Source organism: Bicyclus anynana, chromosome 3 (assembly GCF_947172395.1).
Source record: "Bicyclus anynana chromosome 3, ilBicAnyn1.1, whole genome shotgun sequence".
Lineage (NCBI taxonomy): Eukaryota > Metazoa > Arthropoda > Insecta > Lepidoptera > Nymphalidae > Bicyclus > Bicyclus anynana.
Window position 1 is genome coordinate 18,491,607 of NC_069085.1, and position 479,297 is coordinate 18,970,903.

General features: G+C 37.5%; 19 protein-coding genes across 22 annotated transcripts; 14 read left to right on the forward strand and 5 right to left on the reverse strand.

The window, feature by feature from the left end:
- The first annotated feature begins 1,982 nt into the window (after window positions 1–1,982).
- LOC112049337 (succinate--hydroxymethylglutarate CoA-transferase-like) lies at window positions 1,983–8,647 on the forward strand. The gene is given in 7 exon segments (XM_052891296.1): window positions 1,983–2,438; window positions 2,791–2,968; window positions 3,090–3,898; window positions 4,430–4,437; window positions 6,103–6,223; window positions 6,929–7,065; window positions 7,833–8,647. Coding segments are annotated over 7 exon segments (1,680 nt in total). The 5' UTR covers window positions 1,983–2,095; the 3' UTR covers window positions 7,917–8,647.
- Window positions 8,648–9,119: 472 nt separating this feature from the next.
- Window positions 9,120–24,685, reverse strand: LOC112049352 (AAC-rich mRNA clone AAC11 protein). Of its 2 annotated transcripts, XM_024087209.2 has the most exons (14): window positions 24,327–24,685; window positions 22,798–23,104; window positions 22,115–22,174; window positions 20,577–20,630; window positions 19,628–19,681; window positions 19,057–19,203; window positions 18,428–18,482; window positions 17,566–17,631; window positions 16,762–16,843; window positions 16,390–16,461; window positions 15,052–15,194; window positions 13,755–14,102; window positions 12,820–13,374; window positions 9,120–12,156 (listed from the first exon to the last, which is right to left on the reverse strand). In XM_024087209.2, exons 1-14 carry the CDS (start codon window positions 24,468–24,470, stop codon window positions 12,141–12,143), a joined length of 2,103 nt encoding a protein of 700 aa, XP_023942977.2. In that variant the 5' UTR covers window positions 24,471–24,685; the 3' UTR covers window positions 9,120–12,140. The 2 variants fall into 2 exon arrangements, with proteins under 2 accessions (XP_023942977.2, XP_023942978.2); XM_024087210.2 differs by lacking the exon at window positions 17,566–17,631.
- A 2,548-nt stretch (window positions 24,686–27,233) lies between these two features.
- On the forward strand, window positions 27,234–28,313 carry LOC112049341 (probable H/ACA ribonucleoprotein complex subunit 1). Its single transcript, XM_024087194.2, has one exon. The coding sequence runs from the start codon at window positions 27,348–27,350 to the stop codon at window positions 28,041–28,043; it is 696 nt and encodes a 231-aa protein (XP_023942962.1). The 5' UTR covers window positions 27,234–27,347; the 3' UTR covers window positions 28,044–28,313.
- A 973-nt stretch (window positions 28,314–29,286) lies between these two features.
- LOC112049342 (ER membrane protein complex subunit 5) lies at window positions 29,287–30,391 on the reverse strand. The gene is made up of 3 exons (XM_024087195.2): window positions 30,161–30,391; window positions 29,885–29,937; window positions 29,287–29,590 (listed from the first exon to the last, which is right to left on the reverse strand). Exons 1-3 carry the CDS (start codon window positions 30,234–30,236, stop codon window positions 29,369–29,371), a joined length of 351 nt encoding a protein of 116 aa, XP_023942963.1. The 5' UTR covers window positions 30,237–30,391; the 3' UTR covers window positions 29,287–29,368.
- A 732-nt stretch (window positions 30,392–31,123) lies between these two features.
- On the forward strand, window positions 31,124–42,947 carry LOC112049334 (sodium/potassium-transporting ATPase subunit beta-2). Its single transcript, XM_024087188.2, has 6 exons — window positions 31,124–31,364; window positions 34,630–34,887; window positions 35,311–35,491; window positions 35,905–36,016; window positions 37,027–37,195; window positions 38,778–42,947. Exons 1-6 carry the CDS (start codon window positions 31,232–31,234, stop codon window positions 38,879–38,881), a joined length of 957 nt encoding a protein of 318 aa, XP_023942956.1. The 5' UTR covers window positions 31,124–31,231; the 3' UTR covers window positions 38,882–42,947.
- A 1,318-nt stretch (window positions 42,948–44,265) lies between these two features.
- LOC112049350 (sodium/potassium-transporting ATPase subunit beta-1) lies at window positions 44,266–67,930 on the forward strand. The gene is made up of 7 exons (XM_024087206.2): window positions 44,266–44,691; window positions 55,595–55,723; window positions 57,265–57,369; window positions 64,640–64,740; window positions 65,424–65,522; window positions 66,436–66,595; window positions 67,430–67,930. Exons 1-7 carry the CDS (start codon window positions 44,550–44,552, stop codon window positions 67,567–67,569), a joined length of 876 nt encoding a protein of 291 aa, XP_023942974.2. The 5' UTR covers window positions 44,266–44,549; the 3' UTR covers window positions 67,570–67,930.
- On the forward strand, window positions 67,815–71,633 carry LOC128199905 (uncharacterized). The gene is given in 8 exon segments (XM_052891297.1): window positions 67,815–68,185; window positions 68,187–68,449; window positions 68,452–68,646; window positions 68,649–68,885; window positions 68,888–69,183; window positions 69,185–69,546; window positions 69,548–69,717; window positions 69,720–71,633. Coding segments are annotated over 8 exon segments (2,316 nt in total). The 3' UTR covers window positions 70,142–71,633.
- Window positions 71,634–74,631: 2,998 nt separating this feature from the next.
- LOC112049336 (sodium/potassium-transporting ATPase subunit beta-2-like) lies at window positions 74,632–89,325 on the forward strand. The gene is made up of 7 exons (XM_024087190.2): window positions 74,632–74,771; window positions 82,758–82,886; window positions 83,231–83,353; window positions 86,598–86,776; window positions 87,321–87,425; window positions 87,827–87,995; window positions 88,906–89,325. Exons 1-7 carry the CDS (start codon window positions 74,636–74,638, stop codon window positions 89,013–89,015), a joined length of 951 nt encoding a protein of 316 aa, XP_023942958.2. The 5' UTR covers window positions 74,632–74,635; the 3' UTR covers window positions 89,016–89,325.
- A 2,200-nt stretch (window positions 89,326–91,525) lies between these two features.
- LOC112049339 (sodium/potassium-transporting ATPase subunit beta-2) lies at window positions 91,526–100,105 on the reverse strand. Its single transcript, XM_024087193.2, has 6 exons — window positions 99,993–100,105; window positions 99,233–99,429; window positions 95,701–95,955; window positions 92,843–93,135; window positions 92,229–92,397; window positions 91,526–91,760 (listed from the first exon to the last, which is right to left on the reverse strand). Exons 2-6 carry the CDS (start codon window positions 99,390–99,392, stop codon window positions 91,657–91,659), a joined length of 981 nt encoding a protein of 326 aa, XP_023942961.1. The 5' UTR covers window positions 99,393–99,429; window positions 99,993–100,105; the 3' UTR covers window positions 91,526–91,656.
- Window positions 100,106–103,780: 3,675 nt separating this feature from the next.
- Window positions 103,781–105,677, forward strand: LOC112049317 (GATA zinc finger domain-containing protein 14-like). The gene is made up of 2 exons (XM_024087167.2): window positions 103,781–103,835; window positions 104,251–105,677. Exons 1-2 carry the CDS (start codon window positions 103,806–103,808, stop codon window positions 105,076–105,078), a joined length of 858 nt encoding a protein of 285 aa, XP_023942935.2. The 5' UTR covers window positions 103,781–103,805; the 3' UTR covers window positions 105,079–105,677.
- Window positions 105,678–108,759: 3,082 nt separating this feature from the next.
- LOC112049325 (sodium/potassium-transporting ATPase subunit beta-2) lies at window positions 108,760–127,793 on the forward strand. The gene is made up of 7 exons (XM_024087175.2): window positions 108,760–108,935; window positions 122,278–122,418; window positions 123,006–123,128; window positions 124,000–124,193; window positions 124,602–124,691; window positions 124,953–125,136; window positions 125,907–127,793. Exons 1-7 carry the CDS (start codon window positions 108,803–108,805, stop codon window positions 126,014–126,016), a joined length of 975 nt encoding a protein of 324 aa, XP_023942943.1. The 5' UTR covers window positions 108,760–108,802; the 3' UTR covers window positions 126,017–127,793.
- Window positions 127,794–134,720: 6,927 nt separating this feature from the next.
- Window positions 134,721–145,624, forward strand: LOC112049348 (sodium/potassium-transporting ATPase subunit beta-2-like). The gene is made up of 9 exons (XM_052891291.1): window positions 134,721–134,837; window positions 136,516–136,606; window positions 137,779–137,829; window positions 138,863–138,982; window positions 140,063–140,241; window positions 141,306–141,392; window positions 142,480–142,518; window positions 142,813–143,038; window positions 143,569–145,624. Exons 2-9 carry the CDS (start codon window positions 136,543–136,545, stop codon window positions 143,670–143,672), a joined length of 870 nt encoding a protein of 289 aa, XP_052747251.1. The 5' UTR covers window positions 134,721–134,837; window positions 136,516–136,542; the 3' UTR covers window positions 143,673–145,624.
- Window positions 145,625–147,100: 1,476 nt separating this feature from the next.
- LOC112049329 (uncharacterized) lies at window positions 147,101–163,764 on the forward strand. Its single transcript, XM_024087182.2, has 6 exons — window positions 147,101–147,300; window positions 148,724–149,107; window positions 157,493–157,717; window positions 158,682–158,867; window positions 161,020–161,165; window positions 161,897–163,764. The coding sequence occupies exons 1-5, from the start codon at window positions 147,243–147,245 to the stop codon at window positions 161,160–161,162; spliced, it is 996 nt and encodes a 331-aa protein (XP_023942950.2). The 5' UTR covers window positions 147,101–147,242; the 3' UTR covers window positions 161,163–161,165; window positions 161,897–163,764.
- A 1,126-nt stretch (window positions 163,765–164,890) lies between these two features.
- Window positions 164,891–351,712, reverse strand: LOC112049345 (laminin subunit alpha-1). Its single transcript, XM_052891292.1, has 51 exons — window positions 351,127–351,712; window positions 309,442–309,628; window positions 308,627–308,789; window positions 287,005–287,268; window positions 285,429–285,593; window positions 272,221–272,397; window positions 271,561–271,666; window positions 271,092–271,294; window positions 270,297–270,437; window positions 269,632–269,739; window positions 269,070–269,232; window positions 268,418–268,605; window positions 267,203–267,398; window positions 266,633–266,721; window positions 266,395–266,534; window positions 265,177–265,324; window positions 264,562–264,718; window positions 263,612–263,773; window positions 194,560–194,666; window positions 192,574–192,745; window positions 191,430–191,591; window positions 190,918–191,102; window positions 190,318–190,521; window positions 189,520–189,768; window positions 188,787–188,992; window positions 187,879–188,140; window positions 187,018–187,183; window positions 186,399–186,605; window positions 185,459–185,967; window positions 184,940–185,176; window positions 184,197–184,435; window positions 183,710–183,948; window positions 183,119–183,427; window positions 182,529–182,695; window positions 178,695–178,847; window positions 178,386–178,543; window positions 177,796–178,035; window positions 177,239–177,410; window positions 176,616–176,769; window positions 175,958–176,205; window positions 175,235–175,445; window positions 174,733–174,848; window positions 174,084–174,259; window positions 173,474–173,606; window positions 172,717–172,887; window positions 172,308–172,442; window positions 171,475–171,621; window positions 170,323–170,464; window positions 169,821–169,984; window positions 168,892–169,096; window positions 164,891–168,377 (listed from the first exon to the last, which is right to left on the reverse strand). Exons 1-51 carry the CDS (start codon window positions 351,206–351,208, stop codon window positions 168,235–168,237), a joined length of 9,327 nt encoding a protein of 3,108 aa, XP_052747252.1. The 5' UTR covers window positions 351,209–351,712; the 3' UTR covers window positions 164,891–168,234.
- LOC112049321 (uncharacterized) lies at window positions 293,002–296,097 on the forward strand. Its single transcript, XM_024087171.2, has 2 exons — window positions 293,002–293,368; window positions 295,052–296,097. The coding sequence occupies exons 1-2, from the start codon at window positions 293,163–293,165 to the stop codon at window positions 295,224–295,226; spliced, it is 381 nt and encodes a 126-aa protein (XP_023942939.2). The 5' UTR covers window positions 293,002–293,162; the 3' UTR covers window positions 295,227–296,097.
- Window positions 351,713–352,615: 903 nt separating the features above from the next.
- On the reverse strand, window positions 352,616–445,110 carry LOC112049332 (uncharacterized). Its single transcript, XM_052891193.1, has 7 exons — window positions 444,927–445,110; window positions 379,577–379,800; window positions 364,914–365,058; window positions 359,635–359,757; window positions 359,099–359,236; window positions 358,451–358,565; window positions 352,616–357,269 (listed from the first exon to the last, which is right to left on the reverse strand). The coding sequence occupies exons 1-7, from the start codon at window positions 445,108–445,110 to the stop codon at window positions 357,221–357,223; spliced, it is 978 nt and encodes a 325-aa protein (XP_052747153.1). The 3' UTR covers window positions 352,616–357,220.
- Window positions 409,649–427,516, forward strand: LOC112049360 (maltase 1-like). The gene is made up of 11 exons (XM_024087216.2): window positions 409,649–409,905; window positions 411,057–411,221; window positions 415,704–415,883; window positions 417,392–417,555; window positions 420,084–420,285; window positions 421,032–421,215; window positions 422,545–422,746; window positions 423,039–423,159; window positions 424,595–424,830; window positions 425,439–425,677; window positions 426,432–427,516. Exons 1-11 carry the CDS (start codon window positions 409,839–409,841, stop codon window positions 426,505–426,507), a joined length of 1,836 nt encoding a protein of 611 aa, XP_023942984.2. The 5' UTR covers window positions 409,649–409,838; the 3' UTR covers window positions 426,508–427,516.
- On the forward strand, window positions 433,957–442,419 carry LOC112057827 (maltase 2-like). The gene is made up of 7 exons (XM_024098377.2): window positions 433,957–434,120; window positions 436,727–436,906; window positions 437,645–437,781; window positions 438,397–438,662; window positions 439,280–439,469; window positions 441,025–441,402; window positions 442,051–442,419. The coding sequence occupies exons 1-7, from the start codon at window positions 433,979–433,981 to the stop codon at window positions 442,384–442,386; spliced, it is 1,629 nt and encodes a 542-aa protein (XP_023954145.2). The 5' UTR covers window positions 433,957–433,978; the 3' UTR covers window positions 442,387–442,419.
- An 11,091-nt stretch (window positions 445,111–456,201) lies between the features above and the next one.
- On the forward strand, window positions 456,202–469,667 carry LOC112057825 (uncharacterized). Of its 3 annotated transcripts, XM_024098376.2 has the most exons (3): window positions 456,202–457,319; window positions 463,513–463,703; window positions 467,261–469,667. In XM_024098376.2, exons 1-2 carry the CDS (start codon window positions 456,555–456,557, stop codon window positions 463,696–463,698), a joined length of 951 nt encoding a protein of 316 aa, XP_023954144.2. In that variant the 5' UTR covers window positions 456,202–456,554; the 3' UTR covers window positions 463,699–463,703; window positions 467,261–469,667. The 3 variants fall into 3 exon arrangements, with proteins under 3 accessions (XP_023954144.2, XP_052747029.1, XP_052747028.1); XM_052891069.1 differs by lacking the exon at window positions 467,261–469,667 and having other exon boundaries at window positions 456,202–457,356; window positions 463,513–463,655; XM_052891068.1 differs by lacking the exon at window positions 467,261–469,667 and having other exon boundaries at window positions 456,202–457,360; window positions 463,513–463,653.
- The last annotated feature ends 9,630 nt before the right edge of the window (window positions 469,668–479,297 follow it).

Here is a 479,297-nt window from a genome sequence, read left to right on the forward strand (position 1 = left end):
GGCGGTACGCGCCTGGAGATATTCCAATAAATTCTTGCGATCTCCGAGCACTTCTATAGAAGATACACTCATACCTACTTTACGAGAGTGGGGCCGATATTATTAATGTTTAGTACAAACTAGGCATATTAATAAAGTTCTCCCGAATGGCAGGAGATATTCACGAGATATTTTAATGTGCGTGCACTGGTGCACTATCTACTCGTATTCCTCCCTCACGACATAGGCCAGTGGGATGAGAGGATGATATGCAGATAGTTTAATGCACAAGTGTGTGCGCAAACACAGGTGCAATATGTGTCCATTTCGTCACTCACACATACCGATAGAACGGCAGATCGACCGGAAAGAGATCAGACATAGGGTCTACGGCTTTATGTGCTCCTCGAGACGCGGAAGCATATAAATCCCAATGCTTGTTTTTGATTAGCCAAACCTGGTACTGATCCCGCATCTTAATATCTGTAGCTAAACTAAACGATGAATATCAACTAAACTAAACGATATTATGATAAATGGACAAATGTCAACCAATAGCAACGCAACCGGAAATATCGCTCTCTTTCGTTGCGTTGATAGTCCGCCGCCATTGGTTCGGTTATGTCTTTACTCTTGACGAAATAATTTCTAGAATAAATTCAATACAATTACCTACTTAAATATATACTCGTAACGATTTATTAGTAATCGGTTGCTTATTAAGTACTCTAAATTACATGGCATTAAAATTTTGGCGGCTCATTGGGTACTATGGTACGAGTACCCACGGCCAAAGCGTAGATTCATCAGACCCGAAAAATATCTGGGTAAACTATAACCTACTTCCTACTATCCATGGTCTAAGTATCCTACTAATATTATAAACGCGAAAGTTTGTATGGATGTTAGGATGTATGTTTGGATGTTTGTTACTCTTTTACGCCGTTACTACGCGATATGGCTAAAATTTGGAATGGAAATGGATTTTACTCTGGATTAACACATAGGCTACTTTTTATCCCGAAAAAATCCATAGTTTTGCGAAAACTGATGATTTTAATGTTAATGTTTATTACTCTTTCACGCCTTGACTACTTAACCGAATTAGCTTAATTTTGGTAGTGAGATATATTATAGCATGGATTATCACACATGCTACTTTTTATCCCGGAAAAATCCATGGTTCCCGAGGGATTTGTGAAAAACTAAATTTCACGCGGAAGAAGTCGCGGGCGTCCACTAATTTTATAAATAAGAATCTTCTTATTTTCATACAAAACTAAAGCTTATTCAGTTCAGTTACATAAGTGTTCTGCTAGTAATGACTAATATTTACAAAGATTACAAGATCATAAGAAATCATGATTTTATTTTAATGTGATTTACGTGATCTACTTATTATTTTAAAACTAATACTGTGAAAGTAAATGTGTAAACAGTTGCATAACATATTGATTTTAGAAAGCAAAAATATAATATTAATTTGTAAGAAATACGAATCGTCCCAGAAATGTAGGTAATGAAATCATCTGCTACCATTTAATCTGTGTCTGCTACCTACCAGTAGGTTCTAAAAAGTAAGAACCTTAATCAGGTAATTCTACAAATTAAAAAATAAACTGTCAATATAGTGTCATGTCATTGTCATTGTCACTGTGACTTGTCAAATTTGATGTATGTTTTGACTTTTGTGAGTTTTGTGGTTTTGTAGTGTGAAAATAATCGTGATTTGTCACGAAATACCTATACCATTACCATGTTGTGTAAATTTGTTGTTTGTTGCTAATTTAAAGACTGTTTGATAAACCAGTCAGCCGATTAGCCGACGTCATTATTTACATATTCCGTGTAATGTGATCACATGAAACAAGTTTTACATCGTACCATTCATTAAATGGGCGATCGGCAGCGGTTACGATCTGAAGAGATGGCTACTACAAGCGCAGCGGTGACTGTCCCACCGCAGACACAAGAGGTAAGTAACAAGGAACCTTATCAAACCGCGTATTAAATAATTCATACGCACCGACGCCTACAAACACGTAACATCGCAGCGTTAAGTAAAAGTAAACATAGATTTCTATCGTTCTTCGTCACTTAGCGTTGAAAATTCGTCATGGGGGTCGTAGCTCGAGCAACTTTTCGCGTTTTATCATCAAAAAATATATTTGTAGCACCAAGTTTGATTTTACGCGCCCAAAGTTTGCAGTATTCGTCTAAAACCGATGGTTTGCTCAACGATGTTAACGTGTTGGACCTTACACGCGTAGTCGCTGGTCCTGTTTGCACTATGACCCTGGGAGACTTGGGCGCGAATGTAATGAAAGTCGAGAGTCTAGATGGAGATGAGGCAAGGAAGTGGGGACCACCGTTTATCAAGGATACATCTGATTCTTACTATTTCCTGAGTGTGAACAGAAATAAGAAGAGCATTTGTATTGATTTCAAAAGCTTAGAAGGTAAGGATGGACTTATTAAAAATATTCTTTGTGCAAATGAAATGTTTAATTAATTATTTAAAATTTTTAATATTCAATTCTATTAAGCTCAGACTAAAAGCATTATTAATTTTTGTATTATAGTTTACTAGAACTGTTAACTAAATTAAATGAATAATAGTAAGAAATCTACCTACAAATCACTCTTTGAACAATATGTTTCTTTATATAGGAAAATTTGAAAAATTTTAAGACTACTTCAGTGTCTCAGAGTTTACTAGTTTAATTTTGTTGTTATCATATCACAAAAGGAGACATTAATTTGGACTGTAACTTTCTGTATTGTTTACTACTAAATATGTTAATATTTTAGGAAAGAAAATAATTTATGACTTGGCACGGAAATGTGACGTTGTTGTGGAGAACTTTCTGCCGGGGAAACTGGATAAACTTGATATTGGCTACAATAAGTTGAAGGAGATCAACAAGCAAATAATATACTGTGCTATCACTGGCTTTGGACCCACTGGGCCTTACAGGAAAAAGCCTGGGTAAGGATAATACATTATTTTACGTAGACATAGGTGTATGCCTATGTGCTTAAAATATTTATTTATATTTTATTTTTTAGAAACATTGTAATAAATATTTATTAAAGTTATATGTTTTTAGCTATGATGTGATTGCATCAGCAATGGGCGGCTTATTAAATGCCACAGGTGAGAGAAACGGGAACCCAGTAAAGCCTGGAGTAGCAATTACAGATGTCACCACAGGTCTTCATGCCTTTGGTGCGATCATGACAGCTTTATACTACAGAAACAAAACAGGGAAAGGACAGAAAATAGACTGCAACTTACTCTCTACTCAGATATCCAGTATGATAAATATTGCAAATATATATTTAAACTGTGGCATAGAAGGTCAAAGATGGGGTACTGCCCATGCTAATCTTGTGCCGTACCAAGGATTCAAAGCCAAAGATGGTGACATAGTTATTGGGACAGGCTCAAATGCACAATTTGCTGACTTCTGCAAACTGATAAACAAAGAAGAACTAATCGCTGATAAACGGTTTAAAGATAATGCTGCCAGAGTTACAAACCGTGATGAAATAATCAGAATTATAAGTGAAGTTATAATAACTAAAACTAAAAAGGAATGGGCGGAGATATTCAAAGATGCCTCTTTCCCCAATGGACCTGTAAATAATATGCATGATGTGTTTGACGATGAGCATGTGAAAGAGATTGGTTTGGTTAAAGAGTTACCACACCCTACTGCTGGTACAATTAAGACAGTTGCACCTCCTACTGTGTATTCTGAAGGTGGGAATTCAGCTAGAATTGCACCCCCTTTGTTGGGTCAACATACAAAGGATATTCTGTCCAACTTCTTGGGTTATCATGATGCTAAAATTGAAGGACTTTTTGTGAACAAGGTTATCAAATAACATGAAATTTTAAATATTAATTATATAAGTAAAATATTTTTTAAAATATGAAAATTTTGGTTAATGATTATTTACTACTAATTGATAAATATGGAATTTTTGTAAATCTTAATGGTGTTGTCTGACATTCTTATTTAAATGTTTAATATATCAGATATATATTATGACATAATAAGGACTTTATAATGTGCTGAGATAAATGTAACTTCTTGTATTAAGTAAACAAACAAAGACTAAGTTTATTAAATATTTTTATCAGAATAATCATATTCAAATATACAGTATGTTTATTATTACAGTTTGTTAGCAAACTGATAAGGAGAATTATATTGATGTATATGTTGTACCCTTTAGGTGAACCCTGACTATTCAATTCAAATTACTCAAGTATTTAATCCTAAGTGGCGGTAGAATCATATATTTATGTAGAAATAACTTAAAAATAAATTTACCTCCAACATATTGAGGTCTACATACAAAGTTGAGAGTATTTTTATTCTATAAGCTAACATAACATAACATTAATGCAATATGAGAAGACTTGCACAATGGAGCGGAGTTTACGAAGTTTGCCATCTATGTATTTTAAATGCTCCCAGGATTATGTTGATCTATAAAATAAATGGTGCACGAGCTCACACATTTAAAGTATCAGTAAAATCAAACACTATATTACTACAATATTTAATTAACATTGCAATATTTAACTAGAAATATTGAAATTAATTGCATGACCGTTCATGCAATGGTACACAGGTCATATGCAAAGGCGAAGAGGAAGACCAAAACAGAGATGGGCGGACGAAATAAGACAGGTGGCAGGAGGCAACTGGGCAAAATCTGCAAGGGATAGGGAGTTGTGGAAAAGTTTGGAGGAGGCCTTTGTCCTAGGGGACAAACAGAATGTATATACGAACTCTGAATAAAGGCTTTTTATTATTATTATTATTATTATTGAAATTAATATTTCTCCTTACATATTTAGATATAGTACTTACAGTTAATATATACAATTTGTATATTTATATTATACAAGTACATTTTAACAAAAATTGTAACAGTTATTTATATTATGATTGAATAAATAATACAAGTTCTCATTTTGTTTTTGTTAACACATCATCCCACAACTACCTGTTGTACCTAGTACCAAATAATAAAATATATGACCTTGTTTAATGATGCAAATCTTGAAAGAAAGACCTTGTGATGTTTTTATATTGTACTAGCTGATGCCGCGCGGTTTCACCCGCGTGGTTCCCGTTCCCGTGGGAATACCGGAATAATATATAGCCTATAGCCTACCTCGATAAATAGGCTATCTAACACTGAAAGAATTATTCAAATCGGACCAGTAGTTCCTGAGATTAGCGCGTTCAATCAAACAAACAAACAAACAAACAAACTCTTCAGCTTTTTTATATTAGTAAGTATTAAGCCATTGTGCAATAATATGAAAATAGTACATAACAAAAGATTAATGCAAGCATAGAAAGACTTGACAAAGAACAAAGTCATCATTTTATTCATAAGAAGTAGGATGATGCGGCCTGGCCCGTTTGTAGGCTGTTATAATAGGCTGATGTTGTTATTATTATGATTCAAAGTTCAGCTTTATCCATAGCCACTGAAGAACTAGAAGGAATAAGCGACAAAATAGCTCAAGAGATGTTAACATGATTATTCCATTGCAAGGTATTTTAAAATCTGAGGCCCATATGTATTCTAAGATGTTACATTTATGATATAAAAAGAAACAAAACATTTATTTGCTGTTTATTTTTCTTACAAGTTTATCAGATAAGATAGTATTATCTTTATTAGGATATGATGCACTTGACTGTGATCTGAAGGGTAACAATGCCCAAGTGTGACTGTCATCCAGGGTCATTTACCTTTTAGAAACTCAGGAATGGACAAAAGGGTGAAAGGGGGTGAACTAGCACCCACTGGTCAGCAAATTAAATAATAAATTAAATATAAAGTAAATTGTATAGAGAATGTTAAGAAAAAATTGTTTTATTTAGTTACTGTTTAAATAAAAACTGTACTGTTTGTTTGTTCAGTCTCCCCAACGTCCATCGGCTTTTCGAACTATGTGCCCCGCCCATTGCCACTTCAGCTTCGTTACTCGTTGAGCTATGTCAGTGACATTGGTTCTTCTGCGGATCTCCTCATTTCTGATTCGATCACGGTATGATCGGTATGATGTATTCCACGTGTGTCCGCCAGGAGTCCGTGGAGCGGGTGGCGGTGATCACGCTGCGGCCGACGCGCGCGCCGCCGCGGAAGAAGGTGGTGTGGACAGAGGACACTGTTGACAATGAGCACATGAACAAAAAGAAGTCCAAATGTAAGTCTACATTTGACCTTACCTTACATTACCTTATCAGCCGATGGACGTCCACTGCTGGACATAGGCCTCTTGCATGGACCTCCAAGCACAACGATCTCGAGCCGTCAGCACATTCCATTCCAGTACCTTGGTACATTTGACAAATATATATGTAATAATAAAAAATCCGTAACTGATGGGAATCGAGTCTCTTTGGCTATCGTGGCCAGTTTCCTTCCAATTGGACTCTATGTACTCTATAGGTACAGGCAAATGATCACCTTCGAATACTAGTTGGAATTGTAAAAGACGCTGTCGCCTTATTACACGTTTCCATACCAGTGTCCTATGATGAACAAACTTGGACTTTGAGAAAATCGTTACGTTAAATTATACTTGAACAAATAGCAGGGGCGTAGCTACCGCCGTATCAGCAATACCAATGATACGCGGCCCCCTCTTACGTGCGAAAGCAAAAATAAGTAAAATGTAACCCACAATCTACATTGGTTTGAAGAACCCATGAACTCCCGTATATTCAAAGGTTCATATAGGTTGTTCAAACATCTTTTTGTTTTAAGAAATTTCTACCCTTCATATTGGGCCCCCCATCTTGTTTTGAAACAGGGCCCCTCCAAGGCGAGCTACGCCACTAACGTTGTAAACTCCATCACTTAAGATCAAGTATGATGAGGGATGCTAACTTTCGTGTCGGAAACTCAGGTTGCTGTATATACGAGAAACCGCGTCGATTCGGTGAGTCGGACTCTGAGGAGAGCGAGGACGAGTGCGAGCACTGCTTCGGCCACGTGGAGCACCGGCGGAAGAAGCAGCAAACCAGCACCAGCGCTGCAGTGGAGGTATCCATATTACCCACACCTCCCCTTCTAGGCATGCGTCCGGCTTTTCGGCTCGCTGTTGAGCAAGAGTCTCTTCTCAGAATGGAAGGATTGAGGAAGATAAAATTTTGTATTATCTTGATGAAACAAGCAATAAAACTGATACAAATCATACGTTTATAGGGGATGGGGGACTATGGGTATAACAAAATAGTTGACCCGAAACCTCCTGGAATCGTAATGTGCATACGTTTCTAAGTTTTGACGGCCTCCGTGGCGCAGTGGTTGCGCGGTAGATTTACAAGACGGAGGTCCTGGGTTCGATCCCCGGCAGATTGAGATTTTCTTAATTTGTCCAGGTCTGGCTGGTGGGAGGCTTCGGCCGTGACTAGTTACCACCCTACCAGCAAAGACGTGCCGCCAAGCGTTCCGGTACGATGCCGTGTAGAAACCGAAAGGGGTGTGGATTTTCATTCTCCTCCTAACAAGTTAGCCCGCTTCCATCTTAGATTGCATCATCACTTACCATCAGGTGAGATTGTAGTCAAGGGCTAACATGTAAAGAATAAAAAAAAAAAGTTTTAAACTGTAAACACAATGCGGTCCTCAGATCATGTACACTCAAAACCTCACTGGACCCGGTCTACCACGAGTATTTTAATTTTTAAATTCATTTCAATTTAATTAACTTAATTGTTACATGCATTTTTGCATACAGTTAGTCGTTAGATGAATGATTGGGTATGTAAATTCTGATGAATAAAGAATGGTTCGATTTGCCTTGTCAGGAAGCAGTGGAGCAAACCGCATCAATAACGTTGCAGCCGTCGCAGCCCGCCGCACCGCCGGACAAACCACCGGCCGACAGCTAAACTAAATATTATATTATATACTTAATTATAATTACCTTATTAATTGATAACATACTTAAATATCACCCAAAATCGCTGAACTACAATAAAATAACATAACACACGAGTTGATCTTGAGATTGAAAAATCAGGCCCTCCTAATGTGATAAATGGTTAAAAACCGCGTTCGATGATGATGAATTTGTTAATGTTTGACTGTTTGTAAATAGTGTGGTGGGTTTGAGCTGCATATATCTTTTCCATGAGGCGCGGGCCCAGCTGTGTGACTATAGTAATGAGATCATTATTTTATTATTAACAATTTTCATATTTAGAAATCCAAACAGACTTCCAAAAGTAGACTAATTATATCTAATGAAGCGTTAATAGCTCAGTGGTAAACCGGCCGGATTCATCACCGAGAGGTGGGGGTTCGATCCATGCCCGCTAGCCTATTGTCTTACCCATTCGAAACAATTTAATTGAAGGAGATCAGGAATATTGGTCATTTATTTAAAAAATATGGTAAATATTTCTCAAAAATTGCAGTATCACAATGTTAGGTAGCATTTCATGGGTATTCATGAAATGCTAAATTAATTGAATGAAAGTCAGGTAAATTGGAACCTCTATGTGGACCCAGTCATTAAATACATATTTAACTAATAGATTAATAATTGAAATAATTATTGTTATAAAATGTTATTAAGTGTTAAGTCAAAATATTGAATGAATAAATAAATAAAAATTTACTTTCGTTATTATTTAGTCTCTTTCTTATGTGGTGGTGTTACAATCCCGTGCCTCGGAGAGCACGTTTTATCACTAACATCATCAGACATGATGACTAGTTTCGCACCCAAATTCACAAACAAGAGTCCCTTATTTTCTGAGAAAAACGAGCTTAGATTTGGTATATATATTTGGTATATTTTATAATTAACTAGAAGAACTGTATGGCTCCTTTGTACAATATGGAGGTTTTTAGGTTATCAACATGGTGTCGAGAGGGTAGCAGGCTAATTCACTATCTTTGATGTATGCTACTTGTAAGATGACATACGAAATTGAGATTCTATGTAACAAATGTAACCCGGTGCCTGCTGGTGGATATCATACAGTAGGTAGATGACATTTTTCAATTGATCTGATGTTTATTTTAATAGGTTGATAATAAAGACCAAAATAGTGAATAGGCCAGCTCGCAATTTAAAATAAAACACATTTTTGTGATTAAGATTACTAAATATAATTCAATAATACAAACTAGAAACAACTAACGATTTATTATTATATTTATAGTGCAATGCAATGCCACTGAAATTTTGGTTCAAAAATGTAGGCCCATGTCCAGCAGCAGTGGACGTCCATCGGCTGATAATGATGATACTTAATAAACATTTATAAAAATTTGAATTTCCCGCGGGATTTACCGGGATGAAAAGTAACCTATGTGTTAATCCAGAGTAAAATCTATTTCCATTCCAAATTTCAGCAAAATCGCTTCAGTAGCCGCTGCATAAAGGAGGAACAAACATACACAACTACACACAAACTTTCGCCTTTATACATATATTAATGTGCTGTGTGATGTGATGTAATAATTATAAAAAGCCTCAATAGCTCAACGGTAAGGGGCCGGCTTCTTCACCGAGAGGTGGTGGTGATATTGGTCGTATATGAAAGATATGGCATTTATTCTTAAAAAAAAAAACTTCAAAATCACAATTACAGTAGTAGGTATTAGTAGACGCCCGCAACTTCACCATCAAGCATTAAATTAGGTAGCGTTTTCGATGAAAACTCTCAAGACTTTTCCAACATTTCCCACAATTACAGTCAAATTTCGCCCTATTTACACAAAATCTATAAAAATAACACAGCTTAATCTTCCTCATGAATCACTATCTACCAATTGCTTGAAAAACTTAACAAAAATGGTCCAGTCGTTTAGAAATATTTCAGTGACATATACACGCACATAAGAAATATATAAAGATGTATAGAATTTAGATTATAATATAATACATATAATTAACTACAATACAAATAACTTATCAATAGAATATTATTATTATTTAAATTAATAAAAACTAATAAACAATACGGAATACCAAACATTTACACACAATAATTTAAAGGGGAAACCCAGGTAGGTATACCCCCGTATATAAGTAGGTATATGGAGATGTAATATCATGTATAAATAACGATTTGGTTAAATAATAGGGTAGTTGACTCATATCAAATTTAATATAAACAATATTAACATGGAATAAGGGTCCGAAATATATCGATATCAATTAATAAAAGTTAAGGATTACCTAGAAAACTCATGTCTATGTCAGTGAAGATAGACAGAGAGACTGTTACGTTTTGTATGTAACCGAGCAAGAGAGAGATATTTTATTTCATTCGGTCTAAAGTACACTTAGATTTTTTAACTGCTTAATATAAAAAATAATAAAAAATGGTTATTTTTTTTCTCAAATGGCGCATTTATTACTATTCTGGGCAAGCGATAGAAATCTACGAAAAAAATGATCTTTTTCTCTCCCTTTAAAAGAAATTTAAATGAGTTTTACCTTATAATGGATTTTTTTTCATATAGAAATATTTGATTTTTCAAAAGTGCAAAAGTACTGAAAAATTTATTTCTACAATTGATAACAATTACAATGTAAGAACTAAGGATTGTCATTGACTGTGACGTCACACTAAAAGTGCCAAAATTTTACTTTATAATTATGTTTTGTATGATAAAATTTTCATTTACATTACAATTACAATTATCGGCCATCACTGGTCCTAACATGCATACCGCGACATACTGAATCGTAGATACAGCTTTCTCTTTCATTGTGATGGAAAAAAAGAGACAGCGATATTTTCGATCCGCCGCTATTGGTCATACCTAATTCAATAATACAATGAGTACATAAAAATTATAATATTGAGTAGATTCTAGAAGATAAGTTAAATAAATTAAAGTTAACTTAAGCCACTTATAAAGCTTCAACAATGGTTTTATACTATTAGATATGGCATTAGCGCGTCGAAAATGAAGCGAAAAAAATTGGTTTAGTTCTATTTAGTCGTATAGTAAACAATAAAAGTTATTTAAGCATAATATTGTAGACAATACAGAGTGGTGTGTTCAGGGAGTGTAAAAACTATACAGGGTACTCGTGAGTATTTTCCATAACTTCAAGGTGTTAACTAGTCCACTTTTAGGAACCGAATTGCATAACTTATTCTTTTTTAACTAAAATATAAAATCTTTTTATGTTTTCATACAAAGTAATTCAAATAATTCCGACTATCTATGTATCACACTGTCTAACCTTTATCTATCCTTACATTTTAAGGATAGATAAAGGTTAGATAAAGGTTTTAAGGATAGTTATATAAGGATGTGTATAAGGGACATGATATTTTAAGATTTATTTACAAAATAAAATATTATTTACTCCGAAAATATTAATTTTAGAACACATATTCCTTGAACATTTTTAAATAATTTTCGGTAAAGAATATAACCCCAGAGTTATGGGAAATACTCCCGAGCACCCTGTATAATATACAGAATAATATAATGTAAGCAAACAAAATTGTGCATGTGAGCTGAGTATGAAACACTGTTTAAGATGATTTTGTACGCAAGTAACGTATCTAATAGTATAAAATCAATGTCAAACAATAACAAAAATCAGTCTTAATAACAAGAATTGAAGTATAAATGTAAATAAAAATGAAAAAAAAAAAGAAAATCAGTCTCAAATAGCAAAAACAAACAACGATTGAAGGTATAGTAAACACGAAATATGTAAAATTTAAACATATAACATCTTTAGTTGCACTGATATAACGGAAACCTACTAAAACTAGTTGGCCTAAATCCGACAATAATCAATTTAGCCGGTATACTATTACAATAAAGGTAAACAATCGATAATTTTAATTCTAAAAAATGCAAATAACTACATACCTTACAATATGACATCGCTGCTACGATATCGATTTCGCTTCAAAAGAAAGCCGATTTTGATAAGGCTCTATTAATACGAGTATTATTTTAACATTAAAGCATCAAGGCTTTCAAAAGCAAAACATTTGCCTTCTCGTATAGAAGCAAAATTTTGCCTGTCCAATTTTTTTTTTTTATTGTCCCAACCGGTTATATCAGAGACACTTGATCTATGGCTATTTTCAATAATGCATTCCAAATAATAGCATTTCGCTCGATCATCTTCGCATTTTTCTGAAAAAGAAAATACTGTGATCAAATTGGATAAACACAATTATTGACAATGTGAATTATTTATTTATTAATTGTAATTTATATTATTTACAAGCGGACGCCCGCAACTTAGTATTGATTTTTTTTTTTTAATCTCGAATTTTTTAAGGACTTTTATTTTACAAAAAATATGTCAGCCCTATCGTACCCTAATCAGTATAACTTAAAAGAATTATATATTAAACTACTTAATTTAAAATCTACTTTTTTAAACAAAGAGTTTGATGTAGAAATGGAGTAACTTCTCCCGTTTTCCCAACATTTCCCTTCACTGCTCTGCTCCTATTAATCATAGCGTGATGAAAAGTATACTATAAACCTGCCCAGGAGTATAAAGAATAATTGTACCAAGTTTCGTGAAAATCCGTCGAATAGTTTTTGTTTCTATATCGAACATACAGACATACAGACGAAAATTTTACTGATTGCATTTTTGCTTCGGTATCGATCACTAATCACCCTGTAATAGTTATTTTGGAAATATATTTCATGTACAGAAGTGACCTCTCTACAGATTTATTATAAGTATTTATTATATTTATTATAAGTATTTATTATAGATATCAACAAATAAATAACAGGCCTATACATGTTTTGGATTAAAAGTAATGATTAAATACATACCTATTGAGTGGCTTTTCTTTATAAACCACCGCTTTCCGCGCGCGCCTCGAGCGCGTCTCGCTGATCGCATCGCTGTTGCTGCTGTCGCTGTCGACGTCATTGTGACTGTTCAGGCGACTCCGCCTACTGTTGCGACTTTCGTTTACGTAATTGAAGCTCGAAGTACTTGGCATTTGATTGTCGTTGCTGGTATTGGGTCGCTTAGTTCGGATGGAGCTATTGTCATGGTTGCTGTGTGAACTGGTTGAAGGACCTTGATTATTTTGGTTGTGATTAGGTGTGATGGAATGATTATCTTTATCACAATTAGGTTGGCTTGTTGGGTTGGTTCTATGACTGTCTCTGTTGGCCTGAGTAATGTGAATGGTCGGGACATCTTGTTGATTGTCATGACTGCTGTTGTGATGGCCATGATTGCCATTATTGTTACTGTGATGGCCATGATTGGTATGATTGTTGGAGTTCTTTCGATTCTCTCGGCTGTTGCTTCTGCTGATGGTTCGTGATCGAGCCGTGCCTGAGCAACACGGTTCAGGTTGATCCATTGTTGTATTTCTGAAATATAATGATTCACCATATAGTTCAACTCAACTGCCTCCTTGGTCCAAGGTTGGCTCATGTGGCTTCAGTTTATAGGCTTGGAGCCAATTGAATCAACTTTTATCTTTATACAAGAAGAAGAATTAATTGTTTTATGCAATAATAATTTACATTTTGAAATTAAAAAAAGTTTAACTATTTCTATAGTTTGGAAGTTCTGCTGTGGAGATCCGGTGATAAACTCAGCAATTACTCATTTGAAAACATTTAATGTAACGCACCAATGGCAAAAGATTTCTAAAATCAATCCAATAGTTTCAGAGCCTGTTTGTAACAAACAAACAATCAAATCTCACCATTATATAATATAATGACCAATGACTATAAATACTTACATAACTTGAACACGAGAGTCCGTGGAACCGTTGGGGCTGGGCGCATCGAATCTCATCAACCGCTGCGTGGGGGTCCGATCCCTCAACTGGAGGATCGGCGACTTGGACAGTATCGGGGGGCTCGCAAACAGCATGGGGCTGTCTTGAGACGGTCTGTGTAACTTCTGCTGAGATTCCGTGGAATTGAGCCTTCTTGGAGCTTCGGTGGGATTGGGTCTTTTAGCCTCGGTGGGTTTAGGTCTCCTTGGTTGCGTTTCGGTGAGATTCCGCCTCTTCGGCGACGTGGCGTCCCCGTTGTCATCTAAACGCAGTTTCGCCACCATCACTTTGAGGATGCGGCCCTCTTTGCTGGAAATACATTAAAATATAGTTTCGACTGCCAATGCATACACTATGTAGCTTTGAATATGAGTTTGTGTTGCCTGTTTTCGTGGCGGCACTTGGAACGCCTGAGCTGGGTTTTTTTTCTAGGTTATGCCACATATCGCAGGGTATTATTCTAAAATAATTGTGATGTGTGGCATAATGTAGCAATAAAGATATTTTTTTTCTTTCTTTTTCTTTTTTTTTGACAACCTCCGTGGCGCAGTGGTATGCGCGGTGGATTTATAAAACGGAGGTCCTGGGTTCGATCCCCAGCTGGACAGATTGAGATTTTCTTAATTGGTCCAGGTCTGGCTGGTGGGAGGCTTCGGCCGTGACTAGTTACCACCCAAAGACGTACCGCCAAGCGATTTAGCGTTCCGGTACGATGTCGTGTAGAAACCGAATGGAGGTTGGATTTTCATCCTCGTCCTAACAAGTTAGCCCGCTTCCATCTTAGACTGCATCATCACTTACCATCAGGTGAGATTGTAGTCAAGGGCTTGTAACTTGTAAAATAATAAAATAATCTTTGAATCATGAGGTTCAGAGAACAGTGGAGGGCAATGAAATATTGAGTTTTGCATGGTGCATGGTTATCAGTAGCAGTCCAAGGTTAAAAAAGTCTAAAATTCTGTACTGATGTGTTACACGTGACCCAGCCCAATTGATATAACCCCTACTTTTGTCTCGGAAGGCGCAGGCTCGAATACGGTCCTGAGCATGCACCTTCATATTTCCGGTTATGTGCCTTTTGAGAAATCAAATATCACATATCTCTAACAGACCTGATTTTTTAGATCTTAAGTCTGCCACCCCGCATTGGGCCAGCGTGGTGCACTATTAGCCTAACCTCTCTCATTCTAGAGAGAAGACTCCTACTCAACAGTGAGCTGAATGATGATGAACCCCTAACTATACAGGCGGTAGGTACCTGAGGCGGCGGGCGGGGCGCGGGGCGGGGCGCGGGGAGGCGTGCGGGGAGCGCGGCGAGGGGCGCGGCGAGAGCGCCACCGTGCGCTTGCGGCGCCGCACGGTGGGCGTGAACTCGCACACGGGGCTCTCCGGGATCTGCACCTGTACATACGTAACACACAGATTAATCAATAATAGGCAGATGGAGCGCACGGAACACTACGGTGTCGTACCCGTCACAAATAGCAAATTCAAAAACGAATACATTCTCGAGTCAGTACGACACGAAGCTTCGCATCTTTTTTCAATCAATTATCAATATTATTCAAGAAAAATGGCGTCCTATTGTTATTAAATATTTTAAAAACTGTTCTCAAACACTAAAGAAATTAGATGGAGTATTTTTTTATTGGTTATTATTGATTATTATATGAACTTCCGTAATTGTTATTAGTGTTAAATTTTGAAATACAAATTATGAAAAAAGTTTGGTTGTCAAGGAGACGCGCGACTTTTGTTTTTTTTATGGGTGTCACCGCAAATGGGTTTAGCACGCAGCATGTAAAGACTCACTCTGGTTACTCTGTGACGTAACATCAAACATATCGTTAGAATTAAAATGTGAAAAGTTCTGTTTTACGTTTTTTGTGAAATCAATGTTTGGAGAAATAGGTATTTTGGAATATTCGAGTAAAAGGTTAATTTCATGATAAAAATACTCAAGACCAAATTCTAGATCTTGCAATTATCTACATAACTTTTCTCCTATATTTCTAGTATACAAGAGACGAATATCTTAGCATTCCATGGATTAACCGTGCGGGTGCCGGGTCCATCGCGTGGTAGAGAGAAGAACTCCGAGCAGAGTCCCGGACTTGTGATCGCTGGATGTAGGGTTAAGGACTTCCTTGGCGATCGATCAACACTCCCCTCCTCATTATTTATTATTAGAGCAGCTTTGGATACCCGTTCTAATATAGAACCAGCTGCACTTCTAGAGAGGCCAAGGTTTTTAAGCAAGTTATAGAGAGATTTTGCTGGTGATCCTCTCGCACCTACTTCTACGGCGTACAGACTAACTACATAGCCATTTTTAGTTAGTTCATAATATTTATTCACTTTTATACTGTAGTCCTTCGGAATGTTAGTCTCCCACGGCATAGTAAGCACTACAAGTACTATTTGCTTAGTTTGTTTGGACAAAAGGAAAATGTCTGGTCTAGATCTCGAAATAGCGACATCCGAATAAATGATTCTGAAACTTACTAAACATTCAAATTCCAAGTGCAGTGGCTTAATTTCTACTTTCTTATTATATTTAAGAATTGAATAAATAAACATTATAAACTAATATTACCTGCAGATTGAGTTGACTGGGGCCCGGCATTGGCTCATTGTCAGATACAGTAGTCGGGGTCCCCAAATTGTTCTAATAACAGAAATATATTCATTTAATAATTAAATTCAAAACGATAGATCAAGTAAGAACATCCAAATATTAGTACATACTCGTAATACATAGATATTTTTTTATATACATAATTAAAATGAAACCTAAATAACGGCCATGCGCGCCAAGAAATAACGAGATTTTTTTTATGTATATCGCACTGTCATTTATATAATTATATTTTTATCCCATTACAACGAAAATAAATAGCACAAATTATTAAATATATTCAAAGCGAAGCTTGACTTGATTATAATAATTATAATATCGTGTACCAACCGTATTAGAGTTGTCTACATCTACACTGGACACATCCAAACGCCAGCTAGCGCCTGCGGCCGGCGTCGCTTCCATGTGGGAACTGTAGAACGACACATTCTCTGCATTATCAGCCTATTGTAACGCCCAACTACCGGGCCAGATCTCCTTAGTGTCGCCACACACGTCAGCCACAAACGCCGCCACAAGAAGCAAGAAGGGGCCACAAAAGTAACTGAAGCGCGCGACAGCCACTTGTGGCCGGTGGTCGACACTTGTGGCCGGTGACTGCTACCGTTTTAAACCATATATGCAGTATCATAATCGCGCGAGTGGCGTGTGGCGGCGTTTTGTGCGCGGTTATGAAATTGTGCGTGCGAGGAAGTGAGGTGCATAAGCCGTGGGGTTTTCATTCATCGCTACACACCCCCGGCCCGCGCGGACCACCGGGAGTGTTATGAACGAAGTTGCCAAATTATAACATTCATTATTTATATTATTGTGGAGGGGATGTATTTGTACGAAGTTGTTGCAACAGTGAAGGTAATAAGAGGGTTTTTGTTGACTTGAGCTCAGTTGTTTGTTAAGCAGCGTAGACACCGTCACGCTGCTAGTCGCGTTAGTGATAATGTTCTATTGTAATTATTGATCATAAGTTGTTTAGCATGGCATGTCGGGCAAGGGAGGTGAGTGTCAATGAACTCTAAAGGGACCCCTTAAACCTACACCCAAGGTCACAAGTCCTGAGACCTGCTCGAGATATTTCCTTTACCACAATTTAATGATACATTGTCGCTGCTACTCGTCACGTCATAATATATTCACCTTTGCGGATTCTCTACGTCCATCTCCACCTCCTCTAGGACAGCCTCTAATCCTTGGGTCTCTTGGCTGAAATAAATGTCTGTTTTACTTCATTTAAGTTATATTTTTCTATTTATTGCAAACGCAACAATGTGGCTGTTAAATTGTATAACTATTAATTAAGCAACAGTAAAAAAAAAGCTGGTTAGTAACAATTTTTAATAACCTCATTATTAATACAAGTTGAGAGGAGGGTAGAGTAACAAAAGTTGTTACTAACCAGGTGTTTTTTTACTGTTGACTAATTAATACAATGTCCTACAAATTTTGTGGTACATTATCTCGTACCGACGCTATGAAATGTTCATTTCCTGGTAACTCAGTTAGCTACCAGAATCAAAAATTTTTGTAAATAAAAAAGTTGATTGTCTCATCGAGATGAAGTTACTCACGAAAAATATGCTTGTTAGTAATCAGGTGTACAAAATGTTGTAAGGATCCCTGACTAGTTGGACAGAGGCGTCTGGTGGGTGCGTCGCTGGACGTACGGGTTATGGTCGATTCGCCAACATTTCTCGTGGAGTACTTATTCTGAGTTAGGCACAGAGAATAAATATCTCTTTGTCTCGCCATAGTGACATATCTAGTAGTATAAAATCTTTGGAATACCCAGTGTTCCGGGTGATGTGCAATAACACGCGCGGATCCACAGGCAAGAGTTAACTTATAGCTTGGCAAATTCGTTCGTAACACGTTCGTGGTCCGCGCGGGCCGGGAAAGGGTAGCGATGCCCGCGCGCAACTTCATAACCGCGCCGTCCTTCCCCTCCCGTCGCCCGCATATCATGATCAACGAACTTGCTAAGCTATAGTACAAAACTTACTCCGAGTCCAACTCTTCCTGATCAGATGCAGAGCCGTTAGAGCCTTCACTGCCCGCTGAAACAAACATTTAATTTAAAAACAAATTCATTTATGCATCCTAATGCATAAATTAATAATTTTTACAAATTATTTTTTTTTTTTAAATTCTTTACAAGTTAACCCTTGACTACAATCTCAATTTAAGCATCCTAATGGATAAATTAATTTGTTTTTTAATTCTAAGGAAAAACAAATTCACAAACGCATCTTGTGCGTGAAACTCTCGAGTTAGGACGCGTTTGAAACCCTCGTAACTTTAATAACCACCATTACCTCATAATATAAAACGACGTTTTAAAAGTGCTTGTAAATTAAGGCCACTATGACTTTGACTTTCGAGACTCGACAGACGCCAGCGTTAAAAGGATCTTTGGAAACTTTAATACCTTAGAAAAACTTTGAAAACGTCCCAATGTTGCCGGTTTCTTACGGAATATTTGAGTTTAAACTGACTAAGCTTCTAAAATGACTAGCGATTTCTACCCTTTTTTGAGCACATCGACTATCGAGTATGGCTTTAGTAGATGTGGGGGGGGGGGGGGGGGTTTGGTTCCCCATCAAGAAATTATTAAGTTTTAAAGTAATTCACCATCTGATGCAGAGTCAGGTGCACTGTTGGAGCCGTTGCCGGAGTTATCTTCGTCCTCCTCAGCGTCGGCTCCGGGCTCGGCGCCTCCGGAGGGACTCGCCACGTCAGCGGGGCGCCTCGCGTCGATACGAGTCAACGGGACGTAAACTATGTAAAAACAAATTATTATTTAAAAAAAAAACAACAAACCCGATGCGCGAAAATCTTAAAATTTCAAATTGCATACTGAAGTAATTAATAAAGGAACTCAAATAACAAGCGCTAAATATGCTCGTTAAAATAAATAATTTGGAAACTCTCCGGCCACTCACACACGAATTTTTAACTGACATCAATAAAATGAGAAATTTCTCAATTCGACACGTATGTTTATTTTTTCTTGCACACGCCGATTTTTTCGGATTGGCATAGTATTGATACTGTATCATAATCGGTCCATAATTTTAGAAGCTACAGAAACAGACAGACAAGTCATACTTATAATACTTGCATAGATTGCCAAGATGCAGTAAATATCTATGAACATTTCAACATTTCGAATGAGGTTAAAGTAAATAATAAAATCGTATACCTTGCAACATATGCAGGGGCACCGCCCTCGCTGGAATACTTGCATTCGGTTGATCTGGAAACAACAGAAATTGTTGGTAAAACTATAGTTACCCATCTAAAATAGATAGATATTTTGTTAGCACTACGTTTTTGGAATTAACTTGTAACTAATGGATTGTGACATGATGGGTAGTAGCGACAGAGATTGTACCATTATTTTGCGGTAGAGGAAACACCTTGAGGTTTAAAACATTCAGAATGCCTCAAGAATTTATGATATGATAACAATAATTACAACAAAAAACATCATTGCACAAAATCACTAACGCGACTCGCAGCGTGACGGTGTCTACGCTGACTAACAAACAACTGAGCTCAAGTCACCAAATACACTCTTATTTATACCAAAACTGATAGCTCTGCTCCTCAATAACATAAATAATTACTTAATGTTAACCACACATAAAAAATGTTTTAAAAAATGTCTCGGGTGACCAAGTTATATTTTTTTTCTGATGTTTCAAATATTTCCACCTCAAATCAGTTTTTTTATTGCTGTAGCTGCTGTAATTAAGATTTTAAAGATCTGATTTTTGTTAAACATTACAAATTAAATTACCAAAACTATTTACCAATGATACTATTTTCATAAATAATGTTTTATTCGTTTTGTAAAAGGAGCTTTGACTGCAATAATTATTTTTCTTTCATTAAGATGACCAGATTTCAAAAAAATGTCCTGCACAAAAATATATGAAACTGAAATGTACTATTTTAAAATTTGTACACTTACAAGATTTGTAAATTGGTATAAAAATTTTAAATTTAATAACTCTCCAAAAAATATCTAAACCTATCACAAATGAGAGTAGATGAAATAAATCTATTATCATCACAGATTATATTATGCAACGTGATATTGAAGTGTGTAGTGATTATGAGGTAAAGTAAATAATAAAATCATCTACCTTGCAACATATGCAGGGGCACAGCACTCGCTGGAATGTTTTCATTCGATTGATCTGGAAACAACAGAAATTGCTGGTATAACTATAGTTATCCACCTAAAATGATTATAGGTAAAATGTTTCCTTTTCTTGTTACTGTAAAATGTATTTTTTTTCTTATGTAAACTGATTTAATGTAATCGTCAATTTATTTTAATATTACGGAAATGTGCATGCCGTGTCTACCTTCATTTGATTGTGCAGAGCCTTGTGTTTGTGTTTTTTTTTAGATTGTATTTGTGTAAATGCTGCGACAGTCACTGGTGGACCAAATAAATAAATAAATAAATAGGTAGATATTTTGTTAGCACTCCTTTTTTGAAAATATATGACAGGCGATTTTTCACTTGGAATGCCTTTGATTAACATAAAAACCGGAGAACTGCGAGTTGAAATGGCGTGAAGAGGGTTCGAACAATGTTATCTAAAATTGTAGCTATTAAATATTTGAACTATTTTTTTTCGTTAAATCTACAAACCTATTTAAAAAAACTAAGCATTAATTTGGATAATTAGGCAGGTGTCCTCTAGTATTGTTATATACAATAACAATACTAGAGGACACCTGTGACTTTGTCTGTCATTAGACCTCCTTAATCCGGCCGTGTAACAAAATCTGTTCTTAGCTGACCTTTACTAACTATAAACTTCTTTCATACCTTCCTAACTTTGAATGTCAAGCAGTGTCCTATATTTAGAGATGCGCTTTTCTTTTCTTTCTTAACTTTCGCATTTATATATGTTATCAGTTGTACAGATATGTGTGTGTAAGCTGTCATATGAGACAGAAGACATGTTCCTATATTGTTCCTAAAATAGCCCGAATATTTGTAAAATACATTATACTAAACACATTTTAAGGAAATCTATACGATTCCTAAATTACAATCGGAAATGTAATACATTCAATACATAAGATGTGATGGGTACGCAAAATGGGTTCCGTTAACCAAAAGTCTGTGGAGAAATAAATTATTAATAAAAATAATAAGCCTAACCTAACCAGTTTGACAACCCTAAGTGTATTGTAACTATGTAACTGAAATTATGTTTTAATTTTACCAATATTTACGCTCAAAGATCGAAACGCTCAGTGAGTGGAAAAATAGCTCATATCGCGTTGTGGTCACAGTAAAACATCCACATGGCGAAATTTGTGTTATGGGGGTACGTGAAATGGGTTCGGTTAACCAAAAGTCTGTGGAAAAATAAATTATTAATGAAAATAATAAGCCTAACTTAACCATTTTGAGAACCCTAAGTGTATTTTAGCACAACTGAAATTATGTTTTAATTTTAACAATGCTCATAACGCGTTGTGGTCACAGTAAAACATCTACTTGAAAACGCACATGACGCGTTGTGGCAATCACAGAAACACCCAATATCGATATTCGCGTCGTGGCTGACATGCTATTCAATCTCCATGCGATGTGGCAATAAAGAAAAGCCATGACGCGTTCTGAGCATTCATTGTTTTAACCATAAGATAATATTACCTTGCATAGGATGCACAAGTGGAGGCCTCCTACCACCTGTAGACATCCTGTTTGTGGTACCTGGAAGTAACAGTAAATGATCTTAACAAACAAAAACCAGCCAAGTGTGTGTCTGACCACACTGGTCCAGAGAAACACAAGAAACAGAGAAACAGACAGATGAAATTGTGTGGGTTTCATGTTCTTCTTTCTTTTTTCTTGAAGAAAAGAAGAAAGGGTTCCTTGTTATCCACAGAACCCTAAAATTCCAATTAATTTTCTTGTAAGTAAACTTTAACTTTTACAGTTCATATTTGTAGAGTTAAATAAAGGCAGGGCAAGGCATGGGCAATTGAATTGGGTCTTGCAGTCTACGAGGCTCTGTGTCACAAAAAACTACATTACATAAATTCTTATCATCACAAAACCCCTTATAAGCACATTACAATTTTGGCAACCTTAATTGAGTTTAAAGTTTAATGGCTATATTTATAAACATTGATAGATTTAAGCATTACAATACTTATACAAAATTTTCGTCTGTTTGTCCTTATAACTTTCTTAATATATTCCACTCAATGACACTGAGACAATTAGCCGCTTGTGTTTGCCTCTGTTTTGATGCACTTGTGACATGTCTATGTCTATTTTATAAAATCTTTGGTTGAATCCAGCCCTAAATATAAGAGGATTAGAGCACTTACGGGTACGTGGAGTAGACATGCGCTCATTCCTATGCAGAGCCACCACCGGCTGCAGATGTGTTCCACCCATCATCGGCTTCACTTTCTGGACTTTCCCAGGTGTACTGCGAGGTGATTTGCTCAAGCTGCTCCATCTTGGCAATGTGGACTCAGTCTCCTGTATAGCGAGCGTGAAGTCCTTCACCAATTTCCACATTTTGGCTACTGAGTCCGAGGTCTGCACAAGTAGTGACAAAGCCTCCTCGCTTTGTGTTTGCATTGAAGAGTTGAGTTTTCTGAAGAAATCTGCTTTTGTAATCTGGAGTCTCTGTATTATAGAACATGCCAGTAACTAAATGTGTTTTTCAAATATATACTATATAAATTTACTCATATTTATTCTATTAAGCTGTTGCTGGGCTCAACTGTGGGGTACTGCAAGAACCACTAGCCTAAATATCCTATAAAGAATGCAAAATACAATTCTGCATACAATTGTTAACTCTCTGTGGTTTTTTTACTATTTATTGTATTAAGCCTCATATGAAGGCTCAAAGTCACTCAGCGGGCGATGGAGAGCTTGGTGTTTCTATGTCATCAATTCAGAAATAAGGAGATCCATACAAGAACCAAAGTCCAAAGACATCAAGCGAGTTGCAGGGAACCACTGGATGGTGGTGGAGTTTGAAAGCTATGCAAGAGGCCTATGTCCAGCAGTGGGCATCCATCAGCTGTTAATGATGCATGATTATGATTGTATTAGAATTTCACAGGAACATAAAGATGTTAGATTGAGATTGAATGAATTTTATAGTTAAAAATGGAACTCAAAACAAACAGAGTACTGAACATCTTTGGCATAACATTTACAAAAAGTCAAGACTACTTTCTAATTTCTAGAACCAAATCATATTAAAGAATGATATCTGGCATAAGATATTTATACACACTCATCTCATCTGTTTTATTATAGTGATAAAAACAAATAGCTGTTATAACCCAGTGGATATGACCTCTGCCTCCAATACCAGAGGGTGTGGGTTCGAATCTGGTCCAAGGCATGCGTCAGCATCCAACTTTTCAGTTGTGTGCAACTATAAATTAAATATCACGTGTTTCAAACGGTGAAGGAAAAACATTGTGAGGAAACCTGCACACCAGAGAATTTTCTTAATTCTCTGCGTGTGTGAAGTCTGCCAATCCGCATTGGGCCAGCGTGGTAGACTATTGGCCCTCTCATTTTGAGAGGAGACTCGAGCTTGGCAGTGAGCCTAATATGGGTTGATAATGATTTGTAATTGTAAATGTGAATACTGTCTATCATTTATTTCTTATCATTAATAAATAACAAATCTTATGCCAGATTCTAGACCAATAGATTATACTTACATAATTGGTTTTCCTAAGATATTTTGATCAGAACACCAATGAAATGTCTCCAGAGAAAGATAATAAACATACATACAGCCGATGAGTCGAACATAGAAACTCCTTCTTTTTGAAAGTCGGTTAAAAATATTAGGGCATTTAGAAAGCAAAGACACACTTACAGAAAGTTTGAACCTCAGGTCAGTTACTTCCTTCTTCAGTTGTAGATTCTCATTATCCTTTTGAGCCGCCACCATTTTCCAATGTTGGACTGCCTTTACCAGCTCATTGTTTTTATTAGAAATTGATTCCAGATTTTCAGCCATTTTAACAGGCGTACACAAATTTGTGTGGCAAATTGATATTGACCAGATTCACTGATTTTGTAACTTATGTTATTATATCGCTTAACGACACTTTTAAAAATAATATTGAAAGAGATTAATTAAATAAAATTGTTTATCAGCGCTGAAAAATTAAAAATATTCCTTTTTGAAGAATTTTCAAATTTGATTGACCACAGCACGACGTCAAAACTCAAAACGATCAAAAGCAAAGAGTAAATTATAACATAAGGTAAACAGAGCCAACTTCGTTTTTTTGTGTCGTACTGTTCGCAGTAACGCCATCTATTTAATTACCCTCTGAACTAAAGTTATAAATATAATTAATTTTGTTCAATGAAATGTACATAATATATTTTATTTCTTAATATTAGAATGTAATATTATGTATTATTAGCAATGCCCTGACAGGATGCTAAGTAAATACGCGCGCTTAACTTCGTCAAAGTAGGCTACAAAAACGTCCATATTGGCGGCCTAGTCTAGTCCAGTCGCTCGAGTAGACGTCGCTTCGCCCTAAGCTATAAGTAACGAAACGACTGCGGGGCGCTTGCGCTGCAAACTGGCCGTGCCGAAGCGCGCACACTTTCAAGGCGGCGGTAGGCAGGCTTTAGTTTTAGCGTAAACATACCCCCGCCTGCGGATCTACGACATCAGATTTGCTATTCAATGGGCAATCGCGCCAATGATGACACGGCCCGAAATGCAACAACAAATCTTCCACCATGACCTCAGCTACGCGAGGCACTCAATTCCGTCCAATCATCAGTTTAACAATACGCCAATACCTCGGTAGCAAATTCGAGTCCTTGACCAGTATAAGGTCACTAACATTAGGAGACCGATTTGTCAGTCCACTTCACGCGCTGCTGCAAAAGATACAAATACTCCAGAGACCAACGATGCCAAAAGTTCTGGGTCATCTGATGCAACAATTCAAAGCGAGTCAAACGATAAGTTTTCGTGTCCCTGAAGGGGCACTCAGGCAACGCGCGGGCTGACCAACCAAACGATTGCGTAACTTGACTAACAGCTGACCAAAGAAACGAGAGCCTTCAAAGAGTTGGTCAGATAGGCAATGAATTACTTACGATCAAGGTCGATAGTTGACCTAGGTTGGTTGGCCCTAGCTGACGAGTTATATGAAGAGTAGGTTATGTGTGATATGTGGAGGTCGAAAATGGAGTGTTTCAATGTGTTCATCCGTCTGCAGGCCACATCAATCCGCTACCGGCCTATGCACTTCAATGTCCAAATATGTATAGTCCACTACCGCGGACAAAGTTAGTTCAAAACACAAAACTCCGTCATAATAACCGTAAAATGAAAACTCACTAGGTGACTTAGAGTGGGTGGGAGGCTTGAAAATTGTTCACAGAGACGCGTTCGATTAGTAATGTGTGAGTGAGAGACTTCTATCAATGCCGAAAGAAAATAGATTTTGTTGTCTAGACATAAGACCGGTTTTTCAACGCAATAAACACTTCATTCTCCAACAGTCAAAACATCGCGAGACGCGTTCCCGGACGCGTTCGTTTAAGAATGTGTGAGTGACGTCCCGTTGCCGAAGAAAAATTGTCTTTACCTTATCAAACATAAGACCGATTTTTTAACGCAGTATACACTTAATACTCCAAATATCGTACTGAAGCATGCGTGAGTGAGTCCCTGATTTTAATCCTTATTTTAAAAACATAATGTTTTTTTGTTTTAGTAGGATTATTTATCCGCTAAAGTAACAAGTTAATGTAACCCGACAGTATCATGAGGTAATATTAAAAGAAATAACTAAATAATAAAATTAATTTGAAATTTTAAAATTAATGACTGAAATATTTTTGTTTGCAATTTTTTTTCTTTTTTTTATGGATTACAAAAACCAAAAATAGTTGAATAAACCAATTGAGAAAAACAAAATAAAAAGACAAAAATGATTTTCTGTTACCCGAGATCGAACTCAGGATTCCTAGTTTATCGTACCTTGCGTACATACCACTGGTCCAAACGACTATGAGGAACTCGGTTGAAATTAATGTACGCTTACTATCAGACAATATGATGTAAATTCGCTGGCCACTGAGTATTTAGGAGTACGTATCTATTCTATAGGTCCTAATGGCTCGTACTTCTAAATACTCGCGGAGCTAGTCTTTGGAACGCGTCTCTCGGCGTACTTGTACTCGTAATACTCAGTACGTGTTTTAGCGAGTACGACTCACCTCTAGTTTTTGCTACAACGGTCAGCAATAGATTCCGCGGGGGGCCATCCACGCACCGTCGATCGGCGCACGAGCGACCCGAAGAACGAAAACGATAACCGTTCAATACCGTTCGCCCGCCAGCGCCCCGTACGCTGCCGGGCGGAGAATGGCGTAATCAGTTTCATTTGTTATTTAAGTTGTCCTGACAAATGTGAATCATTTGTTCGACATTTGTTTTCTTTTTATTTGAAGCCTTTTGCTAAAAATATAATAATAATAGTAATACTCAGTACGTGTTTTAGCATACACGACTCAGCTCTAATAATAAATCAGAACATTTTTCTACCTCTAGTACCTAGTAGTTTATTTCCGCAACCAACATATATGCATAAGTACTCCAGTCAATAGTCTTTGTAGTGCAGTTTTAGCCCCTTGGTGTATCTGTCTACGAAAATCATAAACTGCTGTCTGTCACAGACCACAAATGAAGCTGTCTGTAGTTTATTATGTCAAATGTCAAATCAATATGCTCTTTGCTCTTTAGTCTGTGTTCATGTTGTCAAACAGACAAACACGCGTGTCGTATCGTGGTTGAGTTGAGTGGTGATAAATATTACTTTTAGGTTATTTCCATATTAAAGAATATATTTTTAGTAAAATGTCTTTTCGTGGGAGAGGAGGTGGCGGCGGCCGCGGAGGGTTTGGAGGCCGCGGAGGCGGAGGAGGAGGCAGAGGATTCGGCGGAGGCCGAGGCAGAGGCGGCGGCGGTAGAGGCGGAGGTGGCGGCGGCTTCAACAGATACCAGGACGCAGGCCCTCCGGAGTCAGTCATTCCTCTCGGTCATTACGGCTGGACAGTGCAGGACGACCTCGTATGCAAAGTGGATATAGAAGACGTGCCGTACTTCAACGCGCCCATATTTCTTGAAAACAAGGAGCAAATTGGCAAAATTGACGAAATATTTGGTAACTTGCGAGACTACTACGTGTCTGTGAAACTGGGCGAGAATATAAAAGCGAAGAGTTTCAAGGACGGGCAACAATTTTTTATCGACCCCGCGAAATTATTGCCTTTAAAGAGGTTCTTGCCGCAGCCTCCGGGGGCTAAGCGCGGCGGCGGAGGGAGAGGTGGCGGACGCGGGGGCCGAGGTGGCGGAGGAGGCTTCAACAGAGGCGGAAGAGGTGGAGGTGGCTTCGGTCGTGGCGGTGGCGGAGGCGGCTTTGGTAGAGGAGGCGGAGGTGGGTTCGGCCGTGGCGGCGGCGGGCGCGGTGGCGGTGGGTTCGGCAGAGGTGGCGGCGGCGGGTTCGGTCGAGGCGGCGGTGGAAGAGGTGGTGGCTTTAGAGGTGGCCGATGAGAATAACCTCTTTTCGGTTCTACCTGCAGTGACTTTTTTGAGATGAACGATAATTATTCCAGTGTCAGTTGGTTTTAGTTCAGTGGTTTCATTAAGTGATAATATGAACAATCTAAGTACCTACTCATAAATGTTTTATGAATGTTTTTCTACTCTTAAGTAGTTTTGTATGGAAAAACTGACTAAAGTCTGATGTGACAAGAATAATAACAAATGCTGTGGTGACTATCATACTTATGCTAAGTAACAATAAACAAATTATCTGTTATATTTGTAGTGTTTTTTATGTATTGTCCAATAAATGTTATGTTAACTTCAAAAAGGTTCTACTATTTTGTATAAAAATTCAAATTACTAAAATACTTGTATTGTTCATATTCACATAACATAATGTTAAATGTCCACCTCACCTAAGTGTTATGAAAAACTGATTTGCTTAAGCAGTATAGAAGGCTGCAGATATTTTAGCTGATTTTTGTCTTACAGTTTTACATTTATCCAGACCAACCTAACAGATTTTTGTATACTTGTATAGACCAATGCAATCTGTATGAGGTCTCGTAAATAAGCTGCAGATGTATCTACACAGATATCCTACATAAAGTACGCTAAAATGAGAACTCACTAGGTAACTTCGAGTGGGTGGGAGGCATGCAAATTGCGAGGGGTGATGCCCCGTCCCTACACTGCTGATACCTAAAACTCTTGTGCTAAACATCTAACATAATATTTGTAATATAAATGCTCCAGTTTCACCTGCATATTTAGGTTATAATCCTATAGGAATACATGCATAAAATATACTTAGCCTATGTTGTGTGAAAATGTCATCTGATGGACAAAGAATTCTTAAAATCAATTTATGTATTTAAATCATATTGTATTGTAATAAATCAAATATCTTTATATTAGTTTCAGAGTTAACCCATTTTGATACAACATATTTAAAAAGGTCCCCAAAATGCTATATTTTTCTACATATTCACTTTCACTGTGAGATTAGATTTATCTTTTTTTTAACAGAATTGGTATGATTATTTGGGCATATTTATCACCATTGATGTCAACTGCTGGATAAAGGCAAGGAGTTCCAAACACCAGCCAGAGCCATATATAACAGCTCTCTTGTTTGATGATGGCCCACCTAGAGGGGAATCAACCAACTGTGCTTTACTGTTTTGTGTCCCCATTTTTACACCAATGGTACATTACTAATACTGTACTCGAAGTAAATAAGGCCATGTTTATTAAATCTATTGTTATATTCATAAGTTTCACATTAAATAGTTTGTATAAATATACAATAAATACTAATATTTAGAACGTTATTCTAATTTTTCTAAATCTTCTTTACTAGGCGTTGGTACAAAGTCGTAAGCCAACGCTCTACCTCTGTGGTTGAAGACGTAGAATGAGGTTAGATTGCGTTGGGTTTCCCATTTTATGTTATTCAATTCATTTGCAGCTGGAATCTCACGGAGCTTGCCTGCTATGTTCAAAACTCCCCAAATTACTGCAAACAAGCTTACTACAGCTTGAATTATTATCTGTAACAAAATTGTTCCATAATTAATAATGATATGTCAAAATTCTTAGACAAATAAATTCATGAGAATAACTCATGGATAAGGGGAAATGCTCTAAAATATTGGGAGTAACCTGGGTACTGGATTAAACAGTCATAATATATAAATCACGTTACATCATGAAATCTCAAAAATTGACATACAAATTGTTTTGTTGAGGAATGATCTAGTGAGACATTAATTTTATGAGGTCTTTAATCCACTAACACAAGTTATTTATAATGAAATTGGACTTTGGATTTTGATTTCACTTACATCTAAAGGAAGTGCTGTAAACTCTTGTGATGTGATTCGTAAGTAGGATCGATCTGAAATAGAATTGTTAAATTATTAGTTGTTGTTTAGTGTTGGTACCTAATCTTATGTCAGTCGACCCCCTATAAGATGGGCCAAGGACATCACACAGGGTGCAGGGAGCCGCTGGATTCTGGCGGCTCGAGACCGTTTTGTTTGGATGTCCATGCAAGAGCCCTATGTCCAGCAATGGATGTCCATCTGCTGTATCTGATGAATTATTAGATAAATACGTACGCTGTGCAGCAGAAAATGCAGAATGAAACAATGATATGAAGCCTACTATTACAATGATCTTGTGGACAGAAGCCATTATTAAATATTAACCTAAGCTTCACAAAAACAATTCACAGTAATAGTAATGTCGTTTCAACTTTGAACTTTCAATGGAATTGTACGAATTAAAATATTTTCGTTATTTAGAAAATAAATATTAATTTTACTCTCCGGCCACAGACGACAAATTTTTTGATTTTCGGTTATCGTCGGTAGGTATATGGCTCAGACCAATTACAAAAGGGCCTGACTCGCTAGAAGTTACCCCTTTGTCAATTATGAAGATTCAACGATCTAACGCGTTTAAAAAAGCTATTGCTATATAATCGATGTTTCATTACTGTAATCGTTTTCGTTGTGTAAAAATTTCTCTAAAAATGTCTGCTTGTGTACTAAAATGGTATAAAAAACAACTTTTAGTTTACTAAAAGATGAAGTTACTTTGATTTGTAAGTATTTGTAACTTCATTATCATCATCATCATAATCATCATCATCATCATTGCGCTTACTAGTGCGGGGTTGCCATTCCAGCACTTTGGGACCCTAACGTCCATCGGCTCTTCGAACTATGTGCAACACACCAACAAAATTGTCTGTCGTTTTTTGCGGGGGACGACGTAAACTCACACATCGAAAATATTTAATATCACTAAATATATCCTGTGTGTTTACATTACATATAACTATAAATGTTCAGTCATAATACAGACACGTTTAATTTTAACACAAGGAAGACTATAGACGCAGTTTGTATGAACACGTTAGATCATGATCATATATGATTTGCTAGAGGAGTAACCTCTAGCGAGGCAGGTCCTATAGAGAGTAATTAATCTGAGCCAAAGTCAGCCAAAATGCCAAGTTTCAAGACACCGGATTTCCGGTGATTTAATCTGTCAATGTCAAATCATTATTGTTTTGTGATTTTGTCTATGGTCATAAATGTGTGTTTGGCTTGGAGGTGGCGGTTGTATATCCATTTAATTAAAAAATATTTTCGTGAATAAAAAACTAAAATTTGTTAGCTAAGATGCCTGTACGAAGAATGGAGGAGTTTGAAATCGATAGAAAGCCTACAAGAAAACCAGCAAAACAAAAGTTCTATGAGTTTCTTTACAACCAAGAGACTGGTGCTATATTGGGAAGAACTCCAGAAAGTTGGGGTAACTATTATACATTTATCCTATTTCTTGTTTTAGAAATTATTACGCTAACGAACTGCACTACAAGTATTTATTAAAATAATAATATATAACTTCAAGATTTAAAAGAAAGTTTTGTTTTGTATAGAGGGCGTGGCTTTGTTCTAAACTTTTAAACTAACAGATAAGTTTTTAATTTATTAATAATAATTAGGCAATTACTTTATCCAATTAGCATCCTATTTTAAATAGATTAAATTACTTTGAATGTAAATTGAATTGTAATACATTAGTTATGCAAGATCTAGTTTTTAATTTAATTATAGTTAATAAAAATAAATTTAAATAGCGCCCGCCGGCCGGTAATTATGAAACATTTTGGAGCTGTGTTTTTGTTCATAATTAGATTTATGCCAGGATCTACAAACGAGAGGTTCAGTTCTTTTGAATTAGAGCTTTCTATTTTGTAGTCCATTGTTAGATTTGAGTTGGACTACAGAAATATCATCACCAAAAGCCTGTAGCAGTCCACTGCCGGCCTTTCCGAGAGTGCCTTCCAGCCATTTCCCATTACCTTCTTAATGATGTACCACATGCTGGTCCATAGTCTCCACTTCAAAACAGTCTGCCCCAGCGGCCATCTATTGTACGACAGATATGGCCCGTCCTATGCCAATTCAGTTTGCTAATCCTTTGGGCTATGTTGATAATTTTCATTCTCTTATGGTTTTCCTCATGTCGTATTTTGTCCTTCAGAGAGACTGCTAACATAGCTGTCTCCATAGCTCGCTGAGTGACTTTAAATTTGTGGATAAGGCCAACTGTCAGTGTACATGTTTCTGTTCCATATGTCATCAACACCAAGACACACTCATTGAAGACTTTTGTTTCAGGCTTTAGTGTATTGAGAAATTGTTAATATTATAAAGAGGAAAGATTCAATTGTTTGTTTTTTATTTGTATGTTTGTTTGTCATTGAATAAATGAGAAGATGAAGTGAGGGGGGCTGGCAAAAATATACAAGAAGCTACACCACTCCTTATTCACCCTAATTTCTTGACAAACAAGCCAACAGGAGTAACTCTTGACCAATGATTATCTGAGGTGTCTGAAATGTAAATGCATACCCAACCTGGACATTTTATGATAGAATGCACCAAATAAGTGACAATTCCAAATTAGGATTCCACAAGAAAAAGACACTCGCTACACATTTGGACTCATCGCAGATTGGTTATGGTATTTATATGGGATGAAAAAGGAGTGTAGAATAAAAATAATTCTATGATGGATTGATTATGGTCATCATTGTTTATAAATATTGGATGCCTGCTACTTAGTCCACTTGAAATTCAGTTTTTTACAAATCCTGTGGGTACCATGGCTTTTTTGGTATAAATAGTATCTTACATGTTGCTTAATAACCTTTATCTTCTAGTGAATGTCCAATTAAAATTGGTCCCGCCGTTCCAAAGATTAGCCAAATATAAAGAAAGACAGATAAACAAAAATTTCATTATGATTTGGTATCTTGTACCTACCTAACTTTAAGCACATACATGCACGCACGCACCCATACACGTGACTAGAAGACGCCCGCGACTTCGCCCGCGTGAAAATCGGTGTTAACCCCATAACCCATTACACATTACATAAGCGGTAGAGTTTTTTAACACCACAGGGGTAGAATTTTGAAATTCCTTGAATCAAATTAAGTATTTTTCTGGTAGTACACATATAAATTTTTATTGTGTATAACTGAGTAATTGAGGGAATTTCCATGCAAATATTCATCCCCTATTTCACCCCAATGTATTTTTATTTTCACGACAGTAAGTATGTAGAATCTACGCGTCGTATGAATTTCAACATATGCCGCGTTATATTTGAATTCATTTAGTAGTTTCAACGGGATGCGCGAGTGACAACAAGATGGACAGACACAAAAATAAAAACGGCCTCCGTGACGCAGTGGTATGCACGATGCATTTACAAGACGGAGGTCCTGGGTTCGATCCCCGGTTAGGCCGATTGAGTTTTTCTTAATTGGCCCTGGTCTTTCTGGTGGGAGGCTTCGGCCATGGCCAGTTACCACCCTATTGACAAAGACGTACCGCCAAGCGATTTAGACAAATCGTTTGGCGGCATGTCTGTGTCTTTGTCACATATGAAACTCAACTTAGGAAAAATCACAAAACATAAAATCTGAAAGAAAGAAAACCTTGTTTTATTCCTGAAATGGATCAAGAAGATCTGAAGACCCTATGAAAATTATGGACAACTCACTCTACTCTTTTTATGGTTGGTACATTTAGTCATCACCAGGCTCTTAGTCATTATGAGGCAATATCAACAATTAGAGGCAAATTAAAAAAAATAGTAACAGTTTACGTACGACCTTTACAACAGCTCGTTAAGGGGAAGCCTCAAGAGTCCTTTTAATTTAAGCGTGCCAGTTAGATATAAAATAGTCTAGCCGTAATCTGGAAGCCATATAAGCGCTCGGAATGTAACTGCACAAGGACTCGTATTAATCCGCCGGGTCACAGGTGTTGGTATAACAATTACGGTTAAACTGGGCTATTGATTGCGCCAAGCCTTTGTCACTTAATACGGCATTAAGCAAAGATTTTATAATAGAGATATGTTATATGTAGCGCGTCAAAACTGAGGCGAAAAAAAGCGGCTTGCCTTAATTTCATTGACTCGCGTAGTAAACAACGAAAGTTATTTAAATAGGTAATATCTGAATATTGTATACAATGTCGAGTTGTGTGTTCAGGAAGTGTAAAGCTGTATGTATCACTTTTTGCGGTGATTTTATAGGCACGTAACATGTCTATAATATATAATGTCGTTAGCATTATAAATGATAATAATTTTTCGCACGTGTGTAAGATTGTCTCATGAGAATTGTTTACGTCATGCATATTGCATAGGCTAGGCTAGTTACCGATAATTACGTATCGCCAAGCGATTTAGAGTTCTGGTACTATGTCGTGTAGAAGCCAAAAGGGGTGTGGATTTTCATCGTCCTCCTGACAAGTTAGCATGCTGTCATATAAGATTGCATCATGACTTACCATCAGGTGTGATAGTAGTGAAGGTATAAAGAATAAAATAATTACCTAACCCGCATTGGAACACGTGGTGGGCTTACCTACTTGAAATAAACGGATTCGATGTGATTAGATAGGCTTATTCTTGTTTGCCAAGGTCAGTTTCACAGTCGATAGCTATGCAATAGTAATTGAGAGGGTGTTTTGATGTTGTCACTTGTCAACAGGTAAGATCCTGATCTTCTACGCGATATTCTACATCGTGCTGGCGTCACTATTCGCGATATGCCTGGTGACGTTCCTCCAGCACTTCATCAACCCGCGAGTGCCTCGTCTGCAGCTGGACGGCGGGCTGATCGGCACCAGCCCCGGCCTGGGCTTCCGTCCCCTGCCGCCAGATGAACGCAGCACTCTCATCTGGTACAAGGGCACCGGGTACGAGAGCTACAAGTATTGGGAGGATGAGCTCAAGGAATTCCTCAAAGGTAATTGCACTAATCAGCTCGTGTTGCGCCGTTTTACTGATTAGCACTAGTCCTGGATTGGGCTTTCGTTTTCTGCCGCCTTGTGAGCGCAGCTCGCTGATCTGGTACAACGGCATCGGCTACGAGAGCTGTCAGTATGTAAAGAATTAGTCATTTCCACTCCCCATTAAACCAAAATGTAAAAATTAAGCATAATTTAGCACAATGGTGATGTTATAACAGAGACTTAAAAAAATGATTTTTAAAAGGGCATTTAGCGTATACGTTTTACAAAAGAGCAACTGTTGAGTTTATTGCCGAGTCTTTTCAGCTAAACCTGCCTTCCTAACCTTGGCGGTAGAGTTATCTTGTCAAACTTGATGTTTGAAAAGTGCTTGTAGACTGAGCTTCCTTGAAATATAAGATTTTTCATTTTATTTGTAGTGTACAAGCAGAAAGGTCAGACAGCGGGCGCGGGCCAGAACATCTTCAATTGCAACTTCAAGAGCCCGCCGCCGCCGGGCAAGGTCTGCGACGTGGACATCCGCAGCTGGGAGCCCTGCATCGAGGAGAACCACTTCTCCTTCCACAAGTCCTCGCCCTGCATATTCCTTAAGCTGAATAGGTGACTACGCCAAACATCTTTATTCTCGGGATTACCTCTAGGAAGTTGTGCGAAGTTGACTTCTGCTTACGAGTTCTGCATCAATGAAACACTTCTCCTTCCACAAGTCTTAGCTCTGCATATTCCTCAAGCTGAACAGGATCGCCAAACACTTGTCTACACTCAGGATTACTTTTGAAAATCCAGTGTTAGAATGTCAAGCAGTTGCCAATGTCCACGAATCCACGAAAAATTTCAGCCATATTAATTTTTCATCTTTGTTTAATCTTAAATTCTAACGAAATTGTGTTCCTCTCCTTTAAGCTTCATCCCCTTTAAGTTTTATTTTTGCGGCAAAAGATAGAATAAACCTTGAAGGTTCAATCTATTGCATATATATTTAGTTGGTGACACTGATGATGCTCCTGTTCCAGGATCTACGGCTGGCGGCCCGAGTTCTACAACGATGTGAATCACCTGCCTAGTGATATGCCGCACGACTTGCAGGCACACATCAGGAACATGACTGACTATAATCCTGATTATGTAAGTTGGTCCCCTAGTTGGTGGAACAAGAAGTTGATATTTTTTGAAATGCTTCAGAGATTAAGGAATTATAGAAGTTTCCCTGACGCAGTTATGCTAAGTACTGAATACTTAGCACTCCTGCGTCCAGAAGTTCTGCTAAGGAAAATATTTATTCTGTTCAACACTAATTCTGCTAAGCGAATTAACAGTTATGTCCAGCAACAGTTCTGCTAAGTAAACTTATTATTCTCTTCGGCAGCAGTTCTGCTAAGTAAACTTATTCATCTCTTCGACAGTAGTTCTGCTACGCAAGCAATAAAAGGGTAGTTGACTCATATCAAATTTAATATATACAATATTAATTTCGCATAGTACATGAAATAAGAGTCCGAAATATATCGATATTAATTTATAAAAGTTAAGGATTTCATAGCATATTTAATTTAAAAATCATGTATTTTTTAAAAATTTCCAAACGTAAAAGACGCTGTCGTCCATTTTGTGACGTCACAATGTTACTTGATGTACTAAACGTCAAAGTAATTCTAATATTTTTGTCAAACGTTCCATTTGTAAGGGATTTATTATAGCGACGTCATGAAACAGTTGAAATATTTTTCATCATGGCCGACAGGCGTTTTGCTAATTGTCAAAAACATAATATAAAAACTGAAATTTTCATGTAGTCACGTCTCGTAAAAATATGAAATAAAAAATTCAATATAGTAGAATGATAATGAACCATTTAAGACCATTTAAAAAAGTGTCAACTAGACTGTTTATCAGCAATTCTGCTAAATCAAGTAATTGGTCTGTCCACCAGCAGTTCTGCTAAGTAATTGTTCTATTCAGTAGCAGTTTGGTCCATCAGCAGTTCTGCTAAGTAATTGTTCTATTCAGTAGCAGTTCTGTCCATCAGCAGTTCTGCTAAGTAATTGTTCTATTCAGTAGCAGTTCTGTCCATCAGCAGTTCCGCTATGTAATTGTTCAGTCCTGGAGCAGTTCCGCTGATCAAGTGTTCTGTGCAGGTGAACATGGTGTGGGTGTCGTGCCAGGGCGAGACGCCGGCGGACAAGGAGAACATCGGCCTCATCCGGTACCTGCCGCACCCCGGCTTCCCCGGATACTTCTACCCCTACAACAACGCCGAGGGGTACCTCAGCCCGCTGGTGGCGGTGCACCTGGTGCGGCCCAAGAGTGAGTACTTTCATCATCATCATCATCATCATCATCATCATCATCATCATCATCAGCCTCAGACCAATTACCTTCTATTTGACTTGCATCACAGTCGAATTCATCAACAAAATTGTCTGTCATTTTTTGAGGGGGACAAGGTAACACATTGAGAATATTTTAGCACCATAAAATGTGTTTACGTTACACACAAATATAAATTTTAAATCGTAATACACAGACATGTAATTTGAACACAATGACCCATAAATTATATAGATGCAGTTTGTATGATCATGATCGTATAGTTTTGACAGAGGGGTAACCTCACAAGGCAGGTCCTATAGGAGATAATTGGTTGTTATCAGCTGATGGACGTCTACTGCATTGAGACAAACATCCAGCAGCTCACTGCAATCTGATTGAAGTCCTGACTCTGCTCAGTAGAACCTGCCTTCCGAACCGGTGGTAGATTCTTTACAAATAGTCAAATGAGGTGTCAAAGTGCTTGTAAACTGAGCCTACTTGAAATAAATGAATTGTAAATTTGTCCATGGTCCACTCAGTTGCTGGGCGACCAACACATTTTAGCACCCCAGGATTCAAACATTATTCTGCAAACTTTTTATTTAACTATTCCATAAATAAGGAGGATATTCAATATTGTTTATCTAGTTTTTGATCAAAAATTGCACAGTGATTATATTACTTGTTTTATCTTTGAATTCCGCGATAGTTGAAAGAAAACAGTTAACATAAACATAACTATTACTATTTAATTTGCCCAGGTTTTTATTTACTTCTATGTGAGGGTTAAATTTTGAAAGCTCAATTGAAAGCATAGATACTATGCTATATAATGTTATAAATATATTTATCTCCATAAGATAACCCAATTGGGAATGCCAATGGTTGTTATCTATGACCTCGGACATAAAAATAAATTATATTTATCCCAACCAAAACTGATAGAGACGGATGTCCTTTTGATGTTTGCTGTCAATGGCTAATTGTCTCATTAGCCTATGTGACTTACAATCACGAGGTCCTGGGTTCCTGGATACTGGGTTGGGTGATAAATTAGTGAGAATTTATTTCTTTTCAAAATATTTCCAAGCCCCGTTCCCAAAATTCAAGTCATTATTATAATCTGATAGTGGTTGTTAAAGAATTGAACATTATCACCTTAGGCACAGTGAGCTGTGATAGTCCAGTGGATATGACAACTGCTTCCGATTCCGGAAGGTGCGGGATCGCAACCGGTCCGGAGCATGCACCTCCAACTTTTCAGTTGTGTGCATTTTAAGAAAATAAATATCACGTGTCTCAAACGGTGAAGGAAAAACATTGTGAGGAAACCTGCGTACCAGAGAATTTACTTAATTCTCTGTGTATGTAAAGTCTGTCAATCCGCAATGGGCGAGCGTGGTGGATCATTGGCCTAACCCATTTCATTCTGAGAGGAGACTCAAGCTCAGTAGTGATATGGGTTGATAATGATGACCTTAGGCCTTCCAACATGTTAGAAGGGAAGCCTGGCTGTGGTGTGGCTAATAATAAAGAATATTTACTTGTCTTTATGAAAACTAATTTTTCCCCACAGCTGGTATCCTGATCAACATAGAGTGCCGTGCGTGGGCGCAGAACATCAAGTACAGTAGAAAGGACCGCATCGGAGTGGTGCACTTCGAGCTCATGATAGAGTAGACCAGACCAGACCAGACCAGACTAGACCGGAGAAGACCAGGGAAGCCTCACTGCCATATTCACATACCTCATTCTATACTATATTGTCTCTCAGTGCATCCAATATATCAATAGGGGATGAGTTGGTTAAGAAATGTTGACTCGAGTTGGTGGCCGGATGGGTGACCGACTTTGGATGTCTTTTCCTCCGGACTTCGGAGAGCAAGTGGAGTAAGTTTTGGTCATTATCATTTAATACCTGATAATAGTTTTAGTTTTTTTTTATTACTTTAAAGTAATAGTTGATGCAAGCATGCATTCCACTTGATGATTAGTGAAAATCCCATGACCTGAGTTGGAAGAGCTACACACTATGTTTGGTCCTCAGACCAATTACCTTCTATAGGACCTCTGTCAAAACTATATGATCATGATCAAACGTGTTCATACTAACTGCATCTATAGAATATACATGCAGTTTGTATGAATGTTGTCAAAAACGATGTTTCATTGTGTTAAAATTACACATGTGTGTATTATGATTTAAAATTTATATTTCTGTGTGTAGTGTAAGGACACAGGATATATTTATTGGTGTTAAATATTTTCGATGTGTGAGTTTACCTCGTCCCCCTCAAAAAATGACAAACAATTTTGGTGGTGAATTTAAATGCAATACAAGTCCAATAGAAGGTAATTGCTCTGAGGTTTGGTCGCCCTGTGAGACATCATAGTAAAGTTAGTAAATATGTGTGTGCCAGTGTTGTTGACTCCTGACATGGTCATATTGGTCACATTGGTCACATTGGTCATACTGGTCATATTGGTCGAGTGCCGTTAGAGATAATTTTGTAAATGAGTGTACTTTGTATGGAGGAAATGTTTCTTTTGAATGTATAGAATGAATAGTACAGTGCGCGCCACGGAAGTAAGAATTATTTTACAAATATATTTTAATAACTTACGTGTTTTTGTATGGTGATTGTTGACATATCAAGCATATTATGGTCGCTTTTGTGGGTGTTTTTTTTTTATAGTAATAATCTTTGTATCAAGGAAATGGCATACCGTCGCCTATAAATAGAGGAATAATTCATAGATATGTAAGGACATAATATATCCTTACAAAACCTTTTTTTTTCAGTGGGGAAATCTTCATGGATACCTTATATAAGAATGTCTTATTGCCATCAGGCGACGAGTCGGAACACCGTGGGTTTTTGTTCGGTTGAAGTCTGTCCAGCGCCCCTAGACAAGTGGCACGTGGATTCTCTTTCTACGATCGCTAACGCTTCGAAAACTAGAAAAATATATGGGAATGACAAATCTTGATCACGTGACCTGTCGATAGCAAATGTCATTCCCATAAATTTTTCTAGTTTTCGAAGCGTTGGCGATCGTAGAAAGAGAATCGACGTGCTAGTTGGCTAGGGGGGCTGTCCTGTAATGCGTTTCTCGACCAAAGGCGTAGATATTGAATCTCATATCATTAACGCCTAAAGCAGCAATGCTTGGCGGCAATAATAGAAAGTATTACCACCAGATAGTACTTTCGCGACTTAATAAGTAACAGAAAGCCTAATAAAATGTGAAGAATCTTCCATGTAGTCTCAACCTTCGTGGCGCGAATCGTATGAATGAAATAAATAGCTGCCATTCCAAACACCAAAGGCATTTGGGAAGTATGTATGCATTTTATAGAAATACATTATACTTTTATTCAATTTATAATATTATAAAAGATTATGTAGTAAAAAGTCCGGCCGCTCAGATATTGCGTTTCTGACACCTCAATATCACCTTTAATTATTTGTTAATTAATTAATTGTTAGTAGTTTTAGCTCAAAATGAATAAGTTTATTGTAAGTATTCAATTTTTAATGTCATTACTCGTTATTAAGGCTAATAAAAGATATTTAAATATCTGATTGACATTATCTCTCTCATTGACATTGACGAAACGCAATCTCTGAGCGGCCGGACTTTAGTCTACTTTACTTTAGACTAATGGACTGCTTTAGGAATCTCAATAAATCTCAGTGAAATAATGCATGTATTATGTATGCAAGTACTGAAAAAATCGTGATGTAGCTTCCATAGATCAACAATATATTTTATAGTAATATTTGTATTAATTAATTAATCATATCAAAATTACTAAATCAGTTTAAACATAAATTGTCAATTATATTGCGTAGTGTGTGGACCATATTATATTGATGAATATTGTTGACAGTTCGGTATGGACAATATTATTGACAGTTCTGTATTGACAATATTATTGACAGTTCTGTATAGACAATATTTTTGACAGTTCTGTATTGACAATATTAGTGATTGTTCTGAATTGACAATATTATCGATATTTCTGAGTTGACAATATTATTGACAGTTCTGTATTGAGAATATTATTGACAGTTCTGTATTGAGAATATTATTCACAGTTCTGGATAGACAATATTATTGACAGTTCAGTATGGACAATATTATTGATAGTTCTGAATTGACTATATTATTGACAGTTCTGTATTGACAATATTATTATGTAAGATGCGTCTAGAATAACGTTACAGGGACGGGAGGGATAATATGACAAGTAGATTATGTTTTGGAATAAGTAGAAAATAAATGACTTAAATGTATTCCGTCCAAAAAACTTTAAAAATGTTTTCATTTTTATATGTAGCATAACGTTTTATTTATTTGTGTTTTAGTTTTATCTATTATTATTTTTACTGCGATTTGAGGATTTTAAAGGTTATTTTTTTAATATATTTTTTATTTATATATAATAGTAATATTATGTTGTGTTGCCAGTAAAAAAATGTACATTCCGTCTTAATAATATTTAGTATCATATTCTGCTAGGTGCGCTGACTGAAATTGTGAACGAATATGAGCTTTAATACACGGGAGAATTGAGTTCATTTTACTTTAACCATACCATATATTATACAATACCTTGTCGGTCATAAATGAATATAGTATAGTATGGTAGAATCTTTACAAATAGTCAACTGACGTGTCAAAAGTGCTTGTAAATTGAGCCTACTTGAAATAAATGAATTTTGATTTTGATTTTGATTTATATTAGGACAATACATCACTATCTAGCTCGAAGGTAAGCTAGCCTATGTTATGTGTACTAGCGGACGCCCGCGACTCCGTCCACCTTTAGACCTCCCTACTCCGGCGTCCTCGTAAAATCCATTCTTAGCGGACCTTTACTATCTATAAACTACCTCCCTGCCAAATTTCATTTTTGTACGTCAAGCGGTTTTTGAGATTTCGTGATGAATTCTTTACATTTATATTGTAAGATACATAAATCCACACAGATACTAGAAAACTCCTGTGCTCATCACACAAAAAAATTCCAGTTGTGGGAGTCGAACCCACGACTGTGGCTGCAGAAAGCAGGGTCTCTAACCACTGCGCCATGCAGCTGTCATTGACAAGTTAATAGAAAAAATTACAAGATGGAGGTCCTGGGTTCGATCCCCGGCATGGCCGATTGAGGTTGTCTTAATTGGTCCAGGTCTGGCTGGCGGCTAGTTACCACCCCACCGACAAAGACGTACCACCAAGCGATTTAGCGTTCCGGTACGATGTCTAGAAACCGAAAGGGGTGTCATTTTCATCCTACTCCTAACAAGTTAGCCCGCTTTCATCTTAGATAGCATCATCACTTACCATCAGGAGAAATTGTAGTCAAGGGCTAATTTGTAAAGAATAAAAAAGAGGATCAACAGAAGTGATAACTTAAACCTGCTGCCGTATGCGTGATAGAAAAGACAGAGTGACGCGTTACGATACGTAGCAGTTAACCCACCCATCAGAAGTTATTACTTTAAAAATCATATATCTACGAGTATGTATGACAATGCTAGTTTTGTGCATTTATTTGTATGTAAATAAGACTCATTAAAATTAATGCAATTCAAGAATCTCGCTGTATGATTTATATTTGTATGAATATTGTTTATGTAATCCGTCCATTGTGTATTTTACATTAATGATTACTAAGTCTGACGACTGTTTGTGTGTGCCTCGAATACTTACCAATAAAATGTAGATTTTTATAAGCTTTTGTTTTTTTATTTTTTAGCACTCTACGATATTAAAGCCCTTTTGAAGTTCATTCGAATGGTATTTCAATATATTCGAATTACCTACGTATATTATAAATTTTAACAAGCGGACCACTCGTGGTTTTACATGCGTAAATAACGTTTCCATGGAAATACGGGGATAAAATGTTACTGATAATGTAGCTTTCCATTGATGAAAAGTCCTCTTTACTTATTAGTGTAGATTAATTAAATTTTCTTTTTTCTGATTGAGTAATAGATTTCTTAAACACTTGAATTTGTTATACTTTACAATAATTTTGAACTTAAGAATAAACCAACTGTGTATTATTGAAATGGCTAAGTTTAACCCCAAGACTATATTAAACTTGATGGTACTAAAGCCCTACTCGATACCACTCGATCCTATTGACCAACAAACAAATTAAAAATGAGGGTAAAAATCGCTAGTTTCACACATAATTATAATTGTAATCAATTTGTTCTTAAATTAATCAAAATTAATTTTGATTAATAAACTTGGAACAGTTGCCTATATATTATATTTACGTAGGTATTTTAATAACATTTTATAAAAAAAAAAACAATACATAATTTAAAATAAAAAAGTTATAAAATTACATACGTTTTCTACCTTCAGTTCTAATTTGTTGGTAAACTGCACATCGAGTATGACTTTAGTATAAGTACCCTTTTGAGGACAATATCATTACATACCTTATAGTTATTTGAACAAAATTGATCTTAGCTTGAATTATCAGTTACACATAGCAAATGCTAATAGATATAACTTTCAATGCTACAAGTGCATTGCATACCACCTGGCTGACTGTATGCATTATCCATGTCATACCTACCTGTTAATACAATCATGTAGTGTTAAAAAAACATTAAGCAGTACATTTAAATACTTACTGTATATTCAAATAGACCACATAAGCACCGCCGTCTTAAGCTCGGCTGGGGCCCTTGAGCACACAAGAATAAGGGGCCCTTGGGCACACAAGAATTTGGGGTCTTTTGGAAAGAAACAAAACGAATTGCATATACTATTTTTTTCTTACTAAGTATGGCCATTTATTATAGATAAGCAAATATTATAATTATGTCATCTTACAATGCTACTGGTTTTTTGATTACGATAACAGTTTCTTTTGGGATTTTGTTAAGCAAAATATTCTATTAGGTATATACTTAGTTAACATTTTGAAGGATATTGTCAGTCTTTCGGGGCCCCCTCAGAACTGGGGCCCTGGGCACGGGCCCCGTGTGCCCTTATGGTAAAGACGGTATTGCACATAAGTTGGTGTTTCTAAACAATTTCTCAATATATTATTAGACATTAATATGTTATACGAAACCTCGGTTCGCGTATCGTATAGAATTTGATCTTTCACACATGTTTTTAATTTCGCACGTGCGAGACATGCGTGCGCGCAGCCGCCAGTCGCCTATACACCTCGCGCCGTGCCGGTGTACCGCGCACTGACAACAAAATAATAAAACGTTTAAATATCACGACGTGTTCCAATTTTAAAAATAATAAAATCCTATTCGAATAGGACAACGTATTCCATTTTTGAATTTTATTTTTTTTAATGGCCAACAAATCTAATGGCTTGGAGACTTCGGACTGGGCCCGCGCGCCGCCTCCTAATAGACCTTTCTGTGAAAGGGCGCTGAAAGCTATTTACGATCCAGATGACAATACTTTTTTGGGGAGGACGCCGAAGCGATGGGGTGAGTTTTTTTTTCATTTTAATGAGAATAATTTGGACGAAGGTTGAACAGGCAAGCTAAATCGATTAGGTACGATTAAATGTTTTACTGTTAAAAATATGGTGGAAAGACAGAAAACAGTTCATATGAAAACACATCTATAGGTAGGTACTTGCATATTTAAATCTATTGGTACTTCTTGGTAAAATAACAAAAATTGTGCAATATACTATGTAGACAAAATTGTTAAACTCTGTCTTATATTAGGACTAGCGGACGCCCGCGACTTCGTCCGCGTGGAATTCAGTTTTTCACAAATCCCTCGGAAACCATTAATTTTTCCGCGATAAAAGTAGCCTATGTGTTAATCCATGCTATAATATATCTCAATACCAAATTTTAGCTAATTCGGTTCAGTAGTCGAGGTGTAAAAGAGTAACAAACATTCATACCATCAAAATCATCAGTTTTCGCAAATCTCGGGAATCCATGGATTTTTTCGGGATAAAATGTGTTAATCCAGGATATTATCCACCTTTGTTCAAAACAGCCAGTAATTGCGGCGTTAAAGTAACAAACATCCATACAAACTTTCGCGTTAATAATATTATCAGGATGATGATTATTCTGTATCCTGTATCGATAGATAATAATTATAATTGAATTAGATATTCTGGCACATACCTACTGGGTATACAAATACCTAGTATCCAGTAAAGTTAGTTCCATCTAAAATTAATTTGATGGCAGGACTTCCTTATAGGGGGAGGGATATGTAGCTTAGTGCCACCACGCGGCTCCAATGCGGATTAGTGGGCTAAGGGAGAGAATGTTACATTCTATAAGGACCTTGGTGTCACTGTCAGATCTTGGTGATAATGATCGGTCCCGATGGCTTAAACTGCTTTTAGAGGTGGGGTGTTCCCAACTCTTTAAGAGTTTATACTGAAAATTTCTTAGAAAAAAAGAAAAGTATATTTCTAGGCCGACCCAGGAATCGAACACTGAACCTGAGTAGTTATCGTATGAATTAAAATAAAGTAATTCGTACAGTGTATGTGTAAATAGTCACTTCCTTCGATTTTTAGTTAAAGCATTGGATTTTTTTATCTTTAATATTTCTAATTATCTATTATGTACCTTTATAAGTACCTAATCATCATCAACCCATATTCGGCTCACTGCTGAGCTCGAGTCTCCTCTCAGAGTGAGAGGGGTTAGGCCAATAGTTCACCACACTGGCCTAAAGCCGATTGGCAGACTTCACACACGCAGAGATTTTTTTTTTTTAAAAGAATATTTGCCATACTTATCTTTTTATAATATCCTCATTCCCCTCCAATTAGTCGGGAAAGACTGTGCTAGGAGTGGGTACGACAATACACCAACGGGGCGGGATCAAACCACCACCCCTCCGTGAAAGGTCCACCCACTCTTACCGTTGAGCTATTGAGGTTTAAAATTAAGAAAATTCGCTGGTATGCCGGTTTCCTCACGATGTTTTTCCTTCACCGTTTGAGACACGTGATTAATTTCTCACAAAACACATAACTGAAAAGTTGGAGGTGCATGCCCCGGACCGGGTTCGAACCCACACCCTCCAGAATCGGAGGCAAAGGTCAAATCCACTGCGCTATCACGGCTCTCAAGTACCTAATAGGTGTATGTATAGAAACATTCATCATTCAAAATATAATATTATACTTAAATACCTACACATAAAAAGGATATATTAAGTTTTATACTAAGTTATAGATGTAGGTATGCAGGTACTACGAAAATGCAGAAAATGAATAAATTGTTCTTTAGGTGCGTCTAATTTTCCATTACATTGATAACATTTTCCGTATTCATTAACTGATGCGGAAAATTATATCAATAAACCTTTGTAGGAATTGAATTGTAAACATCCAAGGATAATAATCACTGATTAATCTGTGATAATAATATATTTTACTTAAAACTTAAAATGAGGTGGTAGTTTAGTCCTTAGGCCTAGTTCGGACTACTTTAGTAGTTTAGTCGAGTACGAACAATTTTTGGATTTACCGCCCACAAAACGTTCGTTCTGGACTAAAATACTAAAGTAGTCCGAAATGGACCTTACAGCTGCGAACTCATGTAATGTGAATTTTATTCTACCCACTCTTCAGATGTGTTCTATCCAACGATATCTTATACAATAGACATGTTACGTGCCTACAAAATCACCGCAAAAAGTGAGCCGAATTTAGCGACTCCATTGAGCGCACACGTGCACTGTTTTGTGTTTTATTCTATTCTACATAGGTATATTTATGTATAGGATACATACATGTATAGGTTTACAGTGTTTTACATGTGTCTCAAACGGTGAAGGAAAAACATCGTAGGGAAACCTGCATACCATAGAACTTCTTAATTCTCTGCGTGTGAGAAGTCTGCTAATCCGCATTGGCCCAGCGTGGTGGACTATTGGCCTAACCCCTCTGAGAGGAGACTCGAGCTCAGAAGTAAGCCGAATATGGGTTGACAATGACAATACAGTTTTTACAGTTACTGACCACAAAACTTGACATTGTATACAATATTTTGGTATTATTTATTTAGATAACTTTCGTTGTTTACTATGAGACTCTAAATTAAGATAATTAGCCGCTTTTGTTCGCTTCAGTTTTAATACGCTAGTGACATGTCTCTATTATAAAATCTTTGGTTCTACCCGTCATTATACCACTAAATCGCTTGGCGGTAGATACATCTTTGCTGGTTTGGTGATAGGTAACTATGCACTTGACCTGTGATGGGAATCTATCCCAGGACCGCTGAAATCCATTACGTACCATCTGCGCCAGAGCCCAGAGATGTCAATTTATGGTACGCGTTACTCGTGTGCATTAACTTGACACCTGGCTACGAAACAAATACAGTACAAACTTAATTCGAGTCAGGTGTCAAGATAATCGCACGGGCTGTAGGTATCTATTAGATCATAGGTTCTTAACACAGGCCATAGTTTGACTAGTGTTTATATTATTGAATCATTAATGTTTTATATCCTTTTGAAACGTTCGCTGCCAAGGCACTAAGGTGGAAAATCTCAACATGTGTAAAGTACCTAATAATCTATTATACTGAACAAACATCGCTCGATGTTATTTATTGGAAGCCAATATTATATTTCATGCATTACATTTGAATATATGTACCTACTTACATCATAACCATTACAAAACCTTCCCAAATTATACATCTTAACTTTCCTCATAAATCACTCTATCTATTGGTGAAAACCGCATGAAAATCCGCTCAGTGGTATTTGAATTGATTGAAAACAGACATGCAGACTCAGCGAAAGTCTTTGTTTAGTAATATTACCCAATACCAGCGATTTCAGCCGTGTAGTTCCAGTTCCTGTGGGAATTATTAAACTGCTGATAATGTAGCATTCGATTGGTGAAAGAATTTTTGAAATCGGTTTAGGCGTGATAGCGTAAACAAAGGAAAAAAGTCACATTTACATTCATATTAGTAGACTTTCACTCGCTGATCGTTCTCGTGGGCGATGTAATATAGCCTATGTTACTCGGTGAAGATGTAGCTTTGTAATAGTAAAAACAATTTTAAACCGGTCTAGTGGTGCTTCTTGTTTCTTTTATTGATCCACCCTACTCTTAATCTTTAAGCAGTTAAAATAACTGTCATCATTCCTACTGGCTATCATACTTTGACGGCCTCCGTAGCACAGTGGTATGCGCGGTGGATTTACAAGACGGAGGTCCTGAGTTCGAGTCCCCCGGCTAGGCCGATTGAGGTTTTCTTAATTGGTCCAGGTCTGGTGGGTGGGCTTCAGCTGTGCAACCCCACCGGCAAAGACGTACCTACCACCAAGCGATTTAGCGTTCTGGTACGATGTCGTGTAGAAACCGAAATAGGTGTGGACTTAGTTTCTTTCTATTTTCATTCTATTCCTACCAAGTTAGCCCACTTTCATCTTAGATTGTAGCTTGTAAATAAAAACAAAATGCTTAACTATGGTAGGAGTACAAACTTTCAGCCTTCATTAAATGAGATTCTAGCTATCATAGATTCGTTCTATAATCTATAGGTGCGTTATTCGGAATACAATTTCCATACATCAGCCATTCGTTTGGTGAACACACCCATATACCGTATGGAGCGGTGACCTTGACCGCTCCGCCTATTGAGCGCTTTGTGTATCAGATATTGATGAAGATGGATGAATTGAGTCGAGCCTTGGCCACAATCAGCATGCAATCGATACAAATTGTACGCAATTCACTGCAGACATAAGAATTCTATGATTACTACACCGGAAATTGAACAATTATATCTTTTTATATAAAAAACGAGCCGTGTTAGCCCAGTGGATATGACCTCTGCCTCAGATTTCGGAGGGTGTGGGTCCGGGGCATACACCTCCAACTTTTCAGTTGTGTGCATTTTAAGAAATTAAATATCACGTGTCTCAAGCGCTGAAGGAAAACATCGTGAAGAAACCTGCATACCTGAGAATTTTCACAATTCTCTGCGTGTGTGAAGTCTGCCAATCCGCATTGGGCCAGCGTGGACTATTGGCCTTACCCCTCTCATTCTGATAGGAGACTCGAGCTCAGCAGTGAGCCGAATATGGGTTGATAATAATAATGATGATATATAAAACTATACTAGCAGACACCTGCGACGTCGTCCACGGGATCCCTCATAAAATCGACAGACACGTCGGAAAACTTTCTTTTATAATATGTAATAATAATCGGAAATCTACGGGATTGAACCCATGTCTCTTTGGGTATGGCAGACAACCTTTACTGGACCACAGCATAGTCTTACTAAGATGGTTATTTTTTTAACTAACCTTCACAACCACGAATGCCATCAAGTATGAATTTAACGAGTTGCGTTGCTAATAAAGGCCCATAGTATAATAATGTATTAGCACTTCAATTAAAATATGACTTCTTGTTAATAAAATTGATTAGTATTATTTGTTATTTAAAGGTACCGTAGGTAGGTTGATAGGTATTTTCTGTTCTCTGAGATCTGTACACAATTCATCTCTATAAAATTCATTAAAACCGGCTTAGCTGTTTAAGATAACAAACATAATTTCTTTAATTTGATACCCATATTGTAGAAGTTCATTAAAAATAACTACTCCACTATCCTAGTTATACTGTCATGTTGGATTTCGAAGGCGTCTGTCTCAAAGTTTAACATGCATTGTCATTCAAATTGAACAAGTATATAAAATTTCAGCTCAATTGGTTGAAAATATTTGTTTCAAAATGGAGCTACAAGATTTCACCCGAACAAATATACATACATACATACATTGCAAAGCAAATTAAATAAAAGCTTGTGATAATAAATTGCGTTGGCTTAGGTTGTGTGCTGTAGGGTTGATAGCCTAGTAGATATGACCTCTGCCTTCGATTCGGAGAGCGTAGGTTTAAATCTAGTTCGGGGCATGCAGCGCCAATTTTTCAGTTATGTGAAGGAAAAACATCGTGAGGAAACCTGCATACCTGAGAATTTTCTTAATTCTCTTTGTGTTAAGTCTGCCAATTGAGCCAGCGTAGTGGACTAAGGCCTAACCCCTTGAATTCGAGGAGACTCGTGCTCAGCAGTGAGCAGAATATGAGCTGTTAATGATGAAACGATAATAAATTAGTATGGTTTTTCGTTTGTTAGACATTGGATTTGTTTATCCTTAGATAACACTCGGTGTGACCATGTCCAATGTTCATACACCTACTACACAGTAGTTCTTTGTTGGTTCTATGAATCGTTTACTTTTAACTCGGAATCTATTTCTTTTAACTAGTTAGCGGCTTGTGTGTGGACAATAGGTATGATGTCATCAGGGTTAAAACAAAGTCTGGATCTGACTTAGAAACACAATAGATAATTATACAGTTATAGGTAATACTAATCACCTCGTTGATCGAGTGGTTGGACTATGTGGCTTCTTATGACGAGGTACGGGGTTCGAGTCCAGGGATGGGTTATGACATGTTGAGCTGCATGTATTCTTCCTTTTACGAAATTTAAAGTGTCGGCTAACCACCCGGCTATCTATACTAATATTATAAAGCTGAAGAGTTTGTTTGTTTGATTGAAAGCGCTAATCTCAGGATTCACTGGTCCGATTTGAAAAATTCTTTTAGTGTTAGATAGCCCATTTATCGAGGAAGGCTATAGGCCATATTTTATCCCTGTATTCCTACGGGAACGGTAACCATGCGGGTGAAACCGCGCGGCATCTACTAGTTTACTTATACCTAGAAAAATCTTGATAATTCTAACTTTAATAATGAAATTATTACTTTATAGAAACTTTTTTCTACTACAAAATGGAAAATTCCTTCTCCTATACAGATTCGTAATGAGTTCTCAGAGTATTTTTGCATCTACAGTTCGTTACATGTAAGATGGTGCGGGTGAGTTCGTTTCACTCTTGAAAGTTTGCCGCGATTCACGATAACAGTACGTATTATGAACGTCATACAGGCGACTGTCACTGTACCCATGCTATGTGAAAAACACTTTACGAGTATTAGTCCAATGAAAAGTTACATTTGGGGTTGTGTTTTTTAGAGGACGCTATTTTAAATTTTTGCTGTGTAGGGTAAAGCTAAAACCAATCTTGTAAAGCTAAAAACACCATTGTCCCGCGGTCGCCATCTTGAAAATAAGGGTTGAAATGGTATTTACGATATATCTTGTAAACTATCTATCCGATAAAAAAACTTGTTAATATTTATCCTCCTCCTCTAAAAAACGCAAGGTAAGGCCTAAAAAATGTAACATTTCAATGGACTATATGAAATGCACGTAACACGCACAGCTGATGCTTTCCATCGGCGTGATTGTAAGTACAAGATTATAAAGCATTAAAACCAATTCGTAATAAAGCATAAAGAGGTCAATGACTCGTTTTAAATTACGATAAAAAGAAAATAAATTCATAAAGTGACAGTGAGTGTGGTGAGGGCTCGAGATAAAATGTGCTTATTTTTGGAACAAAAACAAAATTGACTGTCGTAAGGACGCTTATCACCAGATTTGTCTCATACACAAAAAAATAAACATGACATGCGTATATTTTTAGGGTTCCGTAGTTAACAGCTGTAGGAAGTCGTATATCAGTGACAGTACGAGCATAACAACATTTTTCGATGAAGGTCCAAATGGCATCCCTGAAAACTTTATTATTGTTAACTCTGTTTTTTACTCTTCATTAGTCTGCGTGCAAAAAATATAAAGGAGCCTGCGACATCAACCTATGACAACCATCATCATTTTCTAAACACATTCGCTTCGGTATGAGGTCAATTGACCTAGTACGACTAGCGTCTTCAAGAGTTACGAGGTTGATGGACTTCGTAACATACCACAAAGTTCTAGTATGAGGTAACCTTTTAATGCACCAGAGGAAAGTACAGAAAAATCAGTGCCGCAGCAAACGTGTTAAGACATGGCTGGAGGAAAAACAGGACCGATTGCAGATTGTCCCCGGTTGTTGTTGTTGGTATCAACGCATCTCTAGTGCTGTCCCCGTTACGGTGGCCAGACATGACATATTAAGAGGAGCCTTTTTTGTGCCTTTAACACAGCCTACAGGTCATCCCCGTACTACAGTGCAATGCTCATTTCTGTCCATCAAGCTGCAAGGTAGCTTTCAAAGGCATGGCTAAAGACAAGATCATGTTTTGTTTACATTTGAAAACGTATTCAGTACTGAATTTCGTAGCTGTATTATATTCCCACCGAGCCGAGATTCTATTCCCACAGTCACAGGGCAGATGTAAGTTTTAAACGTTGTAATAGTAGCGTTGGCATTCCAGACGTCTTTGCGTTTAATTTTAAAATCAATTTAATCACAACGGCTTAGTAAGCACCAGACAACGTTTTAGGGATGTCATCTAACAAAGGGGTGTCATCTTGATTACGCAGAGTTTTTGGACGTAAGCAAGTAATAAATTCTAATTTGTAACCCCCAATCAAATATCTTCAAGGGAAGAGTGGATTGGCCGTATTAGGCAAGTGTATATCAAATTAGACCTTATAATTACTTAACTACATTTGGCATGACTGTTGTTAAGTGCAAGCCTATTTACGATAAAAAATAATCGTTTCTTTTGTCGGGCTTGTCTGCTTGGTTAAAGTGCCAGGGCTCATTTAGGACAAGCTACGTCACTGTCCCCTTGCATCGCATTTTGTCCTTCGGGTTTCTATAGCTTTTATACAAACTTGGACATGAATGCTCGTCAACCCGTCAACCCCTTTGACCTTGCTTTTGTTAGCCCACGTCTGTTGAACACAATGGTGAAGAACCCGTTTATTCAGGTTTAAGTTGAATGTCAATAGTTTGTATTTTCAATGGGAATTAAAAACTCGACAAGGGTGTATGTTAAAAATATTAATACTAACTCTTGCCCGTAGCTTCGTTTGCGTTTAGGTGGGTTTTGTTAATCAGTTTACACGGTGTTGACTGACATTATTTGACTGACATTAGTCAGCCAATCGATGTAAAGATATATGTTTTGTATCTTTTGCGAACGGTACCATACGGTGCTTGTACATATGTATTCTGTGATGGTACCATACATAATATGTATTCTGTGACGGTACATACTTTATTAAATATCACGTGTCTCAAACTGTGAAGAAAAACATCGTGTTTTTTAGATTGTATATAAATTAAGAGTATGCTAATAGTAAAGCAATTTCGTAAAAGTAACGGGGTATCTGCGATCATTACTTTCGGAGCTACAGGGATTTAAAGGGTCAGATTTGCGGCGCTGCCGCGGATCCCTGAAAAACGCCCCATACAAAATGGCACGATCTAATGACGTCGTAGGCAATGTAATGATCGTTAGATTTGTATGGGCGTTCAAACAAAATTACTAATATCTTTGTTATTTGTGCGTTTATGTTTATAGTTCATTTATTAAAAAATGTCACATTTAATGTAAGGAAGCTAAAACTGTAGGAATTTTCATCTAATTACGACAAAAGATTTTTAATAGATTTTGAAATTTTATAATCTCATTTATTTTGCAAATATCCAGACAATCTTTGTTTTTTATGTATAAATTAGTTAACATTGACCTTATTTACCCGAATGTATCATAAAAATCAATATATTCAAACCTAGTCATCATCCCCATTCTCTGCGTGTGTGAAGTCTGCCAATCCGCATTGGGCGAGCGTGGTGGACTATTGGCCTAGCTCGAACCTCCTCTCAGAATGACAGATCATTCTGAGAGGTTCGAGCTCAGCAGTGAGCCGAATATGGATTGATTATGACGATATACCTACTTTATTTAGGACGAAAGATATGGTTTTTACTGCGTAGTAAAGAAGCAGAAATCTTCTAAAGAAAATAAAATATCAAAAATATCTTTTTGGTTATAAATCACGAGACAATTTAGCGGTAAAAGAGTTAAGTGAGTAATAGATAAACGTAATAACGTGTTACGAAAGAGATATACATATACTAACACTGGCAGTTGTACGTCAGCGCCGGCTAAATGTGTAGGGACTGAAATAGCCCATGGACGCATTCTGTGTCCTTTGCGAGTACCGAAGTGGCTAGCTATAGGCATAGCGTCCGCCAGGCTGACCTACAGTCGTGAGGCGGGCGCAATGAATTATGCTGAAGAACTTATAAACGTCATCATCATCATCATTATCAGCCGATGGACGTCCACTGCTGGACATAGGCCTCATGCATGGACCTCCAAGCATAACGGTCTCAAGCCGCCAGCATCCAGCGGTTTCCTGCAATCCGCTTGATGTCCTCGGTCCACCTAATGGGGGATCGATTTTAGTACTTAGACCGTACAGTAGTCGAAATTCTGTGATTCATTTGATAACAATTGTTATTTTGCGGAATATTTTATACTGGCATCTGTTGGAACAACTTCGTTTTAGCAGTTATTTGGGTTTCGTAGGTAACAAGAAAGACTTATAGTTTCGTCACATGTATTTTCGTCCGTCCATCTGCGGTCAGAATATTAGTCAAAAAGCTGCAATTTAGCATAAATACTCGTACGTATATTAAACACGCCGACAAAGTCGCAAAATAAAATCTAGAAAAATATTCTTTTAGGGTATTATATCCCAATAGTATTTTACTACAACGTAAAATAGGGATTGATTGTTTTGTTCCTTTATCCCATAGTATGGGATGTCGTTAGATAGATCTTTTAAAAATACTCTGAGTATGTTATGCGGTAATTTAAGTAATGGTTTAAATTGAGCTAATTTTCAAAATGCTGCGGAGCCCTCCATTGCGCGTGGCTGGATTATATCTTTTTGGGGGCAGCACCCCCTAAAGAGATTTAATTTCTCTTGGCAACGAACAATGAATGTAGATGTAAGTTACAACAAGTATTCTCGGTTACGGGGATCATCATCATATCAGCCAATGGACGTGCACTGCAGTACATAGGCTTTTGTAGGGACTTCCAAACATAACGATCCTGAGCCTTCATCCAGTGAATCCTGCGATTCGCTTGATGTCGTCAATCCACCTGGTCCACCGGGTCGACCAACACTGCGCTTTGTAGTGCGAGGTCGCCATTCCAGCGCTTTGGGACCCCAAAATCCATCGGATCTTCGAACTATGTGCCCCGCCTATTGGCACTTCAGCTTCGCAACTCGCTGAGCTATGTCGGTGACTTTGGTTCTTCTGCGGATCTCCTCATTTCTGATTCGATCACGCAGATATACTCCTAACATAGCTCGTTCCATCGCCCGTCGTGTGACTCTGAGTCTTTTTATGAGTTACAGGGACACGGTACGATTAATGTAAAGGAGAAAAAGTAAGGGTTCCAGAACACTGCCCTGTGGTACTCCAAATGTATTTTCTCGGTGACAATAATTTGTTTAATGAAGTGATGTGTTGTCGCAGGTATAGTGTTCGCGTTCTACGGCGTGTTCTACGCGGTGCTGGCGCTCATGTTCGCTGTCTGTATGGCGGGCCTCTTCTCTGTGCTGGACGACAGGAAGCCCACCTTCATCCTCGACAGCTCTCTGATTGGTAACACTTTTATCTACTTTTTTTTTAATCTTTACAAGTTAGCCCTTGACCACAATCTCACCATGGTAAGTGATGATGCAATCTAAGATGGAAGTGGGCTAACTTGTTAGAAGAAGGATGAAAATCCAAGCCCCCTTCGGTTTCTATACGACATCGTACCAGAACGCCAAATCGCTTGGTGGTGGTCTTTGCCGGTAGGGCTCCCACCAGCCAGACCTGCTCCAATCAAGAAAACCTCAATCGGCCCAGCCAGGTTTTATGTTGTAGGTATGGGACTTCTGTCACCAAACCTAACATGTCCGTCTGTCTGTCAATCAACATAGCTCTCAAACGGATGAAGCAATTTCAATTTAGTTTTTTTGTATCAAAGATGACTTACGGGCGAGTGTTCTTAGACATATTAAATCGGTTGAGCCGTTTAAAAGTTGTGGGGGTTGAAAGTGGGGAAGAACAACTGAATGTCTGGTAATATACTCGAGTGGGATCTTAAATGCGCACTGAAAGAGAATATTGACGACTTGATCGGAAGTGTAGTTAATGATTGTATAACATTCGGGGATTTTCGAAAATATTCAATTTTATTGGTTTATCAGATACTTTACAAAGGGGCGAGGATAATTTTTTTGGAAAATAATTATCATTTTCGTTAGGGTTAACATGCATGGTTAATTAACATAGCTCATAGGAAAATGGTAATTAAAGGCCGGCGTTTTAATTAACTGCAGCCATTTGCTAGTTGCGAATGTAAACCGTGTTTTAATTTCAATATTTAACGCTGCTGTAACCCGTTTAGCTGCGACGTTAACTGGGTCAACAGCCACGGTCAACTGAAGCTGTTTTATTTTGATCGTGAGTTAGGATGATTTGGGCTATTATGAAAACGCTTTGCGGTTACCATGAAAATGGGGAAAATATCTACTAAACTTGCCACTATTTTTACTGTAGGAAAATTATTAAGTATTTAAGACATCTTGTAGTGTATTGGTATAAATAACAACACGGAAGAAGCTAGTCGTACGAAAACCGTATGAATTACATTTAATTATTCATTCGTACGGCTTACGTGTAAAATAGTCACTTCTTACGTGGTGGTTTTGGGGGTAAGCAGGTTTCAAGGGCCCAGATTGTCCAAGTAATAAACGTTTCGTTGTTTACTATGCAACTAAATGAAATATCTAATATTGCAAAATTATTGATGGCACGAATATGAGCTGACAAATTCTCAGCTAAGTATTATAGAATTATCAACGTCTGATAATGACAGGTTCTATGAATTTAAATAGTTACATCATCTCATAAAATAGGATTATTTCCTAGGGTGGGACTGACGCCTAAGTTTTAGTGTCTAAGTGAGTTTCTTGCCGGTATATTCTCAGCAGAACCAGATTTCCGAACTAGTGGTAGAATCTTTACAAATAGTCAACTGACGTATCAAAAGTTCTTGTGAACTGAGCCTACTTGAAATAAATGAACTTTGAATTTGAATTTGAATAAGAGTATTTTACGAACACGTTGTTTAAGTAACACATTTGTGTTTCCAGGCGCCAACCCCGGCGTAGCGTCGAGGCCACGCTATGTCGTGTTCGACGCCCAAAACTCAACAAACTTTGATGCATACATAAATGAATTACAAGAGTTCTTGCAACGTAAGTACAGGCCAATCTTTTATCTTCAGAAAAATCACTCTTTAAAGCAACACTGAGACACAATACATTTGACTCCTAAATGGACGACCGGTCGCCGTTACGTGACATGTAAAAAAATATAAAGTAAACTAAGGGCAATAGGCGAGCACAGTATCATGCTCCGCGCGATAGAGGAATATAAAGAATTTTTAAATGGCTCACAACGGTAGATTAAAACCGCATTCCCTGACTGTCGGCTTCTTCAACGCAGACGGGCTTTTCGATAAAATATTCGCGGGCAGCGAATGGGTAGGTAGCTAATGACCTGTGATGTGCATATGGTTGTCAACTAGGGTTAGATGATACGTAAAAATTGTACAAAATGGGATATCCTGCTCCAATACATGCTCGCAATGGGTTCTCAGGGTAAGTTGAGAATGTTTGCATCTAAACCTATAAGTAAATTGTAAAGAATATTTTAGTTAAAGTCAAATCCAGAATACTTTTGTTATTTCTAAGGAACTGTGGTTGTTTAATTAAAACAATAGTGCTCGTTCGTTTGTGATTTGATTTTATTAAGTTTAACAGATTATTAGGTAAAATGACTTTTAATCGAGATGTAAATAGATAAAAGACGTATATAGATGACGAAGTTTTCGTGTGTAATGTCCGCCGACGCTTCGTATTCGCCTTCGTCTTCCTTCGGTATGCTTCGTGAAATCTCGCGCTCGGGTCGGCTCGTATCGTACGGTTGTCGCGTATTTAGGCTCGAACATCCTCCCCCCCCTCAACAATAGTGAGATGTTGAGGAGACTGATCTTCGGTAGGCAAAGGACATAGATTGTGTGCAGCACGACGAATGACGCCCTTTGCCGTTAACACATCGAATACACGTGCTATATTGTCTGCTCCAGGTTAAAGCTTTATGATACGCCCCATTCGCCATTTCAATGGGGGCATGTTGGCTTCCTTGACGACCACCATATCGTCTTCACGTAAGTTGCCTTGGCTGATTCTCCACTTATTTCGTTGTTGCAGCTCACACAGGAATTCATTGCGCCACCTTTCCCAGAAGTGTTGTTTGAGTTGTTCTATTTGTTGGTAGCGATTCAAGCGGCTTGTTTTTGCGTCTAATAAAGATGGTGATGGCAATGACGTCAGTGGTCTACCAATAAGGAAGTGCCCAGGAGTCAAAGGAAGTAAATCGGTTGGATCAGACGAGAGTGGAGTAAGAGGTCTAGAATTTAATATCGCTTCTATCTGCACAAATAAAGTCGATAATTCTTCGTAGGTAAAATGATTATTACCTAACATGCGATGTAAATGATGTTTTGCGGATTTGATACCTGCTTCCCAAAGCCCACCGAAGTGAGGGGAATAAGCTGGAGAAAAGTTAAATTTGATGCCTTCTTCGGCAGCGAACGAGGTGATTGATTCATTATTTTCTACGGATTCTAAAAATTGGCATAAATCGTTGTTAGCACCAATAAAATTTCTGCCGTTATCACTATGGATGACCTCTGGCTTTCCCTTTCGCGAGATAAATCTTTTAAGGCAAAGAAAAAAATTATCTGTGCTTAAGTCAGACGCAAGCTCTAAATGCACAGCTCTGGTCGATAAACAAATGAAGAGGCACAAATATCCTTTGGTTATTTTGCATCCACGGCCAAGGCGATCGCGTACGGGAAAGGGTCCTGCAAAATCTGTGGCGGAAATCTGGAACGGTAAGTTAGGAGTGACTCGAGCAGCAGGTAAATTTCCCATTATGGGATTCAATGTTTTAGCCTTCATGATTCTACATAATTTGCAATTATTTACTGTGCTTCTAGCCAATCGTCTACCTGTAATGGGCCAATACGTTTGTCGTAAATTATTTAATAATACTAATGGTCCACCATGCAGAAGTTTTCTATGTTCGTAAGCAAATAATAATTTGGTAAATTGATGTTTTGAATCTAATAAAATTGGATGTTTTTTATCGTAAGTTTCAGATGAATTTTGGATACGACCTCCTACACGCAAGAGACCGGTTTCATCTACAAAGGGTCGTAGTGACAGCAAATGTGATCGAGAAGGTAAGCATTTTTTACTATTTAGCAATTTAATTTCAGTTTCAAAGCTTTCCAACTGATGTTGCTTTATTAACTGCTGAAGCGCAGCATGCAGTTCATCGGTAGTGAGATGGCCTTTGTATTTTGATTGAGGATGCCTAATGTTATGGATGAATCTTAATGTGTAAGCTAAACTTCTATGTAGTCTTGAAAAATTTGAAAATCTTTGAAAATTTATTAGTTGATTTGCTTGTATAATTGTAGTATTTGCTATCATAGTTATTGTAGATGTAGATGTAATGTTTTTGGTATGATAAGTAGTATTAGATTTCTTTTCAGGAAGTTCATCAACAAGTTTTATAGTACTCGGCCATTGATTTTTATCATTTAAAAGAAAAGAAGGGCCTTGCCACCATAATGAGGCGGTTTGAATTTGCTTAGGATCTAAACCACGAGATGCTAGATCTGCTGGATTATTTGTCCCTGGTACGTGTCTCCAATGGCCAAAGGATGTAGTTTCTTGTATCATTGCTACACGGTTGGCTACGAAGGGTTTAAGATCACGTGAATGAGATGATATCCAACCGAGAACTACTGAAGAGTCAGTCCAAAAATATGTTTCAGGAGTGTTTGAGAATCGTAGAGCCTTTAAAACAGATGACGCTAAACGAGATGCAAGTAAAGCTCCACAAAGTTCTAATTTTGGTATTGTTTGAGACTTGACTGGAGACACTTTTGTTTTAGCACAAAGAAGATTGACAGTAACATGACCTGATTTATCAATTGATCGTAGATATATACATGAAGCGTAAGCGTTGAGAGAAGCATCACAAAATGCATGAATCTCAATAGTTTCTGGTAGACTACTAAGTGTATATCTTGGAATTTGTAAATTAGATAAACTTTCTAATTTAGAAGAAAAATTTAACCAGGAATTGGAAATATCAGAAGGTATAGAATCGTCCCAATCTAATTTTAAAAGCCATAACTTCTGAAGTATTATTTTTGGTATTATAGTGCAAGGGCTGAGTAATCCAAGAGGGTCAAAGAGTTTAGCCGAATTTGATAATATGGTTCGCTTTGTAGCTAAAGTTGTATATTTAATATTAGTAGGAAATTTCAAAACATCATCGATCGGATTCCATTTGAGACCCAATGCACTAGATTCCGAACTTAGGTTTAAATCTGTAGAAATATGTGAAATTATGTTATTATTAAAAATGGAAGGAATATTGGTACGAAATTTGCGTAGGTTAAGACATGCAGAATTAAGGGTTTTAGATACGCTATTTATTATGGAGAGAAGTTCCTCTTTTGAATTACTACCAGAAAGAAAATCGTCAACGTAAAAATCATGTCTAATGAGTTCTGATATTTTTTTATTTTCACACTCTTTTGAAAGTTGCAGCAAACATCGAGTACTAAGGAAAGGAGCTGATGCCATACCGTAAGTAACTGTATTTAATTTGAATGTTTTGATAGGCAGATTAGGATCATCTCGCCATAAAATCATTTGTAAATGACGTTGCTGAGGTTGTATGAGTATTTGTCGGTACATTTTCTCGACATCAGCTGACACAACGTATTTATGTTGTCTAAATCTTAGTAATATAGAAAATAAATCATCTTGTACAACTGGACCAACATATTGTATATCATTGAGTGAAATGTCATTGGATGTCTTAGCTGATGCATCGAAAACGATTCTGACTCTTGAAGTTTCACTACTTTCTTTAATAATCATATGATGTGGTAAATAATAGCCAGATAGCTCGTTAGTAACTTCTGACATGTGTCCTAGTTGTTCATACTCATGAATGAATTTATTATACTCTGCACGTAATAGAGGATTTCTGCTTAACTTTTTCTCTGCTTGAATTAATCTCGTTTTAGCTATATAATGAGATTCACCTAAGCCATCAGGGGATTCACGAAAAGGAATTTGTACGCAAAATCTACCATCTTTATCCCGGTAAGTAGTCTCATTAAATAATTTTTCACAATAATGATCATCGAAAGAAGGATTATCTTTAGGTATTTCTTCAATTTCCCAAAACTTAGAAAGTTGCTGATTTATTTCTTTGCTGAAATTGCAATAAATTTTATCAGATGTATCATAATATCTCCCCCCTATGGGGCCTGCAACTATCCAACCTAATTGTGTTTCTTGTAGTATAGGCATATGACGACCAATTTTAAATCTAGAAGAACAAAGCAAGTCCCAAAAGACGTCGGCCCCTAGAAGCATATCAATTTCTGAAGTCATATAAAAATTGGGGTCGGCTAACTGAATGTGTGTTGGTATTTTTAGACTACTGACGTCAATGTTTACTTGAGGTAGTCTATCAGTAATTAGAGGAATGATGTAGCATTTAACAGGCATGCGATATGAGTTGTATGCAGAACGTATGACTACTTCGCAATGATTATTGATTTTAATGATGGAATTGTTTAAGCCTAACACCGAACGACGGTGATTTTCAAGTATAGGTAAACCGATTTTTTTACACGCAGATTCGGTTATAAATGAAGATTGGCTCCCACTATCTAATAAAGCCTTCAACATAAATGATTTATTTTTATTTATTACTTCAACCAAAGCCGTAGACAGAAGAGCTTGGTTTGAAGATACAGATGACATACTGACAACACAAGATGGATCCTTATTATTGATAGGTGCTGCAGATGAAGAAGATGTTTTATGTTGAGGTGGCGATTTATTAGATGTGAGAAGTGATGTAGTAGTTCCTTGTAATGAAGTGGATGACGTGGCAGATGCTTGAGGTTGAATATAATGAAGAGATGACTGTTTATGTAAAATTGAATTGTGCTTTCTTCTGCAGAAGCGACATCCACCTAATCTACAATGTAATGGTTTGTGCCCACCACGTAAGCAATTTGTACATAATTGCCATTGTGAAACTTTAGCGATCCTATCATCTACTGACATCGATTTAAACATTGGGCAATTATACAATTTATGATCAAGATTACAGGCTAAGCATGAATTATTAAATGATGATGAGGATGTTGGCGATGATGGTGATGAAGGTGATGAAGCTATAAATGATTTAGATTTTAAAAATGTATTTCGTTTATCTGTTAATTTTGGTTTACTAGTGTTGATAGTTTCTAATATAGTAGCACGTTGGCGTAGAAAATCAAAAAAATCAGTTAATGTTATGTTATCAAGTGTACTCCTAACTTCTTCCCATTTCGTGGACGTATTGGAATCAAGTTTTAAGGTGGCCATGTAAATAATGATGGTGTCCCAATGTTCAGTTGGTTCTCCAAGTGATTTAAGTGCACTCAAATTTTTAGTAATGTTATCAATTAGGACACGCAAGCATTTTTCCGATTCTATAGCTATGGTATTCATAGAAAATAAACCTTTTAAATGTTCATTTATGAGTAGCCGTTTATTATTATATCTATCGCAAAGCATTGTCCAGGCTATAGGGTAATTAATGGCGGACACTGACACAGAGTTAATAACATCACTAGCAGAATCCGTTAAATATGATTTAAGGTAATGAAATTTATTTACTGCTTCGATATCGTCGTTATCATGGATTAATGACAAGTACATGTCTCTGAATTCTATCCATGTACTAGGATTACCATTAAAAGGAGGGATTTTAAGAGGTGGCAACTTTAAATGACGATGCCTTGACCGTTCGGAGCCACTCACAGATTCTGGATTTGTACTTTTATTTTCGAAGAGCTGAACTAATTCTTGAGCTCGCGCAATAAGGCTGAAGAATCGATTTTCTATTTCCTCCCTTTCTCGTATTTGGAGGTCTTCATCCTTATCCAAACTTTCAATTTTAGATTGTAAGTCCTCATACGCAAAAGATAAATCTTGAAACTTACTAAGTCGCAAGCTTAATTCATTGCATTGCGCTTTAGTAAGTTTTGTATCTAGTATAGGTATTAAATACCTTTCAAAAAGTGTAATGCGGGTTTTCATGCGACCTCTTTGAGCTATAAGATCCTTTAGTTCGGCCATTTGAAAGTACTAATAGTTATAAACGAAATGTAAAAAAAATAATTGAAAAAGAAGAAAAAAAATTAATGCCTCAACCAACCTCGAACCTGTACCGATCGTGCGTAATTTTAGCTGTGGCGCGCGGTAATCTGTAGGTATTGATTGTCTGACGCGGCAAGCGGCGGCGAGCGCGGCCTGCGCGGCGCTCGCGCTCGACTGCGGTACCGGTAGGTAGGTATTACGAGAAAGAAACGACTCGATGCCGATTTATCGATTTTTAAGAAACGAACGAGCGAATTTTTGTTACGCATACAACATAGACCGGTTTATTTATTGCAAACAGATGCGATACTAAAAGAAGGAATAAAGATGTAATAAAAAAGGATGGCTACTTCCCTTGGATTCGTGTTCCACAAATTCTCCAACAAGATGACGCTGCCAAATGTATTGTATGTTGCCGGTCTTCGTTAGTAAGATCACGTCGGGGTCACCACTTTGTTTAATTAAAACAATAGTGCTCGTTCGTTTGTGATTTGATTTTATTAAGTTTAACAGATTATTAGGTAAAATGACTTTTAATCGAGATGTAAATAGATAAAAGACGTTTATAGATGACGAAGTTTTCGTGTGTAATGTCCGCCGACGCTTCGTATTCGCCTTCGTCTTCCTTCGGTATGCTTCGTGAAATCTCGCGCTCGGGTCGGCTCGTATCGTACGGTTGTCGCGTATTTAGGCTCGAACAGTGGTAATACTTATTTATTTTACAAAAAAATACGACATTGGATTGGTCCAGCAATCTCAGCATTCCGTGGACTTACTTATAGAACTTTCAACAGTTTTGAAAGTCGGTTATGTCGGAGTATAAGGGGTTTCATATCAGAAGCGGTTGTCTGCTAAACACAATTATTGAATGAAAGTCAGTCAGGTCTAACAATTCCCGCTAAGTATGTTACCAATAAACCCTGAGTCTCAGAGAATGACTTTGAGTGGAGTCACGCACTTGTGAACGATGTATGTGATGTGTACGGTTAAAGGATTCTTTGACTATTAACAAACACTCCCCTTTTCTACTCAAGTCACTCTCTCCGCCTATTCCAAGAATTACACAACAAGAGGTGTGGACGGCTTGAACGCCACGAGCACACTGAAGCCGTCCGTACCGCAAGTCGTTACAACGCGGCGATAACAGTTACAAAGTTAAAACACCTTCTATTGAAAATCCTTACATAACTTGGCTTTTCTATAATTTCAGCCTACACAAAGGAAACATGGTACATGTCAAAGATGAAATGCACGAAGGACGACAATTACGGATTCCCAGACTCTCCGTGCGTGTTTGTAAAGTTAAATAAGGTACGCGCACCTAACCTTATCATTATAGTTTTTTAACTCTCAGAACTCAGAAGTATTAGAAACATCTACTATTTGGAATGCCCACCGGCCAATACAACGTCGGCCCCGGGAACCCAGTTATATAACTCAAATATCTCCGTATAAATTGTATATGTAGATGATTATATGTAGTATTCATAACGATCTCGTTCAATAATTAGCTCAATAGAAGTAGGTAAATTTAAAATAAAAACCATTTTTTGCTCAAAATTTCGTCAACGCACCAAAGCGACGAGGCAACATTTGAAGCTGTATAATTTTTTTTGTATTATTTTTTCCTGTTACCAACAAGCTTAACTAACAAGAAAACGAATTAACAAACCAAAAAATGTCGTAAAACTCAGGCTGTATGGTCAACAATCTGTGCTGACGAATAGGCAATAAGTAGTTCTGTGGCAGAGCTCTAGCAAAATTATACGACGAGCAGGCTCCATGTAGAAGAAAAGGCATTATAGAGCTGACCACCTTATATGAGTTTAACTCGTACACCTCAATATTGTCTCGTCCTCGTAAGCTGAGGTCTGGAACACAAAACATGAAGCGCTAAAGCGATCTTACGAGTGGTATCCTTGGTTTGGACAATACAATAAAGTGATCCCATCACATCCATGATATGGAACACTAAAAATGTATCGCTTTTCCAGATCTACAGTTGGATGCCTGAATTCTTCAGTGCAACGGAACTACCAGCAGATATGCCGGAAGATTTACAAGAATACATCAAGGTCGTATCAGAAAGCGAGGTAAAATTATTTTTTTTGATATTTTAAGGAGGTTTAAGGGCAGAGGAAGTCCTGGGCGTATGCGAGTCGTCTATAAACAGGTCAACACTTCACATATCAATGACAAACACGCCTTACAAAGTTCCTTCTCATATCTATGAATCTGGTCTTCTCCTGAATCTTTGGCGTCATGTGCTTATTACTTGGGACATCAGTAACCACGTTCTTACGACCAAAACACATCAATGCTGCTAGATGATAGGCTAAAATCTTAATAGATGGATTGCAATGTTGAGATCTATGTTAGAGCATGTTAAAAGATAGCTACGTTATTCAGTCTTTTCTTGCCTTGCTGTGCCATATTTAAATTGTAAATTGATATTAGATTAGCATTCTACAATTCTGAGAACAGAAAAAGTTGTAATGGTATTATGTAACGATGTTTTTGTAATTCAACAGTGTGCGCTTCGAATTCGCCTGTACGGCTGTACCTCTCTCTGTTTTTGGTATGGGGTTAGAAAGTGATAGTTAAATGAATTTGACACTCGCATTGTGAAGTAATAAAAACAACGTAACAAAATAGCCCTCTTGTTAGGATTAGAATTGTCCATGAAAGAACTTCGAAAGTCAACTTTTGTACAGCAACGTCTTTCAGGTGAGCAAGTTTCGATTGAAACGTTGTCAAGTTGGCAGTTAGACAAACAACCTAAAGAATATTTACTTATAAAACACCACGTTCCACATGGCTTGTAGCCATGTGGCACGTCGATTCTCTTTCTACAAACGCTAACGCTTCGAAAATTAAAAAATGTAGATAGAGAATCGACGTGCTGCATACTTGTATAGGCAATCCTGGCTGTACCTGGGCCTTGTACTCAATCGTGCACGTCCTATCATAAAATAATGACAATAATTTACTGATTGTTTGTTCCAGCGCCAGAAAATATGGATCTCCTGCTGGGATGAGAACAAAAACACCAACGAGACTCAGATAGAGTACCCCTGGGGGAGAGGCTTGCCGGGCAGGTTCTACCCCTATCTGAATCAAGATGGCTACTTGAGTCCACTCTTGGCTGTTCAAATAACGCCACCCAGTAAGTAATCATTCACTTTTCATCGTCAAACTTATACTCGTTGGCAGTGGCGTGCAAAAGGTTTTTAACTAGGGTAACCTCTACACGTAAAAATTGTAAAATATAGACAACTTCTCCTCCAATACAGGTATGTAATAAATCCTCAGGGTATGCATAGCGTTTATGCATCTATGACGTGCACGCCACAACTTGTTGGATGCAGGTAACTGAATCGTCGTGTCTGATAGTCTTGTGTTGGGTATTTTTCAACATACTTTAAGCACAGATTTATAGGTAGGTACTCGTAGGTATATGACTAAATTTTTATTTATTCTTTATATCAAGTTAGCCCTTGACTACAATCTCACCTGATGGTGAGAGATGATGCAGTCTAAGATGGAAGCGGGCTAACTTGTTTGGAGAAGAATGAAAATCCACACACCTTTCGGTTTCTACACGACATCGTACCGGAACGGTAAATTGCTTGGCGATACGTCTTTGCCGGTAGGGTGGTATCTAGCCACGGCCGCAGCCTCCCACAAACCAGACCTGGACCAATTACGAAAATCTCAATCGGCCCAGCTGGGTATCGAATCCAGGACATCCGATTTGTACATCCACCACGCACACCACTGCGCCACAGAGGCCGTCAAGATTTCATTTTATAACTTTGTTCACATTTTTATGTACATATTCATGCTAAATTACAGCTTTTTAGTAGTAATAGTCTCTGCGCTAAACGACGGACAGACGGACGGACGGACAGACTGTCATGGCGTAACTATAAGAGTTCCTTGAGGACTGCGGAACCTTAAAAATGGAGGAGGATTTTAATTCAATGTGTTTCTTTTTCAGTTAACACCGTGGTCATGATCCGCTGTCGGGCGTGGGCCAAGAATATCATATACAACAAGAGCCTCAAAGAACCTTCTGGATATGTTCGGCTCGTCATGAACATAGTCGACACCACAGCTGTCAACAGTACAGATGTTTAATTTACCATTTAATATATAAATATAATTAGATGGTTTTGAACATAAATATACTAGCTAGATGGTTTTGAATACAATTATACCTATTAGTTTGATGGTTTTGGTTATAAAATTATACCATACCAGCTGTATAGTTTAACATAATATAATATAGTCTATCTGGATCATGTTGAATATAATTAAACTAGCTCGATGGTTTTAAATACAATTATAACTAGTAGCTAGATGGTTTTGTGTACAATCACAATATGTGTTGGATTTTGAATAATATTCTAAGTACTAGCTGGTACGGTCGTGGTAACGACGGGGATAGGGCTGTCAAGAATCTCCGGGGGAGATTCCGCTGCCAACCCCGACGACTAGACCTGGCAACATTTAACGCAGGCACTTTAAGGACCGACGGAAAGATGATCGAGCTGGAAGAAGTAGTGAGCAAGTTGCGCTGGAATGTAATAGGTTTGTCTGAAGTCCGAAGAAAGGGGGAGGACTCGATAACCTTGGAATCCGGCACCTTGTTCTACTACCGGGAGGGCGACCAACTGTCCCAGGGGGGTGTTGGGTTTATCGTTCGTAAGTCCCTCGTGAACAATGTTGTTCGAGGCGAGAGTGTGTTGATTAGGGTACCTCATTCTCCGAATTACCAAACGGTATTCGATGAAGATTATGCAGGTTTACGCGCCGACCTCGACACAGACCGACGAGGAGGTAGAGGTACTGTATGAGGATATATCAAGAGCCATAGGTTCAAAGTTGAGAGTGGGGCAATTTGGTTAAGGGCAACGGAAACAGAGGAGCCAAATGTTGGTTGACTTCATGGAGAAGGAGGGTCTCTTTATGATGAACTCCTTTTTCAAGAGGCCACCATATAGGAAATGGACTTGGATGATGGTTTCACAAAAAAAGAGATAGATTTCATCTTGTCTACCAGACGGCATATATTCAACGATGTCTCTGTGATCAACAGGGTCAAAACCGGTAGTGATCACTGAATGGTAAGAGGCACGTTGAATATCAACATACAGCTGGAACGGTACAAACTGGTGAAATCTACGCTCCGACCTACTCGTGCCCAAATCCAAAACCCCGCTTTCAACTGGAGTTACAGAACCGCTTCGATTGCCTATCAGATTGCCTTGAAGTGGACGATCTAAACAATAGACTTGTGGAAACTGTCCATACGGTCGGGTCTAAGTTTTTCAAAACCCATCGTACAAAAAGAACCAACAAGTTTTCGGACCATACACTGAAGTTCATGGAGGACAGGCAAGAAATCAGATTGCAGTCTTCAACAGTCCCGTCAAAGTGCCGTCGGATTAATAGAACGATCTTAAATTGCAGACATGCGACTTTAACACCGAGCGTATCAAGGATACAATCGAAAATAATCGAGGCTCAAAAGTATTCGCCAGAGATCTTTCTATTGGACGAAGATAGTTGACGCATTTGAAGACCGATCAGGGCAATATCATTTCTTCTAAGCCCGAGATCTTGAGTGAGGTCGAGGAGTTCTACAGACAGTTATACACCTCTTCCCAAAAGCCTGTTGACAATTTGGCCAAAGATCCTAGAGCCAAATTGACTCGACATTATACCGAAGATATCACGGACGTCAGCATGGGTATACAAGATTAGTATGGCTCCCAAACAACTTAAAAACAACAAAGCACCAGGTGATGACGGAATCACAGCAGAACTCCTGAAAGCGGGTGGAAAACCAATACTTAAGGTCCTTCAGCGGTTGTTCAATTCCGTCATTCACGAGGGCACAAAACCTAGTATCTCGCTGCTAAGTCATGTTTACAAATTGTTCTCGAGAGTCATTACGAATCGTCTCGCATAAAGGTTTGACGACTTGCAGCCTCCCGAACAAGCCGGTTTCCGAACAGGCTTTAGTACCATAGACCACATCCATACGCTGCGGCAGGTTATACAAAATACTCACAAGTATAACCACCCACTATGCATAGCGTTTGTGGACTATGTCAGTCCGTATACAGGATCAGACTACGAGACCAATCCAATTGCAGCGAGGAGTGCGGCAGGGAGATGTAATCTCCCCGAAGCTATTTACTGCCGCATTGGAAGACGTCTTTAAGCTTTTGGACTGGAACGAATTTGGCATCAACATTAATGGTGAGTACATCACTCAACTACTATGAGTAAGACGAAGATCATGTCTAATGCTCATGCACCGCTTCATCCAGTTATTGTTGAGGACTCTGCGCTCGAAATCGTAGACGAATATATATACCTAGGACACACAGTCCAGTTAGGTAGGTCCAATTTCGAGAAAGAGGTGAATCGCCGAATCCAGCTCGGCTGGGCAGCGTTTGGGAAACTCCGCGACATCTTTTCGTCCGAAATTCCTCAGTGCCTGAAGACGAAAGTCTTCGAACTGTGCGTGTTGCTAGTGATGACCTACGGATCCGAGACTTGGTCGTTAACTATGGGCCTCATTAGAAGGCTCAAAGTCACTCTGCGGGCGATGGAGCGAGCTATGCTTGGAGTTTCTCTGCGTGATCGAATCAAAAATGAGGAGATCCGCAGACGAACTAAAGTCACTGACATAGCATAGGTTGACATGATGATGATGATGATGATTATTTTAGTGGTAGAGCTTTTTGTGACACTACATGGCTGTAGTGGGGAAGCACTACAGCCATGCAGCATTGCTGTGTTGCAGTTTGTAGGGCATGGTTTCCGGTATAAACAGGCACATAAAGCTTAACACCTACGCACTCTTTATTTATTTATAATAAGTATAAAAAACCATGGCTTCCGAAGGATTTCGCTTAGATCTTCTAAACTATTCATTGGATTTTAATGCAGTTTTCAGCAATGTACTCAAGACAAAGATTTTTATTGTAAAAAGTACATGCATATTAAAGTATAGAAAATATATCAGTGATTTAAAAACGGCGGCTGCCAGACCGTTTTGAATGATAACCTATAGTATAGACTAATCATATATTGTTATATAATGTTAGTAATTATCAGTGGCGTGCATAGGGTGTTTAGCTAGGGTATGCACAATAAGTAAAAATTGGAAATTTCTTTGTCGAACTTTGTACTCTGTGGTCCAACATAGGTTTGTACTGGGTCCTTAGGGTAGGCAGTGCGTTTTTGCATCTATGAAGTGCACGCCACTGGTAATTACCTATAATGGATGCTGGGGAGTATTTCTCATAACTCTAGGATTATATTCTTTACCGAAAATTAATTATAAATGTTCAAGGAACATGTGTTATAAAATTAATATTATCGGAATAAATAATATTTCTTTTGTAAATAGATCTTAAAATGTGTCCCTTATTATGCATCCTTATAATTATGACGTAGTCAAGTTTAACGTATTATATAATGCTATGATGGATAAAGGTCACATGTCACATGGGTAGTCCGAATTATTTAAATTACTTTGTATGAAAACATAGTAAGTTTTTACTATTCAGTTAAAAAAATATTAGTTATGCAGTCTCCTTTAACTGGACTCGTCAACACCTTGAACTTATGGTTATAACTCCCGAGCACCCTGTATAGGTACAGTGCACCCTACATGGCTAAATCTATCATTCCTGTTTAGACCATATTTGGGTTATCTACATATTATTATTATTAACCAATATAATAAATTATACGAGAACGTATTTAAAAAATTCTTAATTTACCTATTGACTTTTTTCTTTTTTTTTTAATATTTTTTCCTAAAATAAGTAGAATTATTTTAAGTTGTGGCTATAATATTTTAAGATATGGCTGTATAAGTTGTAAAAAAATTAATTAAAATTAAGTAAATAAAAATAAATTTAAAGTAAAGATAGTTAACATACTTACATAAATTTTACGTGCGTGATAGTTTAATAGTTAAGTAAATTAATTGTAATGAATGAAATGTAAAAATAAATTGAAGTGTTTGCCTGTAATAAGTACAAATTGTGTCTTGTCTTATTTATTTGATTAATTTATTTAATTGAAAATGTGTAAAAATGGTACGTCACGTAGGTACAAATAATAATTTATTTAACTCACGAGTAAATTACGTAAAATATTAATAAAGTTATGAAAAATTATAATGTGTGTTTAATCAGAGACTAAAGTCCGGCCGCTCAGAGATTGCGTTTATGACACCTGTCAATGTCAATGTCAATGAGATATGTATTTAAATAACCTTAGTAACGAGTAATAACATTAAAAATTTAATAATTATGCCAAGTTACAATAATCAACACGTATCAATTTTGGGCTAAAAGAAATATATTATATAAAATAATATTTAAAATAATTAATATATAAAATAATTATTAATAATTGACAGGAGTCAGAAACGCAAAATCTGAGCGGACAGACTTTAATAACTTTAGTATTACTTACAATCGCCGTGCGGATCCATCGTGTGGCAGAGAAAAATGACATTTGCTATCGACAGGTCACGTGATCAAGATCTGTCATTCCCATACATTTTTCTAGTTTTCGAAGCGTTTGCGATCGTAGATAGAGAATCGACGTGCCATTTGCTGGACTTGTGACCCGTGCGTGTGTAGGGTTAGGAAGCAAAACAATATGTTATCTCTCCGTTGCATTGTTCGTGTTGTACTGCCTGTCCATGGTCCCTGATAGATAACCTGGACGTAGGTTAAAATCAGTCACGATGTCGGTGGTGCCCGGAATGATTCACTCAGGCCAAAACACCCTTTCAGAATGGCATTCGAAGGCGAGGTCTGAGTTTCAGAGGAGACGCCCTAAGAGAATCGTTCCGTCCATCTATTCTGCTTCTACCTTCGGGCCAGACCAGGCGATACGGTGACCCCTGGTGACGTCGCTGAGGTGCCATAGGAGCCAACGGCACACAATCTGAAAAAAAGCCCTCTGCCCAGGTGAATTTGGTTGGATCCTACGCGACCAGCTTTTGATACAAGTTCTTATAAAGAATCGAGGTCGATAAGCAGTTTATAAATAGCTCTTGCTTTTATGGCTCCCACTTTTCCTGCATAAGTTTAAATTAACCACATTTTTAGTTAGTTCATCTGTTAGGTCATAATATTCATTCACTTTTAATGTGTCTTTAGTAAGCTCTACAACTACTAACCTTGTAAATTCTAACTTTTAAGGAAGTGGTTTATTTTAAGCTTACAAGATCTATCTCATAAACGAATAGGGGAAGTTAAATAAAAGCTTGTAAAAAGGTGGTTTGCTTTTAACTCAGTTGAGAATCGAGCCTGGACTTTTTCTAGATTGAAAAACATTGTAGCTACTTAACTAATATTAGGCTAAAGAAAATATGGTAATACAGCAGAAATTAAGTAAGTAATGTTACTAAAGACTGTGTATAGTCAGGACCATATATTACATACATTTCCGAGTACATTGGTACAGTGTGACAGGTTTACTTCCAAAGCCAAGGACATACTTCACACGATTCCGACGAACCGACGGCGACAAATGGCAAATACGAGTAGGTATGTATCGAGAAAAACAGTATGCACAAAACAGCCAGTATGAAAATGGAAAATGATTGATTCAGTCGTCCGTATTATTTTGGGGTATCTAGGTATTCTTGAATAAACCTTACCTTAGAAGCTTTATCCTACGCCTTACCCAATAAGGCTTACCCTAGAAGCCTTAACCAATAAGCTTTACCCTACGCCTTACCCAATAAGGCTTACCCTAGAAGCCTTGCCCTACACCTTACCCAATAAGCTTTACCCTACGCCTTACCCAATAAGCTTTACCATACGTCTTACCCAATAAGCTTTGTCCTAGAAAGGTTGCCACGAAGCTAAAAATGTCTGGGTTCTTTCCACTAGCGACATGATTTCTTGTGATATCACGTAGAAAATACTATATACGTTTTATAGTAGGTATATACTTAGTACTTGGATTGAGGGACCGAAGACCCTTAAAACTAGCTCCCAAAGCCACAACGGTCTAGCGTCTACTTTACTTGTCGTATGTATGGCTTTTTTTTCGTCAATAGCTGCCTCAGAAAGCACAGTAAGCCGTTGATTCCGGTCATGATCACTATCACGTTATGGTGGTCGTAACGCGGGGATAATAAATCTGTTCTGATAAACTTAGTTGCAATGAAGCCTTCGCACAACTAATCACTCGTAGGGCAAGGTAGTTGGTAGAGAAGGTAATTGGTGGCCAGGGCGGGGACGACGCTGGTTCGGGGCAGATTTGGGCGGATTTGCGGCGTCACACGTCAAAGATTATGCTACCAGACGCCAGACGGTGCTGTATACGCACTAGAACATATTATGCCTAACAGATATACGCACTTGAAAATAATAATATGTCTATGATACTGATAGTGATCAAAGTTTTTGCAATCAAGAATAATTGATCTTCACTGTATTGATCTTTGATAATAAATGTAACAAAAACAATTAAGTAAGTCACATGACCTACATATTTAATTCTTACTGTAAATAAGACTTCATGTCAAGGGTGAATAAACATCACCAGGCAACCGCGTTACAGCATCATAGGGTGCATCATCGCTTACTGTCAAACGCTTTTTTTTAATAAAAAATTAAACCACATTGTATATCTGCAGTAACTAACTTTGTAAGAGTCTACCGATTCGAACAGAAACCGATCTTAGAAAAATCGACATGTATTTTTTTTAGTTATTTTCCGATAAGTCAATTTTACACCACGTTGCCTAATGGGCAAAAACAAGATAGCTAAAGTGCATTGCAGAGTTATAGTTATTATGGAAAATGTTGATAAAATTAGAATGACTTATTGTAATGTTATCGTGTTTGTATTATTAGCTTTTTCACTAAAAACAATTTTCAGAACAATCATAAAAACCGTGGTAATATTTCTATGCTTGTCCGTTTGGCGCATACAAGCAGCATCATAACTATGCTACTTATAAAACCGAAGATTATTATAAGTTTCTGTGGAGGATAGTAATTATAAATATATCTGCATTGACCTCTGAGAGTCGCAATACATTAGGCATAACTACAAAACTGCACCAACTTGTTGCATCTGTTTACGTACGTCTTCGTTGTCGAATCTCCGGCTCATGCGGTATAGTTCATTTGACGGCGCGGGCAAGATGGGAGCGGACAAGCCCAACGGGGTGGTCAACTACTGCCGAAGACCTCCTCAGAGGCCCTTCCTCCAGAGGATCCAGTACGCGATCTGGAACCCTGAGGAGAGAACCTTTCTCGGACGAACAGGGAAGAGATGGGGTAAGATTTTCAAAGTTCATTTTAAAAACACGCCTAGAGAGTCCATATTTCACACATACTTTCTAAAAATTCGTCTAAGCCTTAATTAAAATATTATTCTTGCTCACAATTATCTAATACTAATACCGAAATGAATTATTATTCTACTACAAAATTGATTCCTACAAATAAATCAAGTAGAAATAAATGAAATTAATATAATCTACAATTAAAATATATAAATATCTAAAAAACCGAAGCATGCGCGGATGAAGTCACGGGCATCCTCTAGTAATCTAGTTCATCATAAAATTCTTTTTAAATTTTTTTTAATATCTGGTGGTGCAAAAGGTCGAAACGAATGTATTCTCCAAGCTCCTGGAAACTTGGCAAGATCTAACGCACCAACTTTACGCTACTTAGGATCCTTGCCAAGCTTGGCTGCTGGCGTGGTGGCTGGTGGCAAGCAATTTGCCACGTTTTCGCTTGCCTTCACTAGCTAAAGCACTAATAGAATTTAAAAGGGCTCCACTCCTAAGTATTTTCTGACTACTTAAAGGGGAACTGAAATATATTTGTTCACTATATATATCTATAGGTATCTCATTATTTGTACAATTATAAGCTGTGACGTCACACGGGTCTCAGCTGAAAATCAGCGCCGTGTATTCTTGCACGTAGTGCACGGCATATGCTGAGCTGTACACCCTTTCTTTTTAAGGGATACAGACAAACATGCTGTCATAAGGATAGGGTACTGACTGTCTGTAAGTTTTAGATTTGAATAAATTTATTTTCTTTCTTCTTTCTTTCTTTCTTCCATTTTTCCATGTTTTCAAAATTACGAAAATGTATCTCATAAGAAAACTTATTTTATTATTATACATAGGACGGCATTTAATACGGTTTATTAGTGTTTTAATGAAAATATCAGCAAAAATAATGTTCGCAGAAGTTAATTAGCTATAAAATAACATTGTACCAATGTTGTCGTTTTGTAAAAGTGTAAATTATGACTTCGACTTAGTCGTGCCTCGAAAAACAAGTTCGAATTATCACTAAAACCTGATAATGACAGACTGAAAATCTAAATATCTTCATCCGCCAACTTATATTGCAGTGCGTGCTCTCCATACGTGCATTAAATTACTGCATAAGAATAAGAATCATTTATTTGCAAGAAACATTACATTTAATTATACAAAGATGTTCTTATGTATTAGGTAACAATGTTTCACCATTAATAGGTATACAAATGTTTATTGTTTAATTAATTAATTAATTAAAATTTAATGACATTAAGTTTAAAAGAAATATAATTAATACTATTTTTTTGAAGCATCAGCAAAGTACTCTTCTATGGAGTAGTAACATTTTTCTATTAGAAACTTTTTAAGATTTTCTTTAAGTGTAGGTTTGCTTATGCTTCTGTTTGACAGCTGTTATGGCAAGTTGTTATAGATTTTTGGCGCCATATGCAAAAAACTTTTATTAAATTGCGCAGATGAATGCTTTATGTAATTAATATATACCTTACATATCTGCATTAACAAAATAATGCAGATTTCGAAAGCAGATTTTTCAGTTTGTTATGCCACAGGTTTCGGGTATAAGTTCCCAATGGACTGGCAAATGATTTTTTAAAATATTTTTGTGTTTGTATAGTTACTAGATTAATCGATATTTGGATAGAAGCAGGCGTTACTTTGCGGAAGTTCATCATGATTATATAATGATTTATTTATTTTGCTATCATCCGCGAAAATTCGGCGAACCCATGCGACAACGTCACCCAGGTCCGGCAAAATACGTGCAATTGCAAAAAAAAAAAAAATTTTTGCAATTGCACGTTGTAGAGTTCGCGGATGATAGCAAAATAAATAAATCATTATATAATCGATATTTGTATACGTAGGCGGTTAAAAATATAGTGCAAAAAATATGATCTAGGCGCAAATAAACATAGAGTAAGAAAGTTTATGATCTTTCGCAAAGTACTCGCCACGTGAACGATACGTTATTTATGTTTTCAAAGCAAGCTATTTCTGATGACCGAAAGCCGATGGTTGTTAGTTATACCTAAACCATGTTTCAGTTTGTATTTCATTTAAAACTTCAATATAATGAGATGTTAACTTGACAATATAATTTTGTTTGTAAAATCATCTTGTCTTACGATTTAGTCAAAGTTAAAAGTTTGTCATCTGAGGCTCATAGAGACACAAGCGGACGCCTGTGACTATTCGCAAAATACGTTCATAGGAGATCTACAAACTATAAACTACCTCCTTCTAACTTTATAGATAAGTCAATCGTTTTTGGAGAGGTGGCCTTTCGCTTTTATATACTTACTTGGCTGCCTCATTGGTCTCGTGTTTAGCTGGTTCAACTATAAACGATGAGGTTCGAATCCCGGGTCAGGCCAATAATAGGAGAATACAGGGTTTAGTCCCACCACTCTACTTCAATTCGGGTTGGCGGGTAGGTAGTAATGTTTGACCCTTTAATGATCACTATCAAATGTTAATGATAATGAAAGTGATCGTCAGCTTAACGTGCTCTTCGAGGCACGGGTGTAACACAACCAACTTATCAGCTCCAGGCTGAGAATTTACACTCAAAATAGGAAGAAAGAAAAGTTCATTATTTCATAGTCCCACCCTACTAGCAGGTCCTTGTGCTACGTAGGGTATCCACTAGAGTCTAAACCAACGAAACAGTTATGCCATTGGACTATGGCTAAAATAAACCATAATTATAATATTATACATGGAAAGCTTGAAATATACGGATAGGCTTACCTCCAGTGTTCCTGACTTCTATTTAAATTGAAAACCCTTATTAAAAACCATCCATTTCATTATAAAATTTATAGACTGCCGACTGTACAGACAGACTTACAAGAATCCCTTTTTAACATTGCGGTTTTATAACCCAAATACGTCAGAAGTCATAAAATATGTAGATAAATCTAAACGCGTTCATATTTCACTATCATGTTTATATTTCATGATTCTTTTAGTATGTCTGATGCTACGTCATGGTATAAAAAGATCTGGTGCTAAGGTTTATCGAGACTTACCAAGGTTAGTGCTTCAGTTTTTTTCAAGGATGGAATTTCTATATAACCTTTATGCAGACCTTGTTTTTATGCAGAACTCACATTGTCAAGACCTCAGGATGTCGGAGCTATGTCGGACATCGACCCTCTTTCTATAATCGCTAAACGCTTTGAAAATGAAAAAAGAATATGGAATTGACAAAATGCTGCCGATCAGATTTGTCAATGCCATACATTTTTTTAGTTATCAAATATATGGAAATAACAGACCTGGTCTATAGGTAACTTGTTCACGTGACCTGTCGAAAACAAAAATGTCATTCCCATACATTTCATACGTATTCAAAGCGTTAGCGTTTGTAGAATGAGAATCAACGTACTACATGGCTACAGGCCCGTTAGCTAACGCTTGAGTCTGTAATAATCACCGTCAGATGTTGATGATCATAACAGGTACAGACCCGAGACGGCTCAACCTGCTCTCCAAGACACAGGAGTGTTCTACCATCGACTTCCCTAATCCGAGCTGATTATCATTATCATTATCAACCCATATTCGGCTCACTGCTGAGCTCTAGTCTCTAGTAGGCCAATAGTCCACGCAATATCGATGTACTTTTATTTAACTAGTAACTACACCGTTAGAGTGGTAACTAGCCATCATATCTGATGAATTATGAATGGGTTCCATTTTACCTCTATTAAAGTTATTATGTCAGTGGTTAACCGAACTGCAAAGTTGTAAACTTAGGACTATCGTGATTTTAGTCCGATCCACCTTAAGAAATTTAGACATCGTGATAGCCTCATCGCGCAAAATGGAATTTAGCAAAATATACATCGATCATAGAACCTTTGAAGTCGATTGAAAATGCGATAGTCGAGTTTCCATTCATTTATTAGGTTCGCTGGAAAATACCCACGCAAGTAGTTGTTTTTAATTGATTGGTAATACAGTCTCTGCCAGGGCGAGGAGACAGGGTGCGGCGGACGCTCACCCTCGCTACGGACTAGGTATATGTACGAGGTGCTTGGATACTTACGATCAATGCCTCTAGTCAACGTACCAACTTACGAGTATATATTACCTGTACTAGCGAACGCTCGCCACTTCGGCTGCGTGGAGATCCATAAAAAAAGGCTACTAATAATTCTACACAACTAAACTTACTTAACTCAAAACATCAACGATTTATATTAAAAAAGAACTCCAACTTAACTTTACTTATTACATTTAGGGGTATAATTTTGAAAAATGTCGAATCATTTTAGTTTCTTTTGGTAGTATAAGGGAACCTGTTGTACCTTGGTCACTTTTTCAGTTAACGATTTTTTTTAAAAAATCGGTTATAGATATTGCGATGAAACAAATTTTAAAGTATTACAACAGTCTCAAATCATGCCAATATTGATTAAAATTTTCCTAATCTAATTAAAACTTATATAAATAAGCCCACCTACCTGTAGTACTAAAAGCTTGACACCCGATAAAATTTATCGTGTGTTGGTCGCGATCTGCAAGTGTCATGCACTTTGAATGGTGGGTGGGTAGCATAGCCTACAGTGGTCCATTAAAATAGGGGGTGTTCCCCCCTCTTTCAATTAAGGGTTAGATTTGTGTCATGTGTCGTTCTGTGTGTATTGCGCGGCTCGAGTGGTGTCCGAGCAAACACTCACGTTTAGTGTTCACACTCGTATCATTTGGAGTTATTTCAACACATTCAAGTCTTTTTTTTATTTTTTACAAGTTAGCCCTTGACTACAATCTCACCTGATGGTAAGTGATGATGAAGTCTATGATGGAAGCGGGCTAACTTGTTAGGAGGAGGATGAAAATCCACACCCCTTTTCGGTTTGTACACGACATCGCACTGGAAAGCTAAATCGCTTGGAGGTACGTCTTTGTCGGTAGAGTGGTAACTAGTTACGGCCGAAGCCTCTCACCAGCCAGACTTGGACTCTCAATCGACCCAGCCAGGATCGAACCCAGGACCTCCGTCTTGTAAATCCACCGCGCTAACCACTGCGCCGCGGAGGCCGTCGCAGGTTAAGGGGGATTTTTTCCCCCTGTAGGTGGAACACCCCGGTCACTCACCAGGGTAAAGTCGGTTTGTGACCCGGTCGCGCTCCGGTAAGACAATCTATGAAGAAACTTTATTGCACGCAAAGATTTTACATTTTTGTTTGTTTGTCACAAATAGACTCTGAAACTATTAATAATTATTTCGCCAATGGAAAGCTACATATCAACGGCTGCCTATTACGGTTTTACACACTAAAATATAACTTTTTAGACGCACCTATACAGTGATTATTTGATATTTATTACCGCAAAAGACCTACGAATCCTAGTGACAACGTCACCCAAACGTACGTAGTTTTTCGGTGGTTTGCTTGTCGATCGGATTCGCGGATTTTCGCGGAAAGGAGATAAATAAAATCAAATAATCGATGTTAATGATATCATGATGAATTAAGATCATAAGCTTCTACATCAACTAAGTAGGTACATCAATAGTTTGTGATTTTTTCGTTTTTGCGATCATCTAACATGGTTTTTCTATTAATTTGTCACTGACCTATGTATGTGTATAAAATATTAATGTGGCAATGACATAATTTCCTTAAAATACCCATGCTATTTTCACATCATCACCGTTAACAACCCCATTATTATATACCTTATATTCAACTCACTGTTGAGCACAAGCCTCCTCTTAGAATGAGAGGGGTTAGGCTATACAATATAAAAGTCCACCACGATGGCTAATGCGAATTGGCAGACTTCACACACGAAGAGAATTATGAAAATTTTCATGTAGGCAGGTTGTTTTTCCCCACGAAGTTTTTCTTTCACCGTTTGAGACAAATGATATTTAATTTCTTAGTGCACATAACTAAAGAGTTGGAGGTCCCCGAACCGGATTTGAACTTACGCCCTTCGAGTCGAAGGCAGAGGTCATGTCTACAGGGCTATAACGGTTATTTTCATACAAAATTTCACATAGGACAAATTACAAGTTTGTAAAAATAGGCTTATGGTTATTTGAAGTTAATTTCGTGTAACATCAAAGGCGGCAAATATTTTCTCATAAAAATGAAAAAATTAAAAAAAAAATAAAAAATCTTTATTCGTCAACTAAGTCTTACAAACAAGTAGCAAGGGCCCCTGTACAAGGTGGAAAACCCGTATTACTGGGTGCCCCGCTCATTCACCACACAGGACAAACCGTAGATAAAAAAAAACAGAATTAAAATCTATTAAATAAATGTACGTTTTTGTTTGCACTAGACAAATTTCCGTTAGTGCATTATATGTAGGTAGATATGAATTTATGGCAGCGAGTAAACAGTCCGTGACCGGTTTACACAGAATGTGCTATTTCAGTGGGATCGATTCGATGCGAACTGTAGGAACCGCAATACTAGGAATAGGTAGCTTTTCGCAAGGTTTGAGAGTATCTACTTAGCTAGAACAACTTTCCATGTGAAGCGAATGCTATAAGACTCACTCGTTTTGAATGTAAGAAAAACAGTAAGGGAAAAGAAGTAAAAATACCTGTGTGTTTCGACAGTGATAACTTAAAACTTCTGCCGTATGCGTGAAGGGTAGCCAGACAGACTGGCCCCGTAACGCGTTACGTTACGGTTACCCTCCCATCACTTGAATAATAGAATTATTTAACAAAGCAGAGTGTTCGTGGCGAATGTTTCTGGCAGAGAGTCACTCAAACAGGTGATTTTCTTTTCACATATAGGTGTGTCATCCAGATTAGTTTTTGTATGAAAATTGTAAGAAAATAATAATTTTTTTTGTGTCTTTATTATCAGCTAACTCCCAAGACCACCATATTCTATATTCCATAGTTTTCCACCATACCTACCAATCGTAGGATAGTTCTAGTAGAAGTATGAACTGACCTTTGACACCTATAAACTGACAAACTTTCAACTTTCATTAAATGTCTGTCAATCACTCGCTTTGGCAGGCTTTTGTTTAACGGCTGACGTCTATATCGACGATCATATTTTTGTTGTTCGATGTTATTCCACATTTGGTGGAAAGGCGGTCTTAGAAGTAGGTACTGGGTACACAGTAACGGCAGGCAACAGTGACGAGAATAAACTTCGCCACGAGCGCTCAATCGATAGCTTTGATGCCTAGATTGTACCCAGTTTATTGCTGTTACAAAGAAGTAAAAGAGTTGTTAAGTACCTAATGAAACACAGACTCTCTGTCTTCCATAAGATACCTGTAAACGCTAAACGTTTGATTTTTCTAGGCAAATGAAATTTATGCTCTATATATCTTCGGTTTGTAAAGTATGCTAGCTTTTACTTGCACAACTACTTTAATTTTCAATTTACATTTTCAACCAAGTTTACATCAATGGATTGTCTAAATAATTTGGTAGATACCACAGAATACATAATAGTAAGCGAAACTTTAGCTACTTGAGAAAAATCTTTAGAATGTAAGGAACATTTAGGAACTTATATTAAGAGCTGTAAGAAAAATTAAGATTTCGAGATCATTATTATCATTAACATATTGTTACAGAAGCCCACCTACCTGCATTAATTCATAATCCTGTGCAAGGTGGGAGACCACCTCTATTTCGTAACGACGTCTTGTAGAACTCGCAAGTGCGAGTTTCAAATTTACCTATATCTCTTTCTTTAGTATCTTGTTAGACAAAGAGAGATTGAGGTGAATTCGAAACTTACACGTGCGAGTATACAAGATATCATTACCGAATAACTCTCTATAGCCATATGGTAGATCCGATCTGTCGATTGCAAATGTAATTCCCATATTTTTTTTTAGTTTTCGAAGCGTTAGCGTTTGTAGAAAGAGAATCGACATATCACATGGCCCTGGCCCTGTACCTAATGGGCTATTCATATATGCTCATGAAGATGATCAAAACTGCTTGACTTTCCAGGTGTGATCGGACTGATCTACTTGGTGATGTACATCTGCATCATCATCTTCTTCTCCATCTGCATGTGCGGGCTGCTGTCGGCCATGGACGAGCGGATTCCCTACTTCACGTTGGCTGACTCCATTATTGGTGAGTTAGAGTGAGGATATTTACATCTGAACTTTGTAGTCAAAGTCTCCTGAGGATGCTCCGGTTTCGGGGTGAAACGTTCGTAGAGGGTTTTTTGTCCGATCTTGTCGCATGGACGTAATGCAGTTTTGGGTACGGTATCCAGTTCGAGTAAATTTTACATTTATTTTATAAAAGGAATGATTTGTTTGGTTGAATAGACCCCACTGGATCGATTTCAAAATAATTTCAGCATTAGAATCCTAGATCATCCCTATATCCCATAGTACGAGTATTGTCTTAGTTAGCTGAAGTGTAATTTAAAGATAAACAAAATATTGAAAATCTTATTGCTTTGTTTTCAGGGGACAACCCAGGAATGGGCCACAGACCGATAATATTCGAAGAGGGCGCCTTGATATGGTACAAAGCAGATAATGCCACACAAATCAAGAAATATGTGGACAACCTTAATGAGTTCTTAGCACGTGAGTACCTACTATTTGTATCTTTACCTTTTTGGCAAACTTCTACATAGCCAACATGATCTATGTAGAAAACCATCGCCTTTGAAGATCACACAAGTCGAACTCGCTACAGAAACATGTCTGATACACTATCTTATAGATTACAGAGCTTGCGAGCAAAGTCGCGCCGCCAAATGACTGATCATGTCATCTGACGTGGTCAGTCGTGTTCCGTCGCGTTGCTTGTAGAAGCCGTTTCAGGGGAGATGGGTCTGTACAGTTGCGATGCGTTTGATGACAATAAACCCGACCTGCTGATTAATGACACCGGAGGTCTTGACTTGGAGGTTAGCGGGATCCGAAGCACGGTTTTCCGCTGGCCGACCGCAGTTAGTAGGGGGCCCAATTATAGGTAAGCCACCTATGAAAGGCTGCCCCGCCAACTAGCGAAAAATCCTGGAATGGCTTTCATCGTGCCGGTTGGCGACCGGAGAGAGGGTCCGATGACAATTTCCAGGGGGGTTCGGGCGTCCCCGCAGTCTCCAGTCAAGCCTTCCCTCAGTGTAGTTTCTTCGTAGGTTGAGGAGTCTATGAACGCAAAGCCTCGTATAACTATCATCCTTCCCTCCCTATTCACTCCAAAAAAAAAAAAATGAAAAGAAAGCATAAGAAAAGTAACGTTTTTCAGCGGTTGCACCCCCTCTCACTTAAAGTGCACCGGATCCGGATTTCAGTGTCAGTTGCAGCCCCACTGGGTACTTCTGACCACTGTGTGGTTAAGTCGGTATCGAATTATCACCCTTTGGACCCAGGACCTGGTGGTACTAGACGGGTGTGGCGATATAAGTCAGCAGATTGGGATGAGATGCGACATTTCTTCGCGTCTTATCCTTGGCGGCAGGTATGCTTCTCTTCTATTGATCCGTCGAGCTGTGAACAAGCTATATCGCAAGTGATATGTCAAGCAATGGAGTATTTCATTCCATTTATTGACATGTCGCTGGATGGCAAAGTTCCAAAGTGGTATAACGCTGCTTGCGCTGAAGCGGAGTCTCTTAAAAATTCAGCGTTTGCAGCTTGGGCTGAAGCCCGAACACTTAAAGCTCCGGACATCACCACAAAGAAGAGAGCTTTTAACCTAGCTGCCAAGTCCTACAAGAAGGCTCTTAAGAAGGCTCGTTTCAACCGTACAAATCGCATTGGGGCTAAACTAGCTACTTATCCGCGTGGCAGCAAAGCTTTTTGGTCCCTCGCGAAATCTGTCGAAACGAACTTCTGCCGTTCATCGTTACCACCTCTGCTTAAACCTGATGGATCGCTGGCTTTTTCCGCTAACGACAAGGCCAATCTCTTACCACCGACTCTAACACCTTGCGACTCTGTGATGTCAGAGATACATATCCGCCAAAGTGAGGTTTTAAAAGTACTTCGTAGCTTAGATGTGAACAAGGCTAGTGGTCCTGACGGTATACCAGCGATAGTACTGAAAACCTGTGCCCCTGAGCTGTCTCCTGTAATAACACGCCTATACCGCCTCTCTCTCAAGGCTCACGTTCCGAAAGGCTGGAAGATTGCCAACGTACAACCTGTACCAAAAAAGGGAAGCCGTGCTGACCCGGCCAATTACAGGCCAATTGCAATCACGTCCATACTTTGTAAGAGTATGGAGCGTGTCTTGAACAATAAGCTCCTGGCATACCTCGAAGAAAATGATCTTTTGTCAGACCAACAGTATGGTTTTCGTCGCAACCGGTCTACAGGAGATCTTTTAGTGTATGCCACTCACATCTGGGGTGAAGCTGTTGACAAGCACGGTGAAGCGCTTGCCGTTTCACTGGACGTGTCAAAAGCTTTTGACCGGGTCTGGCACGAAAGCCTTTTAAGCAAGCTTCCGTCCTACGGGATTACCTCTAGTCTTTGTCACTGGATATCTGATTTCCTGAGTGACCGATCTTTTCGAGTTGTCGTGGACGGCATCTCATCTGATCAAATGGCTATTAATGCCGGTGTCCCTCAGGGATCAGTTCTCTCTGCTACACTTTTCCTGCTGCATATAAATGATCTGCTTAAACCCGGTATATTTGGGTATGCAGATGATAGCACTGTAACAGAGAGATATATGTCCAGTACCCGTGCTAGTGGGGTTGAGATCCATGAGCAACGAGAGGCTTTGGTGCAACGCATTAATTTAACCTTAAATGAGGTGTCTGAATGGGGAGATGCCAATTTGGTTAAGTTTAATGCGGAAAAAACTCAGGCATGTTTGTTCACTGCCAAAAGGAGTCCCTTCCATCTGACTCCTACTTTCCGGGATATGTCTGTAGGAATATCTGATAGTTTAGAGCTTCTTGGCGTAACCATATCGTCCAAACTCAACTTCGGACAGTTCACTGAATCTAAGGCAAAAACTGCAGGCAAAAAACTTGGCATCCTTAATAAAGTGAAGCGGTACTTCACACCTGAGCAGCTTCTGTCCTTATATCAAGCTCAAGTTCGGTCATGTATGGAGTACTGCTCCCACTTGTGGGATGGTTCCGCCAAATACCAGCTTGCTGCTTTGGATTCAGTGGATAAACGCGCCAGAAGGCTCATTAACAATGAGGCATTATCAAGCTCTAAACTTCAAAGCTTAGAGCATCGCCGAAAGGTTGCCTGTCTATCAGTGTTCTACAAGATATATTTCGGGGAGTGCGCTCAGGAACTATTTGATCTTGTGCCACCTTCGCCGTTCTACCACAGGACTGCTAGGCATCGCAGAGATCTACACCGCTACGTCATCAATATTCCTCGGACCCGTACTAAGCGGTTTAGTTCCACGTTTCTTATACGCACTGCAAAGATGTGGAATGCTCTTCCAGCTTCCGTTTTCCCCACCTCCTACAACATGGGTACCTTCAAGTCAAGAGTGAATAGGCATCTTCTAGGCAAGCGCGTTCCACCATAGGCTGCATCACTGCTTACCATCAGGCGTGATTGCAGCTAAGCGCTTGCTTATACAAAATAAAAAAAAAAAAAAAAAAAAAAACAGAATATAAAGAACTTAAGTTGCGCTCTATACAGCAACAGAGTTAGGTGTTAAATCACTGGTAATTGTTATTTTAGACTGAAAGACTAGACTTTCCAAAAAAAGACGCTGCTTATCAGCAGAAATAAGCATTAAGCAATAAGCATGTCGGTAAATACTTCCCGGGCGTCCTCAAATAGTAATTTCTGTTGCTGATTCCTTGGAAGTACCAAACTGTAACGTTAAGGTTAAAAATTTCAGCATATGAGAACAAAACCCAGCTGATCAACAAGGGAGTCAACCAGCGTGACTGCGGCGACTCCAAGCCTCCCCGGAACGAAGTGTGCTCCTTCGACATCTCTCAGTTCGGAGATTGTTCCAAGGAGAACAACTACGGGTTCTACAATAAAACACCCTGTATTGTTATAAAACTTAACAGGGTATGTATTTTTGCAATTACACGTCGTGTAGATATTTTCGAGTATCTTTATTAGGTCATTTCTTCTTTATTCCACTCAAAAGCACAACATGGCATTTTTTTTCACTCACTTCTTATTCATCTTTTTGACACCTTTATTCACATATTTTCTTTGTTACACACAACATCCTCCTGATCAAATATTGGATAGAAGCAGGCGTTACTTTGCGGAAGTTCATCATGATTATATAATGATTTATTTATTTTGCTATCATCCGCGAAGTCGACGAACGTTTGCTACAACGTGCAATTGCAAAGAACTTTGCAAACACGTTGTAGAGTCAACATCTACTGAGGATGCTCCGGTTTCGGGGTGAAACGTACGTAGAGAGTATTTTGTCGGACCTGGGTGATTTTTGTCTTTTCACGTATATATTTTTAACATTGAGATTAGGCTTCTAAGTTGTTTCATATCCTTAATCTATATTAGACCTATCCTTAATTTATGATTACTGAGTCTGAGTATAACGTCAACTATAATCTGATTTAATGATGAGATATTGCAGATTTTCGACTGGAACCCCATCTACTACGACGATCCCGCAGCTCTGCCCCCTGACATGCCTCCCGACATCGTAAATTACATAAACTCAACAACAAGTATACAAGAAGTGAGTTAATATAACAATAATGTTCATACCTAAGTTGTTACTAGAACATTATGTACATAGTTTACGCACTAGTTTTGACGACTACTAAAATTAGATGGAATAATTTTACGTGTAGCTACAAGAGTTCTTGAATGCGATTCCAAGCTTCCAAGATTCCAAGTAATCAGCTTCTACCTTTAAATACGAAGAAATTGTAATAATTTAAAGTATTGTAAATTATAATAATAATGTATGATTTTTTTTTAAAGAGCATTTGTAGAGTTTACTACCGGCTCTTTACAGCAGCTGTCTTCCGAATTGGAAATCTTTACAAACTGACATTTTAAAAGTGCATGTAAAGTAAGTAAGTATTAAGTATTTGGAAATAAATAAATAATGAATTTTGATTTTAATAATTTCAGCGTCGCAAAGTATGGGTGTCCTGCATGGGTGAGAGGCCTGCTGATGTGGACGCGCTAGGCCCCCTGAAGTACTGGCCGTACCCCGGCCTGCCGGAGATCTACTTCCCCTACGACAACACGCCGGGCTATCTGAGCCCCCTGGTGGCTGTGCAATTGCTTAAGCCTAAATGTAAGTAACCTGCCAAACTATAGAGATAGATATTCTGTTCATTCAGATCTTTCTTTTTTTTCATTTATTTTCGTAAAATTTATAAATAGTAAAGTTAACGACAAATTTTCTTTCATTCATTCATTTGATATTTTAATGAAACTGAATTAATACTCCCTGTCGTCTGTAGGGAAATATAATAATAATTTATAAGCTTGCGTGTCTGATTGATGGAATGATGCGTTGAGTGGTATATCGTCAGTAACCTCTCCAGGTTACGAACTATGCTATATGTTAGAACTATGATAACTGCATACAATGTAGTTATAGAAAAACAATATCAGAGCAACAGACATAAGGCATTAGCCAGCAATAGACATAGGGTATGTAACGCATCACTTTTATTCATCCTGTCCATAAACGATGGCATTTATAAAGAGTCAATCAACCCAGGATGAAGCTAGTCATTATTTGTACCATTACAGGACTAGGCTAGATCTTCCTCCTCATACAAGAGAAGAGGGAGGGCATCAAGTTGTGCCAATGTGGGTTGGCAGATACGTAAGGTAGTACCTATTCGTCGTCGTCGTCATCAACCCATATTCGGCTCACTGCTGAGCTCGAGTCTCCTCTCAGAATGAGAGGGGTTAGGCCAATAGTCCACCACGCTGGCCCAATGCGGATTGGCAGACTTCACACACGCAGAGAATTAAATAATTCTTTGGTATGCAGGTTTCCTCCCGATGTTTTCCTTCACCGATTGAGACATGTGATATTTAATTTCTTAAAATGCACACAACTGAAAAGTTGGAGGTGCATGCCCCGTACCGGATTCGAACCCACTCCCTCCGGAATCGGAGGCAGAGGTCATATCCACTGGGCTATCACGAGTGTCACCTATACCTATTAGCTATCTATTTATCTGTTTCAGTAAACCAAATCATCAACATCCGCTGCCGAGCGTGGGCCAAGAACATTAGATACACGGACAGCCTGAAGGACCGCCTCGCTTCCACTCATCTTGAGATTATGATCGACTGAACATATCCATCATTATTCATTTATTAATGTGCGTAGTATGTAGTGTATAAGAGGATGTAATGCTTAAATGTAGGAAAAATGTTGCGAAATGCTTGACTAATAGACACCAATGAGATAAATAAAACAGTTTTGTAAAATTGCTTAAAATATGAAGAAATATTTGAAACGAAAATATCAATAATAATAAATGCGCACAGTAGTGTAAAGTGCATAAACATTAATAGAATTAATGAGGAATCATAAAAATCGATGTTGAAATTTGTATTTGTTATTTTAGGTTATGTCAGTTATAATAAATGGATGGAGTGCTTATGATTCTTCAAAAAATTAAAAGAATTAAGATGTACATTTATTTGTGCACTCATAAATATACTTACTGAAAAGTAGAAACCACTTCCAGATATTCGTTTTAGTTTCTCGTGGATCTGCCACTGCAGCAATCCCCTTAGCTTGTAGGTAAGAAATTTAGCTTTACTCTATCATTGATTATTATATACAATACATTGTTATGTCTTAGGTACATGATCCTGCTTCCAACAAAGATTGACAACCTTATGAATCAAGTAACGCAAACCTTTAGATATTATCTTCTTTCTTTGGATATATAGCTCCTATATATATCCTTATGGCTGTAGTGAAATTAATGATATGGGATCAATGCTTGACTAACATGATAACATTTATATTACTTAAAAAAATTTTATTTATTAATAAATAATAATACTTAAATTAATACATCACCGGCTTAGCACCGCCTTCATACTGATCAGCAGGTAGAACATATTATGATGTTATTTTTCGCTTTTTAGTTTACTGGGTACGTTTTTAGGTTTTGAAGTCGGTTGTATTTTTTTTATTAAAATTTTTATTATTTTTCCATTTTTAGTGTAAAATTTCATCTCAAACGAATACATCAGACCCCTAATGACAGTCACAACCCATCTTGGTACAAATATCTCAGCAATACAAATTAATCAAGCCCAAGCACAAGGTAGCTACCGTAAACCGTTAAGGGGTTCCCTTAATTGACCTTGGTCTTCATCATCAGACCCCTAATAACAGACACAACTCATCTAGGTCGAAAGTTCTCAGCAATACGAATTAATCAAGGCCAAACACAAGGTAGTTACTGTAAACGATTAAGGAGTTCCCTTATTATTGTCCTTGGTCTTCATCACCAAACCCCTAAATGACAGTCACAACCTATCTATGTGGAAAGTTCTCATTAATACAAATTAATCAAGCCCAAACACAAGGTAACTGCTGTAAATCGCCGAGGAGTTCCCTCGTCTGTTTTATGGCTCCATCATCAGATCGATTTTAAACCTTCATGAAATTGTAGTGCTTAAAAGTACTAAATGGAAAAGTATACGAACACACTAGACACTTATATAATTTTCGAAAGTTCCCCTCAATTTCTCCAGGATTCCATCATCAGATCTTGACATGATGGCAATGGGACCAAATGGGAACTATACAGTTTCAAACAAAAAAAGAATTTTTGAAATCGGTCCAGGCGTCTTTGAGTAATCGGTGTACATACATAAAAAAAAAAAAAAAAAATACCGACCGAATTGAGAACCTCCTCCTTTTTGAAGTCGGTTAATTAATTAAACTATATTTTTATAGATACAATAATGATATTAGAATTTAAGATTTCGAATTGTACAATTTTTTCGTATAAACCTGTTTGGTTGATTGATATTTATTACTTCAGAAACGGGTATACAATGTGAAACTTGATATATATTATAAGTACTGAACTGAATGTGTTCAATATCCTGTATCGTTTATTGTGTATTGTACGTATATTTAACAACAACTGTATTAAATGTTAAAAAATAGTATTGCAATTTAATTTACTTTTTTTCTGATTGTGTAAGTGCCGTAGGCTCCATAAGGGACTTCAGCGGCGTCACCGGGGGGTTTGGGCGAGCGCAGAAGCATCGCCTGATGGGGCCCGAAGGCAGAAGCAGGGTAGATGGACGGAATGACTCTCTAAGGACGGTTCCTCTGAGACTCGGACATCGGCTTAGTGGGCCACTCTTGAAGGTTGTTTTGGCCTATGTGTATCTGTCCGGGCGCCCCCGAAATCGTGAGTTTGAGCCCACGTCTGGATGACGTAAGTTAGTCAGTGGCGTCATTTACCTCGGTACACTACTCGACTCGAGGGCTTCGTCATTTCGGCGCTACTAATGTATTTAGCTAAGGCTTTAGACTACATCGTCACTAAACATCTGGGGCCTAACCACAAACTTTTAAATAGGTAGTGATTTCATAATATTTCGTACCATGAGGGCCATTAAGCTTATTAGCAGCAAGATTGTTTCTTATAGCGATTTTAGTCATCGACCATTTCAGTCACTTCAGTCACATTTACACCCTTAAATAAGATATCTATATCTATATCTATATCTGATATATTAGACAGATATCATAACGTTTTTGTATAAAATTTTGACAAGCCCCTGGTAAAAACGCAGCCAAGTCACTTGAATAAAAGAAAACAGTAAAGAAAAGCAATTTAATTATTAAATAAAATTGACTAAAAGCACATGTGTTGTCAATGTCCACCATAATCTCGTGTACTCCACCATGTGCTGCTACTCCGCCATGTGCTGCTACTCCACCATGCCATGGTCTATTCCACCATGATCTCGATGTGCACGGAGCCGATGCCCTCGTGCCGGTCGTACATGATGTTATGCGCCCACGCACGACACTCGATGTTGATCAGCATGCCCGCTGCACAAACATACCGTATGATAAAAAAAACGATTAAACTTCTGCCGTTAAACTTCTTTAGAAAATAAAAAAACAAAGCGCCATCTATGAGTCTCAGGCATAACTGCATCGCAACAGATTCATGAAGTGTACTAAAAGGGATTGTTTCAAAGTTCTCTGAGAACGCCATCTACTTGTAGTTTTAAATTACACACACTGTTTTACTGTGCATGTAGATGGCAGTACGCATTTTAGAGGCTTTGCCCGATTACACTTTTCGCTTTTCGTGACGCATTTACCAACTTACTCCCCAAGTCAAGCGTGCGTAAAAATGTTTTTCATCAAAAACGAAAATCTCTAAAGATAAATGCCACATTTATCTTTGTCAGAATCATTTTAGGTACTAGAACGTTTTTTATAATAGATTTTTTCTCAAAATCATTATACTAGAATGGAGAACTAAATGGTATCTGTGATATTGGGTCTTACTTTTAGGCCTTTGCAAATGCACGGCGACTAGAGGACTGAGGTACCCCTCCTGATTGGTGTAGGGGAAGTAATAGCCGGGGAAGCCCCGGTAGGGCAGGTACTGTATGGGGCCGATGTTCTCCCTGTCCGCGGGGTTCTCGCCCTGGCACGACACCCACACCATGTTCAGCTATAATGATATAAGATGAAATCAATTAGGTACATAAAGTTCGCGCCAAGTAGGTAACTTTAAGTTAAGTTTAAGGAAGAAAGTAAGGAACCACTTAATGAGTCATGGTAGATATTATGTAATCTGCGGTCTCGATCCTAAAAGTGACTAAAATTGATTTTTATATAATATTCTTACAGAGAATTTCAATTATTTCAATAGGCATTTATGGGGTTAGAAGGCAATAGCTGCAATACATGCTTTGCGTACTATGAGCGAAGTTTCAACGCAATTTATTCATAACCGCGCTATTTAAATGTAGTTTTACGGTGTGGTAAATGGTATGAAAGTTCTGTTTCATACCTACGAGCAACGACCTTACGAGTGGGTATGAAGCAGTATTTGTGAATAAATCAATAAAGTACGTGAAGTTTTACTAGAATAGAAATTTCCAAATCACACTCACATAGTTTTTATCAAAAGCAGTCATATTCCTGATGTGGTCCTTCAGGTCATCGGGCATAGCTGTCGGCAGGCTGTCCGAACTGTTGTAGAACGCTGGCTTCCAGCCAAATATCTTGTTCAGTTTGAGGAACACGCAGGGGGTCGACTTGTGGTACGCAAAGCCGTTCTCCTCGATGCAGGGCCCCCAGGCGTTGACGTCCACGTCGCAGACCTTACCGGCTGGTGGAGGCAGCTTGAAGTCGCAGTTGTGAATGTTCTGGCCAGCGCCGGACTTGTTGGCGTCACGTTTGTAAGCTGGAAGGAGATGTTATGAAATAAGAAAATTAAGATTATGAAATGTTAATGTCAAATTCTCAGTATAGAATTACAATGACGTCCTGGCCCTTAAACTAGGTAAGCCCTTCCCTTAGGTACATATTCATAGGTACGATAACATAAATAATGAATCTATACTAATATTATAAAGCGGAAGAGTTTGTTTGTTTGATTGAACGCGCTAATCTCAAGAACTACTAGTCCGACTCGAAAAATACTTTCAGTGATAGATAGCCCATTTATCGAGAAAGGCTATATAATATTTTCAAAAAAATTAGGGATCCTTACTGAAATTCCAATAATGTAACCCAAGGTGGACAAAAGTTTTGTTTACATGGCGTGCGCTGCAAAAACTGTTGATGTAAGAAAAAAATAATGTACTACGACTTTGCAGAACATATCATTTTCTACAAAAAATGTTGCGACAGCAAATATCTATCTTCTATGTTTTAGCAGATATAGTACCTTTTGTACTTTAATAAATTATTTAAATCTTATAGTAAGGTTTACGTCATTTTTCCACTTTGCTTAATTTTATTACTAATGCATACCCTGATCGACAACCTTATGCACACGACTGTGTCAGTGTCATCATGATCATCCCTATTAAAGAAGCTGTTACGATCATAGGAAAAATGGATCATAGTATTCTTTGTATAGAAAGTCATACAAGTGTGTCCACTGAGCCGTGTCGTACGGATCGCATAGAACGGATTTTACCTACCGTAATCGTTTATTAAAAAATACCAATTGAAGCGATGCGTCTGATACATACGTAGACGCTCACCATTACTAAATCATATTGAAATGAAACTTAAAAGTTAAAACGCCTCTACTGAAAAGTTGTCATTTTGCATTTGCACATTGGCCCTTATACATAGGAGCCATCGAAATACTAATTAAGAGTTACTAATTACTATTATGCTAGGTATAAAGTTACACCTAGCCTACAAAAATTTTAAATAACGAATTCATAGAATTATAATGTACAAGAAGTCTTGATACCGACTCGTAAATCTATGAACGAAGTTGTCTTGGCTACGTTATAGCCTTTTTACAACGGATAAACGTTGGCGCAGTGTAACAGTGTATAGCGCCATCTAGTTTTACATATGCACAATTTTTTTTCCTCCTAAAACTGGGCAGGTATGCACGAGATCTGTTATTAGAAATATATACCCTCTCCCTCATCTGTTATTCAAAATTTCAGTTACAAATTTAATATTTTTTTATTGATTGGCCGGAATAAAACTAGGCAACCTATCACACTGTCACACCAATATTATTAAGGCAAAAGATTGTGTATAAGTATATGTCTGTTTCTCTTTTGCGCTGCGGCTACGGAAGCGCTGAAATTTGGAATGGAGATAGATTTTGCTCTGGATTAACACATAGGCTACTTTTATCCCGGAGAAATCCATGGTTCCCGCGGGATTTATGAAAAACTGAATTGCACCCGGACAAATACACGGGCGTCCGCTAGTATGCAATAAGTCGAAGTGAATATTATCTATAATTTCTATAATTTATTTCATAATTTCATATATCTTTTATTTCATATATTTATATCTATCTTCTATACTTATAATAAAACTGGTCGAATCCTATACATTAATTCGCAATTTGAGATTTTACTTATAGCATTTGTAAAACCAAACGGTATATGTAAAATCTTAAAATACTTATTTAAAAAATAAACTAACGTAGTTTTGGTCCTAATAAAATTCGAACGTTCCCCTCGATTTCTCCAGGATTCCATCATCAGATCCTAACATCCCAAATGGAAAAAAAAACTCTATCAAAGAAAAAAAAAATTCAAATCGGTTCAGGCGTCTCCAAGTAATAGTTGAACATACATAAAAAAAAGATTTCGACGAATTGATAACCTCCTCCTTTTTTTGAAATCGGTTAAAATGCGTTAGCTTTTAGCGTTTTCTGTTCTGCGCATATACCTAACCATGATAGCCTAGTGGATATGATAGCCTTCGATTCGTAGGGCGTAGGTTCGAATCCGATCCGTGGAATGTACCTCTAACTTTTCGCTTATGTGCATTTTAAGAAATTAAATATCACGTGTCTTGAACTGTGAAGGTGTTAATACCGTGAGGAAAGTTAATTAGCTGATAATTTTCTCAGTTCTTTGTGAGAAGTCTGCCAATACGCATTGGGAAGCGTGGCGGACTATAGTCTATAGCCTAAACCTTTTCATTCTGAAAGGAGACTCGTGCTAAACAATGAGCCTGTGGGTTTTTGATGATAATGATAATGATGATGATCTATACTAATATTATAAAGCTGATGAGTTTGTTTGTTTGATTAAACGCGCTAATCTCAAGAACTACTGGTCCGATTCGAAAAATTATTTCAATATTAGGTAGCCCATCGAGGAAGGCTATAGGCTACCCTATAGCCTTCCTCTAGCTATATTTTATCTCCGTATTCCTGCAGGAACGGTAACCACGCGGGTAAAACCGCGGAAGCGTCAACTAGTGATGATATAACCATGAAGATACTTATGCTTTTACTGGTTAGTAAAATACTTACATTTCAAAAACGTCGATAACTCCTCAATCCAAAACCGGTAGCTACTGGGCTCGTTCCCTCGGTACCAGATGACACTGCTGGCCACCTCCGGGGGCGTGGGTCTGAAGCCCAGTCCAGGGTTGGTGCCGATGATGGAGCTCTCCAGCTGCCACTTGGGCTGCCGGGCGTCCAGGAGTTGGAGGAACGTCCACATGCAGATAGCAACGAGGATGGCCAGCGCAGCGTAGAAGGTGAAGTAGAACAGGGAGATTTTGGCTGTGAAGAGATGAAAATAATCATCAATAGCTTATTAACCGACTTCCAAAAAAGAGGAGGTTCTACGTTCGACTGTATGTATGTTTTTTTTTTTTTTTTTTTTTTTTTTTTTTTTTTTTTTTTTTTTTAATGTATGTCCAGTGATAATTCCGTCATTTGTGGACCGATTTTGAAAATTCTTTTTTTATTTTTTTCAATATAATTATTACTAACGGACTTCAAAAAATGGAGGAGATTCTCCATTCGAGTCTACGTTTTCCATGATCAATTAATTTAAATTGGTGTATGCCCGACTAGTTTCAAATCCCTCCGGGGTTCTTAATATAATAATAGCTAAGCTTATGCTTGTTCATCCTGTAACGATCTTTGCATATACTAAATCGGTTTCAAAAATTCTTTTTTAGCACATTTGCTCGTAAGGTATCGCATAATTCACCAATTTCAATATCGTAATGTATCTCATTACTATTAAAAATAGAGAGCCACTTAATTTGTGAGGTGGAAATTTTCTATAGAATAAGAAAAGAGTGAAACATCACACTGGTGGGCGCTTTCATCTACGAGTTTTGCTATTTGATCGCTAATTCCATAATATTTTTAATTTCTAACTGTAATGTAAATAATAAATCTGAAATATTTACGAGCAGAACATTGCCTTTTAATAGGAGATCGATGGAGCAGAAAGACTTGTAAGTTGTAACCATAGACTCATAACAGATAGATAATGTGTAGACATAGTAGGATTCGTAGGCCGTTTTATGTGCCCCGAAATGGGAGCCTTTGACGCATCGCTACGCTACGATAAGTATGTTTGTGTGCGTGTTGGCGACTGTAATAAGCCTTAAGCCTAGTTCGGACTACTTTAGTATTGTAGTCGAGTACAAACAATTTTTGGGCGGTAAATCCAAAAATTGTTCGTACTCGACTAAAATACTAAAGTAGTCAGAACTAGGCATTACACAGTCACAGAAGTGGCTTACGTTTGGAGTGAAAAATTGTTAGGTGTTGCGGTCTATAGATACAGCCTAAGATTGTAACACTAATAATATCGAAATACATAGAACTTTCATAAAGTTCTATTTCGAAGTCTAAAGTGTAAATATTTTATTCTTCTTTCGTTTTCTTTATTTCTTAATCTCTCGTTATCAAAGTGATTGCAATAAAGACTGGACAAGGACCCGTTACGTAATACGATCCAAGGTGAGACAAGACGCGGCGGCGCAGGAAGCGAGGCGGGAACTGAGCCATTGCCTCAATGAGCTCATTGCGACTTCCTGCGCCGCCGCCGTGGGCTCCCGCCGGAATGTAGACTGACCCTAGTGGCGTGCACTAGGTTTATAACTAGGGCAGGCACTATAACAGGGTTCAACAATTAGTTTCGCTCGGGGTCCATCTTAAGAAATTAAATGAGCTTCGCGGTCCACACATTTTATAAAAAAAATATTATATTAATTATGGAAATTAAAAAGGTATTTATCTACTTAGCGATGAGAAAGGTGACATTTTTTGTTGCTGATTATCTGTCTGAAGTTTGGAGTGAAATTGGTGCAAGCTATTGACATTAAATCCTGGAGATGTTCATCAGTAACTCGAAATCGAAAATACTGCGAGGATATATTTTTCGGTCCGGATGATGTCCGCCATTTGGTGTTCCCTGCACTAATACGTACAAATTGTACGAAATGGAAGTCAGGAAGTCAGTCAGGAATGGAAGAATTCCTTCTCTAATACAGGTTACAGGGCGACCGGACTGATTCACTCAGGTCACGGTTACTCCCTCCCGAATGCCCCTCTAAACCGAGGCCCGAGTCTCATAGGAGACGTCCTTAGAGAGTCGTTCCGTCCTCTATCTTTATTTCAGCCTTCGGGTCTCATCAGGCGATGCTTCTGCGCTCGCCCAAACCCCCCGGTGACGCCGTAGTGGTCCCACATGGAGCCATCGGCGCTCCGTCGATATCAACCCATATACGGCTCACTGCTGAGCTCGAGTCGCCTCTCAGAATGAGAGGGGTTAGGCCAATAGTCCACCACGCTGGTCCAATGCGGATTGGCAGACTTCACACACGCAGAGAATTAAAAAAATTCTCTGGTATGCAGATTTCCTCACGATGTTTGTCTTCACCGTTTGATACACGTGAAATTTAATTTCTTAAAATGCACACAACTGAAAAGTTGGAGGTGCATACATCGGACCGGATTCGAACCCACACCCTCCAGAATCAGTGGCAGAGGTCATATTTAATGCAGGTTCGTAATGAGTCCTCAGGGTATGCAGTGCATTTTTGCATCTGCAGTGCGCGCCACTGTGACCCGCGGCACTTCGCGGACTTAATTACATTACAAATTTACAACTGCACGAGAGTCAATTTTGATGAATCCTCGATTTAACTGTCTATTTTGATAGACTTTTCACTTTTCCGCTGAGCTCAGCCAGATCTCATACAGAACCAGACTTTCTCTACACGTGAGGGGATCGTGTTAAGAATTTGATAATGAGCCGTTAAAATAGACTGATCTATATTATATAAATCTATAATATATATCTGAAGAGACGTCAATTCTGTACATAAAATTTATTTCCAAAATATCTATCAGCGTGTTATTAGTGACCGATACTGATGCCAAAAATGCAATCAGTAAAATTGTTGTCTGTCTGTATGTTTTTTATAGGAACAAAAACTACAAACAAAATCGACGGATTTTAACGAAACTTGGTACAATTATTTTTCACACTCCTGGGCAGGTATAGTATACTTTTCATCACGCTACGATCAATAGGAGCAGAGCAGTGAAGGGAAAACGAGAGAAGTTACTCCATTTTTACAGCGATACTACTGTAAGGGCTGGATTAAAGAGATCTAAGGGCAGACGAAGTCGCGGGCGTCCGCTAGGATAGCCCAGGACCCGTGAAACATTCAAACAATATTTATTACTGTCTAGTTAATTTTCCGTGAATAGCTTCATCTCGATGAGACGCTCAACCTTTTTATTTACAAAAATCCTGGCTGTGAAGTTGTATAACTTTAAATTAAGCAACAGTAAAAAATCAGTTTCTCAGTATCGTGATGTTTGGGAGTTCCTACATAAGGCCTATGCCCTGCAGTGGACGTCCTTCGTTTAATAATCTCGTTATTGATACAAGTTGGGAGGAGGGAAGTTTAGCAAAAGTTACGTATCTCATCAAGATATTACTTACGGAAAATTAACTTGATAACTTAATCAATGTTCTACGGATTCTGAGCTAGGACGAACATTATTACAAGATAGCTTTACTTACACCAACTAGAAGCAGTTCTGCCACAGAACTGCTTCGTCTTCGGGTTCCATATGAACCTCCTGAACTTCTGCCCGGCCGTCAGCGGCGGCTCCTTCTCCCTGTAGTACAAGTTGAACCGCTCCAAGCTGGTCAGATCCGACGGCCTCTTCTTCACTGTCATCTTGGCTTAATTTGCTTCTCGCAAATTCCAAAACTTGCTGCAACAGAATCGTTATTTGAACCAACCCATAGACCATTCAAGTTGATTGTAAATACGTATATTAGTGTATTTTTGATTAATTATTATTATTAAACAAACATAGAACCTCGTTCTTTTGTAAAGTCTGACACCGCATGGTTTCACTCGCGTAATTCCCGTTTCCGAAGGTAAATGGGGATAATATATAGCATATATAGTCTTTCTCGATAAATGGGCTATCTAACACTGAAAGAATTATTTAAATCGGACCAGTAGTTCCTGAGATTAGCGCGTTCCAATAAACAAGCAAACGAACTCTTCAGCTTTATAATATAAGTACAAGTGAAAATTCAAAATAATTATCATGTTTATAGTAGCTATTGCCCTTGGCTGCGTCCAAATATCTTTAAAATCATCAAAATCATCAATCAAGTTCTTTAAAACCCCATCTTTTGAGAACAGTGATTTTTATTGTTGACCTGACCAACTGCATTTTGCATCTTGACGTGTCGTTCAGCAAAATGCACACTTTGTCAGGTCATATAGGCAGTTAAGGAGATAAAACATGACAAATAAACTCACTTTCGCTGTAGTGCTAGTAGTGAAGGAGCTAGAGCTGAGGCCCGCCAGTGTCGGCGCGCGAGGGGCGGCGGAGTGCAGTGACTGAGCTAACCGCTCTGTGGTCGGGACGAGGGACGGTGTACTACCACAATGAGACAATCATCATGTTACGTTTGTTAAGAAGATCTTTTTTTTAATGCTTGTGGTTTATAGCAATGATTGATGAACGAAGTAGACAGTCCAACTGATGCTAAGTAGAAATCCATCGTTTGTAAATAGAGCAACACATTGCAAGGCAATAATCACGAATAATGGCCGCCCAGTATTCATCAAAAATCTTTTATTAAGGATTTGGACTATTGGGCGGTATTTTTTTTGTTCTTTCCAGTATATATGTAAATATTTTTTTTCCCCAAATTAGACTGTTAGTTGTAGGGAAAACAGAAGTTGCAAGGGTGTTCAAGATCAGTGTGTAAATAATAATGTCTCTTTAGTGTACTGATATGTAGTTTAAAATATTTATATATTTCTCTTGCTAGTGTGTTGCATAAAGCCGTCCAATTGTCGGTCCTTCTAATTTGTCACCTTGCCATTAATAAAACCCTCTTACCTACTGCACTCAGAGATTGCTTCGAATGTCCTGTGCAGATTGTAATTGTACTAATTACCTTTTACTTAATGTATTATTTGTAGTTGTATGTGACATTTGAAATTCATAATTGTTTCGGTAGTCATAGTCCAGTTTTTACAAACATATGGAAATGCAAATGGACAGCTGAATTTGGGATATAACGTGTGGGCGTTTCGAAAAGCTTAACTTCAAACTCTCGACCAAAATTTCCCAGATGCATTTTTCGCCATCTTAAAAATGAGTTATTCAGTTTTTCTATAATAAATTTTGATTCAATACTTTTTTGTTGCTCTTTCTATGCTCTACGAATAAAGTTCTCAATATTTTTACCTTTCGTTCATCGTTATTGAGAAATCGATAGAAGCTTTTCTAGGCTTCCCCACGTCATATCCAAAATTTAGCTTTTTCGTTTAAATTGAATTTCTAAGCTGTTTTTTCGACCAATACGAAGTTATAATTCAAGCAGTTTTATCATTAATTAATATTGTCAATACTGATTAATGATAAAACTGCTTGAATTATTAAGAATAGAAAGTTCCTCACTTTGCGGCTCTGACCACCAGTTACCTGAAAGTTACTTGCTTTAAGCAATATAATATAAACAATAGCTTTTTAGCTCAATATTTCATAACTCGATCCAGAAATTGTAACCGATACCCAATGATCTGAAGTCACATTGGCTAACCATTGGACTATCACGGCAGTTAATATCCCTATTATGTCTTGTCGTTTGACTGTACGGATAAATTAGATTAAGTGGTGACTCCTAAAATCTGGAACGATCTTGTTACATTTAGTGTAATACAATGTTGCTAGATTTAGCAATAAAGGCGGGATTTTTGATATTTTAAAACAAAAAATAAAATGGTTTTTAGAACAGGCTACATTAGTTTTAGATAAGTTCGACAGATGACAGTAAGTTATACCAACGAACCAATGAGATAGTTTCGCGTTTATAAAATTTCTTTAATCTCGTAATTATTAATAAACCTTTTCCTTACAAGTCAATCATCGGAAAATAAAAACAAAACATTATTTTTTTCGCGCCGAATGACTAATTGATACGGCGTCCGAAGTTGAAGGTACAATTCCCTTATCCTTAAACATCGCGTCGATTTATCTTAAACGGCGGTTTAATCTCGTTCCCCGAAGCGTAACCGGGTCGCACTGGTAATAAATCTTCCGTCCACAGTGATCCGATGATGGTTGATTTTTGAAAAACGTTGAAAAAAAGGCGAAATTAGCGTACACGCCCTTCGGAGTTTTAATCGTGATGAGGGCTAGCGATGGTACGATGGTCGCTTGGTTATCGATAAATGCTATCGATAATTAGTTTTTTTAGGTGGTCAGCAGTCAAGCAATAACACATGATGGTAAGTGACGATGCAGCGTATTGTCTTCAAGGTGTCTTTTTGATATTTCATGATACGGTTGAATTGATATCTACTCTATAATATTAGAAAAAAAGCGAAAGTGTTCATAGTTTTTATGACTGAGCAGATTTTCTGAAGTAGGTACTGTTAAGAGCTGGCTATTTACGTGGGATGGCAATATCGGGAGACCTAAATTGAATTGAACTCTAATCTATCTATGTGTTCAATTCCGTCCATTCCTAAAAAAAACGTTAAAACAGAAGTTTTCCAATTTCCGTCTAAATATACGAGTACAAGAAACCAAAATTTTATTCTTGATTACAAATCAAAATTTATCGTTCAGTAATAACCTTCTACATTCTACAAATACAAAGTGGATCTCAACATTCTACATTTTAAATAATGAAATCGGTTAAATATTGCTCAAATCCACAAGTTATTGCGTGGATAAAGGGAAGGGATATAAACAATATCAAAATAATCGACGACAATCGAAACCATATCTTTCTTTAACTTATTTATTGAAAAAAGTGTAATAGTTTTTTTTCATTTATAACCAAAAAGTGTAACAGTTTTTTTCATTGAAGGTAATCTGACGCGAACTATCGATAAGTTCGCTACGTGTCGACAGTGGCGAAGACGCACGCGGCCAGGCACATTATAGCGGTACCATACGAAGCGCGAGATAACTCGCGCGCAGCCTCTTCCATCACGCGCCACACAAATTACATTGACACCAGGGCTGTGCCACACAGCCTCTATTTTTTAATGTTAGCCATAAATATTTTTTAAAAATAACAAAACAGATGTCCCATTTGCTGGTAAGTGAAACAGAGACTTCGCAGGGTATGCAAGGAACAATGCAAAGTGCCCAGTGTCCATCAACCTGAGGTGTTGATGTTAAGCATAATGCTCAAATCTAAGCAAGCATTACTTAGCTTAGCTTATTGCTTAGCGGCAGAAATAAGAATGGCAGCAGTACTTTCTGGACGAGCGCTTTTACAGAGAGGTAGCAGCTACCTTGCTTATCGTATTTGCGTATACTTCATAATTATTGTTTCTTAAACAATAATTAGAAAAATCAACTTGTATTACAAGAAAACAAAATAAATAATCTATACTTATAAAAAAATGTGTCAGTCAGGTCAATTCTCTACATGAAATATATCTCCAAAAAATATTTATCAGGGGGTGATTAGTGATCGATACTGATGCCAAAAATGCAATCAGTAAAATTTTTGTCTGTCTGTCTGTATGTTCGTTATAGGAACAAAAACTACTCGACGGATTTTAACGAAACTTGGTACAATTATTTTTCACACTCCAGGGCAGGTTTTTTTTCATCACGCTACGATCAATAGGAGCAGAGCAGTGATGGTAAAATGGGAGAAGATACTCCATTTTTACAGTGATACTACTTTAAGGGCTGGATTAAAGAGGTGCAAGGGCGGACGAAGTCGCGGGCGTTCGCTAGTAAATGAATAAATGAAATATTTCATAAAATGAAGTGAAATTGTTTTATAACACAGATATATTTTTTTTCTTTTGTTGACAAAAAAAATCTAGAAGTCCTCTAGGTACCAGTCATTACACCACTCTCCTCATCAATCTAGGGTACCAAATGATCAAGTTTATTATTATTTAATTTCACTAAATATATGCGTCTGTATAATATTTCGTATGAGTATTTAGTAAATGAACATTTTTAATAATGTAATGCTAGCAAAGGCCTTGCGACAGCCCTACGTCGCGTCCTGCTGACCGGTGGGTATAAAAGCGTGTCCTTGGCCAGCTTTTGGCAACTACCCGCGCAGCCTTCACACCTACAATATGGAGGGGTTCCGGAATATCTGCTTTATTGTAAGTTCGATTAATTCAATTAATTACTTAAAGTTTATTCATATAGCACTGGACCAACGACAACGAGGCAGTTTTCTTTGTCATTGAGAAACAGAAAACTACTTCGATGTTTCAGTAGACTGTGTGACTTCGGATCACAAGTCCTGGATTCGAGTCCTGAGTTGGACATATTTAGCATTTATTTCTTCCAAAACAAATCTATTAATCCAGAGTTAATGGTGTTATACTTACCCGCGTGCCTCGCAAAGCATGTTAAACCTGCTACTCTTAGATTAATAGCAAGGATATATTACCAGCAGAACCTGCCTTCCGAACCGGTGGAGTCTTTGCAAATTGTCAAACTTGAAGTTTCAAAAGTGCTTGTAAACTAAATCACTTGCTACCTGAAATAAATGAATTTTGTTTTTTTTTTCAGACACTGTGCCTCACGGCATTTAACGGCGTGACGTCAACGATCAAGGAAAGCCTCAACATACCCGAAAAGATCATCGGCGGAGTCATCGATATCGTGCAGAGCCACAAGAACAAGCCAGTCCCTGGCCAGCAACCCTCCTACCCCCCGAACTACCAGTACCCGCAATACCAGCAATGGAATGGCCAATCCAACTACCAAAGTCAAGGGTACCAGCCTCAACCACAATTCCAAAATCAACAGTTCCAAAATCAGGGCCAATACACGAATTACCCCCAAGGTAACAACAATTTCCCACAAGGAGGCAATAACAATTTTCCCCAGGGAAGCAACAACAATTTCCCTCAAGGAGGTAACAACAATTTTCCACAAAATGGTAACAATTTCCCCCAAAATGGGAATAGTTTCGGCAGCACAAGCAGCAGCAATTTCGCCAGCAACCAAGGATATCCTGCAGGATCTGGACAGTCTTTCAACCAAGGTCAAAGCCAAGGGCAATACCAAGGGTCCTACCCAAACGGGCAATCTTCCAATAACCAGCCAAACACTCAGTCTGGTTACTACACCCAAAGTCAATCCACCAACCAATACCAAGGCACCAACACTGGAACTGGTCAGTACACTGGTCAACCAGGATACGTTGGCCAAAGTAATGGTCAAAGCAGCCAAGGGTTTTACGTGAACGGTGTGCCACCAGCGGGTCAAGGCACGCAAGGGCCAACATGTGTTTGTCAAGCTTGGACCAAACCACCACAAGAAGTCTACGCAGATACCCCTGTCACAGAGAAGACTGAAAAGAAAGAACCAGCAAAAGAGAGAATGATTTATTGAAGATAAATTAGGCTTCCTATTTATTTATTTATTGTTAGTAATAATGTATACAATAAGTATATTTCATCACAACTTAAAGAAAATAGTAAACGCATGAGGCTTACGCGTTTATGTGCCATATTTATTAATTTAGTCATGGTTAAGCTTGAAGTGTGTATTGGTACTAGCGGACAGCCATGACTCCATACGCTTGTATTTCTGTTTTCACATATCCCGCAGGAACCATGTCTTTTTCCTGGATAAAATGTAGCTCCAAGGTCTCATTTATCACTGCACCAAAATTCATCTAAATCGGTCCAACGGTTAATCGTGCAAGGTAACAGACAAATAGATATACTTACTTTCGTATGTATATTATTGGATGGATTATATCTGACTAACTAAAGTGATGATTGGAACCATCATCACATAAATGATACAATGTGATTGAAAAATAAAATCTGTTTGGATGTATTGTAACGTCAAAGTATTGTAACATTAAATTTTCGTTTTCTCGTATTTGCTATTGCATAAGATCAGGCATATAGTTTCAAACTTTTGTTTATATTCGTTTATTTATTATTATTAATAGCTAATTTAATAAATATATTTTGTCGAAATCGATTTTTATTTTATACCTAATTACTTTATCAAACCTTTTTAGACACCGTGGTCTAAAAACCTACAAATGTACATTTTTATCATTTTATTTTCTTTGATTTTTAAAGATGATGGAAAGAGTTTATGACATTAAAGACGTTATTTAATAACTAGCTGACGCCGTGCGGTTTCACCCGCGTGGTTCCCGTTCCCGTAGGAATACGAGCTATATAGCCTATAGCCTTCCTCGATAAATGGCCTATCTAACACTGAAAGAACTTTTCAAATCACACCAGTAGTTCCTGAGATTAGTGCGTTCAACCAAACAAACAAACAAACTCTTCAGCTTTATAATATTAGTATAGATTGAGTTAAATTTATGACCATATGGTGTTCTTCCAAATCTCCAACTTTAGCTTATTTTTTATGTACCTACCTAGACGAAGTGGCGTCGCGTTGCCAAGAACATAATAACTCATCACATGAGACTTTTCACGTGCATGAAAATTTTCACCTCCATGAAAAGACCTTGCATTTTGCATTTGTATGTAGGTCACACATATACAATCAGAGCTGTTACATAATACTAATTGAAGCGGCGCTGTGTGACGGAAGCAGATTAATTGTGTGCTGTGTAGCGGCTGAATGTTAACAACGACATTGTCTCTAATTATAATTTTATCAAATATCTGCGAACTGCCTGACCTCGAGCGGTGACCAACTGATGGACCGAGAGCCAGCGATAGTTACACCTACCACTTTTTAGAATAGCTGAAAGTTCGTAGCAGTTAAGATACTGGCTACCTTAATTGCTTATAGAAGGATATACTGACCGAAGTGACTTCATCCAGATCCTCAACTGTTCAAGTATAAATGTAATCTTTTTGATATTTTCTCCGGAATATCATAAGGAACTATTCTTCCAGTCGCCAGACTTTTAGGACCGTGGCAAGCAAGCATGGCAAGACATATAAAGTTCTTTTTAACGGTATTTTTCGTGGCGATTGGCGACATAATTTCTCGTATTATGTGGAGGAAATATAAAAAAATACGTCTTTTACTGACGTTTGACGGTCTGGACCCTTGAAACCTTTTACCTTTCAGTCCAAACTTTGCTACCGAACTTACCTGTAAGCAGTAAGACCATAGGCTGACAAACTTTCATGGCTTACTAAAATTAGGTGTGTCTGGATATTGCAGGCTTTAGTCAATACCGTATGAACTCTTTTTTTCACATTATGGATACAAATGAAGGTTAGGTAAGCAATATTCAAAATTCATTTAATTTCAATTACTTAGGCTCAATTTACAACCACTTTCGAAATGTCATAATTTAATTTAATCTAATGGTGGTAATGATAGTCGAAACCTTAAAATTAAAGTAAGCATTGGGTCAATTAAAGCACTAAGGTATCGTTATTACATATCATGCAAATTTGCTATCTACTCAATCATGGAAACTAATGGCTAAAATAAAAGTTATTCACATGAATTTCGGCATAATGGCAGAAATATTGTTGCCCCACTTAGACAGATATAGCTAGGATTTTTATAGTTACTTGGTAGAAAAAATACATAGTTATCACGTATTTGTAATTTTTCAATATGATTGATTTAGTAAATACTAGCAGACGCCCGCGACTTCGTCCGCGTAAATTTCGATGTCAACTTTACTACTACCCCTACCCTATCCTACCCCTACCCTACCACTACCCCAACCCTACCCTACCCCAAACCTACCCCTACCTTACCTACACCCTATCCCTTTCCTACCCCTATCCCACCCGTACCCCTATCTCACGCCTATCCTACCCTTACCCTACCACTTCCCTATCCTACCCGTACCTCTACCCTACCACTACCCTACCTCTACCCCTACCCTACCACTACCCTAAACCCGGCCCTAAACCTACCCTACCCCTACGCTTCCCTACCCGTACCCTACCCTACCCTGTAACTTCTCTATCTTACTCCTACCCCTAGCAAAATCGGTCCAGTCCTTCGAGAGTGGTGGTATGACCAAGAGAAATAGAGACTTCTATGCTAATAATATAAAGAGGTAAAGTTTGTGTGGTTGTAGGAGGTAATCTCTGGATCTAGTGGACCGATTTGGAAAATTGTTTTACCAATAGAAAGCTACGTTATTTGCGAGTGTCATAGGCTATGTTTGATCCCCATATTCACACGGGAACGGGAACTACGTAAATGAAAGCGCCGGGCGTCATATAGCGGAATTTCTGCGTCTTTTAGAAATTTTGTATTATCTCCGAAACTATTAAAGTAATTAACATACTGTAAAGGGCAAATCTTATCTCCATAATATCCTTGTGATTATTAAATAATTTATTTTAATAAGGATTAAAGTTTAGTTGTATAAATAATGACGTAAACCTAAGTATATAAAATTAATAATTTTTAAAACACAAAAGGTACTATATCTGCTAATATATAGAAGATAGATATATGGTGTCGTATGGACTTTTTTGTAGAACTTTTAAAGATACATAAAGTCTCCATACATTAATTTCAATTTTACACAATAGTTAAGGCAGCGCATGCGAATAAGTCTGTTTAAGAGGATTTTCAGTCCGACCTGTATGACAAAAACTGTGATAACTCGGCTAATATATATGATACCAATATAAAATATAGCCTATAGCACTCCCCGATAATGTAGCATTCTACTGGTAAAAGAATTTTTAAAATCGGACCAGTAGTTCCGAAGATTACCCCATTTAAAAAATGTGACAAACTTACAAACTTACAAACTTTACCTCTTTATAATATTAGTATAGATTAGTATAGATTTAATTATTAATCTATGCTTCCCGGGATGAGATGGTAAAATATACATCTATAATTTTTCTATTATTTTTTTACAAAACCCGTATTAATGTGAGTGTCTTTAGTTTAATATCGTTGGTAATTTTCGTCCAGTACAACGTGACCTACAGCGCACTCCTTCGGCGGAACGAACAGCGGCAAGGGGTACATTCGACCGGCACGACGTAGGTTGTGCGCGCGCCGCCTTACGTAATCGTTACGTAAGGGGTGGCTCGGGGTGGGCGGCGCGCGGGGCGGGCGGGCCACAGGGCGAAGCGGCCGGCAATCGATCCCGCACCGCAGTCCGGCGGAACGTTCGACCATGGCAGACAAGAATAAGGTTGCTGAGCAGTACTATGCGCCCCCACCGGACCTGGGCAAATGGGAGGGCTTCAAGATCTTCCTGTGGAACTCCGAGACGGGGCAATTCCTCGGCCGCACGGGATCCAGCTGGGGTGAGTTTTCTTTGATTATCACCATCTATCCATACAAAAATCGGGGTTGAAACATGAGGCGTTCATCCATGGTTTTAGTCACAAAAATCCTTGAAGTGTATTTTGAATTTGAGGTAAGTTTTCTTTGATTTTCATCATACATCCATACAAAAGATTGTGACACACCTTCTTAAGGAGCCATACAAGTCTAAAATTATAAATAGTTATTCGTTAGCTTAGATTATGAGGTAAGTTCGTATTATACAAGTAAGTACTTACGGTTTTTGACGGCCTCCGTGGCGTAGTGGTATGAGCGATGGGCTTACAAGATGGAGGTCCTGGGTTCGATCCCCGCTGGACCGATAAAGGTTTTCTTAAATGGTACAGGTCTGGCTGGCGGGAGGCTTCAGCTGTGAATGGTAACCACCCTACCGCGAAAGACGTAGCGTTCCGGTACGTAGTCGCGTGTAACAACCGAAAGGGGTGTGGATTTTCATCCTCCTCTGACTAAGTTAGCCCGCTTCCATCTTAGATTGCATCATCACTTACCATCAGGTGAAATTGTAGTCAAGGGCTAACTTGTGAAGAATAAAAAACGGTATTAACTTTCATTTCCACCATCCATCTTTCATCCATCATTTTCGTCATAAATCGATAGCATAGGTTTTAAGGAAGTCGTTTCCTATCATTTCGACCATCCATCCATAAAAAAAATCTAAACATACATGGGCTTCATCTATCTCTTTCATCATAAAATCTGTATGGTATACACATGGCGTTATTTTTAGATGTAGGTGATTCTTTATTACTATTTATGTAACTTTATTATAGCGATTGTAATGCAAGAATGGTAATCCCCAATTTGGAAGGAATATTTGCTGAAGGGTATTCCTTTTCAGTAAAAAAATTCAGTAGGTAACACTGTGACTTTTTGCCACTGCTATTTTCTCTGGTAAGATATTACATAACGAACTTGAGAGTATTATATTTAACTAAGATAAATGATACAATATATTTAGATCTAATGGGAGGCTTCGGTCGCGCCTGGTTACCTACCTTACGTCACTAAGTGACTTCATATTCTGGTACAAACTTGCTTAGATATTTGTATTTTAGGGTTAAGGCTTAGAATCAATAAATTCGAGATTTTCGCGATTTTTTAAAAATCTTTTACTACCATCATTTATTATCATTAAGTGATACTTTAGTCACTTTCATTGAACATAAATTATTGTAAACATTTTTTAATATACCCACGATGAGGTTTGATATAGATCGGCCTTGCCTAAGATGTCTTTTCGAAATCTGTAAACTCATTTCTTTTTTTCGTTAATAATTCATAACAGCTGTACAAATAATGTATAATACTTAGTTCATATTGAAATAAATAAACGAAGTAAATTTTTTTAGGTCAAAGGTGTTATAACTCTAGATACAGTATAGGTTTTTATTTATCTATGCGACATATTGCGTGCGCAAAGAAAATCAGGTCTTCGGCTAACGTCTTTCATGGCCGTTGGAACCAAAGACACGATAACTTATGAAGTAGGTAAAGCCTGCGCTGAAATATATTTTTATCGCTGCTTTCCGAACCGATGGTAGAGTCACTACTCACTGACAGATTTGAATAGTATACAAGTAAATGATTTTGATTTAACTTGATTTTATAAAAATGTCAATGACTTAAATGGAGTTTAATGATGAATATTCTTTGACTCTGCTTGAACTAATTACGTAACTTATCTTAAAGATTCTTACTTATTTTTGAAGAAAAAAAGTATAGGTCATATTCCTTTTCTTAAAAAAAATTAAGTGGTCAAGTACAGTTTTTTTGCTTGACACAATTGCGTGAAGTCAGTAATATGGTCCAGTTACTGTTACTGTTAAGTACTAACTGCATCTGGTTAATTTTCTTTATTTAATACTAAGATGATAAATAGGTAAATAGGATTTGATCTCGGCTTATACAAATACGAGTAGGTACTAGCGGACGCCCGCGATTTCGTCCGCGTGAAATTTAGTTTTTTACAAATCCGTCAGGAACCATAGCTTTATTTGGGTTTATGAAAAGTAGCCTATGTGTTAGTCCGGAGTAAAATCTATTTCCATTCCAAATTTTAGCCAAATCGATTCAGTAGTTGCGGCGGTAGAGAGTAGGTAATAAACATCAAAAGAAATACCCATACAAACTTTCGCGTTTATAATATTGGTAGGATCATCATCATATCAGCCGATGGACGTCCACTGCAGGACATAGGTCTTTTGTAGGGACTTCCAAACATCACGATACTGAGCCGCCTGCATCCAGCGAATCCCTGCGACTCGCTTGATGTCGTCAGCCTACCTGGTGCGGGGTCGACCAACACTGCGCTTATTAGTGCGGGGTCGCCATTCCAGCACTTTAGGACCCCAACGTCCATCGGTTCTTCGAACTACGTGCCCCGCCCATTGCCACCATTGCCATAGTAGGATACTCGTAGGTTGTTAAGTTTTCATTCAACTGATTTTCATCTACGAGTTAGTCGTCGGGCTAGTAAGTCACAAAAAATATTTCGTAGCATACTACGAGTCTGTAACAGCCAGTCTTCTGATGGCAAGAGGCAGACTGAGAATGTCCGATGTGCAATAACTAAAATAGCCATAAGTCAGTATATAAAAATGTCTAGCATTTCTTCATACTGACCTAGCTGGTGTCATTTCTGCCTTTCATCTTCGCTTTACCTTTCTACATTTCTCTATGAACTGTTGTGGTTTCGAACATTAATTGTGCCACTCATTCATTCCTTTCCCTTATCCCAATTAAGTGGGGTCGGAAAAATATGTAATTTTTTTCCATTCGTCTCTATTACTCGTCAACTCATCATCTTTACACACATGTCCTCTTTCACACATTCCAGCCATCTCTTTTCAGGCCTTCCTCTCCTCTTATGACCTAACACTTGCACATTCAACATTTTTCTTGTAATTTGACTTTTCACCCTACGCAATACATGTGCATACCAAGCTTCTACTCCTCAATTTTTCTGTCACTGGCGCCACTTTCAGACTTCCTCATAAATAAAAGTCATTTCTTATTTTATCCATTTTTGTCACACCATACTCATTTCATTCACATGATTATGATACTATCTGTCCCTTTCAGCGCCCAACATTAACATTCTGATCCATACAGTACGACAGGCATTAATTCGTTAAAAAAATCTGTATCGATACCTGCTAGTTAAATATTACTAACTATCGTTAGGTTGTTGCCATCATCCAATGATACTTGGGTCAATGATCTGTTGATATTCAGTAGCATTGTTTTTGTTTTCTTTTATCACATTTTCACCATTTACTAAACAGCTGTAATAATTTTGACTTCGCGGTAATCCAGTCATAATATACCTTATTTTTCTTTAGTACTTAGTACCTGCTAATATTCTGAATTATGAGACGTTACTGCACTTGAGATTTCTTCCCTCTGGTAATCGGACCAGAGTTTCAATTGAATATCACGGATGGGATACATTAACATCTAAAAATCGTAAAATTTTAAATGATATAGGTACCTATAGATATATCAAAATATTTAAATACTTCTAGATCACCTAGATAGTTAAAATTAGGTATAAAAACCGGCCAAGTGCGTGTTGGGCCACGCGCAGTGAAGGGTTCAGTAGATTAAGCTAGCATTTTAATTCCTTATGCAATGCCATGCGATAGACAGGCGTTGAAAAATTTGAGGAACCCCAATAATTTAATAGAAGAAATTAATATACATACTTATACCTAATTTCATCTTTCTAGTTTTAACACACTCGTGAGTTATGTTACTGACAACTTTATAATTTTAATTAACAACGGAATTAGTATGCAAATATCGATTTCCAACTACGTTTTTAAGTTGGTCGACCTTTAAAAAAAACAATTGCTTCTTAGCTGTATAATGTAATAAAATCCTCAAAACAGTACGTGCATATAACAAAAAGAATTTGTAAACGATATAAATTAATAATATATAAAGATACTTTTGAGTTTTGAGCTATAATGTACTTTAAGTTATATACTCGTATGATTTATAGAATTTGGCACCCACTAAGATATCATTCCTATTTCCACATTTATGTTTTGTTACGATAATATTTTATTGTCGAAATTGTTATCAAATTTCAATTTTCATGCTATAATTACGTGTCATGGCGTTGTGTAGGTATTGTGGGTCATAGCTACATTAAATAAAACTACATTTTAATTGAGCGAGTGAATTAGTAAACAATATCGTACGCTAGTATAATACAATCTGTCCATATTAATTAAGATTAAATTGATACAATTAATCGAAGCTAGGGTTGGCACTACTTAGATATAATTTATTTTTTACAGTAGGTATTTCATTCCTCTTATCTTATATGTATTTTGCATTGAATTAAGCAATGTGTTAAAATAATACACATTATTACACCAAGCTACACAATGTATTATACAATTGGTAATTAATGACAAAAATACTTGAAGGCAAATGAATCGTCTTTCATTATTTTATGTAATTATACGAATTATAAGGTAAGAATTAGGTAAATTTTAAAAGAACAAGATGGCTCTTCTTAGCCGAACCTGCCTTCCGAACTGGTGGTAGAGTCATACAAATAGTCAAACAAGACGTTTCAATACTGCTTGTAAATTAAACCCACTTGAAATAAGCAGACTTAGATTTGATTTCGAAAATAAAAAATAGAAGTATAGAATTTTTGTTACACAGTTAAAGTAATTTCAAATAAATGCAATGAAATTTAATTTTATATTGTACTCTAAAAAATGTTGTTTGTTTTTTACATTATTATAAAAACAGTTCATCCATGTCCACGAACACGACATATCTCGTGATGAGAGCAAGACACTACTTTTGACCAATAGTGGCGAAATCGAAAACATCATGTCTCTTTCCTGATGATGGTCATGGTCAATCATACCGGTACACAACTTGCTTGTAGAAATAAGCATGACTGCACTTCTCAGAACGAGCTTTGTTACAAAAAAGCTTTCCTACTACAGATCCTTTATGTTGAGGGTTATAAAGTCAACATTAGAATGCCGAGCATGCGACCAAAGACATATTTCATGCAAAAAAAACAAATATAGACCAACAGCGGCGGAGCTGTTCCAGATTCAGCTCTTACGCCCGAAGGCAACGAAAGAGGAGGCGATATTTCCGACTGTACTGCTATTGGTCTATCATTTCAGATTCAAATTCAAATACAAAATTCATTTATTTCAATTAGGCTTAGTTTACCAGCACTTTTGAAGCGTCAAGTTATGTCATAATTTAATTACCCGACTGCAAGAAGGGTTATTAATTAATGGTGGTGCTATTGCATTTACTAGACATATAGTTTTAAGTTTAGTCAGACTCTATCTATCACTCGTCTCAAGATAGGTTGTAGTGCATATTAGTAGTGCAGGAAATCAAGAAAAACTTCCTAAAAAGAAAATGATAATGTACAATATTAAAGACATGAAGGTTGTCAACCCTGTGCCAGAGATGTGGGCCACCATTCGCGGCGCCGCGGCGACTGCGCGCGCCTCGTCCTTCGGCAGATCGATCCAAGGACACTGTACCACGTTCCGTGCCGAATGACTATCTAGAACACCATCCTTGGGGTATTTAGCACTCCGTCTTAATTATTACAATTTCTACACAAATACAAATGAATTGCCAAATGTGTTGCTACGCGCAAAATTCAATAACGAGAACGACTCGGCCAATTTGGCAAATTTTTTCCTTGTTTATTTAATTAAGGTTCCTAATTATAAAAAAAATATGTACATAAATGTATCTATTACATGACAAAGTTTGCCTATTTAAACCATTAAACCAATTCCAAAAAGGCCTACAGTGATATATAGCTACTGTATTATCAGTCGTATCGATGATACAGACCCCCGGACTACAGGGGCCCCTTACGCGTGACAGCAAAAAATTAGTAATATGTAATCCACAATCTCACTTAATATGGTGCTTCAGGGGAGAAAAACATAAAGAAAGGAAAACTCTGCAGGTTTTCGTTTTTTCCGTGGTTAAGCGTGCGCCCAAAGGTAAGAAACCGCCTACGATCTATTTAGTTATCTAAATAGCTCGTTTTCCATCGGCTCTATTAGCAGTCATCTTAGTTAGCGTCTAAAAACCTGCCTTTATCTCTGTTAGCTGGTCAGACGTCATGTCATTCCATCGTATTGATGAGCGACTCCTCGATCTTTTACCGTTTGTGATGCCAGTTAATATTTGTTTTAAGTGGTAGCACCGAATAATTGAAAGAACCTGCAAAGTGCTACTAAGTATTTTGTCCTCCTTCGCCACATGATAATATGAAGAAGCCAGAAGGGATACGCTTTTGCGTTTGTATTGGTTTGGTCTGCTAGCTATTAACGGCAAAAGTTCCTTTCTTTGTCTTTGCTGTTGTCCTCCTAATGACTCAGAAAGTTATCGACCAATATATCTTATAAAGCATTTTATCAACCGAAAATTGAAAAGTTACTGAAACAAAATGTGGTTGTTATAGGTTTATATTTTTTTATGACAAGTTAGGTAGCCATAAAAATTCCGTAATACCTAGACCCACCAGTAAAACATTCCTAATCGAAGTAAGACTATGAATTATGCTGACACATGCAATCCGATAATTTAGATTCAAATCATGAATTTTAAATTTACTTCCAATACTACTTAGTTGATTGTCAATAGATATAATCTGTGTTGTCATCAATTCCGTCTGGTTTGAATAATGGAGAACGTTGACGGTAGATGTTGATGTAGTTCTTGATTTATAACATTATGTCTTCTTCATTTATAAGGTACATACAGGGCCGGACCGTCCATACGGCGAACGGAGCGGTCGCTCCAGGCGCCAAATCCTAGGGGGCGCCGAAATGGTAAAGACAAGATCGAAAATAAAATTTATTTCTTTTCGATCGTCTATATTTAAAGCGACGTGCGCGAATTTACTTCTAATAGAGGCGTCTTTCTTTACCTATGGTGCAGGGAGTGCGTTGATTTTAACCCGGGTATATACAGGTAATAGATGGCGCTAGGGTGATGATTGTACCCGGGCGCTGCGTGAGCTAGAGAGTCTTTACTTATAGTGCAGGGGGTGCGTTACACCCGGGTGTCGCGATCTCAGGGGCGCCCAAGCGCCACTCGCCGCGCGGGTTTTATAGGTACTAGGGGGCGCTACGGTGATGATTGCATCCGGGCGCTACGTGAGCTAGAGTCTTTACCTGTAGTGCATGAGGTGCGTTACACCCGGGTGCCGCGATCTCAGGGGCCCCAAGCGCCACTCGCCGCGCGGGTTCTATAGGTACTAGGGGGCGCTAGGGTGATGATTGCACCCGGGCACTACGTGATCGAGAGACGGTATTGTGCCTGATTTTCAATTGGCCTGAGTATGGTCAAAATATTCGCGTTCCATAAGTTCGTAGCCTAAGTAAACCAGGAAACTACAAAGCTATAATTTTTTAGTTAATTTATTTTTCAACTTTATTTAGAGCTCAATACACTTATTTTGTTGGCCTGGAAACATTTCTATACCAGGTATTTTTTTTCTTTAAACTCTTAGAAAATGCATAGACCACTTTCATAAAAATTTTGAACTCGATAAGTGGTTTTTCTAGCTTCGGAAATAGATAAAAGTCTGATGGAGACGAGACTAGATCATATGAATATGGTGGTGAGGTAAGAATTCTAAATTATACTGATGAATTTCTGCTATGCTTTTAACAAACGTTAGAAACTCGCAAATTATCCTGATGAAACAAAACTTTTCTTCTCAATGATCATGGCCATTTTTCTTTAATTTGTACTCTGAAACATCGCAGCAGATTTCACTAATAAGCAGAGTTTATATTTACGCCTTTTTTTTAGTAATCCACCGTAATTACATCCCGCGAATCTCAAAAAACTAAGGCCATTACTTTTGCAACACGCAAAACCGCTTCTGCCTTTTTGGAACATTGGATCCTGGTCGTGTCCACTTCGTCAGTCGATCGCGTATTTGTTCAACTCAAAGAAGCCAAGGCGATTATGTGATGTTTGCCTTCTGTTCAGATGCCAATAGTGTCAGCTATCTTCCTAAAAGTCAATCTATCTATCTATCTATCTATCTTCTATCTTCTATCTATACTATAATAAAAGAGTAGAAATCGAGTGTCTGTACTTTGCCAAAATTTAACTAAAATCAAGTTAGGGCAATGAGAAATGAGCAATTGAATACGAAAACATTTTTTTTAATTATCTTGTCTGTCTGTCTGTCTGTCTGTCTGTCCTTCTGTCTGTATGTTCGCGCTATTCTCTGGTTCTACTGGACGGATTTTGATGCGGATTTCACAAATAGATTAAGCATAGTCCAGGGCAACATATAGGCTTTGTTTCATTAAGATCGGATATATAGCAAAAAACGCGAACTTTATTCTACATCGGCCTTCGGCCGGGGGCTTTTACTATTGCTTCCGACTGTGACTATGGCTGGGCATTTTACCCATGCGCAAAAAACGCGCGGCCTTCGGCCGCGAACTTTATTGTGAACCTGCCTTCGGCCAGGGGTTTGTAATAGGGCTTCCGACTGTGATTATGGCTGGGCTTTTACCTAAGCGCAAAAAACGCGCGGCCTTCGGCCGCGCACTTTATAATATACTACTATATCATAAAAAAATTTTCATTAAATTAAAAGCGAAACATAACATCGTATGTGCTATCTTCTGATCAGTTTGAAGGCGGTACCAAGTTAGTGCTGTGTTAATTAAAGCCGTATCTGAAAGAAGTGTCTGAAAATCCAGTTAAAATCTTTATGATTTAAACGGCTTAAATCGAATCGAAATCGAACGGTCAAATTGAGAAACCTCCTCCTTTTTTTGAAGTCGGTTAAAAATGTATGACATTCCGATATACGTTAGGCTACGAACTTTTCAAACGTTGTTGAAATGTTAGGAGCAAACAGGCAAGGCGCCATAATTGGATCTCGCTCCATTCTAAAATTTACCTCGGTCCGGCGCTGGGTACATATATAGTTCAGAACATAGGGGTAAGGCATTCTGTACTAGTTTATACCTTTTGATTGTCTTGGGGTTGAAATTTTCCTTCCGGGGATGTATCTTAACGTAATGACAAAGATGATTGGAGTCCATCTAAATCACTATTCACCTTAGAAGTTTAAAAGTACAGTTTTTGCTAATTTTTCTCAGTGAGTTGTTCCTAGTTGGTGATGTTATACGCATTCAGCTGTAATGCGAAGCTAAAGCTATGGATATAAAGCATATTTTAGTATATACCTTAGAAATACCCGATTTCCTCTTACGAAGTAGGAGAAAATCGGGTTACGTTGTATTTAAACGGCCCCTTAGCTAAATCCAGTGCATATTATGAGTATCCGGCATGACTAATAACCAGTGCTTCCAGTGCACTATGTCACTTAAGAGTCAAGATCACAAAGTTAAGATGAGTGCTCCGTGCTCTTTGCATTCCGAGGACTAAACTCTGGGATGCCGAGTTCGTCATGCGGCAGAAAAAAAATCTCCGAAAACATCACGAACTTGTGCAACCGTTGCAGGTTTAAGAGGTCCGTTTCAAGAGTCTACCTTCACTGATCTCTGTCTGTCTGTCCAGCTAATTTTGAAGTAATCATATCAGGAACTAGACCAGAGTATACCCATTGTATTATGGAACTGCAGTTCTAGCGAAGCCAAGATTGTAAGCAGGTCATAGACAGAAATTAAAGACAACTTGTAAATAGTTCTGTCATAACCGCGCAATGACGTTAGTGGAAACAAATCGATGCATTCAGCGTTAGCGGCTGCATGATTGATGCAGGTGTTGTGCGGGTCACGGAGGATGCGCGGATTGCTCGGCCCCACGCATGCGTACATGCCTCTGTATGCTCTACCTCTATAATCTATGCGTTCTATATCTTCAGTACGCGGGAATCCCTACTGAATCACCTTTTGACATTTGACTGGCACACTAAGTAGGTACCTAGTACCTGCTCGCGTCACTATTGTAGCTACTATTCTAACTAATCTGACCGCGTCAATTAGGTCTACTTGATTCTCCTATTCCCTGAAGAGGGGTTGCCTTTGTAGTTGGCACTACTAACGCCTTTGTAACGTAACTTTGTAAAGTAGGTTACATTGTAGAAAAGCAATATTAAATGGAGTGGAAAGGGGCGTGGATTTTCATCCTACTCCTAACAAGTTAGCCCGCTTACATAAAAAAGTGACACAGAAGTAGAAGGAATGACATCGAAACTAGTTTATCAAAGACAGTTTGCGCATACCTTGTATACATTTTTGTTGTTCTATTAATTCTGATGACATAAAGAACAAAAAATCACTCCACAATATTCTTACAGGTATGAAACCACAGTAATCCTGATAACAAGTGAGTCTATATAACAGGTAGCCCAGATGCGTTTCATTCCTCTAACTCTACCTATCTCAGGATCTTACTCTATAAAGTCATTTCGCAAGAAATGTCCGCAAACATATATGTCCAACGACATAGTATGCAGTATACAGGGTGTTTTAGTCCTGCTTGGAAGGAAGCACCGTTGTTGTCTTATGGGTACAAATTGCCCCAACATCTACCGGCGGCCTAGTTCGGTGCCTCTAATTAGTATCGGGTTAATTAATACGCGCGTGTCAACGAGCCGCTGTCCTATTATCGTGTACTATTAGAGTGCCGCTGAAAACTGTACGGAGGATTCTATTTATGGATCAGTGGCATAATGGTGTTATCATTTTTAATGTCCTTATCTAATACATGTTATGACCTGGTTTGTCCAGAGGTTAACCCTCCATTGGCCTAAACTCCAAACCAAAATGTTAAGACGTCGTCGTCATCAAGCCATATTCGGCTCACTGCTGAGCTCGACTCTCCTCTCAGAATGAGAGGGGTTAGGCCAATAGTCCACCACGCTGGCCCATTGCGGATTGGCAGACTTCACACACGCAGATAATTAAGATAATTCTCTGGTATGCAGGTTTCCTCACGATGTTTTCCTTCACCGAATGAGACGCGTGATACTTAATTTCTTAAAATGCACACAACTGAAAAGTTGGAGGTGCATGCCCCGGACCGGATTCAAACCCACACCCACCGGAATCGGAAGAGGTCATATCCACTGGGCTATCACGGTTAAGACGTACCATTTACAAATTTGACAGATTATAGTCATGATATCATTCAGATAGCCGGAAACGAATGGATGAAATCTGGCAAAGACAGGGAGTTGTGGAAGAAGATGGAGGAGGCCTTTACCTTTCAGGGGTCCATATTTAATAAGAACTTACTAACTAATATTACTAACATAATTTAAGAAAACTTGCTAACAGACTACTAACAACTTTTGAAATGTAATTTAGATATGTAAATTTAGATATGGAATAAACGGCTTATTTATTTATTATTTATTATTTTAGTCATGATTATAGTCACTTTATTGGTAGAGAACACATAAGTCGGTATACACAGTACACATTAGTAAAATTAAATAAGTAAAATTAGATAAGATTATCACACTCCTACTAATATGTTTGTTTGAATATTATAAACGCAAAAGTTTGTATGGATGTCTGGATGTATGTTTGGATGTTTGATGATTTGGCTGAAACTTGGAATGTAAATACATTTTACTCTGAATTAACACATAGGCTACTTTTTATCCCGAAAAAAATCTATAGATTCCGAGGGATTTGTGGAAAAGTAAAACCCACGCGGGCGAAGTCGCGGGAGTCCGCTAGTTTTAATAATATTTAAGTCAGTACTCGGGCTCTAGAAAAATCTTTCGATAAGCCAGCTTTTCAGGTTTATTACGGATATTTGATGAGGATGAATCTTCCATGTTTACATAACAGTTTTTGAGGAATCAATCAAGGATTAGTTGTGAAGAAATCTGTAGCTATGATATTTAGATTTCATTTAAATTAAACAACGATTATCGCGGGGATCTTTTAGCTTCAAGATCTTTGTAAGCAATGAACTCGCCTTGTAACAACGCCTTGTTTCAGAAATACTGAATGAACTACCCGCAAGCCTACCACGTAATCGGATTACACGTCAACATAATATTTTCCTCGTATTTATGTCTCTAATAGCATTACATACACAGAAGCTTGGAGTACTTGCTTACAGTGTATGGAAAATGATATCTATTGATTTTTACCTCTTGAACTGATGTTGTTTTATCTTTATTACTTGGATCTGTGATAGCCCAGTGGATATGACCTCTGTCTCCGATTCCGGAGGGTGTGGGTTCGAATACGGTCCGAGGCATGCACCTTCAACTTTTCAGTTGTGTGCATTTTAAGAAATTAAATATCACGTGTCTCAATCGGTGAAGGAAAACATCGTGAGGAAACCCGCATACCAGGGAATCATCTTAATTCTCTGCGTGTGTGAAGTCTGCCAATCCGCATTGGGCCAGCGTGGTGGACTATTGGCCTAACCCCTCTCATTCTGAGAGGAGACTCGAGCTCAGCAGTGAACCGAATATGGGTTGATGACGACTTGGATCTGTAGATTATAACAGCTGTTATAATTATAGGTTATACTATAACTTTTTAAATTATCTTCCCAATTTCATTACTTACACATTATAGTCCTGCTATTGTTTTGCAACTTCGTTGATGACACTCTCATTGATATGCGGGAGACGGAAGGCAAGACCTGTGCGGGTGACGTCGTGTGCGCGGGGCATCGTTACCCCCCGCCCGACCCGCGCGGACCATCAGGAGTGTTACCTATAGCCTAGCTATAACCTAAATAGTCCCTGTACTCAGGCTTAGTATATTCATGACCACACTGCTCATTGTACATTGACGTTCATAGTGCGTAGGACTTTTGAAAGTAGCGAAACATTGTGGTGGGACTTAGACTAATAATCTATAGACCCGCAACACCTATCAAGTTTTCACTGCAAACGTAAGCCACTGTGACTATGTGAGCGTAAGAGCTAAGCTGATTACCTTCGCCGACACACACACAAGCGTACTTATCGTGCCTACGCGTCAAGTACCCCGATTTCGGGGCACATTAAACAGCCTACAAATCCGGCGACTACACACGTCTATTCTATATGTAATCTTCCAGACTTTGATGCGTCCAACATATGAAAATTTCGCAAAGTTCCACTTGGTTTTGATTATTAAATCTTTTCCAAACGATATCTGCTCTGTTGTCATCTATAGGGCTGGTAGTATTGTTTTTTTTATTAAGTAAAAAAATCGTGTTTTGCATTGTGGTTTTGAGGGCTGAAGGAGTAAAACTAGTGCAAGAATAGTCACATGAGCTTGAACTTATTTCTATTTCAATGTAAAAACTAGATATTTTTGTCCACAGCCAAAATCCTGTTGTTCTACCTGATCTTCTACCTGATCCTCGTGGGGTTCTTCGCCGCGATGCTGACTATCTTCTACCAGACGCTGGACTCCAAGATGCCCAAGTGGCAGATGGACGCGTCGCTCATCGGGAATAATCCAGGTACATTATCGTTTATTTTTCTATTAAAAAAATAATATTTGCTATACCAACTAAGTATGACCAATATTTCCGTTGCTTTTAAATTACTGGGAAAGTATCAGAAGTGGTTATGACCATAGTCCAGCTGGCAGCCATCGAAACCATAACCTGGGTGTTGAGTACAGCCTCTTTACCGATTCAGACTTCAATAATAAAAAACCTTACACAAACTTCTAAATACATTTGCAGAAAAAAGTCTGGTTTTATTTTACTAAATATTTTGATAATTATGTTGTAAATAAAACTGAAAAGTTTAAAAAAAACATCGTAATACTTTACTTGCTATAATAACTCTTTAAATTCTTTAATAAATTGGTTTAGTGAAGTGAAAATTGTTTAACGGATCATCGATAAAGTTGTATACCATTGGGTGTGTATCAATCGTATTATATTACGCGTTTATTTACATTTAAGACTGTTAAAGTAGCAAAATTAACATTATTCTATAGTCTATTAATTTCCATCACCATAATCAAAAACTAACAAATAACAATCATAAACAATTTTCGGTTACTTTAGAGGCCGTTAATTTTTTTCTTTTTCTCCAGGTCTTGGATTCCGGCCGATGCCGGACACGGATGCCGCTGTAGAAAGTACCCTCATCTACTACAAGGCTAACGACAAGGGCTCCGTGCTCAAATGGGCTACAGTCATCGATGACTTCCTAAAGCGTGAGTTTCATAAACGTTCCTTATCTATACGAATGTCATAAAGAGAAAACATTTGTATTTTTGTATGTAACGAATATACTCGAATCTACTGGATCGATTTAAAAAATAATTTCCTTAATAGAATGCTAAATTAATAGTAAAGGTTCTATTTTATACCAGTATTCCCATGGGAATGGGAACTATAATTCAGATATAATTTAACATACGGATTTTGTCAAGGTATTTTTATGATTCCGACGAAGGGTGGTATATGTTTATCGTATATCTGTGTATCTGTGGTATCGTAGCTCGAAAAATTATTGACTGATTTGTAAGTTTTTTAAAATAATTTCTTAGTTATAATAGGCAAAGTTTCGATAAGCCGTTCTGAAGGATGGATGGATATGACGTCGCTCGATTTCGTGTTGGCGCGGTGGCGCGACTTGTTTTCGTAAAGAGTAGGGAGTTCGAAGCCATCAGGCGGGAACGATTAGCAATGTACGGCGCTCGCCGTATGGTCTAGCTCGTCTTGTCGTGGCGTTCGATCCGTCCACACCTTTTGTTGGACAGTTCTTCATGGGTGATTTTGGGATAGGCAGAGAAAGTGACATGAGTGGAAAAAGGAAGGGTTAGTTAACTTAAATAAAAAAAAAAAGAGAATTTTAATTATTCTTTTTTGACAGGTTATGACATTATGGCAGGAGCTTAACATATAATTGACATCCTTTGTTGCTTTAGAATGAAGAGATAGCGATATTTGAATTCCAGCGCAACAGCAACAGATATATCAATAATAGCTTTTACTCTTCACGAAATATATGTTTGATGCATGCTAGGCTTACAGGGGTATTTTTTAATGTGAAGTCTATACTACTATTATTCACTATTTCAGAGTACCAAAAGAAGGGAAGCGGCAGCGGCGAGGTCCCCGGCGCTGAGAACAGGGTGCCGTGTTCCGCGAACTCTGCGGCGTTAGGGGAGAAGCAGGTCTGCGACGTGCCCATCGACGACTTCCACCCCTGCACCCCCGCCAACCAGTACAACTACGAGGAGGCCGGGCCTTGCGTGTTCCTCAAACTGAACAAGGTATTTACCAAAGACATAGTTTTGAACCCAAAACATTCATATAACATACAAATATCAGCTACCGTTTTTTCTTCTTTAAGCTCTTTAAAACCTGATGGTCAGGGCTATGCTAGTTTCTAGTTAGTAGATTTAAATGGACCAGGAATATATCGGCACTATTAATTTCTGTATCTGGCGCGTCTGGTTCTGCCGTGTCTTCGTTAACCAGGAATCCAGTGGAAAAACTCTAATGCGACATCAGACATTTGGCATCACTCGTGACCTATCCAGTCATAAATTTGCTGCTACTTTAATGATTCTTTATTTTTTTTGTTAAATTCTACTAAAGTCCAGAAGCTAATTTTTAGGTTTAAGTAAAAAGTGGCACAAAACTGGAAAATAATAAATGATAAAAATGTTTACTTACAGATCTTCAATTGGACACCCAACCCTTACAACAACACAGAAGACTTGCCAGCAAACATGCCGGATGACTTGAAGCAGCACATTAAGTTAGTTGTAAGTATGCCTTTCAATAATTAAGTTGTTTCACTTGATTCTTATTTAATTTTCATCACTTAAAACTTAAAATAAGTGAAAGCGTTTTAGTTCCTTTGATTTTATGTACATCATTTCGTTTATCTTACGGCGACCATATCGATTGCTTGAAAAAATCTTATTTATGCAATAATCATTGCTTATTTATGCAATAATCATTGCTTATTTATGCAATAATCATTGCTTATTTATGCAATAATCATTGCTTACTTTGCGTTACAGTCTGGCAAAAAGGAAGCTAACACCGTATGGGTGTCATGCGAGGGCGAGAATCCGGCTGATGTCGAGAACATCGGACCCGTGCAGTACATCCCTCGGCGCGGGTTCCCATCGTACTACTACCCCTTCACCAACAAGGAGGGCTACCTCAGCCCACTTGTCGCTGTACTCTTTGAGAAGCCAAGGAGTAAGTTCAAAATTTGAATCAACACGTTCACAGTCACCATATAAAGTTACCAGCGGACGCCCGTGACTTCGTCCGCGTAAAGTTCGTTGTCAACTTTACTAATACCTCTACCCTACCCTACCCCTACCCTACCCAACCCCTACCTCTACCCAACCCCTACCCTACCCCTACCCTAGCTAGAGAGAAATTGCCATGAGCTACGTTTGCCTTGGGCTTACAGGGCTGTAAAAGTGTTAGGTAGTGTGTTCTAATTAATGCATACAATAAATACATGGGTCGCTAATTATAATCCCTATAAAAAATTTAGTGGTGTCACTTGGTGATGGACAGAGCTACTTCCTTAGAACTTCTATATGATTAAATCAGCAATGCTGAGATCAGCAGAATAATCAAACTACACACACACATAGCTCAAGCGGCAAAGTGCACAATAGTTAAGTCACACAATAGTCAAAGTACGTTTTAGTCCTAAGATTCAGGAATTTTGATCACTAGAAATAGCAGTATTGGTCGATCCACTAGATTGACGATATCTCACGGGTTTTATGCCGTCTTTGGATAAGATTAAGACCATTGTGTTTACAGGAGGTCTATATTCTATATATATCTACTAGTAATTATAACGAGATCAGTCTTGTCAAATAAAATTTAGAACAGTCAAAAAAATTGTATCTTGAATGTACTATGCTTTAAATTGGTTCCGAAATTACGTACAACAATGAAAACCCTTAATAGGACCTTTGTGTTTCATGTCTGTTGTCTCATTACAGCGGGCGTCCTGATCAACATCGAATGCAAAGCGTGGGCGAAGAACATCTTCTACGACCGGTACGAGCGGCGCGGCTCGGTGCACTTCGAGCTGATGGTGGACCGCTCCTAAACGCCATTGGCCCACAGCTTGGCGGCCAACATTCCGACACTTGTGTTGCTTGGCCAAACTATCAGATGCTTAGGTTTTAGGGTGTACGGATGACTTTTGTATGGCGTCACCGTAAACGTTACGGACTTACAGTTCTGAAAATAGCGTAATATGATATAGGTATCGCGGTATATAGTACAATCAGTGAGTTGTAACCTGTTGAATAATTAAAAACAAATGGTTGAATAATAGATTGAATGAGAGTATGATTGAGACTTATATAATAATTATGGGGTGATGTTTTACGACGATGTTTATGCGTCTGTAATTAAAATGTAGTAAATTAACAAGTGAAAGATTCTTCGAGCATGGTAAATAAACTGACCGAGAAATAAGTAAAGGAACGTAATGAATTCTAATGTTGAGGTTCATTTATTATCTCTAACAAAAGATTATCGTTAAACCTAGCAGAGTGTATGATGATAATGAAGGGATTGATTCAATTTCAAGATAAGTGTTCGTTATAAAAGTGACCATGACTTGAACGACCATGTTCATGATCAAATAGAAGTACAGGTCTCGGTCAGTCAGTGTAGTCTGAAATTTTGTGAAGTCTATATGGATGCCTATGTCGAAATGTACATAGGCCTCCACGCTCAGGGCCTCAGGCAGGCGTGATGAAATGATTGTTGTTGTTGTGAATGTCGTCAACTTGAGAGAATGTCACTGTTGTCATAGACGCTGATTTTAGAACGATAGGTACCTCATAGAAAAGTCGTGTTACCGCGCTAGTGTGTCCCGTCATAACTAAATAAGTATTAGAGTAAGCGCATACAATTTTGAATCGTTCGTTTAGTCATTTATTATTAAATATAATAATGTTAATAGTTGAGGACGCATGCTAGCGATTTGGTAATTCGATATTTTCAATTATCTGTTCTATGTTTTAGACTTAGTAATAATCTAGTAAATATGTATCGTGTGCGAGATGTATTAATGTTTTAAAGTGTTAAAACGATCAGGCGGAAAGTTGCAGCTTTTTACTTTTGACGTGGCAAAGTTTTGACTGGAACATTGTAAATGCAGGTAATGAAATTGGTATGATCATTAATATGGCTCGTACATTAGTAAGGATTTGTCAGTGTTACAAAAGCTATCCGTGTCGGCTGCATTGTTTTGCTACTGAAACAACTTGGTGATAACACTGGGCCAAGTTTTAGAACTACACTGCCAACTATTTTAGTCACACTAGCCAAGTCACCTGTGGTTGGCCGCCAAGTTGTCCGAATGTACGCCAATTGGTTGCCAAGTTCACCACACACAAACACCACGCCAGGCGCCGGCTGCCAAGCGCCGAATCTCCCCACGTTTTACTTTCTATTTGATGTCTTGTTTAATGTCTTTGACAAAAATATATCACGAACTTTCAAATGATAATGTAAAATCGATGTATTTAATACATTAATAACAATCAATTATTACCAAATCAGAATTTACCCAGTTTAGACGCAATATATACATTTGTATCGATAAAAAAGTGTTACGGACATCACTAACGATCCTGTCAAATAGAAAGTAATACAACGGTCGGGGTATACTCTAGCAATAGCCACATAGTCGGCGTTTAATTTATATTCGTTTTAGAATAGCCCGAGGGCGCCACTGAGTTGAATCTTTTGTTTACACGCTTAATAAATAAATAAATCTAATTAATTAACTTAAATTATTAAATATTTATTATTGTAATGTTTTTTCTGGACGGAGAGTCAATAAATATGCAATAGTTGGTTCCAATTTAGCTTTTTTTTCCAAGTGTTTTATTTCTCAACCCTTTATCTAATAAATATTTATAAAACTTAGGTAGGTTAGGTACTTAGGCTTCCCGCAACCCGCTTGATGTCCTCAGTGCGAGAGGGAGATGTTACATTAATAATAATAATAATAATAATAATCGTTTATTTCTTAGTAATATACAGTTTTAACAAATAGGGGCTGAAACCTCCTTGTAGGTATATAATAACCCGTGTTAGGAGGCCTCGCTCTTCTATAACAGAGGTATTAAAATTACTAAATTAACAAATAGTTTTTTCTTAACAATTATAATTACTCACAGTTATCACAAATGTGTGTGCGTGAGGGTGTGTGTGTGTGCGCGTGTGAATATGCGAATGAATGTGTGTATGTATGTGTGTGTGTATGTGAGTGTGCGTAAGTGTGCGTGTCGATGTGTGCATGCAAGTGAGTGTAAAGCTGTAGTAAATTTATGTCTACGTCAATTTGAGTTTATGTAATAATAGTGATTCTGTTTCTTCATAACTTTTTGTTTTTAGCCAGTTTGTAAGTGTAATTTTTATTTCGTGAAACTTAGTTGGGTAAATATTAAGCGTTTCGTTAATTTTATTATACAGGTTTGCTGATTTTACCCGATACTGATTCTGAGAAAATGAGGTTTTTACAGCTGATACATTAATAACATTAACATTCCTCCTTTTGTTTTTATTAACAGGCACATATTTTAGGGATTTATGTACTTTTAGAATTGTCTGTAAAATATATAGCTGTCTTACAGTCAGAATTCCACTTGAAGAGTAAAGTGCGCTCGTAGGGAACCTATATGGCTTAAAGTACATGACCTTTAGTAGCAATCTTTGTGCTCTTTCTATTTCAATAAACTTAGTCTTGACTGCCCCACCCCAAATTGGAAGGCAATAGCTTATCACAGATTGAGCCAAAGCAATATAAATTCTATTAAGCAGGACGTTAGAGGCTATGTGTGTGTGTAAAAATCCAGATCAGTTTCCTTAATCTGCCACTAATAACATCTATTTGGTCATGCCAAGATAGCCTCTGGTCTATCGTTGGAAGACATCTTTAAGCTTCTGAATTGGAACGGATTTGGCATCAACATCAGTGGCGAGTACTTCACTCAACTGCGATTTGCCGACGATGTGGTGGTCATGGCAGAGACTCTGGATGACCTTGGTACCATGCTCAATGACCTCAGCAGGGGTTCTCAACAGGTGGGCCTTAAAATGAACATGAGTAAGACAACGATCATGTGCAATGCTCATGTACCGTCCACCCAGTTATTGTTGAGGACTCTGCGCTCGAAATTGTTGACGAGTATATTATATACCTAGGACACACAATCCAGTTCGGTAGGTCTAATTTTTAGAAGGAGGTAAACTGCCGAATTCAACTCGATTGGGCTGCGTTCGGGAAACTCCGCAATATCTTTTCGTCCATAATTCCTCAGTACCTAAAGACAAAAGTCTTCGAGCAGTGCGTGTTGCCAGTGATGACTTACGGATCCAAAACCTGGTCGCTAACTGTGGCCCTCATAAAAAGGCTCAATGTCACTCAGCGCACGGTGGAGCGAGCAATTGCGGTGAAGTGGCAATGGGCAGGCCACATAGTTCGAAGAGCCGATGGGCGTTGGGGTCCCAAGGTGCTGGAATGGCGACCCCGCACCGGAAAGCGCAGTGTTGGTCGATCCCCCACTAGGTGGACAGCTGAAGATCATACAGGTTTACGCGTCGACCTCGACACATTCCGACCATTTCCGACCGATATTGTATGAGGATATCTCAAAAGCCATGTAGTAACATCATCAATGCTTCAATGCAAAGCTAGGTAGAAGCGGTTCAGAGTTGAGAGTGGGGCAATTTGGTTATGGGCAAAGGAACCACAGGGGCCAAATGTTGGCTGACTTCATTGAAAAGGAGGGACTCTTCATGATGAACTCGTTTTTCAAGAAGCCGCCACACAGGAAATGGACCTGGATGAGTCTGAATGAGAGATGGTTTCACGAAAAGAGATAGATTTCATCTTGTCTACCAGACGGCATATATTTAACAATGTCTCTGTGATCAACAGGGTCAAAACCGGCAGCACCGAATCACTACCGGTTTTGACCGGTAATTGTGTTCATATAAAGAGAAAAATCCGAAAACAATGAGTTTCAACAAGTTGAGCTTATTTTTTAAATTTTTTAAATTTATTTTTGTATGAAGGAATTTACTATTGACAGACTAGCAAACTCAGCTTGGTTATCAGAATAAGCAATAGAAGTTAATAGCAAAATCTTACACTTGTTAGGAGGAGGATGAAAATTTACACCCCTTTCGGTTTTTACACGACATCGTACTGGAACGCTAAATCGCTTAGCGGTACGTCTTTGCCAGTAGGGTGGTAACTAGCCACGGCCGAAACCTCCAGCCGGACCTGGACCTGGGTTAAATGTGAAAATGGGAGCCAAATTCTATATCACAGATGTGTGTCGTTATCGATTATCAGCTGTCGAGTCGAGTCGTAGTTTCAGAGCCGTTTCAATGCAAATAAACAAACAAAAATATAATAAAAGCTTTCCTATTCATAATTAACCGACTTCAAAAAAAAGAATAAGTTCTCAATTCGACTGTATGTTTTTTTGTATGTATGTTAACCTCGAACACGCCTGGACCGATTGAAATAATTCTTTTTTTGTTTGAAAGGGTACACTCCTGTAGTGGTCCCATTGTCACCATAACAGGATTTGATGATGGGATCCTAGAGAAATTGAGAAAAACTTTCAGAAATTGTAAGGGCAAATGTAACGTTTTATATTTTTTCCATTGATACACACGTGGGAACTTTTTAACGGCTTACAACAGTTACCTTGTGTTTGGACTTCATTAATTTGTGTCGATAAGAACTCTCCACCTAGATGGGTTGTGACTGTCATTAGGGGTCTGATGATGAAGACGAAGGACAGGTATTGGAACTCCTTTACGGTTAACAATAGCTACCTTGTGATTGGGCTTGATGAATTCGTATTTAAGAGAACTTTTTACCTAGATGGGTTATGACTGACATTAGGAGTCTGACAGTGAAGACAAATGACAGGTACTGGAACTCCTGAACGATTTACAGTAGCTACCTTGTGATTGGGCTTGATCGATTCCTATTGATGAGATCTTCCCTCCTACATGGGTTATGAGGTCTGATGATGAAGTCGAAGGACAGTTAATGGAGTTCCTCATCTGTTTACAGTATAGCGATGGTTGGATGTGTCGCTAATATGTATCTTGTACGTAAGTTTTAATTATGTGCCTATGTGATTAAGCTATAATATATAAAATAGAAATAATATAATATGATATGGGCGAGAGTAGCCCACAACAGTAACTACCCTATCATTCGGTTTGATTTATTTGTATTGATAAGGACTTTCCACCTATATGGGTTTCACAACCCATACAGGTGGAAAGTCCTATATTTCCTATAGTGTCATTGGGGGTGTCAGTGAAGACGAAAGACAGGTAATGTAACTCCTCTGTGGTTCACAGTAGCTAATTTCTGATGGGGCTGCTGGATAGGTTTTGACTGTCATTATGAGACAAGGGACAGTTAATGAAACTCCTTAACGGTTTACAGTACCTTGTACTCTATCGTCGTGTGGCCTACTCATAAATTTGTTTGAAAAAAAACATAAAACATACTGACTAAACTAAAAAAACGAAAAATAACATCAAACAAAGTTCTTTAAGATGATATTATGTTCTAACTGATGATCACTTTGAAGGCGGTACTAAACCGATGTAGTGTTAATTTAAGCCGTCCTTCAAAATACACTATACCTGTGCTAGGCGTGGACTGGGACCGAACTAATGACCTCTCGTACCTCGCCTTCGGGCCCCATCAGGCGATACATCAGCGCTGGCCCGAACCCCCCCTGACACCGCTTAGGTCCCATTAAGGAGCCTACGGCACTTACACAATCGGGAAAAAGACCGCCCTCCTAAATAAGGCCTTATTACTCCTCTATAATTTTAAACATAAGTGACGTGTCATCTGCAAACAAAACTATCTCATGATTATCCTTGTCAACATATGGAAGGTCATTAATATAAATGAGAAAAAGAAATGGATATAGTGAGAAAAAGAAATGGAGAATAAGCAGAGAATTAAGCAGAGAATATACCTATGTCTATACTTAATATTATAAATGTAAAAGTAAGTCTGTCTTTGTTACCTTTTCTCGGCTAAATGGCTGAACCAATCAAGATGAATTTTGGTCTAATGGTCTAATGGTATGATCTTGGAGCAAAACACAAGGTACTTTTTGACCCTAAAATAAAAAAAAGTAGAAGGGGGTTAAAAGTTTGTATGGAAAGTACTTCATTTCTAGAGATATAGTTTTTAAATTTTGTGTATAAATCGTAATACGTAATAAATACGAAATATAATGTGAGTTAAAAAATTTTAAAATTCAACCCCTAAAGTGGGGTTGAAAGTTTACATTAACTTCCACGCGGACGAAGTCGCGGGTGTCAGCTATTCTAGTAATAGTAATAACAGCAGGCAAATTCTTTCTAAGTAATAATTATTTTTATAGGTGGGATGTAACAAAACATCCCAGTTAAGAGGTCCCTGACTCCAGCAATCTGACGACGTAAGCCAACCCGCGGCGCCGCGCCGTCGCCTCGAGCGACCTGCTACCCCATATACACCCCAAACCACCCCTTACACCATACACCCCATGACTGACTTACAGCTCCCTTCGATCGGTGGGGAAAGTGTTTAGCGGTGTTTACTTCGTTGATGCATTTTTAATGGAAGTTTGCTAAAATGTTTAAACAGCTGCTTTCAGCCCATTTTAATCGCCAACTACAGGACCACGAGCCTTAGCCATGTGGCACGTCGATTCACTTTCTACAAACGCTAACGCTTCCAAAAATTAAAAAAATGTATGGGTATGACAGATTCAGATAGTGAATCGTCCGTGCCACATGGCTATAGGCCCAGGGTTCCCTCCTTATAGAGGAGGGGATATGGGGCTAAGACCATAACGCTGCTCTTATATTGGTTGGTGGGCTTAGGATGCTAATGTTACTCTTTACCTATCACTAGCAGATGTCACTGATAATTTGAGGTTCCACCACCAACTTCCTCTTTATACTGAAAATTTCTTAGAAGAAAAACGTGTGCTTCTCGGGACACTAGACAAAAGTGATAACTTTGACTTAATACTTTAATTAATTGAATCTAATTAATTATTGAATCCTATATTGTCGAAAAAGTGTAAAGAAAATTTTGACAACAACAATATAGAAATTTTTAAAATAATCTGTGGTTGTGAAATCAGTCCAAAGAAGCGTTAAACGTGCCAACTTTAGCCGTAACGCGTTACGTTACCAAACGGTTTAGACTCCCCTAAGAAAATTATAAGTATTTAGAGCTGGGGATCCAAAGCTACGTAGGCTAACCAATGAGACAGTTTTAATTAAATATTATAACTATTTATTTATCGAATGTTTCAAATCATTTACATAATTATTTGGATAGAGTGAAAATAAAAATCGAAAATCAAGCTAAGAATTTTCCACTTAATATGGACAATGACAATTAAAGGATTTTTAAGAATTCATTGTGTTTTTATGTAGTTATTTCCTTTTGACTTGCAAAAATCACTACAATACTGCTTTGGTTAGGTTTGAACTTTGAACCTATAACACTTTGAACTTTAGTCTTCCCTCTGAACCTATAATCTGGGGCGAGTCTAATGACGCAATTTCAATTTCGCAATACAACCCTTGGTCCCCAGGGTGTGGGGCGGGCGGTGGAGGATGCTCGGCGCCAGAGCGTCGGGCGCCGGCTATACCACTGTCTGTCGTAGAGACGTGGCTTGTTCCGGATTTAAATGCAACCACTTTGACGTACATCGCTGGTTGAAGATAGCAAAATAAACATATTAGGAAAATACATCCCTCAATATCCAGCCACAAAGTAAGCGTCGTTTTATAGGCAATAGGCCGCCCTAGTCGTGATAATGTTTGACTTTTAACAATCACTATCACAGGTCAACAATAATGTCAAACCTACGGCTTATCCGTAAGCCCCGGTCTTTCCAAAGTAGTTCTTAAGCAGCGAGGGTGTAACACCACCAATATTCGAACTCCGAGCTGAGACGTTTTAGGTTTTATTGAGAATTTCTTCATTCAACAACCCACATATGACTAACTGTTGAGTACAAGTCTCCTCTGAGGATGAGAGGTGTTAGGCTAATATCACTACGCTGGCCTAATGCGGATTGGCAGACTTCGCATACGAAGAGAGTTGAGAAAATCTCAAAAAACTTTACAGTTGTGTGCATTATAAGAAATTAAATACGGTGAAGGAAAAACATCGTGAGGAAATCACAGGTTTCCTCACGGTTTCCTCACGTTTTTCCTTCACCGTTTGTGACACGTGAAATTTAATTTCTTATAATGCACATAACTGTAAAGTTGGAGGTGCATGCCCTAGACCAGATTCGATTCTTCACTCGAATGGAAGGCAGAGGTCATGGGTTTTCATAAAGAAAAGAAAAAGCCGTACTTCATACTTCTATCCAGGACACGAGCCAAGGACCTTTATACACATAAACTATCCACTGGACCAATCAGCTACAATAAACGCAGCTATATAAAAGGAATTCAATGAGTGAAAATTACAGACAGCAAACAGAAAAATTAAAAGTAGTTTTCTTTGACTAAAAAAGGTTTTTGATAATTTCTAATTTAATTGGGAGAATTGGGACAATTTTTATTTTCAATCCCAAAGTTATTCATACCTAAATATATAGTTTCTTTATTTAATTTAAGGTTTCAAAAGAAGCAAATCTGTCAATGTACAGCGTACATCCCTAGTGACCTGTTTCCGCTATACGTCCGCTCTCGGGATTCGTTCCATTCACTCGTCGCCCGGGGCACGGACACCAGTTCCAAACACAAAGCCTTCCAGTTACATCAGTTCACTAGTTCCAAGTGTTGCCAGTTTGTGAGTGAATTGTCTCTGTTGTAAAGTTACCAACTTTTTGAAGGTAGGAGTAACAGCTCTTTTAAAGAGAGGTAGATGCAGTGAGAACGATCAAACTACATAAATTATAAATTATTATTTATAAACTAGAGACGCCCGCTACTTCAGTTTTTCACAAATCCCGCGGGAACTGTGAATTTTTCCGATTCTAGATGTGAAGTACCCATAGTATCAGTGATCTCGTTTCTTCCGTGTTAGCCTAAAAAGGGGTTGAGTTAGAAAATATTGAGCTTTTCTTTGTCTTAAGAATAAAAATTAAAAATTTTCAGCCCGCAGTGGGGAAGAAGTTAATGCCAATCAGTTGAGTCCCGGTCATTAAGATCAAGGGTGATGACTATAATATATTTAGGGTAATATAATAATTTATATATATTAGGACCTCTTGATTATAATGATATAATCAAGAGGTCATTACCCTAAACATATACCCTATCTTCTAAGGAAGGCTCTGTGGCTTGAGTTTTGTCTATTTCTCTTCACGAGATCTTGTTGTTGATGATAGCATGTTTACGGCACTAAAATAAAAAAATAAATGATGATAATTTTAATAACAGTCGGTCAAGTCAGAGGCCCCTATATATTTATTTTATTAAGCTATTGCACAGGTTTTATCGCGGGCTTTGAGCGCGGCGACCGAATCAAGAAATTCCGTAACGAGAATAAACCTAACACCCAAACCGTGCTTCAAGTTAACACATTTCGACGTTATCAATCGACTCAACTGGTAAAACTAAGGGGCAAAACTTATTAAACCAGAGGTCGATTCCAGCTCAATGTAAAGACATGTTTTATTTTTTTGCATTATTTATTTATTCTTTTTTTATCTTTTATTCTTTTCTAAAGAAATAAAAATACTACTCAACTATCAAACTATCATAATAATATACAGCCTGATGACGGACAGCGGAGTTTTAGTAATAGGGTCCCGTTTGAGCCTTTGGGCAAGGAACCCTAAAAATCTAGATGTTATAATACATTCCCAATCTCGCGATGCTAAGTGACTTGTGCCAACGTCCACCATGGGTATCCATCAACGCGGAGTCTATTACGTCCGCCCAATACCACTTTTGGCTCCCCTAATATATTAAAATCTCTTAACTTCCGAGTTGCCGAGATTCGTGTCACTCGTGGCTATATTAGACACTAGATATTCTCTGGTTTCTTACGCATCTTGTCTCTACCTACTCGTAACAATTTTGTAGATATAACTCTGACAAAGACCTCGGTTTTCTTGGTAAGAAATACCTACTCAACGTTGTGGTCATGAAGATCGCGGCATGAAAGCGTAACAAACGTACAAACTAACTTTTGCATTGGGCAAATCGGTAGAGGTCATCGATCTCCTATTAAAAAGGTAGAGGTACACAATTCCGTAATAACCCAGTGGATATGACCTCTGCCTCCGATTCCGGAGGGTGTGGGTTCGAGACCGGTCCGGGGACTTTTCAGTTGTGTGCATTTTAATAAATTAAATATCACGTGTCTCAAAACGGTGAAGAAAACCTGCATACCAGAGAATTTTTCTTAAATCTCTGCGTGTGTGAAGTCTGCCAATCCGCATTGGGCCAGCGTGGTGGACTATTGACCTAACCCCTCTCATTCTGAGAGGAGACTCGAGCTCAGCAGTGAACAGAATATGGGTTTATAACATAATATCTTTAACATATTTTTGTGTTTTCAAGGCAAGCAGCGGCGGTTGTTATTACAAAATGGGGTTGGAAAAACGGACTATAAAGATCATTCTGATTGTGACTGTATCGGTTCTAGTGGTTGGTGAGTATTTGACTCGATATTATATTACTTTTTTGGATAAAACCTATTCCCCCATTCTATAAAGGATTGTCTTTCTTTTTGTCTTTGGTCCGGTAGATACAATTTGGTAAGGTTTGCTACGATTTATTTTTTATTCTTTGACAAGTTAGCTTGCGATAAGACGTGTTAAGTGATGATGCAGTCTAAGATGGGGGTTTTCTTGGGAGAGGCACAAGTTTATCCTGTACGACGGTATCTTTGCAACATCGTACCGGAACGCTAAAACCATAGGCGGCACGTCCTTGCCGTTAGGGTGGTAAAATGACTACCGCCACACAAATATTTAAAAGAAATATGTTTATAAAGCTGCAGGGAACAAAAATAATATATAAAATGGTGGCAATAAAAAAAAAAAAAACCTTGGCTGAGTTTGTTGTGGACTCTTCTCGGACCAAGGCGCATTTGGAACCCTCGTAACTTTAATTTTAAGTTTTCGACTATTATTATCACCATTAGATTAAATTATATTATGACATAATCTTGACATTTCAAAAGTGCTTGTAAACTAAGCCAAATTGAAATCAATGAATTTTGAATTTATACAAACAAACAAAAGTATTTACGTTATAGTGTATGTAACCTATTTCCAGTTAGCACAACGAGTACGTTTTAGTCCTTTAAGCCTATTATTGACTGCTAGCCTGAACTTGTAGGGCTTCATTGGAATCCTACTCTCATCCTACCAATCATGTCAATGTATTTACAAACACAACCTACGCCGAAGACCTCTTGGCGCAGTGGATTTACAAGGCGGTGGCTTAGGGTTCGATCCCCGGCTGGGCCAAATCCAGATTTAGCAGGTGGTAGATTTTGGCCGTGGCTATCATGGAGATTATATTTTAAGGGTTTACAAACTATGAGGCAGTAATGAACATCTTTTTTTGGCTGGTAGGAGGCTTCGACCGTGGCTAGTTATCACCATACTGACAAAGACGTACGCCAAGAGATTTAGCGTTCCGGTTTCTTAGACGTTCTTAAACCAAGCTTGGTCCCACAATTTTAGCCAAGGTTCATTTTTGTTTAACACTTAATCATATTATATACCTACATAGCACCCATGCGAAGCTGGGGCGGGTCGCTAGTTTCAAATCAGTATTTAATATCATTGTTTCAAATGATTTTATTCTCAACAGGAGGAATCATCGGCCTGATACTTGGCCTGTTGCTGCCGTACCGTTATGTGGGTAAGATCAAAATATTATTTTTCATACACTTTCTAACTTTTTCACCGAATACCCTCATCATCGTCATTAACATGTTCACAAAGGACAAAGGGTATAGGGTCTGACCCCATTTTTTTTGAAAAATCGCGTATAGTAACCAAAATGTTTTAAAATAGCAGACATCCAACAGTTTCTCGTTCCTGTGGGAATACGGGAATTAAATATATAGCTATAAATAACGTGGCTGTCTGTCCTGGGCGGCCTGCCAAGCTTCTGGAGCGAGCTCGGTTGGCTGGAGTGAGTCCACCAGCACTAAATGGACCCACGTACAACAGCCAACCCTTAGTGGCCAAGTGTGGAAAAGGAAAGAAGAAGAAGAAGAAATGAATGTCTATTGGTAAAGGGATTTTTAAAATCGATTCAGTTGATCCAGAGATTGCTCTTTATAATTTAAGTATCTATTACTTAGGAAAAGTCACAAAAGCCTTAGTAGGTCAACGTTAAAGGGGACGGAGTCAACACTGAGAAGTGGTGGTTCGATCCCAGTCACTCGTCAGCTGGACTAATGTAGGTAGTGCCCACTTCTATAGCTCGACAAATTCGTTGATGACACTCCCATGATATGCGCGCTACGGGGGGAAGGGCTGCACGGGTATAAAGTTGTGCGCGCGGGGCATCGCTACCCCCCTCCCGGCACGCGCGGACCATCGAGAGTGTTACGAACGAATTTGCCGAGCTATATTTTCGCAGTATTTTCCGAATAGTTGAGGGGAATGGGAATAATTGGTCATATTATAAAAAATAAGTAAATATTCTGTAAAAAAATTATGAAAAGTCACCTGTATGTGTCTATCTACATGGAATTGAAGATGTTATAAAGCCGGTATAAAACCGGTCCGATTTGAAAAATTCTTTCAGTGTTAGATAGCCTATTTATCGAGGAAAGCTATATATTATCTCCGTATTCCTACAGGACCGGGAACCATGTGGGTGAAACCGCGCGGCGTCAGCTAGTGATATAAATGAATTTATGTAATTTGATTTAATTTGCCAGAGCTGGAAGTATGGCCGAGGGCGGACGTTTACAACTACGAGCAGCCGCTGATCCAGTTCCGAGCAGCCGACCCTGGCAGCTGGCAGCCCTGGTTCGACAAGATCAACAACTTCCTCCGAGGTCTGCTGACCTATTCCTTCTGATGAGAGCCTCCTCTTACATAAATGCACCATCATCGCGTACCTTCCGTCCGTTGTAGTGAAGGCTTCTATCTGGATTTCTTTAAATAGCCATTTGCCATCGAGGTTTGCCCGTCCCCAAAAGACCCCCTAACCCCAAAAAACTACTTGGGCTACTTTTAATCCCTAAAATAAAAAGAGAAGGTGTGAAATAAGAGTAGAAAGTTTGTATGAAAAGATAATGGAATAGAATAGAATAGAATGAAATGGATTGGGATGGGATGGGATAGCGATAGCAATAAATATATCTGTAGCGATAGCAATGATAGCTATAGCGAACTTCGTTCCATCCGGGTCACGTGTCTCTCAAGTTTTTTTTAAAACTGTTTACAATAAGATGGAGTATTTTTTTTGGTACTTATTGATTATTATACTAATTAACGTGATTGTTATTTTTCGCTTTTTAGTTTAGTACCCACTAAACTAAAAAGCGAAAAATAACATCATATTATGTTCTACCTGCTGATCAGTATGAAGGCGGTGCTAAGCCGGTGATGTATTAATTCAAGTCATGTTATACATTTAGATTTTGCAGACACTGTTGTTTCATGTGGTCATGTCAGAAATGGCTTAAATTAAGACAACACCGGCTAAGCACCGCCTTCATACTGATGAATTTTGACATGAAATTGTAGTGCTTAAAGGTATTAAATGGAAAAGTTTACGAACACACTAGACACCCATATAATTTTCGAAAGTTTCCCTCAATTTCTCCAGGATTCCATCATCAGATCTTGACATGATGGCAATGGGACCAAATGGGGACTATACCGTTTTAAACAAAAAAAGAATTTTTGAAATCGGTCCAGGGGTCTTTGAGTAATCGGTGTACATACATAAAAAAAAAGTACCGACCGAATTGAGAACCTCCTCCTTTTTGAAGTCGGTTAATTATGAAAAAAGTTTATATATACGGATGTCGAAGAGACACGTGAAGTTTATGGTTTTAAATGGGTTTCACCGGCTTCACCACGTGGCTAGTAAAGACTCATTCTCTATGATCTTTATTTTGTGTATCCAGCATACGAGACCACAGTCCCAGAGGATCCGCCGCGTGCGCCGTGCTCGACCCAGCGCCACGACCAGCGGCTAACCTCGCCCAACTGTGAGGGGTCTCTCAGGGCATGGCACCCCTGCACCGCTGACAAGTTCTACGGGTACAACCTGGGCAAACCGTGCGTGTTCCTAAGGTTGAACCATGTATGTATTGACTACCTGATGTCGAAGGGCAACTTGATAATGTTATGGAGGACGAGAAAAGTAATGGTAGGAACAGTCAAGAGCAATCTATCTTCTATCTATATATATAAAAATGAATTGCTGTTCGTTAGTCTCGCTAAAACTTGAGAACGGCTGAACGGATTTATCTTATCTTGGTCTTCAAATGTTCGTGGAGGTATAGGGAAGGTTTAAGAGGTGAGAAAAATTAGAATAATTGCCGGGAAAACCATAAAAACAACCCTTTTCTATTTCCCATACAAACGTTTAAGAGTCAAGGGGTAGGGTGTGGTAGGGGTAGAGTAGTGTAGAGTAGGGATAAAGAAGAAGTGCATATAAGTCAAAGCGAAGCTTGACCGGGTCCACTAGTTAGTTGTATTTCTCTAGGGCTAATGTTGTCGCAAAGTAAGACGAAGTTTTTTCGATTCAATAAACATCAATCATGGTATACATAGGTGTATATAGTGGGCCGGGTGGGCCGGGCCCACAGTAGAATAGTCCAGTGCCCGCCCTAGGATACTGAGCTACCAATTTGAAATTCTATAATGGACGCCGAAATACTAATAATTTTACACAAAATATAATTTACAATATCAAGTAATAACACTTACAACTTATAATAAAGTAAAACATATAAGCAATAAAGATTTTGAAAAATAGATTAGGACCTTTTCTGATACCTACTATAGACACAGAAAACATGTGTACAAGTACATACAAAAAAAAATAATAAATAAGTCAAGCCGTTTCTGAGGTCTGCGTCCACAAATATGTAGGCCCACCCCAGGCCCACCTCAGGAAATGATCCTAGATACGCCAATGATGGTACCTACTGATATTATACCCTTTGTTAGTCAAACAGTCAATCAACGATGAGAGACTCATAGTAAAAAACAAAAACAAAAAAAATTGCATACCTACCTACCATAACCATACCATTTTTGATAGTAACTTGATCCCCAATCAATAATGTGTTTGACGTTGACAACAATGACCATGGTCCAAGGAATTGACAAACTTACATATTTGTTATATTATTTTCTCAGATCCACTACTGGGTCCCTGAGCCGTACAACATGAGCATGCGCATGTCTCTGCCGGACGACATGCCTGACAACATCAAGCGGGCGATGGTATGACTTTTGAATTTCTCGAATCATGAAATTTCAGGAGTTTTGCAGTGGTTTCAGGGGCGACAAATCGATCTAATTAGGTTTGATTTTTAGGGAACACCAAAAAAAAAACGTATTTTATCCTGTATAAATCCATAAAATATATAGTAACACATTGAGACACACCATTTTCGACCTCCACATATCACACATAACCTACTCTTCATATAGCCCGTCAGCTATTGTCAACCAACCTAGGTCAACTCTCGACATTTTGACCGTAAGTAGTTCATTGCCTAACAATCTAACCAATACTTGAAGGCTCTCGATTCGCGAAGCAGAGCCGTATTTCGAGCACCCGTTTTCCCCGTTGGGGCATCTGATGGGCCTGTGCACCCACTTGTGGGGGAGCCGGAAGTATGCCCACACACTCTTCGTGCTAGCTTTACCGCGATCTCTTTTACCCGCCTAGAGATAGATAGAGATAGACGACAAGATGGCGGCATATGATTAGTTCTTGATTTTGGCCACACGCAAACTTATCGTGAGCGCACTTACTTATTTATTTATTAAGGAAAATCAACCGCTAATACATTAAATTCATGCTTACAATTAATTACATTGATAAATTAGGTTAATGCTGAGCTATTAAAAGATTTTCACAACTTTCACAATTTTAGATATTATGTACACTTCTTAGTTATAGATATCCATTAATTCATAGGTACAACAAACTCTAAGATATCAAGTATATACTATACATAGAGAAAACAATTATAATCTAATTCACAAAAGTAATAAGTAATTTAATTAATAGGTTACGAAGAGCGGTATTCTGTATCATTTTATTGCGACAGTCTTAGTTTCGAATTCATATCTATCTATAGATAGAGACAGAAATTGAGATGAATTCTAAAGTTAGTTATACCTATATAATTGTAGGTTACGATTTCTATTTCTGTGGTTACGACACATTCATATTTAACTAGCAAAAGTTCGTAAATTCACACTATTCTTCGTCATGTCGTCATTCGCTTTTATTGGAGAACTATTTTCCAGCTTTTTTGATTTAGAATCAAACTAAATACCTATATTTTTGTGTCCTCAGCAAATCCTGGCAAACGAACAAAGGAATCAAAATATTATGGTGAGTAAAAACTGCAGGCATCTTATCCCGGAATGCTCCACAATCACCAAGCCTTGATGATGTTTTTGCGGATCTTTGATCTTGACATCGTACTGGAATGCTAAATCGTTAAATTGGCTACGGCCGAAGCGTCTCAGCAGCCAGACCAATTAAGAAAATCACAATCGGCCCAGCCGGGGATCGAACCCGGGACCTCTGACTTGTAAATCCACCGCGCATACCACTGCGCCACGGAGGCCGCCAAATATTTTTGTAAAAGATAAGTTTTGGAGCTTGATGTTGATATTGTTGCAGCGCCTCCCGAGTGCTCTCCACGGAGACTACGTGTGGGTGTCCTGCAATGGCGAGTTCAGCTCCGACATGGAGAACATCGGGCCGATCCAGTACATCCCGGCGCACTCACCCCCTGGTTTCCCCATCAATCGTCTCCACACCGCGGACCGCATCCCCCGCGCCGCGCGCGCCCTGCCCGACCAGATCCCGGCGCCTCTTGTGGCTGTATACTTTGAGAATCCTCATCGTAAGTAACACTGGCTGTCTGTTACCTTTTTTACTACAACTAAACAACTAAACCAATTTGGATGAAATTTGGTATAGAAATAGAACATAACATTTAACATAGGCTACTTTCTATCCCAACAAAATCGATGGTTTTCGCGGGATTAGTAAAAAACTTGATCAGAAATTAAGAGATTCGTAGAAAAACCAGAGTCAACGACATAGATACGATTCGCGAACCTAGCGGAAGACGTAGCAATGGGCGGGGAGCATAGTTTCAAAGTCGCCGGTCGCCAATGCTCGTTGGGGTGTCAAGGTGCTGGCGATTGATTGATAATAATTGGCGAACTGGCTCGGGAAAGCGCAATGTTGGTCGACCCCATAAGAACTCACTCAAGAGGCTGTAGTGTTGAAAGTACACACAGGAGGCCTATGTCCAACAGTAGATGTTTATTGGCTGATAATTATGATGATGATGAGTGTGCGAGGATCCCAATATCCACTTCTTTGTGTCTACTATACAAAATCTTTAACTCTTTTTATTTTGCCCAGGTGGTGTTGTGATCAACGTGGAATGTCGTATCTGGACGCGGGACATCGTGTACGACCGGTCTAGTCGAGTCGGCAGAGCCCGATTTGAGATTTTAGTCGAATAAATAAGACTAAATAAGGGCCTACAGCGGGCAAATAATAATTTTAGTACAGCCTGATCAGAAACATAAAGAACGTCGCGATGTTGCGGAAAATAAAGGAACTATAGTCCGACCAAGATAAATTTGCGCGTAGCCTAAATCGGAACTAATAAGCTAAGGAACTAATCAAAAGTACCGCCATCTTGTCGTTTATCTCTTGGCGGGTAAAATGGGTAAAATAGATCACTAACGCTGGCAACATAATAGAGCCGCCTGTCGCGCGCAGATTTATTTGCGCGCACTCTAGGAACTTTTTTTAACTAGCATTTAATAAAGACCTTTTATGGTCTTTGGCACTTAATACTAAAAAGCGCTCGTGGCGCAACCAATCAAGGTTATTTATATTTTTGGTCAGGATTTAAGTATTTATTTACTTTAGGTAAGTATTTATGATTATAAGCTAAGAATAATCTGTTAATAAAGTATAAAATATGCCAAAAAAGAAATATTCTATGCGTTTTTTTAACAGAAGCCATCTATTTATAATTAAGTAATAATTATACATTTTGACAGAGCCAATTAAATTATGAATATGCGTATATAAGATGTTAGGGTATATAAGATGATAAGGTAATAATAAGCGTTGCTAAAGAATGATTGTAATTTGTAAATGATGTTTATAAAAAAGGCCTTCTATTTCTACACAGCCTGCGGGCCTAATTATGTCTCTCAGTGCGGGTAGGGTTGCCAGGTCACTGAAATTAAAGCCGGACAGTCCAGCCAATTTAGCCTGATATTTGGGTAAAACGGCTGGAAAAGCCTTCATTGTTGAGGATTTGTGTACAGGAGTATACTGTACGAAGATATTTTTAATGTAAAATCAAGCATTCATGATTAATAACGTAAATTTTGTTCCCACACACACGTCGTTTGCTCGTTTGCTAAATGTACCTAGAGCCTAACTAAAGCCGGACTAGCCGGGCACGGTTAATTTCGACCGGACACAGATTAGAAAGGCCTAACTATGTCCAGCTTTATCCGGACACCTGGCAACACTAAGTGTAGGTACGATTCAATTATTGAGTCGCTACATAGTTTTCATCGTATTGTCGTTTTACTATCATTTAACCTCAGAGTAAACGTAAAAAGTAATAACACTATGTTTCAACGAATTAATATTAATATCATAATAAAATTGTTCTGTTCGGCCTGCTGCCCTCGCTTGCGCACCTTTGACTTTATGTAGGCGTAGGTACTGAGACGCACATAGTGTATGCTGCGGGGCAACATACATTAAGTACGTTTCAATACTCACGTCTATCTGAAAGAGTAAACTAAGTAAAAACTATTCGTGCGTCAGAGCTGACACTTTAACGATAACTTTTTATTAACTTTTTTTAACGATAACTGAAAGAAAAGTTATTTCATTGAAATAATCGTGTTAAATGATCGTAAAACCAAAAAAAAATACTGCCACTGTGCTGCCCCTTGATGTAATATATCGTAGTCAAGCTTATTTCGTATTCTTTAAAATAACTATGAATAATATAGTTAAGTATATGACCACAGATTTATTGGTAGTTAAAGCATTGGTTGGTTTGTTTGGTTTATTTAAATCCTCTGACACAAAGTTAAAAAGGGTTGCCAGACTAAATACATAGTAATAACAATACAACATCTATTAGGCTCTGAAACTACTGAACCGATTTGAAAACTTTCACCACTGGTATGCATCCTATACCGGTATTCGTGATGTGTCTATAAAAATGTATCCCCGTAACGGGAATGGGAACTACGCTGGAAAAAGCGTATGTCATCTGCTAGTAACAAATTAACAAAGAACGTTATTTATTATCTAATTATATAAGATGTGTCAACCGTTTCGAGTCTGAAGTGAAGAAGGCTATAATTCTTCATAATTCATATAATTTTTCATAATAAAACTTGCATTTTTGAGATTTCAATAAAAAAGTATTCTAACGTTTAATTATTCTTGAATAATTTCTTTAAACCTTTCCTGCACTTCCTTTATGTACATAATGGTCTAAGAGACTGCGATAGCCAGACTTTCGTAATTTAAGAAAAAATTGTCAGCCCATACGCCTACTTTAAAGTCTAAAGGTAAGTGCGGTCGGCAACCATTGCGTTTGAAACATGGTTGCTACGAGGTAGCAGGGCAATCGACAAATCAGAAGCAAGTATGAAGCATAACATAAATAGGTAGGTATAGGGAAGTCAAAGAATACATCAAACAAGCATATTATGCAGGAAATCCTCAGGAACAGATCCGATTTTGATGATTTTTTTGGAGTGTTGTTTTTATGTTATTTAAAATCAGAAATGTTTTGGTACGGGGACGAAATGATTTATATTTTTAAAAAAATATTTATGCTAGTTGTATAGTAAATAATTAAAAAATACTACCGACTTCAAAAATACAAACATATGCAGAAAACTAATAAGCAAAAGAAAATATTATAATATTTTCTTTTGCTTATTTTATCTATTGATCACTTTGAAGGCGGTGACAATGGTCATATTAATCAGTCATCTACCATTTTCTTAGCTTTAGGGTTTAAATTGTATTTTCTCATACTTATATGAGATTATCTTCGGAATGTACCCTTTCTAATAATCGAAATCGGACCACTCAATAAAAAGTTATATTTGGTTTCACACTAAAATTAATGGGATTGGATAGGAATATCAGGACCTTCCTCTCTAACCGTTACCCCTCTGGCAAAGATCAAAAGTCAATGATCTAACGCGTATTTAAAAACTGTTGCTATATAATCGATGTTTTATTGTTGTAATCGTTTTCGTCGTGTAAAGATCTCCCTAAAAATGGCGGTTTGTGTAGTTGAATGGCATAATAAACGGACAAAAACTTGTAGTTTAGTAAAAGATGGAGTTATTTTTTCAATAAAGCTTTTTTGCATTTAGTAATAATTATTATTTCAATGAATTTGTCCTATTACGGTCAAAGTTGTCAAATAAAGTCCATTGTCCGTTGTTGCCCGTCAGTCGTCCCTAATAAAGTCATGTCATACTTTATTTATTAAGGCGAAGGCAACCTTACCAAAACTTCTGATAGAGTCCCTTGTGAAAATCGAATTCATCACCATAGAACCTATTTAAGAGAAGTATTGCTTTTATTACAGTTGCTCAACCTCCACAGTACTTGTGCACCTTATCAGACCTATATTGAATAAAATGCATACTTATTAAATGCAATAAAACTCTAAAATGCAGAAATAAATGAAAATAAAACGACTAAAGACAGCTACACGTGATTCCTACGAATTTCCCGCCAAACTCTCCATGTACAAACTAAATGGATAAACTCTCGATTTTTTTTTTAAATATTGGAACTTGGAACGTCTGTATAATGCCTTAACATATTATTCTGGCAATACCGCAATGCAGCTGTCATGTCGTCACCGTGAGTTCGAAAATAATTTTGTCTATTGACAATTTTGACATTTCTCGTCAATTCTTTTCTTGCAAAACCATTTTAATTGCAACGTACAAGTGAGATTGTTCGCGAAACTGCAAACAGAAATTACAATTTAATCGCGTTTTCCCTATCGCAAAATGGCACGGTTAAGTTTTTATTTACTTGCGGCAGTGTTATGCAGTTTAACAGTATTGGGTAAGTTTAAGTAGGTACTTCTAGGTATTAAAGATAAAATTGTCTAACGTTAAAACATCGCATCTATCTTCTTTGTTATAATATCACCAATGTGATTTTATCAACTTTGTTGTAGTTCAAGAAATGTCTTTGTGAACGCGCATATAATATTGTAAATCTAATTATCATTAATTGTATGTAGATTACTTAATTTTACCGGACAAAGACGGTATCTACCCACTTTACGGTTGCTACTGTGAAATTTTCATGCTGATATTTCGTTTGTAAGCAGGCCCATCGACTTCCCGTCATTTCTAATCGGAAATTTGATGAAATCGGATTTATTTGGAAATTAATTTATATTATGTAGATATTAAAAATAATTAAGTCACGATTCTCCATAGAATTGTTGCTATGGTACATGGGCTGTACAGTAAATAAGTATTTGTTGGTAACTGGAGACTTGTAACAACCTCAGGAACTGGTTCTGCACTTGAATGAGCATATTATGCCATTTGAAGTTAAAACTTGTAGCAAGAAAGAAGAAGTTAGGTAAAAAGGAACCCTATTTACTATTCAGTAATGGGGCCTTTTGTTGACATACAAAAGGCCCTGTCTGTGTGTCTTGGTTTGGTTTGGACTCTGCTGAGTATTAACGTTCTCTGCTGTCTTTCTATTACAGGCTGTTTATAACTTCCACCTTTACCACCAGAACTGTGATAGTTAGACATTTTATCTGATAATTTATTACTTTTGCCACTATAACAATAAATACTAAATACAGAATAATACAAATATTTAAGGGTTTTAATATTTGTTCCTATTCAGAAAACATAATTTTATTCTTGGCATATTCAGAAGATTCTGAATCTGTACTATTATTATAAAGAGGTTTGTTATGTTGTAGGGCGTTATCTCTGGATCTACTAAACCAATTTTGAAAATTGTGTTACCACTAGAAAGCCACATTATTTGTGACTTTTATAGGCTATATTTATCTCTGTATTATCACAGATACAGGAACTACGTGGGTGAAACCATGGGGCAACGGCTAGTGGTATATAAAAAATAAAAAAGATGTAAAATAATTTATGATACATGCATGTCACATACTTATAGCTAAGCAACTTCTCTCGTGACACTCCCGATGTTGCGCACGGGCCGGGCGGCGTGTAGTGATGAATAAAAAACCCACACTGATGAATGTCACTTCCCCACATGCACGACTTTACAACCGCGCAGTCTTTCCCCCCTGTCGCCCGCATATCATGGGGGTGTTATCAATGAACTTGCTAGACTATAGTAGTAGCATTAACACTGCTCATTGGCACTATTGATGTGATGGTAGATGTTGAGTATGGAAGGGAGTAGGCATCTTTTGACATTGGGGATTGGGGAATTGAAAAACTAATGAAACCAATTAACATAATGTCTTTCTTGCTAGGTCAAGGCAATGTGACAAAGGATGGTGCCCCAGTCACAATCACAGTGCCAGCGTTAACTTCAACAGAGCCAACTGCGAAACCAGATACCCCAAAAACAACTCCAGAGAAGATTACAACTACAACTACTCCTAAAACAACAACAACAGAAACAACCACAACAACAGAGAAGACCACCACAACAACTACAACAACTACAACAACTCCGTCTCCTACCCCTGAGCCCCCTAAACCTACCCCTCCCCCCACCCCTGCACCTACACCAGCCCCTGGTCCAACTCCAGCTCCCAAACAAGGAAAATGGTGGTACAAGGACAGCAATAACGTAACCTGCGTAGTAGTACAGTTTGCAGCGCAACTCAACGTCACCTACGCCAAGGCTCCATGTAAGTACTTTTCAAATTTCAAGTAGCAAGTATACTGCTGTCATCATTATCAACCCATATTCGGCTCACTGCTGAGCTCGAGTCTCCTCTCTATATTGCAATAACAGAGTGGATTCAAATTTTTGCACTGATATTAAGGCAGAATATGTTTCAGAATCTAAACTACACTAAACTGTCTAATCAAATAGGGATTTCCCTCTTTAAACTATTTCTATTATTTTTCCGCCTCTCTGATACAGTATGATAGACTACTTATCACAAGTTGAGTTATTGATTAATAAGCATTTGATGAAATGATTAAATCTTTTAAAAAATTGACTACTAATGGCAAATGACCATGAAAAATTATGAGTTTATTTCTAAGTTTCATTGGAATATTTTCTTGAAATGAACACTTGTCTTCAAGAAATAATAAATTCTTTGAAATAAACACAACAAATTGGCTTTATAGTAACACAATAAGTTTGAAATGTGTACAAAAAATTGAGTTTTTGCAAGAGCGCAACTACAGTTGGCTGAATTAGGCAATGACTGTGCAAATGTCTGTTTCAAGATTATGTAAACAACATAAAAACTTTAATTATTTGTTATGCATGCTTATTTGTATCTACTTTGTTGATCTAGTGTCTTGTCTGTGGATGACAAGTCCAGTTTACTATCTTTGACATACGCTAGTTGACATAATATATGAAATTGAGATTCTATGTAACAAATGTCATCAGGTGCCTACTGGCGGATATCATACAGTAGGTAGATGACATATCTCAATTGATTTGATGTTTATTTTACCAAAATAGTGAATAAGTCAGCAGGAATACTTATGTTAAGTGAACAATTCAATTCAAACTTATTTTATTACATCCCTATTAATTTTATAATTATGGTGTGGCCTGTAACTGTTTATTCACTTTGACCCTTTTGGACATTTTTTATTTACTCCTCTCATCCTTCCTTGTCCATTGTCCATACATACTGAAAACTTGGATGGGTATGGGCTTTTAGGCAACAAAAATCATTTGGCTGTGAAAATTGGAGACAGCACATATGGAAACTCACCAGTTTTGGGTGAACATTGTACCGTTGTCATCTCTGTTTGTGTCAGAGTAGTGAATTTCTGATTGTGCACCAAAAATCTCCGCAGAAGTACTAGCGGTATTTTTACCTAGAGGATACCCGCGACTTCGTCCGCGTGAGTTTCAGTTTTTCACAAATCGAGCGCGAGCCATGAAATTTTCTGGATAGAGTAGTGAATGTGGTCAATGTATTTGATCCTATCTGCATTCATATAATTCTAATTGCATTTAAAATTTCAGTCAAATCCTTTCAGCTGATTTTGCACCAAAGAGTAGTAAACATCCATACTTTTTACTTTTGGGTACGATGTCGTGTAGAAACCGAAAGGGGTATGGATCCTCCTAACAAGTTAGCCCGCTTCCATCTTAGACTGCATCGTCGCTTACCATCAGGTGAGTAGTCAAGGGCTAACTTGTAAAGAATAAAAAAATTACATCCATCCATCCATACAAGCTTTGGCGTTAATATTATTAGTAGGATAATATGGATACCTAGTAGGATTAAAGTAAGGGAAATATTTTCACTTCAAATCGAAATCTTTTCCTGCTTTTTGTTAAAAAAAGATATTTTGTTGCAATAAATGCTGTTTGATACAAAGTTTCCTTATTGACCAGTTGCCACAATTATTTTCCGCCTGTAGCTAATGTTGTATTAGCATATATTTAAATCTTGAATTAAACATTGTAATTTATATTTGTCAGATATTTTTTTGTACCTATCATCATAAATAAAACTTGAATATCATACTTAAAACTTTCAATTTATTTTTGGATAAAAATAGCCTGTTATACTCCAATTAGTAGCTGTGATAACCCAATGGATAATGGTGTGGGTTGAAATTGATTCTGGGCCATGAACCTCCAACTTATCAGTTGTGTGCATTTTAAGAAATAAATATCATGTGTCTCAAATGGTGAAGGACAAATGTCGTAAGAAAACCTACATACCAGAGAATTATCTTAATTCTCTGCGTGTGTGAAGTCTGCCAATCCGCATCGGGCCAGCGTGGTGGACTATCGGCCTAACCCCTCTCATTCTGAGATGAGACTCAGGAATACTACACCATGTATACTTAAATTTATCAAAATCGGTTCAGAGGTTTCATCATGAAAACGTAACAGACAGACTTACATATTAGTATCGATAGTACCAACGGTTAAATCCATGACCTTAGCCGGGCTTGGTGCATCCACGACAGATTTGCATCTTTGAACAGTTAACTGGTCGTGGCGCGTGACGATGTTGTTAAACCTGATCGCGAGCCGACGACCAGTTACAGAGAGTGGACAAATTGTAACACTGCCGGTCTCATACGACATCGCGTGTGGTATATAAATAAAAGAATGAATCGAACCGGTGGTTTACATATAGTTAATTAATCTTTCAAAAGTGCTTGTAAACTGAGCCTACTTGATCCAGTGATTTGCCCAAATATAATGATATGTATAATGTTTATTTCATGACATCTTGGGTTGCTCGTCTCTTGAACCTTTTGAAAGTTGTACCAGGTATTTTCGTCATTAGGTACCTTGCAACTAAAAAATAAAAACTGTTTTATGTTTTCATACAAAGTACATAATTCAAATAATTCCGACTATCCATGTAACACACGCCTTTATTTATCTTTGCATTTTAAAGTTATTCGGCACTGTCGAAGGCTTTTGTCAAGTTGATTGAGTTGGTTCGAGATCTTATTCGTGGCTGTTTGCCTTCTTTGAGAGTGGCATAGAGTATTATTATTTTTCCATTTCTTTATATGCAATTGGGTTGACTATGCCTCGTTGTGGTAAGCTCCCTGGCAATTTTTTTTTTAAAAGAAACCTGATTATTTCTTAGAAGAAGATTTCATTGAAACAAATTTTCTTTTCAGTTAAATTAATGACTAGGGGGTTTTCAAACTGTTTTTTAATTTATCTTTTTGATAATTAGATGTCGTTGAGTACAGCTATGTTGGAATACAAGGATGTACCGACTTACTTTCGGTTTTAACTGTTTTGTAATACATGTATATATGAGTCATGCAGATTTCCCGATGGCAGTTATATTAGCGCGATGTTTATCTCACTTGTACAGGAAATAAGCGCTGTGAGGTAAATATCTGCGTTAAATAACACTATAAGTTAACTATGACATTATAGATGAATAAAAAGAACACTTTATGTTTTTATTAGTACCTGTCATAACATTTTAGGGTCCCGAACGTCAGAGTGCAAAAATAAAACGCATGTAGAAGAAGATCAGGATTGCGAGTAGGCTACCTCAAAAACTCCTGGCCAAACCATCATTAATAGTTAATAATGATAATTTTTAGGCAACCTACTCGCAATGTATTGTTTAACATATTTGATATCTTTTCATCCAATAAAGGATGGGTGAAGGTCGTTTCTAATACGGATCTTAGACTATAGGACCACTCGCGTGTCGTATCACACAATGTCAAAGATCAATGTCAAGATGTCATTGTCAAATATCTTGTTTTGATTAAATGCGTCAAGTTAGTGTCAAATCCATATTGAAACTGTCGCCTGCCAGTTAGCCACAGATAAATCATTGTATTTTATGTCAAAGGGACTTAACTATTGCCCACTTGTAACAAGTAATTTAACTGATCAGGCAAATATAGATTTCTTTGAAAGTTGGCCATATGAGATCTCCATAATTATCTTTATTTATGGCCAATTTTCAGATCTGTATAATTTGGGCCCAAGTTTGTATGGAGACTGGTTTTCTCCTTGAGTTATTGGCAGTTGTATGTTTTTAAAAAGTTTCAATATGTTTGTAACTCTCTACTTTGGCTAACTCCCAACTTGATACTGATCATATATCTTAAAAAGTTCGGCACGAAAGCCTTTTCATGGGAAACATAATATCGTACTTTTCAAAGGTCAAATTTAATTGGCCTTTTACTATGATTAATAAGTATTTATTTATCTATTCATATATAGGTCGTCCATAGGTCATATGGTTCCCAGACTTGGTCGCTAACTATGGGCCTCTTATGAAGGCTTAAAGTCACACAGTGGGTGATGGTATGAGCTATGTTAGGAGTACCTTTGCGTGATCGAATCAGAAATGAGGAGATCCGCAGCAGAACCAAAGTCACCTACATAGCTTAAAAAAAGCTCAAAAAATATATCGTTATCAATAATTATAAAAGTTAAGGATTTCTTATTAAACTTAATTTAAATATAAAGATTTTTTTTTTAAATTTTCGAAACGTTATAAAACGCTGTCGCATTTGTGACGTCACTAACACACTTGATGTCTAAACTAAACGTCAAACTAATTGATAACATATATGTTTGTCAAACGCTCCGTTGGTAAATAATTTGATATAGTGACGTAATGAAACAGATGAAATATATACCGTCATGGCCGACAGGCGTTTTAACTCGTATTATCAAAAACATATTTAAAAAACTCAAATTTTCATGTAATCAAGTTCCAAAAAAATATGAAATAAAAAAATCAATAGAACGATAATGAACTATTTAAGAACATTTAAAAAAAAGTGAGTCAGTTATTGGAACATATGAAATAAATTTACATAATATTATGTAGTAGGTATATTGTAACAAAGACTTGCATTTGTCACCGCCCCTCTCCAATGATACTCGTATTATGTGTAATCGTCACGTTATGTTATGTGTCGACTGTTTTTGTAGTATATTATACGAAAAATGTAAATGGATTTGTTATCAACCCATATTCGGCTCACTGCTGAGCTCGAGTCTCCTCTCAGAATGAGAGGGGTTAGGCCAATAACGCTGACCTGACATGCAGAGAATTAAGAAAATTCTCTGGAACCCTTTTTCCTTTACCGTTATAGACACGTGATATTTAATTTCTTAAAATGCACACAACTGAAAAGTTAGAGGTGCATGCCTCGGACTGGATTCGAACTCACACCCTCCGGAATCGGAGGCAGAGGTCATATCCACTGGGCTATCCCGTATTTCGGAAATGGATAACCAGGTAGAATTCAACAATAATTATTGCATGAATGAAATGGATTTATCTCTTGGGAAATACCCAAATGATGCAATTGTTCATTGTAGGAGTCTTTTATTGAATAAACGAAGAATAGAGTAACAAGAGAAAATCAATATAACAAAATGGCTGACAGCCAAAACCTTGATCAGAGCGCAAACAAGGAAAATAGCACTAATATTATAAACGTGAAAGTTTGTACGTCTGTTACTTCTTTAAGTTTTCGTCTTTAGTTATCACCATTATCTAATAACAATACCTGATTTAAAACTGCTTGTTACTTGTACTTGTAACGCTTCTGAAGGAACCACGGGAAAGAACTTCAAACTTCAAAGTGATCAGAAGTTTCATACGATGTTATTTTTCGCTTTTTTTTAGTTTATTTTTGTGATTTTGAAGTCATAACTGATTTCACTTTATTTTCATTTTAACACAAAATTACTGAACCGATTTTCATGAAAATTAAATTCCAATTTGGAATCTTTCATACAAAATAAGGATTTTCAAAATTGCTTAAGAAATGACGAAGTTATGAGGTAACAAATATTTAAAAAAGTCCAATTAAGAACCTCCTCCTTTTTTTGAAGTCGGTTAAAAAATCACCGATTTATAGCGTTATCCGGTATTTGAACCCAGAACATAATTCTCTAAAGTCACAGCTAACCACTTAACAAGTGCAACTTTTAAGTGGATAACGTGTGTACATATTTTTCAAGGCCATGCAAGTGTCCAACAGTATTTATAACTATAGAGTTTAAAATGAAATAGAAGTGAAACGTGACCGGCGAGTTGTGCACTCATGTGTCAGCTAACACGCCTCGCTCAACGTATGCATTGTTGACAGTGCACCGGTGTCATGTCATGCTATTACTTGGTACTCGATGCTATGTATTTTTATTTGACTGCCGTCTTATGTCTAGGTCAGCAGGATAATTCCCTATCTTTGACGTATGCTAGTAGACATATACGAAATTGAGATTCTGTGTAAAAAATGTCATCCGGTGCTTACTGGTGGATATCACACAGTAGGTAAACGGCATGTTGTCAATTGATTTGATGTTCATTTATAATATAATATTGATGTTGATAGGTTGATAATAAAGACCAAAATAGTGAGCCAACAGATCTTGTAAGCTATATTAGACAATCGTACATATTATGTGAAACACTAGATAGGCAAGCGATTAATATATAATAAGCCTAGGGGTCTCTTGGATATTACTTTATATCACCATCTATATCCGCTATTCAAAACCGTGAAGAAGGTTCAATCGACTCTGTGGTGGGCTGATGCACTCTCTAAGCCCAGTCTCACAGGTCTCTTCTGCCTTCTGGCATCAGTAAACGTGCTTCTTCACATACTCAAATCCCCCAGTTAGTGTCTCGAATCGCTAGAATCCACCGACTCCCTGCAACCCGCTTGATATCATCGATCCAGCTAGTGGGGGGTCGAACAACACTTTCCGGTGCGGGGTCGCCATTCCAGCACCTTGGGACCCCAACTTCCATCGGCTCTTCGAACTATGTGGCCTGCGCCTGCCCATTGCCACTTTAGCTTCGCAACTCGCTGAGCTATGCCAGTGACTTTGATTCGTCTGCGGATCTCCTTATTCCTGATTCGATCACACAGAGAAACTGCAAGCATAGCTCGCTCCATCGCCCGCTGTGTGACTTTGTGCCTTCAAATAGTCAGCAAAAAATAGCCCATAGTCAACAAAATGCTAACCTACTACTAATTCATCTAAATATTTCAACGCTCCATTGCGCAACTAGTTACGCAATGTACCATACACGTAATAACAAAATCACGTTCCCAGCGCCATTGTGGTGTGTTTAGGTAAAATGCAGTCGAACACGTAATTACAAATATGACATATGAATGGCGCATTGCACGGCCAGGCATCCAATGTTTTTCCAACCCACAAGTAGTGCAGTCTTAACTCGAAATATCTCTCCTCTTACGAGAGTGTCCCCATAGATACTTTTTATTTCACTTATCCTGTGTCCTGAACCTTTATTGGGTCCATTAAAATGGGCTGTTGATGTTTGGAAATCCCTACAAAAGACCTATGTCCTGCAGTGGACGTTCATCGGCTGATATGATGACTCATAGTTTAAATTGTCTTGCAATAGGTACCTATTAATTTAATTAGGAAATCGATGAGGATGCTCGATGAAAGACAAAATCATAAACTAGCTCGGTTTACAAGTAAAGTTATAAATATAATGGTAACTTGTCAGTAGGGTTGTCAAGTTTTTAAATAAATAAAATTAAGTACGTTCTGTTCTTAAAATTAAAAACAGTACCTACATTGTTTCAAAATTAACTTGGCTTAAACTTTTCCTATAAAACATTTAGCAATCTTAACAATTAACTTCATTGCTAAACAATCTGCCTACCATCTTTCGGTCGTTATTTAAGTTATCTAAATAAGTAGCAACTAATTGTTACCAAATTCAGAGGTTATATTTATTTCAGCTTGCTTGCATAGCCGACACAAAGAGACCTTTTGAAATAGAAGAAGAAGAAATAATTTGCTATACAAAACAAATTAATATTTTAAAAAAGTATAATTAAAACTATAAAATTATTATGTTATAGATTTTTTTACAGCACGTGGCAACCCTACGCCTCAGAATCATTATCCAATGTTCGCACGTCTAAGTAATTTGATTCAATACATGAGTCACCTGTACTCTTATGAGGAAAGTTGACTTGTTAAATATAAAAACTTGTTGGCTATTCCCACGGCATTTGTCACTTATTTCATTTATTTATAGGTAAATGAACAAACATACTTCTTATTTCACCTAAAATATACACTAGTAGAAGCCTTCTGATTTTAGAGAAAATACTTTCAATAAAAGTTTTCGCACCTATTCGGTGGATTTACCGGAAACTCAGAAACGTTTTGGTAAAATGTACATTACGACCTATTTCGATTAGATTTATGACCTATTTCATTTAGCAACAGGAAAGTCGGAAAGTGAAAACCTTTCTTGAAAAATGACCTGTTACCAACCATATCAGAATAGTATTCACACATACCTAACACGCTACTAATTAGCCATAAACAAATCAATTGTTATACATACACCTTTTCGATTAACGTCAGCGTTTTTCTGCATTGTTTACACTGACACACTAGAAAGTCAGATGTCACAAACCTTTTCATAAACATATTAATTGTTATACAAACACCTTTTCGATTAACGTCAGCGTTTTTCTGCATTGTTTATACTGAGAAACTAGAAAGTCAGATGTCACAAACCTTTTCATAAAACGTCAATTTCTTCAAAACGTCGTTTCTTTGTCAACAGCTCTCATGTACTTCGTGGTGAACGTCTCCCCCAACGCCACGGTGGTGGACGGCAACTGCAGCGACAGCAACCAGTGGCTGACGCTGAGCTGGCCCGTCAACAACCAGACCGCCAACGTGTCGTACAACAACATGGTGCTGTACTTCCACAAGAACGAAACCACTAAGCAGTACTCGCTGAAGAACTTGAACGTCTCGCTGGCTCCGGAGATGTTCCCTAACAGCTGTGAGTTATTTATTCACTATATTAATATTATAAAAATGTAAAGGGGTAGGATAAACTCTGGATCTACTGACCAATTTTGAAAATTGTTTTTTCTACTCTTCGTAATCCAATCAATTATAAAACTTCAAACCATATCCCAAAGCTATTCATTCCCATAGTTTGTTTGGCAATGTTTACCACACGGGTAAACCATGCTACAATGATTTGTTTTATATTTTTAAATAGTTCCATGTCATTGGCTACAAAAATTTAAGCTTCCTCGTTAAGAGGCTAATTTATCAGGTATTGTATGCCACTGCACGTAATTAGCCATTGCAGCACTCGTGCTGTCTATTGTGCAATTTTGCTTTGCCTTATTGCACAAAAAAACTCGTACTACTATGGCCCCCATAACATACCAGTGGTATAAATACGAATAATATATTATGAATTTACATAAGCTATATTTTATTCCCGTATTCCCACAGGAATAGGAAGTATGCGAGTGAACCCGCGTTGTTTAGTTGTACCTATTCCTTGTTATACTAAGTTCAATGCATTCAATATTTTGGCAGTCCATGATTATCAATAACAGATCACTAAATCATAATTTTCATGGGCGTTATCAGAGTCACAAAGGCAAACTTGATTGCAATATTTACCTAAAACTTGTAAATAATTATTCCGATATTTTGGATGTCTGAATAAGATATAAAAGTAAGCTTAGGAAACAACTTCAATATACATCAAGCAAAGATAATAATTGATAAATCAAATGCCTAATAACGATACTGTTAAAGAACCTAATGTTTGAAATTCCCTGTGAAAGGCTTGTGTTTAGCTACAACAATGAAAAGATTAAAAGCTCTGTGTGTACCTAATGTAACAAAGTCCCTGCAAAAGGCCTGTATTTCGCTGTAGGCGTTCATTTTGTTGACAAGATTGAAATCTCTGTGTAAATACTGTAACTTGTGTTATCTTTCAGCGAACACGAACGCTTCCGTCGACTTCTGGCACGGCGAGGAGTGGACGACGCCGCTGTCCACCTCCTACCGCTGCGCCGCGCCCGTGCAGCTCAACCTGACGTCGGACGCGGCCGCCGCCGTGCTCACCATCTCGCAGCTGCAGGAGGAGGCCTTCCGCGCCGCCGCCGACCAGAGCTTCAGCGTCGGTGAGTGTCGGCACCCTGCCCACTCGGTACACTAGCTACCGCTGCGCCGCGACCGTGCAGCTCAATTAGATATGATTTGCAGCATTACAGGATGGCGATAAAACGGTTATTTGTGGACATGGAACTTAACTCTGGTCACACCTTGTATAAAAGTGTCCTACCTCCTTTACAGACTTCATAAAATGGGCATAGGCAGGCTCTCGCAAGTTCGCTCCGATTCAAGCAGAGCTAACACTCGACTTTACGATGATCCCGTACTTTAGAAGCCTTCAAATACAAAATAAATGAAATGCCGTCTTCAAAATACGGTAATCATTATTAGGGAGTCAACAAGTTCAGTATATTTGGTCACGTTTGTAAATTCATTGCCAATACGTAGATAGCGCGCCGCCGGGCCGCGTATCGGTTATCGGGCCTGCTGCGATAACACGACAATAATAATACCGTTGTTGCTGTTACTCATGACATGACGCCTGTGAGCAATGAGCATGATTACTTAGCAAATGGTACTGTTAAGTATCTAATAGTGGTGGCAAATAAATATTAGTCAAGGGTATACGCCTACATGTTTTTATGTCGTTCTAGATAACACGCGGAAAATTATGCTTTTCATAAATAAAAATACCTATAAACTTACTCGTTGATTGTGCGGTTGGGGTTATCTTTGTCGCGTGTCTTGAGAACAGTAGGTTAAGATATATGTGGAGTCGAGAGGAAGAAGAAAAAGATGTCGACCAGTAGCGGCCCAATCGAAAATATCGCTCTTTCTCGTTACTATATACCTAATTAACTAGCGGACGCCCGCGAGTTTGTCCGCAAGGAAATCGATGTAAACTGTCAACCCCTATTTCACCCCTTTCTATTTATATTTTGCACGTTTTATGTAAAATAAATAGTACACTAATCATTTTACAAAAAATCGGACGGATAGTCAGACAAAAACAAATTATTAGTATGTATTTTTTTTATTTATTTATTTAACTCCGTCGCAGTTGGTCGACAATATGCCCTTTTTCTTTTCTCTAGTTTTGTCGTTGACACATGCTAGGTCTACTCGGTTGGGCTGTAAGATTCAGTATTTATTTCTACCAAGAAATTGATCACTGTATCAATCAGCCTATTGATAAAAATAAAGAAAAGCTCGGATTCAAACTTCATCATCCGAAGATACCGCTATAGGCTAACCAGTTATGGATTCCTGGAGATATCATGAAATTCCTCTGTCGCTAAAATAGTGTCATTGTTTACTATCTAAATGACGTCATGCGACTATAACTTAAAGAAACAGCGAATCTAGCGTTAAAAATTTGAATGTAAACTTTTAATAGCATGATTAGTGACTTTGTTACGGACTAAGCTTCTACATAACTATGGAGATAGACTGGCTGATAGCGTTATCTATACTAATATTATAAACAGGAAAGATTTGATTGTTTGTTTGTTTGCATTCCAACTACTGAACCGATTTGGAAAATTCCTCTTCCAATACTAGTATAGATTTTTAATGTATCCCCAGGGTAGGCATTGCGTTTATGCTTCTATAAAGTGCACGCCACTTGATTTCGGAGGGTGTGGGTTCGGTCCGGGCCATGCACCTCCAACTTTTCAGCTTCGTGAATTTTAAGAAATTAAATCACGTGTTTCAAACGGTGAAGGAAAAGCATCGCAAGGAAACCTGCATACCAGAGAATTTTCTCAATTCTCTGCGTGTGTGAAGTCTGCCAATCCGCATTGGGCCAGCGTGGCGGAGTATTGGCCCAACCCCTCTCATTCAGACTTGAGCTCAGCAGTGAGTATGGGTTGATAACTCAGACTAAATACATAATGACTAGTATCGCACCCAAATTCACAAACAAAATTTTCTGCCATTTTCTAAGGAAAACCAGCTTAGATTTCATACATATCTTATACTAAACTAGCAGTTTTTGTTAGTTTTTTACACCATTTAACTACACAAAAAGGTATTTTTACGAAGGTTTTTAACTGACGGACACGATTGTAAACTATGAAACATCGATTCTATAGAGACAGTGTTTATAATCGCATAAGATCGTTGACAGAAAAATAATGTCTTGCGAGGCAGGTCTTTATCTAATTAGTCTGAGGTTGATAATGATGAATGATGATGAGCTGAAAGTTGTGTTGGTTGCAGCTCGCGAGTGCAGCGGCGCGGACGTGCCGGACGCGGTGCCCATCGCGGTGGGCTGTGCGCTGGGCGCGCTGGTGGTGGTGGTGCTGGTCGCCTACCTGGTGGCGCGCCGCCGCTCCGCCGCGCAGGGCTACCTCTCCATGTAAAAGGTGACCACTTCACGTACTATGAACTGTCAAAAATTTAATATTTATTGAAGCAGAGTGATTTTTGTGCAATAGTCAGCACGAGTGCTACAATCTCTAATTAATTGCAGTGGCTTACAATACTTTTTTACGTCCATGGTCATATTATATAATAATTGTAAAAAGAATACTTGGTAAATTATATAATTGTCGTTGGGCTTGTCTTTTATAAAGAAGCCTAATTTTTTTGTAGCCAATGCCATAGAATTATTTAAAAAAATCATTGTAGCACAGTTTACCAGTGTGGAATATGATCATCTAGGTTAGGTAGGACTAAAAAGCTTTGTGATATGGTTTGAGGTTTTATATTGAGCAGTTCACGCTAGACTTGGAGGTATTTTTTTAAATTAATTAATTTCAGTTTGTTCCTCAAAAGGAAACAAATCCCTTATAGGATAGTTTTATCACTCACCGTCTGTGCCGATTTGTTCCCTCTCTTCGTTCGTCTCTGTTCGTTCCGTAGACGAATCCGACTCGCACTTGTCCGCTTGCTTTTTGTTTAGTACGGACGAAAATAGGTCGTAAAGTAGTTTTTACATACCATAGGAATATCTAAGAAACAGACTGATTTTAGATTCGTTTTAAATTCAAAAAGTAAATATAAACAAAAACAGTTATTGTTAATAATATATGTGAACATTCCTGACAAAATAAACATTAAGTTTACTCACATCATACATTGTTTACTTTTACAGAAATGGGCGACAGAAGGTCAACGTACGTAGACAATTAGTGTACAATTATAATTATACATGAAAACATCATTTCATTTCATCGCATTTATACACAGAACATAGAGTCACTCAGTATAACCTGTATTTGTAGTTTGCTCAAGTTTTATGTTTGCAATCGTATTATACGTATTTTTGATAAATTAAGTTATATGTGCTTATATACAGACCGTACATTTGCGTCTATGGTTTATTATTTGTCTATTGTATATTAAAAAAACAGTTTAATTCCTTTCTAATAATATTGCAAAGATCTGGTATGCTTTACAGCTTCCGTTTTCTCTTCCAAATAAAAAAAATGTGGTATTGGTACTATGGTTTGGTAGAAAAAGGTATTTTCAAGTTGATAAATGGTAGTGCATAAGTTGCATCATCACTTACCATCAGGTGTAATCAAGCGCCTAAAAAATGGTTATTGAAAATAATATATATTACGAACATTTTACAAATTGCTTCTGGCAGTTATGAAAAAGAATTATTTTTTAGTTTTTTTTACACTTTGTATGCTTACAAGATGCCAATGTATGGTCGGTAAATAAGCAATAACGAGTATTTATCACATTAAAAATATTGCAATAGTGTACAATTATAATTATTGATTCTCACAGTATCTGATAATATTTATGTATAAGTGAAAAATCTATAACAAAAATTATAATACTATAAACATATAGAAATACTTATTATTTTGCGAAATGGACTGAAATATAAATTAAAAAATTAATCTTCAAGTAAAAAAAAAAACAAGTGATTTTTTTTCTTTTTCTTTGTATCCATTTACTTATTACTTCATACATACTATAGATTTTCAGATTAAAATTTCGCTTCATCCAAAAGCATTCCCTATTTTGTGTGACGTAATGGGTAGATGCGTAAGATTCAAAAATCTTGATATTATGCTTCTAAAATTTAAGACTAAAAATATTGTGTGTATCTATAAAAAAAAGGAGAAAAAAAATAGGGATATGATGTTATTTAAAATGCAGCCATTTTTATAATCTACTTTTAAACAAGTGATCGTAATGAATAATTAATTTATACTGTTTTCCGCGAAAATTTCGTCGACAAATCTAAATCAGATTCGACAAAATACTCTGCGATATAATTATATAATGTATTTTACTATTTTTGAAAAATTAAACCAATTGGTAGTTATTAGGTTGTACTTAATGATAATTGTATGTAGCATGATACAGAAAATCGAAAAAGAAGAATTGGTTGATACATAATCGATTCAAAGAATATTTAGCTGAAAAAAAACAAAAAAAACTAAAATTGTGTTAAAAAGTAGAATGTAAAAATGGCTGTAGAGTTTCTAAAATCCTGGAGGGGGTTATTTAATTTTCGTTTTTTTTAAATACTGATTTTTTACATTAAGGTTTCCTCTGAATTATTGTATAATTTTGATTGACATTTCCAAAGATTTCACATTTGTGTCCTATTATACTTCAGTATAATAAAGGATTAATTAATGTATAATTTTTCTTTTTTAATGTCAGTATAATTTCTGTTTTATTTTAATAATTTTAGGAGCGATTTGATACTTCTGAAATTTACTCGACTAATAAATGTTTCTAGTCGAGTAATTGGACTTCCACATGTACGAGTGCCCATAGATGCAGTTTTGAGAGCTATATTTTTTTAAACTTAACGTAAGTCGACAAAGTTTTGACCCAAAAAGGGTGAATTAGTTCTATTTATGTATGGTACCACAAAATTGTTACAAATAAAAACATGTAAAACATTGGACAAGCAAAATATATATAACAACAATTGTATATGTTAAACATAATTAAATAAATATTAAGAATAAATAAATAGAATTGAGGAAATATTTTTCTTTTATTTTAAAATGGCTTATCGCGTTTACGATCGATGAATGTCACAATATAATATGATATCGTTTTTTTATCTGATAAATTGCCTTTGATACTTTATAATTTTTTAGTTTCTAATAACCCTCCTATTTTTTAAAACTGGCTGCATTTGCCCCCACAGAATGAGCTAAAAGAATAGATAGAATAAAAGCGACAATTTTCTATTGATCCTGCTTGAGACTTCGTAATTTCTAACTCATCTGAAATGTGGTCACAACCAACTGACGTTCGCTTGCAGCGTCTCTTAATTTGCGCTTAAAAGCTTTGCTTCCCCGTTTACTCTTCCTAGATCAGGTTCTCAGCTTGTAAAAATTCGTAAATAATGCTTTATTTCGCAGCTTATTAAACGTATTTTTTGAGTAAAAGTTTAATGTTATCGACTAGCGTCGTATCAAATCGCTCAGTAATTATCATAAAAAAATATTGTAAGACAAACATAGATTAGTGTAACATCAATTATGTTATACACAAAACTTATACAGAGTTTTAAATGTGGCCGAACTTTTTTTTGCAAAGAAAATTATTATTTATTTAATTAAAGTTTTTAAGTTTTAGTTATTGTTTTTTGGAACAAATATCATACTAGGGTCATTCGTTTAGTTTTGACACCAAGTACTTTAAAAATACTAATTACCTACATTCTGTGAAAATAATCCCATTTTACGGTACCGCAGATAAGTAGTTTTGTGTACAATAAAATTGGTTTCATATAGGTACCTATTATTTACTATTAGATACAACTATTATTCGAGTAATTTTTTGTTTAGTTTAAGTAATACCCTTTATTGAAAACGTGCGAATTTTCAACATTATATTTAGAATATCGCGTTTAACTCTGTAGGGAAAAAATGTATCTAAAATGTTTATGGGGAAAAACTTGTAAGTATTCGAAATATTATCGGTGGAATTTCCGCATGATTTTCAAAGAGGTTTTAATCTGGACGATTCATCGTAATTATTATTCGCGATTCATTTTAGTTCTATATAAGTGATTTTTAAAACATTATAATTATTGTAGTTGTTGTACATCTGCATTGGAGTGGTGTTATTAGGTTTTATTAATTTTTTTTTCTGTAAATTTTAATTTTATCTTTAGATACAGATTAAAGTGAATTTATAGAGGTGAACTGACAAGCGAACGGTTTTAAAATTAACCCTCCCCTTCCCCGTCGCGCATTTTGGTAAACAGACAGTACTTGTCTTGATAGGTCAATAAGGAAGGCAATTAAGGGTTAAAAATATTTATGTATTTATGTAGTGTTCAAAATTGTACTTAAAGCTATATGAATCGCTTGAAATTGGTAAGAATTCGTTTATTGTTCATATCAGGGCTATGTGGTCTTGACTCACGCACATTCGATAAATGCTTTATAAAATTTTACATAATTATAAACCCACATAAATCCAATTTTACAGTTTAGTTCCGCCGTTATATGTGTGTATACGATACTCTTTATTCGCTCCCTCTATTTTTGCTCTTTAGTCTGTGTGCTTTAATTGCAAAATTTTCCAGAAAGCATCCTAAGACAGTATGGATTACTGCTAAGGGTCGGGGATTCTGACAGGGGGGCAATAGGGCTGATTGATTTATGGCTCGTTGGAAAAAGATAGTTATTTCTTACCCTTAATTAATTACCCATTTGAAACGTTTTGTTTTTTCAGAAAACCGTGTCAATTTTTTAAGTCTTTTGTTAAATTTTATTGCAAAAATTGATTGCTAATTTAGATGTTACTTGTTTAATTGTAGCCATATATTATAACGAATAAAATATAATGCTTTATTAAAAAAAATACATTAACAAAAACTCCTTCGAGTCATAAACCAATAACGTGGAAGCGGTTTGTGATGTAATGACACTTATGAATAAAAGAAAATAAATGTTTTTTATTGCCAAAGTGGGCTTTTATTTACGAATCTCATACAAATTACAATAAATACGGCAATTATTATTTACACTAAACTTAAGTATTTTATGTTTTAAACTATTGAACACGAATCTTATTTTCTAGAGTGAAACTTTATTGCTATTCATAGCTTCGAATATTTTATGGCAACACCCTGCCTATTAGTTAATTGAATTTGAAATTGACGCCACGATTTTCGCTAAAACTGAAGCCACTGATTGTTGACCCAAATTGCCGCGTAGCGTGGCGTCACGAAGCGTGGATATTTAGTAATTGTGGCGCGTCCATGAGTCTTTAAGCAATTTTTTTTCATAACCCCTCAATATTTCCGACAAGGTTACCACTTGATTTCAATTAAGTTTCTGTTCTACATAAACCTATTCATGAGCTTTCTTTTGGGCTGTATATTTTTATAAAATATTTATCACCCAACCACCACGAGGCCCAAGGACATATCATGGTCGGTAGAAAAGTTGAAACTAATCGCCCGGCTAATTAAACCAAATTTCTACTAAAAAAATTAAATTGAAAGTATCAATCTGATTGTTTTTTAATTTGCTGGGCAATTTCAGCGTACCTTGATTAGCTAAATTATGTATTGATCATGGCGAGGTTGGCAGGATAAATCACCTTAACGGTGTATCGGAAAATCGTTTGTATTTTGCGTTGCTCATCCATCTATATGCAATTTATTTAGAACTTCAGAATATCAGACGTATCATGATAAATAAAAGATGTACGTAAATGTAGCTTACAAAAATGCTTAAGTATATGTATAGTGTTACTGTCAATTATCTATTAAAGCTGTATAGCAAATCATTACCTATGTACAACATTCACAATTTCATTAAACAAAACTAGATTGCCCAACCTACATATTCCAATTACAATAATTAGCATAAGAAATACATTTAATATTTATACTAATGACTAAAACTTTTTAAATGCAAGTTATCAAATCCAAAAATGATGGTAAGTGAAATTTTTTTTTTTATAATTTTGTACTATTAGGTACAGTCAACATTCACTGATTTAAAAAGACATGCATGCGAGTTATATGGAAGTTTAATTAAGTACCTATTTATAAAGCTATTGTTATATCTATTTACTTTGCAATAATTTATAATAATCACACGAATTACTTAATAATATAATATATTTACAGTTTACATTAGAAAACGAATACTGCTTGATGTTAGTACTATCATATATTTACATTATATGAGTATTTAATACGTTTGATCAAAAATTATAACAATTGCGTATGAAATATTCAATTATTTGACAACTTTAATTTACCGAGAAACCAAGGAAATCTCTGTTTATTATTGTATCTGCGGAAACAACTGTCATTTTGGTTAACATAATTTTCAATTGTATGCAATAACAGGACCTTTATTCTAATAAAGGTAGAAATTTCTAATTATTAAGGTATGAGCTTCCAGTCAAAGTGATTTAGATCGGAGGTCAACAAAGTGACGATAGAATATGTTGATTAATATTTCGATGTACATCGCAGACGCATGGCGTCAAGTTGCGTGGCGTCACATTCGTCCTATTTTAAAAATGGCGTCAATTATTTTATATGAAGCAAATAAAAGGAATGGCACAGATAATTAGTATGTAATTGTACTTGAAATATGACTACTTGCTTAGATTTATTATAAAGCTTATGAATAAATTATTTACAATATACCTAATTATTGATATACAAAATGCAGTAAGTATATCAGCCTCTAGACATAGCCTCGTTCGCTTATAGAATAATATATTATGCATCTGTTCGTAATGTTTACTGAAGTCGGTAAATGGATGTGTGACTGACATAGGAACTCAGTCCTACAAGTAAATATGTCAGTTAGTCGTAAAAAAGGTGTAAAGTCCTCGACATACAAAGACTGCCTAAATTCTACTTTGGTTCGACGATAATTTACGAAGAACTCTTCGCATCGCCTTGACTTTGATTCAATATCATTTACAGATTCAAGTCTCGACTTTGATTATACAAATTTACATTTACAAAAGCGTTTACGTAGACTTGACTTTAATTTGTAAAAACTTTGACATAATAGGTACGAGTGCACCACTGTATTTAATGTGAATTATGCCATAAGGCGTCCACACAATGTTTGGCAAGGTCGTTGATGACACTACCATGATATGCGGGCGACGGGGAGGGAATGACTGCGCGGGTGTGTAGTCGTGCGTGCGGGGCAGAGGCTGGACGTGGGGTGCATCAGTTGTGGGTTTATCTGTCATAGCCACCACCTCCCGGCCCCGCGTAGGTATCATCGGGAGTGTTACGAACGAATTTGCCAATTTGTATAGGAAGTCATAAAAAAGTGTCCAGTGATCCGTATCCTACGGATCGCTTCGAATGGAATTTTTCTACCTTAAAATTAAAATTTCGTTTGATGCGATGCGTCCGAACATACGATGCGGATCAGTAGACACCTACCATTAGTATGCATGATTGGAATATTTCTTTCATCTAAAATACACCAGTGTATAAGTCCTGTATCACTGCGCCACGGGGCAGGAGTCCAGCAGCACGTTATGGATGGACCGCGCGTGTTTCCACTCCCGGGCCGTGCCCCCCACTATGACGTCACGGACGCAACCTTTGAAGTTCTCACGCCCTTCCGCCAGCTCGCTTGCTCCTTCTGTGAACATGGTAATCATATATATGGCTCGTAAACTTGTAATTTATGGATGTTTTTGTTATATTTTATTTATTTTCGTAATGATGACGCTTCGTTGGTGCGAAGAGTAGTAGTAGTTAATAGGTTGGTTTCTAAGAAATTCTCAGTAAAAATCCCTATACATTACCTGGGTGGTGATACATTACCGTGCCTCGGAGAGCATGTTAAGACGTTTTATACGTCTGATAATAATGCTCGTTACAAGAATAAGCATTATCACCCTAAGGTGTTAAATCGCTTCAGATTAGCGTATTGAGTCGAGAGAGTGAATGGAATTGTTGGAAAGGGAAGGTCAAGGCGAACGTTCACGGACCAAATCCAGGTCAAATAATGGCCAGGTCAAGTGTAAACCGACGAACTGGTACGAAAGGACTGCTAAGAATGGTACACAGAAGTGTATGACAAGTGGAAGGACGTTGGCTAGCCCTACGGGAAATAGGCATGCTGATAGTATGTATGTATAGAGAAGGCTCACCCGGCAGTCCGCCCACGTACAGCGGCGCGTCCAGAGCGCTGTCGGCGGCGGCGGGCAGCAGCGCGGGCGCGGCGCGCTCGTCGGGCGCGGCGTCCAGCGCCAGCCACACGCTCTGCCGCGACACGCGCGCGCGCACGGCGTGCCAGCGCCCGTCGCACGCGCGCGCGCTCGACTCCACGCGCGCGCTGCCCAGCGACAGCACCACCTGCAATTACTTCAATTAGCACCGGAAACAGCGCAGGTGGTGGTGCACGCCCATAAGCGCACCTCCTGCTACATCTTTATCATCATCATTTTTGACGACCTCAGTGGCGCAGTGGTATGCGCGGTGGATTTACAAGACGGAGGTCCTGGGTTCGATCCCCGGCTGGGCCGATTGAGATTTTCTTAATTGGTCCAGGTCTGGCTGGTGGGAGGCTTCGGCCGTGGCTAGTTACCACCCTACCGACAAAGACGTACCGCCAAGCGATTTAGCGTTCCGGTACGATGTCGTGTAGAAACCAAAAAAGGGTGTGGATTTTCATCCTCCTCCTAATAAGTTAGTCCGCTTCAATCTTAGACTGCATCATCACTTACCATCAGGTGAGATTGTAGTCAAGGGCTAACTTGTAAGATACCCTAAATGCACTAACGCTACCAACGAAATTCATTATCGCAACTCATAACTTTCCCAAAAATTATAATCAATAGCATATCCGATAGTACCATAGGTTTGATGTTATGTCTATCAGATGCTTAAACACCCCATATGTGGCCGTAACTCAGTTGGACGAGACCCCTGAGTGCACTTACGAATTTCCTTACCGCAATTCCGCTACGATGACCGTCTCTCACCCGCGTAATCCAATGGCATACCATTGGACTACTGTGTCTCATACACCAGCAGGACTGGAAAGGGAATCAAACCAAGCAAGCGCCTCGGCACTCACCGTCCCGTCCTTCAGTTCAAGCAAGGCGCCCGCCACAGCAGCCAACAGTCCGGAGCCGCTCGCCGCGCGGAACTGCAGCCTCAGCTCCACGGACTCCCCCTCCTCGCCCTCGATACCCTCCCCCGCGCCGTTCCACCCTCCCGCCCACTCTGCGTATGCGTCACCTGAACATGAAAAAGTTAAGTTTTCTATAAATATCTATTGAAATCCTAAACTGAGGTAGGTAATTGAAGAGGTAGGTAATTGAATTTTGTAATCCATGTGAATGCCATGTCCAAATATTAGTAATGCTTTTAACGGTCAAAACCCTAGGTCTAAGACCTTATATGCGCGACACGACAGTGTCTCGTTAAGACAAAATGTCTCTCTTAAATATCTCTCTCTTTCGTTGCGTTAGGACGAACGAAAACCATTATTAGCAGTTATTGGCCGACTATGCATTTTTCGATATGTCGTGAGTTATTAGATTAAGACTCGCTTATTAGATTAATATTAGACTCGCCTGCGAAGTAAGCGCCTCTCTCGATGTGCGGGAAGCACTGCCCCACCGCCGTGTGCGCGCGCGCGTCCCGCACCAGGTCCTCGGCGCGCCCGTTCACCGTCACCCGCCGCATGCAGCCCACGAAGCCGCCCACGCGGAGGATCTGGAAACAGATTGCGATGACAGTACTACTATCCGTCTCACACACCAGCATGGACGTGGAGGAAACAGTTCTGGGACTGTAGTCATTTCCTGGGAGAGCAGGCGCCTGCCGTTAAAACGGTCAGGGTCGTTGGGGTGGCCAATGTAGGCCGAGGAGACTGGAGAGCAATTGTGGAAAGTCACCTAGGGTGGAATTGACTCGCTGGTGGAAAGCCCAGCTTAGGAGAGTGTGACTAAGCCACTGAGAAGAGTTTGAGAGATAAAGAATGAGATGGGGTGGAAGATAAAAAAGAGATCTTCCAAGAATCAGATAATGAGTCTTATGACATACCTACGAGTATACCTACTCTACTACTAGTATATGGATGTTTCATTAGAAATACAATATGTGAAGCAATATGTTCTTTTTTTTTTATTTTTTTTTTTATTCTTTACAAGTTAGCCCTTGACTACAATCTAGAGAGTCTAATAGCGATTATGATGCACCTTAAATTAAACGACTGATTTATAAGACTGCCAAAATAATTATAGCAATCTTGGCAACATTGTGCGACGTTAAGGGGGAATAAACAGAATGAAATAAGGTACCGTTAGATGAATTATGGATATCTTAATTATGTCAATTTAACTTTACAGAGAGTCTTCTATATTTTCTTCTTTTGACATTCTTTTTGACGTGGGCGTACGAGAAGACCGTCAATTTCCTTAAAATGCTACTTCCAATTATTTACAACGCGAAGTGTAAGTTGCGTTGCGTATCAATTCTCTTTCTACAAACGCTAACGCTTCGAACACTAAAAATTGTAAGGCACTTTGTTATTATGGGCTCTGCTTAGATAGGAATGTTGAGGGGACTTGCAGAAATAAGTTGGAGCTCACGACGTCTTGGATCTAGGATCAAGATCAGAACATGAAAAATCATCAGGCTCTCAACACAGTTGATGTTTAAATTCTTGATTCCGTAAGATAGAAACTTACATATCAACACAATACTAAAAGTTTGATACTTACTGAGTTAGGAACATAAGGCACGAGCGCCTCGGGCGGCGGTCCCCCAAAGTACAGGCGCGCGGCGCGCGAGTGTGGCGGCGCGCGCGCGGTGGCAGCCGCGCCCGCACTCGACAGCACGATGCGGCTCCGAGATATGCGCACCGTCACCTGGGACGTGAACACGACCATGATCATAGCTATCGACTATCTCGTGAACACCGGTTTCTGACAAAAGCTAACACGTGTAATCCACTGCTCGTCTAGATAACCATGGATTGTTTATTACCTACTACTAGACTCGCGACAAGATTACGCCGTTAGAATTTTGTCACCTATCCCTGCGCTACATTGCGGTCTTAGCGTCCAGGTTAGACACTTCGTGTGTGAATACGGGTCGAGCACCTTGGTTCTAGGGCACCTTGGTCAAAGGATGTTGGATCGGATCGTTCACGGGTGTTAGGATCGCCTCAACACGACGTGTTATTGACGGGGAGGATGTGTTTTGTCACAGTCTCAGAAGAGAGAGTGAGAAAAGAACAAGAATGATGAGAAATAACTTACCTAATGAGCATCAAGAAAATGACCCGAGAACACGCTAAAAATGTACCGGGATTCGGCTTATAAAATCGAAGATGCTGGGCCATAGAAGGTAAAAGGTTTCTTTATGGCGTGTCGTACTCGTAGGTACTGAATTACCATCAATTGGACAATGTCAAAACAAAATCCTACTATGTATGAGTAGTGATTACCGTTAAGTTCTGCACTTCAGTTCAAGGTTTAAAAATTGTGAATTGTTCTAACGTTTCTTATCATATACATGAGTTTTTAGGGCTGAAAAGGAAAAAATTGCTTACAGAATGCCACAATCCGTCATCCATTCTCGCCGCGGCTAGTGTGATCTCCCGTCGTCGCCTGCCGCGGACCACTAGCCGCAGGCGACCTTCGCGTATCAGTAGCACTGTGTAGTGCTTCGGCTTCATTTTAGAACCCTAAAAACGAAACGATCAAATATGGAAAATTGACATCATGAAAGAGCTAGATCAAAGATCAGGCGAGCCACAAAGAGTAACTTCAAATGAAATTAGTAGGTAGGTGTGTAGGTACCTAAAATTAGAACAGTTGCAGTGTTGAGTCATTGCAAATATGGAATGTTAACATCATGAAGTCTTCATAAGTTTAAAATACAGCCTTTTGGTGTACCTGGGTGATTAGTAGGAGAATATCAATTCTTTCATTGTTGTATTATAAAGACGTGATACTTACAGGTAGGAGCATCATCAGTCCATCACTAGCAAATGTTCGCAGCTGCAGAGTAAAAGAGAACTCTCCTTTGGCCCCCTTGTCTTTGCTTTCGCGTCCGATCCGTAAAGTAGCGTAACTTCCCGTCACATCTCCGAATTTTACCGCACCCGCCTCTACAGTATACGAGGACATCTGGAAATGACGAAAATGATTACCCATAGACAGACAAAGATCATCCAAATTATAAAGCGCTGTCTATGAAAAAAGTGCGACCAAACCCGTTGTGTTCCTGGAAGATTTCAAAGTTGCTTTTAAGATTATCTTTGTACTATTTTCAAGAAAAGTTTTCAAGGCCAATTTTTGGCTTCAGAATCTTGCCTCGCGATTTCTTTTAATTTGAAGACATGCCGCTGCCGCTATTTATATAAAAAATCCTGAAGAATTCTAATGTTGAACTTCTGCGTTCTCGATTACTTTGACAACAGTAACATTTAGAGGAGCTGTTTTTAGGAACATTGAAGCCTACAGTCCTTTCTTCTAATATCTCTCATCTCTATCTATCTACTCATGGTTTAATTTAATTCCCATGATATTATTTTTCAGAGCTTTTAAATCTCAAAGTAGTTAGTTAAGACGTTTACTAACTATGTGTTAAACATAGTTAGTAAACGTCTCATAAGGACGGATTTTGCCGCAGGGCCGGATTAACGATGTCTAGAGGACAAATTCGCGGGCGTCCGCTAATGTGGTATAAATTGTATTGATCGTGACTGTATACCTTAGCACAACTAGTGTCCGCATCGGGCTGCGCTTGCAGGGCCCTGGGCTCCGTCAGCGCGTCCCGCAGCTCGCCGTCCGCTCGGCCCAGCCTCACTCCACCGCGCCGGACGCTTGTCTCCAGGCCTAGCCAACTAGAATGACAACACGATTTCATATTGATGAGTTGTTTTTGTGGGGAAAGGCGTCTTTGAAGATGTTCTTTGCTCTTTACCTATTTGAAAATTTCGTGATATTGTTATCTCACCGTGCATAACTTTTGGCAATAGTTTTTTGGGGACTTCTTCAGAAGATTTTACTATATATTTAGATTCTCATATTGCATTGCATTAAATAAATTTCACATTCCTTATTATGTAATTCATATCATATTATAAAGGTCATGTTGGTTGGTTAATGTTAAGGTCCAAAGTTGCTGGACCTCGCACCGGAGAACGCAGTGTTTACCAAGTGGCCGATGACCCCAAGCCGCCATCCGCCGATGACATCAAGCAGCAAACACCGTTGCAAGTCCATCGGCTGATAATAATGATGACTAATAATACTACCCACCTAATTATGCGTACAGAAACACGCACGCAATTGAGTATTTTGTACATAGACAAACTTACGTAGAATCAGCAATGACGTCAGCCAAAGTGCCAGTAAAGGCCCCAGCAGGCAGGAGCAGCCCCGACGAGTGCGTGGCGGGAACACCTCCTAAGTACAGTCCACGGTTCCGCGCCGCGAAGGCGCCGCCGGCCAATGCACCCACACCGACGCGCTTCTCATCAACCCAGACCTCCATCTATAAAAGATTGAATCTGTTTTAGTCGATTTTTTCCGAGGTAGGTTTCTTCACATGTTTTAGTTAATTGCGTTTTTCTATACCTAAGTATACCTACTTGTATTATAATAATTAATGAGAGAGATAATGAGAGCTAAAGCTTGTGAGTTAGTGATGTAGTGCTCAGCGCCGGCATTAAGTAAATTTTTAAATGGAACGAAATCCAATTAAACGCGCCTGTGTTGTTTGCTCATAATAATATGCAGACACCTATCCCAAATTATGTGTGTGTAAAATAAGAATGGAACGCGAAGTTCTTGACCATACTCTGGGGTAACCAGTTGAAATGAAAATCAGCCGCAATACTGTCTACGGTTGAAAAGGATTATCATTTAGGCGCTCTCTAGGATTTGGCGCCTGGAGCCTCTGCTCCGTTCGCCCTGGTAGTGCTATTATTGTCTAAAACTCCATTAAAATATAATAAATCTACTAACCTGTTTATGAACCCGAACTAATCGCACGGTGTGCAAAACTCCGTCATCTAGTTTAGTTCCGTTGAGTCTCAGCTTTAGTTCTCCTTTACCTGCGTTGGCCATTAGATCCAGTTCACCTGCAAAGACATGATCAAATATACTATTTACCCATTTTATATGTACTCTAGAATAAAGGTATTCACCATATGTTTAATCACCATTGAATTTAAAGAAGTTTTAACAAGTAATTTCCTAAGTTGCTCTCTTTATGAAGTCTGTGATTTAAATTAAAATCGTTAAGATATGAGTCACTTTCACATGGTAGAAACTGTGAATTTATTTTCCATTCATTCCTTCCTCCGTGATTTGTTATGGCAAATAGCCATAACAAATCGGATAATGGATTTGGTTCATTGCTAATACTTAATAGTTTTTCTAACAGTGTTTTTGCGCCTGTTAACCTGCTTTAGTTTTATAAGAGCAATCTCTAAATATTTTAAAAGTTTAATGAAGTACTCTTTACCATTTAGAAGAGATAAGACAAGATAATGATTATCATCTCCATCTTCATCGTCAACTTCGTTATCATCCACTACGATGGTGGGAGCTCTGTAGAGTACCAGTCCGGTCGGGGATCTGGCACGGAACGATATGCCGATGGACGTCTTGCGACGAATCACTGGAGACGCGAGTTCGATGAAACCGGCACCTTCGAATACAGCTGAACGAAGTGGCTGCAAATTAAATAATAGAACATTAATCTCAAAAGACTTTTTGCTATGATTTGCTTCAATTTGAAGCGATAAATTAATTATCGGATTTGGATGACGTATAGCTACTTTCAGGGTGTGTGTTGTTTAAGCGAAGTGTTCTGCAAGATACGATACTGCAATAACAGTTATACAAAATGTACAGCGTCATCTTTTCTACTCATATGAGGCCATCTAGATAACTCATACTTAGTATGCTTGTTTTTCCAAATTGTAATTTGGGTATAGTTATAGCGAGTATGAAAAGCTTTTAAGCTAGCATGTGATCTAAGGCTACAAGGATAAGATTGTAATAATGTGCGCATTTGACTATATTATATCTGCTTTTCAACAGACTTGACTATAGCTAAGCGTAAGCTTTTCTTTTAATAAAAAAATAAATAATACACAAGCAAATAGGTATTGAGTTGTCGTGATGAGCTAATTTATAGTTTGTGAGTTACACGGTCTTTTAGAAATAGTTGCGATTTTCTTACCCTAGCAGCACATCCCGGTTCAACTCCATATCTGGTGGAAGTGTCCATCAGGTCATAACCCTCCCTGTCCACCATGATGCCGCCGACGCAACCCAGCAACGGCAAGGACTCGTACCCCAGGCCTTCGCCCTCGGGAGGCAGGCCTCCGACCCAGTACGTGGAGCTGGACAGTTCTGGCAGGGAGGCCGCGGACTGCACCGGAGGAGAGGGAGACCCGAGGGTTTCCTCGCCGTTCACGCGCAGACTGCCTGGGGACCAGCCGCATACATATCATATACAGTAACCACTACTTACATAATAAATTGGTAAAGGACGAGAAGAGTATCATGGAAACTTATTGAAGTTTGAAATTACATGAGAGACTATGTCAAACCAAATTTTTGAATCAGCTTTATTTTTCAAGTAAAAATACAATATGGAACACAAATAAGTGTAAAGTCTTCAATGAACCCTATCAAGTAAAAAATCCAAGTTAGATGTTTCATAATTACAAGTAAGAAAAGTTCAGTCTTGTATTCATTTTGGAAAGAAGCTTTCCAAAAAGTGGTAATAGTTGAAAAACTGTATTAATAACACTATATATTGACATCAAACGGCTTATAGGGAGTCGCTAATAATCTAGATAGCTTGACAAGTTGAGAAGGAAAGGGCACAGTACCTCTCTCAAGGCCGTTGAAGACCCTCGTAGCCTGCAGATGAGTCGGTCGGCCGTCGCAGTGGCGCCCGCCCGCCGTGATCTCGAGCCTGGACTCCGAGTACTGCACCAGGAACACCACGCGACAGGAGCGCACCCACACAGATACTGAACGATTCTGTTTTACGAGAACAACAGTTGAGATGAGAATCTCTTTTTGAAATTCATCACTATTGAAGGTATGCAGTTACATAACTTCTAAGGTTAGTGTTTCTTACAGCAAATGACGCTGTTTGCTTGGCAGTGTCCTGTTGAATCTTGTTATCGTGAGATTTTAATATTCTGTTTATTCCTTCAAATGAATTCTTCTATCCACATTCAGAACCACCATGTTAACAATAATAGTAGTGGTAATTTTGTAACAAGAATATTCTTTATGGTCCATACGGTTGCTAGCGTAATTATAAGCTCATAGAAGCTTAACCTTAAATTTACGGCAGCACTCTCTGCTCAGCTCTGAACGTCTCTCAGTGATGGTTTTTTAATAATATCCTGTGGACCTGCTGGTCTTTTACTATTTTTGATCTACTCATATTGTCAACTATCCATTGCTTTAATAACGTTGTTTATTGACGGAGCATACTCACGTTAGCGTTGTCGTGAGCGAGGAAGAGCAGCGCATCGGTGTCGGTGGTGCGGAAGGTGAGCGCGAGGCTGAACCGCCGGCGGTCGGACGGTCGCCGCGAGCGACGCAGCGCCACGTAGCCGGCGCCGCCCATCCACACCATGCCCTCGCTGCCGCGGGAGTCGCTGTACCATCTGATACAAAGGAAACAACTTGGAGAGACCAGAAAGCGACGGGAGCCCGGGAGGTGGAGAACTATACCAACTGACATGAAAAACAAATACTTTTTAATAAATATTAGTTGATGTTGCTCTGACAGTTCAAATGATAAGGAACTAACCATCTACATATCCTTAGTGTTCTACCAATTGGTGCTACATTTTCGCGTAAGTGATTATCGTCAGCCACCTTGAGGTTGTCAAAATAACCTTTTACGTTTCCTAAGTTGGATTATGTTTATTAAATGCCCAGGATATTTTTTTTTGGAAATGCCTATAAGGTTGTGAACAGATGAAATAATGCCTGAAGGTATCATTGAAGGGACTGCTTGCAGATATGAAAGTTTTTGATAACACTTACCTCTGTGTGCAGCCAATGCATTTTGCAGTAGGCGGTTGCTTCGCAAAAGCCCAAAGCCCTATCGCTCCATGGTCGGCATGCAATGAATGGACGCAGGCCGGCAGCGAAGCACCCGTCTCTCCAAGCCACCACAACGCCGGCCGCAGGAGCCCCGACCCTGGAGCCACTGCTGTGCTGTTGGTGGAAGTGATAGCGGGTGTTCCCGCCCGCTCAACGCGAAGCTTGACAGTTCCCCATACCCTGCCGGATTCAACTAAAATGTTAATAAAACTAGCCAGTTGTATTTTTTTTTTTTTTTTTTTTTTTTTTTTTTTTTTTTTTTTTTTTTTTTTTTTTTTTTTTTTTTTTTTATTTTTATTTATTTTGGCAAGTATGCAGGTTGGATAACTTGTCTGGTCATAATTCTCGAGTCACCAAACTTGAGAACATCGATTATTATTCTTTGTTTCTTGACAGATTTTTTGGTATGATAAACATTGCTTAACTTTCATTTTCAATTTCAATCTATTTTTGTTTCGGCGCTCTTTCGAAACTAGCAAATCTTAATAAAGCAAAAGCAACCAAAATAAATGTTATGTGCTAGTGGTCACCTCTCTATGTGCAGACGGTAGGTGGTGTGGTCGGCGTCGTCCAGCGTCGGCTGCAGCAGCTCAGGGTGTTGGATGACACCCTCGCCTCCCCCGACGTTCCACCGCAGCTGCAGTCTTCCTTTGTCGACGGCTAGACGCATGTAGCGGCCCGTGTCCTCCTGTGTAGGACAATACAAATATAATGTAATCTGCAATTGACACATTGTTGAGTAGATGAAGAAATATCTAAATAGTAAAACATCTGAAAACTGTCAAAAACAAATAAATTATTGATGTCGACGGTAAGATCCAAAAAGTAGTGAACAGAACCTGGTCAGGTAGGTATAGCAGTGTGCCATCTCGTACGACAGCCTCGAAGCTCAAGGCCAGGGTAGCTCTGGTAGCGGCCGGGCCGGTCCATGCGGAGTAGGCGCGCGCACAGCCGGCACCAGCGGCTCCGGGGGATGTCACTGACACTGATATCTGTAAAAGGATAAAACCATAAATCAGTAAATATTGTATAACAAAGTCTCCAGGTCAGTAACAATGCTATGAGGTAAGATGTCAGTGCCTACACACTGGCGCTGCCTTGCACGATGAAATTACTACGCCACCTTTTGTAGGGTGAAAGAACTAGGTATTGTATCGATGTGCTGACCATAGAGGTAAGGTACACAAATGCGATCTTCAAGACAATACTGAATGGTTTTCAATAAACACATTAATCAATTTTTAATACGGTATCCACCAACAGACGGAGTGATTCAAGGGGAAGAGAGAAAGAAGAAATAAGTGTGGAAGTTTTAAATGCTGCTCGAATTTAAATGTCTATGTATGTGTTTCAAATAATAGGACGCTTACAGAAGAAGAAACAAGAGATTCTAATACTAAACGACAATGAATGTTAAAGATTGAAAGAAGATGTTAAAGAAGAAAAACTCACGCTGACTAGATGCAGTTGTGGGAAGTGTGTAATTTTATTTAACTTTTTATTTTCTTCATTTTATATATTTCGTGACCTTCAAACATAAGCGTGAATCCTCATATAAGGAGGTTACAGCGAGTAAAAATAACAAAATAACCATTAATGGATAAAAGCCTATGTAAATTTATCTCATTTAACTGTAAGAGTGTGAAACGTTCGGCGCAAGGAATATATGAGCTAAGCAGAGCAGCTGATATAATTGCATTGCAAGAAACCTGGTTGCTGCCGGATGAATTAACTTTCCTCGACACAATAAGTGAGGATTTCAGCGCAACCGGAGTGTCTGCAGTGGACACATCCGCTGGTATCGTCCGTGGAAGGCCGTTCGGAGAAGTCGCGCTGCTATGGAGGCGTAGTATTTTCCAGAATGTGACAGTGATACAGTGCGATAACCCACGTATATGTGCCATTAAAGTGTCATTACAAGATAAATCGTTTTTAGTGCTAAGTGTATATATGCCCACTGACGCAGTGGCCAATCTAATGGATTTCACAGACGTGCTTGGTTCGGTGAGTGCTATTATAGATGCATACAGTGAAAACAGTGTATATATATTAGGGGATTTTAATGCGCACCCGTCTGAGTTGTTTTTTCACGAACTTTCTAAATTCGGCAGTGAGCAGAAATGGACTTGCATAGATACCGAAATACTAGGTTTACAATCTGACACCTATACTTTTATAAGTGAAGTTCATGGCTCCAAGCGGTGGCTCGATCATTGTTTAGTTACTGAGGCCGCGGTTGAGTCAGTGTATAATGCTTTTGTTTCTTATGACGTTTTGTGGTCCGACCACTTTCCTCTGGTGATAGAATGCAATTTAAATGGAATAGTACCTAAAAGAAATATTACGAACAACTCTCTGAATACAACAACATATTGGGGGGAGAGAAACCAACAACAGATATTCACATACCAGAGGGAATGTCATGAGAGACTGAAGCTAATAGACTTTCCACGTGAGCTGCGCGATTGTTGTGATCGTGCTTGCAATGACGTTGTACATAGATCTGTGATTTCGAAATTGTACAGCGACATCGTTAATGCCTTAACGGAATCATCCGTGATTGGTCATGAAAGCGGGAGGCGTGTAGTAAAGAAGACCGTTATAGGCTGGAATAAGTACGTCGCGAGCGCACACGAGGAGGCCAGGCACAAATTCTCGATATGGTTGTGGTACGGTAAACCAATGGTAGGTCGCTTTTACCTTGACATGTGCGAGACTAGAAGAATTTTCAAATCCCGTCTAAAATGGTGTCAAGATCATGAACATCAAATAAAAATGGACATTCTGGCCTCATATCATTCCAAAAATAATTTTCGTGGTTTCTGGAAAAACACCAATAAAATGAATAACAGGCCAGCCCTCCCCGTGAGCGTCAGTGGTGTGTGTGAGCCCGTTAATATTTCGAATCTCTTTGTGGATCATTTTTCTGTACAATCGCCTCTCAGCCTCTCTCAACCAGCAGTGTTTAGTGCTGAGATCAACGAAAAGATGGGGATTGTATTTAAATGTGCAGATGTAGCGCATACTATTAAAAATATGACAAGAGGTAAATCCCCCGGTCATGATGGTCTCAGCATCGAGCATTTACAATATGCTGGCTCACATCTACCCAGAGTGCTGACCATGCTCTATAACATTTGTATTAGTCACAGTTTTATGCCAAGGGAGATGATGCGTACCATAGTAGTGCCTATTGTGAAAAATAAAACTGGTGACTTATCGGATAAAAACAATTACAGGCCTATTTCAATAGCTACTATAGTCGCTAAGGTGTTTGATAGTTTGCTTAACACTCAAGTAAATAAGCTAGTTAAGCCTCATGACAACCAGTTTGGTTTTCGTCCAGGGCTGTCAACAGAAAGTGCAGTATTGAGTCTTAAGCATACTGTCAAATACTACGCTAGGCGTAAAACTCCAGTTTATGCCTGCTTTCTAGATCTTTCTAGGGCATTTGACCTGGTTTCTTACGATATCTTGTGGGGGAAGCTAGAAGCAGTTAAAGCACCACCCGAACTCACCAATATATTTAAATTTTGGTACAGAAACCAGGTCAATTATGTCCGATGGGCGGGAACGTTATCACGTCCCTATGGGTTGGAGTGTGGAGTCAGACAGGGTGGGCTAAGTTCTACGACGCTTTTCAACCTATATATTGACGAGTTGCTGGGTGAGCTCAGCGGTACCAGAATCGGCTGTTACATTGACGGGGTTTGTGTAAATAACATAAGCTACGCCGATGACATGGTGCTGCTGAGTGCATCACTTTGTGGCCTGCGTAAGCTGTTGGCAATATGTGAGGCTTATGTGGAAAGGCACGGGTTAATTTATAATGCCAAGAAAAGCGAAGTGATGGTCTTTGAGGCTGAGGGAAAGTTACCAAGTAACGTTCCATCGCTTGTACTAAATGGGACAATTTTGAAACAAGTTCACCAATTTAAATATCTAGGACATATTTTGACCCCCGACCTCAAGGACGACACGGATATTGAAAGGGAGCGGAGAGCATTGTCAGTTAGAGCTAACATGCTTGCACGCAGGTTTGCACGCTGCTCACAGCAAGTTAAGACAACATTATTTAAGGCCTATTGCACTATTTTTTACACATGCAGCCTGTGGGCAAAATATACACAAAGATCGTACAATGCTCTCCGTATCCAGTACAATAATGCATTCAGGGCTATTATGGGGCTACCTCGTTACTGTAGCGCGTCAGGGATGTTCGCGGAAGCAAGAGTTGATTGCTTTTATGCAACAATGCGCAAAAGATGCGGATCCCTGGTGCGAAGGCTGCGAGGCAGTACCAACAGCATTTTGGCAGTAATCGCCAGCAGACTAGACTGCACCTACGTGAACCACTGTTGTGGCGTTTCTAATGGAATGACATAGCACTGGTTCTCGTAAATACAATAGGTTTTAAGTAACTAACATAGATAATAAGAAATATTGTTATTTACTAATTTTTAGGTTTAGGTATACACAATTAACATACTTATAAGATAATTTTACTAACAAAATGAGTCTTGGTTACTTTAAATAAATGAATTATTATTATTATTATTATTATATACCTAAAAAACGATATTGTCCATTTGACACTCTAATTTAGTCGAACACTAGAGAATAATAAAGCCCATAAAACTCGTACCTAATACTTTATTCTGTATTCTACTTACCGAAGAAGCTGCGTGTTTCGCTCGTTGTATTTGCTCTCTCAGCGCTAGAAAAGCTGGATTCAGTGAAGCTGCAGCGCTTTCGTGTTCCCTCGCCCGCGCCGCCGCAGCCGCCGCCAGCGCTTCGGCCACCTCCCGCCCGCGCAGTGTGTTGCCGCGGATCTGCGAAACTACATCAGTTGTATTGTTATTATTACAGGCAATAAACGCCAACATGGGTTTCATTGGTTCGTAACTTCTCCGGGAATCCGGGAATTCAATCTACGAGTATGTTTCCTAAGATTTGCTGTAGGTACCCACAGTTTGTTTGAATATAATGTTGTTGAAACTTTTAACTCTTTAATATATTTTGATTGCTCCTCAAGAGCTGAGTGTACTTTCATTTCTCTTTTTTAATATAAACTCAAATGGAAAACCATTGTTTGATTCTTAAAGTAATGATTTTCCATTTGAGGTTATCCACTTTCCGAATTCCTTAGATGTTCTACGATGCATTAATCTATGCCCGCTACATACTCCATATTACCTCGTAAGCCTAACCTTAAGATATCTATTAAACGCTCGACTGAATCAAAAGCCATCTACTTACTAACCGTGTTCCTCAGCAGCTCCCAACGCAGTGTCTCCCAACCTCTGCAAAGCAGCAAGGTTCCGTCTCAACTGGTACCGCACTTTCCTCCTGGTCTCGGCCGCTTCGTCGTATAACGCACGAGTGCTCGCGAACACTCGTTCGGCTTGCGTGCTCGCGACTCGTAACGTCGGCACGGCGTTGTTCCCCGCGCCGCTCGCCGCACCGCTCTCCGCGCCGCTCGCGAGCGCTCTTTCACGCCATCCCAACCCTCGGAGACCAACGCTGACTGCGTCGGTGCCGCGCTGTGCCGTTTCCAGCTCACGGCGAAGTTCTGACAACAATGAAGATTCATTGGCTTGTAATGAAAGCAGACTCTAGACTCTAGATTGTCAAAATAGTCAGAAAAAATTAAACTTTGTATGTGTCATTGTCTTTTGTAATTATTTACCACTTTATTTGGAATGTACAATTAAAATTATAATGACATGCCTATCTGAAATGGTAGATACCAGCTCAGTGCTTATAATAAATATTGGGTATAATACAACCAGTAGTCACTCTAACACATTACACAAAGTGATAGCAGCAGTGAAATCAGAACCAGAGGACTCACCGTCAGCCTTTGACAAAACTTTCGTTCCTCGCGTTTTCAATATATCCGAGGTTGACTTTTCTTCATCAGCTGTAGCTAGCAATGGCTGTGGTCCTCTAGCAAGCTTAGAAGCCATATCGGCGGCGATAGTAGCGGCATCAGCGGCTGCAGAAGCATCCCGAACTCTTTCAGCCACTTCAGCCCACGCTCTAGCCGCTTGCACGCCAGCAGAAGCAACGGTGCGTGTTCCAGCAAACAGACTAAAAGTAATTTGGAAATTATTAAAATATCTAATTATGAAAGAGGAACATTTCAGATATTTTTCTTTCTTTGATTTTTGTTGACGTTTGCATCACTACTTTTTATTCAAAGCCAATGTCCGTTGGGCAATTCTTATCTTAAAGAACTTTAAGATGAAAAGTTTGAAAGAACTTTAAGATGTTGTTAATTATAATTAGAGATCTAATAATATACTGATTTAAGGAAGTCAAAAAGGGTATCTACCTACTTTTTGTACTCTTTGGCCTTTTCCCCCAGCATTGCTACATGGGCTACGACTGTATCCAAGTATTTCTCCTTGTATTTAGGTGTAAGATTGTATAATATCCCCTCTTTCTCTTCAGCAGCTGCTGTCAGATTCTGGAGGTCAGTAAGAATTGCTGGGAATCCGACGGCCAAGTTGTGGGTATGCAGAAGTCCTGCTCGTATTTCGTCGGTAAGATTACGAATAGACAGCTTGGTGATGTCCTGTAAGAAAATATTGTAAAATTAAAGAAAAAACTAATGTTTGTTCAAAATACAATTGTGTGCCACACTACTTAAATAATAAAATTCAATTGCAAGTATCAAACAGAGAAAATCCAATATTTGCACTTTATTTAGAAATGCTCTTCAAAATAGTTTTTAATTTGCCGGGCGATTTCAGTCTCGTACCTACTTTTATTAGCTAAATACAAATTCCATGTTAAAGATTTTGTCACGTAAAACAAATGTGAATTTCTACGAAATCATAATTATAATTTGCAAGTGCATAGTTAGATAATCCAAAGACTACACTTTATGTCCATTAAATTCAATCTAGCCATTGACGTTTCTATTTCTAAGATGACGATGATGATGATTATTTCTAAGATGATGATGATGATTATTGGTCATAGTGACCAATTATATCATCTTCCAAAAATATAATATCTGATAATATCTGAATTACTAGTAGCAACAAATCATTATTCGTAAAATATTCATAGGTACCTCTAAAACTAGTCGACATCTCAGTGCTACATCTTTAACAGCAGTCAATTTTGGTACAACTCGTCTTTTTAATTCAACAACTATGTCTCCCGAATTCCACACAGTCTCAGCGAGTTGTGGGACATCTTCTGCCTTCCTCTCCCACTCTTCAAGATTGTTTTGTAGTTGGCGAATCCTTTTCAACTCGTCATCTATACGGTAATTGAATTCTTGAATTGACGTCGATTGCATATTAGCCTGTAACAAACATCTTTAAAAATGTAATTTAAAATCACATGATGATGACGATATCCGATATACGATTGTAAATATACAAAACGATACTACAATTGCATGCCATGATTTGTGAGGTAAGAATGCAAAATAGAAAATTCACGAAATGCATATGAATTATAGAATTCATATAGAATAATGATAATAATAATAATAATCAAAAGTGCTAAATTGAATTTGAATTGCTGTTTTTTATTGCTTGCGCATATAAAAAAATCAACATCAATTCACTACTATTTTACTTACCAAATCGGATACATCTGTGGCTCCAGCAATAGCGCCAATCAAATTCAATTCTTTAATGGACTTCAATAATCTGCGTGCTTCTTTCAAAGCTCTGTGTGCGCTTAAATGTTTTTCTCCTCTAGCGAAATCATCTAATCCTGCAACTTGTTCTCCAATTATACCTCTTTGCTTTAACACCTCTTCCAAACCACTCATACTTTCTAAACTTAGAGAATGAGCCTCTTGTTCTCTTCTAGAAGCATCAGTTTTTACTCTGTTTGCTGTCGTAAATAGATCATGCTCTGTCGATTCTAAATTAGCTATAGAAGTTTCTAAATGTTTTGATTTCTCCAAGTTTCCTTTAACATGTTGAAGTGAGATTTGTAGTACGGATGCATTATGAGCGAATTCACGTAATGCGGGGAAGGGTTGAGGTATTCTGTTCAGTTCTCTTGGATCCACTTGTAAGTGCAGGTCTCTCATGAGGCCTTCGACTGTGTCTAACAGTGTTTGTGTGCAGTTGTCGCAAGCTGGAAATAAATTAATGAATATAGTTGTAGCAATTCACATATTTAAAAAAGTGCCAGGTGTCATTGACTCTACCCAACGCAATTTTTTGTCTGATTTCAATGAGGAATGATGATAGATGTAGCTCCTACAAGGACTATAAGTCAAACTAGGTGATGTCCAATCGTTGACCACGGCTTCCTTGTAATAACGCGGCTTAAACTTGTTCATCATCTCTCTACAACGAGTGGACTCCGAGCGATAAGTCAGGTCTAGGGCCTTACCGTTAGCCGTCTAGGCTCTTAAATCCGTAGAAATTAACTTATCGCAGGATTGTTTCTGTTATACGAAATCCCCATTATGCCCATCAGGAGATATTTTTAGGCGTCGACGATACCTCACGTTTTATATGTCGTCTCTAGCGTCGAGATTGGTGTTGTCAAGGTTCACTCACGTCTACATCCGTCGTCGGTGAGGTAGTGTCGCGGCGCGGCGCACAGCTGGCACTGGTCGCCGGCGGCGTGCGCGCGGCAGCGGCAGCGGGCGTGCGCGTCGCAGCGCGGGGACGCGGCGCCGCGCGCGTCGCAGGCGCACGGCACGCACTCGTCGCCGCGCGCCCGGTAGCCGCTGGCGCACGACTCGCACTTCGGGCCCGTATAGCCTGGCGATGAACATTTTTGTTGAGTTTATAATCTGCAGGCGAAGTTGGTCACTGAAGATGCTTAGAGGCCCACGAAAAATGAGATGGCCGAGGCATGGCGCTTTGCGACTCTCATTTCCGTCCCATCAAGCCAAAAGCCTATTAAGCGCCAACGAACAGATTACGATCTGATGCACCCCACCTCGGGATCTAAACAAATTGGACTTACTAATTATACTAGTATAACCCGCGTTGTTCCCATATCGTAAGAATACAGAGGTAAATAAATTCTATGTTACTTCCTGGTCCCTGAATATATAGCTTTCTATTGGTGAAACAATTTGTCAAATCGGTTCAGTTATTTGTTACATAAAAATACAAATCTTTCTCTTCATAATATTACTATAGATTGAAATGTGGTCAAAGTTCTCACCAGTCTGGCAGTAGCACCTGATCCGGCCGTGCGCCACGGCGCACGAGGTAGCTCGCGGGCGGTCGCGCGCGGGGCACGGGCACGGCTCACAGCCGAGCTCGGGCGAGCCGTGGTAGCCCTCCGCGCACCGCTCGCACTTGGCACCCGCCGTGTTGTGGGTGCAATTCTTTAGAAGACAGAAGTACCATTTTATAGACGAGCATGTTGCACTTAAAACTATCAATTTTTTTTTTTATTCAATGACAGGCGGCTCAGAATCGTGATGTTTGGAAGTCCCTACAAAAGGCCTAAAAAAGGTCCTGCAGTCCATACATGGAAATGTCCATCGGCTGATGATGATGATGAATGACAAGTAAGTCAAGTGATCACAGTCAAGACTGTGATATCACCTGATGATACTCTAAATCGCTTGGCAATACGTGTTTGCTGGTAGGGTTATAACTAGCCAAGGCCGATGCACCAGACCAGCTGGGGCCAATTTAGAAGTTTTAAAACTACCAACTGTGCCATAGCCGTTAAAAAAGAAGAAAGAAAGTCAAAAAGAAGTTTGGAAAAGTTTCCCTTATTTAAAATTAGTACGAGAGACTTACCAGTTTGCCATACTTTTTTTTATTCTTTACAAAAAAAAAAAAATAAAAAAAGTAAAATGATACAATCTAAGATGGACGGCGGATTTACTTGATAGGAATAGGATGAATAATCCACACTCTTGCTCCTTGGGATACTTCTTGGGATAAGCTTTGTCATAAATATTATATTATAAGTCTAATTTTAAATTGTGAATAAAGGCTCATACGTTCAGGGTATAATGCTTATCATTTCCCACGGCGAAAAGACGACCCTGTACACAATGTAACATACCAAACAGTGCCCGGTCCGCGGATGACATTCAGTAGCCCTGTTGTTGCACTCGCACGGTCTCGCAGTTCCTTCCACGTTGATGACAATGGTGCCAGCCACGTGGTGCAGCTGTGGGGGGGAGGGCGGCATCCAGAACCCGGCGGCGGGCCGGTGGCAGGAGGCGGCGTCGTAGCCCCGGGGACACAGGCAGCGCTCCACGCCCGGCGCCGGGGCTCCGCGAGTGAGGCCGGCTATTGCTGTCTCTAGCGACACGTTTAACAACCTGAAAAATTGAAGAGTACCATCAAAATACTATATACGCAAATAATACATTAGAGGAGAAAAAAAGTCAAGGTAAAGTCATATATTTATAAAGTCGGAAGTTTTTCTTCTACAGAATATGGCTTAAGTTATTACGCTTATTACGCTTCAGATCGACGGACGCCAGGCAGCGTATTGTAGGTCATAGTTCTAGAATATTTGCCTCGCATGATTATTCGTATGTTAAGCTTTGTTTATCCTATTTCAGTAAGGAGGAGACTTTCTATATATACAAGTTTATTTTAAATTTCTGCGGTTGGTGAGATTATGCCTCGTCTATGATATCAGCTACCATCTTAGCATCCACCATTGTCAACATCAGTTAAGACAATCGCTATCGCAAAGACCTGCACTGCTACGCAGTCGATATCCCTTAGAACTTTCTTGGATATTAAGCGATTAGATTCCCCATTGCTCATAACCACTGCGATAATATGTGTTGCCTTTCCAGTTTCTACGTCCCCTAGAATATTGGTATTTTCAAGTCAAGTGACAGGTCTTAGGCAAATGTATTCATTTTTCGCTGCATCATCGTTTACCATCAGGCGTGATAGACGTCAACTTACTAGCGTCATGAAAAAATCTTATCGTGTAACAATATTACTCACAACACATGCAAAGGCTCTATAGCGACGGGTGCGCGGGTGCTCAGTCGCACCAGCAGCCGCTGTATGTCGGTGAGGCCCAGCATGAGAGCTGATCTCGACGCCACCACGGGCCCTCTCGTGCGGCCGCGGTCCCCTGCCCTCGGCCGGACTTCCCATAGCGACTCGTGGAGGTAAACTGCGTGGGAACCGTTAATAGCTGGTACGCGCTGCCAAAAACAATACAATATCGTCAACTTAATCGTATTCTAATAATCAAGATCTCCATAGGAAATTTGGATTTGGAGTGTTTATAATGAAGATTGGGTGGGGGACTTGGGATAATAATGTGTGCATCTGGAACGATCGCTTTCAGTTGTTAATGGTAGTGTCTAGGGCCGACAAATCAATCTACACTCAAAGGTACAGGGGTGTAACATCATAATTTTCCCTATCTTTGGGGTGCCACTGAGAATTTTGGGAAGAAAAAAATACTAAATCTTCCAAAGGCCGGCTTCCATAGTCTTTTGATCCAAAACCGCAGAGGCTAGTCACTGGATCCATGATGATCCGGATGATCGTATCAATGACACAAATAATTGTTTAATTACAAAGATATTTGTGGGCATTTTAATCAGTTGCCATGTTTCTAAAAATATATACGAGTACCTAGGTGTTAAGCCTAAACTTCTGATAATTTCACTTACATCCATATCTTTCAGAACACAGAGTAGTGGTCTTGGAATACAAAAGTTACCTCATAGTAGTCCAATATGATGCTATTCCCATAAATGCTGACAAGCGGAAACCTCATCAACACATGCTGCGGCAGCGCCTCCCCGCCCTCCTCCTCGACTTGGAACCGGAGCGCTCCTCCGTACGACAGCACGTGGTCTCCGAGGAACAGCTCGTTCAGCTCGGCGTACACCGGCGCGGGCGGCCAGGGCAGCGGCATGGTGGCCTCTTGCAGGCTGGTGCGGACTGCGAATGGTGAATCTATGTCCATCTAAAGAGGGTAATAAATATAGCGCTCGTTATTTAGCTTTTGGTAGCTGTTCTTACGATTTTCATGAATGACAACAGTTTTTCATTGAAACTGTTACAAAGGTTAGAAATCTCTATACCAGTCGGTAACTATTTGAGACCAATGGCAATAGTCAACTAATTACTCGTAAGTCTGACTTGGACCAATTTATGAAATTACAATTAAACATATCAGGGTCAGCATCTCTTGAGGATTTTCTTTCTTTAAGTGATACGTATACTTATTTAGGATTTTTTTCAGATCTATGGCCTTGTCATTTGAATTTGACGATTTTTTGGATAAAAGCTAAATATATTGCCTATTATTTACACTTTACTAGAGAACGTCAGTGACTTCGTTCTCGTGGAAAACAATGTTAAGCTTTATAAATATTTCTCGTGAATAATCTCATGATGAAAACCACAATAAAATGCTTTGAGTAGTTTAAAAGATCTAGGCTTACAGCCAGAAGCGACTTTTTTTGGGCCAGTATCCAAGGACGTTTAACTATTCAAGACAATGGGTACTCACCGTAGCAGTATTAACAATGTCTCCCCTCAAAAGCTTGAGATGTAGAGGAGTAGCAGCATGCAGCGCTGCTCGTGTCACTTCCGCCTGCGTGCACTTAGCGCTGCGACCGAAGCAGAAGCATGCTGTGCAGCCTACGGGGTTGGTCTCCGACAGGCCGAAGGTGCCATCTATGCAATTATCACATTTCTCGCCTACTACGTTTTCCTATAGGTAAGAGAAAATAACGAATTGTTATGAGTTTAGATCAGAGATTCCCAAACCCATTTGTTTTGTCACGCCAACGCAGACCTCCGGCGTCGGCGAGTCTCCTGTGGACCTCTGGGGGTTCACTTTGGGAATCAATGGTTTTTAGACTTTAGCCAGAGAGATTTTGAATATAACGACATTCAGTGTAGATGCAGTTATCGATGTTAGAGTGTTCATATACCTTGTCCACCATTACCATCAAACCTCTTTAGGTTTGAAGTAGGTATTCAGGACTGGTGTTGCAGAAGCATTGTGTGTCGTAATCGACCAGATGCAAATCCTGAATATGTATATGAAGATTCGACTGTTACGTTAGACTAAACTAATGTGACGGTATGTTCTTTTAATACTCGCCTTGCAAGGGCACTGGCCGGTCTGGTCGCAGTCGCACGCGTCCTGCTGGCAGCCCCTGGTGCCGGGCCCGTGGCAGCCGCACGGCCGGCAGCGCGGCCCGAAGTGCCCCGCGGCGCACCGCGCGCAGTCGCGCCCCGTCCAGCCGCTGCGACACTCGCACTGGCCCGAGATCACGTCGCAACTGTCTGGAATATAAGTCATCATTATCAACATCTTTTGACAAATACACAAAACAAGAAATCAAACTGAACTTCAAACAAAAGATGCAATAACCATGGCAAAAATAAATTGAATTGGGCAGGGCATATAATGCGAAGGAAGGATCACAGGTGGGTATATAAATTAATGATTGGAGCCCAAAATATAATATCAGAAGAGGAAGACTATTATGTAGATGGCGAAATAACCTAGTAGCCTTCATGGCACCAAAAGACGAATACAAAACTATGGAAGAGTTTGAGGGTGTAAAGGAAGCGCTGATAAGGAGCTTCTACTGTATAGTGTTCACTCACCAGTGACGGCCCCCGGGCCGCAGGCGCACGGGCGGCAGCCGGCGGCGCGCCCCCAGTAGCCGCGCGCGCAGTGCTGGCAGCCGGGCCCGCGCGTGCGCGCCGGGCACACGCAGCGCCCCGTCGCCGGCGAGCACACGCGCCCGTCCGCGCACACGGGACACGCTGCACACACACAGACACAGACATGTAGCACAGTGCACACTGTTCTCGCAACACAGCATCCATCCTTAGCTTAGTTTCGTCGGTGAAGACGAGGTCGTCGATATCTGACGTCGCCCTGACGTCTGTCACCGTTGCGCGGTGGATTTACAAGACGGGAGGTCCTGAGTTTAATTCCCAGCTGGGCCGATTGAGGTTTTCTTAATTGGTCCAGGTCTGGCTGGTGAGAAGCTTTGACCGTGGCTAGGCACCCTACCGGCAAAGACGTACCGCCAAGCGATTTAGCGTTCCGGTACAATGTCATGTAGAAACCGAAAGGGGTGTGGATTTTCATCCTCCTTGGTAACAAATTAGCCCGCTTCCATCTTAGATAGCATCATCACTTACCATCAGGTGAGAGTGTAGTCAAGGGCTAACTTGTAAAGAATAAAAAAAAAGATCTCTGACTGATACACACAGACCGAAACACCTACGGCCCTCTAAGCCGAGGTCCGACTCGTTGCATCCATCTCTTCTTCTGTTTCTGCCTTCTGCCTCCATCGGGCGATGTTCTGCGCTCGCCTACATCCCGGTGACGCCGCTGAGGTCCTACAACCCAGTCAGCAGTACTCACGCAAGCAGCCCGCGGGCCCAAACCCGTAGTAGCCGGGCAGGCAGCGGTCGCAGCGCGCGCCGCCCACGCCCGCCGCGCCCGCGCCGCACTCGCAGCGCTAGCTCCACCACCCAGCAGTACTCACGCAAGCAGCCCGCGGGCCCGAAACCCGTAGTAGCCGGGCAGGCAGCGGTCGCAGCGCGCGCCGCCCACGCCCGCCGCGCCCGCGCCGCACTCGCAGCGCTAGCTCCACCACCCAGCAGTACTCACGCAAGCACCCGCGGGCCCGAACCCGTAGTAGCCGGGCAGGCAGCGGTCGCAGCGCGCGCCGCCCACGCCCGCCGCGCCCGCGCCGCACTCGCAGCGCTAGCTCCACCACTCAGCAGTACTCACGCAAGCAGCCCGCGGGCCCGAACCCGTAGTAGCCGGGCAGGCAGCGGTCGCAGCGCGCGCCGCCCACGCCCGCCGCGCACGCGCACAGCCCGCTCACGGGGTCGCACGCCGCCGCGCCCGCGCCGCACTCGCAGCGCCGGCAGCCGCCCTGCTCCAGCCCCCAGTAGCCTTCCTGCGCACAGACACAAACTCTTAATTTAAAACTAAAATATATACAAGCAAAATATCACGCAACATCGAATAGCTTGACGTACCTTCAAAAATGAAAAACAGAGAAGTTATAGTCAGTAAATGCCCGTTGAGAACGGATTTTGTGACAGAGGCGGATTAAAGAGGTCTTAAGTCCGCCAGTAGGTGCTATTTAACTTAGGTATATCCTATCAGGTACCAATGTATTCTGGACAGAATACATATATGACGGTACCAAACCTGAGACTATGATAAACTCACAACGGTATGACACAGTAGTCAGAGTGTACAGTTGCTGGTGTAATTAAAGGCACATGAAAGTAAACTTTGATAAATAATCTGTGTCCACAATACAATTTACAAACATATCAAAAATCATTAAAAAACATAAAAGCAGACGAAATAAAATCGAAAGTAAAATTCTAAAATGCCTGGAGTATTTACAGTTCAATTAAACTAGTAAATTCACTCAAGTATTTGCACTAAGGCAAATACTTGAACAAAGAGAATTAGAAATTGAATATAATTAAGTCGTGACCAACTAACTGTAATGGGTGCCATTAGCGTGCCGTGGCTCAGCCAGCCGGACCAGGTGGTCGTGTGAAGTGGCCCTAATGCCAGTAATTGGCACGGCCCGGAATTACCCGCTGCTTATTCAATTAAATGCCATTCGGATAGAGTGAGCTGTGATTTGTGTGAGCGGCCGCAATTTGTTGCGAAGGAATTGTTGCAAAGCTTTCTGGTTTTAGCTCGGCGATGGCTGACGTGCGTAAATAGATTTATGTCTATGACCGATAAACACAAGTAAATATCCATTTTGTGTCCAATGGGATATGCTTATTTATCTTACTGGAACGTTAAATAAGCTAATTCTACAACGTTGCGATGGACGTAGGTATTACTTCAAATTAATACAAAAATAGCCTTTCAAATCGGCCTATAGTAATTCTAAGCATTAATGTACTGAAATAAACTTAGTCCTTAAGCATTATTTAATTACTATGGGCTACAGTTAAATACGCCCGCACTAGAGCAGTGGCCGGTACAAGGGTCTGTTACCTCACAAGTGTCGCAGGCTCTGCCGGTGACGTGCGGCCGACAGCGGCACTGCCCCGAGCGGATGTCGCACGCGTTGCCCTCCGCGCCCGCACTAGAGCAGTGGCCGGTACAAGGGTCTGTTACCTCACAAGTGTCGCAGGCTCTGCCGGTGACGTGCGGCCGACAGCGGCACTGCCCCGAGCGGATGTCGCACGCGTTGCCCTCCGCGCCCGCACTAGAGCAGTGGCCGGTACAAGGGTCTGTTACCTCACAAGTGTCGCAGGCTCTGCCGGTGACGTGCGGCCGACAGCGGCACTGCCCCGAGCGGATGTCGCACGCGTTGCCCTCCGCGCCCGCACTAGAGCAGTGGCCGGTACAAGGGTCTGTTACCTCACAAGTGTCGCAGGCTCTGCCGGTGACGTGCGGCCGACAGCGGCACTGCCCCGAGCGGATGTCGCACGCGTTGCCCTCCGCGCCCGCACTAGAGCAGTGGCCGGTACAAGGGTCTGTTACCTCACAAGTGTCGCAGGCTTTGCCGGTGACGTGCGGCCGACAGCGGCACTGCCCCGAGCGGATGTCGCACGCGTTGCCCTCCGCGCCCGCACTAGAGCAGTGGCCGGTACAAGGGTCTGTTACCTCACAAGTGTCGCAGGCTCTGCCGGTGACGTGCGGCCTACAGCGGCACTGCCCCGAGCGGATGTCGCACGCGTTGCCCTCCGCGCCCGCACTAGAGCAGTGGCCGGTACAAGGGTCTGTTACCTCACAAGTGTCGCAGGCTCTGCCGGTGACGTGCGGCCGACAGCGGCACTGCCCCGAGCGGATGTCGCACGCGTTGCCCTCCGCGCCCGCACTAGAGCAGTTGCAGCCTAGAACAAGGATACATCAAGATGATCCTAGCCAGATTTGCTGTCATAAAGAAGAGGGAGATTCAAAGCTTAGATCCATCACCGTGCATGCAATGAAATGCATTGGCTTAAACTTAAAGTACTTTGAGCTCGGACGTGACTAACGGTTTAAGGTGCTCGTGGGAGTAGAACACGAAACTTTCAACTGTAGAATGCTACTGAAAATTTCTAGGGAGGTAGGAAAACTTAAAATTTCGGATCATATCAGATCAACCTCGTGAATCTTCCTCAACATGATGTTGGTGTACAAGTTAACAACAGGACTAAAAAAGGCAATTTTTTTGAAGCCCCTGAAAATTTATATTTCATTAAATTAGTGGCACCGTATTTCCCAAGTAGGTATTTCTAATCATCGAGCCACCGTTCGTTGGTCGGAGCAGGCTGCATTAACAACAAGATTAGCGCTTGTAAGCGCTTGCCGGCTATCAGCGCCGATAACAGCTGGTAGCGGCGAGCTGCCGATTTGTGTTACGCTGATACCATTAATTAAAATCTACATTCCACAGTCCGCACCCTGTCACTGCTAACTAGTAAAATGTGTTTTTATTGCACGAAGGCTTACCTGGGTAATACACCCAAGTAAAAGGTGAATGTGAATGAAAAATGTTACTTTTCAGGAGAGCTATTTTTGCACAACTTTCATATTGTGTTCATAAAAATTTGAATTCACAATTGTGTGGAAATTTGGATTCACAATTGTGTGCAAAAGGCACACCTTGCCAAATCGACATGTCACATGTGACATGGCTATAGGCCCAGTTTTGCTAACTAATATAGTTAGCAAAACTGGGCCTAAGCAAACGAGCACTGTTACAAAGATTGATAGCGACTGTATAAGTTCTCTAAGCTACCTCATTAGCTACCCTACAATGTAAACAGAAATGGCCGCTCATTACAAAACACATTACAGATAATAAGATCGTAGCTTGACCGACATAGGCGAGTAACGCCGTGTTTTCATAATTAACTGCATCTCAGTAGTAACAGATTACCAGAATAGTCAACGCAAAGCTATATAAAAGATAACTGATTAAGTTTTACTGATAACTGGCTTCTCGGCTTTGCGTGAAGTTAGAATTAATACAATGTTGAATAAGGATTCAGCTTAAGTCAACTTAGTGAAGGCTCAAAGACACTGAACGGGCGATGGAGCGACTTATGCTTAGAGTGAACGAATAGTTCTCTACGTGAACGAATCAGAAATGAGGAGATCAGCAGAAGAAAAGTCACTGACATGGCTCAGCGAGTCGCGATGCTGAAGTGGTAATGGAGGCACATATAGTTCGAAGAACCAATTGAGTTGCGATCCCGCATCGGAAAACACAGTATTGCGAGAGGAAACTGCTGGATGCTGGTGGCTCGAGACCGTGGTGTTTGGAAGGACTTCCAAACACCTAGACATAGGTCTCTTGCAAGGACATGCAAGAGACCTATGCCTATGTCCAGTATAAAACGTTTATCGGCTGTTAATGATGTGCTTAAGTCCAGTGTTTATTTCCTCAACGTAATAAACATCACAATTATGATCTCAAATTGCTTGTTGAACTTCATCGATATTGAGGAATATATTAATGCGGGCCTTAAGAGTGCACGTGTTAACTGCCTTGTTGGTCCCGAGCTGATATGCGGCTTCAGATCATAATGTCCTGGGTTCGAGTCCTGAATCAGATTATGAAAGAAACAACAAATTCTCATCAGTACCCCAAAGTATAGAAGTCGTGTTTTACCCCTCTGCATTTATTTGAATTGTTGTCACTGAATGTGATGCCATATCGGATTGCTACATATAAATAACATATAACATAATAAATATTCGTATTATATTGCGGAACCCTAGAAATAAGCGCCGAGAAAGCTGTAAACGAAACGTAATACTTTTAACGTTCCCGACTCGTGATTTCACAGTTTATTTTTTCCATTGTTCCGTCGGCCGAGCGTGGTATTGTTATAACGAAACACATAATATTGTATTTCAATCTGTACTTATTCAGCAATTGTGTTTAACAAGTGTAACAATAACTGTCAGTTCGTTCAGTGGTTGGATTGATACACTGAGCATGAAAAGACGGTGAGTTCCGTCTACGTTAAAAAAAAAATCTTTTTAATAAATAGTAATCTGGTAGCCTGGTTGCTGATATTTTATGTATAAGTGGAGCGTGCTTGCTTATTCTGTCTTGTCTTAAAGATGCCCAAGTTAAAAGAATCTGGAAACAAACTTCCAAGGAAAGAAATCTAGACCTACACAGAGGCAAAACGCTTTGACGAGTCCCAGAGATATTAAAGACGTAAGGATGGAAGCCCACCCCGTGTCTTATGGTGAAATGGTGAATTACTCAATGAATTCCTTAGTTGAAGCAATAGTACCCACCGTTTATAGAACCTGACAAATTTATTTTATTATTCTTAAGTCAAGGTCACATGAAAAATACTAGGTCAACCGTCAAGCCGAACTAAAATGTTCAGTTACTAACAGCCAGGAACATTCTTGGCGTTACAAAAACAATCGTTCTCCAAATAAGTCAATTAATATTTAACCATAGACTATAGAATAAGTATCACTATCGTCAGAGAGACATTCTATATCGAAGTATCAAACTTGAACAACGAACCAAACGCGTTAACGACCAGCGCGCGATAATGGAACGTCAGCGGAGCACTAATTAGAGACTATCTCTGCACAGACAGACAGCGTGACGGCTGCCGGCCTACATCCCACTGGACACACAGACAGCCATGATATTAATTTATTGGCGTGTACCTAGTAATATGTCAGATGTGATGAAAAGGTCAAAATAGTGTTCTTCTGACCGAATTTCGTCGGCCAAACTGATTGTAGATATGCTAAATATAACACCGATGATATTTTACTGTAGTGTGTTGCACTTCATTATATTATATATCTGTAAATAATAGTTACATAGTTCAAAGGAATGAAGACAGATCCTGTCGAAAGTCCTGATCGACGTTATTCGCCAGGAAACTAAGATAGCTTTCAAAGCTGTCATTGCTAGCATGGTGACAGTGGGCTAGTTAATTTTTCAAAACACCAATGTTCGTAAGGTCTTTGAGTGGAGGTCTTGGCAAGCGGAGTTTAGGGCGCCCTCCTAGTACTAACTAGGTAGAGTGATGACCTCCGTTCTTCTTCTTCTTCTTGATGTCGCGGCTCTGCAGGTCTCTTGAGGTCCTGTATCACGTTGACCGTTACCGATCTATTGTGATCGCCACTGACTAGATATCCCCTCCAATACTGGTTGCTGCCAGGTACAGCAGCAGTTATGACCTCCGTTACTGACTGGTTTCAATTAGATACAGAAAGCTAATAGTAAAGAGGGTTGGTGCTGCTTAAAATGAGGCCTATGTCCAAAATTATGGCTGATATAGATGATGATGATATTTATGAGTTTTTGTTTACAATAACTATAAAAAAGACAACTCAAACGCTATAAATCATGCCATTATTAAAATACACGGTTTGAATAAATCAAGAATCAAGGCTATTCCATTTTCTAAAACAGTATAGCACAATTCTGTCCATGTTTTTATAACTCGAAAAAGTAATCTTCGAATTCATCTGTCCGTCTCTACTATAGATAGAGAGAGACACAAAACAGATGGACAATTTGTTCAGTCATCAATTAGTATCGAGGAACACTAACCAATCTTCTGCAATCTTCGGCAGGGCCTATTTCAGCTAACTGATGGGAGTTCAATGTTTACAAGGAATCAATTTACGAGCCATCAACCACAATCTCTACGAGTATAAACTGGAGCGGGCACATAACCGCGACCATTTACATGGGATTTGAATAAAGAGGTATTCTGCGTGCACTTACAATGTTAAACCGGCAAGTAATGGGTCGCAAATGATAAGAAACTCCAACGAACGGTCCAATAGCTACAGATTACTGTTTTGTAGTTTCAAGCAAACAACTCTCTTGTTGATCCAGTAGCCTATGCGGCTTCGGAAATGAGGTCCTGGGATCGAATCCTGGGTCAGATTATGAAGTACTGAGCTTTTGTTTCTTGTAAGAAATTTTCAGTTTAAAGGCTTGTTCCGGGGTTAGCGAATCGGACGTGTTAGTGTTAGCCCATGGAATTAGCGCCAGCTTTAGAGTTTTCTATGTTTTGTGTTAGCCCGTGCTTCCAAAGCACATAAATCATCGGACCCGCTCTTATCATCTGATAACGATAATAGTTAATTAGAGAAAGGCCGTCAAAAATGCGGTTGCATTGGAGCGACGTCGCGGGTCTAAGCTACATATCCCCTTAATTCCAATCAAAGTTAAAGTCAAAGTCAAAATTCCTTTATTTCAATTATATATTATCAAAAGGAAAACTTAAACCTTTGAGGGTCTTTTAAGATAGACTAGGTGATAATGATGAAAGCATTGATAACTCAGCGGTTATGCTAAAGGATGACTCTTACTAGAGAAGTTCTATGAGTAGGTACTTAGGTCAAGTATCTCTCGTTGCATTATTGCTGGCGTCTACTCCCCAAAAAAGCTTTTCGCTTAGCTTTAGTTAGCCTTTTAATTAATTAAAAAAATTGAAACACGTCGACGACATTACCTATCTCATGTACAGAAAATCATCAACATTCAATAAAAATATAAAACTCTTTGCAGCTGGACGAGCATGAGCGAATTTTTCAGGTTATTGCGGAAAATAGCCGACAACAAACAGTTCTTTGTATATTTTTAGATTAATTTTGATTCTTCCACAGGCCGTTAAAATTTACAGTTTTGATTTCTTGTTAAAAAGTTAAAACAGGTATTTAACGCGTTTAACCATAATGCCGAGGAAAGATATCAAAAGGCGAAAAGCAAATGTTTTATCTCGTTCAAGTGGTTACGGCCAATAAAATGAACGTAAAGTTCGGCGTATTTATAGTTCACCTTTCAAAATATTGTTATGTCAAAGCGTGCTCCTACACTAGAGATTTGTCTTGCGACAATATGTTTTATTACCTGCTATGTATGGGGAGCAAGTATTTAACTAAGTAATTTAGGTATTAGCTTAAAAACTGCTTTGCCCTGTGATTTTACCCTTTCATTTTATACGTACTGAGTGAAACGTTTAAGGTTTAATTTAAAAAAATGCACTATCAGTCCTATGTATGTGATACTAGCGGACTTCCACGACTTCGTTCGCCCTTAAACCTCCTTCATCCGGCTCTGTCGCAAAATCCGTTCGTAGTGGATACCTACTAACTATAAACTACCTCCCTACCAAATTTCATCTTCGTACATCAAGCTATTTTCGAGATTTTGTAAGACCTTTCGCATTTATATATTAAGATACCAATAATAATTATAAGTGTTCTTACTACTTATAATTGGTGGAAGCAAAACAAAAAAAAAATAACATTTTATTTTTCTACTCTCTTTTGTTTAAAAATTCTACATCTTGTATGAGTTGTGTTGTATGAGTTAAACAAAAATTGAGATATGCTATTTAAATAATATCAATAAGTTTCATAAAAATATATTTAGTTTTATTTATAAGGTCTACACTATAAGACAAAATATCTTTCGACACATACCTAGTCTTCAGTGTAGATTCACCTTATAAAATGTTGGTATAACGGAGTAGCGGAATTTTATCAGTAGAATGTATTCTACTAGAAGTGCGGCCTAGTGGTATTTAAATGTAGGGAAACGGTGGAGTTATTAGTTGCGTAACATTTAAATTAATAAGCACGTTAAAGCTACAGTGAATACATCGACTGCAGTAAAATGTTTGTAATAGAAAATAGAGCCATGAGCAAATTAAATATCACGTGTCTCATTCGGTGAACGAAAACGTCGTGAGGAAACCTGCACACCAGAGAATTATCTTAATTCTCCGCGTGTGTGAAGTCTGCCAATCCGCATTGGGCCAGCGTGGTGAACTATTGGCCTAAGCCCTCTCATTCTGAGAGGAAACTCAAGCTCAGCAGTGAGCCGAATATGGGTTGATAACGCAGAAAATGCTTTTTTTGCTTTTTCCGATTGTTTAGAGTTTTAAACGTCTTTAAATCTTCAAAGGGGAGGTAATAATATTGTTTATTGTTTTAAGCGTCGCTAAATTTTCAAAGGGGAGGTAATAATGTTATTTTGGAAAACTCGTTTTTTTTAATTCATTGAGAATATTACACTCGGTTGATAATCAGCGCAATCTAAGCCCTTATTTGCACGAGAGCTTTTTTAACGGACGTTAAAAAAAGCGTTCAAATACAACAAATTCATTCCTAAAAAAATGTTCACACGACAGCGTTTTTAAAACACGGCGCTTTTAGCAGTGTTGCATTTTAAATTTTTGGGTGGTAGAAATAGAACTTGGTTTAATTTCATACCATATTTAAACGCTTTTTTAACGTCCGATAAAAAAACTCTCATGCGAATGAGGGCTAATATTCCCAATGCAAATTTGTTGGTAAAAAATACATTTTGTATCTTAGTAATCATCCATGGAAAACTATTAAAACACGTTTGGTGGCTATCATTTCCTGAAAGCAACCAAGTTAACGAATAAAGACGGTTTCGTTTTAATATAAATCGTTTGTACATAGCATATAATGACTTAATTAATAGTTAAATTACCGATTAACATTGTAACAGATTAGATATTAATCGGTAATCTATGAAATGGGGCATATCGGGCGAGATACTGATAAATAAGATATTTAACGGAGATTGTGTGCAATAATCTGTGTCGATCGGATCTGCATCTGGTATTAAATTATCCCATATCGTAGATGTAATCGTTACAAGTTATGAATAGAAATCCAATATCTAACTCCAGATTTTCTATGATGTTAAAATGTAGATAGGATTCTTATTGTGATAGTTGACGGAATTTGCAGATGGCGTTCTTAGAAAACCATATTCTCTAAAAAGCTAAGAAATAAGTTAAATAATAACGCAAAGCCGCGAGTCCGTCAAACTGATATTTTTTTTTTAAATCGGTATAGTATGCTCCTTCTAACAGATAGATTACATATATGATCGTAGATTATTTTGTAGATGTATAAAGTAGAAATATTCAACTATGTATTTTTTTGTTCAGTAACACTCCCATGATATGCGGGCGACAGGGGCATATCTTCCAAAAAAACATTATTTACCTATCTATTGCATATAATCGCATGAAAATTAGTTGATTTCGTGTCTGTCGTGAACTGACCGGTCGAAAGACAAACGTAGGGGAGGACTTTGTTTTTTATTACTTATGTAGAGATCTTATATTTTTTAAAGAAAAAAAACGCGATTGTATTTTTTTAAATGTAGGTATTAAAATGTAGATTGTATGGAGATATAAAGATATGATAACTATCGGCAGTTTCTCTTCAGCATCGAAGGCTTTATTGTTTAATTTACATATAACCTGCAGGAGCTTTGCGGTTCGCAATGTAACAGATAAGGCGCGACCTCACGACGCCTATACTTCAATGTCTTGCCACATCACGTGTGTGTACAATTTTGTGATTTATGCACAGAAAGTGAACATGATAATAAAATTTATTCGTTTTATACATTACATAAAATAATAGGGCTGAGACCTTCTTTTAAGTAAATACCAGTGTTTTGACACTGGTATTCTCGGTCTCGCTCTTCCTTTAAAGTATTACTATAACCTAAAAATGCAAAACTAAAGTATACCTACTTTAAAAAGGTACAACCTTGGTCCTTGTACAACTCTAACGAGAAAGAGATAAGGGTAAACTACTTGTTATGGGATGTGGTAGCTTACAATTTTACAATAGTCCAAATTACTTAATTTGTAGTTTTTCGGTATAAGTATAATTTTCTATAAACATTTTAAAAACAGCAAATAAATAAAAAAATAAATATACAAATGAAGTTGACTATTTTTACAATGACGGCCGATTATATGACGGTACCTATCTTAATATATAAATGCGAAAGGTCATTTTTCACTAAATCTCGAAAACTGCTAGACGTACAAAGATAAAATTTGGCATTGAGGTACTCTATAGTACTCTCTAGTAGGTGTCAGCTAATGGATTTTGCGATAGGGTCGGATTAAAGAGGTCTAAGAGTGGACGAACTTGCGGGCGTCCGCTGGTTACCTATAATATCAAGTCCAAAGCATCTAGCTGGTTGCGTAGTGAGACCGCGCTTTAACGGACTAAGTGAGGTATACAGGTAGGTCTGGACTGTAAGTGGGAAATCGTGACTGAGCAAGAACAACGCTAGCTGAGGCGTTGACATAGCACACTTTACATTTGCGTATGGGAACAAACGGGCTAGAAATACGGCAATATCTAGATACAATGATAAAGCTGGTGACATGAAAATCGCCGGCACTTGTTACTAGTCAATAAATAAAAACATATTTAAATATGAACTATATTAAAGAAAGTTACATTTAACGTTTCTACTCGTAAATGTGTACTAATTCAAATATTTTTGTAAATGTTAAAAATATGTTTATTGTCTAATGCGTATTTTAGAATATATTGTTGTCAGCAATATGCAATAATTTATAGATCGTTTACGCGTTCAAAATATTTCATTAAATGTTATCGCCGTTTAGTGTTGGAAATAGTAGTCTGTGACGGATATGGCGTCACTCGATTTCGTGTTGGCTTCAGTGTGCTTGTGGCGTTCGAGCCGTCCACATTTCTTGTCGTGTAATTCTTTATAGGTTATTTGGGATAGGCGGGGAGAGTGACTTGAGTGGAAAAGGGGAGTGTTAGTCGACTGTCAAAGGATCCTTTAACCCTACATACATCGTTCGCAAGTACGTGACTTCACTCAAGGTCATTCTCTGCCATTCTGAGGGTCTTATTTCGGTTACAGTTTGATTTGTTAATTAAGTTGTCCTGACAAGTGTTGTGAATCATAACCTTTGTTTGACATTACTCTTCATATTTTTATAATCACCTTTGGGTAATTTTTGATTTATTATCGACGTATCTTGTAAGGGACACCCAGCTCGGTACAGTTTAGCATGGTCTGGTGGTAGGCTTCTACCGAGGTTAGTTAACCTATGGCTAAAGTTGCCAAGTAATTTACTTCATCTCAGATATTTGGATTCAGGTTTGGTTAATATGCATTTAAATATGTTAATTTTCATAGGTCATTGTCATTTAAACTCAGAAGAAAACTCATCTGAGTTCGGAAAGTTGTAAATTGTAATTTGTGTATGAATAAAAAAAGGTAGATAGTGTTTAAAAAGGTAGATAGATTGATGATTTAGCTGTCAACATTTTACTAAATCACAAAGCTAACACTACTCAATAAATCAATACAAGTTATTGAGCATATTCATCGATCGCTCATAAAATTATAACCTTCAGTGTGTGTACTCGCCTATCACTTTTCGAATAGTTAGCATCTTCTATATTTATTTGTAAAATTGTTTAGCCATATTTATGAAATCAAACTTACTTGTTTGTTGACTTTTGACTTGTTCACAAATTTTTTTTTAAATCAATCAAATAAATCAATTTGATTAATTTTGGTGCAGAATAGATTGGACTTCGGAAAAAGAGATAAAACACGGGTTCTTCGAAGTAAAAAAGTTACGCTAAAAAATAAGCTTGGATAAGCTACAAGTTAGCCCGCTAACATTACTTTATATCTTCAGGTAGGTATAGCATTCAGGTTCATAGTAAAATTGCGATCAACTACAAGGTACGAGTGCACTGAATTTATCTATCAAATAGAAATTCCCCATTATTCAAATAATGTAAAAATCAAATTATGATTTGGCTCAGCGAGATTCGATCATTCGATATTCGATTGCGTTAGTCGCTCGCTAGGTGCCTCGTGCTAGGGGCAGATAATATTTGCTCATGTTCGACACTGTAGTGATCTCAATGGGCGCCATATCGCCGCACCATCTGTTTCAGCACTTTCCACCATTTATTACGCTGTTATGGTGTTATAGAATGCGCGTGTAATAGTAATGATCCCATAAATATTATATGGCGTGGTTTCACTTAGGGATAAAGTGTGTACCTGCCAGAGGCGCGAAGGTTGGAATACTGTCGATAAAGGTTACCCAAAGAAAAGGAAACCCGGCGGGAATCGGCTTGTATAGAATCTTCGCCGCTGGTACTTGCATGTATTATAATTTATAAGGTGTACTTTATAAGGGGCTAGGTTTACTTTCGGCTTTGTTTGCGTAAAAAGATTAGGTACTTAACTTTTACTTGGATTAGTCATAAATTACAAGATAGCAAACAAACAAGCTTTTTTAAAATTTTGTCCGTCTGTCTGGCTTTCTCTTTGTCCGGAGTTATTTTTGGAACGGCTGAACCGATTTTACCAGGACTTTCACTGGAAGATAGAGGAGGTTATGAGGCAGCGTATAGGCTACTTTTTGTCCCGAAAAATTCATGTTTTCTGCGGGGTTTGTGAAATACTTAATTATATGTGGATGAAGTCGCGGGCGTCGCTAGCCTTAAAATATTATGGATGCATGAACCTATATTAAATGATGCTACATATTATGTGCCTGCTATGAAGTCAATGAACCCTTTCATTGTTCTAAAATTATCGTGAAAGTTACTACCGACATAACACCAGCAGTGCGCGCAAACCCTTGCCTCGCATTACCAACTTAATACAAACAATTACAATTAGATCCCGATTTAGAAGTGCCCACTTGTGTTACAAGCGGAGGTAACGGGTTGAAAGATCGACTTTCGTCCGAGAGTTTGGGATACGATCTTAGGCAGCAGTTCTATTTTTTTATATTAGCCATATTATCTTTTAATCTTGCAGATTTGTCATGTTTCTTGGGTTTGCAGAATAGACTAGGCGTAAGACGCAACCTTCAGGCTTCCACGCAAGTGCAACAACGTAGAATCTTTAGAGCGAATGGGTATTATATATCTGTACGTCTATTTATACATATGACTATTGGTATTCAAATTCAAATTATTCAAAAGGCTTAGGACATGCTTCGTGGCCCATCGAAGGCTTGTCCTGGTGTATGCTAGTTTAACTTTACATATTATTACATAAGAGTTAAGTTCCTTACGATTAGAGCTGAGCCTAGATTTATTATCACTATTCTACTGATGTGTTTTATTCTTATTTGTTTTACGTTTACGCAAAACTCATGTGCAATCCTTTGCTATTTTATCGTATATTTCGTTATATACCGCTATTAAAATAATAGCATGTTCGTGATCTATCAAATGGCTGCTTTTGCCAAAATAAAATAAAATAAAATAATCATAAAAAAATCTGAAATGACTACAGGCTAATATTGAATTTAGTTCATGGTAGATTTGAGACATCATATCCCCAGTCGCCAGATATTTTTTTTTTGCAACAATTGCGACTTTGCTACTTACGTATGTGATCGAAACCACAATCTAAATATAGTTGCTTACCTTTATATTTTTTTTAAGAATATTTGCCATATTTTTTTATAACATGACCAATATTCCCATTCCCCTCCAACTAGTCGTGAAAGACTATGCTAGGAGTGGGTACGACAATAGACCAACAGGGCGGGGATCGAATCAACCATCATCGAGGGTTGATTCGATTCCCGCCGCTATTACAGTACCGCTATTACAGTTGAGCTATTAAGGCTTAAACTATGGTAAAAAGGGCTGACAAACCTTCGGCTTTAAAATGTCCATCACAGCTTCTCACATGCATCAGATAAGCTGTCACATTCTATGTCAACAGCCCATGCCGTCAATGGCAATAAATTGTCAGGAAACGGTAGTCTCCCATACAATAGCATCTGGATCATCTCGTAACGGGTCCCCATATCGCTGTTATCACTTATCAAGGTATCCCATCAGTCATCGCGTGTACTCCAAGAGCCCAACAAAAACCGCATTGAAGGCGCGTGCGGAGCTGCGCATTCCACGCCCTGCGCAGGCGCATGCCACTCAGTGTACGTTGTTGCTTACGATGATATACAGGGTGATGCATTTTATACAAGGCTTTTGACTATAGTGTTGGGTTTGAATCAGGATTTGTAGAGCCAGACGCGTAATAAAAGGAAGTTGAGAGTGTACCAATCAAACGCGGTCATTTAATTAAATAATTTAATTACTGGAGTGAACAGTGAGATATTCTCTTTTGATTGAGTTTGCGACGATGGCATCCAAAATATAAAAAATATGTTTTACGTAATTTTCACTCCGAAACCAAAGCACCCTCAGGAGACTACGAATCTACAATATTCAATATTATGCGAATAGACATTAAAAAAAAAAAAAAACTGTGAGTTTCGGGACGCTCAACAGAAGTGGTAACTGCTGCCGTTACCGCATGAGAGAAAGGGAACCCAGTCAGAGTTTGCAGTAACGCGTTACGTTACGAAGCGGTTTACCCTCTCATTACTTCAAATATGGTGTAGATGTGAAAAATATATCATAAAGTATAACTCGTAACACCCTGTGTAACAAGTATTTACGTTACAGTTAAGTCCTGCTTGTACCGCGCCGCTGTACTTTATTATTCTATTTATATTTATTACATGCTTGCTCCTGATTATAAATTAAAACTGATAGAGATGTGCATATATCATACATCGATGTTATTATAAAACTAGCGGAGCCTGAGCGGTGACAGTACAGTACATTTCGAAAAGTAATTCTAATCTACTAATCTTAAAAGCTAAGCCGTGTATAATTATTTTATTTGGTTTAGTAAAACTGGTGATAAATCATGTGTAGTTATTCCAATACATACAAGGTGTCCCGTAATTAATGGATAAAACACAAATGGTAGAAAAATATTTATTGCACTTAAAGCTTCTTCTAAAAAATAAATATAACATTATTTATAAAAATAGTATTATTGTCCATTGGTAATTTAATTCGTAATGTTTAACATAAATCCGATTTTTATTTCAATTACAGAAGTTACAGCATTGAAAAAACTGAGTAAAGATAGAAAAATTAAAAAATCCGAAAAAATATGACTTGGTCCTAGGAATTTTTGGAAAACTATTACAATTAGTTTTAGATAATTAAATGATGTATCTACCATTTGTGTTTTATCTATTAATTACGATACACCCTGTATATCGTACTATGACACTAATACATACTCGTATACATATCAAAATCCCTCCGTTATACATTTCACGCATAACCAAAGCACTGATATGTACTTAACAGTTTTTTAACAATTTATATAACAAAGATTAAGTACCGAGAATAAAAACGTCTACTCTAAAGTCTATTCTACTTAAATAAAATAATTTTAAGGTTAATTTTCACTGTATAATTAACTATACAATGAAAATTATTTGTATTAATATATGGTATCTTTACTAAACTCGATGTTCTCAGTAAATATGATATCAGAGTATTTTATAGTAACGACACAATAATAAAGAGAGAACCGATGTCGGATAAACCGACTCGTGCCGATTTTATCGACTGCTCCTACCTACCGGGCATTTCACTTCACTATAATACGATACTAGTGCACTTCGTAGAAGCAATAAAGCGCTACTTGGTTTGCCATTTTCAAAATAAGTAGGTGTTCTGAATTGTCTTTACTACTATGAATTACCTAATATCCTCTCCTGTAAGGAGGACTGATTATTTATATTAATTTATTTATTGAGAATACACAGATTAACAATGTAATTATGTATGCATTCGACTATTTTGCCGTACAACAATTTATAAAAACGAGAGCTCTCTAGAGAGCAGTTGACGCTCACATCAATATTATTTCGTCTATAATTAAAATTAAAATTTTTAAACATATCTTTAAACTCGCGTTTTTATAAATTGTTGTTCGCCAAAAATGATTGAAAACATACATAATTATATTGTTAATCTGTGTACTCTTAACAAATAAATGAATATCAAGCAGTCCTCTTTACAGGAGAGGGGATATACTAGGAAATTCGTAGTAGTAAAGAAAAAAACCTTCAGTACTTGTAGCAATAAAATGTACTTAGCCCATAAAATAATGTTTCAAATTGTTCCAGTCATTTCAGAGCAAACAATACAAACAAACAATAAAATAATTCCTTTAAGTATTAATATTAGTATAAATTAAACGATCATTCATAAAAATTAAATAAAGAATTACTTATAAATAAGAGAAATTAAAAGGAAACACAAAACAGTCATAACTCAAAAAACAGTTAACTTAAAAAACGTAATCGCCGTGATGACGGGCGTGCATCATTTCCTGTCCCGGGACAAGAAATAAATTGTCGGCAATGAAAATGCAGTAGAAAACTATCATTTCTATTAATGAAAACGAGGCGGGAAAAACTTAATACATAATGCAATGGCTTTCGGATCAATAATGCGATGCAGCCAGCTGGGCACAGGGACGCTATGGTGACCATGATTCTGTATACGTATGTACTTCATATTAAGCCTTGATAGGCAGTGGATATGACCTCTGCCTTTTATTCGCAGGTCGTAGGTTCGAATCCGGTCTAGGGCATGCACCTCCTAACTTTTTAGTTAGGCAAACTATAAGAAATTAAACATCACATGATTCTAAACGGCGAAGAAAAAACATCGTGAGGAAACCTGGCATACATGAATATTCTTAACTCTCTGCGTGTGTGAAGTCTACCAATTGGCATTGTGCTAGTTAACGTAATGGAATATTTATAACTAATATATTGTTACAAATAATACCTGCTTCCCGCCTATTTCATATAGATAAGTGTCGCCGCCTAGCGTATAGTAGCGTCATTTCATTTCATACTTTTATGACTTCCGGTTATTATAGTTACATTTAATTAAGTAACAATGATTATCAATGCGTACAGTGTAGAGGTTATTATTAATTATTGATATAAATATAATTATTTATTTTACATGATATAAATTCATCATTGGTTATTTTACTCTTGACAACTATGACGTCACGTTATGATTTAGTTTGTATTTAATTTCTCAACTTTGTGTTTCGATATTTTAATATTATTTTACGATCGTTATAAATATCTTTTAATTATTAATGTGTTTTAGATAGAATCATAACGTTTGGTTTGTATAATAATACTCCGGAACTATTATTAAAACGTACTTGTATTGTTAACATATTCGTGCTACCAACAGTAGACACTAACTTTGTAAATATTATAAAATAGAGGGTTGTTTAGCAGATTCATTGATATACTACCATCAGCGTGTAATATTAACATTATAGCGGAAGCTATGCTGAAATTGTTATCGAATAAATTTGTGTACAGTGAAAATATTATTTTACTTCTCCCACCTTCTGTAACAATATTTAATAATACGTAAGAAAGATTTTTGTTGCTGGACTCCTTTATGGCACGAAAAATGTGATACACCTATATCAACTGCTTGCTTATCCTTACCAGCTATGAAAATGTCATCAGCATCATCATTAACAGCCGATGGACGTCCACTGCTAGACATAGACCTCGTGCATCGTCTTCCAACACAACGGTCTCGAGCGAGCATTCAGCGGCTCTCAACAACCTATCCTCGGTCCACCCAGTAGGGGGTCGATCAACACTGGGTTTTCGGGTGCGGAGTCGCACCTTGGAACCCCAACGTCCAATAAAAAAATGTGGAACAGCAATTTTTTTTGCACGACGATAAATACTATCGATCGTCAACTAGCACTAAGTATTATTGTGAATCATTGATATTAACACAATACAAATAGTATTAGTAAGTATCTGTCGGTGTTTCTCACTCGGCCTGCCTGACCCACATCCGCGCGTGGGCTGCGTCCGCCACACTTCCTGCTGCAACTGAACTACGCCTAGTTTAAAGGTCAACGCTTATATTGGAACCTGCTTTATTTGTTTTAGAATTTCAAGACTTCTGCTGCTTTGGTTACAACTACCTCGTTGGTCCAGCGAGTAGCCTGTGATTGTAAATGTGATTTTGGATCACGGGGTCCTGAGTTCGATTTTGGGTCAGGTTATGAGTTTTCTATTTTCAGTTGAAATTCTCTGCCCTGGAGTTGGGAACTTGGTGGTGTTACACTCCGTGCCTCGGAGAGTACTATAAGCAGGTCATGATTAATTGTGACTGGACCGTTAAAATGGGCTGATAATAATCAATAGAGCGACTTTGAAAAATGTGCCTGTATTTCACAAAATTCTCAGCTAAGGTTTCCAATTTTCAGTGAAGAAGGTGGAATGCACATTAAGTCGTAAGTAAGTTCGGTCATCATCCGGTTTTGTTAGGTACAAGTCAAATACTATCGCCCTGAGCTCACCAACCCGCTTTGGCGCAGTCTCGTGAATCTAACACCCTAATCCTTTCTAGGCTTGGTCCTTTAGTGGGTTATTAAAATAAGTTGATAATACCTCTTCATTGAATTCTACGCATAAGGTTTTAAATCCTATCAATTGCACTATAATTAAAGCTATTGAGTCTTCAAACTTTGTAGTTAAATTTACTCGTAGCTACATTGTACCTAAACGTGTACCCTAGCTGTTACTAATAACTAGATTACCGCCCGTGGCATCGGCCGTGTACAGTCAGCCGGGCGGGTTGTGATGGACATGTTTATGAAGACGTAATAAGGCCCCGCCCACGTTTGCATGCACCTACCTTTCATGGGCGTTTTAGGGCGAGACGGGAATTTAAATCTAATATCTGTATGCATTTAGGTATGCCTGCTGAACCTGGCAAAGAAGATGAAGTAAATAAAGCTGATTGCCAACGAAATGGAAGGAAAGAACTAGGCAATAGATTAAATTACAAAGCAAAAATGCCAACATAAATGAAAAGACATTATAAATGCGTTTAATTCACACTACTCAGCCAATCATTGCCCTTGCATAAATATTAGCCGTGCTACAGACCTTCAGTTTAACAGCGCAGTTTTAGCAGAGTGCAATGTCCGTCAGTTATAAGTATAATTTTTGACATAAAACCGTCAGTTAGAACTGCGCAATTAAAACTCAAGGTCTGTAGCCAGGGTATCAGAACAATAGTAAAATACAATATAATAAGAATGATCGGCATAAAACTCAAAATCCCTCAAAAGTCCCTACGAAAGCTCCACCGATAAACGTCCGCTGCAGAACATATCGTGCCGCGGACGTCCATCGGCTGATATGATGATGATGATCTTCTTCAAATGCAGTTTGCCAGGAGCCCCGGGATTTAACGCCGCAAGATAAAGGTCTTTGGAAGTTCTTACACAATGTGTATACAGCAATGGACGTCCATCAGCAGATGGTGATAATTTCTCTTAATTATTCTCTGTTGTTAGGTATTCTCCTCAAGGAAATGAAGACAGATGTCAAGCCATTACTCGGAAGCTGTTATACTAAAAGATGGCTTACAAATCTCATACACGACACCATCTACCAGAGGCGCAAGACTCCTGCCTCTAAAAGTTACATGTAAACATTCACCTTTCCGTCAAGCAAAAACTTTGGGTAAAATTACTTTGCTTAGATCTTTGAAGCCATATTGTCTGCGCTCGTGTAACCCTCACCTAAGCCAGACAGGAAGCTATAGTTTAATTCGGCCTAGGCCGGCGCGTGGGCGAACAGGCCTCAATGGAGACCCGCCGCCTCCGCCGGCTCCCAAGTACTTTCTAACATCATTCATAACTCCTATTAATAACAGGCTATCACCCGCGGTTGTAAAGCCTCCACAGTCAGGGTTACGTTACTAGAGACATGTTTATGAAGGCGTAATTATGTTTAGCCTACGTTCCTTCGGCGTTTTGCATGCCCAGAGATATTTGAAGTATATTTCCATAAACTTAATTGTCTTAATTCTCAAAGGAGTAAGGCTTAATGAGGTGTTGTATGGTATTGCTTTGAAATTGCTCTAGGAGTGTATCGGTGTCAATATTTTTAGATGCACCAACCTATCCCCCCACCTCATTCTCAAACGGTGACGGAATAACATCGTGAGGAAACCTGCATACCAGAGTATTTTCTTAATTCTTTGCGTGTGTAAAGTCTGCCAATCCGCATTGGGCCAGCGTGGTGGACTATTTGCCAAACCTATCTCAATCTGAGAGGAGACTTGAGCTCAGCAGTGAGCCAAATATGGGTTGAATAATGATGAACCTATTCCACATCTCATGATCCGCGTCGGGGTATCTCCTGGGTTGGGTATATTAGGGCTAGCAAGAGGAATATTTGGAAAATAATTTCTTATTGCTGACATTTATAGTACTGTAAAGTCAATACTGTGCTCAAAGCTCTCAGAAAACCAGAAGCTAGTTTCTATTCAATATAATAAATTAAATTTTATCTTTGTTTGGCCACTTGCCTACAACCAACGCGTGTAGAACCAATAAATTTCACCATATTATTGAGACACTGGACATGCCTGTACCACGACTAACATAGGATATACAGGGTGCTGGGGAGTATTTCCCATAATTCTAGGGTAATAATCTTTACTGAAAATTAATTTCAAATGTTCAAGGAACATGTGTTCTAAAATTAATATTTTCAGGGTAAATAATATTTCTTTTGTAAATAGATCTTAAAATGTTTCCCTTATCCTTATCCTTACAATTGTGACTCAGCCAAGTTTTACGTATTTTAAAATGCAAGGATAGATAAAGGCGTGTGTTACATAGATAGTAGGAATTATTTGAATTACTTTGTATGAAAACATAAAAAGTATTTATTTTAATAAAAAAATATTAGTTATGCAGTTCGACTCCTATAAGTGGACTCATCAACACCTTGAAGTTATGGGAAATACTTCTGAGCACCCTGTATATTAATTCTTGTAGCAGATGAAAAAGTATTACACAGCCGTTTAAAATGATCATCGTGCCCATTATGTGTGGTGGGCGAATATGGCCAATTGTTTATTCATTCCGTTATTTTTCTCGTTGTTAGAAATTGCCATATAAGGTGGATCTAGTTTATAATAACAAATGGCGGGTTATGTCGTCGATTAAGTAAGATTAACTGCGATTAACACAGCATGCCGCCCTTGTCACGGCATTCCGCCGTCTTACCGATGTGGAGCCAACGATTGTTAATTCTCCATTCTATTACTTATAGATAATTGCCACTTAAAGTTAACACATAAAACAAATCGTAAATCTTCTAGAAACTACTTGGTAGTAAACTTCAAAAATATAAGTAGGTATCTGTTATAGTATTTAAATGAAAATTTATGCTAATATTACTTATTTATGTTTGGCTTTGGTTTCAATCTTTACTAATATTATAAAGCTGAAGAGTTTGTTTGTTTGTTTGGACGCGCTAATCTCAGGAACTACTGGTCCGATTTGAAAAATTCTTTCAGTGTTAGATAGCCCATTTATCGAGGAAGGCTATAGGCTACGGAGATATATATTTTATCTCCGTATTCCTACAGGAACATTAACTGCGCGGGTGAAACTGCGCGGCGCCTACTAGTCCAGTATATTATTTTTGGATAAAAATATGCTCTGTAGATAAGTTATTTTCTTTTCATTATCCCCTAAATATTAGTAGGCACTGAGTACTCGTAAAAATATAATTAGTTATATAGGTAGATACTTGATGGATCTTGAAGGAGTTAAGTATGAATAAGAAATAAGAATAATCACAATTTCGTTAAAGTTTAGGTAAGCTCTGCTCTGTAAGAGCTCTGTCAGCTCTGTAAGAGCAATGCGATGTGTTACATAAGCCACGAAATAATTGCTAACTAAATTATAAACTGAATAATTAATATTGATTCAAAATGCCTCTATTTTGTAGAGTTGTTTGATTTTATCATCAAGTCTCACCGCAATTTGGTCATGAATTTTAACATAAAACAGTAGTAGGTATATGAACAGTTTAATGGATCAACACTCCCCTTGCACTTAAGATGAAGCTCGCGCTGACTTAGTCCATTAAAACTAAGCTTCCGTCAATCATTAAGATGTCAGTTCAAAACGTTCGACTAATATAATAAGTTTTCTTAATAGGATCAACCGCAAGGCCGTTTCATAGCGCATTTAACGACGTAGCTCAGTCCGCAATGGCCCCAGTTAGTCTGAATCTATCTGAACATCAATTAGAATGCTCGCTCCAGCATTAAATCACTGTGACTTTGTACATTGTACATTTCACGATTTCTAAACGAAAGGGCCGCAGACCGATACCATCGGTAACTGAAACAACAAAACCAATGCGCAATGCTCGCCACGAAATTGGACTGATTTAGTTATCACAAATCTGAACAGTACGAGATTGGACGCTCCGCAATCGATGACGGTTTTGGGAAATCAAAAGGAATGAAAATCAGGGTAAATTTATATTATTATTAATAATAATCACATACATACTACCATAACATAGAACCTCCTCCATGTTCTAAGTTTGTCTTATAAAAGGAGGAGGCTATGTTTGTTCATGTACCTAAGTTTTTCAAAAATACTCAAAATATGTAATTTCATGTCACATGACATTATTTTCAATCAGAATTGAAAAGTGAAGTGAAAAAAAAGAAAAGTGTTGAAATTTTCAAAAAATTCTAATAATTTACTCTTTAAACAGCAACTACTGACTAACAGACATGAAATTCAAATTCGTTTGTCTCATTTGTAGGTTTTTTGAACACTCTACATTTTCAGTCGGTAGATTCCTATTCTAACACCGGTTTGAAGAATTTTACCGAAAAGAGAAGTCTTCTCTCTATTGTTTTGTTTACCAATGAATATTTTTTAAGCTATCGATGTCGGAACGATATATCTTAAAGGGAATTAAGTATATATCACCAGATTCAGTTTGATCGAACATGTCAATTCGTAAGTACTACTTCGCAATCATGGCAATGTTATCTTCCAAAACAATCGACAGTCACGGAATAAAACCCAATTATAAACGCGGATGACAGGCGAAGAACACTTATTTAATTTCGTTGATAAAATCTGGTTCAGTACTGATGCTGATGATTGCGAAAATGGTAATTGGACTCATGTCAATTATTAGATACCCAAAGAATTGGCAGCAAATTTATGGGATACAGCAGCGGTTCAATTGAGTACTTTTGTCTTTTCCTGTGAGAATAGGATACAAATCTTACTTTGTGTTCTGGTTTTGATATTGAAAATTTGAAATAGTTTTTAGCAACTGAAGAAAAAAATTCTAAATTAACAGCTTTAGTATGAACGTAACTTTATCTCGTGACTGGTTACGTACGATACGTTACCACGTGAAATGTAATAAAGGGTATGAACTGATTAAGTTATCAAGTTTTTTAAGACAGCCACTTAACATCAGGTGAGAACGATATCACTTGATACAGCAGAAAGTGACTACATCAATCACGTTAACATTGATTGATTGATTAACAATGTATTAAAAGCGTGAACTTCCAAAGTCAAAAACAATTTTGTTTGAAATGGTCATTCTATAGCCATAAGATCAAATTCATTGATAATAAAGACAACAATTATAGAGGTAGCAACAAATCACAGTGACCAGCAATACTTCGCAACCACTAAATTTACCGCCTTATCATCTGATAACATCGAATCACGAAATCCCATGGAGGTGACGGAAAGAGTTTAGTTTTCTATTGTTGGGATTGAGTATGTATGTACTCGTAACTATAATATTTTTATGGTCTTACTGACAATATAGATTGATTTAATAATCTGTTGGTGGGCCCTTACATTGTATTTTATTATAATTTTCAACAACCTTCAGACCGAACGCATAAAATGCTCTCCGATGATCGGCAGTACCATGTTATCTAAAATAACGTAATTTCTTAGGAGGAGATAACACGTCAGAGCTATAATTGGATCTCATAGCCCAACTACTAACCATTAGGTTTGGTTAGTAGTGACTGACCAGGCCTGACCTGACCAGGCCAAAGACAAGACCATCATGAATAAGTTTAAATAGCCACTGAACCAAGGAGGCAAGAGATATGACATTGACAATGATGCAAATCAGAAAAACTAAACCGCACCCAAGAAAATGCGTGCGGGCACGTGCTGTGACGTCACAGCTGCCGCAGCACCACTAACGGCATCTCCGCCGCTCCCAACAGCCGCACCTAGAGACAGGGTTACCTATACACCCTAAAAAGTTTCATATAGTATGTAGTATATTGTTGTTGATGTTGATTCAAGCAGAGACGGAGAAATAAGCAGTGCCTATCACTCAGAACTCCAAACTCCCTACGGCTAATATAATTAGGAATTACTAATTTGTAAGTTAAGAGGTGAAGAAGAATTTTAATCGAGTACCCATCATTATCAAGTAAGAGATAATATATCATAATAATTATCATAATTAGAAATTTTTACTTCGGATTATACATATATGAAAATACGGGTAATATTTACTTGTAAAAAAATACAGCCGCATCTTAAGTCATAAAAATAAAAAGCTTGTAAAACATTGTATTTTTTTATTATTTGATATCTTCTGTCCTATTAAATTTATCGACATGCCTAGATGACAGCCCTACGGTCATCATCTCAAGTTCCGCCGATCAGGTCCGCAGCTTGTCTTTTTTTGTTCTAAGAAATTGAATCAATGACTATAGATAAAGGCCCGACTATTCGCTGAACTATTCAACTTTTTGTGTGGATTAATTAATTGGCTCTTGATATTATTATTGTAGCGTGAATTCTATCTTATATTGAAATCATTTCACGGTTACAAGACGTAGTTTTGAATCTGACGTTTTATCTTGCTGCCTTGTTAGTTACACGTTGTGGATACTGATTGTGAGGCCTACAGATTATGTGGGAGTTGACTGGGCATACAAAACAATAAAGGATCAAAGGTTCTTCTTTTATGAAAGTAGTAGCAGCTGAAGAAAAGTCAGTGGTAATTACACTTTTGTTTATCGGATAGCACTAACAACCAGGGTCCTGTTCTTTCTTTCCTTCCGGTGTTCCCTTGAGTGTACTTTTTTTGGTGGAAGAACTTTTCTCCATAGTAACACATTTAGTTACATTTCCCTAAAGGAGATGAAGTACGCAGACAATTTTATGCCTACGTTTAGGTAACACATGTGTTGGTACCAAAGTTTCTCCTGCACCTTATGTTAAAACATCTACTTAATAGCTTTAGGTATATTGTATGCTGCTATGTGTTCTTAGCAATAACCATTGAAATTAAAATCCAGCAATCCCTTTCCATCAACAATGATCACATCAAACAATTTGTTGTATACGCAATCACTGCTTCATTTTCTAATTCCTTTAATTACAGCAACGATTTGCCACACCATAAATGGAATTGCAAACATTAGTTTGCAGCCACAATTAAACAAACAATACGAATTTAAACTCAACGATTAAGATGATAAGGTTGTAATCAATTTTGGGAAGGGAATTAGTGATGGTTAAACGCACTTTGAAGTTCGCCTTGTATGGAACGTTGAAGCGAGGTTCGAACGAGTCGAATCGATCGGACCCGGATCGATTGAGGACATCGATGATGTAATCCTCTATTTTATCTCATTGATTGTTGTTCCTCAGCTAATTTGACACTCTATGTAATTAGTTTGACGGAGCTGTTGTCGAAATTTGAAATTTGAATATATTGTTGGGCAATTCGAAAGTTGGAAGATAAGAAGAGAAAGTATTAGTAGTATCGTGTACCTATTGGCCAAGTTATTAGTAATATTCATTCCTATTATTCGGCGAAATTAAGTTGTCTACCGACTGTCGAGCAAGAATTGAGATTAATATCTTAGATTAACGGACGATAAGAAAACTACGAATTGTACGCTTTGTGTTTCGGAAATTTAATTAAGATAAAACAATTTCGTATTCGACATTTAGGGCCTATTCATTGCGAAAGTTTGCTGCTTCATTAATGCATAACTTTAGGCGATACTAGTAGATTTCGTAACACAGGTGTCGTGTCATGGAACAATCATGACATAAGTTTTTATTGATTTAAAGGACATGGCCAATTTTCGTTTGAAGGATCAAATTTAATTCACGTCATTGATTTTCAGCGATGTCATTGCTCAAATAAGTGATTGTAGAGTAAGTCGTACCTAAGATTTATACGATTATAGATAGAAGGCTTAAGTGATTTCTAGATAGAGGACGGTAGATACTCGTACTTCCTTGTCTGCAAATACATAATTAAATACAGTTGAAGAGGTTTCGAGAATTCAATCATAGAGATTAGGTTGCATAAAGCAATTTAACAAAATGATTTTAAGAATATGATTTTATACTTAATATGAAGGTAGCAAGAAAAATGGAAGGCGGAATACATGTCACATCAGCTATGTGATGATGGATAGGGACACGACACTTCACACTTTCATGGTAGATTGAAGGTTAGAAGTTTCAAAATAACGCGACGCCTAAAATAAAAAGGTACAGGCGTTTGATAGGCGCATCCATCACGCAGCTTGGCAGGGAATTGATGGCCGTTATAAGTTATAAATTAAAAAATAAAAGAGCCACCATTTAATGCCAGAGACCGTCTGCTCCTAATCAAATTAGTTGAGACAAATTGAACATTTCATTTCTTACAAGATGACAGATGATGCTTCAGGTAATTAGATTTGGAACTAATTATAAGTGTCTTTAAGATAAAGAGTCACGAATGTTTTTACTACTGAATCTATTCTTATATCACGAGTGTATTGATGCAATATGACACACATTTGGATCAGAGATTTAGGCAAGTATTAGTTATGCTTTCACTAGCTGTTGTTATTTGATGAGAAGTGACAAAAGTGAATGGAATAAATACCATCCTTGAGTTTGAAAAATCAAATTATCACAAAGAGTGCACAGTGATCGTAGAAAAAATATTGATCGTAGAATCATCAGACGCAGATTACAGAGAATCATTTTGTTAGCGTTAGACAAAAAAAAAATATTTTACCATTATGATGATTTGTTAGCGTTAGACAAAAAAAAAATATTTTACCATTGTGATCATATTGGTAAAATAATTAATTTGAATAACAATCCAGATGTAAAAACGAGGATTAAACTAGTACTATTAGATTTGATACAAGTATTTTAGATAATAGACTGGCATATAGCAAATATTTGGAGCAATTGACTGGTTTACACTGTATTAATTAGATCATATCGCCCTCACTTGCTAGCTAAGGTTACCGTACTGCACCAATTTTCGAAAGCAGTATTTGCCAAATCGAAACACTGTATTTGGAAAATACTGCTTTCGAAAATTGGTGCATGCTACATTGTGTCCTATAACAATGTGACACTATCAACATACAATTATGCGCAAAACATTATTGACAATTCGTACATCGAAGTAATTCGTTCAATCTATACCCTATTATTAATATTAACCCTTCATTTAAAAGTGCATCTACCGAAATAGATCTAAAATTTATTTAAATCTAGCGGGCTGAGTTTAACTGGATGGCACCGCATAAGTTTGCATAACTACCCTCTTATCTGTAGTAAATTTATCTCATATTAAAGTCTAATGTAAATCAACTTAAGCTTTATACGCAAGCAGGCTTCGAGGATGTAATTCTATCTCGGCTGGGAGAAATAATTACGAGCGCTTATTTACAATATGAAACTGAGTTACTCCGCCATTAGTTAATATCGATGTTGCGTGCGAATAAATATCTCGATTCTCGGCTCGGCTCGGCTCGAGCTAGACGATTTAATTCTCGAGATAAACGCCGCTATATAAACATAATGACACTAATAACATATGGGCTCATAAATGGATATGTACACGGGGTGACATTTTGAGAACCAATCAGAAAGAAAGATGGTTCGTTAAAGAAAAAAAAAATATTAGCACAGAAAAATATAAAATTATTGTATTGGAACAAGCTCATATTTCATTTATCAATCTCAAAAGAAGTAGACTACTGGATTTCATTGAAAACGTAAACTATATATAATCGGTATTATAAACATAATTATTAATTATTAAAATAACACTTTAATTAAAAAAAATGGATTTCAAATTCTAGCTATCTGTATTCGCAAGATCATTGAAATACATTTAATATAACTTTTATTTAAATTAAGGAATGCGTAGAAATTTATTTTGTTTTGCGCCATTATTTTTAACCCCCGACGCAAAAAGAGGTGTGTTATAAATTTGACGTGTCTATCTGTCTGTCAGTCTGTCTGTGGCACCATAACCAATAGACATGTTTGATAAAAAACGGTTGAGCCGTTTAAAAGTTATGGGATGTGAAATTGGGGAAGAATAACCGAATGTCTGAAAATATACTCGAGTGGGGTCTCAAATGACTTCATCGAAAGTGTTATTAATAATTTTGGTGGTTTATCAAAATTTTCAATTTTATGTTATTTGTAACACTAGTTTATTAAAGCTATATTAACACCTTATTGGTGAATAGATTCAAGATCTCTACAGCTTCTGTTTTTACATATCTAACCGTTCTCTTAAACCCACTCTATCTAGGTGCGTGACAGGTTCATTTCCTTATAATTTTCAAGTTACTGCCATTTTATTATCTCGCGCATACAGGTCGTTAAGTGCAGTACGTTTCATCACTTCTAGTGCAGTATTACGTGCTATTATCATGTAGTTAATTGTGGGTTAGATTTGTACTTCGACAGGTACAAAATACATATGTCTATTAAGTTATCATTAATATCGTAGTTATTTTAGTCTAACTGGATGAGTTTTAACTTGATTCTTTTTGAATCGTCTTTATAGTTGTGAGGAGGTGGAGACATTTTCATTTTAAGCTCATAAGCCATGAGCAATATATCAACACATCTTAACAAACAAATGCGAAATGTACTAGCTGACGCCTCCAAGGTCATTCGCGTAATTGCCGTTTCCGTGAGAATACGGGGATAAAATATACATACATATAAACGTGGCTTTGTAGTGGTAAAAGAATTTTCAAAATCGGTTCCGAAGATCCAGAGATTGTCCTCTACAATACAACAAACTGTTACCTCTATACAATATTGAGCATAGATTTATTAGTTACTATAAAATATTTTTATAAAATAAAATATGTATGTGACTTTTTTGTACTTTTTCAGGTAATTATGTAATTTAGGTCCAATTAAATTGTAGAGTTAGATTATTTTACTTCAAGCTAGTCTTAGACTTCGAAAAATAAGGTAATGTAAAGAAAAAAATACAAACAGTAAGACGCATTAGGTGGTCTCATTGCATCGAGAAAAAAGCTAATGCAAGTTTTATGAAGATAGAGATGACTCAATAAAAATTGTACTTTGTCTAATGAAAAAAACTGTGAGATTATCGTCAATCTTGCGTGAAGTGCTGTCGAAACAAATTGAGCTTTTTTTGGTAATACAAAAAAAACATTTAGTTAAATTCAGTGGATTCGTTCTAGGGTTGTATGTAGTAAATATGTACTTAATGGTAAAGCGTTCTAAGTACAGCTTAACATAACGAGATGAAATCGTAAATAGAACTAACAAAGAAAATTACATCATTGACAGCAATAACTTATGTTAAGTTCATTCCGATTCAATCCACAGTGCAAAGATCGGAGAGGCTATTTTCATTTAAATTTAAAAGCAGTTAACACCTGACTAAACGTATGATGTTGCGAAACCGTAAGCGAAGGTTTATCGTGAATGGGAAGATTTAGATGTAATCTCGGCTAATGTTGACGAGAGAGACGTGATGGATTGCATGTTCCTCGCTCAATGCAGATTGGTTATCGATTGCGTAACAAAATGTCTTCATTTTAAGAAATATGAAGTTATAGGGATGATTTTTTAACATTGACGTGTCCCACTAATAAAACATATCACCGCCTGTTTTCACTAATTTATTCTCAAAATAAGCAGCTAAAAAAATCTTCTCACATTGGTTAATATACATAGTACGAGTAAATTACGATATGCATCTTTGTTTGTATAACTTAATGAAGGTAAAACCATGTAAAACGAATTAATTTCAGGCTGTGTTATTTTCCGTAAAATATTTGTTTAGCAATTAGCCCAAAACCTCTATTTCAAGAAATTTAAATCACAAAAAAGCACATCTGAAAAATAGACCGACCATGTATCTGCAACAAACAGCTATTCTATTAAATTTGGAACCAATAATGAAAAGTTAAAGGCGAGAGTTTTTAAAATATACAAAAAGTTTAATAAAGAAGATAGCAATTTGTATAAATTAGTTTTCATGGTGGTCCATGTAAAAAGGCTCAATTTAAAATCACCGTAATTTAGAATAAACGTGAAAATTTTATAACACTATAATCATACGAGTTGATGCAACGAAAGGCACGCTATGCCAAAATTTTAAATTAGTGGCTATCAAGCGCAGGGGAATTTATGTGACGTAAGGTCACGAACCTGAACTTGGTCTTACTTTATATTTTGCTGATAAAAAATAATTTAGATAAGTTAGATTAAGTTTCCAATTGTATTCTTTCTCAATAAAAAATACAGAGTAGGATTAAAGAATTGTAAAAAGGCCTATAATGATTGAAACTGAAAATATTTCTGGTAATACATAATATATTTGTATCCTGAAATGATCCAGACCTATTGTTGTGATAGCGTGTAACTTGAATTCTTAGGTATTCAAGATTTACAATAAAATACTTTTAGAATAAGAATAATATGATATAAATAATGTCGAGAAAGGTGACACCAAATCACCTTCAAGGAAGCAGTGAACGCCTTAGTTTCGTTAACTGTACACTGTTGCACTTTAATCTGTATTGAAGTCTGTTTATTTTTGTGAACTATTCATAAGCTAATGGTACTTGATTCCTTTTAATGGATTTGGGAGGTCAAGTAGATATCGCTTGCTTTATAAATAGCAACCGATTAAACTGGGTTAAAAAGACCAACTGAATATTTACCAGCATAATCGTTTAAATCATCTTCTTTAAATGCAATATTTGGCTGATATTTATGTCGTTGTGAAACTTGTAGGTCTAGATTTGTGTTATTCGCACCGACCTTCTTTTTCAAAAACTGCAGTCTTATCACTGCGTCCATTGCATGATGTGGTACATTCAGCGAACCATAAATAACGTTTTTTGTAAAAAAAAAATCATATTCTTTTCTTCAAAACATCATGTTTGAGCTATATTAGTGGCGGATATGTGCGGTTTGGCTTTATGATTCTCATAATTTCTGATTTCTAAATTAGGGTAGATATTTTCACTGTTGGAGAGTAGGTTATTCTGTTAATGATTCACATACAAAGTGAGACCAACAAAATAATTATTTTTTAAACTATTATAATATTAAAAGAAGGTCTCAGCACTATTATTTAATGTAATGTTTAAAACGCTCAACTCAGGAAAAAATTCAAATTCATTTTCCACGTGGGCATGACTTGTACAGTTATTAGTATATGAGGATAATTTAGCTTAAATTTCCAATTGTATTCATTATCAATAAAATAATAATACGAACTCCATGTTATCAATTTCTTGTTTATTTGAAAATTTAAATTAAAAAACAACTTTTATGAATATCATTTAAATTATTATTAATGACGCTATAATTAACATCGATTATATTTTTTACATTATTAATTACATTCAAATATCCAAATTTAGTATCAAATCATTTGGTTTTTATTAACTCAACGTATTATATTCGTTCGATTAATCGATTACTCTTGAAGAGTTGACTGTTGACACGAGGTTAGCAAAAACATCGCTAAGTAACACAAAAACTTGTACGTCTACTTGGTGTCAATGACCTGTAGTATTATGAATTGCTTAGCAAGAGGTTTTACCTAAACTTTATTAACCGGCATCACGTGGTAGGTCTACTAAATTTTCCAGTTACATGGATTAAATATCTGGTTGGTTAACATTTTAGTTGGTTTTATATAGAGTCTGTACTCTAGATTATACTGTAGTTATGTTGACTCCCAGCGACTCATTCGCTGGATGCAGATGGCGCAGTATCCTGATCTTTGGAAGTCCCTACAAAAGGCCTATGTCCTGCAGTGGACGTCTATCGTCTGACATGATGATAATGTTGACTCCCGGTCTTTTTCATTAGAAAATGAACGTAATAAAGTTTGTGCATCCACTTTTTAATAGGAGATCAATGAGAAAATATAATAAATAAGTTAAATTGATTGTTAAAGTACCTACCTATATTTGTTAACTATCAGTAGTTATAGATTTTTTAAAATATTTTCTAGTGATTGCTAGAATACGGAACCTATTACAACAGACTGACCTGAATGACGTATTAAGTGAGGCAGTAAGTAATATCCATTCAATTAGTAATTCACTGGGAATACCTGAAGTTATGACGGTTATCATAACCCAGTAATAGATAAAACTAGTTTATGATATCGCTGAGCTAATAGCGAGATATGACAGCGCTAATACGCGCCAAGTCAGGACTTAGGAGGAGGAGGTAACTAGAAAAAGTTTTCAAAACAAACATCATTAATATGATTTGCTTCATAATTTCTGACTTCCCCTTAAAAAGGTTAAGGGGAAGTCAGAAATTGTAAATAAAGAATAAATATTTTGGGTTTACTTTTTGGGATGTAGAAACTGTGAATCTTTTACACTGACTCGATTCAGAACTTATGTTCAAGACTTTTAGATGTCTCCATTTACTTAGATTATAATCCTGTCCACAGTGTCCTGATTGTATTTAAAATAACATTCTCAAAAAATAATTTCGTTATTTAACGACGTTTTTCTCTCCTTTCGTAATAGCTCAATTTAATATTAAAGCTAAATTTGGGATCACTAAGATGAAAATCATCACCATTTCACGCCGAACTACAGTGATGTTGTAAAGCATGGCGGACAGTGGTATAAAACATTTCCGGGGTTTACCACAACCTTCAAAAATCAAGTAAGTATACGAAACAATCGAACTATACGTCTTAAGAACGAGTATCACAGGCGAAGTCACTTATGAATTCTGGTAATATTTATAGTTATTCCAATTCCAATGAAAAGTTTTTCCAAAACAGTTACTTACAGTTATTGAAAATATAGGTACTTACCTGGACAAGATACTAATACATTAACGAGTTCAAGAATAATATTATACAAATGCAAATAGTAAATGTAATTAAGAAATAGTTTTGATTTTATTACCAATCTAATGCTATACGAGAACTGTTGCTGAGTAAAATATAAAATAACGTAACACTCGGCGCGCGGTAACGCGGCAAGGCGGCACAAACATTCCGGTTTACTGTTTTGATCCTACGTTAAATGCTAATTTTACACACCTCTCTACATAAATAGCGCTTAGAAACTAGGAAATATATATTTACGATTTCCACTATAAGCAAAAGATAATAATATAAAGTAAATAGATATATATTATACAATTTTTGCATCTAAATTTCTATTTCGTACAGCAAAAGTGTGGAACACCCTTCCAGCGTTTGTGTTCCACCAGCGACATAAGAACACCTTCAAGACAAGAACATGGTCATTAGTGTGCTCCAACTGTAGCTATATTGCCAGAAATGGCCGAATACATAATTGTAAGTGTGTTCTCAGCAAATAAATGAATTGAATTAAACTAAACCTTACTTATCACTGCTTATAAATGGCTTAGCGACGTATAGCTACTACTGGCTGGATGTTTAACTAATTTAGAAAATATGTACTAAACCTAAGACTGTGCCCAATATTTAGACATATTTTTAATCCAAATCTATTAAGGTGTTTTTGAGTAAATACGTAACAAACATACAAACTTTTGATCTGTGTTCGTTACCAGCTATCCGCTTGACAACAAGTTTAGTCGCTGACATATTGATAGAACGCCGTTTTGCTTACATTCGCGTGGAATGAATTAAAATGTAGTTCGTATCGATTCAGAGAAACGATTAAAATAGCAAACGTTTGAGAATTTAATGTCTCCTTTTAGGAATTAGAATTTCTTTATTGTGATTTGCATATATTATTGCAGAATAATAACAATCTTAAAATATTAAGGCGAGTAACAAACAGCGTCGGGAACAGTAGCTTGTAATTTCCTGAGGTGCCACAGAAGTCGCCAACATTGAGGTAAGTTAGAAACAGAAAATTCTTAGATGAAAGATAAACTCGGTACCTAACTCATAGCTCGATCCAAGAATCGATTCTAGGGCCTCGAGATCCGAAACCACATTTGAGTTAGCTCAAAACCTTGCTTACATAAACTGCGTCGTTGATCTGGAGTATCACTCTGGCAGAGCCTTGCGTTAGCTCAAAACTCCATTAAAGTTGTTTGTTGTTTGAAAAGACCAGTAATCATCATTATCATTAGATGATGGTAATCAACTACTGGTTACTGGTCATTGACCTATTTGAGAAGGCTTACTAACAGGGAAAATCTGCCATAAGACACGAGTTCTGGAGCTTCGCTTACAGCACACTACTTCATAAGCTAGCGTTGAACGATCTATTTTGTTTCAGTAATTATCACTATTAGTTAACCAGAGTAATCAGAGATCAGGAGTTGGTAATGTTAACCGGGGACCGGGATCTAAGGCCTAACGTGCACTCTGAGGCCAAGGAATGTAACCAACATCCAAACACGCTGTTACTTATAATTTGTTAAAAAGAAAATAAATCAAATTAAACAGTCCGACCCAGTACTACAAAACTAGGACCTTGTAATTTGAAACAACGAGGTAAACAAAAAAACACAATTTACAATCATAATCACAACACAAACCAACTTCCCATAAATCAAGCGTGTCGAAAAACCTCGTCCATCATATAAGGGCGCTGGTGGTGCATTAAACAAATTAAATCACAATTAACATCAACAAGTCGTGGACAACAAAAAAGTGCATTTTATTTATTGCCAGCAATTAATTCGGTGCGGACAATTTGCTCGGCGTGCCAACTTACATAGCGGTTTGAGCCGTGGGACAAGAAAATGTGTGCGAACAATTTTAAAGATTCATTTTTGACTATTATGTTCCTTAAAAAGGAATCAATAAATTAACTATAGGTAAGTATCATGTTAATTACGATGCTAAAGACTTTAAGTCGTCAAGGTTATAATCTTCAAAATTTGGTACATGTTTCTTACGTAAGTTTAAAAGTGGATAAATTACATGAAATTTATTTTTAATCTCTTGTCCAAACAAAAACAAAAGATGTCCTTGTAGACTTAGAACTGTAACACATAACAAAATTAACATTCTCATCCAAAACTACTTAGCTTAGATTTTTTCATTTTTCCCGGCGTTCTGGCCCGGAGCTGGGAAGCTGCTAATGTTACACAGAGAAATCTTAGACGGCCAATTTCGATAGTTGTCAAACCTAAGCCTGCCTACACGCATTGGAAGGAAGGTCCAAATGTCATTAAAGGAGAGGACATGAATCTTATAGACCTCACAGCCTTTCTAAAACAACAAAGAATAAGTACGAATGTTTTACATTCAAACGATATAAAGCAAACACGCAGTTTCTCATGAATTCATTTCAGTTGCACGCACGACGCGCCCTATAAACATGTCCCACAAATTTTAGCCAATTTATTCATAGTTGGTAACAATATATCTGACATTTGCTGCCAACGTCAACAGTGCCACTGGCGGACAGTAAACAGCGACGAGCATTTGAACTCGATGCCCTGATTCTGAACGTTTGAGTAATTCAGACGGGTGAAAATAACCACGACGTAGGCTGATTACACGAATGAGATAACTGACATCGAACATACTAAGATACAAAAAGCTTATATAATACACTTAGTGTTGTTCGATTCAACAACGATGAATATCAGGTGTTAATTATAAATATCAGGGGGTGATTCCGCTAATTTATACTCGTCGATGACTTAAACAAGTTTTATTACAATTTGAACTTTATTTTATAGAATACCAAAAGAAATGTCACTAACAACGTCGTGTCAGTAACGATGTAATATCGATGTCACCATGCAGAATGCAGGCGCAAGAAGTATGATTAACATGTTCTCAGAGGCTCAGGGATGTAACACTACCAATAACTTACAAACAATAAAAAAAAATTAAATTGTTTTATCCATAGTTTGTTCGTTCTTTCTTCAAAATTAACGAACAGAAACATTTGTATATAGCGACAGCCCGCAAGAGCATATTGATATTATTTATAGGTGTATTAAAAAGGATGTGTTATTTGCATGCACGGTTAACATAATTTTAACACAACAGTTAACATAATTTTAACAGATCAGTAGGTGGATTATGTATTACGAAAAACGTAACTAAAAGCAAATAGAGAGATTCACTTTACAAAAAGTTCCATTAGTATGTATTCCGTAGGTACGATTAGACGTTGGGTAATTTTGACAGTTGAAAATAACCAAAGAGCTGATAACGCAGTAGGCAAAGGGGACATCTACCAGATGCTATCTGTCTCGGAGATGTTCTCGCATGAGATAGGACCGCTCTGGTTGTTTTTCTCAAGGGAATTGCTACGAGCGGTGAGGTGAGGCGTGTTCGGAATAAATACATCTTCATGGCTCAGATCCGTGTCTACGTGTTAGTACGGAAATAGTACTTCGAGTACTTTGTTCTTTGTAATAAATGATGACAGAAGCCCTTATAAAGTGAAATCCAAATCAACTTCAACTTCGTTTTATTTAGGTAGTTTTTGAATTCTTCCGTTTGTCTGTTAGTCACTCTATAGGAAAGTTGCTAAAGATGAATGCATATCGTAGCAACCACTTCCACTCTAATAAGATTGCACGTCTAAGAAGTTACTCTACCAACTGAAGGCAAGCTATACTGAGAAGGTAACCGCAAGAACTTCAGAAATTACTGTTTTCAAGAAAAATATAATTAAAACAATTTTTATCATTAACAAAATTGTTTTTTGCCACCATGTGAAGATGATCATCATTTATCATCATTATCAGATGACGGATATCCAATACTGGACATACGATTCGTGTATGGTCTTCCAAGCATCACGATCTCGAGTCGCCAGAATCTAGCAGCTTCTGTAACACGCTTTACATCTACATTCCTCCTAGTAGGATTTCAACCAATACTGCATTTTTCAGTGCGGTGTTGCTATTCCAGCACCTTGGTACCCTTTCGCCCATTTACCTCACCCATTGCCACTTCAGCTTTGTGTCTCACTGAGCTATGTCAGTGACTTTGGTTCTGCGGACCTAGTTCGCTCCATAGCCCGCTGAGCCTTCATAAGAGCGATCAAAAGATGATGGTAGCTGATCAGATTTCTTATCTATTTGTCTTCAACTTAAACCTATCTACTCGAATCTTTAAATTGTACGAATTCGAACATAGTTTCAATATAACTGATAATAATAATGAGTGTCCTGGATCGTTTCCGCATAGTTTATTTCGTACGAAAGCTGCACTAAATCACCGCTCCGTACGGTGCACCGGTACCGACAGACGCTGTATTGGCCGTATCATTGTATGGAAAGTCCATCCTCTGTCAATCAGCGCTCATTCTTATGCACCGCTCGCGTACGTCTCCGCCTTTGTAATTGAGTGCAGACGCAAGTTTTGTTTCGACTCGTACAATATAAATGCCTCATATTACGTATATGTATGATGCTATACACGGTGTCGGTCGGTGTCCCCTCAGTGTTGGCCATTCTATAATTTCCCTGTGGCAATATGTTTTGCTATTGCTTAACTTCTTTTACTTTAAATGTTATTTGTGAAAAGAATATTAAAGATCCATCGATAGATCTCACCATTTTCTAAAAATGTTAACGTTTATGTACAGATCTTACGTCCTCATTTATATTATTCTAATTTATATGTAAAATATTTTTTTGGAGTTATGACCCCACTAAAAAGTTTATTATAGACATGATGTTTTAGATAGGTATTATAATGTCTGCATAAAATCTTACATGAAACCTGAAACTATTCACTCCTTTTCATGACATCTATTTTGTTAGTAGTATAGTTAGATACAGCTCATGTGGTGTGTGTTTCTTGGAAAATAATGTAGATATACCTATGTGGCGAACGAACTCTTTCGTTCGCCCACTTTAGGTTAGGCCATCTACATCTACATCTACATTCATATTTCAGATTCATTTCATATTTAGAATTCCCTTGACCGCGCATGCGTGGATATATTGTTTTGCCCATACATTACATCTTTACCAGTTCCCCATTCCACACCGCATCATCACTTTGATAGTCCTTTTTTATATCCATATACAATCGTTATAATCAGTAAAGTCAATAAATATGACATCAATAAAATCGTCTTCTTCATAACTAAATGTACTAATATTATAATCTCTATGGCGATACCTACATATTTAGTTTCCTTATTAATTAATTATGTATAGATATGACACAATTTTAGTACCTTCTAAGAGTTTTCTGTTATAGATTTACACAATCGGTTACTTAGCCGAATGTTATTTGACTTTTGTAACCATGGTGTACGGTCCACGCATTACAAAGCCTCTTTCGTGTATTGTAATTATGCCATCATCTCTCCATTCCTGACGAGCAGATAATGCGAGGGCTCCATTGTGGCGAGTGCTCAGATGTATCTACGCGTGATCTGGGCGTGCCATCTTTGTTTCTTTCAACATTCCACTTTCTCTAGGTCACGTTACTGAGTACAATATAGAGTTCTGTCTGCTTTGTGATTTAATATTATTTCTATGGTGATGCCCACCATAATACATGCCTTTTTAAGCCTTTCGAGCCTACACTCGTCGTACCCCATCCCCTATCCTCTCGTACACTCGTTCCTAGTCCTAACCCCTAGTGATGCTACCACTGCTTTGAGATTTATGTTTTGATTTAATCACGTGTGGTAGTAAGCTATAAGACAGTCTACGATGGATTCTTGGTATCTAAAATCTAGGTAGGCTAGTACTTTTATTTAAATTTTCTTTCTACTTTGATTGGACACAAAAACAGCCTATAATACGAGTAAAACGGTGTTTAAAAGTTTGCTTGATTTAATATTATGCTTTGCAAATGCCTAACTTATAGAATTGAGGAATTTAATAAAAAAAAAGCTTCTGCCCAAAAAATTCAGAGAATATACCCGGGTTTGATGATAGAATTGACATTGCAAGAGGAGCTAGTCCTCTTGCAATGTCAATTCTATCATAAAAATAAATGAAATAGCACATCGAAAAAATTTACACCGCAAACTATCACTATACAAAATAATCGATATTCTTTGGACACCAGTAAATAGTTTGCCTCTTCATTTGTAACGCATTGCAGAAATCCAGTAGGTATTTATAACCTTCGTTTTCCCATTATCCGATGCATTCAATTTAAATATTTTTAATTTTCCGGTCGAAACGCTAGGTCCGTGGGGTCCGAGTACTCGCTTTCTTTTTAAAGAATTTGCAAAGCGATTAATCGACGCCTCCCGTGACCAGAAGGTTGGCCTATATTTAGGTCAGAGAGTCCGTATTGCCATGCAACGTGGCAATACTGTTCTGGACACTTTACCAATGATCATCGATTCGGATGAATTCTACGACGCCCAAGTTTCTAGATATAAAATTATATTTACATTTCTTTTATTTTTATAATAAGTTTAGGTTAGGTTAGTTACTAGTAATTTAAATATTATTGTATTTAGTTGTATATGTATAATTGCAAAAGCAAACTAAGTTGAAATATTTTAAAAACTCCTTTTAAACGCTAATAATTTCTTAGCACAACAGGGAGTCAAGCTTTAGCCTATACTTTTGTATAACCATAAAAGTTGTAGAGAATTATCTAACAATTTGTTCGTCATAGTTCTGTTAGATAGAACACAAAACATAACAGTGTTTTAACTAGCTGTAACGAATTCAAATGATCATTTTGTAGCGACGACCTCCCGTCATGAGGTCCTGTCGTACCTCATTTTTTCCCGCTTATCGTCGGATCTGGCGCTTTGTTGTGTGACCACTGATTACCGACGGGGAGATTACCGGCTCCGACCACATCTGACCCTGGGGTGGCCATGGGTTACTACTTTCCAGGACATGATCTAGTTTACGGTAAGTCGGTTTCTTTTAGAACAGCCACTGAAGGTTTTGTACATAGAAGACGTGCTATGAAATGTATTAATTTTTTTTAAACTATCGGTGTGAATCTTGATATTCATCTCTATTTCTTTTTATAGATAGAGTCAAACGAGATAAAATAGAAACTCACGCTGTTGCTGTCACGCTATATGTATGACTAGCGGATGCCCGCGACTTTGTCCGCGTATAATTCTGTTCTTCACAAATTCCACGGGAACCATAAATTTTTCTTAAAAGTGTTAATCCAGAGTAAAATCTATTTCCATACCAAATTTCAGCCAAATTGCTTTACTAGCCGCAGTGCGAAGGAGGAACAAACATACACACTTACACAAACTTTCGCTTTTATAATATTAGTGATGTATGTTGAGATCTAAGTTAGAGCACGCTTGCCTAGAAAATGCCTATTCAATTTTGCTTGTTTAACTTTGCTCTCTATAATATTTAAATATAAAAAAGTTCTAAGAAATTCTCAGTACCAGCCTAGAGTCGGTATTTTGGTGGTGTGAAACCCCAGTTCCTCGCAAAGCATGTTCACGGTGACGGTCATTATTATTGGCATGTTTTGACAATGATCATTACAAAGTAAAAAATTACCCTAATCCGAGGGTTTTGGTGCTTAGTCCCACCACATTGGTGGGACTAAGCACCAAAACCCTTCTATAAAGAAGAAGATGAACGATATTCATTATTGATGATATTTTATACACCTCTTGAAATATGGGCACTGTCCCACAAGAGTATTGCGCGTGGAGGTCCTATTCGACCCCCTGGGTCACGGTTCACCGGTACCAGTGAACGGGCCCCTCAGCCGCGGGGCTCGCTTTGATTGAGATGTTACAGCAAAACAGTGCTGCACTGTGCTACACTGTGTTGTACACTGTGTCACACTGTGCCGTACTGTGCCACTTTGGGCCAGCTTAGAAGTAAAGCTGTTGTATTCATAAACCAAAGGTTGCCTGGAAGAAATCTCTATTCAGCGATAAGGCCGCCTTTTGAATGCTGATCTCTTCATAATAATATGTTACTATCTCTCTTGTTTTAAGATTCCTTTTTTGTAGGTACCTACAAAAAAGGAATCTTTTTTCTTACGTTTGGAACCCAAAAAAAAAGTATTTTTGGTGTATGGAAAGGGCGGCAAAATTTGTCATTGCCCGGAGCGGCGAAATGACTGGATCGGGCCCTGGCTATACGTAATACATTTTTCTTTTCCCCCTGAAAACTTAACTCAACATTGTTGAAACGCATCATCATAATTTCTAAAAAGAGAATTTGTGAGTTTACCGTCCTCAGGAATCAATGTTGCGTTTCGCAATGCAAAAATTTGTTTTTATTATTTGGATTGGGACAATCATTGAGACACTTCCCTTCTTTATTGACACGATTATTAGTTGTCAAGGCAATATTTATGGAGTCATTGTGTTTGCGTATCCTGCCGCCTGCGACCGACAGGCCAGTGATCGATCGTGTGACGTCACTGTACACTTGTGCGAGGACACTATATACGAGTATGCATATCTCTTGAGTTAGGTTTCCGATCGAAAGGATTTGTTTATATCGACTTTTTAACTGACTTCAAAATTAGCGGTGAAGAGGGCAAAAAATATAGCGATGCTCCAAAAAGCATCGCTGTTTTTGGAAACCAAGATTTCAAAAGTTAGTAAGTATGGCGGTTATACTTTGGGAGGTAATTTTCGGTTTTAATTGTTGGTCGTTACTCGTTAAAGGTACTTTGAAAAACGTTTAGTACGTTCTTGCTAGGTACTATAAGGTAAAGTAATGTTTGGCAGAAGCAGAGCTTAATTTCTTTGCCACAAATCGCGTTACGTTAGCAGTTAGCCACAAATCGCGTTACGTTAGCAGTTAGCCACAAATCGCGTTACGTTAGCAGTTAGCCACAAATCGCGTTACGTTAACAGTTAGCCACAAATCGCGTTACGTTAGCAGTTAACCACAAATCGCGTTACGTTAGCAGTTAGCCACAAATCGCGTTACGTTAGCAGTTAGCCACAAATCGCGTTACGTTAGCAGTTAGCACACACAATATTTGTTTAGTGAATACATTTAAATTGCTTGCTGTTTTCACAAAGCACAATTTGGGTTTGTGTCAATCAAAATTTTTTCATTTATCGTCTTCAAATAGGTAGGTATATTTAAATCGGAAACTTTTTTACAAAGCAAATTTTAGAGTATTTTTTGTGGTTTTCAAACGCTTCCAGTATTTACCAAATGTAGATAAACTTTGTCTATTATACAAGTGATTTCGACGAATAGTATAAAAAACACGATAAGAATGAGCATAATCTCTTAATTAAATACTCGTCAGATGTGATTGGCACGCAGAGCATCGGTAGGAAGCTAATATGTATGCCATAAAGCAAAACCAGGTTAGTTGCAATATTAATTATTGTAACTCTAACAGCTAAATGAAATTTGGCACAAAAAAGATTAGATATAGTCTGAAATAACACACATGCTAATTGTTATCCCGTATACAAGTCACTCAGCGGTCGATGGAGCGAGCTTGGTGTCTCTCTGCGTGATCGAATCAGAAATGAGGAGATCCGCAGACAAACCAAAGTCACTGATATAGCTCAGCGAGTCGTGAAGCTGAAGTGGCAATTGGCAGGTCACATAGTTCGATGAGCCAATGGACGTTGGTGTCCCAAGGTGATGGAATGGCGACCCCGCATCGGAAAGCGCAGTGTTGGTAGACCCCCCACTAGGTGGACCGAGGACATCAAGCGGGTTACAGGGAGCCGCTGAATGCTCACGGCTCGAGACCGTTTTGTTTGGAAGTCCATGCAAGAGGCCTACGAGTATGTCCACCGTGGACGTCCATCGGCTGTTAATGATCATGATGATGATGATGGTGATGTTGATTAATACAAGTAAGGGAATTAGGACTCCTGGTTGCTCTAGTGATGGCTTTGGATGAAGTGGTCCTAGGTTTCTTCCAAAAAATTGACAGTAAAAATTAATTAAAATTGTGAAGTTACTGAAGACTCCCGTGCCTTGGAGAATACGTTAGACCGTTTTGATCATTATCTACAGGTACAACATCTAATCTCATTCTGAGAGGAGACTCGAGCTCAGCAGTGAGCCGAATATGGGTTGATAATGATGATGATGATGATCTAAAAATAATCGTTACAAATTCAAACATTTCCACCCTAGCCCCTCTCAGATAAGGAGTCTGCCCTGAAGTGTGCCGTTAAAATAGGCTGATCATGATGATTATAATAAAGAAAATCACGCAGGTAATACCTCGGGACGTAGCTAGTTAAGAGACCCAAGTTCCAACGCATAGTTTTATACCTTTTATCAATGTTGGCAAGCGGTATCACAAAGGCGCGTACAATTCGTTCGCATACCAAACACGGCGTATAGTTTTTGCGTGGCCATGTAAGGCGTTGTCTATGTGGGTACTGTGTTTCGGGCGATGAGGTCAGCGGGGCTTATCTCTGAGCAGCTTAGACTTGCTACATGTCGCGCGACTAAATGTTACTGAATATGTCTTACTATCATTATGGGCTTAATTTTAATGACCCACTACCTCCATCCCTGTATATGGGAATATTACTGGTTGTTACATTAACATAATTAGGGATGTTTAGTATTTCACTACAGGTCCAGGTATCCATGCTTATCTTCTTCTTCTTGTGCTTCTCCATTAGGTTCTGATGGTTGGCGGTCAATTTTTTAAACTTCTCCTTGTCTATGGCTATGCGAAAAAGTTTTCTGACTGTCTTTATGCCAGTCTACTCTCTTATATTTAATTCATGCTTGAAAGAGACCTTAATTAAGGAGTTTAGACCCAAATCGATTTGACTTAGAGTGACAATGTGTCTATAAGGATCACTATGAGATGTTAATAATTATTTATTACCGGGATCGATGGTTGGATATGTTCTCCGACGCATGTTGTAACAAAAGCATCTTGGGAACTTCATGCTACTACTACAAATTCTTGAAAGATAGAATAACTCAATATTTAAAGTCCAATTCATGACCTTAACCCAGAACATGATTCAAATCCGCATATGTTAACTTTTGCACGAACGTCGAACAACGCAGTTTATTGCAGATAAAAGCAAAAACAAAAAAATAATCGATAAGACAAAATAGTAGCAAATAAAAATTCGTCAGTGTCCGCTGAGCTCTAAATCCGTTCCACTAACCCGATGGTTCCGCATAATCAGGCCGATTTATGAATGGGGGTTTTGGCAGCACCGCAACTATCCGCGGGTCGGCGACCTACGTGCAATTGCGATTGGACAATCGGAATCGTCTTCATAATATTGGCAATCAATAAACGCAGCTAGAAAATAAGACGCAGCCCAATATTTAATGAAAACAAACCACAATTTTAACAGAAATAACACATAAAAGATTTCACAACCCTATAATTTCTTTATGAGTTCGTAAGAAAATGTCTAAAAGGAATTCTTCGAATTTTGAATTTTGGAGGTACTAAAGAAAAGTTTTACTTACTTTTCAACCGACGAAAAACGAAGAGAAGATTTAGAAATTACGTGTATATTTTTTATTTTTTTATGAACGTGTAACTTTTTACTGAGTAAGCCGATTTTACTTTTATAAGTCAAATTTGCAAGTAAAATTAAGTTGCGAGAAATTAGAAAAGTCTTTGCAATTAAATTGAATAAATATATTTATTATAGAGCATAATATCTCAGCAAGTCCAATTCGCCTAACACCATATACACACGTGGTTTACTACTACCGGTTAATGTATCCGTAGAACATTTGGCCTTGATCATGAACGATCCCGATAAGTCAATCACAATTGCCCCGCAAGTAAGTAATTTGTAGAGAATCGCAGATCGGCCACTCAAAAGGTCGCGATCGGCATCCTAAACGGCCTCTTGCTGTGTCATAATTTGCTTTTGACTATCGTAAAATATGTTCTTTTGCTAATAGCAACGCCTAACTGTAAAATTATGCAAAAACTATTTTAATTAATTACAACGTCTATACAAACCGTTTTCTTTGAGTAAAATGATTATGTGGATTTTAACGCCATACATAAAATTCCAACATTAGATATGGAAAATGAACATGCATAAGTCTTATACTACGTATGTCTAAATAACGCTATAAAATATATACTTCCTTACCTTATATTAATCAAAGTTCAAACCTATCTTGCGGTATAATTTAGTAAGTACTGATTTATAGTTTAGTACTGGTTTCTGCAATCTGTGTTTCTAAGAAAACATCAGAAATTTTAAAAACATAACAAAATGACGTGAATAAGTGAAAAATATTCAAAAAAAGGCGGCCGAAGTATAAAACAAAATGTAAAACTTAACAGAGCTACAAAAATATCTCGGACTAATGACGCTTCCCAATAGGTAAACTACTTAAAATATAATTAAGAGAACAAAAAAGAATATATCTTGAACGAAACCGTCCAGAATATATCTATCATAGCTCCTACAAAATTAATACTATTGTAAACCATTGAGTTATTGGAAATAGTTATATTACTGGATTAAAATATATTTTAATGTTAACTACTATTCACCACTAATTTCAATTGAAATGAATTATTAAGGCAAAGATATTGTACCAACGTAGGCCACATAGTGCGTCGAAGCAAAGGGCATCTTGGATTTAAAACATTCGCCATTGGTTTAATAAAACATTTAAAAAAGGTTACAGCTACTGCGTTCAAGTGACCAAAATGATAGCTGATCTTCTTTAGTGTTAGAAAGTGGCATTTTAAAAGAAATCAGAATCAAAGTGTACATTAAAGATATAGGAGGCATTAAATGTTTCCAACGCAAATAATGTTAAGTACAAGAAAGTGTTAAGTGTAATATTTTGGCGCGGCACACCCACTTAACTAACACTTATCAAATCTCAACATCAGATTAAAGAGAGGAAGGTTCGGACAGTAAAACATGAGGTTTACGAACATACTTGTGACATTCTATTACTTGTTACAGAGACATTAAAAGCTCTGATTTATGAGAGAGCATTAGGCCGCTCGAATTACATATGGGAATCTCTTAATGAGCTGTTTTGCTCAAGTTTGGAGAAAACCAGTAAAAAACGTGTTAACAGATGAATCATTCATCACTTACAGTGAAATATTAGGAAATGTAAATCAGTGACGAACGTTTATCTTTAGTAATACAATTTATTTGCTAATGGGAAGATTTGGAACGGAATATCAATCGTAGTGAGGTGTAGGCGTCAGAATAGAATACAAATGGTTAATCGCAAATGCGGAGTACTGCGGCTAGCAAAGGCATAACACGAGGTGTCTGTAAAGTAAAATTTGCTTATTTTGTTCATTTGTTGTCTAATTTTTTTTGATGCAAGGTTTGATGGTTTAGAACTTGAGGAACGTAAAGAACATCTGGCCAGAAACGTTGAATGATCGTATTTTTTATCCTCGTATTTCCGAAATTACTAAAGCAATTTAGATATATATAGATTAAGCTTAGTTTATAATAAACAGTAGCTCTTCGTAGAGGATTGAAGCTTCCACTGCGTAAAAATGTCATAGAACCAAAAATTGCTTAGTTATTAAGGTCCTTAAATTTGCTCAAAAATATCTAATAACACGTTCATTAACAATTGGTACGAAATGTTAATCGTTAGTAAAGAAGTTTAGTTTAAAATGATTCGTACCGTGTTTCAGACCGTACCACGTTTTGTGGAACGGCTGGTACCGCCTGCTGTTAGGCGGTGGTCGGGGACGTCTCTGAAGCGTACCACAAGACGGGGCACAGCACAGCAGGTAGAACCGTTTGTCGCGGATCTTTTCTGCAGCTTTTAACCGTTCTCTTGCTAACCGCCCGGCGCATCTCCTCGGCCCGGCCGCTTCCACCACTGTCACCAGTATAAGCACCACGAACCAACGCATACTGAACTCTTTATATCACCATTATACCACCACTGTAAGTCACTGCTTTTCTGAATCACGTTAACAAAGTTTTCTGCATTTCTCATACAAATATTATAGTTTTTCACTGGCTTTTCATCAAATGTTTTAAATTTTCTTCGCGTATCAATTGATGTCTCTATATTTTATAATGTCTCTATTTTTATTCTATTAGGTAGAAGTAAACATTGCAATTCAAAATGATGTACTCGTTGCAATTAATTTTAGCGCTATAGCCTTACTTGGGTACATATATTTCAAAGGTTTCGTGCTAGAAAAATTAGAACAGTAATTAGGGTCAAGGGTCTTCAGATGGTTCATTCATTTGTTCCAAATTTTGTAAGCATAATCTAATAATTAGAACAAACTAGCAATAGTAATGAGTAAACAATGAAACTGTATTTATCGTTCAATGGTTTATGTGGTTTTTGTATTCTTTCATGAAATTTCATAAACGTTCTAACTTGTATTTAAGCACTTATTTTTGTATTATGATTGATGAGTGGTTACGTCCACAGATTGGGCACTCGTATTTTATCACTGTCAATTAGTTTTGATACAGATAATATTGAAATGAGATTGCTTGTAACGGATTTCTGTTTATCGATTACTTGTTCTTTAATCTAGATGAATGAGAGCTTTTTATGGTTTAATTTTATTGTTGATGATTGAACAGTTTCTGTTTTTACATTATTTTCATACATATATCAATAAAGCTTTAACAGATATTTTATCCGATATAATTATTAAAATAAATATTCAAAAGGTTAATCTATTACCACGAATAGAGTTTAGTTTTGCTGATCTAAATGCTTGATTATAATTTTTTAATCTTTACTGTTTAGTACTTTTTATTTAGGACTTTATTTTAGTGTTAAATCATAAACGTTAACCCTTATATCAAATTTATGAAACACTAGAACACACAGAATTCGTAATCACGACGCGTTATCCAGTCGGTTGGTTGGTGAGGTTAGGAGACATGCGTGCGCGCACGCCGGCTATGACGCGGCGACTGAGTGCCTCTGGGCTCTGGCGCGAACTCATTTCTCAGGGCTATGGGTTTTGCTCCACGGTCCATGTCCTGGGTAGGGTTGCCAGACCTTCCACTGTTCCAGGATCCTTGCAAATCTACCTGTTTAGCACTAGAAGTACAAATCAATCTTGCAATAGAAAATGAAGAGCTGCAATACAGATCTTTAGTTTCAAATCTTTTTGAAACTAAAGCTCTGTATTGCAGCTCTTCATTTCTTGGTTCTCAGTTAACTTAACGGAGACTGATGTAGGAAACTTTGCAATTGTAGGTGACATGATCTCTCAAATTATCCAAGTCTATCAGCTTCAGTTTGTAATTATTACCTATTAAATTTAGACATGGTATTTTTTGGTTACCGATTATTTATAGAACGACATCTCAGTTTCATACTTTTGTAAAAGCTAATAAATAAGGAAAATCTTCTTTTACATTAGATAGGTTCGAACCTTTCGGCTCTCAAACAAAAGAAAAGAAAAACACTGTAATATTCTTAAAAGGTACCTAATATTAAAGCAATAGCTGACATTTCTACAAGTACATGTCTTTTAAAAAGCTTTCAATATTCTCCGCCTCCCGAATTTTCGCACGTGGAATTGGCAACTCTATTCCTGGGATGCTAAAAATGCGCTCTTTCAACTTGCTCCGATTGACGATTATGTGTCAAACTTGTTTTATATACGAGTACGAGTTGTATGCGGAACACCGTTATGCAACCTTAATTGGGCCGTTGACTTAAGCAAATATAGCGCTCAAATATTACTTGCAAATACTAAAATGATATTGTATCGCGAAGTTTGCATTAAGGCTCGAGGACTTGAGAATTTAGAAGTGTAAATAACTTTTTGGAAGATCTTGGTGGATCACTTTTAATTTAAAAATTTCAATTATTTTTATTAGGGTGTTTATGTTTAAGTTTTTGATTTTTATATGATGGAGACTGAGAGAATTACTTGTTGTTTGCTGCAGTATTTTTAGGTCATTAGAATTCGTTTTGTACTAAATACAAGTAGGCAGTGTCGGATTAAGGAACCTTGATGCCCTAAAAATCTTCCCAATGTGGGTCCTCTATCTTAAGGATACTACTATAAAAAACTAATTATATAGATAAGGATAGAATATGTATCACTCAAGGTCAATTTATGCGCAGATTTTTAAATTGCTTTAACTTTCACATGTATGGTCTCGTATTTTTTTCTAAGTCGTCTCTGGTGATGCCTAGATGCCATAATAAAATGCTTAAATAGCTTATGAGCTAATCCAGGACTGCAAATAGGTAACAAACTGGGTAGAAAACGTTGTAAAAATGAAACTTTTCAAATACAGGATACCAATCTACAAATCAGTAGAGTTGCCTCAGTAGCTGACATTTACAGTCCACTAATTAGACCGAGATCTACGAGATCGCCTGATAGCGAGTGATAACACGCGGGTGGGCTTCACGCAAACAGATCGTACCAGTTGTAACCGCCATTGAAATAGAGTTGAAAATCGCGTAAACTATTGTTTTTATGTGTTTGTAATTAGGCATTGTAAAAATGTTCGTAATAGTTTACATTTGAAATACTTTTGAGAACAAAAAGGGTTTAATTTTGTTACCTAGATTGTTAACATTTATTTAAACTAAGGGAACATTGATTTCATCCACTTTTAAAATATTTTAGTTTTGAATACTATAAAATAACGTTGAGTTTCTTGAAATCTCTTCTCAACAGAACCTTGCGAACCGGTGGTTAAATCTGGTGAAATTATCATCTCTTGAATATGCTCTGGTTTCGGAGTTATACTTGCGTAGATGTCGTCAGTATTTGCGCAGAATAACAAAATTAATCAATATTATCCCCTGTTCATAATGATATTCCGCAAAGTAACGCCTAATTGTATTATATGTATAATATTCTCTTCGATCTTAAATAGTTTTTTAAAGTAACAAAACAGAGAGCTATTGAATATTTCCCAAAATATCTCTTTGACATCGCCGTCTTATCATGTTTCAATGGTTGAACTGAGGTATGACGTAATTTGATTCACAACATCCGATCTTGTTCCTTGTCTCTTTTATAAGGAGTGTCTGTCTGTCAATAACACTAATATTTTTATCTTAAATATTTTGGACTTTTATTTCATTAATAAGCTATTGTTTGCTATCTAGAATGTTGACAAGTTCAAATCGTTATCGTTAATAAGATAACCAGTTATTTACATAACTCTAGCCTGTGTTGCTCCCGTTTACGTGAGTAGGTATATCTATATAAAACAAATAAAAAAAAGAATAATTAAAACTAAATATACGCAATCTCTAACAAGCAACCCCTGATGACAGAACTCCCGGTGATCGCGGTGATCGTGAGAAATCGATAGTGATCGTTACAGAATCCAATAAACCTGCCAACCCGCAATGCAGCAGCGTGGTGGGTGAGCTCCTATTCGCTCACGTATAAGTATAAAGGGAGACTTGGCCTTCACATTAAAAGCATTTAGATATACATACATATATTATAATATAATTTCATCTGCGTTGCGTAAAGTACGAGTATGGTAAAAGCTTCGTTTCGTTACGACACTCATTAACTGCGATTACCTGCAACCTTCAAGTATCAAACACTATAATTGCAACCTTCGACATGAGGCACATGTGTGAGGCTGTGTGAGGCCAGTGCATAAGCAGCTCGTGTTCGCGCCAACTGGCGTGTGTGATTGAACACATGTTGCGATCTCGACCTATATGGTTTTGTGTTATTCGTGTCGATGTTGTTATATATTTTAGGAACTTATTTTCAACTAGATTCAGCACGATTTCACCAGCGCAGTTCCCATGCACGTGGTAATAAGGGTGATATAATATAGCCTACATATTATATTACTCGCTGATAATATTGTCTTGTTTATATCTTTATTATAGAAGAAAACACTATTATTCTTTAATAAAGCTTTATACAATACTAGCGGACGCTTGCGACTTTTTCCGCGTGGAATTTAGTTATTCACACATCCTGCGGGAACAAAATCTATTTCCGTTCAAAATTTCGGCCAAATCGCTTCAGTAGCCGCAGCGCAAAGGAGAACAAACAAACGCACTAACTTTCGCCTTTGTAATATTAGTGTGATTCATAGTACTTTCTATCTACTTATTAAACTTACTGAATTTATTATTTACGCACTTCTTATACTAAGGTGCATTTGGTATTATTTTAGCTTTCATTTTTGTTAAATAACATTTGAAATATTTTTATTTTTCCTTATAATTAGTAGCAAAAGCTATTAATCTATAATATAAAAGAAAGTCGTGTTAGTTACTGCACTTATAACTCAAGAACAGCTGAACCGATTTAGCTGAAAATTGGCAGGGAGGTAGCTTAGAGCCAGGAGAAGGACATAGGATACTTTTTACTTTTTTTTTATACTTTTTACGGGTAGGGTAGGTGTAGGGTAGGTGTAGGGTAGGGGTAGGGTAGAGGTAGTTGAAAGTTTACATCGAGTTTCACGCGGACGAAGTCGCGGGCGTCCGCTAGTAGTATATATGACATTAGTCTAGCGAGCCGGGATCAAACCCATGACCGCTTGGTGTTGAGTCTGGCTTCTTTACCGTGGAGCTAATAAGGTTTATTCTTATAGTTAGCTATGTGAAAATACCGTGAAAATCAATGAAAATTCATTAGAATGTTTTTATTACGTTTGAATTACTACACTCTCGTGACGACATCAAGCGAAATATTATCAAAATTTAATTTCATACTATTGAACGTTGTCTAGCTAAATATAAGTCCGCGGTGGTGATATGTTAATAGTTCACACCTCGTTAGTACAGTTAGCGGCGGCCGGGGTTCAAATAATGTGCATTATTCATACGACTACCAGTATGTGGAGATTGGGAACTACCGGTGTTCTGGAATTTGCTGAGAGCTCCACTAATGGATCACAAAAGTTTGCTACTTTCTGCTAAATTCTGATACGTCTGCTCTCATGTATAAAACGATTCATTTAATGCATTTGGATGGTGCAAAACGATATTGGATTGGAGAACTTTATTTATACGTAATAGTTAAACTAATCAAATTATTCACTGTTCATAATATTACGCCGCTAAGTAAGACGATAAGTAAGCTACGAGTAAGTAACTGTAGGTGTAAGGTACTGTCTGTAACTTTTAGACATGAATAAATTTATTTTCTTTCTTTCTGCTTTCCTTTGCCTGCGCGATACAACTGAACCCTACCATTTCTTTCAATTTATTTATATATTTTTTTCATTTTTTTCTCTACCGCACGATTTCTAGGAAATACTTATGGTATTTCTCAAATGCACTAGAAACTCCTCTCAAAATGTTATCGGTGTTCTAATGGTGAAAGTATTTTTAAAATCAGGCGAGTAAGTAGTTATTGAGTAAAATCGTAGGTACGAGTAACAAAAAATCTTACCTCTTTAAGACGTCCACAGATTCGCATCGTACGTATCGGATGCATAGCATATCAAACGTATTTTTAAGCGACTTCAAAAAAAGGAGGAGATTCTCAATTCGAGTTTGTGTTCTTTTTTTTTTAATTTTAGTAGATAAAATCCGTTCGATGCGATCCGTACGATGCAGATCAATGGACTATCTGTGGATGGAAGACAAGTCGTTATTGTTTGTTTATAAAGGTATCATACTAAAGCTTAGAGAGTATACAAAATCCAAACAGATAATTCCACTACCAGTCCAATTAAAGCATCAGCTATCAAGATGCGCAAGTCTTTCATAGACTCAGTAGATGCCTAGTATTTGCATACAAGCGTTGGGCATATAAATGATGTGCCCTTTATGCCCGTTTTGGACAATTGGAAGCCCTAAGTGGCGCAGCGGCGGACTCAGTCGGAACGGATTTCCGGCTTGCGGCTAAATGGCAATTGTTCCTTGTAAGATGCAGGCAGATTGCTAGCCGGTTTCATAGTCAGGGAGCCAGTGGCTCTATTGTACGTGAGCTTTGACGGGAATACGATTTTAGGGTTCCGTAGTCCACAAGGATACTAATATTTTTCAATTTAGGGATCCGTTTGTAAAATTCTACAAAATAAATTAAGAGAAGTGTTAATCGAAGAAAGAATTTTAGCTGTATGTTAATAAATATTTCCTTTTCAAATCTAACTAAGCAACACGGCGACTTAGGTCCTGTATACCTATTTTTTTTTATTCTTTACAGGTTAGCCCTTGACTACAATCTCACCTGATGGTAAGTATGATGCAATCTAAAATGAAAGCGGGCTAACTTCATCATAAATAATGCAAAACGTAATTAAACGTGACAGTAAAACGATCAGAGAATCCAAAAACAGTTACCACGAGTATCGTCCGAACAAAACTCGCGCAGGACAATCAAATGCATTTACACAATTATGTCCACGACACCTCTATTATTTATATATTTCCGAAGTCACCTTATATGGTGTACGAGTATTAAATTATAGAAATAATGTGTTTCGTTTTTATTTTTATTTATAGATTAATAATATTATATAGATTATTTATATTGAAAGAAGTTGCTTGAATTTTATATAAAAAATAAGCCTAAATAAGAAAAAAGTAGGTACAGTATCCATCAATTATATGATGTGCGACTTAATTATTGCAGCTAACTCTTTGACTATGACAGTGTACCGTCTCGTTAACACTGCCCCTGAGAGCTGTACTCCTTGTGGAGAGAGATCTAACAACAAAGGAAAGGAAACAGTGCATTTCTCTGACACGAGTGTTTGCAACAGCCTGCCTACACAAATATGAATTGCAACGAGAATATATTTTCAAAAGATATCAGATATATCTTCTAGCTGTTATTTTTTTATATAGGTTATCCTGGTTTAGTGGTTAGTCTTTAAGCTTTTTTTTTGTTTAATTAAAGGAGTTTTTTTTTTGCAATAAATCATCTAGTAAAAGGTTTGAAAATACACCCTTGTGCCTCGGAAAGCATGTTAACTCATAACGCTTAAATAACTCCATAAGCTATTCATAAGAATTTCTTGAATTACAGAAATGCTCAATATTTCACAACTCGACCTAGGACTCGAACATAGAAGCTCGTGATCTAAAGCAACATAAGCTAACCACTAGACCAAAGGGGCGTTAAGCAACGCCTAGGTACCTAATTCTATTATTTAACTACACTTAAAACTAGCTAGCGCAAGATGAAAGAGAATCAACTAACTCGTCGTTTATTCACAATCGTGGCAATTTCTGGAAGTGTAATCGCATTAGGTGGTCGCCAATGACATAAACATAGTCGCAGCAACAAAAAAGGAGCATAATTTATTAAGTGTATGGACAAAAGGATGAGTGCAAGTGCGCAAGGCATTGCAGACGGTGCGACGCCGCGGCAAATATAGACGCGCACGCAATGCGCACGCGATGTTATGTGTCGGACACACTGTTGCAATACGGGATAAGGGTAGGCTACACCAATGCGACAGTCGCTGTATAAAATTTTATTTTGACTGTGGATTTAATAGAAATAATGACTTATCTGTATTGTATCTGCTTACTTTTGTAAAGAACTCAGGACTTAAATTTTAAATAGACACACTTTCTTACCTACAGGTATTTTTTTTTAAATTGAAAGGCTTTCTTTTTCTGAATTGCTTGAAGTTTACTTAAATCCTATCCTACTAATATTATAAACGCGAAAGTTTGTATGGATGTTTGGATGTTTTTTCCCGAAAAAATCCACGGATTCCCTAGGGATTGTAAAAAACTAAATTCCACGCGTCCGCTAGTAATATACAACGTGTCCCAAAATTCAACGATAAGCGGGCGCCAAAAGATTGACCTGCTCATGAGCACTTAAGGAAAAATAATAAAAAAAATATACCTAAATTTTTTTTTTAGTTACAAAATAAATTTTAAAATTCTTTGAAAATTTACACCTTGTATGATATTTTGAACTACCACGGCTACAATTTCTTAAATATGCTTAAGATTTTTTTTGTATCGGATACCTAAGTAGTACTACTATTCACCACAACTCTTAAAAACACCACAATGCCCGCAGTTTTTACACAAAAAAAAATCAAAATATTTTTTTTCCCTCAAATTTATAAAGATTTTTACTTTCAGTCTACTTTGACTCATGGTCTTGCAAAAAAAAGTATGAACACCGCTATGGCAAGTTATTTTCAAAGTTGACGCAACTAATCAAGATTTCAAAATAGTATAATACCCTAAGATAACTAGTCGCAAAAAAAAAATATGCGTACCATTTGTAAACAAGAACTAAATTTCTAAAATGTTTTTGCTCCTAGAAATCACTTTTACTTTATGCACAAAATGATGTGAGTCATACGTTGCAATTTCCTAGAATTTTAATGGAACGAACGATAACATTTAAAAATAAGAGAGAGAGAGAGAGAGAAAGATAGCGATAAGTATACGTTAGAGAGGGATAGACAGATGTTCTTTGTTGAATGACAATGATGCAGGTAAAGAAAATCCTGTTCCCAGCAAGTCAGTACGCTCTGCTCCTTTGTTTACTGCGCAACTTTCCGTATTCAATTGACGTGGCTCTCGTACTAACGACTTTTGGCTTTGCATTTTGGACTGGACTTAAGTGATCTGCAAACTGAACTGACCTGGCATTATTTTGGACTGTGCCTGTGTTTTGTGAATTGGACTTTTGGTGTATTTTGGACTGTTTAGCGTTATCATGCCGCAACCATACACGCCGATGGAATACGCTAACATGCATCTCATTTATGGAGAATGTCGGTGCAATGCTAACGCTGCTAGCAGATTGTATCGAGAAAGGTACCCAAACGCTCAAAGATATCCAGATTATCGGGTATTTATGAATGTGCATCAAGCGTTTTCGGAGGGTCGTTTGCCGTCAGCTAGAAGAAACGCTGGAAGACCTAGATCGGAATGCGATGAAGAAGTTCTCAATGAAATAAACATTGATTCAACTACCTCAGTGCGTGCCATAGAAGCAGCTACGGGAATCCCAAAAAGTTCAGCACATCGAATACTAAAACGTCATCGGCTACACCCATATCATTACAGACGTGTACAAACGTTACTATCACGGGACTATCCACTGCGGATCGCATTTTGCCGAGTGATGCTTCAAAAGCATCGGGAAGATCCTCAGTTCTTGGATAAAGTACTATGGTCGGATGAAACAACCTGCAAGAAAGATGGCTATTTAAATCTTCACAACCTACACAGCTGGAGCAATGAGAATCCGCACCTGATGAGAGAAGACAAATCCCAATATCAATTTAAGGTCAACTTATGGACGGGCATTTTAAATGGAAAAGTGATTGGGCCTTTTGAATTACAAGGAAACTTAGATGGGGACAGTTATTTGAACTTTTTACAAAATGATTTGCAAGAATTACTAGAAGACGTCCCCCTAAGCGACCTTCAAAATATGTGGTATCAAAATGATGGTTGCCCAGCTCACTACGCTCGTCCTGTGAGACAATACCTAGACCACGAGTATCCGGGGCGTTGGATCGGGCGACTTGGTCCTATCCTATGGCCACCCCGATCACCCGACCTAAACCCCCTGGATTTCTTTTATTGGGGTTGTCTCAAAGACAGGATCTACGCAAAACCGATTACGACATTGGACGAGCTTCGGCAAAAAATCACTCAGGCTGCGGCACATATCAATGCTAGAAGATATGCGCGAAAAATAAAACGGTCGTTTTTAAGGCGATGTCGTGCCTGTATTAATGCCGGTGGAAAACAATTCGAACATTTACTTTAATGTTGTGTAATTAAAATAACAAACACATTTTTGGAACATAGTAAAATTTATTACTAACAACAAGAACAATTAAGAAATTTGGTTCTTGTTTACAAATGGTACGCATATTTTTTTTTGTGACTAGTTATCCTAGGGTATTATACTATTTTGAAATCTTGATTAGTTGCGTCAACTTTGAAAATAACTTGCCATAGCGGTGTTCATACTTTTTTTTGCAAGACCATGAGTCAAAGTAGACTGAAAGTAAAAATCTTTAAAAATTTGAGGGAAAAAAAATATTTTGATATTTTTTTGTGTAAAAACTGCGGGCATTGTGGTGTTTTTAAGAGTTGTGGTGAATAGTAGTACTACTTAGGTTCCGATACAAAAAAAATCTTAAGCATATTTAAGAAATTGTAGCTGCGGTAGTTCAAAATATCATACAAGGTGTAAATTTTCAAAGAATTTTAAAATTTATTTTGTAACTAAAAAAAAAATTTAGGTATATTTTTTTTATTATTTTTCCTTAAGTGCTCATGAGCAGGTCAATCTTTTGGCGCCCGCTTATCGTTGAATTTTGGGACACGTTGTATAAAAATCTTTTAATATTTATTTGACTAGATGCATGGATTATAACTCTCATCCCACAAAAGACTGATTAAAGTGAAGAAACTAAAAAAGTCTTTAAAAAATTAGTCTAATCAAATAATAAATACTTATACACATTTTTATTACGCATTTGTGGCGACACTGTAATAAATATTGAACAGTTTTCATTGATTTCCATAATTCTGTTGTTGTTAAAATTATGTTGGGAAAATATGAAACCAGACTAAGTCTTGTTTGTATTCCCGGGACTTATAATTTTTCGATAATTTTTAATTTACATCCTAAAGGTGTACTTTACGAGTCCTCGAAAACCCTAAAATGTATAAAATTTAACATCAAGCACTTATTCACGGATGTTAGCTATAACCAATCTCTGACCGCAGGTTAAAATCACTCGCCAAATCGGCAATTTGTTATACGAAGCGAACAGGCAATTAAAATTAATTAGCAACAAGCATTGCTTCCTATTTACGCGATCCCTCATCAAAGGCTGCCCGCGCCCGCCTCTAACCGAATCTCGATATAGTTCGCTCCGTGAATTATGTTTGTTGTCGGTAACTTATCTAGTTGTAGAGATCATAAAATATAATGGACATATTTTTCATAAATCAATCTAGGTGGGTAACTTTGTCAATTTTGAGAGTTAGGGTGAGGGTTCCGAACGTACATAGTACAAAAACGGAACCCTTATAATACCACTCGCATTCATTTTAATGTCTGTCTGTTTTCTCCGAATGTATCTACCAAACCAGTCCAGCCAATCTTAACCGTGTGCGCAGGAGATAATTATTATAGTGCACAAATGTGTGCGTAAGCACAGTGCACTCTATTTTCCCTCATTACCATAGTCCGATGGGACGGCAAACCGACACGGCCGGTGAAAGATCAGGCGCAGGACCGACGGCTTTACGTGCTTTACGATGCACGGGGTGTACAACACCGCCAACTTCCAAACTCCAGGCGGTTATTAAGTTTTTCTTGTAAGAAAAATCCCAATAACGTATCTTTTTTCGTTGTAGCACAATTAGCCTCATATTATCCGTAGAACATTTTTATAATCGATTCATCATTATCAACCCATATTCGGCTCACTGCCGAGCTCGAATCTCCTTTCAGAATGAGAGGGGTTATGCCATTAGTCCACCACGCTGGCCCAATGAATCGAAGAGGTTATATCACTGGGCTATCACGGCTCTCACAATTGATTACTTACTATCAAGTTAATTTTCCGTGCGTAGCTTCACCTTGATGAGATAATAATAATAATAATAATAATAATAAGCCGTTTATTCCCAAATCACACATACAAAATAATATAATACAAACAATTAAAAAGGATAAAGAACTTAAAACTAACTTAAATTAACAAAAACTTAATTCTAAAATAATAAATGTTTATTGTAGGTTGATAATTTTCTAATTGTTTTATTTGGGTACCCATTTTCGGGTAAAGGCCTCCTCCATCGCTACCCAACGCTCTCTGTCTGCAGCAAGCCTCGTCCATGTACGACCTGCGACCTCTTCGATATCGTCTCTCCAACGAGCGTGCGGTCTGCCGCGCGGCCGGATGTGATCACGCGGCCACCAATGTAACACTCTCTCGCTCCACCGACCGTCTCTAGTGCGCGCCACGTGACCTGCCCATCGCCATTTTAGTTTGCACGCCAGTTCTGCAGCATCAATTAGTTTTGTCCTATTCCTTATGTCAACGTTCCTTTGACGGTCGCTGAGTTTTAGGCCCAACATGCTGCGCTCTGTCGCTCTTTGGAATTTTTGTATTTTGTCAATAATTCGTTTGGTCAGTGTCCATGTTTGACACCCATACAAAAGCGTAGGGAATATTGTATTTTCCATGGCCTTCTTTTTCAATGGTAGAGGGATTTTGGATTTGAAAACATGTTTCAAAGACCAGTATTTTCCCCACGCAATCTTGATTCTCCTCTCAACTTCTTCTATAGTTTGCTCTTCGAAAGATATTCTCTGCCCGAGATATATGTATTCGTCAACAAAGCTGATGGGTTGAGATTCGATTGACGTAGGAATCTCTATGTTGTTTGTCATTATGCAGGTTTTCTTAGCATTCATATCCAATCCACATTTTCTACTTTCCTGGTTCAAGGTGCTAATCATATAATAAAGATCATCATATTTTGTACATATCAATACTATGTCATCCGCAAATTTTAAGTTATTGAGGAGCTCCCCGTTTATATTTACCCCTATATTTTCCCAAGTTAACCTGGAAAATATCAGCTCTAGTAGAGCCGTAAACAAGTTCTTTGAGATTGGGTCCCCCTGTCTGACGCCTCTATTTATCGCAAAAGGAGGTCCCACCTGTTCCAATTTTATTGACGCTCTACTATTTTTGTATACAGCTTGCAAAAGATCAATATATTTAGCCTCGACTCCTTGTTGGTTAAGAGCTTTCCATAGCGCCTTATGCGAGATAGAGTCAAATGCTTTTGCATAATCAATGAACGCTATGTAGAGAGGGATCTTGTACTCTTTGAATCTCTCCATAACTTGGGACAGCGTAAATATATGATCAGTTGTGCTATATTTTGGTCTGAATCCTGCCTGCTCTCTTGGCTGGTGGGAACTTAAAGTTGGTCTTAATCGCCTTAGGATGACATTTGTAAAGAGTTTATAGATGCTTTGAAGCAGGCTTATTGGTCTGTAATTTTCAATCTCTGTTGGATCGCCTTTCTTGTATAGTAGGGTAATGATAGCGTTTTCCCAGTCTTCTGGTATACAACACGAGTTTAATATTTCGTTGAATATTGGTGTAATTATAGGTGTTAATGGTTCAATTATTGCTTTTAAGATATCATTTGTGACTCTATCATGACCTGGGCTTTTTGAGGATTTCAAAGAGGCAATACTGGCTCTAATTTCGCTTTGTAGGAAAGGTGGAACGTTCTCCGTATTTACTGGGATACTGTTTACAGGTTCAGGAGAGCTTACTCTATCTTGTGAGCTGTATAAGTTTTTATAGAAATTTGTTGCAGTCTCTAAAATATTATTTCTATTAGTTACTCTGTTACCTTTCTTGTTCTTTACTGACGGTATCCACTCTTTGCACTTATTTAACCGCTTTGCAGCGCGCTTTATTGAGCTTTTTTGTATTAGTTCCTCTTCGATTATTTTATATTTGTATTTAGTTTTATTTTTGGTTATACTTTTTCTTATTTTTGTGTAGAGTTTTGACAAACGTTTTCGCTCTCTTTTTGACTTATTATTTTTATTTTTCAAGTACTCCCTTTCATGTATTAGTTGATTTACTTCTTTTGTAAAAATAAATTCATTTTCAGATATGTTCTTCGTTTTAGGTATACTTTCAAAACATTCTGAGATCTGTGTAATCAAATCCTTATATTTTTGGTCGGTGCTTTTATTCCCAGCCGTGTAGTGTTTTCTAATCTCTTTAAAATTTCTTACAATAGAGTCTCTTTTTGTCGGCGTTAATATAGGGATATTTTGACCAAACTTCTTTCTGCTTTTTTTGATGTTTGTTAATAAGTTATACGTCACTCTGAGTAGTCTGTGATCTGTAGAATAAGTTGTTCCTATAACCTGTACATTCAAGATTGCTCTTAAGTTCTTTGTCAATATATAGTCTATTTCATTTCGAGTTTTTCCGTCAGGAGATAGCCAGGTCCAGCGTTTTTTAGCCTTCTTTTTAAAGAATGTATTTGTTATGTAGAGCTGGTTTTGTAGACAATATTGAACAAGAATTTCGCCCCTGTCATTCCTTGTGCCGTATCCCCATTTACCTATAGCTTTCCCATCTTCTAGAGTAGGTTTCCCAACTTTGGCGTTAAAATCTCCTAAGACAAGGGTATGTGTAGGTGTTCTTTCGAGGCTTAAGCTAAGGTCGTTATAGAATTTATGCAACTCTTCCTCTGAAGCTTTTTCGGTAGGTGCGTATGCTTGAATGCAGGTTATTTTTACATTTTCTAAAGATAAGTCCAGTCGCACTACTCTATCAGATATAGCAGTAAAGTTCGATATTTGATGTTTTAAAGATTTTCTAATCATAAATCCAACTCCATTAAAACCGGCTCGTTCTCCTTTATACATAAGAATATATTCGCTGAATTCTAGTATTTTCATGCTTTCTTTTTTAATTTCCGATAGACCAATAATATCCCACTTGATGTTTTGAAGAGAATGTTCAAGTTCATTTAATCTTCCTTCCGATACAAGTGATCTTATATTGTAGGTTGCAATGTAGAGTAAATTACTGATGGAGGGTTTTGGTCTAAGACTCCCCCGGCGACCACCCGTACGGGGAGCTGTATAATTATTTTCTTGGTGTTTATTTAATGTAGAGCATGCAAGAGGGGCCTTTTCCGGATCCTATGGTTTACTTTGTAAATAGCCTGTTATAGTGGTGCTCTTGGTTTTCTTTGTTGAAGGTTTTATTACGTTGTGTGTATTGTTGTTGGCAAAATAATCTGGTGATTGTGATAAATTTCTCTTATTTGTTAGTTTTGGTTTTGATTTTGGGGTACTGTTGTCTAGTACAACTATTTTATTATATTTTATAATGGCAAATTTTCCTTCATTTCTCAGTTTCCGTATCTGCTCATTCAATACTCTTCTTTCATTTAAAATTTTTTTCGGATAATCTTCTTGTATGTAGTAGGGTGTGTCTTTTAAACTTTTTTTGGACTTAACTATTTGTATTTTTTTATTTATAGTGGTTAATGATAGAATTACGGGTCTATTCTTTGAGCTTTTTTTGCCCAGTCTATAAAGGCAATCTATGTCGGAAGAATTTAATTTGACTGACATGATCTCATTAATTATAGTCATAATTTCCTTCTCTAGGTCTTCATAGTTGTGTTCGTTCTCTTCGACTTTATTACTTATTTCGTTGTGTTTCGACTCAATTTCTAAAAACTTTTTATTTATATTGCTATTAATAGATTCCGTTATACTTTTTTCCATATTATCTAGTTTTTGTTTCTGTAATTTCATCTCCAACTGTATATTTCTTAACATTTCCGTGATCTCTTCCATTTTCAAGTATTTTGAAACTTAATTCTTGCCCTAATACGGTCAACAGTGTGATGACAAATCGCTGTTTAGGACTAATATGTCGCCCTCTAGTGGTTCAGTAGTGAAATACCATGTAAATTCAATGTCAAGTAAACAGCCAGTATGAAGTGCCAATAAAACCAATATGAGGTTAGCGAGATCGTAATGTTGCTATTCCTCGATAGGTGGCGTTAGATAAGCTATTTATCAATAGATGGCGCTTGTTACAGATTTACTGTCTTATGGCCGTTATGATATTTGAAATTATATTATTTTGTTTTGTTTCACTAAATACTGTCTTATACAATGTAATGTTCACTGCAATTATGTCCAAACATTACGAAAATCACCACTTCAATCTTTAAACACTTCACTGCAGTTGTTTACTATGTTATTCGATCCAATGTCTGTGTTGTTTTGATTCGTAATACTTTGCCGAGTTTTTCTTCTATTCTGCAGACTAAAGTTTTAATTATTACTTCACTTCAAAGTTTTTTACACTGTTTCACTAAATAATCACTTTGTTTCGTTCATATCGCGTGGTAACTATTTTTATACCTTGATGAGATACTCAACTTTTTTATTTACGAAAATTCTTGATTCTGGTAGCTAACTGGGTTACCAGGTAATAGTAACTTCTGAGCGTCGGCACGAGATAATGTGCTTACTACGCAATTTGTAGTAACATTTTTTGATAAACTCCCCTCCTCCCAACTTGTAAAAGCAATGGAATAAAATAACACAAGCTGGAATGTATAAACTGTATTTCAAATAACTTATTACTCATTCTTAAACAAATCGTTACTTTGGTAGATGGATAATACATTAATTAAATTTACTTCACGCCACTTAATCACATGTTCCCCTCTTTTTCATAGAGTATATATCACAATACCCTACCAACCTCAGAATAAAACCATAATCATTAATAAACAGTACAGATTAAAACATTTATCTGGAAGAAGGAGTTTTTATATGTTGTCTTATGTATTTATAATTATTTAAATAATTAAAAATCTAACATTCGGCCATACTGACTACACAAGTTTGTCCTCAAACTTTGTAAACACAAATAAATTCTAACATTACATTATTATAAAAATTCACTGAACTATGTCATATAGTATTTAAAATTTTAATTTATGTTTATTACCACAACTCATTAATTCTCCAATAATTTCTAATTATAACAAAAGTGAGTCCCAATTAATCTATTATTATTACTACTTGCTAAATTCACTGATTTACAAGTAGTAAAATTCAATTTTGTCATTACAGATATTTTCTAATTTTAAACCTTGATTTAACAATATGTTGAAACACCCTACAATACATTTAATTATTCTTTAAGAATTAATATAATTATAGTTTAACAGATTTCTCATTCAATATTTACAAATTGTGAATACAGACCTATACAGATTTTGATAGTGATTCTATTGATAAAAATCCAAACACTTAAATTCAGTTAAACTGGTATGTTAATTCTTGTTTTTACAAATTTGAAATAAATTCAATCTTCAATCACTTCCAGATTCAGTCCAATTACCCAAATTCATGACAAAATTGTCTGTCATTTTGTCATTCCTAAACTAAACTAAAAGTTATGTTAATATAAAGTTATAACTATGAAACCTCGATTCTACAGAGACAGTTCTTATAATCGCATTAGATCATACAAGTAAATCATGTACTTTGACGAAAAAACAACATCTAGCGAGGTAGGTCTTATGTATGTCTGAGCTTCCAGATGACAAGAGGGAGCTTTACTCTAGACAGAGACTTATTAAATATTGTAATTAACTTAGACAGAGTAGTAGATTAATTTAAAGCATTAAGTACATAGACGATATGTAATATTTATAAATGTAATGTCTTTATCTTCTAATATTTGTCTGAGCTTCCAGATGACAAGAGGGAGCTTTACTCTAGACAGAGACTTATTAAATATTGTAATTAACTTAGACAGAGTAGTAGATTAATTTAAAGCATTAAGTACATAGACGATATGTAATATTTACAAATGTAATGTCTTTATCTTCTAATATTCGGCCATCCTTACTAAAAGTTTGTCCCCAAACAACACAAGAATATCATGAAATTATGACATTACTATAATATCAAATATAAATAGAACAATGTTAACAATAAAATTTTATAATTAATTATCACACAGCATCCCATAAGTTATTTAAAAGAATCCAATCAAACTATAATGAAATTCTTGACTTCTTCTATATACTTTTATCATAAAAATGTTAAATAAGAATAAGAGTGATACATATTATAAATAAACATAATGTTCATGTGAAGCTTTTGTCAATCAACTTATCTATTTTCATCATTTCAAAACATTATTTATATTTGTCAAATTCGTCATCATCGATTCATGACATCTGCACCGAACCCCTCACCACCCAGTCCAGAACTAGTAAAGTTACAGGACTTTGTGATCGTGTTAGACTTCCAGATGATGTGTGACATCTGCACCGAACCCCTCACCACCAAGTCCAGAACTAGTAAAATTACAGGACTTTGTGATCGTGTTAGACTTCCAGATGATGTGTGACATCTGCACCGAACCCCTCACCACCAAGTCAAGAACTAGTAAAGTTACAGGACTTTGTGATCGTGTTAGACTTCCAGATGATGTGTGACATCTGCACCGAACCCCTCACCACCAAGTCAAGAACTAGTAAAGTTACAGGATTTCGTGATCGTGTTAGACTTCCAGATGATGTGTTGCATCTGCACCGAACCCCTCACCATCAAGTTCAGAACTAATATAGTTACAGGACTTCATGATCGTGTTAGACTTCCAGATGACATGTGATAGAAGATAATCAAAATATAAAATCAGATATAAATACATATACATACATTTTTAAACGACTTCAAAAAAAAGGAGTTTATCAATTCGTTGGAATCTTTTTATATTTATTTATTTAATTTATATTGCTGTGTAATAATCAATAGAGAAATTATTATACAACAAATATATCCATAATCATTCACAAAACAAATAACGGTATATTAGTCGTCATAACACTACTATACTATAATACTATCTAAAATATTATCAATAACACCGGCCGACAAATGAATACTTTTTGAACGTTGTTTTGATTTCAGTAAAAATTATCAGTAATTTATAGTATTTTGAACACAAAAATACCTGCACAATTACTCTATCACATCAATTTTTTTTTACAAAAAGGAAAACAAATTTTACTTTAAAAGCTTCTAACATACAGCAAAAATAACAATATCTGTATGATTGTCTTGCTTTCACTATATCATAGGTAGTACCAAAAGGTAGAGATTGTCTTTTGCTGTATGTCCAGTGTCCACTGCCTTAATTGTTCAACACGATTAGTACAAACTGCAGAGTCCACGATTTTATTTGTATTTTGAAGTCAAAATAAGCTACATATTTATTATACATATTTTCCACAAATTTTCCAGTTTTTGCTTAGAATCATAAAGTTTCAACAAATGTAACAAAATATATCTGGACTATTGTGACACTTTATAGAAGACGTTATGTTTATCAGACGTTTTCCAACAACAAAAAAAACCATTAACTAAAATATATATATATTTTTTTTTAACAAAGGCACTATAACAGCTTATTTCCACGAAACGCGTTACAAATAGGTGTGTCGTTGTTATAACTGAAGTAATTTCTCATGAGAGGTTGCTTAATTCAAAGAAAGAGTGCCAAAACTCGAAAATTTCACTGAAAAATCAAAACTAGCGAATATATTAATTTTACTAAAAATCTGATGTGATATGATAAAATTAGGTCTGATTTCGTAATCAGCACTACAAAATCAGTAGAAAAAAAATAATTATATCTTGGACAACGAAAATCGTGTCGGCCTGTGTAATACATCTATCCTTATATTAAAATTTTACCAAAACACAAATCGTCATCAGTAAGTCATAATTAATGAATAACATCATGGATGTGAGCAAATATTTAAAATATATGTATATATGATATCAAAACTAATAACTCTCAATATAATACATAATTATAATATCATCATATCATAAATAAAAATACTAAATTTAAATCGTGTGTTATCAATACATAGTGTAACTTCTCTCATCTTTGTGATTTGGGTCAACTGTCGAATAGGGCTGTGTTCAACCCAATGATTATCATGAGAATCTCATATATCCCATATTCATCAATCAATATCCATGCATCTCGGATCTGTAATCAAATATTTTCACACAGTATCACATAGCTCAGTCACTTAATCGTTCAGATAAATATCATACTTGTTTGACAAATAATTTAATTTAACATAACTAGCATACCTAGCATCCAAGAGAAAATCAGTCTATAATTGAATGAACCTTAGACCCGGTACATAAAATGAAATAAAATGTTAAACATGTGTTAATCTATCAATTTACTTTAATTCAGACAAAAGACTCTTTCTCTTAAAGAAATGCTTTTTTTTTAATGATAATAAAGACTTCTTGAAAATATTGCGATTTATGATTGTAATAATTTTAGTATGTAATCCAATCCTAGTAGTTATCACTAGATAAGAAAAGATGATATTTGACTATGTATTGTATAATTATCTTCAGACTACCCCCTTTTTTGTAATAATAGTAGCATAAACCTGTCTTAGACCAGACCACCCCCTTTGTTATATACCTCTAGTTTGCTATCAGAGGTTTTACCTATTCATTAATTTTAGTATATTCTTTTTTTTTAATTCTGTTAAATTTCTTTTTTTTTTTTTTTTTGGCTATATCCATTAATTATTTTACTGATGTAATGATTTAAGTCTCTATATTGATTCATACTTGATGCAGACCACCCATCAGTTGCATGCAGGTACCAACAACTCGGTGGCGTGCACTTTGTAGATGCACAAATGTACTGACCCAATACAAATCTATATTCAAAACCTATACCACTTAATATGTTGGCCAAGGAATTTTCTAATTTTTTTTTTTACCTTTAGTGTACTAGTATACCCTAGTTAAAACCTTATGCACATATCATTGTAACCATCCGAATATATAATTCTAACCACAACCCCATAATAATTACTAATTTTCATAATTATACAAAATGTTGCAATCTAATAAAATGCTAGAAATAAACAAATGAGACATGGATTAAATACACTAGTGTATCTGCAAATAATAAACTGATTGATTGAATCTAAAACAACAGCAATAGTATGGTTAATTTACTTGTATGTAGAATCTATACATCTGCACATGACCATTAATGAAAAGAGAGCCCAACGTCACCCACCCACAAAACTGTCAAAATATGTCTTAGACAAATATTTTACAACCTATTTATGGCAATCTGTGTCTCTTTACTTGAAGTCCATACAGACTGGGCTCTAAGACAATTTGTGATCAATGATATTATTATAATTAATTATTTATTACTCAATTGTCACACAAGTAACTTTTTAATATCACCCTAAAAAAAAATCTCCAATTTAATTAATTATAAGATTTCATTAAGATGAATATCATAATATCTCTTAGTACTCTTGTAGATAAGCCGAATATAATAATATTCATGGATAAGAATCATTTACTGTGTTGCTGCAGATTGTTAATAACTGTTCTATACTAAATAGGCTGAAGGCATGTTGTCAACGCTTGAATAGTTAAATAGGTTTTCAAACATAACTACAAATTTATTTTTCAAGAAAATCTATCAATCCAATTTCTTAAAAGATTTAAAAAAATTTATATTAAGTACATACAGTAATCTACATAATGATATATCTAAGCAAATCCTATCTGAAAATATTGTAATAGCTGTCTCAAAACTTGTTATCAGGTACCTACATCAAGGCCTAAAATAATACTTGAACCATTACATAAAACTTCATATATTTTTAATTTTTATGTTATTCAGTCATAAAAACTCACATATAACAAATGTATAGTTTGAAGTTACAGGCACAAAAAAAAAACAATATTTTAGTTAATTCATTTTAGTCCCATGTCAGCAACGGATGTAATGTAGTTCTATAATTAAGATTTCTCAATATTACATTATGCCAGTGTCCTACATCCTAACAACCCTAGAGTGGTCTGTCTTCATACGTTAATTTCTTGAGCAGTGTGTGTGTGTGTGTGTGTGTGTGTGTGTGTGTGTGTGTGTGTGTGTGTGTGTGTGTGTACTTTTCACTTAAATGATATAGATATAGTTTCCTAGATATAGTCATCTAACAAAAATGTTTTGACAATAAGCCAGACAAACTGACAACCTATCAACCATACTTAGTTTCACCTAGTGATTATTTATTCTTTGTAATTTTATTTCATATTAGTCACAACTGAATAATTTATGAGGCTGTTTAATCAAAATAATAAAACTCACCAGACACCTAGTTTAATATATTTAGACATCATTGGTATTTCTCATCCGTCAAACCAACAGGATTCCATCTCATATAACTCTGCAGCTAACACCACACATGCATCTTTGTATTTTGTTATTAATTTACACGTTCTTCTCTGTTCTCTCGCAGTTTTTCAAATAATATCCTCTTATGAGTGCTGTTGGACTGTTTGACTGTTTTGCTCATAAATATCGTCAACATGGTATAAGTGTGTTACGTTTACGTTTCTTCATTCTTGTTAGATATTGTAAGCATCGACAACCGACATCGCATAAATACTTTTACCGGGACCAGTGCGGCGTGCGTCCCTTAACCGTCAGTGGTATACATACTTAATGGTTGTACACACGTATGATTTTTATCGCATTTCTCGTAATGTAAACCACTGTTTCCCAAATTCACACTTCATTTAAATGCCGTTACATTTTCTTTCTGTAGATCGACTTTAATGTAGGTAATGACATCGTGTTCGTAGGTACTCTCACTTCTGATAAAAGCAATGGAATAAAATAACACAAGCTGGAATGTATAAACTGTATTTCAAATAACTTATTACTCATTCTTAAACAAATCGTTACTTTGGTAGATGGATAATACATTAATTAAATTTACTTCACGCCACTTAATCACATGTTCCCCTCTTTTTCATAGAGTATATATCACAATACCCTACCAACCTCAGAATAAAACCATAATCATTAATAAACAGTACAGATTAAAACATTTATCTGGAAGAAGGAGTTTTTATATGTTGTCTTATGTATTTATAATTATTTAAATAATTAAAAATCTAACACTTGTATCAATAACGAGGTTATAAAAAGTTGTTACTAACTATCTTTTCTTTTTACTGTTGCTTAATTTCATAGTTATTACAACTTAACAGCCACAATGTTCTACAAATTTCGTGGCTAAATATCAAGTTATCAATAACTTCAATAGATCAGAAGTAGTCTATTCAAAGCTACATGTAACTAGTTTCAATAGTAACTCGTGAGATCGCTGCAGGCGCCGCGCGCTGGAGGTCCATCGCTCGTTAGGGCTTAGGGCCTACGCACATTACGCAAATTATTCTTCAGCCTGGTGACTGGTTATTGGATGTCTGATTTTGGCCTTAGGATCCCATGTTGTGACAAGGAGGACAAGAGCGTCTTGATACTAGTAGTATTTATGGATTTAAACATAATAATTAGGTTCAATATAAATTTTTCCTCTTACCAACGATTGTCTGGGACAGACAAACGGATAACGGATTATTACCACCCTAATTTTAAATAGAGATGTCATTCTTTATTTGGTATGGTTTAAAGTGCGTAGACAGAAAAAGTATAGACGGATTTAGCTTTCACTTTCGTTTTCTGTGCTTTCGTCAAAATCGTATACGAATCGATAAAATAATTAGTTATCCATTTTTATCTGTCTGTGTGTGTATTTCTATACTTCGTTTACAAACGAGTAAGCTCTACGTAATGAGAAATAATATAACTTGCAGCCAGGCTATTGACAGAAACCGTAAAGGTAATCGTCAAAGCCATCGTCGATCGCTTTGGTTAAACTCCCACTGAGCACAAAGTTCGCTTTAGCGATAAGACCGCCGTTGAACAAAACGCCGTTGTTCAAATTACGTTACTCAGTTACTCATGTATTTTTTGTCTTTACACATACTCTAATATATTTGGAGTAAGTAATAATTTTAAGTAAAACAAATAATTAAGATTGGATTTTAAAGTTGAGATTTAAGTTATTTTCTGACCTTTTCAATTTCAATAGCTAGTATATATTATTATAATTAATTTTGGTATCCCCGACAGTTTTTCTTTCAGGCGTGAAAATCTTTGTGTAGTTGATACACGATATTTGTTTCATTAGCAACCAAGTTAGAGGGGAACGAGGATATGTCCCAGTAACCAATATTGTTTTAAATTAAAATCAAATTGTTATTGTTTTATATTCTTTACAAGTTAACCCTTGACTGCAATCTGACCTGATGGTGATTGATTATGCAATCTAAGATGGAAGCGGGCTAACTTGTTAAGCGTAGGAAGAAAATCCACACCCATTTCAGTTTCGCCACGACATCGTAACGGAACGCTAAATCGTTTAGCGGTACGTCTGTCAGTAGAGTAAGTATAACTAACCACGGCTGAAGCCTCCCACCATCCAGACCTGGACTAATTAAGAAATTGAATGGATAGAATTGTTTGTACGTTTGTCATACATATCGCTTTTTTACAACTATTTCTTTCGCCTCATAGCGACGAGAGAGTCTTCTCTCTCTCGTGAAGAGCGATTGTCGCAATTGGTCTTAGTAAGTATATCTCTCTCTTCACAAGATAATTATATTACGTCTTTGATGTATGCCAGGCTAAAACTTTGTTATGACTAAGTACTCACTCAAGCAGCCGTCTCGTGTCAACTCGTAGTACCCGTCGAGGCAATCGAGGCACCGCGGAGGAGCCGCGCCCGCCATGCACGCGCAGTCCCCCGTGGAGGCGTCGCACTCGGCCGTCGCCGCCGCCTCGCCGCACGAGCATGGTGGGCACCCGTCCTTTATACCTGCACCAATAAACTTAACCTGTTAGAGAAACTGGATTGATTTTGTGTGTGGCAACTGGCAAGTGTTGTCTAAGTATTTAGTGTTCAGGGTACAGTAGATCGAATAAAACTTCCAACTTAGGCTAATTTAGGTTAGAATGTCTAATGTGATGAGAGACTAAGTAATTAACTATACGCATACTTATAATGAACGCCTGTTTAATTAATCTAGCAAATCACTTCATGATAGACAACGTTGCTAATATTTCTGAAGGCTGAAGATAAGAACAATTAGTTTAGTTTCTATTTAGGCTATTTCAAATTTAATTATTTATACAAATTCTAATAAAATATTCAATAATATTAGGTATTTTTAGCAGACTCAGAAATGGATTACAAAAATAAGAAAACCAATGTCGAACAAAGGCGATTCACAATATTTGTCAGTACAACTAGATTAACAAATCAACTGTAACCAAAATAAGACCCTAGAATGGCAGACCTTGAGTGGAGTCACGAACTTGTGATCGTTGCGTGTAGGGTTAAAGGCGTCTTTGTCAGTTAACTAACATTCCCCTTTTTCACTCAAGTCACTCTCCTCGCCGTACGACGAGCGCCTTATATCGCAAATCGTCCCCGCCAACCGATCGTTACTCCTCTCTAACTCCCTACATGGAAACATGTTGCGCCACCTAACGTCGGGCCGACGATCGAGCGACGTCATATCCATATCAAACTACTATCTATTTAACAACATTTAAAAATACATTTAGAGTACAGCCTATAATACACTGAATGTGTAGACTCACCACCGAATGTCTTAGCGCAAGTGTCGCAGGCGCGGCCGGTCCAGCCGAGCGCGCACGCGCACTGCCCCGAGCGCGCGTCGCACGCCGCCGACAGAGCGCCGCGCGCGCACGCGCACTGCACGCACGAGCCGTTCGCACCTCCCGCCCAGTAGCCTTCCTGTACAAATTAAGTACCCACTTCGTCAATAACATTCAGGTCTTGTACTATTATGTATTCTGTGATTCAGGTAAAACTGGAATAAATTAATGGTTCATGGACTAACGCACCATGTTGGATGTGAATGAAGCGGTCTTGATTATACTCGTGGCATGACAAGATCCCTGAATCGGAAATCCCTTCTAAACACAGAAATATCCAGCACGAAATAGGACAAGGAGAAACTTAAAAAACTGTAAACCACTAAAAGACAAAGAATCGTTCTTGAACTTGCTTGCTTGTTCTTGCACTAATCAAAACGCTTGCCTTTAATGTACGGTGGGCAAAAAAGTGGAAATGTCAGGACTACGCATGAAATCAATAAGACATCGTTTAGTTGTGGAAGATAAGTTTAGGAAACTACTACCAAGCTGCATTACAGTAGAGATGCATAAAATGAGGAAGAAGAAGCAACTTACTTGACACTGATCACACCGCTCCCCCTCAGTATGCGGTGGGCAGACAAGGCAGTTCCCGCTGTCGGCATGGCAGGGCCCGCCACCGCACTCACACGGTCGGCACGATCCTCCCGGCGTGGTGGGCGAACCCCAGTAGCCTGAGTCACAACTGTTAAACAATTCATAGTTATGAATATTATTTAAACGGGTACATACCACGATAAAACGACGAGATTTTTAATGTCGATATTTCGACCCAGTTGCATGGATTGTAGTCACGACGGAACTGAAGTTGCGAGATGAGAAGTGAAATCAGCTGTTAGAGGCAGAAACGATCTACCCTCTTTCTAGTTCTTTTTCTTTTTTCTTCAACAAACTCGCGTTTTTGTCTGTTTAGGCAAACCACACTCACGACGTTGTTTTTGCTATTAGATTTTTCGCGGCGCCCCCTTGGTTTGCACAATTCCACCACGTCGTTTTATCGTGGTATGTACCCGTTTAAATAATATTCATAATGAGCAACCACGAAATAAGTTTAAAATCATTAATTCATAGTTAGAGTTGGGAATCTTTAGCTTGATGTTTAAGATTATTCGTGCACACACTGCCTGCATACGAACTCGTCGCCTTCAGCCGACGCGAGCGCGCAGTTCGGGCTGAAGTTGTTCGACGCCTCCTTATATACTGAAGTGTCGGTACTCACAGTTCGCAGCGGTCCCCGGTGTAGCCGTCCGGACACTGCGTGCAGACGAACTCGTCGCCTTCAGCCGACGCGAGCGCGCAGTTCGGGCTGAAGTTGTTCGACGCCTCCTTATATACTGAAGTGTCGGTACTCACAGTTCGCAGCGGTCCCCGGTGTAGCCGTCCGGACACTGCGTGCAGACGAACTCGTCGCCTTCAGCCGACGCGAGCGCGCAGTTCGGGCTGAAGTTGTTCGACGCCTCCTTGTATACTGAAGTGTCGGTACTCACAGTTCGCAGCGGTCCCCGGTGTAGCCGTCCGGACACTGCGTGCAGACGAACTCGTCGCCTTCAGCCGACGCGAGCGCGCAGTTCGGGCTGAAGTTGTTCGACGCCTCCTTATATACTGAAGTGTCGGTACTCACAGTTCGCAGCGGTCCCCGGTGTAGCCGTCCGGACACTGCGTGCAGACGAACTCGTCGCCTTCAGCCGACGCGAGCGCGCAGTTCGGGCTGAAGTTGTTCGACACCTCCTTATATACTGAAGTGTCGGTACTCACAGTTCGCAGCGGTCCCCGGTGTAGCCGTCCGGACACTGCGTGCAGACGAACTCGTCGCCTTCAGCCGACGCGAGCGCGCAGTTTGGGCTGAAGTTATTCGACGACTCGTACAATGGACACGCGCACGGCTTACAACCACCCTGAGGGAAAAATAGTACATCTAAAATCTTTTGAACAGTGCACATCGCATAATTTTTTTAACAATCATTGACATTGCCATAAATATTTGTAGTTTTACCTGAACTGGATTTCCATAATGTCCCGGCAGACATCTTTCGCAGTGCGGTCCTGTAGTGTTGTGTTGGCACGGCCCACACGGTCCATCGACTGTATGAAAACAATCTCAACATATTTATTGAATAATTATTGAATTGAACTATACATTTATAACATAACCTCACCCTTAGATATAAATGGCTACGTATAAGACGCAAGAACAGTAAGTGCTACTTTGATATGCGGATCATCTCTTATAAGCCGTCCGAGTTATTGGATACCTCTGGTTTTAAGTATCTGATTATGGAGTTAGGTATTCACGTAAATATCTGATTTTACTGACGACCTCATGTTGAGGTGACGCCTCAATTTACCTTGGATAGGTTCTGGATTCAACTCTAAGCTCAGTTAAATTGAAGGATTTCGTAGTTTCCAATTCTGTGTTTGGTGTTTATTTTAGACTACTAAATCACATAATTATATCCACAAACGTAACGTAGTAGGTACCTAAGTGGATATGATGTAAAAATTATTTATTAGTACCTATTCTATATTTCAAAGAATTCTTTCTAATCCTTTATTTTCCTCCTACCTGCCTCGCATCCCGCGTGCATGTTGCACGCACACGGCACGCACTCAAACGCTGGTGCAGAGCCCGGAGCACGCAACAGCCGCACGTGCGTCCAGGAGCACGCCGTGCATTGGGCGCCTACGTATCCCACAGGGCACGTGCATATTTCCCGGATATTGCTCGGAGACCCCTTTAGTTCTATGCTGTCTAGTCGTACCTAAAAAGATGAGTGTAGGTTTTAATTTATACCTACGAAAATTTACTCAACTGTAATCAATACTTGAATTTAGATTAAAGATAAAGTGTCCACGATTGCATACAAGTTTGTTTTTCGTGGCTTTTGTAATAGTTTTATTGAGTTGTACCTACACGTGTGGTCACTTTCAGGTACTTAATTCAAATTTAATAAAAATAATATAACTACATTGACATATCAATTTATCTATACCTTATAATATTTTTTGCAGACCGTCAAGACGAGAAAAGTCGCGTATCTAGGGCACGTGCTACGACACGAGAGATACGAGCTTCTACAGCTCATCTTGATGGGAAAGGTTGCTGGTAGAAGAGGCGTTGGTCGCAGGAAGAAGTCTTGGCTGAGAAACATCAGAGAGTGGACCGGGATCGCGAGCGCCGCACAATTATTTTGCCTCGCGAAAGATAGAGACGAGTTCAAGAATCTGACTGCCAACCTTCGCTAGTCGGAGAGGCACTTTAAGAAGAAGATACCTTATAATAAAACTGTAACTGGTCAAATTCTGTATACATTGAAGATATTTTCAAAATACAAGTTGTGGGCATTCTATAATAATCAATACTGAAGCCAAAAACTAATTGAACCACCATGGCTATTAGATACTTTTTTTTGCAAAATAAAAACAGAAGAGGGTGAAATAGGGGTTGAAAGTTTAAGCCGAGTTTCACGCGGACGCGGAAGGATTAAAATATGCCCCTTGTATAAGAAATTGGCAATTTTAGTTATATCATTATCTTCATTAGCTTCTTTTACTTAGGCAGCAGTATGTGTTGAATTAATTCAGGCTTCTACATCCTCCTCCAAATTGAAAAGATTCACTATCAACGATACACTGTAGTCTCCACCCCACCGTATACGTTTACAGAACAGACATGGCTAACAGCTTCAATCAATTAATCAACTTGGGAGTATTCAATTTGAGGTACTGCAGCCAGGATTTTTGTAGCTCATTTCCAACAATATAGGTTTCCATGACTAACCTCATCCTGATCATAATGGAAATGCGCCCGAATCATGATAGCCTTCAAGTTGCTCAAAACATCCAGGAGTTGCCCTCGGGAGACGAGCTCTGACCCGGAGTACCAGCCGCCTTCCTCCAGCGGCGCGATCAACTCAGTCAGCCCGGGAGACTCGTAGCTGGTGTTACCGTAAGAAAGTCTCGAACCATCTGGAGTTCAAAATACATTAATCATGTAGGTATAGTTAGAGAGCAGTGATAGCCCAGTGTATATGTCCTCTGCCTCTGATTCCGGAGGGTTCGCATTTGGTCCGGAGCATGCACCTCCAACTTTTCAGTTGTGTGCATTTTAAGAAATTAAATATCACGTGTCTCAAACGGTGAAGGAAAACATCATTAGGAAACCTGCATACCAGAGAATTTTCTCGTGTGTGAAGTCTGCCAATCCGCATTGGGCCAGGGTGGTGGACTATTGGCCTAACCCCTCTCATTTTGAGAAGAGACTCGAGCTCCTCAGCAGTGAGCCGAATATGGGTCGATGGTTAAGTGAGGCATAGGCGATAAAGTTTATGTGCCTGTAATATCACCAGGTATCACGTTCGATCTTCAGAATGAAACTCAGTAAAACGACTATCGGAACAGAACAACTTTCTGTATTCTGAGCTTGTACGTACCATTGGCAAGCAGCACGTAGTCTGGCATGACAGTGGCGCTGCCGCCCGAGTCTCCGCGCGCGATGGCCCACGTGACGCGCGCCGCCAGCCGCCCGCCGTACGCCGCCGTGCGCTCGCCGCTGTACGCCGCGCTCGTGAAGTAGAAGTACTCCCAGCCCTCCACCTGGGAACATACGCAACAATCTTATACGGAACATGGTAAGTTAATCATCATCATCATCATCATCATCATATCAGCCGATGGACGTCCACTGCAGGACATAGACCTTTTGTAGGGACTTCCAAACATCACGATACTAATACCTGCCACCTGCATCCAGCAAATCTCTGCGACTCGCTGCGGCTGTCGCGGGGGTCGGCCAACACTGCGCTTACTAGTTGTGGAGTCGCCATTCCAGCACTTTGAGACCCCAACGTCCATCGGCTCTTTGAACTATGTGCCCCGCCCATTGCCACTTCTTCGTAACTCGTTGAGCTATGTCGGTGACTTTGGTTCGGTATGTCGGTGGTTTGGTAAGTGTATGTATGAAATATATCAACTTAAGGTCAGAATGTCTCAAACCTCATAGCTGATGAGGAACGGTTTCCCGTGCTCGTCCTCGGAAGGCTCCACCGTGTCCGCGGCGCCGCTGTCGGTGATGAGCCACGCGTCGCCCAGCGGCATGGATACCTGCCCTCCAACATTATTTAAAGACTCCATTACTTTTATTCACTCAAAATAGAAAACAAATAAATTAGTAAAAGTTTCTACTACGTAAGAAGTACCTAATACTCATCAAAGTTTTTTTAACTTCACAGTAAGTTAGTGGATTATCATTATCATCAAACTGCTTTATAGGAGGTTTTATGGAACTTCCAAGGCACAAAATTATGAGAATGGAACGGAGAATCATTGCTTAGAAGAAAATTTATACAAAATTTCACAAACGTTCCATTAAGTTTTCGAAGAAAAGCTCAAGAGAGTCGAATATCTTAGCATTTCATGAATTCACCGGGTGCCGGGTCCATTGCGTGGTAGAGAGAAAATCTCCGAGCAGTCCTGGACTTGAAACCACAAGACTTCCTTGACAATTGATTAACACTCCCCTCTTCCACTCGTTTCATTAACTGATTTAGGATACTAACATAAGATTACATACAAGGCATTCCAAAAGTCAGTGATATAGGTAAAGAGTTGCGTGGTAGTTAAGTAGGCAGTAGTGTTTAATAAAGGTAAATTGCACTCACATCATCTCCGGCTTCAGGGTTGGCTATGCAATGGGAAGCGACGTGAGAGCAGTAGCACGGCCGACAGCCGTCGTGCAGCTCCGAGCTGAGGCCGAAGTAGCCCGGCGCGCACGTGTCGCACCGCTCGCCTATCACATTCACCTGGAAGTATAACATGATCGATAGAACCAGGGATTTGCATTGCAGGTGAAATTACATCAAGAATAAATAATAAATCTTTGATATACAAGAGATTGGGGAAAAAAATCATCCAATTCCTCCCGTTGTAGAGCAATCAGTGGTCAGGGCTGCAGAGAGTGAGAAACCTTCTCAGAATACGCGCTGTTTCAAGAATCACAACATGTTCAACCCTTGATTAAAGAGTCAAGCGTTCTGAAGGTATTGTTGGAAGCTTTTCTTTATAAGACAACTGACTGAAATGAATATTGGAACAGTTAAACTTGATTCAGCATTCCACACGACGGTAATCACGAGAGCAAGGACAATAGATCTTATAATTACAATTAATGACAAAATTCATATAGTAAGCATCATTGAGGTTCCTTCTTTGTAATAAAGAAGGATTCGTGAATTGGAAAACTAAATGACGTGAAAGCCAATGGAGTAGTAGGAGTTCTAAAGTGCTGAACTAACAACCTCACATAGGAAAGCGCAGTGTTGATTGTCCTCTAATTATTTGCTGGATGCAACTTTAGATTTTAAACAACTTTAGAAGTCCTTTTACGACTCCAGACTCCAGACTTTTACTTTTACTTTTACGGGTTTGAGAACTGATGATAATGAAGAAGATATTACCTTACACTCGCAGACATCATCGCAAGCTCTGGACGAGTCCACGATACCCCTCGTGTCGCATTTACACGCCGCGGTGGTGACCTCCACGAGACAGTTGGGGAACACCGTGTTCTCTCCTTCACATCTGTCGCACAGCGCGCCAGTGAACCCCGCGCTACAGGCGCATTGGACTTGGTGGTGCTTTCTGTCCCATTTACATGAACCTGGAAAAGGGTTAACAGAGATATTACCTAACGGTTTTTTTCGTAGCAATGAGTTTTTATCCATAGCAGGCATCCATAGCATGCATGCATTATACGCATCCTTCCTTATAATAAACATAACTTAGTTCAATCCGTTTCCACCAGTGCCAAGCTATACCAATGAATATGATTGGTGGATATCAAACGCATCCATAGCAACGTAGCGTAGCACTTCTCTGGAGGAAAAGCACCCATAACCTTATAGTTATTCTGCTTTTCGAGCTCACCATCGGAGCCCTCCGGGTCGCAGTCGCAGGGCGCGCACGGGTCGTCGGCCAGCACGTTGTAGTAGCCGATAAGACAGCGGTCGCACAGCGGACCCGCTCGGTTCTCCTGAAGATCAGAATAATATCGACAAATTGATATCAGGTAAAGTTAAAGTTGTATCAAAGAAATGTATGCTATGATAAATGTCATCATCATCATTATCAGCCCATATTCAGCTCACTTCTGTGCTTGAACCTCCTCTCAGAATGAGAGGGGTTAGGCTAATAAACCACCACGCTGGCACAATGCGGATTGGCAGACTTCACACATGCAGAGAATTAAGAAAATTATCTGGTATGCAGGTTTCCTCACGATGTATTTCCTTCACCGTTTGAAACACGTGATATTTAGTCTCTTACTTTGAATAAAAATAATTGGCCTTTGTATACATTTCAGTCACCAAATCGGAGAAGTCAAAGGAGAAGACGAAATAATAAATGCGTCTATACATTCATTTCCTTGTTATTGTGGCAGAGAGACACGGATACATATAAGCAACTTACAGTGCAGTTAACGCACAGTATGGCGCCGGTGTCGTCGTAGGAGCAGGCGCCGCGCTCGCCGCACGAGCACTCGTCAGCGCGCTCGACGCACGCGCGGTAAGCTTGTAAGCGACTTACAGTGCAGTTGACGCACAGTATGGCGCCGGTGTCGTCGTAGGAGCAGGCGCCACGCTCGCCGCACGAGCACTCGTCAGCGCGCTCGACGCACGCGCGGTGCGCGCGCCAGGCGCCGGCGCCGCAGCAGCGCTGACAGTGCGCTCCGCAGGTGCCGTGTATGCACGAACATTTCGCGCCCTAGACATTTCAAACATTTCTGTTGAGTTGTCAACTAAGGTTAACTTTAAATTTTGGGATAATGACGTATGTACGGTAACCACTTAGGAGGACTGTGGTGGCTTAGAGGATAGCGATCAACGGTCTACCTCAACATTAAAAACAAAAAAAAAGTTAGGTACGTCCATTTATGGCACAAAAACAATAAAGATATTTCTCGTAAAATTAGAACTATGAAGTTTGGCAAGTAATAGATATTACTAGTATAATAGAATCTAAAGGTTATACAAATGTATAATAATTATAATTAAATCACAAATAAACAGACACTTTATCTCTTGATATAGACCCCTGATAGATTATTACTTTTAATTTTGAATCTACAGTGTCAATGGAACTTTTGATTGAATTATATTATGCTTGTTTTTACACAAAAATAACTATAGAATTATTGCGGTTAACCACCTAAGCGTGGTCTCAGAGACCGCGCATAGGTGGTTAAAGGTTAAGCAAGGAATGGCGGTCCACAGTTAACCGTGTCATGGGGTATTGTATGAAAGGACTTCATTAGCACAAGCTTATAAAATAAAATAAAAATAAAAAAGCATTTTATTTCTTGCATAAATTTACAGAGTTTTATTATATGTTATAACGTTAGTAATTATTTTGTTTTACACAAGAACCCCAGAATGGGTGAAGGCCTCCTCCAAAGATGTCCAATTGTCTCTGTCCTGTGCTATTTGGTACCAATATGGGCCAGCTGCTTTTTTAATTTCATCTTCCCACCTCGCCAATGGTCTTCCTCTGCCTCTTTTGCCTTGTGGGCCTCTCCACAAAGTGACTTTATAAGTCCATCTTTGATCCTTCAGTCTAGCCACGTGCCCTGCCCACTTCCATTTTAGTTTTAGTGCATAGCTCAAGGCGTCGGTGGCTTTTGTAATAGACCTTATTTTTGTGTGTCTTATTTTATCCAATTTTTTTAAATTATTTTTAACATGCTACGTTCAAGGCCACGTTGGCAGGTTTTTATTTTGTTTTTTGCTTTAGCCGTGTATTTCTAAGTTTGGCATCCGTATGTCAACACTGGCAGGAGGTTAGAATTCAAAATTTTGGTTTTAACGGGTATCGCCAGGTTACTTTTAAAAATCTCTTTGAGACTCCAGTATTTATTCCATGTTTGCTGTACTCTTCTTTCTATTTCTTTTTCATTATTCTTCTTATCAAAACTAATAGCTTTACCCAGATAGATGTAATTTTCTGTGTATTCCAGAAGTTTTCCGTTTACGGCTATTGGTGTTTTAAAGCTATTCGTCATTGCCTTAGTCTTTGTTAGATTGATCTCTAGTCCTACGTTTGAGCTGGCTAGCTGTAAGGAATTGATCATCTTTTGCAGTTGTGAGCTGGTTTCTGATAGTAGAACTATGTCATCTGCAAATCTCAAGTGATTTAGGTAGGAACCTTGTATATAGAGTCCTAGATTTTTCCAGTCCAGTTTGCTAATGATGGTTTCAAGGAGGGCAATAAATATGGTTGGTGATAGTGGATCACCCTGTCTTACGCCCCTTTCTATAGGAAAGCATGGGCCCAAGGTTTCTAGCTTTATTCTTCCTGTGTTATTATTATATATGTTTTTAATTATTTCTATATAAACCTCGCTAACTCCTTGTTCTTTCAAGCTTTCCCATATGCTTGCGTGTGTTACTGTGTCGAAGGCTTTCTGGTAGTCGACAAATGCTAAATACAGTGGTCTATGATGTTCTAGATACTTTTCTATTATTATCTCAAGGGTGTGTATATGGTCTATAGTGGAAAACCCTTTTCTGAAGCCTGCTTGTTCCACAGGTTGTTTAGAGTCTATTATCGGACTAATTCTTTTATTTACAATAGCAGAGAACAGCTTGTAGAGACTTGGTAGTAAACTGATTGGTCTATAGTTGGCTATATCCCCTGGGTCTCCTTTCTTATATATTAAAATTATGTTAGATTCCGACCACTGTCTGGGTGTTTGAAAGTTTAGTAGAATCTGATTAAATAAATCAGTAAGTGGAGTAACCAAAATGTTCTGTGCTGTTTTTAATGCTTCATTTGTTATATTGTCCGAGCCGGGGGATTTTTCTAGTTTTAATCGTTTTATAGAATCTATGACTTCAGCTTCATGTATTGGTCTTACTTTTTCTTTAACATGATGCCTTTTGTCGAAGTTTCGTTTTGTGAATGTCTTTGTTTTATCACTATATAATTTTGTATAAAAATCCGTTGCTAAAGTGATGATGTCAGTTCTACTATTTAGTTCTTTGTCTGATTTTTTCAATCTTTCTATCCAAGACTTATTTGTTCGTAGCTCCTTAAATGCCTTTTTTGTGCTCCCACTGTGATATAGATATCTTTCTATGATGTTTTGTCTGTATTTTGCATAGTCATTCCGTATATATCTAAACACTACTTTATAGAGTGAACTTAATTCGTTTTTTAGAGTACGCGACTTGTTTTTAGTTTTCTGTAAATCTTTTCTTCTTTGTAAAAGTGTCATTGTACGGGTCGATAAAATTTTATGGTGTTTCTGTTCATCTTTCTTTACTCGGGCTGCTTTCAAACTATTGGTAATAGCGTTTGTTATGTTGTCATAGTTTATTTGAACTGAGGATTTTTCTTGAAGAACTCTCCGATCAGATAGCATTGATGACAATTCCAAGTTATAGTTATTTTTTTCTTCTTCATTCTTAAGTTGGCTTGCTTGCATATTTGTAAAATTGACTCTACTCTGTTTTGGTTTAGTTAATTTAACTGTCGCTCTAATTATCCTGTGGTCTGACGGGTAATTTAGATTTAGAGTACCTATGTTTTGAAATATTTTCGGTTGATTGGATAGTATATAGTCGATTTCGTTTTTGGTTTCGCCATTTGGTGATCTCCATGTCCACCGTCTATTTGACTTCTTTTTGTAACATGTATTTATTATTGTTAGCTTATGTTCCAGTGCAAAGTCCACTAGTCTTTGGCCCCTTTCGTTTCTTTTACCATAGCCGTATTGTTTCATAACTAAGTGTTCTTCTTTTTTACGAAACCCAATTTTTGCGTTAAAATCTCCCATTAGTATAACGGTCGAGTGGGTGTTCTCTAATGCTTTATCGACAGTGTTATAGAAATTACAACTTCGAACTCATTTGCTGATTCTGTTGGTGCATATGCTTGAATGATGGTAATCTTTAAGCCTCGAATGTTAATGTTTAGAACGGCGACACGCTCTGTAATGCCAGTGAAGCTCTCTATGTCGTTTTTGTGCGATTTCTCTATAACAAAGCCTACCCCGTATTGTCCTGGTGTATTGCCTATATAGCATAGTATAAAGTTATCGTATTCTTCGATTTTAGTACCAAGCCTTCTTATTTCAGAAATTCCTATAACGTCGTATTTGATTTCCTTTATTGCTTCTTCAAGTTCCAGTAGCCGTTCGTATGACGATAAGGTTCTGACATTGTATGTTGCAATTTGTAGTTGGTGTATTTTTATATTGATTTTTTCCTGTGCTGGAATGGTTATCTTTAGAGGGTTATGGTCGTGATCTTCCACGGTGACCAGCCGGGTTGGAAGATATATGTTTTGTTCTTTCGTTTGTTTGGTTTTATGATCTGTGTTGGAGGAGGCGCTTAATTGTTATTGTTTGTCTTGACTACAAGCTGAATTAGTTGCATTTTTGTTGATTAGGAAATTTAACATGCTCGGTTTCATAATCCCCTCAGTAATGCTATTTGATCTTTGTACCAATGCATCAGATTTACGCAATTTGTTCTTTTTATTTATAGGAGTTATCTCTTCTGCATTAGGAGTTGTTACATTTTGTGGTGAGGACAGTAGTTTTCGCTTAGGATTGTTTTTTGATAGAATTATGAGTTTATCATATTTAATTATGGCTTTGTTTCCTTTCTCTCTCTCTAATTGTACTTGTTCCTGTAATTCTTTCCTTTTTTGTAATACGTATTTTGGATAGTCTTCTTTCACGTTATAGGAGGTATTTTTCAACGCATATCTATTTTTCAAAATATTTATTTTTATGCCTAGAGTTGTAAAGGATACTATTGTTGGGCGCGGTCTTACTCCTTTTTTTCCTATTCTTTTCACTTCCTGTATGTCGCTATAGTTTAGCTTGATAGAAAAATATTGGTCTGCCCAATTAATAATGTTCCTTTCTAAATTTTCGTACGATGTCTCTGTCTCTTCAATCCCAAATATCACCAGATTACGTTTTCTTTCTTGCTTTTCCAAAAAATATATCCTTTTTTCCTGGTTTTCCACTACTTTTCTAAGATTTTCATGTTTTTCTTCCCATACTAGAAATTTTTCTTCGAGCATTTTGTTAATATTCTCCGTGACTTTTTCTGTAACGTTTTTGCCAGTTGCTCTAATTTCCAAGCGTTGTTCGTTGAGTTCATTTTTTATTGAGTTTAGCGCTCTGAGCACTTCTTCCATGATTATTTTCATTTTATTGTGGATAGGCAACGCTTAAAATCACGAATTAGTTGGCCACCAGTTTTGTCTTTAGCCAAGGTACTAACAAGAGCAATAGGTGGTAGTTAGTATCCTTAGTCGTTGACTGTGGTGAGGATCAAGTTGGAATATGTCGAGAATTTTTTTTTTTTTTTTTTATTATTATTTTTTTTTTTATTTAGATAAATTATTTCCAAATTGAATATTCTTATTTAATAGAATATTGTCACAAATTTTACAAATAGAAAAAACTATTCTTCGATGGTGGGTTTCGAACCCGGGTGCGGCGACTGGTATTTCGTTTGCGATATAAGTCCGGTGTTCGCACCACTCAGCTCTCTGTTCTTATTTTGTAGTTCCGAAAATTTGCAATCTTATGTTGATATTACGTTGATATGACAGTATTGGCGGGTTGCTACAATTTCGTTTTGTTTGCACACCGTCCCACTGTTGTAATTTATTTCACTTTTTGTGTTTCACTTTCTTGTTAAATACTTCTTGTTTGTGTACTTTCTGGGTAGTTTCGCTAGTATTTATAGAATAGTTAGTTATATAATCACAGTTCGCGTTGTTTATTGTGCTGTTTCGGATATTTTTGTTGGTGTTTGTGTACTTTTTAATCCCGCGACTGGAGTCACTTAAAACACGTAAGTTCTCACGTTTCTCTCAATAACTTGCGTTGCTAACGTTTTTGCTCGTGAGTTACACTGCACTTAATGTTTTTATCACATTAACGACAAATATTAAGCGTTTTTTAAATTTATAATTCACTTTTTGTACGGAGCCAATGTTCCACAGTTCGCTTGCAGCGCCCTCCTCTGCTCACAAGCTTATACAGATTTTAAATTATTTTTAATCTCGTACAAGTACAAAATTATTATGAAGTTTTTGATTTATTACTAAGAATGTTTTGTACTGAATCCTCGTTAGGCTAGTTTGACTCGCACTTGTCCGCTTACTTATAAAACTATAATGGCAGAACAACGTCTCTTCGTTATTTGTAAAGTAATACTAGTCGGCAGTGGCGGATCCAGGATTCAATTTTCATCAAGGAAAACAATTTAAAACCGCAGAATGTGTGTCGAGCTACGCGCGTGCAGGGTTCCGTAGATTGAATTAGCACATATAGCTTATGTTTTAAAAGACTCGAGTCATCTAGCTCTTTTTTTAAGACTTTGCAAATCAACTTAAATAAAACTAATTACATACATTTTCAAACATATAATAGTACTGCTACTGACCTTAATATCAAATATAATGACATTGTTATTAATAATATAGAATCAACAAAATTTCTAGGTATTAATATTGACAAATTCTGTAACTGGAAAGCTCACATCCATGGGGTATGTTGTAAACTAGAAAAGTTTGTTTATGTTCTGAAACGTGTCAAACAAACAACTACTCACGAAGCCGCACTGATGGCCTACCATGGATATGTGTCTTCACTGCTTAGATATGGTCTGATACTTTGGGGAAACTCGGTAGATTGTGATAGAGCATTTAGAGTACAAAAGAAATGTATCAGGGCACTCTTCGGTGTGGATATGCTCCACAGCTGCAGACCCCTGTTCACATCTTTAAAAGTATTGCCACTACCTAGCTTATATATTTTCGAAATGTGTTTGTTTGTAAAAAAAAACCCAGAACCATTTATAAGCTATAGATCAATAAAAAATTTGAACACCAGGTACAAATACAAGCTATGTATACCTATGCAGAGGCACAAAGTTACCAGCAAAAATGTATACTGCATGGCGGTAACTTTATTTAATCACCTACCTGAATACATAAAAAAATTAGCTGTAAATAAATTTAGGAAGACATTATTTGATTTATTAATGAAAAAGTTGTACTATAGCGTCAATGATTACATGAATGAAAAACTTAAATAGGGACATTGACCATAAAAGTTACATTTATATTGACATTTTTTATTGACATTTATATTAACATTAATTAATTCGAACTTTGTTTTATTTTTATTGTTTGTAAATTTGTAATTTGTAAATTAATTTGTATGATCTGTTAACTTTTGCACGCCAACTATGGCAGGATATGTGTTAAAATATAATATAAGACCTATGTAAATGTACCATATTCTGGCGAAATAAAATTGATTGATTGATTGATTGATTGATTGATTGATTCGTTTTTAGCCCACTTGAAGATTGAAAGACCAATTAGCTCTTTAGCCTAGACTCTAATTCTATTTAAGAGTCTGAGTTTTTAGAGCTTCGAGACCTAATATTAATATAAGACTAGATTTTTGAAACTGCTCGCGTCTTTTTATAAAAGCTATAAGGCTAAAAGCCGAAAGAGCTGTAGACCTCGCGCAGAGCCTATTTTAGAGTATACAGGATTTTTTTATTGTGAAAAAAATTTGTAACCACGTTTAGTATAGATGAGAATGCATGTTTAGCTGCGTGACTTCATTCTAAAAAAACATAATAATGTGGAATAACTAAAATGGCGGACATTACGAGTATCCTTATTTTACTCCTACAATATGGATATCAAATCAAAGGGCTCGCTCGAAAATCAAAGTGAAGACGATCATGACGACAAATTCTTATACATGGCGGGCAAACTTTTTCATGTCAGTAGGCCCTCCAATATTGTGGGTATCAAATGAAATAGCTGAAGGTAACTCGAAAATAAAAATGACGTCACTCTTAATCCAATATAGTGGACTTCTTATACATGGCGGAGTAAGTATATTATGCACTTCTTCATTATGAATATTACATGAAAGGGCTTGTAGCGTCTAACTCGACAAGTATTGTGATTTCTATAGATTGCTATTAAATTTTATATGAAACGGGTTTAGAACAGCCCGATAAATAGCTACGTCACTCTAAATCCAAAATTACAGTCTTAAAATTATTTTTTTTACATAGGATCTGTTTTAACCATTCATACAATGCCTAGATATCAGTTTTGAATGAAATCGGTGCAGGAATAAGAAATTTCAAATTGGCGGTCTTTTTTTTAATTTTTTACTTCAGAATCTGTTTTCGTCGTTCATGCTATGCCCAGATATCAATTTTGAACGAAATCGGTGCAGGAATAAGAAATTTAAAATTGGCGGCCTATTTTTAAAGTTTTACTTCAGAATCTGTTTTCGCCATTCATACAATGCCCCGATATCAATTTTGAAAGAAATCGGCGCAGGAATAAATAATTTAATAATAGCGGCCTTTTTAAAAATATTTACTTTAGAATCTGTTTTCATCGTTCATGCTATGCTCAGATATCAATATTCAACGAAATCGGTACAGGAATAAAAAAAATAAAAATAGCGGGCTTTTTTTAATTATTACCTTAAATCTGTTTTCACTATTCATGCAATGCCTATACTGTTTACCAACAAGCAAATTAAAAATGAGTTATTTCACACCTAATAATAATTATTATTACCTAGTTCTTAAATAAATTTGATTAATAAGCTTGGAACAATTAGATATAGTTAATATATTTTATATAACATTTTATAAACAAACCATACATAATTAAAAATAAATAAGTTATGAAATGACATGCGTTTTCTACTTTCATTTGTAATTTATTTGTTGGTAAACAGTACTCATCAAGAAAGGCTGTAATATAGATATCGATTTTGAATGAAATCGGTGCAGTTGAAAAAAAATTCTCAAAGGCGGCATTTTGAATTTTACTTCAAAATCCGTTTCAATCGGTGAAATCGGTGCAGTGATGAGAAAATAAAAAATAGCGGTTTTGTTTAAATAACAAGTTACCTACATATCAAACACAGACAAATCGACAAACACATCCACATCGTCAACTACTTATATGACTTAGTAGTTACTAAGTCATATTATGTTGAGTTTAAAAGAGCTCGACCTTTTTTGCGATTTGAGTCTTTTTGAAGGCGTAGCCATAAGCTGAGCTCTAAAAAAAGACTCCCAAGTGTTAAAAAGTAAGGCGAAAGAGCTAGAGTCTTTTGGAACACTACTTATAGCTCATAAAATGCATAAAAATGCCGATAGCGATACCCTATAGTATGGAATAGACGAGAAAAAAAATCATCCTCACTTTGCATGTAGGAAAGAAACCCCCATTTTTTTTTATTTTCTTTTTACCGCTTGATTGACGTACCTAATATAAATATACCCATGCATTCATAAACAACGGAATTTGTATGTAATTCTCGTGCCACAAGTACATTTATGTAGCAATCGCTATTTAGCTAATAGTTTATCTCCTAATTTCATTACATATTCTGTAAAATTTTTAATGCATCAATAAACAACCGTTTAGCTGGTAGAAGGCGGGGGAACACTTGACTCTAACAAAACTTAGCCCTTAAAACCTTTAAATTTTACAAACGGATCCCTAAATCGGAAAATAGTGTTTGCAGGCCCACAATATTTTTTAAAGACATTTGCTACACTATGTTATAAACAAGTGAAAAAAAACCATCCTCACTTTACATGTAAGGGGGTTATTTTGAAAAATATGTTTTTCAAGATTTTATTTTATGACTTTGTCGACATTTTTAATGGTAAATTACAGCTTTCTAGCAGTAGCCTTTGCGCTAAACCGCGGAGAGACGGATAGACAGACAGACAGACGGACATGGCTAAACTATAAGATTGACCACGGAATCCTGAAAAAGCCTAAATTAAATTTTGATTAAAGATTCAAAAAGAAGAGCAAATTCTGTAACAAAAAGCTCTAACTTTTAGATCTGTCACTCTAATATTTTAGAAATCAACTTATAGCCGAAAACAGGTAATCTGACTCACGGACGGCAGGATGCCACTCAGTACAAGCTACAGAACGAAGTTTATATTTGTCACGTCAACAAATAATGTATTATAGAAACTTGAGATCTGAAGACAGTTAGAACTTAGATCTTTTTGGGGCCCCCTAGCCCCCCCCCCCCCCCCTGTATCCGCTAGTGCTAGTCGGTAAGCAATATTTATGTATATTGTATCAGTGACGCGCAGGATCTAAGGCGGACAAGTCGTATCACCACGTTTTTAAATTGCATATCATATATAATTGGAATAATTGTGTTTTGTTTGTGCAACGTGAAGTTATACGTGGGCCATGAGTTCGTACGATTTCCAGTATACTCGTAAAACCGTCGCGGTCGGGCCACGGTCTACCATGTACCAGACCGAGACAATCAGGACTCGAGAGGTCAGTCCACCACCAGCAGCACGACAGCGGGGACGTGGCAGAGGCGCAAACCGCGGGACTGTACGCAGGGCCCCTGCCCGCAGACGTTCACGTTCTTGCAGTCCGCGTCCAGTTGCGTACAGAGCGCGATCACGGTCGTCCAGCCCGCGTCCACGTGGGAATACAGCGAGATCGCGCTCTCGCAGCCCGCGGCGAATTGCGTACAGAGCACGATCACGGTCTCCCAGCCCGCGCAGACGTGTGTACAGGGTACGATCACGTTCGTCCAGCCCGGGTATGCGTGTACGCACTGCGACGTTTCTGCACGAGACCGATTCGGACTGGTGATCATCATCGTCATATTGTATTGTTGCAATAAAACACTTTTTATATGAAGTCTGGAGGTTTTATTTTAATAATGATTTGTATTTTATACGCTTTATAACACAGAAGGTGTTTATAACTCGATATTTGGTAAACAAAACACGAAGTAGGCATAAACAGTGCTCATATTTAAAAAAATGTAGGTTTTAATTATAGATAGGAAAAAAGATAATATTATTTATCTCGTTTCCTATCTATAATTAAAACTAAGTATACCTAGTATTCAATTATTTACTGGAAATTAGCCGCTAAATATTAAGTTAGAAAAAAAGCTCAATTCGAATGTTGTCAAGGAATGGGTCAGGGGCCTACACTTGCTTAGGTCGTTAGTATTCCATACTGCATGCCATTCAATACTGCGTGACCACAGATAGCTTTTTAGTATCTACCAATCTACCATGTAGACAAACTGTAGGCATACTATATTTTTATATATTATGCTGTTAGTCGGTATCATTCTTGTTTAGTGTGATTATTAATCCGGTTTATATGCGCGGCCGCGCGGACTGGATTCCGTGAAGTCGAAAAATAAATGCTAATCGGCAATGTACCTACTCAGTGACGCACCGATATTCGGACTGATAAGTCCTATCGCGACGGACTCAATAGACTATTTGTTTGTGCGCTGGTAAAGCTATTGAGCCATGAGCTCGTACGATTTCCAATATTCTCGGAGAACCGTCGCATTTGGCGCACGGTCTACGCTGTTCCAGACGGAGACAATCAGAGCACGAGGAGTCAGTGCCCCACGGCGAGCGATACGACAGACTAACGCGCGCGGCAGAATCGCAGCACGCGGGAATAGACGGAGCTCTCCTGCTCCCCGGTCTGTGACGAGCGTCAGTCGTGGACGTCGGTCTAGTCTGAGCAATGCGCGAAGTACAACACGGGGTTCCAGTGTGCGAAGAGCTACCCGAGCGCGGGCCGCGCGCAGAGCCCCAGCGTCAAGAGGTGCGCCAGTGCGTCAACGAGCGTCCAGCCCGCGTCCTTCCGCGTCCAGCTCCCGTCCACGCGCGTCCGCCGTAGCTCGAGCTGGGACGAGGCGTGGTGTCCGCGGCGGACGTTCGAACCAGCGCGCGGGTGCAAGAGCACGCTCTGCTACGTATATTCAAGTGACTGATTTCAATTATTGGTGACGTCTTAATATTACCTGCCCATTGTTCCCCATGATTTCGTAAACTGACTTTAAAGTTCAAGCGTTGTGTTAGTTTTTGTGTGGTAAGGTACCTATGTACCTTACCTATCTATGTTTACGTTGATGTACCTACTTAATCTTAAACTTTACTCTAATTGAGAGAGTAAACCATAGTGCTCGATTAAGTTGGTAATTGAGATTTCCTAAGCAATAACCCCTTTTATGGAATTGGTATAGGGTGTATAGTTTTTTTTTTTCATAAAATAATATTTTGTTTTTCAGATTCTAACGGCATCTCGTTGAGTTTTCAGGTACTACACTAATGTCATATTGTGACAGTACCTCAAAGAACTACAAGATGGCGGTACTAAATGGTCATTTAAACATAGAACTTATACATATGTAGCTAATCAGTTGACTAATGAACTTCAAGATCTGCATTATCATCATAAATATTAAATTGCCAAACATACTAAAATATCTTATTATGATGTGCAAAAACAACTAAGTACAAGATTTTATTTCCACATCTTTATACACGAAACTTACACAATTTTCTTTAACCCGTGTGGCAGCTGATTAGATAGATACCTACTTAGGTACTGATAATTGCCAGTAAAGGGGAAATTGCTTTAGTTAGTGTTAGTAGATACTGATAAAAATTATATTATCAAAATTCAAATAATTATTATTAAGCAAGTCTAAAAGAGAGAAATGGCTTAGCGAAAATATTTCTTCCGAAAATTAAAATAATTGCTAATTTCAAATTATTGTTAAGTAAGTACTACTAGCTACTCGTAGCTTAAGAAGTAAATGATAAATGTAAGTTAGGATATTTTATAAGGCATTGTATAATTTAAGAAATAAAAGCTCTTTATAAATGTTTTCATAATAAAATGTTGTTTAATTTTTAAATTTATAGATAATATGTCGTTATCAACCTATATTCAGCTCACTGCTGAGCTCGAGTCTCCTCTCAGAATGAGAGGGGTTAGGCCAATAGTCCACTACGCTGGCGCTGGCCCAATGCTGATTGGCAGGTTTCCTCACGATGTTTTTCCTTCACCGTTTGAGACACGTGATATTTAATTTCTTAAAATGCACACAACTGAAAAGTTGGAGGTGCATGCCCCGGAGCGAATTCGAAACCACACCCTCTGGAATCGGAGGCAGAGGTCATATCCACTGGGCTATCGCGGCTTATAGATATGTATATAGACTATTATAGATATCGACTTTTATTTGACTTAATATTCCTTGAAAATCTAATTATTAGATATCTACTTTTATTTTATTTTATAATTAATAATAATCTACTTTTATGTTATTTAATAATACTCTCTCATTTATTTATTACTTCTTTTTTTTTAATTTTTAACAATATAAGTATAAAATACAAATTAAAAATTTATAAAATTTAATAATATTTTTATTTAATTTTATTCTGTGGAAATTTAGACTGTAACTATCACGGTTCATGAGTTACAGCATGGTGACAGACGGACGGACTGCGAAATCATAAAGACCAGACTTATAATGAAAGTCAAAGTTTATTTATTGCAATAAAGCTTACTTAACAAGCAAGAAACGTCATGTTATGTTATGAGATAACTTTAAAATTAAGTAAAGTAAAACTTAAAATCAAAATTAAGTTATGAGAATGCCAAAGTAGATTGCCATTTTACCCTTTGGGAACGAAAATCTAATATCATAACTATAGCTTGGCAAATTCGATGATGACACTCCCATGATATGCGGGCGACGGAGGGAAAGGACTGCGCGGGTATGAAATCGTGCGCGCGGGACATCGCGTGTGTTACGAACGAACTGGCCAAGCTATAACGTAATGTTGACCACATCCGAGCTAAGTAGCTGGTAGGTACCCCCATGCATGTCTCACCTTATGGTCCACAGAGCAGTGGTCCGCATGTCCATGACAGATGCACCTGGCGGCCAGGGTCAGGTCCCGGACAGTGTAGTACTGGTGCCTGGTGGAGGGGTGCGCGGCCCGGAAGGAGACCCTGACTCTCCTCGCTGGCACACCGTCAGCTATGCTTACATGCATCTGAAAGAACCAGAATGTAGGTATTAGAATATTAGAGAGTTTTAGCAATTCTTAGCTAGTTCACTCCATCCTCTATACCTATACCTACAAGCGGACGCTCGCGACTTCGTCCGCGTGAAAGTTGATGTAAACTTTCAGCCCCTATTTTACACCCTTCTGTTCATATTTTTACACTAGCTGACGTCGCGCGGTTTCACCCGCGTGGTTCCAGTTCCCGTAGGTATATGGGGATAATATATAGCCTATAGCTTTCCTCGATAAATGGGCTATCTAACACTGAAAGAATTTTTAAAATCGGACCAGTAGTTCCTGAGATTAGCGCGTTCAATCAATCAAACAAACAAACTCTTCAGCTTAACAAAACACAGTATAACAAAAAGTCGCAGGCGTCCGCTAGTATATAATTAACTAAAAGCTCAGGGATGAAAAAAATACGCAAACGTTTGACACATAATTTATTATTATAAATATGAGTCACTTGCTCCTATAACCCACGATACAATCATTGAAGCTGATAATGATTGGATGGTTTAATCAATAAATTTCTACTGTGACTCATAGTCATGAGTAATAAAAGGAAAAAGGGACATATAATTTCCAAAGTTAGTGAAATAAAGCCTTAATTCTAAGCTCAAACAATATTTCTACAAGAACAAAAGTCTAAAGATTCGAATCCTTTTCTATGAAAGAAGATTTCTGAGACTCTTATTACTTAGTTACTAATTTATATAGGTACTCGTAGTATTGTTTGTGTAAATCAAAGTTAAGAAAAAAGAAGAAATAATTGTAACCATTATGTTAAAATATTGAAGTTACAGATTAATATTTAAAAAAAAAAGACGAATGGACCATCGCGCATCGTAGAGAAGCGCCTGCTATGAATGAATAGTTTCCATTTCAAACGGAACTTTTGTCTCTAACTGATATATTCTCATTAAAATCTTTTATGAATTACACGCGGACTCATGGGAATCAGCTTGTTAATATTATATAGCTAAGCTTTAATACTAATTTCGGTTCCATGTAGGTACGTTGTGTTGTACGTATCACTTCTGCGTAAAATTCCGCGGGGACGGAATTAATTCGGGATAAAGAGCAGCTTATGTTTTTATCCAAGGTAATCAGCGGTGAAGGAGTAATAGACATAAACACAAACTTTTGCGTTTATAGTATTAGTGTGATACCTTCTTTTTTCTATACTTAAAAATATTTTAAAGAGGTAAAGTTTGTGCTATTGTAAGAAGTAATCTCTGACACTGAACTGATTTTGAAAATTCTTTCAGAAGGCTACGATATTTGCGAGTGTCATAGGTTGGTTTGTATCCCCGTATTTTCATAGAAACAGGAATTACGCGGGTGAAATCGCAGGGCGTCAGTGTTATAAAGAAAAAGTTGTTAAGTGAAATCTTACCTCCCCATTTTCCAAAGGCCGTGGACTTGTGAACTGGGTCGAACACGAGGGTTTCTCCGCTCTACTGGTTCTCTTCACTGCCCTCACTTTCCGTCGCCGCCTCTCAGGCCTGAGGTCCCAGAGCTTCCGGCAGTGGTCGCGATCACCAAACGCGCGTACCATGCGCCAGTCATCACCGTTCTCTGTTGACGACACCTCGAGTGACCACGCCAGTGGTCGTGGTGATGGGCCGGACTTGATGGTCACATGGAGGAGCTCCATTTTCTGAAATGTTTATTAATTTTCGAGTGACTTTCGAAAATGCGGCTACTTATTACTGTGCATTTTTTTGTTTTAGGTACACTGGTATGCTACACCTAATTTAATTTTTCATATTTTCTAATAGGCAGAAGGAAATTCTTGAAAATTTCGAGGAAAAAAGTCAAAACACCATTTTTTTCACATTTAATATACCTAGACCAAAACGGAAACACTATTTAGTTTATTTATTTCGTTTCTGATACTTTTCAAAAGTTTCTTGCGAAAATTGACTAGGTATATTGGAATATTGAAAAAATTCATTTGATTGTTTATCTCAGCTCAGTGGCTAAACGAATCTGGATGAAATTTGGCACTAAGATAGATTATACTCTGTTATGGCACATAGGCTACTTTTAATATTAAGATTAATAATAATCATCAGGTAGATATTCGTGTGACTTACTTAGACTTTCAGTATAGATAGGTAATAATAGCAGACGCGTTCCATAATCAATACCATCACTTATTCGTTAATAACACTTTTTGTTTTGAACAAACAAAACAAAAGATATACACTGATAAACATCCTCGATTGATATCATTGATATTGATTTAACACGGCAACCTAATTGCAGTAAATGGACATCATTTGCACTTAATAATAATATTGAAATCCATTATTATATCTATACTAATATTATAAAGCTGAAGAGTTTGTTTGTTTGATTGAACGCGCTTTTCTCAGGAACTACTGGTCCAATTTCAAAAATTCTTTCAGTGTTAGATAGCCCATTTATCGAGGAAGGCTATAGGCTATATATTATCTCCATATTCCTAGTCAAAATATAAAACTAGAACGCGTGTGTTCGATGTAAACTTTCACATCACATGACTAATAATAATTGTTAGAGGATCAATTAGGTATAAATCCTTAAAAATAAGTAGATGCTTTAGACTTTAAAGATATTTATAGAGGAACCACAATGCATATTTTGCTTATATGTATAGCGATAAGCTTTTTCGCTGTAAGCTCTCAGGCGTTTTGACTTTTTTCCGGCAGTTTAAACAAATTATCATCATATCTCAATCGATTTTGACAAATTGTATACTAATTTGTAAACTCACGTGACCTCATACTCCGACGTTGCATTACGTGAGTTTTAGCCGTGTTTTTTATAATAAACTAATATGAATAAGACGATGGTTTAAATTCTAAAATTGTATACTTAAACCTTCCTCATACATCCCTCTATCAATTGGCGAAAACCGTATAAAACTTCGTTTAGTAGTCTTTGAGTTTATCGCAAAAAGACAGACGCAACGGATAACTTAGTTTTTAAATATTTTATAGATATGTAGCTAAATTGCCAGAGATTACCGTTATTATAATGAGATCCATCGATCCAAATCTTGGGTCTGGCAAAGAAAAATAAAATTTACTAGATGCCTTCAACTTTGACCGCGTGAAATTCAATTTTCAAGTAGCTTATTTGTTTACCTAGGGTATTATCTCTATTTCATCTACTCCAAACAGCCAACTCCATTCAGAAGAAATGTGTGAAAGATTGACAAAGATACATCATACATTGACACAAAATTGCGTGTTCATACATAATAGAAAGTAGGATGGGATTGGATAGGGTTTTCCTGCCGCACCTACATACCTATGGAGGAGGACGTAGAAGTAATTTCACCATTTACAAAATGAGGGAAGTCTGGATGTAACAGGCTCAGGTTAAATCGGGTTTTTCCTTTTTTTATTTTAGATATATAATGTCATTTACAATGCATCAATCACGTGCAATAAATGAAATTAATTTCGTGATATATAAACAATCAGGTTTTATTTTGTAATAATCTAAAGTACTTGAGTACCTACCGGATCTTCGGTAATGTCGACGTGATTTGGATTGTATTATCATAGGCAAATTACTGACGTCACAGTACATTTCGAAAATGAGATAACGAGTGATAATGAATTCACTTGTTGGACTTTGGACTGTGTAACTTTGTCAATTTTCATTTTTATCTGTCACAGTCGCCAATATACTTCATTTTAATAATAATTATCGTTCTACGATAGCATTGTCAAAATTCTCAGAAGCCGGAAGTATTAAAAATAATTGTAGGCACGTTTTCAGGACTACATGCATAAAGTCACAAAAACGCACACAGAGCCTAATGTGCGAATGTGCTAAGGCGCCAAGTTTAAAAAAATTATACAGTTTATCTCGCCTTTTTCGTTGGATTATATTTTGATTTTCGAGTGATTGGGAGACGTGTGATATTGAATATGATAATTTAGTAAAATAAGATTTTGAAGGTTACAATAATTCCCATAGAGCTAAAAATTTGTATGAATGTTCAGAACACTACCATAAATGAATTGTGAAAAGTCCCATCAATCCCCCTTGTGCAAAAAAAATTATTGATGACGAAAGTTTGCACAAATGGGGTTTTCAACTAAACGGTGAGTTTTACAGGAAAAATAGTTTAGATAAAAATTGCTTGCTTGCATGCTTTTGCAGCGCTAAGGGCAGGACAACTGATAAAACTGATCGTAGTTTGGTCGTGATGTGCATGACATCAGATGCAGATCACGACCAACATATGATCAGTTTTATCCGATGTTCTACTGTTACCGCTGCAGGCACGTGAACTTGTTGGATAGTGGTTAGCATTAGGTGTAGGTTTAAAAGATCCTTTTAGAATGCACTCGTGTTTAACACACAACATCCCTTAACACTCATCATCCCCCGCCCGACTTGTTCTCCAAACCCACAGAAAACTATTTATGATCAATACAACACACTTTTGCACAAAATCACTAACACGACAAAACAATTTGAAAATAAGAATTTTGCTCAACAAAGAACTGAACACAAGCACCAATCGCCTTCTCATTCATTCATTATCAACCCATATTCGGCTCACTGCTGAGCTAGAGTCTCCTCGAGGGGTTAGGCCAATAGTCCACCACGCTGACCCAATGCCGATTGGTACACTTCACACACGCAGAGAATTAAGAAAATTCTCTGGTATGCAGGTTTCCTCACGATGTTTTTCTTTCAATGTTTGAGACACGTGATATTTAATTTCTTTCTTTAAAGCGCGCAGATTAATTAGTATATCCATATATCCATATTCAAACTAATTTAAATGTAATTCAAAACTCTGGGAACGAAATAAAGCACACACCCTGTCGATCACAATAAACCACTGTTTGTTTTATATTAAACAACTCAAAAGCTGTTCCAGTGGCGTTTATCAATTTAAAACACTCCATCTCGACGCCATTAGGACTGCAAACAAAGCGAGAGGTGGCAGCGAGCAGCAGCGCTGGGAACGCAATTAGTTCGTGTCGTGGAGCGCCTATTAACTGTGCCACACGACTGGCACGCCAGGGACTTAACACTGAAAGTAAATAAAACTTGGACCACTGTTGGATTGTTGGTACTTCTAAAATTATAGTTCAGAAAGGCTAGTTGCCTCGAACTTGATCCAGGATTTGAACCCTTGACCTCATGATACAAAGCAGCACAGCAGCACTGGACAAAAGAGTTACATTGGAGAAAGCAAAAAAGATACTTTATAAATTAACTGGGTACCTATCTAGTAGGCACCGTCTACCATAAGTTTACATTTGTGAACAAATAGAAAGGCGTAACTTTTCCGAGAACCCACTCATTGCTTTGTCAAATAAATGCATGTGTAATTTAAATAAATGTAGCAATCTCCCACAGGATATCGGGCGAAATTACGGCCCCTTCGTAGCGTGTATAATAGGCGAGTTCCTTGGAAGCTTTGTTACGATGGACAGATTTAAATAATGGATTCAGGAGGCAATCAAATTGTCTAACGCGTGCTGGATGGAGATCGCGTGAGCCAATTAAATGGAGGAGGCGTTTGATTTGTACACTTACGACTAAAACTATTTGCAAGGATGTTCACATAACAAATGGATCGATACAGAAGAAAAAACTTTTTTTTTTCTTTGATCAGTAACTTCTGCAATTAGTAAATAAGGCAGAAGAGCAGGAATACTTGTACTTCAAAGTTAACTAGGCTAACTATAAAAGTATATTTGAAACATCTGTTTGTTTGTAATGAAAACAATTGCGATCTTTTTAAATTTCTAATAAACTACACTTAAGCTATTAAATTACTGATTAGTCGAAATAACTTAATTTCTCTATTAAAAGAGGAAAAAAGACTTTACATTATATTTATTTAAGAATATACCTGCACTTCTCAACAGCAGAATTTCGTATTTCTTATTAACGTCATTCCTATCTGAAAGATTCATCGCTTACGCCGCGAGTAATGAACACGTACAAATAAGATTGCCAGCTCTTGCTAAACGATAAATTCCTCTTTAATTACAAATCTTAAAGGCACTTATTAATCCTAACTTGCGGCGCAACCGGCCCCTCTCATTACGCACTAACTAATAAGCTACGTCCCAAAAAACAATACGAAACCTGCTTGTGATACGTGGAAGACACTACTTACATTTAAGATGGGATCTGAGCCTTGTATGGGAGAACTAATGAACACGCATGTGCCCATCTCTACTTATGGTTGTTTTCCCATTGACCGCATTTGGTCACTGATGATTTAGCTTGAAAAGCATAGCGCAGTACACCGTAAGGATTTTTAGCCGCTAGTGAGACACTTTTTTGTTGTTGTTTATTGCCAAGTTTGAAATTCCACTACGTGGAATGGCATCTTAAGAGTTTTTTGATTTGTCAAAATGTACATTCTCTAATAAAACTGAGTAAGCAGAAATATTAATCAGCAATGAACATATAAAGCTGACGATGTTAGTGATAGTACAACCATATGTATCGATGAAGTAACCTTTAAAATCAAAAACAAATAACTTTGGTTTAGTTGCAATACCTTTGTTTCATAGAAGTGTTTCTGCAAAATAAGTCAAAGAAGTAATGCAATGAAAAAACTTGTCTGTTAGCTGTCCATGTTGCAATAACAAATATCAAGATACTATAATACTTAATCTTTTTAATGAGTCATCTGCTTAATGAGGGATCTTGTAAATAATATCCACTATAATCACATGGTATTAGCAAAGCTAAGTACTTAATCAAGAAAGTCTTAACTGAACTATCAAGGAAAACAGTAAACACTATTATTGGTTTGATAAAGGCTTAAAAAAAAATTGGAACCACTTTAATAGCTATGATAAATTTCAATACAACTATTTTAAATATTGAAGGTCTATTGTTTGCTCAGAAAGGCTTCGTATTGATCTCTAGTTTAAACTTGGTTTTCCATATTGCCTCATTTGGATCTATCCGCTGTAGATTAACCATTTAGATTATAAAATATATGTGTCTGATAAATCTAATCTGAAATATTCGTCTTGAAAGTTGTGAGTTCTTGTGAGGACATAGTAAATAAAACTTCGATGACTAAATAGTTTGAAGAGAAAAGATGCGCGTTTTCGTTGATGAATTAGATTAGGACAAAACTGATGCATCATTTGAAGGTAAGTGGAAAGTACATGGTAAGTGGTCTTACAAGGAACACGTCGTAGCAGGCGTAAGATAATCTTATAAAACCTTATACCGGTACATATAAGTAATGCTGCTTGGCGTTAGACGTAAGCATCGCAGCAGTATTTATCTGGATGAGCTTTATCACAAAAAGCTCTAATACTACCGGCATCTGAAAATCCTGTTACAGATTAGCATTTTTGCGTTGAAAGTCGTGAAATTAATCTTGAAATGTAACGTTCCTAAAAACAATAGATAAATTGATCCACTATATCTGAACACCTGCGTTATCTTTATGATAAATATAATCATTACTAATATCGCGACTCAGTTTTACGCTGAAAACGGTTCGGTACGGTAATGAGAGAGTGACTTTGTGTGTTTGAGCTTGGACTCTTCATTATGTCGAAACAAATTCCCGGACCGAGTGCACATATTAGTGTAGACATGGTGCGTGTACCCAATCGCAATTTTGGGTACCAAACTAATAGTCAACATATGAACCACGTTGCCAATGCTCCAAAAAGTGACTTTGCGTACATCAATGCAGCTTATGTAGGGAGCACTAATAGTGTAAATGAAAATAGACTACAACAACCGCCTGTAACGTGTGTGCCATTTCATTTATGTGTTAAGTTGTATGTTTAATGTGTTGTTTGTGTTGGGACAAGGATCTTGTCATGTGATTTATCTTACATCAAAGACATCTGTTATGGAGTTACGTAAATCTGCACGACTGTACACAGTACTTTCCCTTTCATGGTGTTTTCTATAAAAGATAAATCTTTATTAACGATCAAATGTATGATAAGTTTAAGTATCTATCTTCCTTATTTAGGGGTCCGTGTCAAACAAGTCTATATTTTAGCTATATAATAATAGACACACATTTATTTACTCTATTGGATATCTTTCTTACTGTTACTTGTTACTATACTTTTCTAAGGAAAATTAAGGAATCCTTCTAGAATTACTCCTGTGTACGTCTTTAATTATGTCACAGTACATTTTTTCTGAAGGTACTAAACCAATTAAGTTAAAATTGCACACATATCAATTTCTGTGACTCTAACTCAGTGTGTAGTAAAAAAACTTTTTGTACAAAGTTTTTTTGCTATATATACTGTATCATTTATCACACTAAATTAAAGTACAATCCAAAATAATTATAGAAGTTTAAATATCTTAGATTTCATCAGGTTGTCGATGTCTTTGTTTTTACTTTATCCAGTCTAACAATTATTGCTAGTAACTAAGCTAGAACATTATCTTTGTTAAAACGATAAATTATTTTATTATCCTACCGATAAATTTCCTTAACATTAAAGTGATATAATCTCGAGTATCTTGAAAAAATTATTTGTATAACGCTATCGATCAATTTACATCAAACAAAGATTTTATAACTTGTACTGCGTCACTGATACGCTATCACACAATTTTACAGATGGATTCAGAACAGATAAACTTTTATAACAAATACTTAAGTAAAAAAAGACAAGTAAATACTTAAGTAAAAATGGGTATGTGACTTTAATTATAGTATCTAGAGTTTTTATCTCTACCACACTATAGACCCTGTATCCGCATAGTCTATAGAATGATGCGATTTACGTTTCTCTTTTGTTTCTTTACACGTAGACGAAATGATGATCATCATTGGAGATATAAAATTAATTTTACTACATTCTGTGATTTAACGTATCTGTTTGTATCATGTATTCGTGTGTATGCCTGTAGAATCACTGTATTTATAATAATCTAATCTGTAGCTTCGTAAGTAGATTTCACATATTAAATTAAACTTTAACTCAATTATTTTTAAAAGTAATGTTTTTGAAATAAATTTAGAACTATTAGGTTTAGCATCACAATTATTTCAGAACAACACCTTGCGATATGTGGCATGGCCTACAAAAAAGTCCCAGCCCGGGATATTGCTATACCTATACTCCCCATAAACAAAGAGCACACGAAAGCAAAGTGCTGTATTTTATAGCTTGACCAAGGACTCGAACCCAGAATCTCGAGACCCGAAGTTACATGGGCTAAACATTTGACCAACGAGGCAATCGATACATTTTTCCTTAAAGACCAACTTAAATTATTAAAACTTTTCTATTGATTAAGGATACGTCTCGCGCCACTATGTTCTGATCTCACCCTACTTAGATAAAAAGAGTCACAAAGTAGACGAGAAAAGGTAGACCTGTCCATATGCCGAAAACATTTTAGACATATTTATCATGTAATGGTAAAGAATAGACATTAATCGGTGTTTATCATTTCAGTGTGATACGTGAACAATACTGGGCGTGCTCAAAATGGCCATTCATGACCAGGATCTTGGTCATCGCGGTGGGACTCCTGCTGGGCGCTGTCATCGGCCTCTCCATCATCATCGCGATGGATAGAGAAGACCACCAAAACACCAACATCTTCAGAACACAGCCGGCGCCTGATTAAGGCAGAACCTGTATGATATCGTGGTGTGATAACCTTTGATGACAAATGTTTTGTGGACTTATTGCCACGTGTTAGCTGTAATTTTTTTGAATATGTTTTACTTTTAATATATGTTCTATTAAGTGTAATGCTTTCTCTCTGTAGTATCGTAAGATAGACGTAAGGTTAGGATTATGTTGTATTGACTAGAATAATAATTATTATGATCTATAAATTATCGCATTGGCGCACCGTAGTGGGTCTATTACAGAAAATAGTAACAATACTAATTAAGAATAAATGTCATTTATTTATCGTTTCTTATTTTATTTCTTAGTTTTAATTATCTTATATTTTTTTTGCGAATTTGGCTTGGTTGAAAATACCTGTCTTGATTTACTTATCAATGAATTACTAAGAAAATTCAATAACTTCTAAGATCTTAATTTCTCCTTCTTCTTCCTTCGGCGCTGTAACCCTTTGTGGGTTTTGCCTCCACAACCACTTTTCGTGTTTGTTCTTATTATTTATTTTTGTTTTTTCTTTGTAGGGTTCGTGGTCAATTTATTGGAATTCGCAACCATATAATAATTTCTTATTCCATGTTGAGTGGTTAGTTCAATATGGATTTAGAAATTATTTTAATTTACAGTTAATAAAGCAGGTTTGCAACAGGCTTTACTCTCTAAACTAATGAAACCAAAGTAACAAAAGGCACGTTAAATAAGAGTGTCCAATATTAGTTATATAACACTTGAACATTGTACGCTTCATGGAAACAATAAAAATGGTTATTCCAGAAATCGCAAATGATTATCGACTCAGATAACAATGCATTGTACAAACATCGATAACACTAATCCGCCAACTAAATTAGATTGTCGTGTTTGCAGAATCGACAGCCGCCATTCGAGATAGATAAAATATTTCATCATATAGAAACAAGAAGAATTTGTTATTCCAAGATTAATATGTATCTCGATGAGAAATTGCGAGAACTGTCTACGTTTTATCGATCGAATAAAGTCGAGAAGATAAGATCAAAGATGATCCAGTGAACTTAGTGAAACTTGAATCTACTAAAATCAAAAGTACCATTTTTTAGTGATAGTTGACGGAATAAACTTATAATCCAATCTTTGTATATAATTTAATTTCGTCCCATAGTAACCTAAATATTGTATACAATGCGTGTTCAGGTTTTAGTGTAAAAACTATTTATACTTACACACAAAATTACATATCTCTCAATACCTACAACTATTGTAATTATACTTGCAATATTATATCTTAAAAAATATAACACCCGCTTTAATATACTATGTAATATCAACTTATTGATTTACTTTACTCATTTTAGCATAATTCTTTTACTAATGTGTATTTATTACCGACGGCATAGCAGTGTGTAACAGAAATATAATAATGTACTATCAGAACTGTGGGGGTATACGTAGTAAACTACAGACTCTGTACATGAATATTCTATCGAATTCGTATGACATTATAATCCTAACCGAAACCTGGCTGGTACCCGAGATCAATGATAGTGAATTCATTGACCAGCGGTACGTAGTGTTTCGGTGTGATCGCGATCGCGCGGCTACTAAAAAGGCGGACGGAGGAGGCGTTTAAGTAGCGGTGTTGAAGAACCTAAGACCATCCGAAATTACTGTACCGAGTAGTTGCGTCATGCACAGATACTTGGAATGCATTAACGTGGAGATTCCTGGTAATAGAACGTTTGCTCGTATTATTTTTTCAGGCGTATATATTCCACCTAGTTCCTACATAGAAGCATATAAAAACTATTTCGAATCTTTGTCAAATCTAATGAATGAAGTAAATGTGGATAAATTTTACATTATCGGTGACTTCAACCTACCTCGCGCATCTTGGACTCCGAATTCACAGGGTAATGGGCTGTTATGTGACGGTGTCACTCCTGTAACCTTGGAAATGCTGAATTTTTTGTCAACGTTAAACGCCGCTCAATACAATACTATTCGCAATTCTTATAACCAAGGCAGAATCCTAGACCTAGTTTTATCATCTAGCGATTGTACCGTTGAAAAACCTGACGTTCCCCTACTTAATGAATCAATTCACCATCCACCGCTCATAATAAAAACAGCCGAACTAGGCCTTCCTATCATTCAGAATAATGTTCCCCGTTATAATTATAGACAGGCTAATTTTGAAGCCATCAACGAAAGTATCAAAGCGATACCATGGGAGGAACTATTTCTAGACAAGAACTCCGAGAAAATACTTGAAATTTTCTATGAACAAATTTATAGTATTATAAAATCACACGTACCCTTAAAAGTAACTCGTGCCAAATATCCAACTTGGTTCTCACCTTCACTCATTCGTATATTTAAAAATAAAAACAATGCCTGGATAAAATGGAAAAAGTACAACAATATCTCTGACTATGAAACATTTTCAATCTTCAGGAAAAGATTTAGTACCCAGTGTTCGAAATGCTTTGCCACTTATAAAAAGTCGGTGGAGGATAGCGTGCGTTCAAATATCAAGTATTTTTTCACATATGTTGCTAACCGCAAAGGTAAATCTGGAATACCTTCTACAATGAAGTATAAGTCCACACAATCTAGCGATCCGGATAACATATGTAATATGTTCTCGGAGTTCTTTCAATCCGTCTACGAACCATCATCACTATGCTTGGAGAACTGGACCCCTCCTGATGGCGATAGTTGCAACCAGTTGTTAATAGACAGTTTACAGTTTAGCCTAGAACAAGTTTGTAAAGAATTGAAATATCTTGATACCTCCAAAGGAGCGGGTCCTGACCACCTCCCAGCAATATTCTTAAATAATACATATAAATCTATATCACAATTATTTCAGAACAACACCTTGCGATATGTGGCATGGCCTACAAAAAAGTCCCAGCCCGGGATATTGCTATACCTATACTCCCCATAAACAAAGAGCACACGAAAGCAAAGTGCTGTATTTTATAGCTTGACCAAGGACTCGAACCCAGAATCTCGAGACCCGAAGTTACATGGGCTAAACATTTGACCAACGAGGCAATCGATACATTTTTCCTTAAAGACCAACTTAAATTATTAAAACTTTTCTATTGATTAAGGATACGTCTCGCGCCACTATGTTCTGATCTCACCCTACTTAGATAAAAAGAGTCACAAAGTAGACGAGAAAAGGTAGACCTGTCCATATGCCGAAAACATTTTAGACATATTTATCATGTAATGCTAAAGAATAGACATTAATCGGTGTTTATCATTTCAGTGTGATACGTGAACAATACTGGGCGTGCTCAAAATGGCCATTCATGACCAGGATCTTGGTCATCGCGGTGGGACTCCTGCTGGGCGCTGTCATCGGCCTCTCCATCATCATCGCGATGGATAGAGAAGACCACCAAAACACCAACATCTTCAGAACACAGCCGGCGCCTGATTAAGGCAGAACCTGTATGATATCGTGGTGTGATAACCTTTGATGACAAATGTTTTGTGGACTTATTGCCACGTGTTAGCTGTAATTTTTTTGAATATGTTTTACTTTTAATATATGTTCTATTAAGTGTAATGCTTTCTCTCTGTAGTATCGTAAGATAGACGTAAGGTTAGGATTATGTTGTATTGACTAGAATAATAATTATTATGATCTATAAATTATCGCATTGGCGCACCGTAGTGGGTCTATTACAGAAAATAGTAACAATACTAATTAAGAATAAATGTCATTTATTTATCGTTTCTTATTTTATTTCTTAGTTTTAATTATCTTATATTTTTTTTGCGAATTTGGCTTGGTTGAAAATACCTGTCTTGATTTACTTATCAATGAATTACTAAGAAAATTCAATAACTTCTAAGATCTTAATTTCTCCTTCTTCTTCCTTCGGCGCTGTAACCCTTTGTGGGTTTTGCCTCCACAACCACTTTTCGTGTTTGTTCTTATTATTTATTTTTGTTTTTTCTTTGTAGGGTTCGTGGTCAATTTATTGGAATTCGCAACCATATAATAATTTCTTATTCCATGTTGAGTGGTTAGTTCAATATGGATTTAGAAATTATTTTAATTTACAGTTAATAAAGCAGGTTTGCAACAGGCTTTACTCTCTAAACTAATGAAACCAAAGTAACAAAAGGCACGTTAAATAAGAGTGTCCAATATTAGTTATATAACACTTGAACATTGTACGCTTCATGGAAACAATAAAAATGGTTATTCCAGAAATCGCAAATGATTATCGACTCAGATAACAATGCATTGTACAAACATCGATAACACTAATCCGCCAACTAAATTAGATTGTCGTGTTTGCAGAATCGACAGCCGCCATTCGAGATAGATAAATATTTTATCATATAGGAACAAGAAGAATTTGTTATTCCAAGATTAATATGTATCTCGATGAGAAATTGCGAGAACTGTCTACGTTTTATCGATCGAATTAAGTCAAGAAGAGATATTATTTTTTTTTATCTTGGATAGGCTTGCGCTTGACAACAATCATGCCTGATGGTGAGTCTAAGATGAAACGCGCTTGCCTAGAAGATGCCTATTCACTCTTGCCTTGAAGGTGCACAAATTGTAGGTGTCAGGAAACACAGACGCCGTATAGATAAGGTCAAAGATGATCCAATGAACTTAGTGCAACTTTAATCTACTAAAATCAAAAGTACCATTTCTTAGTGATAGTTGATGGAATATACATGTTATTCAATCTTTGTAGACTGTATTTGCTGCTGTAGGCAAAGATTTTATAACGATTAGATATATCACTAGCGCGTACAATTTAATTTCGTCCCATAGTAACCTAAATATTGTATACAATGCGTGTGCAGGTTTTAGTGTAAAAACTATTTATACTTACACACAAAATTGTGCAATGCGCTCAGTGAAATAGCTGAGTTCGGATAACTTTTCCGCGGTGATTTTTTTGGCATTTTTATAGTAATAGTTGACGGAATATATCAATAACCCAATCTTCGTAAGCTCTTTAACGGTACTATAGCAGTGTGATCGCGTAGTTTAGATGATTGTAGAAGCTATCGGAGTCGAGCCAGTGATCTAGAATAATGTAGGCAAACCTAAGAGCGTTTTGTTTGAGACTTGGGTCTTGGCTTAGTGAGAATTAAAACGATATTGTGTATTAGCTTTTTGTCGACCCTGAGATGTCTGAATACTTGCAAGGAGAAAATAATGCTTAGAGTCCTAAATTGTTGCAAAAAAGCACAACGACTTAGCGTTCCAGTACTTTGCCACAAAAACCGGGCAGGAATTTATCCAATCAGGTAAGTACAGGGTGCAATAAACTCTACTCTTTCCAAAGTCACGTGCTACTATCTCAAAATGTATTATCACTTACCACCAGGTGAGATTGCGGTCTAGCGATAAGTTTAAGTTGAATAAAAGAAACATACCTAATTGTTATGCGAATTACGTTATCGTTAAGAAATCTGTATAATTTTATTGATAGTAAAATTGATACTTTTTTTTTTTTTTTTTTTTTTTTTTTTTTTTTTTTCGGGGGGGAAATCTCTTTGTGAGATACCCGACTTATTGGGGACAAGACGGGTTATGTGGGACTTACCACTAAAACCCCCTCGGTGGCCACCCTCAGTGCATATTGGGATGCTCCGGGATCTCTTTTGAACTCGCCGGTGCATCCGTTGCACTACGCCTCTAGTGCTCGTCTAAGAGTATATATATATTTTATGATGTCATACCACGCATAGCAGCTTGTGCCACTCTAAGCTGCTATCTTCCAGTGTCCGCGGATTATGAGCAGCCAAAGCCCCCACTCACAGTAGTAAAATTGATACTAGATGGCGTTAAACGTCACGATTATGCTGAAAGAAATGGATAGAGCATTAATTTGGAAAAATATTGAGGTTTTTAGCAAAAATTATAGCGATCCGTGTTTCATTTGAATAAAACCAGCCAAGTGCGAGTCGAATTGTCTAACTATCATGGTTTATGAAATCTTGGTGACAGACCGTGGGACAGCGGAGTAGGTATAATAGGGTTCCGTTTTACATCATCATTATCAACCCTCTTCTGTCAGTCTCCTGTCAGAATGAAGAAAAATCCTAATAGCAGCCTGCCCAAATACAAACATTAAGTCTGCCTAAATTCAGCTATTGACCATCAATTATTCTTACGATCTTGCAACGGAAACGGCAGCGCAGATGTTTCAAAATATATTTTTTTCGTCAAGTCGAGCCATCATGCACGCAGCGACAACACACGAACAGTTCTTGACGTTAGTGATTGTCAGTATTGATGGTCAGTGGCTAACGTAAAAGAAGATAACTCTGGCTATCAGACGTTCATACTCCATATGTAGCGGCTGGAATTAAGGCCAGTTAGTTAGTTAGATAAATATAGTTTAATTAAAGTGAACGGTGGAGTCAAAGCTGATAAGCGTCATCAATCAGGTTATCTCTCATCTCGCGAGATAAGGACGTCTCTAACCTTCACACCAAAAGATGGTAAAAACATTATGCTTTGTTAGCTTGAAGATAAAATGTATAGGCAGATAAGGTAATCTTTGCGAGATATTTGAAAACTTCTCTGTTGTATTGTGACGCTAAGGTCGGAGGATCCAGGTTCTCCGTTTTAGGTTAAATTATGAGATTTGAATCTTAGTATTATAAATGCGAAAAGTCATCATGAAATCTCGAAAACTGTTTGACGTACAAAAATGAAATTTGGCAGGGAGGTAGTCTATAGTTAGTAGGTATTCACTTAGAGCAGCTTTTGCGATAGGGCCGGATTAAGGAGGTCTAAGGGCGGAGGAATTCGCGGGTGTTCGCTAGTACTATATAATAGTGTAACCATAACAACATCTCAAAGCGAATCCTAACTAATATTATAAATTTGAATGTGGGGTTTGTTTTTTACTTTCACGTTTAAACCACTAAACCGATTTAAAAAATATTTTCACCAAGGGAAAGCTATTAAGGATTTATTTTATCCCCATATTCACACGGAAGTACGCGAATAAAACTGCGGGACGTTGCTAGTAACATTTAATAGCAAAAAACTTCAAAAAAGTTCAAAGTGGACCAGACCCCAAGAAAGTACTTAAGTATGTCTGAACGATTTGTATTTGGAATAGAGATAAATAGGACCATGGAGCAGAACTTATTCGTTTTACCTCGGAATAATCCTTGGTTATTATTGAGAAACCATTCACCTAGAGTCATATTCATATTTGCTGTTAGTAACGAGGAATTACAATAAACAAAAATTATAAAGGGTTCCTTGTGGACTTGGATAACAGAACCCTAAAAACTTTCGTTGTATAAAAAATGGCTCCACTTATAAGATTGTTAGCATCGCTGCTATTGTAGCGAGCAGGTCCTATGGAGGCTGTTAACTAAATAGCTATTAAAGATGTATTTTTGTAGAGATAAGTGCGCAGTGGCGGGACAATGGCTGTCGGTACACAATGCCGGCAAATGGTACGCGGGAGATAGGATCGTCCGCACGGGGCGCCCTCTCAATCATTGGGAAACGCGCACTAGAAAATATTTAAAGCCTTAATATATGTACGAGTATATTAGTTAATATGCTCAATACTGTGAGGTGGTAGGTTCGGTCCCCACTCACTGGAATGTTGTAGAAAGAAAAAAAGAAATAAAACGTATTCTAAATTGTACCACACACCATACTGCTTAAGCACGGACATAAGTTAGTTATTTCTGCTTATCGTCTCTCAAAAGTAAAAAAAATCTTTTGTAGATTTTTATGTACTCTATAACAAGAACGCCAATGCATTGTGATGGACCTGCCAATGCATAACTTTAAGCAATGTGTTAAAAACATTTACTTAGTCGAGGTAAATACGCCATTGATGAGTTCCTTAATGATAAAGGTGCTTGGAGGTTCAGCTTCCACCTTCACACAGGAAGTAAAACTATAAAAAATTATATATGTTATCTATTGTAAATTATAATAGTTACTGTATGATTTTTTTTAAAGAGCAGCTGTTGACTTTTCTTGTCGGCTCTTTTCAGTAGAATCTCTCCCTTCCGAACCGGTGGATCTGGAAGCTTTACAAATTTACTGAACGTTCCAAAAGTGCTTGTAAACTGAGCATACACTATTGTAGCGTCCGATGCCTCAATCAGTAAGTAAGACAACCTGCTACTTCGGCATTGCCAAGCAAGAGTTGTCGTGCTTGTAAGAAACTTTTTCTTGCTTGTTTAGGGTGAAAAACTAAATATTGTATACACGACATCGGTGTGATAGGACGCTTGAACTCCTGATATATATTTTTTTATATTTGCCATAACTATGGCTTGCTCAGGTGGTTGCGACATCGAAGGCTATAATAATGCAGGCATTGGTACTCATATGTGGTACAATTTTAAATTAACGTTGTTTCTTTCTTTCTTGGTCAAGACAATAATTCAGCGGACAGGAATCGAACCACGACCTCTCAGTGATTGTCCGGCTACATTACCGTGGAACTGTTGACACTTTTATTTTTAAATATTTAAATTCTTCGTCCGCGTGGAATTCGGTTTTTTACAAATCCCGTAAAACGGGAACTATGGATTTTTCAGTGATGAAAAATAGCCTATGTCTTAATCAAGAATAAAATCTCTTTCCATTCCAAATTTCAGCCAAATCGCTTCAGTTCACAAAGGAGGAACAAACAGAAACACTTACACACAAACTTTCTCCATGTTAGTGTGATTTTAATGATGTAAAAGATTAAATTATAAGTATTTACGTTGATAATGATTAATACGGTATCCGTCTTTAGTTGATAAGGATAAACTGTATCCGTCTTAAATTCTTTCCAATTACCACGTCCATAGTATACCTAAGTACAGCACCATTTTTTGAGAAAATACATTTTTCTGGGTGGACGCAAAATACATAGTTTCATAACCTAGGACTTCATAATCCATAGCCGCACACTGAACCAACGGGGAATTTATTTTAGTAAAATTAAAAAGGTTTTTTTTGAGGTAAAAACGTTTAGTGTCGTGCCGTACCCCATTCTTCTCCTAACGGGTGGTCGAAGCGGACTAATTTATTGCCCATCCCTACCCGGTTATCGATGTGTTTAAGTGGTGTAGCTACTTTATCACAAAATAGGGATGTGCACGCTTTGAGATTAAATCTTCACGATTTTTACTCGATGAAAATATTGTTCTAGTATCGATATTTTTTTTTGTTTGCATAGTTGTATTATAAAAGTCTTTGAGCCAGAGTAATGTGATAGGACTTGCCTTGTAGATACTATCACCAAGTTTACGTGAAGCAGTATTCACAGCAATGCTGCGAATGAAATAATCGAGTCCTTTGGTGTAAGTTTTTTTTTAATACTATCTCGGCACAATATAAGAATCATGTCACCAGTTTCTAGTTACTTATCATCGAGGCAATCTTTCGAAAAACAACGATACTATGCCGATATCAAATTTTAAGGTCTTTTAGCGAATGCGAAGGGTTACCATACTGCTAAGTCTTGCGACTAAAGACATGATTCTTAATTACTAAATAAATGACAAGAAAATCAGTAGCATTGAGCGTTTAAGAGTATGGTCACTGATGAAATTACTGACACTGAAGGCTCTTACCATTAGGTTGACAGTTGGTAGTAGGTGAATTTATTAAAGCCATAAGAAAAATATATTACACATTTTTCTTCGCGCAATTACAACTCTTTCAAACCTAACCCTAAACTACCTGTTTTTTCAAGCGAACGGACGGGCCCCTAAAACATTTAGCAAACTGCCAACGTAGGCACCAGGGCTGTAACAGTTTTGATAAGATTGCGTAATGGTAATCGATTTATGTTACACCGATTAACTAAATTAGTATACAGCGCCAACGCCGCACTGTAATTGATGTAATATACGCACTGTATAGGTCGCAGTCACTGATGTTTGATACAAACCGTAGATACACGCTTACTTAGATATATTTTGTTGTTTAAGTAATAATTTAGTGTTCTGTTTGTTATTATTGTCGTCTATTTGTCCCGTGCTAGGCTTCAACCGTGGCTTATCATAGTACCAAAATGACTTGCTACTTTGTATCTATTGGAACGGCCAATGGCCGTTGGGATCCCAAGGTGCTGAAATGGCGACCTCACACCGGAAAACGCAGTGTTGGTCGACAAAGACAACCCACAAAATGGACTGAGGACATCAAGCGGGTTGTAGGGATCCGCTGGATGCTGGCGGCCCGAGACCGTGATGTTTGGAAGTTTATACAAGAAGCTTATGTCCAGCAGTGGAAATCCATTGGCTGATAATGATGATGATGATGATGACCCATTGGGAATAAGACTTGGTTTAATTATTATTATTATTAAACATTACAAAAATCGAAATAAAATAATTCGTTTGGAACCCTCTTAATTTAAAATTTAAGTTTTGCAAACTAAGCCTAATAAAAATAAATGAATTTTAACTTTGACTTGGTCTACACATTTTCACAAAATTTATAATGTTTCGTTTGCATTACAGTCGCCCTGCAGTCATTAATGTAAGATAGGTCTCTCTCCGAGCGAAAAGAACCACATCAATGCATACAGTGTGTGCCTTTTAAGTCACATTTTCCAATAACCATTCGCTATTGGTCTGTTTGAAAATTTACTTAATTTTCCATACTAAAAATTCAGGTAACTAATGGAAAGTGTTTTTCACATTTGTGACGCCATAGTCCACGTTCTTTGATGGATTTTTTGCCTAACTGAAGAACCAGTTGGCCAATTGGCTCTTTATCCTAAAATGTACGTTATCTTCGTATTTTTCGGGTAACATATCAATGGCGCGGGCCCTTAAAATGCAATTAATTTCTTTCGAGCGCATATCTAACCCCATTATTCACTGTGCACAAAGCGCGCCGCACACACGCTCCGCCGCTAATTAAAGAGTAAGGATCGTACATGTCATTTAATTAAAATATTTAAAACGACTCGCGAAAGTTTCGACCTTTGCGTTTAAGAATCCGTAATTCGTTTGTATGGAGATTCTTGGTCCGTCTGTGAATCAGAGTTTATGTAATGCTTTCTTTTTATTGGATCAATTGAGGACGCTTTTTTTTACATCTGAAAGATTCATTTAATCTACTGAAAATTCGTTGAGTAGTTTAAGGCTCAATTTACAATGCCGTGGAATGCAATGAAATGGAATTTTCAAACTTAGCACAGCGAAGTTTACCTATGTCAGTTGTATGAAATAAAATTTATTGCTAAAATAAGTCTGTTTACAATAGCGCTGAGGACCCTGAATTAAGTTTGAAAAACCTGTATCTCAGGATCCTCGCTCTTCCTGGTTAGTTTCTTGGTCCATAAATCTGCTATTTTAATAATTTAGAGAATTGATGACAGGCCCCGCGGTTATACTCGCATTGTTCCCAGTTCCTTGGGAATACTGGTAAAAATATTTCCTAAATGATTCGGTGTAAATACCTTTCTAAGGATGGAAGAATTTTTAAAATCGATCGAGTAGTTTTTAAGTTAAAGCGTAATAATCAAATAAACAAATCAAGTCTTACTTGTTCATAATATTCATCATTTACAAACCATATTCGGCTCATTGCTGAGCTCGAGTCTCTTCTCAAAATGAGAGGGGTTAGGCCAATATTCCACCACGCTGGCCCAATGCGGATTGGCAGACTTCACACACGAATAGAATTAAAAAAAATTCTCTGGTATGCAGGTTTACTCACGATATTTTTCCTTCACCGTTTGAGACACGTGATATTTAATATTTACTTTAAAAGCCCACAACTGAAAAGTTGGAAAAGTATGACCGGATTCAACCCACACCCTCCGGAATCGGAGGCAGAGGTTATATCCACTAGGCTTTCATGCTCTTCATCATTCATGTTTATAACATCTATACTAATATTATAAAGCTGAAGAGTTTGTTTGTTTGTTTGATTGAACGCGCTAATCTCAGGAACTACTGGTCCGATTTGAAAAATTCTTTCAGTGTTAGATAGCCCATTTATCGAGGAAGGCTGCAGGCTATTTTATCCGCGTATTCCTACAGGAACGGGAACCACGCGGGTGAAACCGCGCGGCGTCAGCTAGTTAGTTTATATAAATTCAATACGAGCCAACAAGACATCAGCACCTACGTCTTCCGGGAAATTCTCACGCATTCTAGACATTAACATTTAACAGTTTTACAGATTAACCGGAACAAACACACAGTTAATTTTGTATTCGTTTTCTTTCAAATGTCTAACATGCATGTAGTATTATAACTATTAATACGCCGGCGACTCTGTCTGTTAAAATTAACGAGGCGCGTACAAAGTTATTGGAGGTTTAATTAATCGTAAATCACTTTATGGTGCATACAGAAAGGGTAATGTGTTACAGAAAACGTTACATTTAACCGTGAAATCAATAGTAGGCAGACGTAACTTTAGGTGGCCTTGAAGGTCCAGTGGTTGTAGAGCATGAGTTCTACATTCGAATCTTGGTTCGAAAAAGAATTTTTTTTGGGTTTTTTTTTCAGTTAAATCGACGCAGGCGGAAGAATTTATGAACAGAACGTTGCTATTTTCGGAGGAAAATCGATGAATCCTAGCGACTAAGTCACCTCAACAAAAATCTTCTCCGCAGGATTCTACTCTACGTACATTTCACTTAGAAATCGAAGCATCCTCAGTAGATGTTGACTCGGTCATACATTGTTAGTCTATTTCAACAGCCCGGAGCCAGGCCTTCCTCCTTTTACGATTATGAAAGAGGATATGGAGTCCACCACCACTCTGTTCCAATTAGAACCACCACTCTGCTCACACGCGGGTTGACGTTGGGGTGATAATGTTTAGCTTTGAACGATCAATATCAAATGTTAATGATAATAACTTGCACCAACAGTTCAACGTTCTTTACAAGGCACAAGGGTGTATAACTACATACCCACCAACTTCCGAACTCATACTTCTTACTTATTAGCCCGACCCCTGGACTCAACCCCAAACTTAGTAATCCGAAGCCACATAAACTGTTACCAACGAGGCTTGGTGCAATGTTCAATTGCAAAGTAAACATGAACAACCCACTACTTCCCATGGCCCACCCGACTTCGAAGTCATTCGGGCCGAATCAGTGGAAAGGCAGGCCCGGTACTTGCTTTTCGCGTGTTCCTGAGCCTCCGTCTTGACTCCCTACAACTTCTTTACTCTTCGTCCTTGTCCCTGCATTCGCTTTCTCCCCCTTCTGGGGCAGCAACACCATCTAACGTGAGATTCCTCGTTTCATCCCCCGTGGATCCGTCACTGGCACCAATGCGCTCAGAGTCACGTCGCTTCTTGTGCCACCGGTGCGCGAACTCCCGCAACCAATGAAAGCTTGCCTCCGACGAGACAAGATCTGCGTAGTACTAAACATGAGCAATAAGTATAGTATAATTACTCACCCCAGGTAAAGTGGCCACTAAGACAACATGCTGGTCGCCCCCTTCAGTGAGGACGGGGCTCTGCCACCAGGTGGCAGGGTCGCCGTCTGCAGCCCTTGCCGCTGGATGCTGTCTGGAGGAGGAGCTCTCTGGACCTTCGCAAACGTCACACACCACTCCGCGTCTGTAAAGGAGATGGATGACCTATATATCCATTGTTATTATTGCCCTGCTACGGAAATATGGTTTGGAGAAACGATGGACGTTTGGACTAAATGGTGACTCTACGTCAGAAAACGCAGTATAACAAAATAGTAAGTGTTGGTTGGTAAGTGATTATTCTTTAAGGCCGTGATAGCCTAGTGGATATGACCTCTGCCTCCGATTCTGGAGGGTGTGGGTTCAAATCCGGTTCGGGGCATGCACCTCCAACTTTTCAGTTGTGTGCATTTTAAGAAATTAAATATCACGTGTCTCAAACGGTGAAGGAAAACATCGTGAGGAAACCTAGATACTAGAACTGGAACATACCAGAGAATTTTCCTAATTCTCTGCGTGTGTGAAGTCTGGCAATCCGCATTGGGTCAGCGTGGTGGACTATTGGCCTAACCCCTCTCATTCTGAGAGGAGAGTCGAGCTCAGCAGTGAGCCGAATGTGGGTTGATAACGAAGTGTTGGTCTAAGCATAATATGTGGACCAATGTCATCAAACTAGGCCAATGCGGCTCAACTCAAGACCGTTGTGTTTAGAACTCCTTACAGGGTCTATGTCCAGCAGTGAAAGTCCATCTACTGACTATGATGATGATGAGTATCTCTAGCCCTAAGGTACTCACTTCCCCGGCATTTCCCTGCAGAACTCCTCCGAGCCGAGCAGCCCGCAGGTGGCGTTGGCGCTGACCGTGCAGAAGGCGGCCACGTCGAGCGGCGCGGGCAGCAACCCGCTCGCGCCGCCCGCGCCACCGCTTGCCGCTGCCACCTCGCTCAACGTTGTGCTGCTCAAGCGGTCCAGGACAGCGCGACCTGTTGGACAAAACGTAGTTGTTGGTCAAAACATAGTTGTTGGACAAAACATAGTTGTAGGACAAAACGTAGTTGTTAGACAAAACATAGTTGTTGGACAAAACATAGTTGTTGGACAATACATGGTTGTTGGACAAAACATAGTTGTTGGACAAAACATAGTTGTTGGACAAAACATAGTTGTTGGACAAAACATAGTTGTTGGACAAAACATAGTTGTTAGACAGAACATAGTTGCTTATATTCTATGGCCATCGACTGCATTAAGGCAGTTGATGCTTCATATCGTGATGTCAACCTTTTAAAGGCTTCCACTGAAAACCAGCGCTGCAAATAAATTTATGCTGAGTGGGAGTATACCTTTATTTGGTCAGCTTTTTTTTCTTATATGTATAGGTAATATAAAAGCTTATTTTTAAGTTTTTACAGATCTAATGAAAATAATTTTTCTTTCTTTCTATATCCGCTCTCGTACAACGAGCGAGGCGAAGAATGGAATGGATGATGATATTCTATATAGCTAGCGTGGCTCAGAACCTCACCGCCACAGTTTACTTACCACAAACACTCAGAACCAAGATGGCTTTTCAAAACTACATAAATCAGAATGTTGTTTGTTCAGATAAACTAAATCCCTGTAAATATTGTTTCAAATTATTTAGTAAAAACATAAAATCTTTTTGGATCTCAGTCCGAATTTGTCTTCTAAATAAAATAAAGCTCTGTTACAGTTTAATAATAGTACAGATATTCCGAGCCCAAGTATCAAAGTCGTGTGATCACAGTAACATTAACTCGGAGCCATATAGCTGCAAGTCATAATAGTTATGACACGATGTGGAATAAATCGCGTACTTTACGACTCGTGCTACGAGAAATTATAGGTTTACCGCGGCTTAGCAATCGTACAATGAAGATAGAGTTCTTCACTTTAAGTTAGCAATGACACAATGCGTTTACCTTTTTATGTGGAAATACTCGTAAATTAAATAAATAAAGTAAATTAAATATAAAATAAAATAAATCTCAACTAATATTATAAAGCTACAGAGTTTGTTTGTTTGATTGAACGCGCTAATCTCAGTAACTTCTGGTGCATTTATCGAGGAAGGCTATAGGCTATATTTAATCTCCGTATTTCTACGGGAACGTGAACCACGTGGGTGAAACCGCGCGGCGTATACTAGTTAAATATACAATGAAATAAAAGAAATACTCGATTAACATAGATTTATTAGTCTAAGATTCGTACATTATTTTGTTAAGTCAAGTAACCTTACGTGTGTAAGTCTTTGATACATATTTTTAGTAACGGGGAGACGTTTTTTGTATTTATAAATTTTCAATTTTGTAATGGTTGTACGGTATGTAATGGTTTACCTGTCGTTGATGAATACTTAACAAAAATCATTGAACTAACATACACGTAATCCTTCTTATCCATACTGTAATGATCGATTGGTTAAAATGATTTTCCAATCCCAGAGATTATCAAAATGTATCAAAAAGTCCTTCAGCTTTCATAAACTACTCTATACGAGATTACTAAACTTTTTTACTCTAACTTCCACTGTTTTGTGTACAAATACGTTGTGAAACGTATTTCGATAAATTCATACTGTATATTTATTAAACAGTGTATTATATACTGTTTATAGGTAAAGATATAGCGGGACAAGCACGGGTTAATTTCACCCATTTCATCCGACGCCGCCGTAATACCTAACTGTTATGGTAGAACATCGCGGTCCATATGCTGTGCTGAGATCTTAATGCAACACGGATGACATTTAATGATATTATATGCAAACTTGTACTTTCAAGTGCTTTTGGATATCTATTTCACTGTGGAAGAGCGGTTTGGTATATGCCGCATTGCTCATGACTAAGAGCCCCGTAAACATTCAGAAATAGAACAGCAAATTTCGTTAATAATCACGTGAGTTTACTTCTGTTTACTCAACTGAGCGACTAGGAGTGTTGTGTGTTTATTTATAATTTAACACTCCACGGTTTCACCCGCGTAGTTCCCGTTCCTGTGAAAATACAGGGATAAAATATAGCCTATGTTACATAGTATTGATCCAAATAGATCCAGCAATTTTGGAGTGAAATCTCAAATCTTTATCTCTATTCTTTTTAACTCTTTATAAAATCAGTTAAGAATACAGAAAATTACCTTATTCACGCTTCCTTTATTTACGTTTTTCACTTTATTCCTTTATTTGCGGATTAAAAATTTTACGTCCTAATTCCTATATTCGCGGCCAAATATTTCGTTATTCGCGTATCTGACGAAACTGATGTAAAATCTGCAAATTTAAACTTTAACTTGGAAATACCACTATTGCCGAAATTGCGAATGGATGGTTTAAGAATGCCACTGCTTAAAATCACTCTGAATAGAAGCTTTTAAAAAATGTCAAGCAAGAAAAAAAATTGAATTCTTCAAACCATTGTCTTAGACTGAAGATAATCAACAACTCTAGATACATTAAAAAATAATCTTTGTTTCAAATTCGCCTTTATGTGAGGGGTTATTATTTTGAAAGTTGTTCTGGTAATAAATTCAACACTGTGTGTATATCTGAAATGCAATATGTATGTGCTGGAACCACAAATAAAATATAACCATATCTCATAACTAACAAAAATTTACAGAATTTTCCGACAATTTTAACGAACGGCTCATTAAGACAGTATCCGCGTCCAATTTAAGATATTTCTTTGAAACCACCTAATTAATTTATTTGTGTGTGGTTGTGTTATATTACACTACTAGCGGACGCCCGCGACTTCGTCCGCGTGGAATTCAGTTTTTCACAAATCCCGCGGGAACTATACATTTTTCCGGGATACAAAGTAGTCTATGTGTTAATCCAGAGTAAATCTATTTCCTTTCATAATTTCAGCCAAATCGCTTCAGTGGCCACAGCGTAAAAAAGGAACAAACATACTTACACACTTTCAGACTTACACACAAACTTTTGCCTTTATAATATTAGTGTGAAGTGTGATGTGTGATATGCTGTACGATATTAGTAAGATAAAAACTATGTTAATTATACCAACGATAAAATAAACAGATTTAAATCAAATCTTGTACTTTGATGTTATTTAGTTGTTTTTTTTTAATCTATCTATATAAGTAGGTACAGAAAACGTAACAAATAATGAAATTTAGGTATAAATGTTCTTAAAACCTCACAAAATATTTAAAGAAAAAACTTATGAAACCTGGTGCAAATTTTGATAACATACAAAAATGGAAATGCGACTTACAGAAATGTAGACATTTTTTTATCGCTCATTGAAGTGTTTTCCAAACGTTCGCTCAAGATTAGATACAAACGTATCCGCAGGAAATGCCAATCAGCGAGGCGTAACGAAGAACATACACGGACAGAAAAACGAACATTCGTATGTTCTTACTTCTCTAGTTAGGTTTCATTCCGGCCACTGAAGTGATAGCTGAATTTAAGGGGAAAATTATGTTCATCTCTTTTCCCTTATCTCATTTAAGTGAAGTCACAATTTTCTTTTTATTATTGATAAAGAATACAATATGGAACTTAAGCTAACTTATCCTAATAAGTAATGATACAAATCATGCCCACGTGGAATGGTGGCAAGAATACTGGCTGCATTTCCGCGCTGGACAGCCAGGATGATCCTTACAAAAAGTAATCTTCTCCATTCGTCTCTATTATGTACTCGTCAACTCATCAGACACTACGATCATTCTAACTAATATCATAAAATCGAATATCGTCTTTGTCTGTACGTTCATTTACGGATTTAAAAAATTCTTTCACCAGTAGAAAGCTACTTTATCAGTGAGTAACACAGACTAAGTTTTATCCTCGTATCCTCACAACGACGGAAACTACTAGGTCTAAACCGCGCGGGGCAAGTTAGTCGTCTTTATAAGACAACTTCTGGTCGTGCTCACTCGATATCCTGATGTTTTGGTAATAAGCCCCCTTCACACTGAATTAAGCAATGCTGTTTGACAGCAGGAATTACCATGATTGAAATCCCAGGAAGAAGAGCCTCTTCACTTATGAAAGGCTGGTGGAAGGCTTAGACCGTGGCTAGCTACCTCCCTACCGGCAAAGACGTACCGACGAGCGGCGAAAGGGGTGTGGATTTTCATCCTTCTCCTAACAAGTAAGCCCGTTTCCATCTTAGACTGCGTCATCACTTACCATCAGGTGAGATTATAGTCAAGGACTAACAAAAAAGGCATGTATCATTTGTCTACTTTAACGGCCCACTTTACCGGACCAGGTCTCAATCCAGAAGATGGGATATCAAGCCACGTCGTTACTCCAATACGAGTGAGCAAGGCATGTGTATTGCCTTTTATTTAATTATCAAACTACACGTGAACTACACTAAGTAAACAGTAATCTTATTATAGGTTTATTAATATGAACCAAACCAGGAATAAACGGTAATCATAAACAAATACCCGCCATTACCGCGTCGAGCGCTGACGCAGCGGTAATCAGCCAGTAATCAATCAGCGCTCAGTCACAGGAGCCTATCAAAGAGCAACCTGCTCAAAATTAGGGGAGATACCGTTCACGACTTATTTGCAAATTTACTTGACCACTTGGTCAAAATATACTAAATATTCAAATTCATTTATTTCAAGTAAATAATATTAAGCTTCTCTACCAACGGTTCGGATGCTATCCTCCGGCAAAGCCAGCAAAAACTGCAAAGTTTCTCTATTAATTAAGAAACAACTAACAATTTACAATATAAAGGGTTTTTAAAATTATTGTTAGAAGAAATTAGAGTCGAATGATTCCATCAATCTTTGTCATTATGAAGTCATAAACATAGTATATAAATAATAAACTGTAATATTATAAACTGATCGTGAGTTTTTGATCTAACTAAACTTTATATCTTATGGTAATTTGTATAAAAAATTCATACAACATAGAACTACTCATACAGTAGCTCATAATATACTAATTATATAAACCTGTTTTCGAAAATTGTTAATTTTTAAAATAAAAAAACTATCCTGCCCAGCGGGTAGTGCACCAAAGTCTTCTCCTAGTCTTCACCGCGTTCCTCAACAACGGGTAACGACAGATCGCTTCCGCGATGTCAGCCCACGGCAGCCAGTCGTCAGTGTCAGACAACGTCAAAGTCAGGAGCGCCGCCCTGGCGCGCGCGGCGTGAGCTGACGTTATTAAACCGCTTAATTATCCTTATGGAAGAAAACAGAATTCATTTTGCTTTTTTCTGCGATAATCTAATTAGTGGGGACATTCAGATCTGAAATGAAACGTGGGATTCAATACGCACTAAGGTTTCCGTACAATTATCCAAAATAAAAGTCATTCCTTTTTAAATATTTATTTTATTCTGTTTTTTTAGTATTTATTGTTAAAGCAGCAACAGAAATACATCACGAAATACGGTTTAGGATGTTCAGACTACCAATCAATCTTAATATAAGGTTATGAATACGGAACCCTAATAAAACACCTTTTAGAATGCTCAGCCTGCTTACTGCTGAGAGCCCATTTATCAAAGAGACATGACGTGATCGCAGATACTACAGCTCGATCTGTTCCGCGCAAATCGTTTGCGATGAGCTCAGGTACGTGGTACAGCGATTTTAATGATGCCATTATAACTTTTTTATGCTATCGGCGGTAATAAGCGATGCCATTTTCGGTATCGTTAACTCTCGACTCTCGACTTCATAGGTCCAGTGGTAAAGGCGTGTACAGCAGGACGGGATAACAACTATGCTGCTTTACGACAGTTATAACCCCGGATGATAGCTGTTGCCAACATCTCTACTTACTACTTTTACTGGAACTCGAACCAAGGATTTTGATAGGGAATTCATCACATAAGTTTCCTCAAATGACTCTGTCACATGCTATTATATACTTACCTACTTTTTTTTTATTCTTTACATTTTTATTATTTTAGCCCTTGACTAGAATCTCACCTGATGGTAAGTGATGATGCAATCTAAGATGGAAACGGGCTAACTTGTTATGAGGAGGATGAAAATTTCGGTTTCTACACGACATTGTACCGGAACACTAAATCGCTTGGCGGTACGTCTTTGTCGGTAGGGTGGTAACTAACCACAGCTGAAAACCTCCCACCGGCCAGACCTGGACCAACTAAGAAAACCTCAATCGACCCAGCCGGGGATCAAACTCAGGACCTCCGTCTTGTAAATCCACCGCGTACCACTGCGCCACGGAGGCTGTCTCAATATACTATTCATAGGATTAGTAGTATATGACATTGCCATCCCTATGATACACTATGACAGAGGTCAAAGTCCACTCTACTATGCACAATGCAGCTTTGCGTGACACTCGAACCCTTAGCATGAAACTTCCACGATGAAAGCTATCGTGAAAGTTTTATAAATCGCTTTAGTAAATTGTTTTTAGAATTAGGATCGCTTAAAATGTTGTAAGGGTATGTAATGAAATAAGAAGGCAGACCAGATTCGAGCTAATTTAGAAAATATCTACATACTCGTTTAAAATCCAAAATTGTTTGAACAAGGGAGTAATAAACTCTAGGCTTATCGATTATAAAATAAGCAATTCCAACTGCACCAGAGAAGTTCTAGAGATTTCGTTTTTCGATAATAATTCAGGAGTCGCCTTTTAAAGCTGTTTCACACTTTTCCTCATTAGTTCTCTGGCACTAATTGGCAGAGCTTCTGCACTCGCCTAAACCATTCGGTAACGGTGCAGCAAATACTCTGTAAGAAAAATCATTATTCAATATTTGCTTTTGGATATAGGTACCCATTAGTCATAAAAAGACAGACCAAACTCGTTTGGGTGTATGCATTGAAGAACGTTCCTTCAATTTTACACGCCTACGTGCTGTTAGTCTACTATCACGCCTACGTCTGTCTGCTATCACGCCTACGTCTGTCTGCTATCACGCTGACTGACAGCAACTGTATCAACTGTATGCTGTCACGCTCTGTACACCTTACTACTACGTCCAAAGCAAAACAGACTTCGAAGAATAGACAGACTATAACACTATTCGATTACGATTGTGAATAGACGTTTCATACTAAGGGTAGGTACGGCCGGCTGCGGTCACGCGGACCACACACAAACTATAAATATATCGCGGATTCCTTAGAACGTCAACGACCCGCTATACTTCATCCCGAGAGCAACAGTACCATAGCTTTTACCATAGTTACCCACCTGATGGTAAGTGAAGAACCATCACCAAGCAATCGAGTAACAATGGACACGTCCTACAAAGCGAAGACCTGTGTCCCTCTACTGAGGCGTATAGTTGTTACCCTAATCATTGCCAGCCGCAGAAATAACCTTGTGGGTACTACTTCCCCAGACTACCTCTGTCACTACTAGTAAATGGCGTGGCTCATCCTAAGAACTTTAATGTTCAATTTTACCGCCAAGCTTTGTTTTGTTCTGAAGGGTTACTAGTAAAATTACAAGCACATGTTAACACCTATGCTTCAGGTTATGAAGGGTCGTAGGATAGAGTATTATAGGTTATATTCTTAGAGTACAACAAGGATATTGTGATCCGGCCCTGTATCCGACAGCCCAGCGAAAATCTCTCAATATGTTGGTTGAAACTTTTGCCTGTGGTATGTACATCATAATTGCAAAAAAAGTTTTGCCTACTTTGAGGACCTTCAAACTACAGCAAACCAATGAGGTCAGCAAACTTTTATAATATCTTTCTTTCTCACTCCACTCTTTTATAATTATCATTCAGTAAGCGTTTCATCGTCATCATCATATCAGCCGAATGGGCTGATATGATGATGCACAGCAGGACGTAGACTTTTTGTAGGGACTTCCAAACTTCATGATTCTGAATACCTGCGACTCGCTTGATGAGTTGACCTTGGAACCGCAACCTCCATCGACTCTTCCAACTATGTACCCCGCTTATTGTCACTTAGCTTCGCGACTTATTGAGATACTATGTTGGCGATTTTGTTTCTTCCGCGAACTTACTATGTTGGCGATATTCTTCCGCGATCATCATCTTCTGATTCGATCACGCAGAGATATTTCTAGCGTAGCTTGTTCCATCGCCCGCTGTATGTCTCTGTGATTCTTTTGATACCCATAATTAGTAAACATTTAAGAATACATAAATAAATAATTCTGAACCATGTGGGGTCCGCATCTTTTTATAATCTACACTAAAGACTTCCGTCGAATTTGCATCATATAAAAATAAAACAAAAAGTTTACGAAGCACTATTGTGTATACCGTTACGAAAATTGGCGTAACACCATCTCGTGTTATTACTACAAAGTGGCCGTGCGTGTCAGAGAGCTGCTGCACAGATCGAGCGCTGGACCACACGCGGTGATACACTGGTACAGTGGCATCGCATTCACTTGAAGTGTTACAAAAATTACTGTTGTAATACTTGCGTCATTATTACCCAAAACATCAGTTTTAGCAGTTTCTACATTCTGTGATTAACCTTATTACTATTATCTCTCATTTATTTATTTCTCCTTTTTTATTTTCAACAATGTTCATCAAATACAAAGTATAATACAAAACACTATTAAAAATTTATAAAAAATCAAATTCAAACCTCCCATTACGGAACATTTAGTTGGCATCAAGCAGTGGTCATGGCTCCATAGCAAGAAATCTCCTCTTAATACACGCCATCTTAAGAATCACTGCCTTCTGTATCCGACTCTAGATCCAGTAGTAAAGCGAAAGCTTTTTACGGTGTTGGTCAAAGCTTTCTGCTATATGAGCATTGGCTAAAACGACTATCGGAATTATGTATCTTTCTTACCCCTGTGCAAAAAATGTGAGGGTTTTACATCGAACTAGACTTCAATAATAAAATATTATAGTAGCGAATCTTTTTAAAGTGAATAGTAAAACCAATGAGCCTCAATAGCTCAACGGTAAGAGCGACCGAATTCATCACCAAGGGTGGTGGTTCGATCCCCGCCCCGTTGGTCTATTGTCGTACTCACTCCTAATACAGTCTTTCCCGACTAGTTGGAGGGGAATGGGAATATTGGTCGTATTTAAATATGGCAAATATTCTTTAAAAAAAAAATGGCGTAGCAATGCCTCGAATACCTCAAGCTCAGAAGGCCCTCTACCTTTCCGATTTCCTTACCAGGAAATCGCGATCAAACTGAACTTGGAAAATTTTTAAAACGGAAAAAGAGCTGATGAATACTTTTACTAGATAAAACCTAACCAGTTAAGATGGTAGGGGGGCCCATTTTTTATTCGCACCAGGGCCCTTGGTTACCTAGTTACGCCACTGAATAGAACCAGAAGCTGCGTAGCCAGATATGTCTTACTATATGAAGGCTGAAAAATTCTCAGCCTTTATATTATTAAGTTTGGATTGATGAACCAATTAAGAAGTTTGAACCATTTTGATTTTAGAAGGAACCTTAAAATGTCCAAGTATAAAACGTATATTTTTATATTAAGTTAATCCAGCTCTCGCAAGCCCTTCTTCAGTCTATAAACCAAATTCAAATATTGAAATACCCCAGACTGTATACATTACCTAATTTTACTATTGTCTTAGAAATTGTTTATATATATAACAAAAAAAAAAAAAAAATTGTTAATCGAGTTTATGTCTAACGTCTTGGCGTATGGTCCAACGAAATAAAGGATGGTAAGTATTGTTTTTATACTACAGCTTAAATTTTCGTTGAGGTTTAAAGATAGCAACAGCGGATCTCTAAAAAGTAAAAAAGGTGTTGTAGCACTTATAAACAAGCTCGAAACGAAATAGAAACCATACACAGGCACACTAGCGCCCCCGCGGAGGAAGTGGCCGCTAGTGTAAACACAACACTTATTTTAAGTAAGGAAACGCTCGCCTTGTTTGTTCTTACTTTACCGACACTTAGGTAGGGGCACCATGAGTTTGTGTAACCGCATTTTGTATGCCAATATCCTTTTTTTGACCGACATGTAACACGAGGTTCTGTATTGTCTTATTATGTATTTCCACATTTTTTTAAATGAGTGATTCGATGATCCTGCTTATGTTATTTAATTAAATTACTTTTCAGGATTTAGTAAGTATATTGTAACTAAGTATTATAACTATTAAAAGTAAATATATTGTAACTAATTCGACTTATCCTCACGAATTTAAGATTTATATTGCGCTGCGGAAGCTCTTTATGTATATCGACATAAAAAGAAGCCATGGTACTTTTCAAATTATAATCTATTTCTGTGTCAAGCAGTGGCGTGCAGAGGTATTTTGACTATAACAGAATTTACCATTTTATATTTTTCGCATATGCAATGTGCATATAGCCAGTCAACAACTGACATGAATTTTTTATCAAACAATTTAACCCTATTAGGGCGAAAGTGGTTAAATATCGTCCGTCATTGTTTGTCAGTTAGTCCTAAGTCAAGTCATGTCATTGTCTTTAGGCGAAGAATTACCAAAACTTTTGATCAGAGACCAGAGAGCAAACCGAATTATTAAAACACTCTTGGATTAACCATATTTCAGTCGTGTACCTTTATATTGACTAAAATGTATTGTACTTACTGTATTGTGTATGCATTTATGAAATAAAAATCTAAAATGCAGCAAATCAATGAAAAAAAGAGCTACTTGTAATTCCTACGACTTTCCCACCAACATTCAAATAAGGTACCTTTTGAGTTTTGGGGTTCTTGGGCGTACACTTACTATTTTAATTCGTTATCATGATATTATTAGACCCAAAAATGTATAAAATATCCTAAGAAGTGCAATGCCGTGGTAACCCTACCACCGGTGCGGGCTACCTACAGTTGATATTGCTTTAGAAACCACGTATTGTTTAAAAATATCTGCCAACAAGTAATTCTAAATTGCTTCCTCTTTAGCGCTCGCTTCCTCAAAGCTGAAGTGTTTGACTCACTGTTTGACAGGTATCCACTTAGGAAGCGCACTTACAATGCTTTGTATTTTAATCTCCTAAAGCCTCAATAGCTCAACGGTAAGAGCGGTTGGACTCAATCACCGAGGGGTGGTGGTTCGAGCCCCGCCCCGTTGGTGTATTGTCGTACCCACTCCTAGAATAATTTTTCCCGACTAGTTGGAGGGGAATGGGAATATTGGTCATAAAATTATGAAAAATATGGCAAATATTCTTTTTTTAAAAAAAAAAATCTATACTTACCTACTTGTCCTAATACACAAGTGCTCCTCGCAAAACTTTTGTACTTTATACTTACGATGTCAGAATTACAGAATAAGGTATAATTTAAAAAACCCTACTCTTTCCGAGGGATTTTATTATGTTTAGCTGAGCAGTAAAGGCGTGTATTGTAACATGTAGGACCTTTTTAAACCTACACTCTGTAGTCAAAAGTCTTGGGTACTGCACTGGTTTTATCTCTCTGCCAGTGTAGATAGGTACACGATGGACCCGGCACCCGTTAATTCTTTTAAATGCTAAGTTATTTTTTTTAACAGCCTCCGTGGCACAGTGGTGTGCGCGGTGAATTAGCAATACGGAGGTCCTGGGTTCGATCCCCGGCTGGGCTTTTCTTAATTGGTTTAGGTCTGGCTGGTGGGAGACTTCGGACGTGGCTATTTAGCACCCCACCGGCAAAGACGTACCGTCAAGCGATTTAGCGTTCCAGTAAGGAAAATCCCCAATGAAACAAAAACAAGTTATTGAGCCTACCTCTGTTATGTCTATTGGTTTATATAGTATCAGTTAGGATTATCAAAATCGATCTTATAGTCCATAAATGAACAGTTGTCGTATTTTATAACCTTGAGACATATGTGGACGTTCGGAACGGCTTGTCCTGTATAAAAACTGAAAAGTGCGCGTCTCGTGGGAGCGGGCTCTGCGCGTGCGCCGCCAACTCATTAGTACACGCCAAATATGGCCGCTGGCCGTTTTTACGAACCGATAGCCGATGCGATTTTATAACGATCCGACCGACGATTCAATCGGTTCTTTTTTTTAAACTAATGAATCTTCTTCGGTGTACGTTATAACTTATTAGGCTTTTAACAAGCTCATACAAGCGATAATAAATCATATATAGCATTTTTTCATTTAATGATGAGTTAGTACTTTAAAATGTCATTCAAACCTTAACTCTTTAAAGGTAGGTGGTTAAGTTTACTGTGGCGTATAAGCTAATAAAATAGCTCCAATCCACTAATAATTTTTTTTTTCTTTATTTTTTCGCTGAGCGAATATGCCTCTCTGTTTTATCTTCAATTTAAAAACTTGTTTATACTACGCATTCATATCAATTCTTATTCATAGAACGGTAATGGATACTGCAATTGATGCAAAAGTTGTCTTTTGTCGATTGCAGCCCTAACCATTTGTACAATTTCCATCGCCTTATCGGATAGTGGTAATGACAGCATACTATTGTAATAACCTACAGAATTAAAAACTATATTTTCCCTTGATTTTTTTTTTTGAGAAAGAATACAATATGGAACTTAAGCTAACTTATCCTAATAACTATACAAATCATGTCCACGTGGAATGGTGGCAAGAATACTGGCTGCATTTCCGCGCTGGACAGCCAGGATGATCCTTACAAAAAGTCATCTTCTCCATTCGTCTCTATTATGTACTCGTCAAATCATCATACACTACGATCATTCTAACTAATATCATAAAATCGAATATCGTCTTTGATGGTACGTTCATTTACGGATTTTAAAAACTCTTTCATCAGTAGAAAGCTTCATTATCAGTGAGTAACATACTACATTTATCCCCGTATCCTCCTTTGCGCAAAAAATGAGCCAGCCCTTAAAATTCGTCTGTCATCTTCGTTCCGTGATAGATCTCTTACTACTACGATCTACTACGTTCGTAGTGAAACATACATGTATATTATGTGTATACCGCAGTCGACAGGGCACAACGTTTTAAGTTCACTCGAGCATAGTAAAATGTGTTGACGCATCGCTAACCATTAACAATGTCCCTCGTAGCTTCGAGATAACTGGGCTGTGCAGCGCTTGTGATACATATCCTCTGTATACAGAAGTGGCAAATACCAAGGAGCTTCAGACTTTCAGTTTTACCTAGGTATACAATTTTATCGAATCGCAATATCAATCAAAATCATAAGAAAAAACTGAAGGACACTACACACGGACGATTGAACTGATAAGTTCGACTTTACAGCTAAAACTGCAGGTCTGTAGCACGGGACAGTTAACAAAACAGTTCCAAATAAAAGCATGCTTAAAAATACATAACCTGTATAATCTCCTAAATTCTTGCTACATGGAAATTTATGAGACTATTCTATGAGCTGTTACACTAACTCTGCTGTATATGGTGAGGAGTTGAGTTGACTAAAGTCAACTCAGAGGGTTAACATAAAGTTAATCTGAAACTGCTGCATGTATTTTCAATACGTTTCTTTGTAAACTGAAGGGACTTAATCATATTTACGTTACTCCCACTATCAAAGCCTATACTATTCTTTAAATAGCATCATCATTATTAACCCATACTGAGCTCCAGTCTCCTTTCAGAATGAGAGGGGTTAGACCAATAGTCCACCACGCTGGCTTAATGCGGATTAGCAGACTTCACACACGAATTAAGAAAACTCTCAGGTATACAGGTATCCTCACGATGTTTTTTCTTCACGATTTGAGACTCGTAATATTTTAATTTCTTAAAATGCCCACAACTGAAAAGTTAAAGGTACGTGCCCGGGCCGGATTCAAACCCACATCATCTGGAATCGGAGGCAGAGGTCATATCCATTGGGCTATCACGGAATAATAGCATAATATCTGTAGCTAAACAAAAAGTTCCTGCACAAGCTTTACAAGAGAAAAGAAAACATAGGTGTAACTGTCCCAATCGACAAACCCTATCGGCTCAGCGCATCGATGCGTCATGCCATGCCATGCAGCGATGCAACCATGCAGGTTAATTTATAGCAGTTTGACATTCCGCCGCCCTTCGGACATTGTCTCTGCGCTCTCAACATTGAAGGCCGTATTTATTTACGACCGTGTTGCATCAATTGTGATACTTTAACTTACTGACTTACTTTAGTTTGTTTTTTAGATTTGTCTTATTACGGTTGTGGTATTTCAAGCTTTATATTTCATGTTCTGTGTTAGTTATTTTGCAAGGTAATCGTTGGATTTGATGCAAATTTTATGTATGTTTTGGGCATCATTGGTGGTAATAGAGCTCATCAAATTAAAGAATTTGAAGGTGGCCATACCTAAATTAATTAAGATAAACGCTCGTTCTTATTTGTTTTGATATATACTTTTACGCTAATGATACACTAATAAATAAATTGTCAAAACCATATTTTGAAAATATATCTTCAAACATTGAATTGTTTTCTATAAATTCATTAAAAATAATTCTTACGTCATAAGAATAAAACTTTGTCTTTGGCCACAAGGCTTTAACATCCATCGAGTAACGATAAAAATGGAACTTACTTTGATCTGAGATTATTATTACCATTTAAAACACCAGCATACAAGTATCCTATGGGAAACCTCAAGAATCTTGGAGTTCCGTTTTCTAAGTAAGGATCTGTAGCTGGGTTTGTCCCGTTATCCACTTATTGGTCTAGCTGGTTGCCTCGCATTCCTCGTCCTGGTCATATATGGGGGTTGTGGTGTTATGTCTTGATATATTGTATGGAGATAAATACTGTAGAGTTGCAAAGCTTTAGCTTTAAGCGTACATCGGACTTTTAAGTAGGTATGTTCTAGAGTCCTCGCCACAAAAGAAGTCCCGTGGCTAAAACCTGAACTTGACAGCGCCTTACACAAATGATAAGACCGCCATTAGCAAATGTCTATGAGCAACATTAAGACATTAGCGCTGCGTCTGCGGAACTTGTTTCGTGGTGTGGAGTTTAGAGCTAAACATTGAAAATCCAGATAAAAGTTGTCTTTTAAACTGTAATAGAATATGTTATAAAGGTTGTGAATAATTTCAGATATGTAAGATTTAGATTTACACTTTTCTTATAAGATTTAGATTTACACTTTTCTTATAAGGTAAAAATCTCGTCGGTGTGAATCTACACCAATAATATTATGATACAAAACTACACCAAGAATAATATGATTCAAAACTGCGTGGGATAGATTTTTTTTTCTGATATTTCTCATGCTGGTTACAATCGATATTCTCACCGAGTTTCGGCTTGACGTTGGGTTTTGGGACACCCTGTATAGGCTAACCATGGAAGAAACTAAGAAATCAGTTGCACAAGCAAAATAAAAAACAAAAAAACTAGTGAATAATTCAAATTCGACACAGGTACAGCAAAAGGGCCGTAGATAGCGCCGCATAATGGACCAGTCCCAACAATGGAGCCGCATCGATCACGCTGGTTGCTGCAGCCCGTGGCGCCGGCGCCCGCGGCGCGCTCGGTGCTCATTTGTTGCACTGCTTATTACACGCAGTGTTACTGACTTCATCTGTACTTAATCCTAATATATAATACTAATATTATAAACTACTCAATCTCGGGAATTCGTCCTCGTTAAATTTGCGAGAGGAGATTTTCCGTAGTAAAGTAACATATATGTTGCTCCTTTATCGTTTAATGACATTCCTATTCAAATCTGATCAGCCATTACGAAGATTTGTCCGGAGAAACAAACACATAGACAGACGAAAAGTTATTAGAAAATCACAGATATAGTTCTCAATTTTGTTGAGCAAATCGCAAAAACTTCTGAATATTTTTGGCTACAGATAGATTATACCTTGGTTTAACACAAAGGCTACTTTATCCTGGAAAGTTCATGGTTCCCGTGAGATTTGTGAACAACAGAATTTCACGTGGAATAAGCCGCAAATGCCTTATGTACCTATTATTATGTAATTATTACATAAAAAGAGAATAAATACAGAACACTTATTCGCACTGAAAATTACAGAATTCCCTTTCAGCTTTATTTCGATCTTCCTACCTTCAGCGCGGGTATTCAAGTCAAGAATGATTAGTCAATCAGATAAAATACAGCGCTGCTTGTTCTTTTATTAAGAACAATTTGCTACACACTGTGTAGCAAATTATTAAGCTGAAATTTTCAACTAGAATATGCGACACGTGCTGTTTCTTCTAGAACGAATGTGTGCATAATTAAGTAAAGATTTGTCTTTTCATCTCATCCTCACACATCGGCTTCAAGTTTAGGTTCATTGAGAATCTGACAAACTTGAAAAAAGCTGACAAAACTTGTGCAATTGAGATCGCTGAAAAAGTTTGCCAGCCTTTCTTTGAAACTCTTAGAAGTCATTGTAATTATCAACTTACTGTAAAATCCCATTTCCCGAAAGCAATAAAATTAAGATTAGGAACTTAAACAAAGGACAAAATTAGAAATTAAAAGTAGTAATTAATTTTATGGACAAATCCTACTAACAATGGACAATAAGTTTAAAGCATTTGAAAATGAAAAACCTTATCAGAGTATATTACGTCTTATTTGAAACAGCAATATGGTTGAGTTTTGTTTAAAATAATTGAGATTTTACAGTATCCCGGGAATAACAAAAGCCATAAAATTTGCCACAAACAGCTTTTACGAGCTGAGAATTCAGATTTGTGTTTATGAGACTTGTGTTCTTGTGAGCGGTGCGAAGTGCGCAGACTGTGCGGAACCCTCTGGCCACTCGACGCTGTTGGAGTTTACAATATGCTAGACTATTACAATGTTTTATTTAACTCGCTCTCTTTGTACTCGGACACTTTGAATTGGCTGCCAATGATCATTAAATATGGAAGCATAACCTACTATTGTTACCTTTACCATTAAGTAAAATTGTTCGTGAATTAAAAAAGTCTGATCTCCAATTTGTTACGTTTGAATTCTAATTCATTAATTTTTATAAAGACTTGGTTCACAAGCACTTTTCAAATGTATTGATTATTATTTTCAAAGATTATCACAGATTCTGTTGTGAAGAGCCCAAGAAAATCAATGGCTGCTTTTATTAGAACTTCTTATTGCCACTTTCCAACACAATCATTAATTAATATTGCATTGTCGCCAAAGAAGAACCTATGTTAATGAAATAGCAGAGAGTAGTTCTAATTTAGCTTTCAAGATTTCCGCACTCCTCGAAAAGAGATCCTCGCATACTAACATACATTAAAGTTCAAGTTAAATAAAAACTTGTAAAAAAGCTTGTCCAAACGGCTGGTCTGTCTGTCTGTGTCGGTTACCTGGCGATGCCCGCTGCGCAGGCAAGTATGCGCCATTAAAACGGACACTTCATTAAAAATTTATGGCCATTTTGGGTCTTTGTGGCCACCGACTCCATGCGGCCGTGACAAATGTCCACTGACCATTATTTAAGAATTATGAATGTAAATGGGAAATGTTTTAGTCGTAACTTATGTTTTCTAGTGTCCTTTACTTGTCTATTGATATTCGTAGGTCGTAGAATCCTTTGCTTAAGGCAAAGGTTGCAGATCGGATTTGTTATATATTTTATTCGTTTCCGAAGTGTTTGTTACGAGCGGTCCAAGCGGTATGTGCTCCCAGCGGCATGTGCTCACTCAGCACTCTACATACATCGAATCCTACCTACCTGGAGTCATGTATGACGTCTATCAAACGCAGTGGCGTGCACTTCATACATGCATTGAAGCACAGCTTACCCTAACAAATATATTGTTAATGCTCATCCAATGCACATTTTTTCAGTTTGGTTAAATTTTCTTAGTAGTGCATACCCTGATTAACACCCTTATGCACGCCACTGATCACACGCCTATAATGATCAAGGCTTGCTGCATCAAGACTCAATTCAGACCGATCTCCGATCTTTGTTCACATTTTAGTTTTAGTTAGTTATAATTTAATTTTGTAATAATTGTTATATTGCAAAATGTCTTATTAAATAAGTATAAAATCATACGTTTTGGGACAGGTCCCAAAACGTAAATCGTCAGCGTTCGTAGAAAGAGAATCGACATGCCACATGGCTAAGGGACCTTAGTATTAATTTAGCTTATAGTCTTTATTGGACACTTTATCGGAGAAGATATTTTTGCTCAGCAGGGAGATAATTTGTTGCAAGATTATTTTTTCACAACAAAATGTTACCTGTTTATATAAATTTGTGCCAGAGTATATAATAAATATTTGCCTTACTCGTTCAATATAACGCGTATAAAACAGTAAAATATAAATAATACCTAAATAAGTTTTATAATGTAAGTGTAACTATGATAGAATCGAAAAACCCTTTATAAAAAGGGTACATTTAAAATTACCCTAACGAGCTACCGCCAACAAAAAAAGGCAATTTGGTATCAAACGCTCCGGAACACAATAGCCGTTGTTAGATTGATTACTAAGCGTTTTCAGTTCGCGCCATAAACGCTATAGTAGCGCGGCGCCATTGTACCGCGTATGGCGCGGCTGCTCGTTATAGCGCGCCATATATGGCACCGGCGCCTGCCACTCCGCCTAGCATCAAATGCACCAGCGATCAGGAACTTGTGCCGTTCACCGTTGGTTCAAATCCTAAAGGTTGTAGGTTCGAATTTGGCCTGATGGAAAAGGTATTCTATCCGCCATTTTGGACAATACACACACAATCTATACCTATAGAAATGAAGAAAAACGATTGTAGGTCTACCTTGCAGCATATAGTTGAAGATGTATTAAATTTTTTTTTTAAATAAGCGCTTTATGATATGGTGTATAGATACTTATGTTTTGTGTTAATAAAATGGCAGATTCGGTCGCGCGAGGTGAGCATTTAGGCCACTTTTGGCGTTTTTTGCTTGGGCCGTGTACAGACCAACGATTAACATGTCAAGTATAAATTCTTCCTTTGAAAACAGACCATATCATTATCATTAGACCATAAACTAGACCTGGATCCAAAATAAAAACCTAACTTCCTACTCCAAATTTTGCCTGGGAAAAATTCAGCTGAGTTTGGAATCCAGAACCTGCCAGGACCACTAAACTAATTCATAAGCAAATTGAAATCACCAACATAGAGCTAATAATAATTAATTATAAAACCCTACCATTATTGGTTTCTCATCTCATAAACTCAATAATCATCGGTTAAGAATAACTCAAGCTCAAGTGTTTATTCAATTAATGCTTAAAAGCGTTCAAGCATTGCTTCCCTCGTGAAAGATTATGACGTCGCGACCGCTGCTGGCTCGACGGACGTCTGGCAAACTGTCTACACACGCTGACAAGTCGTCTACAAACGACCAAGTATCATATGAGCGGAGAGTTCTCAAAGCAAGCGTAAGTACTTATAGGAATATCAAGTAAACTGTTAACTCTGAACGTATCGTCGGAAATCCATCCACATTATCTGTTGGATATCATCTATTTAAAGATTTATCAGATCATTTCTTTTAAGAATATGCAAATTAAGGAAAAAACTCCCAGTAGATGTTTTTTATAAACAGTTTCGATATGGGGTTATTCATGAGACGGATAACAAATACTAAAAACCTGGCAATGCATTAGCCTCGTTTAGTGTTTTGTTTTCCCGCTGTTAAGTGTTAAATAACAGTATTTTAACCATTTCCAGTTTCAGCACATTATTACAGTATAAAAAATCAAAGATGCGTTTAGTCGTTCTGGTGTAATTGAATAATAAACATTCATCCAAACTTTCGAATATGTAATAATAAAATTCCCAAAAATCTAACTAAGGACAGATGGATGTAAACAACAACAATTTTTAATATGATGTTAATAACTTACATGGTAGTTTACAACAGAGAGAGCTATTGCAAACTAAATTACTACGAACTTTGTTAGCAACATGTTATGTCGACAAAAGAAGTCTGTCCGAGAAGTAAACACAGTTGGGAGCACGAAGTTGGCGCGTCTACAGAGGCGTTACGCCGCCGCTCGTCAAAGCCCGTTGTATCCCGGCGCAGAGCCGCTGACAGACGACCCGCCCCTAATGGCCCCAAACAACTGGCCCCCATTCATTTCTCACACAATCATAAAAATATAAAAGCCCCGTGACTACAGGCGTTCACTCATTTGATCGGTACAGACAAAAAACAAATAAAAAGCACCATTAAAACGGGTTAAGCAACGACTCTCTGTGCGCTTAACATTAGAGTACAGCGATAAATATTTGGTCGGGAAGTTCAGAGATTGTTGAAAGCCATTTTTTTGTAATTTACGATTTAGATCTCGGGTAAGCAGTACCAGTATTACGTAATGGTGTTGATTAAAAATAGTTAGCAGTTGTAAATATTTTTAACCAACTTCCAAAAAGGAAGAGTTTCTTAATATAGTCAGAGATTACTAGAGCGATTTTCATTTTATTTTTACTTACTGTTTTGTAAAAGCTTTGAAACACAGGCTGGAAAGTACAAAGAAACAAATTGAAAAGCTCAAAATAATAAAGATTTTCCTCCAAAAATAATCATTATGTCGAAATTATACAGTAAATAATATAAGTAATTGATGTAGAAATAGGTTTCGCATTACTAATAATTGATTATTTTATAACCTATAAATTCAAGTAACTCAATAGCTCAACGGAAAGAGCGGTCGGACTCATCACGGAGGGGTTCGATCTGCGCCCCGTTGGGCTATTGCCTTTCCCACTCCTAATACAGTCTTTCCTAACTAGTTGGAGGGGAATGGAAAAAGAAAAGATACGGAAATATTCTTTTAAAAAGAAATGAAAAAAAAAATAAGTAACTACGTCGCCTAGTTGCGGCAAAAGAAATCATCCACGTATCTATGTACGTTACAAATCTACGTAATTCCCACACCATCATATAGTCTACAATGTTGAATTGAGAAGAAATAAACGCTCAACACTCTGTCACACTTGTCTATCAAATCAGATAAGACCTCATTTGAACACTGCAAACTTCGACCGGTATCATTACATGGATACGTAATTACCTAAGACATAATTTAGTCACAGCCGCGCCGATACCTATCAGATCACTATCACAGCGCCAGTCTACGCCTGCAACAGGTTTCTTGAAGTGCTGTTGAAATCTTAGAGCTTGATCATTTTGTGATCAAAGAAAACTAATATGTAGAATGGAATTGTTGAATGTTACCTAATGGAGTGTCGCCTCTGTGAGTCTACTTAACAACGTAGCTTTACTACTGGCGCCAGTGATGAAAATGAACTTGTAAGATTGCCAAATTTAATATTTAGCATAATATTTAGAGAGTTTATTGTGTTTTAAGTATATTTCATGCCTCTTCAAAAGAACTCGCTACTGGCAATGTGCCATGTGCAAACAAACACGCAAAAGAACAATATTGTATGTCCTACTATAATTTCGGTTAGTATGCCACACAACATCAGGCTAATTAATTTAATTTACACCTATTGCTGGTGGCGCATCTCGGGGGGATTAGATGTCGTGTTAATTAGCTTCTTTAACTCCTCGGCTAAGTAACCGGACTTTGAGTGGTCTAGAGTTCGGTGCCCATCTGTTTGACACACTCTTAATGCAAAGTCTTAGTTGGAAGAAAAAGCAGAATATTTTTATTAATAAATTTGCCAAATATTTGTACAGTAACCAATATTCCCTTCAAACAGTCAAAAAGGTGTTACGAGTTGCTATAGTATGCGCGTTATCATCTGAGTCGTCCGGTCATAAAAGTCAAAAAAGATAGGAATGTGCAGCGCGCCTACCTGCGCACCCTAATTATCGATAAACGGCTACCTGCGCACGTGCTAATGATGAGTCAATAATGATTTGGACGATTCTGATTGGTCGGTTTCTAATGTAATTGCATTGCGTATTTTTTTTGCTATAAATGTGTTTACTGCAATTAAATAAATACATTCATGTGTTACTCGTTGCGCACTATGGATACTTTATTTTCTAACGTTGATCTGAAGAAATTACATGGCGATATTAGCCCTCAAGCTCGAACACTGATTCACAACGTATTCCTGTTTCTCAATGAATTGAAAAGTGATCCGAATAAAGTGGCTTCTCTAAATTTCAACAAACCACGTGAAATGGCCGCATTTGTTTGTGGTGTGAGCAGAGCGACAGTGGACCGAATCAAGACGGAAGTATCACAATCAGGCAGTACCTGTATACCAAGAACAAATTTTAAGAAACCACAAACCGTCACTAATATTGACGATTTTGATAAAACTGTGTTGAAGCGAACTGTAGCTTCATTTTATGAGAATGGAGAGTATCCATCCGTGGCGAAAATTTTAGAAAAATTCCGTGAACAATTACCCGATTTTAAATGCGGCAACACTTCAATGAGAATACTACTGAAGGAGGTTGGGTTCCAGTATAAGAAAAATAGCGAAGGACGTAAATATTTAATGGAAAGAACTGATATTGTTTGTGCTAGAATGGACTTTTTCAGGAAATTGGATTTACTTAGAAGAACTAACGATCAGCGACCACGTTTCTATCTAGACGAAACATGGATTAATCAAAACCATGCAAGAAAGAGGATGTGGCTTGGAAGCAACGATGAAGGAGGTTTCAAGAATCAGCCTGTGGGAAAAGGCCAAAGATTAATAGTTTGCCATGCGGGTTCTGCAAGGACTGGCTTCGTTCCAGATGCGAAGCTAATATTTAAAGCGGTGAAATCAAAGGATGCTGATTACCACACAGAAATGGATGGCGAAACATATATGGCATGGTTTTCCGAATTCCTGAATCTACTTGAAGAGCCCTCAGTTATAATTGTCGATAACGCAAGCTATCATTCGATACAGTTGGAAAAGATACCCACAAGAAACACGAGGAAAGCTGAAATTCAAGAATGGTTGACAAAGAAAAAGATTCCATATTCCAGCAACGAAATTATTGAAGAATTAATAAGAAAAGTAAAAGCCAGTAACCCGCAGAAGGTCTACGCTTTAGACCATCTGGCAAATGAACGAGGTCATGAAGTAATAAGGCTCCCTCCATATCACTGTCAATATAACCCAATAGAATTAATTTGGGCACAAGTAAAGGGAGAAGTTGCGAAGAATAATAATACCTTCAAGATAGCAGATGTCGAAAATCACCTCCACCGAGCCATAGAAAATGTCACACGAGAAGACTGGGCCAAATGTGTTAGGCATGCCGAAGAACTTCAAAACAAAGATTTACAAAAAGCTCTAATTAGAGATCACGCGCCGCTTATAATAAATTTGGCAGAAGACGAAGATTCTGATGATGAAGACTCAGATGAAGATTAATTTTATTTAGTTAATAATTATATAATATGAAATATGTATTATATTAAATCAAATATTGTTAATTTTTTTAATTTTGTGAACAAGATACGATAATAAACTTTACTTATCGATAATATGTCTTTCATTGTTACACCCTTCACTAGACGGCTCCATAAGACCCATAAGTGCAAGCGAGATAGATATAGAGAAATGATTTATGGCCCTAAGACTCAGTTGTTAACGCGCGTACTATACGACAATAGTCCATTGGAACTAAACTATGACCTCTCGGTGTTGAGTCCGGCTATTTTACCGTGCAGCTATAGAGGCTAATACTTGTCTATAATGTCAATAGATTAATACGCTATGCTACGTGACATCTTGTTAGGTATGCAACAGCCTATTTAACGGCCCACTATAGGGACTCCCTCCTTATAGAGCTTAGACCGCCCTCGCTGCTCCACGGGTTGGCGGCCTTAGTGTAATAATGTTATCATCAATGCTAGTGCCCTGTGATAGCATGTAGTATCTGTGAATAATTATTAATCTATGATATCAAACTGTCCAATCATAAGCATATATTATGATGCACGGGAATAGTTTGTTTCGCGCGTGAGATCAACCCGCTGTCCATCGCGACTACCTGATGTAATTTTAGGTAGATGTTGGTTTCTGATTTGACGGACCGATTTGCAACTACAAAACACTAGCGAAGCTCTCAAGAATTTTACATGTGCAGCGCGCTATCATCTATCAGCGCGAAATCATCTATACTAATATTATAAACTTGAAGAGTTTGTTTGTTTGAACGCGCTAATCTCAGGAACTACTGGTCCGATTTGAAAAATTCTTTCAGTGTTAGATAGCTCATTTATCGATATTTTATCCCCGTATTCTGATGGAAACGGGAACCACGTGGGTGAAACCGTGCGACGTCTGTTAGTTAATAATATTTTTTTTTATAAATGTTAATAGTGTTTTGTATTTTATATTTATATTAATATTGTTAAAAAAAGGACTAATAAATATATGAGAGATAAAAATGTTCATATTCACTTTATTATAGTTTTATCCTCCACCTACTTATTTTTGGATAACTTAAATCGATTAGCTGTAGTAGTTTTCTTGACCCGATGCGTGAGTCAGTCAGGCACAGTTACCCTCCTACACCCATAGTCGTCTGACTAACTGCTGTGATTGACACGCGCGATACTAGAGATCTCGTTCAAAATAACACGAGTAAGTTGAGATGAATTAATACTATTTTATTTTACTGTGTTGAACTTTATGATAAACGTGTAGTTTTGAATTTATCTATACTAATATTATAATTTATACTAAATTATAAAGAGGTGAAGTTTGTGATATTGTAAGGGATGATTTATAGATCTAATGAATCTATTTTAATAAATCTCTTACCACTAAAGCCACGTTATTTGTGAGTGTCATTGGCTATATTTTATCCACATATTTTCCTGGGAACGTTACGCGGGCGGGCATCGGCTGGTGTCATATAAATAGTTACTTAATCATGAGACACATGATTAAAAGTGAAGCTTTGAACTTATATGAAGTGAAACTTTGAACTTTTTAAGTAGAAAAATTTCGATTGGTAGCGTTTTTTTTTATCTTTACAAGTTAAACCATTGACTACAATCTCGTAAGTGATGATGCAGTCGAAGATGGAAGTGGGCTAACTTGTCAAGAGGAGGATAAAAATCCACAACCCTTTTGGTTTCTACACAGCATCGTACCGGAAAGCTAAATCGTTTACATCGGTATCGGTAGGTACGTCTTTGCCGGTAGGATGGTAACTAGCCACGGCTGAAGCTTCTCACCAGCCAGACCTTGAGCAATTAAGAAAACCTCAATTAGCCCAGCGCAGGATTGAACCTAGGACCTCCGTCTTGTAAATCCACCGCATACTACTGCGCCACAGAGGCCTGGAGTGCTAGACTGTAACACTCTCATATGCCGCAAATGCTCGTACAACCTGATCTCTTCCAATCGTCCAAATTATGAAATGAATGCTCCTGGAAATGCACTTCAAAAATATGCTCGATAACAACCCATATTCGGCTGCTTCACTGCTGAGCTCAAGTCTCCTCTCAGAATGAGAGGGGTTAGGCCATTAGTTCACCACGATGGCCCAATGCGGATTGGCAGACTTCACACACGCAGAGAATCAAGAAAATTCTCTGGTATGCAGGTTTCCTCACGATGTTTTTATTCACCGTTTGAGACACGTGATATTGAATTTCTTAGAATGCACACAACTGAAAAGTTGTAAGAGCATGCCCCGGTCCTATCCTCTGGTCTATCACGGTATTACGGTAAAACTCGCTCAAAGAAAGCTAATCTCAGCAAGATATTGACCACCATCGCTGATGTTCGGTGGGATGACATAATATTTCCCTCGTATAGAAGGACCGCTCAAAGGCCGGCATCCAATTAGCGCGGGAGCGGGATAATTGGGCCGGGACCGGTTTGCGGCCTCCGTCCGAACTTTTTACCGCACCGCTCGCCACAACCTTCGACACACTTGATGCGCAGTGATAGCGCGACTGGACCTTGAGTCTCGACTTTCTTGCACACTTCTTCAATAAATCAAACAATTTATTTAAGTATTGACAATTTTCGTCTGAAGCTTCGTCCATGTGAACTTAAATTCCATAAACATCATGTTGTACTGATGACAAATAACTAATAACCTAACCTAACCTAACCTACCTACCTTTGTACATGTTCACATGTGTATAAAATTATCTCGTAAACCTACACCTTATGTGAGATCGTCTTCTCATGAGTTTTGTTATTATAATATACTAGCGGACGCCTGCGACTTTGTCCGCGTGAAACTCAATGTAACTTTCAACTACCCCTACCCTACCCTACCCTACCCCTACTCTACCCCTACCCCTTCTATTTTTTATTTTTTTTCTGTCATAAGAACCTTCTCCTGACAATAACAAACACATAAAAAAAATAGTGATATCACGTCCAGCCGTTCACGCGTGATGGCGTGACCAAGGGATATATGGATTAATTTTTATTTAGATGGATGTAGTTTTAACTTAGCTTTTACAATCCGATTAGAAGTTCTTGATATTATCACGTTCAACCAAACAAATAATTCTCTCTTGCTTAGAAATGTTAGTAGATATAGATTATTTGTTTTAATTCTTGATATATTATGTATAAATTAATCAATTGTTGTAGCATACACGAAACTGAGGTGTGTTATCTACAATAAAAAGTCTGTCCTCCGACATAGGTATATAGCATTGTCTCACGTGAATATAATTTCCCTGAAAATTATCTATTTATGATTGAATATAATCATACCCTACAGACCACAACACAGCAATGCTGTTACCATAACCAAACAGTTTGGAAGTACCTCCCAAAATGTACAGTCACTGCTTCGCCGCGGCGCGTCAACAAAGGCATGCTACTGTGAAGCGTAACTTCGCCACAACCAGACGACATTGTAGCGCTAATGAGGTAGCGGCGCGTAAATTGCTATGCGTGGTATGCTTCCACTTCAGACGGCTCCTTCTTATAAACGAAGACGAGCTTTTCTGGGTTCCGAACCTTCGAAAGGAAAAACAGAGCCATTAACATTTTGTTGTCTGTCTGTCTGTCTACATCTACTTCAAAGCTAAAGTTTGTCAGTACAAGCTCCTGTAATCCTGGTTATACTTAGATGACTCTCAAATCGTCTGATTTTCGAAATACTCTCTTTTAGCTAAAAAGCCTTACTCCTTAAGTAATGTGCTGCTTGAGTATTTCTAAAGTTGTTTTTTTTGGTTGACCGTGAACGTTGCTAAACCCGTCAATATTAAGGTTGGTACTCAATAACATGCAAAGTATTCCTTATGTGGATACTCGAATTAATCCAGAAATTCTTTCTTCGGCTCCCTACCTATAGGGGTTACCTACAACGTCTTCCACATAACATAATATACAATGATGTTAGAAGAAAAAAGAGGTAGGTAGATAGGTTACATAAACCACATTCGATTTACAACTGGCACACAAAAATTGTTTCAGCGACGTTGTCAACGGCGCGATGACAGTGCGGCGACTGAGCTCAGGTTTGCTAATTAGCGTAGCTTTAACGTGCCACTTACGGTCCGCATATAACCTATCTACCTCTTTTTTCTTCTAACATCATTGATAATATAGCTATTAACTGTTACCGGCGCGTGCGCATCTATCATAATACGATCGCGCGAGCACTTTCTAACGAGTCACGTTCTCACGCCGAATTCGGCTGACCGGGCTGTCCCTGACATCTGGTCCGGGCGTCTCTCACAGCATACCAGCCCTGGACATCTGTACCACGATAAGGCACGAGCGACGAGCGTTTAATATTTGGTGTGATAACGTTTAACCGAGTCACAATCTCACGCCAAATTCGGCTAATCGGGGCTGTCGCCTGTCTCTGACATCTAATTCGGGCGTCTCTACTCATAGTATACAAGTCCATTTGTACTGCGGTAAGGCACGAGCGACGAGCGTTTCAATATTTGGTGTAAAAAAGTTTTTTATTCGAGAAACTTCTTCACTCCGAATTCGGCTGACCGAGCTTTCTCTCCAGGAGACTCTGGTTCCTCATAGCACACCAGCCCTAGGGCATCTGAATTCTGAACCGTCGTGAAGTACAAGCAAAGGTCGTTTAAGTATTCAGATTCTAAAATTTATTAATTAAAACTTTTCAATTAAAGAGGTATTAAAAAATATTGACTAGGACCAGTGTCCTACACGGCCATTCTAGTTAATTTCTATTTTAAATTTGAAGCAAATTAAAATACAAGTAACTGTAACTATTTTTATTACATACCTTATTATTGGTAATTGTCCTTCGACTTGAAAAACAAAAGTTCTGTTTCTTCACGTCAACAAGAGACTATAAAATCATTACATTTATAAATCGGTATATAAGTAATGTATGGCCTGTGCCCTTCATTACAGAGATACAACCTTATTCGGCGATCACATGTGACAATCCGCTCATGAACTTTCCAATATTTCGTGTCCCAGTGCCGAATTCGGCCGAGCGGAATAATCGTGCGCACGGGTGTCAAAATATCTGGTTACTTACGGTGTAAGTTTACAAATACGACTATATTGTCTTAAGTTATAAACGCACAGCGTTATTATTAGCTTTAATGTTTATAGCTTTTTTTAAGTAATTATAGCTGGGAAGGATAGATAAAATATGTTTTCTAATAATTTGTTGCGAATAATGTAGCTGTGAGCAAACACGACTTTTGTCGTCGGGCAAAACACGTTATACAAGACTGCCAAAACAGTCATGTTTCCGATCTTTAATTTTCACGCTAGTAGACAATCATCATTATAATTATATTATCATTGGCCATCTTTTACTGGAATGCGCCTGTTTGAGCTTCTAAACACCATGGCCAGTATAATAAAGTAAAATGCACGCTGATTGCTAGCTACCAAACATTTCGAGTGAGATAAAAAAAATAACGCATGTCTACAACTTTTGACTAACGTCTGATCCTATTAATTCAAGACACGCTCTTAGAGAGTTATTCCGTCACCAAAAATTTTTGGCCCTCATATCGACTTGAGCAGAGCTGTACTCGCTCCCACTCGCCGGGGCTGCTTAGGAAGTATACAGCAAATATACAACCAAAACCAAAAATAATAATATTCCCGCCGGTCGCTTATGCCCTGAGGCGCGCCGAAACTGGCTAGTATTTGTTCTGTAAACACTGTCCAAAATGCCCTTCGTGCCGAGTGCTGGACCCCGCCGCGCTAGCTGTATCACCGCGTGTGGTCACTTACCGGCAAGCGCCCCGGCCCGACGCTGATAGGTCACGTTCAATTTCATTTACGTGTAAATAAAGTTTTCCGGTTGGTATCAAATGGACTATTTACTTGTTTACCCTCGAACTTTCATTACGTAAGGTTGACTTTGTTAGTATTACGATTTTGATATGAAATTGATTTTTTTTTCACTTTGACGTCATTATCATCAACGTTTTAATGTCTCACTGCAGGCTTTCCGATGAGAGCGGGATTTTTTGAGCTTTTACCCACCACACTGGACATTGGTCCAGATGGTTGTTTGGATGTTTGTTACTCTTTAACGCCGCTACTACTGAACCAATTTGGCTGAAATTTGGAATGGAAACAGATTTTACTCTGGATTAACTAGGTTACTTTTCATCCCGGAGAATCCATGGTTCTCGAGGGATTTGTGAATAACTAAATCTCATGCGGGCGAAGTCGCGGGCGTTCGCTAGTTACTTATAAAAATGTAATGTTGCATTCACATTGACATAGAATATACATTTCTATTGGAGTGGTATTTTTTACAATATATTTAATATATAAAATTATATTTTCATACTAACATTATTAAGAAGGACAAAATTATACAGAGCTTGTGATTTTATGAATATGTGAAGTTGTAGAAGTAATTTCTACTAAGTCGATTTTGATTTTTTTCCTATAGAAAGCCACATTATTTGTGAGTATCATAGGCTATTTTATCCCCTTATCCCCCACGGGAATGAGAACTACGCGGGGAAACCATGATACGTCTTTTATTTAGTTAAATATAAGCCGACATAGAAGAAGATTTTATGAATACAATTTCCTTCTCGAGAATGCTCATGCAACAAATAAAATTCTAAATAAAGATGTCTTACAGACTATCATAGATTAGTTTCTTAATAGAGTTTCCGGAAGCTTTACCCTTTACACGGCCGATGAATGCGTCTCGCTGGAAACTTTCTAATTTACGACGATGTATCGTCACAAGACAATGTCATAAATTTTTAATGTCAGGAGCACTTAAATATGACGTTTAGCTCAGAGCATTTTGTGCCGTATTTCTATACCATTTAAAAGCTAAACTCTCTTATCTTATTGTGATTATAATTTTGTACACAATAAGTTTCCTCTCTCATAAGCCGGTAACACACCAGTCGAGTTACTGGAATCCGTACAATTCAATGATAAGTTATCTTCACTGGAATCTTACTTCATGTTAAATTACGAAGCATTCTAAAAAGATAGTACGCTAACTTAATTTGTCATATGACTGACTGGTTTCGCGACACTAATCATTATGAAATTTTGCAAAGAAGAAGGTCCAGAAAAAAAAATGCATTTAGCTTTATAAGTGAAAAATAGACACTTGTTGACACTTGACATAACTACGATACGCTAAGAACACATCTCAGGCCGTCGCCATGGGCCCGTCAACCCGAGGCCTCATTATTATCAGCCTAGTATAGTCCAGGCCAAGCCAGGCCTCCTTCTTTAAAGGACAGGAGATATGCAACTTGTACCCACCACGCTGATGGACGTTGACTAACTACCCAATACCTATTCACACAAAATGCACAAGATGTTGTACTTGTGCGTATATAACCTGATAATATGTGTGTCTACGAAGGAACATGTCATTTTCGATTACTTTTCATTACGAATTTCGCATCATTGAAATGATTAGATTAAATACTGTATGTATTAAAGTACAATTACATTATCACCTACTAAGCTTCATTAAAATTTACTCGACAAGTGTAAACAGACCTTTACGATGCACGAAAGGGAATGATATACGCGCATTACTTGAAATATTTTAATGACAAAAACGATGATAACCGATACACTTGGCATGGGAACCGACGCGTTACTGCCTGACGCTGACACTCACTGTCTGTCCTGTGACTCTGACACTGTTACACGTAATGAGGGCCATTAATGGTATTATGACATTGGTACTGAATACTTAATTTGATCGTGATTGGTTAAAGGAATCTGGTAGATTCTAGACCACCTAAGCGATTTCATGTAATTTAGTTACATGTCCGTTTGTCGGTGGACTTTCAAGATGGAGGTCCTGGGTTCGATTCCCGGCAGAGCCGAAAAAGATATTGTTAACTGATTCACTAGATTCGTCTGCTACGGAAGCCCAGAGACTATTAAGAGGCAATGTTAAAGAGTGCAACGTTCTTTTTGAATTTCACCAAATAACTGTATCAGACATTAAAAAATCTTTCAATTTGTTAAAATTAAAAAGAACCGGAGATCTGTGGGGCATGTCAGTGAAAGTAATATCTAATATAATTGATGTAATTGCTCCCCACTTAGCCATTATTTTTAATGAATGTGTGGACTTGCGTATTTTTCCGAACCTAATGAAGCATGGCAAATTGATACCACTTTTTAAATCAGGAGACAAATCAGATCTTAATAATTATAGACCGATTACAATATTGCCAACACTTAGCAAGGTCTTTGAAATAATCATATTAAATCAACTTTTATGTCATTTTAATTTAAATAACTTGTTTCATCCTGAACAGTATGGTTTTACAAAAGGTCGCAATACAACTGATGCAGGGGTTAAACTTTTAAAACATATTTATGAAGCATGGGAAGGTTCTAAGAATGCTATTGGTGTGTTCTGTGATCCGTCCAAGGCGTTCGATTGTGTTGACCATAACACCCTTCTACTCAAGTTAAGCCACTATGGCATCAAAAGTGTTGCACTCGATCTCATTGCCTCTTATCTCAGTGATAGAACGCAGAAGGTATGCATAAATGATATAAAGTCGCACGGTTCCACTACCATAATGGGCGTCCCACAGGGTTCAATTCTGGGTCCTTTTCTATTTTTAGTGTACATAAACGATTTACCATACCATGTCAGCGGCATATGTGAGATTGTACTGTTTGCTGATGATACATCCTTAATTTTTAAGTCCGACAGAAATAAAGATAACTCTGACGACGTAAACCGTGCCATATCGCATGTGTCGCATTGGTTCACTGCAAATAATCTACTTTTGAATGCCAAGAAAACTAAATGTATTGAGTTTTCATTGCCAAATGTTAAAAAATTAGATAAGTCTATAATGATCGATGGTGAAACACTGGAAATGGAGAGTTCCACAGTTTTCCTGGGAGTGACCTTGGATTGTAAACTTCAGTGGGGTGCTCATATAGAAAAACTGTCTGGTAAACTTAGCTCAGCGGCATTTGCCGTGAGAAAAATAAGACAGTTTACTGATGTTGATACAGCTAGGCTTGTTTATTTTGCGTACTTTCACAGCGTAATGTCTTACGGTATTTTATTGTGGGGCAAGGCTGCCGATATACAATCTATATTTGTTCTTCAAAAAAGAGCAATTCGAGCAATATATCAATTAAAATCACGCGAGTCCCTTCGTCAAAAGTTTAAAGAAATAGGTATACTAACAGTAGCCTGTCAATATATATATAACAGTATAGTATATGTAAGACAAAATTTTAATTTGTACAAACGAAAAGGAGATTTAAACCCACGTCTTACTAGACACGGGCATAAGTTAGTTATTTCTGCATATCGTCTCCAAAGAGTAAAAAAATCTTTTGAAGGTTTGGGTGTACTCTTCTATAATAAGATCCCCAAGACTGTGATGGACCTGCCAATGCATAGCTTTAAGCAATGTGTTAAAAAACATCTACTTCGTCGAGGGTACTACAACATTGATGAGTTCCTTAATGATAAAGATGCTTGGAGGTCGTTGGATCAGCTTCCACCTTCACACAGAAAGTAAAACTATAAGAAATGTAAACAGTAATTGTTATTAATTGTAAATTATAATACTGTATGACTTTTTCAAAAGAGCAACTGTTGAGTTTCTTGCCGGTATCTTCTCAGCAGAACCTGCCTTCCGAACCGGTGGTAGAATCTTTACAAATAGTCAACTGACGTGTCAAAAGTGCTTGTAAACTGAGCCTACTTGAAATAAATGATTTTTGATTTTGATTTTATTTTTAATTGGTCTGGCTAGCGGAAGCTTCGGCCGTGGGTAGTTACCGCTCTACTGGCAAAGACGTACCGCCAAGCGATTTAGCGTTCCGGTACGATGTCGTGTAAAACCCGAAAGGTATCCTCCTCCTAACAAGTTAGCCCGCTTCCATCTTAGATTGTATCATCACTTACCATCAAGTGAGACTGTAGTCAAGCTCTTACATGTAAAGAATAAAAAAGAAATATGTCTCTGGGTCTCTTACGAAGGATTCCTGATCTACACTGTTATGAATGCCCTTGTAGATTTTATTTTCCTTAAAACTTATATCATTGGTATCTTCAAGTCAAGATAAAAAGAGATCTTCTAGAAGTGCATTTCACTGTAGGCTGCATTTTCCTTTACCATCAGGTGTGATTGCAACCTAGCGCTAGATAATACAATGTAAAAACAAGCCTCTGATTTCCAAAACAAGCTGTATATTTAAGCATAAACTCAGTATTCATATTTCTTAACGGCACGTTCCACGGCGCCGACCTGCCAGACGACCGACACGATCGTTACTAAACATTACCAACCACTTCCCGCCCGACCGGTCGCGGAGCTATCACTGCACTGAATGTATGCAAATACATTACATTACACTCGTAACGAGGACCGTCTACGTACACCACTATCATTACATGAGATTTATCACTCCAAACACACCCTCGGTGTGAGGTAATGTAGGAACAGTTGATGGAACAACATAATGACAAGTCGATAAGACAGGATAAAAAGATGACAATGTCTTTTTTTTTTTTTATTCTTTACAAGTTAGCCCTTGACTACAATCTCACCTGATGGTAAGTGATGATGCAGTCTAAGATGGAAGCGGGCTAACTTGTTAGGAGGAGGATGAAAATCCACACCCCTTTCGGTTTCTACACGGCATCGTACCGGAACGCTAAATCGCTTGGCGGTACGTCTTTGCCGGTAGGGTGGTAACTAGCCACGGCCGAAGCCTCCCACCAGCCAGACCTGGACAAATTAAGAAAATCTCAATCTGCCCAGCCGGGGATCGAACCCAGGACCTCCGTTTTGTAAATCCACCGCGCATACCACTGCGCCACGGAGGCCGTCAAAAATGTCAACTACTCGTATATCTACTACAAACCATCGCCTAGGTTTAGCAAATCAACATGGAATGTAAGAAAATGAAACCCTTCAACCTCTGGGCATAGCCGCATATTTTAAAGATATATTTGTTGAAGTTGAATTGCGAATTGAAAATAATTGTAAACGAATTCTCAAAACTAAATATTTTCAGTAGGTAGACAGTTTTATTTTTCTGAAAAAAAACTTATTTTTAAATCGTAATTTAACGCCAATTTTTATTATGTTTTTTTTAATTCTGCTCTAAACAATAGAGAAATTATCGTTTTAGTTATCTCTATACGAGTTTCGTCACAAAGAGATCTATCTACTATTACTGTATAAGTCTGATCATCATCATCTTCATCGTTATTATCATCAACATTTGTGAATGTTTTTTTTTTTAATATTTCATTTACTCCATGAACAAGCAATTAAAGATTTTATATAAAAACAATGGAAGTTTAATAAAATTGAACTTGATATTTTAATGTGTTCTAAATTAAAGTCACGGACAAACAGACAAAGTGGTCCTATTAAAGGGACCTTTCATCCATAATGAAGTACAAAACCCTTAAAACATGACCGCAGTACTCGAGGGCTGAATGTTATCTAAATGAGGAACATCAGTGATCTGACGCGCTGGCCGTATAATACACTCGCTAACAAGATTCAGTTCAACTAGGGATGTGCTTACATGACAAGTTTACCAGACTACCAAAACGCATTGCAACGATAAAGAAATCTACTGCATTATTATTAGGTTCTCAATTTTATAATGGACTACCAGAAACGAAAATTAAGTTTAATTTTAAACAGTTTCTACTGATTACAATAGTAGTAAAAAAGTTGATGGTAAATGGGCCATCAGCTTGGTCCGCTGAATCGCCGAAAGGTTGCCGGTGTACTACAAAACGTATTTTGGGAACTAACTAACTAACAAATTGTATTTAGTGCGCTCAGGAACTATTCAGTCTGGTGCCACCTTCGCCATTCTACCACAGGACTGCTAGGCACCGCAGAGATATACACTGCCACGTCGTCGATATAACTCGGACTGCAAAGATGCGGAAAGTGCTCTTCCAGCTTCCGTTTTCCCCACCACCTACAATAAGGGTATCTTCAAGTCAAGTGAATAGTCATCTTCTAAGAAATCGCGTTCCACCATAGACTGCATCATATCTTACCATCAGACGTGTTTGCAGCTAAGCGCTTGCTTATACAAAAAAACAATGTAATTACACTTCAAACTTCAAAAATGAACACAGCAATACTTCCAGACAGCCAAATTCAGCGTGGAAGTCTAACTTCTTAAGACGAGCAAAAATCTCTACTTCTACCAGAAAATCTTGCAATCCAGACAAATGATTCCGCCAATTTAGTGCCTTATCTATGATCATTTAAATGGTTTGTATTACTAGAAATAAGTCAGAGGCACTTTTCCAACTCTCTTAATGAACAACTCAGCATGTGACTGGCAAACTTGCCAGTTTGGTGTCAGAAATATGTATAATGACAACACTTTAACAAACACCAAGTTATATATATCTGCACTTATAAATACTCCATCAATCTCGGCACCCCTTCACTGTAAATACTTAAAAAACCTCAACAAACAAATGGCTGAGTTCATTCTTAGCTTAGTCATTGACTAGCCCACACTTTGGTTTCGCATGATTTACTCCTCCAATACAAACAATAATTTCATTTCGAAATATATTTTCTAACTACTCGGGTAAGTGACCGGTGATTCAGTATGCATCTTCGGAAACGTATAACCATGTGACATATTGGTGACAATGTATTTAGGACCTTAACACTGGGGTTTAAAGTAGGTTATCGATGATTCTGTGTGTGTGATTATCATCTTTGGTTATATGTCATCGTCTGGTCTAAATCCGTAGTCGCCGACAGCGACCCCCTTCCCGGGTGCGTCGTGTACTATTTATTCCACGCCCCTAGCTTTCAGTGATTCAGAGCTTCATTGATCAGATGTTGAAGGTATCGTAACTTTACGTTCACTTTTTCCACTTTGGTGCAGTGGTGTCTTATAAGTAAGTCCAAGGTTTGGGTGGAGTCAATTTGAAGGAATACTTGTTTTAAGGTCTAGATATTAGGACATTTTACTTGTTTTGGGAATTATTTGTTAGTTGTTGATAATCTCTGAAACATAAATCGATTCAAAGAAAAAAATTGCTTTGAAATTTTACTAAACCCTTTCTTAACTATGCACCTAAATAGCAAAAACTGCATCTTAAATCGTGAATAGATATAGAAACATACGAATACAATAGATCAAATGCAAAAATTCCTTTATAAAAATTACGGATTTGTCGTGGATGAAATCATTTGGATATTCCCGAAGACGTATTCCTTTTGGAAAGCTACCACTACCAATTCAGTTCATATACCAATCAGTCAATATCCAGAAGTCCTTAGATATGACCCATTATATTTTATTGTTTGGCTACTCCCTCGAACAATGAATCATTTGTGTTGATACAACGAGACATTTAACAAATTGAGGAAACAGCCATCACGATCAGGCGGAGTGTTTCGAAATCATTACAATATTAAGATAACCATCGGCCACTTGGATCCAATTTGTTTCATGTCTTATCCCCTTGAATAATCGAATGACGGTAGATATAAATTGTGATTGTTCGGAACTCTGGCTTTGTTGAATAATACGCCTCAGGAACTGTTGTTTAATATTCATCTTTTATGTTTCGTCTTTATTATCACTAGAAGCCTCATCATCATTATCATTGTCATCAGTTGATGAGCGTCTACAGTTCGTCATGGGTCATGATTCCCAAACACTAAGGAGTGGTCGTGGACTTTTGGCGATTGGCTGCATTATAGCAACACTCCACGGTCTGCAGATCAGCCTCTGTATCTTCCTTATTTTTAATTATTGGCCTTCAACTTTAGTTGTATCTCTCCTATTAGGAGTGGGGACTTAGATTTTACCAACCGCTTTACCACTGTTCCGATCAGAGGCACGGGGAAAATGTAATACTACCAAAGTAACAAACAAATGACTGAGTTCAATCTTAGCTTAGTCATTGACTAGCCTACATTTTGGTTTCGCTTGATTTACTCCTCCAATACAAACAATAATTATATTCGAAATATACTAAATATTTAATTTAATTATTACATCCAACAAACTGTTTGATGCAAGACCACTTATTCTTTCATCTATCTGTTTAATAGTATCAAAGAAATATATGTTTCATGTAGGTTCACAATAATAATGTTACCAAAGTTATTTTTTAATCCGCTATCTATAGCTATAAAAAAAATCTCGCGTCGAAACAAATAACTAACTAACGAACTTCTCGCAAGTAATTAAAGTTCTTGCTGCGGCGACAATGTCAGCAGCCTGGCCCAGATCTCGATCAATCACTTCGGCCGGCTAGTTCTTGTCGCAGCCTCGTATAACTGTTAGTAATCGACGCTATGACGATTCGTCACGACACGACACCTATTCATACTAATTACGATTACTTTACTTTGCCGAACACATATTACAATTTACCTTTTAACGATTGATTTTAAATAACTGTTAATTTCAGTGAATTGACAACTTTCGAGAAAATCCAACCCGGTGTAAGATTTTTGCGACCAAAATTCATTAAAATTAAAAAAAATACGTAATGATGGGTACTACAAACTGGGATTTGTATAGGACCATAATAAACAGTTCGTGGTTTGGGGTTACAATGCTGACGTGAGTAAAAATTATATTTTTATAAGACATGCCTACCTAGTCATAAATAGCTAACATAACTTCTTTTATATCAGAAATTCTTTCCATAAACATAATTCATTCCATAGCATAATATAAAAGCCGACTACAGATCAACTGAAAGCTGAGGTGATGATCTCGATCACGCTTTCAAACAAATAACCGCTTTAGATTCATTCGTTTAGAAGATACGATGTTACATACAGACACGTCTAAGTTTTAACACCCCTCTTTTTATATTGGGGGTAAAAAACATCAATGAACGGTACAAACGCTCAATATTAACGAGACAATAGCACCTGCGAGCTCGGAGGGTTGGAACGCGTGGCAAATCGGGTGAAACAATACCCTTCCACGAAACGCTCTGACTACCTGTCCCGTCGGAGTGCGCCGAGGTATATCATTTTGACCACTCACCCGATGTTATTGACGTGTGTTAACAATACGATTATATTTTAACTTAATAATAGACAAGGTAATATTCACTTAACTTGTGAAATTAAATTTTCAAATTTAAATTCGATTACATCAAGACTTAGATAGTTTTCAAACACATGTTAAAAGTCAAAAACTTCTTATGGAACACTTACAATACTCTCTCATAGTTTTGACAATCAAAACTTTCTTCTTATTGATAAAATCACAAACTTTTATCGCATAAGTATAACATATAACCATAACGAAACAATAAGCACAAGGTGACAGGCATCTCTCACAGACGTGCTATCTCGCGCGCTAAAAATATCACCAATATAAATAATTCCATTGTATCGTCGCACTTACGTGTTTTTGAAATCTCTTTTATAACATAAATTAAATTAGAACACACTTTTTATTCTCTTATGTAAATAAATAAATAATAATTTGACAACCACTCTGGGGTAGTTGTGTAGTTATATAGTTTTGAAAAGAGAGAGTCAAAGAGATCCTAGATTAGATTCCCAGCTCGGGCAATTTAGGCTTACACATTTTCAGAATTGTCGTGTCTGTCTACTTTCCACCTGCAAAGACATACCCCCAAGCATTTTCGCGTTCTGGTACGACGCCGCGTAACAATCGTCAGGTACAGGGACGATGAAGTTAGTACGTGTTTCAAGTTAGACCGCTGCCATCGACTGCACAACTTGAACATTAAGTAAAAAAACTCTGTGTACAATATCTAAAGTCGATCTCCCGGAATCTCTATCCCGGAATACTAATCTGGCATTTAACTATAGTCGGTAATTGATTCGAGATCCCATTACAGATGAGGAAGTCGCCGGTGTCGTGGCCCCGGCATCAGATTGTATGGAAATCTGATCTCGCTGCTGTAATAGGTATCTCTTGGAAGTTATTCTAGTTTTTTGCTTAGAGTAACTTTTTTTCGAAGATATCTAATATCGTGTAGAAATATATCAGATTGAACCTTTATTTTGTCTTAACTTAATAAACACCTTGACAGATTTGATTTTTTTTCGTTATTTTTGAATAAATAATCATTATCAATCTATTTTAACACTACGCTACGTTTATTCCACTACAGGGTTAGGCCTTCCTTTTATAGGATACTAGCTGACGCCGCGTGGTTTCACCCGCGTGGTTCCCGTTCCCGTAGGAATATATAGCCTATAGTCTTCCTCAATAAATGGGCTATCTAACACTGAAAGAATTTTTCAAATCGGGCCAGTAGTTCCAGAGATTAGCGCGTTCAATCAAACAAACAAACAAACAAACGCTTCAGCTTTATTATATTATTATAGATATGGAGCTTGAAGCCACTACGCTGCCTAAATGCGGGTTTCTAGGCATAGGGTGATGTTTGTCTTCGTTACGATAACTACCGGATGACGTTGATAATTACTGGGTCATTTGTAATGACTGACATCTTCGAGGCACGGGAGAAGGTCTTGGAAAAAGAAGTCCGACTCAGCCCGGCTATTCTCTAACGATGTTTTGTATAATTCGGAAGTGCGAGTTTCGAATTCACCGCTATCTTTCTCATTTTTTTAGTAGGTATTGTGTTAAACAGAGAGAGATAAAGGTGAATTCGAAACCGCGCTTAATTATAAAAATATCATTACAGAATTGCCTAGCAGGACTCGAACCCTGCTGAAACTATTTAAATTAATCACTGAAGCAACGAGCAGATAACGAAAACGCGGGAAAAAACTAAGGTACGTTACTGTTTACTTCAATTTTACACAATATGAAACGCTTGTCTGTGCACCTCCACTACCAAAGCTCGGAATTCCAAAAGTAGACAAGCTATACTCGCCATAAGATACAAGAGTAAATCTTCTAAGCAAACGCATTCCTGGGCCACATCTACACTTACCATCAGGTGAGACCGTGGTATTTCTAAAGGGCACATATCACGTACCCGGACAAGCGGCAATGTCCACATTACAAAGTAAACAGCAAGACGAGTCTGTGTTCCACGAACATAGAACGTGACATAGTCACTCGAGTCGCTTCCTTGTTCGTTTGTTTGTCTGCTGTTACTCCCAACACGGCGTGGAATCTGGTCATTAGAATGTCCCAAATAAGCAGAGTATATAGTTTTTTTTTTCTTTACAAGTTACCTCTTGAATATAATCTCACCTGATGGTAAGTGATGATGCAGTCTAAGATGTGGGCTACATTTTTAGGAGGATGAAAATCGGCCCAGCCATCGACCGAACCCAGGACCTTCGTATTGTAAATCCACCATGCATGAAGGACGCCACGGAGGCTGTCAAAAATAAACGTTACGGAGTAAAACATTACATGGGTTGTTTATAGTATGAGAGCCGAAGGGGTGGTTTTGGGATTTACTGGAGCGTGGCAAATGAGCTGCTCCTTCCTCACACATGAACCTCAAGCTTAAATTTTGAAAATCCTATGATTGTAACGTAACATGAGGTAGTCAATAACAAATACATAAGGTAATTACAAAGTTGCATAAAACCTTATTTTGGGAATCTCGAGCTGCGAATGCGGTTGATGTCTTTAAGTAAAGGAAGAATACATTTTTCATTACAAAAATGTATTCTTCCTTTACTTAATCGTAAAATAACGTAGATACGTATTTTATTGTAATTACACAAAGACATCTAATATACTAAACCTAAAGAACTTACACCGAAATCAGAAAAAAATGACCACTTGCTGGTCACGGATGATTGACACCCATAGTCTGTTAAGGACATAATCCGGTTATGTCCCCTCATTGAAGATGGGTTTCTTATTTTGTTTTTCATTCCGGTAACATCAAAATTGTAATTTTTTTGATCTAATTGGTTAGGAGTACCGTAAATAATTGACTAAGTATAACACAACTTTTGACTAAGTAGGTAGGTTAAAATTACAACTTTTTCAATGTCAAGTCAAGTCTAAGTGACGATGTATTCCTGGATAATAGCGTTCTAAATAAAGAATTTCTATGGTGCTGACTATTTCCTACCCTCCCGGGATGTTCAATTTCATGGCGCAGAGATAACTAGTAAGAAACGCTAGTATTAAAATTAGCCTAATATCAAATAGGCGAAGTTACTACGAGACTCTATCACCGTTTTGGAAGGCAGGATGCTGAAACAAGCCGGCTAGATTATATATTCTTATTTTTTTTAATGCAAAAGTAAAAAATTCTAAATGTACCTGGTTTCTGATGCCGATGCTTCTTCCCTTTGCCAGCGACCGCTGCCACCAGCAGCGCCAACACCAGCGCACGGCACCACATTCTACACCATCACACCACTATGCTCCACTTTATTTTTTTAGATTTTCACCCAAAAAAATTTAAATGTACACAAGTCACTGCATTTTTCAAGTATTGCTCTCAGACTATTAATTAAAATCGTAGGGAAATTTTTGAGGCAAACTGCGAATTTATATTGTAATCAATAATATAAAATATCTTATAAAATGTACTTAAACAAACGAACAAAGTTAATAAAAGTTAATAAAAAGTTTTTAAACGTATTAATTAATACTATTTATTAATTTATTAATTAATAATTAATTATTAAAGTTTTGACCAAAAACCTCAGTGTCGAATAGTTATTATTACTAATAGATAATTGTTATTATTAATTTAATAACATAAAACCACAACAACATCAAATAACTTCACAAATCTTGTCGTTCCAAAAGTTCGCGATTTATAGATCGCGAGGAAAGTTTAACGAAACACTGGCAAAGAAACACACCTCTCTACACAGAGACTGGAATTAAACTGAATATAAAAAGCTCAAGTCTCAAAATGCCAACGTCTGTACCATACTAATAAAGCTTAAGTTAGGCCTATAAATAAAAATACTCGAAAAAAACTATTCAATCCTTATGAAAAGTAAACGAAAAATATTTTTATTTAATTTTCATATCTATGATTTTCAATAATTGTGTTTCTTTTAAAGAAATCTGGGTTATTCGAATAACATTTTCAAGTAAATCAAGTAAACGAAGCTCTGCTGGTTCTACGCGGTGTGACGACCGGCCGAGAGCTTTGGCTACACGTCTACGTACTTTAAAAGTATACCCATAGATGGCGTTATTATATTACAATAGAAATTTTAAGTTTATAAAATTTATTTAAACCTTATTATTTACACATTATTAATTAAATTATAACTTAATAATGTGAATTATTACTCTCATAAATATTGTGAATAGCAAATAGTTTTATTCTCCTACTAAAATTAAATAGCAATAAAGTTTTAACAATGTAAAGCTTGCTGTTTTTCTGAGGCAAACTTTTAATTTGGTGAAATTTACCCAATATATCTGATAGAAGAACCTAAGTAAACTATGTAAAATACATTCGTCATCAACAACCCATATACGGCTCACTATTGAGCATGAGTCTCCTCTCTCAGAATGAGAGGGGTAAGGCTAATATAGACCACCACGCTGGCCCAATGCGGATTAGTAGACTTCACACAAGTAGAGAATTCTCATGTATGCAAGTTTCCTCACGATGTTTTTCCTTCAACGTTCGAGACATTTGTAATATTTAACTTCTTCACATAGCTGAAAAATTGGAGGTGCAGATAAAGTCTGGACTCCGAAGTTATAACTTCGCTATAAAATGTATAGGTATGTTATGAGTAGAGGAGGACAGAGGGATGTTTAAAATAAATCAATAACATACGAACAATAAGCCAAAAATGTTTAATGTCATATCGATAAATTTACATTGCGTTTATCGTTAACACCAAAATCTGGACACCCGCACCCGCGGCGTGGCGCGTTCCACTAAACGAGTAAAAATTCACCTAAAAAAATCTTCGCTAAAATTAATTATTACGTAAGTAATTATTATATAGAATACGTTCGGATAGACTGTTCACTTCGCGGTCGGCGGCGCGGGGCGATCTCGGCCGCATTCTGCTCACTCGCTCTTGTACTATGTTCCCCAATGATATACAAATAGCTAGATATAGATGCCTTTTATAAAAATTAAAAGAGAATGTTATTTATTAAAGAAATAATCAGTTTTACTTGATATGTCCTATTGTGTTGCTTGTCTTACTCATTATCAAAATTTCCAAAATACGAAAATAATAGTTTTATTTTCATACAGATCCATTAAAGAGGTTTTTGATAAAACATCCCAAGACTTTGTATTCATTTTATTTTACGAAGTACACAGATTGTTATTTTAGTAATATTGAAAAAATATGAAAATAATGTTTGTTTTGTAAAAGCATTTTGTTGAGAAAATGAAAACCTCAATCGCACCGTGCCACAAAGCGCTTGGTGAGCGTCGCAGGGCTCGTGTAACATTGTCTTGTTCGCGTAACATTCTGTTGTTCACGTAGCATCGCTGTGCTCGCGTAACATCGTCATGTTTGCGTAACATCGCCGAGCTGGCGACTACCAGACATGCTCGTGCTCTGCGACGCTAGATAGCGACTTGTTTGTCGCGTCGCGCTGCCGTGACAACGGCATATTGTGGATAACGCTGCTGTGCCGTGAAAATAATGAAACTGATGAATTTATGCTGGAATTACTGTTTACCGATATGATTCTTTCAATAATATATTTTCATAACACGTCAACCTTGTGATTTATCATTGGCTGACTGCTCCACGATCAAGCGACTTAATTTACAGCCCGTCACATATTTAGTTTGAGATATGTCTTGCTTATGATAAATTCTAACATATATCATCCATGAATCTGCATTATAAGAAAATATATTTATTTAAACATATTTCGCATCAATGCAATGTCACGGCACAGCAGATATAAATGCCAGCACGATTTGTATCGAAATTATCGCTTAGTAACAGTTCTTATAGTCCTAGAATGTTACCTTACCTTAATACAAAAAGAATGATCCAAATATACATTGAACATCAGCTTCACAATGAGATATGTATATCACTATAAAATTTATCAATAAATTTATTGCGACAACTTAGTCGTAAACAATAATACATTCTTACAATATGGTTTATTACGTAACAGCATATGCATCGCATGGTCCGATTATAGTTCTAATGAGAGAGGTACATTCGTTTTATGATATGAACTGCAATGTTTGCGGTCCAGTGAGTGGCTTGGTGACAACTTTAGTTACAAAAGTTTCAATGTAACTCTATTACCTACAATATTAATTATTAATTTTTTATCAAACATTAACAGCAGTGATAAAGAAATCATAAATAAAATATCGATACGCTATATCATATAGATCATATTAATATATTTTTTTGTTTATTGAGATAGATTTTATTACTTTTTTTTGGTACTGTATAATTAGCTACACACGCTACTCGCTATCCAATGAACGTATACAAATAACATTACAAACTGGATACAATTACATCACTATATGATTATACAATTTCATTGGATAGAACTTGTGTTTAACTATCACTCCCATAAATATACTTAAGTCTACCGAAACGCGTACATTCAAACTTGAGTAAGAAAGATCATGTCCATGTTACAGTTAATAGGCGTAAAATGTTACGTTACGAATGTTACGCGTAACGGCTTGCGTAGTAACCGTAACATGAACGAGCGAAAACCGCAGACGACACCGAGCGGGCGCGACGCGACAGATGCTGCCATCTCTAAACCTCGATTATATCAATACTCTCCTTTCTAAACGGTTCGACCACAAGTCAAAACAAACAGTACGAGTATCTTAATAGATTTAAACTTATAACTTAACACGATAGTTTAAAAGGAACACTCGCGGTAGAACCGATCACTTATTAGTTATTTTTTATAAGTTTAAATGTTTCCAACAGATATGTGAAGTTTCCGTTCTTTAAGATTGTTCTTATAGCTGGAGAGGTAGTGGGAAATTTTATAAAGGTGCTTCACAACAGCTAAAAGTTCATGGCAAACATCTAAAATTTCCCCTGAGATACTAAAACTTGCCTGATTTTTTGTCTATAATTAACTTTAAATAAAACACTCGAGTTACTTTTAAGTAATTTATAAACGCATAGCGTATTGTTTAAATTCTTAAATACATTTTCACCCGTGGGATTAATTAACAAATACTTTTTCCACTTAAGATTCTTGATTCCATATTTGAAAAAAAGTCATTTGTAAATATTCAAGGGTTCAATATGGTAAATTAGCAAGTCAAGAATCAGAACAAAGTATTTGAAGGCAGACGAGACATTACAAATTTTTAGCTTAAGCACCTAGTATAAATTATCCACGACCTCGTGGGCTACACACATACATTATACACTCACCATTATCACTAGCTATATTATTTCAAACATGCATTCAACAGGCATAGTTTGGGTGATCCCAAAGAAACATTATTGTACATTATAGCTCGAGAGACAGTTACTAAGACTGCTTAGTTACTTAGACAATGCTAACTCACGACCTTAATTTTAGTCTTAACATTCTGTATTATTGTTCTATTTGTGTTAAACTATTTGGTTTAGTATTCTGCACAACAGAATTAGCAATATTAAAATGCTTTAAAAAGATATACTTATGACGATAAGCCAATGCCCAAGTAGAATGTATTTTAATAATCTCATATTATACTCAAGCATTGGCGTAAAGTTAAGAACTACTATCAATTTTTAAAATGTTTTATAATTTAAATTAACAACACTTTATTTTTATTTTGATGCTGTAATTTTAAATCTGGTGACGCAATAACATGACATACCTAATACTTGTACTTGTATTCTGTAATACTAGTGACTTTATGTATTATGTATTCTGTAATACTAGTGACTTTATATATACTGTAACTTTTAACTTGAGCCATTACTTAGTAATGACTCAAGAGGTGAAGGAAAAAACATCGTGAATCGAGGAAACCTGCATACTTGTGAGTTTTCTTAATTCTCTACGTGTGAGAAGTCTGGCTACCAGCATTAGGCCAGCGTGGTGGACTAATAGCTTAACCCCTCTCATTCTGAGAGATGACTCGTATTCAGCAGTGAGCCGAATATGGATTCTTGAAATAATGGCTATGAGAATGGTAATCATAATCCCAAATATAACTGGAAATCGAATTTAGTACAATTATTATTGGACTAACCATTGGCAGATTTCTTACAAATCAAAGTAAATTATTGTGTTTTTTTATAAAACATTGCGATGTTTTTTTCTTCTTTTTATAATAGGTACTTTACAAAATGGAAAAGTTATAAAACATTTTAAAACTTGCATCTTTGCATGTTAATTTACTTCGGTAATCTTGATGTAATGGAGCGATGTATGAACTGTACAAAATTTCCTGAATGTGTGGTAGTTAGAAGTATCAGTAGTAAGGTCGGAGCTGTGTTGGAGCGGTAATGGCAGTGAGATGTTAGTCCTAGAGCCGGTGACACTGACGCTGTAGTGATTTCATCGTCCAAATATCAACTTTTTCTTATGTATCAAAAAACTGCTTGTTACATTTCTAGTTTCATTATAGAACACCGTTTACTAGTTCGTATCTCTATAATGAAACGTATGTTGCATGAATTATAAATTTAAAAATACAGATTTTTTTATAAATTTTTCCCTAGTCGCTATGCCGTTCAAATCGCGAAAACGCTTAGCACGCACTTCTGATCTATTATTCACATAAAGTTGCATCAGAAGTGAGATAACTGGGTGGTTACGTTAGTTGCATTTTGTACGACGCAGCGATTATTGGTTGTAACTGTATTATTAAACTTTCATACATAAATATCATTCTTTATATCAATATAACAAAGCAGTCATTTTATAATACAGTTGTACATTGAAAAGTTTTCATTTAAAATCTTACACAGTGTTCGCGATACTAAAGCCTTACAATTTTAAGGAAAACACTACATTACAATAAAGCGTTTAAACCCATGTTCAAAATAAACACTAAACCGCAGGATAATCAAGTGGCTACATTTCGTTGAAACAAACATTTAGATGATGCCACTTGATCCTGCACCGAAATACATAATTATTAACGTTCGGGTCAAAGTTGATATTAAATACATACAGGATGCGTTAAGTAAACAACTATTTACATGAACCTATGCCTTAAGTTGACTAAGGCATAGGTTCCGTAATTATTATAATGAAACATAACTGATAGTGTTGACAAAAAGTCGACAAGGTTTCCTTGTGTTGCTAGGCGTGTGTCGCGAACACGTGGGGACGATGCTGTCACCGCGGGGTCCCGGCGGGGTCTGTCCATGTGGGAGCGGATGGGGGCCGGTACGGCGCCCCCGCCCTGCGGGCCCGACCGGGCCGCCTCAGACGAACCACTCGTCCTTGTGCGGGGCGCCGCTCAGCGCTGCGCCCGCGCCCGCAGGCGGCCCGGGCGCGCCGCCCTGTACCTGCGCAGGCACGAGCTTTAGTACGAGCCTCCATAGCCGACTGGCAAGGGGAACTCAACACTATCAACAACAAATCAACACTTTTTGACGGCCTCCATAGCGCAGTGGTATGCGTGGTGGACTTACAAAACGGAGGTCCTGAGTTCGATGCTCAGGCAGATTCAGATTTTCTTAATTGCTCCAGGTCTGGCTAGTGGGAGGCCATGGCTAGTTACCATCCTACCGACAAAGACGTATCGCCAAGTGGTTTAGCATTCCGGTATGATTTCATGTTGAAACCGAAGGGAGTGTGAATTTTCATCTCCTAACAAGTTAGCCCGCTTCCATGTTAGACTGCTTCATCACTTATAAGATTGTAGTCAAGGGCTAACTTGTAAAGAATATAAAAAAACATCTCCTAACGTCGTTGTTACGAATAATGGAGCTATAAAAGAATATTGGTCACATTTCAAAAAAATATAATAAAATATGGTAAAAATGTAATCAGAATGAAATCATATATTAAAAAAATAAAAATATGCAGACACTTACGTCAGGTAAAAAAGAAAAAACCAAACATTATTTAGTAAAAAAAATAATATGATAAAATAAGATGGCAAATAAAAAGAAAACGCTTACCTATTTCTTATGCGTACAACATCATTACATATTATTATTTACAAAAAAACTAGCACTACTCTTGAGCGTATGAAGCATTTTTGTTCTGATGATGATGATTAACTAAAAAAGAAACAAAATAAATATATCAAAATAAAATAGCCAAAACAATTCTTATTGCAAATAATGAACAGTAAAAACATAAAATTATAAAACAGACCAACCAGTATTTCAACATTTCAAAAAATCTTACCTACATAATTTTTATAGGTATTATAATGAAAAAATATTTAAAATATATAAGTTTTATATTGCATTCGACCTAACGTTCAGCAGCAGTCAGAAAACACAAGGCTATAGACAAGTGCTATACCTCGGATATACATACGTGCCACGGAGATATCGTTAGTCCTGATCATTATCACTAGCATCTAACATAACATCAGGCTCTAACATAAACTGTACATCACACTAAGCCCGCAGACCGGCATTAAAGCAGCATATCAGATACTGAGCTCTTAAAAGTAATCTCTAATTGGTTGGCACAGAGGCGGCACCAGTGACCGCTCGGCATTTGTACGTACCCGCGCGGGCCCGCAGGGTGCGCCCAGTTTCCCGGCAGCCGAGTGGCGGGCGACGCGGTGGGGCCAGCGCCCTTGCCGCCGCCGCCCGCGCCGTTGCTGCTAGCCATCTGTTGTACTGTAACAACAACAGGGGTAGTCAACGCAACAACATTACAACGGTTTTGGTGGTGACCCACCATAAATGTCCGCAAAATAACGCCAGCTTCAATTCAATATAGAGACGTCTCTGTTAGAGACGCTGGTTTACCTTCATTTTACATAATGACCTCTCCCCTTCCAGCTAATTCGGCCCCATCACATTCTCCAGGTCATACAGTGAACTGTTTATGTAAGCTAAATAACGATGTCACCTGTTTCATGTTTCACTGTAAGGGTTAAGATAAATAAAATAAAATAAATATACTTTATTTGCACACCACAAAGACAAAAACAAGTGAAATAAAAAACAAATTAGGAAGAGATCAGCATACAAAAGGCGGCCTTATCGCTAAGTAGCGATTTCTTCCAGGCAACCTTCGGTTTAGGAAAACTTAAGGACAAACTTAAGGGTTGTATCTTTTTACCTTAAATCTCCTAAGGTAAGAAGATTTAGCACTTCTTGTTACTTTTCTACCCAGCACTGCCTTCGCTCTCTCACTCAATACTCACAGTGTAAATGCGTGCGCCTGGTCGGCGCTCTGCTGCGGCAGTAGCAGCACAGCGCTAGCAGCACCAGCAGCGCCAACAGTGCCGCTGCGCCCACCACTATCGCTATCCACGTACTGCCGCCGCCACTGCCTCCGCTCTCTGAAAATGCGACAGGTCACAGATTTGAGACAAGAGCAAAGACACAAAAAGGAAGGTCGTTTTCAAATTCAGGCCTTTTCAGGACAAACAAGAGTTCTGTTAAACTACTCGTATTTGTTGAACTGAGCACAATTATTTCGCGAAAGTAATCTAGACTAACGAGACATTTAAAGAACACGGCTTATAAAATAGCCATTAAAGTTAATATAATGTTTATACGCTCTGCTAACCTCCAAACTACTTTTCTGAGAATGGGTACTTTAAGCAAGATGAACTTTATAATACTGGATACATAAGTTTCAGGACAGTGGTGCTTGCAAGTCAAGTACAAGAGGCTTATGTCTAGCTCTATGATGTGCATCCAACTGATTATAGTGATGATGATGATGTCAACTCACCGGGGCAGAGGGCGGCGGTGTCCTCGTCAGAGCCATCGGCGCAGTGGTCAACGCCGTCGCAGGTCAGGTCAGCACTCACGCAGAACTCGCGCTGCTTACACCTGAACTCCTTGCATCCGTGCTCTGGAAGTTGAACAAAACAATGAATCAACAGACTAACCAATTGCTAACAATTAATATAATAATTCTGGGTGTGAGGCACTTATGAGAGGAAGTACTAATCTGCTCCTCTCTTAAACCAAAAGTTGATCTTCGAGATTAGACGGTGACAGAGTTGTTAAGACTTGCTGAGTTTTTGGTCTATCAACTGTAATTACTAGCCCTTTGACGGCAGATCACAATATAAAATAAAAATACCAATTTTGCAGGTTAGTACGCTACTTCAGCAAAGAAGCATAGAGAGAAATTACTACTCTAAAGACCATAGAAAAGAATGACAATAACACGAGAAAAGGAGTCACGTCAAACACGCCATCGATAACAAACTTTAGAATACGATTACGGCTGGATAAAGTTACGGATATTATATTTTGGGACACAATTTTTGAATATTCTGCGAACGAAAGTTTAATCCGCCGCTCTCAAAACGTCCGGGATGATCGACGTCCGTTGTTGGATCGTCGGAACCGTTTGATGGATCGTTAGTGGCCATTGTTTCGCAGTGGGCAGCACCGGCACAGTGCTGACGTCATCACACGTCGGCACTTCTGTTTAATAAATTGCAATCGCATTCAGTAAATACAGAGTTAGCTCTTCTAAACCACTTCAGAGAGTTCTCCAGGAATTGAGCTATTTTTGGATGTAAATCCGAATCTGAATAATAACTTCTGTGATTATTCATCTCGTTTTATTATAGGACTCAAATGTGATTACAAATATAAGAAAACTTATGTAGAACAAAGGTTATGATTCACAACAGTTGTCAGGACAACTTAATTAACAAATCAAACTGTAACCAAAATAAGACCCTAGAATGGCAGAGAATGACCTTGAGTGGAGTCACGTATTTGTGAACGATGTGTGTAGGGTTAAAGGCGCCTTTTACTGATATCAAACACTCCCCTTTTCCACTCAAGTCACTCTCCCCACCTATCCCAAGTAACCCATAAAGAATTACACAACAAGAGATGTGGACGGCTCGAACGCCACGAGCACACACCGTGAAGCCGACAATAGATCGAGCGACGTCATATCTGTCACAGACTACTATTTCCTACACTATTTATTAACAACATGTAAATTTAAAAGCGGCAAACGCGGCGATAACAGTTTGTTTTAGTTTATTTTGAATAATCAGGATATTTTCAACAAACAAAAAATGTGTCTAATATAAATGTTTGGCGGCAATAGGTAATTGCATCGCTTTCATCTTATGTTCATCTTACACAAAAAGGTTTAATAGACGTAGGTATCACAAGTGCTTGTAAGTAACCATACTTAAAATGAACTAATTTTGATTTAGTTTTAGCCAATTAATTGAGGGGTAGGCTTTTTTGTAACACAATTCGTTGAGCAAAGCAAGCTAGAATGGCTGCGTTTCAGACGATATTCATTAGGATTGTCGGTGAAATTATAGACATGTGAGTAATAGTAGATAGCAGCTAGTTCGGAGAAGTAACTGGCACTTTTTTCTGCCGGCAAACAGCATTGCTCTGTTTCGGTCTGAATATATATAGCAGTTACCCTATCCGCTCGGTGCCTATTATTACACATAATAGACACCGAGCGGATAGGCACAGGGCATGAGTAGATACAGCTTCAGTATCATAGGTATATATAAATGTTTAAAAGCTTGAACCAACGACCTTATTCATTAGGTGATTACAACTCTTTACTTCAAACGCACATCAGCAAAAGTAACATTTTCAACATCTATTAATTCCGGGACAAATACTCCCATGCCCGCAGTGAGCTGTTTTTAATTAAAAATGAACGAACGCAAAACACATTTTTATTTAAATCCGCGCAAATTGGGCCGGCTAAGAACCCCAGATTGAACAAAAATAATAGACGGTATTGTTACAATATAAAGCTGATTAAGAAAAGCATACATAATAAAAATAATACTCATAGCAAAATTTTTCATAGTCGTTTGACACGATTTGCTTATCAAATTAGATTTTTTCATCAGGCAACGTTTGACAAACTCTTGAAACAAAGTCGCAGACAATCACACGTTTCACAAACACGTTTGATTTGATGAAAAGTTTTATCGTAAAAGGGTTCATTAAGAGAGAGAGGCTTCATCAGGGTACTATTTATTGACTTGAACCCCAAGCAATGTATTTTTTTTTCATTCTCTACAGGTTATCCCTTGACTACAATCTCACCTGATGGTAAGTGATGATGCAATCTAATCTAGAAGCGGGCTAACTTGTTAGCGAAACGCTAAATCCCATGGTGGTACGTCTTCGCCGGTAGGGTGCTAACTAGCCAAGGCTGAAACCTCCCACCAACCAGACTGCGACCAATTAAGAAAACTTCAACCAACCCAGCCGGGAATAGAACCCAGGAACTCCAGGACCAAATACATCCACCGCGCATACCACTGCGCCACGGAGGCCGTCATAAACTGAATGTGACTATATATATCACGTATGTTCCAGGTAATCCAAGTGCCCGTCTATGGAACTCGTTTAGTCTGTGCATAAAACAACACCGGCCCAAAGGGTTCAGGATATTAAATTGAATTTAAGTGTCAGCCCTACGTGCTGGCTCAGCGGTTTATGATCTGACGTCACATTATAAAGGAATCATATCGGAGGGATAATTGAACGTTTGTTTATGTTTTATATATGGAGATGGGCTTTGTTGTTATTTGCAGTTTTGTATTTTTTTTATTTGTCAGTAGGTATGTGATTAATTTAGGAGATATGGCGCTTAGTGCCACCACGCTGCTACAAAGTGTGTTGGCGTAATTTGCTCGATAATCTACTTTATTAGTCAGATTTAGTGACAGATTTATATTTGTAGAATTTGTACACACACATACGTAATGCAACATAATATTATACATATATAATGTATAATATTATGTATATAATGTATAATATTATGTTATATTATTATGTTATATATATTAATGTATATTATACATATATAATGTATAATATTATGTTAAGCTTATAGCAGTCCGCACCTAACTCGAATATAGTTCTGTCGCGCGGAATTGAACATTTTTATGTAACGTAATTGATATTAATAAATGTCATTAAAGAGTGAAGTATTTTATTTATAGGGTATTTGGGACATACGAGAATAGCATAGCATATATCAACTCTCTCTTTTGCGTTCTCCGTTCGCTTGATATTATTTTTTTTAAGAATCCCGCGGGAACCTTGACTTTTTTTTGGAATAAAAAGTATTTCTATTCTCGACTTCTGTCTCGACGTCCAAATTTTCTACTATACATACTAATATATATTCTTTTATTTTTGTTCTATTGTTATATAATACAGATGCGAAAGTTTTAATTCCAGAAAAATCAATGTTTCCTGCAGGGTAGTTAGTACTATTATAATATAACCAACACCTTGTAATGACATCAATATAGTTATAATAAGGAGCAAGGAGCTATCGGGTAGTATTTTCATGACAAAGGTCGCTTGGGCCCGTAATACAAGCAAACAGTCGTTTTCACTTATACCTAAGATGAGATAAGGGTGAAATGTGTTATAGTACAAGAGCTAGTGAACAATTTGTTCAATGGTTACACTCCAATCACCTTGATCACTGTTCCCATGTTTGTGTTTTGACTATCGTTACAAACTTCTTTAAGGAACCTATTTCCGATAAACAAACATATTCATATAAAAAAAACCATTCAATATTCATAGTTTTCGCATTTAGGTACGGCTTAATTAAAGCACGTATCCCTAGTGATCGAGAAACTTTGAATGATGAAAATTTTCCTAGATAATTTTCTTCTACCTAAATATCGTTTAAAATCAAGATGTAAACCTTTTCCTGATTATAGACAAACAACTAATGTTATTAATTTATTTGTAAAATCTTTGCAAATTACTGTATTTGAATTCGAAATATTTCATAATTATAAAGTGTTTCATTTAGGACATATATTTATCACAACAAACAAGACCACAATTTTTGTGATGGTTTAGTTTTGTTTTCAAACTGAATTCTTTTAAATTCTGTTAACGATGACTATACATATAACATATTAACCGCGTCGTTTCCGTTCCAGTGGTAATACGGGGATAAAATATAGCTTATGTTACTCACAAATGACGTGGTTTTCATATGGTAAAAGAACTTTCCAAATCGTATCTGCAGATCCAGAGATTACCCCCTACAACACCACAAACTTTACGTTTTTATAATATTAGTATAGCCAAGCGCGTTGAACAGTTCACACACTAGCTCTTGGAGTACGAGGCTGTGTTCACGGGTGTTTTGTCGAAATAAATAAACATTGGGTATAATTAAGGGGAGAAGAGGGTCGACGGGTCCTGCGCGGAGGAATCTCGAGTTGCCCCGACCTCCTCCCACACGTTAGATCAAACGTATATTAGTTCTTTTTGGAAATACTTCAAACAGTCGAGTGCCAAATTACTACTCGACTGTGAAAATCGTGTTTTATTGCAGCGTAACAATATAAAAAATTGACAAATAATAAATAAATACATTCGGTCAACTTAGTATAATAGTTGAGTAGTAATAGCCCAGTGGACATAACCTCTGCCTTCGATTTCGGAGGGCGTAGGTTTGAATCCGGTCTGGGGCATGTCAATCAATCACCTCCGACTTTTCAAATAGGTATGTGCATTTAAAAAAAATACATTAGTTTTTAAATTAAGTTTCTTATGAAATCCTTAAGTTTTATTAAATAATATTTAGATCCATTATTCCATGTACTATACGAAATGAATATTGTTTATATTTTGATATGAGTCAACTACCCTTTTGTCTCAGTCGAATGTCGGGGAAACTCGCTAAACCACGGGGAAGTTTTAATTTTTTTTTTAAAGCTAGCCCTTGACTATAATCTCACCTGATGGTTAGTGATGATGCAATTTAAGATGGAAGCGGGCTAACTTGTTAGGAGGAGGATGAAAATCCACACTCCTTTCGGTTTCTTTCGCTAAATCGCTTGGCGGTACGTCTTTGCCGGTAGGATGCTAACTAGCCACGGCCGAAGCCTCCCACCAGCCAAGCCGTCGAATCACTAAATAACATTCCTACAATGAAATGGAGCCTGGCTCTATGGCTCTGGCTCATTAGACCAGTGCAGGATCAGGGGATGATGATGAGGAACTCACTGGGGTCTTTGACGGCGGTGATGACGAGCTTGAACCCGTTGGCGTCGGTGCCCCAGTTGTCCGTCACGTACTTCAGCGTGACGAAGTTGCTGCGCGTGAACAGCGCGCCCACTTGCTGCTTCGTGTTGCGACACGACAGGTCCGCCTGCAACAACAACAACAACAACGTACAACAACAACACAACACAACGTACAAATAGATAAGTACACATCGGGGGCGATCGGTCGTAACAACATGATTCCTATCGGGTTACCTTTTAAAAATCCATACATACGTATTTTTTACGCTCAAAACTTATACTAAAATTATAAAGCTGAAGAAAAGTTTGTTTGTTCCAACGCGCTAATCTCAAAAACTACTGGTCCTATTTTAAAATTCTTTGTGTTAGATAGCCCATTTATCGAGAAAGGCTATTATAGGCTATATACGTGGGTGTAACAGCGCGGCGTCAGCTAGTAAGTATATAATATTACAACAAATTTTTTACAACCTGTACAATCCTATACTTTAGCGCAACTAAAAAGCAATTAATAATATCTACATGAACGTAGACATACGTATTTAACACTCTCTTGGTCATTCAGACTAAAAAACACATGAAGGAGTTACCTACTAGAAAATTTCAGCCTTCGCTACTGGTACACAGTACACATAAGAGTATACCAGCTGGCCTATTCCCTATTTTGGTCTTTATTATCAAACCATCAAAGTAGCAAACAAATCAATTGACAAAATGTCATCCACATACAAATGACAAAATTTCATCCAAATACAAATTACAAATATCATCCGATGCTTACGGTGGATATCATATAGTATGTAGATGACACTTTGTTGTCCACTTCAATAGGTTGATAATAAAGACCAAATTGGTGAGCCCAGCAGCTCTAGAGCTAGAAGTTGGCAATTTGAAGTGAAGAAGTGTGTAATAGAGAGGTGTTACATTTGGGCTCATGGTATGGGCATAATGTATTATGTACTGGCAAAGAAATGCTGCCAAGTGATTTAGCGTTCCTGTATGATAGTAGAAAGGAATCCGGGAAAATAAGCGATCTTATGCTTCTCATAAGTTTGTTCTTAAAATATACCAGATCCTAGTAAAGAGCTAAAACAATATCTTCTGCACAGAAGCAATATCTTCTGTATTATTTTACAAATTCGCAGACTAGTATCAGAACAGTAATTAAAATCTCTCATGCCCTTTTTTTGGTTAAATCATCGATGTATGTCACGTATTCCAAGACGTCCTGTAAATCCCCCATACACTACTGTTCTGTTTAGTAAAAATGTCGGTGTATGGTTACGATGGACTACGGCTGTGTAAAAATATCGATAAATATTACGTATTCCCAGACCATATTCCTTAAATTCCCCATGCACTACTGTTCAGTTTAGTAAAAACATCAGTGTATGTCACGTATTCCCAGACTATGTCCCGCAAATCCCCCATGCACTACTGTTCTGTTTAGTAAAAATGTCGGTGTATGGTTACGATGGACTACGGCTGTGTAAAAATATCGATAAATATTACGTATTCCCAGACCATATTCCTTAAATTCCCCATGCACTACTGTTCAGTTTAGTAAAAACATAAATGTATGTCACGTATTCCCAGACTATGTCCCGCAAATCCCCCATGCACCGCGGCCCGATACGTCTAGATACGCGCAAGTCTCAGGCGCCGGCAATATTTTGCTCATCGACGGGGCTTAGTGCGAGACGGCCATATTATATTGCTGTCATATTTCAGCGAGAGCGATCGGCCCGACGTGACGGGCTCTAGGATTTAGAGGGGGCCTCTGTGGCACGCCTTCCTCCCTTCTTCTGATATAGCGTCGCGTAGGGTTGGCACTTCGTTTTCTTGGGAACAACGTTGTGTGCTAGAATGTTGTTTTTCACATAAGTATTTTTTACATTACGTATTTGTATCAATTTGTACAGTAATAGCAAATGAATCAAAAGTAAAAAGATTGTCCAAAACCCAAAATTAACTTAAAAGGAAGAAACAAGTAAATATGCTATGTACAAACAAAACTATTAAAATATCGTCTATTGATTTTTTTTTTAATTTTTTTTAATTTATAACTTACTCATATTTTAATGCATTTTATGATCAGGGATAGCTCATATGCCACCGACAGATCATGTTTTTTATATAATTCAGTTCCTTGCAATATTAGAGAGCCTCGCAAAATCTACTGGCACCTTGCTCACATTAAATATTTGAATTATGTTCAGCTCTCAAACTACTAATCAAATTAAATACAGTGGGCCGCGCTTGCCTGGAAGGTGACTACGTAAGGGTGGGTTTTTGCTTCCAGTCCTATGGGTGATGAAGAAACTAGACCAAAAAGTTTCTGAGCCCACTCTCCGAAATAAATTCTGTGGAAATCCCCACCCTAGTACCCTTCGGTGATATTAAATTTTGCATTAGTGCCACGTTACCTTCAGTTTTGCAGCATGATGATCAAGTGAATCTAAAGTAGTATCTGGGCCTGTATAGGCAAGTGGCACGTCAATTATCTTTAATCGCTAACGCTTCGAAAACTAGAAAAATGTATGGGAATGACAGATCCGATCGACAACTTGATCACGTAACCTGTCGACAACAAACGTCATTCCCATGCATTTTGAATTTTCGAAGCGTTTACAATCGTAGACAGAGAATCGACGTGACACTTGGGTAAAGGTCCTGGTACCTCAGCCATTGCATAAAATGTATAAAAATAAATACCTTACCTACAGTGTTTGTGGCAGCCCTGCGCGGTCACGCCCTACATCAAAGGCGTTACTTGCATCGGACTCTTGCACTCTTTTGCTTTTTTCCACTCCACAGCGGAGAGTTTTAATAAAGATTGATCTCGGCTCGTTATTAAAATTCTTCACGAGAAAATCTCTGTTTAATGTACCGTCGTATTTCATAATATTAAACTTTTAATCTTGTATTCATTAGCGCCATTATCGGCCATTTTTATTTAATACCTTACCTCCTCTCGTTTATATAAGAGGAAAAACTAGAACTTATACGCACCACGCATGAAGTACTGAGCTTTCACCCTTATAAGAATTTTGCAGTAAAAAATTCTCAGCTAAAAATTGGGAAGTTATATTACATCCCCGAGAGCCGTGATAGGCCAGTCGATATGACCGACTCCGGAGGGTGTAAGTTTGAATCCGGTCCGCGGCATGCACCTCCAACTTTTCAGTTGTGTGCATTTTAAGATATTAAATATCACGTGTCTCAAACGGTGAAGGAAAACATCGTGAGGAAACCTGCATACCTGACATTTTTCTCAATTCTCTACGTGTGTGAAGTCTGAAAAGCGTTAGCTTTTAGCGATGTCTGTTCAGAGAGTCTGCCCATCCGCATTGGCCCAGCGTGGTGGACTATTGGCCAAACCCCTTTCATACTGAGAGGAGACCCGTGCTCAGCAGTGAGCCGAATATAGGTTGATGATGATGATGATGATTACACCCCCGTGCCTTTTTTTTCTTCACAGACATTATCATTAACATCTGATATATTGAACAATCATTATCAAGAGAAGAAGAATCAAACATTATCACCTTATCGCCCACCAACCCACATTGGAACAGCGTGGTGCTTCCAAGCTTCATATACTATACCGCTCTCCCATAAGTAGATTACATTATAATATATAGTGTAATAACATGTGATAGGCTTACTTTACTTGAAGTATAGTTGTTGAGCCTATACGTATGTGTATGCGCCTGTAGGTATGTATCTATAATTACTGATAACCATGTGTGTCTTTTTAATCCTAGCTTCAACAAAAAGTAGTCAATAGTATGTACGTAAATACTGTTGAAAATAAAATAAAATCTACCGAATGAAAAATAACCACATTTTGTCCCTAAAATGAAAATGAAACACCCAACATTTTTAAAAACAAGGAAAAGAACCAGAGATTTATTTATCCCGCTAAAAGGAGATAGAGGCGTTAAGAGAGGCACTTAAAAAGAAAAACGCAGGGTTGCCACTTACCGCATAAAATAAAAATATGCATGACTATATTAATTCAACGTTCTCAGGGGCGCGGCGGTAATTTAATCCACAGTTTCAAGTTCACGTATTTAATTATTGTGAAATTAAATAGTAAATAGTGAAGTTTAATGCAACGGTTATTATCTCACCAAGGCAGCAGCGTTTCAAATCGTCGTCTTTTAATTATGAGTTAAATAAAAATTAAATTACTCTATTATTTGTTTTGTTGATTTTTTAATCTTGTACATTTAAAGTTACTTTCCAAATTCTAAGTTACATAAATCTTAGATACGTATCCTTTAAGATTTTAACTGTTATATCAGTAAAATATTTATCTCCATTATTTAACAGTATTGTAATGGCAGAAATAATTTATATTCATGTGAAAAACACCACAAAATTCGATTAGATACGCAAAGGACAGAAGCAAATTACTATTGTATCTACCTAGCATAGCAACTTACGAAAAATAGTCACAAAATTTTAGTCATTATATAGTTCACAGTCTTCACCTACCAAAGATTTCAGAGAAATTTAAATCCTGCCAACATTCCTGAGTTGAGAGAAAATTCCGGTCGTGTCAGGCGAATTCCCGCCGCGTGGCAGCCCTGGAGCGGGGCTTAAATATGCGCGGAGAAACTGCGCTCCACAAATTTAAGCACATTTAAGTGTGGATTAGCTTGGACTGCACCTATTTGAAATTCAGACGGAGTTCACGGCAGACGCTCCCACTTCGCGGCAACTTGTAGTTGTCTTCCAGACACACGCGAGCACTTACTCAACGGAGCATTATGACTTGAAGTTGCCAACTTTGGGCTTTAGCAACTATGATTTAGTTACTGAGAAGTATATGGTTCATTTTGAGTATTAAAATAGACGTTGAGCTTTATATGACATGGTCCTAATGTTAATATTTGACTTAATAACATCAGTAGGTTAGGTACTAGTTGACATATATACGAAATTGAGATTCTATGTAACAAATGTCATCAGGTGCCTGCTGGTGAATATCATACAGTAGGTAAAATATAAGTACTTATATAGCTCAATTTTAACTGTACCTGCATTATATTCTACTAATATTATAAACGCGAAAGTTTGTATGGATATTTGTAACTCTTTAACGCCGCAAATACTGAACCGATTTGGCTGAAATTTGAAATGGAAATAGATTTTACTCTAATTTAACACATAAGCTACCTTTCATCCCACAAAAATCCATGGTTCCCGAGGGATCTGTAAAAAACTAAATTTCACGCTAACGAAGTCGCGTTCAACCTATATTTTTATGAATTCTTAATTATTCATTCATTCAACATCATTCATTGCCTCAATATCATCCATTCATCATTTTCAGAGGCGGTTTCCATCAACCTTCCAGCTCTGGACCGCTAATAATAATTTCTTAGAAGAAAGTAAAACTAAATACGTCAGAGATATTGAACCGTGGATCAAGTTATTAAACAACAAACATACCGCGCAGAGGTCGTATCAAAGGAACTTCGTTACCCCTGGAATGGAAGTTGTGCCACAAGTTGCGCGCTCCTGGCCAAGTTGCCGGCAAGTTGTCGCAGATAGTCGCGCATAGTTGCGGCAAGCGCAGGTACGGCACGCCCTTTGTCTCTCTCGGTAATGAATCCGTAACATTTTTGCCGTAGACTTGTCCGGCCATGTACACACTATAAAGATGGCTTATAGCACGAATTGTTGACGTGTGAATTGTTTCATGAGAATCCTATACTACCAATACTTTAAACGTGTACGTTTGTATGGATGTTTGTTTGAATGTTTGTTTGGATGTTTGTTACTCTTTTACGCTGCAACTACTGCACTGATTTGGCTGAAATTTGGAATGGAAATAGATTTTACTTTTCATCCCGACGAAGTCGCGGGCGTCCGCTAGTACGTCTATAAAAAAGTTTCCACAGTTTGAGGCGATTCACACACAGAGAATTGAGAAAATTCTCTGGTATGCAGGTTTTCTCGCGATGTTGTCCTTCACCGTTTGAGTGGTATTTAATTTCTTAAAATGCACACAATTGAAAAGTTGTAGATGCATGCCCCGGATCGGATTCGAACCCACACCCTACGGAATCGGAAGCAGGGGTCATATCCACTGGGCTATCACGGCTCTAGGGTTTGTCAATTTATTTGATGTTTTTAATAGGTTGATAATAAAGACCAAAATTAGTGAATTGGCCAGGAGGACATGTATTGAACCATCAACATCCTACCACCGTATGCTTCCATCAGGTGAGATTATAGTCAAAGGCTAACTTGTAAGGAATAAAAAAAAACCAAAGTTAAAATTCGTCAATATCCATTAGGCCTAGTTTACATTAGGCCTTCCTGATGAAAAAGAAATTGCCCGGACGAGATGTACTACCTACAGCTTAAATTGTACCCAAAACACCTATGTATAGATAAATTGCGATTGATTCTAAATGTAGGCGTCCATATATCCGCATTGTACGTATCGGATGAAATCCGTACGATGCGGATCAGTGGATGCATCATGCACTTGCGACTTTCAATACAAAGAGTACTACAGTTTGATGCGATGCATCCGATACATACGATGATCAGTGGACGCCCGCCGTGTATAAACTCAGCCTTACTGGCCACGGTTCGTTGTATTCTATTTAAATTGCTAGTTAGGAGTGTATTTACGCCCACGTTCTTTTACCGCTCGGTTGGTTTAAATTAAGGTCTTTGTTGTTAGACTCCATAATGTGGTGGAGAGAGCGTATTATGGAGGGTTTAATTATGTCCACGACTGCTGCCTTACTGCTACTGGACCCGCCTCTTTGTTTCATCATCATCATCATCATATCAGCCGATGGACGTCCACTGCAGGACATAGGCCTTTTGTAGGGACTTCCAAACATCACGATACTGAGCCACCTGCATCCAGCGAATCCCTGCGACTCGCTTGATGTCGTCAGTCCACCTGGTGGGGGGTCGGCCAACACTGCGCTTACTAGTGCGGGGTCGCCATTCCAGCACTTTGGGACCCCAACGTCCATCGGCTCTTCGCACTATGTGCCCCGCCCATTGCCACTTCAGCTTTGCAACTCGTTGAGCTATGTCGGTGACTTTGGTTCTTCTGCGGATCTCCTCATTTCTGATTCGATCACGCAGAGATACTCCTAACATAGCTCGTTCCATCGCCCGCTGTGTGACTCTGAGCCTTCTTATGAGGCCCATAGTTAGCGACCAAGTCTCGGAACCATAGGTCATCACTGGCAACACGCACTGTTCGAAGACTTTTGTCTTCAGGCACTGAGGAATTTCGGACGAAAAGATGTCGCGAAGTTTCCCGAATGCAGCCCAGCCGAGTTGGATTCGACGGTTCACCTCTTTCTCGAAATTGGACCTACCTAACTGGATCATATGTCCTAGGTATATGTATTCGTCTACAATTTCGAGTGCAGCGTTCTCAACTATAACTGGGTGGAGCGATACATGAGCATTACACATTATTTTTGTTTTGCCCATGTTCATTTTCAGGCCCACCTGTTGAGAAACGCTGCTGAGGTCATTGAGCATGGTACTAAGGTCATCCAGAGTCTGTGCCATGATGACTACATCGTCCGCGAACCGCAGTTGAGTGATGTACTCGCCATTGATGTTGATGCCAAGTCCGCCCCAGTCCAGAAGCTTAAAGACGTCTTCCAATGCGGCGGTAAATAGCTTCGGAGAGATCACATCTCCCTGACGCACTCCTCGCTGCAACTGGATTGGCCTCGTAGTCTGATCCTGAATACGGACTGACATAGTGGCGTTTTCGTAGATGCGTCAAAATACCGACAAATCAGTAGACAGATCTCTAAGTCGCAAACCAGCGACTTGCGAAACTTCAATACCGAGCGTATTAAAAATGCGATTGAAAACAATCGCGGCTCGAAAGTTTTCGCCAGAGATCTGTCTATTGGACAGAGGCAGCTGACGCGTTTGAAGACCGAGCACGGTAATCTGATTTCTTCCAAGCCCGAGTTATTAAGTGAGGTCGAGAAGTTCTATGGACAGCTATACACGACTACTCAGCAGCCTGTTGACAACTTGGCTAAAGACCCCAGAGCCAAGTTGACCCGACACTATACCGAAGATATCCCGGACGTCAGCCTATACGAGATTAGTGTGGCTCTCAAACACCTGAAGAACAATAAGGCGCCAGGTGAGGACGGAATCACAGCAGAACTCCTGAAAGCGGGTGGAAAACCGATACTTAAAGTCCTTCAGCGATTGTTTAATTCCGTCATTCACGAGGGCACGACGCCTGAGGCGTGGCATAGGAGCGTGGTGGTTCTGTTCTTCAAAAAAGGTGACAACACCTTGCTGAAGAATTACAGACCCATCTCGCTGCTAAGCCATGTTTACAAATTGTTCTCAAGAGTCATTACGAATCGTCTCGCTAATAGGTTTGACGACTTCCAGCCTCCCGAACAAGCCGGTTTCCGAAAAGGCTTTAGTACCATAGACCACATCCATACGCTGCGGCAGGTTATACAGAAGACTCACGAGTATAACCAGCCACTTTGCTTAGCGTTTGTGGACTATGAGAAAGCCTTCGATTCGGTGGAAACCTGGGCTGTGCTAAGGTCATTGCAGAGATGCCGAATTGATTACAGGTATATCCAAGCGTTGAAGTGCCTCTTTGTTTAGTAGAAATATATATAATTACTAGCTGACGCCACGCGGTTTTACCTGCGTGGTTCCCGTTCCCGTAGGTAAATGGGAATAATATATAGCCTATAGCCTTCCTCGATAAATGGACTATCTAACACTGAAAGAATTTTTCAACTCGGACCAGTATTTCCTGAGATTAGCGCGTTCAATCAAACAAACAAACAAACTCTTCAGCTTTATATATTACTAAACATATAGATATAGATTACTATAAACATTGAACTTCGAGTATAAAGCTCGAAATTAAGAGTTGAATGATCATATATCAGTCAAAGAAGAAAGAAGGTCGAAGGTTCACTATTTTGACGACCTCCGTTGGCGCAGTGGTATGCACGGTGGACGGAGGTCCTGGGTTCGATCCCTGGCTGGGCCGATTGAGGTTTTCTTAATTAGTCCAAGTCTGGCTGGTGGGAGGCTTCGGGCGTGGCTAGTTACCACCCTATCGACAAAGACGTACCGCCAAGCGATTTAGCGTTCCGGCACGATGTCGTGTAGAAACCGAAAGGGGTGTCGATTTTCATCCTCATCCTAACAAGTTAGCCCGCTTCCATATTATATTGCATCATCACTTACTATCAGATGAGATTGTAGTCAAAGGCTAACTTGTAAAGCATAAAAAAATAAAATAACTATATTGTGGGGTATCCAGGTTACTTTAGTAGTAGAAGTAAAATATAAAATTAGAACAAAGAACGTAGCTAATGTTCTATTTATAACACTTATTATTATTCTTCTTGCTAATTAACGCCGTGTAATACAAAGTTTGTACAGAGTAATGTGTTCATAAAATGTAACATTTGCTCCCTCCTGTGTTGATGTGCTAATTTGCGAATGTACCAACGTGCACGTGTTTTATGTGAGTGTGTTACTTAAGAACTTTGACGCACAAGCGTTTTGACTGCGCAAGCTTACATTAGCCCCCATTCGCACGAGGGTTTTTTTAACGCGTGTTAAAAAAGCGTTCAAATATAGTATGAAGTTAAGATCTATTTCCAATGTCAAAAATAAAAAATGTAACACTCGAAAAAAGTTCGCGTTTTAATACACTGACGTGTGATACTTGGGAATGAATTTGTTCTATTTGAACGCTAAAAAAGCGCTCGTGCGAATGGAGACTTAGAATAGTTGACACATAATTAGCAGTTATAGAAGTTTAAAGATATTATATATATCTTGTTAGTTTTGTTTATTTGTAGTCGAGTCCGTCCCATATACGGAATTATTTATCAATAATTTTGGCATGAAGTTCATAAAGTGAAAAACTATCGCCTGTAGAAGAATGTGACTTTATACGTTTCCTAGCAATAAATCCTACATTACACTGCCGCTCTATCTAACGTAAACACTTTGTATCCGATCTCGTTCAGTAAAGTATCTATGTTTATTTCTGCCGCCAAGACTAATTATTGCATCAGTAAAGACACAGACATAATATGACGCCTACTCGTATGCATCCAGTTGACGTACCTACACTAAACAAGACATTGTAAGGTCTCAGACCAATTACCTTCTGTACGACCTGCCTTGCTACAGGTTACCCTTCTGTCAAAAATATATGATCATGTTCATACTAACTGTATCTACATAATCGATGTTTCATTGTGTTAAAATTACACATGTGTGTAGTAAATTATAGTTGTGTGTAGTGTGAGGACACATATATTTAATGGTGTTAAATATTTATCCCTCTCATTCTGAGAGGAGACTCGAGCTCAGCAGTGAGCCGAATATGGGTTGATAACGACGAAATATTATTGTTGTGTGAGTTTCACTCGTCCCCCTCAAATAACGACAGACAATTTTGTTTGTGAATTTGGGTGCGATGTATATTCATATCTAATGCCTCTATGGTTGACGTACACAAACAAAAAACATACAAAACAAAACATTGGAGTATATATTCACACCTCGCTCTGCGAAGGCATGTCAAGGCGCTGATTTTCTATTAACTTCAGGTTATTCCATCAACTTAATATCTTAAAATAGGCTGATAATGATGATTATCTATACTAATATTATAAAGCTGAAGAGTTTGTTTGTTTGTTTGACTAAGCGCGCTAATCTCAGGATTTAGTGGTCCGATTAGAAAAATTCTTTCAGTGTTAGATAGTCCATTTATCAAGGAAGGCTTTAGACTATATTATCCTTTATATACATATATTATCCCTATATTCCTACGGGAACGGGAACTATGCGGGCGAAACCGTATGGCGTCAGCTAATACTAAATAAAATTCAAACATTAAAACTCCTCCAAGTCCAAAAGAAGCCTACTAATGTATACATTCAACCACGAATTTAAATAGCTCTAAACGACAATTTTCAAAATTTGCAAGTATTTCCATTATCATTTCCGCACCGTTTCCCGACAGAGTACGTGCCCAATAAAGTCGAAGCCTTATCCAATTTGGAATAACAATTACAATTTTCCGTTCCCAACGGTATCCTCAAGTAGGCGTATCGTTCAAAGTTGGCTAAAGTTTTCTTGAAACAAAGTCCAACTAAGTGTTTGAGCTGCCAAATTACCGACTAGCATAATTATTACCTATCTTATAATTTAAGTTAAATGGAAATGTATGTTATTCTAATTTGAAACAAAACATTTTTCTTACGGATCCTAATTCCATGTAATACACGAAATCAATATGGTTTATGCAGATTAAATTTGATATGAGTCATTATTATGCAACAATATTTTATTAATAAAGATAGTAAATAAAAGGTAAATTTTATAGGGATTCCGCAGACAAAGTCACAGGCATTGCTAGTCATAACATAACATGAAAAATCTGATTAATTAATAAAATGCATTATTTTAATTGTATTTGTCTCAGTTAATTTTAATAAATTTTAATTTCTCTAAATTATTTTTAATTTCTCTAGATACTGTACAATAAACCTACATTATAAATTGTACCGACTTTCAAAAATAAACGATCCTGTTCTTAATAAATTATGAATTTGACTTTGATGAAGACTTTGACTCTGACTATGTTTTTGACTCTGATTCTGTCTAACAAATCTGACTTAGAATCAGGTTAGACAGTAAATCTTCAATTTTGACATCGAATCAGACCGGGTAATAAATTCGCAGACACGTTGGCTACTGAACATGTTGAGAGAGTCAATTGAACAAACTTGACGAGAAGTAGAAAGAAAGAAAAAAAATGTCATTGGCACTTCACTACGCTGTAACTCCGACAAATCCCCAAAATTAAGGAATGATGATGAAAAATGTCCCGTTAAAGTGAAGCCTCAATTATTTTTGTAGAGCGGCGGCCGAGCGCAGCTTTAAGTATTCATGCTCTAAACTTTAAACGGTGACAGCGGATGAATAGAAAATTAAAGTGAGGTATTTGGAACACACACAGAATACTATCGCCCTTAGGGTCCGTGCATACAGGGCGTTGAATCAACTGTTGACTTGTTTTAGAACCACCACGGGCGTGGCAAAACGAAACTTTCTTTATTAGTGTGACCATTCCATAAAGACTCTTGGTATATCTTGGCAAATCTATAAATGCGACTGTGTTCAGAGGAGTTTGGATACGATTTTTTATTAAAAGATTTCCTGGAGAAAGTACTTAGCTCAGTATGATGAAGATTTTGATAAAACTTTGGTGTTTGAATGAGTTAAACGTAATGTTTGGTATGAAGAATATGAAATCACTTAAATAGGAAAATTACGAGTAGGTACCTACTTGATAAATAGAGCTATAGGTGGATCCATTCCTCTGGAATCTACGAAGTTACAAGCAGACACACTTGCTGATCCGTGTCCGGATTAAAAAAAGGCTTATCATGCACTTTTTTTTATGGAAGATAAGCCTGTACTTGATCTTTTCAATTTAGTCCATCCATGCAACTTGGCATCCTTTTGTTGTCGATGTCCAGTCGACTCGCACAAAAAATGACGCATCGACGACTAATAAGAACAGCGAAGATGTGCAAGGCCATTCTCTTCTGTGTTTCCTAACACTTATAATTGGTGCACCTTCAAGGCAAGATGACCAAGCTTTTATTTTAAGCTCCAACCTATAACCTGTATTATAGACCTCATCATTGCTTTTAACCAGACATGATTGTAGTCAAACGCAAGTCTATCAAGAATAAAAAAAAAATTAAAAAATGTATATAATGCAAATTCAGTTTCATAAATTATATGCTAAAATGGAGTAAATTTCCCAGCGTCTCCCATACATAGGTATGTGGCCTCACTACCTTTCATCACGGGATTGAGGTAAACCGCTCCGGAACCAAATTGTGTGTATTTAGGATAAGGAAAAACAAACAAAAGCGAGACGCAAAAGAAAACCACTCAGGAGTCCATCGTCATTTTCTACAATGGGCAGAATTTCCCTTTGTTCGAGTCCCGCTGACCCGAACTTGGGGGCATTTGAATTTAAAATTTTGCGGAGGTTGTCTTCGCAGTTTCGTGTTAATTATTAAGCAGGTGGGACATCTGACGGCCGGCGCCTGAGCCTCATTACCATACTCCCCGTGAATTATATATTTTCTTGCTGCTTGTTGCATATACTTAGCGGCGCTTTACGATTTGTTAGTATTTTGCAGCCGAGGTAAATATGGACCCTTTATATTTGTTTTCTACCTTCTAAATAGAATCACTAAACTTGCGACTCTGGTGTTTAGTTTTCAGTTACAGACTGTTTTAGACATTAAATCTAAAATGAAATTTACATATTATTGTTTAAATATCACCTTAAAATTTCATTTTAATTATAAATGAATTTATCAATTTGTATAGAATCAATATCGAAGCACATCCTGAATTATGATGCTGCAGTAGAGCTGCCATTTCTATCTGTAGAAATTCCAAAGTTACGAGTAGTATTGCTGGACAAATTGAGTATTCAATGTTGATCTTTTTTGACGAATAATTACAGGATATTTTCAATATTTGCCCATAGACACATTATAGTCAAAGTATTTGCCTTTTCACATTTAACTAAAAGTTTATTTTTAAATAACGTTAAGTTATCTGTATAATTAATCACTAGTATTAATCATAGTTGGAAACTTGGATCCAAAACATCTCTAGCAGTCCACCTGATCCGTTGGCATTCGACGTGAGGCTTATTGATCTGTCATTTAGAAGGCCTCATTAGCATAGACGAAGCAGAGACTCCGGCGTCTTTAATAAATTAGCGATGAGATCGGCAGTAGGGGGAGTGAATGGCGGGGGAATAGGAATAATCGGTCTCGTCGTAATAGCTGCTCGCGACGTCTTGGAATACCTCCAAATTGGAAATGATATCGATATTACTCATCACGTGATATTATATTAAAAGGTAAAATGATATGAAAGGTATTTTAAAAGCCGCCGGTGATCCTTTCGTTTCGTAATGGGGGATATGGATTAAAATTTTTGTATTCAATTGATTTAATGTACTTCGCTCGAGCAATTATTATATAGAGTTGAATGTATGTTAGAATTGAATAGCGTTAATGTAGTCAAATGGTAGGTATTTATTTTAGAAATGTTCTTTAAAATTGAAATGTTTTCGTCTGTTTGAATAAGAGATTCTACATCGAGATTCCGTTAATGGTTTCTGCATTGGCTTTTTCTTCTTTGGCACTATGAATTACATTATTCACATTGTTTAAGTATGGATAGCACTCACAAAAAAATTCTGTACTCTTAGGACAGCTTTTGCCTGTCCTATATAAAATCGATAGATCGATGAGTGACAGTAATCATGCGTACTTTATACGTACTTTATGCGCCTTTAGCATACAATAATTAGAGAATGTAAAACCTAACATAGACTTGACTTGGGTATCGATCTCAGTACTCCTAGGCTGTAAAAGGTTGTTGACCACGTACGCTGGCATATGCTGAGCTGTACACCCTTTCTTTTTAAGGGTTACAGACAGACATGCTGTCTGTAGGGTAGGATACTGTTTGTAACTTTTAAATCTGAATAAATTTATTTTATTTCTTACGTACCTTCGGCGGCGCGGTGGCGTGAGCGCCATCGTACACGTATAAGTGGTCGTTGCAGTCCAGCTGCAGCAGGTCGAAGTGCAGCATGAACCGCTGCAGGATGCTGTGCGTCTGGAACGTGACCGTGCAGTCCAGGTTCCGCTCGTTGCGCGACCACAGCACGCCGCCGTCCAGCTTGCGGTACTGTCGCTGCAGGAAGTGGTCCTTGCATAGCGAGTCCATGTAATCTGTGGACAAGGACAATGCTAATTAGTGACAATTACTGCGTTTGTTATTAGGGCTTTCAGTGACTGAACTCCTGGAAGTGTCGCTATGCTTTTTTTTGCTGCCAAATTGTTATATATTTTTTTCTTTTATACAAATTATTTCTAACAATATTTTCTACAAATTGTACAATTTGTAGAAAATACTTATACACTTTCGGTTGCGTTCCGATTTGAAAGGTTTTTTACATTTAGCTAATAGCACAACAGATTTTACGATCACAGACTATTTTAATAAAAAAAATGTTGTTGCTGTCAATGTTCTTCACACCTCTCTGACAATAGAGAAAAAAATAATTGTTATTTCATACCACTTCATACAATTTAATTTTTTTCTTCATACTATTCTTAATTAAATTCAATAATGAATTAGATACAATTAATGAGAGCAATTAGTTTGTTAATTTCTGTCGAGGGACCCGAGACGCACACGTATTTTTTACTATCCAAAAACTCGATTTATTTGATGAATCATTTGTCATGTCATCTCAAAATCCAGCTCTCATTGAAATGTTACATATCCCGTATCTAAATATCTCGTAACAAGTTCCCCGCACTGGATATATTCATCTTGATAACGTTATCTGCTATCCATTTATCTGTAGCGTTGGTTATCTGAGTGCTCTCATCATAACTCGGTTAGCGTTTGAGCTGAATATATCTGTGAGTGAAGTTAGTTACTATATTATCTGGACTTAGAGCTATGTGAGTGAATTTTTTAAGTTATAAAATTACAACTTTATAGTTAAAACTTCAATGCTAATTTCTGTAATAAATGTGTGCTTTGTTTTTAATTTTGGTCATGATAAAAATGTATTCATATTTAAATTTATCCAAATATGACAAATGACAAAAAAGTGAATGCTTCGGATAAAGTCGCGGGCGTCTGTTAGTATTAACATATAAAACGAAATTTATAGTCCGTCTGTAACTTGTGAAATGGCGAAATAACGACTTTGGATAGGAGAATATATATTTTTTATGATTCTATTGTTTATTACTCATATAGGAGTATATCAGACAATCAATAGAGTTAAGTAGATAAATAATAATTATTATTCGCTTACTTAATAATAATCATTATGATACCATTAAGCGTATATATAAAAAAAAGATAAAATTATAAATCTTGTTATCGATTGTGACGTACATATAATATGGGTTATTTTAAAGATATTTTTGATGTTAACTAGTATCTTACTCATAATGCTAGATTAGAGTTTGTTTGTACATAGCCTGTTATCTATTAAAAAGACTAACAGAACATAACAAGAAAATTTCTTTATAACAATATTTTCTTAACAATAACATTAACTGACTGTTATCTGTTCTTATCAATAAACTTGATAGTACATTAAGTATTTTTTATTTTCAGGGGTGGTAGCAGTGTTTTGTCGGCCGTGACAGTCCTCTTACTCATTAGCAGCATCTCCGCAGCTCCCACTCCAAGGGACCTGGCTTCTATGGTGACTGGAGAAACCACGGGTCTGGAAGTACCCACAGAGTTCCTCGCTGGGACTAATGACGGCAAAGGTGCTTTGCAGGTTGTTGTCAATATACGGACTGACAGTCAAGGAAATATTGAAGTTATAACAAATTAACACTATAAAACACTATTAAATCGCTCGATGATTTCACCAAACTAAAACAAACAAGTATGGCAATGGGGTAAGGCAGGGTAGTCTAATTGCGCCTTAACTCTAGCACTTGTTTATAAATGGATGAAGAAGAAGGAGTCACGGATCACTTGGACTGATATGATTAATAGTTATTTTATTACATTATAAAAAAGTGTATATTAGAAATATAGAATTATCCTAATTATAATTATATAATTACTAAGAAGTTAAAATATTCGTATTGTGAATACCGTTAGAGCACACCATATTTTCATATAAAAGATTTAGAGACATAAATTGCTAGTAACGCATTCCATCAATTAACACGCATAATAATCTGCAAAATATGGTTTGTGACATTCTATTTAAAAAACGAAAATCTTCCATACAAGAATGTCTTGTATAGAATGAAAAAAGTTTGTAAGTATATTCGAGTATTAATAAATTAATAAATTATATAAATATATAAGAAATTGTGTAATGAAAGAAATTGCCAAATACAAGTTAAACCGGTGGTTAAAAGACAAAAATATATGTAGGTTGGTAAAATATACAGCACACAGTAAATCTATACATCACTTAAATAAAACTTTCGGCACTACCGTCAAATGATACCTAGCGCATAGTATACATATGTATGTTGTAAGCATACAAGTTCTCAAATACTTGTCCCCCTGTCCTAAACTATGTGGCGTATAAGATCAACAGTCACAAACTCCGTTACTAACATCTCCTCATATTGAAACTAGCAAATCTCTCTGATACTTCATATAAATTACACTTAAGAGTCGCTCTCTGTTTGTCGACTACGGCTACACTATCTTTCATTAAGAGAACTTCAATATCAACTATTCTTGGAATCTGTTTGACTATTACTTTGTAAAGAATGTTAAATGTTAGTAAGATTCTGTAAGAAGCAAAGTAAATGTGCAAGTTTCCTGCAGGATTCCTCGCTCTAGACAAATGTAAAATAAGAATTCTGTTCTGTGTGCTTGTATTTTACCATTCTTTTACATTTATTTTTTACTGATGTTTTTAATTAGGTATTTAAATTTGAATAACTTTTTTAATTACCTATGTATAAAAAAAAATATGTTTATACCGTAAAATTAGTTACTAGATTAATTTCAATCGCAGCTTTCAAAATTAATGTAATAAACATAAATATGGTAACTAAAGGAAACAGTAACAAAATACTACGAATGTAAATGAGTGTTTGTTTGTTCCACTTTCACGCATTAGGTGCTCAGCAGATCGTCATTGTATTTAACCTACAACTTATCAGAGCTTCAAAAATAGACATAGAGATAAAACACATAGAAGTTCATCTATCAACCTGGATGTCTTTACGACAAGAACAAATAGGCAAATAGGTAGGTATTGGTTTACCAATCTGATGTATAGAAAAATCACATTTAGCAAGAAATAGCTAGTATATTACAACGAATAGGTTTGAAAGTCACCTATCGGTCCTTTCGCAAGATTAACTACACGAACTAATATGCGAAAGCCATCGCATCACGTTCAGACGATATCGGCTTATCGTGAGGTGAACGATATGAAGCGAGGAGCGGAGGGAGGACGAGGGCATTCCTCAGTGCCGCGTGAGAAGTATTTATTGCGAGCGAACACTCCCGACGATTCCACGATATTAACTCGCTTTTTATTGAATAGGGGTACGGAGACACCGCACGTCTTAGCTGGATAACTGGAATACCTTTGACGTAATCAAAGGTTCTCAAATTAATGTCAAAATTGTATTAAATTTTATTCAAATTCAAATTTGAGTGAAGAGTGAAATTCGTCTGTTTGCAATTGCTATCTTCTCGGAAGATAAATTATTTTAATATCGAAATTTTATTATGTTTTTCAACCAATTTGTATAAATTCTTGACTATATTTCTTTAGTTAGACCTTTCCGGTTTGGATGTCGATGCCATTTAGATATTTTTTGATTTAATTATTTTCTAATCTTGCTCAGTTTTTTGTCAACTCTGCCGGCAAGAACCTGCAACATCTCTTTTCAACCCACTAGGTTAGTCAAATTCAAAAGATACATTTATTCAGACTCTATGACCAAATTTGTTTCGAACTTTTATTACGATGTCGCAGGATTAGGTAGATCGCTTTTACATGTACCTACAAGCGTTACTAACGTAAGCGTACTCCTACACGAAGCGTTGGCTGTGACATGGGATTATGACTTGGGAAAACAAATATTTGATATCGATTTTGGATGTAAGTATCGACTGCTTATATAATCACTATATAAAGTAAGTAGTATTTATAGTTGTGTAAATAAATAGTCGACTTTGTAGACTAATTGCATAAAATTATTTGTACATTCAGTTGTCCGTTTGAGTTATTCTTGATTTTTTAATCACTATTGATATCTAACAGATTTCCGCGTCAGCATTTATTGAAAGCTATTTGTTAAGTAACTTGTGTTTTAAGAATGGAAATAAAAGAACAAATTATTAAGTGGCTTTGTTTTAATGTTAAGTAGGCGATATAGTAGGTAGAAAAAACTATAAGGCTATAGAAATTGAATATGAAACGCAAACAAGTGAGAGGGCAAATAATAATGCACCGCCTTGAAACCGTTACTTTTTACTTGATTAGCTGGCATGATCAGGTCATCATTTATGAGTGTAACACAAGGTTACATTTTAGGTCCTTTCTTGTTTACTAATATTGTATCACTACAAACTGAGTTGTGAGAGATGAAATTACAAATTTAAATAGAAAATATGAGAGCCTACATTCAAAATGCATCAGAGTTTAATATTATAAAAACTCCAGTCAATTTGCCAGAGGCTATAAGATTTTTCACCGCCACTAATGAAACGTATACCAGCGATAACAAACAAAATAATAAGGCGGTGAAGAAAATTGAACTGCACCGGGAACTGCCGCGGGCGAAGGAAGCAATATAGACGCAGCAGCATCGGGTTCATATTAAATTGGCAAACTTGCCGATACGGTGGATTAAACGTCTTGATTTCATTACGATAAATGTATTGAACTTTTTAGTAAATATATATTTAAAGAAGAAGTCGAAATTCGATTATGGGCAGGAGAGCCCAAGTCATTTAAACTTCGGATTAATTTGTTCGTCCTCTGTAATCTATGTTACTTTTGATAATGAGGTCATATTGTGTTAGAATTCTGGTTCAGGCTATGTTATATTGTGACTTTTACTCTAATAAATTGTCAGAATTGGGAATTTCTTGGACTATTGATACTTCGGAGAGCAACATAAACAGATAACAATGAGGAGATTGCTGGATACAGCTACATCAAGGTCTTTGTCTAAAGTCACAACAGATTACCTACGTCCAACTGTTGCCGACCATCTGCTGCGATTATTATGGTAATATGAAACATATAATAAATTTAAAAGCTTCCGGAAGGTCAAAACAGGATATGCCTAAAGGAGCAAAAACACTTATCAGGTTGTGGACATTATAAAATCAAACATTCATCAGACTAAGCCCTCTCGAATTGGATCAGCACAGCTGGTCTAGGTTCCAAATTCCCTCTTCTAAAAGGAGGGAGGTCTGGCCCTATGGCTATTAAAAAACCAGATAATGTCAAGTTAACTATTGAAATTGTAAAGTGCAATAGTGTGTATACTCAGTCTTCACGTTAAACAATATAACATGTGCCTTATGTGCCTGTAATTGTTTGTCGATGGAAAATTAAACATGGCAGTTGTATTTCCCTGGGCGATCTCTGAGGGGGGAGGTTCCTCCCCACCCCCCTACTTAGTTCCGCTATGACGTCATAATCTCGCGTGTGTGCTGGAATTACATCAAAGGCCGCTGTTTCTGTAAATCCTCGCGGAAGTGGAATCATAATAATCACTGTGGTAAATCCTTTTAGCGACCACATTCTACATTATACAAGTTGAATACTACCGTTATAATAAGTCATGCTTATATAAAAAGTAATCATGGATTTGTTGTATTATCTTTCAATAATAGAATTTTTAATGTTCAAGGTAATAAACAGTAATAGTAACAATAATAGTAATAACAAGGATTAAAGAAAAACTTCCATTGATTTGAGCTATTAAGACCCAATTAATATTAATGAATATATAATGATTCGGGCGTTGATGGTATTGACAACAACAAAACAACAAACATCAATCGAAAAAAACACAGCCAATACAAATAACATCCTGTTAAAATACATTAAATAGAAACGAGGATTCAATTGATCGTGATGAAGAGGAAATGTACGTTACAGAAACAGGCCCTAAATCTGGAACAAACCTGCGACTTTAAGAAGTAACTAATTTCGCTACATCCGTAATCCGTCAACGAGACGGGAAATGAGAAGAGGGAGACAGATATACTGTCGATGTTGCTGTATCACTTGCACATTGACAGAATCACGTTTTGTGACTCAGGTTTGGTTATAAATATCGGGTAGTGTGACTTTTTACCCGATTGTGCGTATTTTTTCGGCACGCCTCGAGCTAAGCGGCTCGTTTTTAGGCTAAGCTTTAGGTAGTTAAGTACGTAATAGGTACGTAGTTTTTACATTTTTGTAAATTAAGTTATTTACAAATAGCTTTCTAATTAGTATTTGTAAATTGGTCTAGTAATAATACAACAAGGCCTTACCAAGGACGAATCCTGTCTGGGACATCGTTTAAATAGCCTCTAAAGATAAAATAAGCGTGATCTGGGCTTCGGGTCGTTACACTTATTTGAGACTTCTTTTAAACACACTTAGATCTTATATTGTCTCTTTCAGAGTTGGATAAAGAAAAGCTAGAAGCCATGGGCTATAGGTATATACAAGCAAAACCGTGAAGCACAACTATATTCTTAATTTGAAATCTAGTTTCATTTATTATTTTTATATTTAAGTTATCCAAGGTCTTGTTTAGTAGTAGGCTTTCGATCAGATTTTTTTTTTTTTTTATTGTTTACAAGTTAGCCCTTGACTACAAGCTCACCTGATGGTAAGGGATGATGTAGTCTTAGATGGAAGCGGGCTAACTTGTAAGGAGGAGGATGAAAATCCACACCCCTTTCGGTTTCTACACGGCATCGTACCGGAACGCTAAATTGCTTGGCGGTACGTCTTTGCCGGTAGGGTGGTAACTAGCCACGGCCGAAGCCTCCCACCAGCCAGACCTGGACCAATTAAGAAAATCTCAATCTGCCCAGCCGGGGATCGAACCCAGGACCTCCGTTTTGTAAATCCACCGCGCATACCACTGCGCCACGGAGGTCGTCGATTTTCATCATATAGAAAAAAACCGCATCACAATCGGTCCATTCACTTATAAACTAAGACGCCACAGAGGCGCACACAGACACACAGATAAACAGATAGACATGTCAAATTTATAACACCCTTCATTTTTACGTCGATCTTTAAAAAGCTCGTCAATATCGAGCATTAGGATACACAAAAAGGCAATATCATTAACAATTCATCTCGTTATGTTCGATTTTACTCCCGGTATACGACGGATGGCGCGGGGTAACACGGGGCGGCATGGGGCGGCACGGGGCGGCATGGGGCGGCATGGGGCATAATGGGGCAGCGCGGGGCGGAGGCGTTTATCAATTCATTTACACGCAAACGCCAGTTATTCAATTCATTTATCCGCCAGATGCCCGTTTTATCGTCCATAAAGATGTGATTGTAGCAACCTTCCGTTAAGTGCGCTCGTTAAAGGAGAGAAGGATCAATCAAATATTTTATATTCTTATCTATCGAACCTTATTTATATATGTAATAAAAGGAGATAAAATGAGAATATGTACAATGTACAAACATTCATCTAGAGGCACGGCAGTGCCCCCGCCAAGGTGAAAACGTCAGCGCTGAGAACTACCCACATTTTCTCAAAGTAAATCGTATTTTTGTACCCTTATGTATTCAGTCTGGATACTGATACAAGCACAAACTTTCAACATACGATACAACTAGAATACTCATTAATCAAGCCAAGTTTATCTTCAAGTAAGTATATAATTATGTACTTTACTACAATATATTTTTCTTTTATGTAGGTTAAAACAAACTGCGCTGTAAACATTTAACTGTCTATTTACATTTTAACGTTCCAAACAGGTTCAACAACGTATCGTATACAGTAATACACAATAGCGGAAGAGCGCAAACATTAAACTCCCCTCTTTTTATTTCCATTAAAGACTGTTTCACTCAAATTAAAACGCTATAATGCGGAATACATATCAAGTGTCTCTCGCTGTTCTTTATCTCCCGTCTCGTGGCCCGCTTTAAGCCCTCCACCCACTCGACGGTAAATTATACAAATGACGTTCCGGCCTTTAAGTTTTCCGGATCTTTATATTAATAGTAGGTGTACAATTCTTTAATTTAATTAAAATGCTTCTATTTGACTACACAATAAAAATGATCGCAACTGTATTATGACTGAGTTTACTAACTCTTAGTTTATGAACATCAGCGTTGACAAATGTTTTATTTTTTAATATAATTAACCATTTTCAATTCGTGCAAATATTTGTGATCAACCACATAATACATCACACTTTAAACGCCTTGGAAATGTACAAACTTACTATTGGATAGAAGCAGGCGTTACTTTACGGAAGTTCATCATGATTATATAATGATTTATTTATTTTGCTATCACCCGTATCATCAAAATAATTTGCAATTGCACGTTGTAGAGTCAACAAATCCTGAGGATGCTCCGGTTTCGGGGTGAAACGTACGTAGAGAGTATTTTGTCGGACCTGGGTGACGTTGTCGCATGGGTTCGTCGACTTTTCGCGGATGATAGCAAAATAAATAAATCATTATATACAAACTTACTGTCAAACTAAAGGTGTTTTGACAAATAAGTTGATAATTTGCATCTTTCTTTGAAGCTTTTGCTGAGCATTGCTTGTTGAATAAGTAAACTAAAGCTTTGTCAACCATTTTCATCGTTTGCAGGTATTACAAACGATAAACATATTATTTGCCAAAGTCGGAAACGCTGTACAAAATATATGTTGTAAATGTGATAGTTATTATCATTTTTAAGCATTTCGATATTAGTGTTATAAAAACCTCGTCACTCTATGTTGATTATAGACGTTTTTTACATACTATAGGTCATCGAGTTGCTGCTACTACTCCTAGCAAGCCAAAATGTTCGATGTACCACTCTGACCTTAATTTGCTATTAATCAAACTCCCAAAAGTGGGAGCTTTTTTATAAAATACCAATTCAAAAATCAATCTTTAAAGCAGGTTATATTGTTGCTAATTTATAATTGTAAAATATCTATAATATATCTATTAGAAAATGTATATTTATTAAGCTAATAAAAGTATACTTATATTGAAATATTTATATATTTTGCAATAGTTTAATTTATTTCAGTTTCTATTGATGTCAATCATTGTTGGATTTATCCTTAATACATAAGTGCTCTCGAGTCGCTTATCTTCCTTTTCGTGGCCCGTCTAAAGTACTCCGCCCACTTACGGATAAATTATACAAATGACGTTCCGGCCTTCAAGTTTCCGGCAAAGTGCATAATGCTACGAGTACTAACATCCTTGCAGCCACTATATACTCGTAGCTACGAGTACTATACGCTTCTGTACGTACTCGAGTGTCTACCGCACAGTGCTTTGAGTTGTAGTCTCTTGAAGAGGCCTTTTGATACAAATTGATTAGTAGAATGTCCAACCAGAGCTCTAGTTTGAGCTGATACTTAAAGTAATCTCCCAAGCAGTAATTTAATTAAGAAGTAGTAGTTATTTATCAACTATCGACAATATGTACTAATATTATAAAGCTGAAGAGTTTGTTTGTTTGCTTGAACGCGCTAATCTCGGGAACTACTGGTCTGATTTAAAAAATTCTTTCAGTTTTAGATAGCCCATTTGTCGTGGAAGGCTATAGGTTATATTTTATCCCCGTATTCCTACGGGAACGGGAACCACGCGGGTTAAACCGCGTGGCGTCTACTAGTTATTAATAAAACATTTGATTGGTCGATGATTTGATTGGATTTTCCGAAAACAAACTGACAGACTCCGCAATCGCATGCAGTTATCGTTGCCGTCTGGACCGGGCATAAAGGTTCGGAATCACGCCAAAAGGTGGTTTTAACCCCGTCCGCTACTAATACATACAACAAAAAACTTGATTACTGTTTTAAATATCTGTAAATTAAACACTTTTTTTATTATTATTTTTTTAATTTATATAGAAAGTGCTTTTTATAAAATTACGTTTTGATTTTAACTCAAAGGACTTGTCTGTTTTACGTGAAACCTACGCTTAAATTACAATTTTTGCAACATTTTTTTTACCGTTTAAAAATAAATTAAATAATTTACTAGATATTAAAGAAAAAATCGCAAAAATAGAGTAACTCGCGATCAACGATACCTGACAATATGAATGATACCTGATGGAAATTGTTCAAGGCATTAATTGAATATCCAGGTATCAGTTGTCAAAAGGTTTTAGAAAAAATATCGTCGAATTTCCTCATTCAACGTAAATACATTTTCCGTGAGGGACTGTGCTCGGAAAATTCAGAATATCTCGAATGTTTTCAATGTGAGCCCTCAAAGGCCCATTTTACAAATTCTTATTATTATCTGTAGGCATACCTAACGTGACCATATATTTTTTGTTCAGGGCGGGACATCTGCTAAATTAAGTAAAAAAAAAATTCCTTTTTACTAAAATATTATGGTGGAACCACAGATAAATACAACGGTGTGGTAGCCGCTCAAAACTGTGTAGCTGTGGTATAAATAATACATTCTCGAGTTAGTACGACATGAACCGTCGCATCAATAATTTTGAATATTATTCAAGAAAAATGACGTCATAGGTTTTTAAATATTTTAAAACCTGTTAACAAAAAGTAAAGAATAAGATGGAGTATTTTTTATTGGTCGTCGTCGTCTGCTGAGCTCGAGTCTCTTCTCAGAATGAGAGGGTTTACGCCAATAGTCCACCACGCTTGCCAAATGCGGATTGGCAGACTTCACACACGCAGAGAATTAAGAAATTTTCTGTTGTGCAGGTTTCCTCACGATGTTTTCCTTAACCGTTTGAGACACGTGATATTTAATTTCTTAAAATGCACACAACTGAAAAGTTGGAGGTGCATGCCCCGGACCGGATTCGAACCCACACCCTCCGGAATCGGAGGCAGAAGTCATATCCACTGGGCTATCATGGCTATCACGATTTTTTATTGGTAATTATTGATTATTATATTAATTTACGAAATTGTTGTCAGTGTTAAATTTTGAAATACAAATTATGACAAAGGTTTGTTAGAGTATGCGGATGTCAAGGACGTTTGATTTTTATGGGTTTCACCGGCTTCACCACGCAGCTTGTAAACACTCACTCTGGATTTACTCTCTATTCTGTGGGTGGAACAGTAACAAAATAATAAATAAATACTTATTATCAAATAATCTAGTAGAAGTAAATGAATTACTAAGTAATTATTTTTGTTTTGTCAGTTGAATTAGTTTTAAAATATTGGGGTTTGTTTTATTTTATCGGGTAACTAGGTAATATTATAAAAAATTAAAGTTTGTGTTGTTTAGTGGGTAATCTTTGGATCTACTGAATTGATTTTGAAAATTCTTTTATGAGTAGAAAGCCACGTTATTTGTGAGTGTCATAAGCTAAGTGACATATTTAATTGCCGTATTCTCACGGGAACGGGAACTACCTCGGTGAAACCGCGGGACGTCGTCTATAGTTGTACGAGTAAATAAATCACGAAAAAATTACACGAATTTTACCGTCTGGGAACAGCGGGTAAGCCTGAAAACGAGACTGTCCCACCGAAAGTAGGACGTATGGTCACGTTAGGCATACCTTCCATGTAATACCGTGTCTCGTTATCAAAGCTTTGAAAATAGGTTATCTGTTGCAAAGATATCTAATAAAGGCGTAGATATAACTTATAATAAGCTATCTTAAAAAAATACTTACTACAGTGAACACTATTTTGGAACCCATCCGGGATTATTAATCATGAGCCTATGCCTATTCATTCAATGCGGCGTAACTCTAACATTCTCATTTATGCCACAATGCATTCAAGTTAGCAAAATTTTGGAAAACACTTCAGTTAGTACTTATCTAAATAATGTTAGTTAAAATCAAATTAACTTAATATTCAAAAAATTAAAAACAAAAACAACTGTTGAAAATGACTAATCTAATGATAGATGTAGTATAAAGGACTGCATGTCAACAGCTGTATACTGTTGACATAACAAAATTCAGTGTTAGTACCGGATGTTGTCATATTCTGACAGCCGGATGTAGTCTATGTCACGTGGTCATGCCAGTGACGAACATGATGTCAATATACCAACTATTTAAGTAACGAGTGTATAAATACAAGCCTCTCGTGACGATGGAGCTCATTCCAGTATTACAGCGATAGCAGTAGGGTACTAAGCAATATGTAGTGTATTATCTAAAGTACTAAGTAGATACAGTACTCGATTAAGTGAAAGTAATTGAGTGATCAAATTAGTGATTAAGTAAATCACGAGTGTGTGCGTTTACATTACAATATATCAACAATTAATGTTTAACTCCGTCAAAATAGTGTATAAAATAGTGTTGCCAAAGAAATTAGCGTATACATAATGCATGGTATATATACATCTATGCTCGAAAAACATAACATTCCTTCGGTAGTCTCGAACGAATTCACGACAATCGGAAATAGCGAAAAGGTACAAATAGCAAATGATATGCAGATGATGGCAATACAAGGTGGCGAACTATTTCGAATTGATACATTTAGTACGTGCGCGCGAACATTGTAATATTCAAAACATAATCCTCAACTTGCTCCTAACTCGTTAGAGTCAGGAAATTACACGAGCTGACTTACTCTGGCGCTGTGATGCGAAAGTGCCGCGTCAACTGTAGTGTAGGAGATCGTGGCGATTACTTTAAACGACTTAAGAGCCTCAATATTATAGTTTCGAAACCCCTAAGGTATTGGGTTCGATGGGGTCGTAGCAATATCACAACTACTGAAGAGTTTCAATAATAACTTAGTTAACGGACCGGTCTTAAGGTCGAAAGGTTTTGGGTTCAATCTCCGCCCATCGGACCATGAATGTAATATCGACTTCTAAAGTAGTATTTACAAAAAATGGAGCGGGAAAAAGATTACAAAGGTTGAAGGAATTAATAAAATGAAACTTCGCTGTACGTTTTCGTAAAGAATATTTAAATACTGTGTAACCGACAGCAGAAAGAAGAATAAGACAGAATAAGACAGTGGTAGAATCTTTACAAATAGTCAACTGACGTGTCAAAAGTGCTTGTAAACTGAGCCTACTTGAAATAAATGATTTTTGATTTTGATTTTTTTGATTTTGACACCGTTAATATTTGAGTTTTTTCAGTTACAAGTTAATAAAATAATATATTTAAGCTTGTTAAAATTATTATCTTTTTTTTTAATATGACCAATATTCCCATTTCCCTCCAGTTAGTCTTCAAGCCTGTGTTTGGAGTGGGTACGACAATAAACCAACGGGTGGGGATCGAACCACCACCCCTCGGTGATGAGTCCAACCGTTGAGCTATTGAGGCTACCTTACAGAATGAAATCCTCAAAATAGATTAAAGATAGTTTCAATAATAGAGATAAATTTGAAAACATCCTGTAAATAAAATTTCAATTAATCCAGATCAATGTAATACTGTTAAAACCCCAGTGTCAGCTTAAGTTTCACTATATTAAAGCGCGCAGCGTGTCGGTACGATATGGATAAAATTAGAAGCGCAAGTGAGATGCCGAATTATGACTTTCACGTGAGTGAAAAGAACGGAGCGATTGACGCGCGAAGCAAACTTTATGACGTGAGCGCCAAAACCATTTTTACCTAATTGCAAGTAAATTAAACAACATAACGAAAAACAAAACGGCCATGTTCAAGATTTATACCTAATTTTCTATACATAACAAAAATTTAAGAATATAAGTTTGCTTTTCCTGAGATTGAAAGCAAAATGTGAGCAAAACATGTAAGTATTTTCAAAAAAAAAAACTATCGAGAAAAGTTTTACAAATTGTGTATTTTGTATAGTCATAACGAAGCTAACACTTTGAAATATCATTTACCCAAATATGAGGCTCTTAACTTTTCCAGAGTCTGAGATCCATAACCATTTGTAACCACCAAATTACATATTGCACACTCTTAAGGAAGACGGGTGGAAAAATACCGCTAGCTCTTGTACTAGGCAGCAACCCCGTGACGCGCGAGCTTCGCGCATATTTCGCTCATGCAGCGTGACGCGAATTCTCAAGTAAGTTCCGCTCCGCGCTGCAATGCAGTGAACAGGCAGACAACGTTTTATTCAATATGAAATTCGACACTTGCAATCTATACGTAAAGAGAAAACTGTTTCAAACTTTATTCAAGTGAGAGATAATCTCGCATAGACAGCTAAACTATACATTACTAGCGGACGCCCGCGACTTCGTCCGCGTGAAACTCGATGTAAACTTTCAACTACCATCCTACCCTAATCTCTACCCTACCCTACCCTACCCTACCCTACCCTAACCTACCCTACCCTACCCCTATCCTACCCTAATCCCTATCCCACCCGTACCCCTATCTCACCCCTATCCTACCCCTACCCTACCCCTACTTCCCTATCTTACTTTGGAAAATTGTTTTACCAATAGAAAGCTACGCTATTTGCGAGTGTCATATAAAAAACCTATTCTCATAGATACTGAATAAGCACAAAAAATTTCATCAAAATCGGTCAAGCCGTTTCGGAGGAGTATGGCAACGAAAACTGTGACACGAGAATTTTATATATTAGATTTTACATATCCATATTTATTATCTATACAAAATATGTTTTTTGGCATCTGCACATGTAAGTAATAATTAATAGGTTGTCGGAGTCAGGATTGTTAGAAATAGGATCCAAAAACTTTAGTAGAGTTAGATACATAGATAAGTAGCTAAGTTCTAACTTTAGTCACCGCTCACATTGCAAAGTTCTAATGCAAATTCAATTTGTAATTGAGTCGATTCAATATCTATGGATGCTTCAGTGAAAATGTGACTATTTACACGTAAACCGTACAAATCAATTTATTTTAATAGGGTTATAAAGGGTTTCCTGAGTCCAGGAAAGTAATTTTTTAACTCCAAGTTTTCTGAGACTTTCTTGGAGGTCTCAGGACTTGCTAAGACTACATAATCCGTGCTAACCACTGTTAAGTAACACCTGTTAATCTATTGAGCAAAAAACACGCTTATTTTGTTTTAGGTTTCAAAAGATTGCTGTAATGTCGAGCAATGCACATTTTAGATGCAAAAATGCCCTGTACCAGTAGCGAAGACTAAGATTTATCGTAGGTAACCCGTTCATTAATTTTTTTAGTGTTTTTGGCGTGTTCGTTAAATTATTTGCGTCCGTAAAATTCTCAAATTTTAAAGGTAACCCGAAAGGAATCGGGTTGTTAGGAACCATCGCCCCTGCTGCCTACCCTAAAGTCTCATCGACCAGTATTGAAGAAGGAATTATCCATCCATTTTGTATAATTTGTAAGCAAAGTGCACGATAACCTTATGCACGCTCCTGACGACGAGTAAGTTATTTAAATGTTTGCTGTAATCAACTATCGTAAAAATCAACGTAAAAATGTAAATACATATATCAGCGCCTAATAACAGTAAATTTGTCACAATTGCTGTACATTTAATATACCAAAGCCACCTGCTATTAGATTTAATTATTTGGTAATAGCTTCCACGCACGGCGGTATACATGATAATGTACTAATGATAATAATCTATACATTAATAATGCTGGAACGAAGCGTCTGTCTGTACATTTTTGTCTATACCTACTATATCATAAACTAGAGGACGCCTGCGTCTTCGTCCGCCTTCAGATTTCCTTATCTCCTGGCCCTCTCTCAAAATTCGTTTTAGGGGACGTTTTTTGTTTTATTTTATTTTTTTGTTCTTTACAAGATAGTTGACTTCAATCTCATCTAATGGTAAGTGATGATGCAGTCTAAGATGGAAGCGGGCTAACTTGTTAGGAGGAGGATGATAATCCACGCCCCTTTCGGTTTCTACACGACATCGTACTGGAACGCTAAATCGCTTAGCGGTACGTCGTCACGTCCACTAATTATAAACTGCCTCAAGTGGTTCTCGAGATATCATGATGTACTCATGATATCTCAATCTCTCGATGTAATAAATCACAATAACAGTAAAGATCTTTGCTTTTATTTTATTGGTATATATATATATACCGTACCGTACCGTATATACCGTATATGTATATTGTATATTAGGTACAGATTATAGATTCAAATGAGTCTCTTTATAATAATAGTCGGCTCATCTGCTGTTAAGGTAAGCCATCTATCTTGCAACTTCGAAGACCATGTAAGTATCATAGCTAACCTGACGGCCTTCGGAGCGAAACATAACAATGCTGCTTGGCGAAAATAAGCTGTTCGGTAGTACTTCCATGAACGAGCATTATCATAAAAAGCTGTACTACCGAAACCGAAAGGGATGTGGATTTTCATCCTCCACCGAACAAGTTGGCCCCCTTCATTCTTAGACTGCATCATCACTTACCATCAGGTGAGATTGTAGTCAAGGGCTAACTTGTAAAGAATAAAAAAATAAAAAAAACACTACTACAAATAAAGATTGGTTGAGTTTGCTCGGTCGTGCGTATGCAACAAAAGCTATAGATTTGGTCTTGACCCCCCAATACTTGGTCTGTTGGTGGTTCCGAGACTTGGTTGTAAACCATTCGGAGTATCTCTACGTGACCGAATCAGAAATGAGGATTCAATCCGTAGAATAACCAAAGTCACTGACATCAGCTTAACAAGTCGCGAAGCTGAAGTGGCTTAACGTCCAAAGTTACTGGAATGGCCCCGCACTAGAAAGCGCAGCATTGGTCGACCCCCCTCCACATCAGGTGGACTGACCAAGACCTGTCCTGCAGTGGCCCCCCAGCAATCCAACCAATCTATCGTACCCAAGTTTATGTTTGTCTCTACGCATGGAATGCTGAAGGCAACCTACTCACGATCAGCAGCTAAACTACGTCACGTGTGGAGGCACCCATAACCTTACAAAGCATTTCGGTATTCGCGAGGAAGAGAATGGAAAAATTTTCCCGGTGAAGGAAAAACACGGCCTACATCAGGTAAGAATTGTAAAGGGAAATATGTTGGCATATTCCAGATTTTTCCAGAAAATATGTCCTCGTTATCTACACAGTTTAATGGCACTCCGCGTAATTTGCTGCCGTAATGCAATACGAGGCCTAAATACATGCATTAGGCCACAACCGTACAAGCGACGCGTGACGGTTCAACTGGTTCAAATTATTTATTACTAGCAGACACCACGCGGTTTCACTCGCGTGGTTCCCGTTTCCGTAAGAATACGGGGATAAAATATAGTGAAAGAATTTTTCAAATCGGTTCAGTAGTTTCAGAGCAATGCAAACAAACAAATCAGTTTTTAATAATAATATACGAGTACATAATAATCTTCATCATTAATTGTCTGTCTCGACTACTTGCCTAGATCTCCCTCCTTATGTCCATATTTCCTCTCCTCTAAGAATAGGAGAGTGTGGAGACCACGAAATAATCAGATTGTAAAAACACCACTACAAACGTACTCCAAGTTTAACACAACTTATAGCACGAACTGGTTTGCTAGCCTCCACGCATACTTAGCCTTATTATTCAAATATACAACAATAAGGCCCATTATTGCCTGTGCGTGGAACGGTCGTCGTGGGTGAAATATGTGGCGAGAGATACGCGGCCAGCGCGACACGCCCTCGACCCGCCACGGCAATTACGGCCCTAACGACACATCGCCCAAGGCGGTGCGGCTTCATTTGCCTTATGGGGGCACTAAACTAATAGCTGACCCACCAACTTTGCGCAGAGGTGGGCTTAGTTTACAAGCACTTTTGAAATGTCAAGTCTGTTAGCGATTCTAACCGGTTCGGAAGGATGAATCTACTAAGAGCGGGCGTAAAGGAGAATGGACTAGCAGATCGAAGTAGCGTACATAATGGAAACTTATTAATAGTTGTTTATCATGATTTAAATAAGAAAAAAGCAAATGGTAAGCAGTCTCGAAAAGCAGGGAGAAAAAAGATATACCTTAAAATTAGTAGGTACCCTATCTATCCATAATTGTGAAAAACACCACCGCCGACATACAACTGCGTAATTGCTTCATAAATACTACAAGGCGTATCAGTCGTAGGCAACAAGTTGTTTTTTGTTAATAAAATACAATTTTTTTCCTTCGATTCCCGTTTTGTAAAATCTAAATATTTCTTTTACAAACATCAATAAAATAATAGTTTAAATTAATACAAAGGTATGTGTACGACACTTCAGAATGTGACTCCCACTTTGGCCAACCTCCTTTGCACTTTTTTAAACAATCGTCATTTAATATTGTCGAATTATGGTTTACAAATAGCTTTCCTTTGGTATAACAAAGTCTAAGCTAACATCTATAAAGTAATGTACGAATTTTAACGCGGTTTTCATCATTACTTATAGATACATTTTTAATAGATCGTACGTTATAATACCATTGCTTTTCATGCGGACGATTTTGCGGCGGCCTTTTTTTATTCTCTAAAGTTAGCCCTTGACTACAATCTCACCGGATGTGATGATGCAATCTAAAGTGGAAGCGGCTAGCTTGTTAGGAGTAGGATGAAAATCCACGCCACTTATAGTTTCTACACGATATCGTACCGGAACGACAAATCGCTTGGCGGTACGTCTTCGCAGGCGAAGCCTCCCACTAACCAGATGTACTTCCTTGTACTTCCTAAACTATGACAGACTGCACTGTTATTGTTAAAACAAAAACCTTATGATCGAAAAATTCCGATGGCAGTAGAACCCTAGACCTCATTCACCGGTTTCAAATTTCTTTCTACCCGCTATTGAGGTTGTATATATATCTGTTACAAGTCTAACAATACACTAGATAGAGGGTTATATTTGGAAACATGCAACTTCCGCGCCGCGAACTGTTGGAAACAAACCTGAATGATTTTAAAAATAAAAATCCCCTTCGGCCCGCTGCGGCTCAAATCCGATATTTTAAAATTCACAAGCGTGGCGCGACGCCACGGAGGAAGTCTGCCGCCTTCTGTTCCAATTGTTTCACTTGTAAATCGGATTTCATTTTAAAATGATTTTTCATTTTACTCGCAGCTAACTTAAACACCTTCGCGTAGGCACTATATTAAATTCAATAGCATTTTTTGTGAACCGACTACTGATTCGTACTATAAATACGTGGAATGCCTTTCCATTTTCGTTTCCGTTTCAAACTACAAGTCAATAGGGAATCGACATCTATAAGCAAACGCTTTCCAGGCTGTATTTGCTTACTATAGCTTGGAAAAATCGTTTGTAACACTCCCGATGGTCCGCGGGGGACGGGGGACGGGTAACAATGACAGCAAAAACTTGACCGCTACACATGACTTACGTTACGAATAAGTCTTCAGACATCTCTTAATATCCTATGTTGATATTACAATATACAAGCACGTGTATTATAGATTAACTAACTACATATTTTATTAAATATTCCACCTCATGATGGGAAGTCACTCAGTCTATCACTGGACAAATGAAGATGGTCTTAAAAAGGAGAAATCCAGTCTGGATACAAAATCGGGCTCAAAATTTACAAATGATACAGAGCTGAAAATTGGCCATAAATTAGAATAATCAAAGAAAACTCATAAGGCCAATTTTCAAAGAAATCTATATTTGCCTACTCAGTTAAATTACTTGTTACAAGTGGGCTATAATTCGTATCCCTTTGAAATAAAATTCATTCCATTATCTGTGTCTAACTGACAGGCGACGGTTTTAGTAAGGGTTTGACACTAACTTGACATATATTATAATAAAATTATGTTTATAATTATATTTGACAATGACATCTCATTTATGGATTGACTTTGACATTGAGAGCCCGCAAAGACAACTGACAATCAGTAAATTACGCATCAAAGAGCATAATATAGAAATCACTGCGGTCGGTTTAAAAATGATGAAATCAGATAATTTTCCCTGTTGGCGAATGTTATTTCGGCTAAGATTCTATTGGAGTTATCTAGTAAAATATACACGAATTTTAGGACCTTTTTAATTTCTGTATCGTTCTGAAAAGTGGGCCCAATTTCGGACATCTTTAAAAATAAAAGTTCCAATAGTTACTGCACTGAACACTCTGCAGCGATCGGTCCGGTGCCCCGCGCGACAGGTTCGCTAAACAAGCCACGACATGTTGTTTTAAAAATAAACTCAGCGAACAACTTTATTTTAGTGCATTATTTTTGGACAATGACAGGCTTTTAGAACTAGCTCTTCACAATAATTCTGCCGGTTGTCCCTGGGGCCGACTGACACTACACTTCTGGCGTTGGGTCGCCGATCCAGCATCTTTGGACCTTGCGTCCATCGGCCCTTCGAACTTTATTTAATAGTCTACCTGACTCTAGAAGACATATACTATCACAATATTGCCGCTCTATGCGGTATGTACAGCAATGCTAATTGCAAGCTAAGCTGCATTGTTGTGTTCCACACTGAAGCTAAAACTATATTAGTGAATAACTATATTTCTTCGCAATCATAGTCCGATGAAACAATAAAATAGTGGTTGGTAGTACGGGTAGAAGACGAGTAAGATCGATGGCTTTACGTGCACTCCGAGACACAGGGTTTGCAATATTCTACCAACTTTACAACTCCAGGCTGTTTCAAGCGTTGCAATGGAAACTCAATAACCCATTTTTTACCTGACCCAGAATTAATTAAACCATGACCAAAAAGTGAACAAGTTACGAGTAACAGTTATACAATAAGGCAGTTAGTTGCGTTCACATATTAAGTTAAGAAACTATTTTATCTTCCGGAATCTAGGTCAGTTACTTTTCAAAGAGAAATAACAAATAACTTCAAGATCAATACAAAAGTTTTATTTCTTTTTAGACTAAAATAAACGTACATTATATAGTTTAGTTTATTTATAATTACTTTTTTATTTATCTTGTCGTTTAATGATGAATAATTGCTTAAGCTTTGGTATAGTGACATTGTTATAAATCTATACTTATATTATAAAGCTGAAGAGTTTGTTTGTTTGTTTGATTGAACGCGCTAATCTCAGGAACTACTAATCCGATTTGAAAAATTCTTTCAGTGTTAGATAGCCCATTTATTGAGGAAGGCTATAGGCTATATTATCCCCATATTCCTACGAAAATGGGAACCACGCGCGTGAAACCACGCGGCGTCAGCGAGTACTTTAATAATTCTCAACCTATAAAGCTAGCAAAGCTTCAGGTTCCATCATTACATAGGTATATCTAATATTTTATTTACCTTTCCAAATAAGTAAAAGGCGTATATGACGACGTATGATGATTGTACTACCAGTTAACCCAGAAACCAGGCTTTAGTTCAAGTTGAAAACATTTCAACTTCTTATCGATAAAATAAAACTAATTAATTTCATAGTTTTCTTTCATTAAACCTGCAACAAATAGTTAATTAGATTATAATTACGCTAATTACAACAGTTTTACATAGCTAATCGTATATTAAAAAAAAAAACTCATTACTACATGAACTAAGTAATTTTAAGTCTCTTTTAAGAAAGACGCCCCTCGTAGCTCGGGCGGCGCGGCGCGGTCGTGCGGGGGGTAACGTAGCGGGGTGCGGGGCGGGTAGCGAGGGTATCGACCGCTCCATTATACGACCGGGCCGTTCACCCGCTACGCCGTAGTAGCATCGTAGCCGAAAACAACGTAGCCGCGTAGCGACGCTGTAGGCTGTAGGCCTGGCCAATCTTAATTGAACTCTTTTTCTTTGGAAGAATGGGAAGAACTATATTTTCTTTGGTATCTCATAATTATCTACTTATCTATTATATGAAAATGTAATGATGTTTCATTAGGTTGTATTAAAGCAAATACGACTTTCGTACGGTACGAGCGAACTTTCATAATGAAATTCTAATTCTAATTCACGTGCAGCGAGAACAATATGACAGTAACACATTCATTTGGAATCGTACATTTGTTATTTTATATCAATGTGAAGGCATATCATAGAGGATTTTTTGGTGGATAACAAAATTGGATTTAAAATTAAAAAAAAAATCGTTTTAATAATGAGTTACGTTTGGAGTACATGGAAAAGACAAAAAATATATCTGGCATCCACTTACGTTATTCACTAAAACAGTTGATATCTAGAACACCAAATAACAAAATGTAATCACTAATAACGTCTAATAGCTTCGTCCTTGAGTCGGAGCGGGCCGATAATGGCTCCGCCACGAAAATTACTACGATGTACGACTATTATGTTACATTCATTTTTGATTATTGATTGCCGTGATAGCCTAGTGGCGTGATATTCAGAGTACGTAGGTTCGATTACGTTCCGGGGCATGCACCACCAACTTATCAGTTAATGCATTTTTAAGAAATTAGATATCACGTGTCGCAAACGGTAGAGGAAAGTTTATGAAGTCAGCTAATCCATATTTGGCCAGCGTGGACTATTAGCCTAACTCCTCTTATTTTGAGAGTAGTCTCGTGCTCAACAGTGAGTCGAATATGGGTTGTTAATGACGATTTTTAGTTATTTGTAGAGATAAAAAAATTATATTGCTATAAATATATTTCTAGCTTCTGACTTTTTGGTGTTCTAGACTTTAAACTTTTTGGTGTTCCAGCGCCCGTGTACGTGACGCCTAGCTGTTAAGTCTGTACTTCATGTGATGACGATCACCGAGAACCATATTCTTTATAACGGAAAACAAGTATAATCATGGCGGAGAAGCTGATGACGGAGGATCGACTAAAAGTAGTTTCGTTATTCAATCAATACTCATAAATCTCTGACATGGCGCTCGTGTCGCAAGTTAATGTATATTTAATTATATATTGATAAGTATATATTGTATGATTAAGTAAATATTTTCTCAGATAACTTATACGTCTATAGCACCATAACTAGGATCTCAGTATATTCTAACATAGAAACACATTTTAAAGAAAACCCTTATTATAAGGTTTGAATATACTATAATCAGAGGACGTAAACTTTAAATCAGTGTGCGTGAAGCCTTACAAATTATGAAGGGACCAAAAGGGTCGCGAGGCTCGTTCAAAACCTTTTATTTGTGCATAATATACAAGTTGTCATGTTGCTTGTTATCTTTTAATTTACTTCTGAAATAGAATAAAAGAAAATTTTGTTTCAAAAAAAGTATATTTTTTTATTTTTTCAACGACCTTTCAGTTATTTGATGTATTCAAATAAATTATTTGGTTACATTTTCATCTCAGAATCATATATCATATATTTACTAAACTGATTTCAAAACTGGTTTGAAATTAGTCCTTCTAAGATTCAATCGCTAACATCATTTTAAATACTTCCATCAACTGACTTCCACCAAAAATAAAAGCCTCTGGCTCTAAAAGCGTACAATATGAATCCATTGAGTTGTACGCTCTACAGCCTCCATTGTAGCGAGAATACGCGAGAATACGCCACGCTATGGAATTAAATCACTTGTGCCCATTCACGCCTATATTGACCGCCCGCGTGGAAGATAGGTTTTTTTTACCCGACTACGCCGAAGCTTAAAAGGTGGATTATCATTTTAGCAGTCTACTCGTATGTATGTATTTTTGGATGTTCATCTACTAATTATTAAACTATTCATCTAATTTTGATCTTATCTTGTTAACCACGATTATAACCGATCTTTTCTATAGACGATTTTCAGTTGGTTTATTAATTTCTTTGTTACTCGTATTTGTGTGGTTGAAGAGATTGTTGTTCATTTTCATTTGTAAGTTACTAAGCTATATTATATAATACTAATAGTGAACCAATTATATATTATTTGACTAAATTCGGCCTCGATATTAAGCGGAATACCATAGCCTATAACACAATATTACCTGACATAATATTAGGAACATGTTCTGTAATACACTGGCTTGTGCCCGTCAACTTGTGGCTATGTTAAGCGTAATACGCCTGTAATTACACCGCCAGCCACCCTTCTAACCCAAACATAACTATGTTTAGCTGTAGTTATAGGCATACTAACACAAATATAAATAAATATAAATATACTTAAACAATAGACATCACTATCTAGCCCCAAAGTAAGCATACAGAGTAGCTTGTGTTATGGGTGCTAAGATAGTTGATATTATAATATTAATATACAATTATATACTACATATAAATACTTATATAATGTATAAATACACACAGACACTGGAAAACACCAATGCTCATCACACAAATATTTTCCAGTTGTGGGACTCGAACCCACGGCCGTGGATGTAGAAAGCAGGGTCACTACCCCCTGCGCCACGCGGCCGTCACACAAGTAAAGAAAACATATCTGAAATTATTTTATTAATTTACTTTTCAAATTCTTATTACATCTAAATATATTTAACTCAAAGGTGACTGACTGACATAGTGATCTATCAAAGCACAGCCCAAACCACTGGACGGATCGGGCTGAAATTTGGCATGCAAGTAGATGTTATTACGTAACTATCCGCTAAGAAAGGATTTTGATCAATTCTACCCCCAAGGGGATAAAATAGGGGATGAAAGTTTGTATGAAACTTTGGCAATTTTACGGCGATTTGGCTGATATTTGGAATAACAATTGATTTTACTCTAAATTAGCACATATGCTACTTATAGACTTAAAAAAGGCTTATACGGCGACGTACGATGATTGCACATTAATGACAATAGTATTTATTAGCTAGTCACCTATACTATTTATTTAACACCGATAAGCCATCATAATAATGCATTGCTAACTATTTTCAGCAGGCGTTATCACCGTTTGTAATTCATTGTATTATATGCGAAATAATTTTACTACTTATCTGCAGTTGGTACTTCACTGACCGCGATCTATGTCGATATATGTGGAGAAGGGTTTTCTAACAGGTTTATACTTGTGGTCTAAACTAATAAATCTTAGAGAAGAATCTATTGCGGAAAAATGTGTTACCAACGAGTATATTAATATTACATAGTGGTAAAGTTTGTGGTATTGTTCCACATTGTTGTTGTTGTTATTGTGTTGTTTTTGTTTTGATTTTGAAAATTCTTTTACCATTAGAAAGCCACGTAATTGTTGAGTGTTTTATGCTATATTTTATTCTGGTATTCTCACGAGAACGGGAAGTAAGTAGGTAAAACCGCGGGGCGGCTAATTTATATCAATTTCAGAAATGGTATTTATAATTTTATAGAACCTATGTTGCGCTAGTGCGATGTCTCGCACACTTAATGTTAAGTGATTGCCGCCACATATGTATGTAGGTACATTTGCTACACCAAGCGAGTATATTATTATTAATTTATCCTATCTGTTAGTCTATTATCGTATTAACGTTGAATGTATTCGGCCGGATATGGTTACGACCGGGGCCGTAACCGGGGATGATGTTGGTTGTAATCGCGTAAACGCATCACGTCGCCGCGGTCGCCGGGGGGAGAGGGGGTATATTGCCTAATTTCTTTCTTAATAGCTTATAGCACTGAGGGTCGAAATAGGGTTGGCAATGAATAAAAAAACAGAAATGTTAGAGTGATACAACTAACTCCCAAAAACTAGCATTATTATCTACGAGTATCTGTCTATACTAATATTATATATAGGTAAAGTTTGTGGTGTTGTAGGGGTAACCCATTTTTGTCACTGAGAGGATTTTGTAAATTATTTTACCACTAAGAAGTTATTACCACATTATTTGTGAGTGTCAAAAGCTATATTATATCCCTGTATTATCACGGGAATTATGCGGGTGAAACCACAAACAGTGCTCAAATTATAACATAATACATTATAGTGCTCAAATTTACAAACATGGTCTGGATGTGGACTTAGACTATACTAGTACAGGCTGTTAATGCATGCTCATCCTTTGTATTGTACAAAAAACATTTCCTAAAGTAACTTCTGATTAAAAGAAAACCGCATCCCAAACGGTCTATCCGTTTGCAAGTTTACCACAGATACACATAACTAACTAAACTAATTTCAATATCCTATCTGGGTCTCAGTAACATGTATGTCAAAGTCATGAATGCTATATAATAAATAAATAATAAGTTGAGGTCGACAACCCTAGGTCACAGGGCCAGGGTAGGCCCCGGTATCGGGGTCGCGGTCAGCGTGCTATCGACAGGGGTGATTAATTAACCCCCGTGATTAATGTGTACGCGAAAAAACAAAGCTAATCAATTTCTGCCCCTCCCGCACCCTCGCGTACCTCCCCGCACCGGCACAGGGGGTCGTAGTTTTAGACGAGAATCCATGATACCAGTATACAGGGTGATATATACAAGGTTGTTGTTGCATTGTATAAAAAAAATATTACTGTCAAGAATTAACAAATAGATCAGCAGCTTTTCTTCAAATTGGAATATAGATTGAGAGCTTGTAATAGTCAGACTTCCGTCTTTATGAAAGGTGATAATTTGCCAGTCTCCTAACTTCCGACTGGATACGTGATTTCTCATGTTGAATAGACAACAATTCGATTGAAACACAACCATCAAATTCAAATTTCATTTATTTCAAGTAGGCTCAGTTTACAAGCACTTTTGATACGTCAATTGACTATTTGTAAAGATTCTACTACCGGTTCGGAAGGCAGGTTCTGCTGAGAAGAAACCGGCAAGAAACTCAACAGTTGCTCTTTAAAAAAAAATCATACAATATTATAATTTACAATTGATGACAACATTACAATTTATTATAGTTTTACTTCCTGTGTGAAGCTGGAAGTTGGTCCAATGGCCTCCAAGCATCTTTATCATTAAGGAAATTATCAATGGTGTAGTAACTTCGACTAAGTAAATGTTTTTTAATACATTGCTCAAAGCTATGCATTGGCAGGTCCATCACAGTATGCAATATACTGCTAGATATAGAAGCTAGCTAGAGCTTGTATGTATAAGCTCGTACGTATCCGTCGTGCCTAACAAAAAATTCTCTGTTATCAGTCTCCTCACTTGCAACTAGATTTGTCATGATGTTACGAAGAAAATATAAAAATATGACGCTTAATATTTGGATTATTGAGGGATTTCAAACCTACTAACTCTCAAATCTACCACAGACCAAACTGCATAATCAGCTACCGTACCTACTTATGGCATGAGCTGACAAACATAACTTTAGTAAAACTGACACAGATCTAGCCATGGCAGGCCAATCCCAATGTATTTGTATGAAACAGGATTTACCATATAATCGGCTTATAAAACTGAACACGGTATTAAGATAAACCGATTAAATCTCAGCCGATCTTGCGATCCGCGCCGATTGGTGGATTATACGCAGATATTCGCTGTTCATAAAACCACAACACAATGCCATGAACCATCTAATATGATGTTTGTTTGTATGTCTGTTTCATTAGGTTCTGCCATCAAATCACACAAAATCCAAAATGATGGAAAAGTTTGCGGGAGGCTTTTAAACGAAAATTGGATGGGTTATAACTTAAAACAACCATTTCATACATATAAATGTAAAAAAGGTGACCGAAGTTTGACTAAACTTGGCACCCTAACTTTGTTTGTTATGCTTTTGCGCCTGAATCATTAAACCGATTTTAAAACATTTTTATTTTAAACGACCCAGACACGCTTACTCCGATAACTTAAAATTTAGTTTTTCAGATATACCCTAATAAAATGTAGGCTATGTGTTAATCCAGGTTATCTTTATTCCAAAATTCAGGCAAATCTGTTAAGTAATTTCAACGTGAATGTGTAACAAATATATACACGCGCACACCTTCGTAATTTTATCGTCACATTTACTATTACGTCACACGTTATAATTACGCATCGATAAAAAAATTACATGCTTATCGCATTTCCGCTGTATATTTTTTTTAATCGTAATAACGATAATTCAATATCTTATAATTGAATTTAAGATAACAATCTCAATCGCTAAAGTTTTTAAAACTTCATTGGCGCAGATGGAAAATATTTAAAAATAAAAAAAATCATTCATTTATTTTCACTGGGCTTAGTTATCAAGCAATTTTAAAACATCAAGTTTGTCAGTTTGTAGGGATTTTGCTTGTGACAGAGTATTTTATGTTTTCTAAATTTTGAAAAAGTAAATCATTTTTATGTTTTAATTCTTTACAAGTTAGCCCTTGACTACAATCTCAGCTGATGGTAAGTGATGATGCAATTAAGGTGGAAGCGGTTCTACACGGCATCGTACCAGAACGCTAAATCGCTTAGCGGTACGTCTTTGCCGGTCGGGTGGTAACTAGCCCCGGCCGAAGCTTCCCACCAGCCAAAAAAAGTTTATAGTCGAACGACTAATCACTAATGGAATTAGTTGAACAGAAAAAATAAGAAAATGAAAAATTTGTACAAGATCTAGTTTAATGGAAGGCTTTGGCCTTTTGTCATGGCATGGCATGAACTACGAGTATCATAAAAAAAGTCAGAAATGGGACATGAAATATGATAAAAAAGTCAGAGTAAAACGGGGTTGTAGACATTTGACGTATTTACTTTCAAACAGTTCAAACGTGTCGGAGATGGTTTGCTAAATTTCTTCTTCTGCTTCTTACTTGCGCACTCTTGGCAGAGTGGTCGTGGTTGCCACGGTGTGTTATTTATCATTTGGCGGTTGGCTGCATTGCAACAACAACCGGCTATTGTATTTTGTGTTGCTGTCTCCATCGAATAAGAGACTTCAGAACTTATCTTTTTCCACCTGGCCCCCTACCACGAAACGTTCAATCGAGCCCACATTTTTGAAAATTTGGCCAAAGGAATTCAAAAAATTTGCTAAATGAAAGAGTGACATTTTAATAAAAGAATAAGAACACATCAGATAAAAATCAATTTTTTAAGTAAAATAATATTGTTTTAATATGACCTCTTAATGCTCACATAAATTCAACTCTTCATTGCTGCAGTTACTGGTTTATATTACAGTTTACGTAATAGCTTAAACTAGTCATGATAAATTAACAGATTTAAAAATGACGCACCCTGTAGGTGGATTTCCTCCGCTCATCGCAGCTGACGTCATCTCTCCATCTCTTAGACGAGTATATTGGCTTAGAACAAGAGTGTCTGTACGTTGAATATTGTTTTTTCGATATTACATTCCATTAAAAATGCATTTAATTATCCAACAATCCAAACCATATTTCATAATATAAGGAAATCTCTAATATGCAAACACATATATGCATTTTGTAACAGCTGAAATACATATTTTGTGATAAAACCCATTTTATAGTTTTGTCTGTCTATTGAGCTCACCCGCTGCTGTCTTCGCAATTGTGGCCAGTTTTAGGGTTTTATTAACTGACAATTTCGCTATTACGAATAAAAATTTTATAACAAAGTAAAATCAAAAAATATATAGAACCATATGATTTCATACTTCATTCGTTGCCTAGAACATCACAGCTTTGGCTGTAAGAGTTATCCAAAATAAATTATCGAATTTTACCCAGACAAAGTCGCAGATATCCGCTATACACTAATATGGCGAAAACAAATAACACTTTTAATCTAGATATTAAATAAAAGATACAATTGATGTAAATCATAATAGTCAGAGAGCTAGAGAACAATGTCCATACTAAATGTTATAATGTTGAAAGTTTCATGAATCGGGTATAGAGAAAAATTGAACCTTGCCTTGGCTTGACAGAAAAGGACCTTGGCCGTTTTATCTTTTTGACGGTTTGTATGTTAATGCTGATCTTATGGCTCGCTACCTGTGACCTTGAATTTGCTTTCTATGAATATCTTTGGAGATACATAAACAACTCAACAAAATAATGATCGTGCATTTATGAGTATGATGAAAGTGCCCTAGCCGGTCGCCAGTAGCTCTGCGAGGTACCACTGACTTCCACGCGGAAAAGGTAAATCAATTTAGTCAAGAGCTCTCAGACTATAATCCTAGATAAGCGAGGTCCAACGCAGATTACGCAGTGCGTTTGTGTCGACCTTCCGCGGTATAAGCCGCGGGGCACCGTTCGTACTGCAGTCGTCGTGGGGAAATTGCAGTAGGGCTATCAGTGGGACCCTGGCTGTGGGGCACACACTGTGGGGCACACACAGTGGGGCACTTTTAACAAGGACTTGCATTGTAGGGCACTCGCAGTGGGCACTTACAGTGGGGCACTAATAGTGGGCATTAGCCATGCATTCCAATATGAGAGCGTTTGGCATCACTGCCATTGTGGTTTTTGGAGCTGGTCTCATAGCAGGTAATATTCATACTGATACATACAAATAGTTGCTCAGCCAATTAACACCACCACAATAGATTTAAACACAAGCACATGTTTAAATTTATTGAGAAAAGACAGAGAATGTTTGAGAGAGTTTAAAGGTATTGTATTGAATTTACTTATAAAGATGATGTGAGGTCACGTTGAAAAGATGTGACGTCATGCTGAAAAAGAGAACTTTCAGTTTTAAACATAAACGTACAATTTGTGAGTGTGTTAAAATGCTGTAAATTAATACATACATGAGTTTTGGATACGTTGTAGTAGTCTTAAGGTCTGATAGACTTGATCAATCACTTGTAATGAGCATTCGTGCGAATGTTACATCACAGAATAATACGAGAACATTTTAGCGAGCATTCTATCGAGCGTTCTGGTGAACATTCTAGCGAGCAGATTTGCTTGGAATGGAATTATCGAATAGAGCGTTCGCCAGAATTATCAAGATGTTCGTAGCAATATTTGGCTCTATGCTCGGCTCTGCTTCAGCTCGACGAACATAAAAACGGTGTTTGGTTCGATCTTCTGTTACAAGTGAATTCTCAAATCTATCAGCACCTTTACATAGTAGTAGTTAGTATAGTAAGGTAAGTAAGAGTTAAGATTTACGTGGTCTATTGTTGATTCAAAGCATAAAAAATGTCTATCTTCTGAATATTTTCACTAGAAATAACCATATGAAAATCCGTCCAGTAGTTTTTTTTTTAAAAAAACAAAAAAAAATTGCCATATCTCTTAAAATATGACCAATATTCCCATTCCACTCCAACTAGTCGGAAAAGACTGCTAGGAGTGGGTACGACAATAGACCAACGGGCGGGGATCGAACCACCACCCCTCGGTGATGAGTCCGACCGCTCTTACCTTTAAGCTATTGAGGCTTATAGTTGCAGAGATTGTAAACAAGACTTTTAAGCTTTGTTCACAATCCAGGAAATTTTATTTTATACGTACAGACAGTTGGTTTATCTTCTGTTATACATAGGCCTTCTTTATTACTGAGGTCTGGCATAGATTTAACAAAAGTAAAAACAACAAATAGCGAAAATAACTCCAGAGACAATATAGATACAAATGGAAGTAAAATGTCTATTTAATTAAATTTCATTAATCCATTTTTTTTCAAGGAGCCATAACCTGGGCGGTGCTAGCGACGAGAAACAACAGATCACCTCCTCCCCCTTCCCCCCCGGATATAATCGAGCTGGACTGGTGGGAGCACTGCGTCCTCTACCAGATTTACCCGAGGTCTTTCAAAGATAGTGACGCCGACGGCATTGGCGATTTGAAAGGTAAAAACACAGATTAAAGAATAATAGGCAGATAGAGCGCGAATACAAAATTCAAAAACGAATACTATTATTTTTCTGGAATCAGTACGATAATCAGTAATTTTCAATATTATTCAAGAAAAATGGCGCCTTACTGAAAAACTGTTTACAAAAACTAAAGAAATAAGATGAAACATTTTTATAGGTAAATATTGATTATTAGTCCATTATGATATTAATTTACGTAATTATTGTTAGTGTTCTTGAAATACAAATTATGAAAAAAAATTGTCAATGGTGGATATCAAGGAGACGTTTGTTTTTTTTATGGATTTTACCGGCTTTTCCATGCTGCTTTTAAAGAATCATTCTGGATCATTCTTTATTCTGTGGGTAACAAGAAGAAAATGTGTATGTATGGGATAGGTCATGGATGACATAATTAATGATAATGATATAGATAATGATATACAAGGCACATTTTTGCCATTCTTCATTCATATATAATGAGAGCGTGTGTATAAAAAAAAAACCATACGCGTCGAATTGAGAACTTCCTCCTTTTTATGAAGTCGGTTAAAAATCTAAAATCTAACTGACCTGTTAAGGTTTGGTGGTCTATTGTTGAGTTACTATAATCTTGCCAAAATTATGACTTATTTGCAGCTACCGTTCCACTCCTGTTTGTATAGAAGCAGGAAACCATTATAGCATTCCGGTCGACGAAACGCAACCACTTTTGTGTCGGAATATAATAACGGAATCGATTTAACATTCGCCATTATTACTCGCCTTTGTCATCATTCGGTTAGGTATTTACCTACGACCGCAAACGCTGGCACCGAAATTGTAACAATGCGATGCTCATTGTTGTCATTGACCGAATTCGAGCTACTATTCTTCAACTGAGTTATTATTTAAGCCTGTGTAAAGGAAAAACTATAAACGAGATACCGATAAAATTAATATTAAAAACTAGAATAGATTTTTATACAGTTCTTCTAATTTTAATGACTTTCTTATAAGCCCCAAGTTAAGAAAGAAAGAAAGAAAGATTTTATTTGGCAAAACACAAAAAAGGAAATCATGACACATAAATACAAATAGAAAAATATTAAATATTACTACCAAATTTTTGTGAGTGCCCCAGCTATCTGAACTAGTTAGAAACTGTATCTCAGAAAGCTGGAACTTCCCTACTATATATATATAATCCAATCCTATAAATATTATCATAAAATTATGCCCTTGTACGTTAGTATTTGTGTGTGTGCAATTGTGTGTGTGTGTGTGTGTGTGTGTGTGTGATTATGTGTGTGTGTGTGTGATTATGAGTGTGTGTGTGTATGTGTGTTTGCGGGTGTGTGTATGTGATTGATGATTTTACATTTACATAACTATACACTACAATGATGATGCTAGCAGTCAGCCTCTTGATATATTTATAGTCCTATATATTATGTAGACGGTTTGATAAAGCGATTCAGATTATCTTAGAATTTGGAGTAATTCTTCTGTTTGCTCGTAAGAGCGGGTCTGCAACCATTTTGTTAAACAAGTTTTACACTGTTTGATGGTAAGAGGATAGATGTTAATGATTCTGTTTAACTTGTTATAAATTCTGGAACTAGAAATATAGAAATGCCTCCGAGCAACTTGTGTTCTGTGTTTGGTAGCGTGACATACTATGTCAGATCTTCTTTTGTTTAGATTATTATGAAAAGCTAGTGTTGAGTGTTTTCGTAAAACAGTCTGAAGAATATAAAGTTGACGAACTGTAAGCACATTACAATCCTTGTATAACTCTTGAGTAGAATATCTGTAGGGCTTGTGAGTCATGACTTTTAAGATGGCCCTTTGGGATCTCTCGATACGCAACATAGATGTCTTAGAGCTACCCCCCCAAACAGTGATACAGTAACCAAGTATGGATTGCGCAAGAGCATAGTAAATGGTTAAAAGTGTAGATTTGTCAGCAGATGTTCTCAGCTTACGGAAAATATGGATCAGTTTTCTAGCTTTTGCAGTAATGTTACAAATGTGTAAGTTCCAAGATAAAGTACTATCAATCTGTACACCTAGGTATTTTATGTCATGAACATATTCGACAGCTGGACAGGAACAAGAACTGGGATTTTCAATTGGATTCTTACAGCTGTGAATTTTGATATTTAAATTTTGAGATTGAGGTAGTGTACGAGAAGAAGTATGGAACGCTAGAAATTTTGTTTTCCCAGTATTTAAACTTAAGACATTTGTCGACAGCCAATTAGACACCTGACGTAGGGCCTTTTCTGTGTTCGTCAAGGCATCCTCCCAGGTATCACCCGTTAACAATAGGACTGTGTCATCAGCATATGACACAATTTTACCTTTCGAAATGGGTAAAAGACATAGATTGTTCATGTAGATAAGAAACAGGGTAGGGCCTAGGATGCTGCCCTGTGGTACACCAAAGGTCAGGTTAATTTCATCACTGAGGTGGTTACTTATCTTAACTTGTTGAGTGCGGTTAGTCAAGTAATCAGTAAAAATTTGTAATGCAATGCCCCTGATACTGAGAGAGTCCAATTTATCCACAAGAGTAGGGATCGAGACCGTGTCAAATGCTTTGGATAAGTCTAAAAATACCCCTATGCATTTTAGTTTGTTATCTATAGCTTTTGTGATAGTTTCAGTTAGTTGAAGGACGGCGTCTTCTGTAGACGTTCCTTTCCTGAAGCCAAATTGATTGGGAGCCAAGAGGTTTTTGGATTAAAAATACATTATTAATCTTCTATTTAGAGCACTTTCCATAATTTTAGATAAAGCTGGTAGTATTGATATAGGTCTATAATTATTGACACAGTCTCTATCTCCGCCCTTGTGGATCGGAATTATTAAAGCTTTTTTGAAAACCTTAGGGAAGGTACCAGAGGAGAAAGATAGGTTGCAAATATGAGTCATTAGAGGAGCTATTATTGATACATTTGCTTTGATTACTCTAACAGGCATACCATCCCAACCAACCGAAACATTATTCTTAAGACTGTTTATAATATTTTCTATTTCATTTTCATCAACAGGAATTAGTCCAAAGGAATTTAAAGGTCCAGCTTGTGAAGGCCGGTGATATTTAGTATAATTTGTTTTTTGGTAAATATATGAGGCAAGGTGGCTACCAACTCCTGCAAAATGCTCGTTAACAAGGTTTAGTGATTTATTGGGGTCTTGATCCAAAGTAAGTAGTTCCGTTGCAGTAGGAGTTTTCAAACTGATGTTGGCGACCTTTTTTATGACTTCCCAAGTAGCTTTCATGTTATTCTTCGCTTTATCAAATTCCATTTTTTCATAGTTAATCTTTACTTTTTTTAATATATTATTGCAAAAATTCCTATATCGATTATATGTTATTTTAAGTATTGCATTATGTGGTGCAGATTTGAGTTTTTTATGTAGGCGGTCACGATTTCTAATGCATCGTAAAAGTCCCGGGGTGTTCCAGGGTTTTAGTATTATTCTTTTACGTGAAACTTTAATTGACTTTGTATTAGCCTTAATGATTGTGATCAAAGAATCCACTAGTAGTAGAGTAGCAGTATTTGCATTCGTAGCAGCAAGGACCTCAAAAAAATCAGTCGCTGCTATGTCTTTATCAACGGCTGCGTAGTCTGTGTTAGTGCTAAAGTTTAATAGAGATTGTTTTTGAGTAGTCATATCGGTTGAAAATATTACAGTTTTTACGTTTACTAAAAAAGAAAGAATACAAAACTTTGCAGTACAAATCATGCCCACATGGCATGATGGCAAGAAAATTGCCAGCATTTCCACGTTATATGGCCAGGCTGATCCATTTCGCAAAAATGAGCCAGCCTTTCTGTCAACAGTCGAGGCACCTAACGGCAGTGAAATAAAGTAAATGATTTTCGAATTATTTTATTTTGATGGACTTAACAGAAACAAAAGTTTACGAAGAAGACTCGGCCGGATATTTTTTTTTACCACCTTCATTTGCTAGAATTTGGCGTTTTCTATGACGTTTGAAGAATAATTTAACTATACAATTGAACATTTTAAAAACCCCCGAATGTAATGAAATTAATAATTACACTCTCGATCAAGTCGTCAATATTCTCTTTCAGTGCGCTTTCATTTGAGACCCCACTCGAGTATATTTGCAGACATTCGGATGTTCTTCCCTTTCCTTCCACTTTTAACTACTGTGCCACAGACAGACTGACAGACAGACATACAGATAGACACGTTAAACTTATAACACCCCTCTTTTTGCTCTTTTTGGGTTAATAAACGATGGTCAAGAATGTAAAATAGGCAATGCCAAAGAACAACAACGTATCTGCAAGAAATAACAAGATCAAGATTGCTGCTTAAAGCTGAAACTAGGTACCTTGCAGAATGCTTTTAAAAAGTAGAACTAAATCATCCATCCATCTAATAAACATACCCATCAAAAAGTTTTACTCCTTGGTCATAAGTTTAATGTATTTCTATAATAATTTCCAGGTATAACGTCGGAGTTGGAACATTTCAAAGAGGCGGGAGTGGACGCCATGTGGATGAGTCCCATATTCGAGTCTCCCATGGTGGACTTCGGCTACGACATCAGCAACTTCTACAGGATCCACCACGAGTACGGCACCATGGAGGATTTCGACGATTTGCTCAAAAAAGCCCACGAATTAGGTATAAATATCTTACAAATAAAACTCGACTACGCCTCACGTTGCTACTTTTATCATGGAAAATCCATGGTTCCCGCGGGATTTGTGAAAACTAGAATTTCACAGGAACGGAGTCGGATTTTCCCGGGAATAAAAGTAACCTATGTTATGCTCCAAGTTTCATACAAATCAGTTGATTGGTTGAGCCGTGAAAATTTAACAGGCATGCAGACTGACTTTCGTATTTTATAATATTAGTATGTATTAACAGAAAATATTATCACGTACGCTTAACATCAAAACAAAATTTTTATTGTTAAATTTTCCACTTTTTCTGGAACTATTTATTGATGATAATATTTTCAAAGAGCGATTTATCATTTGCAATAAATCTTTTAGCATAAGGAATCAAAAGATACCTTTATCAGAAAATTACCTATTGAACTATATTATTATCATAATATCTTGTCAGTAAGTTAATTAAGCAATCAATACAATTTATGGACGAGTGGATTTACACGATAATAAATTATTTAATTTCATTTCATTTTCAAACATGAGATATAACTAATATTTGACAACAGAAGTTTTTACTCATAAAATGCCCACTCTGAATACGATAAATAAAGCCGGATTTATATTTGTCTGACGTGTCGTGTCGTGACGTATCAGAACAGAATGGGTATCATACATTTTGTATGCGACACGTCAGAAGCTATCACGACATGTCACAACACATAAGTGTAAACGTTGCCATATAGTTTGTATGATACCAATTCTGTTCTGATGCATCACAACACGACACGTCAGACAAATATATATCCGGCTTTAGTTTCGAAATTCGAACAGTGCATTATTCCGAAACCAAACCATTCCGTTCTAATTAGAATAGAATGACCTACGCCTAGAGACTTCAGTAGCTACTGCAAAACAAATTTGTAGTGCTTCCCCGGACGAGCTGTCACAAAGCGCTCTACTGCTTGTTAAACTTGTTAAAAAAATAAATAACTGCCTTTAGTCCAGTGGTTAGTCTATGTGGCTGCAGATCACGTGGTCCTGGGATCGATTCTTGCCGCTCTAGTTGTTACCTAATATCGTTTCTCTTACAAACACAGATGCATCAAAAATTAAAATATGAATGGAAATGATATTCGTCATAGATCACGTGTCCAAACTAGCAATACTATCATTCTCACACATTTCTATTAACAAATACACATACATAATAGCAACGCTGCACATATCATCATTAGCAACCCATATTCAGTTCACCGTTGAGCACTCACGTAAGTTGAGTCTCTGGTAACAATGAAAGGGTTAGGCTAATAGTCCACACTGGCCCAATTGTCATACTTCAAACACATAGAGAATTGATAAAATTCTAAGGTATGCAGATTGCCTCACGATTTGTTTCCTTCATCGTTTGAGACACGTGATATTTAATATCTTGGTGGTCTTATATTGGGCCACTAAAATGAGCTGTTAATGATCATGATCATCATAATATAAACTTGGTACTATAATGTCCAGGTCTGAAGGTCCTGCTGGACTTCGTGCCGAACCACGCCAGCAACCAGTCCGACTACTTCATCAGGTCCGAGGCGCGGGAGGAAGGGTACGAAGACTTCTTCGTGTGGGCCGACGCGCTGGAGGACCCTGACAATGCCTCCAACAGACTGCCGCCTTCCAACTGGGTATAAAGAACCTCGTTTTAATCTATATCTACACTAATATTCTTTTGAAGTAAGGAGGACAGGTTTGATCATCATCATATGGACGTTCACTGCAGGACATAGGCCTTTCGTAAGGACTTCCAAACAACACGACCAGACGCCTGCATTCAGCGAATGTCTTCGACTCGCTTGATGTAATCAGCCCACATGGTGGGGGGTCGAGGAAAGATTTGTATTTCTGTAACTCATTAACTCAAAAATACTGAATCGATTTGAAAAATTCTTTCACCAAACCCTCATGAGCCCGAGAGATTTTTTAACGGACATTAAAAAAGCGTTCAAATATAGTTTGAAGTTAAATGGATCTATTTTCAATGCCCAAAATTGAAAATCCAAAAACTCTCAGTTTTTTAACGGTCGTTATAAAAGTGTTCAAATACAACAAATGCATTCCCAAGTATATGTTCACACGACAGCGTTTTTAAAACACGACGCTTTTTTATCGAGCAGTGTTGCATTTTCAATTTTGGGCGTTGGAAATAGATGTTCATTTAATTTCATCTATACTAATATTATAAAGAGGTAAAGTTTGTAAGTTTGTAAGTTTGTCACATTTTTTAAATGGGGTAATCTTCGGAACTACTGGTCCGATTTCAAAAATTCTTTCACCAGTAGAATGCTACATTATCGGGGAGTGCTATAGGCTATATTTTATATTAGTATGATAGATATTCGCCGAGTAACAACAGTTTTTGTCATACAGGTCGGACCGAAAATCCTCTTAAGCAGACTTATTCACATGCGCTGCCTTAACCATTGTGTAAAATTGAAATTTATGTATGGAGGCTTTATGTATCTTTAAAAGTTCTACAAAAAAGACCGCGACACCATATATCTATCTTCTATATATTAGCAGATATAGTACCATTTGTGTTTTAAAAATTATTAATTTTATATACATAGGTTTGCGTCATTAATTATGGTACTTAACTTAAATCCTTATCAAAATAAATTATTTAATATTCACAAGGATATTATGGAGATATAGTTTCGGAGATAATACGAAATTTCTAAAAGACGCAGAAATTCCGCTACATGACGCCCCGCGCTTTCAATTACGTAGTTCCCGTTTCTGTGTGAATATGGGAATCAAACATAGCCTATGACACTCGCAAATAACTATCTATAGCTTTCTATTGGTAAAACAATCTTTCAAATCGGTCCAGTAGATCCAAAGATTATAATTTTAGCATAGAAGTCTCTATTTTCCTTTGTCATCGCACCACGCTCATAGGGCTGGACCGATTTTGCTAAGGGTAGGGGTAAGGTAGGGAAGGTATAGGGTAGGGTATGGTAGGGTACAGGTAGGGTAGGGGTTGTGTAAGGGTAGGGTAGGGGTAAAGGTAGGGTAGGGGTAGGGTGGGGTAGAGCAGGGTAGGGGAGTGTATGCCTAGGTTAGGGGTAGGGTAGGGGTAGGGTAGGGGTAGGGCCTACCCCTATCCTAGGGGTAGGGAAAGGGAAGATTACGGGTAGGGTAAGGTACGGGTAGGGTAGGGGTAGAATACAGTTAGGGTACGGGTAGGGTAGGTGTAGGGTAGATGTAGGAGATCGATACTGAAGCCTATTTTCTATTTTTTTGTCTGTCTGTTTGCCTTTTTTTGACCGGGCATCACGCTGAAACTACAGAATGAATTCAAATGATACTTAAGACGATTTGAGACCATAATACGTAGAAGGATAATAGGATACTTTTTGTCGCGAAAACAAAATCAGAAATGGGTGAAGTAGGGGTAGAAAGTTTGTACGGAAAGTCCTTAATTTTTTTAGGTACATTTGTAAATGTAAAATGATAAGTGGACTATTTATTAGGTATAAGTTATAAAACTTGCAAAATAGAATGTGAAATAGGGGTTGAAAGTTGACATCGATTTTTACGCGGACGAAGTCGCGGGCGTAAGCTATATTATATACTACTATACCTACGCTACGCCCGCCAACGCTGGTTTTTAACGCATCGCTTTTTATCTCTCGTGCGAATGAGGCCTAAGAGAAAGCTATATTATCAGGCAGTAACATGGGCTGTATTTTATCACCGTATTCTCAAGGGAATGGGAACTACATAAAGTAGAGTATTATATCTTCTATACTAAATATATATAAATCTGTAGAGAGGTCACTTCTGTACATGAAATATATTTCCAAAATAGTTATCAGGGGGTGATTAGTGATCGATACTGATGCCAAAAATACAATCAGTAAAATTTTTGTCTGTCTGTCTGTCTGTATGTTCGTTATAAAAACAAAAACTACTTGACGGATTTTAATGAAACTTACTGCAATTATTTTTGATACTCCTGGACAGGTTATAGTATACTTTTCATCACGCTACGATCAATAGGAGCAGAGCAGTAAAGGTAAACGTTGGGAAAACGGGATAAGTGACTCCATTATTACAGCGATACTGCTGCAAGGGCTGGATTAAAAAGGTCTAAGGGCGGACGAAGTCGCGGGCGTCCGCTAGTTAATAAATAAATGAGTATTTTGTGTAGGTGAGCCAGTTCGGCGGCTCAGCATGGGAGTGGAGCGAGGCGCGCCGGCAGTTCTACTTGCACCAGTTCGCCATCGAGCAGCCCGACTTCAACTTCCGCAACCCCGCCGTCAAGGACGAGTTGATCAAGATCATGAAGTTCTGGCTGGACAAGGGCGTGGACGGCTTCCGGGTCGACGCCCTGCCTTATATGATGGAAGCTGGTAAGTTCTACTGCATAAACCTCTCAAGACTTTTTTGGCCAAGGTAAGGTCTAATTTCGCGTAGCTCTGGTCTGCTGGTAGGCACCAGACGTGGCTAGTTACCATCTATCGACAAAGATGACGATTTATGTTCAGGATCCTTTGGTATATATTATAGAATACAAAACAAACTAATTTCTTTTATAAAATCAAAAATTTGGTGATTCGACCTTTAATACCTACCACATAGGTATCTATTGACCAATTTACATGTTTTGCTTACATAAAAAGTTAAAAAAATATCCCAAAAGACCTGTAAAATATCGACAATAAAAATCTCGTCGTTTTATCGTAGTATATACCCGTTTAAATAACATTCATACAGACCTGTAAATACCTCATATCATTAATTTATTTATCATTTATTCCAGCAATCACATATAAGTATACAGCTGGTTTTACATCACAGATGCAGCAAGTCTAAATTCGTAATTATGTTTATGAATATTCGTTAATCGATTAAGTTTTTTTGTTATTTATTGTCTGTTTATATTTATTTGAATTATTTCAATCAATCAATATTTTTTTTTATTTTTCTAGAATACATGTACCTACATAGGTACATAATTTACCTTGCCTTACCTTATCAGCCGACAGGCTCCCTGCATCTAATCCCGGTACATAATTTAGGTCTTACAAAATATATTTATCACATATCCTGACATAGTTGTCTGATCGACGAATAAAACACCATTCATTTGTTCCAGACCCCGCAGACCACGGGGGCCGCTACCCCGACGACCCCCTCAGCGGCCTGGCGCAGTTCGAGCCGCACCAGCTCGGCTACACCATCCCGCTCTACACCAAGGACCTCATCGAGCTGTACGACATCGTGTACGAGTGGAGGGAGTTCATCGACCAGTACTTGAAGGACAACAAAGGTTCCACACGGTACGAAGAAACATGTATACCAAATGGTAAAGACTTCTACAAAAATTGCAGAATACGTGATCTAAAGATCGAAGCCTCCTAAAGGACGGCCTCCGTGGCGCAGTGGTATGCGCGGTGGATTTACAAAACGGAGGTCCTGGGTTCGATCTCCAGCTGGGCAGATTGAGATTTTCTTAATTGGTCCAGGTCTGGCTGGTGGGAGGCTTCGGCCGTGGCTAGTTACCACCCTACCGGCAAAAACGTACCGCCAAGCGATTTAGCGTTCCGGTACGATGCCGTGTAGAAACCGAAAGGGTTGTGGATTTTCATCCTCCTCCTAACAAGTTAGCCCGCTTCCATCTAAGACTACATCATCACTTACCATCAGGTGAGATTGTAGTTAAGGGCTAACTTGTAAATAATAAAAAAAAAAAGCTTTTTGTAGCAAAGCTCGCCAGGAAGTAATGTTTTATTACAAAATTGAGCTTTTCGTTTTTAAGGAATTTGCAGTGAAAGTTCTCAGACCGGAATTGAGAAGAACATGGTAGTAACCGCATCATAATTTTTCTCATCTCCGACGATACTATGTCAGGCAATGTATAATACCAAACCTAAAGCCGTGTGGAAGTGCCCTTAAAGTTCCCTTAACAACTTTAAGTTCCGTTCCCTTTATTCCCTTCGTTCGAAACTTTAAAGATGGACGAGCCATGTTAGTAGATACTCAGACTGACAGACCAACAGCTTGTAAAATTGAAATCTAAAAGCAGCACAGTACAACAGCATAAGTTACTAAAGTGTTTAAAAATCCGCTTGAGAGATGTAGTCGTGGCCCAGCGGCTACATATGAGCAAGTTTGTTATGAACATAAAACAGTCGCTGATCAAACTTTTAATAAGGATCTTATAACTCGGGCACGCTTGAGGATCTTATAACTTAAGCAACACTTTCCGAAGCGAGACTTGCTTTCTTGGGTCGAACTTCAGAAATATAAAAACTAGTTAGAGAGCCCGCAGAAAATATCAGTGGAGTTTGTGATGAGGCAGTTAAAACTAGTATACCAAGAAGGTTCATACAACACATACTATTTTTTCAAGTGAAGTCGCGATCTCAACATATGTTATTTAAGCCTAAGATGGTTTTGAAAATATTAAAAGTTTGTTCTACCCATATTACGAGTAAACCTGCATACATGAGAATTTTCTTGATTCTCTACGAGTGGGAAGTCTTCCGCATTGGGCCAGCGCGGTGGACTATTAGCCTAACTCCTCTCATTCTGAGAGGATACTCGTGCTCAGCAGTTATATAGGTTGTTAATGATGATGATGATGATTGGTTTTTCTCTGTTTTCAGAGTTTTATTCTCGGAAGGTTACGCCAACGTTTCAATGACAATGTTGTACTATGGAAATGAGGAAGGGAAGCTCGGTGCTCATTTCCCTTTTAACTTCGACTTTGTCAAGGAACTCTCCTACGAATCCAATGCGAGAGACTTCACCTACACTATCCTGAGGTGGCTCACCTATATGCCAGCAAAGGCCGTTGCCAACTGGCAGGTAAGATTGGAAAATCTAAATAAAATTAAGAATGTAAGACGTTATTGTAAGATGACTAATTGACTATATAGCATATTGTCTAGTAGTTATGAATTGACAATCATCAAAATCATTAAAAACATTAAAATGGCTAGTCATTTGTGTGGGTTTTCATATAAAAACTTTTTACAATGAATAATTCCTGTGACATCATCTGAGTGCGATACAATTTTCGTTCAAACTAGTAATATGCGACTCGGCAACTTCATTTATAAAGTGTGAACAAGAGGGTAATGAATAAATCCATTTCCAGACTGGTAATCACGACAACAACCGGGCACCGTCCCGGTTCAGGGAAAACATGGTGGACGGGCTCACCGCGCTCAACCTTCTGCTGCCTGGAGTAGCCGTCACTTACCAGGGCGAGGAGATAGGTACCATATCTGCTTTTGACCTCAATAACTTTAAAGTACCTAGGGCAGACTCAGGTCAATATCTAGGATTCATCATTATCAACCCATATTCAGCTCACTGCTGAGCTCGAGTCTCCTCTCAGAACGAGAGGGGTTAGGCCAATAGTTCACCATGCTCGCCCAATGCGGATTGGCAGACTTCACACACCCAGAGAATTATGAATATTCTCTGGTATGCAGGTTTCCTCACGATGTTTTTCCTTCACCGTTTTGATACACGTGATATTTAATTTCTTAAAATGCACACAACTGAAACGTTGGAGGTGCATGCCCTGGACCGGATTCGAACCCACACTCTTCGGAATCGGAGGCAGAGGTCATACACTGGGCTATCACGGCTGGATTAGGATTATTACATAGGTATTTTGCTAATAGTATATTTTCAAATTCTACTTATATAGGAGCGAAAGTTTGTATGGATATTTGTCCCTCCTTCCTTTAAAAATAAAATTCCTGTAGATAGATTATACCCTGGATTAACACATAAGTTACTTTTTATCCCGGAAAAATCTTTGGTTTCCGCAAAATTTGTGAAAAACTGATATTTACGTGAATGAAGTCGCGAGCATCAGCTATGTATATAACTAAATTAAAATTACTAAATCTACAAATAATATCCCCAATAGAAAAAGAAAGAATTAGAAGAATTCATAATTGTCGCTAATTTAGCCGCATTAATATTCCACCAAAGAACATAGATAAAGCGCTTAAGCTGTGATTTGACTCTTTCTCTCTCTCTGTCCTATATGTCATTGATTTTTTACTATTTCATTTCTTTTAAGAGATTCCAATTAGATTGCAAAATGTACGTCCATTTCAACTCTGCGTTACTAACAGTATTGACTATTTTTATTATTTTCTGCGTTTCTACTATTCTTTATCTAATTAATTCTTTGTTATATTTACTTTGTGTTTGTGCCATAAAAAAATCTATTTATCATTAAATGCAATCAGTTACACGGAAAGAACAAGTTAATACTTGAATTCTTTTACAACCTTCCTGTTTATTCAATCTCCTGATTATTTTTACATTAAATTGCCTTTATTTATTCTTTACAAGTTAGCCCTTGATTACAATCTCACCTAGATTGTTAGCAGTACGATGAAAATCCATACTACCCCTTTCAGTTTTTACACGACATCGTAACGGAACGCTAAATTGCTTGGCGATTCATCTTTGTCAGTAGGATGGTAACTAGCCACTGCCAAAGCCACCCAGCAAGACCTGGACCAATTAGATAAATCTCAATCGACCCATCCGGGGTTCAAACCCAGGAGCTCCGTCTTGGAAATCCACTGCGCCACGGATCCCGGAGGCTTTCCTTTAACTACGATTTCACCTGATGGTAAGTGTAGTTATGCCAACAAGATGCCTATTGCCACTGTTGTCTTGCAGGTATGAGGGACGGTTTCGTCAGCTGGGAAGACACAGTGGACGTGGAGGCCCTCCGACGTGGTAACAACGAGACCTACATGCAGTACTCCCGAGACCCCTGCCGGACCCCCTACCACTGGAACAACTCCACCAACGCTGGCTTCTCCACTCACAACAGCACGTGGCTGCCTGTCGCTGATGATTATAAAGAGATCAATCTTGCCAAGCAGATGGAAGATGCACGCAGTCACTTTAAGGTTTGGCGACTTTATTTGAGGCTTACCACTAGGAAGGTAGCTTAATTTCGAAACTGCCAAGATCTCTTTGAAGAAGACAAAATGGCTAGCAAGTTGTCAACACAATTGTATTGGAATTGCTAGGTGGTTTATCTGCAAAGTGAGAACCAGCCAGAATAGAACAAGGCTTGTAGTGTTTCGTATAAGATGATAGCCATAATTTAAGGATTTCATCTCGTAATAGAACATAATAACTGAATTTTTGAAAATGTCTTGGTTTCCTTTGCCTTCTATCGTATTTACGGTTATTATCAAAGTTGTAAATGATAAAATTGTCTACAACTTTTGTTTGAATTTTTTTATGCTTTTGAGATAAAGGGCGCAGAACTCTAATAACTTAATCCTCAACAGTGTTTTTCGAAGAGTAATCGTAATAGTTGTTTCTTTTATAAAAGCTTGTGCTACAGTGAGAAAGCAGTAAAATTAAACAAAATCAATAGCTTATTACAAGACACTTGTTGTAAAAAAATTCGGGCTAATGGTCTCATTTCTTAAACAAAACCAAATACGTTATTCAAAAACTTCTCAGCATAAACAAAGCCAGTAGTAACAAATATATTCTTCCGCAGGTGTACCAAACGCTGGTAAAGCTGCGCAAAGAGAAGGCCCTGTCCCACGGCGAGTACCTGGTGAGGGCACTGTCTGACCGCACGTTCTACCTGGTGCGCTACCTGAGGACCTTCGACACCGTCGTGATGCTGTTCAACGTGGCCGACCAGCCGGACACCGTCGTCCTGCGCAGGGTGCTGAAGCTGGACCTACCCGCCACTGTTGTGGTGGCTAGTATACATTCTACTAGACTGGCTGGGTGAGATATTTTAAAATCCATAATCGTTACTTAAAGAGGGAACCGATGCTCTATTAACTGTCTAGAGACACCACAATCATCATCTCATTGCAACACAATATGCAGTCAGCGAGATTTTTAACGTCAGTTGGTCAGGCTAACCGAACAAATGGAATTTATTAACTTGCTGCAAGATAATAGTGAGAGTAATCAAAGGATTCCTATAACTATTAACTTAAGAATTAACTAAATATTGTGTACTTCACAATATTTAGTTAATTCTTAAGTTAATAGTAAAATTTGATAATAATTATTATTAATAATTAATTATTATCATCATCATTAAAAACCCACATTGGACTCACTGATAAGCACGAATCTTCTCTATAAGAATGAGTTAGGCTAATAGTCCACCACGTTCGCCCAATGCGGATTAGCAGAATTCACACACGTAGAGAGTTGAGTTAGGAATTAATTAAAAAAATTCTCAGGTTTCCTGACAATGTTTTTCCCTTTTGAATTTAATTTTCTAAAGCGCACACAACTGAAAAGTTGGAGGTGCATACTCCGGACAGAAGGTGTATTCTGAATCGAAAGCAGAGGTCATATCCATGTGATATATCACGGCTCTATAAATAATAATATAATATAGTAATTTATTATAGGTAAAATATAAACAGACGGAAATAATGAGTATTTCTCAGAATGAGTATTCTTGTGAGCTGCACTTTCAAATTTGAAGCGGTTTAGACGAAATAGTCCATTTATTTTCCAGTGACACAATTGAGGGAGAAAACCTGACTCTTGCTGCGGGAGAAGCTGTCATCCTGAGAGCCAATCCAGTGCCGTGACGTCACAGCCAGTCAGCCTACGTGTCCAGCGATGGACATCACTGACTTGATGATGTTAACACCCTTTAGAGAGGACTCTGGTTATTAGATTTCAAATGTTAACTTCCATGGGTCCTTTTAACTGTAAGCTTACAATTTTTATTATTGACATTTTAAAATCGCATTTTGTTAATATTCGCTTAATAGTAAAGTCATATGTAACTGTAATAATCAAAGCTTAGTTTAGCTTAGATATGTCACTTGCGTTTCAAAGTCTACAATGTCGAGTTGTGTGTTCAGGAAGTACAAAAACTATATATACATAAATATCTATATACTAAAGTGTAAGTAAACACAAAATTATGCACGTGTGCGCTCAGTGGATAAATGAAATTCGGATCACTTTTTGCGGTGATTTTGTAGGCACGTAACATATCTACCAGTATCACACAATCTTTAGTCAAAATAGATTAATATTCTGTAATGTGTAACTATAATTTAGGAAATAAAGCCCTAAAGTATAAAAATCTAGTGCGCGTTGGAGCGTTTAAACATCGTTGGATCTTTATTTTTATCAAAATGACCACGAAGTGTTTATCACTTCGTTACTTTGTCAGTACGACTTGTACAGAGTGGTACTGGATGTATACTTCATATAAGCTTATTTACAATCTTAACGATTCGTAAAATTTCCACGAAGCGCAGGTAGTTTTCTTGTAATCCATGGCTGCAACTTTTAGTTGCCGAATGTAAGTTGTCGAATTATGTACGGAATCAGCTTTACACTTTCATATGAATGTAACTGCCATGACGTCACTTTTATTGGATAAAAAAACAAAAATACTTTATCATAATTTCTCGTTTTCCCATTTTTTTCAACATAATAATTTTATTAATGTATAATAGTTTGTCATTTGGTAGGATTAGTTTAAAGTTATTAAATTTATTATTTTAATAATTTAATACGTGCTGTTTAATTTATTTAAGGTTTAAATGATGTAAATATAACGCTTATTGATTTAATTTTAACGTTTTCATAATAAAAAATTGGATTATCAAGTGTTTTTTTATGACAACTCTTAAATTAATATTCGTATTACAACAGCGCTTCATTCCGTTTTTGGCTTCTTTATTTTCAATATGTACTATTTACAAAGTAAGTAGCAGATAAGGATGCCTAGGAGACTCGCCCTCATTACAGAGCGTATAAGGGCCCTAAGCTAGCCGGGTTCAGGGGATTTGGAGGTCATGCTCGTACCCGGTTTATCTAGAAAAAATATCTTTCGGGAAAATATTCACATTCCCTGGAGATTATATAAGGTGTAGCGCCGAATAGGTGCTATTTGGTTTCCACACAATCAATGCCAAGTACCGTCTAAAATATAAAAGTTAATACGTTTTATATAAAAACCCCAACAAAGGGGTGTTATAATTTACTATGTATACTTATTTGTGTATCTGTCTTTTTGTAGCTATTAAAATGGACTGTTTGACTTTTTGACAATTTTATGGACGAAAGAAAAACTCAGTGTTTCATAGATCTCGTTTCGAACCTTTGGATTGAACCTACTATTGATCCGAAGTCAAAGGCTACTGCCCCAAAGTGGCAATTTAAATGACGTCATAACTTCATGATTTAACACGTCATGATGATGGTGTAAATAATCAGTGTTTTTAGATTCGACTAATATTCCTACTTGATTGATTGAACACTGTGTGTGTTCAATCAACAGAAGCTCTATAAAGAATAATTATTATAAATTTTTGCCCTCCTTTTCACTGATTGGTGATGTTTTACAGCATTCCTCGATAAATTGACAGTCAAACACAAGAGTTGTTTTACCATCAACTATCAAAACATACTACAGCTTTATAATATAGATTTCCCTTAAACTAAGCGAATAAACCCATATCAGCTGTGAGCACTACTCTATAGCAATGGGAAACGATCCTAAATACCTCGGTGATTTGAGTGTCATATCATTATTATTTAAAAGACACTAAAATTTTACTTAAAAGCGAAATTTTAATTAAAATTTCTTCTATCAAGATTAAGCAAAACTGTCTTATAGCAGAAAATTGAATTTTCTGCTTTAGCAAATTGCAAGCAATGCAATAAACATTTCAAGAACGCCGCGGTTACTTTGTGCGGGCATCCACCTGGCGGGCGCGGGCGCGGGCGCGGGCGCGGGCGCGGGCGCGGGCGCGGGCGCGGGCGCGGGCGGTTCAACACAAAGTGTTTCTGTTACAGCTCAAAATGGCCGGCTCAAAGTAAAACTTTGCTTGTAGCAGAGAGCATATTTTGTAAAGTTAGCGGATCGGTCCACATCAAACGCAGCGTGCCTCGGCTTAGCAAACATACAGTTTGCAAACTGAAATACTTTGTCAAATATTTATTATATTTTAGGTAATTTTGTATCCATTTAGCTTACACATTAAACTTACACAGTATTTATGTCTAGATTGTTTTAACTTGGAATATCAACACATTGACACAGGGAATGAGATCGAAGTGTCGGGTTTTTTTTATAAAGAATATTTGCCATATCTTTAATATGCCCATTTCCCTCCAACTAGTCGGAAAAGACTGTGCTAGGAGTGGGTACGACAATAGACCAACGGGGCGGGGATCGAACCACCACCCCTCGGTGATGAGTTCGACCGCTCTTACCGTTGAGCTATTGAGTTTTGACTACAACGTCACGTCTAATCTTTCATCACAAGCATACTTGGTAAATCCATTGAAATATCAGCATACAATAATTGAAGTACAAGCAATCGAAAATATAGATAGAGAATAAAACAAGGTATAATAGTAACGGAACTGTATGTTTGCTGAACCGCCCGTGAAAGGTGAACATATTATCTGAGAAGTTCCCTCCAACGCTATGTGTATGGTTGTGGCTTCGCTCCTGCATTCTGTGTGATAGTGCTTCAGAGGATTGCCGCCTTATTCTCATCCCACAATATACGAGAGATATATAGAGTTCTTTGTGACAGTGCTCAAATAAATAAACCTTACGGTTCAAGGCTTTCGCTCAAATCACGTAACGTTATGATATTATGCCGTAACCTTTAGCAAAGCAAATCTTTAGAGTTCAAGTTTTAAGAATTTGTTAATCTATACTAATATTATAAAGAGGAAAACTTTGTTTGTATGTTTGTATGTATGTTTGTTTGTTTGATTGTAATGAATAGGCTCAAAAACTACTGAACCGATTTTAAAAATTCTTTCACCATTCGAAAGCTGCACTTTCCACAAGTAACATAGGCTAAATTTTATTTTGGAAAAAAATAGGGTTCCCTAAGATATTTGGATTTTTCGGACACAAGGTGTAAAAAATCAACCAGAAAAGTTACTTGTTTTGCGTACGCGTACTATAAAAGATAGAACTATAAAATGTTCTAATTAATTGTAGATCTTATAAATATCTTCAAAAAAGTCCGCGATACACTATTTTTTTTTATAAAAATCTTGAATCTTTAGGGTAGGGGTAGGGTAGGGGTAGTTGAAAGTTTACATCAAGTTTCACGCGGACGAAGTCGCGGGCGTCGGCTAGTAAATTATAAAAAATACGAAATATAATTTTTAAAATTCAGCCCCTAAAGTGGTGAAAAAAGGGTTGAAACGGATGCGATGCGGGGCTTGAGGGCTTATGTCACTTTTGTCGACCCATATTCGACTCACTGCTGAGCTCGAGCCTCCTCTCAGAATGAAAGGTGTTAGGCCAATAGTCCACCACGCTGGCCTAATGCGAATTGGCAGACTTCACACACGCAGAGAATTAAGAAAATTCTCTGGTGTGCAGGTTTCCTCACGATGTTTTTCCTTCACCGTTATGAGACACATGATATTTAATTTTTTTAAATGCAAACTAAAAAGTTGGAGGTGCAGAGCCGTGATAGCTCAGTGGATATGACCTCTGCCTCTGATTCCGGAGGGTGTGGGTACGAAACCGGAAGATCTGTATGTAGTTTTAAGAATATATTAATAGCTGCAGTTGTGAACATACATTCAGTAAATGTTTTTATAACTTGTAGACTGATGCTACAGATACACACGCCGGTGCATCTTGCAGTGTAACGGTGGCGGGCTCCTGATGAGCATTTGAGAGGAAACATATTTTAAATCCAGATCAGATCGGTTATATTGTACAAACATACAAAGGATACAGAGGATCAATTGATAAAACTGTGTTTAGAAACAGCTATGTTGTCGGAAAAGAATCACTTACCGACATACATAACACTGACAGACAATATCTTTTATACGAATTGGTATTGTTCCCATTTCATTTGGCTTTTAAAAGTAAAGTCTGTCAATGAGTAGTGACTCAGTAGGGATTGGGAAGCAAATACTATACCTAGAGTAGCATGGAAGAAACTTTAAAATTCTTTTAATTATTACAATTTGGAATTAATAATTTACGTTACTGTTTTGTAACAGTTCAGATTGGTAACATAAGGATTAAGTACGGTTTTACTCGATAGTTTTACAAGCCCAACCCATGCGATGGGAACATAGCCGTAGCTATGGCAGCGAGAGAGATGGGGCGGGCTCATTTCCCATTCAATTCCAAACTGATCGATAGTCTAAATGCAGCAGCATTTCGTCTGTGTCATCCAACCTGCCTTACTTACATCTATACCAACTTTTAGGAATCTTTTTTTATACAACAGCTACGATCTCATCGAGTGATGTGGTCTAAGATGAGATAACATACTTGTTTCGTGATAAATGTAAAGTTTCACACAGAAAAAGAAGATTTTGGCACGACGTGTCAGTCAAACATACACCAGTTTTACCCAGAAAACGTGGATTTCTGTGGATTATATAGAATAGGCTAAGAGTAATATTATAACAATCATATTCTAACAATAGATCAAAATCTACATATTAAAAAGATAAAGTTAAAGTTCACTCACACTATAATTATGATATTTATTTAACTACGCGCTAATGATTGTTCTTTGTTTTCTTCTCTTTTTGTTTGTTAATTAATTTGTTTCTTAAATATTGTATTATGTAATAACCAGTGCACTGTAAAACCAACTGTGGTTTGTGTTGCACTATGGTTAGGCTTAATTTAAATAAATAAAATCTCTTTGATTAGACCATAACTTGAGAATGACATAAATATTGAGAAAATTGCAAATAAGATTATTTTTATTAAAAAAATTTAAAAAAACACTTTTTTTACGGCTCAACGGTTGAAAATTATAAGTAATTTGGCACAGAGATAGACTATACTCTGACATAGCGCATGATACATTTCACCCCGATATTCCCAGAGGCATAGGATGTGCAATTGTGCTCGGGTGAAACCACTACACACAGACAGTTGCAAATACATTCAGAGAACTATTACTAAAAATATTCCAATATATTTGATGCAGAGCAACAACAGGGATCGTTTTAACATTTGCTCCGCGGTCCGTCGCAATTGTTTCCTGCCTACAAAACACACCAGCAATTAAATCGTTATCAAACGCAGCTCAGCCAATTGTGAAAACACCGCCGTGCATATTTCAACCGCTACAATGAACAAAATATAAAGTTGTACATTCTATACACTTTTTATGTGAACGAGGATTTTTGTATTTGTATTATTGTTTTTTGTTATGTAATCGGTGTTATCGGAATGTAGGTTACTGGGATCCGTTACGAGAATTGCTAGATTTATAGTTGCGTCATGTAAAGGTGCTTGTACACCTATAATTTCATGTAAACTATGCTGATTAAAAATCGCTGGATACTCGCGGCTCGAGACCGTTTTGTTTCGAAGTCCATGCAAGAGGCCTATGTCCAGCAGTGGACATCGGCTGATAATGATGATGATGACTTTAATCAGCAACTAAAGTGTTCTTCTGGAGTGAGAGCTTGGACACCTTATTTTATGGAGCCAATTATAGAGTTTGAACAGCAGTGGCTCGGAAAGATAGCAGATTTCAAGAACCTCAATTAACTAAGCATAAAACGTATTTTATCAACCGACTTCAAAAAAGGAGGAGGTTCTGATTTCGAGTCTACGTTTTTTTTAATATTTTATACGGCATATCATGAGTTATCAAGTCACCAGACGCTAGAACCTCCATGGAAACTCTTCGTTAGACACCCTTAAAGTTCTTTAAAAAATTATCTTTATTGATGTTTTTCGATGGGTTGCTGTGAATGGGCATGGATTCCTCAAAAAATGTCGAGGAAAATATTAAAAAAATACGCTTTTTATTTGACTGTTTTTAAGGTTAAGGTTTTGCCCGCTGAAAACCGCTTTCAAAGCCACCACACTCCAAATACCATAATTGACTACCATACACCATACTTAAAATATAAGCATCATCTTTATCATATGAAGGCGAACTCTTACGCTTCATAAAATGCAGAATATCTGGTTATTGCAAGCTCACAATCCATCTAAACATGATCAAATTAGCAAGTCGTAAAATCATAGATCACAACATACGTTTACCCGATGCATAATGGCCACTTGTCCGGCAATTTGCTCCGGCACGGAATTGCCGGCTACGACGCTTCCGGCCGCAGCGTAGAGATGTCGCGACACTGGAGAGATATTGCGCTGTGATATATATCTCCGTAAATCTATACCAACACTATCGCAAGTGTTATGACTGTTATGTTATGTTATATGTTGATATGTTGCGTGAACTTATGGCGGATTGTCAATATTAATTACACGTACCTATTTTAAATTCAAATTCAAAATTCATTTCTAACAAGTAAACTTAATTTACAAATTACTCTTATGAGGTTATTAATACTGATAAGTAAAGTTGATAACTTAAAATTAAAGTTGCGTCACGAGTCGAAGTAAGATAGAAAGAGCGATTTATGAGGACGCTTTAATTGATTTGTTAAGATTTTGGGTCAATTTATTGAAAGACAATAATTTGTTAGAATTTATGAAAAAGTCAAGGTTCCAAAACGCTTCCCAAACCCTTGGGAATATAACAAAAACATGCACAAAATTCGTATAAAATAAATAAAATAAAATTTAATAAAATTTTACAAAAAAATACGCGATGATATTGTATAGCTATATTTTTTAATGATAATTTAATTACCATTTACTTACTTTAGATGATACTCAAAATAGGTATTATTTTAAGTAGATATCACCAAAAAATGGTAGCGAAAATGAAAGTTTAGATCAATTTTTTATGCAAATGAAATCGCATGCGTCCGCTTTTAAAGTTTATAAAATACTAGCTGCCGCCGCGCGGTTTTACCCGCGTGGTTCCCGTTCCCGTAGGAATACAGGGATAATATATAGCCTTCCTCGATAAATGGGCTATCTAACACTAAAAGAATTTTTCAAATCGAACCAGTAGTTCCTGAGATTAGCGCGTTCAATCAAACAAACAAACTCTTCAGCTTTATTATATTAGTATAGATAAGTGTTGCTTGTTGAATGTCTCATAGTCTCCTCACTAATGCAAGGTCGCTACAGCCCGCCCAGCACAAAGTGTCAGCATGCTGCTGGTGGCGGTCGTGTCGCTGCTGCTGCACAGCTTGCTGGCCGAGCAGCCTCCGTGGTGGCGCGGCGCCGTCTACTACAGGGTACTCGTCGACTCCTTCAAGGACTCCGATGGAGATGGCCTGGGAGATTTGCAAGGTAGAATAACGAGTGTTTTGAAATAATTCTGTATGCATGATGAATGGATGGGTGAGTCGTGATAGCCCAGTGAATATGACCTCTGCCTCTGATCCGGAGGGTGACGGTTCGAATCCGGTCCGGGGCATGCACCTCCAACTTTTCAGTTGTGTGCATTTTAAGAAACTGAATATCACGTGAAGGAAAAACATCGTGAGGAAACCTGCATAACAGAGAATTTTCTTAATTCTCTGCGTGTGTGAAGTCTGCCAATCCGCATTGGGCTCGCGTGGTGGATTATTGGCCAAACCCCTCTCATTCTGAGAGGAGAATCGAGCTCAGCAGTGAGCCGAATATGGGTTGATAATGATGATGCATAATGGGCACTTTAGAATGTAAAAAAATAACTGAAAACGCATCACTGTCACGCATATAAGTTGTCTGGCCAGAAACTTACAGTTTTTATTTTATACTAGCGGACGCCCGTGACTTCGTTCGCGTGGAATTCAGTTTTTCACAAATCCCGCGAGCACCATGGATTTTCCGGGATGAAAAGTAGCCTGTGTTAATCCAGAGTAAAATCTATTTTCATTCCAAATATCAAAAAAATGCTTCAGCATCGCAGCGCAAAGAAAGAACAAACACACACACAAACTATCGCCTTTATAATATTAGTGTGATAGACTAGTAGATAATTGATTGCAATAGTCTAATAGAAAGAAAAGATGCAGCCTTTAGAGAAACGTACTGAACGTTCTCATCTTGTAGTTCTTATATACTCTCGTTATTGGTAGAGAAATCGAATGCTAGAAGGACATACCTTCATAACTTTGCAGAGCTAATGAAGAACTAGAAACTTAACCGTTTCGTATTACATATGGATCAAAGTTACTGCTATATCAGGAATATTATTTCTTTTTACAGCCTACATCAATCTTGTATGCGCACCTAAAGGTTTATTAGCGTAGTTATTTGGGGGTTTTTTCTTACTACAGCTTAGCGGAACAAGCAGATATTGAGTCAAATTAATTAAATTCGGCACACCTTTCTTCTTCCTTCTCTATACTTGATTATTATTAGAAGCGTGAAATAATTCACTATTAGCAATTAAATTTATTGAATTTTTTAATATGGTTTACAATTAATTGTACATTAACTTCATTTAATTTTACTGATTGGATTGACGATGATGATGTAGATGACTATGCAATGACTCTATTTGATTGATTCGTTACATCACACACAAAAAAGCAATATCCAGGCCACATTGTCATGCAGAACCAAAACCACTTGTTAAAGTGACGCGAATAAAAACAACCCCTTCAATCGGGGGTAAACTAGGGGTAAATTTGAAAAGCGCGGTGTGGCGCCCCCTGGCGGCTCACAGGTTGATGTTGATTTATTGTGTGTTGGGAGTGCGGGCCCGCGCGTCGCACTACAAATTACAAAAATATTGATTTTGTTCATACAATGAGCTTAGCATCATTTCGTTTTTTTTTTTCAACATTGTTTTTTTAATTAATGCCAATATTTTTTACGAAGATGGTGCGTAAATGTATTAAACTTATGAGCACTACATTAATAAATTCAATCTCCAAATAACCAACTTTTAGTTACGATAAACTTCTAAATTCTTAAGGCTTCCTATATCAGGAGAAAACAAATACGCTAATACATGAACTAAATAACATAACTTAAGTATTTATTTTTCTTTTTCTTAATGGAATATTTGTTAAATTTAAAACATTGATTGAACACACCATAAGAGTTACATGGATATTTCATTTTTAATTTAACCGAACAAAATGCGTCTGGGTAATGAATTAGTAATTGCTGGCTTATAAATACAGAGAATCATGATTCACCTTGAAAATAATCATGACTAATGCAAAACACATAATGGACTTCTCACACGGAGCTGTCTACATAAAATTTATATTTTACTAGCTGACGCCGCGCTGTTTCACCCGCGTGGTTCTCGTTCCTGTAGGAGTACGGGGATAGTATATAGCCAATAGCCTTCCTCAATAAATGGGCTATTTAACACTGAAAGAATTTTCCAAATCGAACCAGTAGTTACTGAAATTAGCGCGTTCAATCAAACAAACAAACTCTATATATTAGTATAAAAGTGTAGATTGCTTGCGTAAAATATATTTCAGATTCTTATAGGAGAGGGGATTCGGAGCCTAGACCCATCACGCTGTCTCTGTCCCTGACGCTGTCGATAATAATGTTAAATTATTTAACAACCACTATGAGATGTTAATAATAGTGACCGAGACGTTTAACGTGCTCTCCGAGGCACGGGGATATAACAACGGCATTTTTCCAACTCTGGGCTGAGAATTTTATTTGAAACTTAGATGAAAGAAAAACTCAGTAGGTATATCTATGACATAAACTCCATATCTCATTGCCTAACCCGGGATTCAAACTCAGGACCCTGCGACTACATAGGTTAACCACTGAATTAAATAACGAGTCAGTTAAATTTCATTATCACCTTGTCTTTATGCAACTTGAAGCAACCATTAATTATGCAACCGATTTTTATAGGCTTATTGAGGAAACTATTTTCTTAGATGACTGTAAATTTTAGATAACCTACCCTCATTATGGCTCAGGCACGATAAAGCAGCTGAGCTACGTGCGCGCACTGGGCGCCGATGCAGTGATTCTGTCACCAATAGTCAGCAAGAGCACAGACTGCAGCACTCCCGGCACTCTCGACTTCACAGACGTTGATGCAAGATATGGAGACATTGATAAGTTCAACGTACTGGTGGAGAAGAGCAAGAAACTTGGTAATAATTTCTTTAATTATAATAAGAACTAGCTAGTAGACGGCCTAGCAGATGGCCACGTACTCCGGTAGCCTGATTGCGCGTATGCTGTCAAGCGAGTGGCAGAAATATGCACAAATGCTCCGGAAAATAATGGTAAGAAGGGAAGAAAAGGAAAAAGAGGAGAAAAAGAAAGGAGAAATACCCTAGAGGCAGTTAGCACGATGTAATGCCAGGCAGTTCCGTGCTAACTCTGACGATAATAAAAAATAAATAATAAGAACTAGCTCCTCCTAACTACCTTGAGAATAGGCTAAAATATAGCCAAGTTCATCAGTGATAATGGAGGATTTTAACAATCCAGTAGTTTCAGTGCCTATTCAATTCAAAGAATCAAATTATTCCTATGTATAATTAATATAGATCATAATTGATATTTAATAACGCCATTCATCCAAGCATTCATTCACCAAGCATATTCTAATAATCTGGGTCTTAAGGAGGGAACACTGACTTTTCTGCGTTTTAAGTTTAGTTCTCCTTCCAAGTTAGATTTAGAAAGAAGTATACTTATGGAGTAGGTACATACTTTTCGCCTACTTCCAGGTTACAAACTGGAAGTACAAATAGCTAATCAATATGCAATAACTATTGAAATTTGAAGACCCAGATTACAGTCCATTTTTTTAAAATAGAGTTTAGAACCGCTATCTATTAATTTCGTTCTTTATGATGATTGTTTTGGTAATTGTTTTACAGAACTCAAGCTCCTCATAACACTCCCCCTACAGACTATCAGCTCAAGCTCTGAACTGTTCAACTCCAGTGCTGACCGCAGGCCTGGCTACGAGGATATACTTGTATGGAGAAATGGGAAAGAAGATGAAGTGCCAGAAGTAAGTAATCAATACCAAACACTTAACTTAGAGCAAGGCAAAATATGACTGAAAGAAGACTGGAATAAATCCCGCAAGAAATCCCTACATATTCGCGTATATAGTCCATATAGAACGCGAGTATAAGCTAGCCAAATATATCGTGTTTTCCTCAATTGTTTTTACTTAGATGGTTGACGGTTTCAAAGCTTGATTGACTTGATTGATTGACTTGATTGACCAATGATTATATATTGAGATCTATTAAAAGATAAAAGAAGTAGATAGGTTATACAGGGATCGCAAATGGCACTTTAAAACTATGCTAATTAACAAACCTGAGCTCACTGTCATCGCGCTGTTGACAACGTTGCTGAAATAATCTACCTCTTTTTTCTTTTCTTCTAACATCATTGGTCATCACAGTAAAAACCCCACGATTATTGGCTACCGTATTTACCTATAGTAGAAGCATAGGCTGACACGAAGACTATTACGCACGACTATATAATCTAAAGATAAAAAAAATAATTAAACGTATAACTTTTGATCCATATCTTTATCTACACCAGTCTATGGTAATATAAGGTTAAATAATAGGAAGTATAATACTAACTTCAATGAATAATTTTCAAGGATTTCCAAGGCGTAGACAAATGGACATGGCACGAAAAAAGGGCTGCATATTACGGGAGCAGCAAGGACGAGGCGCTGGTGAACCTTTGCTCCGACGCCGTGGGGTCCATGTTCGCTGACGTGCAGTGCGCTTGGTTGAAGCGAGGAGTTGCCGGCGTGGTGTTGAGCCCTGACTACTTTGTGGACTACGACTGTAGCCTGCGGTTGGTGAAGAAGATGGTCACAGCTGGTATGGGATGTGCTCGCAATGAAAATATGGATCCGCCGTAAGTTGTAATGAGCTTAATATTTATAAATGAAGGGTTCCGTTTTTGTACGTACGTAAGACCGGAACCCTAAAATATTCAATGTACAACATACACAATCGTGAATGTATCCTGGGAATCCGTCGTAGTTTATATCCTACGTGTACTATTTTTTCAACAAGATACGCGAAAAACATAACCCTTCTTGCAGTCGGGTAAAAAATAGTAAATATATGCTCTATAAATTGGACCTGTTCTTTAAATAATAACTTTGAAATTTCAAAACGTAAGTAATTATTTTATATGAAATCGAATGTAAATTTCTTTTTTCTACGAACAGACGTTTATGTCTGCTGCATACATCACCATGAAGAGCAGATTTTACAATAAGGGTTCCGTTTTTGTAAAAGAGAACAGAAAACCCCAAATATTACATAAATGAAAAATATAACACCTAATTGTAATATAATTTACAAAATACAACACCTTGTTTGCAAGTAAAACAACCAATTGTTTTAAACGTTATTATCATTACGAAATTCTATAGTGCATTCGAAGAAAATATCATACATTGTATCACGTATGCACAAAACCTATAAACTACAGCAAACATTCAACGCAACAATCCTTCCTTCCAGGATAATACTAGTTGAGACCTCGCTGGGGCCGGAAATCGGCGCTAAATACTACGGGGAAGGTAGTTCAGGAGCCAACAGCGTGATAAGTTATGGGCTGGCGGCGCCGCAGAGGCGATCGGCGGCAACTTTAGCGCTGCACTTGCACGCTGCCATGTTGTACGCGCCGCAAGATACCGTGCCCACTTGGCTCGTAAGTTCGCCTCTAATACTATGCTATCCTATTACCAACCGCTATTGGATGACGATATCGTAAAGAGTTGTGTTGGTTGATTGGTTTGCCAGTGTGCATTGCAGCTTTAACTGCAAGTAGTATTGCATGTTCTTTATTGATTTAACGTCTTATAGAATCTTACCAATAACTTAATTTTTATACTTTGCAATAATTTTTATTGGTTCGTATTTAGACAAATCACATCACACTTCATACTATCACATCACACACACACACACACACACTAATATTATAATGGCGAAAGTGTGTGTAAGTATGTTTGTTTCTCTTTTACGCTGCGGCTACTGAATTTTTTTTGCAATTTAGCTGAAATTTGGAATGGAAATAGATTTTTCTCTGAGTTAACACATAGGCTACTTTTCATCGCGGAAAATCTATGGTTCCCGCGGGATTTGTGAAAACCGAATTCCATGTGGACGAAGTTGCGGGCGTCCGCTAGTTTTATATAATATTCATCAATATCTTCAACTCTCTCTGTTTAAAATATAAATTAATGTTTTTTTTTAGTGAAAAATTATTATTCCAATTATTTTTATTGGTTCGCATTTGGACAAATTTTCTATAATATTCATCAATATATTTTAACTCTCTGTCTATAAATGTAAAATTTGTGTGAAGATTTGCCTTAGACTGTCCTAGGTTTTAGATAACTATATCTTAAAATGTAAAATGACACACAAGTAAAATAAAAATCCATGTTATGAAAGAAACTATAAATATTAATAGCAAAATTGAATATCGCAAATGTAAAGACACACAGGCACAAGGCGCCAAGTTTGGCGCTCGAGCTGCAAGCTCTAACGTTGTGCCCACAAGATACGAGCACTTGGCTCGAGAGTCCACCCTAAATACCGAACACGCTGCTGTCAAAATAAATCTGCAGTAAGCCGTTGTCTTGCTCTCAGATATTAGTTTTGATATACTGCTCTATTTCGCTCGTGGTTTTGTTTCAGATCGTATGTGCTCCCTAAACTATCCAAATTGCTTCGCTTTGCATGCTCCACATGCATTATTATTGAAAAGGCATGTAAACGTTTTGTCAAACATACCAACTCATTTTACGAGTACTTTTCTTGTCTATTGCAAATCGAACAAGTCTAGACAAATAGTCGCAAATCTTTCATTCCTGTTTTAAATCTGTGAGCGGAAAATAATTGTGTTATAGTCTGGCAAGTTTGTTGATGACACTCCAATGATATGCGGGCAACGGGGCGAAAACTGCCAGGGTGTGAATTCGTGCGTGCGGGGAAGTGAGATGCATCACTTGTGGGTTTTTCATTCATCGTTACACGTTCCCCGTCTCGCGCGGACCATCGGGAGTGTAACGGACGAAATTGCCAAGCTTTAAATAAAGATTTATTTTTTAAATATTCAATCACATAAATTAGGTATTTCAAAAAAAAACAACTAGTTGCTTTCGATATCATGAAAATTAATAAAACTAAAACCAAACAACGACGTTTCTCTTAATTCAGCAAATCTATATTCTCATTTAATACAATATTTATTACAGACTAGTGTATCAAACGAAAGCCGCATAGCGACACGTTACGGCAACGACATGGTGGACGCAATACTGCTGCTAGCCCTAACACTACCTGGAGCAGTTATAGTTCAACAGGGAGACGAATTAGGTGCAGCGGACACTATCTTAGAGTGGGCAGAAACGACCGAGTGCTGGCCAACAAAAGCCGCTGCATCAGCTGCACCATTTCCATGGGATGACAGTCCAACTGCTAGTTTCACATCCGGGAAGCCTTGGTTGCCATTGGCCACAAATTACAGATACGCCAATGCTAAGACAGAGTTTGCTAACGATTTGAGCCATATTGGTGTCATGAGAACTGCGGCTGCTATGAGGAAGTCTCCAGCTATAGGACCTCACATTGAGGTAATTGTATAAAACATCTTTATATAATCTGTTGAAGTTGCGATAGATTGGATTTAGGATGATGATACGACCATAAAAGCAATGTAGTATAGATTAACTAGCTGACGCTGCGTGGTTTCACCCGCGTGGTTCTCGTTCCCGTAGGAATACGGGGATAAAATATAGCCTATAGCCTTCATCGATAAATGGGCTACGTAACATTGAAAATTTTTTTCAAATCGGACCAGCAAGTAGTTCCTGAGACTAGCGTGTTCAATCAAACAAAGAAACAAACTCTTCAGCTGATTGATGATTGCAAAATGTCATTGTGTTTTTATATTATAAAACAAACGAGCAAATGAAAATTACAAAAAATTGTTTTATTAAAATCAAAATTAAAAATAACGTGTTCCTATAGTACACAAAACTGAAATAAAAATTGTATTCCTCTTATCGATTGCCTCTTTTATCTGGATGATGTATGTGGATGGTTATTTACATCTGAACTAAAAGCATCAAAATTGGTATTCCATTTATATTTTGTAACGAAGTGATTAAACGCTAATGCGTTGTGGTATAATCTGTGCGTAAATTAATTTGTATTGCAAACTAATATCCATCATTTGATTGTGCATTATGGAGCATAATTTAGATGCAAATACTTTGCAGATAAATCGTTTTGGTGAAACGCTTACTGTACTGAGATGGGGAGGTGCTGGATCCCTTTTAGTTGTTGCCAATTTGGGTTTGGGACAATCTGAAGTGCAACTTTCGAAAATTCCTGGACTACCCCCGGAGATGACAGTAGCTGCTGCTTCTGGAGGATCCAGTCTATCATCTGGTTCTCATATAAATATGGAAAAGCTTCTGAAATTGTCATCTGGTGAAGCAGCCCTGTTAGCTGGACCTCCAAGACACTGTGGCGGACCAGGACCCGTGGACAAAATTACTAACAAACTGTCCGAAGGGTGGCAAAAGCTAAATAAGTATTTTAGCAACTTGTAAAATTTATCGTAAAGTACATTAAAGGTCACATGAGTTAGTGTTTTATTTTAACGGAAATCTGTTATCACTATCTGTTTCATGTAGGACGTAAGCTTGAATTATTTAAAGCCAAATGCAGTATTTATCTACATAACAATATCCGGTACATTTGCTATTAATCTAACTTATTTAGATTTGATACCTATTTATTACATGTAATTTTTCTGAATGATATTTAATTTCAAAAGGTGTTTTTTTTTTAATTTGTAAGACTTTAGAACGAACTTGGTTTCAGTGCGTTAGCATTTTTTACATTTAAAATTGCGGATTATTGTGCCAATTATTTACTAAAAACCGAAAGGAATGTTTTGCTATTCTAAGTTAAAAGTTTTTAAGATTATTGTTTTATCAGTCAGTTTTTCCCTTTTTTATGACTTTTAACTTGCTTTTATTTCTTTTTCATTTATATTTTTGTGTTTCATTCAATAAATGCTTTTAAATTAAGTTAAAATACGTGCTATTACAACTGAAATTTAAAAAACTCTTTTTCTTTTTTATAAGTAAGAGTGATAAGTAAAATCATCCATTATTGCTGCAGGTCCTGATGAAATATTAGACAAACCCAAAGTATACACAAACTTACAAACGCCAATTACAAGCCATTAGACGTATAACAGAAGTACTCCAAGCCGCTCCAGACGGCAGACGAGAAGCAGCGTAATATAAATCGTAGTATAAATCGTAGTATAAAATGGAGGGCGCGCCGCGATCGACGGCGCTAGCGGACGTTACCCTACATTCCCATTGTGCATTTCATTCCCTTTTGTATTTTCTGTATGACCTATTTTCTCATGAGTCTTATGAACCCCCATATCATTTACATAGGTGCCTACTTAAGTGAAATTATGTTCTCTTTAAGGTTGTGATGTTATATTTTAATTTATGCCATGTGCTGGTTTCAGTTCCATTACATTTATTTTTACAGGTGTATTTTTATTAAAACTGTCATTAAAATATACGATTACGAGTATAACTTGCTTCTAAGTTTATACAATTATTCAGGCTTTCCAGTCTTTTTTTTATTCTGTTATTTTATAAATACTGCTTCCAGTATTTTTAATAATATCTTGATTATGAAGTCTTATTGATAATGAATATCTTAATGACCCAGATTCTTGTAAATAAACGACAGTAATTCTTAAATTGCGATTATCTTATAAAAATTACAGAAGTAGGTATTTCTTGTCGGTTTTTCTGAGTAGATACTGGCTATTTGTAGCGACTCTACTAGCGGCTACCCCAAGGGTTAACAGGTAGTAGAGGTTCTACAAACAAACACGCTTGATTTATCAAAAGCAAAGCCTACTTAAAAAAAAACAATTTGAAATAAATGAAATTTATCAGAAATTCAAGTAAACATAAAAATACGTTATAGACCTTAACGACAAAATAATAAAAATTATAAATTATAGTAATAATAATACTTTTCAGAGCTTGGAAGCCTACATGCAGTAAATGTAATACAACATTACAGTCTTCTTTTTAGAAGGTTTAAATATATGAAGATCTAGTCTTATGAACCGTTTCCTCTATACTTCAGAGTCCAGACATGCGGTATTGCATTTCTTTAAACTTAAAAGTAGTTATAAACACCCTCCCATGGACTATAAAATCATCACCCATCAACCACTTTCGAATAACGTTGTTACATTTTGCGGTTTTTTTAACAGAGATAAATAATATCAAATGTAAGTATCAATTAATGCGAGTTACAAAAGTATGTCTACATGCATAATCCTACTAATCTATTTAGCTAGTTACCGTTAGCCGTTCATCTGATTGTAAAATATTAGTGGTAAGCACATATTTGCAGCTTCTTTTTAATTAAGATAGCGTCCTATTCTTAATCATATGTTAAATAGTTCTTGTAGCATCTAGTAGGTCGCGAAAATTGGTACGATTTGACTTCATACTATTCAATGAGCAACCGGTATCTAGTCCGTTAAAGATACCTACAATAAATTTTTAAAAGATTTTAATAAGATATATTGGGTTTCAATTAATTCATAACAATTCTTAAGAAAAAGTAATTTTTTTAATGAATTTCGTATCCGTATCTAGTATACCGGCATCCGAGCGCCCTCTTGCGGCTCATCCAAGCTGAGCCAGGAAAACCGCGGATTTAACGGTCGACGAATAACGTTAATATAATACAAATTATTCGTTATTTCTTTATAAATATTGGTCGTGTAAGCTGTAAAGCCACCTACAAATTGTAAGCGCCCTCTACTGGTAGCATTTACATTCATAAATTTGTAAAGTCCGCGGTTTCAACATTTTTAACTCTATAAACTTAGAATTGTTTTATTACAAAGTTTGGGACTATTTTCTCAGTTCATATTATTTTTTTATTTTATTAGCAGCCTAAAATCACTATGAAGTAAGTACGAGTAAGTAATCTTAGGAACTCAAGTTTAGAATAAGTGTAGACGGTGTTTGATGAATGGTCAGATAGACTGCACTCGTACATAAGTGTGAGTAAGTAAGGAGTGAGTACGTACAGAACTTGCTCTTCTCGGCATGTGCTCGCGAGGCGGCGAGGCAGGCGGCGAGCGCGGCGAGCACGGCGCGCGCTAACATGGCCGCGGCACGGGCTCGCGGGGGCCCGGCGCGGCGCGGACTGCCGACCGCCGGTATCGACCACGCGCCGGAAGGTGACAATGGACATGCGCACTGCGACGACATCCTGCGAGGGTTGCTAGTTACAAAAAATAACTCTAATTCTTTATTGAAAGTTGGTCGTAATATTTCAAAAACTTATAATAAGAGACGATTAGTATTCTGTGGATTCATCGTGCCAGGTCCATCGTGTGGCAGAGATACTCCAAGTAGAGTACTTGTGCGGTTAAGCAGTTACTTTATGCAACGCCAACACTCCCCTTCTCTGCTTGTGTTGTTCTCAATCCAGCCAAATTTGACGAGATTCTACTAGGACAGATTTGGGTGCCTATTCTAGTATAGAGTCATCTTGTCGGTCTCTCGCACCTATTTACTACGCAAAAAACTGTTAGGTCATAACATTTATTCACTTAAATAGTTTACCTACTACCGTCATGCTTATTTCTCTTCAGAAACAACATGAGTGGAAGGATTTGCTTTCTACAGCACAGCCACTAGACAATCTACTAGTTCCGTCAATCATTGTAGGATTGTTGATGGTTACTCACGTTATCACCCACCCAACTTCAACATACTACTAGTCTTTAGGTCCAAGACCAAAATAAGTATTCATGACCATATTGCTCAAACTTTGTGTATAAAAATTATGTAAGTAGTTAACCACGATGGTGGAGTTTTTCTGTCAAGCTATCTGCCAGAGTTCCGTGCGTTCAATAACAAATATATTCTACAAAGACTCTTAGTTTGAGTAGAACCAAAGATCAAATTTTTGCAGAATATACAAAGAAAGATATTAAAAATCAAATAGGTAACCTTATCGGAAAATTTTCAGTACATATTTGTTATCGGACGCACCAAAGTCTTGGAAAACAAACGCCCACCACCGTGGTTTGCTACGTTCATAATTTTGGTAAACATACATAAATTTGGTAAATAAAAATCGGTTCAATATTCCTTAAAATTCTTCTTTTTATCAAAAACGCTTCTAATGACATAGACGAAAAGCTCATGAGAATTTGTCTGTATAAAACTCAAGTTAATTTAGACCAATGTACGTTAGCTTGATTTATCTATTCCATTATTAAGCAAAATATTTACAATATAATTTCTAAAATACGCCAAAAAACCCTGCCAAAAATCACTCAAAATATACCAAAAATGTAGAAAAAAAAACAAAAAACAAGAACCCGTGGTTTTAGATAAGAAACCTGACCCTCCTAAAGACGGTATCAGTCTCGAACCAACATGACCAGGCCTGATGACTGACACCGACTCCTCAAGTTGACGACAATAAGCTACCCTTGCTGCCCGCCTCGAGTGCGCCTCGACCCGCGCGCCGCGCCCCCCCGCGCCACTCCAAACCACTCCTCGCTCCAAGAGACACTCGAGCGGTACGAGGGCCCTCCACGCATAAAGGTATCTTTTTGACAGTTCTGGAGTGCGCGGGGCAGGATTACTATGAAGTGGCTCGAGGTGAGGTAATGTGCTGTGAGTATTGTGTTCTTGGAATACGCGGCGTATTTCATTTCTGTAGTACAGTTTTTAGACTTCGATGTGACCGTTTAGGTGAAGCGGTGATACCCTAATGAATTCTGGCTTTCATTCAGAGTAGTTCAATTCTGGACATGCGCACAAAATATCATCGCAAAGAACTTGCTTGGCTGAAGTTTTTCCCTCATTTCTGTGGGAAAAACTTTAAATCTGGTGGTAAAATCGGCTATTGCTAGTTACCATGTGTAGTGCATCGCTTTAACTTCAGATGAAATTGCAGTCAAGGGCTCACTTGTCATCAAAAAGATAAACCTAGAATCTGAGAACAAGCCATCTATACTACAGCCTTTCTTGATGAGTACTGTTTACCAACAAAGAAATTGGAAATGAAGGTAGAAAACGCATGTCATTTTATAACTTATTTATTTTAAATTATGTATGGTTTGTATATAAAATGTTATATTAAATATATTAACCATATCTAACTGTTCTAAACTTATCAATCAAATTTATTTTCATGAATTTAAGAACAAGTTAATTAAAATTATTATAAGTTGTGAAATGACTAGCTAATTATACCCTCATTTTTAATTTGTTTGTTAGTAAACAGTACTCATCAAGAAAGGCTGTAGTATACTAGTCAAACGACGGTTAACTCATTAAAATATACTTAATTATTTTAGGTAGGTATCCTTTGATAAGTATCGTAAATGATACCCACCCAACTAGGGCTCTTTGCCAACTCTGAAAATATTACAAGTAGGCACTGGGAGTGCATCTGCTTTACAAGTCATTAGCACTATCTTGTATCTGTGAATACTTTATGTCTTGTAAAAAAACTTCTACTTTGTGTTACATTAAAGACTTTTGAATTTAATAAAACAATAAGATTTTTGCCAATTTTTTTCAATATGATGCAATGTTACACATTTCGAAACGATAGTAGAGTGCTTTTAAACAAAGTAATAAAAAATAGAATCTTTCCTAAATTTTTCCAGGCTATAAACAGAGCAATCGACGACCAAGCTTCCTAAGGTGTCTAAACTTTCCGCTGTAAAACCGTAAACTGAAACGAATAGCGGAATAATAACAGTAGACAACCATTTACATGATTGTAATCCTTAGCAAAATTTTCGATTTTGGCTAACAACAAACTTTTACAAAACTAAAGGAAGACTTTTTATTGATAAGTCCATAGGATTGCATTGTATATTCTCGATGAATAATAAATAGAACTTAGATTGCAATTGTACCGGTCATAAGTATTGGACTCATGCGCTTGATAAAAATAAATAAAAACAACAACAGAAGCTACACCCAGTTTAAATAATCGCTGAAAATCGATTAATTATGTGAATCAATCAAGATAGACAAAAAAAAATTAAGATAAAAAACTTCAGGGTCCAGGATCAGCAGAGGTCTCGAATACCACTCAGCCCGGCAAAGGGTAGAGAGGCCGCCATTAGGTACCCCAGACCACCGCTGATGATAATGTGCTGCCGAAATTATGGACGTATTCCACCTATCTGCATTGTTCGGCTCGTTATCTGCTCGTATCAGATAATGGGCTACGCGGCGATAACCGTGATTGTAATGCGAATGATTACGTATCTGTGACGTCAGCCCCTGAGCAATTAAAAAGGGTCGCCTGTCACATTCGACACGCCCGAAACCGTAGCATCGAAACCCACTTCACTATTCACTCGACTAACTACAAATAAGTAAGACATTCTGAAAAGGATGTCTTGCTAAATAGACTTTACAATGTGTTCAGTGGAGTAGCTTGATTAAGTATGAGTATACATCATCATATCAACTGATGGACGTCGACTGCTGGACTTTGCCTTTTGTAGGGACTTCCAAACATCACGATCCTGAGCCGCCTGATTCCAGCGAATCTCTGCGACTCGCTTGATGTCGTCAGTCCAGTCTGAAGGGTCGACCGACACGCTTCCTAATGCGGGGTCACTATTCCAATGTCCATCGGTACTCCGAACATCTTCGCGACTCGTTAAGCTATGTCGGTGACCTAAACGTACTCGTACCTATACCATAAATACTCGTACATTACATACACATTTGTCTAAAATTCAGTTTTTCAATTCACTTAAATTTCTGACGACTTTAGAGACTAACAGATTGGGCAGCTTTTACCATTGATATGGTCAAATCTGTATCTGATGCTAGGTGGAAACAAATCAGCGATTAGAAATGACATACCTGTATATTTTCCAAAATTAGTCTGCTAACGTCATGAGATCGCCGTAAGTTCTACAGGGGAGAACGAATAACGCACCCTGATCTTATCTTATTATCCAATTACTATCTGCTCTAGCACTATCGGTGTTGCAATTGACCAGTGTTTTAAGCGACTTTCGAATAATATTTTAGGAAATATGCCATTGCCTTTAACCAACTAGTTATTGCAGTTTGTCCGTACACTCTTGAGGTTGAAGTCCCACGTCTAGATAAACAGACACTAAACGTCTTTACTATGTCTCTTACGATCATAACGATGATATCTAGCTCGATGTCACAATCAACATCAAAAAGTTCTACTTTACCTACTATACTCAGAAGTCGGAGACCTCGTCTTCGTCGGCGAAAATCCCATTCGAGTCTCACAGGAGACACCCTCGTTTCACTTTTCCCTTCTTGATCTAAAGGCTCCCCTCTGCGTGAGCATCTGCGCTCCCCAAAACTCCTGGTGCGGTCCTGTTAAGGGACCCACAGCAAATACACAAACAGAAAGAGAAACCATCCCTGTGATTCAATTTGAAAGATATTGAGTCCATTGAAACTTCACACGAAGCACACGAAGCGTAACAACTCCACAATGTCTCAGATTAACGAGCAGTGAATACACAAATGGTATTTTCCTCGCACGTATGGCTTGTGAATTGATGTTGGTTGGGTTTCCCGCCTAACTACAGGTTGCTGCTTGTTTCATCATGCATTCATGATCCTGCATGCATGATCATGCTGCAAGATTTCGTAGTATAATTGATGAATTTATGGCGAAACCGAAATCATTAGCCTATTTTGAATGGTCCTCCGCAAGGCTCTACTCTTTAGGAGAAGGAGATTTGGATCTGCGTTAAAGATGTCTCTGTCCTATGCAACTCCAATGCGGTTGTGTGTTCTTGTTAGATTATGATTACCATCAAATGGTAATGGTATACAATTTCAACTTCCATTAGACAGTTTGACTTTCCTTGTAACATCAATGTGTACACTATATACAGTCGCGTTTGTGCGTAAAATTTAATTGCCTCCTCTTTACAAGTCGGTTGAGTAAATTATACGATTCCGTGCGTAGAATGTAGCTGTATTAGGCTTGTTCCTTGAGATAAAGTAGCTCAGCTGCAGATGATTTGCATGTAGATGAGGCGGCTCGGTGCGGTATTGACATATGCGAGCGTGTGCGGGATATTACGAGTACATGCGGCTTGAAATAATGCCTACAATTAAATTTATTTGTAATATAATTATTTTCCAAAATCGCCATTGTTTTTGTTAAATATTAATGTTAAAACAACAACAAAAATAGTGACGATTCAAAATTAACATTTTCAGTAATTGGCGTGATGGATAAAATTGAAAAATGGCCGTTTGTGTTTTTGTTTTTTATTTCGTAAACGAAGAAGAAGAATTAAGATATACTAAGATTTTGGTTCATTAGCAAAAATGATAATGTTGTACAAATAAACATAGTATATACAGAATGTTGGAACCACATTAATTATAAAGACAAAGATCGAAAATAAAACAGGATCTCATCGAAAGTGGAGCAGTGTGTCCATCGTGTCGGACAAAAGACAAAGTGCATTTTACAAAAAGTTAAAAGTTTACTGCAAAAAATACAATTTGGTGCGTACAAGCTTTTCGTTTTTACAAATTTCACAAATCCAGTTAAACTATTTTAAAACTTCTCTTATTACTTTATTTATTTAAAAAAGATTAGTATAGGTTTTTATTAAACCTATATTTTCTTTTAAAATGACACTCAAAACGATTTTCACGCGATTTTCATAGGTAGCTAAAGGTGAACTTCGAACGACTAAAGACATTATTCCTCAAGATATCCCGTAGAAAATATCAAATATTACGTTTTATACGGACAATTGAGAGACTGGACCGTTAAAACCTATAAAAGCCCAGACGGTCCAAATATATTCAATCCAAATAATCTTTTAGCGCAGTGTTGGCTCCCGTTGACCCCCCTACCAGGTGGACTGACGACATCAACCGAGTCGCAGGGATTCGCTATATGCAGGTGGCTCAGTATCGTGATGTTTGGAAGTCCCTACAAAAGGCCTATGTCCTGCAGTGGACGTCCATCGGCTGATATGATGATGATGATGACGGAACACTGTGTAACTTGAGCGGCGCGCCGGTAGCACGACTAGGTGTTAGTCGCTACACAACTATGTCACATTGTCCGCATTCCGCGGTTTTGTGGCACCTAACCGCTTTACGACATAGTAGGGAAGTATATACTACCGGCCTCATTGGTCCTGTGGTTAGCATAAATGACTGAGGATCAGGGGCTTCGATTGGTATAGATTTATTTATTTATTTATTTATTTTAATACTTTATTGCACACAAATAAGATACAAAAAAGAGAAGAAAAAAAAAAAGAATAGATAAGTAAGATGCGCAAAGGCGGTCTTATCGCTAAAAGCGATCTCCTCCAGACAACCTTAAATAAAATATTTAAAGAAAGGAAAGCGGATAGTGCAATATAACATACCTATAATAATTAAACTATTAAAATAATATACTAAATTAAACTACATATACAATTACATACTAAATATACATAAATAATAAAAAAATAATATGAGTACACCTAAATACATAATAAATATATAAATATGATACATAATTATACATAATAAATAAACATAACTACTTAAATAATAATTATTATAGTATAGTAGATAAGTAGTACTTTTTAACACGATCTTTGAAGATGCTTAGAGACGCGGACTGTCTTATGTCACTCGGTAGCTCATTCCACAGGCTGACTGCTTTAACTGTAAATGATTTTTGATACTTCACTGAATGGCATACTGTATATTGTAAACGGTTTTCATCCCTGGCCCGTAAATTGCACTCAACATTTCTACCAACAAAGTTGAATCGTTCTTTCAAGTAAGGTGGCGTTCGAGGATTATATAAAACAGAATATAAGAGCGAAAGTGCGTGTAAGTTTCTACGGGATCGGATTGGCAGCCATTGTAATTGAGCACGATACTGAGACACGTGATCAAATTTACGTAGACCAAAGATGAACCGTATACACAAGTTTTGTAGCCTTTCCAATTTATTTAGCAAAGTCTCAGACAAGTCTAAATAGCAGACATCCGCGTAATCTAAAATTGGTAACAACAAAGTATTAGCTAACAAAAGTTTAGTTTTAATTGGTAAAAAGTTTTTCCATCGTCTAAGACATCCGACAGCTGAAAAAATTTTGCGACTAACTTCTGTTACTTGCGGTACCCAAGACATGTTGCTATCTATAATTAAACCTAAATTTCTGACTGTACTGCTAAAAGGTATTGTTGCACCATCAATTGAAACTTGTGGTAACGTATCAAAGGATATAGAAGAAAAGAAATAAGAAGAACCTATAATAGCCACTTGAGACTTACTTGCATTCACTTGAACCCCAAATGACCGACACCAAGCGCTAACTTTATTTAACTCAGTATTCAGAACATTTATAGAATTATGTAGATCATCCATAGGAACAGATAAATACACTTGTAAGTCATCAGCGTACAGATGATGAGACGATGATAAGACTGATGTAACAGAATTTATGTAGACGGAAAATAGAAGAGGAGAAAGAATACCACCTTGAGGCACGCCAGAATTAAGATTAATAAACGAAGATAGCCTATTATCTAAACGCACACATTGTTGACGATTATATAAATAAGTTTGAAACCAATTGACCACAAATTGAGACATACCACAAATTCTCAATAAAGTTAAAAGTAAATCAAAGTCTACGGTGTTAAATGCGTTGCTAAAATCTAAAAGTGCAATAATGGTAAGGAATTTTTTATCAATAGCTAAGCGAATATCATCACAGACTTTAACTAAGGCTGTAGTTGTGCTATGCCCATACCGAAAACCTGATTGAACTGGGCTTAAAATATCATGTCTAATTAAATAAAGACTAAGTTGTTCATGTACAATACGCTCAAGAACTTTTGAAAGAAAAGGTAAGATAGAAATAGGACGATAATTAGAAGGAGTTAAAGGTTTATTAATTTTAGGAATAGGAACCACATAGGCTTTACACCATGAGCAGGGAAATGTAGCAGAAGAAAGCGAGAAATTTAGTATATGACACAAAACTGGCAGAATACAGTCAAGCGAAGTAATTATCATTTTTCTACTAATGCCATCACTGCCAATTGCATCTGAGTTGATGGCAAAGATATGTTTTTTCACCTCCTCCGCAGTAGCAAGAGTGAACTCAAACTCAGGACCACCATGCGTAGGCAAAGACCTCAGGTGATTAAGCGTACCAAGTTTAGTCAGCACATCAAAAGGAATAGTAGTAGCAAAATGTTTGTTTATACTGTCCAAATCAGTGATACGCAAATCCTGAAGGCACTGCCGACCTATTCCAAGCGAAGCTAAAAACTGCCAAGTCTTACCGGAATTATTTTGGTCCACGGAAGAATGGATATATTCTCGCTGTGCATCACGACACACTCTGTTACATTGGTTACGAAGTTTTTTATATTTTTCCCAATTGTTATCATTTGGGTGAAATTTATATTTACGTTTAGCAACATTACGTCTAAACATTAACAACTTAATATCAGAAGTAAGCCATGGGGCAGGTAGATGTTTAATTTTAATTGGTCTTATTGGAGCGTGAACGTCGAACAGATCGGTCAATAAAGAATTAAAAATGTTCAGTTTCTCGTCTACAGTTGAAGCATCAAGAATAGGGTCCCAATCGATGTTACCGAGATCCTCCATAAACTTGTCATTGTCAAAATTTCGAATAGATATTAGAAAGATATCCTTAAAGTGGGCGCGTAGCGGCATTTCACGTAATGGTCAAATGACACAATTTTTATCTATCTGTGTGAGCAATTTGCCGCCGGACGTCACCTGGTGATAACAACCTCATTCTCCAGCGGCCGCCCCACACTTCTTGTATCTAACTTTTCTGAACGAGTTGTGAAGGAATATAGGAACAAGAGCTATTAAAAAACGCAAACTTAACAGACGATTGATTTCCGAATTATTATCGTTTTTCGGTGAGTGCGGCAAAATGCTTATGCGCACTTACTTTAGGGATATTTATATAAAACACATAAATATAAATCTCAGATTTGAACGCAATAGAAAAGAATGAGTGCAAATGAAATATCAATATAACCGTCCAATGAAAAAAGTAAAACGCACTAGAATCCAATATATCGCGAACGCACACCGCAGACTATAAAAGATAGACAGACACAACTAGACGCAGCGCGTTTAGTAAAACTTTGAAGTAATAAATTAAAAAATTTCATTAAATATTCATTCATTATATTCATAATTTTAAAAGATATGAGATGTAAGCTTCAGCCAACTAGTTTTAGCAAAGATTTTTGGTATTCAACCGTATTTTAAAGGTAACAAATCGTATTATTTCTATTGCTATACCTTCGAGACTACCTTGTTTTCACATAATATAATGAGATCTCAGTTTCATGTATAATTATTTTAACAAAATTGATCTCTCTCAATGGAAGACATGTCGTCGACGAAGAATCGTCTTGAATACTATTTAGACTTTTTTTTTTTATTCTTTACAAGTTAGCCCTTGACTACAATCTCACCTGATGGTAAGTGATGATGCAGTCTACGATGGAAGCGGGCTAACTTGTTAGGAGAAGGATGAAAATCCACACCCCTTTCGGTTTCTACACGGCATCGTACCGGAACGCTAAATCGCTTGGCGGTACGTCTTTGCCAGTGGGGTGGTAACTAGCCACGGCCGAAGCCTCCCACCAGCCAGACCTGGACAAATTAAGAAAATCTCAATCTGCCCAGCCGGCGATCGAACCCAGGACCTCCGTCTGGTATATCCACCGCGCATACCACTGCGCCACGGAGGCCGTCAAAAATTAAGTAAACTTTAAGTATTGTGGCTGTCTTATGCGGCTGAGACTGGATGTCCTGCTAGAGAAATCGCGGCACAGTTCTTGCTAGAATTGCTTTTATGATATTTGATTATAGGAATCGCGGTGCAGTTCTTTCTACACTTTTTTTTGTTATTATGTTTATTTTCATTCCTAACTATTTTTATTAAACATGAATTCGAATTTTATAAACATTGTCTAGTACTTCGTCTATAATTTTCTTTTGGTCAGTGGCGGCCACATGAAGCGGAAAGTTAGCTAACAATAAATGCATTTGGGTTAAATAAAAGTGAAACAGCACCACAGCGCCTCGCGGCACTCTGCACAGTACACCCAAGGAGCAGGTGTAGTAAGTGTCATGAAAAAAGAGCACTGAAATAGCATAGACAGCTAAGAGCATGTAGCGCTCTCAACCCAGGCTCGGTATATATCAGGTCAAGCAATCAGATGACACGAGCCTCAATTGCTCAACGGTTAGGCGGTCGGACTCATCACCGAAGGTTGGTGGTTCGATCCCCACTTCATTGGACTATTGTTGTACCCATTCATAATACAGTCTAAACGAAAAAAACGCATTCGATGTATCTATTCACCGCGCCAGTGCCGGGATCATTTACCACTAAGCAAATTAGGTATTTAAATTACAGGTTTCAATAGTAGTTGACCTTTGTGACGTTTGTGGCGGAGTTCATGCCTTCAAGACAAGAATTACCACCGTGTGTGTTCCTGGTTCCAGGCAGTATTGCTGTGTTCCGGTCTGAAGCGGCAGTAATGCTGTGTTCCGGTCTGAAGCGGCAGTATTGCTGTGATCCGGTCTGAAGCGGCAGTATTGCTGTGTTCCGGTCAAAAGGATGCAGGTGTAAGAGACAGATGAGATGTCTCGCGGCTCAGCGATGCCTTGAGTTGACGGATGCAGCGCTTTAGATTAATGATAAGTCGTGCTCACGGACCAGCGCAGCTTTTACTAGGGTGTCCTATGAAGTTTTGTTCTGTTACAAGTGATGTAGCAATTTTCTGCCTCAGCTAGATAATTACTGTAAAAAAAAAGTAAAACTTTAACTGTATTGCATGCATCTTTAGTAGGAAGGTATAGTTGTCATCTCATTAAGAAAATAATTACCAATATCGTTTGAAGATACCAAACCAACCATTATTTGGTTGGTTGTTTTCTTAATTAATTATTAAGAAAAAAAGTATGATTTCCGAAATTGAGTTTATCTGGAAATCTAATCGCGTCCCAATTATACCCACAATGAACTTACAAAAACTATATAGAAAAAATATACAACAACAAAATGCACCTTGTTATTTTCTTTCCCACTAAATATGTTAATTAATACAATTAAGACATTTTGAGTTATAACAAACAAATAAACAAACACATTAATTATTACGTTAAAGACAAAAATAAGTGTAATGTGTGATAACATTGTTCTACCAAGTCATTACTTACGAGCGGTCAGTCTGCGAACATAAATAGCTTTTAAATTGGATTACATGCAGCGGGCAGTCGCCTGCACTCCGCGCGCGGCGGGCCCCAGCGCGCCACCGCACTCCTGTACATAACAACTAAGTACATAATAAAGATCAGCTCAAGATTTAAAAAAAAATAATGATATTTGCTATATTTCATCTTGATATTACAGACAGGATTTTGAAAATAATTGACCAGTTTGACATTTAAAACAATTTATTAGCCGATAGACACCTGTTTGTCGGACAAAATACAAGTTTCTGAATGCGATGAGGCGAATTAATGTGTTAAATGTTATCGTGTGTGCGCGTGCCGCTTTCGTGGAGTGAATCTATCAGTTGGGCGTGCGGTGGTGCGCCGAGCGCGCGTCGGTCCAGCGGACATGAGTGCGTGCCGCGCACAGGTGCCCGACGAGCTAGCCGCGCCAGCGCCGCCCGCAGCCATCGCCGCTGACTCCCCAGGGTTCCCCGAGGAAACCCCCGACGGCATCCGACTCCGCAACTACCGGTTCATAAACGAACACATCCGCGAGTTCATCCCCACCGATCTAACCAGTGTTCACACTTCAGTGGTCAAAGGAAAGTTAGTGTCGAAATTAGACGTGCTGGCGGTTTCGCCGCCGCGCGCGAAGATACTCGAACTGTTGCGGCCCGAGGACCCGGGGAAGGACGCCCTGGAGGCGATCGTGAGGCCGACGGTGAGGCGGGGCCTCGTCCGACCCTTCGACGAGGACACGAGGAGATTCCTCCAACGAGCCCTGTTCACCAATGGTTTCAATACCCCCGAACGAAACTCCAGGCTGTCTAACGATGACAGCGAAGAGGAATCTGAGCACAAACAAAACTCTGTTCGCACGAACTCCTCTAAAGAGGAGAGATCTCTGGCTGACGAGTTGAGAGAAGCGGAGGAGGACGAACGTTCGGGAGCTAATCTGCGGAGGGAGTTGCTGAGGGAATTTCGAAAGAGAGGTGGAGGGATTCGAGAAGCTATGGAGAGAGACAGGTTGGGGAAACTCGCTCTCTCGGTGGAAGACGACGAGGACTTTGAGGACTGTGGGCTGTCTTCAGCGGCGCGGAGACTGGACGCGCTGCTGGAGGAGTCGCGGAGCCTCCACGAGGAGCTGGCCGGCATCAGCGAGGACATCCAGGTGCTGGCTCGGCGCGTTTCCCGCCGCGACCTGTGACGTTGGTACCGACTGACGACTGCCACCATTACCACTGTTTTTGCACAAATTTTAGAGAACGCTTCAGCAAAACACGCACTTTAACGCAATTATGGTGTACGTAGAAAGTTTATTTTTTGTATCATGAGCAAGAATTTATCTATCTTGTAAACTTTCTCTATGGCTAACGAATAGGTATACATCTCCAGTGGAGTGGTTAAAATAGCCATTGAGTGACAGTTCGCTCCTGCTTCAAACGGTATTTAATACTAGCGGACACCCGCAATTTCGTCTGCGTTAGTAAATGTGAGATAACTTTTTTCAATAAACCTAACTGATCTCAGCGAAACACAACCTATTAAATAAACTGAATAAAAGTTTTCAATTTGTCTTACATTTGAGTGAGATAATTAAAACATTTGAGTGAGATAATCTGTGGACAACCCAGCAATAAGGAACAACTAGGCATAGCCGAAATCAAACACTAGGTAGGCCTGGCATGCGACCAATAGCGGAGTTGTCTCAATCCCATCTCTTTCACCCCAACGCAATGAAAGAGATAGTGATAATTATGGCTGTGCCGCTATGTGTTTATATATATTTTGTCTATTTCTCTTCACGAGATATGTCGTTGGTCGCATTCGCATCACTTATGTAAGACCTCCAGACCAAAGACATATTAAATATTATAAATTTATTTTAGACATTTAACCTAATGACTAGGTAGTAATATTATATAACCTTCATAGTTAGTAAAAATCGTCAACAAAGTTTATTGTTGTCTATGCTAGTAGTTAGCGTAATTAATGTTATAATCGCGAATGACTTGATGTTTTCTGATAAGCAAGTACATACAATCTTTCTCAAGATAGTTTATATACAAATAATCAAGTCTTAATCAATTCGATATTTCCCAAATACAAACCGATTGAAAAAGGAAAAAAAAAACAAAAATGTTATGACAACAAGTTTATCACCACACGTCGTTATCATCAAATCAATATTCAATCGTTCCGTGTAATCCGTTAATGAACCGAGCGCATTAACGTGAAACAAGCGGCCATTTAATGGCCCAATAACGATCCCTAATTAATCTTTGTTTATCGGTGATGGAGCGATGGAACGATGGAGCGAGGGAGCGGTGGAGCGGTGAGGCGATGGTGCGGTTTATATACGTGTATTTATTATTTTATTGTTTGGTCACACACGCGCGTTCGCCTGTTTACATGAGTAGGGACACCATATATTACTACATCTACACTAAAAAAATATGCTACTTAAATGAACTATTTACGTAAGAAGCTTGCACATTACTACTTACTACAGGTGCAGCATACGTACAATAGATGCCGTATACTTAGTAATGATGCAGCTTACTGTGCCGTTTATAAGCAACACCATGTTACATGAGAAGCTTGTATACAACATAGTGCCTGCTACAAGCGTAATAGTGTCTGGTTTGCTACGTAATTTAAGTATAGCGCACCAGGATATTTTTCTCAGTGTACATATTAAACAAGTCATATTCGGGAGAATAAAGAAATTTTTTTTACCTTTTAGAAATCATACAAACTATAATGATATTCATTTTATTTTATTTCTTACAATTTCTGTTAGTATTCAAGATAATAATTTCATTTTGATTAAATTAAAAATTATTCCTAAAATGGATCACAAGATCAAATCATTAGATTTGTATATAGGTGTCTTATATAATGTCATCAATATTCAACAAATTATAAATGTGTATAATTAATTGTTGAATCGACTCGCTTTTTTGCATCCGTATATACGAAGTATACCTATATGAATCATATTTAATTATATCGCGACAGAAACTTTGAGGCAAACCTCTGAGAGTTTTAAGGTTAATTGAATGTAACATTAAATCAAAATAATGCTTCGGGGTTTTTTCCATATTTTTAATTTACTTAAAAAAAGTCTACTTTACGTTTACTTAAATAATTCGAAACGGCGTCTCACGTAGACTTCCCGCGGTGCTGGAATAGCAATCCTTCACCGGGAAACGCAGTGTTGTGGAGCGAATTACGCGAAGTCGCTGTATGCTGGCTCAAGACTATGAATGTATGATAAATTAGTCCAAAGTAAAGCCAGTAAAATATTCATCTATATACATACCTACCTACTTAAAATCAGGCAATGAGATTCGTTTTAATATAAAATTTACATTGTTAGGTATAAAGCTTGTTATTTTTTCAGAATGGGAGTATTAGGACAATGGATTTACTAATTCAGACAACGAATTATGACTAATTAAGATTATATTTCGATAAAAACTGATTAATTTTTGATAAAACTTCGCAGTATTATAGGTATGCCTTTTATGACCACAGTTCACATACTGCGGGGGATCCCCTTATTAAACGTATTACGTAATGAAGGTTCTTTGAAAAATAATTATAAAACCTTCAAAAAGTTTCTGTTACTTTGGTATTATGCGTACTTAATGCTTTTTCGTAAAAAAAATTAAAAATATTTTGTATTGGTGTAGAAAACAAACCTCCAATACTCCTCTGTTGTTGATCTGGTACTTTTATTGAAGCACTAGCGGACGCCCGCGACTTCATCCGCGTGAAATTTAGTTTTTCACAAGTGGGATTTGTGAAAAACTGCAGTATTGGATGGATTTCAGGGTGAAAAACTGCAGCATTGGATGGATTTTCAGCCAAATCGGTTCAGTAGTTGCGGCGTTAAAGAGTAATGAACATCCATACAAACTCTCGCGTTTATAATATTAGTCAATGATATTTTATACTAGAGATCCACAGAGACCATAGAGTACCAGCGCATCAAAACTGCGGCGGACAAATGTGAAAAATCGACTTGATTTCATTAATCGCTTATTAAACAACGAACGTTATTTAAACAAATAATACCTAAATATCGTCTACAATGTCGAGTTGTATGTTCAGGAAGTGTAAAAACTATATATACATAAATATATAATGGAATTAAAGATAAAATTGTGCATGTGTGCGCTCAGTGGAGTCGCTAAATTTTGATTTTCTAGGGACGTAACCTATGTATAGTTTAAAAATTATTATTGATATTAGTAGGATATCTGGTATTTTGCGTTACGTGACGATTTTTGACAGTCAGTTGGTATCCGCAAAATAGATTTTCGTTTTAAAAGATAACCATAATCCTGCTTTTCGGGGCAAATGACATGGTAACCCCACACGTACGGAACCGCTCCGCAGACCGGACGTGTTCGCTCACCGATTCTCCTTTGACCTGCGAGGGTCGGATCTGCTCTACATTTCACCAATTTAATTTTTAATCTCCGCCAAAATTGAACGCGGCCTGTTACCGGCTACTAAACGATTGTTTGAATTTTTAAACAATGTTCAGCAGAAAATGATAATCATTATATAAAGTATTTCTTTATATTTTATTAATATTCTCTTTCTCTCTTGGATTGAATTCCAACTCCAGCTCTAAGTCTTCAGTGTTTCGCTGTTCATTTTGTATCAAAATATGACATAGATTTGTCATATCAAGTTATCAATCGGTCTCTTATATCCAATACTTATGACAATATTATGAATAATGAGTCAATAGTAGCAAACTTCTTGGTAGTCTCATAATATACTCGATACTGATAATAAACGACTTCCTTATCACACTTGAACATTATTATACTCGTAATTTTACTATAGGTACATTCTTGGTCACCATTCAAAAAAGAATCATTTATTTCAATTAGGCTCAGTTTACAAGCACTTATGAAAAGTTAGGTTTATGTCATAATTTAATTTAATCTAATGATGGTAATAATAGTCGAAAACTTAAAATTAAAGTTATGAGGGTTCCAAACGCGCCTTGGTCCGAGAAGAACCCACAACAAACTCATTGTCTTCAGTAGATATATTTTAATGACCTCTTCTCCTCTAATATGCCTCATGATGTGGTAGCAGCTGAGACAACGTTGTTCAAAAAATCAAATGACTCATAACGATAGCTAACAGGTGATACTTAAAATGGTCGGTTAGAAAAAGGTTGAGGAGGTTTTAAACTACAGTAAATTTTTTGTTGATTAATCAGCTCTATCCGGAAGTTTTGACGGCCTCCGTGGCGCAGTGGTATGCGCGGTGGATTTACAAAACGGAGGTCCTGGGCTCGATCCCCGGCTGGGCAGATTGAGATTTTCTTAATTAGTCCAGGTCTGGCTGGTGGGATGCTTCGGCCGTGGCTAGTTACCACCCTACCGGCAAAGACATACTGCCAAGCGATTTAGCGTTCCAGTACGATGCCGTGTAGAAACCGAAAGGGGTGTGGATTTTCATCCTCCTCCTAACAAGTTAGCCCGCTTCCATCTTAGACTGCATCATCACTTACCATCAGGTGAGATTGTAGTCAAGGGCTAACTTGTAAAGAATAATAAAAAAAAAAGTGTTCTGTGTGTCTAGTGGGAGTTTTCAATGTTTTCATACTGTTACTATGGCGTTAACGTAAACGCAAATTTATATGGAATTGAAACAGTTGTGCAGTAGTGCCACTAGCTGTTTCGATTCCTTAGAAATTCGCCTTTACGTTACCGCGATCGTCATAGTATCAAACTGTCACTAGGCATACTGAATGTTTTTAGAGCTTTCGCACTATGTATTTTCTCTTAACATTTCGTTATTATAATATTAATCATTCGTTATAATATTTCCCCTCCACCTGGCTGTTAGTTACAAAATGTAGAGACATGTAGATATGGTAATCGCCTATTAACTTTCCATTTTATTATCGGCACTTGAAACGATTTCTTGATAATTAATAACTTGCAACGGAATGTCGGATGCGCACTATTGCACGATCTAATAATTTATAAGAATTTACTGAGTAATATTAACTTTTATTCTTAAAAACAACAAACGAGTATTTTTAAATTTCAATAGTTAATTTAAGGAACAAATAATTGCATTTTTTAGATTCAGTTTTAAGCGATTCTTGAATCTTACGGCTTACCACTGGTTGAGCCGAATGCATGCATTTTTTGTAATTTTGAAATAAATAGCATTTAAGTTACTTAGTTTGAGCCGTGATAGCCCAGTAGATATGATCTCTGCCGTCTATTCCGAAGGGTGTGGGTTTGAATCCGATCCGGGGCATGCACCTCCAACTTTTGAGTTGTGTGCATTTTAAGAAATTAAATATCACGTGTCTCAGTAAAGGGAAAACATCGTGAGGAAACCTGCATACCAGAGAATTTTCTTAATTCTCTGCGTGTGCGAAGTCTGCCAATCCGCATTAGGCCAGCGTGGTGGACTATTGGCCTAACCCCTCTCATTCTGAGAGGAGACTCGAGCCCAGCAGTGAGCCGAATATGGGTCGATAACGATCAGTTACTTATTGAACAATAATCTACTAATATAAACAGGTATTGTGTTTATTAGAAAGCTTCGCATTAGTGACACGAGGTGGTGGCAGTTGTTAGTGTGGTCCCAGCTCCGACGTGCACGCTTACATGCTTCTTTTCCATTGCAGTGTATTATGTACATTCGTACTACGATTTCTATCTACACATCTCTTATACTGCTAAATTATTAAGAGCAAAATCAAGCCGTTAATTGTTAACGCAAGAAACAACTACAACTACATAACTGCCTTGATAAATACAGTTCTGATTGATCTCTTGCTAATCAATATTGCTCTACCTCGTACACCCAAACGTTACATCGAGCATAGAGTACAGTTTCAAAAGGACAGTAGAAAAACTGTCGACGAAACAAATCATCTTCTTTGAATGTTGCGATGTGTTAGTCTTTTATAACAGATGCAAGATGTCCGCGTCATGTGGATAGCTTACATTGCAGGTTAAAAAGTGTGTGTTTTAAAGACAGCCGTCTAAATATCCGCATCGATCGCATCGCATCAAATGGATTTTAGTATTATTTGTATAGAAAGTCATACTAGTGCGTCCACAAATCTGCATCGTATAGATTTTATCTACCGTAAAATTAAAAATCCGTTCGTCCGATACGTACGATGCGAGTTTGTGGACGCCTGCCATTAGACGACACGATTAAAGTAAAACTTTTTTGGTTTCCCTTACAACGTCCTTTCGCTCGCACGATTACACTTTTCGTAACGCATTCAACGGCTTATTCCCCAGGTAAAGTTTTACTTCATAAGCTGTTTGGTAGAGTATAGTGTGTCCCTGCACCAGGCGCAGAGCGCGCGCGCGGGTCGCTGCGCGGCGGCGGCGCGCGCGCTGGCGGCCGAGTCGCAGGCGCTGCGCTACCTGGACGACGTGGTGGCGCTGCTGCGAGGAGACGTGCGCGCCGCGCAGCGCACCCGCCACTGGCCCTTCGCCTTTGGCCGCCGCCAGCCCGGGAAGAACTACGTCGTGTGAGCCAGGTACGACAGCTTCTCTTGCTGGTTCGACATGCCAGCTTTCAGCTCTGTAGGCTCCAACATTCATCATCATCATCATCATCAGCCGGTATACGTCCACAGTTGGACATAGACCTCTTGCTTAGACTTCCAACAACGGTCTCGAGCCGCCAGCATCCAGCGTCTCTTTGCCACCCGCTTGATGTCCACGGTCCAGCTAGTTGGTTTCGACCAACACTACGCTTTTCGGTGCGAGGTCACCATTCCAGCACCTCGGTACCCCAACGTTCATCGGCTCTTCGAACTGCACATTGCCACTTCAGCTTCGCGACTCGCTGAGCTATGTCAGTGACTTTGGTTCGTCTGCGGATCGCATCATCTCTGATTTGATTGAGATACTCCGAGCATAGCTCGTTCCATCGCCCGCTGTGTGACTCTGAGCCTTTTTATGAGGTCCATAGTTAGCTACTAAATCTCGGAACCATAGGTCATCACGGACAAAACGCACGCCCTTTACTTGGTAGTAATGCCAACTTAAAATCACCTCTGTAGGCTTCATCAATTGCCTGACTGATCCAGCACAATGCTGAGTTGTACGATTTTAAAAGTTGGGCTGGTTTTCTTCTTCACAGGCCCAACTAAGGCTAATTAGGTTGATAACAAAGAGCAAAATAATGAATAGGCGGGCTGCTCACTGTACCTACGAGGCAGTTAACATAATGTCAATAAACATAAAGCTGACCAACCACCGGCCAACGGGTCGATAAACTAAAGCTGGACCGAGCACGCCGGGCCGCGACAAGCCAAACGAGCTAATAGATTCTGAGCTATGTGCATGCTACACGTCCAACTACCACTGTGCAGCTTGTCTCGCTTGTGCACTGCCACATATACTATGACCCATTAGAAATGGAATTTACTGTCTAAGGAATGTTCTCTATTAGTAAACAAACAGTAAAATAATTATAATTGAAGGGACATTGAAATGTATAAATAGTGAAACCAGTGCTGCAAATTTAAAAAGAAAAACATCATAATACACTCAAAATATATTTTATATGGGTTTATACTAAATGCTCCTATAAATATGTAAGACTAGCGGACGCCCGCGACTCCGTCCGCCCTTAGACCTCTTTAATCCAACCCTTTCAGTAGTATCGCTGTAAAAATGGTGTAATTTCTCCCGTTTTCCCAACATTTCCCTTCACTGCTCTGCTCCTATTGACCGGAGCGTGATAAAAAGTATACTATACCTGCCCAGGAGTATGAAGAAAAATTGAACCAAGTTTCGTTAAAATCTGTCGAGTAGTTTTTGTTTCTATAACGAATATACAGACAGACAGACAAAAATTTTACTGATTGCATTTTTGGCATCAGTATTGATCCCGCCTGATAGTTGTTTTGGAAATATATTTCATGTACAGAATTGACCTCTCTACAGATATTATAAGTAGGTATAGATTACAGACAACTAAAAATATGCTGAAACCGCACGGTAGTTAACTTTGCATTTATCAATTATTGTTCGCAAGCGGCAGTTTTGGCGGCGAATTATTTATGGAAAGCGGTTCGCTAACTGAGAAGCAATTTACATCTCACGACACGATTTAAGTCAAGTCAAGATAATAAATAATTTGTCTAAAAGCTGATTTGATAATAAAGCCCTAAGTTTGATGATACGAATAAATTTAGGGTAGGATAGTGATTGCGGCTTAATTCTTACGCGGCCACAAAAGGACCAGAGTAGTCCTTCGACAAAACAAAAGCCAAATGAAATTGTTTTCGTTCAGAAGCCTTGTGGATTATGGAGATTCATTATGATTTGACCTTTTCAAGCTTTATTCCAGTCTGTTTCGGGCTCAACTTGCCGGTGAAATTACAGGCCTTTAAGACTGTTTAACTATGAGTCTATTGGGCATGCCGGCGGTCTCCAATTGAGTCTGCCACTAGCGTCTTTGTGACAAGGCTGATGTCAGGTACACCTTCCACCAATTATTCCTACTCACTTCCTCCCTTAAACAGAATGAAGCATTAGCATTTGAGCATCGTCAATAAAACTAAAATTCGCACATCAAACGTATGGAATGCCCTCCCGGCATATTTTTCTTCCTACATGCTTAGACAAGTACATTCCAGCTTTCAACTAAGATCGCATCCCAGCGTTCCATTAGGCTTAATTTTAGTTAGACAATCTTTCATCAAGGTTTTTATAAAAAATCATTGAAAGCCAGTCGTCAAGTAGTCAATGAAGAGAGCTGGCTGGATAAGAACGGCCGGTCATGGAGTCCTTTATTTATTTTTTATTTTTTTTATTGATAACACTTAAAAATTATTGAACATATCTATACTCTCGCCAAACTGTACAGGCAGTTTGTTGGCGAGTTGATGCTCATTATTCAAATGATTACGAAAAAGTAATTGCTAAATCTAATTTTAATAAGATACTTAAAACAAAGGTAACCTAAGAATTTAATATTATAAAATGAAATAATAAAAAAATTAGAAAAGGTGCAAGACAATTTGTATAAAGTAAATCCGTCAGTCAGTGATTGACTTGAGGACTCCTTCACTGATCTCCCTTTCTTTTTTGAGCCACACAATTTTATTATATATTTTGGGCACCATGTAGCCGGTAGATCTTTCACCATAGTAGTTATTGGCTGCATGTCGTGACACCTTAGTCGTCACGTCACCGTGTCGTTCAGTGGCAAGACCTTCTCATTACGAGCTCGGTACCAGCGGGCGCTGCTCTCCGTAACGCGGCACGATCACTTGATCGGCACGACAGCGCAAGTACCTGCTGCTAATTCTGTACCGATGTAACGAGAACTGGCATGGAGGCAGAGTCCATTTAAGCCTCAAAGCATCGTTATCTTGATACTGTGATTCGTCGTCTCATTCCGAATACATAATGAAAAGCAACGTGTCCACCCTTTACCTGAAGTGGCGAGCAAACTAGTATCCGACAAAAAACAAAAAGACAAACATAGACAAAGAGACGCACCTTTAAACAACAGAACAGTTGCTGATTTCACACGTTGGTATTATTTTTGAGGCAGGTATTCTCAGGGAATGAAATGTTTCATTAGGTATATGATGAAACATATTCGTAGACTATGAAAATTAAAAGGCTTTTGAAAAAAACAATATTCAATGTATTTTTTTTATATATTTTCTCTATCTCCTTCATAGTTTGTAACTAACTTCAGAGAATAGAAAGACAGTAACGACTAACGAGTATCCAGTGGCTCCTTACAACTTCCGGCTGGATGCTCGCGGCTTGAGACCGTTTTGTTTGGAAATCCATGCAAGAGGTCTATGTCCAGCTGTGGACGTCCATCGGATGTTAATGATGATGATGATGAGACAGTAGCGATATCATTTCTACCTCTAACCTTAAACAGAAAGGTTAATCTCAGCATAATATTGTCCACAATGCACACAGCATAAGATACCTTGACCCCCAAATAAATAACAAATTAACATTTCATCACAATAGCCAGTAGGTCAATGTTACGTTATTTGGAAACAAACGAATGCATTTTGATAAATATTTACATTTTATCCTCTGCTTCTTCCAGAGAGCTGATAAGGAGGTCCGTGACCCTGCAGGGCAGTGCCGCGTCATCTCACATTACACATTGAGCTGATAACAAAGCTCAGAATTGCTCGGAAAGTCAATCTGCACGCTTGGAGTTTCTATGTGGTTTAAGGAATGTAAGGAGATTTGTAGAAAACCCAAATTACAAAGCTAATGCAGCATTGGAACGAACAATTTTCTTGGCAGACAACCCGTTTAAGAAACTCAAAGTATTTTCCGTCTCGATGATAAATGGATGAGCTGGCAGTGACCACTTCTGGAGACTAGCCCTTTTTTTATATGCCACTTGCATCTCTTGTTTCTCGAAGTCATCTGGCCAGTATGAATTGGCGTCCTGTAAATCCTATGAATACATTAGCTGAGTGTATTTCATAAACGCAAGCTATACAGGACTGAGGTGTGAAGAAATTCCACTACTAGCCAAGCAATGGACTCCCGCTGCCTTTCATGATGAACATAAACCACTCCATAGAATATACATAGATTTAATTTACCAAGCGTTATTTTTAGAAGGTATGTGTTGCAAGTCCATACCATTCTTACTATTTGTAAAATAATAATACTTACATCGTAATTTAATCAATCTTCGTAAAAATATAACCAAAGTTGATCACGTAATTTTGTCAAATTTATTTTTTTGATTATAATAATGTTTTAAATTAAAATAAAGCAGTCAAAACCTTAATTTAAATGACAACCTTGGAATTTGTAAATTACGATACCTACCTAATCGTAATTAAAAGTTTTTTGTAAATGTAGAAAAACGACTAATTCACATCCTGAGCACATTCCTACAATGATTTTGCATTAAAAATCAATATAATTTGATTAAATTATTTTTATGCTCTTTAAGGTTTCCCACTACACAACGCCTGCGACTTTGTTCGTGTAATCTCACGATATTACTACTATTACTATATTGTAACTAAATATTATATCCGATCTCTATGAAACGAAGCCTTAAATATTGTGTACCAAGCTAAGAAAAACAGACAGTCAAACACGGAGAAAAATCTTTAAAATTATTGTGTGTTGTTATACTAAATAAATTTTTGGTTTTAAGATATAGGAATCAGTAATTAGGTAAGATATAAACTCTAGCTCTCTACTGTTTTACTATATGTTTCGTACATTTCGCATACATAGCTTGTTTTCCAAGTTTATACACCATAACAGTTTTTTTTCGATTACCTAGCTTTCAGTGTATTATTATATTACATATACTATGTACGAATATATATACGTTATGTAATAGATAAGTACAATAGGTGATTGGATAAATAATCAAGCCGATTCTTTGTTTACCCAGCTGAACCCTCTGATTGAACTACCTAGATCATTCAAACAAGGCTTAGGAGGTAGGCTAGGTTCGAATCCTGGACAGACAACCACATTGGAACAGCGTGGTGCTCCATATCCTCTCTCCTTTAAGGAGGAAAGTCTGGCCCTGCAGTATGCCGTCAAAATACACTTATATTCATTGAGCAAAACAAAAACCATACTAGTATTTCATAGCAATTTTTTTATGAAAAGCCTAATTTAAAAGAAAAAAATATTATACTTGTCAAACGAGATCGGTGGCTTTCATTATCGGAAAGTGACCGAATTAGCGAATAGCATCTTGCATGTTATAACTGTAGCTCTAAGAAACTGTCGATATCTAGTCTATTACGTTTTTGTCTACTCGTAGGGACTTTAAGACTGAAATCTTAATGGTTAGTGATTTGTAGGTCTCTTTAATTAAGTTAAGATTAAGTAGAGTTAAGATTTGTGTAACTAATTAAGTAGAACAATGTTCGGAATTCAGATTAAAGTCAGACATAAATTTTACAGATTATTATTACATTTTTTATAATAGGCAAAGAGCTTAACTGCACTTTTAGAGATTGCCAGAAGTTCGTAATGTTCATTAAATTTTTAACTATACGTTTATAAAAATCCAATTTTAGTTTTTATTTTTCAAATATAATTACTCAGTACTAATCAAGATTATGAATTTTGTAGCTGCATAATCAATGCAATAGTTTTATTAACGAAAATTATTATGTTTATTGTAATCTGCAGCCACTTAAAAAATTCCATGTCAATCAGATTTCAACGATTTGATTTCAATGATTTCAAAACAATATTTGAAGGGGGCGATACGTTAAAAATAGCGTACCTATCTCCATTCTTATTATAAAAAGTTAATAAAATTATTATTAAGTTTATAACAAATACAGCCTACCAATATAATATGCCCTTTAAGATTTGATATTGATAATAATATGTAAAAACATTTGATTTTACAGTAGGCCGAGGTAGAGTGTATTATTATACTTAACTATTAAAAAAGAAGAAATATCTCTATAATCTACATAATAAAATATGCTAATATAAACTGTAAAGTGATTTTTTATTTTAATTCCTCTATCTGAGAATATAAAATTAAGGTCAAAAAATTAGAAATTACGTAAACAAACGGCTCTGACATCATTTCTTTATTTATTACAGTGGGATCAACTATGAACTATAAATATTCATATATTGTCTAGTAATAATGTGTGTGTATGTTCTTCTTTTTTTCTAAACGAACATTATACAGAGACAAGATTTGATTTTTAATTTTGTATATTAAAAGATTTGTTGTAACTTAAAGTACAACTACTAAAACTAATAAAATATAAAGTGCACAAGTTTTGTTCACACATAGGATTAATTTTATTAAATTGGTGTAACAGTGTTAAATTTTCAGTATCTTGGGAAAGCAAGCAAATCTCTAGTTCGAGAGGCGTAGATTTGAGGTGTGAAAAGTGGCCACAACAATGCGTTAATTGCAAATGGCGATTCAGCACTGCCCCCCCCCCCCTTGTTCCCCTTGCTCCCCTGCGGCTGACCCGGCGCCGCGCCCGGACACGCTGCCTGACAATAGAATCACTCAAAGCCTGTCTGCTTGCCTGCCTATTAGATCCGGGACTTGTTGCTAGCGTAGTACTCCCTAATCTTTTTGTGGTTGAACTCTTGGTGTATTAAACTATCTTCAGTGACGGACTAATAATTATAAAATTAAAATGTCAATTATACAGCAAAATATTGATTCAAGAATTATTACGTTTCTATAATAAATAAAAATGGAAAATTATCTTTTCTCATAGTTTACATCCTTTTCGTCTTCTTCTTCAAGTGCTTCTCTGACTAGCGAAAGTTGGCGGTCAGCTTCGTAAACTCCTCTTTATTTTTCGCGAGGTGACATCCTCGTGTTTGTGCGGTCCAAGCGACCCCGGGTTACTCTCTGATGTTCCTCAACCAAGACTTCGTTCTGCGACCAAAGCACGTTTTTAAGACAATACATTTGATTTTACATCTGATTTTGTCCAAATAAATAAATAAAACGCCTCTTTTGGCGGCAACTTTTTCTATCTAGGTTAATCTTTTTTGGCTGGTGGGAGGCATTGGCCGTGGCTAGTTACCACGCTACCGGCAAAGACATACCGCCAAGCGATTTAGCGTTCCGGTACGATGCCGTGTAGAAATCGAAAGGGTGTGGATTTTCATCCTCCTCCTAACAAGTTAGCCCGCTTCCATCTTAGACTGCATCATCACTTACCATCAGGTGAGATTGTAGTCAAGGGCTAACTTGTAAAGAATAATAAAAAAAAAGCCCCAGATAAGCAACTTTTCGACTTTACGAGTATACTTTATGCATCATTTTAGCTTTCAAATAATGCATATCTGATGTTTTTGTTTGTGAAGCCGGAATTTCGTTGTTCATAATAATTACTTTCCTACATTGACACCTGCTTATATTCAATTTTTATCAAATATTTGAACGTCCAGATAGCGACTGCACCTGCAACGGCGCTCCGCAATACACGCCGGCCATTGATTGCGACAATAGTTCATTAGGAGGAGTGCGCGTCTAAACAGAGTGATTTGCTTCCTGCTGCTGGCCCGGGATTTATGTGCCCTTGCCCTCCGTCCTCCGCCCTCCGCCTTCCGTCCTTCGCCCTCTCACGGGGCCACAGCCTTGTAGCGCACACCTGAAATGATCATTGTATAGTGCACTTATACTCTTAAAGCAAAATCAATACTGACTTATGCAACGACGTAATCGTGAAAATACGAACAAAAATAGGTATAAAAAAAATATTGTTATTTTCAAAGTAGCCATCTTTCCCCGATTTTTTAATAAAAATTAATAATGTCTTAGTTTGTTCTTTAGAAAATAAAATTGTTTTCTATGTATTTTCTAGAAATGTCTATTTGTGCGACACGTAAGTATATATATTTAATCTATTATGATGGCGGGATAAATATGTAAAACTGTATTTCCATAAATAAACCATCATGGAAATACACCTTTAAGTAAATATTTATTAGGAAATTTTCCTTGGGTTTTAAAATGACTTAGGTAATGGTAATAGAATTCAGCTTAAACCTAGTCTTAATGAATGTAACCACTCAGACTTTCATTTAAAGCAATTTTGTTCTTCGTTGTGTTAATCGCTGAAACAAGAAGCCCATGGCTCGGCGTCGACCCTCGTCGGCGTGGGCCGACGCTGCGGGTGACGGATGTTGACGAATGACAACTGAAAAGGAGTCCATTTTTGGCAAACCTACCCTTTCTTCTTGTTCCTCTTATGAAATTCACTCGCAGATTAACTCAGTAACACTATAGTAGCTCAAATGCGGGTTAGTTTAGGTTTAGGGTGATAGTGTTTGAATGTAGATCACTGTCAAAAGGTTTTAATGATAATAATCGGAACCCAAGAATTACGCATTCTCCATGGCACTGGGGTTACATCACCATTTTGGGTGTCTATTGAGAATTTGGGCGGGGCACACAGCTTGAAGAGCCGATGGACGTTGGTTCCAAAATGCAGGAATCGCCATTCCACTAGAAAGCGCAGTGTTGGTCTACCGCCCACCAGTTAGACTGACATCAAGCGAGTTGCAGGAATTCGTTGGATGCAGGCGGCTCAGGATCGTGATGTTTAGAAGTCCCTACAAAAGGCCTATGCACTGGACGAAGATAAGATGATGATGATTAAGAATTTCTCGGAAGAAAGAAACATTGCATAGTATATACCCAGGATTTGTAACCACAGAGAATATAGATTAATCACTGGACCATCGAGGCAGTCAACAGACAAAGGAACTACCGTCATTAACATACGGACCGCCATGGGAACTATCTGCCTACCTGAATACCTTCTATGTGTAATCTACGCCGCCATCGCCCCGCGTGACGCGTCGCCCGCTCTGACGCGACATTCATTAAAGTACGTGTCACGAAAAATGAGCATTTATGGACGACGTGCCCGCCGGACCATTTCATCGTATGAGTAAGGGATTTATTGTATGTAAGTTTATATTATTTATACAATATTAATGGACGCTTCCGCGGTTTTACGCGGGTATTCCCACGAGATTCCCAGACATGGAGAAAATATTATAGCCTATGGTATTCGCTGATAATGTTGTACCTTATCATTCAATCTTTCATACTTCGGTGCGTCCTATAATATAATATGCCGCCTGAAAATTGAACGATAAAGATAAACCGATCCAATACGAATTACCTACGAGTATCTTTCGTTATTAGAATTATCTTTCTCAGGATTTTAAATATTTTTCTTTATCTCTTTTGCGAAATTGTCTTTTAGGTTGTAATTTTTTTTTAATAAAATAGCAACAGCCTTGTAAAATGACAAAAAATAGGTACGCACTAAATTCTAAAGTCTCGAAGATGACTTGAAAGAAATACTCATAGCTTTTTCCGACTCACAATGAATATCACATAGGTACATAAAGTTTGAGCAGAATGGTCATGAATAAATATTTTGTTCTTGGGCCCAACGACTATTAGTACTTAATAAAAAAATGAATTTGACTTTGGCTTTAAATTTTTAGCAACGCACGAAGCGTTGTTATTCATCACAAAATGGAAGTCAAAATACCTCCGTTTAAAAGTTTTCAGAACAAATTCTGGTGAGACGGGCGCCTTATGTCTTGACCTAATTTGATCGATCGGGTACAAACTGTTTAAAATTTAAATTAGATGTAGCGAAATGCTCATCGCAAGGCATTTGCATAATACTCAGCTCTACAGCTATAGGTACCATAGGCTGGTACTGCAACATTGGTTCCATTTCATTTATTCGATGACTACAATTATTTTTTATGGCTGACTGTATTGATGACGTTTTGTGTTGTTGATGTCTTCATTGTATGACAGTTGACCCACCTGTAGACCTAGCATGCGTCAACGACATATCTGGTGAAGAGAAAAGGAAATATTGTCGACCAATAGCGGCTGAATTGGGCCAATCCCACTTCTTTCTCCTCAACGATATTTTCGACTCTGCCTCTCTTGGTCGACCTTGTCTTTTCTCTCGCCTCGAGCATTAAAAGCGACCTCAACTATAAAATTAAAGCTATAATGAACAACGTTTCGCAGAATATGCACGGATCACGTCCTACAAATGGAGCTATGATATCCGAGTACGTGAGGCATAGGTTTCAAAACTGCAATCACCCGGGAACGAAATGTAGCTTGACTGCTTTGACTACTCGTAAGCTAACAACCCAGAACAATTATGGTATGACAGTTCTCTGTGAAGAGACAGCAATGCATGTTTTTCTTAGAAGCGACGGAGTATTGGAACAACGCGTAACGCGTGATTAGGGATGAAGTGAAAGACGGCACCCAGTTTCACTTGCATCGTATTTTCATAAAGCCACGCAATGTTTAAAGTAAATAAAAGAGTAACTTCTGAACGGTTTTCCTTACACGGTACCCTGAAAGCCAAAAGCCGTTTCGGCAGTAGCGGGTCTCGCGTGCCGCCTAATTGCGCTGTGCACGCCGCGGATAGCTTGGGCGGGCGGCTACAGCGCGGGCCAGGGCGGGCGCCGAGCGGCACAGTACGCGGCGGCGGGCGGCCCGGGCCGTACCTGCACTGCAAGCTACGCACCTACCACTCATTGTTGTAATTACCTCTCATTATCGTTTACTTCATCGTTGACCTCTGTGAAGGCTCCGGCCTTAGCGGGACGATTGACAGCGCAACACGCAGTTTGTATTACGCCGCGTTGAACTAATGACTAAGAACCCCGTATAGGTCTGAAACTAGTCATATTTCGACAATATTAACGTGAGTTTAAGCCGTTTTAATATTTGAGTGTTATCAATCTTATATTCTTTACTTTTTTGCGAGGTAAACTTCGGGTTTTGGTCTTCTATCGGAAGTCAGGACTTTTTCCTATAACCGTCGCCTCTTCTGCTGGCAATATTCCCCATCATGTTAAGCTGCAGGCGCTCGCTTATCTCATGTCGTAGCGCTTGCGCCAGATATATGACGCTAATCATTCTGTCGATCTGCAGAAGTTCCTGTTTTTGGTTGATACGATGCAGGACTTCCAAATTTGATTGATGATTTGTCTGCGAGTACGTTAGAGAATGGATACGACGGAGTTGTGTTGACAGTTTGTTATTAATCCTTGCCAACTTTCATCTAAACTATCTGACCGGCTTGATGGTACCACAATAGCCGCATTATCATAATTATTTTTGATAATACCCATATATAGCCACAGATTTAGCGGACTTACATATAGATTGGTGGCGGTTTAGACCGACCCGTCACCACAATCGGTTTACCGTATAGCATGGACTCTCCTATTGCTTTATGCTATTGCATTTATGCTAGACCTCAATCAGATCCCAACTACTTAAAGATAAAAACTTGTAATACCTAAGTATAATACAATGACGTCTTATTAAACATGTATTCTGCGCAACAAGCGGAACGCACGTAACAGTACGACACCCGTCGCGCACACTCTCCGGAACAGCTACTAACAGACATTCAAAATGTTAAACCATTTTCCTTTACAGTTTTCCGACGTAGAATACCTGATATACATTTTAACAAGTATCTTTTTATCTTTCTTCGAAGGAAAGATAATTTATAGCTAAATCTCAGCTTCATCTTACTGATATTATTTTCTTCTTAATACTTTTTATTTTCATTTTATATTTTGGGAATGACATTCCCATACATTTTTCTAGTTTTCGAAGCGTTTGCGATCGTAGAAAGAGAATCGACGTGCCGCTTGGCTACAGGGGCTGGATAGTATTCTATTCTTATCAAAATAGACTTTATCCTAAACCAGCCTATTTCTATCCGTCACTTATTTTATTATATTAGCAATCACCACTAGCCTACACGTTCTGTAGCTCTGATGTCTGTTGAGCAAAAAAACGCAAAACAAATTTGGATGTCACTAAAATATCTTGGATTAAAAAAGGATACTTTTAATTTAATCCAATAGATAATTATATCTGTCTATGCTAACCTCCGAAATATTAAGTATTTTTATGCGCATAAATTAAGCTGTGTAAAACCTTATTAAATGTGGACGTTATTTTCATAGCGATTACATCTAGACTTCTAGTCTAAAAATCCTGAAAAAAATAAAATGCACACGGGCGAAACTTTCCTCAATAGGTATATATGCCTACCGTATTTTTCTAACGTCAGATAAAGCTTTATACATCTCGAATTGAATCTAGAACCTAACAATTGAAAGACGATCACCGCTGAACCTGAAGGTTCATCAAATTATGTCAATTAGGTCGTAATTTGGTTCATACTTTTTACCGGCAAACGTTTTGAACCGCGGAAACGAAGATAATAAATCCAAATTTCTTTTTAACAGAGTCTGAACACGGCATGTTTACTTTGCGTCGCACAAAAAAATAATAAGATATATTCGTACCAACTGAACTTTGCTAAAACTGGCTTACTTTTACAATTAAACCAAAGTTTGCGAACTCATTTATTGTCTTTCGCGGGCTATTCAAGTTGATAAAGTTGTTTGGTTATATTATAACAATTCTATGTAATTCAATTTATTTATTTGCTTATTATTATAATGTATGGTGATGGTACAACAAATACAAGAATCAGATCAGACAAGTAATGTAAAAAGTAACATTTAAAACTGGTTTTTAGAAGTAAAACCACCATGCCATCTTTATAAGAAAAAGCTGGTACCCTATCTTTCAAGTGTGACCAATATTCCCCTTGAGTAGAACTAATCGAAAAACCATCGGTACGACAGTAGTCCAACGGACGGATATCGAACCCGAGATTCGCGATCTCGCGTTCGGACCTTTCGTCTCAATATATAATGTATCATCTATGCCTTTGACTGTGGATTAAGAATACCTACGTTTATAGGCTAATGGCTTAATTCTACTTTAACGATAACTATCATCATTATCGTGACATTATTGTTAAAGATTAACAAATGCAAGCGTCAAAGCCAGTGCACAGGTACAAAAGATTTTTGACTTTTGACTTTATTTAGTGAATTTCAGTGACTATTAATTACTAATAAAAGTCTATAGTGAACAAAAGTGAACATTAAGCATAAACAAAAGTGAACATTGACCCAAATCGTGAACAAAGTGTTGAAACTTGATCTGGTGTAAAGGATGCTGCAAGGATGAGGCTCTCACGTCTGTATCTCATGTTTGTGTATAGATGAGTGTTTGAGTTTACTGAACAAACTGAACTTACGAGTATGAGGATGTTTAGATGAGAGTTGGAGGGATGAAAGAGGAAGAAGTTAAAAATTTTCGTTATTTTACTTTTATTACTTATTCACTGATACATATATCTAATTAATCGGTTTAAAAAAAATATGCATTAGAACTGCAACTACAACTAAAATATTTTTGTATAAGTAACAAATTAACTATTGATAAATATTTTGGCTGTAAACTTTAGGTATGGAAGTGCTTCATTACAATTATTACAATGCACATTCATGGAAGTTTGTACATAGGTATAAATAAAGTAAAATGTGGTTAAAAATTCATGAAAACCTCTAAGAAGATCCAATAGTTGAAAGACGGCACCTGTGTAGAGCAAATACCACTATACTATAATATGGTTAATGCGACTATTAATAATTAATCCTATTTTGTAATTTTCAAAACATAATACTTTACACTAAAGGGTTGTATAATTAGAACTTGTAATAAATCACCATCAGTGTCACAGGCTATGATACTTCAAACCGATTATTTCGATATTAAAAATGTCCGCAGATCTGCTGCAAAATAAGATTAGATCGTGTAATCTTTTGTTCTTTAAAAGGTTTTCTTCGAGTCCCGGCCGCTCGGTAATTAATCAAACCGGTTTCTATCTTAATTATTATATCTTAATTTATTGATCATACTAGCGATTTGTCGCAAGACAAAAAGTTTCTCAATCATTTTATATAACAAATACTTGTTATTTAAAAAATATACATTAAATATTATTTAAAAAAGGCCAAAAAGACTAATCTATAATCTAGAGGTACGTACTATGTATGATAAAAGTGCATTAGGACAGAATTGAACAAAGACAGAGAATACGTAATCGTACTAGAGCTAGCACAAGCGCCAGTCAGAGCTTTACCATTTTAGGTAATATTTTAAAAGAGAAAAAGAAAGAAAATTTTACAATTTATTTGAAGCGACAATATTATGACCCTTACTCTTATTTTAAACCTCGAACATTAATTAATTTTTTGTTTGACGTTATAATTAATGAACTTTAATAAACTAAGAAAATACGGAGATGCGTAGTTAGTACAAGTTCTGTCTTACAATATGAACGAGCCCTAATACAGTTTGTCCGAAATAAAAACACCCTGTGTAACATCGAAATGTAAAAACAAAAGAGAAAAGGAAAATTGTTCGCAAATATTTCAGGGGTGGAAAGCTTTTTGAAAATAATACCGCAGGTTTGTATCGCGGACAAAATGATCCCTTTCCGAGCGTCCCGCCCTGACCTCATTAGCTCTTAATGTGTGCTTTCATTATTTGCTTACCTATAGCTCTAAGCGTTACCTTCACCCTGTATATAAATTACTTTACCTACTCTCATAATATGTATAAAATTTTAAAAAATAATGAAAGATTTTCACTTGTTCCTTCAATCGTGTTCCTCACATATGAAGGTCGTGACCACAATTTACTTCGGTATATAACTTCAGTGTGATATTAATAAAAACTAAGTAGGTATAGTTAGAGCTGTTGGTTGTTGGTATTAAGAAAATTCTAAATTATATACCTACTTAAGGCATGATTGTATTCAACCGCAAGCCAATGAGGTACTTGTAGGCCTAAGATGCGCGCTACGAAAGCGCTACGCTAATGCGTACATTATCGGCCGATCCGATTGATTGCGATGAAACGAAAGAGATAACGATATTTTCGATCTCCTACTATTCGACAATAAACAATAAAGTAGGTATATCTTTTCTCTTTATTAGATATCTTGAAGCGCGGATTTTGCCAATTGAGGACCATAGTCCATATGTCATAGTTGGCTACCATACTTACCTATGAGCTGACAAACTATTACTCTACACTCCTACCTAAATAGTGTATGCTAGTGCGAACATACCTATAGCATTGCTATAAGTATCAGGGGCGTAGCTACCGCCGTATCAGTCGTATCAATGACCCCCGGACTTCAGGGCCCCCTTACGTGTAAAAGCAAAAATTAGTAAAATGTAATCCATAATGCCACTTAGTCTGGTGCTTCCAGAAAAAAGAAAACAACCAACATCTAAACTTTCCTATGTAAAATGTTTGTTTGTGTAGTATGTTTGTTAAGATGTAATTTTTCTTTTTTGGGTTTTTGGGAATTTTTTCGGATTTGCCGCTTGTCTATTGGGCCCCCTAGCTAATTTTTATACAGGGCACGCTACGCTACGGAATTAGGTAGGTATGTTACAGAAATCGTAGAGTTAAGAAATACTTTATAATACGATCTACAAGCTAATAAATAGCAAACATGTAGTAATGTCGCGATGTTTGCTGATCATTTGCAGATGTCAGCGACGGAATCTGAGATCGTGAGATGAATCTTGTTTGACTTATCGTTCGCTGCTACCCGCGCCGCCGCCTCAGCCAAATGTCAATATATTCATACATGTAAGAAATAATGTGTTTCAGCCTCTTGTTTACTTCT

Bases quoted from the DNA above. Each gene is read 5' to 3' on its own strand.
- LOC112049352 (XM_024087209.2), bottom strand. From the start codon at position 24,470: ATGGCTGAAAATCTGGAATCAATTTCTAATAAAAACAATGAGCTGGTA. The intron at 20,631-22,114 runs GTAATATTATCT...TGTTGTTTCCAG, and splicing joins ACTTGTGCATCCTATGCAAG to ATCAATCGAATGAAAACATT. The intron at 14,103-15,051 runs GTACCTACCGCC...ATGTATTTCCAG, and splicing joins CGCCCCGCCCGCCGCCTCAG to CAAAGAGGGCCGCATCCTCA.
- LOC112049341 (XM_024087194.2), top strand. From the start codon at position 27,348: ATGTCTTTTCGTGGGAGAGGAGGTGGCGGCGGCCGCGGAGGGTTTGGA.
- LOC112049342 (XM_024087195.2), bottom strand. From the start codon at position 30,236: ATGGCTTCTGTCCACAAGATCATTGTAATAGTAGGCTTCATATCATTG. The intron at 29,938-30,160 runs GTACGTATTTAT...ATTCTATTTCAG, and splicing joins TGCATTTTCTGCTGCACAGC to ATCGATCCTACTTACGAATC. The intron at 29,591-29,884 runs GTAAGTGAAATC...ATTTTGTTACAG, and splicing joins TTACAGCACTTCCTTTAGAT to ATAATAATTCAAGCTGTAGT.
- LOC112049334 (XM_024087188.2), top strand. From the start codon at position 31,232: ATGCCTGTACGAAGAATGGAGGAGTTTGAAATCGATAGAAAGCCTACA. The intron at 35,492-35,904 runs GTGACTACGCCA...CTCCTGTTCCAG, and splicing joins ATATTCCTTAAGCTGAATAG to GATCTACGGCTGGCGGCCCG. The intron at 36,017-37,026 runs GTAAGTTGGTCC...TGTTCTGTGCAG, and splicing joins CTGACTATAATCCTGATTAT to GTGAACATGGTGTGGGTGTC.
- LOC112049350 (XM_024087206.2), top strand. From the start codon at position 44,550: ATGGCCAACAAATCTAATGGCTTGGAGACTTCGGACTGGGCCCGCGCG. The intron at 57,370-64,639 runs GTAAGTACAGGC...CTATAATTTCAG, and splicing joins ATTACAAGAGTTCTTGCAAC to CCTACACAAAGGAAACATGG. The intron at 65,523-66,435 runs GTAAAATTATTT...TGTTTGTTCCAG, and splicing joins AGGTCGTATCAGAAAGCGAG to CGCCAGAAAATATGGATCTC.
- LOC112049336 (XM_024087190.2), top strand. From the start codon at position 74,636: ATGGGAGCGGACAAGCCCAACGGGGTGGTCAACTACTGCCGAAGACCT. The intron at 86,777-87,320 runs GTATGTATTTTT...GAGATATTGCAG, and splicing joins TTGTTATAAAACTTAACAGG to ATTTTCGACTGGAACCCCAT. The intron at 87,996-88,905 runs GTAAGTAACCTG...TATCTGTTTCAG, and splicing joins GCAATTGCTTAAGCCTAAAT to TAAACCAAATCATCAACATC.
- LOC112049339 (XM_024087193.2), bottom strand. From the start codon at position 99,392: ATGACAGTGAAGAAGAGGCCGTCGGATCTGACCAGCTTGGAGCGGTTC. The intron at 92,398-92,842 runs GTGAGTGTGATT...ATATCATTATAG, and splicing joins CTGCTTTTGATAAAAACTAT to CTGAACATGGTGTGGGTGTC. The intron at 91,761-92,228 runs GTAAGACCCAAT...ATGTTTGTGCAG, and splicing joins GCATTTGCAAAGGCCTAAAA to CGGGCATGCTGATCAACATC.
- LOC112049317 (XM_024087167.2), top strand. From the start codon at position 103,806: ATGGAGGGGTTCCGGAATATCTGCTTTATT. The intron at 103,836-104,250 runs GTAAGTTCGATT...TTTTTTTTTCAG, and splicing joins TCCGGAATATCTGCTTTATT to ACACTGTGCCTCACGGCATT.
- LOC112049325 (XM_024087175.2), top strand. From the start codon at position 108,803: ATGGCAGACAAGAATAAGGTTGCTGAGCAGTACTATGCGCCCCCACCG. The intron at 122,419-123,005 runs GTACATTATCGT...CTTTTTCTCCAG, and splicing joins GCTCATCGGGAATAATCCAG to GTCTTGGATTCCGGCCGATG. The intron at 124,194-124,601 runs GTATTTACCAAA...GTTTACTTACAG, and splicing joins TGTTCCTCAAACTGAACAAG to ATCTTCAATTGGACACCCAA.
- LOC112049348 (XM_052891291.1), top strand. From the start codon at position 136,543: ATGGGGTTGGAAAAACGGACTATAAAGATCATTCTGATTGTGACTGTA. The intron at 141,393-142,479 runs GTATGACTTTTG...TTGTGTCCTCAG, and splicing joins ACAACATCAAGCGGGCGATG to CAAATCCTGGCAAACGAACA. The intron at 143,039-143,568 runs GTAAGTAACACT...TATTTTGCCCAG, and splicing joins ATACTTTGAGAATCCTCATC to GTGGTGTTGTGATCAACGTG.
- LOC112049329 (XM_024087182.2), top strand. From the start codon at position 147,243: ATGGCACGGTTAAGTTTTTATTTACTTGCGGCAGTGTTATGCAGTTTA. The intron at 147,301-148,723 runs GTAAGTTTAAGT...CTTTCTTGCTAG, and splicing joins ATGCAGTTTAACAGTATTGG to GTCAAGGCAATGTGACAAAG. The intron at 149,108-157,492 runs GTAAGTACTTTT...CTTTGTCAACAG, and splicing joins CACCTACGCCAAGGCTCCAT to CTCTCATGTACTTCGTGGTG.
- LOC112049321 (XM_024087171.2), top strand. From the start codon at position 293,163: ATGTCGAAACAAATTCCCGGACCGAGTGCACATATTAGTGTAGACATG. The intron at 293,369-295,051 runs GTGTGTGCCATT...TTATCATTTCAG, and splicing joins CTACAACAACCGCCTGTAAC to TGTGATACGTGAACAATACT.
- LOC112049345 (XM_052891292.1), bottom strand. From the start codon at position 351,208: ATGTGGTGCCGTGCGCTGGTGTTGGCGCTGCTGGTGGCAGCGGTCGCT. The intron at 188,993-189,519 runs GTAACTTTTGTA...TGTTTTTGGCAG, and splicing joins TCATATTGGACTACTATGAG to CGCGTACCAGCTATTAACGG. The intron at 172,888-173,473 runs GTATACAGTCAC...CGTCATTTCCAG, and splicing joins CGGACACTAGTTGTGCTAAG to ATGTCCTCGTATACTGTAGA.
- LOC112049360 (XM_024087216.2), top strand. From the start codon at position 409,839: ATGCATTCCAATATGAGAGCGTTTGGCATCACTGCCATTGTGGTTTTT. The intron at 415,884-417,391 runs GTATAAATATCT...TATAATGTCCAG, and splicing joins CAAAAAAGCCCACGAATTAG to GTCTGAAGGTCCTGCTGGAC. The intron at 417,556-420,083 runs GTATAAAGAACC...TATTTTGTGTAG, and splicing joins GACTGCCGCCTTCCAACTGG to GTGAGCCAGTTCGGCGGCTC.
- LOC112057827 (XM_024098377.2), top strand. From the start codon at position 433,979: ATGCTGCTGGTGGCGGTCGTGTCGCTGCTGCTGCACAGCTTGCTGGCC. The intron at 434,121-436,726 runs GTAGAATAACGA...ATTATGGCTCAG, and splicing joins TGGCCTGGGAGATTTGCAAG to GCACGATAAAGCAGCTGAGC. The intron at 437,782-438,396 runs GTAAGTAATCAA...ATAATTTTCAAG, and splicing joins AAGAAGATGAAGTGCCAGAA to GATTTCCAAGGCGTAGACAA.
- LOC112049332 (XM_052891193.1), bottom strand. From the start codon at position 445,110: ATGTCGTCGCAGTGCGCATGTCCATTGTCACCTTCCGGCGCGTGGTCG. The intron at 379,801-444,926 runs GTACGTACTCAC...CCTTGTCCACAG, and splicing joins TGCCGAGAAGAGCAAGTTCT to ATTACATGGACTCGCTATGC. The intron at 365,059-379,576 runs GTACGTAAGAAA...TTGTTGTTGCAG, and splicing joins ACGCCACCGCGCCGCCGAAG to GCGGACCTGTCGTGTCGCAA.
- LOC112057825 (XM_024098376.2), top strand. From the start codon at position 456,555: ATGAGTGCGTGCCGCGCACAGGTGCCCGACGAGCTAGCCGCGCCAGCG. The intron at 457,320-463,512 runs GTGCTGGCTCGG...TCCCTGCACCAG, and splicing joins GCATCAGCGAGGACATCCAG to GCGCAGAGCGCGCGCGCGGG.